The sequence below is a fragment of the Homo sapiens genome, chromosome 2 (genome assembly GCF_000001405.40).
Source record: "Homo sapiens chromosome 2, GRCh38.p14 Primary Assembly".
In the NCBI taxonomy this organism is placed as follows: domain Eukaryota; kingdom Metazoa; phylum Chordata; class Mammalia; order Primates; family Hominidae; genus Homo; species Homo sapiens.
Window position 1 is genome coordinate 108409494 of NC_000002.12, and position 575558 is coordinate 108985051.

A 575558-nucleotide genomic window follows, 5' to 3' on the forward strand; every position below is an offset into this window, starting at 1 on the left:
AAGAGGTAGTCCGTGTGGTTATTAAAATCACCAAAAATTGAAAGGAGTGGCAACGAAGACTGAGGACCTAAACATGTCAAGATGTGAGGTGAAACATAAGTGACCCAGAAGCTGACAAGTGACCACAACAAGGAGGAGCAATCAATGAGTTAGTTTACCACCATACCACCACGGGTTTCCAGGGTCTGAATACATTCCACCCCTTGTGAACTGCCTTCTCTCTCTGAGTATGGCATCTCAAACACAGGCCCCCTTCTCTGAAATGGATACATTTGCAATGATGAGGTCTCCAGTCAGGCAGCCCACTTCAATTGTCTTCATTGCTATTCCCTCTTTGACATCTGAAGCAGGCCTAGGTTCTGTTGAGGCACACAGCCTCTACTCAGTCTTTCTCTCAGGAAGCCAGCTTGCCTTGCCTTCCTTGGAGTCCCTAGCTCTTGAGGCATGCAATTAAGTTAGGTAATGCACATAAATTACTTAACACAGAGCAAGCGATTTAGTCATCTCTCAGTGTTTGTTATTTTTAGTCTCCCATCTAGAAATTATCCTTCTTGAAAGATTCTTAGCATAGTGGTCAAATGAGGTCTGCAATCAGATTGCTCAGGTTCCAGACCCCACTCCAGTTTTCTCACTGTGTGAAATGTCAGCAATTTATTTAACTGCACCTCAGTTTCCTCCTCTGTAACTGGAGCTACTAATAGTAACTACTTCTCTTTTGCTTTAAGAATTATGTGAGTTAATGCATGTGAAGCACTTAGAAATGTGCTTGGGGCTGAGCGCAGTGGCCAACGCCTGTAATCCAGCATTTGGGGAGGCCGAGGTGGACAGATGACGAGGTCAGGAGATTGAGACCATCCTGGCTAACACAGTGAAACCCCGTCTCTACTAAAAATACAAAAAAAATTAGCCGGGCGTGGTGGCAGGTGCCTGTAGTCCCAGCTACTCAGGAGGCTGAGGCAGGAGAATGGGTGAACCCAGGAGGTGGAGCTTCCAGTGAGCGGAGATCGTGCCACTGCACTCCAGCCTGGGTGACAGAGCGAGGTTCCATCTCAAAAAAAAAAAAAAAGGCAAATGTGCTTGGGACATCATCTGTAACCAATGAAACCTAGCAATGATAATGGACATGATTATTATAATTACTGTAAATCTTTTCATAAAGTCTGTGTGAGGATTGATACTGCCCAAACCATGTCCTGTTCCTCAAAGCTTTGTGTTCCGTCTGCTTTTGAGTTATCTGGGCCCTCAGTGACTTGTGTGGCTTTCATGGGAGTAGAAACTTTGCTCTCAGCCTCCTCTTCTGCAGCGCTGGGATCTGGCTCCACTTCCTCTAGTGTCCATACACATCTGTGTTCTCCCCACCCCTTTCATACAGCCCCAGCTGAGTTTTTAAATCTTCAACCTACTACTTTAAAAGTTTGATTTTCCATCCTATCATTGGTGAGGCCAACAGCGTCTGTTCTATCAGTGAATACTCCTTCCCTTTTCCTTCATTCCCAGTGCTCTGGTTTTGGCACCATGAAGAGAACCTAAGTTTTTAAACTGCACCTTCCAATGTCATTCTAAGTGGCTGTGAACCATGGCAGTAGAAAGTATGCCTATACCTGAGGGCTGCTAGCTCACCTCTTCATTCTGACTGTCTTCATGGCAGGTACAATGCCGACACATGGTTGTGTGCTAGACCTCACTCATCACTAAGATGCTCAAAATCAACAAATCGCTACCATGGTCCAGTTCTTCTGTTACATACAGGTTCCCACGCTGCTGCAAATCTCACTGAATTCCGCTTGTCTACCTAATAGTTTCTAAGACTTTATCTGATACAGTTGGCCCTCCATATCCATGTGTTCCACATGCATGAATTCATCCAACCACAGATTGAAAATATTTGGGAAAAAATGGATGGTTGCTTCTGTACTGAACATGCACAAACTTTGTTTCTTGACACTATTACCTAAACGAGACAGTATAATAAGTATTTACATAGCATTTATACTGTACTAGGTATTATTTATAATTATAGAGTTGATTTAAAGTTATACAGGAGGTGGGGCTAGAAGCAGCGGTTCACACCTATAACCCTAGCGCTTTGGGAGGCTTAGGAAGGTGAATTGCTTGAGGCCAGGAGTTTGAGACCAACCTGGGCAACACAGCAAAACCTATCTCCACAAAAAAAAATTTTTAAATAAGCCCGGTGTAGTGGTACATGCCTGTAGTCTTAGCTACTTGGAAGGCTAAGGCAGGAGGATTCCTTAAGTCCAGGAGTTCAAATCTGCAGTGAGCTGTGAATGCCACTGCACTCCAGCCTGGACAACAGAGGGAGACTCTGTCTCTTAAAAAATACATAAATATAATAAAAGTATTTTTTAAAAATAAAGTATATGGGAGGATTTCAATAAGTTATATATAAATACTGCACCATTTTGTATAATGAACTTGAGCATTCATGGATTTTGGTATTCACAGGGAGTTCCTGGAACCAAACCCCCATAGATAATGGGGGACAACTATATATCTGAACATTGTAATTAAATATTTGTGCCTTGCAAACATAATGGTGATTATAAAGTAATTACTTTTCAGAGACACATATTTGGGTCTAATGTATAACATCTGATACAGCTTTATATAGTTCCTCAAATAAGTAAATTTCTAATTGGAGTTTGGTGATACTTTTTCTTCGTAAAATATATCATACTACAGCCCTAAATACAAGATAAAGATGTGAACTGAGTAGGCTATAAAGTTCCTTTCAGTTGTAACCTTTCTGTGATTCTAAACATAGGTACATTTTATGAATAATTTTTTAAATTCACCTTTTTTGCTAAAAATTATAAACAAGTCTTATTTATTTTGCAAAATAATTGAGCATCATCTAATCTATATTGGATGTGCTTTAATAATTTGGTAAAAATACAGCCAGGCATGGTGGCTCACGCCTGTAATCTCAGCACTTTGGGAGGCCGAGGCGGGCAGATCACAAGGTCAGGAGTTCGAGGTCAGGAGTTTGAGACCAGCCTGGCCAGCATGGTGAAACCCCGTCTCTACTAAAAATACAAAAAAAAATTAGCTGAGCATGGTGGCACATGCCTGTAGTCCCAGCTACTCAAGAGGCTGAGACAGGAGAATCGCTTGAACCCGGGAGGTAGAGGTTGGAGTGAGCCGAGATCACGCCACTGCACTCCAGCCTGGGTGATAGAGTGAGACTCTGTCTCAAAACAAAAATTGGTAAAAATACAATCATATGGTGACAAAATGAGCTAATTATTAATGTACACTAGTAAGTTAAGATACCATAAACAAGAAAAATAAGAGTGCTTTACTAAATTCTACATACTCTGAATTTTATGTCTAAAAATATTTAATTATTTTATTATTAATAGTGAATGCAGCTTACAAATTATTATTAAAGTAAAATTGGTGTTTGATGAGTACAACGGTAATATATCAATAGTTACTATATCCGTAATGTTCTTTTCCACCTCTGGTGCAATGTGAGCTCTTTGGAACATGGCCTTATCAGCTGCTGATTCTGGGACTCACTTGGCCCTGTGAGCATCCCTTTGGACTCTGGCCAATCAGCCTGAGGGAACTTTTGTTCTCAGTGGGCATTAGATATACGGAAAAAGAAAAAAAAAGACAGCCATCTTACCACAACTATTCTGAAAATTCAGTTGACTCACTTTTTAAAGTACAAAGACTATGATGTTGTTTTGTAATTGGGCTGAAGGGTAGAGTAAAGATGTTCTCAAAGATACCTGCAGGATATTTACAAAATTTTTTCCACAGTAAATCTTGTATGGGATGATTCATTCCTTCATGTATGCAGAAGTGGTCACTCACAAGGAAGAACTTCCCAGAGAGTAGAGTCAGGGATCATGGAAAACAGTGGATTAAAAAAGTCCTTCTCAGGCAGCAGCATTGGGTCTAATTGTGGAACTGTGCCCAATGTCAGGGCAGACAGGACTCCTCAGGCATTCCCTGCAGGGTGTCACCAAGTGCTGGATCAATGACTGCTGTGTGATTCTCATTCTTTCCTTTTCTCAGTGGAAGTACCCTATACCTACTATATCACTGTGTAATGTGTGGCTAGAATACAAAAACCTTGTCCTTTTGATTCAGAAGTTGGCCACACCCTGCCCTGTTGGAAAAATGACTGCAGTTCATCCTGAGATGCTCAACTTGAAGTGGCAGCCAGTAACAAGATGGGACTTTTGGGCTCTCGCCCATGGGGAGGGTGTCTTCTCTAAGTGGGAAGAAGGGGGAAATGGATATTTGGTATCCAGAAGGGTGAATTTGACTCAGATGGCTAGTTAACCACCACACCCATCTTCTCTCCTTCCTGGGCCCTCAGCAAGACAATATTCCTCAGTCTCAGACACAGTTGGATTTTTGCAACCCAAAAGAATATGAGTGACTCCCTTACTTGGCCCATAAAAACTTTCTCACAAAATCCTCCACCCCCTCTTCTCACATCTGCTGACTGGATGTCAACATCCAGGGCAAACAAGGAAACCAGGGGGGAGAAGATAGCAATAAACAGCTAGAAAATAGTAGCACTGAAATTCAAACTCAAATTTCACATTTGATAGATGGTCTTTAAACTAATTGCCTAATTAGCATATCTACTTGGATGCCTAATAGACAACTCGAATTTGTCCAAATATGTCCAAAACATAGGTTGTAAATATCCTACCTGATCTTCACCCCTAGCCTTCTTCCACCTTGATTAACAGTCCCACTATTCAGAAGTTACTCTGGCCTAAAACCTAAGAGTCTTCTTTAATCCCTCTCTTTCCCTCATGCCCACATAAGTGCAACAGAAAATCCAAGTTGTTCCTCAAAACTGGCACTAATTTCAAATGTTATCCTAAATCCGATCACGGTTCATCACCTCCTTTACAACCCCCTCACCCACAGCACTATCACCTCTGAACCACTACAAGGCCTCCTAAGAGCTTCCACTCCCCCACATCTGCTCCAATAGCCTCTTTACACAAAAAAGTCAGAATGACCTTCTTGATGCATAATTCAGATCATGTTTCCCCTGCTTAAAACCAACCAATGTCTTCCCATTTTGCAAACAACACAGCCCAAACTCAGCACAACCTTCAAAGCCCCCAGGGACTGGCCAAGCCCTCTTCAACTGCACCTTCTACTACATGACCTCAGTATGTTTGAGGAAAAGCAAGAAGGCGGAGGTGATTAGAGAATGGGAAGTGACTACTACCCACTAGTCATGACTCTCTAATCAACTTGGCCTTCTTGCTGTTTCTCAAACATGCCAAGATCATTGCCATCTATGTCAGTCAGGAATGCAACAGGACAATTCAACAAGGGATTGTTTACAAAGATGTGAGCAGCAAAACCAATAAGGAATGGTTAGTCTCCCAGGGCTAGCAACAGTGGAAAGCCATTTTAATTGCTAGAACTAAAAACAATTAATATTGTTCATTTATGTGCTTATAGCCTGTGTCTACAACTAATTCAACAAGTGAGAATTTCTCTGTCTTAATTACAATTGCATCTTTCCCCCTTCCCTGACCAGTGCCTAGCATAATGCTTAGTGAGTGGTAGATGCTCTGTAAATGTAGACCAGGCTGAAAGAACCGCTACACAATAGCTTCTTCTATCTTAGGCTCTTCTAGCCCAATCCAAATCTATTCAACAGTCAATTGTAGGATGTCCTTCTCAGTCCCTAAGCCAATGGGAAATATCCACTCTACTGGTGCCTTCTCTGACTGTGTCCTGGTCTTTAATTGGTGCTAATGTGCGTGTGTGTGTATATATATATATAAAATATATAATTATATATAATATATATAATTTTTATGTAAATTATATATAATTTATTATATATAATTTTATATTTATAATATTTTTATATACATATTTTATATATCTTTATAATTATATATTACATATATAATATTATATAATATATATAATATATATAATATATATTATATATTATATAATATATATTATATATATTATATATAATATATATAATATATATAATATATATAATATATATAATATATAATATATATTATATAATATATATTATATATAATATATATTATATATAATATATATTATATATAATATATAATATATATAATATATATAACATATAATAATATATTATACATAATTTATATATAATTTTTATATAATTATATATATTTATATATTTTTATATAATTATATATATTTATATATTTTTATATAATTATATATATTTATATATTTTTATATAATTATATATATAATTTTTATATAAATATATATAATTTTATATAATTTTATATAATTATAAAATATATAATTATATATAATTTTATATAATTATAAAATATATAATTTTATATAAACATATATTATAATTTATATATTTTTTTAATGTAAAGTGACAGAATAGCTTCATGAGGCCACTGTTCTTCAGATAGAGATCAGTTATTCTAAACACATAAGTCACCTTGTTTTAGACACTTCCCAAATTCACTCCTATAATAAACAATCAGGAATGAGTACACCTAAAACTCAAGCTGGACTTAAGAAATTAGACTATACCTGTGATTTCTAATATGATCCATAACTTGATAAAGATCTCAGTTTCTGGTTTAATTTTATATGAATAGAAACAAGGATTCCTAAAGGACTTTGAATAACGTGCTCTGAGAATTAAAAGATAAATTATCTAAGGGATACGATTATATCTTCTTCTGGGGTTCTAACAAAATTTTTCCGTCTTTATAGAAGGGTGTTTGGTTTACCAAGAGTAAAATTTTGATAGCAAGCAAAAGTTGTTTATCTTGAAATAGTGCACACAATGACCACATCTTTGAGAGAAGAAGATTGCCTGCTAATACCTTACCGAGTCTACTAAAAGATGTACCATATTAAATCAATAGATAGTGACTCATCTACAATGGAGTATGAATTACAGCAAATGACTGACAGGCCCACTCTTCTAATCTCCCAGTTGTGTTTATGTGATAGTCTAAATCACATCAGCCAACTATGGCCCTTTGGTCAAATTTATTTATTTACAAATAAAAAACTTTATTTGTAAATAAAGTTTTATTGGGGCCAGGCGTACTGGCTCACACCTGTAATCCCAGCACTTTGGGAGGCGGAGGCAGGCAGATCACCTGAGGTCTGGAGTTCGAGACCAGCCTGGCCAACACGGTAAAACCCCATTTCTACAAAAAATACAAAAATTATCCAGGCGTGGTGGCTCGTGCCTGTAGTCCCAGCTACTGGAGAGGTGGAGGTTGCAGTGAGCCGAGATTATGCCACTGCACTCCAGCCTGAGTGACAGAGTGAGATCCTGACTCAAAAAAACAAACAAACAAAAAAAATAAGTTTTATTGGAACACAGTTATGAGATCATTCACTTAAATATGTGTTGTCTCTGGCTGCTTTTGCACTACAACAGCAAGCAGAGTTGAGAAGTTGTGGAAGAGAACATATGGCCCAGAAAACCTAAAATATTTGTTATCTAGCCCTTTATAGAAACAGTTTAGCTTTCTAAAACAGAAAACAATTAGTCACTATTCCTAATGCTTGGGATGGGGATAAGGAGGAGCAGGGTCTGACAGCAGACGTTTCCAGGATGATATGGTATGTGGAATACGTGGTATGCAAAAATACAGCCTATATTTTTAGGCCATCTCTTGACTGTATCAAAGAAGTTCTTAAACTAATATGCAAGATTAATTGATGCTCTGTCAGACATTTTTGAAGTCCCCTACTGGTTATTTTTGTGGTCACTTAGAGGCCTGGAAATACTGATTCAAATTCCATGTTAACCATTTTGCTATCCTTACCAGGCTCACAGGTAATTGTTAGTATGTCCTTCTCAGCCCCTGAGCCAATGGCAAGTATTAGGCTGACTTGGTGTCAGCAGCACATTATCAACTCTACTGGTAAGGAGAGCGTGGTCTATTCCACCAGGTGGCATTCCAACATTCCACCTAGTGGTAGACTATCCACCCCAAGGGAGTTATGCAGTGGCCACGACTAAAGGCAGGCTGCAAACATGACAGCCACAAAAACAAGGTTGGATTTGCTTGGTGGCACCCCATGTTATGTGGCCCATGCATCTACCTATCTCTTCCTCCTTGTCTACTTCTTTCATGGGCCCTCAATGTTAAAACCAGAAAAGGCAGGTTGTTCTTGTCAAATTCTGTCATCAATAGGATCAGCTTATCTTCTTCACTGTTATGATTTTATTCAATCATAGGAGATACCGGGTGTGTTTTCTTATGAAGCTCAAAAATTAATTAAATGATGTGTGTATTCTTTCAACAAATATGCATTAACCTTCCAACTATGTAGCAAACACTTTCCCAGGCACAAGGAATAGAGTGCTAAACAAGACTAAGTCCCTGCCTTCAGGAATCCTTCATTCTAATAAGTATATTCTAGTCTTGCTCATTGAGAAAGATGTATATTGTGTTTTTAAGCAAATAAACCAGTAAATATAACTTTTAAGAAGGGATATGTGTCATGGAGAAAATAAAGCAGGGTCTAGGCTTATATAATTGTAGGGATGAGTTAATTTTAGTAAGGTTAGTCAGAGAAGGTATCTCTGAAAAGATTGACTTGAGAAACCAAGGTGAATACGGATAGAAAGAATAAGAAATGCAGCTGAAGAGGTGGACAGGGTCATGGGAAGGAGTTTGAATTTTATTTTAAAGGTGTGGAGAAGCCAGCAGAGGATTGAGGCAGGAGAATAAAATCATCTGACTTGATGTCTAAAAGTAAAACTATGGTTGCTGCATGGAAAATAGAAAGTAAGCAGTAAGAGTGAATGCAGTTAGATCTGCTTAGGAAGCTGTTCTAATTGTGGCTGGGAATGCAGGGGTGGTGATGAAGATTACTAGCAGTTGGATTCCATATATATTCTGAAGATAGTTCCAGATAAATTAGATGTGGGATAAGGAAAAGAAAGGAATCAAGGATGACTCCTAGGTTTCTGATCTGAGAGCTGTGTAAGTGGTTAAGTGGCCACATTTTAGCCACGTCTTCTCAGAAGACCTTGTCCCATATCTTTGTCCCTATTCCCACGTACTGGCTCAGTGCACAGCACTCAGTGATGACAACCACCACCCACATTGGGCTTAGGGGACGGTGCACATTCACACAGTGTGGGTGGTAGTTTGTCTAAAAACCCAAGTATCTCTCCACTCAGGGAAATTTTTTTCTTCACGGAACCAGCTTCCTCTCCTTTCTTCATTCAACTCTTATTCACCTTTCAGGCCTGATTCAATTTTTATCTTTAATTTTTTTATTCTTCATTTTTTGTTTTTTTGTTTTGTTTTGTTTTGTTTTGTTTGAGATAGAGTCTCACTCTTTCGCCCAGGCTGGAATGAAGTGGGGCAATCTCAGCTCACTGCAACCTCTGCCGCACTGGTTCAAGTGATTCTCCTGCCTCAGCCTCCCAAGTAGATGGGATTACAGGTGCCTACCACCACACCAGGCTAATTTTTGTATTTTTAGTATAGATGGGGTTTCCCCATGTTGGCCAGGCTGGTCTCAAACTCCTGACCTCGGGTGACCTGCCCACCTCGGCCTCCCAAAGTGCTGGGATTATAGACGTGAGCCACCATGCCTGGCCTCTGATTCAATTTTTAATTCATCTCTTCCCTACCACCACTACCTCGAACTAGGCTAGCCCCCATGCACACCCCAGTAAACATCCTAAAAGGCAGTCAGGTGCACTGGCTAGGAGTATCAGTTGGCAAACGTTTTTTGTAAAGTGTCAGCCAGGTAGTAAATATTTTAGACTTTATAGGACATAAACAATTTCTATCACATATTGTTTTTTACAATGCTTTATAAATGTAAAAACTATTCTTGGCTCACCAGCTATGCAAAAACAGGCCCAGATTAGGCTGGAAGGCCATAGTTTACCAACCCTTGGTTAAGAGTATGGCTTACACAGACTGTGTGGGATTGAATTCTGGCTCTGCATCTACTTAGTTGTGAGGCCTCAGACAAGCCTCAACCTCTCTATGCCTTGGCTTCCTGATGGGAGACAATTCACCATGGATTTCTCTCATTTCTGCACATCTTTGTCACGAACTATTTTTTCAAAGATATTTATATAGACAACAGCCTTGGAAGAGAGAGTGCTTCCCTCTGCAGTAAAGAGCAGCCTTGTTTACGGTCAAGTATAACAATGATAATATCTCCCTCTAAGAAAAAGAGTGGGTGTGCTTCAGCCCATCATAAAAGATTTGGGTTCCCTGATCTCAGTACTCCTCAGCTGTGATACAGACCCACTGTATGCACATCTGGAAACCTGAAGTCCATGAGGTCTATGCCACCCATTATGTCTTCGGTAATAAAGTCCTTTGTCTCTGACACAGGAGTCTCATGATTTTTGCCAGCTTCCATCTAACTTATTAGGTTATAACTAGGGTAAAATCTCAGATCCTTCAAAGTTCCTGACATTACTTCATAAATAATACATTTATAGGCAAAATAGGGAGATCCTGACTCTGCCAAAAAATTTTTCAATTTTTTTAATTTAAAATAATAATGATATATTTATAGAGTTCAAAAAAATAAATATGTGATAGAGATTGTATATGTCCTATAAAGTCTAAAATATTTACTCCCTGGCTGACATAGGATTATGGTAAAGATTAAATAAGCAAATACAGGCTGGGTGTGGTGGCTGATGCTTGTAATTCGAGCAGTTTGGGAGGACAAGGCAGGTGGATTGCTTGAGTTCAGGAGTTTGAGACCAGCCTGGGCAACATGGCAAAACCCCATCTCTACGAAAATTACAAATTTGCTGGGTGTAGTGGTACATGCCTGTAGTCCCAACTACTTGGGGAGGCTGAAGTGGAAGGATTGCTTGAGCCCAGAAGTCGAGGCTGCAGTGAGCTGAGATCACGCCACTGCACTCTAGCCTGGGTGACAAAGCAAGACCCAGTCTGAAAAACAAAAAAAATTAGGCCAGGGACGGTGGCTCACGCCTGTAATCCCAGCATTTTGGGAGGCCGAGGCAGGCAGATCACGAGGTCAAGAGATCGAGACCATCCTGGTAAACATGGTGAAACCCTGTCTCTACTAAAAATACAAAAATTAGCTGAGCATGGTGGTGTGTGCCTGTAGCCCCAGCTACTCAGGAGGCTAAGGCAGGAGAATCACTTGAACCCGGGAGGCGGAGGTTGCAGTGAGCAGAGATCGTGCCACTGCACTCCAGCTTAGTGACAGAACGAGACTCCATCTCAAAAACAAAAAATTAAATAAGCAGATAAAGTTTGCACTTTGAACTGTTCTTGGCACAGTTTCTAAATTATGTAAATTTCAGCTATTATTAATATTATGACTCTTTGTTCTTGTTCTTCATAGCAAATTATCACAATTCCAATTTATATACTCATTGTTGTAATGTTTGGTTTTATTGCCTTACTCCTCACTAAATTATAGACTCTATGAGGCCACCAAGAGGGCACCTAGTAGGTATTCAAAGTACTTATCAAATGAAATAATAAATTGTCTTCTAACTTTTCTTCCATAATTTCAACTATCTGTCTTTCTGCACTAAGTTCTGGGAAATTCATTGGCACCATATTTCAGCTTATAAAGTTATTTTTCCTCCATGTCCAGTCTACTTACAAACTTAAAGTTTATTTTTTCATACTGTTTTGGTAACTTGTTCTTTTTTTTCTTTTTTCTTTTGAGACAGTCTCATTCTGTCACCCAGCTGGAGTGCAGTGGCGTGATCTCTGCTCATTGCAGCCTCCACCTCCTGGGTTCAAGCAATTCTCCTGCCTCAGCCTCCTGAATAGCTAGGACTACAGGTGTGCAACACCCAGCTAATGTTTGTGTTTTTAGTAGAGATGGGGTTTCATCATATTGGCCAGGCTGGTCTCGAACTCCTGACCTTAAGTGATCCTTAAGTCATCCGCCTGCCCTGGCCTCCCAAAATGCTGGGATTAAAGTATGAGCCACCAGCGCTTGGCCCAGAGTAGCCTAGAAATGTTTTGTGAGTGCAACATAATCTCAATCATTTCTAGAAATACTGAAAATTTAAGTTATCTAATTTTCTAAACTATCTGTTTTCTCAGTAACTATTTACTAATTATTCTTCATTCTTCTTCTTCATGCTAATGTCTGATGATTTTTAATTATCTATTCAAGTTTATAAATAAGAAGTGTTTTTAGCTAGTGTTCTAAAGTCACTGTGTCCTTTGCAGTGTGAATACCTAGCTGAGAGCAGAGCACTGGCCATGGTGAGGGACAGCAAAGTGCAGCCAGGAAAATCACCTTTCATGCTTCTTGGGGAACTTGCTTTCAGAATGTGAGAGACTGTGTCCATTTTGGTGGCTAGAACCTGAACTATCTCTCTTCGAGATTATACTATGACATTCCGTCTCCCAAGGGAGGCACTCCCCACTTTCTGGTCTTTAAGAACAAGGCTGTCTCTAGCTATAGCCTAGAAGAGGAATACCCATTTGGGCACTCTCTGGGCCTGACCTTATTCCAGCCATTTTGGAACTAATGACCCCACCCTCTGCCCCATAATCTACTCTTCTCCACTGCTTCTTCCCCCCACAGCTACTAACGACTCTAGTCTTGAGGATTTTTTCAAGGTTCTTTCAAAAAAACTCAATTTTCCAATAGTCTCTTCCTCTACTATATTGCTTTTTAGGATCTTTACCTTTGCCAAAGATAGAATCCCATGCTTTATGTCTCCCAGAAATCCCTCATTGTTTCTGGTTTGCGGATGGCAATGTGAATGTTTTCCAGTGCTGCTACAGATCTTGCTCTTTAACTGCATGGCATTTTGAAAGGAGCAGAGATAAAAGTGTGTACTGAGTAGACACCCATCTTGAAACAGAATGGCTGTTTAGCATTTAAACATGCTAAAGTCTCTCCTGGTTTGTTTTTTTTTTTAATTATTTTTGCCTTTCAAAATAGGTGATTACACACACCTTCTCCATTTTCTCATTTTCCATCTTACTCCAGCACAGTCAGGCTCTGTCTCCAGAAGTCCATCAAAAGTGTTATTGCCAAGGTCTTAAGAACCTTCTTGCCACTAAAGCCAATGGATACTTTTAAGTCCACGTATTTCTTGTAGCATTTGACAACGTAACCATCATTACTTTCATGAAATGCTCTCATCCCTCAGTTTCTCTGATAACGAACATTCCAGATTTTTCCTCCCACCTTTCCCACAGTACTTTCTCACCTACTCTCATCTTCTTTCTCAGGGGTTCCAAAATTCTTCTTGTTTTGTTTTACTGTTTGTTTGTTTTTGTTTCATTCTCTTCACTCCCTGAGTCATCCACTCAATGGCTTCAATTCTCTCTATATGCTGATGCCTCTTGGACTCTCAGACATACCTTCAGGCTAAAGCTTGTTCTTGAGAACATCAAACTACCATTTGGATATCCCATTGGCATCTCAGATTCAGCTCATCCAAAACTGAATTTATCACCTCCCTGGCATTACATCTATTTTGTCTGGTTTCTTATTTCATCAAATACCCCACCAGTTGCCAAGTCCGAATCTCTTCCCATATTCCCCACAACACTTCCCCACACATTTATCCCCTTAATATTTTTCAAGCCTTCCTGCCTCCTTCCATTCTTTCTGAATTGGACATTGTTGATTCCACACCCAGCATCTATCTCCTCTTCATTCTTCCTAATAGAACCCAGTTCTGGTGTCTGCCTCTTCCCCATGCAGCCCACATGCCTCCAAGGACATTGATCTCAACCTCAGCTTCAGGAATTAGCGTGATTGGCTAAGAATAAGCCATTCTCCTGGGCAGTGGTCAGTTTAGGAACTGGCTTGGAATGTACTTTGGCCAATAAGAGTCAGGGAGAGGCTGGAAGAGAATTCTGACTTGTAGAATATTTCTCATTCTTCTGGGAATGCTTCAAGAATGGACCTCTCAATTCCTCTAGACATTTCATGTGTAGAATATAGAGTTTGGACTTGATGTAATAATTTTGCAGCCAAATCCTAAGAAAAAAGCAATGAATAAAAGAAAAACTAGGGTCTGGGAGCAGCAATGTCTGTGATGTGCTCTAGGAGAGGCAGGGAGAGCAGGCCAGACCAAAGAGTGCGGTCTGGGCCACAGATGTCACATGGCCTGTACTTTGGACTGTGATGCATACCTATGCTCGCTATGTCACATTCCCTGTGGACTTCATGACTGGGGCTATGGGATACCACCTGGAATAGTTCATCAGGGAAAAGGATCCAAGGCCTGTGGAGGAGGAGAAGAGCATCTCAGAGCAACGGGAGGATCACAAGCTCGGTGAGCTGCTTAGCAAGGAGCACACCCAGGTGATGAGCCTTAAGGGCCAGCTGGAATTTTCCCTGAAGCTGTCCTTAGCAGAAACTGCCCAGAAAAGAATTAATGGAGGACACAAGACCCTTTGGTCTTACTGTGGGCCATGACTGGTCCTGCCACTGTGTCCACCCAGCCCCAGAATTCACCTCTGATCTGCTTTGTTGCTTACCCTGGCCCCTCCCACACCTCACAGCCACACACACACTGGCTGCTCCTTGATGGCAGGCAGACCCAGCAGCCGCTGAGGGCCAGTGAAAAGGAAGGCCCTAGAGGGTTCTGGCTGAAAACTGCATCTGTTGTATAGTGGCCACAAATGTTCAGGCTTCCAAGCCTATGGGTGCACTGCGGGGAAGAGTGTTATGAAATGCACACTGGCTGTCAGTCTCTGTGGGAAAGCAGTTTGGCCTCGAGCGAGAATGGATGGGATGTGGGTGTTGCCTTGAGAAGGGATCGTTACTTGTCTATTTTCAGTTTGCAATGGGAAGAATTCAAAAATCTATCTGGCCAGGCATGGTGGCTCATGCCTGTAACCCTAACACTTGGGACAGTTGAGGAGAGAGGATTGCTTGAGCCCAGGAGTTTGAGGCCAGCCTGGGCAACATAGCGAGACAGACCTCATCTCTAGAAAAAATTCAAGAATAGGCCAGGCACAGTGGCTCACGCCTGTAATCCCAGCACTTTGGGAGGTCGAGGTGGACAGATTACCTGAGATCAGGAGTTCGAGACCAGCTTGGCCAACATGGTGAAACCCCGTCTCCACTAAAAATACAAAAATTAGCCGGGTGTGGTGGCAGGCACCTGTAATCTCAGCTACTCGGGAGGCTGAGGCAGGAGAATCGCTTGAACCCAGGAGGCAGAGGTTGCAGTGAGCCAAGATCGCCCCATTGTACTCCAGCCTGGGTGACAAAAGCGAAACTCCGTTTCCAAAAAACAAAACAAAAAAAAAAAAACAGACAGGGTCCTTGCCTTCATGGCCCAAGTGCCACCTTCCTGGGGAAGTTCTTGATCTTATTAGGAACTATAATTAGGAAATGAAATCAAGATTTTAAAAATATATAGGAACTTCATGCATTTATTTTGTACTGAAATTATATGTGCAGAATCAAGACAATAAATTTTCTTGCCCTAATAAATAAAAAATGTGGTAAAACAGGCCAATAAGATTTTAAAGATTTGAAGTTGATGCTCCTAACATTAGAAGTTACAAAGTATTAGAGGTTGAAGTTCATGTTTTTTTCCTTTATTTCCAGCCAGTGTCCATCAATGTGCTTGATCATAGCTAAAATGCTCCACGTGTAACTCTTGCTTTTCTACGTCACCCCAGCCAGAGAAATCAAGAATGACAGATGGAGATACAGATGGTAACTGAACCAACTTTGTCTCTGAACCGCTTTATTATTCTGTGGCTTTGGGCAACTTACTTAATCATCTCTGTGCCTGTTTCCTCATCCACAAAATATGAACAACAAGAATGATTAAGAGTAAAGCCCCTGACCAGGTATAGTGGCTAACACCTGTAATCCCAACACTTTCGGAGGCCAAGGCGGGTGGATCACCTGAGGTCAGGAGTTCAAGACCAGCCTGACCAACATGGAGAAACCCCATCTCTACTAAAAAACACAAAATTAGCCGGGCGTGGTGGCACACATCTGTAGTCCCAGCTACTCGGGAGGATGAGGCAGGAGAATCACTTGAACCCAGGAGGCGGAGGTTGCAGTGAGCCGAGATCGCACCATTGCACTCTAGCCTGGGCAACAAGAGTGAAACTCCGTCTCACAAAAAAAAAAAGAGTAAAGCACCTAATCAAAACTACAATTAGACACCCTCTCATGCCAGTCAGAATGGCAATTATTAGAAAGTAAAGAAACAACAGGTGCTGGTGAAGTTGCAGAGAAAAAGGAATGCTTTTACACTGCTGGTGGGAGTATAAATTAGTTCAACCATTGGAAAAGATAGTACAGCAATTACTTAAGAGATCTAGAAGCAGAAATACCATTTGACCCAGCAATGCCATTACTGGGTATATACCCAAAGGAATACAGATCATTCCATTATTACATAAAGATACATGCATGAGTATGTTCATTGCTGCACTATTCACAATAGCAAAGATATGAAACCAACCCAAATGCCCATCAATGATAAGCTGGAGAAAGAAAATGTGGTACATATACACTATGGAATACTATGCAGCCATACAAAGGAATGAGATCAAGTCCTTTGCAGGGAGATGGATGGAGCAGGGAGCCATTATCCTCAGCAAATTAACACAGGAACAGAAAACCAAACACTGCATGTTTTCACTTATAAGTGGGAGCTGAACAATGAGAACACATGGGCACATTGGGGGAACAACACACACTGGGGCCTGTCAGTGGGGCAGGGGGAGGGAGAGCATCAGGAAGAATAGCTAGTGGATGCTCAGCTTAATTCCTGGGTGATGGGTTGATTTGTGCAGCAAACCACTATGGCACATGTATACCTATGTAACAAACCTGCACATCCTGCACATGTACCTTGGAACTTAAAAGTTGAAGAAAAAAAAGAAAAAGAAAAAGAAATGAGTAAAGTCCCTGACACATGCTGAAGTACTCAAGAGGGAAATAATCATCATTATCTAGAATTTGCTCTAAACTATTAAAGAAAAAAAGGCACTTGGAGGTAGAGGAGTAGCAACAGATGAAACAAGAATAGACATCAATTGGTAATTGTTAAAGCTGGGTGATTAGGAACATGGGCGTTCAAGTTTTGAATGTATTTGAAATTTTCCATAATAAAAAGTTAAAATAAATATATACACTTAAAATAGCACATAAAATTACTATAACAACAAGCCTGACAATCTGGACCACACCATCTTCACTCATTATAGAACTGCTTTCATTGAGAATCATAAGAAACCAAGTCTACTTGTTTGAGCAATGTTGTCAGGGATGCTGTGTATCCTATCACACTGGCTTCCATGGGGATCCACAGAAAAATACTTTTTAGGTCTTTATGCCAGGACAAGCTGGTGTAGTTACTCATTTCTGAGTTAGGCACTCCGTGAATCTTACGTTTCTCTTTACAATCCACTTTAGCAACTACTCCAGACCCTAGTTCTAGAGATCACCAATGCCCATTCAATCCACAATTTTACTGCAGTTTGATTGTGACCTTGCCCTATGTATCTCCATCTGGCTGTTTATTTGTATCCTCTAAAATATCCTTTGTGTCCAGGGGCAGTGGCTCATGCCTGTAAATCTGCACTTTGAGAGGCCAAGGCAGGTGGATCACTTGATGCGAGGAGTTCCAGACCAGCCTGGCCAACATAACAAAACCCTGTCTCTACTAAAAATACAAAAATTAGCCAGGCACAGTGGTGCGTGTCTGTCATCCCAGCTACCAGGGAGGCTGAGGCACAAGGATCGCCTGAACCCAGGAGGCAGAGGTTGCAGTGAGCCGAGATCGCACCACTGCACTCCAGCTGGGGTAACAGAGTGAGACTCTGTCAAAAAAAAAAAAAAAAAAAATCCTTCTTTATAATGAACTGGTAAATGAGTTTCCCTGAGTTCTGTGAACAGCTCCTGCAAATTAAGCATACCTAAAAACAGGGCCAGGGGAACTTCAACTTGGAGTGGATCAGCCAGAAGTTCCAGAGCCTGGACTTGCGACTGGTATCTGAAGGAGGGGGCAGTTTGGGCACAGAGCCCCCAACGTATGGAAGCTAAAGCAACCTCCAGGCAGATACTGTCAGATTTCAATTGAATTACAGGACACCTAGAGCTAGTGTCTGCTACTTGGCATGTGGGGAAAAAACCCCACTCATTTGGTCACGAACTTGATGGCTACTGTGGAGTGAAAGAATAGAAAAAAAAACTCAGTATTTTTTTTTCGTCTCACAAAGGGGAAGTTGGAATAATCCTTGTGGTGTTGAAATGGAATTTTAGGTATCAATAGAAACTCATAGTTTTTACTGGATAAATAGATACCAGTGGGTGTGGGTGTGAGTGTGTGTATTATATAAATATCTATATATTATATAGGTAGAGATACACACATATATACATACATATACATATATCTCCTACTTCAGAATTAGTTTCCTATTGGTACTGTAACAAATTACCACAAACTTAGTAGTTTAAAACAAAACAAATTTATTATTTTACAGTTCTGGAGGACAGAAGTCTAAAATCAAGGACCTCAGAAGAGAATCTGTTCTCCTCCTCTTTGATTCTTCCCTCTCTCTCATAAGAACCCTGTGATTATACCAGGCCCACCCAGATAAACCAGGGTAATTATCTCAGGACCCTTAACTTCATCCACAAAGTTCCTTTTGAATGTAAGGTAATATATTCACAGGTTCCAGGATTAAGACATGGGCAGCCACTTTTCTATGCACCACAAATATATATATATATTGCATATAATATATATATTTATATGTATATACACACACATACCTGTATATACACACATACATATATTCCCTAGTCCTCACTCTTCTAGGCTGAGAAGGCCTAGAAGCCATGGTACTCACTGGCAATGAGCACACTACTTCCCCAGCTCCTTATTTCTAAATACCATACTCCATCAACAGGAACCAGAGCTCCTCAGAGACATGGTTGATTTTAGAACGGGGGCACGGAAAACATAAGGTTAGCCAGAATATCTTTTTCTGACAGGAAATGAGAAAAGGCTAACCACCATGGAGACATGGAAAAAGAACACAGGAACCAGCTTGAAAGTTCTTCCCCTGGTCAAATCTTGTACAATTTAAACATCAAAATAAACAGCATTCATAACAGACTATAACCCATAGGATAAAATAAGAATCCATGAATTCATAGTATTATAAATAAATAAATAAATGGGAGAGAAAGGGAAAGCTCTTTCTTACAGTAAAATGACTAATAAATGTAGGAGGAATGATGGTATCAGAAACTCACCACAAAAGTAGTAAGTTACAAGCAAGAATTGTCAGGGGATGCTTAAACTAGTAGATGAAAGTTTAATGAGACAATGGATATTTATATAGTGTCAAGGCATCTCCCACAAGATACTTATTCATGACAATGGAAAAAAATCATAACTTTATGGTGAGGAACCTGGCAGACACCACCCTAATGAAATGGTCACTGTTAACATCACCAATAGCAGGATATATCAACATCATATGCCTCATGATATGACACAACATGGCTTCATTGGTAATGCTGGCAAAACCGCAGAACCTGCACACCCAAACTAAGGGAGACCCTATAAAATTACAGGCCTGTTGTCTTAAAAAATGTCAAGGTCATGAAAGATAAGTTTTTTGGATTTAAAGAGATTAAAGAGGTGGCTGGCAAGATGGCTGAATAGGAATAGCTCCAGTTTGCAGCTCCCAGCAAGATCAGTGCAGAAGGTGGGTGATTTCTGCATTTCCAACTGAGGTACCCAGCTCATCTCATTGGGACTGGTTAGACAGTGGATGCAGCCCAGAGAGGGCTAGCCAAATCAGGGTGGGGCATCACCTCACCTGAGAAGCACAAGGGGTCAGGGAACTCCCTCCCATAGCCAAGGGAAGCCTTGAGGGACTGTGCCATGAGGAATGGTGCATTCCAGCCCAGATACTACACTTTTCCTATGATCTTTGCAACCCGCAGACCAGGAGATTCCCTCAGGTGCCTACACCACCAGGGCCCTGGGTTTCAAGCACAAAACTCAGCAGCCATCTGGGGAGATACCCAGCTAGCTGCAGGAGTTTTTTTTCATACCCAGTGACACCTGGAACCCCAGCAAGACAGAACCGTTCACTCCCCTGGAAAAAGGGTTGAAGCCAGAGAGCCGAGTGGTCTAGCTCAGCAGATCCTACCCCCACAGAGCCCAGCAAGCTAAGATCCACTGGCTTGAAATTCTCACTGCCAGTACATCAGTCTGAAGTCAATCCGGGATGCTCAAGGTTGGTGGGGGGAGGGGCATCCGCCATTACTGAGGCTTCAGTAGGTGGTTTACCCCTCACACTGTGAACAAAGCTACAGGGAAGTTCAAACTGGGCGAAGCCCACTGCAGCTTGGCAAAGCTGCTGTAGCCAGAATGCCTCTCTAGATTCCTCCTCCCTGCACAGGGCATCTCTGAAAGAAAGGCAGCAGCCCCAGTCAGGGGCTCATAGATAAAAGTCCCATCTTCCTGGGACAGAGCACCTGGGGGAAGGGGTGGCTGTGGGTGCAGCTTCAGCAGACTGGAAAGTTCCTGCCTGCTGGCTCTGAAGAGAGCAGGGATCTCCCAGAACAGTGCTCAAGCTCTGCTAAGGGACAGACTACCTCCTCAAGTGGATCCCTGACCCCTGTGCCTCTTGACTGGAAGATACCTCCCAGCAGGGGTCAACAGACACCTGATACAGGAGAGCTCCAGCTGGCATCTGGTGGGTGCCCCTCTGGGACAAAGCTTCCACAGGAAGGAACAGGGAGCAATCTTTGCTGTTCTGCAGCCTCCGCTGAAGATACGCAGGCAAACAGGGTCTGGAGTGGACCTCCAGAAAACTCGAACAGACCTGCAGTAGATGGGCATGACTGTTAGAAGGAAAACTAACAAACAGAAAGGAATAGGATCAATATCAAGAAAAAGGATGTCCACACCAAAACCCCATCTGAAGGTCATCAACATCAAAGATGAAACATAGATAAATCCACGAAGATGAGGAAAAACCAGAGCAAAAAGGCTGAAAATTCCAAAAACCAGAATGCCTCTTCTCCTCCAAAGGATAACAACTCCTCACCAGCAAGGGAACAAAACTGGAGAATGAGTTTGATGAACTGAGAGAAGTAGCCTTCAGAAAGTGGGTAATAACAAACTCCTCTGAGCTAAAAGAGCATATTCTAACCCAATGCAAGGAAATTAAGAAACTTGAAGGGTACAGGAATTGCTAATTAGAATAACCAGTTTAAAGAAAAACATACATTACCTGATGGAGCTGAAAAACACAGCATGAGAACTTAGTGAAGCATACACAAGTATCAACAGCCAAGTCAATCAAGCAGAAGAAAGGATATCAGAGATTCAAGATCAACTTAATGAAATAAAGAGTGAAGACAAGATTAGAGAAAAAATGAAAAGGAACGAACAAAGCCTCCAAGAAATATGAGATTATATGAAAAGACCAAACCTACGTTTGATTGGTGTACTTTAAAGTGACGGGGAGAATGGAATCAAGCTGGAAAACAGTCTTCAGGGTATAATCCAGGAGAACTTCCCCAACCTAGCAAGACAGGCGAACATTCAAATTCAGGAAATACAGAGAACACCACTAAGAAACTCCTCGAGAAGAGAAACCCCAAGACACATAATCGTCAGATTTACCAAGGTTGAAATGAAGAAAAAAAATGAGAAACCCTAAAAGCCAGAAGAGAGTGGGGGCCAATATTCAACATTCTTAAAATAATTTTCAACCCAGAATTTCATATCCAGCCAAACCAAGATTCAGAAGTGAAGGAGAAATAAAATCCTTTGCAGACAAGGAAATGCTGAGAGATTTTGTCACCACCAGGCCTGCCTTACAAGAACTCCTGAAGGAAGCACTAAACATGGAAAGGAACAACCGGTACCAGTCACTGCAAAAACATGTAAAATTGTAAAGACCATCCACACTATGAAGAAACTGCATCAACTAACAGGCAAAATAACCAGCAAGCATCATAATGGCAGGATGAAATTCACACATAACAATATTAACCTTAAATGTAAATGGGCTAAATGCCCCAATTTAAAAGACACAGACTGGCAAATTGGATGAAAAGTCAAGACCCATCGGTATGCTGTATACAGGAGACCCATCTCACATGCAAAGACACACATAGGCTCAAAATAAAGAGATGGAGGAGTATTTACTAAGCAAATGGAAAGCAAAAAAAAAGCAGAGGTTGCAATCCTAGTTTCTGATAAAACAGACTTTAAACCAACAAAGATCAAAAGAGACAAAGAAGGGCATTACATAATGGTAAAGGGATTCATGCAACAAAAAGAGCTAACTATCCTAAATATATATGCACCCAATAGAAGAGCACCCAGATTCATAAAGCAAGTCCTTAGAGACCTACAAAGAGACTTACACTCCCACACAATAATAGTGGGAGACTTTAACACCCCACGGTCAATATTAGACAGATCAATGAGATAGAAAATTAACAAGCATATCCAGGACTTGAACTCAGCTCTGGACCAAGCAGACCTAATAGACATCTACAGCTCTCCACCACAAACCAAGAGAATATACATTCTTCTCAGCACCACATAGCACTTATTCTAAAATTGACCACACAATTGGAAGTAAAACACTCCTCAGCAAATGCAAAAGAACTAAAATCATAACAAACAGTCTTTCAGACCACAGCGCAACCAAAGTAGAACTCAGGATTAAGAAACTCACTCAAAACCACTCAACTACATGGAAACTGAACAACCTGCTACTGAATGACTACTGGGTAAATAATGAAATTAAGGCAGAAATAAATAAGTTATTTGAAACCAATGAGAACAAAAACACAACATACCAGAATCTCTGGAACACAGCTAAAACAGTGTTTAGAGGGAAATTTATAGCACTAAATGCCCACAGGAGAAAGTAGAAAAGATCTAAAATCAACACATTAACATCAAAATTAAAAGAACTGGAGAAGCAAGAGCAAACAAATTCAAAAGCTAGCAGAAGACAAGAAATAACTAAGATCAGAGCAGAACTGAAGGAGATAGAGACATAAAAAACCCTTCAAAAAATCAATAAATCAAGAAGCTAATTTTCTGAAAAGATTAACGAAATAGAATGCTAGCCAGACTAATAAAGAAGAAAAGAGAGAAGAATCAAATAGACACAATAAAAAATAATAATGGGGATATCACCACTGATCCCACAGAAATACAAAGAATACTATAAACACCTCTACGCAAATAAACTAGAAAATCTAGAAGAAATTGATAAATTCCTGGACATATACACTCTCCCAAGACTAAACCAGGAAGAAGTTGAATCCCTAAATGCATCAATAACAAGTTCTTAAATTGAGGCAGTTAATTAGTAGCCTGCCAAACAAAAAAGCCCAGGACAAGACAGATTCACAGCAGAATTCTACCTGAGGTAAAAAGAGTAGCTGGTACCATTCCTTCTGAAACTCTTTCAAACAATAGAAAAAGAGGGACACCACCCTAACTAATTTTATGAGGCCAGCACCATCCTGGTAACAAAACCTGGCAGAGACACAACAAAAAAAGAAAATTCCAGGTCAATATCCCTGATGAACATAGATGTAAAAATCCTCAATAAAATACTGGCAAACCAAATCCAGCAGCATATCAAAAACCTTATTCACCACGATCAAGTTGGCTTCATCCCTGGGATGCAATGTTGCTTCAACACGTGCAATTCAATAAATGTAATCTATCACATAAACAGAACCAATGACAAAAACCACGATTACCTCAACAGATGCAGAAAAGGCCTTTGGTAAAATTCAACACCACTTCATGCTAAAAACTCTCAATAAACTAGATATTGATGGAACATGTCTCAAAATAATAAGAGCTATTTATGACAAACCCACAGCCAAGATCATACTGACCACGCAAAAGCTGGAAGCATTCTCTTTGAAAACCGGCACAAGACAAGGATGCCCTCTCCCATGCCTCCTATTCAACATACTATTGGAAGTTCTGGCCAGGGCAATCAGGCAAGAGAAAGAAATGAAGTGTATTCAAATAGAAAAAGAGCAAGTCAAATTGTGTCTGTTTGCAGATGACATGATTGTGTATTTAAAAAACCCCATCATCTCAGCACAAAATCTCCTTAAGCTAATAAGAAAGTTCAGCAAAGTCTCAGGATATGAAATCAATGTGCAAAAATCACAAGCATTCCTATACACCAATAATAGACAGAGAGCCAAATCATAAGTGAACTCCCATTCACAATTGCTACAAACAGAATAAAATACCTAGGAATCCAACTTACAAGGAATGTGAAGGACCTCTTCAAGGAGAACTACAAACCACTGCTCAAGGAAATAAGAAAGGACACAAACAAATGAGAAAACATTCCATGCTCATGGATAGGAAGAATCAATATCATGAAAATCGCCATACTGCCCAAAGTAATTTATGGATTCAATGCTATCCCCGTCAAGCTACCATTGACTTTCTTCACAGAATTGGAAAAAACTACTTTAAATTTCATATGGAACCAAAAGAGAGCCCACATAGCTAAGACAATCCTAAGCAAAAAGAGCAAAGCTAGAGGCATCAAGCTACCTGACCTCAAACTATACTACAAGGCTACAGTAACCAAAACAGCATGGTACTTGTGCCAAATCAGATATATAGACCAATGCAACAGAACAAAGGCCTCAGAAATGACACCACACATCTACAACAATCTGAACTTTGACAAACCTGACACAAACAAACAATGGGAAAAGGATTCCCTATTTAATAAATGGTGTTGAGAAAACTGGCTAGCCACATGCAGAAAACTGAAACTGGACCCCTTCCTTACACCTTATAAAAAAATCAACTCAAGATGGATTAAAGACTTAAACATGGCTGGATGCAGTAGCTCACGCCTGTAATCCCAGCACTTTGAGAGGCCGAGGCAGGCGGATCATGAGGTCAGGAGATCGAGACCATCCTGGCGGACATGGTGAAACCCTGTCTCAACTAAAAATACAAAAAATTAGCCAGGCGTAGTGGCAGGCACCTGTAGTCCCAGCTACTTGGAAGGTTGAGGCAGGAGAATGGCATGAACCTGGGAGGTGGAGCTTGCAGAGAGATGAGATCGTGCCACTGCACTCCAGCCTGGGCGACAGAGCAAGACTCCATCTCAAAAAAAAAAAAGACTTTAACATAAGACCTAAAACCATAAAAACCCTAGAAGGAAACCTAGGCAATATCATTCAGGACATAGGCATGGGCAAAGACTTCATGACTAAAACACCAAAAGTGATGGCAACAAAAGCCAAAACTGAAAAATGGGATCTAAGTAAACTAAAGAGCATCTGCACACCAAAAGAAACTATCATCAGAGTGAACAGGCAACCTACAGAATGGGAGAAAAATTTTGCAGTCTATCCATCTGACAAATGGCTAATATCCAGAATCTACAAAGAACTTAAACAAATTTACAAGAAAAAAACAAACAACCCCATCAAAAAGTGGGCAAAGTAGTCTGTTTGAACAGACACTTCCCCCAAAAAAAGACATTTATGCAGCCAACAAGCATATGAAAAAATGCTCATCATCGCTGGTCATTAGAGAAATGCAAATCAAAACCACAATGAGATAGCATCTCACGCCAGTTACAATGGTGATCATTAAAAAGTCAGGAAATGGCCGGGTGCGGTGGCTCATGCCTGTAATCCCAGCACTTTGGGAGGCTGATGCAGGCAGATCACGAGGTCAGGAGATTGAGACCATCCTGCCTAACACGGTGAAACCCCGTCTCTACTAAAAATACAAAAAATTAGCCAGGCGTGGTGGCAGGTGCCTGTAGTCCCAGCTACTCGGGAGGCTGAGGCAGGAGAATGGCATGAACCTGGTAGCCAGAGCTTGCAGTGAGCGCAGATCATGCCACTGCACTCCAGCCTGGGTCACAGAGCGAGACTCTATCTCAAAAAAAATGAAATAAAATAAAATCAGGAAACAACAGATAATGGAGAGGATGTGGAGAAATAGGAACACTTTTACACTGTTGGTGAAAGTGTAAATTAGTTCAACCATTGTGGAAGACAGTGTGACAATTCCTCAAGGATCTACAACCAGAAATACCATTTGACCCAGCAATCCCATTACTGGGTATATGCCCAAAAAATTATAAATTATCCTACTATAAACACAGATACACAGTATGTTTATTACAGCACTATTCACAATAGCAAAGTCTTGGAACCAATCCAAATGCCCATCAATGATAGTCTGGATAAAGAAAATGTGGCACAGATACACCATGGAATACTATGCAGCCATAAAAAAGGATGAGTTCATGTCCTTTGCAGGGACATGGATGAAGCTGGAAACCATCATTCTCAGCAAACTAACACAGGAACAGAAAACCAAACACCGCATGTTCTCACTCATAAGTGGGAGCTGAACACTGAGAACACATGGACACAGGGAGGGGAACATCACACACTGGGGCCTGTCAGGGAGTGGGGGGCTAGGCGAGGGATAGCATGAGGAGAAATACTTAATGTAGATGACAGGTTGATGGGTGCAGCAAACCACCATGGCAAGTGTATACAACAAACCTGCATTTTCTGTACATGTATCCCAGAACTTAAAGTGTAATAAAAAAAAAAAAAAAAAAAAAGGGCCAGGCGCTGTGGCTCACCCCTGTAATCGCAGCACTTTGGGAGGCCGAGGTGGATGGATCACAAGGTCAGGAGATCGAGACCATCCTGGCTAACACAGTGAAACCCCCTCTCTACTAAAAATACAAAAAATTAGTGAGGCGTGGTGGCGGGTGCCTGTAGTCCCAGCTACTCGGAAGGCTGAGGCAGGAGAATGGCGTGAACCCAGGAGGCGGAGCTTGCAGTGAGCTGAGATTGCACCACTGCACTCCAGCCTGGGCAACAGACAGAGTGAGACTCCATCAAAAAAAAAAAAAAAAGGGATTAAAGAGATGATAACTAAATGCATTGAACCCTGGAGCAGAAAGATATTTTTCCCTTTATTATAATGGACATTGGTGGGACAATAAGTGGAATTTCAGATTTGTAGATTAGATAACAGTATCCATGTTGATTTTCTGATTTTGATTGCTGTATGATTACATTGAATAATGTTTTGAGGAAACACACTGAAGTGTTTAGGGATAAATAAGCATGATGTCTGCAATTTACTCTCAATGGCTTAGAAAAAATAATTATGTATATACATAGAGAAAGAATGATAAAGCAAATTCAGTAAATTATTAATCTGGAAAAAGGATATACATTTTTGTAACTTCTCTTTTAAATCTGAAGGACCAAGTAAAATGGTGGATTACAGAGTGGAAAGAAAGCCCTTCCATTTGTGAGTGCCTAACAGCAGGTTGTGCCTGGGCCCACCTCTGTCGGCCCCTTAATCTGCCCCAAACATTCAGACATTAGTGTTACCAAAACACCAGGGATTTGGTCTAAGTCCTGCTGCTCTCCACACAGAAAGCCAATCACTGAGACAATGAGTATTGCCAAGGAAGAAAACTTTAACTGGGTGCTGCAGCCAAGGAGATGGAAGCTCAATCACAAATCCATTTTTCTGATTGACTAAAATTAGGGATTTATATAGCAGGGAAGAAATGTAACAATGTGTAAGAAAACAGGAACTAGTGAGGGGCAAGGAAGCAATCATGATGATTGAGGGGTCCAAATGTCATTGTCAGGATGTGGTGATCTGGTAAGTTTCACTTTTGATACTTTTTTTGAGAGGCCTGAAGGTCATTTCCTGAGGAAGGGTCTCAGATAAAACAAAGTAAGTTTCAAGCTTTAAGACCAGAAGGTCAATTTCTATGTTTATCCAAAAAACTGTCTTTGGCACTATTAAGTTGATGTCAGTCCACGCCCCCTTTTTATTTATCAATTCCTCAGTCATGGGGAATCTGGTCGTTAATCTTTCTGACTGTTTCGTGCTGAGGAGGGGTGTCCTGGGCACCTCTATACCACAGGTGACCTCATGGCCACCCAGGAATCAAAGGTTAATCTAATACTATAGTTTTCTTCTGAAACACAATCTTTCTCTCTCCAGACCCCCTGACAATTCCACCAAAGGCAAATCACAGCAGGACCAATCTACCTGCAAAATAAGCTTCAGTCCCATAGACTTGGCCTGATTACCCACACAAAGTGCAGCAAGAATCATTGTCTACATAGGCGCTCCTAAACTGGCTTTGTTGGAACATCTCACAAGGCCATTTCAAACAAGGCCCACAGAAAGTAACCAGTTCCTCCAACTGTGTCCCATTATAAAAGAAAACACGTTGTTATTAACCATATTCCCAATTAATATTCACAAATAGTTTACAAATTCAGGAGAAATTAAACAATGCCTCAAATTCTGTTTATAAAAGTATACTCTACTCAATATACTTAAAGTATACTTACAGGCTATAAATAGCTCAAAAGAAAAAAATTTTCCAGACTCTGAAAAACAAAACAAAAAGAATAAGCAATATTTCAAAGGAAAATAGCCATACAAAATTATTTCTGTCATCCATTAATTCAGTCCACGCAATTAACTCCTGCTCTGCTTCATATTGGGTTAGCAATCTTTACGAACACAGCCTTTCAATTAATGCCCTGAAAGTTTTCTCTCAAATCCAATGGCACACCCAAAGTTATCAGAAACCTCCATTCAAGAGTCCTTTTTGTGAACTACTCCAAAGAAACAAGCCCTGGACTGTAGCTGATATATCAATTTTTTGAAAAGGATCAAAGCAAACATCAATTGTGGATGACAAAGTCTTAAGATAGCCATAATCAAAGACACAGTTGACAAGGAAATTTGGTTATTTCTGTGGCATACAATTTGACATAATAACCATAATTATTACTGACAAAATATGTTAAGACATATCAGAATTTCAGGAACGTGATACAATCCTGGAACACATATTAACAACATATCTGTATAAATATAACCCAAAGAAAGTTAAATACCACCTCACATTTGACAATGCTTCCTATATAATTCTAATATAACAAGTACGCCTACTGTCTCTCTTGGACTTCAGGGAACATGAATATCCGAACAGGTAGTGTAAGTTCAAAAAGTCTGAATTTAGAACTTGAAATTTTGCTATTGGAAAATCTGTCAAATATCAAAGGTTTAACACACGTGATATCTCAAAATAGGATCACAAGTTACTATAAAATAGTCATTCATTTAGCCAAAATTATAATACAAAAACATCTTCTATTTGATAAAAAGGAGATTCAGTTTCCCAAACAATAAGCCCTAATAAAGACAGCATGAGACCAACTAAACCTGTCTCTCCCGACTCCATTTTCTTCCTGCAGTTCACTCAAAAGGTAAATGAAATCTGTTATCTCTTATTAATATTACACAAACATTTTGTTCAAAAGAGAAAACCAAAATTTTACCCTTGTATGGTATATAATTAACACTAAAGCTAAGTTTAATAAAACTTTATAAACAAATGTATCTGATTTTAATCAGTTTGACTATAAGGTAAGATTTCCCTAAACCTTTTATAATGTTTTACAACTTTCTATTAAAGAGCAGATCAATGTTCCAGGAAAACCCTGTTATTCTGACACACGGTCCCAGACACTGGCTTTGCATCACTGGCTTTTGATATTAATGTTTAATTTATAGAAACACCTTAAACTAATCTTATCCCTCAAAATCTGCCCTTACGATCTAACGGGTCCAACTCTTCCACAATACTCCCCGGGCTTAGAGGGATTGAATCATTTTAATTTCTGGCCCCGTGTCTCACGAAAACTGGTTATTTGGTCAATCACCTTCTCCTGGTACTTAAGATGAGGCTTCAATTTGTGTTAATGCTCAAGATTTAGCAGAGGTCAATGATTTTTTCAGACCCAGGAGTCAAAGCTCTGTAACTTAACAGCACACAGATTAGTTAACAGGAAATTTACACAACAGAAAGTCATATCATTCTTTCTAACTTGTTACAAATTAAAACAATGTGATTTGTTGTTTAGGAGTTACTGCCTGCAGCACTTCAAACCACTGTATTAAAGCAGTTAGGTTACACATTGCATAGGCCTAATTGCTAGTATTCTAGTGACAAAACTGTGACCAAAAGCATCATAAAGTGATAGGTTCTATACCAAACTTACCAAAGTAAGACAGCTAACTTTTCTATTTTAAAAAAATGGTAAGCACAAATATCAGTTTTGAAAATTCAGTAAGAATAAATACTCTTCCTTCACTTAAATATTATACAACAAAACAGGGACAAAGTAAGAACGAGCACACAATAATTTCTTCTCAGCTATTTTAAAAGAGCATCATCACACGTTTCCCAAGATTGGTTTCTAGATACAGTACTGATAACTGATTAGGTAATTTTCATAACCAAAAATCTTCAGATCAGTGCAGCCCTTATATACATTGTGTTTCCAAGTACACACAGGAAGGCCCATCAGTGATAAATGGCTTGGGATCACAAATCAGTAGAAAGTCTCACATCTTTTATTACTACTTAATCCAAGTGAATGTTACTTAATTTTAATAATGTTCAACACAACTAAAGTAGTTTGAGAGAAATCCCAATCAACATAATTTCCTTAAAGATAAGGCCAATTTTTCCTGAACCTTAAAACTTTGTATCCATATCGGTTTTTCCTCATTAAAGGGTAAGATCGGAAACCAACTCAAGTTATTGATTGAAGAGAATTACCTTGGAAATAAACACCATTTAAATATTTCTGCTCTCATCTACTTTCCAATTAACGAAATGTATAATGTACTATTTCTGTTCAGAACATAAGTCTTTTGTTTTACTTTTTCCAGGAACCTTAAAGCTCTTGTAGCTCTCTAGATCATTAGTGGTAAGAAAAAACAAGAAAATTTTAAATGGCTGGTGTGCTCTACCGATTTTTCCAGGCTTGACAACTGCAGCTTAGGAATTCTAGATAAACAGAACAAATAATGAATTGTTACAAATGCATAGGAAACAAAATGGCTATTCATAAAGCCAAATAAAAGCATTCCATTAGAAACTAAAAAAATCAATGGTTTTATACATGTATATATAAGTAAAACCCAAAAAAAAAAAGAGCAAATAAATGAAAATCAGAAGCGAAGACAAACAAGAAACCAACCCCAAGTTTTTCTCCTACTCAGTTTACCTTGGAAGCTAAAGTGTTACCTAGAGCCAAATAAACCCCCCCACACACACATACACACACACAAGGTAGATATTTTGTTCCAGGTATGTAAATTAATGTCTTTAAGTCCACCAATACCACTGTACATTTTGTACATTAAGAAATTCACTTTAGGCACATGACCAGTAAGTATTTTAGTGCTAGTACTATCTATACAGTGTAAAACAAAGCAATGCAAACATATATGTGAAATTCGGCTCCATGTTAAACCTGGCTCCATGTTAAATCTTGCTTCATGCTTAACTATATTAAAAAAGAATTGCCAAACTGCAAATGTATTTCTTCATAATATTTATTTTATTTTCATCAAAACTAAGTGCTTTAAACAACAGCATTTAACTGAGCTTTAAACTAAGAGCATTTAAACAAATGTTTAAATGCTATGTTAATTAGCCAAATTTCTCCAATTTTCTATCAGGTTTTAAAGAATATTATCTAAACTTTTTCAACTTTCTATCTTCTCTGTATGTGCACAAATATAGACATACAGAGAAGTAGTAAGAAAACCGTGTATGACTTACACAGACAACCTATATGACATGTTTGGACTTTCTGTTTTGTCTTAAATTTTTTTTTTTTTCTTTTTTTTTGAGACGGAGTCTTGCTCTGTCGCCCAGGCTGGAGTGCAATGGTGCGATCTTAGCTCACTGCAAGCTCCACCTCCCGGGTTCATGCCTTCTCCCGCCTCAGCCTCCCAGCTAGCTGAGACTACAGGCACACGCCACAACACCTGGCTAATTTTGTTATTGTATTTTTAGTACAGACAGGGTTTCACTGTGTTAGCCTGGATGGTCTCGATCTCCTGATGTTGTAATCCACCCGCCTTGGCCTCCCAAAGTGCTGGGATTACAGGCATAAGCCACTGCACCCGGCCAATTATTTTTTTTAATAACCAGTCATTTTATTTTAGGACAAAAATTCACCATACAAGATCCTTTCTCATACAAAATTCTTCTCTTTTCTTTATAACTTTCCTTACCAAACGTACATCTTCATATCTGTAACTTTCTTCACATCTCTCTCCCCCATTTCTTTACTACCTTATTTTATAAATAACTTTTTGCAAGTCCATAATTTGAATTAACCTTTAGATAACTTTCGAATTAGACAAAATTATTCTTTTTCTAACAACACATCTTTATGGCATATCTTATATAAAGAATTATATATTAACTATAATTGTGATCATTAGTAACCTTAAATTTTATTGAAAATGTCCTTGAAATATCCGATATCAGCACTTTATAGAGGAGAACAATTACACAATTTTTAGAAATGTATTTTCCCATATCATAATCTTTTCTTAATTCCAAATGACCCAAGTATCCAATAAGCATCCAATAAGCATAAAAAATAAAGATTTTAAATTACACAAAAAGTTTACCTAAAACAAGTTTCCCACTTATATGTACTCAATTCTTTCATTTTTAAGTTTATTTAGATTACTTCTGAAAACTAAAATATTAGACACCGTCATGTAAAGTTATTTCCTTGTTAACCATTTTTTAATAGTCAGTGAACATCAGGTGCTCACCTAAGTAAGAGTCTCAAAGTTAAAAACATAGGTATTTTTGTCAATAACTCAGAAGATTCAGCTAACAACATTAGTCTCATTTGTCAAAGCAGGCACACCAACCAAGATCATTTTGCTTTGGCTGGGTTTATAGTTTTACAGCCTTCTATGCAAAACCCTGATATCTCAAAATATCTAGCAGAGACAAATATAAAACTCAGACAAAAACATATGCTGACAATTCTGAAGACATTTCTATTTTTATTGTACCAATAATTTGAAAGCCATCTAGCTAGTTTAGTAAAGATTTATTTAGGTCATGTGAATTTGAAAAATACTTTGGACTTATTTATTTATGACTACTCTTATTTATAAGACAATTTGATAAACACAACATATAACTTAATAAATGTACATTCAGGCCAGGCACAGTGGCTCATGCCTGTAATCCCAACACTTTGGGAGGCCAAGACAGGCAGATCACGTGAGGTCAGGAGTTTGAGGCCAGCCTGGCCAATATGGTGAAACCCTATCTCTACTAAAAATACAAAAATTAGTTTGCGTGGTGGCGGGCACCTGTAATTCCAGCTACTCAGGAGGCTGAGGAAGGGGAATCACTTGAACCCAGGAGGTGGAGGTTGCAGTGAACCGAGATTGTGCCACTGCACTCCAGTCTGGGTAACAGAGAGACTCCATCTCAAATAAATGAATAAACATTCACATAAACACATCTAGACATGGATACACACATAAAGATCCAGTGGCTTTTATTTGGAAACTCTAGCCATGAGATAGCAATACAAACTCAACGGTCTACAAACATGTTCACATGGCTGAACTCTGTTAGCCCCAGTAGGTAATCCAATGAGGCCTGTAAACCAAAATTTTGGGTAAAGCAGTCTCCATGGAAATTGGATTTTTAAAGGCCATACATCCCAGACTCCAAAGAACACTAGGGCCAAACAGTACTACAGAAGAACATCACCTGGAATCTACCAATTAGGCCCAACCCTGTTTAGAATAGCAAAATCAAAGCCGGAATACATGGTACACTTTCCCATTCAACTCTAGATTCCCAAGAATATTGGGGCCAAACAGTATTACAAAAGAATGTCAGTTTACTGAATTCTAGTTTCCCATGATGATACCAAACACACAAACAATAACCAAAACACAATTCAATGCAACAGGAACAAACAAGTCCCAAAAGTGTCCAAACTGAAACAGGCAGGGTGTTTCCTCTCTCCATGAGATGGGCGTGGTCAACCTGCAAACAAAAATTCCTTCATAATTTCCCAAATTGGCCAGGCGCAGTGGATCATGCCTGTAATCCCAGCACTTTGGGAGGCCAAGGCAGGCGGATCACGAGGTCAGGAGATCGAGACCATCCTGGCTAACATGGTGAAACCCTGTCTCTACCAAAAATACAAAAAATTAGCCGGGTGTTGTGGCTGGCGCCTGTAGCCCCAGCTACTCAGGAGGCTGAGGCAGGAGAATGGCATGAACTCGGGAGAGGCGGAGCTTGCAGTGAGCCGAGATCATGCCACTGAACTCCAGCCTAGGCAACACAGCAAGACTCTGTCTTAAAAAAAAAAAAAATTCTCAAATTAAGAGGAACTGATCCCATTGTCTGGTATCCACAAAAGACACTCACTTGCCCAGACACAAAACACACAATTACAAAGAAGCCCCAAAAATGTCCAAACTGAAACAGTCAGAATGCTTCTCCCTCTCAGTCAGTTGGCCTTGTTCAACCTACAAAATGGAAATTCAGCTTAAAATTTCCCAAATTAGGAGGAGCAGATCCTGCTTTCTGGGCCCACAAAGGACACTCACCTATCTAGATGTAGATGTGAAATTTCAAAGGCAGTTCGTCCCAGGAAGTCAGGAACGCAGTTGGGGCTGGCAGTATCAGGGCCAGAGAGAGATGGAAACTCACCTCTAGTCAAAATTGGATGGGCAGCCATTTAGGTGGTCTTCTGAGACTCCTGGCCCTAGCAGCCAAGCCAAGAGCAACACATTCCCAATCAGGGAACCACAATCTGTTACAGAAACACCAGGGGAAAGTCTATGTCCTGCCGCTCACCACACGGAAAGCCAATCACTGAGATGATGAGTATTGCCAAGGAAGAAGATTTTAATTGGGTGCTGCAGCTGAGGAGATGGGAGCTCATTCTCAAATCCATTTCTCTGACTGACTAAAATTAGGAGTGTATACAACAGGGAAGAAATGTAACAATGTGTAAGGAAATAGGAACTAGGGAGGGGCAAGGAAGCAATCATAATGAATGAGGGGTCCACCATCTCATTGTCAGGATGTGGTGATCTGTAACTTTCAGTTTTTTGATACTTTTTTGAGAGGCCTAAAGGTAGTTTCCTGAGGAAGGAACTCAGATAAAACAAATGTAAGTTTCAAGCTTTAAGACCAGAAGGTCCATTTCTATGTTTATCAACAATACTATCTATGGGACTATTGGGTCGGTTCCATTATCACCACTGCTCTTCGGCTTCATTATCTCTGTTTCCTCCCTTGTTTCCTTAGAGACATGATTTTCCTGAATCTCACAGGCTGAAAATCAGTTATATGTGCCTTTTTAAAATAACTGCTATGGGCTGAATTGTGCCCCATCCACCAAATTCATATTTTAAAGTCCTAAATCGCAGTCCCACAAAATGTGACCTTTTGGAAATAGGGTCTTTACAAAGGTAATCAACTTAAAATGAGGTCATTAACGTATACCCTGATCCAATGTAACTGCAGTCCTTACAAAATGTGAAATTTGGCCACAAAAACATGCATAGAAGGAAAATGATGATAAGAGAAACAAAGGGAAGACAGCCATCTGTGAGCCAAGGAGTGAGGCCAGAAACAGATCCTTTCCTCACAGCTCTGAGGAACCAGCACTGCCAACACCTCTGAACTTCCAGCCTCCAGGACTGTGAGACAATACATTTCTGTTGTGTAAGCCAACTAGTCTGTGATACTGTTACAGAAGCCCTGGCAAACAAATAAAATAATTATATAATCTAATAAACTAAAGGCACAGAAGTTTACCCTGACTTAAAGCAGAAACCAAATTCACCAGTGATAGAAGCAGGAGATAGCCAAATGCCTAAGCAGATAGGGAAGGGTCCCCAGAGAATCTCTGACCAGCCACACAAGGGTTTACACCAGATGTTTTGTGCAGATAAGGGAACCTGCACAGGGGTCTTGCCTGGGCATGCCCACAGTGGACTGGAGGCCCACATGCACTGGGGGAATAGGGTGGAGCCACCAGGAATTTGCGCCTTATGCAGGGGAGGAGCCTGGCCTCTTCAACTCATGTGTGGTGGCCCTGGTATTCAATTTGGGAGGTGACAACCTGCTCTCAGGACCCCTCTCTTTGCTGAGAGCTTTCTTTTCACTTAATAAATTCCACTCTCCTCATCCTTCAATGTGGCTGCATGCCTAATTCTTCCTGGTCATGAGAAAAGAACCCAGATTAGCTGAGCTAAGGAGCAAAAAAATCCTGCATCACCAGTATGAACATCTAAGACTCATGAACATTTGTTTTCAATATTGTTATAAAAATTTACTTTATAAATTAAAAAGTAATGCTGGCTAGCTACAGCATGTTGATGTGGCTTTACAGTATAATACCAAATAGATAATATTTTTGTGTCATGGAGGAGAAAGCATTGCACTGAGGGTCAAGAATCCTCTGTTCTGGCCGGGCGTGGTGGCTCACACCTGTAATCCCAGCATTTTGGGAGGCCGAGGGAGGCGGATCACCTAAGGTCGGGAGTTCGAGACCAGCCTGACCAACATGGTGAAACCCCGTCTCTACTAAAAATACAAAAATTAGCTGGGCATGGTGATGCATGCCTGTAATCCCAGCTACTCAGGAGGGTGAGGCAGGAGAATCACTAGAACTTGGGAGGCGGAGGTTGTGGTGACCCGAGATTGTGCCATTGCACTCCAGCCTGGGCAACAAGAGCGAAACTCCGTCTCAAAAAAAAAAAAACAATCCTCAGTTCTGGTACTGGCTCTACCCCTAATCATACTATGAACCTTAGAAAGTAACTTACATTCTGGCTCACTATCTTATCCTGTATAATAAGAGGCAATAGGTTAGGTCAGAACTACATTCACTTGTAAGTATATTAAAAGTAAATTAAAACATATGACTTATCTTTTAGCTACATCAATACAATATAAATGGGCCGGGTGTGGTGGCTCATGCCTATAATCCTAGCACTTTGGGAGGCTGAGGCAGGTGGATCACTTGAGGTCAGGAGTTCAAGACCAGCCTGGCCAAGATGGTGAAACCTTGTCTCTACTAAAAATACAAAAATTATCCAGATGTGGTGGCACTTGCCTGTAGTCCCCGCTACTCGGGAGGCTGAGGCGGGAGAATCACTTGAACCCAAGAGGCAGAGGTTGCAGTGAGCCAAGATCATGCCACTGCACTCCAGCCTGGATGACAAAGCAAGACCTGTCTGAAAAAAAAAAAAAAAAAAAAAGGAGAAGAAAGAAAAAAAAATACAATGTAAATGTAGTTTTTCCATGCTTACCTTAAGAGTTATAATCAAAGCACTGAAGAGCCAAGGATTGATTTTTCTGAAATAAAACTTGCTAGCGAACTAACAAAAAAAGATCAGGTGTCTCTCCGGACCATCCCTAAGCAACAGGTGCCTTTTAATGTGGCTCTTCAGGAGATAATGGCATGTTGGCACCATTCCAAACTGGTAAAGAAGCTATTTTTACTTAGGCAAGACCCTGCAACTTGCTCAAATTATATTATGTTTCAGTAGTGCTGGTTAACATACAGCAGTCTCCATCTACTATACAATGTGACCAGCACAGCACATATTATTGACATTGTTATTAACATTGTTCCTATTTTCTATTTCCATAAATGATTCAAGGTGATTTTTATTTTCTTTTCGGAATTTTCCTATATTTTCCAGGTGTTCTACAATGAACCTGTGTTACTTTTACAATTGGAAAGAAACATATTCGTTAAACAGGTCATAGTTCTGCTCATTAAGGTAATATACATCTTTAAAATGTGAACTTATCTGCAGTCCAGAGAATGTGAAATATAAAGCAGATCTTTCCTATAGGTTTATGAATATCAGAAGATCTCAGAGTACTCACAATCAATTCATAAATATTCATTCTTTAAAGTATGAAAGATGATAAATATATTTAGAAGATTTCAGCACTTACTATAACTAGTGAAGGAAGAAATAAATGATTTCTTCCTTAAGAGGAACAACAACAGAAGGTATCCGATGGTCAAGAACATTATACCTGCCTCCATCATCTCAGAAAATAAAATTCCTGTCCAATGACAACCAGGAAGGCAGATGGGGGTGAGCTCGAGCTGTGTGAGGAGGCCGCTGATGACCTGGAGCTTAGGGGTGTGCTGACCCTCATCTCCCTGGGGATTCCCAGGAGACGCTGCCCTACCTGTAGCTGCAACTCATGGACCCTGTTACCCAGCCAAGTGCAATGGAGGGCTGGCGAGGGAAGAAAGATCAAAGGAAGAAAAGAAAGGTTCTTTTTTATTTCAAGTATGAGAAAAAGAGAGTTCTACTGTGAGAACATCAACTCTTCTGTAGCTATTGATGTAGCCAAACTCCTGGAATGTAACTATATCTAACAGTGTTTCTCTGAGAAACTTTTACAGGATTGGAATGTGTGTAGTATCTAGTTAACCTGCTATTTTATTGCAAGTGATTTTTTCAAGTTATTAATTGAAATAGGAGTCTACCGTAAGTTGCTCTTAACTTGGGGAACTACTTTGAATGGCATTAATCTGGACCATTAATAACAATGTATACTTGGGGATTGTGTGTGTGTGTGTGTATACATGTGTGTGCATATATGTGTGTACACACACGTGCACACACACGTGCGCGCACACGTGCACACACACACGTGCACACACACACGTGTACACACACACGTGTACACACACACGTGTGTTACTGTACGTGGAGACTGTACATCTTAGGTCACACACCACCCCTGAACCAATCCTACAAACACCATAGGTGATACACACTGTCAAAGACAAAGAGTAGATGTCCACAATAGCTGTTCTTTCTCGTTTATAACACTTCTTTTACCTAGTAATAATCAGCTACCATTTACTCGATACATACTGTGTGCTGCCTCTTCAACCTTTTGACCATTTAAACTACAGGAAACTAGGTTATCTTCAGGTTACCTTAGTTATGGGAGTGTATGGAAAACATTAATGGGAAGGTGAAAGCGCAGCAAACCACTTCAGCAGTTAACAGAAAGGCTCTCAGAGCACTGGACCGCCAATCAGGACACAGCAGCAGCTCTGGGATTCGACCACAGATTCTCTGGCGTGCCCTTCGGGAAAGGGTGGCCTCGGGCCCCCTACTCTACAGAGTCTCCTCCCACGGCTGCCCAGTTCCCTGGCCGACTATCTTGCCTCCACCACATCACCATCAGTACCGGGCGGCTGCAGGGCAGAGCTGTCCAGGGACCTCCTCACAGCCTCCAGAGTCAAGAAATGCCTCCTCAGGGAAGCCCTCTACCGCATCCCTGACCTGTGAGTCACGGAGCTCCCGGGCACCATGCTGGCCACAAATGCCTAAGGAGCCCCCCGGAACCAGCTGTGGGTCCCGCAGGCACTCGCAGGCTAGCGGACACCTTTGGAGGACTGAGAGACCTGTCCTGCAATCCAATGTTCCTCACTCTCACAAGATTTTACAGACGTGGAAACCGAGGCCCGAGGCCCCAAGGGGTAATCGGCCCGCCTTCCCATGCCAATAACCGGCAGTGGCGGGACCCACACCTACTCCGTGACCTGCAGGCCCAGGGGTCGAGCCCCAGGTAGAACGTCTAGACGGACTCCGCCCTTAGCGCCGTACGGGGAACCTTCTCCCGGACGCAGACACGGAAGCGGAAGTGCTGCCGAGCTGTAGCTATGGAGACGTGGGGGGCGGGCCGCCCGGAGAGCGCGACCTTTGACCTGCAGTAGAGCCTACGTCAGAGGCTGGCGCAAACAGAAGTGCAGCGGTGGCGGCGGCTGGTTGCGGGCCGGCGGCGGGCTGGCGGAGATGGAGGTAACTCAGGTCGGGCCCACTGCCTCCCATCAAGCCTTCCGCGCCGCGATTTGGGATGTGGGAGTGGGCCCGATGGGAGGGCGCGGTAGTCTCCCTCTTGGTGTCCCGAAGCCCGCGCTGCTGTCGCCTCCCCATCTTTCGTAAACTCTATCCCTGGGGGTTACCTGCCCCGTAGAGCCCGTTTGTGTACGAATTGCCACAGCGACCGCCTCCGTCCGCCCTCATTCTCTGTCTCACGAGGCTTTCCACCACTTGATTCCATAGAAGGTTTTTCCCTGTAAGGGTTCTACGCGTTCCGTGTGGAATTAGGAAAAGAGTTCTTCTGACACCTGGGTTTGATTTTGTTTTGCAGGATCTTGTTCAAGATGGGGTGGCTTCACCAGCTACCCCTGGGACCGGGAAATCTAAGGTGAAGAGAATACTTGAATAGCGGGCTTCCTGAAGAGTGGAAGGGTGATGAATTGGAAAACTTTGGCATGGGGAAGGGGGGGGCGCTGATTTTTTTTTTTTTAATAGCCTTGCTCCAAGGGATCTCAATTTTAGTGTGCGCAATCGCCCATTTCCTGTTTCTCCCCCGCCCACCCCGATATAGAAAGACTTTTTGTTTGCTTCCTGCTCCTGGTTAGCACTGCTGGGAGATCCTGCTATTTTTCGAACATAAAGCAGTCTAAGAAGGTTTATATAGTGGTGTAGTGGAAGGAGCAGTGACATAGGGTAGGAATCAAGGGATTCTGATCTGTGGGCTCCAGTTTCTACATTGCCAAAGAGTTTAATTAGTCCAGTTTTATGGCCCTGTACAATGTTTAACATTCAATCATTCTAAATGATAGTGGTTTATTGCTAAGGTTTATTGTGTGCATGCTAAATTTCTGGCGCTTGCCTAACCACTCAGTTCCTTCGTTTAAGCTTCATGATAACCATGAGATAGGTACTGTTGTTACCCTCCTTTTACAGATGAGAAACCTGAGACCACAGGCTTAAGCAATTTTCTCAAGTGGTAAAGCTCAATTTTTTAATTAAAGCCTGAATGTTACCCGGTTCATCTTGCTGCTGTAATTATGCGTAAATTTTCTTGTGACCAAAGACTTGCAGCCTTGAATAGAATGAAATAATTTTACAGCTCCAAGGAATTTTAAGTAGCATTAGCTCCAACCTACTGATTTTACAATTAAATCAAAAGCTAGCAATGTCAACCTGTAACATTAGCTATAAGAGGATATGGCCTGGTTTTTACGTTTCATAGTAGTTGCATAACTAATTTTTAGTAGTTGCATAGCAATTACAGAATTGACGTTGCATTTGCTGATTTTAAAAAATGTGGCCGGGCGCGGTGGGTCACGCCTGTAATCCCAACACTTTGGGAGGCCGAGGCGGGCAGATCACCTGCGGTCAGGAGTTTGAGACCAGCCTGGCCAACATGGTGAAACCCCGTCTCTACTAAAAATACAAAAATTAGCCGGACGTGGTAGCGGGCGCCTATGATCCCAGCTATTTGGGAGGCTGAGACAGGAGAATTGCTTGAACTTGGGAGGCAGAGGTTACAAGTGAGCCAAGATCGTGTCATGCACTCCGGCCTGGGCAATAGAGCGAGACTCTGTCTCAAAAAAAAAATGTGGAACAAAGTATGCGGTTGGCATAAAGATTTATTCTGTAGAATGTTTTTGTTTTCTAGCAGACATTGTTTCTTTTTTGTGGTATACTAGAAACATGAGTTATAACAAGTTGGTAACATGACCACATCTTTCAGCTGGAAACATTGCCCAAAGAAGACCTCATCAAGTTTGCCAAGAAACAGATGATGCTAATACAGAAAGCTAAATCAAGGTGTACAGGTATTGGGTTGAAAATACTCATCTTGATCACAGTCTCTTTAATCGTGGTTTAAAATGGTAGTTTTTAAAATAATGCATTGGCTTGTTTTTGTTTGTTTTCCAGTGATTCCAAGTACACCTTAGTGTAGTAGAATCTGTTATTTAACATTCTAAAAATTTACCTCTGATTTCTAAATTATTCCCACATCTCTAAACCACAGTGACTTTTGAGTTGTTAAAGTCAGGGAGGAGGATTTTTAAAGTTTGTGTAAGTTAAGTGTGTTTTTCCTTCATGTAGACTTTAGATTCTTCTGAGTTCTGAGTAAAGTGTTTTTTCAAGAGAAGTCAGTTGAAATGTTAGAGACAGAAGATAAGCCCAAAGAGATGGAAAGCTTCCTCAATTAAAATAATAAAAGACTTCCATTTACAGATATTGAAGTATGTTTACCTGCTGAAGTTGATTGATTCCCTATTCAGTTTTCTTTTTATTCCAGAAGGAAAAAGATCTTAGCACCTTTTTTTTTTAGTATATGTACATGAGCTCTTGAATTTCCAGTGACTTATAAATATTAACTGCTTAGCCTAAAAGCTAAGACTTATTTTCTATTAGAAAAGATAAAAGTATGTCTTGGGAGTTTGGATCACCTTGCAATGAAGAGAATAATTTATTTGGAAAGAAGTTCTAGGCCTGAGATCTAGGCATTTGCTAATTAAACACTTAGATTAACGTTTCTTTTCTCTCTCTCTCTCTTTTTTTTTTTTTTTTTTCAAGACGGAGTCTCGCTCTTCTTGGCCAGGCTGGAGTGCAGTGGCGCAATCTCGGCTTACTGCAACCTCCCCTTCCCGGGTTCAAGCGATTCTCCTGCCTCAGCCTCCCGAGTAACTGGGACTGCAGGCACCCACCACCATGCCTGGCTAATTTTTGTATTTTTAGTAGAGACGAGGTTTCACCATGTTGGCCAGGCTGTTCTCGATAACGTTTATTCTTAATATGTGATTGTTGCTTTAAGGTTATACAGTAAGATGTACTTACAGGTGAAATAATATGATGTCTGGGGTATGCTTGAAAATTATCAGATGGATAAGAAAAGCAGTGAAGGAGGAAGTGAGTACAGGTTGGGAGGAAACAAAATTGGCCATGTAATGCTGAAGTATAGTGATGAGTGCAGAGATTAATCATACTATTCTGCTTAAATATATTCTAATTTGCAGATTTATGGGGGGTTTTGTGAGAATGTACTTATCAGTTTCCCAGTAATTATGTTCTTTATTTCTGAACCGGAGTCCTTTATTTTTTAATTGTTTAGAATTGGAGAAAGAAATTGAAGAACTCAGATCAAAACCTGTTACTGAAGGAACTGGTGATATTATTAAGGTAATTATTACGTTGGGAAATGTCTAAAGAGAAATAAAATTTCCCTGAGGATTGTCAGTCTGCTAGAGGCTATCTGGCTTTCTGTTTCTGTTCTACTTCCTCTCTGCCTTGGTTGTTTTTACCTATCTGATTCACTGTAAAAAGAGGGGGTTAATGACCTCTGGGTCTCTTTCTGTTCTGAAATTATTATTCTACTCTCTTCCCACGTATTTTCTTTTTTCTTTCTTTTTTTTTTTTTTTTTTTTTGAGATGGAGTCTCACTCTGTCACCAGGCTGAAGTGCAGTGGTGTGATCTTGGCTCACTGTAACCTCTGCCTCCCGAGTTCAAGCAGTTCTCCTGCCTCAGCCTTCCAAATAGCTGGGACTACAGGCGCCCGCCACCACACCCAGTTAATTTTTGTATTTTAAGTAGAGACGGGATTTCACCATGTTGGCCAAGATGGTCTTGCTCTCTTGACCTCACGATCCGCCCGCCTCAGCCTCCCAAAGTGCTGGGATTACAGGCGTGAGCCACCACGCCCAGCCCATATTTTCTAATTATGGTTGTTACTTCATTCTCTGCTCTTCCCCAGCCCCCTGAAAACCTGGCCATGCTCAGGACTTAAGTGATTTTAGGTGTACAGTATATAATCTATAGATAGATCCATATCCCTGGACATGTCTACTGACCCAGATCTCACAGTTGTGTTTCCCTCTCACACATTTCACTTATCTCATCAAACTCAACCAAATTGCTTCCCTTGGTTAGACCAGTGGCACCACAGTTTTTTATACCTTTTGACTTTAGAGACACTTTAACTTCTCTGTTTCCTTTATTCTCTATATGTGTCAGTCACCAGAGACCTATTATAGCTTTAAGATATTGTTCCAGTTTATCTTTTTTCTCTCTATTTCTATGGCTTTATGTTAAACACATCAAATACTTAACCTATTTCAATAAAAACCTCACTGGGTTCTCTTTCTCTTTTTAGTCTTATATAATACTGCCAGATAACAAAATATTGTTTTTATTCCCCGTTTAAAAACCTGAGTTGCAGGCCAAATGCAGTGGCTCACACCTGTAATCCCAGCACTTTGGGAGGCCAAGGTGGGAGGATCACTTGAGGTCAGGAGTTTGAGATCAGCCTGGCCAGCATGGTGAAACCCTGTCTGTACTAAAAATACAACATTTAGCTGGGCGTGATTGCCCACACCTGAAATCCCAACTACTCAGGAGGCTGAGGCACGAGGATTGCTTGAACCCAGGAGGCAGAAGTTGCAATGAGTTGAGATTGAGCCACTGTACTCCAGCCTGGGCAACACAGCAAGACTCCGTTTTTAAAAAAAAAAAAAAAAACACAAAAAATCTGAGTTGCTTATTCTTATTTCCACTCCCTTAATGCTAACAAATGCTTTTTCATTCCCTCACTTTCATTGCCCGCCTTAGGCCAAGCTTCTGTAAAGTTTCTTTTACATCTCAGAGCTCTGAAATACTGTTTTCACTGCTTTTGCATAATATCCGTTGGTTATATATTTATTTATTTTTATTTATTTATTTATTTTGAGACAGAGTCTCGCCTTGTCGCCCAGGCTGGAGTGCAGTGGCACAATCTCGGCTCACCGCAAGCTCCGCCTCCTGGGTTGACGCCATTCTCCTGCCTCAGCCTCCCAAGTAGCTGGGACTACAGGCACCCGCCACCATGCCTGGCTAATTTTTTGTATTTTTAGTAGAAACAGGGTTTCACCACGTTAGCCAGGATGGTCTCGATCTCCTGACCTCGTGATCCACCTGCCTCGTCCTCCCGAAGTGCTGGGTTTACGGGCGTGAGCCACTGCGCCCAGCCTGGTTATATATTATCTTATTTTCTCATCAGTGGCTCCCCACTTGTGAGCAGTGAACTACTGAGGGACTCCCAGAGAGTTATTACAAGGGGTCTTTAAATCCATATGCATGTCACACAGTATCATTTTGTTCTTTATTTAGTTACAGTGTATGAAGCTAGAATGATGTGCACAAATGTCATTTCATTTTATAATGTACTGTTTCATTTAAGTATTACTGAGTTCACAGTAGTCTTCTTTGTATATTTAGTCATTATATGTTTTCTTAATCCATGATAGCCACAGTACAACTATATGTTAATTAAGGAAGAAGGTCGATAACACCCAGACTGCCTGAGTCAGGCTTTCAAATCCTTGTTCATCTACTGATCAGCTGTGTGACCTTGACTAAGTTTCTTAAATTCTTTCTCTATGATTCAGTTTTGTCATCTGTAGAACAGCGATAATAATACTTTCTGTTTGTAGGATTGAGGTACAAACAGGATTGATGTAGAAATGTAGGATTGATAAGGTAATATATCTACTGCACATAGAACTGGGTTGGTCACATAAGTACCCAATAATTGTTAGTTATCATTGTTATTACTACCATTTATTATTTCTGGGGGATTTTTTTTTTTCTTGAGATAGGATTTCTCCCTATCGCCCAGGCTGGAGTGCAGTGGCGTGATCTCCGCTCACTGCAACCTCTATAGAGTGTTAGAAAACACTCTAGAAAGTTTTTTATCCATTAACTCTTATAATACTTTTTACAGAATTGCATTTCAGAATAAGAACATTTAAATATCTACCTGCTGTTTCCTCCTTATCACTCATCAATGTATTCTCCCACTGTCAAAACTACTCCTAAAGACAAGATTAGAAAATTTCAGCCAGGCTCGGTGGCTCACATCTGTAATCCCAGCACTTTGGGAGGCTGAGGCGGACAGATCACCTGAGGTCAGGAATTGGAGACCAGCCTGGCCAACTTGGTGAAACCCCATCTCTACTCAAAATACAAAAATTAACCAGGCATGGTGGCACGCGCCTATAGCCCAAGCTACTTGGTAGCTGAGGCAGAAGAATCGCTTGAACCGAGGAGGCAGAGGTTGCAGTGAGCTGAGATAGTGCCACTGCACTACAGCCTGAGCAACAGAGTGAGACTCCGTCTCAAGAAAAAAAAAAAATTCTCCAAGTTAGCCAACTTTACCTTTAAGGTTTTTTTTCTTTTCCTTCTTTTTTTTTCCTGATCCATTATATTTATACGTATTCATGGGGTACATGTGAAATTTTGTTAAATGCACAGAATATATAATCATTAAATCAGAGTATTTACTATCCACAGCCAGGTATTTATCATATATATGTGTTGTGTACATTTCAAGTCTTCTGGCTATTTTGAAAAATATTTATCTTTCCCTGTCTTAGATTTTACTTAACATAATGACCTCCAGCTCCATCCATATTCCTGGAAATGGCGTGATCTTATTCTTTTTTATGGGCATATAGTATTCCATTGTGTATATATACCACATTTATCCATTCATCCTTTGATGGGCACTTAAGTTGATTTCATGTATTTGCTATTGTGAGTAGTGCTGCAATAAACACAGGAGTGTATATATCCCTTTGTTATATTGATTTGTTTTCAATGACTACCAATATTGGGGTTTTTGGATTGTATGGTAGCTCTATTTTTAGTTTTTTGAGAAATCCCCAACTGTTTTCTTTTTTTTGAGACGGAGTCTTGCTCTGTCGCCCAGGCTGTAGTGCAGTGGCATGATCTTGGCTCACTGCAAGCTCTGCCTTCCAGGTTCACACCATTCTTCTGCCTCAGCGTCCTGAGTAGCTGGGACTACAGGCGCCGGCCACCAAGCCTGGCTAATTTTTTGTATTTTTTAGTAGAGATGGGGTTTCACCATATTAGCCAGGATGGTCTCGATCCCCTGACCACTTTGGGAGCCAGCCTCGGCCTCCCAAAGTGTTGGGATTACAGGCGTGAGCCACCGCTCCTGGCCTGAGAAATCCCCAACTGTTTTGTATAGTGACTATGCTTACCTACACTTCCACCAACAGTGTAGAAGAGTTCTTTCTCCACATTGTCATCAATATCTGTTACTTTTTTTCTTCTTAATAGCCATTCCTTATTGTGGTTTTGATTTGCATATCCCTGATGATTAGTGATATTGAGTATTTTATCATATACTTCTTGGCCATTTCTTTGTCTTTTAAGAAATGTCTATTCATGTCCCTTGCCTATTTTTTAATGGGGTTATTTTTTAATGTTGTGTTGTTTGAGTTCCTTGTATACTCTGGGTATTAGTCCCATATTGGATGAGTAGATTGCAAATATTTTGTCCCATTTAAGAGGTTGTCTTCTTCATGCTGTTGATTGTTTCTTTTGCTATGCAGAAGCTTTTTAGCCTATAATCTCAGCATTAAGGGAAGCCATGGCAGGAGGATCACTTGAGCCGAGCAGTTTGAGACCAGCCTGAGAAACATAGCAAGATCCGTTTCTACAAAAAAATATAAATTAGCCAGACATGGTGGAACATGCCTGTAGTCCCATCTTCTTGGGATGCTGAGATAGGAAGATCACTTGATCCCAGGAGGTTGAGGCTGCTGTGAGCCATAATCACACTTACTGCACTCCAGCCTGGGTGACAGAGGGAGCCCTTACATAAAAAAAAAAAAAAAAAAATTTAAGATGCCTTTCAGTTTAATGTAGTCCTATTTGTCTGTTTTTGTTGCCTGGGCTTTTGAGATCTTAGCCATAAAATCTTTGCCTAGACCAATGTCTTGATGCATTTGCCCTGTGTTTTCTTCTTTTAGTTTTACACTTTTGGGTCTTATATAATATAAGTCTTTAATCTATTTTTGTTGATATTTGTATCAACTAAATGGTGAGAGATAGGGACTCACTTTCATTCTTCTGCATATAGTTACCTGGATTTCCTGGCACCGTTTGTTAAGAGGGTGTCGTTTGCCCAGTGTGTGTTCTTAATGGCATTGTCGAAGATCGGTTGTGTATAAATATGAGGATTTATTTTTGGGTTCTCTATTTTGTTCCATTGGTCTGTATGCTTGTTTATATACCAATACTTTGTTGCTTTGGTTTCTATAGCCTCGTAATATGTTTTGAAGTCAAGTAGAATGATGCCGCCGCTTTATTTTTTAACTCAGAATTTCTTTAGCTTTTCTGGCTTTTTTTTTGGTTTCATGAAAACATTAGGATTCTTTTTTCTGTTTCTTTGAAAAATGGTGTTGGTATTTTAATAGGGATTTCATTGAACTGTACATTAGTTTGGATAGTATGATCATTTCAACAATATTTTGTGAGCATGAAATGTCTTCCTGCTTATTTGTGTTCTCTTCAGTTTCTTTCATCTGTGTTTTTGTAGTTTTCATTATAGAGATCTTACACTTCTTTGGCTTTTGTTTGAGCTACTGTAAAAGGTGTTGCCTTCTTGATTTCCTTTTTTAGCTATTTTATTGTTGGTATATAGAAATGCTACTGGTTTTTGTATGTTGAATTTGTATCCAGCAACCTTACTGAATTTATCAGCTCTAAGAATTTTTTGATAGTCTTTTGTCATCTGTAGAGAGGGACAGTTTAACTTCCATGTTTCCAGTTTGGATGTCGTTTATTTCTTTCTCTTGCCTAATTGTTCTGGCTAGGACTGTCAGTCCCATGTTGAATAGTAGTGGTGAAAGTGGGCATCTTTGTCTTCAGTTCTTAGAGGAAAGATTTTCAGCTTTTCCCCATTTTTGTGTGATGTTAATGTGAGTTTGTCATATGTGGCCTTTATTATTTTGAGGTATAATCCTTCTGTGCCTAGTTTGCTAAGAGTTTTTATCCTGAAGGGATGTTGAATTTTATGAATTCCTTTTTCTGCGTCTAGTGAGATGACATACGACTTTTGCCCTTTATTCTGTTGATGTGATATGTCACATTGATTTGCATATATTGAACCATCCTTGCATCCCTCGAATAAATTCATTTGATCATGGTGTATTATCTTTTCAATGTGCTGTTAGATTTGGTTTGCCAGTATTTTGCTGAGGATTTTTGCATTGGTGTTCATCAGGGATATTGGTTGTTGCTTTCTTTTTTTTTTTTTTTTTTTTGCTGTGTCCTTGTCTGGTTTTGGTATCAGGGTAGCACCAGCTTTCTAGAATGAGTTAGGGAAAATTGCCACCTCTTCAGTATTTTGGAGTAGTTTCAGGAGGATTGGTATTAGGTCTTTATACATTTGGTAGAATTCAGTGTGCATCCATCTGGTTCTGGGCTTTTCTTTGTGGGGAGACTTTTTATTACTGATTCGTTCTTGCTACTCATTATTAATTTGTTCAGGTTTTCTATTTTTTCCTGGATTTTTCTTTGATAGGTTGTATGTTTCCAGAAATTTATCCATTTCCTCTAGGTTTTCCAGTTTGTGGGTGCATAGCTGTTCATAATATTCTCTGATGGTCTATTTATTTCTATGAGAATGGTTGTAATGTCTCCTTTTTCATTTCTGATTTTATTTAGGTCTTCTTTTTTGTTGTTGTTAGCCTAACTAGTAGTTTATCAATTTTGTTTATCTTTTTGAAGAACAAGCTTTTCATTTTGTTGATCCTCTGCCTTTTTTAAAAGTCTCTATTTCATTTAGTTCTGCTTTGATCTTTATTAGTCGTTTCCTTCTGCTAATTTTGGGTTTGGCTTTGGCTTGTTCTTTCTGGTTCATTGAGGTAAATCATTAGATTGTTTGAAATCTTTTTACTTTTTGGATGTAGGCGTTTATTGCCATAAACTTAGTATTCATGTCCTGCTTTTGTTGTATCACACAGGTTTTGTGATACAAAAAATCACATAGGTTTTGTGATACAAAAGCACTGCTTTTGTTGTATCACATAGGTTTTGGTATGTTGTAGTTTCCATTTTCATTTGTTCCAAGAAATTTTTTGATTTTCATTTTAATTTCCTTATTGACCCATGGTCATTTGAGACCATGTTATTTAATTTTCATGTATTTCTGTCACTTCCAAAGTTCCCCTTGATACTGATTTCTAATATTCCATTGTAGTTCGAGAACATACTTGATATGATTTTGATTTTTAAAAATTTGTTGAAAATGATTTTGTGGCCTAACATATGGTCTTTTCTGAAGAATGAATGTTTCATGTGCTGTTGAGAAAAATATGTATTCTGCAGCTGTTGGATAAAATGTTCTACAAACATCTGTTAGGTCCATTTGGTCTAAAGTCTGGTTTAAATGCAATGTTTCTTTGTTAATTTTCTGTCTAGATGATCTGTCTAATGCTGAGAGTGGGGTGAGTTTGCCCAGTACGATTGCACTGGAGTCTCTCTCTCTCTAGATCTAGTAATAACTTGCTTTAGGAATCTGGGTGCTCCAGTGTCAGGTTCATATATGTTTAGAATTGTTACATCTTTTTGCTGGTTTGATTCCTTTGCCATTAGATAATGACCTTCTTTGTCTTTTTTTTTTTTTTTTTTTTTTTTTTTTTTTTTACTATTTTTGACTTAAAGTCTGTTTTATCTAAGTATAGCTACTCAGGAGCCTGAGGCAGAAGAATCGCTTGAACCTGGAATGCAGAGGTTGTAGTGAGCGGAGATCACGCCGCTGCCAGGCTGGAGTGCAGTGGCGCAATCTTGGCTCACTGCAGTCTCCGCCTCCTGGGTTCAAGTGATCCTGCCTCAGCCTCCCAAGTAGCTGGGATTATAGCCATCTGCTACCATGCCCAGCTAATTTTTTGCATTTTTGGTAGAGACAGGGTTTCACCATGTTGGCCAGGCTGGTCTTGAGCTCCTGACCTCAGGTGATCCACCCATCTCAGCTTTCCAAAGTGCTGGGATTACAAGCATGAGCCACCGTGCCTGGCCACTAAATAGATTTTCTAATCCTTTTGTTCTCTCTGCTCATTTGGTTTCTATTTGCATGGAATATCTTTTTCCATGCTTTAACTTTCAGTCTGTATGTCTCTTTACAGGGAAAGTGCATTTTTTGTGGGCAGCACGTAGTCGGATTATGTTTTTTATCCTTTTAGCCAGCCTGTATCTTTTAAGAGGAGAGCTTAACTCCATTTACATGCAGTTATTAATTATATGTGAGCCTTTTTTCTGTCATATTAACGGTTTTCTGGTTGCTTTATATATTCTTTGTTCCTTTCTCTTATTGTTTGTTATAGTGGTTTGCTGTCTTTTTATGGTAGTACCATTTGAGTCCTTTCTCTTCCTTATTTGTGTGTTGCTTTACCACTGAGTTTTCTATTTGTGTGTGTTTTTATGATCATAAATGTCATCCTTTCACTTTCAGGTTTAGGACTTCTTGAACATTTCTTGTAGGTCTGGTCTAGTAGTAATGAATTCCCTCAGCTTTTGCTCGTCTGGAGAAGACTTTATTTCTCCTTCATTTATGAAGGATAATTTTGCTGATTATAGTATCTTTGTGATATGGTTTGGATTTGTGTCCCTGCCCAAATTTCATGTCAAATTGTAATCTTCAGTGTTGGAGGTGAGGCCTAGTGGGAAGTGACTGGATCATGGGGATGAACATGAACTTCCTCCTTGCTTTTCTCATGATAGTGAGTGACTTCTCATGAGATGTGGTTGTTTAAAAGTGTGTAGCATTTTCGCCTTCACTCTCTTCCTCCTGCTCCGACCCTGTAAGATGTGCCTCCTTCTCCTTCCTCTTTGCCTTCTGCCATGATTGTAAGTTTCCTGAGGCCTCCCCAGCCATGCTTCCTATGCAGCTTGAAGAACCATGAGCCAATTTAATCTCTTTTCTTTATAAATTACCCAGGCTCAGATAGTTCTTTACAGCAGTGCAAGATCAGACTAATACACTTTGGCTGGGAGTTTTTCCTTCAGCATTTTGAATATATCATTCTCTTATCTCCAATGAATATATTATTCTCTTTTCTCTTCTCTTTTCTCTGGGTCTGTAAGCTTCCTACTGAGAAACCTGCTGTAAGTCTGATGGGGGTTCCTTTATAGGTGACTAGATGCTTTTCTCTTTGCTGAATTTTTTTTTTTCCTCTTTGCTGTTTTTAGAATTCTCTTTGTCTTTGATTTATGGCAGTGGACTATAAATATGCCATGGAGAATACCTTTTTGCATTGTATTTGTTTGGGGATACCTGGGCCTCCTATATCTGGATATCTACCTCTCTTGCTAGACTTGGTGAGTTTTCATGTATTATTTCACTATTTCACTAAATAGGTTTTCTGGTATTTTTTGGTTTTGTTTTGTTTTCGAGGCATAGTTTCACTCTTGTGGCCCAGGCTGGAGTGCAGTGGCGCAATCTTGGCTCACTGCACCCTCCACCTCCCGGGTTCAAGTGATCCTGCCTCAGCCTCCCAAGTAGCTGGGATTACAGCCATCTGCCACCATGCCCAGCTAATTTTTTGTATTTTTAGTAGAGACGGGGTTTCACCATGTTGGCCAGGCTGGTCTTGAGCTCAGGACCTCAGGTGATCCACCTGCCTCAGCTTCCCAAAGTTCTGGGATTGCAAGCATGAGCCACTGTGCCTGGCCACTAAATAGGTTTTCTTTTTTTTTTTCTTTTTCTTTTTTTTTTTTTTTGAGACAGAGTCTCGCTCTTTCGCCCAGGCCGGACTGCAGTGGCCTATCTCGGCTCACTGCAAGCTCCGCCTCCCGGGTTCACGCCATTCTCCTGCCTCAGCCTCCCGAGTAGCTGGGACTACAGGCGCCCACCACCGCCCCCAGCTAATTTTTTTTTTTTGTATTTTAGTAGAGACGGGGTTTCACCCTGTTAGCCAGGATGGTCTTGATCTCCTGACCTCGTGATCCGCCCGCCTCGGCCTCCCAAAGTGCTGGGATTACAGGCGTGAGCCACTGCACCCGGCCACTAAATAGGTTTTCTAATCCTTCTGTTCTCTCTTTGCTTTGAGATACCCCAGTAATTCAAATAAATATTTGGAGGCCGGGCGCAGTGGCTCACGCCTGTAATCCCAGCACTTTGGGAGGCCGAGGCGGGCAGATCATGAGGTCAGGAGATCGACACCACCCTGGCTAACACAGTGAAACCCCGTCTCTACTAAAAAATAAAAAAAAATTAGCTGGGTGTGGTGGTGGGCGCCTGTAGTCCCAGCTACTCAGGAGGCTGAGGCAGGAGAATGGCGTGAACCCGGGAGGCAGAGCTTGCAGTGAGCCGAGATCATGCCACTGCACTCCAGCCTGGGGGGCAGAGCGAGACTCAGTCTCAAAATAAATAAATAAATAAATATTTGGTCACTTTATGGAGTTGCATATGTCACAAAGACTTCGCTTCTTTTTTTTTTTTTTTTTTTTGAGACAGAGTCTTGCTCTGTCGCCCAGGCTGGAGTGCAATGACGTGATCTCGGCTCACTGCAACCTCTACCTCCTGGGTTCAAGCGATTCTCCTGCCTCAAGCTCGTGAGTAGCTGAGATTACAGATGCCCATCACCACGCCCAGCTAATTTCTGTAATTTTAGTAGAGACAGGGTTTCACCATGTTGGCCAGGCTGGTCTTGAACTCATGACCTCAGATGATCCACCTGCCTCGGCCTCCCAAAGTGCTGGGATTACAGGCATGAGCCACCGCATCTGGCCGACTTTGCTCATTTTTAAAAATTCTTTTACCCTTATTTTTTTTTTTGACTATATCAGAAAAAAAAGACCTGTCTTTAAGTTCTGACATTCTTTCTTTTGCTTGATCTAGTCCATTGTTGAAGCTTTTGAATGTATTTTGTTTTTTATTCTATGAATTCTTCAGTTCTAGAATTTCTATGTGGTTCTTTTTTTCTGATATCTATTCTCTGGTAAATTTGTCATTCATATCCTGAATTGTTTTTCTGATTTCTTTGTATTGTTTTTTGGAAACTTTTTGTATCTCACTGAGCTCCTTTAGTATCGAAATTTTGAATTCTTTTTCTAGGATCTTATGAATTTCTTTTAGATTGAGATCTGTTGCTAGAGAATTATTGTGTTCCTTTGGAGATGTCATATTTCCATGCTTTTTAATGTTTTCTATGTCCTTTACCTTGATATCTGTGCATCTGGTATAATAGTCACTTTTTCCAGTTTTTTTAATTTACTTTTGTAGGGAAGAACTTTTTCCTGAAGATGTATCTTTAGTATTGCTTGGGTAGAGCACAGTGGCTTTGATTCTAGGTGGGTGCAATAGCATAGGATCGGTATGACTTATTTGGCTGTAAACAGCATCAGTGGTGTCTGTGATTTCATCAGTGACTTAGGGTGCAGTTGTTAGTGGAGGCTGTGGTAAAGTTTTGCTGGGGCCTGGAATGCCAAGTAGGCCAGTCTTCAGGTCGCAGTGGTGGTAGTTGTGGATTGAGCATGCCTGTCCCTGGGCCCCAGAGTGTGTCTGCTGGCACCAGTGTTAGCAGGCCAATTCTTGAGCCTCCAGGTAGCTTGATCAGGTGCTGGGAATGGCAGCAGTGGGCCAGGCTGTTGGGTGGGTTCTTGAGCCCCTGGGCAGTGGATGTAGCATGGGAAATGGCAACAGCAGTGGTGGGACAACCCTCTGGGTCCTAACTGATCAGCATTGGTTTTGGCAGTGACTGTGATTTGTTGATTGGGCCAGTCTCCATATCCACAGGTGGTGCATGGCAATGAGTGCCAGCTGTGGTGGTAGCAGCAGGTTAAGTGGGCCCTATCTCAGGCCCCAGGTTGAGTGCGCAGGTGCCACTGGTAATGGACTGGGCTGGACAATACCTAGTCCCCTGGACATTGCTCTCAGGTACTGGTAGGGGCTGGAGCCAGGACAGGCTGTGTGCCCTTAGGTTCCTCGGTGGTGCGTAAAGATGCCGGCTGTGGTTTATAAGGGTGGGGTGAGTGTCCCAGGCCACCAGCAGAATGTTCAGGTGGAGACAGCAGCATGTTGTGTCGCTGCGACTAAGGAGAGTGAAGTTGCTTCCCCTGGGAGCAGCCATAGGTAGGCAGCATCACCTGTGCGTCGGCCCACAGCGGTCTTTAGCCACAGCAGCTGCAGGCAGTGGAATTTGTCCTCAGGGTTCATGAGAATGCTCAGCCACCCCTCTGCATGGTTAGAAGGGGCAAGATTGCCACCCGTGCTGCCACCTCAGCCCAGGTTGCCGGGCAAGACATAATCCAGTGGAGTGGAGGCCATGGCACTGTGCTGCCACTTTTCAAAACTCAGGGGCTTGTGGGGACAGCGTGAGCTCTCTGGAGCAATGCCTTCATGCAGCTTTCAGGAAACTCCCTTTGTGAGTCTTGGGACCCACAGGGGTCAAGGGACCCTTCTATGGCTAGGATTGTAGAAGTCTGCAACAGGAATGTGGACAGCTGAGAGTCTCTCACTTAGCCTTTCTGAGCATTGGGGAATTTCTCTCTTCTCCCAGCCAACTGTAGCGGAGCAGGCTGCCTTGCCTCCTTCCCTTTCCTTATGTTTTAGGCCATTTTTGCATTGCTATGAAGAAATACCAGAGGTCTATGGGAAAAATGGAAGGATGGAAGGAAGGAGGGAGGGAGGGAGACGGGAGGGATGGAGACCTGAGACTGGGTAATTAATAAGAAAAGAGGTTTAATTCGTTCATCGTTCTGCAAGCTGTTCAGGAAGCATAGTTTGACATCTGCTTGGCTTCTAGGGAGGCCTCCAGGAGGTTTTATTTATGGCAGAAGGCAAAGGGGAAGCAGGCACGTCACATGGCGAAAGCAGGAGCAAGTGAGAGAGCACTGTGGGAAGAGGTGCCACACACTTTAAACAACCAAATCTTGTGAACTCAGAGTGAGAGCTCACTTTTCACCAAGGGAATGGCCCAAGCCATTCGTGAGGAATCCACCCCCATGATCCAAACACCTCCCACTAGACCCCACTGCCAACATTGGGGGTTACATTTCAACATGAGATTTGGGTGGGGACAAATTTCCAAACTATATCACCTTAATGTGTTTTCCGTCACTTCTCTGTTGAATTTGTGTTCTCTCTTGGATGATCTGTATGTATGTAATTATCTACTCACTATTTTGGTTCATAGTGGAGGAGGTAAGTAAGAGATGCCTCTAATCAGCCACCTTTTGAAGCCCTCTCCTAACCTTGATCTCAGAGTATTGATTTTTTGAAAACTTTTTATTTCAATAGCTTTTGGGGTACAAGAGGTTTTTTGTTACATGGATGAATTATATAGTGGTGAAGTCTGAGACTTTAGTGCACCCATCACCAGAGTAGTGAACATTATACCTACTGTGTAGTTTTTTATCCCTAGCTCCCCTTCCACCCTCCCTCTTTTGCATCTCTAACATCCATTATATCACTCTGTATGGCTTTGCATACTCATCGCTTAGCTCCTACTTACAAGTGGGAATATATATGGTTTTTGGTTTTACTTCACTTAGAATAATGGCCTCTAGCTCCATCCAAGTTGCCTAAAAACACATTATTTCATTCCTTTTTATGGCTGAGTAGTATTCTATAAGTCATTTTGGATTGCTGGATTGAATGATAGATCTATGTTTAGCTCTTTAAGGTATCTCCATACTGTTTTCCATAGAAGTTTGTACTAATTTGCATTCCCACCAGCGGTGTATAAGTGTTCCCTTTTCCCCACATCCACGCAAACATCTGTTGTTTTTGACTTTTTTTGAAACGTAGTCTCTCTCTGTCGCCCAGGCCGGGGTGCAGTGGCACAATCTCGGCTCACCGCAACCTCTGCTTCCCAGGTTCAAGCTGTTCTCCCTCAGTCTCCTGTGTAGCTGGGATTAAGGTGGTATCTCACTGTGGCTTTAAGTTGCATTTCCCTGATGATTATGATGTTGAGCATTTTTTAATATGTTGGCCATTTTTATATATCCTTTTCAGAAATGTCTATTCATGTCCTTTGCCCACTTTTTAATGGGATTATTTGGGGTTTTTTATTGCTGATTTGTTGAGTCCTTGTAGATTCTGGATACTAGTCCTTTGTCAGATGCGTAGTTTGCAGATATTTTCTCCCATTGTGTGAGTGGTCTCTACTCTGTGGGCCAACACAGTCTTGATCTCCTGACCTCATGACCCGCCCACCTCAGCCTCCCAAAGTGCTGGGATTACAGGCATCAGCCACCACACCCGGCCAACATCCATTTTCTTAATGGGCCAGTGGGTTTCTTACTGGTTTGTAGAATTTTTTAAAATACATATTTGTTGTTATTTTTGTTGTTTGTGTGGTAAATATCTTCTCCCAGCTTATGGTTTCTTTTTTATTTATTTATTTATTTATTTTTTGAGACAGAGTCTCGCTCTGTCACCCAGGCTGGAGTGCAATGGGGCGATCCCAGCTTATTGCAAGCTCCATCTCCCGGGTTCATGCCATTCTTCTGCCTCAGCCTCCCGAGTAGCTGGGAGTACAGGCGCCCACCACCACACCTGACTAATTTTTTGTATTTTTAGTAGAGATGGGGTTTCACTATGTTAGCCAGGATGGTCCCGATCTCCTGACCTCATGATCCACCCACCTCAACCTCCCAAAATGCTGGGATTACAGGCATGAGCTACCTGCACCCGGCCAGCTTATGGTTTCTTGAGTTTAAAGCTGTGTTTTTGACATTTAAATCTTAATCCATCTGGAGTTTATTTGTTTATAATATGGTATGAAGTCTTTTTTAATATCAATAACTTTTTCAACCTTAATTATTGAATAGCCTTTCTCCATTAACCTAATATTATGGTTAAAAATATGTTTGCGTTTGTCTGAACTTGTTTTCTATTCCATTGGTTGTCTGTGCCTTTGCTGATACTATATTGTCTTTATTATTTTTCTATAGCCTTAGAGTAAATCATGATATCTAGGAGAGTAAGTCCTCTCTTTCTTCTCTTCAAAAGTATCCTGGCTATTCTTGGTTTTTTACTTTCCCATATACGTTTAGAATTTTGTCATATTCCATGAAAAACTTCATTGCGATTAATTGGAATTGCGTGGAATCTGTAGTTTTATAATTTCCCCTGTGGAACGCCTTCACACATCTTTTGGTAAAGTTTTTCCTAGACTCTTGATATTCTTTGATACCATTGTAAATGCTGTCTTCTTTGTAATTATATTTTCTAAATATTTGCTACTAGTATCCAAAAATGGAACTGACTTTGTATATTAATCCTATATCTACTTTGTGAAACTCTGTTGTTTCTAATTACCTATAGATTCTTCTAGATTTTTTATATAAACAGTCATACCATCTGAAAAACCATTTCTTTTTTAATCTTTATGCCTCATGTCTTATTTTTTTATTTATTTTTGAGACAGAGCCTCGCCTGTTACCTAGGCTCAAACATGATCCTCCCACTTGCATCTCCCAAAGTGTTGGGATTGCAGGCATGAGCCACCACTCCTGGCCACCTCCTGTCTTTTTAAAGCTTTATTTTACAGGCTAGGGTATTTAATACAATGTGGATTAGCAGTAGTGATAGTGTACTAATGTTTTATTTAGGATTTTTGCATTTAGATTTGTCATAAAATGGGTCTTTGATTTTTCCTTTCTGTAAGTAGTTGGATATTGGTTTAAAGTTATGCTGATTTTATAGAATAACTTGGGGATTATTCTTGCTTTTTATTTTGTCTAAACGAGTTTGTATGAAATTGGGATGATCTGTCCCTTGAAAATTTGATAGAACTCACCTTAAAAACCATCTATTCCTCCTGTTTTCTTTGGTGGACAATTTTTAACTATTTGATTTTTAAATATAGTATTATGCTTCTTAAATTTTTTGTGAGTCAGTAAAGCTTTATTTTTAAAGGAATTGTTATCCATTTCCATTGAGTTTTCATTATTATTGACAAATAGTTATTCATAATAATTTTCTTTTTCTTTTTTTTTTTTGACACATAGTCTTGCTCTGTCACCCAGGCTGGAGTACAGTGGAGTGATCTTGGCTCGCTGCAACCCCCACCTCCTGGGTTCAAGCAATTCTCCTGCCTTAGCCTCCAGGGTAGCTGGGACTACAGGCACCCACCACCACACCCAGCTAATTTTCTTTGTATTTTTTAGTAGAGACAGAGTTTCACCATGTTGCCCAGGCTGGTCTTGAACTCCTGACCTCAAGTGATCTGCCCACCTCTGCCTCCCAAAGTGCTAGGATTACAGGCATGAGCCACCATCCCCGACTTACATAGATATGCTTCCTTTTACACTGTATTATTTTTTGGAACTTCTGTCTTTTGATCAGTTTTATTAAAAGGTGTCTATTTTGATAGCTGTGTTAAAAGAGCTGACTCTTGGCTTATTGATTTTTTTTTCCATCTCATTAATTTCCTCTTTAATTTCTGCAGAGAATAACCTGTCTCTGAGGGAGGAAGGACATAGATTATTTCTTGCTTACTCTCTGACTGGTCCCTATTCAGATTGTTGACCAATCACCAATTTTTGAGCCCCACACATGACACCTCCCTCAACAATATCTGTTGCCTCCAATTCTGAGCATTTCAGTTCTGCAGAATATTTGCCAGGTTCTCATGTGTTTCCTTGTGCAGGTCCTTAGGTTATAGCTTTCTTCCTGCTTCTAATTCAGTTCATCCTCCTCCGTAATTCAGTTTTCCAAAGATGTGTTGAAATTTCTCTTATCCTTATATCTTTTCTCCTTTTCTCTTTGCGCAATGTGTTCTACCTTTTAAAATCTCTTATTCTCACTTCAGTGTGTTTTGAAAAGGTCAGGAGATAATTACGCATGTGGTCAATCCACCATTTTTTAACCCCAGGCAAATAAATCTTGTTCTAAAATAGGCATTAACTGAACGTCTGGATGCTCTTCTTCTGGAAAAAGCAGAGACTGAGCAACAGTGTCTTTCTCTGAAAAAGGAAAATATAAAAATGAAGCAAGAGGTTGAGGTAAGTCAATATTTTAGTGTTCTTTTCTTTTTTATTAACATATAGTGTAGTCATTAATTTTAGAGGTAAGACTTTAAAAAGCATCTAATCTGATTAATATTTTATAATATAAACAAAGAAACCGAGATTGAGATTTTAAAAGAAAAATAACTGAATCACCTAACTATACAGCAACAGAGGTGACATTTACTTTTGTTGCATTATCTTTTTTATAGCTATAATGCCATCTTTACTAAAAGCGAAAAAAAGTAAGTTGATTTTCACACATGACTAAATACCATTATCTCTTTAGTTCTACGGTATTCAGAGGCATTTCTTGCCTATTTCTTGCCTATTAGGTCTGGGCTAATTTGAGTAATAGATTTAATATTGTAGATATATATTGTCATACTTTAGATAGGCAGCACCTAAGGAGAGTTATTGGAATATCAGTATCATGTTTCTCCAAATACATTTCTGCTCATTTACTTTTCTCTCTACTTAGCTTGTGGCTAATATTTTTCCTAAGGTCAGAGGCTCCTTTTGTCTTACTTAAATAATTTATGTGTGCTTATTTTTTGTAATAGGATTCTGTAACAAAGATGGGAGATGCACATAAGGAGTTGGAACAATCACATATAAACTATGTGAAAGAAATTGAAAATTTGAAAAATGAGTTGATGGCAGTACGTTCCAAATACAGTGAAGACAAAGCTAACTTACAAAAGCAGCTGGAAGAAGCAATGAATACGCAATTAGAACTTTCAGAACAACTTAAATTTCAGAACAACTCTGAAGATAATGTTAAAAAACTACAAGAAGAGATTGAGAAAATTAGGCCAGGCTTTGAGGAGCAAATTTTATATCTGCAAAAGCAATTAGACGCTACCACTGATGAAAAGAAGGAAACAGTTACTCAACTCCAAAATATCATTGAGGCTAATTCTCAGCATTACCAAAAAAATATTAATAGTTTGCAGGAAGAGCTTTTACAGTTGAAAGCTATACACCAAGAAGAGGTGAAAGAGTTGATGTGCCAGATTGAAGCATCAGCTAAGGAACATGAAGCAGAGATAAATAAGTTGAACGAGCTAAAAGAGAACTTAGTAAAACAATGTGAGGCAAGTGAAAAGAACATCCAGAAGAAATATGAATGTGAGTTAGAAAATTTAAGGAAAGCCACCTCAAATGCAAACCAAGACAATCAGATATGTTCTATTCTCTTGCAAGAAAATACATTTGTAGAACAAGTAGTAAATGAAAAAGTCAAACACTTAGAAGATACCTTAAAAGAACTTGAATCTCAACACAGTATCTTAAAAGATGAGGTAACTTATATGAATAATCTTAAGTTAAAACTTGAAATGGATGCTCAACATATAAAGGATGAGTTTTTTCATGAACGGGAAGACTTAGAGTTTAAAATTAATGAATTATTACTAGCTAAAGAAGAACAGGGCTGTGTAATTGAAAAATTAAAATCTGAGCTAGCAGGTTTAAATAAACAGTTTTGCTATACTGTAGAACAGCATAACAGAGAAGTACAGAGTCTTAAGGAACAACATCAAAAAGAAATATCAGAACTAAATGAGACATTTTTGTCAGATTCAGAAAAAGAAAAATTAACATTAATGTTTGAAATACAGGGTCTTAAGGAACAGTGTGAAAACCTACAGCAAGAAAAGCAAGAAGCAATTTTAAATTATGAGAGTTTACGAGAGATTATGGAAATTTTACAAACAGAACTGGGGGAATCTGCTGGAAAAATAAGTCAAGAGTTCGAATCAATGAAGCAACAGCAAGCATCTGATGTTCATGAACTGCAGCAGAAGCTCAGAACTGCTTTTACTGAAAAAGATGCCCTTCTCGAAACTGTGAATCGCCTCCAGGGAGAAAATGAAAAGTTACTATCTCAACAAGAATTGGTACCAGAACTTGAAAATACCATAAAGAACCTTCAAGAAAAGAATGGAGTATACTTACTTAGTCTCAGTCAAAGAGATACCATGTTAAAAGAATTAGAAGGAAAGATAAATTCTCTTACTGAGGAAAAAGATGATTTTATAAATAAACTGAAAAATTCCCATGAAGAAATGGATAATTTCCATAAGAAATGTGAAAGGGAAGAAAGATTGATTCTTGAACTTGGGAAGAAAGTAGAGCAAACAATCCAGTACAACAGTGAACTAGAACAAAAGGTAAATGAATTAACAGGAGGACTAGAGGAGACTTTAAAAGAAAAGGATCAAAATGACCAAAAACTAGAAAAACTTATGGTTCAAATGAAAGTTCTCTCTGAAGACAAAGAAGTATTGTCAGCTGAAGTGAAGTCTCTTTATGAGGAAAACAATAAACTCAGTTCAGAAAAAAAACAGTTGAGTAGGGATTTGGAGGTTTTTTTGTCTCAAAAAGAAGATGTTATCCTTAAAGAACATATTACTCAATTAGAAAAGAAACTTCAGTTAATGGTTGAAGAGCAAGATAATTTAAATAAACTGCTTGAAAATGAGCAAGTTCAGAAGTTATTTGTTAAAACTCAGTTGTATGGTTTTCTTAAAGAAATGGGATCAGAAGTTTCAGAAGACAGTGAAGAGAAAGATGTTGTTAATGTCCTACAGGCAGTCGGTGAATCCTTGGCAAAAATAAATGAGGAAAAATGCAACCTGGCTTTTCAGCGTGATGAAAAAGTATTAGAGTTAGAAAAAGAGATTAAGTGCCTTCAAGAAGAGAGTGTAGTTCAGTGTGAAGAACTTAAGTCTTTATTGAGAGACTATGAGCAAGAGAAAGTTCTCTTAAGGAAAGAGTTAGAAGAAATACAGTCAGAAAAAGAGGCCCTGCAGTCTGATCTTCTAGAAATGAAGAATGCTAATGAAAAAACAAGGCTTGAAAATCAGAATCTTTTAATTCAAGTTGAAGAAGTATCTCAAACATGTAGCAAAAGTGAAATCCATAATGAAAAAGAAAAATGTTTTATAAAGGAACATGAAAACCTAAAGCCACTACTAGAACAAAAAGAATTACGAGATAGGAGAGCAGAGTTGATACTATTAAAGGTACCATTCATTTGAATTCTATTGTTTCAAATAAATTCTTAGTTCAACTCTACAATATATACGTTAAACATTTTTACACCTTGACGTCAAAAGTAAATTTTTACCATTTAAGCCCAAGTGGCAACTTTCTGAAAAGTGCATTAGACATTTCCATGTTGTATGTCCAGTTTATTACATTTATTTTTGGGGAGTTTTAGATACTTTTAAAATCTTGAGTTTATAGAAGATTAAATGATTAGGGGTTTAAATGTCTTGATCAGAAGTTTATTAGTCACTAGCAAAACAACTAAACATGGAAAAACTTGAGTTTCATTCTCGTGTGATATGCTTAGTTATTTTTTGTAAAGAGCACTTTTTAAGTAAGAGCTGTGGTGGTATTGCTAAAATTTTAGGGTTTTCTTTAAAAATTAAAGATTAAAAATCATTTAATCTTCTCCTTATTACACATGTATTTAATGTATCAGGTTGTTTATCTTGGCCTTGGTTACTACTTTTTTTTTTTTTAATAGTAAATGCCATATGCATAGTAAGGTCAGTATTAATTTTCTGGTCTAACAAGGGAAAATCTGTTGACCAAATTGGTTTCTGTAGGAATTCTCTTTGATAGTGATTTTCTTATGCTTAACATGATGGCCAGTTCATTATGGAAAATGAATTCTGATTCTGGTTTTTGTTTTGTTTTGTGTTTTTTTTTCCCCTGTAAAATCTAGGATTCCTTAGCAAAATCACCTTCTGTAAAAAATGATCCTCTGTCTTCAGTAAAAGAGTTGGAAGAAAAAATAGGTAACTATGGTTTTGCAGATGTTGTCACAATTAATTAGACAGATTCTTCTTAGTGTTAGAATAGATTGGGAAATATAGTAGCCAAATAATGAGTTGTTAAAAACACAGTTCGTAGCTGTCTTTTCCTCGAGCTCACATTCTTGCCCCTCTAACACCTGTTTGCCTTCTCTTTCAAAAGTGTTACTTTCTATTGTTTAACCCAAGCAAGATTGGTGTGATTTATAAATGGCTTCATGATTTATTTTGGATTTTTCATTCATTTAGCAAATTTTATTTAAATGCCCAACTATTCTAGACCCTGGTGATAGAAAAGTGGTTGAGGTACAGACCATGTGCTCAGAGATCTCACTGTTGTTTGAGGTGTGGACAAGATACAGTACTAACAGCATAGGAACTTAACACTGTTTTGAGTTAAAAAAAAAAAAAAAAGCAGCGTAGAATAGGGTTTTCAGCCAAGTCTTGAAGAATGAGAAATTTTACACAGGAAGAAAGGTATTCTAGGAAGAAGGAAGAGCAGGTGCTTGTAGGTTGACATATAGCATACATCAAGGCACGTACTAGGAAGTTCCTGGAGAGGTAGGAGCCTGATCATAAACACACTAGTATGATTGATATGCAGAGGAGTTAGGACTTTATCTTATCCATTTATTCCTCACAGTAACATTATAGGATAGCTCTTTTATTCCCATATAAGAATCAGGAAACGAAGACTTAGAAGTATGTAATGTGCCAATGATCCCTGAATTTAGTACCCTGTTAGATTAGGGTAAGGGAAGTTGAAGAGTTTAGAATGACTCCCAGTTGTCTATAATGGGTGATTGGGGCAGATTGGGATGTTCAGTTTTAGAATTAAGTTTAAATACCAGTCCAAGTAAAGATGTTAGAATGCTATGCAAATCTGGAGTTAAGGGGAGAGAGCTAAGCTAGAGATAAATACTTCTAGTTAAAGAGTGGTCATTAAAAGCCAGGAGAGGCCGAGTGCGGTGGCTCACGCCTATAATCCCAGCACTTTGGGAGGCCTAAGTGGGCGGATCACGAGGTCAGGAGATTGAGACCATCCTGGCTAACACGGTGAAACCCTGTCTCTACTAAAAATCAAAAAAAAAAAATTAGCCGGGCGTTGTGGCGGGCGCTTGTAGTCACAGCTACTCGGGAGGCTGAGGCAGGAATATGGCATGAACCCGGGAGGCAGAGCTTGCAGTGAGCCAAGATCATGCCACTGCACTCCAGCCTGGGCGACAGAGGGAGACTCCGTCTCAAAAAAATAAATAAATAAAGCCGGGAGATTCAAATTACCAAGGGAGTATAGCCAAAAGATGGAGACCAGAGACATTTTTCCATTCATGTAAACATAGAGAAGATAGAGACAACACAGGAAATTGAGAAGGAACAGCTAGTAAGGTAGGAAAACCTGGGACATAAAATGTCTTGAAAGCTAAGGCAAGTGACATGGAAGTGAAAGAAGTGCTTCAAGAGGGAAAAAGCCATTGCTAGTGCTGCTGATGTATCAAATAAGATGAGTACTGAGACCTGACCACTGCGTTAAGCAACATAGAGGTCAGTGTCCATGACATGCTGGAACCAGAGCTTGATTGCAGTTGGTTCTAGAAAAAAATGGGGGAGGCAATGTTTGAGAGCATATATAGACAACTCTTTTCAAGGGATTTGCTATAGGGAGAAAAAAAGCGATGGGACAAAACTAGAGGGACCGGGTGGTTTAATTTTTTTATTTTAGAGGGGCAGTGTGGTTTAATTTTTTATTTTATGGGAAGAATAACAGCATGTTTAAGATGTTCACCTGTCCCCTACCCTCTTTAACTGCTTTCACTATTTGTTCCTGGCCTTAATTTCTTGATGATAATTTTTCTTGTTGCATGTTTATAAAATAGGAAAAAATCGACTAGAAAGGGGAAAATTATTGCTGCAGAAGAAGGAGGGAGAATTGTTGCTCTGATGCTTGAGTAGGTAATGAGACGCAGGATGAAATGCAGATGTGGAACAATTGGCCTTTGCTCCGCACACAGACACTTCACTATGGCAGCCAGAGGGAAGGCACCGGTGCAAGTAAATTAATAGGCCAGGACAGAAATTCAGATCATAACTGAATTTTTAGAAACAAATACCAAGAAGTCCTGAACTCAGGAGTTCAAGCTAAAGAAGTTAACAGAGATCAATATTGGATAGGTAAAACATATTACAGGTTTCGTTGTGAAAATCAGACCCAGCAGCCAAGAGGAGGAGTGCACTTATGGAGCATAAATGTTGATCTGCATCTGATATCTCTGATACTTGATCCTAATTTGCACACTATCACCTAAAGTCCTAGCATACCTGCATTTCCAGGAAATCTAATGAGAAAGAAGTCCTGAAAGCCTCTAATTCCTGGAAACATATGAAACGGCTAGAAAAAAGTAGACTATTTTGGAGGATTAAAGACAATGGAAACTTTTTACATTGTTTGTCTCACATAATGAATAAAATTCCACTTTAAAAAATGATATTACTGTTTTTACTGCTTATTTTAATATCAAATTACCAATTTTGTGCTCCCAAATAATCTAGGGCTAAAATAAGCAAGTAATTTGAATTTTTTCCTTTTGAGTTCGTATGTAATCCATTTATTTTCTATTTTTAGAAAATCTGGAAAAAGAATGCAAAGAAAAGGAGGAGAAAATAAATAAGATAAAATTAGTTGCCGTAAAGGCAAAGAAAGAACTAGATTCCAGCAGAAAAGAGGTGAGCTGACTTTAAAAATGTAAGATTCCGGAATCTCACATTTTTAAAAATCAAGAGTTTTTCTATCCATTAAAAAAAAACAAAAACCTCTTTAATTTTACTTGTGTTTAAAACAGACCCAGACTGTGAAGGAAGAACTTGAATCTCTTCGATCAGAAAAGGACCAGTTATCTGCTTCCATGAGAGATCTCATTCAAGGAGCAGAAAGCTATAAGGTAAAAAATAGTCATTTTAATAACAAGTTATAAAAGTTGTAATAATAACTTCTAAGTTAAGAAATGTAGTGGAAATGTAAAACTATTGTCAACAAAACAATCACCTTGTATTTTTTAGTAAATCTTTATTCTGTTTTGGGGTGCAATGTAATAGAATCCTAATATCAAGATTCTAAAGTGGTTAAGCTTTAAATAGTGGCTTGCTTTTTTTTTTTTTTTTTTTTTTTTTTGATGAAGTCTCTCTCTCTCGCCCAGGCTGGAGTGCAGTGGCTCAATCTTGGCTCACTGCACCCTCTGCCCCCAGGTTCCAGCAATTCTCCTGCCACAGGCTCCCGAGTAGCTGGGACTACAGGTGCGCGCCACCATGCCCGGCCAGTTTTTGTATTTTTAGTAGAGACGGGGTTTCACCATGCTGGCCAGGCTGGTCTTGAACTCCTGACCTCGTGATCCACCTACCTCGGCCTCCCAAAGTGCTGGGATTACAGGCATGCGCCACCACACCTGGCCTAAATAGTGCCTTTAAATTGTTGTTTATAAAAGTAAAATTTTGTTTTGGGATTTCCTAATAAAATCAGTAACAAAAAGATAACCTATTCCTACTGTGATTATTTAATATTGTTCTGGCCAAGTGAATAAACCTGAAGCTTAAACAAGGTGAAGCATTGTTATTTGGAGGCAATATGCTTATTCACCTTAGTAACATGAAAATGTATTATTAAAAAGATAAGAATTAAAAATTAAAGTATGTTTACCTTAGTAACATGAAAATGTATTATTAAAAAGATAAGAATTAAAAATTAAAGTACAACAAAATCACTGAATGCAAGATAAACATCACTACATTTCTTCAGGTATTCATTCAGCAAATGTTATGTGGCAGACTGACTTCTGAGTTCTGGGGCAGGTTGGAGGTCAACCAAATAGACTGAGTTCCTATCCTCTTAGGACTTAAAAAAATCCCAATGGCAATAACAGGCAAACATACAAAAATAGAAGATACATACTGTGTAGAAAAGTAAGGTGGGTAGGGAGAAGAGAGTGAGTGGTAATCAGGCGGGATTTGATGAAAAAAAATATCCCACAGCAGCCATAAAATCCAATCTTAGGAAGCACTTAAATGAGAAGTTTTGGCACTTAATGAAGAAAACTGCAAAACTTATATAGGATGACTATTATTTGAACTATCAGTTCTCAGATTGGTTTATAAATTCTAAGAGAAATTCATTGAAAATTGTAGATTTTTTTTGGCTGGATCTTGACAGAATTCTAAGTTTTAAGTAAAAACTAGCAAGAGTAGCTAAATTTTTTTTTAAATGAAAAGAAAAAAGTGACATCCTACTCAAAGAGACACTGAAACTTATCACAGAGTTACAGTAATGTGGTAGAATTCTGATGCAAGAATGGTACAGATTAATGTAGGAGAAGAGATAGATACTTCTGCATAACAACAAACAGGTGCCAGGCTCTCTTCTAAGCACTTTACATATCTCAATATGTTAATTCTCAAAACAACCCCCAAGTATATTAGCATCAACACTTTACAAGTGAGGACTCTGAGGCATAAATAGATGAAGGAACTCAAAGTCACAGACTCCGATTTCTTAAGAGACCTCAGGGTCACAGAACAAGTAACAGAGCAGAGCTGAAATTTTAATTCAGGGAGTCTCGTTCCAGATCTATTGTTTCACCAACTAAGCTATACCATCTCAGTAAAGTTTGAAACAGAAACCAATGAAGAAAGAAATTCCTTCTAAGGAATTAGGTTTTTATTTCACTCCACATACCAAAATGTATTCTGGATGGATTAAAAAATTTTGTGAAAAATATTTTTTAAAAACCTAGAATGAAATACTTGATCCTTTAACTGACTTCTGCATACAAAAGACTTTTTCAAACTTTAGATACTAAATTTCGGCCAGGTGCAGTTGCTCACGCCTGTAATTCTAGCACTTTGGGAGGCCAAGGTGGGTGAGTCACTTGAGGCCAGGAGTTTGAGATCAGCCTGGCCAACACAGCGAAACCCTGTCTCTACAAAATACACAAAATTTAGCTGGGCATGGTGGCACACACCTGTAGTCCTAGCTACTCTGATGGCCGAGGCACGAGAATCACTTGAACCTGGAAGGTGGCAGTTGCAGTGAGCGGAGATTGTACCACTGCACCCCTACAAAGGAAAAGATTACAAAGGAAAAGATTGATAGATTTAACTATTTGAAATTGATATGCCTGGTCTACCTCTGGAAGAAATTAATAGATTATAGGGTCTCTTAAAATGTAAAGAAGCAAGTTCCTTGTGTAACTTGCTCTTATGAAGAAGCCCATATATAAATTTTAAATGGGTTTTTTAATGGATTTGTAAGATCTTTGTATATAAACATACTAATTCTTTGTCATGTATAAATTTAAATTTTCAAATTTCATTACCATATTTTCATATGTAATATAAACTTACGTATAAAAATGTGACAGGATTTAAGGTAGAACCAGAGGTGCTGAAATGTTTAAGAATGTTGATCACTTTTAAAAACACATGTACCTACGCTCTATTAGGTTCTTCAGGATGCATCATTATAAAGATACTGAGTAATTTTTGGAGTTTGTTAATTTGGCTAGTTTTTTCAGTGTTCATATCACTTGTAATAACTTGTATCGGTTTATTAAAAGATCTGAACACACAGGAGTCCTAGAGGGACAATAATTTGTAATTATTCAGATGTTTAGAAGCGTCTACCCTACATAAGGAAAGTAGACTCTTGTATGCATGGCATTCATTTTTGTTCCAAGACTCCCCTTAGGAATAATACTTGATTAAAATCAGAATTTCCCAAAGGGAGCCATTGTTTATTATGCCCTGGCATAGCAATTCAGTTTTTACAGCTATTGACAGCAGTTGGAACCAGAATGAGTAAAAATGAAGAAGGCCAGATAGAGACTAAGAGGATAAATATCTCTGATTTCTAGAGGAGCCTACCCAAATACTAAACAAGCACAGGATCTTCTTTCTATGGAAAAGAAAAGACCCTAATGATACCTCAACCCTGTATGCATGTGTGCCAAGAAGTAGCAGACTCAGATAAATAAACATAGAAAAACATACTTTGGGAGGCCGTGGCTTGAGGATTGCCTGAGGTCAGGAGTTCGAGACCAGTCTGGCCACATGGTGAAACCCCATCTCTACTAAAAAATACAAAAAAATTAGCTGGACGTGGTGGCTGAGGTAGGAGAATTGCTTGAACCAGGGAGGTGGAGGCTGCAGTGAGCTGAGATCACGCCACTGCACTCCAGACTAGCGACAGAGCGAGACAACGTCTCAAAAAAAATAAAAAATAAGCCAGATTCTAGATTCCCAAGTCTTGTCTTCTGCCACTGAAATCACTAAATGGACAGACTATAAAATCAAAATTCAGATTGTAACAGTCAGCCACCAGTTGAGTCAAATAATTGACCATGTGTAAATGAGAATTAGAAACAAAAGTGCGTTAGTCAAGGATCCGATCTGGGAAGCAAGAGCCGGGCATGGTGGCTCACACCTGTTATCCTAGCACTTTGGGAGACCTAGGCAGGCAGATTGCCTGAGCTTAGGAGTTTGAGACCAGCCTGGGCAACATGGTGAAACCCTGTCTCTACTAAAACTGCAAATATTAGTTGGCTGTAGTGGCACACACCTATAGTCCCAGCTACTTGGGAGGCTGAGGGAGGAGAATCGCTTGAACCCAGGAGACAGAGGTTACAGTGAGCTGAGGTTGCGCCACTGCACTCCAGCCTGGGCGACAGAGCAAGACCCTGTCTCAAAAAAAAGATTTCGCAAGCACGATCCAAAAGAGCATAAATGCCACACAAGACCCAGCAGAGGCCGGGCTCAGTGGCTCATGCCTGTAATTCCAACACTTTGGGAGGCTTGAGGCATGCGGATCACCTGAGGTCAATTCAAGACCAGCCTGGCCAACATGGTGAAACCCCATCTCTACTAAAAATACAAAAATTAGCCAGGTGTGGTAGCACATGCCTGTAATCCCAACTACCCCAGAGGCTGAGGCAGGAGAATCATTGGAACGCGAGAGGCGAAGGCTGCAGTAAGCCAAGGTCACGCCACTGCACTCCAGCCTGGCGACAGAGCGAGACTCCATCTCAAAAAAAAAAAAAAAAAAAAAAAAAAAAACGAAAAACCCCACCAGAGAAGCCTGCGGAGGTGAGCCAAGGACACAAGAGGTCCAGGTCCACAGGCAGGCACTGCCAGGCTTCACAGTCCTCTTGGTTAATGTCGTTTCTCTTTTATGCATAATATCTCAGTGGAACTTCCAAATATAAACTTTGCAAGAAAACATAAACAGTGTGCTAGCAATAAAACCATAATTAGATACCACCTCACATCAGTCAGGATGGCTACTATTAAAAAGTCAAAAAAATAACAGGTGCTGGTAAGGTTGCAGAGAAAAAGGAACACTTACACTTTTGGTGGGAGTGTAAATTAGTTCAGCCATTGTGGAAAACAGATTCCTCAAAGACCTAAAAACAGAAATACCATTTGACCCAGCAATCCCGTTACTGGGTATATACCCAAAGGAATGTGAGTCATTGTGTCATAAAGACACATGTACATGTATGTTCTCTGCAGCACTATTCATGATAGCAAAGACGTGGAATCAACCGAAAGGCCTGTCAGTGGTAGACTGGATAAAGAAAATTGGTATATATACACCATGGAATACTACACAGCCATAAAAAAAATATGAGATTATGTCCTTTGCAGGGACATGTATGAAGCTGGAAGCCACTATCCTTAGCAAATTAATGGAGGAACGGAAAACTAAATACCACATGTTCTCACTTATAAGTGGGAGCTAAATGATGAGAACACATGGACACATACAGAGGAACAACAGACACTGGGGCCTAACAGAAGGTGGAGGGGTAGGAGGAGGGAGAGGATCAGGAAAAATAACTAATGGGTACTAGGCTTAATACTTGGATGGTGAAATAATCTGTACAACAAACCCCTGTGACACAAGTTTGCCTACATAACAAACCTGCACATGTACCCCTGAACTTAAAAGTTAAAAAATTTTTTAAAAACACCATTTTGCTAGTAATTTTGCAGGCACATTTATGGGAAGAATAGAAGTTTTCCAGAAACAAAGGCAAAAACAGGATTTATAAGGAAGGAGAGAGAGAGAAAAACATAAAGAACTACATGCAGTCTCGAAACTGAATCTCATTTACATATTTTGGTGGATAACCTAATTAGCTTGTGTGTGGCAAGAAAGTCTGATCATTCTGTCCTTCAGTAGGCCAACTAGGAATATCAAAGAAAATTCAGTTGTCTTTGGATTCTTCAGGAAATATTGAAAGTGTCACTGCAGAGTGTGAGAGACTAAATCTGTGAATGTCTTCCAGTGTTCTTTCATTAGCACCTTTACTTTATATTAGGTCAGGCCTGGAATATTTCTCTCATTAGAATTCTTCAGGTGGAGTTAGGTATCCAGGTTAAACTTTTTATCCTCTGTCCTTAAATTGTGTTTATTAAACGTTGTATCTATCCTTAAATTGTGTTTACACTTCAGAAGTTCATTTTTGTTAATGAGTAGAATATTTAACCTTGGAGCTATTATATTGTTTATATTTAAAATTTTCTTCTTCTTTCATATATTTCCCCCACTCTCCAATACTAAAAGTTACCCAAAATGTGCTAGTTTTATTACCTAATGCCAGTTAGGTATTCTGTTCAACTTGGGTAAATATTTTAAGCATCCAGAATGGACTCATGAATCTTAAGGTGGCTTGATGATGAAGTCTGACCTGTTGAATGCAAAATTATATACCAAAGTTAAATCCTTCTTTTATTGAAGAATCTTTTATTAGAATATGAAAAGCAGTCAGAGCAACTGGATGTGGAAAAAGAACGTGCTAATAATTTTGAGCATCGTATTGAAGACCTTACAAGACAATTAAGAAATTCGACTTTGCAGGTAATTTTTTAATAAATCCAAAAATGAAAACTATAACAGGTATATTTTAATCTCAATACTTTTTGCATAAAAAATTTAAAAAATATAGTCGGAAACAGAATTTATTCCCCCCCCACTTTACCCTCCTTCCCACTTAGGAGAGAAGAATAAGACAAAACAGCTAGCAACTATCTTGCTTATTATTCTAATCTCAGTTCCCCTAGAGGGTTGTTTGTTTGTTTGGGGGTTTGTTTGTTTTTCGTTTCTGCTCTTTGCTCTGCCAGTGCACCTGGTCTCTTGTAAGGTTTACCATATTAGTATTTCAATGACAGATTTTAAAACTGATTCTTAATATTATCGTTCTGTAGCATGGACTTGGAAATCTTCATTTGTCACACTATGCCAATATTCTCATTAATGTACCTGTTCATTCTTCCTCTGCTGTATATGTTTTTTGCATGTTTATAGTAATGAATCATTTGTCATTTCAGTGTGAAACAATAAATTCTGATAATGAAGATCTCCTGGCTCGTATTGAGACATTACAGTCTAATGCCAAATTATTAGAAGTACAGATTTTAGAAGTCCAGAGAGCCAAAGCAATGGTAGACAAAGAATTAGAAGCTGAAAAACTTCAGAAAGAACAGAAGATAAAGGTAAAAACAATCCTATGAGATTGATTCACATATATATGATGCATTTACCAAAATATTATTTAAATGAAGGGAAGACTTACTAAGAGTAGCATTTATGAATACAGCAGAGTTCATTAATTCCTTAATACCAACCATAAATTTGAGAATCCATGCTGTGATTTGGGGTGTATATATTTTAAACATTGAAATATTACCAAACTTTTTGTATTTTAGCGTGTCAGATTTATTTTATTTTATTTTTTTGAGACGGAGTCTCGCTCTGTTGCCCAGGCTGGAGTGCAGTGGCGCAATCTCAGCTCACTGCAAGCTCCACCTCCTGGGTTCATGCCATTCTCCTGCCTCAGCCTCCCGAGTAGCTGGGATTACAGGCACTCACCACCATGCCCAGCTAATTTTCCGTGTGTATTTTTAGTGGAGACGGGGTTTCACTGTGTTAGCCAGGATGGTCTCAATCTCCTGACCTTGTGATCCACCCGCCTCGGCCTCCCAAAGTGCTGGGATTACAGGTGTGAGACACCACGCCCGGCCGTCAGATTTATTTTAAAGCCCCTTAAAAATACCTTTTTAATATTGGTTGGGTGGTGTGGGTTGTTTTTATTTTTAATTTCAGGAACATGCCACTACTGTAAATGAACTTGAAGAACTTCAGGTACAACTTCAAAAGCAAAAGAAACAGCTTCAGAAAACCATGCAAGAATTAGAGCTGGTTAAAAAGGTAAAATAAAACACTAGGATCAAAATTGATGTAATATTCACATTGTTCTGTTTTGTTGTTCTGTTTGTTCTGTTCTCTCTGCAATCTCACTCTGTGGCCCAGGCTGGAGTGCAGTGGCATGATCTCGGCTCACTGCAACCTCCGCCTCCCGAGTTCAAGCAGTTCTTGTGCCTCAGCCTTCCAAGTAGCCGAGATTCCACGCATGCGTCACCACACCCGGCTAATTTTTTGTATTTTGGGTAGAGATGGAGTTTCACCAATTTGGTTAGGCTCGTCTGGAACTCCTGACCTCAAATGATCCGCCCATCTCAGCCTCCCAAAGTGCTAGGATTACAGGTGTGAGCCACCGCACTCAGCCTGCATTGTTAAACTATTCTATACATGTTGAAAAGGAATATTTTAGAATGTTACTTGTGGTACTAAAATAATGCTTTATAAATTATTTGCTCAAAAAATTGGAAATTTAACTTACTTCTCTAAGTACCAGTCCTTTCAGAAGAATCTAGGCTCCTGAGTTACAAGATTTTGGTTTGACAGTTCATTTTGTATACATGATTGTTGTATGACACATTAAGATTTAATTAATGTCAAAGCTTGAAATTTGTATTATACTTAAAACTTTGGCTGACTTTACTCCTTCAAAGATGAGGCTAAAAAGAAATGTACTATAAGAGCCACTTGACATATTAGTATTTTATAAATAAGAGCTCCGCAAGCTACAGCTGCTAGTTGTAGTTAGTTATAATGAAATAAAATGAAACTAAGAAAGTTGGGTTAAACTATTAGAAAATATTTTGTGAAATTAAAAAGTAGAAAATATCCAACTCCTCATTTCTTTGTTACAGTGTAAACAATTTCAGTATTACAGAAAAGCACCCATTTATTGCTGTGGCATCATTTTAGCAATTTTACAAATGAAAAAAAAAATTTACAAATGAACTGATCTACTATTGTGTAAATCTTTTACTTATAAAATGTGCAGGATGCCCAACAAACCACATTGATGAATATGGAAATAGCTGATTATGAACGTTTGATGAAAGAACTAAATCAAAAGTTAACTAATAAAAACAACAAGATAGAAGATTTGGAGCAAGAAATAAAAATTCAAAAACAGAAACAAGAAACCCTACAAGAAGAAATAAGTGAGTTAAAGAAAATTCACTTTACTTTTTAATTATTTCATCATAACAACTTGATTTGGTGGGGGGCATTACTTGTTTATTTCACCAGTCTTTCACTGTCAGTCAGGTGTTTAACACAGTGATAAATGTTACTGGGGACCCAGAATGGGTGTAAAACTGTTTGCCATTAAGTTGTTTGTAGTCCATGCCTATGTCCTGAATGGTAATGCCTAGGTCTTCTTCTAGGGTTTTTATGGTTTTAGGTCTAACGTTTAAATCTTTAATCCATCTTGAATTGATTTTTGTATAAGGTGTAAGGAAGGGATCCAGTTTCAGCTTTCTACATATGGCTAGCCAGTTTTCCCAGCACCATTTATTAAATAGGGAATCCTTTCCCCATTGCTTGTTTTTCTCAGGTTTGTCAAAGATCAGATAGTTGTAGGTATGCGGCGTTATTTCTGAGGGCTCTGTTCTGTTCCATTGATCTATATCTCTGTTTTGGTACCAGTACCATGCTGTTTTGGTTACTGTAGCCTTGTAGTATAGTTTGAAGTCATGCTGCTATAAAGACACATGCACACGTATGTTTATTGCGGCATTATTCACAATAGCAAAGACTTGGAACCAACCCAAATGTCCAACAATGATAGACTGGATTAAGAAAATGTGGCACATATACACCATGGAATACTATGCAGCCATAAAAAATGATGAGTTCATGTCCTTTGTAGGGACATGGATGAAATTGGAAATCATCATTCTCAGTAAACTATCTCAAGAACAAAAAACCAAACACTGCATATTCTCACTCATAGGTGGGAACTGAACAGTGAGATCACATGGACACAGGAAGGGGAATATCACACTCTGGGGACTGTGGTGGGGTGGGGGGAGTGGGGAGGGATAGCATTGGGAGATATACCTAATGCTAGATGACGAGTTAGTGGGCGCAGCACACCAGCATGGCACATGTATACATATGTAACTAACCTGCACAATGTGCACACGTACCCTAAAACTTAAAGTATAATTAAAAAAAAAAAAGAAAAAAAAAAGATGTTTGTAGTCCACATTTATTCACTTTAACATTTCTTAAGTACCTTGCTGTTTCCTGGTCTGGGTTAACTAAGATTGTCTATGGGTTGTAATTGTTACAGCCGGGAGTTGGGTACAGTAGAGTTTATGGCACTGTTGTTACTACTGTCACATATGTTTGAAGTATTCCATAATAAAAAGCTAAAACAGGCTTAAAGACAAGCCAATACAAAGAAGACATATTTGTGTATTTAAATTCACTGATAAAAATTGTTACATCTTTTTCTGCTGAAATTATTTCTTGTGCTAGCTTCATTACAGTCTTCAGTACAACAATATGAAGAAAAAAACACCAAAATCAAGCAATTGCTTGTGAAAACCAAAAAGGAACTGGCAGATTCAAAGCAAGCAGTATGTTAATTTTTCAGTTTCATATTTAGTACTTATTCATAATTTATTTATGAGTAACATTAAAAAAAATTTAACCAAGATTCTCATTCTATAGGAAACTGATCACTTAATACTTCAAGCATCTTTAAAAGGTGAGCTGGAGGCAAGCCAGCAGCAAGTAGAAGTCTATAAAGTAAGGGTTTTACTTTTTAAGATTAAAAAAATGTTTTTTCATGTAGAAGTGAGGTACCATTTAGAGATTTTATTGATTATCCTATAACGATATCTAGAAAGATTCCTCAACATTTTGAGGAAGTTACAACAATAAATCAAGTCTGGCATATAACTGGAGTATATTATTTGGCTCAAGCTAGATTATTTTCATGTATTTGGAAATTCATAATATACTATAGAATAGTGCAAAATAAAATAAGCCTGCATCTGAACTAAATGCTATTGCAGTTACAAGGAACAGTTTATAAAATGATTTTATATGTTTGCTATATTTGTGTATATTTTTATATATATAATGTCTTGAAGTATTTAAACATTGTATGTTAAATATGTAGTCTGGGATTTTCTTTTTTTTGAATTGATGTTGGTTTAAGAAAAGATAACTTAGAAAATGTTCTACTTGTCTCTGCTTTTTCAATAATAATACATAAAAATATTTCACTACTTAATTATGCCTTATATGTACTTATGTCTCAAACCTAAAGTTTGTATTTTAAGGAAAACCTCTTTAACTAGTGAAGATAGGATTTGCTAAAGCTAAATTTAAAGATTTACCCCCAGATACAGCTGGCTGAAATAACATCAGAGAAGCACAAAATCCACGAGCACCTGAAAACCTCTGCGGAACAGCACCAGCGTACGCTAAGTGCATACCAGCAGAGAGTGACAGCACTACAGGAAGAGTGCCGTGCTGCCAAGGTGCGTTCTTCAGGGCAGCCACAGCAAGCCACTGGGATTTTATTATCAGCTAGTCATTGGTTTACTCCAGGGCTGTGCTCTGCCTTTTTAGTATTTTCCTGTTAAGAGCACTTACTAGATTAAGACCTGTTCAGTTAATCTGGCTTTAACCCCAATCCCATGCCAACCCTAATCGTAAGTTGGATCACTTTTTTTGCCAAAAGGAAAAACATGATGTTTTTTCCATTTCAACCTTGTTTTGCAATTTATGTGTCACTTATTTATAAAACTTTTTTTATTAGAAACGTGTTACAGTTCTTAGGGCTAAATGATTATAAAATAACATTTTAATAGCATGGCTGTGGGGGCCTACTTTCTTGTCATCATCCAAAACAGAGACAGTGCAGTGGTTGTGTTAGATGCAGGTCTTATTTAAGCAATCCTGGCAACACTGTTGTGGGAGTTTACAGATCACTTCAAGAAAGTGGAAGACCTAGAACTTAACACTTAACCACCCTGTTTTGAAAACTGAAGTTCAAATAACTTAATTTCTGAGTTAATTTTTCTCAAATTTATAAAAAGAGGGGATATCATAAGAGAAAATGTTTATTAAGTTCCAAAAGCACATAGTGTCACTATAAAATGTATGGTTAGTAAATTAATCTACCAGGGTAGAAGACATGGTAGAAACAGATCTCTTATCAGAAAATATGTATTATTGAGAGGCCTTTAAAAAGTGTAAGGCCTCCCAACATGAAGACCTGATAAATGTTGGAGGCAATGGATATCCTAATTACCCTGATTTGCTTATTAGACATTGTATGCATCCATCAAAATATCACATGCACCCCATAAATATGTACAATTATGTATCAATTAAAAAGAAAATTTTTTAAGTGTAAAGCCAACAGAAGTATGCTTTTTAGCAAGGTTAATCAAGAAACCAAAAAGAATGTCAGCCATTTTTCTCATTTTCAAAAACAGGTTTTTATCTCAATTTGTTAATCTCTGAAAGAAAATAGAAGGACCCTGTTACAGTAGAAAAACGTTTCTCTCTTTTAAATGTTATAGGCAGAACAAGCTACTGTAACCTCTGAATTCGAGAGCTACAAAGTCCGAGTTCATAATGTTCTAAAACAACAGAAAAATAAATCTATGTCTCAGGCTGAAACTGAGGGCGCTAAACAAGAAAGGTAAAGTCTGAATTAAATATGCAGAGTTTTCCTCCCACAATGCAGGTTCTTCACCAAGTAGATTGAAAATCCTATTATGATTTTTTTTTTTTTTTTTTTTTTTGAGACAGACTTTCGCTCTTGTTGCCCAGGCTGGAGTGCAGTGGTGCAATCTCAGCTCACTGCCACTTCGCTTCCCGGGTTCAAGGGATTCTCCTGCTTCAACCTCCTGAGTAGCTGGGATTACAGGCGTGTACCATCATACCCAGCTAATTTTTGTATTTTTTATTAGAGACGGGGTTTCACCATGTTGGCCAGGCTGGTCTCAAACTCCTGACCTCAGATGATCCACCCGCCTCAGCCTCTCAGAGTGCTGGGATTACAGACGTGAGCCACAGCACCCGGCCTAAAATTCTATTATGATTTTTAACTGTGAAATTATGTATATTGTTACCAAAGAGAACAGAATTTCTTGGCTTCACTGTGTCTGCAGACAGTAACAGGGAAACTTCATTACAAAGAACACTGTTGCAACCTCTAAAATTAGATGTTAAAGTGCACAGTGAAGCCAGGATATGAGATAATAGGCTAACAGTTCAATCTTAATAAGATCTTGTCGTGGTAGAAATACAGGCATTAAAATTACATTATGATTTGTTTTTCCAATTTTGAAAATTTAGAAGTAAAAATTAAAATGCTAAGCATACTTATTTGCCATTAATTTAGCTAAACAGAAGTTGCTTTAAAATGTTTCACTTATTTCAAAAATTTTAAATTTAGTACTGAATTTTGGTCTAGAATTAAACTTTTCTTATTTATGACCATTTCAGTTCTATTTGAATGGTATATTGTTTATGCTGCTTTAAAACTAGCATACAGATCCTGTTTGTACTGGGAGTAAGAGAGAGAGAGGGCATTCCATGGCATCTGTGTTGAGCAGTTCAGTATTCAAAGCAGTTTTACATCTGGCTCTTACTGTTCTAAACAAGACTAATTATTCTGAAATTTTTGTATGTTTATGTTTCTGTTACTTTCATTTAGGAATCTATTAAATATAGAGACTGTAGATTGAAACATGGTATTTTCTTTCCAGTAGCTCATTATATAAAGGGGAAATTAGATACTGATACATTTCAAAAATATAAATGTCACCATTTTCAAGAGCCATTTTTGACCATGCCTAAATTTTGAGTTCACATTACATGAATGTAAATGTTTTGTGTTCCTTCTACTTTCTTATAATATAAATACGTTTTTTAAAAAAAGAAACTAATAGTGTATTGTACTCATTGTGGCAGAATCAGGATTTTAACTATCTCCACCTAGTGTTTTTTCCAAGTCTAAAAAGACCTGCTCTTCTTCAGGGATTATCTTTCACTGTAACTTGGTCTGACATACCATTCTTATAACAACAATTTAAGAACTGTGTGAGTGCGCCAGGCATGGCGGTTCACACCTGTAATCCCAGCACTTTGGGAGTCCAAGGCTGGCGGATCACCTGAGGTCAGGAGATCAAGACCAACCTGACCAACATGGTGAAACACTGTCTCTACTAAAAATAAAAAATTAGCTGAGCGTGGTGGTGGGTGCCTGTAGTCCTAGCTACTTGGGAGGCTGAGGCAGGAGGATCACTTGAACCTGGGAGGCGGAAGCTGCAGTGAGCCAAGATTGCGCCACTGCACTCCAGCCTGGGCAACAGAGCCAGACTCCATCTCAAAAAAAAAAAAATAGTGTGAGGTTTTTTTCTTTAACTGACATAGTCCTGTAACATAAATAGGCTATTTTGATGCCCCTTTTTGAATATGAAATTCTAAATTTTAGAGAAATTTTTTGTAAATCTGTAGTGCCTAAGATTTTAAATCTGGCTATAATATCTTTTTATTATGTTTAATCCTAGTCTTGAATTCTTCTATTATATTTCCTTTAGAATCATCCAAGAGTATGGCATTGAAAGGTTAAATGGTTAAACTATATTTAAAACCACAAAATCAAATTCACCTTTTTCAAAAAATTTTAAAACTGTGTATTTCTGTTTTAGGGAACATCTGGAAATGCTGATTGACCAGCTAAAAATCAAATTACAAGATAGCCAAAATAACTTACAGATTAATGTATCTGAACTTCAAACATTGCAGTCTGAACATGATACACTGCTAGAAAGGCACAACAAGATGCTGCAGGAAACTGTGTCCAAAGAGGCGGAACTCCGGGAAAAGTAAGACTGTTAGCAGCACTAACGCTGTACCAGACAGCAATGTATTTCTTTGTTGAAACTTCTAATATGTTGATCCTTGAGATAAATGCAGATTAGAAAATAAAAAATAGACATTTCTAAAGGCTTGGAAACTTTGCTTTATCTACCTTAGAGCTTCGCCTTTTACATTGCTTTTGTATTTTGCATTTTTAAGAACAATTAATGTCTATCTGCTCATCCAGTATTCTGTGTCTCCTACAGCCTTCTTGGCTAGGATGTTTCTCTAAAAAAACAAACAAAAACATACTACTTTCCAACCCAAGTATCAAATCATAAGCATTTTTTTTTCTAGAAGAAAACACCCAAATAGTTGCTAACTGAAAAAGAATATGCAAGTTATCTTTGCAATTCTGTCTTCAATTTGTCATATTTTGTTCACTGTAATACTTTAAATAGACATTAGAAGTATTGGCAAAATAAATAGATTATTGTGAACAAGAAGTTTTCAACTCCTGTGATAAAGAAATTGGGTAGTAGGAGTATTAGGCTGAGGAAAAGAATTCTTCATTGAGCATCTTTTATCAAGGGTGTTGATAATTTTATCACAGATTTGCTTATATAATATATACCTAATCTTATGCTAATCTGAAAAATGAAAGCAGGTTTAGCTTTTTGTGGCTTCTGTCTGTTAACAGTGTAATTTGCATGTTAATCATGTAAACCAAAAGTTTCAGGGAAGATGTACCAGTTTTCTAACTGCCTATCACCAGGGTTTACCATGAGATTATCTTATATATAGTGATGTTTGCTTGATATTCTCCAACACTTATTCTTTTGGAAAGTTATTGCAAATTACATTGCTAACACAAATAAAGTACTGTTGATTCCTCTAAAGTAATTCAGTCTTTCAGTAAGTGTTTTTTGAGCACCTACTATGTGCCAGTCACTTTTCATAGCATTTTGAGGTATCTTTAGGAGTCTTTCCTCTTCTTCAGAAATATTAAAAACTAATGGTATTGTTACTGTCTGCCCAAGTATGAAGAAATAGCCTTCTCTTTATGTAGTCTCCACTTTTAAAAAATGTTTTAATATTCATACTTTATCTATAGCAGATTGTGAAAATGGTTCCAGAGGAATGTGATAATTAGGCTAATTAATATCTGTATTACGCAGAGACTACAGTTAATATAAACACCTCTGTAACAACTGAGACAGAACAGTGAACTTCCATCAGCACAATCATTCTGATTCCAGATGGGGGGTTTAAGCGTTTAGCTTTCAAATTGGTAAATTCATAAATGTCAGTGATACTGCCTGAGAATAGACACTTTACCCACCTCTAATTTTTATCCTGCTTAGACTATTTTTGTAACCTCCGATGGTTCTTCCTTTGCTTTCTGGGTAGATATTGTTTGAAAAAAATGCTTGCAGAGAAATTTGTATACACTAGTATTTTCTAGATTCATTAATCAGTATGAACTTAGTAATTAAGATTTCTTTTCTGAAACATGGTATTTTATTGCATTTCTCCTTTCAGCCACTAAACCCTGTTTGAAACCTTGTATGGTGCGCATGTGTGTAGCAGGTAGAAAAAATATCTTGGAAAAGTACAGACTAAACTGTTAACAACGTTTATCTACCTGTGGAATTGGGATTTTATCCTGCCAGGCATGAGAGTAATTAATAAGGGGCTTTTACTTTTTTCTCTGACGGCTTTTGTATTTTTTAAATTTTTATGAGAGAATTCTGTGGATCCCCTGTATAAAAGGAAATTTATTTATTTATTTATTTATTTTTTTTACCAAAGCCAAACATATAAAACATGAAAACTACAGGTAAACCATTAAAAGTGATGGTTCCCAAATTGTAGGCCCACTGGTTAGTTTCAGGCTGAGTACATAAAAATCACATTGAAAACTACTAAAAGTAGGAAATTCCTGGAACCACTACTGAGATCCTGATTCAGTGGGTGTAACATGAAAATTAGAGGTCTCTATTTTCAACAAGGTATTCCAGTGATTCTCATGTGCAGTGAGATTTGAAACAGCTATAGTAAACCAAGTCTGTGTTTGTTGTGGTTTATGTTAATCAACTCAAAAATGGATACTTTCCTCTAAAGTTTTCTGAGTAAATCAGAAGAGTGTGGGGTTTTTTTTTTTTTTAATGTTTTCAGGGTAGTAGATAAAAGGGAGATTAATCTTACATTCATGTGAGTTACCACATATGATGATGTGAAGAAGTGGACTAATTAAAAGTATAATTATTTTATGCTTTAAATATAATCCTATTTTCTGATGAACCATGAAAGAAGTTCCTAGTCTGGACAACACAACACAGTTTCTTAACTGGGGTTCTTCATCTGAAATGTGTAACACAGATTATTTGAACTAGATGACAGCCAGTGTCAGTTCTCATCAAGTTATTTCACAATGAGTACAGTGCAGGTATGTAGGAGAGAAGTTGATTCATACATTCAGTAGAGGTCTTAGAGCTAATTCTCTTGCAGAACCCAGTTGAGAAAGGCTAAGTCAGCATATAAAGTTGAAAGATCTTCTGTAACTAAGTTTCTCATCTTTCAGATTGTGTTCAATACAGTCAGAGAACATGATGATGAAATCTGAACATACACAGACTGTGAGTCAGCTAACATCCCAGAACGAGGTCCTTCGAAATAGCTTCCGAGATCAAGTGCGACATTTGCAGGAAGAACACAGAAAGACAGTGGAGACATTACAGCAGCAGCTCTCCAAGATGGAAGCACAGCTCTTCCAGCTTAAGAATGAACCGACCACAAGAAGTATGTATGTACACATGGAAATATTAGTTGTTCATGTTTTCATGCATTTGTCTCTTAAATACATTCTTCACAAATTCATAAGAAAGAAAATTTACTAGGTGTCACCAGTGTCAAATCTGTGATTAATGAATTTTGGATTTGCTTACTAGAAAGATAATTGAACCATCTGAATCCTTCCCTCTTCATTATACTTACAGAAGTCTGTATAACCTCTGAGAATGCTGACTTTGATGTATTCCTTACCCTCAATGGAAAGGAGTATTTCTTTTTCTCTGACTTAAACATCCTCTGTCAGTCTCGTGACATGTCTTTTTTTTGAGACGGAGTCTCGCTGTGTCGCCCAGGCTGGAGTGCAGTGGCGCGATCTCGGCTCACTGCAAGCTCCACCTCCCGAGTTCAGGCCATTTTCCTGCCTCAGCCTTCCGAGCAGCTGGGACTACAGGTGCCTGCCACCAGGCCGGCTAATTTTTTGTATTTTTAGTAGAGACGCAGTTTCACCGTGTTAGCCAGGATAGTCTCGATCTCCTGACCTCGTGATCCACCCGCCTCGGCCTCCCAAAATGCTGGGATTACAGGCATGAGCCACTGCGCCTGGCCGACACATGTCTTAATTCTAGTATTCACCAGATTTCTTTCATGTTCTCCGTTGTTAGACATCAAATTTGTCTACTTTTTAAATAGAAACATTAGATAGAGCAAGGAACTTAGAAACACTCAAGCGGCACTGAATGTGTTAGAACTGCATAACCAATATAGCTTCTTTGCTTTCACATTTACAATTAGTTGGAGTTTTAGTTCAGCCACACCCAGTATCTTCCATTCTGCTTCCAGGAAGACATGGAAAAATGTCAGCCATGATGATGCAGTATTTTAGTAGCAAGTTGATGGTGTTTTGGTTTCCCATGGGAAATATTGTCACTGGAGCATTAGCCGCTATCGGTCACTTATTAGGGTAAAAAAGCAACTTCAGAAGAATTTAACATATGCCAAAGAATCAACAAAGGAAGTAATCAGCCAGGGCAAAGGTCGCACAAGAGATTGTAATCTAGCAATCAGCAGTGGAATAAGCAGTCAGCTTACCAGAAACCCAGGAAAAAGCTTCAAAAAGGGCAGTCAGGACTAAGGCAACTTAATGAAATGCAAAATAAATGAAATCTGAAGTTTAAAAATCTAGATTACAATTCTGGTTTCTAACTCAGTTATGAGACCTTGGGCAAAGTCATTAAATTTCTCTGAACTTCAGATTTTTGGGAGTCAATAAACCAATACATGTCAAAGGGCCTGGTAAACTTTACAGTTTAGACCAGGCGTGGTGTCTCACCCCTGCAATCTCAGCACTTTGGGAGCCAAGGCAGGTGGATCACATGAGGCCAGGAGTTTGAGACCAGTCTGAACAACATGGTGAAATCCCATCTCTATTAAAAGTACAAAAATTATCTGGGTGGGATAGCATGCACCTGGAAGTCCCAGCTACTTGTGGGGCTGAGGTGGGAGGATGGCCTGAGCCTGGGAGGCAGAGGTTGCTGTGAGCCAAGATCGTGCCACTACACTCCAACCTGTGTGACAGAGTGAGACCCTGTCTCAGAAAAAAAAAAAACACTATACAGTTTATCAGCAAACAGGAAAGTCTTGCTAGACAATGTAATTGATTAGTTCCGTGCCCTGGATTCTGGGCTCTTACTGTATGAGCACTGTAGGTGTGAGCAGCAACAATTAAGAAGCTGCAGAGGTAAAGGTATAAGGGCAGTGATTGAGGATGTCTGCCAAGCAGATTTCAACAAGTGTGTTTCAAGAAGTATGCAGCAATCTGAAATACCTAATCCTGAAAAATTGCTAGAATCTAGTCTTTTAATTTTGGCCAGTATTTAGCAGTAGTTTGGCCCTCTACTCTAAATTAATAAAAAATAAGTAGTACTATATTATGAGCTGTGTTATCTAACAGTTTATCTTAGCTAGTAGCAATTAATTTATAGCTTCTATTAAAATGAGTAACGTATTTAAAAGTTTGATTACTAAGTTTTTGTTTGTTTGTTTTGTTTTTGAGCTGGAGTCTCACTCTGTCGCCAGGCTGGAGTGCAGTGGTGTGATCTTGGCTCACTGCAACCTCCGCCTCCTGGTTTCCAGCAATTCTCTGCCTCAGCCTCCCCAGCAGCTGGGATTACAGGCACCTGCCACCGTGCCTGGCTGATTTTTGTATTTTTAGTAGAGATAGGGTTTCACCATCTTGGCCAGGCTGGTCTTGAACTTGCTGACCTCGTGATCCACCCACCTTAGCCTCCCAAACTGCTAGGATTACAGATTTGAGCCACCACGCCCAGCTTTGATGACTAAATTTTAAGAAATGCTTTAGCAATTCTTCATACACCTTTCACTTATCTTATAGTTACTTAATTCCTCTACTCTTATCATTTGATATTTTCATTTTATTGTGTATCTCTGTAAGGCCAAATCAATAGATTTTGAACAATCTCACACTTAACCTTTTAAAAAAATCTAATAGGCCCAGTTTCCTCTCAACAATCTTTGAAGAACCTTCGAGAAAGGAGAAACACAGACCTCCCGCTTCTAGACATGCACACTGTAACCCGGGAAGAGGGAGAAGGCATGGAGACAACTGATACGGAGTCTGTGTCTTCCGCCAGCACATACACACAGTCTTTAGAGCAGCTGCTTAACTCTCCCGAAACTAAACTTGGTATGTTACTCTGTCTAAATATGTTTTTCTTATTTAATTTCACTGTCTTATTTAATTACTATTACTCTAAGTTACATATGCTTTTTTGGGCTGCTCCAATAAAATTTCTTTCAATATTCCACTACCTGTTTGTATTAGGGTTCTCTAGAGGGACAGAACTAATTGGATGGTTGGATGGATGGATGGGATGGATGGATGGATGCTTATTAAGTATTACCTTACACGATCACTAGGCCATCTGCAGGCTGAGGAGCAGTGAGAGCCAGTCCAAGTTCCAAAACTGAAGAACTAGGAGTGTGATGTTCAAGGGCAGGAAGCATCCAGCACAGGAGAAAGATGTAGGTTGGGAGGCTAGGCCAGTCTCGCCTTTTCAGGTTTTTCTGCCTGCTTTATATTCGCTGGTAGCTGATTAGATGGTACCTACCAGATAAAGGGTGGGTCTGCCTTCCCCAGCCCACTGACTCAAATGTTAATCCCTTTGGCAACACCCTCACAGACAACACTCAGGATTAATACTTTGCATCCTTTAATCCAATCAGCTTGACACCTAGTATTAACCATCACATTGTCCAAATGGAAAAATTATTAAACAAATCTTTTTTAAAATAAAATGCTAGCTCTTGCCCTAGGCTTGAACCATAAATAAGTGGTGGGAAGTTTATAGTCACAAATAGGTGGTGGGTATTAGAAAGCAGGATGAACTATCCTCTCACGCTTCCAAGAAACTGACAGTTTCAGTTTATTCCTCTTGATGAAGTAATGCTAAATTTTTGTAGTGATGTTTTGGTATATTTTATTACCTGTAATTAATATTACTGTTCAAAATTTAGGGGGAATCTGTCATCTCCCTGAAACTTCAGAATCACCTGGAGTAAGGGTCATTTGTATTCATGGTCACTGACCACGTGGGGTAGAAACTGCAAGTCATGGTTCCTTCAGGCAAAGTTAATAGTGGTGACATGGAGGCATCATGATAGAGCAGCAGACTCCAGAAGCCAATTTGACTTTGTGATTTCTGCAAAAATTACCTGTCAACTGTGAGCCTGTTTCATCGTCTGTAAAGTTTGAATAATGATACCTACCCCGCCTGATAGAAGATTCTTATGAGGGAACATGATACGTGACCAGTAAATGTTAATGCTTTCCTTATACGTGAAATGACATAAAATCTTGGAATATTAATAGATAGGAAGAAGATGTGTAATAAAACTGTCTATAAACACAATTCTGACAAATTTCAGAACTGGGACTCATAGGGCTTGTATTCAGTTAGATGACATGCTTTACAACAGAGATACTGTTTTATTTGTGTCACCTACAACATATAATCTGTTGATTGAGGTATGCCGAATAGATGAATGGCAAAGAAAGCAGACCTATAAAATATCACATAGTAAGATATTTATATTTAGATTTTTCTTATTTAGAATCTTCATCTTTAATGTATGATTTTGAAAATTAATTCTTGGAACAACATGTTGCAGAGCCTCCATTATGGCATGCTGAATTTACCAAAGAAGAATTGGTTCAGAAGCTCAGTTCCACCACAAAAAGTGCAGATCACTTAAACGGCCTGCTTCGGGAAACAGAAGCAACCAATGCAATTCTTATGGAGCAAATTAAGGTGAGATCAGAAAACCTGGCCGCCGTGAAAACCGCCAGTTTGGTTTTCTTGACCCTCCATACACATGCACGATCTCAGCTCACTGCAAGCTCCACCTCCCAGGTTCACGCCATTCTCCTGCCTCAGCCTCCCGAGTAGCTGGGACTACAGGTGCCCGCCAACATGCCTGGCTAATTTCTTTGTAATTTTAGTAGAGACAGGGTTTACCATGTTAGCCAGGATGGTCTCGATCTCCTGACCTCGTGATCCGCCTGCCTTGGCCTCCCAAAGTGCTGGTATTACAGGCATGAGCCACTGCATCCAGCCAAAATACTTCTTTTACACCTATTACATAAAGATTATTTCTTAATTCCTACTTTTTCTAAGAAACCGTAATAGATTTAGAAACTAGAGAGATGTTCACAAATCATTGTTCACATATGCTTAAATAAAACTTAAATGGGTGTGAGTCGTTGAATTCTAAAGATAACCAGTGAATTTAAATTATTCAACTGATATTTATAGTACTGAACTACTAAACAGTTTTCAGGTGGAGATGGCAAAGTGGCATGGGAAGTTTTTCCTGTTTAAAGTAGACACCAGAAACATCTAGGAATGTTGCAGAACAGTTGAGGATTACTCAAATGAGGTATTTCCACCCTGGCTCACTGATAAATCACCCCTCAGAATATAGTCATACTGCTTATTGAGGAGTTCTTATGACCCAGGCCCTGGGCTCTACATACGTTATTTAATCTCATCACTGGTTGAGAGAAAAATTGAAGCTGGTAAATGGTGGAACAAAATTTAAACCCATAGCTGTCTGAAAAGTACATGCTTTTCCCCTGTACTTTGCTGCTCCTAATAGATCTGTCCTGCCACTGTGCAAGGCCACTAGCTATCCTTGTCAGATTATTTTAAAGCTGAATTCAGTTATTTTCAGTAAATTGTATATATCATGACATTCCACCATTAAATACTTCAGTATGCATCTCTATAAAATAACATTTTCTGACTAATAAAAACATTATCGTAGCTAACAAATCACTAACTAGCCCAGTAAACCTAAATGACTTATTTAAATGTTATATTTTCTTTTTTTTTTTTTTTTTTTTTTTTTTTTTTGAGATAGAGTCTCGCTCTGTCTCCAGGTTTGGAGTGCAGTGGTGCAATCTCAGCTCACTGCAATCTCCGCCTCCCAGGTTCAAGCGATTCCCCTGCCTCAGCCTCCCGAGTAGCTGGGACTGCAGGCACGCACCACCATGCCCGGCTAATTTTTTTTATTTTACTAGAGGCATGGTTTCACCATGTTGGCCAGGATGGTCTCAATCTCCTGACCTCGTGATCTGCCTGCCTCAGCCTCCCAAAGTGTTGGGATTACAGGCATGAGCCACCACGCCTGGCCAAATGTTATATTTTCATAAATTTATACTCTCTTCATGATTTCTTAGTCTTCTTTATTGTCACTTTTTTAAATGGTCCTAGGTTTGAGGACAAAGTTCGCTAACTTTCTTGCCTAACCTAAAATGAAAATATACTAAAAGCTATGGCTTGGTTTCAACCTGGAAATCTTCCTCAAAGACTTGAACATCCTATTACCTTTTTTATATCATTCTTTGCCTCATTTTTCTGATAGTGTTTTACATTATCTTATATTCCTGAATTTTCACTGTGTCTGAACTTTTGTTTTGATTAAGTGCCGTTCACTGTGGACGTCTTAACTGCCTGGGACTTCAGGAACAGGGTAGGGGCAGGGGGTTAGTGGAGGCTGCCGATGTTCCCCTCAGCCCATTTTCAGAGCCCCATGCCATACTGGCTTAGTTTCTATCGAAAGTAGAAGGCAGAGGGAACATCTTGGTACCAACCCATGGCTCCAGTTAGTTGCTCCTCATGGAGACGTTCCATCAGTTCCCCAGCTTTCAACTCCATTTCCATGATACCCTGTGCTTCTGAGACAAGAACCCCAGTATTTACACAGGATGCATCCTCTCCTCGTCAGTGATACTTGGTAAGCTGCTGGACTGACTCATTTCCACCTCTTCATCTGTTTCTCGTGAGAATTTCTTGATGTGTCTCATCTACTTTTTCTCCTCTTGTATTAGCTTCTTGCCTTTCTACTTCACCCCTCTTCCTTCCAACCCCAAATAGCTTAGGACAGTGGAGTTATATAGCCCAACACTTGGTTCATACGCAGCAATCCACTTTCTAGGCAAATGCAGCTTTGAAACTATCTCATAGTTGGAGTTCCGGTTTTCATGTCAAATGGATTTTATACGGTGATGTCATAAACTCCTTTGAAATGCTTCACATGCAGCTGCTGTAGTTAACTGAATTCCTTCCTTTATTGCCATATGGAGGGAAGGGGGAAATTTGGGGGGAAGAGAAGAAAAATACATGAGTTCAGTCTGCCATATTTAATCAGAAGCTCCTAAAGCCCATTTTTAACTCATTTCTCTAACACCAGCTTCTCAAAAGTGAAATAAGAAGATTGGAAAGGAATCAAGAGCGAGAGAAGTCTGCAGCTAACCTGGAATACTTGAAGAACGTCTTGCTGCAGTTCATTTTCTTGAAACCAGGTAGTGAAAGAGAGAGACTTCTTCCTGTTATAAATACGATGTTGCAGCTCAGCCCTGAAGAAAAGGGAAAACTTGCTGCGGTTGCTCAAGGTGGGTAAAAGGAGAGTCTCAGAACTTCTGACTTCTAACTTAAACTAAACAGCCTGGTGGTTGAGAAGTTGTCTGTATGTGTAACTTTTCAATTTTGCTCATTTGAATTGGGTCTGTCATATGAGTAGGCCGTGACTAGATTTGAAAAGCTGACTTTTTAACATCTTGAGGCAACTGTAGTACATTTATATAATTTTAACGTTCAGCAAAATACAGTAAGTGCTTAGCTTGATCTTCTAGCTCTTTGAAAATTGGATTTTTATCCTGGTGTTGCGTTCTGGTGTTCAGCTGAACGTGGTTTTGTTTTAAATTCTACTTTTTAAAAAACATTTATTAGCTTGTTCCTTTTCTACTTCACGCCTCTTCCTTCCTCCAACCCCAAATAGCCTAAGACAATGCAGTCATATATAGCCCAACACTTGGTCTATATACAGCAGTCCACTTTCTAGGCAAATGCAGTTTTAAAACTGTGCCATAGGCCAGGTGCCGGTGGTTCACGCCTATAATCCCACCACTTTGGGAGGCCGAGGCAGGCGGATCACAAGATCAAGATACCGAGACCATCCTGGCCAACATGGTGAAATCTCGTCTCTACTAAAAATACAAAAATTAGCTGGACGTGGTGGCATGCGCCTATAGTCCCAGCTACTCAGGAGATTGAGGCAGGAGAATTGCTCAAATCCAGGAGGCAGAGGTTGCAGTGAGCTGTCACGCCACTGTACTCCAGCCTGACGGCAGAGCGAGACTCCATCTCAAACAAAAAACATCAACAACAAAAAAAAACTATGATGTAGTTAGAGTTGGTTTCCATGTCAGATGGATTTAATACTGTGATGTCATTAACTTCTTTGAAATGCTTCATATACAACTGCTATAGTTAACTGAATTCAAGCTGCATCTTAAGAATTATGGTTTCATGTTTGTTTTAGTTTTAAATTACTTTTATTTTTGACATTTACAAGCATACAAGGAAGACACTATAATCTCTCTTGCGTTGTCACCCATCTCTAAGTTTTCAACTCATGGACAATCTTTTGGCGTAAATAGGGGAGAGTTAGAGACTTAAATCCCACACATCATTTCTTTCCCCAGTGAATAATTCAATGTTTATTGGATTTCTCTGTCACCTATACCTAGTTTATGTTCATTTTGCCTGTGTTATTGTGAATGTCTTTTTATAGTATCCTAAATAGGGCTCATATATTGCATTTGGTTGATGTTCCTTAAGCTTTATTTTGTTGTCGTGTTTTTGTTTGTTTGAGACATAGTGTTGCTCTGTCACCCTGGCTGGAGTGCAGTGGTCCGATCATGGCTCACTGCAACCTCCGCCTCCCAGATTCAAGCGATTCTCCTGCCTCAGCCTCCCCAGCAGCTGGGACTACAGATGCACGCCAGCTAATTTTTCTATTTTTAGTAGAGACGAGGTTTCACCATGTTGGCCAGGATGGTCTCAATCTCCTGACCTTGTGATCTGCCCGCCTTGGCCTCCCAAAGTGCTGGGATTACAGGTGTGAGCCACCACGCCCAGCCATTTTGTTGTTTTTTTATCTATAACAATTATATATATAAATATATTTTTAATGTGCCACTTATTGAAGAAAGTGGTCATTTATGCTATAGCAGTCCTGTATTTGGGTTTTAATCATTACAGGGTAACACTGAACTTGTTCTAATTGCCTATAAATAGGAAGATCCAGGTGCAGTTGGGTGGGATGGTGGACAAAAACACATCATAGATGGTATTGTGTGCTTTCTAAGACATCAAGAGGCCCAGAATGTCCAGACATCTTACTTTTGCCTGATTGACCTTATCTAGTTGGTGTTCTTTAACATGTTCCCCATCCCCTGTAAACCCTAATAACTAAACTGATAAGAGTCATCCTCAAAATTGAGCAGGCATCTGAATCATCTGGTATACTTAGTAAAATTCCAATTGCTGGTCCCCAATTTCTGACCCAAGACTCTGCATTTTTAGCAATTTGTTGCTGATACTTCTGGTCTGGAGCCCATACCTTGAGAACCCCTGGTCTAGAGGCCTGATAAGATTCAGGCTTAATTTTTTTTACAGACATACTTCATAAGTAGTATTGATAGTTTCTTTGAATCTGGTTTTTTATAATCTTTCTAATGATGAAGGAGGAATGTTCTCAATACTGACAGTAATCTCAGTTCTTCAAACTATAGGATAGGTTTCTGTAGCCACAATAGTATTTTCGTCACAAGGGCCCAAATAAGAATACATCATGTGTATTTTTAGTAGTTATTCAAATTACAAATTCACTGTCTTTAATTTATTCTAACAAAAGTAAACCTAATTTTATGATTATAAAAAAGAAGAAATCTAGTTACCTAAGAGTAAAACTGCCCCTATAAAAAAACAAGACAGAAATCTCAAAATTATAACTAATTTTATAGTTATAAAATCAACCAGGACTTTAAGAACGTTTGCATTTTAAAATTAAAGTTTTCAATAGCTTTCAATACAACAATGATATTATCTCAAAATACTCAGCATGTCTAACAGGCCTCTTTTAAAAGCTCAGCATGTTTAATGTAGATGTTGCTAACGTCCAGGTGGCTCCTATAAGTTAAGGGTCCATTGATTTAGAAGTTCTAAAAGAGACTAACCTAAGGGATACCAAGAACAGATATTTTTAAAGAATTTCATAGAGGAGATACACATTAGAAACCCAGAACTCTAAGATGTGCATTTGCTAAGTCCTGTAAACAGACAGGAAAACACATTTAAATTAGTTTGCCCTTTAAAGATTATTTACTACTTGTCTCTTATCAATGTGAGTACATAAAAGAGACCTTATTACAATTAAAAACAATGATGGTTTAGCAGCAGATTTAGATACCTTACATTCTCTCTTAAAGAGAGAGAATGTAAGGCCTGGCACGGTGGCTCACACCTGTAATCCAGCACTTTGGGAGGCTGAGGAGGGTAGATCACCCAGGAGTTCTAGACCAGCCTGGCCAACATGGTGAAACCCCGTCTCTACTCAGAATACAAAAATTAGCCGGGCGTGGTGGCACATGCCTGTAATCCCAGCTACTTGGGAGGCTGAGGTAGGAGAATCGCTTGAACCCGGGAGGCAGAGGTTGCAGTGAGCTGAGATGGTGCCATTGCACTCCAGCCCGAGCAACAAGAGCAAAACCCTGTCTCAAAAAAAAAAAAAAAAGAATGTAAACTACAAGATAGTTCAAAAGAAATTACACAGAATTCAGCATGGGAGAAACAAAAAACAATAGTGGGAAAAGACATCAAACATGTTTTTACTAATTGAAGTTCTAAAAGGAGAGAAAAGAATACAGCACAGATAATATATGAAGAGAATGGCTGGAAATCTTTCAGAACTGTTGAAGGATATCCACAGATTCAAAAACCCAATAAAATCTCAAGCAGTATTAAAAAAAAAAGAAGAAATCTACTTCTAGTCACATAAGAGTAAAACTGCCCCTAAAAAAGACAGAGAGAAATCTCAAAAGCAGCCAGAGAAAGAAGACACATTGCCTCACAATAGACTTCTCAACAGCATTGGTGTAATACTATCTCATGTACTAAAAGAAATAACTGCCAACCTTTTATATTTTCCAAGATCTCTTCTGGAAAACAAAAACTTTAAGAATCTGCCTTCATTGAAAATTCTTAATGATGTACTTTAAGCAAAAAGAAAATTTCCTAGGTAAAAGGTCTAAGATGCAAGAAAGAAAGACATGCAAAGGAAACTTACCACCATATTACAGATATGGACTGTCAGTCTGACTGGTCACACTAGGGGCATTTTGTTACCAAGGCCTTGAAAATAATAACCAACACTGCATACATGAGGGATGCCAGAAGAAAGATCTGAGAGCCACTCTTCCTGGCACTGAAGGAAACAGGGCCCATCAGAGCAAACAAGTACCTTTTGCCTCTCTCATCTCCTTGGAGGCAAATGTTTATAATCTCTGGTTTTGTGTAAAGTTTATAACAGTATTTTTCATTCAGGTTGCTACCTATTAGTGGATGGTGAAATTAATTTGGTGGATCACATTCAGAATATTTTTTTAAAATCAAAAGAATACAAGCTGGGCTCAGTGACTCACACCTGTAAGCCCAACAGTTTGGGAAGACCAGGCAGGAGGATTGCTTGAGAACAGGAGTTCAGAATCAGCCTGGGCAACATGGCGAGACCCTATGTCTGCAAAAATTTTAAAATATCCCAGATCTGGTGGCATGTGTCCATAGTCCTAGCTACTCAGGAGGCTAAGGCAGCAGGATTGTTTGTTATAAGGAGTTCGAGGCTGCAGTCAAACTTCTGGTCGAAATCCTGGTCATGCCACTGCATTTCAGCCTGGACAACAGAGTAAAACCCCATCTTTAAAAAAAAATTAAGAAATAAAAATAATATGTCAAACATTAGAATATGTTGCATCTAGTAAGGGTAAGCAATTATTTCTTGAAACTCTACATATATACATGAGTGTTGGTAAATACCTGACTGTATCATCAGCTCTAGATATAAAATGTTTATGATGTTGGCTGTAAGTTAATGAGGAATAGTTTTCCTTTCTGTGGGTTTGGGTGTATTTGGGAAACATTAGCTTAGGGGGTAAAGTAGGTTACCCAACTCGGAAAAGCAACATCAAAGTCCTTATAATTAACACATATTAGGGGCCCAACTTAAATTTCAAGCAGATGTCATGAGCTGCTCAGAGTAGCGTGTTACAACTCTGCGTTATAAGGTAAAGTGACTTAGAGTGTAACAGTAGTCCCCAAACAATGTCAAATAGACACTGGTAAGTATAGATTGCTCCTCTCCTTGCATCACAAATGTTAATTCACCTTGCCCCCACACACATTAAAACTCAGCATATTTCACAAATTGAGTGTTTCATTTCTATTTCAGGTAGACTTATGGTAAGTCAGTTTTGCTCCCCAAATAAGTTAGCCATATAGTACTTCTATATGCAAAATTTGAATCTCAATTTTACTACTCAAGCAGGAAGTAAAAGTCATTTTTCTATATCTTCTTTGCTCCCAGACTGTGTTACAGTTTACAGATCTGAATATTGTCACTTGTACACCATACATACACAGAGGTCTAAAACTCTCTACAAGTAAATAAAGACGAAAAAAAAGCCCAGCAACCCAATAGGAAAATAGGCCAAGCCTGTTATAGGCTTTTTGATCATCTCCAGACTGGCAGGCAGAGAATGCATACTCACACTGTAAGTGCCTGATTTGATTTGCTGAGGATATAGAACCTTATCAGAAAACAACCTTCCAAGGCAAGAGCAAATGCATCCTATCTTAGCACAGCTTTTCTCCAATTCTTATTTACCTAAGGAGATGAATAGCTGCCAGGAACATTGTTTGCACAAGGGCAGGGGCCTGCCAGATCTGAGAACACAGCAAAATTTTTGTCAAAAATCTTATATTCAGCTTACACCATTCATTTCAGGGGAACATACAACAGTCTGCATTTCAGTTTAGGGAAATGTTTACAGTCGTCTGGTTCTCTTTATTCTTGGGAACAAGGTTACCTCACTTGAAATACATAACCAGTGCCAAGTTGTCCATCCCTAAGCAATATCGCTTCCTCCTACTTTCTAGAAGTTCTTCAGATTGTGGAAGACAGACTTCTCAGAATTCTTTGCCCTCATTCCCTCCTCCAGAAATTCATGCCTTTGTATAATCTCTTCCCCTTGAGAGCCAGTAGGCTAACCTAATGAGTTATTTTTAACCAGTAGAATACAGCAAAAATGATAGATTACAAGAGATTGTGGCTTCTATCTTGCTAGCGGACTCTCTGTCTTCTCTGCTTGCACACTTTGTTGAAGCAAGCTACCATCCCATAGGCAAGGAACACAGGCCATCAGTTTAGCGGCCTTGAGGAACTAAATTCTTCCAACTACCACATAAGTTTGGAAGTAGATTCTTCTCCAGTCCAGCCTTCAGATGAGACCCCAGCCATGCCAACATCTTGATTGCAGCCCTGTGAGAGTCCTTGAAATAGAACCATTTCTGATCTCCTGACCCACAGAAACTGTGAAATAAATATGTGTTAAGGTACTAACTTTGTAATTTGTTACGCAGCAGATTGTAAATAACACGCAGATAAAACCAGACAGAACAGAAAAATAAAATGGCTTTAACTCTAGAAAATTTCCCCATGTAAAATTTTGAAAATGCTACTCTGCCTAAGGTCAAACTGACATACATATATACGTATGAAAACACAGAAAGGTGTCTGGAAGGATAATACCAAATTAAATCTTTATCCAAGAGGAATGAAAACCAGTATTCACACAAAAACCTATGCACAAACCTTGTGAATATATTAAAAACCAGTGACTTATGCACTTTAAAAAGGTGAATTATGTGGTATATGAATTATATCTCCAAAACATTTAATTAAAAACCTGTACACAATTATTCATAGAAACTTTCTTTAAAATTGCTAAAAACGAGGAAGATCTCAGTTATCCTTCAACTGGCAAATGAATAAACTGGTACAGCCATGCAATTGAATACTGCTCAGCAATAAAAAAGAATGCACTGCCAGTACAGCAACATGGATAATTCTCAAATGCCTTATGCCAGTTGACAGAGGTCAGACTCAAAATACTATGTACAGTGTGATTCTACTTATATGACACTCTGAAAAAAGCAGAACTATAAGGACAGAAAACAGGTTAGCGGTTGCCAAGGAGTGGGAGAAGCAGCCAGGGAGAACTTTGAGGAGGTGAAAATGTGCCAGGCCTTGGTCGGTGGTGGTACGTAACTGTGCATTTGTCAAGACTCAGTGCTATATGCTGAAAAGGGCAGGTTTTACTATAAGTAAGTTGTACCTCAATAAACATGATTTTTAAATGATTAAAACTTTGGTTTTTGTTTGTTTTGGTTCAGTTTTAAGGTTTACCATAAATCTATTGGTTTTAGATTCTAAGTTGTATATAAGCTTCTGTTTTAAAAGAATTTTTTTTTAAATCCTCTTATCGTCAACAATACTTAGTTGTGCTGGAAATTTTATTTTGGTATTGTTTAATGGAGAAAGACAAATAATGTTCGAGAACAGACATTGATTCATAACATCAAAGTATATTGTGAGAAGATGGTATTTCAGAATAGAAGAAGAATTTCTTATGTGCTGGTAGGATTGTTTGTAAATAATCATTTCTGCATGATTTTCATAGCTGGATTTCTTTAATAAAGCCATTTAAAGGTTAAGTTCTAGATTGCTTCATGTTGCTTATCAATGTTTTAAAGCTAAAATAGAAAATTAGCTGTTAAGTTGGCTCAACCGGAAATTCAGTATATCCTTTAAAAAGAGAAATTTAGTAAGTAGTGTGTCTAAAGAATGACATATGGATGGGTACAGTGGCTCGTGACTGTAATCCCAACAATGTGAGGCTGAAGTGGGAGGATCACTTGAGCCCAGGAATTTGAGACCAGCCTGGAAAACAGTGAGACCCGCATCTCCACAAAAAAAACAAAAAATTACCCAGGCATGGTGGCACACACCTTGTGGTCCCAGTTGCTTGGGAGGCTGAGGTGGGAGAATCACTTGAGCCTGGGAGATCAAGGCTGCATTGAAGTCTCATCACGCCACTGCACTCCAGCCTGGGTGACAGAGCAAGACCCTGTCTCAAAAAAAAAGAACCCCCCCCCCCAAAAAAAAGGCATGTAATCAGTAAAAAACACATTATTTGCTTATATTGTAGAGTGATTCTAAAATATAGATTTTACATTGAGAAATTTTAATACTCTCTTTTTTCTTTTATTTTTCTTTTTTTTTTTGTTTTACTTTCCAAAGGTGAGGAAGAAAATGCTTCCCGTTCTTCTGGATGGGCATCCTATCTTCATAGTTGGTCTGGACTTCGATAGGTTGATGGAAGGAATATTTTTATTAACCAAATAGAATCTATTTACAAAAATGGTTCACGTATATTACCACAATTCTTTTGTCAAAAAGTGTGTATATATGTTTGCATCTACATATATTTGTACATCTATATGACAGATGTATTTTAAAAGTTTCATCTTGAAGTAAAAGTACAACAGCTTGAAGTGTTGATAGCAGGCCACAGCCCTCTAACTCATGTGATTTCCCATGCATGCTGCCAGAATAAAACCACCAGGAATGAATTCACTCCCCACTTCTCTGGAACCTCAGGACCCGCCCATTTCTCGGCAGTACTGTGAATTTTGAAGTTAAACTAAATTTTGGTACCATACCAACTGGAATTTAGGCTTTAAAAATAATGTTTCAAGGCCAGGTGTGGTGATTCATGCCTGAAATCCCACTACTTTGGGAGGCTGAGGCTGGAGAATTGCTTGAGGCTAGTGAGCTGTGACTCCCACTGCACTCCAGCTCGGGGAACAGAGCGAGACCTTGTCTCTAAAAATAATAGTAATAAAATAAAAATAACGTTTTATGACTATTTATTGCAAGGTCAGAGTTACAGATTGTTATAAATTGTTGAGAAATTTTTGTGATTAGAATATGAAGGAAAAAGCTTTGTTGGTAAAAGTGACATGTTAAGGGGCTATGAAGTAAATATGCTGCAGTTAATTATGCTAAGTTAAAATACAGTTTAGTTATTTGCTTTAAAATAAACTCTTCTTTTTTTCTTTAAAGTATACTATCTCAAAACTCATTATGTTGTCAGAGCCCTAGAGCTGGCTAGTGTAACACTGACTATGAGTAGGTGGGCCCACACTTGAGTTGAGGTGATTTCATGGTGTCTTTCCAGGCTCTTGATAGGGTGTCACTGCATGCAAGCCATGAATCTGTTTTGAGAATCCTCTCCATTTTCCCAAATAAAAACCTATCACAACAGTGACTATATCACTCAGCATTGGATCTAAATATAAAAGTGGTGCTTTCAGTGTTTTTGGCAGATAGTGTTCCATAAGCTTTCCATCAGAAGGGATTTTAGACACCTTAGAGGTCCGTGCTACATCGTCACAGTTCCTCCGAATAACCTTAGGTGGTAGTGTTACTTGCCTTTGACACCTCTGCATATGTTTTAATGACTAGATCCAAACTGTGTTGTTCTTAAATCAAAAATTGGATAATTTGTAATATTTATGTGTTAATCACACAGTATGCTCTCTGAAGTTCTCTTAAGCCTTCAGTTTATACTCTTAATTTAATTTTCTTTCTGAGCTGGAGAACTGGCTTTGCACTTTGGTTACACAGAACATTGGTTTCCAATTCAGTTTAACTGAAATTTGCTGCTGATATGTTGAGTTTGTTCTTTAAAAAATAGCTCATATATCTCATCTTTCCTCCTGTCTTAGAAGAACAGACCTAACTAGTGAATGTATTAATGAAAATGCATCTATTTCAGAGCTGACATGAAGAGTTTAGTTTTTTTACTTTATAAACTGTGAATATGAGTATGCCAGCTGCATACGATGTAACTAATCATATTTAAATATATTTCACTTTCTCTTTGACTTTAGACCTTTTGAAGTCTGTATAAACTTGTTTTGAAATATAGTCTCTGCTTACGAATGTCATAACAAAATAATTTTTTGCATGATAAAAAATTACTTTGATTACAAAAGGCATATTCTTTCATGGTTTCTGCAATGAGAGGAAGTGTAATGATTATTTTAATATTTCTATTAAATATGTTTAACTGTATATTTTTATGGCTGCTCTTTTATGTTACACACTGTCTCTTTGGGGTTGTTAATTGGTTTCTGAAAGGGAACTTCAAACTCCTTTACTACTGGCCTTACACGATTGGTCCCTATTAGGTTGTCGAGAGAACATCGACCAACTCTTTGATACCCACCAGGTAGACCGTAGTACCTGCCATGTCTGACACCCTGCATCCAGCTAAAACTAGAAACAGCACTGGGCCTCCCTGTAGACAAGACATTGATTTGACCAGAAGCAGATGTCTGGCTAAGGCTGCCAACCAAAGGGTGGCCTTAGATGAAGGGCTTTGTTCAGTTAGGGGCAGAGGTCATTAATTTTTTTTTTTTTTTTTTTTTGAGACAGAGTCTTGCTCTGTCGCCCAGGCTGGAGTGCAATGGCGCGATCTCGGCTCACTGCAAGCTCTGCCTCCCGGGTTCACGCCATTCTCCTGCCTCAGCCTCCTAAGTAGCTGGGACTACAGGCGCCCGCCACCATGCCCGGCTAATTTTTTGTATTTTTAGTAGAGACGGGGTTTCACCGTGTTAGCCAGGATGGTCTCGATCTCCTGGAGGTAATTAATTTCTTTGGATGTTTGGACTAGGATATGGGGAGAGACAGAGCAGAAAGAGAAACACAGATGCCACAAGAAGGAGGAACAGAGCTAACCCTGCATAGGACTGGACACAGCAGCCAGACCAAGAGAGGCATCTAGTGAGAAGCAGCTCTTCAGCCCTGGGCCTGGTGCACACATCACTCCTTGGTTTCTAAGAACCAAATTTGGCCCAGCACAGTGCCTCATGCCTGTAATCCCAGCACCTTGGGAGGCCAAAGCGGGTAGATCATGAGGTCAAGAGATCAAGACCATCCTGGCCAACATGGTGAAACCCCATCTCTACTAAAAACACACAAAAAATCAGCTGGGCATAGTGGTGTGCACCTGTAGTCCCAGCTACTTGGGAGGCTGAGGCAGGAGAATCACTTGAACCCGGGAGGCAGAGTCCAGTGAGCCAAGATCACACTACTGCACTCCAGCCCGGTGACAGAGTGAGACTCCGTCAAAAAAAAGCCAAATTCATACAGTCCCTGAGGAGTGGGAACTGATGCACATCTCTTGTATACAATAAGCTATGCTTGTGCTCTGAACGGTGTAAGATTGAGAATTGTATTCCTTTAAAGAAAGTTCGGCAGAACTGTAACTGAATTACTAACAAGGCACTGAGAAGGCATACCATACTTTGTATTCTTTTTAAAGTCCCTGTTAGGTGGTGGTGTAGCTGGAAGTGTATAGTATTGAGGATGTAAAGTTTCCCCTAAAAAATTTTTGGTATTTGGCGAATGGCATAACACATCAAAAAATTGGTTGTATCATATGATTAAATTGCAACGTGATGATTTCAACTTGGTGGAAGACTTCTGCTTCGTCTTGGTATCTGAAAATCCCCTTTGCTTCAAACTTAATACACACCAAGGAGAACAACCTGATACAAGTTTGCAAGTGTCTTTGAGCTAATGGTTTTTCGTGGGTATTAAAAAGCATTGGGTTATTTATGTATAATTACGTAGAAAGAAAATGTTCCATTCAAGATACGGTTACACGAAAAGGCATCTAGTTGGGACCTTCAAATTATTACTTATATACCTACAGAAAATTCCTATAAATAGGCCGGGCGCGATGGCTCACACCTGTCATCCCGGCACTTAGGGAGGCCAGGGTGGGCAGATCACCTGAGGTCAGGAGTCCAAGACCAGCCTGGCCAATATGGTGAAAACTTGTCTCTACGAAAAATACAAAAATTAGCCAGGCATGTTGGCCCATGCCTGTAGTCCCAGCTACTCAGCAGGCTGAGGTAGGAGAATCACTTGAACTCGGGAGGGGAGGCTGCAGTGAGCCAAGATCACACACCACTGCACTCCAGCCTGGGCAACAAAGTGAGACCCCCATCTCAAATAAGGAAAGAAAATTCCTATGAAGAAACACTATACCTCTGAGTTTCAATAATAGAGATGATTAACCCAGTTTCCCTGCAAGGATGTGCTCACTGTGAACAGATGTAGTGGTTACCACTCCAGATGTCTGCCTAGCATTTGAGACAACAGTCCCTGTCACCCCTGCCTCTCTCTGGGAACTTCTGCCCCACCACCATACAGAGGGGCAGTAGGCCCAGCCATAATCAACTGAAACAGATACAGAGTTATGACCTGAGCCTAGGCAATTAGGTTTTCTCAGGAATATGGATCTGGGACTAAAGAACTCAGCATCTTCCTGTGACTGGAATTGTAGCATGTAAGTACAGAAGCTTTGGAGTGCCCAGAAAGAGCAGAGAAAGCCAGCCAAGAGAGTGCCAGGTTTAAGTTGACAGAAGAGGTCAACAAAATCGTGAAGTGAGTGTTCTGGGGACCTGAGAGTCAAGGGACTGGATTCTGTACAATGTCTCTGCATCATCATAGTAAACTTTCTACACATGCTTTGAAAGTAAATATCAGATAATTTGGAGCACAGTATAATGGTAAAGTATAAAATGTGAACTTACACAAGTACACCACAATTTCCGCCTCACTGACGAATAACTTGGGGCATGTTCTTCTTGACTGCTCGGAGCCCCCATTTCTTTATCTGTAAAAAGGAAATAAATTACATAGCTGTGAGTTATTGGATGACATCATAAAACCCAGCACAGAGGGCTGGACGCGGTGGCTCACGCCTGTAATCCCAGCACTTTGGGAGGCCACGGTGGGCGTATCACGAGGTCACGAGATCGGGACCATCCTGGCTAACATGGTGAAACCCTGTCTCTACTAAAAATACAAAAAATCAGCCAGGTGTAGTGGCGGGTGCCTGTAGTCTCAGCTACTTGGGAGGCTGAGGCAGGAGAATGGCGTGAACCCAGAAGGCAGAGCTTGCAGTGAGCCAAGATTGCACCACTGCACTCCAGCCTGGGCAACAGAATAAGACGCCATCTCAAAAACAAACAAACAAAAAAAAGCCAGCACAGAGTAGGCATGCCAGCATTCTCTCCCTTCTCAGCCTGCAAAAAGATTTATCAATTTACCTCATTTTCTTCTGTTCCTTGTTCTGACCTCAGTGCATGACCCATAGCACCAAGTGTTACTGTCGTTTATGAGTGAACAATTGAGTTAATAAGGAAATAAATTGAATGTTTTCTAACATTTTGACCTTAACTTATTTTTTAAAACTTTGTACCTCCCAGAGCTGGGAAGAGATTCCAGATTTCCCGACTTAGTCCAGAATGATGACTAATGCTGGACTTCGTCTATAGCTCTTATTGAAATGTCAGAAAACATTTTTTTCCCCAAAAACTATTAACTGATAAATTTATAGCATCAAACTGCATTTTTTAAAGGAGGCTTTTTGTTTTTTCTTTTTTGAGAGAGAGAGAGTCTTGCTCTGTCAACCCAGGCTGGAGTGCCTTGGCATAGTGTCAGTTCTCTGCAATCTCTGCCTCCCGGTCTCAGGTGATTCTCCTGCCTCAGCCTCCCAAGTAGCTGGGACTACAGGTGTGCACCACCACATCCAGCTAATTTTTGTTTGTTTGTTTTTGGTAGAGACGAGGTTTTGCCATGTTACCTAGGCTGATCTTGAACTCCTGGACTCAAGTGATCCACCCACCTCGGCCTCCCAAAGTGCTGAGATTTCAGGTGTGAGCCACCACACCTGGCCAAAAGAGACTTTTTTTTTTTTTTTTTTTTGAGACGAGTGTCGCTCTGTCGCCAGGCTGGAGTACAGTGGCATGGTCTCAGCTCACTGCAACCTCCACCTCCTGGGTTCAAGTGATTCTCCTGCCTCAGCCTCCGGAGTAGCTGGGACTACAGGCACGGGCCACCACGCCCGGCTAATTTTTTGTATTTTTAGTAGAGATGGAATTTCACTGTGTTAGCCAGGATGGTCTTGATCTCCTGACCTCGTGTTCTGCCCACCTTGGCCTCCCAAAGTGCTGGGATTACAGGCGTGAGCCATCGCGCCCAGCCCATGCGCAGCTAATTTTTTTTTTTTTTTGGATTTTAGTAGAGACAAGGTTTCACCATGTTGCCCAGGCTGTTCTTGAACTCCTGAGTGCAGGCAATCCGCCCACCTCACCCTCCCAAAGTGCTAGGATTACAGGTGTTTGGTTTTTTGTTTGGTTTTCAAGCAACCTTTCTAAATTTTGCTATGCTCACTCTTTCTTCACATGTTGGTACTGGCTAGATACAGATTTTGCTTTCCTATTGGAGACTTTTGAGAGCTGGCTATCCCCTCTTGCTCCTTTTCTTTTTTCTCTTCCCTACTTCCAAGTTTCTTGCTCTTTTTCTTACCCCATAAGTTACCAGAAATTCATACGCCCTTGAGAGCGCTTTTTGTTTGAACTTCAGTCTTTGGTTTCATCAACTTTTCTAAGGAAATTGATCTGTTAATGAAAGTTGGCTTGCTTGACTTCAGAATATCTGTATTATTCAGTGATATGTGTTTTTCTGGTTGCTTTGTTTGAGCACAGTGTAAATATCACCCATTGCATAGCTTTGGCAGTGACATAAATCTAGCAGCGTAAGATTGAGAAAAGCTAGAAGTCCCACCACAGATTGTATTTCAGTGAAAGGGATTCTTTTTAACTGCTTATAAAACTAAAGAAAACTTATAAACATGGAAAACAATTATTAAACCCACCATATGCTCATACTGATATTAAATGGTGTGCCGGATTCTAGTAAGAGTTACCTTTTGGTAAGAGCACTGCTTGTTAACTATAGTTGATTGCTTTAGATGTCTAGTGTGTACACAAAAGCATGAATTTTATTCCTTATAACCAAAGTAGAAACCTACTCTGAGCAATTTGACAAAAGGTTTACATTATTTATTTTAGTGTTGTTTAAGATTACAGTAAGATGCAATTCCCAAAGAGTGAAATATAAGGCTGGGCGTGGTGATCACGCCTGTAATCCTAACACTTTGGGAGGCTGAGGCGGGTGGATCACCTGAGGTCAGGAGTTCAAGACCAGCCTGGCCAACATGACGAAACCCCGTCTCTACTAAAAATACAACAATTAGCCAGACGTGGTGGTGTGCACCTGTAATCCCAGCTACTAGGGAGGCTGAGGCAGGAGAATCACTTGAACCTGGGTGGGGCAGAGGCTGGAGTGAGCTGAGATCATGCCATTGCACTCCAGCCTGGGCGCACTCTGAAAAAAAAAAAAAAAGTGCAATACAACTTTTCACAAAATATGGAACTGTGGTAGTCTAGAACAACGTCTCAATATACCTCCTACACTAAGTATAATAGTAAATATCTGTATTTGGTGGCATAATATGCTCTTAGTGTAAACCAAAAACACATGCTGAGCATTGGACATTGTCCAATGTTTAATTCATATGATTCATTCTGAGTTTCTGACTGAGATCATTCTTTCAGACTATGTCTATTTGTCCTGGGACCCATAAAATATGCAGCCCTAACATGATTTCATTTTTGTTTCCTTTCCTGGAAAAGGAGAAATCATTCAGATCAGCTTTCATATTGCCTTATAGACAATGACTTCAAAATAGTTTGAAAGGGACTCCTTTGTTCTAGAACTGCTCTAACACAGTAGCCACTAGCCACATGTGGCTATTGAAAGATTGAAATGTGGTTATTCCAAATCAGGATGTACAGTAAATATAAAATACACACCAGATTTCAAAGGCTTACATGAAAAAAGTAATGTGAAATATCTCACTAGTAGTTTTTATAGTGATTACATGTTGAAATTTTAACATTGTGAACATATTAGTTTAAATAAAATATATTGTGAAAATTAATTTCATGTTTCTATTTACTTTTGATAAAAGTACTACTAGAGGCTGGGTGTGTTGGCTCACTTCTGTAATCCCAGCACTTTGGGAGGCTGAGGTGGGAGGATCACGAGGTCAGGAGACCGAGACCATCCTGGCTAACACGGTGAAACCCCGTCTCTACTAAAAACACAAAAAATTAGCCAGGCGTGTTGGCAGGCGCCTGTAGTCCCAGCTACTAGGGAGGCTGAGGCAGGAGAATGGCGCGAACCCGGGAGGCGGAGCTTGCAGTGAGCCGAGATCGTGCCACTGCACTCCAGCCTGGGCTTCAGAGCGAGACTCCGTCTCAGAAAAAAAAAAACACTACTAGCACATTTTTAAATTACTTGTAGTGATCTCATTTGTACCACATTACATTTCAATCGTATACTGCTTTTCTAAAGAGTCACTGCTAAGCCCTGAAATTAACTCCAAATACCTCCCTGGAATACAGTGCCAAGGCAGGGGCTTCCTTGAACTTCAACCTCTAAAACTAAGCAAGAATTGAGAAATATCTTCTGATTTGAAAAATATTCACTCCCCAATCCTAATACATCAATTACATATTATTTGGGGGCTAACTAAGCTCCTATTTTAAAATGTAAATTGAAGAAATTAGGCCAGAGTCACTCCCATCTTAGTGCCAGTCATATAATCAGATAATTAGATTGCTCTTTCCCTAAAGCCTGTTTAGTTTTCTTGTTTGCTGGTTTTGTTGTTGTTGGGTTTTTTAATTTGTTTTTGTTGTTGTTGTTGTTGTTTTTGAGATGGATACTCACTGTGTCACCCAGGCTAGAGTGCAGTGGCATGATCTCTGCTCACTGCAACCTCCAACTCCTGGGTTCAAGCGATTCTCCTGCCTCGGCCTCCTGAGTAGCTGGGACTATAGTTGCATGCCACCACGCCCGTCTAATTTTTTTGGGTTTTTTTGTTTTTTTTGTTTGTTTTGAGACAGAGTCTCACTGTTTCCCAGGCTGGAGTGCAGTGGCACGATCTCGGCTCACTGCAACCTCCACTTCCGAGGTTCAAGCAATTCTCCTGCCTCAGCCTCCCAAGTGGCTGGGACTACAGGTGCATGCCATTATGCCTGGCTAATTTTTTGTATTTTTAGCAGAGATGGGGTTTCGCCATGTTGGCCAAACTGGCCTCAAACTTCTGGCCTCAGGTGATCCACCCGTCTCAGATCAAAGTGCTGGGATTACAGGCATGAGCCACCACTCACAGCTCGCTAAGGCCTTTTGCCAAGACAAATTAGCTCTTAGAGAACCACAGGATTCCTTTTGTAATGTATTACAAACTAAAGTCTTACCTACTCTTGAAGAGTAGAAAACATGAAAAAGTTCTATGTTAGCCCTTAGAATAATTAAAAATTCATAAGCTCTGAAATAAATACAGGTAATAAAATCATTGCATATGACAAAACAAAGTTTAAATTGGCGTTTGTAAACTCTGCATGAAAGCCAGGTTTCTCACTACTAGAAAAAGAAAAAAAGTTATAAATAAGCCAAGGAGAATTCCAGAATGAATCCTGTGGTGCCAAATATATGTTAACTACAAGGAATAACAGTGACCTTACACTGGAAACACCGTAACCATGGGCCAAGGTTAAAGATATAACAGCTTTCTCACACCCCTTGCACAGCTACCCCCAATGTTAACATAACTGTTAACAAATTATCAAAACTAAGAAATTAGTCTTGGTATAGTATCACTAACTAAACTCCAGACCTCAGTCAGGTTTTCCCAGTCTTTACTTCAGTGTCCTTCCTCTGTTTCAGGATTCAATCCATGATCCTTGACACTTGGTACTTTGTCAGATGTCCCGCTGTATGGGTTTGTTTGATGTTTTCCCATGATTAGGGATAGACACTGCAAGACTCAGAGCTACTTTACAAAGAAGCCTCTAGGGAGCTCCCCAGAGAAGACAGGGGAGACAACACAGGGACACTAGAGGAAATTTTAGCCTCTGACATCCATGACTATATAGCAAAGAGTAAACAAAGCCTAACTCCTAGCCAGAGAAACACAAAATCTCATACTAAAGCCTTATTTAACTCAGTTCCTTTCACCCAGTACATCATATACAGCCTCAAACAAAAAATTACAAAGCATACTAAAAGACAAGAAACCCCACACTTTGAAGAGACAGAGGAAGCATCAGAACCAGACTCAGATATGAAAGAAATATTGGAAGTATCCAACCAGGAATTTAAAATAACTAAGATTAACATGCTAGGGGCTCTAATGTAAAAACGGCATAACATGCAAGAACAGATGGGTAATGTAAGCAAAGAGATAAAAACACTAAGAAGAAATAAAAATGAAATACTAGAAATAAAAAACACCATAACAGAAATGAAGAATGCCTTTGATGGGTTCATCAAAAGAATGGATATGGCCAATGAAAGAATCAGTGAGCTCGAAGAGATGTCAATAGATACTTCAAAAGCGGACACACAATGAGAAAAAAGAATGAAAAAGAAAAAACAGAACAAGAGTCAAGAACTGTGAGACAATTACAAAAGGTGGAACGTGGAGACTTTTTGGAAATACCAGAAAGAGAAGAAAAAGAGAAAGAAAGCTGGGCATGGTGGCTCAGGCCTATAATCCCAGCACTTTGGGAGGCCGAGGCGGGCAGATCACAAAGTCAGGAGATTGAGACCATCCTGGCTAACACGGTGAAACCCTGTCTCTACTAAAAATACAAAAAATTAGCGGGGCATGGTGGCAGGTGCCTGTAGTCCCAGCTACTTGGGAGACTGAGGCAGAAGAATGGTGTGAACCTGGGAGGCAGAGCTTGCAGTGAGCTGAGATCATGCCACTGCACTCCAGCCTGGGCAACAGTGCAAGACTCCGTCTCAAAAAAAAAAAAAAAAAAAAAGAAAAAAAGAGAAAGAGAAAGAAACAGAAGAAACATCTGAAGCAACAGTGACTGAAAATTTCCCCAAATTAATGATAGATAACGCTATGGTCTGAATGTTTGTGTCTCCTCAAAAGTTATATTGAAACTTAATCCTCAATATGATAGTACTGAGGTGGGGCTTTTGGGAGTCAATCAGGTTATGAGGGCTCTATCCTCAGGACAGAGATTAATGCACTTATGAAAGAAGCCCCAGGGAATTAGCTAGCCCCTGACACCATGTGAGGACAAAGCCAGAATGTGTCATCTATGAGGAAGCAGGGCCTCACCAGACACGGCTAAGTGCCTTGGTCTTGGACATCACAGCCCCTAGAACTGTGAGAAATAAATTTCTGTTGTTTATAAACTCTCCAGTTTATGATATTTTTGTCACAGCAGCCCAAATGAACTAAGGTAGACATAAAGGAACAGATCCAGGAAGCTCAAAAAACACCGTATAGGATAAATAACAAAAATGCTACGTCGAGGTATATCTTTTTTTTTTTTTTCTAAGGTGGAGTTTCGCTCTTGTTGCCCAGGCTAGAGTGCAATGGTGCAATCTCAGCTCACTGCAGCCTCTGCCTCCTGGGTTCAAGTGATTATCCTCCCTCAGCCTCCCGAGTAGCTGGGATTACAGGCCTCTGCCACTAAGCCCAGCTAACTTTTTGTATTTTTAGTGGAGATGGGGTTTCACCATGTTGGTCATGCTGGTCTCGAACTCCTGGCCTCAGGTGATCTGCCCACCTTGGCCTCCCAAAGTGCTGGGATTACAGGCATGAGCCACTGGGCCTGCCTAAGTATATCTTATCTAGACACAGATCTCACTCCTTTCACAAAAATTAACTCAAAATGGATCATAGACCTAAATGTAAAATGCAACACTACAGAATTCCTAGAAGATAACATAGGAGAAAACTCAGGTGACCTTGGATTTGGTGATGACTTTTTAGATATAACATCAAAAACACGACTCATAAAAGAAAAAACTGGTAAGTTGGACTTCACTAAAATTAAATTTTTCTGCTCACAAAGGACACTGTTAAGAGAATGAAAAGGTAAGCCATTAAATGGGAAAAAAATCTTTGCAAAAAATATAGTTCTTTATATATGATATATATATTCTGAAAAAGGCAAAACCATAGAGACAGTAAGAAGTTCAGTGGTTGCCAGGAGTTAGGAGTTGGGGGCGGGGAGGGTGGATAAATAGTGGAGAACAGCTGATTTTTAGGGTAGTGAAACTATTCTGTTTGATTCTATAATGATGAATACATGTCATTATACATTTGTCAAAACCCATAGACTATACAACACCAAGAATGAACTCTAATGTAATCCAAAAGGACTATTGTTAATAAAGTTTTAATAATGGCTCATCAGTTATAACAAATGTACTACTATACTAATGCAAGATGTTAATAATAAGGGAAACTGGGGGGTGGGAGGGTTTGGGGTAAGAGGGCTTATGGGAATTCTCTTCTGTGTGCTCACTTTTCTGATAAGCTGAAATTGTTCAAACAATAAAATGTATTATTAATAGTTTTCAAAAATTCACTCGATGGGCTAAATAGCAGAATGCAGATGATGATAGCAGTTTGTGAACTTGAAGACAGATTAGAAATGGTAGACCTAAATCCTACCAAATCAATAATTATATTAAATGTAAATGGTCTAAATATACCAACTGTAAGGCAGAGATTGTCAGACTACATTAAACAGACAAGACCCAAGTACATGCTATTTATAATAAAATCACTTTCAATATAAAGACTTAGTTGATTAAAATTAAAAGAATGGGCTGTTCTTGGTGGCTCACACCTGTAATCCCACCACTTTGGGGGGTTGAGGCAGGCAGATCACGAGGTCAGTAGACCAAGATCATCCTGGCTAACACGGTGAAACCCTGTCGCTACTAAAAATACAAAAAATTCGCCAGGCATAATGGCACGCACCTGTAGTCCCAGCTACTTGGGAGGCTGAGGCAGGAGAATGGCTTGAACCTTGGAGGTGGAGGTTGCACTGAGCTGAGATCGTGCCACTGCACTCCAGCCTGGGTGACAGAGTGAGACTTCATATCAAAAATATATATATAGAAAAATAAAATTAAAAGAATGGAAAAATGCAAATACTAATCAAAGGAAATTAGGCTGGGTGTGGTGGCTTACACCTGTAATTCTAGCACTTTGGGAGGCCAAGGCAGGAAGATTTCTTGAGGCTAGGAGTTCCAGACCAGCCTGGGCAACAGAATGAGATCCCTTCTCTACAAATGAAAAAAAAAAATTTAAATAGCCCAGCATGGTGGCATGCATGGTATAATGTACCCTAGCTACTTGGGAGGCTGAGGTGGGAGGATCGCTTGAGCTCAGTAGTTTGAGGTTACAGCAAGCTATGATCACACCACTGCACTCCAGCCTGGGAAACAGAATGAGACCCTGTATCTAAAAAAATAAGCAAAAGAAAAAGGAAATGAGAGTGTCTATATTAATATCAAAGTAGACTTCAAACAAAGATGATTACCATGAATAAAGAAGGATATTACATAATTATTAAAGGGTCAATTCAACAAGAAGACGTAACAATCATAAATGTGTAAATATAATTCCATAGTAAAAGGAATCAGGAGGCTTGAGAGATGCTTATTTCAGGTCTGGGGTAAGGAATGTACAAAGTGAACCAGGACTAATGAAGTTATATTAAAACTCCAAAAGACGAAAAGAGTCATTTAAAAGACTAATGGAGTCATATGAAAAGGTCCCAGGAGCCAACAGAAAGGACTCCCCTTGGCCAAATCTGGAACATTTTGACAGTTTGAGCATCAATAAGAGTAATGAACCATAATTGACTAGAAGACATTTAAAGCATAAAAATTATTGAGTCCATAATCATACTCAATAAAGATGAAAACAAACCATCTTATTCATCACTGATGGGGGTGGCTGTTATTCAAGTTCTTATTCTAAAACTTGGTAATTAAAGGTAAATAAAGAATAATGTATTCTTTCTCTGCAGTGGAACTAAGTTTTAGATACAAAATAACCCCAGTGGATGAGGGAAAGTTCTTTAGAGGTAAGAATGACAGTTAATAAATGTAGAAAAAAGAAGATAATTTAATCACCATTTTGCAACTTCTAATTAAGTAACTGATGTGAGAAAGAATCATTACTGCATGCTAAAACCATTAAGGGAAAGATTTCAAAGATCTCAGTGTTTCAACCCATAGAATACTTTCCAGTGGCAGGATGATAAATGGATAGTTAACCCTATAATCTTAGAATCTCTAATAGTGGGTACACTAGATACTATGTGAAGAAAATGGCATCAGGCTGGGCGTGGTGGCTCATGCCTGTAATCCCAGCACTTTGGGAGGCAGAGGTGGGTGGATCACCTAAGGTCAGGAGTTCGAGACCAGCCCGGCCAATATGGTGAAACCCCATCTCTACTAAAAATACAAAAACTTTCTGGGCATGGTGGCAAGCGCCTGTAATCCCAGCTACGTGGGAGGCTGAGGAAGGAGAATCACTTGAACCCAGGAGGCGGAGGTTGCAGTGAGTCGAGATCGTGCCACTGCACTCCAGCCTGGGTGACAAGAGTGAAACTCCATAAGAAAGAAAGAAAGAAAAGAAAGAAAGAAAGAAAGAAAGAAAGAAAGAAAGAAAGAAAGAAAGAAAGAAAGAAAGAAAGAAAGAAAATTGTATCAACGGTGAAGAATTGTTGTCCAACATGTTTAATGTAATTGTGTTCAAGCCTAAAATTCTGCTTTACTGGAAATAAAAGAGAATACAGTTAAAGGACACCATGAGGAAACAATCAGATAAATACAGAAAGTGAGAACATTGACCCAACTTCTGTAAGTCAACTGGCTAGGTCTCTCCAATAAGTTCAAAGTCAAGAAAAAAAAGGGGGGGGGCCAGGTACTACACTTGATTTTTAAAAAGCTTAGAGACAAACAATGAAATGCAACCTATGCTCCTTAATTAGAACCCTATTTAAACAAACCAGCTCTCAAAGACATTTTTTGGGGTCAAAAAGGGAAAGGTGAATATAGTCTGGTTATTAGACAACATTTAGAAAGCACAGTTACTTGTGTTAGGTGTGAAAATTGTGTGATTATATTGTGAAAGAATTCATTCTTTAAAAAAGATGCATTCTAAAGTATTTAGGGGTGAAAAGTTTAAAGTAATTTACTTCAAACTACAGTGAAAAAAATTTAAACACTGCAAAATATTAACTGCTAAATCTAGATAGTGGCTTTATAATATTCATAGATGAGCATATTTCCTTTAAATTTCTAGGTGCTTAAAATTTTTCATGTTAAGTAATATATGTATTACATTGGGATACATATAACTATGATTGACAGAAAATAACACTAAAAGTGCAAGATCACTGATTCTATCTAGGAAGTAGGATTATAGGGACTTCAATTTTCTTTTCAAGTTAGCTTTTTTTTTTTGAGACGGAGTCTTGCTCTATCGCCCAGGCTAGAGTGCACTGGCGCAATCTCAGCTCCCTCCAAGCTCCACCTCCCGGGTTCACACCATTCTCCTGCCTCAGCCTCCCGAGTAGCTGGGACTACAGGCACCCGCCACCATACCCAGCTAATTTTTTTTGTATTTTTAGTAGACACAGGGCTTCACCGTGTTAGCCAGGATGGTCTCAATCTCCTGACCTCGTGATCTGCCCGCCTCAGCCTCCCAAAGTGCTGGGATTACAGGGTGTGAGTCACTGCACCTGGCCCAGTATTTGTCCTTTTTATGATTTGCTTCTTTCACTTAGTGTAACGTTCTCAAGGTTGATCCATTTTGCAGCATAAGTCAGAATTTCCTTCCTTTTTTTTTTTTTTTTTTTTTTTTGAGATGGAGTCTTGCTCTTGTTGCCCAGACTGGACTGCAATGGCATGATCTTGGCTCACTGCAACCTCCACCTACTGGGTTCAAGTGATTCTCCTGCCTCAGCCTCCGGAGTAGCTTGGACTATAGGCGCCCGCCACCATGCCCAGCTAATTTTTGTATTTTCAGTAGAGATGGGGTTTTACCATGTTGGCCAGGCTGGTCTCGAACTCCTGACCTCAGGTGATCTGTCTGCCTTGGCCTCCCAAAGTGCTGGTGTTACAGGCATGAGCCACCTTGCCCAGCCAGAATTTCCTTTTTAAGGGTGAATAGATAAATATTCCATTGTATGAATGTACCACACTTTATTTATCCATTTATCCATTTCTGGACATTTGGGTGGTTTCCACCTTTCATCTATTGTGAATAATGCTACTATGAATGTGCACATGCAAATATCTCTTCAAGACCTTGCTTTCACTTCTTTGGGATATAGATCCAGAAGTGGAATTGCTAGATCACATGGCAACTGTATCTTGAATTTTTTAAAGAACTGCCTTACTGCTTTCCACAGGAGCTGCACCATTTTACATTCCCTCCAACAGTGCACAAGGGTTCCAATTTCTCCACATCCTTGCTAACATTATTTTCTGTTTTTTTGATAGTAGCCATCTGAAAGGGTAAGGGGTATATCTCACCATGGTTTTGATTTGCATTTCCCTAATGATTAGTGATGTTGAGCATTTTTTCATATACTTATTGGCTATTCTTATTTAACAGCTGCAGAGTATTCCTGGTAGAAACCGTAATTTACTTAAACAATATCCTGGATAAATAAACCTTCTCAGTTCCTAAAAACAAAACTGCAATGACTCCCCTTGTACATTCGTCTGTTTTCAATTTTTTTTTTTTTTTTTGAGACGGAGTCTCAGTCTGTCGCCCAGGCTGGAGTGCAGTGGCACGATCTCAGCTTAGGGGAGGAGACCACCCCTCATATTGTCTTATGCCCAATTTCTGCCTCCAAAGAAAAAAAGGTAAAAACTAAAAGGCAGAAATGAAATCCACAAGCAGACAGCCCGGCCCCACACCCTAGGCCTGGTAGTTAAAGATCGACCCCTGACCTAATCGGTTATGTTATCTATAGATTACAGACACTGTATAGTAAAGCACTGTGAAAATCCCTATCCTGTTTTGTTCCGATCTAATTACCAGTGCATGCAGCCCCCAGTTACATACCCCCTGCTTGCTCAATTGATCACGACCCTCTCACGCGCACCCCCTTAAGAGTTGTGAGCCCTTAAAAAAGACAAGAATTGCTCACTCGGGGAGCTTGGCCCTTAAGAAAGGAGTCTTGCCTATGCCCCCGGCTGAATAAGCCCCTTCCTTCTTTAACTCGGTGTCTGAGGAGTTTTGTCTGCGGCTGGTCCTGCTACATTTCTCGGTTCCCTGACCGGGAAGCGAGGTGATTGGCAGATGGTCGAGGCAGCTCCTTAGGCGGCTTAAGCCTGCCCTGTGGAACATCCCTGCGGGGGACTCCGACCAGCCCGAGCGGATCCTGAGAGCGCTCCCAGGTAGGCACTTGCCCGGTGGGATGCCTCACCAGAGCAGTGTGTGGCAGGCCCCCATGGAGGATCAACGCAGTGGCTGAACACTGGGAAGGAACAGGCACTTGGAGTCTGGACATCTAAAACTTGTTAAGACTAGTCTTTGAAACTTGCGCACTCCGTTTGAGTGGAAGCGTGGCCTGATCACCCATGGCATGCCTTTATCGGCACTTTGGTTTTGGTTTTGACTTGGTTTGAATTGCTTGACAGGATTGGTCTTAGGAACTTGCCTACTCCATTTGAGTGGAAGCATGGCCTGATCACCCACGGTGTGCTCGTACCGGCACTTTGGTTTTTGTTATTAACTTGATTTGGATTGCTTGATACTTTGGTTTTGATTTTGACCTGGCTTGGATTTCTGGATACTCTGATTTTAGTTTTGATTTTGGTTTGGTGCAAATTGCAAAGGTGTGTGTGTGCCCTTTTTACCCGTTCTTTGTTTTATGGTGTGTGTGTGGTGTAAGTGTGGTGTTTTGTCTCGAAGAAGCATAGGTCAGGCACCAATAAGCCCACCCTACTAGGAGATAAGTTGAAAATTTTCAAAAAAGAATTTAAAAGAGACTATGGAGTACTGTGACACCAGGAAAACTTAAAACTTTGTGTAAGACAGACTGGCCAGCATTAGAGGTAGGTTGGCCATTAGAAGGAAGCCTGGACAAGTAAGTCCCTTGTTTCAAAGGTATGGCACAAGATAACCTGTAAGCCTGGGAACCCAGACCAGTTCCCGTACATAGACACTTGGTTACAGCTAGTTTTAGATCCCATGCCCCCAACACACAGTGGTTGAAAGAACAGCAGCATAAGCAGCTGGCAGAGGCAAGGAAAGACCAGCAGAGAGAGATAAAGGAAAGAGACAGAGAGGAAAAGAGGCAAAGAGAAAGAGGAAGAGACAGAGAGGAAGAGACAGACAAAGAGGAAGTCAAGGAGAGAGAGAGAGAGAGAAAGAAAGAGAGAGGCAGAGAGAGAGAGAAAGAAAGAGAGAGGCAGAGAGAGAGAGAAAAAGAGAAAAAGAGACAGAGTCAAAAAGAAAGTCAAAGAGAGAGAGACAAAGTCAGAGAGAGAAAGAGAGATATACAAGCAGTTAAAAAAAAAAAAGGTGTACCCTATCCCTTTAAAAGCCAAGGTAAATTTAAAACCTATAATTGATAATTGAAGGTATTATCTGTAACCCTATAACACTCCAATACCACTTTGTTGTCAGTGTAAACAAGGGCGTATCCCAAAACACTGAGGCCTTCCTATCAAAAATCCTTAACCCAGTAACCCGTGGATGGCCCAAATGCATTCAATCTGTAGCGGCAACTGCTTTGCTAACAACAACAAAAAAAAAAAGTAAAAAAAATAACTTTTAGAGGAAAGGTCATTGTGAGCACACCTCACCAGTTCAAAAGTATCCTAAGGAAAAAAAAAGGCAGGGCAGAATTTATATAAAAAGAGTATTATATGGTAAATTCTTGTCCTGAAATAAATTAATTGGTTGTTTAAAGAAAGAAATATTTGTAATAAGTCAGAAAGTTAAGGCATGTCGAAGAATTGTCTGTGAAAGTCATGAAAGAGAAAAATGTTATAAAAAGAATTTATGTAAAAAATGTTGTATAATTTAAAAGTAACTAGTCCTCCTGAATGTAAAACTATTAAAAAAAAAAACAGTTTATGTGCAAGGTGTATAAGAAAAGTATACTATACCTTTGGTAAAAGGATTATAAGGGGGCATAAGAATGTACATTCTTACCTACATTAAAAAGTTTAAAAAAAAACTATTGTTTTGAAAGTTTAAGCAAGTTTTAAAACGTTAATTGTAAAGAAAATTCTGTGTGTAAACATATTAGCTAAAGTTAAAGAAGTATCATCGAGTTTTTCTGTGAACTGGACATTAAAGTAAAAGCATAATAGGTTTTTCTTAAAGCACCAACCTGCTCTTTAGCAAAAGTTATAAAAGGTTAAAAAGAGTCTATAAAATCTTACTTTATGGTCAAACATTAAAAATTAGATAAATATGTCTACAAGCTTTTATTAAAATTACATTTAATATTAATAACACACTAATATAAAGATAAAATTTAGCTTATCTGGTATAAAAATCATACAAGAAGCATTGTTAAATGTAAAATGGTATTTGGCTTCTTTGGTTTAAAAACTAATAAAAATAGGTGCTAAAGGAAATTTCTCAGTAAAAAGGCACTAAGGACTATAAAGTCCACTGCCAAAGTCCCCACATTTGAAACAAAATATCAATTTCTTAAAAATTATATACTTGGTTTATCTTCCACTTTCCTTTCTCTCAAAAACTAAAAGTCTTTTAGCACATGTACCACCCCTAGAATTTCTGGTAAACCAGCACCATCAGCCTGAAGATCATGTTCTCATCAAAAGGTGGAAAGAAGAAAAACTCAAGCCAGCCTGGGAAGGACCCTACCTTCTGCTGCTAACCACCAAGACTGCTATTCGTACAGCAAAAAAAAAAAAAAAAGGATGGACTCATCACACCCGAGTCAAGAAAGTGCCACCCCCTCCAGAGTTGTGGGCCATAGTCCCAGGGGAAAACCCTACCAAACTAAACCTAAGAAAAATTTAACTCTTTTTATCTAGTCTATTACTCTTTCTTCTTTCCTCGTTCTATTGCTGACCATCCAGTTATTAACAACCAAGTCAATTTCACCTCAAACTATTGCATTTAATGCTTGCCTTGTTATACCCTGTGGGGACTTGCCAAGTCAAAGACAGCTTTCTACTTCAGAAAAGTACTTCTGTCCCGCCTGACTCTCCTCAGACTGGGCATTAGTAAACTAGGACCATTTAATCCAGGGAGATGTCTATAAAGACCCCAGTGTCAACCAGGAGTCTTGCCCCCCCATGTAGACCTTTCATGCCATAGTTGGTCCAACGTTCTGTGGACCAGTAAAGAGCAAGGATGGACTGCCCCAACAGGTTTTTGCAATTTCCTAAAACCATACATTCATTTTACTAGAGGATCATAGAAGTTAAAGACTTAAACTTTAGCAATTAAGACAAGATACCAAGGTGCAAATGCCTGGTTAAAAGGGATCAAATATTCCATCTGCATGTTAAACAAAAATAATTGTTATGCTTGTGCACATGGCAGGCCAGAGGCCCAGACTGTCTCCTTTCCACTAAAGTGGTCGTCCAGTCAACCAGGTGTAGGCTGCATGGTAGCCCTTTTCCAGGATTCTACAGCCTGAAGTAATAAGTCGTGCCAAGCTCTCTCTGCTATATCCCAAAGTCCAGCACCCTGTGGGTCAGCCCTTGAAGGCCATCCAGCCTCCATCTCCCAACACTAAGTTCACTGTGTCTCTCTCACGACAAGTAGGAAACTTAGCGTTCCTTGGAGACCTGAAAGGATGCAGTGAGCTTAAGAATTTTCAAGAGCTTATCAATCACTCAGCCCTTGTTCACCCCCGAGCGGATGTGTGGTAGTATTGTGGTGGACCTTTAGTAGGCACTCTGCCGAATAACTGGAGCGGCACTTGTATTTTAGTCCATTTGACTATCCCTTTCACCCTGGCATTTCATCAACCAGAAGGAAAAAAAAATAAGACATCGTAAAGGGAGAGAAGTCCCTTATAGGTCTTTCGACTCTCAGGTCTATTTAGACGCAATTGGAGTCCTACGAGGAATACCAGATCAATTTAAAGCTTGAAACCAAATAGCTACAGGATTTGAGTCAATATTTTGGTAGGTGACAGTTAATAAAAATGTAGATTAGATAAACTACATCTATTACAACCAACAGCAACGAGCTTTTCATGAGTTAAAAGAAAAACTCATGTCGGCCCCAGCCCCGGGGCTACCTGACCTGACAAAACCCTTTACACCTTATGTGTCAGAAAGAGAAAAAATGGCAGTTAGAGTTTTAACTCAGACTGTGGGGCCCTGGCCAAGGCCAGTGGCCTATCTCTCAAAACAACTATACAGGGTTTCCAAAGGCTGGCCCCCAGGTCTAAGGGCCCTAGCAGAAATGGCCCTGTTAGCACAAGAAGCAGATAAACTAACCCTTAGGCAAAACCCGAATATAAAGGCCCCCATGCTGTGGTAACTTTAATGACTACCAAAGGACATCATTAGTTCACAAATGCTAGATTAACCTATGTGAAAATCCCCACATAACCACTGAAGTTCGCAACACCCTAAACCCCACCACCTTGCTCCCGGTATCAGAGAGCCCAGTGGAACATAACTGTGTAGACGTGTTAGACTCAGTTTATTCTAGCAGGCCCAACCTCCGAGACCATCCTTGAACATCAGTAGACTGTGAACGGTACGTGGACAGGAGCAGCTTCACCAACCGCTGCAAAGTGACTCTGAAGAAGACGACAAACCCTGCTCCAGTCACACCCGGAAGCTGACTGGTCCACGCATGGCCAAAGCATGAGAAAACTCATCGCGGGACTCATTTTCCTTAAAATTTAGACTTTTACAGTAAGGACTTCAACTGACCTTCCTCAGACCGAGGACTATTCCCAGGGTATACAACAAGTCACTGAGGTAGGACAAAAAGTTGCTGCGGTCCTATTATTTTGTGGTTATTATAAGTGTACTGGAACTCTAAAAAGAACTTGTTTGTATAATGTTATTCTATACAAGGTATGTAGCCCAGGAAATGACCAACCTGATGTGTGTTATGACCCATCTCAGCCTCCCATGACCACAATTTTTAAAATAAGATTAAGGACTGAGGACTGGTGGGGGCTCATAAACGATACGAGTAAAGTGTTAGCTAAAACAGAAGAAAAAGGGGTGCCCAAACAAGTCACCTTAAAAGTTAATGTCTGCGCTGTCATTAATAGTAATAAGTTAGGAATAAGGTGTGGTTGTCTTAATTAGAAAAGAGGCTATATGGCAGAAAATAAGTACATCTGTCATAAATTAGGACTGTGTGGAAATAAATATAAATACTGGTCTTGTGTCATTTAGGCCACTTAGAAAAAAAAATGAAAAAGATCCAGTCCACCTTCAGAAAGGAAAAAATGGCCCTTCCTGTACTAAGGGACAATGTAACCCCTTAGAGCTAGTAATAACCAATCCCCTTGATCCTCGCAGGAAAAAAGAGGAGAGTGTGACCTTAAGAATCGACGGGGCCGGACTGGATCCTCAAGTAAACATCTTAGTTCGAGGAGAAGTTTATAAATGCTCTCCTAAGCCAGTGTTTTAAACTTTCTATGATGAACTAAATGTGCCAGTACCAGAAATTCCAGGAAAAACAAGAAATTTGTTTTTGCAATTAGCCGAGCATGTAACCCAGTCTCTCAATGTCACTTCACGTTATGTACGTGGAGAAACTGTAATAGGAGATCAATGGCCACAGGAAGCCCAAGAATTAGTACCTACAGACCAAGTTCCTGATGAATTCCCAGCTCAAAAGAATCACCCTGATAATTTCTAGGTCCTAAAAGCCTCAATTATTGGACAATATTGCATAGCTAGAGAAGGAAGAGAATTCACTCACCCCGTAGGATGACTTAGTTGTCTGAGACAGAAAGTGTATAATGGCACCACAAAAACAGTCACTTGGTGGAGTTCAAGTCACACAGAGAGAAATCCATTTAGTAAATTCCCAAAGTTGCAAACTGTGTGGACCCACCCGGAGTCCCACCGGGACTGGACAGCCCCCACTAGATTGTACTGGATATGTAGGCATAGAGCTTATGCCAAATTACCCGACCAGCAGGCAGGTAGTTGTGTTACTGGCACTATTAAACCATCTTTCTTCCTACTGCCCATAAAAACAGGCGAAATCCTAGGCTTCCCTGTCTATGCTTCCCACGAAAAGAGAAGCATAGCTATAAGAAATTGAAAACATGATAAATGGCCCCCTAAGAGAATCATGCAATATTATAGGCCTGCTACTTAGGCACAAGACGGCTCGTGAGGATACCAGACCCCCATTTGCATGATCAACTGAATCATACGGTTACAAGCTGTCTTAAAAATAACCACTAATAAAACTGGCAGAGCCTTGACTCTTCTGGCCCGGCAATAAACTCAGATGAGAAATGCTATCTATCGAAATAGATTAGCTCTCGACTACTTGCTAGCAGCTGAAGGTGAGGTCTGTAGGAAATTTAACCATACTAATTACTGCCTATACATAGATAATCAAGGGCAAGTAGTTGAAGACATAGTTACAGATATAACAAAATTGACACATGTGCCCGTACAAGTGTGGCATGGATTTGATCCTGAGGCCATGTTTAGAAAATGGTTCCCAGCACTACGAAGATTTAAAACTCTTATAATAAAAGTTATAATAGTAATAGGAACCTGCTTACTGCTCCCTTGTTTGCTACCTGTACTTCTTCAAATGATAAAAAGTTTCATCGCTACCTTAGTTCACCAAAATGCTTCAGCAGAAGTGTACTATATGAATGAATCACTATCGATCTGTCTTGCAGGAAGACATAGATAAGAAAATGAAAGTGAAAACTCCTACTATTGAGTGAGAGTCTCAAAGGGGAGGAATAAGGCAGGAGACCACCCCTCATATTGTCTTATGCCCAATTTCTGCCTCTAAAGAAAGAAAAAGTAAAAACTAAAAGGCAGAAATGAAATCCACAAGCAGACAGCCCGGCCCCACACCCTAGGCCTGGTAGTTAAAGATCGACCTCTGACCTAATCAGTTATGTTATCTATAGATTACAGACACTGTATAGAAAAGCACTGTGAAAATCCCTATCCTGTTTTGTTCCGGTCTAATTACTGGTGCATGCAGCCTCCACTCACGTACCCCCTGCTTGCTCAATCGATCACGACCCTCTCACGTACACCCCCTTAGAGTTGTGAGCCCTTAAAAAGGACAGGAATTGCTCACTCGGGGTGCTTGGCCCTTGAGACAGGAGACTTGCTGATGCCCCCGGCCAGATAAACCCCTTCCTTCAACTCGGAGTCTGAGGAGTTTTGTCTGCGGCTCATCCTGCTACAGGCTCATTGCAAGTTCCGCCTCCTGGATTCACGCCATTCTCCTGCCTCAGCCTCCCAAGTAGCTGGGACTACAGGCGCACACCATCATGCCCAGCATTTTTTTTTTTTTTTTTTTAGTAGAGACGGGGTTTCACCGTGTTAGCCAGGACGGTCTCAATCTCCTGACCTCATGATCTGTCTGCCTTGGCCTCCCAGAGTGCTGGAATTACAGGCCTGAGCCACCGCGCGGCCATTTTCAATTTTAAAAAACTTTTTTATTACAGAAATGTTCACATATACACTAAAGTAGACAAGCTAATATAAAGAATGTAATGTATTTATGAGGTAGTTTCAAGTTATCAACCCACATTCCCCACCCCTACATTTTAAAGTAAATTTCAGTGATGTCATTTAGTGTACAGATAGTTGCCTAGGGACCTTTAAAATTTGTTCTTTCTTTTTTCTTTTTTTTTTTTTTTTGAATCGGGGTCTCACTCTGTCACCCAGGCTGCAGTGCAGTGGTGCAATTATAGCTGGCTGGAACTACAGGTGCACGCCACCATGCCCAGCTAATTTTTAATTTTTTTTTTTTGTAGAGACAAGGCAGGGGGGTCTCCCTTTTCTTCCCAGGCTGGTCTTGGACTCCTAACCTCAAGGGATCCTCCTGCTTCGACCTCCAAAAGTGCTGGGATTACAGGTGTGAGCCACCATGCCCAAATTTGTACATTCTTTTGGTGTACATATAAGAATACATTTGTAAGATAAATTCCAAAATATGAATATCTTGGGTCAAAGAAGAGCTGAATTTTACATTGATAGCTATTGCCCACTTGTTCTTTACAAAGCGTGTATGGATTTATACTCCTATCAACAATAAATTAGCCAGGCATGCTGACGTGCACTCGTAAACCCTGCTATTCAAAAGGATAGTTGAAGTCCAAGAGTTCAAGACCAGTGTGGGTAACATAGAGAGGCCTCCTCTAGGGGAGGAAAAAAGGGTTTCCCTATATCCTCATCAAAACAATATATAGTCAAACTTTTCATCTTTGCATTTGTGAAAAATTGTATTTTATTTTTGTTTTATGATACTTTAAGAAATCATTTGTATTTTTCTGTAGAAACCTGTTTTTCTCTGAGTTGAACATTTTTGTACTGATTTTTTTAATAATTAGAACTTTTTTAATAATTTAGAACTTTTTGTCATACATTTTACAAATATTTTTCTTGGTTGGGGTTTGTTATATTTATTTGCTATGCAGAAAATTTAGATTTCTATGTAGTTACATTTATCAATTTTTATTTATTTATTTAGAGACAGAGTCTTGCTCTGTCGCCCAGGCTGGACTGCAATGGCGCGATCTCGGCTCACTGCAACCTCTGTCTCCCAGGTTCAAGTAATTCTCCTGCCTCAGCCTCCCAAGTAGCTGGGATTACAGGAACCCCGCCACCACAACCGGTGAAATTTTTGTATTTTTATTAGAGACGGGGTTTCACCATGTTGGTCAGGCTGGTCTCAAACTCCTGACCTCAGGTGATCCACTCACCTCAGCCTCTCCAAGTGCTGGGATTACACGCGTGAGTCACCGTGCCCGGCCTACATTTATCAATTTTTAATTTTATGGTTTATATGCTCTTTGAAAAGTCTCTCACCACTCCAACCTTACTTTTGTTTTTTTCCCTTGTTTTCTTCTGGTATTTTCATAACCTCTCTCTTTTTTTTTTTTTTTTTTTTTGTTTTTTGAACATTTAACTATTTGCTTTGTTTGGAATTTACTTTCATGTGAGGACATCAAATAGATCCAGTGTTTTCCTCCGACATGCCTCGACTGGCAGGAGACCAAAGTTTTCATTCTATTACTAGAGAGTAGCTATAGTTACAGAATCAGGTATCCTGAGAGAGATCATTTATGCCCAGGATGAATAACTTGTCTTATCTATTAAATCTATTAAATCCTTTGGAGATTTCACTTTTTTTTTTTTTTTTTTTTGGGACGGAGCCTGTTACCTAGGCTGGAGTGCAGTGGCGCGATCTCCCAGCTCACCACAAGCTCCGCCTCCCAAGTTCAAGCGATTCTCCTGCCTCAGCCTCTCGAGTAGCTGGGATTACAGGCATGTGCCACCACCACGCCCGGCTAATTTTGTATTTTTAGTAGAGACGGGGTTTCTCCATGTTGGTCAGGCTGGTCTCGAACTCCTGACCTCAGGTGATCCGCCTGCCTCAGCCTCCCAAAGTGCTGGGATTACAGGCGTGAGCCACTGCGCCGGCCCCAAAATTTCAGGTTTTGATAGACGGAATGGGTGAAGAAAATGAGAGCTAGCAAGGAAGAACAGGATGCAGAGGCAAGACTGGAAACTCTCCAAGAAAGGTTAACTTTTCTTAACTCACAAGTTAAACAAAGGCTGCAGGCTCCATGCGGAGCTCAGGCACCCAGCGGTGACCGATCCAGACCAGGTCCTCCCGGAAGCCCGGCCTGCCCGACAGAGCCTTACCACAGAGCCCCCTCAGGCGTCCTCGCCAGGACGGGGCGGAACCCTGTGTAGCTCCCACCCCCGGGACGAAGGCCGCTGCCAGGGCCGCGCAGCCACGCGAGTGGAATCAGAGGAGCCTCGAGGCAAGGAGAGCCGGGCCCCGCTCCCTGCGCCCGTCACCGCCATCCTTGTTGTAGGGAACTCGGCCCCCGAGCCGCCGCCGCGCTCCGTGGGCTCCCAATGAGCCCCTACCCCAGCCACCCGCTGCGTTTGCGCCAGCCTCCCAGACTAGCCTGGGGTGCTGAAATGGGGGCGGGCCCGAGCCACGGGTTGGGGCGGGGTCTGATGCGCGCCCCGCCCCGCAACGCCCCGCCCCCCCGCGCCTACCTCTCCAGTCCGCGCCCTTCGGCGCCCGCCCCGCCAGTCCCCGCCCCTCCTTGCCCAGCCGCTCCCGCCCCTCCCCCGCCTTCCCGCGCGGCCCGCCTCGCCTTCCCCCCCCTCCCGCGCCCCCGCGCGGCCGGCCCCTGGCCTTCCTCCCCTTCCTGCTCCGGGCCCGCCAGTAGCCGGCCGCGGCGGCGAGGGACTAGGACGCGGCTGGAGCGGCGCCGGGAGACGAGGGGCTGAGAGACGGCGGCGGCCGAAAGCGGAGAGATGCTGGGCGTGGCGGCCGGGATGACCCACAGGTACGGGCCGCACCGCGCGGCCCCCGCCACGTCCGCCCCGCAGCTCCCGGCGGGCCTTCGGGCCGGGCCGGGCCGGGCCTGGCGCGGGCGGGCGGCCGGGCTTTCCCCGCGGCCTCCCCCGGTCGGCCGGAGCCCCGACCCCCAGCGCTCGGGTGGCGGCGTGGCTGCGTCCGGGCCCGCGGAGGAGACGGCTGCTGTTCACTCCCGGGTGTCCGCGGTGGCACAGGCGCTGACGCCGCCCCGCTGCTCCGAGAGTTCCATAAGACAAATCAGTATTTGCCGAGCTAATCATTTATCTTCTAGCAGTAGGGATCAGCGGGTCGCAGACGTCTTGGTCTCAGGACCCCTCTTGGGACTAGAGGACCTGGAATGGTGGCTATCTCCATAGACTGTACTAGAAAGGAAAACCGAGACACTGAAGTTACTATTAACTCATTGAATAAATCCGTGGTATGTTAACGTACATACCACATTTTTATGCAACATAGGGTTTTGCTAAAACAAAAGAGTTCGTGGGACGACTGGCGTCCTTTACAGTTTGCGAATCTCTTGAGTTGTCTGACTTAGTAGAGACAACTACGTTCTCCCATCTCCTTTGCAGTTCAGTCTGTTGCGGTATGTTTTTATATGAAGAAAATCTGATCTTACACAGATGTGTAGTTGGAAAAGTGAGTACTGTCTTAATAGCTGTTTCAGATAATTATGGGTATTCTTTATTACTACACCAAAACTACGTAAGTGGAAGTTTCTCAAAGGCTGGTTTGGACGTGGAATCTGAAGCTACTGTCAGCGGACTTTTCACACAGTTTCGTTAAAATTCCTTGGTCTGTCTTGCAGTTTGAATGCAGCTAAAGCTCCTGTCAGTGGCCTTTGCACACAGTTACGTTAAAATTCCTTGGTCTGTCTTGCAGTTTGAATGCAGCTGTTACCCATTGTAACACCATATATTTGTCGTTTGGAAGATATTGGCTCACTGAGTTTGGCAGATCTCAAGCTGACGCATTTCATTAATAGCGCCGAATAACATTCGTTACCATCGCTATTGATTTCATTAGGAAAGTCTTTATGTTAAAAGCCGTCAGATACAAGGTGGTGTTTACAAGTTTTCCAAAATTCTCATTTTCGGTTGAAAGCTTGCTTTTTATCATTGGGAGCAAAATATTGTCAATTGTTTTCCTCAAAGTGACAGACTCACTTTGTTCAGTTTCAAGGAAGTGTCCGGCAATACAGGTTTAAATAACCCTAGTTTGTCAGTTGTTCTTTCCCGTAAAAATGGTATTTCATGACACAAGCAAGTTAATTCAGCTCATCGCTCTATTACAGAAGTGCACGCCTGCCATTTGGTCACAAGTAACAAAAAAGAGTCAAAGCTCAAGATTTGATAACAATAATTTGTACTCCTTCATCATGGACTTTTTTCCTTAAAAAAAAGTATTGACTAGTAAGTTGATATAAAATTTAAAGTATTTGTGAGATATTAAGAATAACGGATATGTAGTGTAATAAAGGAGATAATAGTTTCCTTTTAAGACCTTCAAACCTCTCTGGTCCAGTGTCTCTCCGCATCCTATCCCCTTCCCATCCTGAATTTACCATTAGTAATTTACTTTTTGGAGGGAGAGTAATAAGTTCATTCAAATTATTGTGCATCCGTAACCATCATACATGTCCAGAAATCTTTATCTTACAAAACTGAAACTCTGTACCTATTAAACAATAATTCTCCATTCCCCTCCTCCCGCCAGTCCCTGGCAGCCATCATTTTAATTTCTGTCTATGACTTTGACTACTGCTGGTACCTCATATCTCATGTAAGTGGAATCATACGCTATTTGTTGTGCATGTCATAGTTTGTTCCTTTTTGTTGCTCAGTAGTGCTCCATGGTATGGATGTACAGCAGTTTAACTGTTCACATGTTTGAAGGACATTCAGGCTGTTAGTTTTGGGCTATTAAGAAAGCTACTACGAACAAATAGACAGGTGTTTGTTGTTGTTTTTGAGACAGTGTCTTGCTTAGTCACCCAGACTGGAGTGGAATGCAGTAGCATGATCATGACTTACTGCACCCTAGACCTCCCAGGCTGAAGCAATCCTTCCACCTCAGTCCCCCAAGTAGCTGGGACTACAGACACACGCCACCATGCCTGGATAATTTTTGTATTTTTTTGGTAGAAACAGGGTTTCGCCATGTTGTCCAGGCTAGTCTGGGGGTCCCAAACTCCTGGGTTCCAGCAGTCCACCCACCTCAGCCTCCCAAAGTGCTGGAATTTTAGAGCCACTGTGCTCAGCCTGTCTAAGTTTTATGTGAATGTAACTTTTCCTTTTCTGGGATAAATGTCCAAGAGTGTGCAATTGGCAGGTTGTACAGAAATCGTATGTTTAGTTTTTTGAGAAACTGACAGTTTTTTTCCAGCATGACTGTACCATTTCACTTAAAAAGTGAAATTGACATTATTTTCCTGTGAGTACATAAAGGTAAAGAATTCAGGGACAGTACCACGGCCCTCTTTAGTGCTAAGCGGCCAGCAGTTGTACCGACTGTTGTTTTTGCACTATCTGTGTGTCAACACAGTCCACAATGCTACAGTGACTTCTTAGGAATATCTTAGTATGATGAAAATAGTTTTGATCTCTCGGATCCCTTAGAAAGGTCTTGGAGACCCTCAGGAGTTCAAGGCCATACTTTAAGAACCACTGTTAAAGACATAATCCTAAATGATGAAGGATATGCAGGTATTGGGGATATTTAAAAAGGAACAAATACAAGGTTTCTCTTAAAATTGCTCTTGAATGCTTGTGGTAGTGTGTGCCTTGTAGTTTTGGCTAGTTTTAGTAGGATGTAATAACTAAGACTTGGACCACCATGGAAGAAGCAACTTTCTGCCTTTCAGGATTTTCCCTGATAAGAAAATGGCCAGTGCCATTATGAAGAGGGACAATGCCATGGGCCTAAGTGTATTCACACTTTTCAGTGCTCTGTGCCTGTTTGTATGGTGAGAAAATCGAACTGTTGATTTTTAAGAAAGCTAAGGAAAGTTTGGTGGTACAAAAGATCATTTCAGTTCTGGTGGTTCCGGTTTTTGCAGGCTTAGAGAAAACTGTCCATCAGGATTGTGCTGTCTTGATTTTATTTGATCATTCCCACCCTTTTCCCTTTGCTGTAGCCCCTTGACCTGTCTCCTGGGCAGTTCTTTCCTTTGCTAAATGTGAGTACAACAAGTAGGCTTTCCTTTCCTCCTAGAGAGGGGGACCTTGGAGCCCCTCCACTGGGTCAGAGAAACTTCCATAGCTGCAGCAGATCAGTAACAGGAGAGCCGAGCTTTACTCTGAAAGCCTCTATTTTCAATAATGTTGTGTTTGCTCTTTGGATAATCATTTAAATAAATAAACCTCAGTATAGGTCATGTTCTTACCTAGGTTTGCACTTAAATAGAAGGAAAAACATCTCAAACCATTTTGTTAGTTTTATAGTTCTCGTAACTACACTTTAAGCTGTGGTTTTCCACCCACAGGGATGTCATCTACATTATATGCTGGACTGTTGCCACATTGTCTTCCAAAAACTTTAATTTTAAGACACTTGAGAAGCAGGAGCTGCACTACCTGTTGCCATATACTGTGCATTCTTCAGCAACAGAGGTTTCCTTTTCACTCTTTCTGATATAATCTCATCTCTTTTATTTGATCATATCACACATTTCCACCCTGGAGCTTACTGCAGGAATGAGTAAGGGAGTCATTTTCCTGCATCTTTTTTCACGTTGGAGCACGTTTTGGAGCTTGATGAGTCTTCAGTGACATTTAACAGTGGGGCGGGACAGCTGCAGATAAAGCAAGTGCTGAAGAGTGCATTCTGTGAGAGGTAGGAAGAAAGGTGAAGGCAGTAGTTCAGCTGCTGGGAGTATGTGCTTGGCAGTGGGAGGCACGGGACTCAGCATCAGCACACCAGGAATCCAGGGCTTTCAGGATGTCTGAGTAGCAGGCAAGGTAAAGCAAGATAACAGACAACATGCATTTACAAGTAATGTTTACACATACTTTCCCTTTCTACAAAAATGGAATCATAGTCATACTATTCTGCAATTGCTTTTTTTAGTATTAAAAAAGTTACGGGAAAACATGCAAAACAAAATTTACTATTTTAACCATTTTTGAGTGTACAGTTCTGTGGCATTATGTACATTGACGTTGCTGTGCAACCATCACTACCCTTCCTTCCAAGAACTTTTTCATCTTCCCAAACTGAAACTCTGTGACCAGTAAATACCAACTCCCCATTTCTTGCAATTGCTTTTTTACTTCAACAAGCTGTCTTAGAGCGGTGTATCTGGGTTTACCTTATGTTTTTTAACCTTAGTTTTAATGGCTGCATAGTATTTCACAGTGTACATGTGATATGATTTGTACATCCAGTCCTTGACTAGTGGTTATTTGGGTTCTATTTTTTAATTATCACAAACACTTTGAACATCTCTGCCAGAGTGTTTTTTGTTTTGTTTTGTTTTTGAGACAAGGTCTCACTCTGTCACCCAGGCTGGAGTAAAGTGGTGCAATCATGGCTCACTGCAGCCTCAACCTCCTGGGGTCAGGTGATCCTTTCACCTTAGACTTCTGAGTAGCTGGGACAACAGGTACATGCCACTATGCCCGGCTAATATTTTGTATTTTTTGTAGTGACAGGGTTTCCCCATCTTGCCCAGCCTAGTGTTGAATTCCTGGCCTCAAGCGATCCGCCCTTCTCGGCCTCTCAAAGTTCTGGGATTACAGGCGCGAGCCACTGCACCCAGCTACCAGAGTTTTCATAGCTTTCTGAGTGTAGAGTTAGTATGTGCATGAGTGTTTGGGTCCATGTTCTAGTCCTAGTTCTGTCCCTTCATGGCTCTTTGACTTTGGCCCTGTCAGCGTCTTTAAGCCTCAGATTCTTAATTTATAAAATAATCCCACCTGTCTCAGAGGTTGTTGTGATAACTAAATATGAAGGCAAATGCAAATATTTCTGAAAGGATACCGATGAAATTTTTAGTGATTGTTGCTTCTGGAGAGGGAGTCTAGGCACCTGAGAATCCAGGATGAGAGGGACATTTTTTGTTGTATAGCTTTTTGTACTGTTTTGATTTTTAAAATCGTGTATGTTTTCATTTTTAAACCATTTAACACCATGCCAGGAACATAGTAGATGCTCAATGAAGTCATCATTTCCCATCATCCTGGTTCTTTTCCTCCGGACTTATACTGCTGCTAATGGCACCTAACATGGTTGCTTTTGTTTCTTCCTGTCCTTCCCTCCCTATAGCCACCTTCTTGCTGAGTTCTTACCTTCGAATTTTCTCTTGAATCCATCGTTTTCTTTTTTCACTCCTTTCTTACTGATTTCCTTTTCACCCTGGTTCTGAAAATCTTTCAAATGAACATAAGATGATAGTATTAAGACTGGGAAAGACTTGAGAGAATGCAGAGCCAGTGTCCTGTGGACTGTAAACTTATTCCAACTGGCTTGAAAAAAAAAATCTATGCACATACTAAGTGTTTGAAGTGGAACAAATGATGTTTTGTGAATGTTTCTAATTTTCATTTAACAGGTGATAAAGTACAGATTCCTTTTTTTTTTTTTTTTTTTTTTTGAGACGGAGTCTTGCTCTGTTGCCCAGGCTGGAGTGCAGTGGCATGATCTCGGCTCACTGCAGGCTCCGCCTCCCGGGTTCAAGTCATTCTCCTGCCTCAGCTTCCCAAGTAGCTAGGACTACAGGCGCCTGCCACAACACCTGGCTAATTTTTTGTATTTTTAGTAAAGACGGAGTTTCACCGTGTTAGCCAGGATGGTCTCTACCTCCTGACCTTGTGATCTGCCCGCCTCGGCCTCCCAAAGTGCTGGGATTACAGACTTGAGCCACCGCGCCTGGCTGATAAAGTACAGATTCTTTTAAAGGGTTTGTGGAATTCGTGGTAGTATTTATATAGTGCATGCTTTATCTGTTAACGTGCTAAAAAGACAATCATGGTGACATGAAGATCTAAGAAAATTTATTTAACATTTAAAAAGTGGGTTTATATGTGAAAAAGTTGGAACCTACTGAACTCATGCACTTTAGTGGGTCCCCTGCATTAGCCCTTTATTTAAATACACTGCTTCTTTATTTTACAGGACAGGATTTGCCTAGAAGGTAAAATAGTTTATTCAAGGCCGAAAGTCAGTTAACAGCAGGGTTAGGAATACAGCCCAAGATGTGGTTGTATTGTGGGGTCTCCTCTGCTATATTACGTTGGTTTGCTCTGTTACTTTATTCACATTGCATTGTTACAGTTTGTTGTGTGTATATATTTTATCTTTTTGTCTACAGTATAGAGTAAATACCTTGAGGACCAAGACCTATAGCTGAGCCCATTAACATAGTACATTTGGAAATGTCTGAATGAATTATGGATATTGGCCCAGAATTGTTCTATTACAGGTGTCCTGGATGTCAGTCTCTTTCAAGTGATTCCTTTTGAAGAACACTTCAGAAGTGTTGTTGAAGACCTGGTATTCCTAGCCACATGTGCTGGTGCTTGCAACTTTTTCCTCCCCAGAGAGATCCCTTCCTATTGACGGGCTTCCTTACCAATGCATCAGCTGAGTGACAAATGTTACCAACTACTTAAACAGATATGTTTATTTCTCATTGGTAAATGTAGCTGTTGTTTTGTTTTTGTTTGCTTACTTTTAAAGCTGGGCACATTGCTGTCCATTTTAAAATTTGCCTTGTTAATACAGTGAGGAAGGGAGGGAGAATGGACATTGGGTAGGCAGTTGCAGCTTTTGCCACAGCTAGCTGTTTCTCCTTCTCAGTGCAGTAGATTCAACAGGATTTGTTTTTCTGTGCAGGTACAGTGCAGGTGCACCTGACTGATCTGTCATCCATGTTGGTTTCAGATTTTTCTAAAGAACTACTTTGGTCACATGTTTTCAAAATATTGAGAAGCTGCTTATTGCCTGTCAAGTAGGTCCAAACTCCAGCGCCTGGAATTTAAGGCTGTTTGTGATCTGGCCCAACCCATCTTCATAGCCTTGTCACACACTGTTTCCTTAGCCTTTGTCTCTCTAACCCACTGCCTTTTTCTGAAAATGATGATTTCCTGCCTCAGTGCTGTTCATGCCCTTCTCTGGGCCTGGAAAATCATCATCTTTTGTGTTTTCTTGGCAGCTGGAACAAAATTGCCGCTTCTCTCATAAAATAACGAATTCCTGGAGCATTAATTTAGCCCCCGCTGTGTAGTAGGGAATTAGGGATTCAGAGCTTTTTCTGTTTTCCCAAAGCATTTTGAATTCTTTTTTGGTAATTACCAATTTCTGTTTTGTTTTATAGTTTTTTGTATATATGTCTAAGCTTTTCTGCCAAAGTGTAATCTCTGGAAGTAAAGGAATGTCTTAATCAAATTTGTTAAATATCCAAAGAAAAACAAGCTGCACAGTAGGCTTTATTTCTCCTTTTATTTGTTGTTAGTGAATCGAAAAGTTCAGGGCTAGCTCTGTTTAGTGTCTTTGACGTTGTTTGAATAAATTCACAAAACTTTGAGTAAAACAGGATCATTTTCTTTGGTTTAGCTTGACTCTACAGTGTATTACAGACTGCTGGCAGAGACCCAACATCATGAAACATTTAGGAGAAATTCAGATGATATTTAGGCATCCTTGTTTAGTTTCCTCCTAGGCCACTGTTTTGGAAACTCGGTTAGTCATAACCACCTTCTCTTAATTACCTACTTCCACACAAATACCTTAAGGATATTGTTTTATATAATCTTACCATCACAGCCACACCACGAAGTAGGATCTTTATATCTATTTTACAGATAAGGAAACCAAGCTCAAGAGGTTAAGAACTCACCAAGTCATACAATTAGTGACAGCTGGGATTCATACCGAAGTGCCCTGTAGAGCCCTGTGTCTCCTCACTTCATGGCACTGGTCAAGAAGAGGTCACAGCTCGCTAATTGTTTTTCCAAGTCTCAAGGCTTTTTCTTGGCATGTCCAGACAACCTATCCAGTTTTACTCCCTCCTACCCTTACGCTTATATCATCTTATTGCCAACCATACCACAGTCCTTCTTTCTGAACTTGATTTTTGTTACTCTGCTAGGAGTAGCCTTTCCTTTTTTAAGGGGGTAGGAGTTCCCAAGTCTTACAACTCAAGTCCCAGCTTAAACTCCTCTGTCTTGAAGATGACTTCCTTGGCTGCTTCAACACCTATTAGGCTTTCTTTTCTTGACCTCCCGGAGAATGCATTGGGTAAGATTCAGTTCTCTACCCAAATTTAATGTGTCTGTATTTGTGTGCAACACACAAACTTCATTATTTTTATTTGAACTCTTGGCTGTGCTTGCATATGTGAAAGTGATATTTACAAATTTTGGAACACATCTTTCAATACAATTTGTGTCCATTATATACACTGTACTATGCTATAGGGCATGGAGTATACAGCTGTAATAGAGTGAAGGACACATTGTCTAATATTGTAGCTTTGTGTGTACAAGTCCCATAAGAGACTGTTTAAAAAAGTCTTTTAGAAATTTCACTGGGCATGGTGGCTCACACCTGTAATCTCAGCACTTTGGGAGGCTGAGGTGAGAGGATCGCTTGAGCCCAGGAGTTCAAGATGAGCCTGGGCAACATAGTGGTACCTCATCTCTACAAAAAATTTTAAAATTAGCTGGGCATGGTGGCACGTGCCCGTAGTCCTGTGGCAGGCTAGGTCTCACTAATGCAGGCCTCCATAACAACTGTTTCAATACTGACTGACTGGTTAAGTGAAATAGTAAAAGCTAAACAAGTCAGTGCCCTTATCAAAGGCTGGAGTGTAACAGAAACCTACCAAGAGTTTTGCCTAGGCCTTTCCTGGGCCTTAAAGCATGAGAAAATAACAAAAGAATTCTTAACAGGACCCTTTTAGGATTAAACAAATTTTATTGTGGGTCTGAAAAAACTCCCCAAACCTCTGTGATTTAGTAGGAGACAAGGGTAATCACCTCAGCACCTGGACCCATTTAGATGAAGTAAATCTACTGAGGATCCAGAAGAAGGTCTCCAGCACTCAGACCTTAGTTATAGATTAAAAGAAGTTAATCACTTACGTCTTCAGGTGAATGCACACTTACCTGTAGACATATAGCTTAGAAGGTATATAAGCTCTGGAAAACTGCAATTTTGAGTTGGTCTGGTGATAATTTCCAGGCCTTCTCCCTGTAACTGGTTGCAGAAATAAAAACTCTCTTCCTCCCCTGTTCATCTGCATCTCGTTATTGGGCCACGAGAAATAGCAGCCCAACCCTCAGTTTGGTCCAGGAAGAGTCCCAGCTACTCAGGAGGCTGAGGTGGGAGGATCACTTGAGCCTGGGAGGTTGAGTCTTGCCACTGCACTCCAGCCTGGGCAACACAGCAAGACTCTTTCTTTCTCTGTCTTTCTCTCCCTCTCTCTTTTCTCTCTTCTCTCTTTCCCTGTCTCTCTCAAAAAAAGTAAAAAGAAATTTAAAGGAGGAAGTGGTAATTTGTTAGTAGTTATTATAGATTAGTTGTTACTTATTGAAGACATTAGGACCAGTCAAATATTATTGGATTCTTAGCAGGTAGAGGTGTATTGGTCATCGTAGGGTTCAACCAGAGGCCTGGCTTATTTGGAATGTTGTAGGGAAAATTCAAGAATCAGGGAGAACAGTGCTCTCAAAACATGGGCTGCAGACTTCTAATGGCATGGGGTTCATGCTAAAAATGCTGATTGCTCAGCCTCATCCCATACTTCTTGAGGGATGTATGTCATGAAATCTATGCTTTTTAATTTTTTATTATGGAGGATTTCAAACATATACAAAAATACAGAGAATAATATGTCTCTGTGTGTTTCTGCTCAGCTTCAACAATTATTATTTTATTTATTTATTTTTGAGGCGATGTTTTTGCTCTGTTGTCCAGGCTGGAGTACACTGGTGCTCTTGGCTCATTGCAACCTCTGCCTCTTGGGTTCAAGCGATTCTCCTGCCTCAGCCTCCCAAGTAGCTGCGATTACAGGTGCCTACCACCATGCCTGGCTAATTTTTGTATTTTTAGTAGAGACGGGTTTTCACCATGTGGGCCAGGCTGGTCTCAAACTCTTAACCTCAGGTCATCCACCCACTTTGGCCTCCCAAAGTGCTAGGATTACAGGTGTGAGCCACCACACTGGGCCAGCCTCAATAATTATTGACTGATGGCAAATCTTTGACTGAAGGCCAATCTTTTTTCACTCTTCTCTCCCCTGTGTCATATCATAGAGATTTTAATATGTATCCTTAAAAGATAAGGACTCTTCAAAAAACTGTTTAAACATAACCTCAGCATCACACCTGAAAAAGATGAGTAGTAATTCCTTGATATCATCAACTACACAGTGTTTAAATTTCTGTTTATCCCAAACATCGATTTTATTTTGTGGTTTTTCTAAATTGAGATCTGAATAAGGTTCACAAATTTGATAGGTTGATAAGTCTTTTAGTCTCTTTTAACATATAAGTATACCTTTCATCTTTTTCTTTTCTCTTGTGATTTTGTTGTTGCTGTTGTTGAAGAAATTGCATGGTTATCTTGAAGAATTTCCTGCCATCTGGATTTACCAGCTTATATCCTCAGGGTATATGGTTTAACATCCTCATATATATAATTTTGTTGCCCAGGCAGGAGTGCAGTGGCTTGATGTCGGCTCACTGCAACCTCCGCCTCCCGGGTTCAAGGGATTCTCCTGCTTCAGCCTCCCAAGTAGCTGGGATTACAGGCATCCACCACCTCGCCTGGCTAATTTTTTGTATTTTTAGTAGAGACGCGGTTTCACCATGTTGGCCTGGCTGGTCTTGAACTCCTGACCTCGGTGATCCACCTGCCTCGCCTCGGCTTCCCAAAGTGCAGGGATTACAGGCCTGAGTCACCGTGCCGGTGCATCCTCTATTATATTAATATATTCTGTAAATTGGTAGTTGGATCTAAAAAAGCAGTTCTCAGTTCTTGGTCTTGGGACCACTTTACTCTCTTAAAAATTATTGAAGACTGCTGTGTCTTTTGGAAATAGGTAACTTGTTTGATCTTAAGGGCTCATAGCTGGAGGAGAACTTGCCTCAGGATGAATGGTGCCTTGAGTCTTACCCATATCTGATTCAGATGCACCTCTTTCATAATAAATGGGAAAATGACAGAACTATTTTACCTCACAGGCTGTACAAAAACAGGGACAGGCTGGTTTGGCCTCTGGACCCCACTATGCAGACTTTCAATCTGGATTATTATTAATGCATTGAGGGTTTCAAAGATGGAAATATTCTAATTGTTATTGAAGACATTGCAGGTCCTAGCTGCTGTACTTCTAAAAAGAGAAGCCCTCCTTAACTATTTAGTAATCTGATGATACAATCTGACAGATTACACATCACTCTTATGTTGTTAGCATGTAATCCTGTCTAGTCTCCTACTTAATAATATGTGTATTGCCTTAGCATATATCACTTTAGTATAATACTGGTTATAGAATCTGTGCTCCAAAAGTACATTGTCTGTGGTATCTAGATAGTCCTTCACTTTTGGATGCTTTAGGTTTACAGAGTACTAAATTAGGGTTGAGGTGTCACTTTCTGACTTGGACTAGTGATTGTTTTCCCTTGCTCTCAGGCTACCGCCTTTTTTTTTTTTTTTTTTTTTTTAGGAGACAGAGTCTTACTCTGTCCTCGAGGCTGGAGTGTGTGCAGTGGATCGATCATAGCTCACTGTCAACCTTGAACTCCTGGGCTTCAGGGTTCCTCCTGCCTCAGCCTCCCAAAATGCTGGGATTACAGGTGTGAGCCACGGTGCCTGGGCCGCCCTCCTACTCTGTAAGTGCATGTTGCTCTTGTACTATGAGCCCCTCTGGTTAGGATGGCCTCTGCACTTCTTGGAAGTCCACTGGAATGGTGATAACTTCCCACTCATATTAAGTGATCCCTGTTCATTGGCTGATTGGCATTCCATCATTAATGTTTGGGTCATTTATAGCTAAACCAGCAGAGCCTAGTGGATCATTCTCTAGCGAGCCTGTCTAATTTGAGTGATCTTTTTTTTTTTTTTTAAAGACAATGGTATAAATAGTTTTATGTTAAATATCATACAGACTTTGAAATGTTCAATGAAAGATAGAAGGAAGATAATCTCTAAAGGGCAAAGTAAGTTGTTTATGGAGACTTCTATAAAGCACCTGTAAATCATTTGGGTGTCAATACTGTGCATGTTTTATAATGGAGAATAAAGTTTCCTTAATGATGCTTGTGTTTGAAGTATAACGTTTTGCTTTTCAGTAATGGTCTCCCTGACTATAATTGTGTCTATAACTTTAGTCTGTTACGGAAAAAATGAAATGGCTGATAGATAAGAGTTCTGATTTCATTATGAGGTAAGAAGAAGGGTTGATGGAGTTCATTGGGGGAGTTGTGGTTTGAAGTTGTTTAATGTAAATTTTGAATAAAGGTTTTACCTTGCGCTTTGGATTGCAAAGGTGCAGTTAGACTTTGACTTCAACACAAAACTGGTGTGCTTCCACACTTACTGATAGTGGTGTTAAACTTTTCAGTTGCTGGGAAATAGGCCAAGTCCTGTTGTGGATTGGGTGGTGGATAGTCAGGCAGGACATCCTTAGGGATTGCTCTGCTGTACCCTTCATCACCAAGGGATGGTATAGGGCAGAGGTGGAATTGATGAGGTTGAGGGTGTCTTTCTCTTCAAACCCTTAGAACATGATGCTTAGTGTCTCCAGCATAGGTCAGTTTGCTAACTGCTGGCTCCAAGAGGGTGGACACTCTCTTGGGTGGGATAGTTCTCTCATAGCTGGGCCCACAACACAGATGCAGAAAGAGACAGGTAAAAATGACAGGTGCCAAGCCCATAACTAGCCAAGAGGGACTGTTGGCAGTTTGACTTATGTCTTCTGTCCAGTTGAGATTTGTTCTTTGAGTGTCCTAGAAGCTAAAGCATAGGAATATAGGTTAAAATTTAGCCTGGTTCCTCAGGCTTGTGTTGAACGCCTCTTTCTGTTATTCTAATGGGAAGTTTCAGAACAAAACAATTATTCATTCTCCACTTTCAAATTTTTCCTTGATAGAGTGTGTGGAGGAAATGGTGCCCAAAATACCAGCATTTAAGGTCATTGCCTACATTAGAATATATCGGTTCCCTTGGGTTTTACTGGATTGCTGTCAGAATACTTCTTTCTTTAGAATACAATACGGACTTTGTCATATTGAAGCATGTTTTAGGGAATATATAGTAGTCTTAATTAGAATCTGGAGATGGAGTAATTCATCCGTCAAATGAGCAGCCTTTTGTTTTAGGAGTGTGGGTAGTGATATTTTTGCAATAGCCGTGAAACCTTTGTAAACATGGCTAGAGACTGGTTTTCTCTTTTTAAAAATGGGTTCAAGAAAGTAGGAGCTTTGTGACTAGCCCCATGAAATCTGGAAAGCTGTGTTCGCACTTAGCCCATTTCAGGTCATTGAATGTGTTTACATGACTGAGGATAATGATGAAAAAATGTGGTTAAAGATTTTAAAATGATGGATATCTAGGACACTAGGTTACCTGGTTAATAAGATGGATGAGAATTACAATGATATAACTTTGAGGTGGGTGTAAGGGTAATTGCTGAAACAATTTTAACAATGTTTGGGTTTTGTTTTTTTTTTTTCAATGCTGGCTAACCCACATCAGGAATTGAGAACTTTTTTGTCTTTTGGGCATTTGCCAGATCTATACAAAGCATGAAGCATCTACAGATGTCTGTTTAACACAATTCCTTTATACTTCGTAATGGAATGTTTTAACCCTGAGCATGTGGTATATACTGTATGAAATGTACTTTGTTTTAGACCTGAGTTTTCCAGTATTCGTCAGGTGCTTTCCCTTTGGGAGTGGTATTCATGATGACAGAGGACGTTGGTGAAGTGTAGAATGTGATGCTTAATTTTAATACAGAACTGTCTATTGAGTTTGATGAAAAACAAAACAAGTTCCAGCAATTCCTCAAAATTTCAGAGGTCTGTTCCATGCTCTCCCCACCAGCCCCCCTGGCAAAGGGTCATTTTGGGACCGTGAGAACAGACAAAAACCACATCTCTGATAATTTGCTCATTCATTTAGAATGCTTTCTATGACGGAAGTTACGGCGATAGGTTTTGGAATGTGGAGGGTGATGGGAACTCCAAGGATATAAGGCATGGGAACTCTACGAATATAAGGCTTGGGAACTTTTTAGAAATGAAGTTTTGTTTTGCACTGTCATGCTTTCCAGGATAAAGCATTACTGGAGATTAGCTGAACAAATGAGATGAAAGCCAAAATATGCAGTTGGATATTTTAGATAAATTTTGATAAGACGTTACTTTCTAAGAATATAGCACTTTTCTACAAAAAGCTACCTATGCTTTTTGAGATACTTAAAAATCTCATGCTCATGGGACAGTGCATTGCATATAGTAGCCATTCAGTGAATACTTGTCAAATGAATAAATAATGATGCGCAGTATATTTTATTTGGTATATATGGCTTTTTGTTTGGTTTAGTGAAGTATATTTGTGGGTAGTTGCTAATAAGTAACTTTTCAGTTGACTTGACATTAAATTAGACATGGATTATTTCAATAATAATGTACAAGTAAAGTGTTTCTTTTTTTTTTTTTTTTTTTTTTTTTTTTTTTTTGAGATGCAGTGTCGCTCTGTCGCCCAGGCTGGAGTGTAGTGGCATGATCTCGGCTCACTGCAACCTCTGCCTCCTGGGTTCAAGCAGTTCTCCTGCCTCGCCCTCCCTAGTAGCTGGGACTACAGGCGTGTACCACCATGCCCAGCTAATTTTTGTGTTTTTAGTAGAGACAGGGTTTCCCCATGTTGGCCAGGATGGTAAGTACAGTGTTTGCTTTCTCCATTAGGAGGCAATGCAGGAACAAGTTATTTGATATGGGAAGAGGTTATATTTTAGATAAATGAAGCTTCCAGATTACTGGATTAAATTTTTTAGCTGAAACATTAATTTTTTTCTTACGAATTTCCTCAACTTTCCATATTAATATATAGCTTCAATACTATTAATCAGAATTCCAAGTGGAATTCTTTTGGTAAAATGGACAGAATTATTATGAAGTTCGTTGAGAGGAATAAACAGGCAAGAATAGCAAAAAGCTAATTATTAAGAAGAAAGACAAATGGATAAAACCTGTTAGTAAAATAATTTGTCAGTATGTGTCAAGTTTAAAATGATTTGTAACTTGTAATTTGTAATTTCTACTTTTGTTAATCAAATCTAAGAACGTGTGGAGAAAACTGGGTGTGAGTAGATTTTGGTAGCATTATTTATACTACCAGAAAGTTTGAAACTATGTAGATAATAAAAGGATCACTTAAAATGCCTGATGATATCCTAGAGTTTAGTGAAATTATATAATATTTATCATATTTATTAAAGCTTTGTAATATTTTAATGTCATGACATATTATTCAGAAAAACAGGATGTGAAACTATAAATATGGTATGATTAGAACTTTATAATGTTTAAACATAAAATGACTAGGAAAAATACAAAGTGTTTTTTTAAAAATAAACAGCTGGCTGGGCGCGGTGGCTCACCCCTGTAATCCCAGCACTTTGGGAGGTTTAGGTAGGAGGATCGTGAGGTCAGGAGATCGAGACCATCCTGGCTAACACGGTGAAACCCCATCTCTACTATAAATACAAAAAAAAAATTAGCCGGGCGCGGTGGCAGGTGCCTGTAGTCCCAGCTACTGAGGAGGCTGAGGCAGGAGAATAGCGTGAACCTGGGAGGCGGAGCTTGCAGTGAGCCAAGATCACGCCACTGCACTCCAGCCTGGGTGACAGAGCGAGACTCCATCTCAAAAAAATAATAATAAAAAAAAATAAATAAATAAAGCCCAGGCACGGTGGCTCACGCCTGTAATCCCAGCACTTTGGGAGGCTGAGGCAGGCGGATCACAAGGTCAGGAGATCGAGACCATCCTAGCTAACACAGTGAAACCCCATCTCTACTAAAAATACAAAAAAATTAGTCGGGCGTCGTGGCGGGTGCCTGTAGTCCCAGTTACTCGGGAGGTTGAGGCAGGGGAATGGCGTGAACCTGGGAGGCAGAGCTTGAAGTGAGCTGAGATTGTGCCACTGCACTCCAGCCTGGGCGGCAGAGAGAGACTCCGTCTCAAAAAAAAAAAAACCCAGCTTTAGGCCAGGTGCAGTGGCTCATGCCTGTAATCCCAGCACTTTGGGAGACCGAGGTGGGAGGATTGCTTGAGGCCAGAAGTTTGAGACCAGCCTGGGCAACATAACAAGACCTCATCTCTACAAAAAAAAAATTGTTTTCTAATTCAGCTGGGCGTGGTGGCACACACTTGTAGTCCCAGCTGATTGGGAGGCTGAGGTGCGAGGATCACTTGAGCCCAGGAAGTTGGGTGCAGTGAGCTGTGATTGCACCACTGCACTCCAGCCTGGGCGACAGAGCAAGAGCCTACCTCAAGAAACAAAAACAAACTCACACACAGCTTCGTTGAAGTATAATTTAAATGCTATAAAATTCACTTGTTGCAAGTGTATAAGGCTTTTATGTATTTATACAGTTGCACAACCATTACAACAATGCTGTTTGAGAATATTTTCATCACTCCAAAGTTCACTCATACTATATATATATAAATATATATTTTTATATAATAGATTTTATTTATAATATAAATATATAATGTATTATGTATTATATATTTATATATAACTGTATATTTTATATTTATATATTTAGCTATAATATAATTATATAGTTAAGTATATATAGTATATATAATATATAGTTAGCACACTCTATATACATATATGCGCGCGCGCGCACACACACACACACACACACACACACACACACACACACACGAGACCTCTGTAATTCTCACAAATCCTGGACGTTCAGATTGAAAATGATCCAAGGCATGGTTCCTATATATATATGTATATATATGTATATATGTGTATATATATGTATATATGTGTATATATATGTATATACACATATATACATATATACACTGTATACATACACTAGTATATATGTATATAGTATATGTATAATGTATATGATATACAATATACATACATACCTATGTATATTGTATATCATATACAATATACAGATATATCTGTATATATGTATATGATATACAATATACATATATACACATATACTGTATATATACTATGTAGTATATATGTATACATATGTATATATGTGTATATACATGTATATATGTATATGTGTGTATATGTGTATATATGTGTGTGTGTGTGTGTGTGTGTGTATATATATATATATATATGTATATATATGGAGGAACCATGCCTCAGATCATTTTCAATCTGAACGTCCAGGATTTGTGAGAAGTACAGAGGTCTCTAATGTGTGTATATGTGTGTGTATGTGTGTATATATACATATGTATATTGAGAGAGTTAACTATATATTATATATACTATATATACTTAACTATATAATTATAGTTAAATATATAAATATAAAATATACAGTTTTATACAGTATATATAAAATATACAATATATAATACATAATACATTAGTTATATATACTATATATACTATATATACTACACGTATAGTATATATATGAAACTATATATATACTATACGTGTAGTATATATATGAAACTATATATATACTATACGTGTAGTATATATATGAAACTATATACTATACGTATAGTATATATATGAAACTATATATACTATATATACTTAACTATAATTGTATATAGTTAAAAATATAAATATAAAATATACAGTTAAATATATTAATATATAATAGTAATACATTACAGTTACATATAATATATAAATAAAATATATAAATATATCTTATATATTTATATATATACACTATGAGTGAACTTTGGGGTGTATATATATATATTTTGGGTGTGTGTGTGTGTGTGTGTGTGTGTGTTTTTGGAGACAGGGTGTTGCTCTGTCGGCCATACTGCATGATCACCACTCACTGCAGCCTTGACCTCCCAGGCTGAAGCAATCCTCCCAAGTAGCTGGGACTACAGGCATGTGCCACCATGACAAGCTAATTTTTACATTTTTTTGTAGAGATAAGGTTGCACCGTGTTGCCCAGGCTAGTCTGGAACTCCTGGCCTCAAGCAATCCTTTCAGCTTGGCCTCCCAAAGTGCTGGAATTACAGACATGAGCCACTGTGCCTAGTCCAATTTAACTATAAACACCAGAAGTTTCTTCAGTACTTAGTTTCTGAGGCATAGAGATAGATTGGGGAAAATGAAGGATATTAATCTGAGAATCCTTTGTCACGGCCATATCCAATGAAAAATAAACGAAGTTTAATCAGGATGGCTCTGAAGAAGGTACCAGTGCATGAGAAATCACTGTGGACAGTGATGGGATGTTAAAGAGAAAAGCATAAAAAGAGTCATAATTCATGTGGGCCTCCTCCTTACATAAGAGAATATGCTGCCACTTTCTAGCATGGTCTTCCATGCTCTCTCCTGGACACAATTTGTAGGGTTCAAGGTTTCCTTCTCTCACTGCCCAGATGCAGCCTGGGTGCAGATAAATATCTTTTGAGGGAGAGAGTTAGTACTTGTCTGGGGCTCACTGCCGTTTGTGTGCTTTTAACTGTTGGTCCTTTTTAAAATCATTGCTCCACGATTGAAGCAAATGACCTTTAACTGTTATATAAACTTGGAGAGCCAGTTGAGGACAGTGCTTTATGCTTGGCAGGAGTAAGTGCGGGTCATAATAGAAGCTTTTTAGCAGTGGATTCTGGGCTAAAGTTTCTCTAGGAAAGGCCCAGGATCACACAATCCCAAAATACTAGAGTTAGAAGAGACTTTAGAGAACTATCCAGCTCTCTTTCATTAGAAATAATGATAGTTTTTCATTGACATTCCTATTTTGTGGTCTTCTCTTTGCTTGGAAGGTAAATCCCTTGCTTTGCAAAACACTCTTATTAGTGCCATAAACTACTAAGGAACAGGAAATTCCAAATTGCAGGCTAGTACAGACCCAGACGAGCCTTCCCAGAATCTCTGGGGAACTGGCTTCAGGCCGTACACCCCCAGAACTGCTGTGATGACTCTGTTGGACATTAGAGTATATGGAGGAGCCATGCCTGAGATCATTTTCAATCTGAACATCCAGGATTTGTGAGAATTACAGAGTTCTCTGGTGTATGGGGAAAACTGGGATTACTCTTCTACCATACGGAGAACTTCGAATGATAGGGACAAACATTTGTGTAGTGTTTGATGATATAGATAGGCATGATTATCCTCATTCTCTTTTATTTTTTTAGATAAGCAAACCAAGACTCAGGAAATACTTGTTTACTCACATAGTTGGTTGGTAAAATGACAAAGCTGATGTTGAGACCTGGGCCCTGGAATTTCCGATCCTATGCATTTCCTGTAGCATTACATTTTCTCTGGGAAATCCATTCAATGTTGGGGAACACCTTGTTATTCTGAAGCCAAGGAAATTGCCAGGAGAGGATAGAAGAGGTGGTGGAGGAATGACACCTCTTGGTGGGGTCAGTGGTATTGAGATCCTGTGGAAAATCTAGGAGATGCTGCTACTTATTTCCTGTATATTCACTTGATACCTATTGCCCTTTACATCTTCTTCAGTATGAGCCAGACTAACCCATGGCTCCACTTCATCCCAGACTCTAGAGCCTACACTCTATTCCCGAGGAGTGGTCACCTTCTCCCCCTGTACTTGGCATGGTGTCCCATTGGGGTAGTGCTACTGAAGGACAGTCTCTGAAGAAGAGTATCTTCCTTATTCTTGGGGTAGAAACTCTTAACATAGATGGGGTGATAAAATGCAAGAGATTTATAACAGCTTGCCATTAGAGCTAGAGTATATTATTTATCACCATTGATTATTTTGCCAAATGTTTTTGTTTAAAAAGCTTCTTAGTTTCTGGATGCCTCAGGGTAATTTGTCACCTGCACTATTCAATATCCGTGCCATTACAGCTGAGAGGAGTGTGCTGGCCTCTAATGTTCAGAGCGCAGCTGGCAACCAGCCTGACAAAAGTACATGACATGACGCTCTCAGGAGGCGGCCAGACACCCTGGTCACTAGGGGAGGTGTGCTCTTTAGGTAAGGGACACACAAACCATTGTTGAATAGCTCCTGTGTGCAGAGAGGGACCAGGAGCATAATCATTATCTGGAAGCTTATTGAAGATGTAGAATCTTGGGCCCTATCTATCTCAGACCTACCAAATCCGGATCTGTGTTGTAGTGAGATCCTCTGGGAGTTCATGTGCATTAAAGTTTGAGAAACACAGGAATAGTGGACAGTGCTGGCTGCCTATCAGCATCCATTTCCTTTGTCTTTCCTAATAACGAGATGCACATTTTCTTCGGTTACTTCCCCTTCACCCTTAGCCATGAGAATCCATTCTTTAAGTAGGTGAGAGCATGGTTTTCCCGTGGTGACTGTTTATGGTCTAGAGGTATCCACATGATCTGGGTTGCCTCAGTCATAAGGAAAGACTTTATTTTTTGAGGGGGGAGGGGGAAGCATTTTCCTTCACATCCAGAATGAGAGAGCAAATAATGAAGCATAGCTGTGACCGTATTTCCACTGGCAGCCATTCTGTGACCTTGAGGGGATCAGTCTTGAGGTGAGTCTGACACTGAAGTTGTCAGAGCAGAAAGACAGAAGGAACCTGCATTTTTGGTTCTGGCACTCACCTGCTGGTCACAGGATCCAGGCCTGGATCTCCCTCTGCCTCTCATCTCATAGTTCTGTGTGATAATAAATTTTCCCATGGTTTATGCCAGTTTGACTTTGGGTTTTCTGATTTCCTGCAGCTGGAAGCATCCTAGTCTGCTTTGGTAATGAGCACTCTGAGCACAAAGTGCTGTGTGCGTGGTCCTCTTGTGAAAGGCCTACATTCTCAGGTGCTCCTAGGCTTTTCTCCTAGTCTTGTGAATTGTGCTTTTACCCTGTGGTGATTATTCCACTGTTCACATGAAAGTTGGTGGAGGGAGAGGAAAGCTATAAGGGCAGAGAGTAGAATTGGGAGGCTGTCCTGAGGGAAGGCAGGCTTGCACTCAGAAGTGCTGTGTGCTGGACTGTGGGGTGAGCCAGGCTGCAGTTGGCTGGCTGTGGAGCCCACTGGCTGGAGTGCTGGTCCATGCTTTGCTCCTCATTTGGTGTTTGAACCTCAGTTTCCTTATCTGTAAAATAGAATCCTAATGAAATAGTGGAGGTAGATTGGAAATGCTTTGAAAACTTGACTCTTTTTTGCCCGGTTTAATTATCCTGGTTTTTTTTTTCCTTTTTTGCTATAGCAAAATATAAATAACACAAAATTTACCATCATAATCATTTTTAAGTGTATAATTCAGTGACAGTAACTTCACATTCACAATGCGATTAAACAATAACTCCCATTCTGCCTTGCCCCCAGCCCCTAGTAACTTCTGTTCTACTTTTTGTCTCTATGAATTTGCCTACTCTAGGTACGTCATATAAGTAGAATCATATATTTTTATCCTTTTGTGTCTTGCTAATTTTACTTGGCATAATGTCCCCAAGGTTCATCCATGTTGTAGCTATATCAGAATTTTGTTCCTTTTTATGGCTGAATAATATTCCATTGTATGTATATACTGTACTTGTTTATCCATTTATCTGTTGATGGACACGGGTGATTTTCACCTTTTGGCTATTGTGAGTAATGTCACTTATGAACACTTGAGTACTGTGAGCACTGGTGTACAAATATCTGTTTGAGTCCCTGCTTTTAATTCTTTTGGGCATATACCTAGGAGTGGAGTTGCTGGATCATATGGTAATTCTGTGTTTACCTTTTAGGACCTGTCAAACTGTTGAAAAGTTAACTCTTATGTTATTTATATTTTCAGACATAGATTGGAAGATGGACTTATGCTTTTTCTCTTTCTCTCCTTTCCTTCCCTCCCTTCCTTTGTTGGAGGCTGAAAGAATGAGGGTCAGTGATCAACTCAGTATACCACTGGAGGCTATATGAGTAAACAGCAAACTGTTCTCATGAATGCAGAATGTTAGCAAGCTGACAACTGCGTCTGCTGCCCAGAAGGAATGCTGAGGGCAGTCATGCCCCAGGCACAGTGTTGCTTGTGATTAGGCAAATCTGAAGCCTGTTAGCAATAATGTGAACCTGTGATCAGTCAAGCAGCTGACCAATCGTTACCTACTCCTCCCTGCTCTTTCTACCCAATAAATACAAAGGCTGTAGAAGCTCAGGGCTGCCTTTGCTCACTAGAAGCAGGGATCCCCCTGACCCCTTCTTTAAAACAGTTTCTTTTTTGTTTTCATTTCTGCGTTCATCCGCCTTCGTTCAGTCCTGTAGTAACTGTCACTACCTACCTACCTTTGTTCCTTCCTTCCTTCTCCCCTACCCTTGACATATAGGGTCTCACTGTGTCTCCCAGGCTAGAGTGCAGTAGAGCCATCACAGCTCACTGCAGCCTCAACCTCCTGAGCTTAAGCGATCCTCCCACCTCAGCCTCCTGAGTAGCTGGGACCACAGGCGCACACTACCGTGCCTGGCTAATTTTTCATTTTTTGTAGAGACGGTGTCTCTCTATGTTGCCCAGACTGGTCTTGAACTCCTGGGCTCAAGTGTTGCTCCTGCCTCAGCCTCCCAAAATGTTGAGATTACAAGTGTGAGCCAACACGCCCAGCCTTTTTTTCTTAAGACTATAGATTTTCATTGGTTGAGAGGACTTGGTAATTTTAACATGGAACTTCTGAACTGACCATTTTATAAGATATCGAACATATGATCAGATTCATATTTTACCCTCATTAATCAAAAAATAGTAGGAACTTTTTTTTTTTTGAGAGACCTAGTCTTGCTCTGTTGCCCTGGCTAGAGTGCAGTGGCACAATCTGGGCTCACTGCAACCTCTACCTCCCATGTTCAAGCAGTTCTCCTGCCTCAGCCTCCCTAGTAGCTGGGACTACAGGTACGTGCCACCACGCCCAGCTAATTTTTGTATTTTGATAGAGATGGGGTTTCACCATGTTGCCCAGGCTGGTCTCAAACTCCTGACCTCAGGTGATCCACCTGCCTCAGCCTCCCAAAGCGCTAGAATTACAGGCATAGGCCACCATGCCCAGTTGGAATTTTCTGTAAAGTTTCAAAGATTTAAGTGAACATGATTCTTGAAGTTGTTGATTTGAAGGTACCCAACTTTGTGTGTGAGAACAAATTGGTTTATTTCTACTAATAAGTACAATGTTATCTCTATGATCTGTGAAAAACAAAAGGCTGAATGTATGAAGGGGAAATTATGGATATAAAATACAAGATCTCACAGTTCTATTAATACTTTCTAGCAAACAGACTATTTAATACCTAAAAATTTTAAGTATAGGACTATGAAGAAAGCCATTATGAGAATTCCTGTTACAGTATCTTTGAAACATACTAGAAGGTAATTATAGATTTAAAATGGATTGCCCCTTCTTTCCTTGAACTTGTAGTATCGGTTATATCAGCCCACCTGAAGATTTGTGCATTTTTTTCTTTTTTTTTTTTTGAGACGGAGTCTTGTTCTGTCGCCCAGGCTGGAGTGCAGTGGCACAATCTTGGCTCACTGCAAGCTCCACCTCGTGGGTTCACGCCATTCTCCTGCCTCAAACTCCCAAGTAGCTGGGACTACAGGTGCCTGCCACCATGCCTGGCTAATTTTTTAGTAGAGATGGGGTTTCACTGTGTTAGCCAGGATGGTCTCGATCTCCTGACCTCGTGATCCGCCTGCCTCAGCCTCCCAAAGTGCTGGGATTACAGGTGTGAGCCACCACACCGGGACGATTTGTGCGTTTTTATAGTACTCTAAATGCCTTTGTTGCACTGGCATTTCTCGTCTTTTGTTAGATGTGAATAAATTGACAGTCTATAGAGTGCATTGGAGACAAATATCCTTTTACATCAACTGTGAGAAAACTTTTAAGAATATATTTATTTATTTATTTTTAATTTTTTTTTTTTTGAGATGGAGTCTTACTCTGTCACCCAGGCTGGAATGCAGTGGTGCGATCTCGGCTCACTGCAACCTCCGCCTCCTGGGTTCAAGCAATTCTCTTGCCTCAGCCTCTCGAGTAGCTGGGCCTACAGTTGTATGCCACCACACCTGGCTAATTTTTTTGTTTTTGGTAGAGACGGGGTTTCACCATGTTGGCCAGGCTGGTCCCAAACTCCTGACCTCAGGTGATCCACCCGCCTTGGTCTCCCAAAGTGCTGGGATTACAGGTGTGAGCCACTGTGCCCGGCCAAGAACATATTTAAATGTACAAAAATAACTCTTCAGAAACTGCCAAGGCGCCGGGGGCAGCTTCTGATTCCCACCGTTAGGGCAGGCTGAGCAAGGAGCTAAGCCTTGCTTAGCTAAGCCTCACACTAATATCACTTCCACGAAATTATTCTGTATGGGATAATTTATATACCCTTAGACACTGGCTTTAATTCAGAGTTTGCACATAAAGTTCTCTGTAGAAGGCTATGAAGATACATAATCACAATATCCCTTGACATCCATGGATGTGAGAAATGCTAGCCTGGAAAATGTGAGAATTGGTTCCTGAGAATTGTTAAATGTCCTCAGCGACATTAAAACACTTCAAAATAACTTGTAAAAATGTGTTGTTCTAGAGTGATTTGCATTACATGTAATTTTAAAAGTTTATTAGTCTGTAAATATGAGTTGATTTTAATTGCCTGTGATACATAATTACTTATGTTCCATAAGGAGTAAGAAAATAAGACTTTCTCATTGCGGTCTTATAATCAACTCTCTTAATTTTTAAAAACTATTACTTTTAGTTTGCAGCACAGTGCTAGGTTTATATTAGAAACTATAATTATGAAGAAGCATGATAAAAATCTAATCTCTTTATAGGATCACATTCTTCACATTTAAAAGACATTTTTCTATTACCCTCTCCCTCAAATGAAACCTCTGTGAAATTGGAAATATTCTGTCTTCGATGTGCTTGTTATAGAATCTATATCAGTCTTCAACATACATTTGTGGGAAGTGTGTGGCGTGTGTAGGTATGTGGGTGTGTGTCCTTTCATAATATTTTTAGTGAGTTGATCAACATTTAAACTGGCAAACAATTATAAACTGGTTTGACACTAAAGCAGCCTTAAAAACTGTTATCTGAAAGTCACTCTGAGCACAAATATTTATACCACGGACTGTCGTAGGTGCTGGGGAGTCAGCAGTGAACAAGTGGAGCCCACCCGCCAGCCCCACCACCTCCCATGGAGTCCTGGGTTCTCCCCACGTTGGAGCATCCTTTGCTCCCTCATTTCCTGCCTGAGGAAGAGGTGGTGGAGAATGCCTTCCTGGTGCCTTTCCTGCGGGGAGTTGTTCAGCTGTGTATTCTCAGGGCCAGCAGATGATGGGCCACAGGGTGGGTGTCCACAGGTATTTTTTGAGTGGATGATGAGGTTGCTGTCACCTCTCAACTGGACTGTTTTATTAGCTTCCTAACGAGTTTCCCTCACTGCCCCTCGCCAGCTCCAGTCTATTCTTAACACAGCAGCCAAAGTGATCTTGTTAAAATTTACTAAGTCAGATCCTGTCAGTCTGGTTCAAAGCCCTCCAGTGGATCTCCATTTTACCCTAAGGAAAAGCCGTAGTCTTTAGAGAGACCCATGAGGCCCCACAGTGTTTGGCCCCCTGCTGCCCTCTGATCTCATCTCCTACTATTCTTCCCCTCATTCATTCCCCTTTATCCACGTCTGTCCCCTAGGTGTTTCTCAAACTCACCAGCGGGGCTTCCATCCCAGAGGCTTTCACCAGCTGTTCCTACCCAAAGACTGTGGCAGAGCTCACTCCTTCACCTCCTCTGGGAGGTCCTCCGTAACTGTCCTATCAAAAATTGCCCTGACACTCCTGATTGCCCCCTCCCTGCTTGCTTTTCTCCTGACACTTAGAATATAAATGTCTCTTTGTTCACTGCTAAACACAAACACACACACACAGCTTCGATGGATGGATGGATGGATTTTAATTTTGTTGTCATGTCTGTCCTTACTATAAGCCTCACCATGGCAAGAGTTTTTCTGTTTTGTTCATCGTATCCACAACAGCTGGAAGAGTGCCTGTTAGTGTACCCAGTTAATATTTGTCAAATTAATTTTAAAAACTCTTAACCAGCATTTCTGCCTGAAGTATACTTTTAGTAGGGTCAGAATGATGCCTTCTGTGTGTCTGTGTGTGCTTTGATAAATAACCATTGGTTTTGCCACACTAGCTCAATGCTAATTGGTCTGATTCTGTTACCAATGGGTCAGAAGAAAGGTTGAGCCCCTGTCTTTCCTGATAAACCCAGTAGCTCAGTGAAAAAAATCAGCTGCATTTGTCATTTGGCTGCAAAGTGCAAACACCAGTACAGACCTTACTCTCAGTTGTGTTGGTATTTGTCACTTAACCTGCTGTTGGAATCTCTCACTCTGTGGGTATTTTGTTTGAGAAATCTCCAAACTGCTTTCCACAGTGGCTGAACTAATTTCCATTCCCACCAGCAGTGTATAGTGTTCCTTTTCTCTGCAGCCTCACCAGCATCTGTTATTTTCTGACTGTGCTTAATCTGTTTGAATCTCTGTTTAACACAGTGTATCTTCATAAGTGGCCTATGAAGTAGGTACTATTATTAGCCCATCTGACAGATAAGAAACCCGAGGTTTAGAAAGGCTAAGCAGTGTGATCAAGGTCATGTGGTAAATTAATAATAATTTGTATTGAGGCAGAACCAATGCAGTGTATGTGTGTGTGTGTTAGGGGTGGGGGTGTATGCATCTATGTGTGTGTAGATGGAGAAAGATATACCTCATTTTATTGCACTTCACAGATACTGCATATTTTACAAATTGAAGGATTGTAAAACCCTACGTCAAGCAAGTCTGTTGGTGCCATTTTTCCAACAGCATGTGCTCACTTCATGTCTGTGTGTCACACTTTGGTAATTCTCACAATATTTCAAACTTCTTTGTTATGATTATATGTTGTGGTTCTCTGTGATCAGCAGTGTTTTTTTTTGTTTTTTTTTTTTTTGAGGCGGAGTCTCACTCTGTTGCCAGGCTGGAGTGCAGTGGCGTGATCTTGGCTCAACTGCAACCTCTGCCTCCCGGGTTCAAGCAACTCTCATGCCTCAGCCTCCTGAGTAGCTGGGACTACAGGCTCATGCCACCATGCCCAGCTAATTTTTGTACTTTGTAGTAGAGACAGGGTTTCACCATGTTGGCCAGAATGGTCTCAATCTCTTGACCTCGTGATCCACCCACCTTGGCTTCCCGAAGTGCTGGGATTACAGGCATGAGCCACCATGCCCGGCCAGTGATCAGCAGTCTTTTATGTTACCATTGTAATTGTTTTGAGATACCACAAAAATGCACCCAAATAAGATATCACACTCAATTGATAAATGTTGTATGTGTTCTAACTGCTATACTTACTGGCCATTTGCCGATCTCTCACCCTCTCCTTGGGCCTCCCTATTCCCTGAGACACAACAATATTGAAATTAGACCAATTAATAACCCTATAATAATCTTTTAAGTGTTACAGTGAAAGGAAGAATCACACATCTCTCACTTTAAATCAAAAGCGAGAAACAAGTAAGCTTAGTGAGGAAGGCATGTTGAAAGCCAAGACAGGCTGAAAGCTAAGCCTCTTGCACCAGTTAGCCAAGTTGGGAATACAAAGGAAAAGTTCTTGAAAAAGTGCTACTCCAGTGAAAACACAAATGATAAGACAGCAAAACAGCTTTATTGCTGATACAGGGAAAGTTTTAGTGGTTTGAATGGGACATAAAACCAGCCACAACATTCCCTTAAGTCAAAACCTAATCCAAAGCAAGGCCCTAACTCTTCAATTCTATGAAGGTGGAGAGAGGTGAGGAAGCTGCAGAAGAAAAGTTGGAAAGTTAGTAGAAGTTCATTCATGAAGCTTGAGGAAAGATCTCCGAAACATAAAAGTGCAAGGTGAAGCAGCAGGTGCTGATGTAGAAGGTGCACCAAGTTATCCAGAAGATCTAGCTAAGATAATTAATGAAGGTGGCTACACCAAACAACAGATTGTCAGTGTAGACAAAATAGCCTTCTGTTGGGAGAAGATGCCATCTAGGACTCAAGGCTGGAGAGGGGAAGTGAATGCCTGGCTTCACTGTTTCAAAGCCTCAAAGGGCAGGTTGACTCTCTTGTTAGGAGATAATGTACCTAGTGACTTTAAATTGAAGCCAGTGCTCATTTACTATTCCAAAAAAGCCAGAGCCCTTAAGAATTATGCTAAATCTACTCTGCCTCTGCTCTATAAATGGAACACTGAAGTCTGGATGACCACATATGTGTGTGCAGCATGGTTTCCTGAATATTTTAAGCCCACTGTTGAGACCTGCTCAGAAAAAAGGATTCCTTTTAAAACATTGTTCATTGACAATGCATCTGATCACCTAAGAACTCTGATGGAGAGATGTGTAAGGAGATTAATGTTATTTCCATGCCTATTAACACAGCATCCATTCTGCAGCGCAGGGATCAAGGAGTAACTTCATTCTTATTATTTAAGAAATAAATTGCATAGGCTATATAGCTGCTGCAGATGGTGATTCCTCTAATGGATCTGGGCAAGTAAAATGAAAACCTTCTGAAAAAGATTCACCATTCTTCTTGCCATTAAGAACATTCATGATTTATGGCAGGTGGTCAAAATACCAACATTAGTAGGAGTTTGGAAGAAGTTGATTCCAGCCTTCATGGATGACTTTCGGGGGCTCAAGACTTCAGTGGAAGAAGTAACTGCAGATGTGGTGGAAATCACAAGATAACTAGAATTAGAAGTGGAGTCTTAAGTTGTGACTTGAATTATTGCAATTTCATGATAAAACTTGAACAGATGAGGGGTTGCTTCTTATGGATGAACAAAGAAAGTGATTTCTTGAAATGTAGTCTACTCCTGATGAACTTCCTGTGAACATTATTGAAATGATAACAAAGGATTTAGAATAATACATAAACTTAGTAAAGCAATGGCAGGGTTTGAGAGAATTGACTTCAATTTCGAATGTTCTAGTGGCCAGGCGCATAGCTCATGCCTGTAAATCCAGCACTTTGGGAGGCCAAGGTGGGAGGATTGCTTGAGCACAGGAATTTGAGATGTGCCTGGGCAATACAGCGAGATCCTGTCTCTACAAAAATAAAAATAATTAGCCAGGTGTGGTGGTGCACTATAATCCCAGCTACTTGGGAGGCTGAGGTGGAAGGATTGCTTAAGTCCAGGAGTTCAAGGCTACAGTGAGCTATGATCACACCTGGGTGACAGGCCAAGACCCTGTCTCAAAAAAAAAAAAAAAAAAAAAGGAAAAGGAAAGAAACATTGTTTGCCACAAGGAGGTTTTCTTCAATTGCCACAGCCACCCCAGGCTTCAGCAGCCACCATCCTGATCAGTCAGCAGTTGTCAACATCAAGGAAGACCCTGCAAAAGATAATGACTCGCTGAAGGCTCAGATGATTGCTAGCATTTTTGAGCAATAAAGTATTTTAAAATTAAGATCTGTACTTCTTTTTAGACATAATACTCTTGCACACTTTAGACATAATGCTCTTGCACACTTAATAGACTACAGTGTAGTGTGAACATAATTTTATATGCACTGAGAAACCAAAAAACTTGTGACTCGCTTTATTGTGATACGCACTCCATTGTGGTGGTCTGAAACTGAACCCTTAGTAGCTCCGAGGTATGCCTGTATAGAGATAGATAAAGAGATAGACTTATTTTGAGGAATAGGCTTGCAGGATTTTGGAGGCTGGCAAGTTTAAAATCCACAGAGACCCAATCCACTTGAGACCCAGGGAGGAGCCGGTGTTGCACTTCAAGTCTGAAGGCTGTCTAATGGCACAATTCAAACTCAGTTGTACTCCCCAGTTGCTTTTACCATTATGCTGTGCCTCTTATATAAACCCGTTAGCTCAGTGCTTGGCACGTCATACGATTTAGTATACAATTAAGTTCCACAAGAATGTTTGAAATGGAAGGTACGTAAGATTGCTGCAGCTATGTTGTCATGTTAGGGCTGAAGCTGGAATGGGGGTTGTCAAAGAGGGAAAGACAACACTGTAAAAAAAAAAAAGGTGTGGGTAACACTGTGTAGCCTAAGGGAACTTGTCTATTATAAACGTCCAAAATAAGCACTTTGTACTGTAGTCACTGTACCCCAAGGTTACAGGGAAGGAAAGGGCCAGCGCTCTGCCCTAGCTCTTTAAGAGAAACCCCTAGCTCTTTAAGAGAAACCCATAGTTCAGGAAGTGTTTGTGCTGGACAAAATCTCTGAGCTTTCTCCAAGTCGGTTTCTGTCAAAACTGAGAACTGCTCCATAACTGAGTTGACCTCTGGAATACTTGATTCTCTCAACTCAACTTTGTTACTTATGGCTGTTGTTAAAAGCCAGGAGGTAACTTTTTCCTTAGTTGGATACCGTCTTCGTTCCACAGAGTTTTTTAAATGGAATGTATGGAAAGGTTGCTAACAGCTATGTTGTCATGTTAGGACATAGCCAAGATGATACAATTTCTGGGAAGTTTATTACAGTGGCTACTGTAAAATTTGGTAGCACAAAGGTCTCTAATAAAATTTGGGAGGCACATAATTTAGTCGTCTACTAATCATAGATGGTGTTAAGTAACTCTTTTCTATCTTAGTTGGAGTAAGAAATAAAGTAACTTAAACTGCATTATGAATTAGAGTTATAATTCTATCTTGAAAGACAACTGAATATTAAAGTGAATGCTTAAGGAGGGAATGAACTTGTTTAAAAGGTAAGCAGGGAAATCATGACCTTTTAAACCATTCTTTGGAAATGTAAATTTTAAATATAAAATTGTTTTCCTTAATCTTATCTGATCATTAATTGACTTTTGAGACACAGTCCTTATGGTCTGTTTTATATATTGTGATCCTGTCTTAGTGCATTCCTGCTGCTATAACAAAATACCACAGACTGGGTAATTTTTAAATAACAGAAACTTACATTTCACAGTTTTCGAGGCTGGGAAGTCCTAAATGAAGGCACCAGCAGGTTCAGTGTCTGGTGAGGGCTGCCATCTTCTCCAGGATGGCACCTTGAAGGCTGTGGCTTCACATGACAGGAGGTGACAAAAGGACGTGGAAGTTCCCACCAGCCCTTCACAAAGCACTATTCTCATCTGTGACACAGAGCCCTCCATGCCTATCACCTCCTAAAGGCCTCACTTAATACTGTTGCATTGGGGATTAAGTTTCAACATGAATTTTGGAGGGAACACAAACATTCACACCATAGCAGCTCCTTTTTGAGTTTTGTGTTTTGCTGTCAGTTTCATTTTCTGTGTTGCTAGCTCTGTTTCATGTCTCTGTGAAGTAAAATGAAGCAGGCTCCGTCACTTACTGTGTTGTCTGGGCAGGTTAGGCCACTTCTCTGCTTTGCTTTCCTCATCAGCAAAGTGGGGATTACAGTCTTCCCTACTTTCCTTTCTGCAAGTATTAAATGTGGTTCCTGGCATATCACGCAGAGCAGTGCAAGACTCAGTAAGGCTTTAATTCATGTAAGCTGCTTTGATGAGGGTGATGCATTGATGCAATCCCCAGAAGAAGAATTAAGGAATCCAGCTGTGAGTGTCTTCTATGTCAGCAGTTCTCATCTACTCTTCAGATCACTTTTAAGATATATATTATTTATACCCTCATTTATATAGATGAGGAAACTGATTCTCAGAGGGTAAATTGCCCAGGGCCACACAGTAGGTGGCAGAGCTGTTAGAGTTTCAAATTTGAGTCTGTAAAACCCAAACCCTACTCTTTCCAGTGTATCATGCTGCTGTTGTCGTAAAATGCCAACATAAAATTTACCATCTTAAACATTTTTTTTTTTGAGATGGAGTTTCGCTCTTGTCACCCAGGCTGGAGTGCAGTGGCATGATCTCAGCTTACTGCAACCTCTGCCTCCTGGGTTCAAGCGATTCTCCTGCCTCGGCCTCCCGAGTAGCTGGGATTACAGATGCCCAGCACCATGCCCAGCTAATTTTTGTATTTTTAGTAGAGATGGGGTTTCGCCATGTTGGCCAGGCTGGTCTCAAACTCCTGACCTCAGGTGATGCTCCCGCCTCAGCCTTCCAACGTGCTGGGATTACAGGTGTGAGCTACTGCACCTGGCCCATCGTAACACTTTTTAAGTGTGTAGTTCAGTGGTGTTAAGTATGTTTATATTGTTGTGAAATAGCTCTCCAGAACTTTTTCATCTTGCAGAACTGAAACTCTATATCCATTGAATAGCAACTCCTGCTTTATCCCCAGCTCCTGGCAACCACTGTTCTACTTTCAATGTCTATAAATTTGAATACAGCAGATTCTCAAATAATGTTGTTTTATTCAACATGATTTTGTTATAATGTTGATGAGAACAAAAAATTGATTCCCAGTTGGGACCAGTGTCTGTGTGGGGTTTACGTGTTTCTCCCATGTCTGCTTGGGTTTTCTCCTGGTACTACAGTTTCCTCCCGCATCCCAAAGATGTACATGTTAGGTTAATTGATGTTAAAATCGTCGCAGTGTGAGTGGGTGTGGCTGTATGCCCTGTGACGGGATGGAGTCTCGTCCAGGGTTGGTTCCCATCTTGCTCCCTGAGCTGCTGGGATAGGCTCCAGCCACCTGCAACCCTGAACTAGAATAAGCAGGGTGGAAAATGAATGAATAAATGGACACACATTATTGTAAAATAAAAATTTGTAAAGTATATGATCATCATACAATAAATGATGATCAATAAAACACGACAGTAAACGATGTGGTACAAAAGCACTCAATGAAGATGCCCTGTTTTCCTTTTCTTTGCTTGTTTTTTGTTTTTTGAGATGGAGTCTCGCTCTGTCATCCAGGCTGGAGTGCAATGTCGTGATCTTGGCTTACTACAACCTCTGCTTCCTGGGTTCAAGCGATTCTCCTGCTTCAGCCTCCCAAGTAGCTGGAATTACAGGCATGCGTCACCATGCCTGGCTAATTTTTGTATTTTTAGTAGAGGCGGGGTTTCTCCATGCCGTTCAGGCTGGTTTTGAACTCCTGACCTCAAATGATCCTCCCACCTTGGCCTCCCAAAATGCTAGGATTACAGGCGTGAGCCACCTCACCCAGCCTGCCCTATGTTCTTGTTTGTTTCCAAATAACGTGGTGGCAGGAGGTGCTACTTGCAATTTTCACTTTGCAAACATTGATTCATTGATTTAACCACCATTTTGACCTCTGTCACTCACTGATTCACCAAAAATTGGGTAAATGGTTATTTTTATTCATCTGTCTTAAATGTCTGTATAACTCGTATTTATTTCAGTGCTTAATATTAGAAGTGTTTTGGGTATTTCGAAGTTTGGTGATATTTTTGTGACCAGAAATATGCCATAGGAACTTAACTCTTGTTTGTATCAATTAGCCTGCAGAAAAATTGGTTTCATTATATGTCCCTTCACTTAAAGTCATAGTTTCTGAGAACCAATTGTTAATATTGAAGATTTCCTATACTTTAGATACCTCCTATAGGTGGAATCATGCAATATTTGTTCTTTTGTGACTGGCTTTCTATTTCACTTCACATAATGTCCTCAAGCTTCATCCATGTTGTAGCTTATAACAAGATTTCCTTCGGGTTCATAGTATTCTACTGTTATGTATACCACATTTTATTTATCTATTAATCTGTTAGTGGGCACTTGAGTTCTTCCACATTTTGGCTATTGTGAATAGTGCTACTATGAACATGGGTTACAAATACCTCTTCAATACCCTGCTTTAGATTGTTCTGGATATTTACTCAGAAGTAGGATTGCTGGATCAAATGGTAGTTCTATTTTTAGTTTTTGAAGAACCACCTTACTGTTTTCCATAATACCCACACCATTTTACACCAACAACACACAAAGGTTCCAATTTCTCCACATCCCCACCTACATTTGTTATTCTTTGTTGTTTTGTTTTGTTTTAATAGTAGCCATTGTAATGGGTGTGAGGTGATGTTTCATTGTGATTTTGATTTGCATTTCTGATGATCAGTGATGTTGAACACCTTTTTATATGCTTGTTAGCTATTTGTATGTCATCTTTGGAAAAAAGTCTGTTAAATTCTTTGCCCATGTTGTAACCAGGCTATTTGATTTTTTTTGGCGTTGTTCTTTTTTTTTGAGATGGAGTCTCACTCTGTTGCCCAGGTTAGAGTGCAGTGGCACAATCTCAGCTCACTGCAACCTCCGCCTCCCAGGTTCCAGCGATTCTCCTGCCTCAGCCTCCCGGGAAGCTGAGACTACAGGCACGCACCACCATGCCCAGCCAATTTTTTGCATTTTTAGTAGAGATGGGGTTTCACTGTGTTGGCCAGGCTGGTCTCGAACTCTTGACCTCATGATCTGCCTACCTCATCCTCCCAAAGTGCTGGGATTACAGGCGTGAGCCACCGCACCTGGCCGTGTTGTTGTTCTTCAGGTACAGCAGTTCTTCATATATTCTGGATATTAAAGCCTCATCCATTCATGATTTGCAAATATTTTCTCCTGTTTCATATTTTGCCTTTTCACTCTGATTGGGTCCTTTGATGCACAAAAGTTTTAAAGTTTGATATAGTTCCATTTGTCTGTTTTTGCTTTTGTTGCCTGTGCTTTTAGTTTTGGATTGGGAAACCGTTGCCTAGTCCAATGTCATGCCTTTCTCCTTGTATTTTCTTCTAGGAGTTTTATACTTTGGGGACTTATGTTTAGGTTTTTAGTCCATTTTGAGTTAATTTTTGTATATAATTCATTCTTTTGAATGTGGATGTCCGGTTTTCCTAGCATCATTTGTTGAAGAAACTGTTCTTTCCCATCTTGCTGAGGTTTTTGTTGTTTGTTGTTTTTGAGACAGGGTCTCTCTGTGTCATCCATGCTGAAGTGCAGTGGTATAATCCTACTTCACTATGGCATGAACACCTAGGCTCAAGGAATCCTCCTACCTTAGCCTGCCAAGTAGCTATTATAGCATTACAAACACTCACCGCCATATCTGGCTTTTTTTTTTTTTTTTTTTAGTGATGAGGTCTTGCTATGTTGCCCAGGCTGATCTTGAACTCCTGGCCTCAGGTGATCCTCCCACCTTGGCCTCCCAAAGTGCTGGGATTACAGACATGAGCCACTGTGCTCAGCCATCATGCTGTTTTTTAAGGGTAGAGGAGGGAGAGTGAAGAGAAGGGATATTTATTTTGGGAGAAAAATAATGCAAAAGTATTTTTTAGCTTGTTTGCCACTACATAAATGGAGAAAAGTATACAAAAATCTTTGATAGGATAATATATTTACAGGAATTATGGAGAACTTATTTGACAGATATAGAGGAGTTTATTATTAATATTTGTTTGTATGGGGAAAGGAAATCAAGACATTATAGTAATACTAGGCCGGGAATGGTGGCTCACGCCTGTAATCCCAGCACTTTGGGAGGCCAAGGCGGACAGATCACTTGAGGTTAGGAGTTCAAGACCAGTCTGGTCAACATGGTGAAACCCCATCTCTATTAAAAATACAAACATTAGCCAGCATGGTGGCGCGTGCCTGTAATCCCAGCTACTCGGGTGGCTGAAGTAGGAGAATCTCTTGAACCCAGGAGGTGGAGGTTGCAGTGAGCCGAGATCTCACCACTGCATTCCAGCCTGGGCAGCAGAGCAAGACTCCATCTCAAAAAAATAAAGTAATACTATATTCTCTTTGGCTATGAAGAGACCAGCTTTCCAGAAACCCAGGGTTTTCTGGAATCCAGAAGTTGCTGGCAGGTTGGTCGTGGGGGAGGAAACCTTTTTAATGCCAAACTAATGAGTCTGAACTCCCACAAGCAAACAAACAGAAGATAAAAAAAGCTGAACTCTAAGGGGTTGTCTCCTGTATACTGTGATGGCCTGATTCACAGAGGGAGTGGCCGCATCTCAGAGGGAACGTGGCCATCCTGGGAGGCGGTGGAGAAGAGCGGGAGGAGTTAGCAAGGGAGAGCCCTGGAGGTCCGCAGTGCTGAGAGTGGTTGTGAGCAGCGACCTTGAGGAAGACCAGACTGAAGGTACTGGCTCTGCAGTCCTGCCCTGGAGGGGAAAGGGAGGCCAAGACCGCTCCTCCATCCCCTAAGTGTTAGCCGTCAGCTAGCTAATCCCAGCCTCTGGGAGCTCTTAATAGCTAACTGAAGAAAAATAACATAGCTTTTGGTCTAATGTGGTAACATTTCTCAAAGTTGCTAAAAACATTTCAAATGTCTGAATCTTCTTTTAAAATCTCTGGGCATTAATCAGTTACAGAAATCTTATTTGTATCTTTATTTCCTTTCCTTTCTGCATCAGATATTATTACGTATACTGTTTATTGGGAGGGATGTAAATATTATGCACCCTTCCCTCAAGAAGCTTAGAGTGCAGTAGAGAAGACAGAGTGTTTATAAATAATGGTAAATATTTATGATACCAGTGGTAATAGTAGTAATCATAAGATATAAGGTTGTCTTTCTAGATAACCATTTGAGGTTATCTGGAGGGAGAAGGAAGATCTTTTTAAGGGTGGAGAAATTGAGAGCTAAAGATTATGTAAACTTTACAGGTGTGAGTCTTCCACACATTGCATCTGACATGTAAATAGCAAGAGGCTCCATGAAAATGACTCTGTTAGTCATGTTAGTGTGAACAGTGATCGTGGATGTTTTGAGCCACAGTCCACTACTGTTCCCAGTGTGCTGGACATTCTCCTTGAGCTATTTATAAACAGGAAATATACCTCTTTGAAAATAAACATTGGCGTACATAATTGCACGGAATCCTGTTACTCATCTAAGGTGGGACAATAAATAGCCTTAAAAAATGTTGTAATACCTTACATTGGAATAGCATTTTATTGTGAACAAGGCAGTCTGTTTTATGAATAGTACAAAAGCTTACTAATGCTGTGATAGAAGTAGGAATGAGTGTTTTAGACAGTGAATCTTAAACGTTTAATCTTTTCTTTCGTTGAAGACTATCACTTTTCAGTTTCTGACAATTTAGCACATAATTCTGTATGATAAGAAAATACAGATGGGGACATGGGCTTAATGCTATTGAGGAAAACTGTTCAATGTAGGGACAGGCACCTGAGAAACTGTCTTCAAATGTGTCTCATTGAGCCCCAGCTGCTCTTCCAGAGCTCAACTGGACCTGACAACAGCTGTCTCTAAGCCAGGAACCATGGGCCCTTATATTTTAAAAAGGATGGGTAAGGGGATGTTCTGTTGGAAAATATGCATTTAGTGTAGCAATGCCAAAACTGTAATAATATACATGAATGCATGTTGAGCTTATGTCTAAATACTGGTTGTGTCATGAGTGGCCTATTATAAAGCCACTAGAAAAGTTATTTTGAAAGAGGATTTGAGGGACTGGGCTTTTTTTTTTATCATGGAATTTATATCCTAATCCTGACTTTGTGTACATTTCTGTTGTGTCTTACTGTTCTCTCCCTTACTTAAACTTCCCTTCACTGAAATACAACTTACATACAATAAGCTACTTGTATTCAATTTTACAATATAAGTTCTGACCCATGAGGTTGTTACCACAGTCAAGAAAATGAGCATAACCCTTTGTAATCCTTCTCTCCCTTGGTCTCTGGGACTCTTGCTTTTTTTTTTTTTTTTTTTTGAGGCAGAGTCTTGCTCTATTGCCCAGGCTGGAGTGCAGTGGCGCAGTCTCAGCTCACTGCAACCTCTGCCTCCCAGATTCATGTGATTCTCCTGCCTCAGCCTCCTGAGTATCTGGGATTACAGGCAGGAGGATTACCCCACCCAGCTAATTTTTTGTATTTTTAGTACAGACAGGGTTTCACTATGTTGGCCAGGTGGGTCTCGAACTCCTGACCTTGTGTTCCACCCGCCTCGGCCTCCCAAAGTGCTGGGATTACATGCATGAGCCACTACGCCCGGCCTGACTCTTTTGCTCTTGATGTGTATAGGAGGAATAAGCTACAGAAAGGTGTAGGGGACGGTAGGCAACGATTACACTTTGAAGTCGGGTGGTCTTGGAAGTGTAGGAAAACATTTTGAGAAACACTGTCTTAGAGAATTCTCTAACATTCTGGAACTGGCCGCTGAACCTGCCTCCCCACCCTTCTGTCATCCAGGTCTCTCTTGTCCTAGAACCCACATAAATTGCAGTAGTAAACTTGTATTGTGTGTTAGCTTTGTTGCTGTTCCGCAGCTTCCTGGGCCACATCAGACTGAGTGTATGCTTGTCGGTGCTTCCCAAACTGGTGAAGAATAAGGATTTTAAAAAATACTTTCTAGTCTATTGTTAAGTGACACTTCTGTAAAAGACAATTAAAATGGGATGCTAGAAAAATAAAAAAGGTCATATGAATGCAAGTCCCAGTTGTTTCTCTTTATATTCAGCAGATGTAAAATTTCTATGTCACATTGGTAAGTTTCTAAATACTTACTCTCAATTTCTGCACTTATTTTATTGCAGAGTGATTACAACATTTTGTGATTCATGGGCCACACTGAGCAATACTGATCAGCAGTCCTGCTTCTCCCGTTTTCTTTTCTTTTCTTTTTTTTTTTTTTCTACTGGGTACAGTGATCTTTTGGCCATGCTTTTAGAGTTTCCCACTTGGAATGTTCTGCAGCTTTTAGCCAGTTATTTTGGCGTAAGAAATGAAAGGAAACTAACAGTTGCTCTTGAATACTTAACGATACACCAGCTGATGGGAAAAGCATTTTTATTTTTTATTTCTAGGTGATCCTCAAAACAACCCTGCAAAGTAAGTGGTATTAGCCCCACTGCAGGGATGAATTACCTCACTTGTAATCATGTGTTATTTAACAAATATTGCTGCGTGCCTGGTAGAGACCAGGTGTATGCTTGGCTCTAGGGATACAGCAGAAAGCAGAGCAGACAGAACTCTCTGTCTTCATGGTGCTCATGTCCTTGTTGGGGATGGTAGAGACACATCATAAACAAATAAAGCGTATAGTGTATCAGATGGTGATGAACAGTATGGAGGAATGAGCTAGAGAAGGGTGTAGGGGACAGTAGGCAACGATTACACATTGAAGTCAGTTGATCTTGGAAGTCTTCTCTGAGGTGACCTTGGGCCAAGATCAGGCTGAGGAAGAGAAGACTTGGAGCAGCAGAGGTGAGGTCCTGCAGTTTTGAGGAACTCACTGAGGTTAGGGACTCTTCTCATGCCATTCAGCTAGGGAATGGCTGATAATAAATGTATGCTTTATAGTCTTTACTCACTCTCCATGTTCTTGGTTTAAAAGATGCCTGAATCCCCCCTCCCCCCCACCAAAAAAAAGTGGAAATCAGTCTGGGAATGGGAAGGTGGAATTTATGTGTGGATTTTGCTTTTGATGATTAGGTCTGGATATTTTTCAAGGCTTTAAGTATCTTTTTCCTAAGGGTATGAAGTACATGAGTTTTGTAATGGAGTTTCCATTTTTAAGTGGATGAAATTTCTCTAGGGGACATGAAAAGCTAGACAAGATCAGGGAAGGGGCTTTCAAAAAAGAAGAGATTAAAGCTTTGGGAAAAAGGCATTGCTTTTGTTTAAGCACTTTGAAGTTAAGGATGTGTAGGTTATTCCCTGCTTATGAATGACCTGGTGCTTAGAGACAGCTCTCCTTGTATTTGACAGCAGCATTTGCTGGGGCTTTTTTCTCATCTGGCTGCTCTCCACTGCCCAAGACTTACCTTCTGCAAACTCCGAGAGCTCTGACCCAAACCTTTCACTCGAGGTCATGGCTCCCAAACCTCCCACTGCTTCTGTGCTCTCTCACCTCCTCCACCAGCCTTCAATTGGGTTAGAGAGGAGGAGGAGTAGGGATGATGACTGTTTATAACTAGTAAGTATTCTAGTCTCATTTGAGCTTGTGCACTACATAAAATTGGTAGGCAGGTATTACTATACCTGTTTTACAGATGAGAAATGTGAAGCTCACAGATGTTAAATAATTTGTCCAAGGTCATCATTCCCGGTAAACCAGAGTAAAGACCTGAAGCAAACTCTTTGGTTTTCCTGTCCCTGATTGCTGCTACCCCATCTCCTTTTTCAGCTACGTTTTTTTGGTGAAGGAAGCTTTTGGAGATTGGTCATGGTTTTATTTTTATGGAATTTACTATATGGTTTTATGGAAAATGTGTTCCAGGGTTGGAAACTTAATATAGATCCTACTTCAGATTTTTGGTCATTGGGTTGGGGACTAACTAAATATCATTTTGATTTTTACCGTGCCTTGCTATTTTTTAGGTTGAAATTTAATAATTCATATAAGTGTCCTTTGAAATTTGGCAGGATACTCTTCTTTTGAAGTATTACCTGCTGTTTCTCATTGTAGGTTATATTTCTTAGTAACACGCCTCAACACTCTTGGGGTTCTCAATCTTACAAATAACTTCTCTCACCCTTTTTTTTTCCTAGCTAGTTTGTTTAATCATTTGTAACTTCCCCTCCAAGGTTGGGGAGGATGGAGGTGGGGTTTTTCAGCTTGGGGTTATATGGTTTTTGATCCTCTTACAAACATAGTTATATGCTCGTTAGAATGTGAGCTAATCATTCTTCAAAAAAATGCAAAAGAGTTAGCCAACGTGGTGTTGATGGCTGTGAAACCTGAGTCCTCTCAGTTAGCTGAAATAGTAGAGATTTGCTGCCCTTACGGCTCACAGAGCTGCAGCCTAGCAGGTGCTGTTACTTCTTTGTTTAAAGCGTGTTAGCCATCCAGATGTTTCTAGCTCTTTCTCTTTCATCAGAGAACATTCTTCTTGAAATTTAATGTGGAGGCCCTTTTGCTCTGGTGCATTTTCTTACTCCAAATTCCTGCATTTGTCACCACTTAGTCACAGTCAGGCTATTGGGCTAAGTGGTCTGGGTGAACACTGATGTTAGAGTTGCAGGGTTTGCTGCAGCCCACCTCTTGTTCTCCAGCTTCCTTTTAGGCATCGTTTATTTTTATTCTTTAAAGTATTTTATGTTTTGATTTGTTATAACTATTGCAGAAATCAATCCTGAGTCATCAGGGTTGTTTAGTCTTTCTCCTTTTGTGCGTTTGTGTGTGTGTGGTATTATTCATTTTGGCTGTTTGGATGGCATGTGATACAGCATTTTTTATTTTGTAGCCAAAACCAAACCAAGAGGTTGCCAACAGGACAGAAAAAAGCAGCAAGATAATATTAATAGGCACGTGTGCTTGCACCTGATCAGGAAGCAGGCACCTGGGGCCAGGATTTGAAGTCTTTCTATACCTGGGAGTGGGGAAAGGCCTGGTCTTCATGTCAGTGTTAGTCTGGAAGTAGTGACAGAGACTTAGCAGTTACTGGGTTTTCCTACTCATTTTAGTACTGTTCTTGATAAGGTTTTAGTATTTATGTATGTGAAAATAACTTTTGAAGTCTTTAAGATCATCACCTTGACTGAACGAGAGCTAATAGGTTTTATTCATTCCTGCAAAAGGAATAGAATAGAACTTGTCATACTGGGTCAGTACCAGTTATGGGTCAACTAAGCAAGTTTTGTTTTGTTTTGTTTTGTTTTGTTGAGACAGGGTCTGTATTGCCCAGGCTGGTCTTGATCCTGGGCTCAAGCAATCCTCCTGCCTCAGCCTTCTGAGTAGCTGGAATTACAGGCATGCACCTCATTGGCTAACAAGTTGTTTTTCTTTTTGAGATGGAGTCTCGCCCTCTCACCCAGGCTGGAGTGCAGTGGCATGATCTTGGCTCACTGCGACCTCTGCCTCCCGGGTTCAAGCGATTCTTCTGCCTCAGCCTCCCGAGTAGCTGGGATTACAAGCACGTGCCACCACACCTGGCTAATTTTTGTATTTTTAGTAGAGACAGAGTTTCACCATATTGGCCAGGCTGGTCTCAAACTCCTGACCTCATGATCTGCCTGCCTTGGCCTCCCAGACTGCTGGGATTACAGGTGTGAGCCACCGTGCCTGGCCACAAGTTAAAGTGCCCTTTAGAGTGAGCCTTATGCCTCACATTACAGTGGCTAAGAAGCTAAGGGACAAAGTTCCCAGTCTCAGAGGTTATAATCTAGTAGGGAAGAGTAAATAAGTCTCAGATTTATCTTGATACATGGCAACATTTGGTAAATATCCTAAAAAGAGGTACAGAGCAATCAGGATTCAAGGACAGGGAGAACTCCCTGAGGTAGGAGGGAACGTGCCAACAGGAGTTTCTGGCCATCCCAAACAGGGATGCTCATGGCTGCCACAGCTTCACATTTCCTTATACCATTGTTTGATTTTCACTAGTATGTCCAAATTCCTTGAAAATGGGTTTTAAACTTCCAGAAAACAGTACGATCTCTCAGAACTGTGAGTGCACTCAACATGTTTTATGATTGACCTTTTCTTGTGTCTCCCTTGAACTATAAGCTCATTTGAAACTAGTTAACTGAGTCTTATTGCTGTTGCCTGAGAAGCTAGCACAGTGCCTGACACACTGTTAAGTCAGTGCTCTTTCAAGTTACTCCCTGAGAATTCCCTTTCCCTCTCCCACTTCGTGAACCACAGCTAATACAGACTCACTTCCGTGATGAACCCGGTAAGGCCTAGGCCTTTCTTGCTGCTGCTGCATTTCGCAGCGCTTTGCAGATGCTGCCTCTGCTGTGTCACGACAGAATATTGCAATATGTTTTGTGTGTACATCGCAGTCTAGGAAGTTACTCCGGGCTCTGCCTTAGTTATCCTTATGTGCCCCGTACCTATAGCAGTTAGTGATATGGTAGTCATTGGGTAAATATTCACTGAAATGAAAATGGAAGTTTTCAATGTGTATGTATTTGTTTTCTACTTACCCCTATTTTAATGGTACAGAGTGGGTAAGGGTAGGTTAACACTTGCATTTGCTCAAAAGTTAATTTTTACAATAACTAAATGTTTTTACATTCTTAAAATGTATTTTACATTCTTAACAAACATGAATCTATATTGTAGTACTTTATTTTTTAAGAGAGAGAGAAAAAAGGTGCTTCAGATGTTCTTACAAAGCTGTTTAGCATTTCTGGGAACTTAATAAAGTATTTTGGCTCAGCAGTTAAAAAATGAAAATCTATTTTTTCTGAGAAATAAAGTCTTGCCCATCTGTTCTCTCCTCTTACCGTGTGACTGTTAAATGCTATTCTGAGATTGTATGTTTTGTTTTGTTTTGTTTTGTTTTTTGAGACGGAGTCTTGTCTTGTTCTGTCGCCCGATCTAGAGTGCAGTGGCACAGTCTCGGCTCACTGCAACCTTCACCTCCCAGGTTCAAGTGATTCTCCTGCCTCAGCCTCCCGAGTAGCTGGGATTATAGATGTCCGCCACTGCGCCTGGCTAATTTTTGTATTTTTTAGTAGAGATGGGGTTTCACCATCTTGGCCAGGCTGGTCTCGAACTCCTGACCTCGTGATCCACCCGCCTTGGCCTCCCAAAGTGCTGGGATTACAGGCATGAGCCACCGCGCCCAGCCTGTATGTTTTGATACTATAGAGAGGTATACAATAAAATTGCCTGTTAGTCACCATTTCTAATTATGGTTCATTTTATCATTCAATTATTTTTAAGAGCTTATTAGCATGTGTATATGTAAAGATGTGTTTCATATATTTTTAATCTCTACATCCTTTCATATTTTGTTATACTCTCTTTAAATGCAAGCACTTATTTTGAAGTAGTTTTAAATGTTATAATATCTCCACCATATGAAATAAGGAATATCTGCACTTTCCTCCACCCCCTTCTCTGAGATTACTGCAGCCAGAAGGTTAATGCCTTAGCTGAACTCTTAAAAGCATTTCCGTTATCATAAGCTTAAGAAATGTTTGTCTTAGTTCATGGAATGTAAATAATTTTTTTTTTTTTTTTTTTTTTTGGAGACGGAGTCTCTCACTGTGGCCCAGGCTAGAATGCAGTGGCACGATCTCAGCTCACTGCAAGCTCCACCTCCCAGGTTCACGCCATTCTCCTGCCTCAGCCTCCCAAGTAGCTGGGACTACAGGTGCCCACCACCACGCCTGGCTAATTTTTTTGTATTTTTAGTAGAGATGGGGTTTCACTGTGTTAGCCAGGATGGTCTCAATCTCCTGACCTCGTGATCTGTCTGCCTCAGCCTCCCAAAGTGCTGGGATTACAGGCGTGAGCCATTGCTCCTGGTCATGAAATGTAAATAATTTTTAAATCTAGTTTACAAAGAAAAATGATGATGTAGGGATATCATTTTTTTGTTCCTCAAGAATAAATTTAGTCTTAAATTTCAGGTTAGCATCCTGGATTCATTATCCTATATCACTTTTTGGTATGCATTCATGGGATTTTGTAGGCAGTTTCATGCCAAAGTGTTGTGTTTTCCAAAGTCCAATTTTTTTTGACTGGTTTAACTAACATTCATTTTGAGATGATTCCAAATTTTGTAACAAAAACAACTTATATTTGAATTTTCACCTTTATAATTTTAAAAAATCTATTCTGTAGCCCTGAGATTTGGACAAAATGGTAATTATGTTATTTTATGGATATTAAAGCTGAATATAAAGAATTTTTATCGAACCAAGATGTCACAGCTCTTATAGTAAGTGGCATGATTAAGACTATAATTTTACTTGTACTCAGTGTACCTTCTACCACTATATAATGTTTCCAAGCATATGAACTTATTACTAGTCTGTATCTATGGTTTTCAGTGATGTTAAATGTGTTTTTAAAAATTTTATTAATATGTAATACACAAGAGTGCAAAAATCTTAAGTGCACAACTTAGGAATTTTCACAAAGCAAAAGCATGGTCAAATGATTTGGACTATGAATTAATATTAAAATACAATGAATTTAATATTGGATGCCTAGAGTCTCTTGATTCCAGAGAAATACATTTATTTTTAAACTTGTGTTACACTTCCCTGAATACTCATTTGAAGTGTTTCTGATTTCCTCATTTGCTCATTTGTTTGACAGTATTCACAGCGAGCCTGCCCTCTGCCAGGCATGACTGGCATGGGGCACAGCTGTGAACAGGAATCATCACTTGTAACTTGAGGTCAGACTAAAGGACACAGGCAAATTCCTGTGGAGCAAGAGGGCCTTCCGGAGAACTTCCCAGAGGAAGCGACCTCTTGACTGAGTCCGAGTGTGAATGGGAATCATCCCAAGAAGAGTTTAGGGAGGAAGGCAAGAGGCACCAGGCCAGGAGGGCTGTTGAGATGTGACAGGCAGATCCGCAGGGCTGCAGCCTGTGCAGTGAGGGCTGGAGCTGGGGGATGCCGGGTGGGAGCAAGGACAGCCAGGTCCGTTTTTACTGGCACTGTAGTTTCCTTGATTATCAACAACAGGAATAGACTCAGGCAAACAGAAGCTTCAAAGAAATTTACTGGAAAAATACTGGGGTTGCTCCCAGAATTGAAGAATGGGCTGAACTTACAGGTCTCTGAGAAGGGCAAACAACTAGGGCTTTCCCGGTGTCTCTGCAGAACTTGTGGGATGTCTCTATAGAGCAGTGCTCTGAGTTGACTTCCTCTAACTGCAGGGTGTTAGTCTCTACTCAGATTTCTAGTCTTTGAGAAATAGTATCTGATTAACTTAGTTCAAGTCCATAGTCCAAATGGACCAGGACCAGTCATTGTGGCCAGAGGATAGGAAGAAGCACCATGCCTAGTCAATCAAGGTAGGTGACTGTTAGGTGGTCAGGACAACTAGATCTGTTACCTGAAACAGAGAGTGGACGACATGGGTACCCATGTGGATGACATGACCACCCAGAAGGCAGTGTTACGGTAGCTCAGAGAAGAGGTGGTTTGGGAACAGTGATTAGGAAAGAGGGATGTTCAGAGGCCAGTTACAAGGCTGTTGCATTAATCCACATAGGAGGTGATGGTGCCAGAAGTAGATGCAGCCTGTACAGATATAAAGTAGTAAATCGATTCAGAAACAGTTAAGAGGCAGAGAAGAAAGGACTTTGCAGCTGGACATTGGGAGGTGTGTGAGGATGATTAAGTTGTTGAAGATGACTCTCAGGTTTCTCGCTTGGACTAGAACCATTGTGTTCATAGTGGTCCCTTGCATGGAGGAGAGAGAGTTTCAGGAGGGGGATGGGGCTTTCATTCAGTTATGAAGTAATAAGTTGGAGTATCTAAGCAGACCACATTTAATTTAAGAACACTTGGGTATGAACAACACTTCCCCATTAAATTACTTGTGGGGTTCCAGCTCTGCCATCAGGGCCCTCTCACTCCAGCATCGTGGCCTCTGCCAAGGTTGTTACTCTCTTTTTGTGTCCCTGGGCTGCTGAAATCTTCTCACCGTATTGCCATGGAATTTGTAACGTGCTTCCTTCTGCTTCCCTACCTTAGGCAGGTTTGGGTCTGAGTGGGTTTTGGAATGAGTATTGTTAAAGGAAGTTAAAATGAAGACCAGGCCTGTGAAATCTCTGAGCGCACAAAACCAGTTAGGCCTTATATGTTACCTCAGCCTTGCTTAAATTGCAGACATAAGCAGAACAAGTAGAGTCATTTTGATAAATGTTTATGTTAGAAGTAAAACTTAACCCCCGCCAGTCGTAAGCTGCCAACTAACATATGACTAAGTGACTAGGGGCTTTCCAACAAGGTACCTAAAAAAAGGCAATTCTGTAATTTCAAATCAATCAAATAATTTCTTTATTTTGCTTCTACGTTTCCCAGTAAATACTTGTCTCTGACTTTTTGTCATTGGGACACTAAAACTTTTTTCGTCTGGTGTTCCCCAATTCATGAATTGCTTCTTACTCAAATAAACTCTTTAAAATTGTATTGTTCCTCAGATTTTTCTTTTATAGTAACTTTCCCAAACTCAGAAAGGCCCCCAGAGCTTAGGGGCTTTTAGGACTAAGTGCTGCTATTTAGGGCTCTTTCTTAGATGTTATTATGTTTAGAAGAGGCTTGCTATAGGCTGGGCACGGTGGCTCATGCCTGTAATCCTAGCACTTTGGGAGGCCGAGGCAGGCAGATCACCTGAGGTCAGGAGTTCAAGACCAGCCTGACCAACGTGGTGAAACCCCATCGCTACTAAAAATACAAAATTACTCGGGAGTGGTGGCGCATGCCTGTAATCCCAGCTACTAGGGAGGCTGAGGCAAGAGAATTGCTTGAACCCAGGAGGCAGAGGTTGCAGTGAGCCAAGATTGTGCCATTGGACTCCAGCCTGGGCAACAAGAGTGAAACTCCATCTCAAAAAAAAAAAAAACAAACAAAAAATACTTGCTATATGATGACACTGTTTTCTTGATATAGTCAGAGTTTGAAAATATTTCAAGTTGGGGACTTCTTTGATTAAAATGTAAAGTTGATAAATGAATTTAGTTACAGTGCTTTAGTTTTACTAGTATTCAATGTTGTGTGATATTGATGAGTTAAGTCAAACCCTGACAAGCGGTTCCCTTAGGTACTTCAGTGAGTACTTCTAGCATTAATGCTTAATGGCCTCAGAAATCCTCTGGGTCTGTCGTCCTCAGCAGATCTGAAACTGTTCCCTAAGGAGCAAGTGGGAACTTGTGGAGCATTTTTAGTTTATCTCGATGGTTTCAGGAAAGGGGTACCATAGGCACTAAATGGCCTGAGGCCAGAGATGCTGAATGTCATGAAGTATGCATCCACAGGACTTTGATGCTGGTTAAAAACGTAAGAAAGAAAAACACCTTTGTATAATGATGAACATAGAACCTAACTGTGTTTAGGTTGACATCATCAGGTTTAGGTTGATATCTGTTTCAGATATCATCGGCTGGGCGCAGTGGCTCACACATGTAATCCCAGCACTTTGGGAGGCCAAGGTCGGTGGATCACTTGAGTCCAGGAGTTCGAGACCAGCCTGGCCACATGTTGAAACCCCATTTCTACTAAAAATATGAAAATTTGCTAGGTGTGGTGGCATGTGCCTGCAGTCCCAGCTACTTGGGAGGCTAAGGTGGAAGGATTGTTTGAATCCAGGAGGCAGAGGTTGCAGTGAGCCAAGATCATACCACTGCCTGGGCACTCAAGCCTGGGCAACAGAACAAGATGTTGTCTCAAAATAAAAATAAAAAAGATACCATCATGAAGTACTTTTCAACAGTTTCAATAAGCACTAAGTTTTCTGGGAATGCCATGAAATTATAAATTGAGTGAAGGATGAAATTTGCTTGGACTTTATGCTTTATTTTCATAGGTGGTACTAACATTACCACCTATGAACATTTTGCCCTTAATTGTTCCTTTATATTCTATTTAGAAACTCAAATCCTTTAAGACAATGGTTAGAATATATTAAAAAGGGGTGTTTTTTGTTGTTTTTTTGTTTTGTTTTGTTTTTTAGATGGAGTTTCATTCTTATTGCCCAGGCTGGAGTGCAGTGGCGTGATCTCAGCTCACTCCAACCTCTGCCTCCCGAGTTCAAGCAATGCCTCAGCCTCATGAGTAGCTGGGATTACAGGCGCGCACCACCACGCCTGGCTAATGTTTGTATTTTTTTTTTTTTTTTAGTAGAGAGGGGTCTCACCATGTTAGGCAGGCTGGTCTCGAACTCCTGACCTCAGATGATCTGCCCGCCTAGGCCTCCCAAAGTGCTGGGACCACAGGCGTAAATCACCACGCCTGGCCCAAAGGGTTTTGTTTTTAAATGAGAGATGGTTAGTAAACTAATGTTTTCCTGAGTGACATAGGGCATATACATAGAGATGAGCATATACATAGAGATGAGTATGATGAACATTTGGGGTTATAAATGACTTTCATAACAAGGACCTATGAAGAGTATATAAAGGTGGAGACACTGATTAGCACTTGATAGATTGGGTAAATCAAGTTAGGTGAAATTATCCCAGATTTTTTTAAAGTCCCGGGAGGAAAAGATACGCAAGTGTATTGGGCATTGAACAAATTTTTTAAATAAAGATCTATGTCCATTCAGAATAGTCTGTGGAAAGCATTTATCCTGTTATTTTGTTGTTGCTGTTTCTTTTTTTTTTTTTTGAGATGGAGTCTTACTCTCGCTCAGGCTGGAGTGCAGTGGTGTGATCTCAGCTTACTGCAACCTCTGCCTCCTGGGTTCAAGCGATTGTCCTGCCTCAGCCTCCCGGGTAACTGGGACCACAGGCGCCCACCACCACGCCTGGCTAACTTGTATTTTTTAGTAGAGATGAGGTTTCACCATGTTGGCCAGGCTGATTTTGAACTCCTGACCTCAAGTGATCTGACCGCCTCGGCCTCCCAAAGTGCTGAGATTACAGGCGTGAACCACTGCACCTGGCTGTTGTTGCTGTTTCTATGTGAGACTGATAAAGGACAAAAAGAAGATGGCAAGGGATGGATGGAAAAGGCTGGTTCTTCTCTCAGGGTTCCCAGACCATAGCTGGAGATAACCCAGGGTTGTAGCTCCATCTGCTGGAGAGAAGCAAACCCACTCTTACATAGTCTATAAATGAAAGTGATCTCTCCACAATCACAGTGAGCCAGCCTGTGTTTGCTAAGCACTTGCTGTGCACTGTGTAACACTTTGTCAGGCTTAGGGTAACAGAGGAAAAACATAGACATGTTCCCTGTTCCCACCATGCTTAGCTCTGAGAGGCCTTCTGCTGTCAAGAAGACTTATTTTAGCTGGTGTGCTTTTGCATTCTAGGTTTCCCCCTAGACTTTTCCTTGGGTGACTTTTAAAGCCACGTAACCTCATTCTGAGCTTCCTGTTCCTTATTAGAGGTAAGGAATAACAGTGCCCCTCCTATAGGCCTCAGTTTAGCTAAACTTTATTAAGTATCTAGTGTGTCTGCTAGGCAGAGGCCCAAGGAGCATAAAGATGAGTAGGAATCTAGTCCCTGCCCTCCACAAGGTTAGAAACAGGAGCTCATAAAATGATCCTCGCGGAGTAAATGAGAATGTATAACGGGATCCCTGAGGAGGAGTGCGGGATCCAGGCAGGAGAGTCGACTAGGAAGGTATGGACAGGTTTTCTGAGTTGTTTGAGGATGTGAGCATTAGCGAAGGGAAGCCCTTCCCAGCCGAGGTCAGCGTGAGCAGCAGCATGGAGATGAGGGCCTGTGTGGTATGTGTATGTCCCTCTTAGGCTGTGTAAAGTGAGCGGCAGGAAGTGTCCAGGGATGAGGGTTTGGGGACATAGATGGAGCCAGGTAGGGCCTGGAGCAGTAGCTCACGCTTGTAATCCCAGCACTTCGGGAGGCCAAGATGGGCAGATCATTTGAGGTCAGGAGTTCGACACCAGCCTGGCAACATGGTGAAACCCTGTCTCTACCAAAAATACAAAAATTAGCCGAGCGTGGTGGCACGTGCCTGTTGACCCAGCTACTTGGGAGGCTGAGGCAGGAAAATGACTTGAACGTAGGAAGTGGAGGCTGCAACGAGCTGAGATCACTCCATTGCCCACCAGCCTGGGCAACAGAGCATGACTCCGTCTCAAAAAAAAAAAAAAAAAAAAAGGCGGGGCCAGGCGATATAGGGTTTTGTGTGTTACCTTAAGGGATGCTGACTGTCCTCAGTGCAGTAGAGAATTTAAGCAGGGTAGTGATAGCAGGTTCCTTAGACCGCTTGCTGGCTGTGTCTGTTGGATTTGATTGAAGGGGACCAGGCTGGAGACAGGGACTCCATCTAGGAGGCTGCGGCATGCCTGCTTGGATAACGTCGCCATGCCTGAGAGAGGGCACATTAAGATGAAGAATTGGATTTAGGCATGGTGGGGAGGGGAGTTTATTTTAGGCATCATGAGTTTGAGTTGCCTGTGACGATATCTGTATGGAGACATCAGCAGACAATTTGATGTATGATTGCGAAGTTTAAGAAGGTCCAGCCAGTGCCACTAACAGGGAGGAAGTAGTTGAGCCATGAGATTTGTTGAAGTCATCAGGGAGAATGTGCGCAATGAGAGGAGCAGAAAGCCAAGGTCAGGCTGGGGAGTAGCCATACCTACAGCCAGGCAGAGGCTCTTGCAAAAGAGATGGTGATGGGATGACAAGAGGGATAAAAGTACGGTGGTCTGGAAGCCAAGGGAATAGAAAATTCCCAGGAAAGCATCATTTAAAAATGTCAAATGTAAGATAAGGACTGAAAAATGCCTTCTGGATTTGGCTTTTAAGAGCTGTGACTGTAAGAGGTGTTTCCAGATTGCAGTAGGTTGATGAGTAAATAGGAGTTGAGATAACTTTTAGAAAATGGTGTCTGAGGCCGGGCGTGGTGGCTCATGCCTGTAATCCCAGCACTTTGGGAGGCCGAGGCAGGCGAATCATGAGGTCAGGAGATCGAGACCATCCTGGCTAACACGGTGAAACCCCATCTTACTAAAAATACAAAAAATTAGCCGGGTGTTGTGGAGGGTGCCTGTAGTCCCAGCTACTCCGGGGGCTGAGGCAGGAGAATGGCGTGAACCCAGGAGGCGGAGCTTGCAGTGAGCTGAGATTGCGCCACTGCACTCCAGCCTGGACGACAGAGCGAGACTCCGTCTCAAAACACAAAAAAAAACAAAAAAACAAACAAAAAAAGAAAATGGTGTCTGAAAAGAGAGAGCTGTGATGGTAGCTGGAGAGTGACTCAAGATAGACTCATTTTAACGTAGCAGAAACTGGAGCCTATTTACAAACTCTTCGGGGGAAAGAGCCCAAAAAGAAGGAAAGTGGCTGTCTGGATGTGAGTTTATGGACTGACATCAAACAGACCTTGTTGGGACTGAAGGCCTGAAGAGTAAGCATATAGGTGGGAGGTAGTTGAAAGAGAACTTTCCAGATAAACTGTTTTCTTCATGAATAAGTAATAAAGTAATATCTGCTGAGAGAAGAAAGGGATGAGGTCGATTACGAGAAGACCTTCAAGCATGGTACGTCCTTATGCGAGTGGCGCATGGCTTCAAGAGGAGGGTTGATGGGACCCATCCATGAGTAGAGAAGTTAACAACAATGCCAGTCTGCCCAGGATGTTCTGCTGGGACTCAGAAAAACATCCAGTTTCCTTCCTTTAGATTTTAACTGCAGCATCACGAGCTGCCTTCCTAGAGGGAATTTTGTATTTTGGGGCTGTAGCTCAGAAGACTTCCATTCTCTTTTCCCTCTCCCAAGAGAGATCGCAGCTGCTTCCCGGGGTTTATGTCCATGACATAGGACTGTCCCTGCTGGGAATGGGGGAGGGAACTGCTTCCCACTCGAAAGCAGCCTTTTCACTTCCAGCTTCCATCTGCCTTCCACTCCCACCTCCCAAAATAAAGTAAATAAATCAAAGCCAGAAAAACATTCTGGCTGGAATTTTATTACATTCAGTATTGTGTGAGAGCTCCCAAACTAGCTGGGACCGTTGGATTTCAGAGTACGTGAAGGTGAAGCCTGTGAGGTTCCCCCAGGAGTGCTGGGCAGAACCCTGAGTTTTAGAACTCCCTCTGCCTTTAGCTTGTCTTGGATGTGCTTTTCCACTCTTTCAAGCACTAAACCCTTCCCTGTAAATAGTCACCTGCCAGGGTGCCCTCAGGTTATAGCTTGTCACCAGCTCTAAGAGTGGCTAGTACCCAGTCTCAGTGTTGGATAACAAGCAAAAGTGATGAGTTGTTTTCTTGGGGTTTGTGTGTGTGTGTGTGTGTGTGTGTGTGTGTGTGTGTGTGTGTGTGTGTGTTTGGTTTGTTGTGGTGGTATGTTTTTGTTTTTGTTTTTTCAGAGACATGGTCTCCCTATGTTGCCTAGTCTGGGCCTGAACTCCTGGGCTCAAGTGATCTCCTATGTCGGCCTCCCAGAGCACTGAGATTACAGGCAAGTGTAAGCCACTGCACCTGGCCGTTTTCTTGTTTTTAAAGATTAACCTCAGGCCCTAGTTATGTTACCATCCTAGAAATGCAGTTATCCTAAAAATGATTCCTCTATAATAAAGGAATTGGGTAAAGGAGCTTTCTTGCTGTATTTTCAGTGAATTCAGGCAAGGACACCCTCATTCATGGAAGGGGAAGGCTGAATTAATTGCTCTCAAGTTCTTTCTTACCTTCAACTAAATTAGATCCCTTTATTCTCCAGTGGAAACTTGGCACTGAGGAGTCCCAGGAGGTGACTCAGTCGGATATGTGAGGCCTTAGCACCACTGGCCTTGCTGCTTCTGCACTGTGTCTGTCAGGGATATCTGGGACAGAAAGAATAATTTCCGCTGCTGGGGCAGCCAGAGCCTGGCGTGCCCGTCCCTAAGCTGGCCTGCACCTTGCCACCGGAAGATGTAGTGTAGAGTAGCTGCTTGACCCCAGAGTAGCATTCAGAGGGCACATAAAGAAGCTCCGTTAATTCAAACATGTAGTTATTATAGAGATCCAGAGGGCCAGAGGCTATCATTTTTTTAAAGTTACCTCTTTCTATGATGATCAGTTATTCATTTTTCTAAATATTTGTCTGCATGTTATATGTGCTTTCAGTAAGTTTTTGGGTGAATTTCTTAACTTCATAAAGTATATAAAACAACTTAGCAGGATATGAGTTATGACATTTAGGGGTGTTGTCCTATTGCTTCAGAACAGTGGGGTTATCGTGTAACACACCATGTCACATGATTTGACTAAATACAGGAAAAAAAAAAACCCTGAACTTGGTTTCATTGGCTCAAATATAGTTCAAGACAACAGAGACAAAGCTAAGATGAGGAAGTTCTGTACAGTTTAGGAAATAGAGGCTTTCAAAGATAATTCGCAGTGATGTGAAACTGGCCTCCCAAGCCCTGATAAGTAAGTTAAATAAGAGTAGGAGCCAGGAGGGAGGTTCTTTACTCTTGAATTAAGAGAAGGGGAGCTGGAGGTGGCTCAGGTAGAGTGCGTAGGTTTGCAGAACTGGGCCTGTGTGTGTAAAGTGACTAAGGCAAAGGAGTGGAAGTTTGAGAGAAGTTTAAGAGAAGAAATGGACATGATTGCCTAAATCAGCCAAACACAGGGTATTGTTGTATTTCTGGATTTGTTTTCCTTATGACCTACCTTTCTCAGTTATTTAAGAAGCAAATCTAAAGGATATTTGTTGAAACTCTCTATGCAGAAAGGGTCTTGGGTGAGTTGTAGTAACCTTCAGCCATGCTGATTAAAATTTTCTCCCTGCTGCAGAGGTTATGATTGTGGTTCTTATATCTTGTAGATGTGTATTTAATTATTGAAATATGTGAAAACTTTGTTTTATTGGTTTCAAAGTAGGGTGGGTGTGGAAGGGAAACTATGCCTTTTGTTTGCAAAGAAAAATTTAAAAACAATTGATAAACAGTATTTAGTGTCATATGGTTTATATCCTGCAGAGCCTTCTATAAAAGACCTTAGTAATGCTTTTGGCATTTTATTACATTAATTTTTTAAAACATTATTTCTGCTGCCTAGGGTCTTTGGTGGGGAAATGTACTATTTAGCAATATGTTTAGTGAACTTTTGTCCTGTCATGGTAAGAAGAAAGCAGCTATAACTAAGTAAGGAGTTACTCTTATTCATTAACATGTAAAACGCTGTTTAAAAAAAAAAAACTGGTCATTTTTTTAAGTTTTATTTTTAATTGGCACATTTATTTATGGAGTACAATGTGATATTTTGGTTCATATGTACATTGTACAATGACCAAATCAGGGTAATTAGCCTATCAATCATCTCAAATATCACTTTTTCGTGGTAACAACACTTAAAATCCTCTTGAGGTATTTTGAGATATACAATACAGTATTATTAATTATAATCACTTTGCTGTACAATAGATCACCAGAACTTACTCTTCCTAATTTTGTACCTGTTGACAAACTCTTAGTTTCATTGATTCTGTTGTTTTTCTAGTCTCTTTTTCATTTACTTCTGTTCTGATCTTTGTTATTTCCTTCCTCCTGCTAACATTGGGCCTAGTTTGTTATTTTTCTAGTTCCATGAGGTGTAATATTAGGCTGTTATTTGAGATCTTTCTTTTTTGAAGTAGGTGTCTATTGCTGTAAACTTCCCTGTTAGCACTAACTTTTGCTGCATCCCATAAGTTTTAGTATGTTGTATTTCCATCTTCATTTGTCACAAGATTTTTTTATATATCTCCTTTATTTTCTTCTTTAATTTCCCCTTTAATTTTTTCTTTATCTCGATAGTTGTTTAGGAGCATATTGTTTAATTTCCACATATTTGTTAATTTTCCATGTCCTCCTGTTACTTTAGAAACTATTCTAGTTTCATACCATTGTGATCAGAAAAGATACGTGATGTAATTTCAGCCTTCTTGACCTGTCCTGGAGAATGTTCCATGTGCACTTGAGAAGAATATGTATTCTGTTGCTGTTGGGTGGAATTTCCCCCAGCAGGCCACTCTTAAAGGAACTGTAATGCCTCAGACCTACATTTGGAAAACATTTATTAAGGGGTGATTATTTACCCACAGAAGAATCTTTTGCTTTACTACATGACTTGCCTTATACAGTGGACTTCCTAGAGATTTAAATGTATTTGCAAAAGCATTGATTTTACAGTTAACCTTCAAGAACATTAAGAGTGATACCGATTGCATGTGTAAGGCAGTCTCTTATATAGATGTATGTTGTGTGTATGTACACGTGTGTATATATGTACATTCACATACATAATCAGGAAATAAGGAATAGTTATAATGAACAGGAGAACACAAGTATTTTTCATGGATAAGAAAGAAAACATTAAAAAGAGGATGATCATTTTAATTTGGTCTTTTAGTTGATAAAAAGGGTACATGCTTTTTAGTTTGCAAACAACAAGGCACTTTGCATAGCTGATAGAATGAAAATAGAATAAAATATTCTGAATGAACATAAACACTTGGTGGTAGTTTAAAAAATATACAAAAATAACTAAACATCAGGCCATCACAGGTAGTGTCAAGTTTTTGAGGCTAACCAAAAAGAGCGGGGAACCCCCTTCAATTCTAAGAGACGGCACCATGGAGGTAGTGACTTTTGAGTTGGGCTTTGAAGAATTTGACAAATGATGGAAAAGAGTGTTGTTCTAGGCACAGTTGGCAACAGCTCGAGCAAAGGTTTGCAGGTCAGTGTTACTTCTCTCTTCAGAGTCCTCCATTGCCTTTCCATCTCACCTAGAATAACATCCAGTTTTTATGCTGGGCTGCAAGTGCTTTCTGGATCTACCCCCTGCCCTATTCCTTTCTGTGCTGTGTTTTCCGCTTTAGCCTGGAAGATTTGTTAAACAGGGGCTTTGTTTCCTCTTGTTCACCTCTGTATTCCCAGTGCCCAGAGCAGTAAGTGCTCAGTAAATAAATGTTGAATGAATGAAAGAAATTCAAAAATTATCTACTGTGCTGGAATGTTTGAAGGATAAGAATGGCAGGGAGGGAGGGTGTATGTGGAGTATTGGTCTTGAGGGCAGTGTAAAGTTTGGGGACATTAGGGAAGCATCTGTGATGTTGCAGTGAAGTGTTTGCTAATATTACAGTGTAGAGAATGGATTAGAAGGACTAAAGAGCAAGATAGCAATACCATACGAAAGGATGTGTCAGTGGGTCTTTCATTCAGTTGACATTTGAGTGGTTGCCCCATGCTAAGCACTGTGTTAGGTTCTGGGGACACAAAGGTGACTGAGAAATGGTTTCCATGGGTAATGCCAGATGTGTGAACATCCTGTAGCAAAGGACTGAGCAAATGATGCGGTGGGGCCTGAACCTGGGCGTTGTCAGAGGCGTGGGAAGGAGTCTGAAGTCTCATTGATAGTTTCTTGATGTCAGTAGTTCCGCAAGTTCCCAGAAAAAAGAGGAAGCCTTCAGTGAAACTTTTTTTAAAAAAAAATTGATTGATTGACAAGGTCTTGCTCTGTCACCCAGGCTACAGTACAGTGGCACGATCATGGCTCACTGCAGCCTTGACCTCCTGGGCTCAAGAAATTCTCCTGCTCCCGCCTCCCAAATAGCTGTGACTACAGGCACACACCACCATGCCTGGCTAATTTTTAAAATTTTTATAAAAACAGAGTCTCACTGTGTTGCCCAGGCTTGTCTTGAACTCCTGGCCTCAAGAGATCTTCCTGCCTTGGCCTCTCAACATGCTGAGATTACAGACTTGAGCCACCATGCTTGGCCTTTTAAGGGAACTTTTAAAAATGTTTTTAGTTTTTTTTTTTGTTTTTTTTTTTGAGACAGAGTCTCGCCCTGTCATCCAGGCTGGAGTGCAGTGGCATGATCACAGCTCACTGCAACCTCCGCCTCCCAGGTTCAAGTGATTCTTCTGTCTCAGCCTCCCAAGTAGCTGGAATTACAGGCACGCACCACCATGCCCGGCTAATTTTTGTATCTTTGGTAGAGACGAAGTTTCACCATATTGGCCAGGCTGGTCTCGAACTCCTGACCTCAGGTGATCCACGTGCCTCGGCCTCCCAAAGTGCTTGGATTACAGGTGTGAGCCACCACGCCCAGCCTAGTTTTGTTTTTTTCATGCGGGGACTTACAGTGATTTTAAATTGGGTCTTGCCCAAAAGTTAGCCATATGTTGATTGACCCATTAGTTCCAGGAGAAGGAGGTATACAGGAGCAGTGTTTTAGCTCTGAGTCGGTGTGTCACTTCTGAGGCGCAGTTTGTCAGAACAGTTACAGGATGAAATGTTGATGTCCTGTAGAGTGCTTGATTAAAATAAGTGAAGTGGCAGGTGGGGAGGTATTTTATACCCCAAATGTTGCCACAAATGTATGATAATATTGTTGGGAGAAAAGGATACTTTATCAGCCCAGATGGGACATATAATACAGAATCTAAAAAAATTGAAAAATAACTTATACCAATTTTTGTGTGTGGGAGGGGGGTGTGTGGAGAACAGGCAGAGATTCCCTTATAGGGCTTTAAAATGTGCTATGCTGAAAGAAAGTTTGTTTGCAGCCTGGGAAGACATTTAGACTACCAAGTTCTTCGGGTTCAGCTGTTTATGGTCTTTCTTGTCACTTATTTAACAGTTTCAGACCATAAGGAGCGTATACTTTTCTCACTTGTTCTTTATTCATTGAGCCTATTTATCCTTGAAATACTGTGGTGTAAGTTGAAAGACCTTGGGTTTAAATTTTACTTCTGCCATTTGTGTGATTTTGAACAAATTATTTAATATCTGAGTTGCAGATTCCTCATCTGTAAATGGCAATAGTATTTAATCTGTGAGTAGTGTATGTAAAAGGATCCTAGCTTGATATTTGGTGGGATCTAGGTGAACAACAAATGTTCCCCTTTTTATTGTATTAATAGTAAAATGTATATAACATTCAGTTGTGGAGGACACTTGGGTTGTTTCCATACCTTGGATATTGTGAATAATGCTGCTGTAAACATGGGTGTACACATACCTGTTTGCATCCTTGTTTTCAATTCTTTTGGATATATACCCAGAACTGGAATTGCTGGGTCATGTGGTAATTCTATGTTTAGCTTTTTGAGGGACTTCCAATCATTCTCTGCTTTTGTTTTTTAGTTTACTCTGCATCATTTATGCATATCTCCTTTAAGATCCAGAATTACTAGAGTTCAGGGTTTGAAAGCAACTAAATTCACTTTAGTGCCTGATAGTCTCATGGTTTTTCTCTACTTCCAAACATATCTAAACCTTATCCAAGCCTCCCACTGTGTGACTTCTACTGTGAAAAAAGCCATTCTTCTCTTTCTTTTGCTTTTTTCTTTCTTAAATCTTCTCCCCTTCGATTGCCTTTTCTTTCCCTCACTAATTCTTTCCTTCTCACCGCCTGCCTTCTATAAAGGAATGCTGGGGAAAAGGTCTTGCCGGAGTTACTTCTCCATCCCCACTCTCAAGCCTACCCAGACCTGGAGTTGCTGTCTTTGTGAAAAGGGACATAGACACAGAATGATATCCAGATGCTAGATTACGTCAATTTACAATAAACTTTAATTTAAGCCAGACTTTCAGAACAATTAGCACCTGTATAATACTAAAAAATGCCAAGTATCTGGGAAAGGTTGGGTGGGGAAGGAGAAAATAGTATCATCCATGGGGATGATTCAACTCTTAGGGCTGCCAGCCTAGCACACTGCTAGCAACAGCTGGGAAGAAATCATAAAGTGAATTTTCCACAGATAAACCAGCCAGAAATAACACCAGACTGCCAAGTCAGATGTGATTTCTTAGTCATAAAAGGTACTTTTCATTCCTGTAATCCTGATTGGCCTGGTCAGTAATTAAAAGTCAACATTCAGTTTTATTTTACTTATTTCTAGGACCATTGTAGAATCCTTCAGTCATTACATATCTGGTGAGACCCTAGTGGTAAGTAAAGGATATCCATGCACTTGAGGGGAAGGAAGTGTTCACACATGAAATAGCTAGAATAGTAACAAAGCTCCCTTTAAATTCAGACAATAGCAGTGAGCTACTGGTAACAGCCCAAAGGAGAAAATGAGCAGCAGCCAGAATTTTGAGATTAATTTTAATAATTTATTAATGAATGCACCAGCAGAGAAGAGGTGGGAAGGATATGGTCGACAAGTGGTAGGAGTAAAAAATTCAGCTGTGGGGAAGGGGTAGCTTTTGCTTAGAAAGTTCACCACAGACCCCTGCCCTCTAAGTTATGGTGAATTCTGTGGAAGTGATTAGAGTGGAGAAAAAGGAACAAAGAGGGTTGGAATCCAGACGTTCCATGACTAACCCCAAGATGACTAAACCAGCTACTGAATGCACCCACAGAAAGGGAAGTGACATTTACTGAGAACACATTTAGTGTTGCTGAACGCTTAAAATGCTTTCTTTGTGTTCTCAGTCCTTACCAGTCTGTGAGGGGGGTTTATTTTGTCTACATTACAGATGAAGAATCTCACCTGCAAATGAAGAAAGTTGGCTGGCCGACAGGAGATCGTTTGAAATGAAAGGATTCCAGGGTTTCTTTCTACTGAGCGTATTCAATAAGCAGGGCTTATTATACTATCTAGAATGGTGCTATCCTGTAGAAATACAATGTAAGCAGCATGTGTAGTTTTAAGATTTTCTAGTAGCCATTTAAAACAGGAAAAAAGAGATAGGGAAGATTAATTTTAATAATATGTTTAATTTAACCCAGTATATCAAACTGTCATCATGTCCAAGCTATATACATATCATGTCATCAGCATTTTAAAGTTACCAGGAGAATTCAGTGGGTACTTTAAAGTCCATCTGAATTCAGACTAGCCACATTTCAAGTTGCTACATGTGACTACTGGCTACCAAAGTAGACAGCATAGCTCTAAAAAAAAGGTAGACAGACTCATCCTAAAAAAAAATCGAATGTAGAGGCCCTGCTTTGAAGTCATTGAGAGGAATTATGGTGGGGCAAGAAAGCAGCTTCACCTGAGATGGAAAGCTCTGTGGAAGGAAGGTACCATACATAAAAGCAGGGCTGCTCTTGAAAGAATGTGACCATATCATGCAAGGACATTACTGACTGAAGGGCTATTTATGGAGAGCAGTAAGGTCATACCGACCTTTATCACCACTGCCAGTCGTGACCACAGGAAGGCCCTGTGGTGTTGACTGCTAGATGCTGAACCGTATTTGGGTGGGGGTTGCGAGGATGCTGTGTCTTGGCAAATCTACTAACCATTAGGAGTGGAAACCACAGCCTTTAATGTATGTGTGGATGTCATTCCCAAAGAATCTTTTCTTCCAGTGCCTTTTTCAGATGAGGAGGTGTAATGTGTGCTTGAGGAAGTAAGCATGAACAAACTACCTTATATGGGAATTCCCAGACCTCAGCTCCACCCAGACCAAGATAAATGATGGTTTCAGACTGCTATTCCAGCAAAACAGGGACCATCCTATATTTATAATATTCAGTCATTTCTTCCATGCTTTCTTACTTTAAAAAATGTTCTTGAAATTTTCCCTTGGTCTTCTTTCTTCTTGTGATTCTGCCTACTTTGTTGCCTTTGTCCCACTTAACTATTTTCTTCAGTTTTTCCCATTGTACTTGGTTTATTTTGTTGTTGTTGTTGTTGTTCTGTAGTCAACTGTGTACTAGGAATCAGTGTACCCCCCAGGTCCTGTTCTTGGCTCTCAACTGTGGGACTTTCATTCTGTTCCTTCATCTGAAAAATGAAAAACATTAGAATTAGAGTCCTTTATAATCTTTTAGGGCCCTCATTTTGCAGCTCGTTTGGAGCCTCTTTTTTTTATTGTGGTAAAAAACACATAAAATCTACCACCTTAATCATTTTTAAACTCAACAGTTCAACAGTGTTAAGTACACAAGAAGTTGCACCTATGATAAAATGTGAAATAAGATCTAGAGGCTTGAGGAGAACCTGAGGTTATCTGTGGAGGGTGGAAGGCTTATGCTGAAGTGGCCCCCTGAGAGCAAAGATCAGGAGTAAGGGACGATCTCCTAGTATTCACTTGCAGAAGTGACTTAAAGCTGCTAAAAGGATGTGTGTCAGGGCTTTGGCATTCTGCCGCAGACATAGAAAGACCTGATACTGTTTTGACTTCATGTGTCCCTGTAGCCATTCAGCGGCCAACATTTGTATAGTACTTTATCTTTCTCAGCTTATTTCTAATTAGCGATAATTAATACTCTTAGTATTAATACGAGTTAATTTGTAATTCTTACAAAAGAGTGTGAGATAAATGAGCATGTGCTGTCTTTAATTTCCAAAGGAGGAAATGAAAGGGTCCGTGGAAGATGAGCTGTAGCTGTGGAAGGGGCAGAAAAGCCAGAGGGTGGCTCAGGAGTCTGGTGTTATATATGATAACATTTTAAAAATAAGAGGTGAGGAAAATGGGAGCACACTTTTTGGAAGATTAACATAAATGTAAAATGATTTACAGAACAGATCAATGGAATTCAGTTAGGTCTCAGATTTTACTTTCCCCATTAGGGATGTATGTAAAGAAAGGGCATGTTGGCCGGGCATGGCACACGCCTGTAATCCTAGCACTTTGGGAGGCCAAGATGGGCAGATCACCTGAGGTCAGGAGTTTGAGACCAGCCTGATCAACATGGAGAAACCTCATCTCAACTAAAAATACAAAATTAGCCAGGCGTGGTGGTGCATGCCTGTAATCCCAGCTACTCAGGAGGCTGAAGCAGGAGAATCGCTTGAACCTGGGAGGCAGAGGTTGCTGTGAACCGAGATCACGCCATTGCACAGCCTGGACAACAAGAGCAAAACTCCGTCTCAAAAAAAAATAAAAATAAAAAGGAGGGGGGCATGTTGAGGAAATAGGAACTTGAAGTACTTGGGATGGTTCATTAATTTCCCTACGAAACATCTGTTTTTTTTTTTTTTTTTTTTTTTGAGTCTTGCTCTGTTGCTGAGGTGCAGTGGCATGATCTTGGCTCACTGCAACTTCTGCCTCCTGGGTTCAAACGATTCTCCTGCCTCAGCCTCCCGAGAAGCTGGGATTACAGGCACGTACCACCACACCCAGCTGATTTTTGTATTTTTAGTAGAAGTGGAGTTTCCCCTTGTTGGCCAGGCTGATCTCGAACTCCTGACCTCAGGTGATCTGCCTGCCTCAGCCTCCAAAAGTGCTGAGATTACAGATGTGAGCCACCGTGCTTGGTCAAAACATCTTAATTTGACCTTTTTTTTTATTCACAGACCACTTTGAGACTCAACACTTAACGACATTCATAGAAGAAAATGCACAAAGGCACATGCATAGAAAGTTTTTGTATAACTTCCAGGAATTCATGCCCCCAGTGCAGCCACAGCAACACGTGATTGTAATGATGATTGCATTTCTGAAGACTTTTTAAAAGCATTTTTTTGGATAGAAGAGTTAAAATGTTGTGAATTCTTGATAAATTGAATAAGCAACAAATACACTAGCAGTCACTAGAGGGTGATGTTTTCTAGCATACAACATCAAGTTCTTTCCGGCAGGTTGCCATTGTAGGTTCCTGTGTATGTGCTTGCTTGTACGTATGTCTGTGTGAAAGAGACAGAGGCACACACACAGACTGTCTCTACCTGCATAACTAAAAGAATTTCTTTGTGCATGTTTCTTTTTTCTCCTTTTCACTTATCTATAATACAAGCAAAAATGCTTTTTTTTTTTTTTTTTTGCGACAGAGTCTTGCATGTTGCCCAGGCTGGAGTGCAGTGATGCAGTCTCAGCTCACTGCAACCTCTGCCTCCTAGGTTCAAGTGATTCTCCTGCCTCAGCCTCCCGAATAGCTGGGATTACAGGCGCCCGCTGCCACACCCGGCTATTTTTTGTATTTTTTAGTAGAGACGGGGTTTCACTATGTTGGCAAGGCTGGTCTTGAACTCCTGACCTGGTGATCCGCCCGCCTCAGCCTCCCAAAGTGGTGGGATTACAGGTGTGAGCCACCACACCTGGCCAGAAATGCTATTTTTTTAAAGCCTTCTCCCACCTGTTCTACAGATGAATTCTGAATGTTTTCTAATATATCCTTGTTTCTCATCATCCTAGGAATAGCTACCAATTATGAGCACCCACTGTGGTTGGCTGTGCACTGGGTGGCTTATGAACTTTACCCCTCATCCCTACAACTGCAGCGTGGGCTATTTCATAGATTAGGACATGATGTGTAAGTAGCTGGCTCAAAGCCCTCCATCTAGTAAGTTTGCCAGTATATCATCAGTTCATAGTAAACTAAAAAAATGTCTACTTTATCCAAACTTTTTCATTTATAAACGAATTTGTGTCACCTGGTATGTCTTAGATGTGATTTGAGACTTTTTGTTGTTGTTGACATAGCTTTAATAAAATTAACATAAACTGTGACTTTGTATAGGCTAGGAGGAAGGAGAGACTGAGGAGTACTATGTTTGGAAGGAAAGCTGAAGGTAGGGCAGCCGGATGGTTAGCTTTGCAGATATGAGGCCAGTGAGAAGAAAACAGCTAGTTCGATATTTTGCTTAGGATTAAGCCCTGATGGTTGGATACTAGCCATCTGGGGGGTGGTGGGTGGGGAATCCTTTTGGGAGAACGGACGGAGTGTGGGAATGAGGCCCTGGCCAGGCAGATGTGTGCCAGTCTGACACTGTTCATTTCTTCTGTTGTTTATGCCAGTTCAGGCAACACGGAAGCTGTGTCTGTTTCTCCTGTCATTGTAAACGTAGCCCTGGTCTTTCAAAAAGCTGTGGTTGTGTGGGTCTTTAAGGTATTCCTTCAGTAATTGTGGTGGCCACTATTTCATTTAAGGAGTTAGCATCTTATAAAGAAAAATCTGTTTTCTCAAGGCTCTATAGTAATGATATTTTGTTTAAGTTTGTCCAATATGGTATTTAGTTCTTCCTATTAAGGAGGAGTCTCTAAACTTCAGTCTGTGGGCCAAATCTACCTCCTGTTTCTGTTTAATTATTTTATTGGGGGGGTGATATTTATCCCCTCAAGCATTTATTCTTTATGTTACAAACAATCCAATTATATTATTTTAGTTATTTTTAAATGTCCAATCTAATTATTATTGACTGTAGTCACCCTGTTGTGCTATCAAATACTAGGTCTTATTCATTCTTTCTAACTAATGTTTTTGTACCCATTAACCATTCCCTTCCCATTCCCCATCTCACCACTACCCTTCACAGCCTCTGGTAATCATCTTTCTACTCTCTGTGTCCATGAGTTAAATTGTTTTGATTTTTAGATCCCAAAAATAAGTGAGAACAAATGATGTTTGTCTTTCTGTGCCTGGCTTATTTCACTTGACATAATGATCTCCAGTCCCATCCATGTTGTTGCAAATGGCTGGATCTCATTCTTTTTTATGGCTGAATAATACTCCATTGTATATAAGTACCACATTTTTTCTTTATCCACTCATCTGTTGATGGACATTTAGGTTCCTTCCAAATCTTGGCTATTGTGATCAGTGCTGCAGATATCTCTTTGATATACTGATTTCCTTTCTTTAGTTTATATCCCCAGCAGTGGGAGTGCTGGATCCTATGGTAGCTCTATTTTTAGTTTTTTGAAGAGCCTCCATACTGTTCTTCACAGTGATTGTACTCATTTACATTTCCACCAACAGGGTACAAGGGTTCCCTTTTCTCTACATCCTCACCAGTATTTGTTATTGCCTGTCTTTTGGTTATAAGCCATTTTAACTGGGGCGAGATGAGATCTCATTGTACTTTTGATTTGCATTTCTCTGATGATCAGTGGTATTGAGTACCTTTTCATAGGCCTGTTTGCCATTTGTACGTTTTCTTTTGAGAAATATCTTTTCATATATTTTGCCCATTTTCTGATCAGATTATTATATTTGATTTTTTTACTATAGAGTTGTTTAAGCCCCTTATATATTCTGGTTATTAACCCCTTGTCAGATGGTTAGTTTGCAGATATCTTCTCCCATTCTGTGGTTGTCTTTTCTCTTTGTTGACTGTTTTCCTTTGCTGTACAGAAGCTGTATTTGTTGTTTTTGTTGTTGTTGTTGTTGTCGTTTGAGATGGAGTCTCACTCACTCTGTCGCCAAGGCTGGAGTGCTGTGACGCAATCTCTGCTCACTGCAACCTCCGCCTTTTGGGCTCAAGCGATTCTCCTGCCCCAGCCTACCGAGTAGCTGGGGCTACAGGCACCCGCCACCACGCCCGGCTGATTTTTTGTATTTTTAGTAGAGATGGGGTTTCACCATTTTGGCCAGGCTGGTCTTGAACTCCTTACCTCAGGTGATCTGCCCACCTCGGCCTCCCAAAGTGTTGGGATTACAGGCATGAGCCACCACGCCTGGCCTTGCAGAAGCTTTTTAACTTAATGTGATCCCATTTGTGCATTTTTGCTTTGGTTGCCTGTGCTTGTGGGGTATTATTCAATAAATTTTTGCCCAGACCAATATCTTTGAGAGTTTGCCAGACATTTCCTTATACTAGTTTCATAGTTTAAGATCTTAGATTTAAGTCTTTAATTCATTTTGATTTGATTTTTGTTTATGGTGAGAGGTAGGGGTCTAGTTTCATTCTTCTGCATTATGGATATTCAGTTTTCCCAGCACCATTTGTTGAAGAGACTGTCTTTTCCTCAGTGTACGTTCTTGGCACCTTTATGGAAAATGACTTCACTGTAGGTGTGTGGATTTTGTTTCTGGGTTCTCTATTCCGTTCCATTGGTCTATATGTGTGTTTTTATGCCAATACCATGCTGTTTTGGTTACTATAGCTCTCCAGTATAATTGGAAATCCAGTAATGTGATTCCCCCAGTTTTGTTCTTTTTGCTTAAGATAGCTTTGGCTATTCAGCTGTTTTGTGAATCCACATAAATTTTAGAATTGTTCGTTCTTCTCTTCTCTTCTCTTCTCTTCTCTTCTCTTCTCTTCTCTTTTTTCTTCACTTTTCTTTCACAGAGTCTTACTCTGTCACCCAGGCTGGAGTGCACTGATGCAGTCTCTGCTCACTGCAACTTCTGCCTCCTGGGTTCAAGCGATTCTCCTGCCTCAAGCCTCCTGAGTAGCTGGGATTACAGGCACCCGCCACCATGCTGTTCTGTGCGGGAGATGCCTGAGGGGGGAAGAAAAACACACACACAATACCTTTAAGGGTAAACAAGCTTTATCCCACGTAAATGGCAATGCAGATATAATAAACAAATGATATAATAAACAAATTGCAATGAAAAGGGGAGAAGGGAAAAGATATATATATATATTTTCTTACACTCACCAAACTATGGAGGATTCATCACCAGACCGGGAAGCAACAGCCTGGGCTCCAGAGTCAGACACTTGTCCGTGCACAGCGAGGGAAGGTCTCATGAAGTTTCGGTGCAGTCTGGGACTCTAGCTGTTTTCGTAACAAGTTGTTTGGCATGAGACCCAGTCACGAGTGCCCTTCGTGACTGGGCTTAAGGAACACAAAAAGGTCACAACTTGTTTTTGCGATTGTCTATTGTTTTTTAATAACTAACGTGTAAGAATAGATTGAAATAGAGATTTCTCTGAAACAGCGATGGATGAATGCCTCAAGGGGCTCACTCAACCTGTTTCAGGACTTAGTGACCATTGTTTGTGTCCATGTTCAATTGAGTTCAAATTTAATATTTAACTTTTCCTCCACACACATGCCTGGCTAATTTTTGTATTTTTGGTAGAGACAGGGTTTCGCCATGTTGGCCAGGCTGGTCTCGAACTCCTGAACTCAGGTGATCCACCCACCTTGGCCTCCCAGAGTGCTGGGATTATAGGTGTGAGCCACTGCACCCAGCCTAGAATTGTTTATTCTATTTCTGTGAAGAATGTCATTGGTATTTTGATAAGGATTTTATTGAATCTATAAATTGCTTTGAGTAGTATGGACATATTAACAATATTGATTCTTTCAACCCATGGAATGTCTTTCCATTTTTTGGTGTTCTATTCAATTTTCTTTATCAGTGTTTTATAGTTTTCATTGTAGAGATGTTTCACTTCTTCGGTTAAATTAATTCCTGGGTATTTTATTTTATTTGTGTCTATTGTAAATGGGAGTACTTTTTAAATTTCTTTTTCAGGTCATTCACTATTGGCATATAGAAATGGTACTGACTTTTGTATGTTGATTTTGTGTACTCCAACTTTACTGAATTTATCAACTCTAATAGTTTTTTGGTGAAGTCCTTAGGTTTTTCCAAATATAAAATCATATCATCTGCAAACAAGGATAATTTGAAGACTTCTTTCCAATTTGGATGCCCTTTATTTCTCTTCTCTGATTGCCCTAGCTAGCACTTCCAGTACTGTGTTGATAACAGTGGTGAAAGTGGGCATCCTTGTCGTGTTCCAGATTTTAGAGCAAAGGCTTTCAGTTTTTCCCCGCAGTATGATACTAGCTGTAGGTCTGTCATACATGGCTTTTATTATGTTGAGGTATGCTTTTATACCCAGTTTTTTGAGGGTTTTTTAAAATCATGAAGTGATGTCAAATTTTATCAAATGCTTTTTTAGCATCAGTTGAAATGATCATAAGGTTTTTATCCTTCATTCTGTTGATATGATGTATCACATTGATTGATTTATCACACTGATTGATTTGCATGTGTTGAACCATCCTTGCATCCTAGGGATAAATCCCACTTGATTATAATGAATGATTGTGTTGTTGAATTCTGTTTTGTAGTATTTTGTTGAAGAATTTTGCATCAAAATTCATCAGAGATATTGACCTGTAGTTTTCTTTTATTATTATTTTTGTTATTGAGACAGGGTCTTGCTGTGTCACCCAGGCTGGAGTGAGTAGTGCAATCATGGTTCACTGAAACCTCAACCTACTGAGTTCAAGCAATCCTCCCATCTCATCCTCCTGAGCAGCTGGGAGTATAGGCATGTGCCACCATGCCTGGCTAATTTTTTGTATTTTTTTGCAGGGACTTATTTGTATTTTTAGGGTTTCGTCATGGTACCCAGCCAGGCTGGTCTGGAACACCTGGGTTCAAATGATCTGCCTGCCTTGGCCTCCCAAAATGCTGAGATTTACAGGCACGAGCCACTCGCCTGACCAGGTTTTCTTTTTTTCGATGTGTCTTTTTCTGGTTTTGTTATCAGGGTAACACTGGCCTTGTAGAATGAGTTTGGAAGTATTCCCCTCTCCTCTATTTTTCAGAATAGTTTCAGTAGGATTAGTAGTAGTTCTTCTTTAAATGTCTGGTATAATTCAGCAGTGAAGCCGTCAGGTCCTGGCCTTTTCTTTACTGGGAGACTTTTTATTATGGCTTTGATCTCGTTACTTGTTATTGGTCTGTTCAGGTTTTGGATTTCTTCATGATTCAATCTTGGTAGGTTGTATGTATCTAGGAATTTTTCCATTCCTTCTAGATTTTCCGATTTATTGGCATATAGTTGCTCATAGTAGCCACTAATGATCCTTTGAATTTCTGCAGTATCAGTTGTAATGTCTCCTTTTCATCGCCTTTTTTTTTTTTTTTTTTTTTCCACTTGAGACAGAGTCTTGCTCTGTCACCTAGGCTGGAGTTATCTTGGCTCACTACAACCTCCACCTCCTGGGTTCAAGTGATTCTCCTGCCTCAGCCTCCTGGCTAGCTGGGATTACATTTGACAGAGTTTTAGCTCTTGGTCAGGCTGGTCTTGAGCTCCTGACCTCAAATGATCTGCCTGCTTTGGCCTCCCAAAGTACTGTGAGCCACCATGCCTGGCCTCCTTTTAATCTCTGATTTTATTTATTTAGGTCCTCTATTTTTCTCAGTCTGACTAAAGGTTTATCAATTTTGTTTAACTTTTTAAAAAAACTTTTTATTGAACTTTATTATTTCTTTTCTTCTATTATTAATTTTGGATTTGGTTTGCTCTTGCCTTTCTAGTTCCTTAAGATGCATTGTTAGGTTATTTATTTGAAGGGTTTTTTGTTGTTGATGTAGACATTTAGAGCTATAAACCTCCCTATTAGTACTGCTTTCCCTATATCTCATAGGTTTTAGTATGTTATGTTTCCATTATCATGTGTTTCAAGAAATTTTTCATTTTCCTTAATTTCTTCACTGGCCCACTAGTCATTCAGGAGCATATTGTTTCCTTTCCATGTATTTATATAGTTTCCAAAATTCCTCTTGTTATTTATTTCTAGTTTTATTCTGGCCTCCTATTTTTTTTACAGCGTGTGAGCTAAGAATATTTTGACCTTTTTTAATGGTTGAGAAAAAAATAAAAGGATGATATGAAAATTATATGAAATTCAAATTTCAGTGTTCATAACTAAAGTTTTCTTGGGACACAGCCACATTTACTTCTTTACTATTGTTTGTGGCTGCTTTTGAACCACGAGGGCAGGGTTGACTAGTCACCACAAAGACTTTATAGCCTGCAAGGCCTAAAATATTTACTATCTGGCCTTTTACAGAAGTTTGATGATTCGTGCCATAGAGGAGTTGTAGCAATTTTTGAAAACTTAACATTTTCAAATTTTAGACGGTTACTGCATTCAGATCTTTTATCCTTAGCCTCTCAAATTAAATTTTGTTCTAATAGAAATGACTGGATATTAACATATTTTAATTACCTTAAAACAAGTCTTGCTCCTCATCCCCCTTCCTCAAGATGGGTTTCTTGTAACTAGCATTAGTTAGCTTCCGTTCTTTCTGTCCTGGAAGAGCACTAGAGAGTTGTCTAAGACCACCCCCACTGCCCCTGCTCCTCTGAGTTGGATGAAGGATGAAACAGGGGACCAGCAGGAGTAGAGTCTGTTGGACAGACAGTAAGGCAGCATCTCAACTGTACAGAGCACTTGGTAGTCTGAAATTTGATCTCCGCCAGGTAAGAGCAATTTACCTGCAGGAAGGATTGATGGGTCAGGGATTAATGCCACATAGTTCCTTTTTCACTGGAATCCAGTTGTCTGATGATTCCCCACCTTGTGAGTCTGAACAGGATACTGAAGCTTGCTCCCTCTTGAGAATCTGGAAGGGCCAGATGACTGCCTTCCTAGCCTCACCTGCAGCTGCAGCTGAGGCACAGGAATGTGTCTTGGGCTCTGGCCATTAGGTACACCTGTATTGGACTGTGACCTGAGAGCTAGAGATGCAAAGAAATAGGGATTGCCTGGAATCATTTCTGGAGAGCACGGTTGTAACAGCACTCATGACACCCATTGTTTAGGGGCAGCAATAGAACCTGGTGTGAGCAGCACAGCCCAGTACCCAGCATTGGTCCATGTGGTACACTGTGTCCAAAGGTGTAGGGCTGGGGACAGACTTCCCCTGCTGGGCAAGGTGTTGTTATAAGCTCGGTTCTTTGTTAATCCTGCAGAGTCTGTGAGCATTCAAATATCATTTATTAAATATCTCTTCTACTTAAAATTAACCCAAGGTGGTTTCTGTTGCTTGCATCTTAGAAACCTACATGTGTCAAGCTAAAGAGCTCACTCAAAATACCTAATTTTTTATAAAATTTTTTAAAATTTTCCATATTTTGAAACTTACTGAAATTTATTCCTTTCAGCATCTTATGCTGTCCCCATTTTCCTCTTTATTCATTCCAAAAATGTCTGCCCAGTACCTACTACATGCCCAGCACATGGCTTCACATAAGCAGAAACACAAGCAGAAGAATGTGTCAGTGTTTGGACTTAGTGATGCCCCACTTAGAGAATGCCATCCAGTGTAGTCTTCATCCTTATAACCAAGTTCATTTTATCTGTGTATTGTGGGCCATATTAGACTACAGTGAGGGACCCAAGAGCAACTTGGAAAGAAAAGAAGTCAGATTATCCTCTGAGAGTGAAACTTCAAACTTGACACAGGAGTAGAGCTCTGTAGTCTCCTAAAGGGGATGGAGTGGCTCTGGATGTGTATGTAAAGAAAGGACATGACCATCTGAAAGGCCCGGTGAGCATGGAAGCAGCAGTTGTATGGGCAGTCACAGAGGTGAAGCTGGCAACCAGGCCTGGGGGCCAGGCAGCGTGGCCCTCGGGCCCAAGTACCAGGTTCCTGCTGCCAGCTCTGCCCCCAGTTTGGGGGAGGTGAATCTGGCTGTTGTAGTCACTGAGTATTCAGACTGTATAACTATTTTTATGAATTCAGGCACACCAGACAACCTTCTAATTATAACTTAGGTTTTCATTTGACCTGTGTCTAGGAGAGAACACATTACTTATGAAAGCTAGATATTTTAGTTTGCAAGTTGGAGTTGTGGTTTTACACGTCAGTTCTAAAAGTTGGTGAATGAGGATGCTTGAGTGGCAGGTCTACCTTAGGGTGCTGACAACATTCATTGCTCAGCTTCAGAAGCTGAAGGTCAGACTTTACATTTTTAAAAATTCACCAAGGTGGGATTCTTCACCAAGGTGAAGCCAGCTGGATTCACCAGCAAACTCTGTCACTGAACCGAGGACTTTTTTTGGAAGGGGGGCGGATTTCAGTATATGTGCATGTGTGTATACGTTAGTAAGAAAAAATCACAATTTGTAAGGTACTTTTACAATTTTATTAGCACTATCATGTTTGTATGAAGCTTCTGAACTGAATTCAACCATTCAAGAAGCATTTCTTAGGTACCTACTGTTGCCAGGCTTGAAGAGCTCACATTTCAGTGAGGAAGAGCAACCAACGTATAAACAACACACAATACAGCAAGTGCAACAAAATAGATTTGTCTAAAGTTCAGTAGGATCCCAGAGGAGAAAACAGCTTCCACTGCCTCCCTGGGGGAGCTCTGGAAGGCTCCACCAAATGGGAATATTGTGGGAGTCCTATGTGAGGAGAGAGGCTGGAGGTTCATCCACATAGAGAAATGGTAGATCCTGGAAACACAAGAGTGTGCTGAGTCTAGGGAAGTGGTTGGGAAATTAAAATATAGCACAATTAGTTGTTAGAAGGGGAAAAGTGATTGGAATGAGGCCACACAGGTGAGTATGCAGTAAAGGGTATGTCTCATGTACCATGCTGCTGTGGTCTGAATGTGTCTCCCCAAAATTCATATGTTGAACTTCTAACCCCAAAGTAAGAGTATTAGGAGGTGGAGCCTTTGGAGAGATGATTAGGTCACGAGAACAGAGCTTTCATGAATGAGATTACTGCCCTTATAAAATAGGCCCAAGGGAGCCTGCTTGCCCCTTCCTGCATGTGAGGACACAGTGAGAGGGTGCCATCTATGAGCATGGAGAGCTTAGCTTGGACAGCCAGCTGATGAGGGACACATCGAATCAAGATACATGACATGGTGAGTGCTGCTGCACAATATTGAGCTGTTCCCCCTCCAAATGAAACACAAATAGAACATAATTGAGCACACCAGTTGTCTGGTATCTTCATCACATAAATAGTACATGTGTGCACATATAGAAGTGATTTTTACACAAGGGTGTATTTTTGTGCATCTAGTAGGATTCACTATGGTTTCATTTTTAGGTATTTCTCTCTAACCTGGATATAACCAGAAAAGAGGTATTGATCTCTCTAATAAATTTGCCTATTAAAAGTACTAAGTTTTACAAGTGAAATTATTAATACCATGGGCGGAGTTCCATTTTACTGTATTCTTTTTGCTTATTTACTTCTGGGTCTTAAAGTCAATTCACAGGTCCTCATTTACCTGTTAATTGTGCCTGAAACCCAGTCTTTCCCATCTGTTTTTACTAGTCTTATAGTTTATATCCCTTAACTTTTCTCGTCTTCCTTTGAGTGGGCTCCTAGCATAATGTTTTATGTCTTCTGTTTTATTAAGCATTATTTGGAAATGGATATGATTTTAATATTGGTTATGTATCAAGTAGGGGCTCCTTGGGCTTTCACTGTGGGTAACATTCATGTGATATTGGTCTCAGAGTTAATGCCCCTTTTGTCCTCTGAAAATTGTGTGCCTGTAACATCTTCAGGAGCCACATGGTGGCAGGCGCAGTGCTTTGAAACTTTGTGGACTTACATACTCAGAGTGTTTGCTTTGCATCTTCATCTTTCCTTCTTTTAAAAATAATGAAGATATTGAAATTAATAAAAGGAACCTCCAAATATCTACCACCCACCTCAAGAAATAACACCTTACAGAGTTGAGGTCTCTTGGTTCAGTTTCCTCTTCCAATCACATTCCCTCCTCCTGTTTTCCTCCACGAAGAAGCCCTTTCCTTAATGGAGTTTGGCTCACTTTTGTGCATATCTTTATACTTTCATTACACATTTATGTATTCTTAACAGTGCATGGGATTCCGTCTTTCCTTTAGGTTTTCCTTGGTGTATACTGTTTGTGTCACTGTGCAAGTTGCCTTTTTCACTCACTTTTTTTTTTTTTTTTGAGACGGTGTCTCGCTCTGTCACTCAGGCTGGAGTGCAATGGCGTGATCTCGGCTCACTGAAACCTCCGCCTCCCGGGTTCAAGCTATTCTCCTGCCTCAGCCTCCCGAGTAGCTGGGACTATAGGCGCCCGCCACCACACCCAGCTAATTTTTATATTTTTAATAGAGACGAGGTTTCACCATGTTGGCCATGATGGTCTCTATCTCTTGACCTCATGATCTGCCCTCCTCGGCCTCCCAAAGTGCTGGAATTACAGGCGTGAGCCACCGCGCCCGGCCCACTCACATTTTTAAAACATTTATTTGTGTAGATGTGTGCTTCAGTGAATTTTCTTTTACAGCTATACAGCATTTCATTGAAGACATCACTATTTTAGAAATCTGTTTTCTTGATCTTGAGAGAAGCAGGGTAGTAGAGTGATCATAGATGGGGCCCCTGATGCCCATTCCAGTCCCCATTCTGTCACTCACCAGTTGGGAGCCCAGTTTCTACTTCCGAGAAATAGGGATACCGCTCATTTCACAGGGTGTTAGGGGGATCAAATGAAATAGTATGTGAAGCATTAACACCATGATTATTACCGTCATTACTGCCACTAGAACGAGATGACAGTAATGCAGACTCAGGGCAGGACTAATTTTGTGCTATATTTTAACTTGCAGTTGGACGGAGGGCACTCTGAAAGAAGTAGGGACAATAGCTTGGAGACAGCTGAGGTGGCGTCTTTCTGAAGACTTCTGTTTTCTCTAACATAGGTGGGGTTATCTCCCAAGAGTAATAGAAAAAGAGGGTGGGATCGGTGATTCGAGAGTACTGAGGGTTTGAAGTGTTCTCATTTGGGGCATGATCTGGCTAAATACATGCAAAATAATTTCCTGTGTTGGTGTGTGTGCTAATCTTGTTTGATTTTTTTCTTAGCAACCTGTTTACCTGGCAAAGCATAAAGGCTTCTCCTCTGGAGTCTTCTCTTCCCTCCCCCATGGCAGGTGTTGCTGCCTGGAGCTGCTTCCACAACTGGTTGTCTCCAGGATTGCACCCCTCCCCACCCGGAATTCTAACCTTGTGTGGCTTATCACCTGTCACATAAACCCATCAGCCTGGCTCTCACTCTTCAAAAGCTGACTCTAAACTGCCCGGCTCCCCGCAGTCATTGCTCCTACTGTTTCCAGAGTGAGGCGCCCACTGTTCCCTGGCTCACTTCTCCACCTTCCCATGCCTTTGCATTCTCCTCTCCATCTAGAATATTCTCTCCTCCCTTTTCCTGGTGCCATTCTTTCACAATGTAACATATCCCTTAATGTATTTCATATGATCTTGGGCAATCTATTTAACATCCTCAGATATGATACTTCAGATCTCTCATTAGAGGAAGCACCCAGAAAACCCAGGAGTCCTGACCTGATGCCTTCTGCTGTGCTGTCGGTGCATCACACTGCACACATATACAGCAGTGTATGACCTTCTGGCTTTAAGGAAGTTATGCTTGTTTTCATCCCCACGGTTGAAGTTTTTTTTTAACTTAAAAATATTTTATTGGCCGGGCGCGGTGGCTCATGCCTGTAATCCCAGCACTTTGGGAGGCCGAGGTGGGCGGATCACGAGGTCAGGAGGTCAAGACTATCCTGGCTAACATGGTGAAACCCTGTCTCTACTAAAAATACAAAAAAATTTGCCAGGTGTGGTGGCAGGCGCCTGTAGTCCCAGCTACTTGGGAGGCTGAGGCAGGAGAATGGCGTGAACCTGGGAGGTGGAGCTTGCAGTGAGCCCAGATCGTGCCACTGCACTCCAGACTGGGCGACAAAGTGAGACTCTGTTACAAAAAATGTGTGTGTGTGTGTGTGTGTGTGTGTGTGTGTGTGTGTGTGTGTGTATTATTATAAAACTATTCTTTTTTATTTTCTAAAAATAGAGATGGGGTCTCACTATGTTGGTCAGGGTGGTCTCAACTCCTGGCCTCAAGCAGTTCTTCTGCCTTGGCCTCCCAAAGTGCTGGAATTACAGGTGTGAGCCACTGCACCTAGCCTGAAAATTTTCATTCTAATATAAAAATAGAAGAAACAATCCTTATACTCATCACCCACACTTCTTGCCATATTTGCTTCACATATTCTTTTTTCTTTTCTTTTCTTTCTTAATTATTTAAAAGCAAATCCCAGACATCAGGTCATTTCATCCCAAAATACCTCAGGGCTGGTCCCTGAGGAGATGGACATTTTCTTTTATAAGCTGGTCTCTGAGAAGATGGACATGCTATTACCATATCTAACAAACGAGTGATAATTCTTTATCACCATCCAGTACCCCACCCATAATCAAATGTCCTCACTTGTCCCAAGAGTAGCATTCTACATTTGTTTTCTTTAAACCAAGATCTAAACAAAGGCCATAGTTTAATAATACATTTGATTGATATGTCTGTTAAGTCTCTCTTAATCTGCAGGAAAACCCCTTCTCTGTTTTTCCTCCAGTCATTGACAGAGATACCAGCTCTGTTGTCATGTAGAATTAAAGTTTTGAATTTTTAAAATAAACCTTATTTTGGAATAATTTTAGATTTATAGAAAAGTTGCAGAGGTCAGGAGCTCAGATAATCCTCACATAGTCCTCACCTAGCTTCCCCTCTTGTCAGCACCTTCCATTATCTTCATCATGTCTTTTTTCTATGCCATCAATCAGTCGAGGATACCACATTGTGTTTAGCCGTGGTTGAATTTTTAAATGATTTCTGATTATAAGTTCTCATCTACTGCTGAGAAAAATAACCATTTTCTGACTAGCAGGCAGTACACCGTTATGGTTTAAAACCAGGCTGAGGCCAGGTTTCAGTTTTTCACTCAATTACGTAATAACTGTATAGTAAGTTACACTTTCTATGTCTTGTCTCATCACCTTTGAAATGGGAATAATAATAGTACTGTTTCATTAGATTATTGTAAAAACTAAATTTGGTAAGTGTATGCAAAGTGCTTATCACAGTTCTGGGCGCATAAGAAGCACTCAATACATCTAGCTCTTGACCAAGGTGCTATTTCCTAAATTATATTGAGCCCCGGGGAAGGAATAATCAGAGCCTTTATTTCTTCCCCAAGGCTCTGATTTAAAAAATAACCTATCAATGTTTTTTTTCACTTTCCTTAGAAATAGTGCACTTGCTTTGGTTCTATATAGTGGTCTCATTACATTTTGAGGTATTTCACTTCTATTTTGGGAATTTTTGTTCAGTAGAACATAGTTCCCTAGAGTGTTTTGATCAATCAAAAATATTGGCTCTAGGCTGGGTGCAGTAGCTCACGCCTGTAATCCCAGCTCTGTGGGAGGCCGGGGCGTGGGGATCGCTTGAGCTCAGGAGTTCGAGACCAGCCTGGGCAATGTGGCAAAACCCTGTCTCTACAAAAATACAGAAATTAGCTGGGCGTGGTGGCATGAGCCTGTAGTCTCAGCTACTAGGAGGCTGAGGTGGGAGGATTGCTTGAGCCAGGGAGGCAGAAGTTGCTGTGAACCATGATCTAAAATATATATATATATATATACACACATATATATACACATATATATAAAATATATACACACATATATAAAATATACACACATATAAAATATATATATACATATATAAAATATATATACATATATTATATATACACATATATAAAATATATATACATATATTATATATACACACATATATATATACACACACATATACACACACACACACACACACACACATATATATATATATATACATATATATATGCCCTAAGAGTGAGTTTTTTCTCTTGGCAGGGGTTCTTGAGATCAGGATTGGAGGATTAAAACTTCAGGCCTTTCTTTTATTAGTCTCACAGAGTGACTGGTTTGATTTGTGTTTTAGAATTAGAATCACCTTCTTCACCAGACTTCCTTTGCATGAAGCAGTAGGAGCAAGTGGCTGCTTGACCAGCTTGAGCTCTAAAGTGTGTTTGTGGTATGAAGTGTTCTCAGAGGAACCGAAATCGGTGTGGTCACACATCATCAGTGCCTCTTCATACACCCACGCTCTCCTGAAGTTTGCTGTTTGTATTGCTTCCAGTGCGTGTTGCTGTTCAACAGTACCCTTGGTTTCAGCGTAGTTGCTATGATGAAGAAAACCTGTTAGAATCTGCCTTTTTTTTTTTTCCAGAACTGTTGGAAACATTGAATAATTCCATGTACTCTAAAAGGAAATAAAGTCTTTTGGGTAATTTGGACCCAAAGACTCCTAAGGAATCTAGGAATTCAGTTACATAGAAGGTCACTTCTTTCACTAGCTTTTGCCTCCAAACCTGCAGGAGAAAACCAGCTGAAGAGGAATACTCATATGAGTGGGGACTGCACCTGAGCACCTCACGAGGCTCCTTTCAGAACCCTCAAACCGACCATTCACAATATTCACGTGGACTAGGTCTGGGTCATTTGGAGAGAGAGAAGGTGTGGGCTGGCTGAGGTGTCTGGGTGGTTTCTAGTCAGTGTTTACACTCCGGGGCTTGCGCTGCGGCTCCTGCGCCTGTCATGCACCCAGTTTCCCAGAAGCTTCCGGGGTTAGGTTGTCAGTGTTGAGAGGCAGTGCTAGTTCAGACTTGACCTTGTGATGGTCTGTGGGGGAGAATGTTTTAGGCCCTGGGACAGTGCAGTTTAATGACTGAAACAGGAATCTTTGAGTCAAATCAACTTGGGTTGGATCCACACACTCTTATTGGTTGTATTGTTTGGTCAAGTCGTTTAACTGCTTTAAGACTCAGTTTCCCCATCTGTAAATGGGTATAATCACAATACATGCCTCATAGGGTTGAGATGGAGGTTAATAACACATAATGTGCTGGGTAGGTACTCCAACGTCAGTTGTTAGTAATAATTATATTACATAAATAGTTGAGAGACTGAGCTTTACAATACAAGCAAACATTTTTATGTCCTAGCTTTTTTCTTTTGTAAACTCGTAAAAGTCTTTATTATTAGAGTCAAAGTAGGTTTAAAACGCTTACGTTTCTGTGGACAAGATTAAGGCAACATGAAGTACATCTGGCTCATGCTGTAGTTCACCAGGTCTGTTTGTTGCTATGTCCACAAAAGAATGTGGGGAGAAACGTTAGCAGTGTGGGTGCTTCCTGCCTCCCTCCCTGGCCCTCTGTGTCCAGTCTGCCCTTCTGCCCTCCCTCCCTACACATCTCTGTGTCCACTCTCCTTGCTGTTCTCTCTGTCACCACCCTGGCTAGCTCAAGCTGCTGTCTGTTCCATGGACTGCCATGTGGCTCTGCACAGCTGTGCTGGTCCTTACCCTGGGGCCTTTGCTGCCTCAGAGAGAGGGGTCCTCAGCAAACAGGTGGGATCTTGTCAGTACCCTGCTTAAGACACGGGCGGCCCTTGGCTCTCAGGGTGAAGAACACCAGGTCCTTCGAAACATGCCACCACCCATGTCTCTTGTCTCATTTCACCTCCTAGCCCTCCCCTCAGCCACAGGGTCAGGCCCTCTTGCTTTTGAGCCTGGTTTCTTGGATCAGATCCAGTGTTTCTGTCTCAGGAAGCTTGCCCCTGCTGTCCTGCTCCCCTCCCTGCTGTCAGCATCCACTCTGCACCCTACTTTCTACTACTTGACATGTTTTAAATTGTGATTATATGGTTGATACCAGTGTCCCCTACTCGACTGCAGGCTCCACGAGGCCACTGAGTCTCTGCTGCTAAGAGCAGACCCCAGCCTAGGTTAGACGCTCACTAAAGGTGTGTGAGGTGCACAGCTGGGTTGGGGGCACACCAGGCACCCTTCTGTGTTGTTTCTTATACTTGGCTGATGACAGACTCTCCGCATGTGACTTTTGCTTTTTTCTCATCCGCTTTAAACCTGTGTTCCCGGTTTGGAAGGCCCATGCCTCTGGCAGTCTCATCCCCTTGACAGGTCCTCACCATGCTCGGGCGCCTCCTCCACGCGAACTGCCCTGAACTTGCTCTCTCACCACCCAGACCCTGCCTAGGCTTCCAGTCTCTGCCAACCAGAGATGTCCTGGTAGACACTCTTCCAGATGCTGGGGAGGGTGTGGACACATACAATGTATGTACATATGTGGTCTTTGCATGTGAAATAGAATCTCTTAGCTTGTATCCTATGGTCTTTTTTTCATTCAGTGGTAGATCATGAACACACATTTTTATGCCAAATACATGTTTACATTATCATTTTCAGTTGCCATCAGTCACTCTGGCATAGTAACACTACATAGGAAATAAAAGTTTTTGGAAAACTTTTGTCTTTAGGGCTAGATACCCTTAAATTTCTAAATTAGATTTGTGTCATTGAATTGAACTTTTATATCGGAGTTAGGAAAAAATAATAAATAAAGGGATAATACAGATATCAGAAACGTGGCCACACAGCTTGTTATGTGTGTTGTTGCCTTTAAGATTAGACTGCACACAAAACCTGGGGAGTATTTTGATAACCTGGTAAAAACAATTTTGAAGTGAAAGTTGATGTGTTGACAATATTGGCTATAGTCATGAACCTATACTGGGGTGGGGCAGGAATTGTGGTTTATTTTTTAAGACACACCCCTTGAATTCCAGGGCAGGGAGAAGAACCGTTTTTGTTCTTTCTGGTCTTCAGAATATCGGAACTGTTAGCTTGCAAGTAACTGTTACATTTCTCCTCTCACACAGAAGTATTTAACCTATTGGATTTTTTTGTAATGACGATTTAGTTTAGAAATATGCTGAGCAGATATAGATACGCTAGAATCTATAGCGTATAGTTGTATGTATAGTTGGTGGTCAGGCAGAACGGATAGAAACAATATCTAAAAAGTGATTTCAATACATATATATGTATCTAGTTTTAAGTCAAATTATGGGAAAATCTGGATTTGTGGAAAGCTCTCATTTGTGAAGAGTACCACTAGAATTCCTTTTAAAAATAAGTTCATTTAGGGAAAGAAAAATTATTCTATGTGCTAAAGTTTTAGCTTTATATGTAGTTTTCCAGAAGCAAGTTTACTACATTGAGTGAGATACCCTCTATTTTGCCCTCAGGGAGGAAAAGTGCAGTCCTGCTGCAAGCTTCTGTCTGTGTTCCTTCCCTGAAAGGTCAGCGCTCTGTTGAGGAGGACCCTCTGTTCTCTTTGGGTCGGGTGGGGGGTATGGTGGGGCTAGGGTGATCAGCATGCCTTTTTGTGGTCCTTATCTACTCTAGAGCTCTTATCCTCAAGCAGCTTTGTGACCAAAGAAAAGGTGTTCATGGAGAAGGATCTGGGGAGCCCAGAGGCTGTTCAGGGTTCTCCTCCACACCCCAAAGGCCTGGCACACTGATGCCTTTGGGAAATTGCTGAATGTGCAGAGCCTGCCCATGTGTACCTGCTTTATTCAGGAATGAGATTTCTGACTATATGAAGAAGGAGAAAAGTGTGCTTAGTCAGGGAGTCATGTTGCACAGGTCCTGTCTGAAAACCAAGTAATGTTAGCCTGCAGAGAAGACCATGGAGGTCACCTAATTCAGCCACTTCTGATTCAAGTGGAACAATGGAGGACTGTGATAGTTAAATGACTTCCTGTGTACTTATAAGGTAGTCACAGCAAGGGAGTTTCCAAACGTGGAACTGTCAGCTAAATGTCTACTGGTCACCTCTTGTATCCTTCCACTAACCTACCTTGTACTCTCCCTTGGCCCCTTGAAAACGTGGGATTGGATAGGTTACTTAGAATTTCATTCTAAATTATTTGGAAATATACCTGGAAAATTTGCATATTGTATCAGTGGCTTTTGAGAACATTTGATAATGGTCTAAATTGAAGACTGTTGATGGCCCCATGTTGCTGGTTGTGGAAGAGGCTGCTGTATGAGAATGACACAGGCAAGTTTGCATGGGCTTTTTTTTTTTTTTTTTTTTTTTTGGATATAGGGGTCTTACTCTGTCACCCAGGCTGGAGTGCAGTGGTGTGACCATAGCTCACTGCAGCCTCGACCTTCCAGGCTCAAGTGATCATGATCCCCCCATCTCAGTCTCCCTCGTAGTTGGGACTACAGGCACTCGCCACCACGCCCAGCTAATTTTGTATTACTTGCAAAGATAAGGTCTCACTGTGTTGCCCAGGCTGGTCTCAAACTCCTGGGCTCAAGCTGTCTGTTCACCTCGGCCTCCCACATTGCTGGGATCCCAGGCGTGAGCCACCACACTGGCCTCACATGAGCTTTAATGACAGCTCAGCCTGTCCAGTCAGATGTGTCAGAGGTCCAGGAAGCCTGATTAAGGAGAAAGTTCAGAGGGGCTTGTAGACAGTTGCAATATTATCTGCTTGTGAGTGGGACCATATTTTCATGATTTTTTTTTTCCACACAGTGAACAGTTTTTGTGGACAGATGCTTCTGCCTTCTCATACTCTCTGCTCCAGTTAGCTTGACCTTGAGCCTACTCGCAATGGTACATCGTTGAACCCTTTTCTGCAGCAGATATATAGCCCTGTTCTTCCTTCAAATTTATAGCCTAGAGCAGTCTTGAGAGGCCTCACTTAGGAAGACAGCTTGGCTGGCAAATAAATGTTTGCCAGATGAATGTGTGTTGGACATAGTATGGAGGGATATTCTTGCTTTATTAGATAAAATTTGATTTTCCCTGTAAATGATTATTTATGAGATAAAACATAAACTAAAAATGATTCATTTCCATCAAGTGCAAAGTTAGCTGCAAAACATAACATTCTTCCTTTATGTCACACAGGGAAATTAATGGCCTGGAAATGTACAGCTGCTCAACCAGTTTACGAGCCATTAGTACCTAGTGTACTGGCAGTGAGCCCCAGTTAGCCATGGAAACCAGCTTGCAGCTTTCTTAACTCTGTATAGGAGAAATAATTGATGATTCAGTAACATTAATGATCATATTTACAGCTTGATGTTTAATTAGGTTTCTTTACCCTCTTATATCTGAAGGGGTTAATTGCAACAGGATGCTAAAAGCTGGACTATGACAAGTTTAGGCAAAAATCCAGGCTAATTTTTTATTCTTATCACAAATGGAAAATGTTTATACTTGTGGAAGGTACTGTTCAACTCCACAAATATGAAAGCTTCAGAGTTTTAGTCTCACCAAGAAAGTAAATTTTTCCAATACTGTAGAAGAAGTGTGTCTTTTAAAATCTCATTTAGGTAACATTGAGTGTTACATGCAGAAATGAAAAAGCTTCAAAACTCTGGAGATTTCTTCTCAAACATGACATTGTAAAATGATTAGGCTCTCAAAATTAATTGGTTGAACAACTAAAACATAAAGCTTGTTTAACAAACGTGACTGTCTTCCATGTCCCTGGCCCTATAGATGCAGCGGTAAGTGGGATATGGGGTTTAGAAAGGTTTCTCGGAAGAGATGATCCTTGTAGTGAGTCTTAGTGGGATGATCAGGAGCTAGTCCTGCCAGTGATCCTTCTTCCAGTCTTACCAAGCCATATGTGCAAAGGCTAGAAAGTGAGAGGAAGCACAGTCTGTCTGGGAAACTCCTGGAGTCCAGTCCTCTCAGCTGGGATGGGGGTGTGAGATCTGCTGGAGTCAAAGTACAGATTCAAGGAGAACCCAGCAGTTTGGAAAAAAGGACAGAAAGTTGTAATTAGGGCCAGACCAATTGTTAAGGCAAATGTCTTATTCCCAGTTTTTGTGAACTGTTGTTCCTCAAGAACCACTGGGCATGTGGGGGAAAGCCCCAGGAGTTTTATGAGGTAGTAATTTCCCCATCACTGCAAGTGTCCATGAAGAGACAAACTCCCAGGTCATAGATATTGTATAGGGATGAGGCCATGGGGAAAATGACGGTGGGGAATTCTGCATTGAATGAGAGTCTGGACTGACCTTCAAAGATTTTTTTAGAGTGCTAAAATGAAAAATATCTCTATTTGGAAACCCGCAGAAAATGCATTTATACAGGCCTCCCTCTGTACTGTCAAAATCATGCTAAGACAGTTATTTGAAATTTGAAACCCTTTTAAATAGGGCCTGATCTGAGAATTCAGGCATAATTAATAATTCCATCTCCATGGGAAAGTACATTTGAAAGGAAAAATAGATGGGGACTCCTCCCTGTCTTTGTCATGGCCCTGCTGTGTGTCCTGGGTGTTTGCCCATCTGACCCCCTTCCCTGTGCTGATGTGCTGCTGTCTGAAGGGTGCTGGGGAGGGAAAGCAGTCCTCTCTCTCTCTCTCTCTATCTTCAGTGAAAAGATCCTGGTTAGGCGGGGCACGGTGGCTCACGCCTGTAATCCCAGCCCGTTGGGAGGCTGAGGCGGGCAGATCACAAGGTCAGGAGATCAAGACCATCTTGGCCAACATGGTGAAACCCCATCTCTACTAAAATACAAAAAATTAGCCAGGCGTGGTTGCGCGTGCCTATAATCCCAGCTACTTGGGAGGCTGAGGCAGGGGAATCGCTTGAACTCGGGAGGTGGAGGTTGCAGTGAGCTGAGATCGTGCCACTGCACTCCAGCCTGGCGACAGAGCAAGACTCCGTCTCAAAAAAAAAAAAAAAAAAAAAGATCCTGGTTAAAAAGGCCTTCCCCAAAGGCCCAGAATTTAATTTTACTCAGCTGTGGCAGTTTCATCAGAACATAAGCATTGATTTGCTGAAGTTCCTGTTTGTCAGTACAGCCTTTTTAAAAGTCAGAGGGCAAGAATTGTTTCAGCTCGTTTGTTTTATGGCTTGGTAACTGTCCCTGTTACTGCTCTCCCCCGCCCCGTCTAACCCCCTGCACATCCTTTTAACACTAGTCTCATCAAATGCAGGATTCATCCTACACAGTTAGGTGTTTCCTGTCTGGTTAACCTTTAGTAGTCACCAAGTTGTTTTCCCTTGTCAGCAAGCTGCATTAATTTTTAAAAACTCTTTTAAAAATAAGCAATTATTTACATTTCCTATGGAGACAGGTCATATTTAATGTTGGGATTTCTGTATTTACAATGAATATACAATTGATTTGTGTTTTATTCATTAGGCGTCTATTCTGTGTTGATGGTGGGGGAAAACAAGGAAGATTAGTGGTTGTTTCTGTTCTTTTTTTTTTTTTTTAACTTGTCTTGATTTTAAAAAACGAAGGCTGGGCACGGTGGCACACGCCTGTAATCCCAGCAATTTGGGAGGCCGAGGCAGTTCGATCACTTGAGGCTTGGAGTTCGAGACCAGCCTGGCCAACATGGCAAAACCCCATCTCTACTAAAAATTCAAAAATTAGCTGGGCGTGGTGGCGCAAACCTGTAATCCCAGCTACTGGGGAGGCTGAGGCACGAGAATCACTTGAACCCGGGAGGCGGAGGTTACAGTGAGCCGAGATTATGCCACTGCACTCTAGCCTGGGTGACAGAGGGAGACTCTGTCTCAAAAAACAAAACAAAACAAAACAAAAAGAATTGGATACTTCAGGAGTTCTAAATTGAAATGTTTCTATTACTGTAAACTAAATTGTTTGGTATTTAAATCTTCTACATTCTATTTGTTTTTGAGTGGCAATATATTCAAAGTTCAGAAGGTGTAGAGTGGTGTGTGTAGTGGAAATGCTTCCTTCTGCTTCTGTCTCCCCAGGTCCCTCAGAAGCAGCCAGTATTACCGGTTTTTTGTATACCCTCCCGGAGACAGATGTAACTGTCAACTGATTTTTTAAAACGTGTTTCATCACTCATTAAATCTAGTGTAGTGACAAAAATGGTAAATTTTTTCCCTGCATCTTTAAAAACATATGCTGTGTTTGAATGGCAATTATGAAAAGTCATTTGTTTTTCCTGGGGCCGTGGACCTAGCGTAACAAATGGTAGCCCTCAGGGGAACTAGCATCTGTGTCCTAAGTGAAGGAATAAGATGTAGACTTCCCTTTCCTATGGGTTGCCTTAATTTTTGTATATATAGAGCAGATTCTCTCAGAGATGGGAATAACTCTCTAGCTCTTAGTGTAAAAATATTATCAGACCCATTTCTCTGTGTTCTTGTCGAGAAGGTTCTAAAAGGAAAAGAGGCTGGTATAAATTGCCCAGAGAAAAATTCCTAGAACCATTTAGTCAAACTACTGGCTAAGATCTTGCTGGGAGGTAGCCTGTATTTGTGGTGTGGTCCTGTGTTCCCAGTGGGACTGAAGTGGATTGGAGGGCCGTGCTGTGCCTGCTGTTGGGTAGCATCACTTTGAGCTGGATGACGAAGGACTTTCCCCAAACCTGTCCTCTGTTGTACACATCCCCACACCCAAAACCTTCCTAACATTGTCACTTTCCGAGGTCAAATGTACAGATAAATACAGGGTATATAGGACCCATTCCACCTTAAAGCCAACAGCATTGTGTCAGCCGGGGTGGCCTTTCCTACGAGAGGGCATTATTCACAGCCAGTAATTACAATGAATGAAGGAAGAAACCATCTTCCTTTCAGTTATGAATTCTTCAGTAATATTTAATGAGGGGTGGGTGGACCAAAGACACTTCCTTCCCTTCTGAAGAGGATTTAGAGTGGAGTGGTAAGGGGGAGGAATTGGACTGCTTCCCTTTAGAATTCTGCCCCTCCTCTCCTTTTTAAGGAAAATGTCCCTAAGGAGCTCACTATAACCAGGCGGTTCTTTAAACTGACAACTGCCTGTGAAGTGTTGATGGATTTCCTGGCAAATAAAACAGCAGGACCCTTCTTTAGCGACTACCTTACTGGAGCTTTTTAGCCCAATTTTAGTTCAGAGTGGTCCTGGCAAGGTTTTTAAAGGAATTGGTGTGATTATTCATAACAATTAAATTTTGCTTATTAATAAACAAGTAAGTAACCTGCCTTCTTGGTCACCGCTTCCCCCCTCCCCAAGGTGCGAGGCCCAGAGATAAGGCAAGTTGTGCCTTGCTGAGGAGGGTGTGTACCAGTGAGAAACAGGAAGCTGTGCTTCAGCAGCTTGGTCTGCCTGGAGGTTTCTAAGGCTGAGTCAGGTGTGCTGAGGTCCCTCGGCAAGGGACGCTGCTTTCCCCTGGCAGCCACACTGCTGAGCATAAATGCTTTAAAGTGTCAGCAATTGATGTGTGGAGAGAAGTATGACTGCATTACAGCTTAAAGAGCTTTCACATTCAGGTCTCTACAGGAGAAGACGAGATCGCCCCGATAGTTTGAGAGTAAATGGGTTACCAGAGGAAGAGCTAAGGTGAGTGCAAAGTCATGGTTGGCTAAAGGTCAAGACATCTAATCTAGTAAGTGCAGTGGGGATTCATGCCTAAGTGGATGCAGCGTTGGGAAGTACTCATTGAAAAGTAGCCTCTTAGTCTGTAATTAAAAACTGAACACAATATCAAGATTGTACTGATTGGAACTGTGCAAAACCAGAATACTTTTGCCCATTTCTTCACAAATCCTTTAAGTTGTTTTACCCCTTCTCCAAACCTACAGTGTTGTTATGTCTTTAAAAATTATATAATCACCAGAAATATTTTAAATTGAAAACAACTGATTTTTCCACTTAGTTTAAAGAGAGTTTTCTTTGGCTGATTGGAACATGTTTTTGTCTGTGTTTTGATGAAGGTGGGTAGTTTGTGGTGGTTTGGGGTTGGGGGAGGGGTGCCATGGAGATTGTTACTGAAATGGTGTAACAAAGGAATGCAGTGGAACTATTCAATGTAGCCTAGGAAGGAAGGACATCAAAAACCTGGAAACCTTTTTAACTAAAAAGGTTAGAGTTCTTGGCTTTCAAAGTGAATTTCCCTAAAACAACACAATTTTATTTTTTTGTTGCAACTACTGAAAATTTCTTAGATTTGAGGTTCTGAAAGCCTCTACAACATTAAGCCTATGTGTTAAAATACTGCATTAACTGAAGGGTTTAGATTTTCCCTGTTCCTGGGATGTTCCTGTTTTACTGATGACAGAAGGCTGCAGTAAAGAGAGACTTCCTTTTTTTAAATTACATTTACTGTTTAGTACTTTAATTTGGAGGTCTTGATTTAAGTGTTTGAATATTCTGATTAGATGGCGGGAAGGCTATCTATACTTTGTGTACTATTGTTCTTTTTCCTACAAACTAACTTCCAGAGTTTATTTTAAATTCTCTATTTAAATGTAACAAGGACAAATTGACAAGCTTCAACTTCTCTATTAAATTTGTATTTGTCACAGACAGCTATACTACAGTAACTGTAATTTGCTAAAGAAACATTTATTTTAAAATTGTTGACTCACCAATTTTTGAAGAGGGTAGCATTAAAGGACTATTATTGACACTAACATTATTAGAACTTATCGCTTACTATGTCAGGTGTCTCTTAGCTACATTTAATGTATTAACTTTGAATTGACTGGATTAAACAATTTAAAAGTCTCAGAGTTTAAATTGTTAAGAAGTTTGTATGTGAGGTTAGTGAAAATATTGAGCTCTATATTGCTAACCAGATAGACAATTGGAAGTGACCTCTGAAACCAACATTTATTGGTAGACTCCAGTCTACAATGGATCCAAGAGTGAAGTTACCAAAAACAGTTTTAATTTCAGATTTCGGGGTTTGGAGGAATTTCCTTTTTTAAAAAAATTAAGTTATATAAAAAAAATTCTAAACCAACCTTTTCTTTATTTTCAGACAATAGCCAAAGTACTCATGAGTAAAATAACGTATATGCCAAGGAAGTAGTTATTTACATAGTTACAATGCTCTTTCAAACAACTAGATTTTTTTTTTTTTTTTTTTGCTTAGAATTTAATTAAAAGAGGAAGAATAATTCTTAAGTATTGCCTGTTCTAGTTGTTTAAAGAGAAATATTTTGTCACCCATTCTGGTGATGTAGTTATCTGGTCATAGAAGGGACTTGTATTTCTGCCACTTTTGTCTCCTAATGTAGAGAAAATGATCATTTTCCTTATTCAGAAGTATAGGTTAGCCAAGAAAGGTAAACCATTGTCTGTTTATGCCTGGATTTTTTTTTTAATCAGCTTAGGTGTATTTTTTTTTACCCTAGTTATACTAAGCCTATTTTCAGGATTAAATGAGGTTTCTGAGCTAATAGGAATCAAAGAGAGTAAGGACTTTGAAGTTAGGTACACCAGAGTTTCAGTACCACTCAGTTGGACAAGTTATATAATTTTTTTAAGTCTTGGTTTATTCTTTTTTTAAAAAAATAAGGATAAAAATAACTACTATTATTGAACATTATTTACTCTCTCACAGAACTCAAACCACCAATTCAGTGAGGCAGGTGGCATTGTTATCTTGCGAATAGTGCCATACAGTTAATTCATTGTTTAATTGTTATTGAGTGCCTACTATTTGCAAAGTAAAGATACAGTGAGGAATAAGACACAGGCCTCGCCACAGGAACACCCACCTAGGTTTGGGCATATTTAATATGACCACAGATTTTCTCTCCATGAACAATTATTTGATTTTGAATACCTGTGCTATCAAACATCTTTCATACTGTCTCAAGTATTGCATAAGACCCATTCCAGCTCTCATTCCTTCTTACTCAAGTGTTCATTTCTTACGTTTGTGGACTCTTAACAGAAAAACTTTCAGAGACTAAAATTGGCCATGGCCACTGCCAGAAAACATTTTTTGCTCTTAAAGTTTAAATAAAAGGCTGTGCTCTGAAACACGAGATGCACGTGCTTAAAGAGCACTGTAATACACATGAAAATAGTTCCGGCGTCAAACTTGAAATTGTTCAAAACCGAAGCAGGTAAAAGGTGGCATGACAAACACTGGGCTTCCTAGACTTTTGTTTTAAAGTATTAAATATGACTTGAAACTGACTTTATTCACATACTTTGTACAGTGGAGCATTACCCACTGTGTTTGTGGTTACAGTTAGAGTGAAGTGACACAAGTGACATGCTTGTTCCAGTGGGTCGGAAGCCCCAGACCTTCACAAGGCATTGACCCTTTTTTCCCTGAAGTTTTTGGTGTCCCAAAATAACATCTAAGATATACCCATGTACCTACACTTACTCCTTTAGCTATTCTATCTTTTAAATTATGTTGCATTCAAACATAGTTGTTTTTTGACAATACCTGAATGACAAACACACCTGAGAAATTCCTGCCCTTTAAAAATTCTCAAAGTTACTTTTTCTCTGCCTCAGATAGAAGGGATCTATAAATAACTGATTAGAAACAGTACAAAATTGAAGTTTCTCCTGGTTGGGTTCAAAACAGCTTAATATAGGGGCTGGTGGCTGGATGCAGTGGCTGACGCCTATAATCCCAGTACTTTGGGAGGCCGAGGCAGGCGGATCACTTGAGGTCAGAAGTTCAAGACCAGTCTGGCCAACGTGGTGAAACCCCATCTCTACTAAAAATACAAAGATTAGCTGGACGTGGTGGCAAGCGCCTGTAGTCCCAGCTACTGTGGAGGCTGAGGCAGGAGAATCGTTTGAACCCAGGAGACAGAGGTTGCAGTGAGCCGAGATCGCGCCACTGCACTCTAGCCTGGGTGACCAAGCAAGACTATGTCTCTAAATAAATAAATAAATAAATAACAATATAGGGGCTGGTAGGCCGGGTGCGGTGGCTCACGCCTATAATCCCAGCACTTTGGGAGGCCGAGGCAGGCAGATCACCTGAGCTCAGGAGTTCAAGACCACTCTGGGCAACATGGGGAAACCCAGCCTCTACTAAAATATAAAAAATTAGCCAGGTGTGGTGGCGCACACCTATGGTCCCAGCTAGTGAGGATGCTGAGGCACGAGAATTGTTTGAGCCTGGAAGGCGGAGGTTGCAGTGAGCCGAGATCACGCCGTTGCACTGCAGCTTGGGCTACAGAGTGAGACTCTCTCAAACAAACAAACAAAAAATATATATAGGGGCAGGTGAACTTATGACCCTCAGGCCAAATCTGGCCTGCTGCCTTTTTGTGTATGGCCCATGAGCTTGGGATGGGTTTTACATTTTTGAATGGTTGAAAAAATAATAAAAATATTTTTCACATGTGAAATATATGAAATTCAAATTTCAGTGTCCACAAATGAAGTTTTACTGGAACACAGCCATGCTTATTTGTATGTGTTGCCTGTGGTGGTTTTCTGCTACGCTGGCAAAGTTGAGTTGTGACACAGACCAATGTGGCCCACAAAGACAAAAATTATTTACCTTCAGGCCCTTCACAGAAAACCTGGGCTGACCCCTGGTCTAGTGCTGAGATAAGAACTCCTAGAGCTTTCCCTTTTCCCTGTTCCTTCGGCCATGCTTCTGCCCTCCTCACTCTCTCACCTCCCAGTTAGGTTTATCTTGCCTGGATAAAATCAGGGCTACGTCAGCCATTTGAAAAGAATATGAATCCCCCCCCCCAAAAAAATGCAGTTTGAAATTTGTATCCCTAATAGTTTAGGAGTAAAGTGAAAATGGGAAGTTGCCACACAGCAGCAGTGAGCTCTTCGCTTCTTAGACCTCCTTTCCTCCTTTCCTGCAGCGTTGACCTTGAAGTAGTACCCTTCTCCTGATTCCTGGATGGATCAGGTTAACCAAGAATGGAAGTGCAAAGAAATGTAACCTTTACTTTCTGGTTATAGAATAAACCTTCCAAGCTCATATTTTTATAGATATAGCATATAAAATCATTTTTAAGTGGTGGGAATGTCCTTGCTTTGGTTTGAGAGTGAAAACTCAGATCATGTGTTCCTGACTAGTACATAACCATTAATTGAACCCCTGTTATAGGCCAGGCACTGCATTAAGTAAGGGCTTTTGTGTGTGTGGGCCCACCATGTCTCATGATCCCGTAAGAGAGAAAGAACTGAAGGCTATAAAGGTGGTCATTGTTATGAAACCAGTTTCTGTCCTTGATTCAAATAAGTTAGTGCTTAGAATTCAGTCAACGTTGGAGTAGCTCAGCCTAGGCTGTGTGTTTCTTGCATACCTCTTTTGCAGTTTGCTGATCACTTTTTGGCCCAACTTTTAACTGAAAAATTATGTTTGTATTTTAGTTTTAGAAATGTAGTCTGTTAGACAATAGGGATAAAATTGCAGTTTTGCCATTATCTTATTATCTGATATTATCTGTTCTTATTATTTGGTGGTTCAGTGAGGGTACATTTAGTCTTCCCAACAATGAGCAAACACATGGGACAATTAATAAGAAATATTTTTCTCTTTGCTATAGGAAAGAGAAAAACCACTTGCTAGTGTTGCTTTTTAAAAGTTCATAGTGCTTACTCCTATATGTTTGATTGTAACCTACAAGTACTTATATTGTAATAACTGGTTTTACAGACCCCCTCTTCACCCACTCTCACCTCCCACCCCCATATAATAGAGAGGGGATTCTTCAAGGCAAGAGACTTTACCATATTTCCTGTGCATCTAGCACGTACTGCAGTTCAGAATCTGTTTCTCATTGAATGAGTAAAGGAATGAGAAACTAAACTGGCCTAAAGGTACCTCTTTTATTCTAGATTAAACTCTTTACACTCTACTTTTTAAGTCTTAATTATTAACTTTTTATTTATGTACAGTATCACACTGAGAGAAGCCTAAGAGACGGATGTATCTATCAGAGTATAGATCATGATTATTTTGCTTTTCTCTTTCAGTAGTTTTGGAAAGCTTAGTTTCCAAAGGGAAATGTATTTTTCAGTCATCTAAAATATTTCTGCATATAGTCATGTGCTGCATAAAACGTTTCAGTCAACGAGAGACTACAAACATGACAGTGGTCTCTTAAGATTACAAGGAAGTTGCCCTATGCAGATGTACCATTTTAATCTTTTAAACCGTATTTTTACTATACTATAATATTTTTAGCTATTTTATATATACACTTAACTGTTGTGTTACAGTTGCCTACAGTATTCAATACAGTCCTGTGCTGTACAGGTTTGTGGCCTTGGAGCAACAGGCTATACCACGTAGCCTAGGCATGTAATAGGCTGTACTGTCTAGGTTTGTGTATGTTTATGTGAACATTTGTATATTTATGATGTTCACACATGACTAAATCACCTGATGATGCATTTCTCAGATCATATCCTTGTCATTAAGCAATGTATGACTAGTAGAGGGAGTTTATGCTGAAATTAAAAATAGCAGTGTTGATGCTTAAAAATCAGGTCTGTTAAAGGAATGATAAGAAGTAAAAAGTTATTGAATAATGATCCCTTTCTGGTTTTTTTTTTTTTTTTTTTTGCACTGCTATAGGAGACATTTAGGAACGAACCGTCAACTTTAACAGAATCAATCTGTAATTTTGTTGTCAGTACGCATCATATTATCTAAATTATTTATTGTGACAATTAAATCCCAAAATTTCAATAATTTGGTTGCTTTCCTGTTGGTTTTTAAAAAAGCAAACAAAATCTTGAAGTCTCAGGTATAAATTACTTATAAAAGTCAGAAAAGATAGTTGTCCAAAACTTGTGCTTTACCTACCTGACTTTGGATAGATGTTATTAAAAGGAAACAGTACTATTTATTCTACATGTATGTATCTTAGAGACACAGCAACTGATTATATGTCTGTGCTACTCATTGGCTATTCTGTGACTAAAACAAACTTTGGACGTGAATATTTTCTTATTTAAAAAAATCTTCTTTTAGAAGTAATTATTAAATATGTTTCACATAAATATGAACCTCCTTAAGTTTTTTTAAATGGTTATATCTGTTTCCTAGGGCTGCCATCACCAAGTACCATAAACTGTGTAGCTTCAAACTACAGAAATTTGTTGTCGTAGATTTCTGGACACCAGAAGTCAGAAACCAGCGTGTCAGCAGGGCCATGCCCCCTCTGACCCCTGAAGGGAGATGCTTCCTTTCCTCTCCAAGCACCAGGCTTTGCCTGCAGTGCTGAGTGTTCTTGACTTGCAGGTGCCTTGCTCCTGTTTCTGCCCTTGTGGTCATAAGGCCATCTTCTCAGTGTGTCTGTCTTCACCACAGCTCTGGTCACTTTCCCTTGACTTCTTGAAGTTTGACAGCAGTAATACTTTCTTCTTAAAATTGTCTCCTCCATTGTCTCCTCAGCCCTGCCTTTTCCTAGTTTTCCTACTGGTTACTTCTTTTCAGTTTTTCCTTTGTCTTTCAGTGTCTCCCATGGCTCTTGAGTATGTATGGCTCAGATACCATCCATGTGCAGTCACTGTCAAATCAGGCCAAGAGTCATTTCTAGCTCTCACTTAATGACTAGCACCAGTTTAAACTAGGGATTTCCAGTTAATATTTGTGAATCGATAAATGAATGAAATGAGCTATGAAAGCAGTTTATTGGATCATTTATTGAAGAGGCAGTGAAATCAATGTTGCCTAGGCTGCAGTGAGCCTTCGCCTCCCAGGCTCAAGCAATTCTCCCACCTCAGCCTCCCGAGTAGCTGGAATTACAGGCGCACCACCACGCCCAGCTAATTTTTGTATTTTTAGTAGAGACGGGGTTTCACCATGTTGGCCAGGCTGGTCTCGAACTCCTGACCTCAGGTGATCCACCCTCCTTGGCTCCCAAATCGCTGGGATTACAGGCGTGAGCCACCGCACCCAGCCTCAGTGCATTAATTTTTGAAGAGAAATATGACAGTAATGAGTTTTATGAAGGTTCTTGTTTTTTCTGAGACAGGGTCTTGCTCTATCACCCAGGCTGGAGTGCAGTGGCACAATCTTTGCTCCCTGGCTAAAGTGATCCTCAGCCTTCCGAGTAGCTGAGACTGCATTGAAATATTTTTTTAAAAAGCAGAATACTTATTTGACCATCTATGCTTAAAGCAATATCAGTAGGTTTGGTGTCCATCATAAGCAGCTGTGCAATTCAACAGAAACGTATTGCCATCACCTTTGTCTATCTATGTTGCCATCTGCTATTATAGCTGTTTAAAGGAAGACTGTTGTGTGGTATTGGGAGGAAATGGTACATTTTATTGTCAGAATTCTAATTGATCGGGGTAATGAGAATGAAAAAATGGCAGTGTTATAGGGAAGAAGTATTCGTATGCGTGGAACTAGAAACGGATCACAACTTACATGTTGGCTTCTAATTTGTAATGTTTCAACCATGTTCGGATGGAAAGAAGATGTATAGGATTGTTTCCAAAAAAGTTTCTTCTCTATGAATGAACTTAGGATGGTCTTCAGAGATATATATAAAGAAAGAGAGGAGACAGAGACTGAAATTGACTGCTTCAACTGTAGTGAGTTAACTTTCACTCATAATAGAAATAGCTAGAGGTTGGATTATTTCAAAAAGCCAGTCAGTGTTTTTAGAGCTTCTGATTCTCACAAGAACAGATGAAAAAATGCAAGTATCAGTTATAGAGAAGACTTTCCATTTGAGACTCTCAGAAAAGGTGTGGGTGGTTACTGTGTTTGTTTGACATTGCATCCTTTAATGAGCTTGTTTAGTACGTGAGGAAGTGGAACTTTACCTTGGGCCTCTCTGAAGCCCAGTTTCCTCCAAATATAAAAAGAAAGGCTTGGTCCATTCAGAAGCTTTAAAGAGTCATTTTTTTCCCAGACAGGATTTCCCTGTGGATTGTGGTATGTGAAACAAAGTCAGTGATTCTCCATGGAGGTGATGTGAGGAGAGAAGGCTATGTGGCCTAGACTGCAGATTCCTTTCCTGAGGTCCTTCCTTTGTCCCATGGCAGCTGCAGAGGCGTCTTGGTTTAGGAGATCAAGATTTGAAAACCAGGTGAAGGCCAGGCACTGTCGCTCATGCCTGTAATCCCAGCACTTTGGGAGGCCAAGCCGGGTGGATCACTTGAGTCCAGGAGTTCAAGACCAGACTGGGCAACATGGTGAAACCATATTTCCACAAAGAAATACAAAAATTAGCCAAGCGTGGTGGCGTGCACCTGTAGTCCTGGCAACTTGGGAGGCTGAGGCTGGAGGATTGCTTGAGCCTGGGAGGTTAGGCTATAGTGAGGTGAGATCATACCATTGTACTCCAGCCTGGGCAACAGAGTGAGACCCTGTCTCAAAAAAAAAAAAAAAAAAAAAAAGAAAGAAAAGAAAACCAGAAGACAGCCTGCCTCACTTAAAATTGTGATTTTAAAAACAGTGAAATTCAGGCATCCCTGTAGTGAGCCTCCTTCGAAATTCACTGCACTGCTATAGGAAATCAGAGCTTAATTATGTCACACTTACATGCTGAAGAACTCAGGGATCCAATGATACAATGTAGGGAATTTGTTTCAAAATATTTTATGGTTGATGAGTAGATAAATTGATCACGACTTGATGACTGTTGGAGTTGGATAATGGTTCAGAGGGATTCGTTATACTCACTCGTTTAATATATGTTTGAAATCTTCAGTAATCAAAGGTTTTAAATTTTTTGAAATACGTATCATGACGAATGGCACAGTTTTAACGTTTCCCTTATGTGTAACTAACACATTATACTTTTTCATTTATTTAGGGCTTATCTGATGAGTGGTTGTGTCCCATCCAAACATCTATCCCAGTAGTCAGGAATATAACAAAGCCCCTGAGATTCCCTCTGCTGTCAGCTACCTGTGTGTCTGTTGGGATATAAGCCACACCAGGATTTCACCACCCATGGCTCTAGCATGAGTAATTTGGAGGTTGAGTGGGACGAGGAGGAAAAATGTAGGATTCTTTACCTTAATCTAGGCTGTCGTTCTATGGTAATCATTAAGCTTTCATATTTTGTGTTGGAAAAAAACAGTATTTCTTAATGTTAGAAAGTGAAAATGGTAATGTAGGGGTAAAAGATTAGATTCAGAAAAATGAACATCTCAAGTTACTGCTTTTACATCTGTGGAGCAGGGATGGAATTGTTTGATTTTTCAGACAATTAAAATTTATTATGACAGGATGAAGTTGGCTTACAGAGTGTGGGACACTTAATGAGTCAGCTTCTAGCCTCTGGCTTAAGAATGGGGTAGACTAGCCTCTGGCTTAAAGAATGGGGTAGACTGACTTGGACTCTCATTTAACTGAAGATTTTATTTTCTATACCTTTACTTGATAATATATACCTCCGCCCTTCCCTTCCTAGTTTTGAGTGTAAATACACTTGTTTTAAGTTGCTGAGTGAGAGTGGGTGAGGAGTCTGGGTATAGCCCACTGGCCTGGGTCCAGTGTCTTGAATAACTACTTAGTAATTGACTTCTGCAAGTCAGTTATTTTTAGGAGCTTTGAGTTTCTCCCTTTGCTAGTTGAATATGATCTGTAAAAGAAGTGAATGTTCTTATATTAACAGATTTAGACCTACTCAAGGAGGATTTATTGTGTTTCATTTTAAATATCAAATGATTGTATGCTGTGGAACAAAAGGGACTCTGTCTTGGATGCTAATCTACCGTGTTGCCTTTTTTTTTTTTTTCTAAGACATCTGTTATAGCATGCCATGTTGACTTCTGATTAGCCTCCTTTGAGACCTTTGAATGGCTCCTGATTACTACTTTACTTACTGTCCCTAGTGGAAGAACATGTCAACCTGGATGTTGTCACACAGACTCCAGGCTGTGATGCGTACGGCATCCATGTTCTGGAGGGTTGTCTGCACACGTGCCCTTTCTTCATGGTCTGTAAGCCCTGGGTCTGGGAGCAGTGGTGCAGAGATCTGCCTGTTTTGTGGCTGACCAAGACCACACTTCTGTCTGTAAGTTCCCTCAGTAAATCACCCAATACCAACAAAATAGATTTGTCTTTCTCCTTCTTTAGTTTCTCAGCTCCTTCACATTTGGAACCGCTTTGCATATATGCCTCCTTCACAGAATAGGTACTTTCGTGTTTGTTTGTTTGTTGAGATGCAGTTTCCCTCTTGTCACCCAGGCTGGAGTGCAGTGGTGCAATCTTGGCTCACTGTAACCTCCACCTCCTGGGTCCAAGCAGTTCTCCTGCCTTAGCCTCCTGAGTAGCTGGGAGTACAGGCGCCTGCCACCATGCTTGGCTAATGTTTGCATTTTTAGTAGTGACGAGGTTTCCCATTTTGGCCAGGCTGGTCTCGAACTCCTGACCTCAGGTGATCCACCTGCCTTGGCCTCCCAAAGTGCTGGAATTACAGGCTTGAGTCACCGTGCCCAGCTGATACTTTCCCTTTTTACTCTTTGGGAAGCCACACATGTTTGAAAAGCAGAAAGTTAATTGCTTTTTACTTCCTAAGTACCTTGTGTCAGTGATTTCATCTGCTAAATTCAGCCATCTTCTCTGCCTTGAAAGACACCATGTTAAAAGTTAAGTGCTGATGCTGCATAGGATGTAGGGTCCAGGTGTCTCAAGGTCAGGCAACGCGCATTCTCAGAGTGTGATGAACAGTGAAGGAAAACTCAAGGGAGGATATGCCCAGAGTCCTGATGTTCTGGACACCTTGTTCTTTATCAGGCAGTGCTAGATCTTATTGCACAAAATGGTATTTGGGGCCAAATGAATGGTAAGCGAGCCAAAGAGAAGCCTCTCTGCCTCCTCAGCTTTGAAAATGTAAGAGGGAATGCAGATACTGCTATAGAATCAACATGTGAGTAGTGGCACTTCAGCAACTTCTACAGAGCTGTACATGAGTGCCTGGGATTGTGGCCTCAGAGAACTGGAATACTGGCTCAGGCTACTTAAATGTAGATGAAAATATTAAACCAAAAGGAAGGTAAATTGACCTTGAAAAGTCTGTTTATATAAGCAGTTTACTTACAGGCAATCTGTACCTGCATAGCAAGTGTACACATTGATTTCTGAATGAGAAAGCACTGACATTGCCTTATGAGCCATTATGATATTGTTCTTCTGATTATGTTTGTGCTCAGGTTAATAAAGTGTACCAGGTGACTCCCTTGTCCCCTTCCCCCTCCACTCCAGGAAGCATCCGTGTATCCCCTGCTCTGCTCTGAAATAGAACATTTAATGTTCATCATGACGGCAGTGGAAGATTTGGTTTTGCCTTTTGAATTATTCCTGCTCTTCTGTCCCTTTGTTTTTGCCAGCATCTTAATTCTTACTAATTGATTTGGTGAGGTTATTTTTATGTATTCTTTTAACACAGAATTATTTTTTGTGTTTCAGAGCAGTTTTATTTCAAAGGATAAAACTGTCTCTTGAAATAGTCATGTGGTGCTTTGTCTGTAATAGGTTAGAATATTGCCATCCATAGAAGAGTAAAAATGACTGCTGCTTTTAAATAGGCTTAAATTATTGACTTTTTATACAACCAGCATAGGCGCTGTCATTAGAGCGTCAGACCTCTTATATTCAGTCTGAACATAGTCCAAATAGTCACCATATTTATTAGTTTATTTGAACCACTCTCAATTTCACCATTTGATTTGCTTTCCTAATAGGTTCTAAACTCTTTGAAGCTCAGTTATTTTGTTCTGTTTTCTCAGCCTATGAATTTGGCCTCTTGCCAAGTTAGTTTTGATTACATTTTTGCTTTTTCATTTATGAGCTGCCATAAAAGAGATTGTTCTGTCTTATGCTTTACTAATAGTTGGTTAAAGGTTTGACTTAAAAGACTTGGTTGGCCCAGAGTCATACAAGTGCATGTTTGCCATTCTGAACTGAAATCCCTGGCGACAGTGCTGTTTATAAAAGGATTAGAGCAGGGAGTTTTGTTGCCCTAAAATCAGGAAAATTAAGTTTTATTTTATATTATTTAAGTAATTAAATGATAAGAAATTTACACACAGGTGTGTGTGTGTGTCCATCCTTGTGCCTCAATTGCAAAATTTCCTGAAATAATCTCCCTGAGCTCCATCGTGGTGTTTCTCCCACCAAGCTTTTCTTGTGATTCTGTCTTGCACACCACCGTTCTTTAGAAGTAGTATTTCTTGGAGGTTTGTGTTTGAGATGGGGACTGGATGCTGGCTGTAGCCTCTTTGTGGCTCCAAAGGAAAGAGGAGGGAGGATTGTCCTCAAAGACTCTTACAAGGGTAGAGAGGGAGGAAGCAGGCTGGGCAAAGCTCAAGGAAGTCCATGCAATAACTGACCTGTGTCAGGTTGGGGTCTCCTTCTAGCAGGATGTCTGTAGGGGGAGGGAAGAAGGACTGCAGGGCTCTCTGGTGTGCCAGCTGCCAGCTCTCATGCAGCACTCAGTTTTCAGTGACTCTCATGTTAATTCAGCATGCCAGCTGTTCAATTTAATGTCTATACCAATGGGGAATGGGAGAGAGGTAGATAATGAGGAAAGAGAAGAAATAATGAGGTAATATGTCATCTCCTAAAAGCTCATTTTGTAACAGAAATTGTCCAGACTGTTACTGCATTACATTTTAGGTTTTTCTCAATCCCCTCAGAAAACAAAGAAGCTCATACAGAACATTGCCCCTACCACTAGCAAGAGGCAAATCTTTCAGCCCTCCCAAGGCTGGCTTTCAGGCTCCTGAAGCTGTGCCTTCTGAATGTGACACCTTGTCCTGGCGACATCTCTGGAGAGACGCCACACACATCAGTGTTAAGTGGTACACATGGTCCTTTTCACCACAAATGTCCTGAAATCGAGGGACTATTTAGAAAACAGGCGGCTGCTTCATTCTATTGTGGGAGTGATGTGACAGGAAGGGAGGCTCAGGAATGACCATGACAGGAAAGCATGTGGAGCACTCACAGTAAAGCTTCACAGAAGCCCTCACGGCCAGGCGCAGCAGAGCACAGCGACTGCCCAAGGAGCTGCTGTCCTAGCCACCCTCCCAGTCATCTTCAAGAAGAACAAAAGTTCACTGATCGCCTCAGTTCCTTTATTCTCCTCTTGTTCTTGAGGACTGACCAATGGGTGTGTGTCCCTGTTTGCCTCTTTGCTGGGGTCACAGAGGAACCCAGGAGCTCACATTGAGTGGCCCCCAGACATGTCACTGGGGCCAGAAAGTGCCATGAGGATGGGGGTCTACACTGGGGTGTGGGGTGGCCATATCTTCTGGCCCTGACTTGAACAATGAGTCCATGTGTGGCCTCTAGTTTACATAAATAAAGAATGGCTGTGGCTGGGCGCGGTGACTCACGCCTGTAACCCCAGCACTTTGGGAGGCCCAGGCGGGTGGATCACCTGAGGTCAGGAGTTCGAGACCAGCCTAGCCAACATGGTGAAACCCCATCTCTAAAAATACAAAAATTAGCTGGGTGTGGTGGCAGGTGCCTGTAATCCCAGCTACTCAGGGGGCCAAAGCAGGAGAATCGCTTGAACTCGGAAGGCAGAAGTGGCAGTGAGCTGAGATTGCACCATCACACTCCAGCCTGGGGGGAAAGAGCAAGACTTCATCTCTAAAAAAAAAAAAAAAAAAAAAGAATGGTTGTAATCCCAGCACTTCAGGAGGCCAAGGCGGGTGGAATTCAAGACCAGCCTGGTCAAGATGGTGAAACCCCGTCTCTACTAAAAATACAAAAATTAGTCAGGCGTGGTGGTGGGTGCCTGTAATCCCAGCTACTTGGGAGGCTGAGGCAGAGAATTGCTTGAACCCAGGAGGGGGAGGTTTCGGTGAACTGAGACCGCACCACTACACTCCAGCCTGGGTGACAGAGCAAGACTCCATCTCAAAAAAAAGAATGAGGTAGACAGACTTGGACTCCCGTTTAACTGACAGGTTTATTATTCTGTACCTTTACGTGATAACACACTCCTCCCCCCCGTCTGTTCCTAGTTTTGAATGTAAATACAGTTGTTTAAATCGTCTGTTCCTAGTTTTGAATGTAAATACAATTGTTTAAATTCCTAAGTGACATCTTGGAGAAAGAGCCCAAAAGGTCTAAGTACCATCAGCTGCAGAGTCCTCACATAGGCTGCCTCTGTCGGCCTGGGTCCAACCAGGAGAGAAAACCCACACGCTAATTTGAACAGGAAAGGTTTAATATAAAGATAGAATTACTAACTCTAACAAGGTTTTGGAGTAATAAGGAATTGGCTAGTAAGAGGAGAGAAAGCAAAAGAGTATAGGAATAGCCGCTGTAAGGAGCAGCCACGGACCCTAGAGCTGAGTTAGAGTGCCAAGGGAGGAGCCCTACTCCGTGCCCGGGGTCACACTACCAGGGCATGCTGCATGCAGAAAAGTCGCTGGCACAGATTGCTGGAAATCCTCCTTTCCAATACCAGAGAAGGCTGTTCCCAGTGAGTTCCCTCACCCAAGGTACCCCCTACATAGCTGACTGCCAAGGGATGGGTGCTGCTGGCTGCATGCACCATCAGGGTCCAAGGCACTCTGCTGTAAAACTTTTGAGGGGCCAGTGCCACTGAAGCTGGTGCTAGCCACCATGCCCTGCAGGAGCTAGACACCGAAGAAGCCAGAGTGCTGCAGGAGCTTTGCCCAGGGAGCAGGCAGGACTGGGAAGCAAACCTCTTCCTCCTGCAGTGTCTCTCCAGCACCCTCTACTGACAAGGTCTCAGTGCTGCTCATAGAGGACAAAGATTCACAGAGGTAGCAGTAACTGCATCACCAGCACCTAGCAATATCCCAGTGATGCCTCCTACAGGACACAAGGGGGTCTGTCTAAGTGGGTAATTGCCATATTTTTATATATTATTGCTAGATGTATAGAATACCACTTTTTGAGAAGAGGTAAGGAATGGAATAAAGAGCTTCCTACTTAGCCCTGTGAACTGCTTTCAAAAACCATAGCTTCATTCCGTGACAGAGAATGGAGAGCTCTGTGTGGGGAGAGAGGAAGGTTGAGCACAGGAGCCTGCAGAACAAGAGGAGTGACTGAGGCCCCTGGGAGATGCTGCTAGCCTGGTTGTAGCTGGGCAGTGTTACATGAGCACCAGCTTACAGTGGTTGACCTCCTGACCTTATACTATTTCCACATCTTTTTTCATTGTACTTATGGCAAAATCTAAGTTATGGTAGCTGAAATAATCCCTTGCCTTTCTGTGTACATTTCACAAAATTTAAAGTTAATGAAAGAAAAGAAACCTTTTTAAATTCAGCAAAATATACATATATGTGTGTGTGTGTGTGTGTGTGTGTGTGTGTGTGTGTGTGTGTGTGTATTTTAGTTCCTCTGCTTCATCCTGGTCAGTATTTTCAAATGCTGTTTAATGCAGTAAAATCTACACAAAACATGTTCTGTGTCAAAAAGAAAATAACGGGCAGTGAAAGATATGTACATTTGAATTTGAAAAGGTTCATTGTTTTCACTTGACTCAAGTGAAATGTTTTTTATTCTGTTCTATTCTGAAATTCTCATGGTTTTCTTTTACCTTATCATTGAGGGAAGTAAACCCCGTGTTAAGCTTAGTCACAAAATAAAAACTCCCACGGACTTCCCTCCCAGTGTAGCTGAAGGTTAATGTCCAGGGAGATAGCCTTGACTGAGTCAGAACTAAAATAAGGGTGTTATTTAGAGCCAGATACTCTGGTGCTACAGCCACTACAGCCGTGTCAAGAGCTCCTGACACACTGGAGGCTGTCACTGGTGATCTGGGCGTTCTCCTAAGTCAGCATTCCTAGCTAAAAATACTGCCATTCTGTATTGGAAACACAGCTTCCTCTAATTTGTCTGTTTTGACCAGAACACAATGTTATCTTTTTAAAAAGCTGTTTAGGTGTGAGAATGTATGTTAATGGATCACAATACGAATAAAAATAAAAGAATGAAAAGATAAGTGATTTGAAATATAAAGGAACTAGTACAGAGACATTTTCTAGTTAAAGTTTCTAAATGGTCAGAGAAAAATCACCTAACCTATGAGAGAAAATTTTAAGATTTTTTTTTTTTTTTTGAGACAGTATCTCGCTGTGTCTCCCAGGCCGGAATGCAGTGGCATGATCACAGCTCAGTCATAGCTCACAGGCTCAAGCGATCCTCCTACCTCAGCCTCCTTAGTAGCGCCTACAGGTGCATGCCACCGTGCCCGGCTAATTTTTCTATAGAGATGGTGTGTCACCACGTTGCCCAGGCTGGTCTCCAGCTCCTGAGCTCAAGTGATCCTCCTGCCTCAGCCTCCCAAAGTGCTGGGATTACAGGCATGAGGCACCATGCCCAGCCCAAGAATGTTTTTAAATTGACTAAACACTGCTTATTTGAGGGACCATGGGAGAAAAAAAAATTGTGAGGTGGCTTATAGATTTCAAACTATAGTGATTCTGATTGATCGAGCTGTCTTTCTTGAGGAAAGTTACGCCAAAGGCAACGAGCTAGACTGAGCTGTCTGGGTGTCTGGGTAGGGACGCAGCTCACCAGGGCTTGCCCTCTTTAGATGCCCTCTGCAGGCAGTCTAGGGACTTCTCTCAAGATGTCCAGTTTGATTAATTGCATGATGACAGTGTGCTTGGTGCCATGAGGGGTATAAAGATTCAACAGAGGCTGGGCGTGGTGGTTCACGCCTGTAACCCCAGCACTTTGGGAGGCCAGGGCGAGCGGATCACCTGAGGTCAGGAGTTCGAGACCAGCCTGTCCAACATGGTGAAACCCCGTCTCTACCACTAAAAATACAAAAATTAGCCTGGTGTGGTAGCACATGCCTGTAATTCCAGCTACTCAGGAGGCTGAGGCACGAGAATCACTTGAACCCAGGAGATCGAGGTTGCGGTGAGTCAAAATTGCACCACTGCACTCCAGCCTGGCAACAGAGTGAGACTCTGTCTCAAGAAAACTAAGCACAGGCTGGGCACGGTGGCTCACGCCTGTAATCCCAGCACTTGGAGAGGCCGAGGCGGGTGGATCATGAAGTCAGGAGATCAACACCATCCTGGCTAAGATGGTGAAACCCCGTCTCTACTAAAAACACAAAAAATTAGCCGGGCGTGTTGATAGGCACCTGTAGTCCCAGCTACTCGGGAGGCTGAGGCAGGAGAATGGTGTGAACCCGGGAGGCGGAGCCTGCAGTGAGCATGGATCGCGCTACTGCACTCCAGCGTGGGTGACAGAGTGAGACTCCGTCTCAAAAAAAAAAAAATGTCTACTTAAGGGCCTCCTGGTGTTCTTAAGGAGATGAGGAGCACCTTTGCGATACAGAACACAACATTATATCCAATGAAAATCTTACCCACTCACTGCATGGGACACACAGTGGGTGCTATGGCTGCTGAACAGAAGATCGATAAGGCCTGGAATGTCAAGAAAGCTTCCTGGAGAAGATCTTGAGCAGGTACTTGAGGACTGGGCAGGTTTCTGATAAGCAGAAAGTTCAGGAGAAAAAAAAGGGACAGTGGTATTCATCCAGAAAATCGTATGTCCTTTGTATGTTTCACCCAGTGCTGGAAATGTTGATCATCACTTTTAAAGATAATTCTAAAGTCACCTTGCAACAACCCTGCATTTATTTAAGATCATATATCATATATGTGTACATGTTTTTGTTTTGTTTTTTTGAGACTAAGTCTCGCTCTATCGCCCAGGCTGGAGCGCAGTTGCGCCATCTCAGCTCATTGCAACCTCCACCTCCCGGGTTCAAGTGATTCTCCTGCTTCAGCCTCCTGAGTAGCTGGGATTACAGGCACCTGCCACCACACCCGGCTAATTTTTGTATTTTTAGTAGAGACAGGGTTTCACCATGTTGGTCAGGCTGATCTTGAACTCCTAACCTCATGATTCACCCACTTTGGCCTCCCAAAGTGCTGGGATTACAGACGTGAGTCACCGTGCCCAGCCGTGTACATGTATTTTAAAAAGAATAGAGCTCAAAATGTTAAAGTACTTGTTTCCAGTTGGCAGGAATATGCGTGATTCTTCTCTGCCTTTCATACATTTTCTGCAATAAGCTATATTGCTGTTGGGCTGATAAAAGTTGACAAATTCAACTTACCAAACCAAAACAGTACAGTTCAGTGATCCCATCCCAAAGCACTTACACATCCATGCGCACGGGCTCACAGAAACTGAGGCTTGCCATTGTTCAGTCATTTGTTAGTGTTCTGCTTTTAATGATTGCACCTTTTTGCTGCCCATTCTGTTTTCCCATCCAGTCTCGTGTCTTTCCATGATGGGTTTCCTGTGTGATGGGAGTGTCTCCATTATCATAGGGACAGGATGGCTTGTTGCAGGGAGTAAGAGCGTCACAAGAGTGTCTGAGGCACTCAGGGAGTGTCATGGAGAAAGGAGAGAGTGCTGGGAGGAGCTTGATTTCAGTCTTTCTCCTTTCCCTTCCCCAGGCTCCATGTCCTTTACAAAGTCCTTTGTGGGTAGATATTTGTTGGTTGGTTCATGTTAGCAACTTTTCTAGAGATCATCCAGGGAGAGGTGCTTCTTAAGAAACAAGCCACCACATAGGTCGTCAAGACTTAAAACTGGTTAGGATTGAGTAACTGACCTATTTATTTGCAGTACTTTCTGCCTGTTGTGGGCAGTGTCTCTGAGGCCACACAGTGCTTTCAGACCTGCCTTGTGTTGCAGAACCCCATGGACACTGAGGTTGAGCGTGGGGCCATTCCTGCCTTCTCTGGGCTGTCCCTCAGTACACCTCTGCCTGGGGCTCCTGAGTGGCCACTCTCTTTTGCCTGTGGGCTTTGGGAATAAAACTAGGATAGTTTTCCCTCAGATACTAGAGGAGGAATTTTTTATTGATACATAATAATTGTACATATTTATGGGGTGCATGTGTTATTTTGCTGCATGCATGTAATGCATAAGGATCAAATCGGGGTAACTAGCATATCCATCACTTCAAACATTTATCATTTCCTTGAGTTTAGAACTTTCACAATCCTCTTCTAGCTTTTTGAACATGCGCAATAAATTATTGTTAACATTAGTCACCCTACAGTGCTGAGGAACCCAAGAACTATTCCTGTTACTCAGCTGTAATGTTGAGTCCCTTAACCTCTCCCTCTCTCCCCTCCCAGCCACCCTTCCCACCCTCTAATAACCAACTCTGCGTTCTAATTCTGTGAGTTCAATTGTATTTTTGCTTTCACATATGAGTGAGAACATCTGGCATGTGTCTTTCTGTGCCTGACTTATTTCACTTAACATAATGTACCCCGGGCTCATCATGATGCCACCACTGACAGGATCTAATTCTTTTTTTGTGGCTGGATGATATTCCATCTGAAACGATGTATTTTAGATGATTTTAAGACTTAAATGGGTGCCTGCTAGTTTTCTTCCAGAAATATTTCAACCTGATATCATAATGGCATTTCACTCATTTTCCTTTTAAGGGAAATAAATACAGTTAAGATATCATAAAGTTTGGGATGCTAGAAACCTATCTGCAACACCGAAGAGAGTCTCTAACTCTTTAGATTAAGTTTCATTTCAGAGGGAGTTTCTTGAAGACAATTAGATGCAAATAGCCTTCTCACAATTACAACCTCATTGTAATTTCTGGACTTTGATTCCAGTGTTTGGGATGGTTTGGGCCCCTGGGATGGGGTTGATGGTGCATAGGGAGAGAATTTGTTTTGTTCATTTCATTATTGTTAGGTGATAATCTTTTAGTGACTCTTCAGTTATTTTTAGCATATGTAACAAAGCCACGGTAGCTCTGCCTTACTTTGATAATAATCCCAATAAGCAATGCTAATACAAACATGTAAAAAATGTGCTATTTTCTTTATTTTAAACTAGCTTGAGAAAATGTACATTATTTCTTTATCACTGTCTTGCTTCTGTGGTAATGAATAATTTCTTTTTGCCTGTGCATTCAAAAATTAGGAAAAAAAATTGACAAGGCAAAATGGCATATTAATTACAAATCCGTATCTTTTTCTGGCCAAACTTTGTCTGTTTTCTCACTGTCTGTTGAAAGAAAATCCAGTGCATTTGTTCTAGAAGCTACAAAATGGGAAGGAACTTCCCAGTTTCATTATCTTTACTTGCATGTCATGATTGTTTTGTTTTTAGTAGTCTGGGGGAAATTAGATTGTATTTTCCATTTGAGCAGGATAGAGGATGATAGTAGAAACAGTTCATTTTGGCATATGATAATTTCACCAGGCCACCCCAACAGTTCAAATACCCCATTATGACCTGGAAGCCTTTGAATGCAGTTGGAGAAGCTTCATCTAGTAGTTGTTATTGCCAAGTGCTCCGTTTAGCCATCAGTTATGCAAATCTATTTGTGGAATAGAATGAAGCATTTACTAAGCACTCCGCTTTTTCTATATTGGAGTCCTGTATTTTAGAGGCAATTGGTTAAAATGTCTAGTTTGGCTTTTAAATCCTACAGATATTTGGTAATGATGTACATAAGTCCATCATTACTACTTAAGAGGAGTAATTTTAAGCTACTAGTGTTTTTTGTTTTTTTTTTTTTTTGTTTTTTGTTTTTTTTTTTTGAGACGGAGTCTCGCTCTGTCGCCCAGGCTGGAGTGCAGTGGCGCGATCTCGGCTCACTGCAAGCTCCGCCTCCCGGGTTCACGCCATTCTCCTGCCTCAGCCTCCCGAGTAGCTGGGACTACAGGCGCCCGCTACCACGCCCGGCTAATTTTTTGTATTTTTCGTAGAGACGGGGTTTCACCGTGTTAGCCAGGATGGTCTCGATCTCCTGACCTCGTGATCCGCCCGCCTCGGCCTCCCAAAGTGCAGGGATTACAGGCGTGAGCCACCGCGCCCGGCCGCTACTAGTGTTTTTTAAAAGCTGCTTTTTAAAAAAATGTTGGCTGCTATTTTCATGACTTTATTCAGGCCTTAATTATTTGAGCTGCTGAAAATAGCTATAATTTTTTGCATGATATCTCCAAGTAGCTTATTTGTATTTGGCCATGGCTTATGTCAGAGGTGGAGTTAGTTTTGACTAAAATCATGAAGTTAGCAGACAGTTGGAATCTGAAGCTTTACAGCCTTCTTTACAGGACACTACTGTGTGCCAACTTTGCATCACTGTGCAGTGAGTGGGGGCCCTTAACCAAGCTATTGGACTCATGCAGCCAGGGTCCTAGATTTGCCGCAGTAGGTCAATCATTCCATAAGTGAAACACGCAGTAGATGATCAGAAAATGACAAATTCATCAACTGTTTTCATAAAGTAGAAATCACTCTGCTCTGGGTGGATTTAAGGAACATGTGGGGTTCAGACCTGTCCTGTAGGATCTCCCAAAGACCCAACTTAGCCATGAGGGCTGATTAGAGTATAGAACCTCTTAAGAAACGCCCTGGATTTGTTGGCAAGATGGCAAATAGGAACAGCTCCGGTCTGCAGCTCCCAGCAAGATTGGTGCGGAAGGCAGGTGATTTCTGCATTTCCACCTGAGGTACTCAGTTCATCTCATTGGGACTGGTTGGACAGTGGGTGCAGCCCAAGGAGGATGAGCCGAAGCAGGGTGGGGCGTTGCCTCACCCGGGAAGCGCAAGGGGTTGGGGAACTCCCTCTCCTAGCCAAGGGAAGCCATTAGGGACTGTACCATGCACCCCGGCCCAGATGTTGCACTTTTCCCACGGTCTTCGCAACCCACAGACCAGGAGATTCCCTCTGAAGCCTACACCACCAGGGCCCTGGGTTTCCAGCACAAAACTGGGCGGCCTTTAGGGCAGACACCGAGCTAGCCAGTTTTTTTTTTCATACCCCAGTGGTAGCGTTTGAGTTTTTTTCGTGCCCCAGTGGCGCCAGGAATGCCAACAAGACAGAAACATTCACTCCCCTGGAAAGGAGGGCTGAAGCCAGGGAGCCAAGAGGTCTGGCTTGATGGGTCCCACCCCCACGGAGCCAAACAAGCTAAGATCCACTGGCTTGAAATTCTTGTGCTAGTATAGCAGACTGAGCTCGACCTGGGATGCTCCAGCTTGGTTGGGGAAGGGGCGTCTGCCATTGCTAAGGCTTGAGTAGATGGTTTTACCCTCACAGTGTAAACAAAGCCACTGGGAAATTCGAACTGGGTGGAGCCCACTGCATTTCAGCAAGGTTGCTACCCTCAGACTGCCTCTCTAGATTCCCTCCTCTCTGGGTAGGGCATCTCTGAAAAAAAGGCAGCAACCCCAGTCAGGGACTTACAGATAAAACCGTCACCTCCCGGGACAGAGCACTTAGGGGAAGGGGTGGTTGTGGGCACAGCTTCAGCTGTCCCTAACTGGCAGCTCTGAAGAGAGCAGCAGATCTCCCAGCACAGCGTTCAAGCTCTGATAAGGGACAGCCTGCCTCCTCAAGTGGGTCCCTGACCCCCATGTATCCTAACTGGGAGACACCTCCTAGTAGGGGCCAACAGATACCTCATACAGGAGAGCTCTGGCTGGCATCTGGTGGGTGCCCCTCTGGAATGAGGCATCCAGAGGAAGGAACAACAGCCTGCAGCCCCCGCCAGTGATACCCAGGCAAACAGGGTCTGGAGCGGACCTCCAGCAAACTCCAGCAGACCTGCAGCAGAGGGGCCTGACTGTTAGAAGGAAAACTAACAAACAGAAAGGCATAGCATCAACATCAACAAAAATGACGTCCACTCAGAGACCCCATCCGAAGGTCACCAACTTCAAAGACCAAAGGTACATAAATCCACGAAGATGGGGAGAAACCAGCACAAAAAGGCTGAAAATTCCAAAAACCAGAACACCTCTTCTCCTCCAAAGGATCACAACTCCTTGCCAGCAAGGGAGCAAAACTGGAAGGAGAATGAGTTTGACGAATGTGACAGGAGTAGGCTTCAGAAGGTAGGTAATAACAAACTCCTCCGAGCTAAAGGAACATGTGCTAACCCAATGCAAGGAAGTTAAGAACGCTGAAAAAAGGTTAGATGAATTGCTAACTAGAATAACCAGTTTAGAGAAGAACATAAATGGTCTGATGGAGCTGAAAAACACAGTACAAGAACTTCATGAAGCACACACAAGTATCAACAGCCAAGTCGATCAAGCAGAAGAAAGGATATCAGAGATTGAAGATCAACTCAATGAAATAAAGCGTGAAGACAAGATTAGAGGGAAAAAAGTGAAAAGAAATGAACAAAGCCTCCAAGAAATATGGGACTATGTGAAAAGACCAGATCTTTGTTTGATTGGTATACCTGAAAGTGACGGGGAGAATGGAACCAAGTTGGAAAACATTCCTCAGGATATTATCTAGGAGAACTTCCCCAACCTAGCAAGGCAGGCCAACATTCAAATTAAGGAAATGGGACACCAGAAAGATACTCCTTGAGAAAAGCAACGCCAGGACACATAATTTTCAGATCACCAAGGTTGAAATGAAGGAAAAAATGTTAAGGGCAACCAGAGAGAAAGGTTGGGTTACCCATAAAGGGAAGCCCATCAGACTAACAGCGGATCTCGGCAGAAACCCTACAAGCCAGAAGAGAGTGGGGGCCAATATTCAAAATTCTTAAAGGAAAGAATTTTCAATCCAGAATTTCATATCCAGCCAAACAAAGCTTCATAAGCGAAGGAGAAATAAAATCCGTCACAGACAAGGAAATGCTGAGACAGTTTGTCACCACCAGGCCTGCCTTACAAGAACTCCTGAAGGAAGCACTAAACATGGAAAGGAACAACCGGTACGAGCCACTGCAAAAACTTACCAAATTGTAAAGACTATCAATGCTGTGAAGAAACTGCATCAACTAACGGGCCAAAATAACAGCTAGCATCATATTGGCAGGATGAAATTCACACATAACAATATTAACCTTAAATGTAAACGGGCTAAATGCCCCAATTAAAAGACACAGACTGGCAAATTGGATGAAGAGTCAAGACCCATCAGTGTGCTGTATTCAGGAGACCCATCCCACGTGGAGAGACACACATAGGCTCAAAATAAAAGGATGGAGGAAAATTTACCAAGCAAATGGAAAGCAAAAAAAAAAAAAACCCAGGAGTTGCAATCCTAGTCTCTGATAAAACAGCCTTTAAACTACAAAGATCAAGAGACAAAGAAGGGCATTACATAATGGTAGAGGGATCAGTGCAACAAGAAGAGCTAACTATCCTAAATATATATGCACCCAATACAGGAGCACCCAGATTCATAACGCATGTTCTTAGAGACCTACAAAGAGACTTAGACTCCCACACAATAATAGTGGGAGACTTTAACACCCCACTGTCAATATTAGATCAATGAGACAGAAAGTTAACAAGGATATCCAGGACTTGAACTTAGCTCTGGACCAAGCGGGCCTAATAGAACTCTTCACCACAAATCAGCAGAATATACACTCTTCTCAGCACCACATAGCACTTATTCTAAAATTGATCACATAATTGGAAGTAAAACACTCCTCAGCAAATGCAAAAAAATGGAAATCATAATGGTCTCTCAGACCACAGTGCAATCAAAGTAGAACTCAGGACTAAGAAACTCACTCAAAACCACACAACTATGTTGAAACTGAACAACCTGCTCCTGAATGACTACTGGGTAAATAACGAAATGAGGGCAAAAATAAAGATGTTATTTGAAACCAATGAGAACAAAGACACAACGTACCAGAATCTCTGGGACACATTTAAAGCAGTGTGTAGAGGGAAATTTATAGCACTAAATGCCCACAAGAGAAAGCAGGAAAGATCTAAAATCGACACCCTAACATCACAATTAAAAGAACTGGAGAAGCAAGAGCAAACAAATTCAAAAGCTAGCAGAAGACAAGAAGTAACTAAGATCAGAGCAGAAAAGGAGATAGATACACGAAAAACCCTTTAAAAAATAAATGAATCCAGGAGCTGGGGTTTTGTTTTGTTTTATTTTGTTTTGTTTTGAGACGGAGTCTGGCTCTGTCGCCAGGCTGGAGTGCAGTGGTGCGATCTCGGCTCACTGCAAGCTCCGCCTCCCGAGTTCATGCCATTCTCCTGCCTCAGCCTCCCGAATAGCTGGGACTATGAGTAGCTGGGACTACAGGCGCCTGCCAACACACCCGGCTAATTTTTTGTATTTTTAGTAGAGACAGGGTTTCACCGCGTTAGCCAGGATGGTCTCGATCTCCTGATCTCGTGATCCGCCCGCCTCGGCCTCCCAAAGTGCTGGGATTACAGGCATGAGTCACCGCGCCCGGCCCAGGAGCTGGTTTTTTGAAAAGATCAACAAAATAGATAGACCACTAGTGAGAATAATAAAGAAGAAAAGAGAGAAGAATCAAATAGATGCAATAAAAAATGATAAAGGGGATATCACCACTGATCCCACAAAAATACAAACTACCATCAGCGAATACTGTAAACACCTCTGCACAAATAAACCAGAAAATCTAGAAGAAATGGATAAATCGCTGGACATGTACACCCTCCCAAGACTAAACCAAGAAGAAGTCAAATCCCTGAATAGACCAATAACAAGTTCTGAAATTGAGGCAGCAAGTAATAGCCTACCAACCAAAAAAAGTCCAGGACTGGATGGATTCACAGCTGAATTCTACCAGAGGTACAAAGAGGAGCTGGTACCATTCCTTCTGAAACTATTCCAAACAATAGAAAAAAGGGACTCCTCCCTAACTCATTTTATGAGGCCAGCATCATCCTGATACCAAAACCTGGCAGAGACACAACAAAAAAAGAAAATTTCAGGCCAATATCCCTGATGAACATCAATGCGAAAATCCTCAATAAAATACTAGCAAACGGAATCCAGCAGCATATCAAAAAGCTTATCCACTTCAGTCAAGTCAGCTTCATCCCTGGGATACAAGGTTCATTCAACATACGCAAATCAATAAACGTAATCCATCACATAAACAGAACCAATGACAAAAACCACATGATTATCTCAATAGATGCACAAAAGGCCTCGACAAAATTCAACAGTGCTTCATACTAAAAACTCTCAATAAACTAGGCATTGATGGAATGTATCTCAAAATAATAAGAGCTATTTATGGCAAACCCACAGCCAATAGCATACTGAATGGGCAAAAACTGGAAGCAATCCCTTTAAAAAACCAGCACAAGACAAGGATGCCCTCTCTTACCACTCCTATTCAACATAGTATTAGAAGTTCTGGCCAGGGCAATCAGGCAAGAGAAATAAATAAAGGGTATTCAGTTAGGAAAAGAGCAAGTCAAATTGTCTCTATTTGCAGATGACATGATTGTATGTTTAGAAAACCCCATCGTGTCAGCCCAGAATCTCCTTAAGCTGATAAGCAAATTCAGCAAATTCTCCAGATACAAAATCAATGTGCAAAAATCACAGGCATTCCTATACACCAATAACAGACAAACGGAGAGCCAAATCATGAGTAAACTCCCATTCACAGTTGTTACTAAGAGAATAAAATACCTAGGAATACAACTTACAAGGGATGTGAAGGACCTCTTCAAGGAGAACTACAAACCACTGCTCAAGGAAATAAGAGAGGACACAAACAAATGGAAAAATATTCCATGCTCATGGATAGGAAGAATCAATTTTGGGCTATACTGCCCAAAGTAATTTATAGATTCAATGCTGTCCCCATCAAGCTACTATTGACTTTCTTCACAGAATTGGAAAAAACTACTTTGAATTTCACATGGAACCAAAAAAGAGCCTGCATAGCCAAGACATTCCTAACCAAAAAGAACAAAGCTGGAGGCATCACGCTACCTGACTTCAAAGTATACTACAAGTCTACTTTGTTACTACAAGGCTGTTTTGTTACTACAAAAACAGCATGGTACTTATACCAAAACAGATATATAAACCAATGGAACAGAACAGAAGCCTCAGAAATAACGCCACACATCTACAACCATCTGATCTTTGACAAACCTGACAAAAACAAGCAATGGGGAAAGGTTTCCCTATTTAATAAATGGTGTTGGGAAAACTGGCTAGCCATATGCAGAAAGCTGAAACTAGATCCCTTCCTTACACCTTATACAAAAATTAACTGAAGATGGATTAAAGATTTAAATGTAAGACATAAAACCATGAAAACCCTAGAAGAAAACCTAGGCAATACCATTCAGGACATAGGCATGGGCAAGGACTTCATGTCTAAAACACCAACAGCAATGGCAGCAAAAGCCAAAACTGACAAACAGGATCTGACTAAACTAAAGAGCTTCTGCATAGCAGAAGAAACAATCATCAGAGTGAACAGACAACCTACAGAATGGGAGAAAATTTTTGCAATCTACTCATCTGACAAAGGGCTAATATCCAGAATCTATAAAGAACTAAAACAAATTTACAAGAAAAAAACCCCATCAAAAAGTGGGCAAAGGATATGAACAGACACTTCTCAAAAGAAGATATTTATGCAGCCAACAGACATGAAAAACAGCTCATCATCACTGATCATTAGAGAAATGCAAATCAAAACCACAATGAGATACCATCTCACACCAGTTAGAATAGTGATCATTAAAAAGTCAGGAAACAACAGATGCTGGAGTGGATGTGGAGAAATAGGAACACTTTTACACTGTTGGTGGGAGTGTATATTAGTTCAACCATTGTGGAAGACAGTGTGCCGATTCCTCAAGGATCTAGAACTAGAAATACCATTTGACCCAGCAATCCCATTACTGGGTATATACCCAAAGGATTATAAATCATTCTATAAAGACACATGCACATGTATGTTTGTTGCAACACTGTTCACAATAGCAAAGACTTGGAACCACACCAGATGCCTATCAATCATAGACTGGATAAAGAAAATGTAGCATATATACACCATAGGATATTATGCAGCCATAAAAAAGGATGAGTTCATGTCCTTTGCAGGGACATGGATGATGCTGGAAACCATCATTCTCAGCAAACTAACACGAGAACAAAAAACCAAACACTGCATGTTCTCATAAGTGGGAGTTGAACAGTGAGAACACATGGACACAGGGAAGGGAACATCACACACCGGGGCCTGTCGGTGGGTGGGGGATAGGGGAGGGATAGCATTAGAAGAAATACCTAATGTAGATGACAGGTTGATGGGTGCAGCAAACCACCATGGCACATGTATACCTATGTAACAAACCTGCACGTTCTGCACATGTACCTACCTCGAACTTGAAGTATAATAAAATAAATACTTTCAACAGTAAAAAAAAGAAAAACGCCCTTAGGGAATTGAGGACCTCGCACAATCCTAATTCTTCACCAAAAGCCACCTAGCAGACCTGCTATTCAGACGAATCTGACTTTTTTGGTATTTTCAAACAACAGCCTCCCACCCTACTTCAATGGCTATTCTGATGCCACTGCCGTGGCAGTAGTAGTTTCAGTCAAATTTGTTTGCATTTCTTAGAGTGACATTATTAATTCCTGAAAATGATTTAACAGTATCAAAATGCCTGAATATAAAAGTTGAGCTATGGTGTTTATTCGGAATTAAACCACTCCCTTGTCCTCTTGAAAAAATAACATATTTCTTTTAGCTTTACTCTGTTGTAGCTAAATAAGATAAGTGACTGCAGGTAGTCTTTTTGGGAGAATTGTGTGCCGCCTAAACTTTCTTTTCTTTTCTTTTTTTTTTTTTTTTCTTTCGAGACGGAGTTTTGCTCTTGTTGCCCAGGCTTGAGTGCAGTTGCACAATCTCGGCTCACTGCAGCCTCTGCCTCCTAGGTTCAGGCGATTCTCCTGCCTCAGCCTCCTGAGCAGCTGGGATTACACGTGCCCACCACCACGCCAGCTAATGTTTTGTGTTTTTAGTAGAGACAGGGTTTCATCATGTTGGCCAGGCTCCTGGCCAAATCTCAAACTCCTGACCTCAGGTGATCCACCCGCCTCGGCCTCCCAAAGTGCAGGGATTACAGGCGTGAGCCACTGCACCTGACCACCACCTAAACATTCCATGGCCACACTGTTACAGATCCTTATTCACGACATACAAACAACCTTGTTCACTCAGCACTGGGCACCAAACTATGTACTGTATAGTCATAGAAGCAGAGGCTATGACTTTTATTTATTTATTCATTCATTCATTCATTCAGCAGATTGTAGTATCTTCTACTGATGGTGGGCTGGATACTTCTTAGGCACCACATTGGGCCTATTGCATCATGGGCTCATAGTAAAAGTTCCATATGTCCAGGAATGATGTAAAGCCAACAATGGAATAATGCGAGCAACTATTTTTCTAGAAGAAGTAGACTTTACCAGAATGCCAAAATGGGCTGCTAAAGGAAGGGCAGCCCATCAGTGCTGTCACCAGCTCCTGAAACCCCGGGGCCTGTTTACTCCCACCATTGCAGTGGAGGACATGTCTGAGCCTCCTGCTTGTCTTTAACCCCCACATTAGTTCCTTTGTCGTTTCAGTGTAAGTAGCTTGGGTAATGTGCAGAGAATTTCTTTGCCTTGTATTATTTATGCTGAGAATCAACTGGTTGGGTCATCAGTTCCTAGGGAGAGGCTAATGGGAAGGTGATCTATAGAGTGTGATAGAAGACAATCTAGCTTTCTTGCTGCATCTTTTCTTCGTTCAGAACGTCAGCTTCTCTTTTCCCTCCCAACTCCCAGTAGGATATTCCTGATTGAAAGAAAGGCCAAGAGGAGAGAATGAGATCTAGCAAAATTGTAAACAAAGGAACAGAGCCACAAACCTGTTTTACATTCATATAAAATGTTACATTGATTGATTAAACAGTTTAAAAATATCTTCATAGTATATGGTACCTTTGATCATAAAACCAGGTCATGTTAAGGTGACCTCTATTGAAGAGTTCTATTTAGGGTTACTGTGTGCCAACCACCCTCATTAAAATAGTCACAGATGTAAGTAGAGGAAACCAGATAAAAGGAAAGATCTCTATCTGCTTCCCCGTAGTAATCTTTACATAGCATAACTTGAGTTAAGAACAGCCAGATGGAAGAGATAATGGGGCAAGGTGTGGGGAAACAGAGCAGAGCTTCTCTCCTCTGGGAGCGCCACCCTCCCAGCACCTCCATATGTTCAGCAACCCAGAAGTTCCCCTAAACTGTCCTATTGAGTTTTTATGGAGGCTTCTTTTCATAGGCATGATTGATTTGATCATTGACCACAACTCCTCTCCCTTCCAAGGGGTTGGGGCTGGAGCTGAAAGTTGCAGCCTTCTTATTGCATGGTTGATTCTCCAGCAGCCACCCCCACACCTGTCACATTAGCCTACAAAAGACACTTACCACTTCAGAGAGTCCAAGAGTTTTAGGAGTCCTGTGCCAGGAAATGGGGGCGGAGACCAAGAATAGATTTATTATTAAAAGTCACAATATGACAGGCAGTTTCTTTAAAACCTAAGCATTCACTTACCATACAACTCAGCAATTTTACTGTTGGGCATTTATCCCAGAGAAATAAAAATATATTCAATACAGAAATTTCTATAGTTTCATTCACAGTGCCACAAATTGGAAGGAAAGTACTTAAATGCCCTTCAGCGGGTGAACAGTGAAACAAACTATGCATCCATGTCATGGAATACTACGTGGCAGTAAACAAGAGCAAACTGGACATGTGGAGCAACTTGGATTGATCTCAGGGCATTGTGCTGAATGAAAAGCCTTAAGATGTCACATGAACGATTCCATTTGGTAACATTCTTTAAATAACAGAATCATATAAATGAAAAACACATGAGTGGTTGCCAGAGGTTAGGAGTGTTGGAGTGTGCAGAGGTATGTGATGGTCAGAGATAACATGAAAGAGAAGTCTGTGGTGATGGAATAGTCCTGTAACTTGATAGAGGCTGATGTTACAGGAAGCTGCCCATGTGATGAAATGACAGACACCCGCACACATGCATTGTTGCAATGTCAGGTTCCTGGTTTTGCTCCTGTACTGTAGTCACGTAAGATGTGAGCACTGGGGAGACTGTGAGGGAGAATTCTGAGCAGAAGGCTCACGTGGCTTCCTGCCTCCTACCATGCCACCCCCACCGGATGCATTAAATTTCTGGTCTGAGTCAGCCTGCCTCTGTCCCCATCCATCTGTCTGTCTGTCTCTTTCTTCCCCTCCCTCCCTGCCTCCTCACTGTTTCACATGGTCATTGTAAAAAAAAAACCTAAAAAATTAGGAAATATAGATAAATTGAAAGGAAAAATTTTAAACCATGAGGTTGTTCCTTTCTTATTTAAATATGGTGGTTCCCTTGTTTCATGAGCCATAGGCTTTGGGCCTGGGCAGGATCTGTAGCCCACAGCCTTTGAGTTCTTGACCTATCCTCTGAGATTTTTAGGGTTCAAAGTAGAAAGACTTGGTCCCCTGCTTCCAGTCCTATCTGGTACCCACTCCCTCATCTTTTCTGGCTAACCATTGTGCTTCCCAGTAATTATGTTTAACATTTTCTCACATAGGGATTAACAACATAGGCTCTGGACTCAGAGTGCCTAGGTTTAAATCTTGACTCCACCACCTCCTTAGTAGTTATTCAGTCTCTTTGTGCCTCAGTTTCTTCATTTGTAACTAACACCTATCTCAGAAGCCGTGGGAAGGATTAAGGGATGTGATAGGAAGCACTCACTGACTCTTGGATATCATTATTTATGGTTGTTACTTGGTGTCTCTGGCTGCATTTTGTTTGTCGCTGCTGGTTCCGTGACTGTCCATCAGTGTGCCTTGCGCCTGTTCTGTAGATTTTATTTCACAGTCTCTTGGTTTTGGTGGGTGGCACACTGCCCTGAGAGGATGGGGACGTGAGAAAGATTCTGAGCCCTTTAGTTGTCTCTAGTGCTACATCATGATTGTCATCATTGCTGTAAGCCAAAAAGTATATGAGACAAGTCTTACTCAATTTAGAACATGTATTTTGCCAAAGTTAATGACGCACCCATGACACAGCCTCAGGAGGTCCTGACAACATGCGCCCCGGGGTGGTCGGGGTACAGCTTGCTTTTATACATTTCAGGGAGACATGAGACATCAATCAATATATGTAAGATGTACATTGGTTCAGTCCAGTAAGGTGGAACAATTCGAAGTAGGGGGTTTCCAGGCCAGAAGTAGATAAGAGACAAAAAGTTGCAGTCTTTTGAGTCCTTGATCAGCCTTCCGATGAATACACAATTGTGTCTGGCTCAGTGAACCTACATTTTTACGTGAACAATAGGGCAGAGGAAGCAATCAGTTATGCATTTGTCTCAAGTGAGCCTCAAAGGGATGACTTTGAGTTTGTGTCTGTCCTTTTTCCATAAGGAGTTTTCTCGCGGGCAAATGGTGAGGGAGGGATGTAGGTTGTTATCTTTGTAGCTATCTTATTTAGCAATAAAACAGGAGGCAAGTTTGCCTGACGTAGTTTCCAGCTTGACTTTTTCCTTGGCTTAGTGATTTAGTTTCCTTTCGCATTGCTAACTCAATCACAGGAGACAGGAGTGTGAACTGAATATAGCAAGAATGCCAAAGTATGTAACAGTTTCCTTAGTCATGATAGAGACTGAGAAACATCGGCTCACCTAAGCTTTGAGGTTAGCTGGAGTCCAGTAGAAGAGTTATAACTAAACACTGGCCCTTGTCTGTTTCCACTTGTGCCCATTCATTGAAGCTGAGATTGGACTGAGTACATTTGTGACTATGTACCAGTAGCAAAGGTGATAGAAGTCAAACATAGCTCTTAGTTTTAGGGGCTCATGGCCTCCTGGGGAAGGGACCCATCAGGCATAGCTGGCAGTCATGGCCAGGGTTGTGGAAGCCCAGGTCCAGGCAGGGTTCAAATGCTCCTCAGAGTGTGCCAGCAGCCTCAGCCTCAGGGAGAGCTTGTCAGGGGATGTTTTACAAGGTCTCCAAAAGCCTCTTATGCCCTCCAGAGTGAAAAGCACGGCATTGTTGATGAAGTCTTGTGGCAAATATGCAAGGCACGTGTGGATATTTCTTTCTCTTGGAGGCTTACAAGGTAGCCCCGGTCTCCTGGTGCAGTGTTTATAGCATAGTCCACTGGGACTGCCGCTCTGACAAAGACTGTGTCACTACTTTGTGGAATGTTATTTTAGAACTTCCAGAATGCCTCAGTAAATCCTGACTGCCATGTAACTGTGTACTGTGCTGCTGAGCTCTTAACATGAAGCAGCAGTAGTGACCCTGGCGGGCCAGGCTGACGTGCGTGGGAACAGTGGGAGTGACCCTGGCTGGGAAGCAGGGAGGCCTGGATATTGTTTCTCCTGGCTCTGTGTCCTGCCATTCTCGTCCCTGTGCTCAGAGCTCTCAAGCACCCACGATGGCCTTCTCAGGCCGAGCGCGCCCCTGCATTATCCCAGAGAACGAAGAAATCCCCCGAGCAGCCCTTAACACTGTCCACGAGGCCAATGGGACCGAGGACGAGAGGGCTGTTTCCAAACTGCAGCGCAGGCACAGTGACGTGAAAGTCTACAAGGAGTTCTGTGACTTTTATGCGAAATTGTGAGTGTCTCCTCTCCTGGAGTGCCCTCTTCCAGGTCCAGCGTTCTTGGCTGTCTGTTCAGGAGCCATCCTGAGCTGGCCCATACAATTTTATTGACTGGACTTTGGGTGGGAGTTTTCCAGGGTGGTAGGGCTCCGAGGGGCTCGCAGCGCAGCATGTTTAGGGAGACAGGAGACTGCCTTGTCGGTAAGACATGCAGCGACACGCAGATGGGAGGGAGGTGCTGCCCTCACTGTGAGAGCATGGCGGCCCCGTCTTTAGTAGGTTCCTGATCACTTGGTAACTAACTGCATTTTCATCATGTCGTCCGCAAGGGAGGCTTAGTGTTGTCATTGTCAGTAATTACGTTAGAAAAATTCTGCAGTCTAAAACGGCCCAAAGATAAGGGGCAGATGGGTTGGGACAGTGAAAAAAACAAATTACAGACTGTTGGTAAAGATAAATATTTTTGTTTTGTGTAATAATCAACAATTTGAAGTAAGCTAACTGGGTTTCTTAATTGAATGAATAAATATATATATCGTATAAGTAGCAGCTCAATACACATATAGAACATACTGTTAACTCTAAAAAGCTAGGCTAATTTATATTATTAAATAGGTTTTAGCAAACACATTTTTTTAAGAAAATGCAGAGTAGCCATCAGACCAGCTCAAGATTATTGACCTCATTCAAAGTTGTGAGCTTAGAATTACTGCGTATCCCAAATTTGTCAAGTAAGAGTTAATGAGAATTTAACTGACCCGGTTCTCTACTTCCATAATCCGTGCTCTGTGGTACAGATGTCACTTATCTTCACAACTCACAGAGAGCTCTGTTTGACAGTAACTGGGGAATTGTAATAATACAGTAACCAATATTTTGACTGCTTGGTGAACTCTCAAGAAGATTTTTGGATTTATACATTGCTGCATTTTAGGACCAAACAATTTGTTTTGCATACTTGAATAATGGAAAGCAAGATATCAGTTGTGCTGTGTGAGGTTGATTTGTGGAAGTAGATCAGCTTCATCAGTCATGCCTGTCCTGACTTTTACATATAAATATCTATCTATCTATCTATAGATAGATAGATAGATAGATAGATAGATAGATACTCCCCCACTTACATATTTCTTGTCATCAACACTTTTTACTGAAAATCTTTTTCTGAAAAATTAGCTAATTAATTATAACTAATCTGATGGTAGCTATAACTGTCACTAATGACTTTTTTAAAGTAATTTCTGTCATCTGTAGTATTAAATATAAAATCAACATTTAAAAAAAAAAACAACAGGCATTGTGCCAGAGGGTCAAAGGCAAAAGAGGAAAGGGAAGCCTGACTGGTTCAGGGGGCAGCAAGGTGATTGTTCTGTTTCCTTTTTCCCCCTGCTTGTGATGAAAAGGAATACTTCTTGCAAAATATATATTATATTACCTCTAAAACTAGCGGATTTTTCCTGTGTGTGGGAAGTAACTGTGTGCTTGTTTTTATGATGTATCTACCTATTTCCTAATTCTACTTGAGTATTTGAACTTAAGTAGAAACAATCTATATTATAATGAGTTTAAACTGGTCAGTGATAATCAAACGTTTTAATCTAAGGGCCTCTTAACACTCTTAAAAACTATTAAGGTTCCCAAAGGACTTTCATTTATCAGTATTTACCATATGAGAAATTGAAACTGGGAACAATTTAAAATACTTATTAATTCATTTAAAAACAACACTAAGCTTATTACGTGTTAATAATAGTAAATGTTAATATTAATGTTGTCATGAAAAATAACTGTTTTCCAAAATGGAAGAGGCTTAGAGGAAAGGATGGCATTGCGTTACATTTTTGCAAATCTTGTTAATAAAAGTTTCTCAGATTTGTTTCTGCATTCAACCTATTACAGTCTATTGTTTTAGATGAAATATATGAAGAAAACATGGCCTCCCACAGAGATGTAGTTGGAAAAGAGGACTTTTCTGCCTCCTGAAAGGGTCATGGTGACGCTGACATTTTGAAAACGACTGATTTAGGTGATAATGATCCAGGACATTCTAGAATATTCTTTTTGGGCTTTTTTAGAGTCCCATTAAGATTGTTGAGGTTTGGTGAATCTTTTGAGAGGGTTTAGAATTAACAACAGAGCCATATATATGAGCAGCATCTTACGGTTTCCAAATAGTTTAAAATACTTTTTCCTCAGAACAATAATGAGAACAGCACTGAGAATGACCAGGCAGATGTGGAGCTTACCGTGCTCCTTCATCCAGGAATACCTGTGGACTTTGGTCAGAAAGAGGGAAGAAGCACAAACCCCTCCAGAGTTTTGTAAAACTGCCACAATCATCTGGCTTACGGCAAAGCTGGGCGATGATGAGAATTTTACAGATTTTTTCCCCAACCTACAGTAACTTTGAAATGACAGAATGGAAATTCATTTTAACATGAGGCTTGGGCCAGGTTTACTGAGCAGTGAAGCTGCTTCCCTTTCTCCCTTCCTTCCTTTTTTTTGTGACATTTTAATTCTGCATTCAAACCTGTTAAATAAAGTTGAGCTTTGACGGGTCTGAAGTGATGAACATGGTGTGTCTGCACGCAGTTATTTATGGCAAGGCTACAAAACAGGATGACTGTTTTGTGAAACATTTTGGGGAGAAAGGCAAAGGGAAAGTTGTCTTCCAGAGGTGTGGAGGGGAGTGAAGCAAGTAAGTGGAACCACTTTTGCTAAGGAAACAGCAAAACTTGGAAACCAATAGGGGCAAGGCAGTTAGTTACTCTGTTTATAGAATGGAGACTGTCTACCTGTCTGTCTCACTAGTTGGTTGTGAAAATTCAGGAGAACATTGGTAATAACTTCATGAAGTACATTGATTAAATATCTGGAAGGTCAGAAGCTGTACCAGGGAACTAGACACACAGGTGTAGAGCTCATGCTGTGGGTAGGCCTGTGAAAATAAACTTGCCAAAAATTGAAGGACCGCTTGGCATGGGGGACCTTCTCCATTTCTAGGACTTTTAAGAAATAAATAGGTCTTCACGTGAAATCCTCATCTAATTGTATGCCTGTCAAAGCCATGTTGCTTTTCTTTTCCTTTTTCTTTTTTGAAATGGAGTTTTGTTCTTGTTGTCCAGGCTGGAGTGCAGTGGCAAGATCTTGGCTCACTGCAACCTCCGCCTCCCAGGTTCAAGTGATTCTCCTGCCTCAGCCTCCCAAGTAGCTGGGACTACAGGCATGTGCCACCACACCCGGCTAATTTTGAATTTTTACTAGAGACGAGGTTTTACCATGTTGGTCAGGCTGGTCTCGAACTCCTGACCTCAAGTAATCCACTGTCCTCAGCCTCCCAAAGTCCTGGGATTACAGGCGTGAGCCACTGCAGCCATCTGCCATGTTGCTTTCCTTCTTCCAAACTGCACAGTGGTTAGAGCCTGAGATTATTTATTGAATGCCTTCTGTGTTTTAAGGTGTAGTGAGGCTACCGATGGGGGAATTTCCCACGTCACCAGCCGCAGCAGTGGTTACTTGACAACCTGGTGTCACTTTCCTAACCTATGAAACGTGGTGGTATCCCTGTCATGTCCTTTCAAGTGTTTGAAATTCGTGGTGTAATCTGTTTTGATTGACAGTGTGATTTTATGAGCAGGGGACCTGGATTTCTAGTCCTGCGCCTTCCTTTAACTAATTAGCCTTGTGATGTTGGTCTGATCCTTCCATCTCTGTGAACCTGTTTTGCCATCTGTAAAATGATCTTTATTATGTAAAATTCTGTGATTTTAAGATACATTTTATAATATTGGTAATCAGGTTCGTCTTACCGATTAGGTAACAGGACTGGGGCATCTTGGCTGGTTTTAAGGCTACTTAAGCAGTTGTTTTCCACAGGATTTAATCAAAGGGATAACCCGTGTCTAGGTTATATGACATGGCATTTAGTTGACATGCATTTTAGATTCTGTTCTCAGAAGGGAAAGAAACTGGCCTTGAGATGTTGACTTTTGGATATTTTAATTAAGCTACTTATTAAGCTATAAACCCAATTCCTTGAGAGCAGCTTGTAACTTTCATCTCTGTCTCAGGTGCCTAACACATAGTAGGCACTCACTCATAGTATATTCAGCAAGAAGAATGCCAAAAATGTTAGAAACAGAATCAAAGTGGGACACCCTTACAGAGCCTCAGATGCTACGGTAAAGAGGCTGAAGAGTCCGAGTTCAGAGCATGTAAGGAACAAGCAAGAAATTGAGCTTTTTAGATAAAATAGGGTTTTTGTGATCAGATAGAATTTGCTGCTCGGTTCTTAGTGTTGTTTGATCTTCGATCTAAGAAGTGGCTGACGGTCTGCAACCTGCTGTTCTTTGCGTGTTACAGCAACATGGCCAACGCCCTGGCCAGCGCCACTTGCGAGCGCTGCAAGGGCGGCTTTGCGCCCGCTGAGAAGATCGTGAACAGTAATGGGGAGCTGTACCATGAGCAGTGTTTCGTGTGCGCTCAGTGCTTCCAGCAGTTCCCAGAAGGACTCTTCTATGAGGTGAGTTGCACTGGACAAAAGCAGGGAGGTGCCATTCCCCGCCCTCCCGCTTCCTGCCCTTCTTTCCTGAGGCCTCCTCCTTCATGTTCAGTTTCATGATGAAAGACTGAAGTGCCACATGCATGCCAGGTATTTGATAGCTGTGAGGTCAGAGGTGGCATCTCTATGGCCCATATGGGCAGTGGCATGATTGGGACACCCTCACAGACCCTGCATTTGTATTGCTCAGTTCATCGTCCTATTTCAGAACCCAGAGTCCCTTATGACAGAGCCTTTCAGACCTAAGCAGCTCAGCTCCACATAGAAAATTCTTTCTGAGTCTTCAGCCACACTCAGGCCCCCCACACACCTCACCCACTCCTGTCTCTGTGTCTTTCCCCCTTCTCAGAGGACCACTGGACCTGCTCTAAAGGAGAGCGTGTGGTGTACGTCACCCCCTCCACAACTTCCCAGCCTCGAGCCAGGAGCGTCCATGCATTTATTTTCTAAGGGAAAAAAAAATAAGTATTTTAGGGAACTATACTGTCTACATTTAGCTCTCCTGGGTGTCTATGTTCTTTTCTAAATATTTGTTTTTCTTGATCCTCGGGTGTTAGCATATGGTCTGCACTTCCTTTGTAGTGTATTTGGTATTTTCAACATTACCGAAACCCCTTTCTTGTTGTTTTTTATTGTTTTGTTTTGTTTGAGACAAAGTCTCATTGTATAGCCCAGGCTAGAGTGTAGTGGCATGATTATAGCTCATTGCAGCCTTGAACTGCTAAGCTCAAGTGATCCTCCAGCCTCAGCCTCCTGAGTAGCTGGGGCTACAGGCACGTGCCACCATGCCCGACTAATTTTATTTTTCATAGAAACGGAGTCTCCCTATGTTGCCCAGGCTGGTCTCAAACTCCTGGGCTCAGGTGATCCTCGGCCTCCCAAAGTGCTAGGATTACAGGTATGAACCACCATGTCTGGCCTACTGAAACTCCTTTCTCACAGTAAACATGTATTTTGGGGGATAATCTAGAAATGCTGACCCCAGGCTATAAATGAAGGTGAGAGTGAGGTGTATGTGTGTGTTAGATCAAATAGGTAATTTACTTTTACCACCTTACTTCTTACATATTTGTACGTAAATGCACATCTATATATGATAATATATGTATATAGAATTATTTTATAGCTGGAGATGGCTGCTCTTTGATTTCTTCTTTTGCCTAGCAGATTTTTATGTTTCCCTGTTATATAAACCATGCTTGAGCAAGGAAAGGTAGTTGACAAAGATCATTGGTAAGTCCATTGTATGCCACTCCGGCAGCATTTTCCCATAGAAACAAACATGAGAGTGGGGTTCCCAGGCCAGCCCACAGAAAAGCTGTTTACCCCATCATGGGTACATGAAATACAGGGCTAGCAAGTATGTAATAATGTCAACTTGGAAACAGCTTTAAGGGTTTGGGTTAAGGAATGCTATTTTATTCACTAGCACACATTTTTTTAAGCTCCTATTGTGTCCCCAAAACACACATTCCCAACAACAAAAACCTTAGCAGTGGAAAGAGGTTTTCGTTTTCTCTTTTCTTCTAGTTCTTTTTTTTTTTTTAACTTTATTTCTTTAGGCCTCCAAACATGCTCTATGTATCTTCTTACAGTTCTTCCTGTTCTTCCTGACTCCTTCCCTGGGCAGTGGGAATCTTTTGGGCAAGGATGATGGATTTAGGGATGGGCAAATGACAGTTGTGAAGATGGACAGGAGCAGGAGAGGCCAATGTACCACAGCAGAAGAGGGCAGGAGAGGAGCTCCAGAGGTGTGAATGGAGGCATCAGGCATAGAGACCCCCTACTGAGGCTATAGGTAGATTGTGATTAGCTGGTGAGGAGAAGGAATAGGAAATCCCTAGGTGCTGCGGCAGCAAGAAGAGAGGGCGTTTGCTGGTGGTAGTGGTGGTGAGCCATGACTCAATTCAGTTAAAGGGACCTGAGGACCTACTTCTACCTCGGCACCATGGAGGCCTGCGGGGACTATGGCAAGGAAGGAGGTGAGACTCCCAAGGCACATTGAAGGGAATTCTGGAAAGCTGGCTTGGAGAGAGCATGGTCTTCTCACTATATGAATCCCTTCTGTATCCCTCCCTTCTTTTTTTTCTCTCCTGTAGTCCAGAGAGGTTGAAATGTCTGATAACATAGCAGGTTTGCGACATGAAAGAGATGAGAGCCTAGCTGGTCTCCTAGTATCTAATACAATATTCTTTCCCTTACATATTCTTTTTAAATATAAGATATTTTTATTGAAATGGGCAATTATGACAAAGGCCTTAGGAGAGCTCGGTCCAGGGGAGCAATAGAGAAGAACTCAGAGAAAAAGACAGGCTTTGTTTTTCCAGACATTTTCCTTATATCCCTGGCTTGCTCTTTCCCCTGTGAGCACCCTGTAGCTCCAGCCCTCCGTCACCTTCTTTCTCCCATTTTGCCTGTGACTTAGGAACGAACATGATGGTTAAGCTACCTTCATTAAGCAGCATGACCGCTTCCTGAGCTCCTGCTGCCGCATTTAGGCCCTGTCAGCTGTGAGGCCACTGGTGCTGAGTCAGAGGGAAAAGCTCAGAACAGCCTTGAGCAGTGAAGAATAAAGTGTGACTCATCTCGTCCTGCCCACCCCTCACACTGGACTATAAATACCCTCCCTGGGTCTGTGTGCTGTTATTCCAAAAGATGCGATGAATACCCAGAACTAGGCTATTCATGGGCTGTTGCCCAGTTCAAGATCTGTTGGGTCCTGAGGAAGATTACTATTTTGGCTAAATTGTTTATCATTAAAACCAGCCCAGGGATGTGTAAACCTGCATCTGGAGAATAAGACATTTCTTTTTGGTTAAATGATATTAGAGAAAAAAACTATCCAAGACTGCTAACAAATAATCTTCACTTTCAGTTATATCCAGCAATAAGTTGTTTTCCAGAAAAGAAAGCTTGGAAACTTACCCAGTTTGCCTTCCATTTGGGACATGACTGATGTGCTTCAGTCTTTGTATAATAAATGCATCTTCGCCACTCTATATCTTTGTTATTGCTTTTGTCTCGTTATCAGAACAACTTCCTTCCCTGATTTCCACAGCCTCTATTTTTTCTTTTCTCTAGAAGACTAGTTAGGGAGACTTAGAAATGGGGTCTGTGCACTCACTTCCCCTTGAAAATGTGATTTACTTTTATGGTAGAACTTTCTGGTACTTTGAATTAAATAGGACATTCTTCCCTTTGGCCACAGAGGCAAGTATAGAATGAGATCCTTGTTTCCTAACCACTTACCAGAACATATATCTGAAGAAATGAGCACCAGTATTTCTGTCTCAACTACAGTTTCTCTTTTTTTTTCTTTCTTTTCTTTTTCTTAAGACAGGGTCTTACCGTGTTACCCAGGCTGGAGTGCAGTGGCACAATCATGGCTCACTGCAGCCTTGACTTCCTGGGCTCAAGCAATCCTCCCACCTCAGCCTCCCTAGTAGCTAGGACTACAGGCACACACTACCACAGCCAGATAATTAAAAAAATTTTTTTTGCAGAAACAGGGTCTTGCCCTGTTGCCCAGGCTGGTCTCGAACTCCTGAGCTCAAGTGATTAGATGCCATTTACCCAGGGAAATACCCTTTCAACCCAGAGGCCCTAACGCTAACTATAGTGGTTCCTAAATCTTTGTGACATCCAGCATTATCTCCAGTAAAAGAAGTATTTTAATTTTTCCCATAAGAAAATACTTTTGGGAGTGAAGCGGAGCCAACAGTTACAAGAGTGATTTAAGTCCAGGAAGTATTGCAGAGTGGGATGGACTGAACCAAGGACTAGGGACCTGGTGTGCAGCTGATTAACCCTGACTTAGTACATGCTCAGGGCTGGGTTCTTTGTTGGTGCTTCACATTTCTCTCTCCTTAGTTTGGATTTCACAAATGTGTCCCTTTTTTCCCATCACAAAATGCATTAACAGTAAAGACCCATTTTTTTAATTTTTTATTTTTATTTTTATTTTTTTTGAGACAGAGTTTCACTCTTGTTGCCCAGGATGGAGTGCAAATGTGCGATCTTGGCTCACCGCAACCTCCACCTTGCGGCCTCGAGTGCTTCTCCTGCCTGAGGCTCCCAAGTAGCTGGGATTACAGGCAGGCGCCACCATGCCCAGCTAATTTTGCATTTTTATTAGAGACGGGGTTTCTCCATGTTGGTCAGGCTGGTCTCAAACTCCCGACCTCAGGTGATCCGCTCGCCTCGTTCTCCCAAAGTGCTGGGATTACAGGAGTGAGCCACTATGCCTGGCCAGGAAAGACCCGTTTATGATGAGTAGTCTTGTAGCAAGATGTTTTACAAAGAGGTTTCTTCACTCATTTACTCTGATTATTCAGGAAGGCAGAAACTGAAATGGAAGACCCTTCCAACCAGCACATCTGTTTATCTGTGGATCCACTCACTTCAAGGCAGTTTATGACAAACCAGTATAAAGTACCAAAGGAAGATTTGCAACTTTGCACTTGACTGGAAATGAGACTTTCAGCTGGTTTCCGGTTCTGAGCTTACTTGAAAGCAGCTCAGAATAATTGTTTCTTCCCCTAAAGGGAATATTTACAGAACTCCAAAACTTAAAACAGTTAGAGCCATTCTTGGAGCTCATCTTCCCCCACACAGAGCGACCCATTTCCACAAGCGGTGGGACCCCAGGGTTCTTAAGGCATTTTGTTTATAAACAATTTGGACCATACTAATTTGGACCATTAATATTTCTAACAGGCTTATTGTATTCGTTGTTTAAATCAGTTTGGGGATGTAATGTGTAGTTACCTAGAAAGGCTATATTTATAGAAATTTAAATCTTCCCAATTTATGATTCTTGATTTTTAAAAAATTTTATATCATAGAGTTTTACTTTGGATCAACTTCTGGCCTTTCTCTCAGGCTCAAAAGTTGAGCTATACTATGTTTGATCATTTCTACACACTGTAGAAAAGAGGCAGCTCATTATAGCAGAAGTTCTCCACCTGGAATTAACAATAGTTGTGACACTGGAGAAGCATAGCCCAGAGTGCAAGAGATTTGCAGGATGAATGGTGGCAAGGAAATCTATTTCTAAGTCCTCCTATTCTGGTTTTGAAGGACTCAATTTCTGGATCCTTTTCTCTTTGCCTGAAAACATATTTATATTCACAATAGTACTTCTCTCACATTGCAAAAGAAAGAGATCCCAAATCTTACTATCATTAATTGCTCCAGGATACCCATCAAAAAGGATTAGTTAGGGAGTGCTGAAACCCATAAGGCTCAGTCTTTCCCTGCCTTATGTATTTTCTCATTAAGTAGAAGCTTGGCTTTAGGAACTGTGTTGGATATTCTGTATTCAGGTACAGATATGCACGCCCCTTAACCACAGGGAAATGTCTGAGAAAGGTGTCATTAGGCAAGTTCATTGTTGTGCAAACATCAGAGAATGTATTTAACAAACCTAAATGTCATAGCCTACAACACATCTAGTCTATATGGTATGGCCTATCCCTCCTAGGCTACAAACCTGTACAGCATGTTACTATACAGAATACTGCAGGCAGTTGTAACACAATGGTGAGTATTGTGTATCTAAAAGTATCCAAGCAGAAAAAGTACAGTAAATATACCATATACCATGGTAGTATATATGGTCCATTGTTGACAGAAATGTTATCTGGCGGATGACTGCATATGCTGAATTTAGAGACGTAGGCAGTAGTTACAACAGCTTTCCTTTTTAATTTATTTTTATTTTTTATTTATTTATTTTTTTTGAGACAGAGTTTCGCTCTGTCGCCCAGGCTGGAGTGCAGTGGTGTGATCTTGGCTCACTGCAACCTCCACCTCCTGGATTCAAGCGATTCTCCTGCCTCAGCCTCCTCAGTAGCTAGGAATCCAGGCGCATGCCACCACGTCTGGCTAATTTTTGTATTTTTAGTAGAGACAGGTTTCACCATGTTGGTCAGGCTGGTATCGAACTCCTGATCTCATTATCTGCCCACCTCGGCCTTCCAAAGTGCTGAGATTACAGGCATGAGCCACTGCGCCCAGCCAACAGCTTTCCTTTTAGGACTTAGCCTTTTTCATCCCCTGACTAATTTCAGAAGAATTTATCCATTTTAAGGGAAAGCTCTGGGAGAGCAAAGCAAAGAACATTGGTAAGAAATTGTGAATGAGGTGGATAGAAAACACAAACCATTTTCCCTCTGCTTGCACACCACAACAATCAACACAAGTTCTTCTGTGACCAAACGTGTGGGAACTTCACCACACGCCAAGCAAGCAATCGGTTCTGCAGTGGACACCAGCTGGGCGTTCTCCAATTCAATTCCCACACTATCTACCTGGAGACCACAGACTGAGGGGCAGCCCCAGGACTGTCCTCCTTCTGATGCCAACTGAAAGCCCCAGATTGCTTCACCTGTCCTTCTGGCTGACATGCTCTGTAAATTGGGAATCCCACAGCTTCCTCTTCTGGTTCTATTAATTTGCTAGAGCAACTCACAGAGCTCAGGGAAACACTTTTACTGGTTTATTATTAGTATTATGTTTATTTGTTTGTTTTGAGACAAAGTCAAGCTCTGTCACCTAAACTGGAGTGCAGTGGAACAATCACAGTTCACTGCAGTCTCCATCTCGTGGACTCAGGCAGTCTTCCTGCCTCAGCCTCCCCAGTAGCTGGGACTATAGGCACATGCTACCATGCCTGGCTCTACCAGTTTATTCTAAACAATATTACCAGCCAGGCACGGTAGAGCACACCTGTAATCCTAGCACTTTGAGAGACTCAGGTGGGAGGATTGCTTGAAGCCAGGAGTTCAAGAGCAGCCTGGACAACATAGTGAGATCCTGTCTCTACAAAAAATAACAAAATTAGCCAGGCATGATGGCACACACAGTCCCAGCTACTTGGGAGGCTGAGGTGGGAAGATCATTTGAGCCTAGGAGTTGGAGGCTACAGTGAGCTATAATCATGCCACTGCACTCCAGCCTGAAAAAACAGGGCAAGACCGTTTCTGAAAAAAAAAATAATAATAATAAAATAAATTTTTAAAAAGGATATTACAAAGGATACAGCTGAAGAGATACGTAGGGTGAGGTATATAGGGGAAGGTGGTCAGAGCTTCCACACCTTCTCTGGCTGCACCACCCTCTGGGAAACTACACTGTGTTCAGCTATCCAGAAGCTGTCTGCACCCTGTCCTTTTAAATTTTTACGGAGGCTTCATTATGTAGGCATGATGAATTAAACACTTGGCCACTGGTGATCAACTTAACCTTCAGCTCCTCTCTGCCTTTCCTGAAGGCTGGAGGGTGGGGCTGAAAACCCCAACCATCCGATTCTGCCTTGGTCTTTCTGGTAACCAGTCCCATCCTAAATCTACCTAGGGGCTGCCAGTCAGGAGGCACCTCATTAACATATACAAAGACATCACTTTTAAGATTCCAAGGATTTTAGGAGCTGTATGCCAAGAAACTGGGAGGAAGACCAAATATGTATTTCACAATGTCACAGTGAGGGTATGCCATGAGCTAGAACAAACAGACCAAAGCAGTATCGCTTTTTGACTCTTGGGAGGCCCTAAGAGGTTAAGCAACTTGCCCAAGGCCACACAATGAGTCTTTCAGCCAGATTTTGAACGCAGGCAGTCTGGATCCATGGTCAGTGTTCTTGACTCCTACCTGTCTTGTTAAAAGATGTTTCCAAATTATAGTTAATCCTAATTTTATTTTATCATATACAGTGATTATATTTTCAACCTTTTTTAAAAAAAAAAAAAATATATATATATATATATACTGCTGGGCTACTTTTTAGTGTTTTTATGCAATATACATCTTTCTCTTTCATTTAATACAGAATAAAAGTTGATCATTTCTAACTAATGGAGTTATTTATGAGTTTTTACACAGTCGTCTTATGGTATCCACAGAGGATTGGTTCCAGGACACCCCCTCCACCCCACTCCCACCTCACCCTCAGAGCTTACCAAAATCTTTGAATGCTCAAGTCCCTGATATAAAATGGTATACTTACTTGCATATAACCTATGCACATCCTCCTGTATACTTTTCATTATCTCTAGATTACTTAAACAATAGCTAATAAAATGTAAATGCTATGTACATAGTTGTTACACTGTGTTTTTAAATTTGTATTATTTTTATTTTTCTATTGGTATTTTTTATTGTTTGGGGTTTTTTCTTCCACATATTTTTTTATCCTTGGTTGATCGAATCCAAGGATGCAGACCCAGCAGATACAGAAGGCTGTTTTGTGGTCATTTTGTTTTTTTGTTTCTAATTGACATAATAATTACACACATGGGGCACAGTGTGATGTTTCAATACATGTATACATTGTGTAAAAATCAAATCAGGGTATTTAACGTATCCATCACCTTGTACATTTATAATTTCTTTGTCGTAAGAACATTCAAAATATCCCTTTTCTAGCTATTTTGAAATAGCTATTTTGAAATATTTTGAAATGCAATATATTATTAACCAAAGTCACTCTACTGTGCAATAGAACACTAGAACTTATTCGTCCTAACTGTAACTTTGTACCCATTGACCATCTTCTCCCCATCCCCTCCACTCCATTCTCCCCAGCCTCCAGCAACCTCTATTTTACTCTCTATTTCTATGAAATCAACCTCTTTAGATTCCACATATGAGTGAGATCATGTAGTATTTGTCCTTCTGTGCTTATTTCACTTAATGTAATGTCCTACAGGTTCATCCATGTCGCCACAGATGACAGGATCTCATTCTTTTTTATGGCCAAAGAGTACTCCGCTGGGTATATGTACCATATTTTTTTAATCCATTCATCCGCTGATGGAAAGTTAGGTTGCTTCCAAATCTTGGCTGTTGTGAATAGTGCTGCAGTAAACATGAGAGTGCAGATATCTCTTCCACATACTGATTCCATTTCCTTTGGATATATTCCCAGTAGTGAGATTGCTGGATCATATGGTAGTTCCATTAATTACTGCTAAAAGCTAAACATCAGATTTTTATACATATAGATGGCATACATTCATCAGAAATATATCGTGCTTCATAAATACTTGTACTTTTGGCTGCACATTATAATGTAGTATGGCATAGTATCGAGTAATAGCATATCAATTTATTCTCTTCTGTTAATAAACTTTAAAAACCAAATACATTAATCTGGGCAAGGTAGTGTGTGCCTGTAATCCCAGCTACTCAAGAGGCTGATGTAGAAGGATCACTTGAGCCCAAGCGTTCAAGACAAGCCTGAACAACATAGCAAGAACTAGTCTAAAAACAAAAAGATACATTAAATATATTACAGCTTATTCATTTGAATTAAAAAGTGAAAGCTGGACATAGTAGCTCACACCTGTAATCCCAGCACTTTGGGAGGCCAAAGGCGGGAGGATCACTTGAGGTCAGGAGTTCGAGACCAGCCTGGCCAACATGGTGAAACCCCATCTCTACTAAGAATACAAAAATTAGCTGGACATGGTGGTGGGCGCCTGTAATCCCAGCTACTCAGGAGGCTGAGGCAGGAGAATCGCCTGAACCCAAGAGGCAGAGGTTACAGTGAGCCAAGATTGTACCACTGCACTCCAGACTGGGCAACAGAGCGAGACTCTGGGAAAAAAAAAAAAGTTATTTTTTCTAGGAGAAAATCTGCTTTGGTTGGTTCAACAGTAGGAACTGACTTTGCCAGTTAAGCTGTGGTAGATATGTTCACTAAATTGGATGCACTAAATCTATAGCCATAATTTGAGGAAATTGAGTTGCCAACTGATACATTAAAAATGGATATCATTAAAAATGGATTTTAATAATCAAACAGTGTATGACTTTTGGCATATAACTTGTAAGGAGCTCGAAGACTCAAGGGGAGACATTACTATAACATTTCTCACAAGTTAGTAATGTGAAAAAGGCTTCTTAGCATTTCTCTATTAAAAAAAAAAAAGGAACACCCAAAATAGAAAATAGACCTAGAATTAATATTGAACCTGAGTCTTCTAGTGGAAAGCCATATTGATGCATGAGATACATGAAATAATTGTGGGAGGAAAGGGCAGCCCTACTCATTTCACTATCACTAAGATATGCTTTTCAAGTAAACATAGTATAAAAAAATTAATATTTGTGTCTTGCTTGTCCTATACTAATCATTCTAATGATAATACAGAAGAAAATAAATGTTAACCTTTACAGCCTTATGGATTCAGAAAGCACATTTTAAAATTTCATGTTATATATATTTTTTAATTGCAGAAAAGTATGATAGGGTGATCAGTTAAAGACAAGTACAAAAATATACTAGGATAAAATTGGAGCACATAAAATGAAAACAGTTCAAGAAATGAAAGATGTAAAAATCTTGGCTGTTAAGAGAATGTTTTTTAATGGATTTTGGTCATTTTAAAATGTGCTAGGGCTGAGCTACTGGCTAACGCCTGTGGTCCCAGTGCTTTGAGAGACTGAGGTAGGAGGATTGCTTTGGGCCAGGAGTCCAAGAACTAGCCTAGGCAACATAGCAAGACTCCCATTTAAAAAAATAATAAAATACAATGTGCTAAAATATTTGCCCTTTGTAAATATTTGAGGTTACAGTGAGAATTACAGATATCGACCTGAAAAATGTGGGAGGAGAGTTGTATGTATGTGCATATTTTCTGGAGGGAGAGGTGATCCATAGCTTTCATCAGATTCATTAAAGGCAGGGTATTTGAGCCAGAAAACAATTCAGCACAGTCAGAGGCCAGGTCACCAGTCCCTGTAGGTGTACTGTTCACTCTAGCCTCTACTTATTCCATATGTCTTTCCTGTACCAACATGTAGATGTATGGATGGTGCAAAAGAGTATCTGCTTTTTAAAATCCCAGTAGAGTTATAAATTCTTAGAGTAGAACTCTTAGTTTAGAAACATCTTTCCTGTATATCTTCATCAAATAATTATATTTCTCCTGTGATTGTTTCGTGTTTGTAAGTTGGTGGTACCCTCTCTTTCAGTTTGAAGGAAGAAAGTACTGTGAACATGACTTTCAGATGCTCTTTGCCCCTTGCTGTCATCAGTGTGGTAAGTTTTACTGCTAAATGTCAAGTAAAAAGTAAGTTTCCGGCCAGGCGCGGTGGCTCACACCTGTAATCCTAGCACTTTGGGAGGCGGAGGGAGGAGGATCACCTGAGGTCAGGAATTCGAGACCAGCCTGGCCAACGTAGGGAAACCCCGTCTCTACTAAAAATACAAAAATTAACTGGGCATGGTGGCAGGTGCCAGTAATCCCAGTTATTCAAGAGGCTGAGGCAGGAGAATCGCTCGAACCCAGGGGGCAGAGGTTGCAGTGAGCTGAGATTGCACCACTTCACTCCAGCCTGGGCAACAGCAAAACTCCATCTTGCGGGGAAAAAAAGTAAGTTTCCACATTACTTCAGTCATTTCACACTGGTGAAGTATCGATGGTAAAAATGGTTTTTAGTGCTCATTATGAATAACTGTTGGATACTTCATCACTCCTCTTCCCTATTGTTAACATAGAACAAGCTGGAGGAGTATCAAAACCTAGAGATCATTGATTTTTAAGGACATTTAAGGTAGAGGTATTTTGGGATGAACTAGGACTCCTATCGGGTGGCGTTTGGGAGTGTTCTTTTCCTGTGTTAACACAACCTTTACCAACTTGCTTTTGGTTTTGCCCAGAAAGAGGCAGGGAAGAAATCAGTGAGGTGCTTCAGAAGCTTAGGGATGCTTAAACATTGCTTGCACGGCGCATAAGTGATGGACTTGCTTGCACGTTGGCCACTTCACTGGTTGCTAATACCTCTGCCGGGTTTCCAGAGATTGAAGAAACTGGGTAGAATGTTCTAAAGGTTTAATGAAAGAATAAATTAAGTATGGGTTATAAGAAACTGTGCTGTAGATTTCAGTTGTCTATGTTGACAATGACCAGAAATAACCAAAAGGCATTCAAGAGAGCCTAGTAGCTCGTTTGGACAGGAAAGCTAGATTCAGAGATGACACAAAACAGCCCAAAAATGTGGCTGTTGAATCAAAAACAAAAATTCAGATGAAATAAAACTTTTTTGCTAATGTGCTTACTCTGGTAGACACATAAAAAGTTCTTCTACTGGCCACGTGTGGTGGCTCACGCCTATAATCCTAGCACTTTGGGAGGCCAAGACGGGCGGATCACCTGAGGTCGGGAATTCGACCAACATGGAGAAACCCCGTCTCTACTGAAAATACAAAATAGCCGGGCGTGGTGGCAGGAGCCTGTAATCCCAGCTACTTGGGAGGCTGAGGCAGGAGAATCGCTTGAACCCGGGAGGCAGAGGTTGCAGTGAGTCGAGATGGTGCCATTGCACTCCAGCCTGGACAACAAGAGCGAAACTGTCTCAAAAAAAAAAAAAAAAAAAAAAAGTTCCTCTATTGAGAAAGGCTTCAACGGTTTTTTTCCTCATTGTTTTTCCTTAATTACTCTCTCAGTAAATAAAGTGCCATGCCTGTTACTTAGGATGTTACTTAGTAACATCCTTTGTGTGTTGCTTTCCCACAGGTGAATTCATCATTGGCCGAGTTATCAAAGCCATGAATAACAGCTGGCATCCGGAGTGCTTCCGCTGTGACCTCTGCCAGGAAGTTCTGGCAGATATCGGGTTTGTCAAGAATGCTGGGAGGTAGGTGGATTTTCATCCTTGTCAGATGTGGGTGGACAATGTGACTGTGACAAGATCATGTGTATTCTCCATGTGGGATGTAAGGCAGTTCTGTAGGACACTGAATTGAGGGCATGGGAACTCAGACACTGCAGTGTGTTGACTGAGTGCTGCTGCTGGGAGTGGACCCTTGTGTTGCTGTTCACAGGGCATAACTGCTCCATGCATGGCTGAACTACCAATGGGGGATGTACCTAGATGGAGTTTCTTAAAAATCAGTCATATTAGGGTTGGAACACATTTTTCATGTGGCTTGATTCTGCCCCGTGAAGCACAGGAGTGATTTTTTTAAGAAATGGTTTGTTTAATTTCTTTTCAGAGATAAGGGAAGCATATTTCTTTTTAACCATTAGAAAGAACCTAAAATTTTAAATTTAAGTTTTGACTCTGTTTAGACACCTGTGTCGCCCCTGTCATAATCGTGAGAAAGCCAGAGGCCTTGGGAAATACATCTGCCAGAAATGCCATGCTATCATCGATGAGCAGCCTCTGATATTCAAGAACGACCCCTACCATCCAGACCATTTCAACTGCGCCAACTGCGGGTACTGGAATTGTTTCTTTTTTATTACACAAGCAGTGGGAATGAAAGATTACATTTATCTATATTTCTGTTACTCTAGCAAACCAAATTGTTTTTCTCCAATTTTTAGTCTAGAAAATTTTAAACCTATAGACGAGTCAAGAGAATGATATAATGAAACCTGTATACACTTAATTTCGTTTCACCAGTTGACATTTTGCCATGCTTGTGTGTATACAGTCCACATTCTCGTTTCACCCTCCTATGTATGTGTGCACGTGTGCCTGTATACGCATACCTCTAAAATTTCTCATGAGTCCCAGTATGCGTCTCCTGAGAATAAGAGCATTTTCCTATGGAACCACGATACTTTTTGTAAATTTTTTTTTGCCTTGAGACAGGGTCTCTCTCGCTCTATTGCCCAGGCTGAAGTGCAGTGGGCAATCAGAGCTCACTGCAGCCTCACCCTCCTGGGCTCAAGCAGTCCTCCCACTTCAGCCTCCAGAGTAGCTGAGACCACAGGCACACACCACCCTTCCTGACTAATTTTTTTAAATTTTTTGTAGAGATGGAGCCTTGCTGCGTTGCCCAGGCTGGTCTCAAACTCCTGGGCTCAAGCAATCTACTCATCTCAGCCTTCCAAAGTGCTGGGACTATAGGCATGAGCCACTGCACCTGGCCAGAACCACAATACTCTTATTATGCCTAAGAAAATTAGCAATAATCTTATAATATCAACTATCAGTCCATATTAAAAATATTCCCAGTAGCCCCAGAAATATTTGTCATCACTATGTTTTTCCAATCGAAGATCTAAAAACAAAAAAAGGTCTTATCTCTGTACATGCATAACTTTTACAGTTGTAATAATTAGGTATTATCTTAAAAGATGTTGTTACATTTATTTAATTTGGCTTGGTTTATATCTAAAAGAAATATATTTAATTTTTTGTCTTCAATAAGTTATGATAAATTGTTGGGCTATGAATTTTTCTCAGTTTGCTGCCTAGTATAAAAATTTAGTGGATAAAGATTCTTGGCCGGGCGTGGTGGCTCACACCTGTAATCCCAGCACTTTGGGAGGCCGAGGCGGGCAGATCACGAGGTCAGGAGATCAAGACCATCCTGGCTAACACGGTGAAACCCCGTCTCTACTAAAAAATACAAAAAAAATTAGCCGGGCACGGTGGCGGGTGCCTATAGTCCCAGCTACTTGGAAGGCTGAGGCAGGAGAATGGCAGGAACCCGGAAGGCGGAGGTTGCAGTGAGCTGAGATCGCACCACTGCACTCGAACCTGGGAGACAGAGCGTGACTCCATCTCAAAAAATAAAAATAAAAAAATATTCTTTACTGTAGTTAATGTGAACTTACTTGCTAAATTATAGTAGGGATGGAGAAGAAACAGTAAGCCAAATACTAAGAAAACAGTTTGGGCCAGGTGCAGTGGCACACGCCTGTAATCCCAGCACTTTGGGAGGCCGAGGCGGGTGGATCACGAGGTCAGGAGATCGAGACCATCCTGGCTAACATGGTGAAACCCCATCTCTACTAAGAATAAAAAAATTAGCCAGGCGTGGTGGTGGGTGCCTGTAGTCCCAGCTACTCGGGAGGCTGAGGCAGGAGAATGGCATGAACCTGGGAGGTGGAGCTTGCAGTGAGTGTGGATCGCGCCACTGCACTCCAGCCTGGGCAGCAAAGCAAGACTCGTCTCAAAAAAAAAAAAAAAAAAAGAGAAAGAAAGAAAACAGTTTGGTTGTATAAGTTCAGCCATCTCATCTTTTGTGATTGAATTATCAGTTTGTGCCTTATCTCGTTTTCTTGCCTGTCCTTCCTCTTGGGGATTCACCTCTGTCCACTTTTCATTAGCATCTCTCCTAGAGAATTACATAAAAGGGATGAAATTCAAACAAGTCCGTTTGACTAATTGGGACCATCTCTGACCAAATGTTTATTGATGCAGGAGACTGAAAATAATATTTAATTTGAGTATTTGGAGAAGGAAAATTCTGGGCATTTTGTTGTTTATGAAAATAAACCTATTAACCTATAACTATTTTCAACAGCTTGTGACAATTTAAATAATTGTTAGTAAATGGAACTAGTCTCCCAACTTCTCAGTTTGCTTGGAAAGGTCGTGTGTTAGTCTATTTTATGCGCCTGTAACAGAATACCACAAACTGGGTAATTTGTAACCAACAGAAGTTTATTTGGCTCATGGTTCTGGAGGCTGGGAAGTCCAAGATCAAGGGGCTGGCATCTGGTGAGGACCTTCTTCTGCATCATTACATAGCAGAGGGCATCACATGGTGGGGGAAGAGGAGGGGGGAAGGAAGAGAAGGAAGGAGGCTGAACTCGTCCTTTTATAAGGAACCCACCCCCTCAGTAACAGCGTTAATCCATCTGTGAGGGCAGAGCCTTCATGATGTAATCACCCCTTAGAGGTCCTACCTCTCAACACCTCAGAATTGGGGATCATGAACTTTGGGGACACAGTCACACCATAGCAGATAGTATTACTGAGTCTACCCTCAGCACTGTGATTATTCCCTGTAGCTTTTAGAGGAAGACAAATGGACTAAAATGTAATGTGATAATATAAGAAGGAAATTATGAATATGACTGGTGTGGTGGTATGTATCTGACCTAGTCTTGCATCTTATCCTTTTAAGATACAGATGTTTTGGTAGGAGTCTGAAACCTGTTCAGGCCTATTAATTCAGGTTATTCTGATCACCTCTAAAGGGGAAAAAAGAAATTTGCAGGGATTGTCATAGTAATGTCTTTAAAAACCTTCTAAAAAGTGTGCTAGCCCCATTGGTTGGCCACTTTTCTCTCTTAGTATTAAGCTGTGTGTCTTTCTCACGGACAGGAAGGAGCTGACTGCCGATGCACGGGAGCTGAAAGGGGAGCTATACTGCCTCCCATGCCATGATAAAATGGGGGTCCCCATCTGTGGTGCTTGCCGACGGCCCATCGAAGGGCGCGTGGTGAACGCTATGGGCAAGCAGTGGCATGTGGAGGTGAGTTCTAAATGGCAAAGGGTAACCAATCCTTTCAAATCTCCATGATTAAGGGGTAACCAATACTTTCAGATCTCCCATGATTCAGGGGTAACCAGTACTTTCAAATCTTCATGATTCAGGTGTCCTGGCAAGATTAGGAGACTCTAAAGATTAAACGTGGACATTTTAAAGACAATTGACTTTGCTGACAGCTAAGAATATATAATGTACACTGCTTTTGTGAATGTCTCAGTAATGATACAGGATGTGTACTTTTGCTCCTAAAGCCTTCTTGAAGCAGGAAGTGCCATGGTCTGTATCCAGCAGCAGCTCCTCCTTTATAGGTGCTACTGAGATGCTCACCTCTATTCTCTTTTTGGGCTATTATAATAGGCTATGTCTTAAAGTAACCTTCAAAGACAGACACCTGAATTACAACTGCAGAAGTATTATATTATGGGGCCACCTATGGCCAAATGAAATGACTGTCTCAAACTTTCCTTCATCTTCTCTGAAAATAGGTTAACTCTGGTATTTACTTTATTAGATATAAAATATGGCAATTCAAAAATGACCTATAGCAATTTTTTTTCAGCATTTTGTTTGTGCCAAGTGTGAGAAACCCTTTCTTGGACATCGCCATTATGAGAGGAAAGGCCTGGCATATTGTGAAACTCACTATAACCAGGTATTGACCTTAGTCACTGGATGCTAGATAGACTTTTATGAACCTAAGCTTATCAGTAGTTTAGCTACAAGGAAATCTCTTGGAAGATGTACATTGTTCAGTAGAGATTTGTTTTTAACTTTTTATTTGGGAAATAATTTCAGACTCAGAAGCTAACTATAAAATATACAAAGAATACCTGTATGTCTTTCATTCAAGTCCACAGTTTGCTTTATCATTTCCCAAGCTCAGTCTTCCTGTGTAAAACACATAGTTACGTAAATATTATATACAAGTACGATGGCTGTTTTGCCAATAAGTTCATCATACTCCTTTATCCCTAAATACTTCAGTGTATATTTCCCAAGAATATGGGACTCTCTAACATAATTGTAGTTATCAATATTGATACCGTACTCTAACCATTTATTCCAGTTTTGTCACTTGAGTCAATATCCTCACAGCATTTTTTCCACTCCCAGACTGGACCCAGCCTCTGGCTGTGATGTTTCTTTAGCCTTCTTAAATCTGGAACGTTTCCAGAGTCTTTTAAAATTTTTGATGACATTGACATTTTGGAGGGATGCAGAGGGCCCCTAACCCCTTTTTAATAGACTACTTTCCACTTGGGTTCACCTGGTGCTTCTCTGTGCTTAGATGAGGTTATACACAGCAGGTTGTGGCCTCATACAGTGGCAGGGCATCTTCTCAGAACCTTGCCCCTGGAGCATTTTATACCTCTCCTGCCCTGGTGATCTCCCAGGCATGGTGCTGGCTGATAACATCACTGTGAATTACAATTTCCTTCCCTCCTCTGTAAGAAAGAAGCAATCTGTGGGCAATCATTTTATGACCATGGAAATGTCCTGTTCCTCATCAACCTGCCCTAGATTCAGCACCCCTTGATGATTCTTGTCTCTGCGCCAGCTGCAAACGACACTTCTCCAGCCCCATGCCCTCCACCCATAGTCTGGTCCTCAGCGCTCTGCCTGAGCAAGAACCCACCTCCTCTCCCGTCTATAGGTTTATTCATTTATCTATTTCTTATCCATATGGACTCACAGATTTCTATATTTTGCATCACTTATTTGGGTGTTCAAACTGTCATCTGGAAAGTTTTTCTTTTAATTGATGAGAGTGAATTACTTTCATTGTAAGAAGTAAAAACTTGTCAAAGAACTTTTACTAAATTTCTCTAGTAGTGATAAATCCTCAATTTAGATAGCCAGCTATTTTTAAATGTTCAGTGTTCTAAAAATTCTAACACATCTTGAACTTTGACCACCTTTTTTTATTTTCAGCTATTTGGTGATGTTTGCTTCCACTGCAATCGTGTTATAGAAGGTGATGGTAAGTATCTGTGTGAGTTTTAGATTGGTGCCACTTTGACACAAAAACACTTGGGTAATGTGGAAATTCAGGTTGGTGATTGTATGGTTTGAAATGTGATCGTTATCAGTTACTTTTTCTCTATCTTTGGCGTATTTTCCAAGTAATCTGTAGCAGTAAGATGATAATATCAAAGAGTTGGATTTGTTACTGATTTATGACACTACTTTCGGCCACTGCTGCAGTGTTGTATGCCAGCAATCATGGGAACTGTCCCTGGTGGACCCTAAGACCTGTTTGTGTCCAGTTTCAGGAAGCTCTAGAACAACGTTTATTAGGAACAGTTTAATCTGCTATCGTAGTTAGGAAGAGGCACTTTAACCTGCACATGCTAAAAGCTGGCAGTTATCAGCAAGCATATCTAGGACTTACCACCCTTGTACTGTGGTAATTAGGCTGGGCTGATTGATTGGAACAGAAAGGAAGCAGCTGTGTTTGCTAAGACTCGCTAACACACTTCTGCCAGAGACTTCCTGGCAAAGTTTTGAACAATCCTGTTTTCAGCATGATTCATGGCTCCCTGCAGACATCACCTAATTCAGGAAATACTTTTGAAACACTGTTCATGTGCAGTTTGTGAAAACAATCCAGGAAAACAATCTTTAGTGCCATTGAAAATAAAACTTACCTCCCTCCTCTGTGAAATAGATGCCAGGTGAAAGAAGCTGCAAAGGAAACTGTCTTCTTATCATCAGCTCTGGAAAAAAGACTCCTACAGGGGCAAATAAGTTAATGTCTGGATTTTTGAAAATTATTTACCTAGTTCATATTTCCATGTTGGGCCAACAGCAGTAGGGACAGAAACAGCAAGCTCACCTAAACAACATGGTGCATGGACAGTTGCCACATGTGCCCAGGCCAAGGGGGCACAGTTGCTGGTGTAAGACATGGCACACATCATTTATAACTTCACAGGATACTTAAGGATGGGGGAAGATTAAAGTCAGCCCTCCGTATCCAGGGGCTGGATCCAAACATCCGTGGATTCAACCAACTATGGATCAAAAATATTTAGAGAAAAATAACAATATAACAGTACAAATAGTACAGTATAATGACTATTTACATATCATTTACATTGTACTAGGCATTATAATTAACCTAGAGATGATCTAAAGTATACGAGATAGGACCAGGCTCAGTGGCTCACGCCTGTGATCCCAACACTTTGGGAGGCCAAGGCGGGCAGATCAACTGAGGTCAAGAGTTCAAGAGCAGTCTGGCCAACATGGTGAAACCCCATCTCTACTAAAAATACAAAAACTTAGCTGGGTGTGGTGGTGCATGCCTATGATCCCAGCTACTCGGGAGGCTGAGACAGGAGAATCACCTGAACCCGGGAGGCAGAGGTTGCTGTGAGCCAAGATCACACCATTGCACTCCAGCCTGGGCAACAAGAGCAAAAACTTCGTCTCAAAAAAAATAAATAAATGTATACAAGACAATGTACATAGGTTATATGCATTTTATATCAGGGACTTGAGCGTCTGAGATTTTGGTATCCTCACAGCATCCTAGAAACAGTATCCTGCACATACTGAGCAACAACTGTATACATAAAGGTTGAGGGCCGGGTGTGGTGGCTTATACCTGTAATCCCAGCACTTAAGGAGGCCGAGACAGGAGAATTTCTTGAGGCCAGGAGTTCGATACCAGCCTGGGCAACAGAGCAAGACCTCCATCTCTACAAAATAAAAAATTAGCCAGGTGTGGTAGCACACACCTATGGTCCCAGCTACACAGGAGAACGAGAGGAGAAGATTGCTTGAGCCCAGGAGTTCGAGCTGTGATCGCACCACTGCAATACAGCCTGGACAACAGAGCGAGACCCTGTCTGAAAAACAAAAGAAAAGAAGCTCTCAGGAAAGAGGTTCTTGGCTGGGCATGGTGGCTCATGCCTATAATCTCAGCATTTTGGGAGACCGAGGCAGGTAGATTGCTTGAGCCCAGGAGTTCAAGACCGTCCTGGGAAACATGGCAAGACCGTGTCTCTATAAAAAATACAAAAATTAGACAGGTATAGGCCGGGCGCAGTGGCTCACGCTTGTAATCCCAGCACTCTGGGAGGCCAAGACGGGCGGATCACAAGGTCAAGAGATTGAGACCATCTTGGCCAACATGGTGAAATCCCGTCTCTATTAAATACAAAAATTAGCTGGGCATGGTGGCACGCACCTGTAGTCCCAGCTACTTGGGAAAATGAGGCAGGAGAATCGCTTGAACCCAGGAGGCGGAGGTTGCAGTGAGCCGTGATTGCGCCACTGCACTCCAGCCTGGCAACAGAGCGAGATTCCGTCTCAAAAAAAAAAAAAAAAAAAAAATTAGCCAGGTGTAGTGGCATGCACCTGTAGTCCCAGCTACTCAGGAGGCTGAGGTGGGAGGATCACTTGAGCCTGGGAGGTTGGGGTTACAGTGAGCCAAGATTGTGCCACTGTACTCCAGCCTGGGCTATAGAGCAAGACCCTGTCTCATTTAAAAAAAAAAAAAAAAAAAAAAAAGGTTCTTGAGAACCTCCACCAAGTGCCACAGACACAGTCGTAGTTCTGTTTTGGAGTTGAAATTCTAAGCTGCCCTGCTCCCCATACTGATGTATTTCCATGTGACCAGATCTCTTTCCTCTTTCTCCAGTGGTCTCTGCTCTTAATAAGGCCTGGTGCGTGAACTGCTTTGCCTGTTCTACCTGCAACACTAAATTAACACTCAAGTAAGTGTACGGTTTTGTCCAGTGTGAATCCTAAGACTGAAAACTTTGGGGAGACACTTAAAAAAAATCCTAGAATTTAGAAAAAGAGAATTATTTGATTTCTTATTTCCTCTTTCTGTTCAGGCCTTCTGAAAGTAAAGGTTCTTCCTTTAACTGTTCCCTGTTCTTTCTTCTATTCCTTCTTTGTCCTACTCAAAGGGATAAGTTTGTTGAAATTGACCTAAAGCCAGTCTGCAAACACTGTTATGAGAAAATGCCAGAAGAATTTAAGAGGCGACTTGCCAAACGGGAGAGAGAAGCAAAGGATAAGGACAAGCAGAAAAAGAAAAAGCCAGTCTGTTTGTAAACTTTTCTATCCCTGTGTCATCATTTTCACTGCTTTCTCCTTTGGTTAGTCCTTTGGAATATGTTTTTGTTCTGTTTCTGTCTTTTGCTTTCTTCCCCCCCTGCAACTTTTGGGCATGTATTTGTAGTCATCAGAGATTGAAATACAAGTATTTGTCCTATGTAGAACTGGTCCTTTTGCATAACTGCTAAAATTACAAAAATTAAATGAATACACTCCATACTTAATACAGTTTTGTGGTCATGTATTTCACTTACTCTGTAGACTCACTCACCTCATTTTTTAAACACCATATAGTATACATTTCTTTCTTTTTTTTTTAATGGATTTAAAGGGAAGAATTCTAATCTCTTAATAGACCCTGGAAAACATTTTAAAGGATTTTTGTCTGATTAACTGTAGCTTTTAAAATCCTGGTTTTTGGTTTCCTTGCCACGATCATTTAATTGATAAATTATAAGTGTTGTTTGATATTTTTAAAAATGCATATATTCTAAGTTATGTATTAAATTATTTCAGCATGGCGAGGCATGGTGGCTCACGCCTGTAATCCCAGCACTTTAGGAAGGCAGAGTGGAAGGATTGCCTGAGCCCAGGATTTTGAGACCAGCCTGGACTACATGCCTAGACCCCATCCGTCAAAAAAAAAAAACAAATTAGCCAGGCGTGGTGGCCCATACCTATAGTCCCAGCTACTCAGGAGGCTGAGGCTGCTGCAGTGAGCCATGACTGCCACTGCACTCCAGCTTGGGCGACAGAGTGAGACTCTGTCTCAAAAAAAAAAAAAAATCTTTCAGCATGTTTCGTATCTAAGCAAAGTCCATCTGATTTACGTAAGACATCTTCTTCTGTGATGTTCGAATGTGCATTCATACAATACCCATATGCTACTGTTTATGAATTCATTTCCTCAATGTCTTCAAACTCTTTTTTTATTCCTGATTTTTATGAGAAGTATTTCAATCTTTGAAATTCTTTTGAATTACCAGCATGATTGTTCCAGTTTTCCCTCATAGTTACCATTGTGTTTGGAGCTCTAAAAATATTTTGTTCCAGTTTACATGTTTCCTTCTATAAAGAGGAATTAAATGTAAATGTAAGATTAAAACAATGAGGCCGGGCATGGTGGCTCACGCCTGTGATCCCAGCACTTTGAGATGCCAAGGCAGCAGATCACTTGAGATCAGCCTGGGCAACATGGTGAAGCCCCGTCTCTACTAAAAATACAAAAAAATTAGCCAGGCATGGTGGCGGGTGCCTGTAATCCCAGATACTCGCGAGGCTGAGACAGGAGAATCGCTTGAACCTGAGAGGCGGAGGTTGCAGTGAGCCGAGATCGTGCCACTGCATTCCACCCTGGGCGACAGAGTGAGACTCTGTCTCAAAAAATAAAAAATAAAAAAGATTAAAACTGGAAAGCTTGCTAAGGTAGTCTGTCTGAAAACAGGAATAATTTTTTTCTTTTATCAAAAAAATGGCAGTTTTAATAGCTTTTGCTCTAAGATGACCTTGGGAGAAAAGCCGTAAAGTAATTCCCAGTGTAGTGTTTTAAAATAGAAGATTTTTCATTTTAGATATGTGTTTAGGAATTTCCTTTGTTACTAACATTGTCCTTTAAAATGATCTTGAAGCAAAGTCTAGTTTAATATAATGTTTAAATGCAGTAAAAATATCAGCAGATTTTATAATTTTTGTCATAGATAGCAATATACCACTAGATTTATTTCACAAATGCTACCTGAATATAATTTCACAGACAGTGAACAAGTTACCAAGTTGTATATTTACTCAATTCAAAATTAAACACTCTGGATTTCAACAGTAATAAGCTCCTGTAATTACCTGTTGGAAATGCATTACAGATGATCAGGAGGCTATCTGAAAAGTTGTCTTCTCCAGGACCATTTTAAAAATAAATTGATAATGTGTGTTGCTCTAGCTTTTCAAAAGAATAGTTGAGTTCTTCAAATAGCTACCGCTTACAATGCAACCACAGGTGATCTGGTTACATTTATGTTAAGAGTGATTAAAAACTTTCTTCCAACCTTTCTGTCAGATAACCAAAATAACCCCTTATAATTTAAAATTAATTAAACCTCATGGCTACCTAATTTAAAGTACTAAGTAAGATCATGTTGCCTCCAATAAAGAAATCATTCACATTATAAAAATATGATTCTTTCCTTTAGATAAATTTATCTTTAAGGTATTCTAAAATGTGATTACCATCCTAGGCAATACGACAGGACCCTGTCTCTACAAAAAAAAATTTTTAAGTTAGCCAGGCATAGTAGTATGCACTTGTGTCCCAGCTATTCAGGAGGCTGAGGTGGGAGGATGGCTTGAGTCCAGGAGTTAGAGGCTGCAGGGAGCTGTGATCACCACTGCACTCCAGCCTGAGTGACAGTCGAGGCTCTGTTTCCAAAAAAAAAAAAAAAAAAAAGTGATTGACTGTACTTAAGTTAATTATATTTACATTAGATTTCCTGTTTACTTAGTACTGAATAAAATGTAATCTACAGTCTGTGTTACACAGATGGATGTATAGAACCAATTTATAAGGACTTTTTTTTAAAATTATACTGAATTTTTATATATATATCACAATAAGAATTGAGGTTAGGATTATGGTTTTTTTACTAACATGAATATAATATCATCACCTAGTTGCCTTCGTTTAGTTCAGTACAATTACTGCACATCATTTATATATCTTTGTTGAATATGTTTCCACTAACTTCTTTTTTTTTATAATTTTTTGTCTTTAGGAATAAGTTTGTGGAGTTTGACATGAAGCCAGTCTGTAAGAAGTGCTATGAGAAATTTCCATTGGAGCTGAAGAAAAGACTTAAGAAACTAGCTGAGACCTTAGGAAGGAAATAAGTTCCTTTATTTTTTCTTTTCTATGCAAGATAAGAGATTACCAACATTACTTGTCTTGATCTACCCATATTTAAAGCTATATCTCAAAGCAGTTGAGAGAAGAGGACCTATATGAATGGTTTTATGTCATTTTTTTAATTAAAAAAGAAAAATTCATATAATCGTGTTTAAAACACAAATGAAGTCAGTATTTGCCTTTGTTAACCCTTATCCATTTGTTGACATGTAGACTGTTTACAAAAAAAAAACACATGGTTAAATGTTAAATTTTAATTAAGGCCCCCAAAAATTAAATATAACTTTTTAAAATGAAAGGAGTCACCTTTTACATGACTCAGGTGAAAAAACAGTATAAACATTAATTTACTTTGTGTTCAAAAGAAAATTCCAACTGCTGTTGGGGAAGGACACAGAAAAGAAAAATAACCACCCAAGAAAAACAAAAACAAGAAAAACAAATCTTATACAATCTTAGTATATTTATCAAACTAGTAGCTAGAAAGTGAATATGCACATTACTAAGACAAAAAACAAGTGTAATTCAGAACTACTTGATTTTTTTTAGTTAAATGCAATAATTATTATGCTTAGTTTTATAACCTGCTCTCCTTGTGAATTCTTCCTTCAAATGATTACTTAACGCAGTAGTAATAGCTAGCTGTAGGATGTCCTTTAAATTTTTGTGCAAAAAAAAATTTATACCAGGTATTTGGAAATATACTTTACAATATTGGAAAATGAAGTATTTTTAATGTATTACAGCAATTATGTTTCTAAGCTTAATGTTAAGCATGTAGTCTTAGAATAGGACATGAAATTAAATTGTATGTAGCTTGGAATATATTGCTTCAGAAAACTGAATGTGTATGTCGGTCATATTGCCTTTATAACCATGCTAATATCTATGCTTTATACATACTCAAACTTGCCTTGCCTTAAAAACATACATACTACATACTTAAATCAGGAATTCTAGCCATCTCACAGAATACCAACTAAAACTAAGTGCATTGAGATCTGAGATTGGTAAACCCAGATTCATTTACCACAGCTGTAATTAAGTTTTTAGAAACTATTCTCTTTTTGGGGAAATCCATTGAAGTTAATTTCTGTTATCTTATTAGAAGAAAATGATGTTGATATGTGTTTCAGATTTTCCATTTGAAATCTTATAATTAATTTGATTTATTTACTGTAAGTAGGAGGTATAAATGACACTCTTAAATTGGAAGGAGGGGTGTTTTAGTGTCTGTTTTAGGTCAAAATTAGTGATTCTATTTTTATCAAAAGTTTTATCCTGAAGTTTCAGGACCACTCTTCCTTAATAAACTTGTTAATGGAAAGCGAGCTTTATGAACATTTAAAAATGTTGCTGCTGCTTTGTTGCTTAAAAAGAAAGTTGCCAAGAGAGACTTCTTAGGGAAAATATTTGGGTTTTTTTTCCAAAAATTGCTGAAATATTGTTTTGCCATTTTTAAAAAGTCTCAGGTTATTACCACTCTGCCATTAAATATTTGTATGCCTGCATTTTTAAAAATTCTGTGCATGTACTTTATGGAGTACATTCTATTTTTGTTTTCAGATACCCTACAACCAATTTTTTTTAGTAATCTTTTAGAATTGAAATTATCATAAATGATCGAGAATAATCATCACATAGTTTAAGATTGTATATGTTGAGTAGTTTAAAACAATCTTTGCATTTTACAGTAAGAATCAAAGTCCCTTCAGTGTGCCTTTGTCAGCTAATATGTGACCAGCAATGACAACCTTGGGAGTATTTATTAAATATTATGCTATGAATATAGGCAACACAGAACAGGGTTTGCAGTATAGCGTCTTGATGCTAAATTCTCATATACCTCTACACGAGAAATATGGAGGAGAAAAACAAGCATTTACATATATTCTTCGTCACTTTGAAGATGCATGGCCTGAACTCGACTGCTTGTGTTTGTTTACATATCAGGCATACCCAGGCATCTCCTGCAGCCAGAGGTTCCATTGCTGTCTTTGCTCAGTCCTCTTTTAAAATATGAATTAGTGGACAGGCACGGTGCCTCACACCTGTAATCCCAGCACTTTGGGAGGTCGAGGCAGGTGGATCACGAGGTCAGGAGATCAAGACCATCCTGGCTACCACTGAAACCCCATCTCTACTACAAAAAAATTAGCCGGGCGTGGTGGCGGGCACCTGCAGTCCCAGCTACTCGGGAGGCTGAGGCAGGAGAATGGTGGGAACCCGGGAGGCAGAGCTTGCAGTGAGCCAAGATCACGCCACTGCACTCCAGCCTGGGCAACAGAGCAAGACTCTGTCTCAAAAAAAATAAATAAATAAATTATGAATGAGTATTTTCTAGAAATTCAACTTGCTAAGCCTGTAATACTTAAGGGTAGTTTATCTAGATACAGTACTTTCTTCCCTGATAAGTAGTATCATTGGAGCCCTTAGGTATAGGAGAAGAGGAAGAAGTTTAAAAAGTGTAAGTGGGCCGGGCGTGGTGGCTCATGCCTGTAATCCCAGCACTTTGGGAGGCCGAGGGGGGCGGATCACGAGGTCAGGAGATCCAGACTATCCTGGCTAACAAGGTGAAACCCCGTCTCTACTAAAAATACAAAAAAAAACATTAGCCAGGCGTGGTGGCGGGCGCTTGTAGTCCCAGCTACTCGGGAGGCTGAGGTAGGAGAATGGCTTGAACCCAGGAGGCGGAGCTTGCAGTGAGCCGAGATTGCACCACTGCACTCCAGCCTGGGCGACAGAGCAAGACTCCGTCTCAAAAAAAAAAAAAAAGTGTAAGTGGATTAAAAGAGAAACTTGGTCTAGTTCATAATATTTTTAATAGGGCTTTCCCTGGCTGCTGGAAAACTTAGGCCAGTAAGCATCTCTTTGTTTAAAGTCCTACAAGACAATTTGAAATAATTCATTGTTCATGCCAAAATTCTAAGTACTGTTTTTCTTAGCAAGTGTAACATAATCAGGAACAATGGGTACAAGTAAAACATTCTTTGGATGATATTCAAAGCCTTATTAGCACTGCACCTGAATAATAGGTCATTTTGCCTCACTCATTTGCCAAAGTAGCCATTTCTAAGTTAAGGAAGTTTTTAGATAGGCTCATAGCCTTGTATTTCGTTTTAGATTGTAAGCTCAATGGCAGGGATACTATATTGGTAATTATGTTTTCATATAGCAACCACCACAGTATATTCTTGGTGCTTAATAAATGTTTATAATTGTTAACAATAACCTGTTGTATATTGTTTATTTTGAATGGTATATATGTGAAATACATATGAAAATTGAAGTATTCATGAATATATAATAGAAACAAGTAAATGAATAAAATGACCTGGTTACTATAGATAAGCCAAATTTTGAACCATCTAGAACAATGGTGTAGTCTTCCCTCTACTCAATGTAAATGCTGGGTTTTTTAATTATTATTATTATTAAGAAGGAGATACAGTCCAGGCACAGTGGCTCACACCTGTAATCCCAGCACTTTGGGAGGCCGAGGCCAGTGGATCACTTGAGGTCAGGAGTTTGAGACCAGCCTGGCCAACACAGTGAAACCTCATCTCTATTAAAAATACAAAAATTAATAGGGCGTGGTGGTGTGCACCTGTAGTCCCAGCTACTTGGGAGGCTGAGGCAGTAGAATCACTTGAATCCAGGGGGCAGAGGTTGCAGTGCAATGGTGTGCTGGGATTACAGGCAATGAGCCACTGTGCCCTGCCCTCAGCTGGAGTGCAATGGTGCAATTAAGTTCTTTCTTTTTCAACTCAAAATTTGTCTGCATCTTTACCCAAATATCCAGATCTGATACTCTAGGCTTGGGCTAATATAGTGGGGTGGAGGAGGCTTGGGTTAAGGTTTAAAGTTCCAAGGGCTGAACCGGAATAAATGGTGTATTTATCAAGGGAAGAGCAAGGCAAAACCAGCAAGTCCAAACCATGGAGGCCTCAACCGAGGTGAGGGGAAAAGTTAGGGAGCCTTAGGAAAGCTCTGAGGAGGGACCCCAATTAGGGGGACCGTAGTTAGGGTATGAGGTTTGTGAGATCAGGACTGGAATTGCTGCAAGAGACCCTATGATTGGGTGGCAGCAGCACGTTGTGGAGATGAGCCTGCTTCCTCAGCCTCTTCCTCTTGTCAGAACCCTTTGCCTCTCCCTACACACGCACACACACATGCATGCACCATGCTACAGAAACCTTTCTCAGTCTTGCCATTCTCTCAAATTATGCTTTGGTCTTCCCTTCATCTTCAGATTCTTTAAAGAGAATCAAAGTTCCCACTTCTAGCATGATGAAGTGAGGAGGTCAACAAATCTTTCCAAAATGTAACTGTATAGCTGGACAAACCATTTAGCATTCTGTAATTTTACCAAAGGCACCGCACAAATGGGGATGTGTTTAAGAATGAAAGCTGGCCAGGCGCGGTGGCTCACGCCTGTAATCCCAGCACTTTGGGAGGCTGAAGCAGAAGGACCACTTGAGCTCAGGAGTTCAAAAACAGCCTGGGCAACTTGGTGAGACCCCCGTCTGTACAAAAAAAAAATCAAAAAAGGCATGGTGGTGCACACTTGTGGTCCCAGCTACATGGGAGGCTAAGGCGGGAGAATCATTTGAGCCCAGGAGATTGAGGCTGCAGTGAGCTGTGATCACACCACTGCACTCCAACCTGGGCAACAGAGTGAGACAGACCCTGTCCCTAAAGAAAAAAAAGAAGAATTAAAGTGAGCCTTGGATAAGACCAGCCTGTGTCTGTGGCATCTTTGCCCAGGCTGCTACCCCCATTTACCCCAGCTGTTGATAACACACACAGCGGCCCCCAGCAGGGCAGCCTGTGGAGATAAGCTCCCCTGCCACCTCGTTGCAGGGGCTGGAGGCAAGAGTGAGGAAGGTTTTGATTTGCAGCATGGCTAGTTAAGGTGGTGATATCAGTGACCAGGAGGAAGAAAGGCCACTGACTCCTAGCCTGAGGCTCTGGGCCTTTGGAGACGAGCAAATGACCTGCAGATTAGTCATGGATGTAAGAGGGAGCTCCGGGAGGTCGGAGAGCCAGAGGGAGCTTAGTAAACTCTTCACACTACCCAAATGGACTGAAGGCTCATAGCTGGCAGAGATTAGAGCAAGCCCAAGCCATGTCCATATGCCCAGGGCACACAGCCTGTGTGTGTGCCGGTGCCAGTGTTAGGAAGTAAAAGCCGGAACACCCTTGCAAATGGCCCGGGGCGTGCCTCCTCCCCATTGCACATAGATCCAGCAGCAGATGGTGGAAACCATATTGGCTTTAACTGATGTTTGACAAACTATGCAAACAAGAAGCGACCTCTAAGAAGCCATTCTGAAAAATTAAAGCAAACAAATGCCAACAATAAAACTGAACAATGACCTGAGTGAGTGCACACTGTGGAGGAGACAGGCTTCCTGCATGGAGTCCAGCCAGGAGACAGTACAGAATGCATGGAGCAGCTATTGGAAGACAGTGAAAACTAAATAGTTGCAGGCAGCTTTCCCAAGAAGACCAGAACTTGAAGTACCACCAAACCAGTGGTGAGATAACCATGTTTCCCCTACGGCATCCCGTGACTAACCTGGCAGTGGGCACCAGGGTGCAGATAGAAAGAGCTCCAGAAGATGCCCTCTATTTCTGGCTCAAGTAACGGGAAAAGGGTCTCCTAACATTCCGAGGGAATCCAGAAGTTCGTTCCTCCCCATTTTTCTTTTCCCTGTTCTCTCATACCTCAGCCCACAAGCAGTCCCACAGTGGCACTGGCACCAGCCCCAAGAGGAGCCCAGGAGCCAAGATGTAGGAGGGAACCTTCTCCAACTGACAGAGCTGTGGTCCCAAGAGGGCAGAAACAATCCATGTTGCTTCTCTTCCAATTCAGTCCTCCCACTTCTTGGCTTCAGATGTAGAAATGCATGGTAGAGCCAGATACCGAAAGCCTGTTTTCTGCTTGGAAGACTAAAAAGAGAAGCCTCAGCAAATGAAAGCAACAGGGTAATTGCTGAGAGAGAGTTAATCAGTGAAGCAACCCCATTAACCTGTCTATAAACCCCAGGGCTCATTCTTGAGCTGCTCCTGCATAGATCTCGTCCTGTTCAACACACCAAAGATTGACAGCTGAACTGAGAGACCATCACCCACAGACACAACTGGCCACTGGGTGGTGCACAAGTCAGACAGAACTGAATAGTCCTGTGAAGACTTTGGACACTGAACTGACTTTGGAACCAGACTGCAGAATGGAGGGGTGGGAACTTGTGGCTTGAACCTAATCAGGTAGATTGCCTGGCCAAAATGAAAATACCTATCATCTCCATAGGATTTAATTTCATTCAATGATTTTTTTTTTAGTAAATTTGCAATGTTTTACAGCCATCCCCAAAATCTAATTCCAAAATATCTCTATCACCCCAACAAGAGACTCCATTCAGGTTGGCAGTCACATGCACTCCCAGATTTCCCCTCTGCCCAGCCCTTGGCAATCACTAGTCTACTTTCTGTGTCTTTGAGTTTGCCTACTCTGGATATTTCATATAAATGAAATGATATATGAGGTTTTGTGATTGGCACCTTTCATTTAGAATAATGTTTTCAAGGCTGATTCATGTTGTAGTATGCATTGGTACTTCATTATTTTTTATGCAAAAGTAATATTCTATTGTATGGCTATACCACATTTTTCTTTGAGACAGAGATCTCACTATGTCGCCCAGGCTGGAGTTTAGTGGCTCTTCACAGGCCTGATCACAGCTCCTGCATGGATCAAGGAGCATCACTGCAGCTTCAAACTGCAGCTTCAAACTCTCGGGCTCAAGCGACCCTCCTGCCTCAACCTCCCCAGTAGCTGGGACTACAGGCACGTGTGTCTGTGCCAAGTAATACCACATTTTAAAAATCCATCTTCAGTAGATGGAAATTTGGATGTTTCCACCTTTTACTAATAAAAATAGTACTGCTATAAACATTATGTATAGGTTTTCTTTTGTTTTTGTTTTTTCTTTTTTTGTAGAGATGGGGGTCTCGCTGTGTTGCACAGGCTGGTCTCAAATACCTGGACTCAAGTGATCCTCCCATCGAAAACTCCCAAAGTGCTGGGATTACAGGCGTGAGCCACCATGCCTGGCCTGTATACAAGTTTTTGTGTAGACATGTTTACATCCAATTAATGAACACAGGATGTCTTTCCATTGATTTAGCTCCTCTTTAATTTCTTTCAACAGTGTTGTGTAGTTTCCAGTCTACAAGTCTTACACTTTTGGATTAAATTTATTCATAATTATTTTATTATTTTTGATAATATTATAAATGGAATTGTTTACTTAATTTTACTTGAATTGTTCATTGCTAGTGTATAAGTAGGCAACTCATTTTTTTTAATTGACCTTGTATGGTACAATCTCTTTGAACTCATTTATTATCACTGATGGTTTAGGTCTTTTTTTTTTTGAGGTTTCATTAGGGTTTTCTGTATATAAGATCATGTCATCTAGAATAGAGATAGTTTTATTTATTCTATTCCTATTTCAATACTTTTTGTTTGCATTTCTTGCCTAATTGCCCTGGCTAGAACATCCAGTACAGTGTTGAATAAAAGTGAAGAAAGAAGGCATCCTTGTAAGTCACTATTTTTTTTTTTTTTTTTTTTTTGACACGTAGTCTCGCACTTTGGCCCAGGCTGGAGTGCAATGGCACGATCTTGGCTCACGGCAACTTCCGCCTCCCAGGTTCAAGTAATTCTCCTGCCTCAGCCTCCTGAGTAGCTGGGATTACAGGCGCCCGCCACCATGCCTGGCTTACTTTTTGTATTTTTATTAGAGATGGGGTTTCACTATTTTGGTCAGGCTGGTCTCGAACTCCTGACCTCGTGATCCCCGCCCACCTTGGCCTCCCAAAGTTCTGGGATTACAAAGCACTTTGTAAGCCACTGTGCCCAGCCGTAAGTCAGTTTTTATACCCCTTCTTTCATCCCTGATTTTAGTAATTAGAGTCTTTCTTTTTTCTTGGTCAATCTCAAAAAACAAAAGCTTTATGAATTTAAAAACGTTTTTCAAGCCGGGCACGGTGGCTCACTCCTGTAATCCCAGCACTTTGAGAGGCTGAGGCAGGCTGATCACGAGGTCAGGAGATCGAGACTATCCTGGCTAACACGATGAAACACCATCTGTACTAAAAAAATACAAAAAAAAAAAAATTAGCCGGGTGTGGTGGCGGGTGCCTGTAGTCCCAGCTACTCAGGAGGCTGAGGCAGGAGAATGGCATGAAACCGGGAGGCGGAGCTTGCACTGAGCCAAGATCGCGCCACTGCACTCCAGCCTGGGCAACAGAGCGAGACTCTGTCTCAAAAAAAAAATTTTTTTTTCAAAACAGCAACTTTTGCCTTTGTTGATTTTCTCTACTCTTTAAAAATGAGTTTTAAAAAATTTAATAGTGATTAAAAAAAAGATTTACCAACTTAACTTTTTTTTTTTTTTTGAGCCAGAGTTTCGCTCTTGTTGCTCAGGCTAGAGTGTACTGGTACGATCTCGACTCACTGCAACCTTCACCTCCAGAGTTCAAATGATTCTCCTGCCACAGCCTCCTGAGTAGCTGGGATTACAGGCATGCACCACCACGCCCCGCTAATTTTGTATTTTTAGTAGAGACGGAGTTTCTCCATGTTGGTCAGGCTGGTCTCCAACTCCCCACCACAGGTGAATGCCCGCCTCGGCCTCCCAAAGTGCTAGGATTACAGGCGTGAGCCACCGCACCCAGCCCAACTTAACCTTTTTTTTTTTTTTTTTTTTTGAGATGGAGTCTGTCACCCAGGCTGGAGTGCGGTGGCGTGATCTCGGCTCACTGCAAGCTTGCCTTCCGGGTTCACGCCATTCTCATGCCTCAGCCTCCCGAGTAGCTGGGACTACAGGTGCCCGCCACCACGCCCAGCTAATTTTTTTTTTGTATTTTTTTAGTAGAGACGGGGTTTCACGTTGTTAGCCAGGATGGTCTTGATCTCCTGACCTCATGATCGGCCCACCTCGACCTCCCAAAGTGCTGGGATTACAGGCGTGAGCCACCGCACCCGGCCCAACTTAACCACTTTCAAGTGTGCAATGCAGTAGCCTTATGTTGCTGTGCAATGTATCTCCAGAAAGTTTTCATCTTTTATTTCTATTTATTTATTTATTATTTTGAGACATGATCTTGCTGTCACCTGGGATGGAATGCAGTGGTGCGATTATGGGTCTCTGCAACTTCGAACTCTTGCGCTCAATCAATCCTCCTGCCTCAGCCTCCCAAGTAGCTGGGGACTACAGGTGCGTACCACTGAGCTGGGTTAATTTTTTTTTTCTTTTGTAAAGAGAGAGTCTTGCTTTGTTACCTAAGCTGCTCTTAAACTCCTGATTTCAAGCAATCCTCCCACCTCGGCCTCCCAAAGTGTTGGGATTACAGGCACAAGCCACCACTTGGCCCAACTTTATCTTTTAAAACTTGAACATCTATACCCATGAAACAACAATTCTCCATTTCCTCCTCCCCCTAGTTTCTGATGGCCACCATTTGATTTGCTGTTTCTGTGAATTTGACTACTTTAGATACCTCATATAAGTGGAAGCATACAGTATTTGTATTTTTGCGACTGGCTTATTCCACTTAGCATGATGTCCTCAAGGTTCTTCCATGTTATAGCATGTAACAGAATTTCTTTCCTTTTTAAGGCTGAGTAATACTCCATTATTTGTATACACCACATTTTGTTTTTCCACTCATCTGTTGATGGACATTTAGGCTGCTTCTGCGTGTTGGCTATTGTGAATAATACTGCTATAAATACAGATGTGCAAATACCTCTTACAGGCCCTGTTCTCCGCCGGGCGCGGTGGCTCACGCCTGTAATCCCAGCACTTTGGGAGGCCGAGGCAGGCGGATCACGGGGTCAGGAGATTGAGACCATCCTGGCTAACACGGTGAAACCCCGTCTCTACTAAAAATACAAAAAAATTAGCCGGGCAGGGTGGCGGGCGCCTGTAGTCCCAGCTACTCCGGAGGCTGAGGCAGGAGAATGGCGTGAACCCGGGAGGCAGAGGTTGCAGTGAGCCGAGATCGCGCCACTGCAGTCCGGCCTGGGCGAAAGAGTGAGACTCCGTCTCAAAAAAAAAAAAAAAAAAAAAAAAAAAAAAGACCCTGTTCTCAATTCTTTTGGATATATGTCCAGAAGTGCATATGGCAATTCTATTTTTACTTTTCTGAGACCCCATCAAATTGTTTTTGGTAGTAGCTACACCATTTTGCATTGCACAAAGGCTCCAATTTCTGTGCATCCTCTTTAACACTTGTGATTTTCTGCTTTTTTGATAGTAGACATCCTAATGGGTGTAAGATAATATTTCCTTGTGATTTTGATTTGCATTTCTCTAATGATGATTAGGAATGTTGAGCATTTTTTGTTTTGTTTTTGTTTTTGTTTTGAGACACAGTCTCACTCTGTCACTCAGGCTGGAGTACAGTGTTGGGATCTTGGCTCGCTGAAACCTCTGCCTCCTAAGTTCAAGCTATTCTGTGCCTCTGCCTCCCAAGTAGCTGGGATTACAGGTGCCTGCCACTATGCCCGGCTAATTTTTGTATTTTTTTTTGAGGGTTTCAAAATGTACTTTATTTCTTCAATAATGCCATATCTTAATGGGTACACAGTGTTTTAACTTGGCATCAATTATGAGCTGTTTCTTAAACAATTCATTATTACACCAGCTGGGATGATTACTGATCTCTCCATTCCTTTGGGGTGACTCTGCCACCAGGGCACAGGTTCCATTCTATTCTGATTTGTGTTGCTACATATGTCCATATAGCAATACAGAAAGTGGCTCCACTAGCTAATACAGCATTATCGTATTGTCATGAAAATCAGGTGTACTTTTCTGGTGGCTCTGCCTTGCCATTGTTTGCTGAATGCTTTGATCTTGGAGATGACTTACTGCATTTTTTGAGCAAGCGAAACATCGTGAAGGTGAAGATCGAACTGTGGGAATGCAGCTGCTGCTTTGGTGCAAATTCCAATTTTTGTATTTTTAATAAAGATGGGGTTTTGCCACGTTGGCCAGGCTGGTCTCGAGCTACTGACCTCAAGTGATCCACCGTGCCTTGGCCTCCCAAAATGCTGGAATTACAGGCATGAGCCACCGCACCCAGCCTAAGCATCTTTTCTCACGCTTTTTTTTTTTTTTTTTTTTTTTTTTGAGATGGGGTCTCGCTCTGTGGCCCAGGCTGGAGTGCAGTGGCGCAATCTCGGCTCACTGCAAGCTCCGCCTCCCTGGTTCACGCCATTCTCCTGCCTCAGCCTCCCGAGTAGCTGGGACTACAGGCGCCCGCCACCACGCCTGGCTAATTTTTTTGTATTTTTAGTAGAGACGGGGTTTCACCGTGTTAGCCAGGATGGTCTCCATCTCCTGATCTCGTGATCCGCCCGCCTCGGCCTCCCAAAGTGCTGGGATTACAGGCGTGAGCCACCGCGCCCGGCCTTCTCACGCTTTTTATACATTTCTGTATCAACTTTAGAAAAATGTCTAGTCCAGCCTTTTGCTCACTTATGTTTGTTGTTGTTAAGGTCTCTATTGTTTTTCTAGTTTCTATTTCACTAATTTCAGCTTTGACCTTTTTGTCCTTCCTTCTGCTTGCCTTAAGCATGGTTTGCTCTTTTTTTTTCCCAGGCTATTGATTTGAGGTCTTTTTTTTAAGTCCACTGATATTCAAGGTAATTATTGATAGGTAAGGATTACCACTGTCATTTAAAAAATTGTTTTCCTGGCTGGGCGCAGTGGCTCACGCCTGTAATCCCAGCACTTTGGGAGGCCGAGGTGAGCGAATCACCTGAGGTCGGGAGTTCCAGACCAGCCTGACCAACATGAAGAAACCCTGTCTCTACTAAAAATACAAAATTAGCCAGGCGTGGTGGCACATGCCTATAACCCCAGCTATTCAGGAGGCTGAGGTAGGAGAATCGCTTGAACCCGGTGCGGGGAGGTTGTCGTGAGCCAAGATCATGCCATTGCACTCCAGCCTGGGCAACAAGAGTGAAACTCCATCTCAAAAAAAAAAAAAAAAAGTTTTCCAGATGGGCACAGTGGCTCATGCCTGTAATTCCAGCATTTTGGGAGGCCGAGGTGGGCAGATCACTTCAGGCCAGGAGTTCGAGACCAGCCTGGCCAACATGGTGAAATCCTGTCTCTACTAAAAATACAAAATTAGTCCCATGAGGTGGTGCACACCTGTGGTCCCAGCTACCCGGGAGGCTGAGGCACAAGGATTGCTTGAACCTGGGAGGCAGAGGTTGCAGTGAGCCAAGAGTGTGCCACTGCACTCTCCCAGCCTGGGTGACAGAGTGAGACGGTGTCTCAAAAAAAATTGTTTTCTAGTTGTTTTATAGATCCTTTGTTCCTTTCTTCCCCTCTTACTGTCTTCCTTTATGATTCAATGACTTTCTGTAGTGGTATGCTTTGATTACTTGCTTTTTAGAGGTCATTCTTTTTTAAATATAGTCTTTACAGGTATACATTTCCTTCTTAATGTTGCTTTAGCTGTATCCCATAAGTTTTCGTATGTTGTATCTTCATTTATCCATCTCAAATTTCTCTAATTTTCTAATTTCACGTCGTGATTTCTTCTCATTTCCTGTGTACTTTCTAATTTCCCCTGTGATTTCTTTTTTCTTTTCTTTTTTTTTTTCTTTGAGTCGGAGTCTCGCTCTGTCAGCCAGGCTGGAGCACAGTGGCACGATCTCGGCTCACTGCAAGCTCCGCCTCCTGGGTTCACGCCATTCTCCTGCCTCAGCCTCCTGAGTAGCTGGGACTACAGGTGTCTGCCACCACGCCTGGCTAATTTTTTTTTTTTTTTTTTTTTTTTGTATTTTTAGTAGAGACGGGGTTTCACCGTTTTAGCCAGGATGGTCTCGATCTCCTGACCTTGTGATCCGCCCGCCTCAGCCTCTCTAAGTGTTGGGATTACAGGCATGAGCCACCGCACCCAGTTTCCCTTGTGATTTCTTTTTTGACTCATTGGTTATTTAGAAGTGCGTTGTTTAATGTCCAAATGTTTGTAAATTTCTCAAATTTCTGTTGTTGATTTCTAATTTCATTCCATTCTGGTCAGAACACATATGCTTTATGATTTCAATTCTTTTAAATTTATTGAGGGTTTAGGAGTACAAAAGGCTTATTGAAAAAAGAATCATTGAAGTTTTTCTTATGCTCTAGCATATGGGTTATGCTAAAGAGTGTTCCAAGTGCACTTAAGAAGAATGTGTATTTTGATATTGTTAGGTGGAATTTTCTATAGATGTCTATTTGGTCTAGCTTGTTTAAACCATTGTTGAAGTCTTGTATTTTCTTGATGATCCCTGTCTAGTGGATCTATCCATTATTGTTTTTAAAAATACATTTGATGGTTGAAAGCAAAAATTAGGCCAGGCGTGGTGGCTCACACCTATAATCCCAGCACTTTCGGAGGCCAAGGCGGGCAGATCACTTGAGGTCGGGAGTTTGAGACCAGCCTGACCAACATGGAGAAACCCCGTCTCTACTAAAAATACAAAAATTAACCAGGAGTAGTGGCGCATGCCTGTAATCCCAGCTACTTGGGAGGCTGAGGCAGGAGAAGCACTTCAACCTGGGACAGGAGGTTGCAGTGACCCGAGATTGCGCCATTGCACTCCAGCCTAGGCAACAATAGCAAAACTCTGTCTCAAAAAAAAAAAGAAAGAAAGAAAGAAAAGAAAGCAAAAGCAAAAATTTTAACATTAGTGGAGTTTACAATGCATGTAAATGTAATAGAAAACATCTATAATATAAAGAGGGAAAGGTAAAAATACCTATCCAGCTGTAAGATTTCTACCTTCCACTTAAGTGGTAATATGTTCATTCTGTGAAAAATTAAGTGCATTGTAATCCCTAGAGTCACCATTTAAAAAACTATTCAAAGAGATATATTCAAAACCAATATATGAATTAAAACAGAACGCTAAAAATCATTTAAATAACCAAAAAGGAGGCGAAAAGTGGTAAGCAGAAGGATAAAAAATGGAGCAAAAAAAAAAGTAATAAGATGCGGCTGGGCCCAGTGGCTCACACCTGTAATCCCAAAACTTTGGGAAGCTGAGGTGGGTGAATCACTTGAGGCCAGGAATTTGAGATCAGCCTGGCCAACATGGTGAAACCCTGTCTTTACTAAAAATAGAAAAGTCAGCTGGGCGTGGTGGTACACGCCTGTAATCCCGACTACTTGGGAGGCTGAGGTACAAGAATCACTTGAGGCTGGGAGGCGGAGGTTGCTGTGAGCTGAGATGGCGCCACTGCACTCCAGCCTGGGTGACAGGGCAAGACTCTGTCTCAAAAAATAAAATAAAATAAGATGGTAGACATATATCCAAACACATAAATAATTACAGTAAACATAAATGGACTAAACCTAAATCTTAAAAGACATTGTCAGAATGGATAAAAGCAGTGCCCAGCCATATGCTATTTACAAGAAACTTGCTTTATTTTTTTAAATTTTTTTCATTTTTAAAAAAATGTTTTGCATTTATTTATTTATGTATTAGAGACAAGGTTTTGCTCTGTTGCCCAGACTGGAGTGCAATGGAATGATCATAGCTCACTGCAGCTTCCAACTCCTGGACTCAAGCAATCCTCCTGCCTCAGCTTCCCCTGTAGCTAAGACTACAGGCATGTACCATCATATCTGACTAGTTTTTTGTTTTGTTTTGTTTTTTTATAGAGACAGGGGCTCACCAAGTTGCCCAGGCTAGTCTCAAACTCCTGGCCTCAAGCATTCCTCCCACCTCAGCCTTCCAAAGCACTGGAATTACAAGCAATAGCCACCATACCCAGCCAAAACTTTCTTTAAATATTATATATGTAGGTTAAAAATAAAGAATAGAGGCCGGGCAGAGTGGCTCATGCCTGTAATCCCAGCACTTTGGGAGGCCGAGGCGGGTGGATCGCTTGAGGTCAGGAGTTCTACACCAGCCTGGCTAACATGGCGAAACCCCATCTCTACCAAAAACACAAAAATTACTCAGGTGTAGTGGTGTTGCCTGTAGTCCCAATTACTCAGAAGGCAGAGGCAGGAGAATCACTTGAATCTGAGAGGTGGAGGTTGCAGTGAGCTGAGATCACGCCACTGTACTCCAGCCCAGGTGACAGAACAAGACTCCATCTCCAAAAAAAAAAAAGAAAGGAAAAGATATACCATGGAAATATTAATCAAAAGAGTTGGTGTGGCTATGTTGATATCATACACAGCAAATTCCAGAGCAATGAAAACCATTAGGGACAAAAAAGGATCATACATCATGATAAAATAGTTAATTCACCAAGGAGACATAACAATCCTAAATATGTTTGCGTCTTAACACCACAGCTTCAAAATTCTCAAAGCAAATAGACAAACCCAAAATTATATCTGGAGACTTCAATACTCCTGTCTCAATCATTGATAGAACTATTAGAAAATCAGCAAAGAAGGCCGGGCACAGTGGCTCACGCCTGTAATCCCAACGTTTTGGTAGGCCAAGGTGGGCAGATCACACGGTCAGGAGATCGAGCCCATCCTGGCTAACACAGTGAAACTCCATCTCTACTAAAAATACAAAAAATTAGCCGGGCACGGTGGCGGGCGCCTGTAGTCCCAGCTACTTGGGAGGCTGATGCAGGACAATGGCGTGAACCTGGGAGCTTGCAGTGAGTTGAGATCGTGCCACTGCACTCCAGCCTGGGCGACAGAGCAAGACTCAGCCTCAAAACAAACAAACAAACAAACAAACAAAAAAACAAAAAACAGAAAAAGAAAATCAGCAAAGAAGAGGAGAATTAAACAGCACCACTAGCCAACTAGATCTAATTGAACTTTGAGAAGACTCTACCCATAAACAGCAGACTATGCATTATTTCCAAGTGCACATAGAACCATTCACCAAGATAGACTATATCCTGGGTCATAAAACAAACCTTAACAAACTTAAATGAAGTGAAATCATGCCAGGTATGTTCTCTGACCATAACAAAAGTAGACCAGGAATCAATAAGACAAACAATAGGAGAATCCCTGAACACTTATAAATTAAACAATAGACTTCTAAATTAATCTATGTATCAAAGAGAATGTCTGAAGGGAAATTAGAAAATATCAATATTCCTCATGAAATTAGATGCGAAAACCCTAAAAAAAATTGCAAATTGAATCAAGTAGTTTATAAAATGTTAATACATATTCAGTCATTAAAAGCCACAAGGTCGGGCACAGTAGCTTATGCCTATAATCCCAGCATTTTGGGAGGCTGAGGCAGGCAGATCACTTGAGGCCAGGAGTTAGAGACCAGCCTGGCCAATATGGCGAAACCCCATTTCTACTGAAAATACAAAAATTATCTGGGTGTGGTAGCACACACCTGTAGTCCCAGATACTAAGGAGGCTGAGGCTTGAGAATCACTTGAAACCAGCAGGCGAAGGTTGCCGTGAGCCAAGATCATGCCACTGCACTCCAGCCTGGGCGCCAGAGCAGGACCCTGTTTCAAAAAACAAAACAAAGCAACAAAAAAAATGCTAGTAGGCAAATTCATAAAGACAAAAAGTAGAGTTAGGGTTACCAGGGGCTTGTGGAGTGGGGAGTGGCGAGTAATTGTTTATTAGGCACAGAGTTTCTATTTGAGATGATCAAAAAGTTTTGGAAATGGATATTGATGATGGTTACACAACATGGTGAACAAACTTAATGTTACCGAATTGTACACTTAAAAACAGTTAAAATGGTAAGTTTTATGCTATGTGTATTTTACCACAATAAACAAACAAATGCATCACAACCAAATAGGGTTTATCCTGGGACTTTCAAGGATGGTATAACATATATATATATATATTTTTTTTTTTTTTTTGAGACAAAGTCTCATTCTTGCCCCCAGGCTGGAACGCAGTGGCGCGATCTCGGCTCACTGCAACCTCCGCCTCCCAGGTTCAAGCGATTCTCCTGCCTCAGCTTCCTGAGTAGCTGGGATTACAGGTGCCTGCCACCATGCCCAGCTAATTTTTGTATTTTTAGTAGAGACAGGGTTTCACCATGTTGGCCAGGCTGGTCTTGAACTCCTGACCTCAGGTGATCCACCCGCCTCAGCGTCCCAAAGTGCTGGGATTACAGCCATGAGCCACCGCTCCCGGCTGGATGGTATAACATTTTAAAATAAATCAATGTAGTCATATTAACAGTGTAAAGAAGAAAAATTACATGATCATATCAATTGATGTAGAAAAAGCATCTGACATAATTCAATGTCCATTCATGATAAAATCTGTCAGCAAACTAGGAATAGGAAATTTCCTCCATCTGATAAAGGCATCTATAAATATCTGTGGCTGGCCGGGCACAGCTGATAAAGGCATCTATAAATATCTGTGGCGAGCCAGGCTCTAGCCTGTAATCCCAGCTGTTTGGGAAGTCAAGACAGGAGGATCGCTTGAGCCAGGGAGTTTGAGACCAACCTGGACAACATAATGATACCTCATCTCTACTAAAAATTAAAAAATAAAAAACAAAATAGCCAGGCATGGTGGTTAATGACCTACTTAACAGTGAAACTCTTTCCCCTTAAGATCAAAAAGACTTTTATCATTAAGTAGGAGAGAATATCCTCTCACACCAGTCTTATTCAGTATTGTACTAGAAGTTTGAGATGTTGAAATAAGGCAAAAAATAAATAAATAAATAAACGTCATACAGATTGGAAAGAAAGATCTAAAACTGTCCCTCTTCGCAGATAACATTACTGTCTGTGTGTAAAATCTCAAAGAATTTACAATTAATCCCCTAGAACAGGTAAGTTTAGCAATGTCACAGGATACAAGGTTGTATTTCTCTATACCAGCAATGTACAATTTAAAGCTGAAATCTAAAAAAAAAATAGCATCTACATTAGCTTTATAAAAACAGAAGTTATAACTTAACAAAACATGTACAGGATGTATACGCTCAAAACCACAAAATACTGATGCAACTGAAGAAGATCTAAATAAATGGAGAGACATACCATTCCCGTGAACTGGAAGACACAGTAAAGATGACAATTCTCCCCATATTGATCTATAGATCAAACACATTTCCAACCAAGTTCTTAGCAGATTTTTTCATAGATATAGATAATTAAATTAGAGAATGTAGGTGGAAAATCAAAGGAACTAGAATGTGATAACAATTTTGACAAAGAAGTATAAACTTGAAGGAATCACACTACCATCTTTAAACCTTATTATAAAGCTATAGTAGGCCAGGCGCAGTGGCTCACACCTGTAATCCCAGAACTTTGGGAGGCCAAGGTGGGTGGATCATTTGAGGTCAGAAGTTTGAGACCAGCCTGGCCAACATGGTGAAACCCTGTCTCTACCAAAAAATACAAAAATTAGATGGGCATGGTGGTGCCCACCTGTAGTCCCAGCTACTCAGTGGGAGAATTGCTTGAACCTGGGAGGCAGAGGCTGCAGTGAGCCTAGATTGCACCACTGCACTTTAGCCTGGGCAACAGAATAAGACCCTGTCTCCAAAAAAAAAGCTATTGTAATCAAGAAAGCGAGGTATGTGAAAAGAGATAGATACATAAATCAATGAAAAAAAATAGATAGTCCAGATATAAATCCACACTAATATGGGCATTTGATATTTACAAAGGTGCTACAGCAATCTTTGTAAATTGATTTTACAAATCAATTTACAAACATATGAGAAAATATGTAAACATATGAGTGTAAAACATATGAGAAAATCTTACTGACCTGGGGTCAGGCAAAGAGTTCTTAGACATGACACCAAAAGGATGAGTTATAATAGAAAATAATGGCTAAGTTGAGCTTTATTAAAATTAAAGGCTGGGTGCGGTGGCTCATGCCTATAGTACTAGCACTTTGGGAGGCCAAGGAGGGCGGATCATGAGGTCAGGAGATCGAGATCATCCTAGCTAATACGGTGAAACCCCGTCTCTACTAAAAATACAAAAAAATTAGTCAGGCATGGTGGCACGCGCCTGTAGTCCCAGCTACTCGGGAGGCTGAAGCAAGAGAATCGCTTGAACCCGGGAGGTGGAGGTTGCAGTGAGTCGCGATTGCGCCACTGCACTCCAGGCTGGTGACAGAGCAAGACCCTGTCTCAAAAAAAAAAAAAAAAAAAAAAAAACACAAAAAAACAAACAGGCAGCCAGCCCACAGGCTATAGTTTGTTGACCCTTGTCCTAGAAAAATTAAAACTATGTCCATTGAAAAACCTCTATACAAATGTTTACAGAAGCTCTATTCATAATCACCAAAAACTGGTAACAACCCAAATGTCCTACAAATGGTAAATGTATGAGTGGTATATCCATACTGTGGAATATTATTCAGCAACGAAAACAAAAACTATTTCTACAAGCAGCAACTTTGGATGAATTTCCAGGGCATTATGCTGAGTGAAAGAAGCCTGTATCAAAAGGTTACATAACATATAATTCCATTTATATGGTATATAGTGTGTAATCAGTGGTAAGGGGGTGAGTGGAAGATATAACTATAAAGTAATAACATGAATGAGTTTTTAGAATGTTGGAATTGCTATGTATCCTTACCGTGGTAGTGGTTACATGAATCTGGACATAGGTGTCTTAAAATTTGTAGAACTGGCTGGGCAGGTGGTTCACACATGTAATCCCAGAATTTTGGGAGGCCGAAGTGGGTGGATCACCTGAGGTCAGGAGTTTGAGACCAGCCTGGCCAACATGGCGAAACTCTGTCTCTATTAAAAATACAAAAGTTAGCTGGGCATGGTGGTGCATGCCTGCTGACCCAGTTACTCAGGAGGCTGAGGCAGGAGAATCGCTTGAACCCAGGAGGTGGAGGTTGCAGTGAGCTGAGATTGAACCACTGCACTCCAGCCTGGGCGACACAGCGAGACTCCATCTCAAAAAAAAAAAAAAAAAAATTGTAGAACTATACACTCCCTGGCTGGGTGTGGTGGCTCACACCTGTAATCCCAGGACTTTGGGAAGCCAAGGCAGGTGGATCACAAGGTCAAGAGATCGAGACCATCCTGGCCAACATGGTGAAACCCGGTCTTTACTAAAAATACAAAAATTAGCTGGGCGTGGTGGTGCGTGCCTGTAATCTCAGCTACTCAGGAGGCTGAGGCAGGAGAATCGCTTGAACCCGGGAGGTGGAGGTTGCAGTGAGCTGGGATTATGCCACTGCACTCCAGCCTGGCAACAGAGTGAGACTCCGTCTCAAAAAAAAAGAAGAAAAAAAAATAAAAAGAACTATACACCCCCCAAATGGGCAACTTTTCTATATGATTATATACTGAAAATAACTGTATCAATTATATATTTTTTAAAAAGTAATCACCACTTTGTGCACCTGTTTCCTTACCACCTAGTTCCTCCTTTTCCATGGGCAGGTGGGCTTTGGTCTGTACCACTTTTTTCAAAAGTGAGCTTTTAGAGGAGAAGGCAGAGCAGATGTCTAAATAGAACCCTCCAGCAAGCATCATCCCAACCCTCTGCCCTGCAGGAACACCAAATGGAACAACTATCTACATAAAAAGGCACCTTTATAAGACACAAAGATCAGATGAGTGATCACAGTACCTGGTTTTTAACATTATATCAAGGAAAGAGGCACTGAAGAGGGAAGGAAAGACAGTCTTGAATTGTTGATGCCACCTGTCCCCCATATCCCCAGTAGTAGCAGCAGCCTCATGACAAGAGAGAATCTGTGTGATTTGGGGAGGGAGAGTGCAGTGATTGTGAGACTTTGCCTTGGAACTCAGTGCCTCTCTGTAACATCGGAAAGCAACACAGGGCAGAATTCATCAGGTACCTTTGGAGGAAGCATTTGGACCAGCCATAGCCAGAAGGGAATTATCCATCCTAGTTGTCAGAACCTGAACTCCAGCAAGCCTTGCCACCATGGGCCAAAGTGCCCTGGTGTCCTAGGGCACTAAACTTAAAAGGCAGTCCAGGCCACAAGGACTACAATTTCTTATCAATTTTGGTGCTATGCTTTTTTGGGCTCAGAGCCAGTGAATTCTGGGTGCACATAACCTAATGAGACAACAGATGGGGTGGCTGAGAGCCCAGCACCCCAGGTAGTACAGCTGGGGTAGCATGGCTGTGGGAGAGACTCTTTTCTTTTCTTTCTTTTTTTTTTTGAGACAGGGTCTTGGTCTGTCACCCAAACTGGAATGCAGTGATACAGTCATGGCTCCGTGCAGCCTCGACCTCCCAGGCTCAAGTGATCCTCTCACCTCAGCCTCCCAAGTATCTGGGACTACAGACATGTCCCACAATGCCTGGCTAATTTATTTTTCTCTGTAGAGACAGGGGTCTCACTATGCTGCCCAGGCTGCTCTCAAACTCCCGGGCTAAAGCAATCCTCCAGCCTTGGTGGCCCAAAGTGCTGGGATTACAAGTATGGGCCACCATGGCTGGCCAAGACTTTTTTCTTCTGTGGGGAGAGTAAAGAGGACTCTATCTTGCAACTTGGATACCAGCTCAGCCACAGTAAAATAGGACACCAGGCAGAGTTCTGAGGCCCCCATTTAGGCCCTAGCTCCCAGATGACATTTCTGGACACACCCTGGGCTGGAAGGGAACCCACTGCCTTGAAGGGAAGAACCCAGTCCTGGCAGAATTCATCAACTGCTGACTAAAGAGCACTTGGGCCTTGAGTAAACATCAGTGGTTGCCAGGCTGTACCCACTGTGGGCCTTGGGTGAGACGCAGTGCCATGCTGGCCTCAGGTGTGACCCAGTGCATTCCCAGCTGTGGTGGCCATGGGGAGAGTCTCCTTCTGCTTGATGAAAGGAGAGGGAAGAGTAAAGGGGACTTTGTCTTGCAGCTTGGGTACCAGCTTGGCCACACTGAGACAGAGCACCAGGTGGGCTCCTGGGGTCCCTGATTCTAGGCCTTGGCTCCTGTCTGGCATTTTTGGACTTGCTCTAGGCGAGAGGGAGCCCTTTGTCCTCAAAGAAGAGACCCAGCCTGGCAGCAATCACCAGAAGCTGGCTGAAGAGCTCTTGGGGCTTGAGTGAACACTGGCAGTAGCCAAGTAGTACTCACTGTGGGCCTGGGGTTGTGGTGGACACAGGGAAAGGTTCCTTCTGCTTGAGGAAAGGAAAGAGAGGAGTGGAAGGACTTTGTCTTGTGGCATGGGTGCCAGGTCAGCAGCAGTAGACTAGAGCACCAGATAGATTCCTAAGTTTTCCAACCCCAGGCCCTGACTCCCAGATGGGATGATATCTCTGGACATACTTGGAAATAGGGGGAATGAACTTCCCTGAGAGGAAGACTGTAAGCCTGGCTGGATTCATGACCTGCTGACAGTAGAGCCTGTGCGCTGTGAGGGAACAACAACGGTAACCAGGCAGCGGTTGCCATAGGCCTTGGGTGAGACCCAGTGTTGTGCTAGCTTTGGGTCTGACCCAGTGCAGTCCCAGTGGTGGTGGCCACAGGGGTTCATATGTCACCCCTCCCCAAGGTCTAGTCAGCTCAGCATGGACAGAGAGAGAGACTCTATTTGGGGGAAGGCAAGGAAAGAGAACAAGAGTCTCTGCCAGGTAATCTAGGGAATTCTCCCAGATCTTACCCAAGACTACTGGGGTAGTACCTCTTCAAGTCTGCAGGAGTCACAGCATTATTGGGCTTGGGGTGCACCCTAATGCAGATACAGCTGCAGTCATCAAAATCTTAGATCACAACACTCAATTCCCTTTGAATACTTGGAAAGCCTTCCCAAGAAGGACAGGAACAAATAAGCCAGACTGCAAAAACTATAATAAATTATCTAACCAGGCCGGGCATGGTGGCTCATGCCTGTAATCCCAGGATTTTGTGAGGCCAAGGTGGGTGGATTGCTTGAGCTCAGGAGTTCAAGACCAGCCTGGGAAACAAGTGAAACCCCATCTCTACCAAAAATGCAAAAATTAGCTGGGTGTGGTGGCACATGCCTGTGGTCCTAGCTACTTGGGAGGTTCAGGTGGGAGGATTGCTAGAGCCCAGCAAGTCAAGGGTGCATTGAGCTGCAATCTCATCACTGCACACCAGCCTGGGTGACAGAGTGAGACCCTGTCTCAAAAAAAAATAATTAAAAAATAATTAAAAAATGAATATCTAAACTTTCAATGCTCAAACACTGACGATCATCCACAAACATTAAGATCATCCAGGAAAATGTGACCTTACCAAACTAACTAAATAAGGCACCAGTGGCCAATCCCAGACTGACAGAGATATGTGATCTTTCAGACACAGAATTCAAAATGGCTGTTCTTGGGAGGCTCAGTGAAATTCTAGATAACACAGAAAAGGAATTCAGAATCCTATCAGATGAATTTAACAAAGAGACTGAAATTATTAAAGAGAATCAAACAGAAATTCTGGAGCTGAAAAATTTAATTGACATCCTGAAGAATGCATCAGAGTTTCTCAACAGAATTGATCAAGTAGAAGAAAGAATTAGTGAGTTTGAAGACAAGCTATTTGAAAATATACAATCAGAAGAGACAAAAGAAAAAAGAAAAAAAAGGGTGAAGCATGCCTACAAGATTTAGAAAATAGTCTCAAAAGGGCAAACCTAAAAGTTACAGGCCTTAAAGAGGAGATAAAAAGAGAGATCATGGTAGAAAGTGTACTCAAAGGGGTAATAACAGAGAATTTTCTTTTTTTTTTTTTTTTTTGAGATGGAGTTTCACTCTTGTTGCCTAGGCTGGAGTGCAATAGCACAATCTCTGCTCACCGCAACCTCTGCCTCCTGGGTTCAAGTGATTCTCCTGCCTCAGCCTCCCAAGTAGCTGGGATTACAGGCATGCACCACCATGCTGGGCTAATTTTATATTTTAGGTAGAGATGGGGTTTCTCCATGTTGGTCAGGCTGGTCTCAAACTCTCGACCTCAGGTGATCTATCTGCCTCAGCCTCCTAAAGTGCTGGGATTACAGGTGTGAGCTACCATGCCCAGCCAATAACAGAGAACTTTCTTCACTTAGAGAAATATATCAATATTCAAGTACAAGAAGGTTATAGAACACCAAGTAGATTTAACCCAAATAAGACTGCCTCAATACATTTAATAATTAAACTCCTAAAGGTCAAGGATAAAGAAGAAATACTAAAAGTGGCAAGAAAAAAGAAACAAATAACATACAAAGGAGCTCCAATACGTCTGGCAGCAGACTTCTCAGTGGAAACCGTGCAGGCCAGGAGAGAGTGACATGACATATTTAAAGAGCTGAAAAGCAACAACAGCAACGACTACCACAACAAACCCGCTTTTATCCTAGAATAGTATATCCAGTGAAAAAATCCTTCAAACATGAAGGAGAAATAAAGACTGTCTCAAACAAACAGAAGCTGAGGAACTTCATCAACAATAGACCTGTCCTACAAGAAATGCTAAAGGGAGTTCTTCAATCTGAAATAAAAGGACATTAATGAGCAATAAGAAATCATCTGAAGGTTAAAAAAAACACCTCATTGGTAATAGTAAGTACACACATAAACATAGAATATGATTACGCTGTAATTGTGGTGTGTAAACTATTCATACCTCGAGTAGAAAGACTAAAAGATGAGGGCAGGGCACTGGCTCACACCCGTAATCCCAGCACTGTGGGAGGCCGAGGCGGGTGGATCACGAGGTCAGGAGTTCGAGACCAGCCTGGCCAACATGGTGAAACCCTGTCTCTACTAAAAATACAAAAATTAGCTGGGCGTGGAGGCACGCACCTGTAATCCCAGTTACTCAGGAGGCTGAGGCAGGATAATCACTTGAACCCAGGAGGCGGAGGTTGCAGTGAGCCAAGATCACGCCATTGCACTCCAGCCTGGGCGGCAGGGCAAGACTCCATCTCAAAAAAAAAAAAAAAAGACTAAAAGATGAACCTATCAAAAAATAACAACGGTTTTTCAAGATATAGACAATATAATAAGATATAAAAAGAAAAAACAAAATGTTAAAAAGTGGGGAGATGAAGGTAAAGTGTAGAATTTTTATTAGTTTTCTCTTTGCTGATTTGTTTTTACAGTGTTATGTTTTCATCAGTTTAAAATAATAAATTATAAGATGATATTTGCAAGCCTTGTGGTAACTTCAAATAAAAAAACCTAAAACAGATACAGAAAAAATAAAAAGCAAGAAATTAAAACATACCACCAGAGAAAATCACCTTCACAAGAAGGAAGGAAGGAAGGAAGGAAGGAACGAACAAACGAAGGAAGGAAGGAGGAAGGGAGGGAGGGAGGGATGGAGGGAGGGAGGCAGGGAGGGGAGGGGAGGGGAGGGAGGAAGGAAAGAAGGTAGGTAGGTAGGAAGGACTACAAAACCACCAGGAAACAAGTATCAAAATTGAAGTAGTTAAGTGTTCACTTTTCAATAATAATATTGAATATAAATGGACTAAACTCTCCAATCAAAAGACATAGTGGCAGAATAGATTAAAAAAAAAAAAGACCCAACAACCCGTTGCCTACAAGAAACACATTTCACCTATAAAGATACACATAGATTGAAAATAAAGGGATTGGGAAAGGATATTTTATGCAAATGGAAGCCAAAAGAGAGCCAAAGTAACTATACTACATCATACCAAATAGATTTCAAGACAAAAACTATAAAAAATACAAAGAAGATCATTATATAATGAAAAAGGGTCCATTCATCAAGAGACTATAACAATTACAAATATGTATGCATCCAATACTAGAGCACCCAGATATATAAAGCAAGGAGGGAGGGGAGGAGAGGAGAGGGGAGGGGAGGGGAGGGGAGGAAAGGGAAGGGAATGGAAGGGAAGCTACAGGCCAATCTCTTGATAAATGTTGATGCAAAAATCCTCAACAACATACTAGCAAGCAAATTCACCAATATGTTAAAAAAGATCATTTATCATGACCAAGTGGGATTTATCCCAGGGATACAAGAATGGCTCAGTGTATGCAAAGCAATCAATGTAATACATCATATCAACAAAATAAAGGACAGAAATGATATGACTACTTCAATAGATGCTGAAAAAACATTTGATAATATTCAACATCTTGGCCAGGCACAGTGAGTATCTTATGCCTGTAATCCCAGCACGCTGGGGGGCCAAGGTGAGAGAATCAGTTGAGGCCAACAGTTTGAAACCAGTCTGGCCAATATAGCAAGACTCCACCTCCACTAAAAATAAAAAATTAATCAAGTGTGGTGGCATGCCCCTGTAGTCCCAGCTACTCAGGAGGCTGAGATGGGAAAATCAATGTATTTTGTGATTAAAAAAAAAACTCTCAAAAAACTGCGTATAGACAGAACATACTTCAACATAATAAAAACCATATATAACAGACCCACAGCTAGTATCATACTCAATGGAGAAAAACTGAAAGCCTTTCCTCTAAGACCTGGAACAAGAGAAGGATACCCACTTTCACCGCTGTTATTCAACAAGTACTGGAAGTCCTAGCTAGAGAAATTAGAGAAGAGAAAGAAATCAGAGAAGAGAAAGAAACAAAGGGCATTCAAATCGGAAAGAAGTCAAATTATTCTTGTTCGCAGATGATATGATCTTATATTTTAAAAATCTAATGACCTGCTCCCCCAAAAAAACTATTAGAACTGAAAAACAAATTCAGTAAAATTGGAGGATAAAAAACAAACATATAAAAATCAGTAGCATTTCTATATGCCAACAGCAAAAAATCTGAAAAATCAAGAAAATAATCCTATTTACAATAGCTGCAAATAAAATAAAATACCTAGGAATTAACTTAACCAAAAAGGTGAAAGACCTCTATAATGAAAACAATAAAATACTGATGAAAGAAATTGAAGAGGACACCAATAAATAGAGGAATATTCCATGTTCATGGATTGGAAGAATCAATATTTTTTAAATGTCCATGCTACCCAAAGCAATCTACAGATTCAATGCAATCCCTATTAAATACCAATGACATTCTTCAAAGAAATAGAAAAAATAATCCTAAAATTTATATGAAGCCACAAAAGACCCAGAATAGCCAAAGCTATCATGAGCAAAAAGAACAAAACTGGAGGAATCACATTACCTGACTTCAAATTATACTACAGAGCTATAGTAATTGAACAGCATGGTACTGGCATAAAAACAGATGCATAGACCACTAGAACAGAACAGAAAACCCAGAAACAAATCCACACAGTAGAGTGGACCCGTTATAACAATGGTGTCAAGAATATACATTGGGGAAAGGACGGTCTCTTCAATAAATGGTGCTGGGAAAGCTGAATATCCATACGCAAAAGAAAGAAACTAGACTTCTCTCTAACCATATACAAAAATCAAATCAAAATGGATTAAACACTTAAAATTAAGACCTCAAACTATGAAATTACTACAAGAAAATATTGGGAGAACTCTTCAGGACATTCGTCTGGGCAAAGATTTCCTGAGTAATACCTCAAAAGCACAGGCAAGCAAAGCAAAAATGGACAAATGGGATCACATTAAGTTAAAAAGCTCCTGCACCCCAAGGGAAAAAAATCAACAAAGTGAAGGGACAGCCCACAGAAGGGGAGAAATTATCTGCAAACTATCTATCTGACAAGGGATTAATAACCAAAACATAGGGCAGGTGCAGTAGCTCATGCCTGTAATCCCAGCACTTTGGGAGGCTGAGGTGGGTGGATCACCTGAGGTCAGGAGTTTGAGACCAGCCTGGCCACCATGGTGAAACTCCGTCTCTACTAAAAATACAAAAATTAGCTGGGCATGGTGGTGCGTGCCTGCTGTCACCCAAGCTGCAGTGCAGTGGCGTGATCTAAGCTCACTGCAACCTCTTCCTCCCGGGTTCATGCGATTTTCCTGCCTCACCCTCCTGAGTAGCTGAGATTACAGGTGAACGCCACCATGCCCGACTAATTTTTGTATTTTCAGTAGAGACAGGGTTTCACCATGTTGGTCAGACTGGTCTTGAACTCCTGACCTCAGGTGATCCGCCTGCCTCAGCCTCCCAAAATGCTGGGATTACAGGCATGAGCCACCGGGCCTGGCCTATTCATGAATGTTTTAAATGCCGCCTAGAATGGTGAATCTTTTCCAGATTTACTTTGATCAGATCCATCAGAGGAATCCCTATCTATGGCAGCTGTAACATTACTAAATGCATTTAAAAAAAAAATTTTAAGGTGGACAGGAAGGAGGATTTATTGGTGAGTATTAAGAGGGGGCACCACAGTGGAAGCCCTCATGAGTGCAGGGCCTGCCACTTGCCCAGAGGACCACGACTAGGGATGTACTTGACCCCACAGCCATCTGGGATGAGCTGCTTCTCAGCCACCATGTCTTCAAATTCATCCGCATTGAACTTGATGATGCCCCCACTTCTTTGAGATGTGGATCTTCTGTCCGCCAGGGAACTGGAACTTGGCCCTATGCAGGGCTTCAATCGCCTGCTCCTTGTTCTGCAGCTTGGTGCGGATGGACATGATAACTTGGCGAATGTGAACCCTGGAAACAGTGCCCGGGGGCTTTCCAAAGGCACTTCGCATACGCGGAGCCTGTCAGCCCCAGCACAGGACAACATCTTGTTGATGAAGATGACATGGAAGGGGTGGAGCTGCACTCGGATATGAAAGCCGTCTTTGCCACAACTTTTTACCATGTACTTATTGGCACAAATTCAAGCAGCCTCCAGGGCTTCAGAGGAGAGCCGCCCATATTCACCTGTCACCATGTGGCCACAGAGTGGAAACTCATCCACTTTTGCCTTCTTCTGCCCCAGGTCAAAGATGAGAATGATGGTATCAGGGACACCTCGGCAGAACTGAGGCTTTGGGTACGGCTTGTTCTTACAATACCGGTAACAACGGACGGGGCGGCGGCCCATGGCGATACCAGGATCTTCAGCGGCGCGCTTAAGAGAAAGAGCAATGCATTTCTTAAAACTTAAACCGGAGGTCAGGAGTTTGAGACCAGCCTGCCCAACACGGTGAAACCCCATCTCCACTAAAAAAAATACAAAACTTAGCTGGGCGTGGTGGCGAGCGCCTGTAATCCCAGCTACTCGGGAGGCTGAGGCAGGAGAATCGCTTGAACCTGGGAGGTGGAGGTTGCAGTGAGCCAAAATTGCGCCACTGCACTCCAGCTGGTCGACAAGAGCGAAACTCCATCTCAAAAAAAAAAAAAAAAAAAAAACTTAAAAGTCAAGATTGCGGCCGGGCGCGGTGGCTCACGCCTGTAATCCCAGCACTTTGGGAGGCCGAGGCGGGTGGATCATGAGGTCAGGAGATCGAGACCATCCTGGCTAACAAGGTGAAACCCCGTCTCTACTAAAAATACAAAAAATTAGCCGGGCGCGGTGGCGGGCGCCTGTAGTCCCAGCTACTGGGGAGGCTGAGGCAGGAGAATGGCGTGAACCCGGGAAGCGGAGCTTGCAGTGAGCAGAGATTGCGCCACTGCAGTCCGCAGTCCGGCCTGGGCGACAGAGCGAGACTCCGTCTCAAAAAAAAAAAAAAAAGAAAAAAAAAAAAAAGTCAAGATTGCTCCATGATCCATGGGCTGCAGAATGGACATTGTGTTAGCTGGCAGGAAAACATTAATCTACTTGTACATCTCCATCAGAGCTCTTGAGTGACTAGGTGCATTGTCAATGAGCAGCAGAATTTGAAAGGAATCATTTTTCTGGACAAATGGCCTAGCTTTTGGCTTATCTTGGTTTTTGATATGCCTTCCTCACTAAGCTTAATCATTTCTAGCTTTGATTTAAAGTGAGAGACATGCAACTCTTCCTTTCATGTGAACACTTAGAAGCCCTTGTAGGATTATTAAGGTGCCTAATTTCAGTATTGTTGTCTCTAGGTGAACAGGGAACTCCGAGAAGAGGGAGAGAGACTGGGAATGGTGGGTCAGTGAAGCAGTCAGATAGAACAGACACATTCATCAATTAAGTTTGCTGTCTTGTATGAGCATGGCTTGCGGTACCCCAAAACAATTACAATAAGTAACATCAAAGATCACTGATCACAGATCAATATAACAGATATTATAATAATGAAAAAATTTGAAATATTGTGAGAATTACCAAAATGTGATACAGAGACATGAAGTGAGTACATGCTGTTGGAAAACTGGTGCTGAGGCTGGCGTGGTGGCTCATGCCTGTTATCCCAGCACTTTGGGAGGCTGAGGCGGGCAGATCATTTAAGGTCAGGAGTTCGAGACCAGCCTGGCCAACATGGTGAAACCCCATTTCTACTAAAAATAAAAAAAAATTTAGCTGGGCGTGGTGGCACACACCTGTAATCCCAGCTACTAGGGAGGCTAAGGCAGGAGAATCATTTGAACCTGGGAGACGGAGTGTTCCCCAACCAAACTGAGGGTCGGGCTGCTATTTCTCATGGCCCAATAACAAGATGCAGATGAACTCGGGAGGAAGAGAGTTTTTATTTCTGCAACCAGTTACAGCAAGAAGGCCTGGAAATTATCGCCAGACCAACTCAAAATTACAAAGTTTTCCAGAGCTTATCTACCTTCTAAGTTATATGTCTACGTGTAAGTGTGCATTCATCTAAAGACGTAAGTGATTAACTTCTTTTAATATATAACTAAGGTCTGAGTCCTGAAGACCTCCCTCTGGAGCCTCAGTAAATTTACTTAATCTAATTGGTCTAGATGTTGGGGTGATTTTTTTTTTTTTGAGACGGAGTCTCACTCTGTCCCCCAGGCTGGGGTTCAATGGCGCAATCTCAGCTCACTGCAAGCTCCCCCTCGGTGCCGGGGTGATTACCCTTATCTTGCCTCCCGCTAAGTCACAGAGGTTTGGGGAGTTCTTTCAGACCCCCAATAAACTTGTCTGTGGAGACCTGGGGAGTTTCTTCAGACCCGCAATAAAACTGGTTTAATCCTAAATGGGTCCTGTTGAGAACTCCTTCGTTATGGGCTGGGTGCGGTGGCTCATGCCTGTAATCCAAACACTTTGGGAAGCTAAGGTGGGTGGATCACGAGGTCAAGAGATCGAGACCAGCCTGGCCAACATGGTGAAAGCCCATCTCTACTAAAAATACAAAAATTAGCCGGGCGTGGTCATGCATGCCTGTAATCCCAGCTACTCAGGAGGCTGAGGCAGGAGAATCACTTGAACCTGGGAGGCAGAGGTTGCAGCGAGCCAAGATCCTGCTGCTACACTCTAGCCTGGGTGACAGAGGAAGACTCCATCTCAAAAAAAAAAAAAAATTCCTTCATTATTGTGTCATGCTTTAAGGCCCAGGACAGGCCTAGGCAAAAGTTTTGATGGCCTTTTGTTACATCCCAGCCTTTGTATAAGGGCACTGGCTTTTAGTATTTAACTTCATTCAGTAATTACTGAAACAGTTGTTATGAAAGTCTGCATTAGTGAGACCTGGCCTGCCACAGGAGGTTGCAGTGAGCTGAGATCTTGCCACTGTACTCCAGCCTGGGTGGCAGTGTGAGACTCTGTCTCAAAAAAGAAAAATGATGCAGAAAGATTTGTTTGACACAGGGTGGGCATAAACTTTCAATTTGTAAAAAACATAGTATCTGTGAAGTACAATAAAATGTAGTGCGATAAAATGAGGTATGCTTGGACAGCAAAACATCATGTTGTACCTAGTAAATGTATACAATTTTTATTTGTGAATTATACCTCAATAAAGCTGGACAAATGAACTGTATTTGCAACATGGTAGGGAATATATGACATTGGACACTAATGCAAATGGAATTTTCAGTGCCTTGGTGAAAATGTTATACCACTGAACAAAAAAAAAATGTAGTGTAAAATGAAGTAAAATGTGAAAATCCCTAATAAATGCAGAAATATGAACTGCTTATCCAAAAGAGAAAAGTCTTTTGAGTTCCTCAAGAAGATTCTCTCTTTGGATGCTGGGCGCGGTGGATGCCGGGCACCTGTATCCGAGCACTTTGGGAGGCCGAGGCAGATGGATCACTGGAGGCCAGGAGTTCAAGACCAGCCTGTCCAACACGGTGAAACCCCGTCTCTACTAAAAATACAACAATAACCCGGGTGTGATGGCATGTACCTGTAATCCCAGCTACTCAGGAGGCTGAGGCACAAGAATTGCTTGAACCTGGGAGGCAGAGGTTGCAGTGAGCCGAGATTGTGCCACTGCAGTCCAACCTGGACCACAGAGTGAAACTCCGTCTCAAAAAAAAAAAAAAAAGAAAGAAGGAAAAAGAAGGTTCTCTCTTTGGGCACTCCTTTTCGATATATTCAACATAAATGGATTAATGATACCATTTTTACTAGGTGAGTATGTTTGGGCAAGTTGCTTCAGTGCTCATTCTCTTGGTTTCCTTTTTTTTTTTTTTTTTTTGGAGACAGGGTCTTTCTCTGTCACCTAAGCTGGAGTGCAGTGGAGTGAACATAGCTCACTGCAGCCTCCAACACCTAGCCTCAAGAGATCCTCCTGCTTCAGTCTCCCAAATAGCTGGGACTACTGGCAGGCACCACCATGCCTGGCTAGTTTTTAATTTCTTTTTTTTTGTAAGCACAGGGTGTTGCTATGTTGCCCAGGCAGGTCTTGAACTACTGGGCTCAAGTGATCCTCCCACCTCAGCCTCCCAAAGTTTTGGATTACAGGCATGAGCCATGGTGCCTGGCTGTCTTTTGCTTTCCTTATCTGTAAAAACTGAGGATAATAACAGTACCCTTACAAAGTTGGTGGAAGAATGATATTAATACAAATGAAGTGCTAACAGAAAGAGCTTTGGAACACAGCAAGTACTTGTTAGCTATGGCTATTGTTATCAACACACTTTTCAAGGCAAACTTGTGGTTTCACCTATCACCTGAGATATATGACTTTTAAGTCCATCAGATCTTCTCTTTTGGTTTTTATTTTTAAATTAATTAAATATTATTATTATTATTATTTTGAGACAGAGTCTGCTCTGTTGCCCAGGCTAGAGTGCACTGGCACGATCTCAGCTCACTGCAACCTCCACCTCCCAGGTTCAAGCAATTCAGGTGCCTCAGCCATCCAAAGAAGCTGGGATTACAGGCATGCACCACCATACCCAGTTAATTTTTGCATTTTTAGTAGAGATAGGGTTTCAACACGTTGGCCAGGCTGGCCTTGAACTCCTGGCCTCAAGCAATCAGCCCATCTGGGCCTCCCAGTGTGCTGGGATTACAGGCGTGAGCCATCGTGCCTGGCCCTCTTTTCGTTTTAGAGATAGGAATCTCATTCTCTTCCACAGGCTGGAGTGCAAAGGCATGAACATAACTCATTGCAGTCTCCAATCCTGGGCTAAAGGGATGTTTCCCCCTCTGCCTTTGGAGTAGCTGGGCCTCAGAACTGTGCCGCAACTACTGACTTCCATCAAGATCTCTGTCCTACCATTTCATCTTCCTACTAGGCTATCCCCACATGGATATATAAATGGTACCTCAAGTGAAAGAAATCAACTACCTAAAATAGGATTTTCCACTCCAAACTAGATTTTCTTTACATGTCATTTCTGTTAATGTGGGTCACACACACTGGTAAGCTCAGAATCATCTTTTTCTTTTCTTTTATTCACATCCAATATTGTTGAAATAAAACAAAATGCTGTTTTTCCTTTTTTAGAAAGGCAATACTTGTTCATTATATCAAAATTTAGAAAATATGGAAAAACAAAAAGGATAAAAAATTATCCACAACCAAAATAGCCCAAATTTCCAGTTAAAAATGTCAACGCATTTGATATTTGTCCACATAATTCAGACTGTAATGTTTACACAAATGTGAGCTTTTAAAATCTAAAAGGTTCTCACTATTAAAAATGTTTTGTTAAATTTTGTTTTAAAAGTAAGATTTTAATATCCAAATTCCCAAAATAGACATTTTTGAAGATTTGGAAAATACAGACGGCTCAAAATCTTTACATTATTACTGTTAAATTTTGGTATGTTCTGTTATTCTGCTAGTGAAATATATATAGATTTGGGGGGGCTATTCCTTTTCCTTTTTTTTTTTTTTTTTGAGACAAGGGTCTCACTCTGGTGCCCAGGATGGAATGCAGTGGCGCTATCACAGTTCATTGTAACCTGGAACTCCTGGACTCGAGGGATCCTCCCGCCTCGACCTCCCAAAGTGCTGGGGCTACCAGCTTAAGCCACTGTGCCAGGCGAATGGCTATTCCTATATACACAGTTGACCCTTGAATAACATGGGTTTGAACTGCCTGGGCCCGCTTATAAGCCGACAGAAAATACAGTATTGGAGGGGCCTGCATATAGAGAGGTCTGACTTTTCCTCTAAGTGTTCCACCCGCAGGACTGACTGCGGGATTTGAGAATGCGCGGACTTCTTCTTCTTCTTTTTTTTTTTAGGAAGTCTTACTCTCGCCCAGGCTTGAGTGCAGTGGCGCGATCTCAGCTCACTGTAACCCTCGCCTCTCAGTTTCAAGCGATTCTCGTGCCTCAGCCTCCCGAGTAGCTGGGATTATAGGGGCCCACCTCCACGCCCAGGTAATTTTTTGTATTTTTAGTAGAGATGGGCTTTCGCCATGTTGGCCAGGCTGGTTTCGAACTCCTGACCTCAGGTGATCCGCCCGCCTCGGCCTCCCAAAGTGCTGGGATTACAGGCGTGAACCACAGCGCCCGGCGGAATGCGTGGATTTTGGCATAAGACGGTGGTTCTGGAACCAATCCCCCGCCGAGATGACTGTTTAAAAAATTGTAATTGTCCAAAACTTAATATTTGTGGTCTTTTTCATTATGCAGTTCTAAATCTCCCTTTTTTTTTTTTTTTAAATTCAGACGGAGTCTCCCTCTGTCGCCCAGACGGCGCAATCTCGGCTCACTGCAACCTCCGCCTCCCGGGTTCAAGCGATTCTCCTGCCTTAGCCTCCGGAGTAGCTGGGACTACAGGCGTCCGACACCACGGCCGGCTAATTTTTTGTATTTTTGGTAGAGATGGGGTTTCCCTGTGCTAGCCAGGATGGTCTCGATTTCCTGACCTCATGATCCGCCCGCCGTGGCCTCTCAAAGTGCTGGGATTACAGGCGTGAGCCACCACGCCTGGCCCTCATTTAATAAGATATGAATTTAAAAATGTATGCTTTAGTATTCACACATGTCCGATGCAACGTATTTAACCAGTCATCTCCAGAAACTTTGTTCCAATTTACACGTTCACCAAATTGGCCTGAGTGCTTTTTTTCTTCCAATGCATTGCGCACTTATAATTTAGAACAAGTGACCAAAACGCTTAAGAGCCCATCACGCAAATTGTTATCTGCTGGAAATCTACGCCCTAGGCTGTGGACACTGGCGGCCGAAATCTGATCCCGGCTTGCCAAGACACCCTCAGAGCACGCGGCGCTGCCAAGAGCCTGGCCGAGTGCAGCTCGAGCGCCGACGTCGCCAACGTGGCGCACACTGCTGACGCAGTACGCAAGTTCGTCACAGTGGTCCTCCGCCGGCTGCGCCGCAAGTTCGTCACAGTGGTCCTCCGCCGGCTACGGCGCTGCGTCACTGGTTTGCAGGCGCTTTCCTCTTGGAAGTGGCGACTGCTGCGGGCCTGAGCGCTGGTCTCACGCGCCTCGGGAGCCAGGTTGGCGGCGCGATGAGGCGCAGCAAGGCTGACGTGGAGCGGTACATCGCCTCGGTGCAGGGCTCCACCCCGTCGCCTCGACAGGTGAGTGGGTCTCGAAGAGACCGACGGCCTCGACCTGGCCGGGCGGCGGCCTCGCGCTGCTCAGGCGTCATGGCTCCCGACGGGCGCTGCTCCCTGGCGCGCTCTGTTGAGGCGCCGGCCGGCTGGCGCAGTCCTGTGGGCGGCGTGGCGCTTGCAAGCGCATGAAGAGTCCTGGGGGGACAGCGGTGGGCGGGAGACCTTTGGCGCCGGCGCTTCCTCTTTCTCCCGGCTTGTTCCCGACGCTTGTTCCCGACGGTGCTCGCTCCTGGGGCCGCCCTGGCCCGGGCTTTCTGGCCGATCGCGCACCCCGTAGTACCCGCGCGGCCTAGTTCTCGGGGGCTTGGGCACCCGGGTGCTGTATCGGCGGGTTTCTTCCCATCTCCTGGACATATACTTTATATGCTGCGGCGGAGGTCGTACCTCCTTGGCCTGGAGGAACCCAGTGGGGACTGACGCAGCTCCGGGTGAGCTTTGGCGGCTGCGTCGAGTGACAAGGTAGGCATCTCAGCGCGGACATTTGCAATGGCCCGACGGCGCAAATGACACTGAAAGTCCCCTTGTTTTGAGTATGAGGTGTTTGTCGCTGTCCCTTTGTAAGGGTCCAGCTCCACTCCGCTCCTCATACTCACCTCCCTCGCCCCCCTCCCCGCCCGGAACACTTTGGTAGCTGCCTTTGCTTAAAAAAAAAAAATTCTAAAGTTCTTACAAATCGTTAGTATGGCTTGCAATTTTTAACCTTTTCCACAAATGTTTTAAGGGTATTTTTCCTCTTTACATGTAAATAATGTGATCTATTTTGGATTCAATAAGACTTTAGTAATTGGATCTAAAGAGTGACGGAAGAAGCTATTAAAGGTGGATGTGCGCAGAATCTTGAGTCAGTTTGCTTTGGCTTGAATAATCACAGCACTGTCGTTTATAAGCTGGGTATTTGGGGCCAGTTACACTTTTCATCCATAGATGGAGTTGTAACATTAATAGAATTTGATAGGATGATCCATTTTAAACATTTAGGGTATTGCTTGACACATAGCACTAAATGTTAGCTACAAGTCACTTTTTATTGTTGATGTTAAAAGGATATTGGCGGGGCGCAGTGGCTCACGCCTGTAATCCCACCACTTTGGGAGGCCGAGGAGGGCGGATTGCCTGAGGTCAGGAGTTCGTGACCAGCCTGGCTAACATGTTGATACCTCGTCTCTACTAAAAATACAAAAAAAGTTAGCCGGGCGTGGTGGCGCATGCCTGTAGTCCCAGCTACCCGGGAGGCTGAGGCAGGAGAGTCGCTTGAACCCGGGAGGCGGAGGTTCCAGTGAGCCGAGATCGCGCTACTGCACTCCAGCCTGGGCGACAGAGGGAGACTCCAAAAAAACAAAAACAAAAACAAAAAAAACCCGGAAACTCACGGATGACCATGATTATAATAGTAGCATAATTGTGTCTCTTATCGTAACTAAGCATAGGTTATCTTATTTTGCGCTTCCAGCAGCCCTGTGGATATTGAGACCTGTAGAGATTTAAGATACTTGTTCAGGGTCAAATAGATAGTGCAGCAGAATTTTGGCAGTGGGTCTGATTTAGTTTCTCTTGGGAACAGTGGAGTAAGTTACAGTCTATTCCTCCAGAGGAGGAGGATAGATATCTACTTGTACATTGTAATTTCAAACTGCTAGCATAGTATAAATATGAATGTGATGATAGAGTCTAAAACAGACCTTAATTGAGGGTTCCTGTAACTCCTGAAATTAAAGACTTTAATTTTTGTGTTATTTTATTTTTTTTGAGGTGGGGTCTCACTCTGTCACCCAGCTGGATGCAGTGGCGCTATCTCGACTCACTGCACCTTCCGCCTCCCCAGCTCAAGCGATGCTCCCACCTCAGTCTCCCGAGTAGTTGGGACCACAGGTGTACCCACCACACCCGCTGTTTTGTTTTGTTTTGTATTTTTGGTAGAGACTGGGTTTCACCATGTTGCCCAGGCTGTTCTTGAACTCCTGGGCTCAAGTGATTTCCCCGCCTCCACTTCCCAAAGTGTTGGGATTATAGGCGTGAGCCACTGCACCGGCCATTATTTTATTTTTGAGACAAGGTCTCTTTCTGTCTCCCAGGCTGGAGTGCTGTGGCGGGATCGTGGCTCACTGCAGCGTTGACGTCCTGGGCTCAATCCATCCTCCCACCTTAGCCTCCTGGGTAGCTGAGACTACAGGCATGTGCCACCATGCCCGGCTTTTTTCTTTAATGTAGAGACGGGGTCTTATCATGTTACCCAGGCTGGTCTCCAACTCCTGGGCTCAAGTGATCCTCCCGCCTTGGCCCCAAGTGCTGAGATTACAGGTGTGAGCCACTCTGCTCAGCCTGATTTTTTTTTTTTTAAACAAGCTTAAAAAAAAAAAAAAGCAAGCTTAGAGCCTTTCTGAGATTCTTAGTGGGGACCTTGGCTTCCAAAAGATTAAAAACCACTGGTCTAGACAGAAGTTAGAATGTTCTTTCAACTACATAACTTCTCCATTAAATAAAGTGGAGTGGTGGCAGAATTTTGAGGATTGGTTATTATGACACCTCTCTTACACTTAGAGTCTTTTTTTTCCCCCAAATTTAAAGTCATTTACATTAGAACCTGGGGATTTCAGCGGAATATGGATTAACTAGTGAGTAACTTTGGAACATGTGAAGCTATTCTGTAAAGTTAGGTTTGAGTGAAATGACAAAACAGGGTGCTTTGGATAGAAGGTAAAGAATGGAGGGAGAAGAGGCAGTGGCTGTGAAGAATATGAAGAGGTTAGTATTCTCCCCCAGTTTGGCAGAGGCTGGCCATCTGTGAACTGCCCATGCTTTCTAGAATGTCGGAGTTTTGGAGTGTGATGATGCGTCTGTATATCATATCTTTCTAGTCTTTCATTGTGCTTTCATTTGTTAGTCTTCTCTTGTTTTGCCATTTTTCTACTCCCTCACATGTGCTTTTGCCCTTAAAAATATTCTTCGTCTGTAATCTGAGCACTTTGGGAGGCCGAGAGACCAGCCTGACCAATATGGTGAAAATCCGTCTCTATTAAAAATACAAAAATGAGCCGGGCGTGGTGGCAGCGCCTGTAGTCCCACCTACTCGGTAGGCTGAGACAGGAGAATTGCTTGAACCCTGGAGGCAGAGGTTGTGGTGAGCAGAGATTGCACCACTGCACTCCAGCCTGTGTGACAGAGCGAGACTCTGTCTCCAAAAAAGAAAAAAAGAAAAAAAAATATAATTCTTTCTCTAGTTTTTCTTTTTCCAGATGGCTTCTGTTTAGTTTTTCTATGTTCTGTCAAGTTGATTTCTTATTCTGCAGCTGATTCCTACTTCTCAAAGTCTACTTGACAGCTCTTATTTTTATTTATTTGTTTTTTAGAATAGGGTCTTGCTGTGTTGCCCAGGCTGCCATCAAATTTTTGGGCGTAAATGATCCACCTACCTCTGTTTCCTGAGTACTTAGGACTACAGGCAGGCACCTTTGACAGCTGTTAGTTGTTTTTTCTGCCCTTTACAGCTATACTTCATACTTCTGAGTAACACACATATATACTTTTGTTATTTTTAATTTCCTTTCTCCCATTTTAGACATTTTCTTTTCTTTTTTTTTTTTTTGAGACGGAGACTCGCTCTATCGTCCAGGCTGGAGTGCAGTGGCGCGATCTCGGCTCACTGCAAACTCTGCCTCCCGGGTTCACACCATTCTCCTGCCCCAGCCTGTAGCTGGGACTACAGGCACCCGCCACCACACCCGGCTAATTTTTTAGTATTTTTAGTAGAGACGGGGTTTCACCGTGTTAGCCAGGATAGTCTCGATCTCCTGACCTCATGATCCGCCCGCCTCAGCCTCCCAAAGTGCCGGGGTTACAGGCGTGAGCCACCGCGCCGGGCCCCATTTTAGACATTCTGTACTGGTTATTATGCTCCTCCAAAACTGTCCTCAGACACTTTGGTTTGCCCCTCATTCTTTCAGTACTGTTATTGCAGTTTTTGTTTAAATGAATATTTAACATTTATATAAATATAAGGTAAATATTTTTGCATTTGAATTGCCCTTGTTGTGCGGTTTTGTTTTTCCTGGACTGAATAATTGCTTTATTTTTTGGTTTGCTTGTATGTTGTGTTACTACTTGCTTACTTAAACTCAGCAATTTACACCCTCAAATGTGGTCAAACTGGTCACATAATCCCATCAATTGCAGCTTAAAACATTGATTGATTGATTGATTGATTGATTGTCTGTCTACCTGGAATACCCTTACTAACTGACTTCTCCAACCAGGATTGGTTTTTCTTCCTCTTTGCTACACAGCTGTGCTCTTGGGACTTCCCTTTATCATCAGTTTGAGAATTCCTTTCATCTTTTTTCTGAGTTAGACCCTTTGTTTCTTGTATCTCATGTCCTCTTCATTTACTTTCTTTGTTTTGGTGTAGCATAGTCTCACTTGCTTTGAGGAAAAGTAGATGAGAGGTTTTTTTGTTTGTTTGTTTTTGTTTTGGGACAGAGTCTTGCTCTGTTGCCCAGGCTGGAGTGCAGTGGCATGGTCTCAGCTCACTGCAACTTCCGCCTCCCGGGTTCAAGCGATTCTCCTGCCTCAGCCTCCTGAGTAGTGGGATTACAGGTGTGTGCCACCATGCCCGGCTAATTTTTTCTATTTTTAGTAGAGATGGGATTTCACCATGTTGGTCAGGCTGGTCTTGAAACTAATGGTATGTCTTTAAAATGTCTTTACTTAATTTAGTTGATCATTTGGTTATCGAATTCTGAGTTTGAAATAATTTTTTTTTCGCAATTTTGAAAGCATTGCTCCATTTTCTAGAAGTTCTGTTGTTAGGAGTCCGATGAGATTCTTGTTCTTGGTAACTTAAAGGTTTTCTGGAAGTGTCCTTTCAATTGGGAAACTCATTTCTTTCAGTTCTGTAGCATTTCTTGTATTATTTCTTTGACCATTTCTTACCCTTTTTTTAATGACGTTTACCTGAAAGCTGGAGTTTCTCTAATTTTTCTCTTATTCTCCTCTTTTGTTTGTTCTGCCTTTTGAGAGATTTCCTTACCCTTATGTTCCAGGGGAAGAAGATTGGGGAACTCATGGTTCAGTATCTAGACTTTTCCTCATTGTCCTGTATAATCGCGGCCTTCACCCTTGTTGGGACTCCACAGATTTGGAGCTGATCAGATGGGTTTGTTGAGAACAGCTGATCAGATGGGTTTTTGGAGGATTTTAGGGGGAGGGAGATTCATTTGACTGTGCAAGATGGGCGACAGAGTGAGACTCCATCTGAATTAAAAAAAAAATTTAGAACTGCATAGTGAAAAAGTAGGCCACAAATATTAAGTTTTGGACAATTACAATTACATCTCTATCTTACTGTGCAAGATAGAGATGATGTGGCATCTCTTAGGGTCTTACTGTTCCTGTTTTCAGCCCTGCATCAGTTCTTGATATTTGGCAGCTTAAGTGAATTCAGGTATTTGCTTATAGTGACATCTGCTGTCATGTAAAGAAGTACTGCTTGCATCAGATATTGTCCTGTTTACATAACATGGGCTGTGCTCCTTCCTAGCTGTGTATCTTTAAACAAGGCATTTACCTGCTTGAGCTTCAGTTCCCTTGTAAAGTGAGCAGGTTAGAGGCAAAAGATCATATAGAAGAATAATTTGTAAAGTTGTTTAATTATCTTAAGATTGTCTACTTTAATAACATAGTTGGAAGCAAAGAAGGTAATGGAATTATTTTTCTATTATGTTTTGGCATTGTACCTTGAATCTATTTCTTCATTTTGAAAAGGGGGAACTGGCTGGGCTCAATGGCTGACGCCTGTAATCCCAGCACTTTGGGAGGTGGAGGAAGTCAGATCACAAGGTCAAGAGATCGAGACCATCTTGGCCAACATGGTGAAACCCCATCTCTACTAAAAATACAAAAATTAGCTGGGCATGGTGGCGTGCGCCTGTAGTCCCAGCTTGTACCCGGGAGGCAGAGGTTGCAGTGAGCTGAGATCGAGCCACTGCACTGCAGCCTGGCGACAGAGCAAGACTCCATCTCAAAAAAAAAAAGGAAGGGGGGAACAAGCCTTGTTCCTTTACGTGCTGTCCTGACTGCTGTGTATTATTTTTGTTAAGATTGCTGTAGTTCTTTTTTTTTTTGAGACGGAGGCTTGCTCTGTCGCCAGTGCTGGGATTGCAGGTGTTAGCCTGGCATTGAGCAACGTTTTGTAATTTAAGCATACAAGTCTCTCACCTCCTTGTTTACATTTATTCCCAGGCATTTTTTTCTTTTAGATGCGATTGTAAATGGAATTGCTTTCTTAATTTCCTTTTCTGATTGTTCGTTGCTGGTACAGTAGTCCCTTCTTATCCACAGTATTGCCTTACGTGGTTTTACTTAGCTGTGTCACCCGTGGTCCAAAAATATTGAATGGAAGATTATATAAATAAACATTTCATGAGTTTTAAATTGCAAACGGTTCTGAATAACATGGTAAAAATCTCACGGCCTCCTGCTCCGTCCTACCTAGGACACAAGTCATCCCTTTGTCCGACATATTCATGCTGTATGTGCTCGCCACCCGCTAGTTACATACTAGTCATCTCAGTTATCAGATCAGTTGTTGGAGTATTGCAGTGCTTGTGTTCAAGTAACCTTTATTTTATTTAAAATGGCACCAAAGAGCAAGAGTAGCGATGCTGGCAGTTCACATATGCAGAGAGAAGCCATATAGTGCTTCCTTTAAGTGAAGAGGTGAGTTTTTTTGTTTTTTTTTTTTTTTGGCTTAAACAACAGAAATTTATTTTCTCATGGTTCTGGAGGCTAGAAGCGGCAGATCAGGGTGCTGCTGCTTTGGTTCCTGATGAGGGCTTTCTTCCTGGCTTATAGGTTGGCTGGCATCTTGTCCTCACATGGCAGAGGGAGAGTACTGTAGTCTCACCTTGCTTTTTATTATTATTATTTTTTTAATTTATTTTTTTATTGATAATTCTTGGGTGTTTCTCACAGAGGGGGATTTGGCAGGGTCATGGGACAATAGTGGAGGGAAGGTCAGCAGATAAACAAGTGAACAAAGGTCTCTGGTTTTCCTAGGCAGAGGACCCTGCAGCCTTCCGCAGTGTTTGTGTCCCTGATTACTTGAGATTAGGGAGTGGTGATGACTCTTAACGAGCATGCTGCCTTCAAGCATCTGTTTAACAAAGCACATCTTGCACCGCCCTTAATCCATTTAACCCTGGGTGGACACAGCACATGTTTCAGAGAGCACAGGGTTGGGGGTAAGGTCACAGATCAACAAGATCCCAAGGCAGAAGAATTTTTCTTAGTGCAGAACAAAATGAAAAGTCTCCCATGTCTACTTCTTTCTACACAGACACGGCAACCATCCGATTTCTCAATCTTTTCCCCACCTTTCCCGCCTTTCTATTCCACAAAACCGCCATTGTCATCATGGCCCGTTCTCAATGAGCTGTTGAGTACACCTCCCAGACGGGGTGGTGGCCGGGCAGAGGGGCTCCTCACTTCCCAGTAGGGGCGGCCGGGCAGAGGCGCCCCTCAGAAGAGGTGAGTTTTTGACTTAGGAAAGAAAAAAGATCATATACTGGAGTTGCTAAGATCTATGGTAAGAACAAATCTTTTGTCCATGAAATTGTGAAGAAGGAAAAAGAAATTTGTGCTAGTTTTGTTGTGACACCCCAAACTGCAAAAGTTACAGCCATAGTGTGTGATAAGTGCTTAGTTGAGATGGACAAGACATTAAATTTGTGGGTGGAGGACACAAACAGGAAACATGTTTCGATTGACGGCAACCTGGTTTGATACTATTCATCGTTTTGGACATTCACTGGGGTCTTGGAATTTCAAAAATAAGATGTTTGAGTAGCTGTATACTCTTTATCACATGGATGGAACATACTCTGGTTGTATCAGCATTTTTTTTTTTTTTTTTTTTGAGATGGAATCATTCTGTTGCCCACGCTGGAGTGCAGTGGTGCGATCTTGGCCCACTGCAGCCTCTGCCTCCCGGATTCAAGCGATTCTTTGCCTCAGCCTCCCAAGCAGTGGGGATTACAGGGGTGTGCCACCATGCCCAGCTAATTTTTGTATTTTTAGTAGAAAGGAGGTTTCTGCATGTTGGCCAGGCTGGTCTCGAACTCTTGGCTTCAGGTGATCCGCCCGCCTCGGTCTCCGAAAGTGCTGGGATTACAGGTGTGAGCCACCGCACCCAGCCTGGTGTGCATCAGCATTTTGGACTTTGGAGTTTATGTAACCAAGGAGCCAGGCTGTGGACCTCGTTTATTACTTGAAGAATTCAATATTTATTTCTGCCTTTTTGACTCCTTGACTGTAAAATACTGATCTGATCTGTAGAGAGAACAGTACATGGACCAGGGAATCCTCAGTGCCTTAATAGATCCTAAGTACTTACTTATTCTTTCCCATAGAGGCTTACACATGGTAGGAAAAGAGATTTCTGGAATACCTTTCCTCCCCAAAGAAAGCTGGTTTCTTTTGTTTGTTAAGTGAGAGAGTGGTACCACAGGGTTTCCAAGATTTCCAAGGCTGATGAAAATTCTTCTGTTGTCTGCTTGTCTTACTTTCTTGAATTTATTTTTTGTATGTTATGTATTTATTATTTAGAGAGAGGATCTCCCTGTGTCACCCACGCTGGAGTGCAGTGTCACAGTCATAACTCACGGCAGTGTCAACCTCCTGGGCTCAAGTGATTCTCCTTCCTTGGCCTCCTGAGTAGCTAGGAACACAGGCATGCTCCACTATGCCTGGCTATTTTTTTCTCCCTGGAGACAGGATCTTGTTGTGTTGCACAGGCTGGTTTCAAACTCTTGGCCTCAAAGCTAGCCTCCCACCTTGGTCTCTGAAAGTGCTAGAATTAAAGGTGTGACCAACTGCACCCAGCTTATTTATGATGATGATGATGATGATGATGATGATGATGATGATGATGATGTTTGGGAGATGGAGTCTCGCTCTGTCGCCCAGGCTGGAGTGCAATGGCACGATCTCAGCTCACTGCAACCTCTGGCTCACTGCAACCTCCACCTCCTGGGTTCAACTGATTCTCGTGCCTTAGCCTCCCGAGTAGCTGGGGTTACAGGCACCCACCATCATGCCTGGCTAATTTTTGTATTTTTGTCAAGACGGGGTTTCACCATGTTAGCCAGGCTGGTCTCAAACTCCTGACCTCAGGTGATCCGCCCACTTCGGCCTCCCAAAGTGCTGGGATTACAGGCATGAGCCGCTGCACCCAGCTCTATTTTTTGTTTTGTGATAGGAAATTATAAAACATGGAATTATGCATTTGTCAGCCTTTAAAAAAACTTTTAAGTGAATGAAAGTGGCGTATTTGAACATCAACTTAGGACAGATTTTTACTACTTTTGAAAAAATGTTGGAAAATATTTCTGTATGAAAAGTAAAACAACTTTTAATTTTTTTTAGAAGTCAATGAAAGGATTCTATTTTGCAAAGCTGTATTATGAAGCTAAAGAATATGATCTTGCTAAAAAGTAAGTACAAACTGTAACATGTATTTTTTTTTTAAAATCAATGCCTTTTCTCATTTTCTTCTTTGAAATAGGTAAAAATATGTTCTTAGTAGTTCTTCCTAAGTGTATTCTGGAATAAGGGATTTATCACTCAGACTGATGCTAAGGACCAGCCTAGATTCCATTGAGATTGAAACCGTAATTAGTGTTTTCTGCATGCTGCTGCTTTATACCAAGGGCAAGAAATTGTTTGGCTTCAAATACTTTTTCTAAAAATTGTCTTCTGTTGGAGTAAAAGAGGACCATGCCTATATCTTAATTTGTTTTTGGTTAGATATCTGATACCTTAATCAGATGGAAAATAGCAATGAATAAAAAATTAAACCGTAATTGTAAGGCAGGAGAATAGCTTGTATAAAAGATGTTTAATTGACACAATATGTGATGCTCTAAGGCTCTATCCTAGGGATAAGAAGCTTGGTGATTCTGATTTCCTGACTTGGAGTGGATTAAAGCAGGAAATTAAGAGGGAGTCAGGCTTTTTTTTTTTTTTTTTAGGCAGTATCTGTCTCTCTTGCTCAGGCTGGAGTGCAGCAGCTGGCTCCATCTTTGCTCACTGTAACCTCTGCCTTCTGGGCTCAAGAGATCTTCCCACCTCAGCGCCCCAAGTAGCTGGGGATACAGATGCGCACCACCACACCTGGCTAAGGTTTGCATTTTTTGGTAGAGACAGGTGTCACTATGTTGCCCAGGCTAGTCTTGAACTTCTGAGCACAGCAGTCTGCCTGCCTCGGCCTCCCGTAGTGTTGGGACTACAGGTGTGTGTTACTGCTCCCAGCTGGGAGGCAGGCTTTTAAAGGCATCCAAAGGAAGATGGAAATGCTGGTAAGAAAGGAAAATGGTGGTACATAAATTATGTAACTAGCAGCACTGTGACTGTTAACTCTTGTACCTTTTTACTGTGAGACTTTAATCCCTTAGTTTAGGTCTGGCCTAATTTCTCTGATCGTAATACTGTCAAGGAACCTAGAGGATATTTACTTATTTTAGTTGTTACTTGATTTGAGAAATGGAAATTTCCTGTATTTGGTACTGTAATGAGTAATTTTTCTTCTGTTCGATTTTAGCTGGATATAGTACTGTTAGAAATTACTTTCTTGCTTAAAGGGTAAATGTATTTCCCTTTGTTGTTTGGGAAATTGTTGCTGTTTAGTATTTTGCATTATGATAACTTTAAAAATGTTTACTATAATCACTTCTAATTTATTCGCAAAACTGTTAGTGCTTTATTAAAATGTGATCAGGAAGAAAAAGCAATTTATATGTTCATTTCTTATGTGTGGATAACACTGGAGAAAAATTTGGTAAATGTGACATTTAATGGTAAAATGAGTATGTGGTCAACTCTATGTACGTGTTTTTAAGTATTATCTATTTCTATGAGTACTTCTGAGTTATCTGTATGAATAGCGGTAGTTTTGAGTAACAATATAAACGAGTTTAGTGGTTGCTTTGGTTTAAGATGTATTCTTCGGTTAGCATTTAAAAGTACAGTTCTAAGTTTAATTTACTTTTGTATTACTTTTAAAAAACAGATACATATGTACTTACATTAATGTGCAAGAGAGGGATCCCAAAGCTCACAGATTTCTGGGTCTTCTTTATGAATTGGAAGAAAACACAGACAAAGCCGTTGAATGTTACAGGGTAAGTTACAGGATTCAAATATAGCCTTTGCATAGCCAAACACATGATGCCCAGAGAAATTTATATAAGTAAGTCAAATATATTTTATGAATATCATAAAACAGGCATTGGTATCATAGTACAGTTACGTGACACAGCTTGGAACAGATTTAGAATTGTTTAACACCTATAAATTGTAAGTCTAACACGGTCAGAAATGGTGTTCTTTTGTGTTTTTTGTATTCAAATGACACAAATATAATTTTTATTTGATTCATTTCCAGAGAATTCCAAGACACTTTTATTTTAACACCTTTGAAGTAACATGTTTTCTCTAGAAGTAGAATTTTTTAAGGGTTGGAGTGATAATTTTTTAACCTTTATATATAAGTATATATACTCCTACATACATACATACAATTTATTTACTAATCTTTAATTTCTTTTCTGATATTAGCGTTCAGTGGAATTAAACCCAACACAAAAAGATCTTGTGTTGAAGATTGCAGAATTGCTTTGTAAAAATGATGTTACTGATGGAAGAGCAAAATACTGGCTTGAAAGAGCAGCCAAACTTTTCCCAGGAAGTCCTGCAATTTATAAACTAAAGGTAAACAAACAAAACATAAAGGGAGAAAACTTAAGACATAACCATTTCTAATATTTGGAATTTAAATTACTTTTCAATAGCAAACCTTAAGCCCAGGTGTTAGTGTTTCCTTTAAAAATTTTCTTTTAAAAAGTGTGTTAAAACCTTTCTGAGCATCTACTGTCTTATTAGGCATTGTTATACTTTATAAGTGACATCTCATTTACCTTTCTGGAATAATTAATATTTTAGGGATTTTACAGTTTAGTAGCTGTAAACTAAGTAGAGCTAAGATTTACATTAAGTTCCGTCTGGTATACAATTTTTGCTTCATTAAGTGAAAATTACCTACAGGATGACAATTTAGGGATATTTTAAAGAAGTGTTTTCTAATAACTATTGTCTGAAAGTAGAAGGGATTGCATTTTGAGATAGTAAGGTTTTCAAGCAAAAGACAAAAGGTGGTTTCTCTAGTATATAAGACGTAATTACTAAAAATGGTAGGAAGTTCTTGCTAGTGTGTTGACTGGTCCTGATATTCTTTATAGAGTAAAATATAGTTTACTAAGTAACTGTTCTGGAGAAAATCTACACAAATATGTTTGGCAAACATTTAAAATGTATATTGTAATGTTTTATATATTAATGTATACTTTATCGTGTGTGTACAATATTAAATTATAAATGTATATTTGCCTTTAGCCTCCTTCTATCCCCATTATATATGTTTCTGATAGGAATTTAAAAAATTTTAATTTTGAAATAATTATAGATTTTTTTGCACAGGAAGTTGCAAAGATTGTACAGAAAGATTCTGTATGCTACTTCATTTTTCCCCAATGCTTATACAGGTTGAGCATTTAAAATCCGAAATCCTAAATGCTCCAGAATCTGAAATTTTTTGAGCACTGACATGATGCTCAAAGGAAATGCTCATTGGAGAATTTTGGATTTCAGATTTTCAGATTTGGGATGCTCTACCTGCTAAGTATCCTGCAAATATTCCAAAGTCTGAAAAAATTCAAAATCTGAAATACTTCTGGTCTCAAGCATTTTGCATAAGGGATACTCAACCTGTTTAACCCGACCAAAGCACACTATCAAAATCAGGAATTTTGACATTGGTACAATGTGTATGTATAGTTTTCTTTCATTTTATCACGTGTAGATTCATACCACCACTGCAGTCAAGATACAGAACTACTCTATTACCACAGAGATCTTCCTCATGCTGCCCCTTTTGTAGTGATGCTATTTACTTCTCTTCACTATGCCTGACCTCTGGCAACCATTAATCTGTTCTCCATCTTTATACTTTGGTGATTTCAAAATGTTATGTAAATGTCATCATGAAGTATGTGACGTTTTTTTCTTTTTTCATTTTTTTTGAGACGGAGTCTCGCTCTATTGCCCAGGTTAGAGTTCACTGGCGCAATCTTGGCTCACTGCCACCTCCGCCTCCCAGGTTCAAGCGATTCTCCTGCCTCAGCCTTCCGGGTAGCTGGGACTACAGGCACGTGTTACCATGTCCCGCTTATTTTTGTATTTTTAGTAGAAACGGGGTTTCACCATGTTGGCCTGGCTGGTCTCGAACTCCTGACCTCATGTGATCTGCCTGCCCCAGCCTCCCAAAGTGCTAGGATTACAGGCGTGAGCCACTGCACCCAGCCAAGCACATGACGTTTTGAGGTTGGCTTCTTCAGTCACCATAATACCATTTGTGATCCATATTAAGTTTTGTATATCCATAGTTGGTTCCTTTACTTCTGAGTAGTATTTCATGGTCCACAATTTAACCATTCCCTTTTTTTTTTTTTTTTTTTTTTTTTTGAGACAGAGTCTTGCTTAGTCACCCATGCTGGAGTGCAGTGGTGCTACCTCGGCTCACTGCAACTTCTGCCTCCCGGGTTCTCAGGTGATCCACCCACTTCGGCCTCCCAAAGTGCTGGGATTACAGGTGTGAGCCACTGTGCCCAGCCTTAACCATTCACTTTTGAGGGACATTTTGGTTATTTCTAGGTTTTGGCTATTGTTCAGCTGCTATGAACAATCAAGTACAGATTTTTGAAGCTGAAAAAGCATTGAAGATGCTTCCAAAGATAAATATTACTGATAAGTTTTTCTCCCCAGTAATAAGCAGCTGGATTTTAAATATTAATCTAAAACGTGAGGTCTAATTGTGCAGATTTCTTTACTCTCTTAGGTGTTATGCCTCAAACATAACTCCCATATTGGGCGTGGCAATCCAGTTAATCTGGTGTCAGTAGTGTTAAAGAACATATGTAATGATAGGAGATTCTTTTCTTGCAGTGTAACAAGTTAGATACTTTGAAGCATTCTTTAAAGATTTTCTTTAATAACTTGAAGGCACTGTTACACCTTTCCTGTATCAGATTTTTTTTTTTTGGAATTGAAATCCATGAGATTTATAACTGTCATGCAAAGTAATTCCATTTCTCCTAAAATTTAAGGCTTGCTAAGGTAAACAGTTTCTGACATTTGTTTAATGAATGAGAGTATTACTGTTGAGAAGGCTTTTTCTCTCAAGTATGAGATAGAACTTTTTAAAAAGCACTCATAGTGGTTTTTAAAAATATTTTTAACATAGAGTCAAAGACTAGGGCTTTTGCAATAGGGAGAGGCCAGGGTTTCATCCATCTCATCCAGAAGAGGAGAAATTGATAAAGGAGAGAGGGGAATGAAATACAGAGTAGTAATGGGCGGCTTGGTCTTGAGAGTTGGGGAAAGACGAGTTTAAGTAGGTAAGGTAAAATGGAATTTATATGTGATAGCATCAGGTTTCTCAGTGAAGGATGAATCTAGGTTATAAGTTGAAAGTGAGGGTCAAAGGAAGGTATGGGGAAGTTGAGGAAATAGGAGGTGTGAAGTGTCAGAGTGGAGAAAGTGAGTATTAGTACTAAAATGGTATTTTGTTTTAGGCAGCACCAGTTTGATGGTTGAGATAATGCAAATGAAATCAGTTAGCTTGGGGTTATGATTTCCCAAATCTAAGCACACAGAAACCAGTTTGGGGGTTCTTCTGAGGAAAAGAGGGAATTAGTTGAAGGGATCTGTAAGCAAACAGTAATTATGGATATAAGGGATTATAGCATTTTTTGCCTGACAGAAGAAAGTGTGTATATTTATATGTGTTTACAGGTGTTTAAAACTTGATGATGTTATTGTCTTGAAGGGAACTTGTCATGTGGTGGAGAAGTATATTTCTGAAAGTAAGGGTATGTAGGCCCTCAGTGAGGTAGAAGAATAACAAGGGTGGTATGGTGGTTTCGGTGGTATGACCAAAATACAGATTTTGAAGACCTGTGTCAGTGGCAAGTGGATGGTTGAGGTTCGAGTGGAGGATAACATCACTGGAGATGAGGTGATTAAGGAACTGAGTAGTCAGCCTGGGCAACACAGCAAGACCCCATCTCTACAGAACGTTAAAAAAAAATTAGCCGGGCACGGTGGTGCATGCCTGTGGTCCTAGCTTCTTGAGAGGCTGATGGAAGAGCATCGCAAATGAGAAGTGAGTGGCCACAAACCCTACTTCCTCTCCTTGTATGTAAGTTCAGAGAGAAAAAGCCATCATGGTAGTGGGGGTTATCCTGAGATGATACTGTCTTCATTTAAGGTCAGGAGGTGATGACAGTGCTTTGAGATGGTGATGAAGGTAACAGAACAGTGGGAGGAGAGGGGATGCGGGATTGAGTCAGATTTAAGGAGATACAGAGCAGTTTGAACATAAGGACCTTGTTGCTGAGGATTGACTGGGGAGGTCTAGGCTTCTGGTGGTGACTCAGATGGACAGGAATGTGTGGCATTAGTCCTGGTAGTCTCTGAAGAGAGTATGAGCTACTGCAGTAATCACAGATGCTTTTCTTCACATACAGTTCTTGAGGCTTAGTTTCTGGGTTGTAAGCAACTCTCAGAAGGGATGAATAAGGTATATAGGATGGTGTTTTTGGTGGCATCATCATAAAACTAGACATAGTGGAATGGTGCTCTTTGGGAGCATGACTTGTTTAAAATTGCACAAGTGTTACTCTAATAATTTTTCTTTTTCCCCTCTAAATAGGAACAGCTTCTAGATTGTGAAGGTGAAGATGGATGGAATAAACTTTTTGACTTGATTCAGTCAGAACTTTATGTAAGACCTGATGACGTCCATGTGAACATCCGGCTAGTGGAGGTGTATCGCTCAACTAAAAGATTGAAGGATGCTGTGGCCCACTGCCATGAGGCAGAGAGGAACATAGCTTTGCGTTCAAGTTTAGAATGGAATTCGTGTGTTGTACAGACCCTTAAGGTAGATAAAAGCTATTGGGTCTTTACATTTCTATGTAGGCAATTAGCATACATCTTTTTGTACTAAAGCAGCAGTGCCCCGCAGGACTTAAAATTTCTTTTATTTATGTAGAACAGTTATAAAATGAAATTTTTACCAGGATCAGTTAAATTTATAATGGGAAGATTGGGGAGATAACTATGATAAATGTATATATTTTTGGTGTTTTATAAGGTCGATATAAAAATCAATATAGTTTCACAAATGTGGTTGGAGTGAGAAAAGGAATTTGTAGGCTTAAAATGATTAATTTCTTAACATTTGATTAAGTTTTGTAACTTACTGTTCATTCCACAAAATAGGAATATCTGGAGTCTTTACAGTGTTTGGAGTCTGATAAAAGTGACTGGCGAGCAACCAATACAGACTTACTGCTGGCCTATGCTAATCTTATGCTTCTTACGCTTTCCACTAGAGATGTGCAGGAAAGTAGAGAATTACTGCAAAGGTACGTTGACTTTGAGAAGAATGCTTTAGTATAAATTGCAGTTTTTCTTTTTGCAGTAAGTTCATTGCTCTAAACTTCTTCACTGAATCATTATTTGTATAATGTACCTAGGAGTTATAGTTAATACAGTGAACAACTAGGAGGCAATCTTATTTTTCTTCTTTTACGGGGAAGTTCTAATTGGTTTTATATGACTTTCCTTTTTAGAGAACTCTTATAGTTCAAGCTTGATTAAAATTAGCCTTATGGTTAAATACTCAGTTTTGTCATAGTCAAGCCTAAAATGAATGTTCTAACTGCTATTTCATATTTTATTTTTTAAAATAGTATAATCTTGAGTGAAAATTAAAGTTCATCTGTCATCAGATGGCTAGGTTCACATGTATTAGTATAAGCACTTAGCATCACTGGTATTTCAGAAAATACTGTTTTAGCTGAGAAACAAAATAACTCAACTATGTGATTTACCTTTTTTCCTAAATTTTGATTTTGAAAACCAGTGTCTCCATTTTGAAAATAAATTCCATTGAACAAAAACATCACTTGGATTTGTATAAAGATGTTAGTTTAGAGCAGGGGTTGATTAGAACTTGTGGGCCAAATATGGCCCCTGCCTAATTTTGTTAATATTTATTGGAATGCAGCATGCCTCTGTTTATGTATTGTCTGTGGCTGCTTACATACTACAAGGTTGGAGTTGAGTGGTTGCAGCAGAGATTGTATGCCTGTAAAGCCAGATTAGTATTCTCCTCCTTTTTGTAGAAAAAGTTTACTGATTGCTAGTTTAGGCTGTCCATGTGGAAGTTAATTTATTTCCCCATCTGGTATAAGGAAAGAAGTTCATTTCACTGAGTGCAGGGAGTAGGTAATTTTCTTGAAAAAGTACATAAAAGTACCTAAATTGGTAGGGTAAGAGCAGTATCTAAAAGAACTAACATAACTTTAAGATTATTTTAGAAAACATGTAGGATGTTTTATTTTGTATTCTTTGTATACTCAAATTTTTGGTCACAAGTTCCTTTTACATTTTTGTTAAGGACATCGAAGATCTTTGTATGTGGGTTCCTTTTTTTCTTTCTTTCTTTCTTTTTTTTTTTTTTGTTTTTTTGAGATGGAGTCTTGCTGTGTCACCAGGCTGGAGTGCAATGGAACGACCTTGGCTCACTGTAACCTCCGCCTCCCTGGTTCAGGCGATTCTCCTGCCTCAGCCTCCCGAGTAGCTGGGACTACAGGCGCACACCACCATACCCAGCTAATTTTTGTATTTTTAGTAGAGACGGGGTTCAGGATGGTCTCAAGCTCTTTTTTTTTTTTTTTTTTGAGACTGAGTCTTGCTCTCGCCAGGCTGGCATGCAGTGGTGCAGTCTCGGCTCACTGCAACCTCTGCCTCCTGGGTTCAAGTGATTCTCCTGTCTCTGCCTCCGGAATAGGTGGGACTACAGGTGCCCGCCACCACACCTGGCTAATTTTTTTTTTTTTTTTGAGACAGAGTCTCGCTCTGTCACCCAGGCTGGAGTACTGTGGGGCAATCTCGGCTCACTGCAAGCTCTGCCTGCCAGGTTCATGCCATTCTTCTGCCTCAGCCTCCTGAGTAGCTGGGACTACAGGCGCCCACCACCACGCTCCGCTAATTTTTTTGTATTTTTAGTAGAGACGGGGTTTCACCGTGTTAGCCAGGATGGTCTCGATCTCCTGACCTCGTGATCTGCCCTCCTCGGCCTCCCAAAGTGTTGGGATTACAGGCGTGAGCCACCGCGCCCAGCCCACACCTGGCTAATTTTTGTATTTTTAGTAGAAACAGGGTTTCATCATGTTGGCCAGGTTGGTCTCAATCTTTTTTTTTTGAGACGGAGTCTCGCTCTGTCGCCCAGGCTGGAGTGCGGTGGCGCCATCTCGGCTCACTGCAAGCTCTGTTTCCAGGGTTCACGCCATTCTCCTGCCTCAGCCTCCCAAGTAGCTGGGCCTACAGGTGCCCGCCACCACACCCAGCTAATTTTTTGTATTTTTAGTAGAGATGGGGTTTCACCGCGTTAGCCAGGATGGTCTTGATCTCCTGACCTTGTGATCCGCCCGCCTCGGCCTCCCAAAGTGCTGGGATTACAGGTGTGAGCCACCGCGCCCAGCTGGTCCTGATCTCTTGACCTCTTGATCCGTCTACCTTGGCCTCCCAAAGTACTGGAAGGTCTCAATCTCTTGACCTTCCAGTACCTTGTGATCCGCTTGCCTTGGCCTTCCAAAGTGCTGGGATTGCAGGTCTGAGCCACTGCACCCGGCTGTATGTGGGTTATTTCTATCAGTGTTTATTACATTAGAAATTAAAACAAAAAATGTAATCCATTAAAAATGTAAGAAGCTCTATTGTGTGTTAATAATAATAGCTTTTTTTTTTTTTTTTTGAGACGGAGTTTTGCTCTTGTTGCCCAGGCTAGAGTGCAACAGTGTGATCTTGGATCACTGCAACCTCTGCTTCCCAGGTTCAAGCAATTCTCCTGCCTCAGCCTCCCAAGTACCTGGAATTACAGGTGCCTACCACCACGCCTGGCTAATTTTTTGTATTTTTAGTAGAGAAGGGGTTTCACCATGTTGGCAAGGCTGGTCTTGAACTCCTGACCTCAGGTGATCCACCCGCCTTGGCCTCCCAAAGAGCTGGAATTACTTGTGTGAGCCACCGCACAGGGCCAATAATAGCATTTTTTATGAAAAATAATTATTTTTCAACAGCAAAAAAGTAGTCAGAAAGTGTCATTGCTTTTGCATTTTTGTGAATCTTTTTAATGTCTCGCTTAATAGAACATAGCTAGATTCTCATTTACTTCCTCTTTCAGTCTGTAAAACTATTACATGTCATGAAGCCTCTAGAAAACTCAGCTCAGCGGGGCGCGGTGGCTCAGCCCTGTAATCCCAGCACTTTGGGAGGCCGAGGCGGGTGGATCACGAAGTCAGGAGATCGAGACCATCCCAGCTAACAATGGTGAAACCTTGTCTCTACTAAAAATACAAAAAATTAGCCGGGTATGTTGGCACGCACTTACAGTCCCAGCTGCTCGGGAGGCTGAGGCAGAAGAATCGCTTGAACCTGGGAGTCAGAGGTTGCAGTAAGCCAAGATTGTGCCACTGCACTCCAGCCTTGTGACAGAGTGAGATTCTGTCTCCAAAAACAAAAACAAAAAAACTCAGCTCTACATACATGAGAAAATGAGTATGTAAAATATAAATTTTTTTTTGGTATTATCGTAAAAGTAATTTTAACTTCATGGATCCCCTGAAGGGGTTTTTGAGCACCCTCAGAGATCTTTAGACCTCACTTGCTCTGGTTGCTTTATTGTAAGCCACTTTAAAATCATGCTTCACGTTTAAGTGTTTGCTTTTTGCTTTTACTTTTCTTCCAAAGTGAGGATTTGGAGAAACAATAGGATTTAGAAGAACTAATTTAGAATATAGATTACAAATAATAGGCCAGGCGTAGTGGCTCATGCCTGTAATCCCAGCACATTGGTAAACTGAGGTGGGTGGATTGTGAGGTCAGGAGTTGAAGACCAGCCTGGCCAACGTAGTGAAACCCTGTCTCTACTAGAAATATAAAAAAAGTTTAGCGGGGCATGGTGGCAGGTGCCTGTAATCCCAGCTACTCAGAAGGCTGAGTCAGGAGAATCACTTGAACCTGGGAGGTGGAGGTTGCAGTGAGCTTAGATCGTGCCATTGCACTCCAGCCCAGGCGATAGTGAGAGACTCCGTCTCAAAAAAAAAAAAGGCAGACTATTTTAAACGCTGTAATGATCTATATAGTAAAAAGAGCAATTACTGTATTGATACGCAAATACCTGTCAGTTATTTACTTATAATTTGGAAATGGTATGTCTAATTTGAGAAATTACAACTGTTAATTAAATAATGAAATTATATGATCAGGAAGAAACTACAAAATAGTCTCCCAACTTTATCCTGGTTTATTTTGAAATGTGCACCTATAATCACTGATCTTATATTTATCCTGTGATTGGAGGGCTGGAAATAACTGGGAATATCATTTGAGAGGTTAAGCATGAAGTATAGGAAGTATGCAGGATAAAAAAAAGCATTAGATGATTCATAATTTATAACATGGGGAATAAGAATTATTAGTTGAATGTGGAAGATGAAGCTTGAAATAAAATTTTTATTTTGTTTTGAATTAAATAAACCATGATTATTCACAGTGCAGTAAGTGTGTATTATCTGTTTGATATTTTCATATTACAGTTTTGATAGTGCTCTTCAGTCTGTGAAATCTTTGGGTGGAAATGATGAACTGTCAGCTACTTTCTTAGAAATGAAAGGACATTTCTACATGCATGCTGGTTCTCTGCTTTTGAAGATGGGTCAGCATAGTAGTAATGTTCAATGGCGAGCTCTTTCTGAGCTGGCTGCATTGTGCTATCTCATAGCATTTCAGGTAAGTCTTCCACTTGTAGGAGCAATTGACATTTCACTGAGTCTTGATGTGTTTGAAATGAAGGTGTGCTCTGGTATGTAATGACAATATGTGAACAAACCTGTGGAATTAAAGTTGAAATAGTCAATTTGATACAGTGGAAAATAACTAAGCATACACAATACTGGTGAGGCTGGTGAAACAGGGATGTTGAATGCACTCTTGTTGAAAGCCTGCATTGCCATGATTTGTTTGTAGACAAATTTGAAGAGTTTGATCTTTTTACTCTGCCATTTTTGGGAACATGATAAAGATGTAATCTCGTATTATGGGTAAAGCTTGATTCAGAAAGATGTGTTACTTGGACAAAATCTTAATAAGTAGATGTAGGGCAATGGCTTTATAGCCTATGATAGAAGAATATGATTGCAATTTAACATGTTAATTGAAACACATGTATATAACATTTATGACTGTATTGTGTATATGTAACAGTATATCTATTAATCTTTGAAAACATAAAACCTTTTCTTAATTTTTATTTTTTTATTTTTTTTGAGACCAAGTCTCTCTGTCACCAGGCTGGAGTGCAGTGGCGTGATCTCGGCTCACTGCAGCCTCCACCTCCTGGGTTCAAGTGATTCTCCTGCCTCAGTCTCCCGAGTAGCTGGGACTACAGGCCCGTGCTACCACACCCAGCTAATTTTTTGTATTTTTAATAGAGATGGCGTTTCACCATGTTGGCCAGGATGGTCGCCATCTCTTGACCTCGTGATCTGCCTGCCTTGGTCTCCCAAAGTGCTGGGATTACAGGCGCAAGCCACTGCGCCTGGCCTTTTTTTTTTTTTTTTTTTTTTTTTTTTGAGATGGAATCTTGCTCTGTCGCCCAGTCTGGAGTGCAGTGGCACGATCTCGGCTCCCTGCAAGCTCCACCTCCCGAGTTCACGCCATTTTCCTGCCTCAGCCTCCCGAGTAGCTGGGACTACAGGCACCTGCCAGCATGCCCAGCTAATTTTTTTTTTGTACTTTTAGTATAAGAGACGGGGTTTCACTGTGTTAGCCAGGATGGTCTCAATCTCCTGACCTAGTCATCCACCTGCCTCGGCCTCCCAAAGTGCTGGGATTACAGGCGTGAGCCACCACACCCAGCCTTTTTTTTTTTTTTTTTTTTTAATGAGCTTGCATAACTTTTGAAAGGAAAAGAAATAAGTAGTCTTCCAAAAAAGCATTAAACCACGCTTAGAAAAATGATTGTTAATTTTAGAGAAGGATTTTTTGCTTGGGGAGGGAAAAAAAGGATTCATTACTTTTAGAGAAGGCGCCTCCTTCTAATATAAATCTTTTTTTCTTTTTGAGACGGGGTTTTGCTCTTGTTGCCCAGGCTGGAGTGCAGTGGCGCGATCTGGCTCACTGCAACCTCTGCCTTCCCGGGTTCAAGCGATTGTCCTGCTTCAGCCTCCCGAGTAGCTGGGATTACAGGCATGCGCCACCACGCCCGTCTAATTTTGTATTTTTAGTAGAGACGGGGTTTCTCCATGTTGGTCAGGCTGATCTCGAACTCCTGACCTCAGGTGATCTTCGCGCCTCAGCCTCTCCAAGTGCTGGGATTACAGGCAGTGAGCCACCATGCCCTGCCTAATATAAATCTTTTTATTTTTATTTGAGACGGAGTCTCGCTCTGTCACCAGGCTGGAGTGCAGTGGCGCAATCTCAGCTCACTGCAACCTGTGCCTCCTGGGTTCAAGTGATTCTCCTGCTTCAGCCTGTCACGTATCTGGGATTACAGGCACACACCACCATGCCTGGCTAATTTTTTGTATTTTTTAATAGAGACGGGGTTTCACCATGTTAGCCAGGATGGTCTCGATCTTCTGACCTCGCGATCCACCCGACTTGGCCTCTCAAAGTGCTGGGATTACAGGCATAAGCCACCGAGCCCGGCCTGTAAATCTTTTAAAAACACCGTTGATAGACAGTTCACATGTTAAGTGCTAATATTTGCTCAGTAGAAACTTCTGTGTTCATAAGGAATTGGATTAGTGAAAATTAATGGATTTAGTGAGGTTCACTAGGTAATACCAACATTAAAAGGTTCTTATAGAAATTCTCAAGTAACTGATAGTTCTTATTTTTATTTATTTTTTTTGAGACGGAGTCTCACTCTGTTGCCCAGGCTGGAGCACAGTGGCACGACCTCGGCTCACTGCAAGCTCCACCTCCTGGGTTCACGCCATTCTCCTGCCTCAGCCTCCCGAGTAGCTGGGACTACAGGCACCCACCACCACGCCCAGCTAATTTTTTTGTATTTTCAGTAGAGATGGGGTTTCACCATGTTAGCCAGGATGGTCTCGATCTCCTGACCTCATGATCCGCCCACCTTGGCCTCCCAAAGTGCTGGCATTATAGGCGTGAGCCACCGCGCCCTGCCAATAGTTCTTATTTTTAATGGAAACTTTAAAATTTATCTGTCTGTGTGTCTATTAGAGTCTTGCTGTGTCACCCGGGCTGGAGTGCAGTTGCATAATCATAGCTCACTGTAACGTTGAACTGGGCTCAAGCTTCCCAGAGTGCTGGGATTGTAGGTGTGAGCTACTATGCACAGCCTAAAATTTTTTGATATGTAGTTTTGGGAGGCAGAGTCTCTTGTTGCTCTGGCTGGAGTGCAGTGGCATGATCATAGCTCACTGCATCCTCGAACTCCTGGGCTCAAGTGATCCTCTCCTGCTTCAGCCTCAGCTCAGTAGCTGGGACTACAGGTGCCTGCCACCATGCCTGGCTACATTGTTAAATTTTTTGTAAAGACAAGGTCTTGCTATGTTTCCCAGGCTGGTTAGTCTTGAACTCCTGGCTTCAAGTGATCCTTCTGCCTTGCCCTCCCAAAGTGCTGGGATTACAGGTATGAGCCACCACACCTGACTGTGAACTTTTAATAATAAAAAGTTAGTTTCCCTCTTAATCCATTCACTCAGGTCTCCTTTCCTAGATGACAACTACTGTTAGGAGTTTCTTGGGTGTTCAGAAATATTTTTTGCATATGCAAATGTGCAATACATTCTTTCTCTGCTTTTAAAAAATATTGTGCCTCAATGTGGGTGTGCTTTACCTATTGCCAGATGCCTTGCTTTTCTAAATGTTTCTTCATTGTTCCACTTCAGCACAGAGATACCTACTTCAGTCTTTATTAACTACCACATATTTCTGTAGAATGAATATATAATAGAAACATCTTAGATGCTTGTATTTTATTTTATCAGTTTATTTTAAAGCTTAATGATCAAATGATTATAAGCATAAAATGTAGGTTATGTGCTGGCATTTGGGTATTTAAGAATTGGCTAACTTTTATGGCAAGATTTTCAGACTCTTAATCAGAGGAATACTGTGGTTCTAGTAAGTGCATCTGCATTGCAGCTAGGTAGTTAACAAAGTATCTTGAAACCTTTTAGTTAAGATGAGGAAATAGCCAGGCACGGTGGCTCACGCCTATGATCTTAGCACTTTGGGAGGCTGAGGCGGGCGGATCACTTGAGGTCAGGAGTTTGAGACCATCCTGACCAACATGGTCAAACCCCATCTCTACTAAAAATACAAAAATTAGCCACGCATGGTGGCGGGTGCCTGTAATCCCAGCTACTTGAGAGGCCGAGACAGGAGAATTGCTTGAAACCAGGAGGCGGAGGTTGCAGTGAGCTGAAATCGTGCCACTGCAGCACTGCAGCCTGGCGACAGAGCGAGACTCCATCTCAAAAAAAAAAAAAGGAAATAGTGAATTGAGATGATTTGATTGAGTGGATTCACAACTAATTAACTGGTCACAGATTCAACTGTTGAATAATTTTGTAAAAGAGGCCGGGTTTATGAATTGAGGTCAGTTTCAAAACAAAAAGAATGATGTCAACATTTTGTTTCTTATTTTGTGTGCTCTTTTCAACATATAGATGACAAAGGGCTTTGACATGATGTTTAGAAAACTTGTGAGTAAAAGGATAGGCAATATGAATATTTCTAAAATTCAAAATCAGAAGCTTTTAGGTTCATAAATCATATATTTTGAAAAATGAACATGTTTGGAAAGAATTATATATACATGGTTTAAAATTCTGGCGGCTCTTAAGAATATGCTATGAAGACTCCTTTCTGTTCCCTAGTTATTTACTTTCTCCACCTCCAAAGAAACTAATGTTATTGCTTTCTTGTGTGTTCTTCAGGAAATGTTTTATGCATCTCCAAGTAAACACATATATATCTCCTGTCTTTAAAAGAAGGAGGAAAACATTTGAACATTGCATTTACTTTATTTCCATTAACTGTATCTTGGAGATGTTTCCATGTCAGTATATATAAAGGGCATTCTCATTAGTTTGGATGCTTGCATATTATTCCATTGTATGGATGTACTGTAGTTTTGGAGTTTTTAAAACCAGGGTCCTAAAACCAGGACATTAGCTGGCTTTTACTTTTTTTTTTTTTTAATGCTACTTCAAGTAATTTAGCAATGATTAACTTGTGCCATGAATTCCTGAAAGAATTGCAGTATCAAAGTATATCTGTGCATTTATAATTTTTAGAGCTGTTGCCAAATATCTAACCCTAAAGAGGTTGTATCAAATTACATTTCCACCACCAATTAAGAAAGTGGTGATAGAATTAAAAGCCGATGCTCTAGTCACCCATATAGTTACTTTTGGCATGTTTCTAGTAAGTGGGCATTGCCTATGACTGGACGTTTTCAGTGATGGACATTCATTACTTTTCAAGATAGCCCAGTGCATCTTTAGGTGGTTTGGCTCTTGGTACTTCCTTATATAGAATAAAAATATTCTTCAAGCCTTCTACCTGTTGGTCTTGTTTCTTCTTTTGATGATTTCTTTTATAAAATAATTTTAATATTTGAAGGCAGCTGTCACGTCTTCCCTTTGCCATTCTATTCATCATGCTTTTTTTTTTTCATAGGTTATTGCATGAGGATCTCTTTAATTTCCTGGTTGTCCCATTTATTCCAGTGCTATCCCATATTATCCATACTCTGAAAATGTGTTATCTACAATGTGGCATTTCCAAGTGTCATTTCACCTGTACTTTTTAAAGTAGGGTGTCATATCTACTCAAATAGGACAACATCTGCTGTTGTCCTATTTATGCAGGGTCGAAAAGTAATGTAATTAAATTTTCCATTTCTCTGAATGTAACATGAATGTGCTTTTAGTAGAAACTAATTTCTCAGAGTTGCTCTGTGTATGCTTTTTTTTTTTTTTCTTTTTTTGGAGATAGGGTCTCACTCTGTCGCCCAAGCTGGAGCACAGTGGCATGATCATGGCTCACTGCAGCCTTGACCTCCTGGATTTAAGTGATCCTCCTGCCTCAGCCTCCTGAGTAGCTGGGACCACAGGTGTGGGCCACCATGCCTGGCTAATTAAAAAAAACATTTTTTAGAGATAGGGTCTCACCGTGTTGTTCAGGCTGTTCTTGAACTCTGGGCTCAAGCGATCCCCCCACCTTGGCCTTCCAAAGTGCTGGGATTACAGGTGTGAGCCACCATGTCTGGCCCTTTTTTTTTTTTTTTTTTTTTTGCGATGGAGCCTCGCTCTTTCACCCAGGCTGGAGTGCAATGGCGCAGTCTCAGCCCACTACAACCTCTGCCTCCCAGGTTCAAACTATCCTTGTGCCTCAGCCTTCCATGTAGCTGGAATTAATAGGTGTGTGCCACCACGCCTGGCTCTTTGTTTTTTTTTTATTATTTTTAGTAGAGACTGGGTTTCACCATGTTGGCCAGGCTGGTCTCGAACTCCTGACCTCAAGTGATCAGCCCACCTTGGCCTCCCAGAGTGTTGGGATTACAGGTGTGAGCCACCACGCCTGTACCTGGCCTATCTTTCATAGGTTATATAAATTCCTTGGTTCCCAGTTTTTGCAGTCTTTTCCAATTCAGTTTAATTAATGGTTAACTGTTTATTCATTATCAAAAAAAGTACAGTGTAATAGATAAGACCATGTTACTATTAGAAGTATGGGTATCATCAAATTAAGATTTTTGATTCTAAAATTATTAGGTTCCAAGACCAAAGATTAAATTAATAAAAGGTGAAGCTGGACAAAATCTGCTGGAAATGATGGCCTGTGACCGACTGAGCCAATCAGGTAATAGTAATATTAAACTAATTTAATTTAAAAAGAAAAAGGAATTTCTGTTAAGGCATATCTTATGATAAAATCTTCATCTGTCCAGGAGATAATTTGTCAAAATTATTTCTTTTTGCCGTATCAGTTAAGAGCAATAGGTATGGAAGAGATGTGAAAAATAGCACATTCTTTAAAAAAATGAATATTTGATATTGTTTGTTCCTAGGTGGAGAGGATTTCTTAACTCTTTCTTTATCTGGCTGCTAGAGCCTCTATCCTGAATATTTAGTCACTTCCTGAACTAAGTATAATTATTGGTTTGCCAACCATTTAACACCAGCTGATTCTAAAAACACTGCTGTGGGGATATAAAGATGAAGAAGATACGGATCTGTCTTAAAGAGCTGAGAGCGTAGGGAGGAAGATAGAAGATATATACTTACCTTATATTAGGCTCTTGGAATTTGTGGATTTTTTCCCCCATTTTTGGCTTGGGATAAATCCTAAAGGTCTGTTGCGTATTACCTGTGATTTTGCTAAGATACAAACTTTAAGGTAGTTAGGTGGCCATTGAATCAAGCAGTGAACTGAAGAAACATAATGCTTTCTATAAGGAGCAGTTTTGATATAAAATTGGATGAATTTTGTAAAGAGCAAGATGTAATATTAAATCAAAGTTATTATAAGCTTTGGTGTATAGTTAGGCTGTTGGCCAGAGCTCACATTGCTCTTTTATTCCATAGCTCACTTTTTTTTGTGGGAGTTAGGCTTTCAGTCCTTAAAGTGACTTTCTACTTTTTTCCTTTTCTCTTTTCCTTCTACCCTTGCAGGGCTCTCATAAGTGCCTTTGCGTGGTGTCACAGTTAGATAAAAATTGCCTGTATTTTTTTTAATGTCTTTGATCTGGGCATCCCGAGGGTGCCTCTGTAAGTGTGCTGAGACACAACTGTGTAGTGGTAACCAAACCTAATTGCCCAGCAGAATTAACTCGAAGGAGGGTTTTTAAAAAAAGTTCAATTGAAATATAATTCATATACCATACGCTTCACCCATTTAAAGTGTACGGTTCAGTGGCTTTTAGTATGTTCATAGAGTATTACCACTGTCACCACAGTCAGTTTTAGAAGATTTTCATCACTCCATGAGGAATTCCTTACCTATTAGCAGTTACTTCCCATTTTACCCAAACCTCTCAGCCTTGGCAACTGCTAATCTGTCTCTGTAGGTTTGCCTCTTCTGAACATTTCACATAAATGGAATCATATAGTATGTGGTCTTTTGTGACTGGCTTCTTTCATTTAGCAAGGTTTTCAAGGTTCATCTGTGTTATAGCATGTATCAGTACTTTATCCGAGACTATGATTTTTTGATTGCTTACTGTAAACCTATGGAATAAAAAACTCTGGGAACGAGGCCTGGAAATAATTCTTTTTTTTTTTTTTCCTGAGACAGAGTCTTACTCTGTCGCCCGGGCTGGAGTGCAGTGGCGTGATCTCGGCTCACTGCAAGCTCCACCTCCTGGGTTCATGCCATTCTCCTCCCTCAGCCTCCCCAGTAGCTGGGACTACAGGCGCCAGCCACCAGGGCCGGCTAATTTTTTTTTTTTTTTTTTTTGTATTTTTAGTAGAGATGGAGTTTCACTGTGTTAGCCAGGATGGTCTTGATCTCCTGACCTCATTATCCACCCAGCTTGGCCTCCCAAAGTGCTGGGATTACAGGCATGAGCCACCGTGCCCAGCCGGAAATAATTCTTAAAAGCTGTTTAAAGGAGGATTCTGATCAGCCAGGTTCAGAAATCAGTGTATCAGATCAGAGAATAAGAGTTTGTCCCTGTTCTCCTATGGCCACTTAAATCCAGACCTTTTCATCTGAAATGCAAATATGTTTGGCATTTTTCATACACATTCCTGTCTTTTTTCCCCCTTCTGCTGTCTTATGTAGATACTGAGAATATTAAACCTGTACTCTTCTCATTTGCTACATAAGCACCGGTTTTGTTGTCCAGCTGTATTTTTTGGGTTGGAGGGTTAGGTATGCAGTAATCATGTTATTTCCCCTTTGGGTATACAAATGAGACAACGTGAGCAAATACAATCTGTAATTTTAAAGTGATGGAAATAACTTAAATTTTTTTTTCAGGGCACATGTTGCTAAACTTAAGTCGTGGCAAGCAAGATTTTTTAAAAGAGATTGTTGAAACTTTTGCCAACAAAAGCGGGCAGTCTGCATTATATGATGCTCTGTTTTCTAGTCAGTCACCTAAGGATACATCTTTTCTTGGTAGCGATGATATTGGAAACATTGATGTACGAGAACCAGAGCTTGAAGATTTGACTAGATACGATGTTGGTAAGTTATATGTTTCAGAGGAAATGGTCTCCGTCTTAATTCTTATAAATTGCCCATAATCTTATTACCCAGAAATAACGACTTAATATTTTCCTGTATTCCTTTTGTGTGTGGGTTGGGCTGGGGGGAGTTTGAATGTGGTGCTGTGGGGGTGGCATGTATTTTTTGTTGTTGTTGTTGTTTTTAAGACCAAGTTTTGCTCTTGTCGCCCATGCTGGAGTGCAGTGGTGCGATCTCGGCTCACTGTAACCTCTGCCTCCCAGGTTCAAGTGATTCTGCTGCCTCAGTCTCCCAAGTAGCGGGATTACAAATGCCCGCCATCACGCCCGGCTAATTTTTTGTATTTTTAGTAGAGACGGGGTTTCATCATGTTGGTCAGGCTGGTCTCAAACTCCTGACCTCAGGTGATCCACCTGCCTTGGCCTCCCAAAGTGCTGGGATTACAGGTGTGAGCCACTGCGACCAGCCTTGTTGTATTTTGAGACAGGGTCTCGCTGTGTCACCTGGGCTGGAGTGTAGTGGCATGATCGTAGGTCACTGATACCTTGAACTTCTGGGCTCAAGGGATTCTCTTGCCTCAGCCTCCTGAGTAGCTGGTACCATAGGCACATGCCACTCGGCCCAGATAATTTTTTTTTTTAATTGGTAGAGACAGGGTCTCCCTTTGTTGCCCAGGCTAGTCTTGAACTCCTAGGCTCAAGTGATCCTCCTACCTAAGCCCCCAAAGTGTTGGGATTAGGCCTGGCACAGTGGCTCATATCTGTAATCCCAGCACTTTGGGAGGCCGAGGCAGGCAGATCACCTGAGATCAGGAGTTCGAGACCATCCTGGCCAACATGGTGAAACCCCGTCTCTACTAAAAATACAAAAATTATCCGGGGGTGGTGGCATGTGCCTGTAGTCCTACTCAGGAGGCTGAGGCAGGGGAATCGCTTCAACCCGGGAGGCGGAGGTTGCAGTGAGCCAAGATCACACTGCTGCACGACAGCCTGGGCGACAGAGCGAGACTTCGTCTCAAAAACAAAAAGTGTTGGAATTATAGGCATGAGCCACTGCATCTGGCCATATTTTTCATCTAAATGGTTGTTTATGTATGATTTATCTTGCTTCCTTCATGAATTCTCTCCCACAGTCTCTGTATTAAAACTATAAATATCACTTTTATTGGCAATATAATCTTTTTTATGAAGTAGTCATAATTTGCTTGCTACTTTCTGTTATTGGGCATCCAAGTTTTCTCAACTTTTCCACTGTTAATAATCATACTCTGATAAAAACTTCAACAAAAAGTGTCTTCATTGCAAGTTATTTCCATAGAGATACCTAAAAACAGAATTAGAGACAAAGGCCATGAACATCTTTAAGTCTTGCAAATTGCCAAAATGACAGAAAGATTATACCTCTTTATGCTTCCAGAAGCACATAACCTTTTCTTTTCTTTTCTTTTCTTTTCTTTTCTTTTCTTTTCTTTTCTTTGAGACAGAGTCTCGCTCTGTCACCCAGGCTGGAGTGCAGTGGCGCAATCTCGGCTCACTGCAACTTCCGCCTGCCAGGTTCAAGCAATTGTCTTGCCTCAGCCTCCCAAGTAGCTGGGACTATAGGCACGTGACACCATGCTCGGCTAATTTTTTGTGTTTTTAGTAGAGACGGAGTTTCACCATGCTGGCCAGGCTGGTCTCGAACTCCTGACTGCGCAGAACCTTTTCAATATTGACTTTCTTGTAGAAAAACAGATTTCTTTACTGTACCGATGGATTAATATAGTGGTGTTCCATTGCTTTAATGACTTAAAGGAAAACCCATCGTTTTGGGGTTTCTTATTAGGTTAGGTGTTCTTTATTTGGCTTTTGTCAGTTGATTTTGGTTTATTGAGTTCTAGTCAGTGTCATTTTTTAAGATGGACTTAAACATTCTTCATCACTACTATTTTTATTAAAATTTCTAGAAATAATCAAGTGAGAATGCATTTAATAAGAACATGAGATTTTGCCTAACATAGAATTCCCTTCAGCTTTGATATAGAAAAGCAGTTATATAATTAAGATATATATAATGTGAATTGTTTATGTTGGCAAAACTAATGGCACAAGGAAAAATTTCAAACCCTTAAGCCAATTTTTTAATTTTATTTCAGGTGCTATTCGAGCACATAATGGTAGTCTTCAGCACCTTACTTGGCTTGGCTTACAGTGGAATTCATTGCCTGCTTTACCTGGAATCCGAAAATGGCTAAAACAGCTTTTCCATCATTTGCCCCATGAAACCTCAAGGCTTGAAACAAATGCACCTGAATCAATATGTATTTTAGATCTTGAAGTAAGCAAAGATTTTAACAAATTAAATATTCTGAATTTTGTTTAATTTTTTTTCTAACTTAACTTTTCCTTAAATAAAACAGGTATTTCTCCTTGGAGTAGTATATACCAGCCACTTACAATTAAAGGAGAAATGTAATTCTCACCACAGCTCCTATCAGCCGTTATGCCTGCCCCTTCCTGTGTGTAAACAGCTTTGTACAGAAAGACAAAAATCTTGGTGGGATGCGGTTTGTACTCTGATTCACAGAAAAGCAGTGTAAGTAGTAAAACAAAAATATTGCTTTCACTTAGTGCGTAGGTTTTACCGGGGATTTAATCCTCATGTGAAGATTTAATTTGTCATGTGACCCATTAACATATATGTATGTAAGCCCTGAACTGTGTATTTAGAAAGCAATTTTAGTAAATTGAACTATTTTTTAGACCTGGAAACGTAGCAAAATTGAGACTTCTAGTTCAGCATGAAATAAACACTCTAAGAGCCCAGGAAAAACATGGCCTTCAACCTGCTCTGCTTGTACATTGGGCAGAATGCCTTCAGAAAACGGTGAGTTTTAAAGTATAAGCATTTTTAAAGAACATTACCTTAATTTTTTAAAATCATGAACTTTTTATTGAAAGTTTTTTTGTTCTGAAAACAGCAGCTTGGTCACATTATGACAGATGTGTTTTTTATTGCTGCAAAATAGTTAATGTAGTTAAATATAAGCACTTAGAGGAGCAATGCCTGGCACACAGTGAATGTTACATATTAGCTGAGCTGTTACTGTTATTCCTTAATAATTAAGTTCTGATAATTATTCAGCCTGAAAATTAAAAAAAAAAATTAGCACAAGGCTTTGTAGGTAAGACCATTATAGATCTTTCTATATACTTAAGGTGTGTTTTGTGTCACCATGAGGTGTAGATGGTCAGCCTTTTGAACAAACTGACACTACAGAAGAGGCAGGTTTCAGCTATCTAAAAATGGCAACTGTTAAAAAGTAGTTTGGATTGCTACGTTAGGATGGTATCATTAGAAGCGTTTAAAAGTTGAGTGTAGAGGCCGGGTGCGGTGGCTCACACCTGTAATCCCAGCACGTTAGGAGGCCGAGGCGGGCAGATCACAAGGTCAGGAGATCGAGATCATTCCTGGCTAACACGGTGAAACCCCGTCTCTACTAAAAATACAAAAAAAAAAAAAAAAAAAGAAAAAATTAGCCGGGCGTGGTGGCAGGCATCTGTAGTCCCAGCTACTTGGGAGGCTGAGGCAAGAGAATGGTGTGAACCCAGGAGGCGGAGCTTGCAGTGAGCCGAGATCACGCCACTGCACTCCAGCCTGGGCTACAGAGCAAGACTCTGTCTCAAAAAAAAAAAAAAGTTGAGTGTAGAATGATCACTGGTGTTAAGGTGGTTTAGTTATTACAGTATTTGGAAGTTGAACAAATGACTATTGAGATACCATTTGGTTTTGACTTGAAATTTTAGCCAGTTCTTTCAACTTGTAAATGAACTTTAGATCTAATCATGCGTGTTCCTTAAAGTTGTGTGCTTTTAACTTTCTTTTTTAGGGCAGCGGTCTTAATTCTTTTTATGATCAACGAGAATACATAGGGAGAAGTGTTCATTATTGGAAGAAAGTTTTGCCATTGTTGAAGATAATAAAAAAGAAGAACAGTATTCCTGAACCTATTGATCCTCTGTTTAAACATTTTCATAGTGTAGACATTCAGGTAACAGAGTTCCTTTATGAATTTATTGGAGATGGGAATTTCCAGTTTATAAACAAAGACATAGAGCTATACACTGCTTAAATTAATTGCCTTGTTATTTAATGGTAATCTTGTTTTCTAAATTCACTAGCTCTCACACATAAGATATGACAGAGAAGAATAATGAGATGTTTGTCTCTTAAGATCATATAAAATCTTTGGAAAATCATTTGGGTTTTATATTCTGAGTATAAACAATTTGACTAAAAACTATTCTGTGTGTTTAGGCATCAGAAATTGTTGAATATGAAGAAGACGCACACATAACTTTTGCTATATTGGATGCAGTAAATGGAAATATAGAAGATGCTGTGACTGCTTTTGAATCTATAAAAAGTGTTGTTTCTTATTGGAATCTTGCACTGGTAAGTAGATGCAGTACTTGAGCTAAAAGTTTTATTTATTTATTTATTATTTTTTTAAAAGACGGGGTTTCTCTGTTGGTCGGGCTAGAGTGCAGTGGCACAATCTTGGCTCACTGCAACCTCTGCTTCCCAGGCTCAAGCGATTCTTGTGCCTCAGCTCCCGAGTAGCTGGGATTACAGGCATGAGCCACCATGCGTGGCCAAGCTAAAAGTTTTTTGTTTTAAAAACCTAATGATTTCATAAAAGCACTATTTGTATAGATTTTTCACAGGAAGGCAGAAGACATTGAAAATGATGCCCTTTCTCCTGAAGAACAAGAAGAATGCAAAAATTATCTGAGAAAGACCAGGGACTACCTAATAAAGATTATAGATGACAGTGATTCAAATCTTTCAGTGGTCAAGAAAGTAAGTAGCAGGTTGTTGTATGTACGTTCTTACTGATAACCCACTGGTCAATGTTTTTGCGTTGGTCTTATATTTTGGTAATTTCAAAAATACTCAGTAATATGTTGTTATTAATGCACAGAAGGGATATGTGTGTCTAAATGCTTATATTTGCTTGCTTTGTCTTAGGTTTGGTGTGTCTTTTTAAACTTGGGAATCTAGGTATATGCTCTTAAAAAGTACTTCTTGGGGAATTAGAAAAGATTTCTAAGATAAGACATTGATTTTGTTATCTTAGCAGTGTAATCAAAACAAATATTATAACCTCAGGACTAATTCTTAATGAACTTTGCTGAAATTGAAAGTTGTTGCTGACAACTTAAGAGCATTTCTTCTCATCCTCATCAGCCATTGTGAACGCCCTTGTTTTCTTGCTGTCAGCTGTTTGAGATTGTCATGATGATGTTAAATTATGTTCAGTCTTCTGAGTGTTTTGTTGATTAATTTGTGTTACTACTCTTTTATTAGGATTTATGTTGTCTGGTGTATTGTAGCATCTGTATTTCTGTCACCATTGAAAATCAGTTAGAAAACATCAGTAACTTATTTTGTTCACTTGGAAAAGCTTTCCAAGTTAACATTCCTCTACAATTATCATGGTTAACAGAAGTAATAGAAAGAGCATGGACTTTAGAATCAGAAGATGTTAGATTGTACAACACTTTTCTGTGTTCATGAAGAAAAAAATATAATAAAGGCAAAAAATAATAATAATACAAAACAACAGAAAAAGAAAAAAGATAATTAAAAAACACTTTCACGTGTATTATTTAAAGTGTAAAGTGCCTATTAAAGTGGCAAAAATGTAAATAAGATAAAATATATCATTTTAGAGTTTTTACTTTTGGAATTTTTTGCAAATGAAAGCCCTTAATTAATGTCTTTTATTTTTAGTTGCCTGTGCCCCTGGAGTCTGTAAAAGAGATGCTTAATTCAGTCATGCAGGAACTCGAAGACTATAGTGAAGGAGGTCCTCTCTATAAAAATGGTTCTTTGCGAAATGCAGATTCAGAAATAAAACATTCTACACCGTCTCCTACCAGATATTCACTATCACCAAGTAAAAGTTACAAGGTAAACAGGAAAGAATGGAATCATTTCATTGTGAAATTGTTTCTGTTCTAAGTGTTTTAAATGCTGTTTTGTTATTTTTATTTTTTTTTAGTATTCTCCCAAAACACCACCTCGATGGGCAGAAGATCAGAATTCTTTACTGAAAATGATTTGCCAACAAGTAGAGGCCATTAAGGTAAGTCACTTAATTTCTCTAGCTGTACTTTTTATTCCAAGATTCCTTCCCTGGCCACTCTCTCACTTTTTTTCTGAAGCTGGTCAGAATGTCCCCTTGCCATCCAAATAGTATGGCAAGGGGACATTTTGGTCTTTTTTTTTTTTTTTAAGACAGGGTCTTGTTCTGTTGTGCAGGCTGGAGTACAGTGGTATGATCACAGCTTACTGTGGCTTCGACCTCCTAGCTCAAGAGAGGCTCTTGGCTCAGCCTGCCACGAAGCCAGGACTACAGACAGTCACACGCCACCAGGCCCAGCTAATTGTTGTATTTTTTATAGAGATGGGATTTTGCCATGTTGCCCAGGGTGGCCTTGAACTCCTGGCTCAAAGAATCCTCCTGCTTCAGCCTCCCAAAGTGCTGGGATTGCAGGTGTGAGCCACTGTGCCCAGCCTACATACCTCGGTCTTGACCCTTTACCATATTTTGTTTTGTTTTGTTTTGAGATGGAGTCTCACTCTGTTGCCCAGTCTGGAGTGCAGTGGTGCGATCTTGGCTCACTGCAACCTCCACCTCCCAGGTTCAAGCGACTCTCCTGCCTCAGCCTCCTGAGTAGCTGGGATTACAGGCACCCGCCACCAGGCCCAGCTAATTTTTGTATGTTTAGTAGACACAGAGTTTCACCATGTTGGCCAAGCTGTTTTTGAACTTCTGACCTCAGGTGATCTGCCCGCCTTGGCCTCCCAAAGTGCTGGGATTACAGGTGTAAACCCCCGAGCCCAGCCCTTTACCGTATTTTTGAAAGTACTTTATGTGTCTCTCTCTTCATCTTCCACAAAATTTGAGACCTTCAAAGGTAGAAACTGTTTTATTTAAAATATAAGAGTTCGTGGCACAGAGAAGGTTCCTGAGTGATTGAACTGCTACCATGTACTAATCATACTCTGGTCTATGAGTTCATTCCCAGATTAGCTGTGGATTACATGTGTTTCAAATGTATAGCTAGGAATTGAAAAGTGGTCTGAGCTTCAAAAAGTCTTACTATATTTTAATACTTCCATATGAATTTGACTTCATTATGTAAGGAAATAGTTATGTATATATATCTTATTTTAACAATAGGGTTCAAAGGAGCTTGACTTTTTTGGAATTGGAAATAAAAGTAGGTTCTTTCATGTTTATCAGGCAAGAACTAAATTACTCATACTGCTAAGGTTACATCAAGGATATGCTGATGTGTGGCGATTATTACAGTGTGATCAGCAGTATTTGCAACTTAAGAGAATACTGTGTGGTGGGGAAGACATTTTTGAATTTGCACAAAAATTTTGAATGTTAATTCTGTGTAGTCATGGCCTATGACAATTACATACAATTTTGACTTAACATACAGGTTTCAGGCTCCCAACATTGTATTCTGTGGAAGTATCGTGGAGCACTAATCCATGAGCTTGAAAAGCTTGGTACTAGTACTGACTCTGCCATTAATTAATGATCTTGGGCCAGTCACTTCCATTGTGACTGTTTGGCTTCTTATCTTTAAAATGAGAGAATTACTGAAGCCAGTTCTCATCACACTGAATGTTAAAAATTACAGTTACAGCAGTGATTGCAAATTCAAAGCTCTGGTGCGGATACCAACAGTGACCATAAAGTTTTCTAGGTGATTCCACTAGTTTCTTATTGGATGTGTATGTGTAGCATCTGGACTAGGCACTGTAGATGGATGAGTGGGGGAAATTTTATTTAGCTTGAAAATTGAGATAGTTTTGGACCTCATGGTTAGGTCTTTCTGGGAAATTTTTAATTGAAACACTTGTAGAAAAAGAAAGCAGACATGCTAGATCTGTCCCTGACCTCACTTGTTAGAACTGGTCGGATTCCTGGGCTGATACAGAGAAGTTTGAAACTTTTCAAAATTTACCTGTTTTCTGATACCACTACAATTTCTTTGGAAAAAGAATTTCCTGTTAAGTGTCTGTTTTGTAAGGGGACATTTTGTAGGTTCTAGGGTTGGGTATGGTGCTGTCATTTAGTTTTCTTCAGCAGAGATGAGGTAGCCACATAGCTACACTAGACGGCATTGTATCTATCTGCCATCTTGTCAAGGCAGCAGAGTTGTGTTAAGAAAACATTTTTGGAGTCAGATCTGGTTCAAATTCCAGCTGTTATTCCCTGCATCCGTTTCTCTCATTTTAAGATAGGAGCTAATATTGTTTACCTAACAGTGTAGATAGTATAAAAATTAAGAGTTTAAGTGCATTGGACGTATTATTATATACATAATAAATTCTCTGCAGCTACTACTTTTTTCCCTTTCCTGGTGGAGCATTTGAACATCACCTTGAGAATTAGTTGTATTTTGTTTCAGCATGGGGTTAAGTGAAAAGCTAATTTGGGGAGGTAACGCGGAATGTCAGGTAGTCCAGATTGCAGTGCAGAAAGAACACACTGAAAGGATGGTCAGTGTAATGTTAGAGGACTGTGAAAGTTGAGGAAAGAAGTTTAGTTTGTAGATACTTGTTTTTTTGAGCAGGGAATTGTCTTGGCTGGAGGTGAACGTCAGAAAGGTTAATGTAGGCAAGTGTAGAATGGAAATGAAGGTGTGATCATTTAGGAGGTTATTTGTTTAGGTGAGAGTTAATAAATTAGGTTTTGTATTAATAAATGAAAATGGGAGCAGATAAATTTTTAACAAATTAAGAATCATATTTTAAAATCAGCACCAGGTACCTAGAACTCACTGGCAAATAGAAACTTTCAAAAGATATAATCAGGTCCGGGCGTGGTGGGTCACACCTATAATCCCAGCACTTTGGGAGGCTGAGGTGGTGGGTCACTTGAGGTCAGGAGTTCAAGACTAGCCTGGCAAACATGGTGAAACCCCATCTCTACTATTACACAAAAAATTAGCCAGGCGTGCTGGCTGACGCCTGTAATCCGAGCTACTCAGGGCGCTGAAGTGGGAGAATTGCTTGAGCCCAGGAGGTGGAGGTTGCGGTGAGCCAAGATTGTGCCATTGCACTCCAGCCTGGACGACAGATCGAGACACCATCTCAAAAAAAAAAAAAAAAATCAGTTATTTAAATTTAAAAGAGTAAGTTTCCCCAGCACTGTTTCTGTCATGATATAATTAAATGTTTAAAATTATTTGATTTTTTTTTCTTCCAATAGAAAGAAATGCAGGAGTTGAAACTAAATAGCAGTAACTCAGCATCCCCTCATCGTTGGCCCACAGAGAATTATGGACCAGACTCAGTGCCTGATGGATATCAGGGGTCACAGACATTTCATGGGGCTCCACTAACAGGTGAGCTGGCAAGTGGATAATCGCATATTTTAGTAAAACTACTTTACTTCCCTCTTTTAAGTAGATAACGTGTGAAATCACCTTGTTTATATATGTTTGTTAATATACATGTCAACGTCTGTTTATATGTGACTTCAAAAGCTGTATTTGGTGTTACGGAGATTTTTATAATCCCAAGCAGAAAAAACGAGCCGTATGTGATCACGTGTATATAAAGGCTTAAAGAACACTTAATCCACACCTCAGATGAGCTGAGATGAGATTATTCCTTAAATTGAAAAATGTTAATGAATAGAGTTATGCACTAAGAAATGCTTAATTAAGAACCTACACCTCTGGGGAATTATTTTGATGATAATGATGAGAGGCAGGACGTTATATAGGAAATCTTACTTAATTTGAAATATTATGGTTATATAAAGAAAGAAAAGGAGTTTGGACCTGAATCATACTGGGTTTTTAAGTTCTGCTCTATCACTTACTATAATAGCTGTGTAAGATAACCTGTCTGAAACGTGGAGATAATACTTGCCTTACATAATTACTATGAGCATTTGTGTATGTGCAGGTGGGCGTGGGTGTGTATCAGACATTTATTAGAGTATACAGTAAACAGTTAATGAACTAAGGTTACTAATAGTGTTTACTGTGGGTTGGCTATGTGCAAAAGTGCTTTGTGAATGTAATTTTATTTAATTACAGTAACTTAGAATGGCCGGTACCATTATTAATCCCTTTTTTATAAATAAGGAAATTAAAGAAAGGTTAGGTAACTTACTCATTATTATACAGCTAGTTATTGATAGAGCTGAGATTCACACTCCGGTGGTGTAACTCCAAAGCACTTGCCAGTATAATACATTGCTCCCAGGCAGCGAGAAATAACAAAATTGTTCCTTTTACGTACGACAGACTTCTGAAATGGTAGTAGTAGTAGTGCCCTTTTTTTTTCTCTTTTTAGCCCAGGAAAGATTTAGAATAAAATCTAGTTTAGATGAGCACATTTGTGTGATGGTTCATATAGTTAAGGCAACCCCACTAGCCTTTTGTGATAGTATCTTCTCAACACAAGCAAAATAACAGAAAATCTTTGTGAAATCAAGCTTATTAAATGTCATAAGTCATAGATAAGTATATGAAATGTCTAACGTTCAAACCTTGTTTTCTTAAAACCTTACACATCATATAGGTCCTTGTAAGAGGATAAACAAACCGGCTAGCCTTTCCTGGGGCTTTTTTAGTGATGTGTGCAGTCAGTTATTTGGTGCCTTGTGGGTCATGATTTCCATTTCTTCTGTGTACAGGCATAAAAGATCTTCTGTTCTTATACAAGCATGTAAATCCAACATTCTCATTGTCTCATTTTATTCTTGCAATGACCCTGTGAAATGTGTAGAAGCAGCACATCCTCATTTTACAATTGAGAAACATGGAGACTCCAAATGGATTATTTACAGGTTCACAAAACAGCTTTGTGGCACTGAAAGGGCGAGAGCCAAGATCTCCTGATTTCTGTTCCTGTGTTCATAGATTCTTTTTCCTTAATAAAAGTAAACATATATCAAGATGGTCCTTGTTTTTTAAAAATAAGATGATTAAAATTAAAGATTAATGAGCTCATAGGAGATACTCAGAAGTACTGAACAGGGTGAAGAAAACTAAAAGCTAACCACCTTATTAACATTTCCTATATTTGAGAGCATTTCCTTCTAGTTCTTTCTCTATACATATAGTATTTTTTATGAGATTGTTACCATGTTACTATGTTGTGTGTAGATGAGCTAGCCTGTTTTTTAAATGTTACTTTAGTTCTGAGCATTTTTAAACTTAAATGTTTTTTGAACATTAATGAGTTCATGGTATCCCATCACATGGAAGTACTGTAAATTCTGTTCCTTTATTTATGTTGTTTCTGGTTTATGCCATTACAAATTCTAGGACACTGTCCTAGTTTTATAGGGTATTCAGAATATTCAGTTTATGCTCTTACCACTAGTATCTGATAGTGCCATTTTCGCACTTTGCTAATGCTGACTTACTGGTTTATAAAATCCTTTGCCAATTTGTAGGAACAAAAGTGATATCAATTTTTAAGTTTTTTTAATACTAGTCATGGTCAACAATTCATGCAAATGGCAGTTGGTAGTTTTGCCATCTTCAACGTGGGTACCTCCCAGTTGTTTGGTTTCTTGGTAAAACTCACACAAAACAGATGGAGAAGAGTTTGTATATCAACATGAATGTTAATGTGATTTTTTTAAAGCCCGCGAACACATTTGTGTTCCTTGTGATCTCCTTTGCATGAATTTGTCAGGTAATTTTTTTGACCTGAACATTCTCATAATAGCTTCAGTTTGCCCAATGCAACCTCATCATTTTGCGGATTTTTCAAGGCTCACTTCAAAAACATGTTCCTTGAGGCCTATTAACATTTCTTTCCTAAATTGTCTATTCATATGGTGCTTTTAAAAGTTAGATTACTTTTAGTAGATTTATTAGAGCCGCACAGTTTAGAGTCAGTAGTCAATTAAAGTCCCTACTTAAACTTCAGACTAAGATTTTTTTTTTATTTAATATTTTATTTTTTCTTTTTGCTTTCATGCAGACAGACATCTTGCAAGACTTTAAGATTCTTGGGCCATTTCTGTCAGGTTGTTCTGTGTTCTGTGCCTGCTTCCTCCCCATAGTAATTTCAAAATAGCTATCCTCACCTCTGTAAGGTTTCCAAAATCAAACTTGGGCTTCTGGCTAGCCTTTTCTAGGTCTTGATTTTTCAGTGCTTTCCAGAGGCAATTGTTTGGAACCTCTTGGCACAGTTTCTGTTTCTTTTTCCATGTACAGGCATAAAAGGTCTTTTGGTTGTTTTCTGGTAAAACTATCATAAAACAGTTCAAGCAAATGACTATTGGTAGTTTTGCCATTAACATGGGTGCCTTCTAGTCATTTTGTTTCCTGGTAAAACACACAAAACAGAGGGAGCAGACAGTTTGTACATCAGCATGAGTGTTGATGTGCTTTTTATTTTAAGCCAGGGAACACATTTTATGTTATTTATGACATCCTGTCCATGAATTTGTCAGGTGATTTTTGAGCTGAACATTCTCAGTAATAGCTTTAGTTTACAAAATACAACCTAGTCTTTCTGCAGATTTTCTAGGCCCACTTCAAATGCATTGACCATCAGATGGCATCTTGGTTCCTTACGTCCTTTCTGTGACTGAATGTCCATAATTCCACATCATACTGATCTTTCTTAGAAAAGGCAACAGTTACTTTCTTCTTTATTCCTTTTTTAATGCTTGTGAGGTAGTTGTTCTTGTTGATCACAGCAATGCTATTCTCTTATTCTTCATGTCATATTTAGCAGTTTTTTTCTAGTTTGTCATTTGATAATCTTGATTGGTGTATTTTGATGTACAGAAATTTAAAATTTATGTAGTTAAATCTTTCTTTAATTTCTATTGCCTTTGTATTTATAGCTCTTGCCTAGATAGTCTTAACTGTAGTATAGACTTTAACAGTGTTTTCTTTATTTTCTTTTTGTTTTTTTAGTTGCAACTACTGGCCCTTCAGTATATTATAGTCAGTCACCAGCATATAATTCCCAGTATCTTCTCAGACCAGCAGCTAATGTTACTCCCACAAAGGTAACAAAGGAATAATTTATACATTTATAATTATTTCCTTTTTAAATTGTTTAGGGTTCCTTCAAATAAATTCAAGAGAGCAGTTCACTATTAAAACTTTTATGTCCCTTAAAATGTAGATATTTTAAATTTATCTCCAAATACAGAAATTATCCTTCTTAGTCACCTTATTTTTGTGTTAATAAGTGTGAATATTTAGAATATTTTAAAAATGGGAGTGGTGGTGGTGGATCCTTCATCGTTCTGTTTTAACAGAAATAGAACTGTAATGCCCTTGCTGACCCACTATGTGGTAAGTACTTTCAGGCCTGATACAGCTATATATATAACAATTGATTGAAGACTCAATATTACAGTGGTAGTTGAATGTGACAGCTTTGAGGACAGAGTGTTGGGGTGCATTTAGACCCTTGCTCTTCTGCTTATTTTGACCACAGGCAAGTTTCTTAACCTCTCAATGCATCAGTTGCCTCATATGTAAAATGAGGATAATAATAATACCTTAATTCATAGGGTTTTTGAGGATATTAAAATGAGATAATAATGTAAAGTGCTTAGAACAGTGCCCAGCTGGCACATTAATAAATGCTCAATAAATGTTACCATCATCATCATCATCATCATCATCATCATTAACATCATTTGATAAATTAGGAATGAAGAAGGTATTTATTTTATGACTTTAGCTGTAGATTTTAAGATGCTATACATAATTTTCATTATATGCCAAGTATATATGCAAGTATCTTTGTAGTAATGTGGTTTTCTCTTAACCTACTTATGCCTAGTGCTCCATTATTGGAACACTAAGCTTATGGGAGTTATTTATATCCTACTGCTCAAGGTCATTGCCAAGGTCTGATTTTTCACACAGAAAATTTGCAGCCTCTGGCATAAACGGGTTAATGATGTGTACTACATCCCCTAATGAGATCTTCTTCACTTCATATTCATGTTTGAAGTTTGTGAGAATTGGTTTGCATTTAGTTATCTGTAGTTTTGTAGACAATCTACAAAATGTTTTAACTTTCTGTCTTTTAGGGCCCAGTCTATGGCATGAATAGGCTTCCACCCCAACAGCATATTTATGCCTATCCGCAACAGATGCACACACCGCCAGTGCAAAGCTCATCTGCTTGTATGTTCTCTCAGGAGATGTATGGTCCTCCTGCATTGCGTTTTGAGTCTCCTGCAACGGGAATTCTATCGCCCAGGGGTGATGATTACTTTAATTACAATGTTCAACAGACAAGCACAAATCCACCTTTGCCAGAACCAGGATATTTCACAAAACCTCCGATTGCAGCTCATGCTTCAAGATCTGCAGAATCTAAGACTATAGAATTTGGGAAAACTAATTTTGTTCAGCCCATGCCGGGTGAAGGATTAAGGCCATCTTTGCCAACACAAGCACACACAACACAGCCAACTCCTTTTAAATTTAACTCAAATTTCAAATCAAATGATGGTGACTTCACGTTTTCCTCACCACAGGTTGTGACACAGCCCCCTCCTGCAGCTTACAGTAACAGTGAAAGCCTTTTAGGTCTCCTGACTTCAGATAAACCCTTGCAAGGAGATGGCTATAGTGGAGCCAAACCAATTCCTGGTGGTCAAACCATTGGGCCTCGAAATACATTCAATTTTGGAAGCAAAAATGTGTCTGGAATTTCATTTACAGAAAACATGGGGTCGAGTCAGCAAAAGAATTCTGGTTTTCGGCGAAGTGATGATATGTTTACTTTCCATGGTCCAGGGAAATCAGTATTTGGAACACCCACTTTAGAGACAGCAAACAAGAATCATGAGACAGATGGAGGAAGTGCCCATGGGGATGATGATGATGACGGTCCTCACTTTGAGCCTGTAGTACCTCTTCCTGATAAGATTGAAGTAAAAACTGGTGAGGAAGATGAAGAAGAATTCTTTTGCAACCGCGCGAAATTGTTTCGTTTCGATGTAGAATCCAAAGAATGGAAAGAACGTGGGATTGGCAATGTAAAAATACTGAGGCATAAAACATCTGGTAAAATTCGCCTTCTAATGAGACGAGAGCAAGTATTGAAAATCTGTGCAAATCATTACATCAGTCCAGATATGAAATTGACACCAAATGCTGGATCAGACAGATCTTTTGTATGGCATGCCCTTGATTATGCAGATGAGTTGCCAAAACCAGAACAACTTGCTATTAGGTTCAAAACTCCTGAGGAAGCAGCACTTTTTAAATGCAAGTTTGAAGAAGCCCAGAGCATTTTAAAAGCCCCAGGAACAAATGTAGCCATGGCGTCAAATCAGGCTGTCAGAATTGTAAAAGAACCCACAAGTCATGATAACAAGGATATTTGCAAATCTGATGCTGGAAACCTGAATTTTGAATTTCAGGTTGCAAAGAAAGAAGGGTCTTGGTGGCATTGTAACAGCTGCTCATTAAAGAATGCTTCAACTGCTAAGAAATGTGTATCATGCCAAAATCTAAACCCAAGCAATAAAGAGCTCGTTGGCCCACCATTAGCTGAAACTGTTTTTACTCCTAAAACCAGCCCAGAGAATGTTCAAGATCGATTTGCATTGGTGACTCCAAAGAAAGAAGGTCACTGGGATTGTAGTATTTGTTTAGTAAGAAATGAACCTACTGTATCTAGGTGCATTGCGTGTCAGAATACAAAATCTGCTAACAAAAGTGGATCTTCATTTGTTCATCAAGCTTCATTTAAATTTGGCCAGGGAGATCTTCCTAAACCTATTAACAGTGATTTCAGATCTGTTTTTTCTACAAAGGAAGGACAGTGGGATTGCAGTGCATGTTTGGTACAAAATGAGGGGAGCTCTACAAAATGTGCTGCTTGTCAGAATCCGAGAAAACAGAGTCTACCTGCTACTTCTATTCCAACACCTGCCTCTTTTAAGTTTGGTACTTCAGAGACAAGTAAAACTCTAAAAAGTGGATTTGAAGACATGTTTGCTAAGAAGGAAGGACAGTGGGATTGCAGTTCATGCTTAGTGCGAAATGAAGCAAATGCTACAAGATGTGTTGCTTGTCAGAATCCGGATAAACCAAGTCCATCTACTTCTGTTCCAGCTCCTGCCTCTTTTAAGTTTGGTACTTCAGAGACAAGCAAGGCTCCAAAGAGCGGATTTGAGGGAATGTTCACTAAGAAGGAGGGACAGTGGGATTGCAGTGTGTGCTTAGTAAGAAATGAAGCCAGTGCTACCAAATGTATTGCTTGTCAGAATCCAGGTAAACAAAATCAAACTACTTCTGCAGTTTCAACACCTGCCTCTTCAGAGACAAGCAAGGCTCCAAAGAGCGGATTTGAGGGAATGTTCACTAAGAAGGAGGGACAGTGGGATTGCAGTGTGTGCTTAGTAAGAAATGAAGCCAGTGCTACCAAATGTATTGCTTGTCAGAATCCAGGTAAACAAAATCAAACTACTTCTGCAGTTTCAACACCTGCCTCTTCAGAGACAAGCAAGGCTCCAAAGAGCGGATTTGAGGGAATGTTCACTAAGAAGGAAGGACAGTGGGATTGCAGTGTGTGCTTAGTAAGAAATGAAGCCAGTGCTACCAAATGTATTGCTTGTCAGTGTCCAAGTAAACAAAATCAAACAACTGCAATTTCAACACCTGCCTCTTCGGAGATAAGCAAGGCTCCAAAGAGTGGATTTGAAGGAATGTTCATCAGGAAAGGACAGTGGGATTGTAGTGTTTGCTGTGTACAAAATGAGAGTTCTTCCTTAAAATGTGTGGCTTGTGATGCCTCTAAACCAACTCATAAACCTATTGCAGAAGCTCCTTCAGCTTTCACACTGGGCTCAGAAATGAAGTTGCATGACTCTTCTGGAAGTCAGGTGGGAACAGGATTTAAAAGTAATTTCTCAGAAAAAGCTTCTAAGTTTGGCAATACAGAGCAAGGATTCAAATTTGGGCATGTGGATCAAGAAAATTCACCTTCATTTATGTTTCAGGGTTCTTCTAATACAGAATTTAAGTCAACCAAAGAAGGATTTTCCATCCCTGTGTCTGCTGATGGATTTAAATTTGGCATTTCGGAACCAGGAAATCAAGAAAAGAAAAGTGAAAAGCCTCTTGAAAATGGTACTGGCTTCCAGGCTCAGGATATTAGTGGCCAGAAGAATGGCCGTGGTGTGATTTTTGGCCAAACAAGTAGCACTTTTACATTTGCAGATCTTGCAAAATCAACTTCAGGAGAAGGATTTCAGTTTGGCAAAAAAGACCCCAATTTCAAGGGATTTTCAGGTGCTGGAGAAAAATTATTCTCATCACAATACGGTAAAATGGCCAATAAAGCAAACACTTCCGGTGACTTTGAGAAAGATGATGATGCCTATAAGACTGAGGACAGCGATGACATCCATTTTGAACCAGTAGTTCAAATGCCCGAAAAAGTAGAACTTGTAACAGGAGAAGAAGATGAAAAAGTTCTGTATTCACAGCGGGTAAAACTATTTAGATTTGATGCTGAGGTAAGTCAGTGGAAAGAAAGGGGCTTGGGGAACTTAAAAATTCTCAAAAACGAGGTCAATGGCAAACTAAGAATGCTGATGCGAAGAGAACAAGTACTAAAAGTGTGTGCTAATCATTGGATAACGACTACGATGAACCTGAAGCCTCTCTCTGGATCAGATAGAGCATGGATGTGGTTAGCCAGTGATTTCTCTGATGGTGATGCCAAACTAGAGCAGTTGGCAGCAAAATTTAAAACACCAGAGCTGGCTGAAGAATTCAAGCAGAAATTTGAGGAATGCCAGCGGCTTCTGTTAGACATACCACTTCAAACTCCCCATAAACTTGTAGATACTGGCAGAGCTGCCAAGTTAATACAGAGAGCTGAAGAAATGAAGAGTGGACTGAAAGATTTCAAAACATTTTTGACAAATGATCAAACAAAAGTCACTGAGGAAGAAAATAAGGGTTCAGGTACAGGTGCGGCCGGTGCCTCAGACACAACAATAAAACCCAATCCTGAAAACACTGGGCCCACATTAGAATGGGATAACTATGATTTAAGGGAAGATGCTTTGGATGATAGTGTCAGTAGTAGCTCAGTACATGCTTCTCCATTGGCAAGTAGCCCTGTGAGAAAAAATCTTTTCCGTTTTGGTGAGTCAACAACAGGATTTAACTTCAGTTTTAAATCTGCTTTGAGTCCATCTAAGTCTCCTGCCAAGTTGAATCAGAGTGGGACTTCAGTTGGCACTGATGAAGAATCTGATGTTACTCAAGAAGAAGAGAGAGATGGACAGTACTTTGAACCTGTTGTTCCTTTACCTGATCTAGTTGAAGTATCCAGTGGTGAGGAAAATGAACAAGTTGTTTTTAGTCACAGGGCAAAACTCTACAGATATGATAAAGATGTTGGTCAATGGAAAGAAAGGGGCATTGGTGATATAAAGATTTTACAGAATTATGATAATAAGCAAGTTCGTATAGTGATGAGAAGGGACCAAGTATTAAAACTTTGTGCCAATCACAGAATAACTCCAGACATGACTTTGCAAAATATGAAAGGGACAGAAAGAGTATGGTTGTGGACTGCATGTGATTTTGCAGATGGAGAAAGAAAAGTAGAGCATTTAGCTGTTCGTTTTAAACTACAGGATGTTGCAGACTCGTTTAAGAAAATTTTTGATGAAGCAAAAACAGCCCAGGAAAAAGATTCTTTGATAACACCTCATGTTTCTCGGTCAAGCACTCCCAGAGAGTCACCATGTGGCAAAATTGCTGTAGCTGTATTAGAAGAAACCACAAGAGAGAGGACAGATGTTATTCAGGGTGATGATGTAGCAGATGCAACTTCAGAAGTTGAAGTGTCTAGCACATCTGAAACAACACCAAAAGCAGTGGTTTCTCCTCCAAAGTTTGTATTTGGTTCAGAGTCTGTTAAAAGCATTTTTAGTAGTGAAAAATCAAAACCATTTGCATTCGGCAACAGTTCAGCCACTGGGTCTTTGTTTGGATTTAGTTTTAATGCACCTTTGAAAAGTAACAATAGTGAAACTAGTTCAGTAGCCCAGAGTGGATCTGAAAGCAAAGTGGAACCTAAAAAATGTGAACTGTCAAAGAACTCTGATATCGAACAGTCTTCAGATAGCAAAGTCAAAAATCTCTTTGCTTCCTTTCCAACGGAAGAATCTTCAATCAACTACACATTTAAAACACCAGAAAAGGGTAAGTACTTTGTTGTTAAAGTTAAGCACAATTTTTCTTTCTTTTAATGTTTAGCTTGATGCAGACTCTTTGTAGGATACTAATGTTGGGATATAAATGATGCTTTGTGAACACCCCCAAAATATTTGAGCAATTTTTTTTCTCCCTTAATAAGTTCACGGTGAGGTTTCAAAGAGCAAGAGAACTTAGTTTAAGACATTTCAGTAACTGGAAGATACTTTTATCATGCTAGGGCAGAGCAAAAGAACTCGGTACGGTATACGGACTCATGCTTGAATCATGCACATTAACGTGAGTCTTTTTTTAAAGTGTTCATTTTCATTTGTTCAGTTTCTTTTGTCACTCAGAAAACATGATATTGAGGCTGGGCACGGTGGCTCACTCCTAGAATGCCAGCACTTTGGGAGGTTGAGGTGGGCAGATCACTTGAGCTCAAGAGTTCGAGACCAGCCTGGCCAGCATGGTGAAACCCTGTTTCTACTGAAAATACAAAAATGAGCCGGGCGTCGTGGTGCGTGCCTATAATTAGCAGCTACTTAGGAGGCTGAGGCAGGAGGATCACTTGAGCACAGGAGATGGAGGTAGCAGTGAGCTGAAATCATGCCACTGCACTCCAGCCTGACTGAGTGACTGAGACTTTGTCTCCAAAAAAAAAAAAACAACGTGATATTGAGATGTTCTCATTTTATATGTTGTATGTCAGTCTTGCTCATGTATTAAATGAGCAAAGAATGAAACTACAGGGATAAATGAATATGTAAGACAATCAGATTGGTGGTATAAATTGAGGGATTCTGGCTTTTTATGTTTTAAAAGCATATTCATTTTGTTTCCTAAAATGTTAAAAAACGAAATATTCTTTATTTTCTAGGATTTAATTTTAGCCTTTTTAAATCTAATCCCATGGCCTTTTGGACTAGCACCCCTTCCTCACAGCCTGAGAGCAAAGGTATAGAACTAGCATTCTCAGTATGAGATAACAGCAGTTTTTAGCAGCTGGGTAGCCCTTAGCAAAGTATTAATAACTGTGGCTGTATGAAATGAAGTACTTACCACTACAACATGCATGTTAAAGAATGCCAGTTTAAGCAAAGTACCTTTTGACTGGTGGCATGACACCCTTGTTGGTTTGTTTTTTAAAATGTACTGGGATGCTGATTTGTAATGTACTTCATTGCTCTGCTATTTCAGGTCTGCTCAATGAAGACCTATGTTTTATCTAATGTTTATGTTTAGCCACTAACGTCTGCCAGTATTCAAATGTAGTGGCAACGGCATGTATACAATATGGAAGAGTGTCCCTGTAGGGCTGTTCTTTTGTGCATGGTTTAGAAAAATGTTGTATTTGAAAATGGACCCCGTTTTTAACAGCCAGCATTCTACAGCTTGCATATTATATATGTTGCACCGATCAATTTTAGAAGTGTGGCTACTAGAGTGGAACAAGAAGTGGGATCTGTTGAAGGCCTTCAAGAACAGGTTAGGGAAGTGAAATCTCACCCTTAGTGACCAGTAACACATCTTAGCCATGCCAAACAAGTACAATGATAAAGTAGCAATCTCTGATTTTTTTTTTTAAGTATACCAGTTTTATTACTAGCTAAGGTAGCTCTTAATCTTTTATTTTTAAAGATACGGTCTTTGAGAAATGTGAAAAGTGTTAACTTAAAAGTGGATGTATACTTGCGTACAGTTTCTGTGAGCTCTAGGTTAGGAATCCCTGACCTAAGAATGAATGTGCCTATATACTACTGTAGAACATAGAGCCTTATTTTGTTTTGAATCTGATAATGTCATTGTCCCAAGGGACCTTAGAAATGAAGACTTTAGACATGAGTAAACTGAGGCCAAGAGAGGCTATCTGATTTACCCAAGGTGTCTTTACTGAGTAATAGCAGAAGTGGAACAAGAATCTGTATCTTACGGTGTACTGTTATTTCTCCTAGCTAGAAAATGATACTAAGTTTTTGTTTATAATGAAGGAGAGGGACAAATTTAACATTGTAAAAGGAAGGGCACTGGTTCTGCAGAGCAGTGTCATCCAGTAGAAATAAAATATAACCTGTGTATGTAATTTAAAATTGTCATTTGGTGCAATGGCTTGTGCCTATAATCCCAGTTACTTGGGAGGCTGAGGCAGAGGGATCACTTGAGCCCACAAGTTCCAGGCTTTAGTGAACTGTGATCACATCACTGCACTCCAGCTCTGGGTGACAAAGCAAGACTGCATCTCAAATAAATAAATAAATAAATAAATTTTCTAGTAGCCATATTAAAAAGAATAAAAAGAAACAGTTAAAAAGGGAAACAGATGAAAGTAACTTTATTGATAGATTTGATTTAACTTATGTCCAAAATATCATTTTAACTTCTAATTAATATAAAAATTAATGATATTTTACATTATTGTTTTTCACCAAGTCTTCAAAATCCAGTGTGTGTGTTTACACTTACTGTTAGCACGTCTTGATTTGGACTAGCCACCTTGTGAGGTTTTAATAGAATGTGGCTAGGCTACCATATTGGACACCATAGCTCTCAGAATGTTTCCCTATCACTAGTTGGTATACATGGCATGCTTCATGACTGGCTTGCTTTATTAAACTCCTTTAGCCAGAAGTTCAGAACAGGTTGCATATAGAAGTTTTTTCTCTTTCTAATTTTTTGCCCTTTGCATTGATGGTGGCTGGGGATGGGTTGTTTTTAGCCATATGAATGGTCTTAGATTTTATAGTGTTAGCTACCTATAGAGTCACAGTTGTTATTTAATTTTACTTAGTATCATGCTTGAACATAGGCAAACTAGATGCAACTCTAGTCACCTTCCATTCTTGGCAATTGTTAACTTTCCTTACAGAAACTAATCACAGTTGGCTTTGGATTAGTTTCATATGTATAGTAATACTTGCCTATGTTTTAAGATTTTTTTCAATTGCTGCAAATGCATGGATATTTTGGTAAACTATTGTATGCTAAGTATAGTTAGGCAACACTTTAAAATTTTTAACCTTTATAAATTCTAGAAATTTATAGTAATTCTTTTCAATGACTATTAAGTAAACACAAATTTTTTTTTGTTTTCTTTGGTTTTAAATAGATTCTGTGTTCACTTAGGGTTTTTGGTAGAACACTAAATCAGGATGCTAATTCTAGTTCATGATTATCATACATCTCTGCATCAAAGTATATGTGTTTTTTATCAGTATGCTGTTTTAACCTATAGATAGGTTCCATGGTTTTTATTTTCAGTTAGAGTATTAACGTCAATACTTAATACCTTATCTTTGTCAATTTTTTTGACTGGTGTTACAGCAAAAGAGAAGAAAAAACCTGAAGATTCTCCCTCAGATGATGATGTTCTCATTGTATATGAACTAACTCCAACCGCTGAGCAGAAAGCCCTTGCAACCAAACTTAAACTTCCTCCAACTTTCTTCTGCTACAAGAATAGACCAGATTATGTTAGTGAAGAAGAGGAGGATGGTAAAACTTTTGTTATTTCAAAAATCCTCTGTTCCCGCTAATCTTAGTAAAATTGGGAGTATGGTTTAATTATTTTAAGCCTGCCTCTTAGAACTTATCACTAATATCCTTGCAGGTAGATATTTACCCTAAATGTATGTGTAAATGGTCAATGGATATAGTGATCAAAAGGACTGCAATCATTAAGCAAGCATTTTTTGGATGGCTAATGTGCCAGGCACGTGTTTTGAGGGGATTTAAAATAATTATAATTTTGCTGGAGTCTTAAAGATGTGGAAGAGAGAGAGAAGGCGGACAAGGTTCCAGTGGAAAACTTTGTATGCAGTAACAGTTTTTAAGCTGGACAGTTAAATAAAAGTCTCAATAGAATCAGTTGGACAGTGGTATATAGTATTGGGTTATGGGACAAGGAGATCGGAAGATGAACTAAAATGAGAGCAGCTCAAACAAGATGAGAGGCTGAGCTAAAGCTCTAGCAGAAAGAGAGGTATTAAAGATATAAAATTGGCTGCAATTCAGATGTGGAGAGTGAGAAATGGTGAAGTTGGAGGTAGTCCCTAAGCAAGGAAAACCCCCCAAAATTAACTAGAAATTCTTTTAATCAATTGTATTTTAAGATGAAGATTTCGAAACAGCTGTCAAGAAACTTAATGGAAAACTATATTTGGATGGCTCAGAAAAATGTAGACCCTTGGAAGAAAATACAGCAGGTATGTTAAGTGTAAAGGACATTTATAATGCTTTTAACAAGTCTTCTATTTAGAAGGAATAACCTAGTCTGATAATTTCTATAATTATCGATTTTACGATGCCCATGGTGATTTAAAAAACTTAAAACTAACAGGTGAAAATATTCTTTTCTGGGTGGTCCTTGTTTTTCATTAGTATGTACAGGTCTTGTTACCTGGGTCTGTGGATTATGTTGATGACTACCATTGTTGTAGAGAAGTTGGGCTTCATCTAATTTCGTTTGCTTGTGTTGTACTGATTTTTCAGATAATGAGAAAGAATGTATTATTGTTTGGGAAAAGAAACCAACAGTTGAAGAGAAGGCAAAAGCAGATACGTTAAAACTTCCACCTACATTTTTTTGTGGAGTCTGTAGTGATACTGATGAAGACAATGGAAATGGGGAGGACTTTCAATCAGAGCTTCAAAAAGTTCAGGAAGCTCAAGTAAGAACATCTCTAATAAATTTTCCTTCTAGTTCCATTGCCTTTGTTGATGCAGTAAACTTTAGAATGTTCTTATTTATTTATTTTTGAGACAGAATTTTACTCTTGTTGCCCAGGCTGGAGTGCAATGGCATGCTCGTGGCTCAATGCAGCCTTCATCTCCCAGGTTCAAGTGAATCTCCTTCCTCAGCCTCCCGAGTAGTTGGGATTACAGGTGCCTGCCACCACGCCTGGCTAATTTTTGTATTTTTAGTAGAGACGGGATTTCGCCATGTTGGGCCAGGCTGGTCTCGAACTCCGGACCTCAGGTGATGCGCCTGACCTAGAATGTTCTTACCAAATAATAATAATGGGTTGTGGCTACTAAATGGGTTTAAGGGTCTAGACTAATCAGCTATGGCCAGGAAAGAAGGAATTTTAATTTTGTTCTACACAGGGGCTATATGCCAAAAGCTACAAAACACTGATGAAATAAAAAATCTAAATTAATGGAAAGGTATATACTGTTTATGGATTGGAAAACTCAAAATAACTAGAATATCAATTTTCCGAAATTGATCTATAGATTTAACACAACACCAGTCAAAACCCCTCCAGGAATTTTTTTTTTTTTTGGGGGGGGATGGAGTTTCGCTCTGTCGCCAGGCTGGAGTGCAGTGGGGCGATCTCTGCTCGCTGCAACCTCTGCCTCCCAGGTTCAAGTGATTCTCCTGCCTCAGCCTCCCAAGCAGCTGGGACTACAGGCATGCGCCACCACGCCCAGCTAATTTTTGTATTTTTTTAGTAGAGACAGGGTTTCACCATGTTGACCAGGATGGTCTCAATCTCTTGACCTCGTGATCCACCCACCTTGGCCTCCCAAAGTGCTGGGATTACAGGCGTGAGCCACCGCGCCTGGCCAGGAATTCTTTATGGATGTACACAAGTGAATTCTAAAATTTCTATGGTAAGAAAAGATTGTATATTTGTTACAGTTGATGAATCTACATTGACACATCATCACCTAATGTTTTTACCTTTTTGTCAAAAATTTTTAACTATTGATACAATCGTGATTTTTATTAAATCTGTGAATGACATTGCATTTTCAAATGTTCAGAAAACTAACTTTGCATTCCAGCGTAAACCTCACTTGGTCATGGTACAATTTTGTTATGTGGTTGCATTCAATTTGCATAAATCTTGTTATAAATTTTTGGGTTTATATTTATCAGGATACTAGTAGTTTTCTGATACTGTCTTTGGTTTCCATGTAAGAGTAATGCTGGTTGGGCTCAGTGATATGTGTGTGTAGTCCCAGCTATTTGGGAGGCTGAGTAGGAGGATTGCTCGGGAGTCCAGGAGTTCCAGGCTGCAGTGCGCTATGATTGTGCCTGTGTATAGCCACTGCTCTCCAGCCTGGACAACAACATAGTGAGACCGCCTCTTAAAAAAATGGTAATACTGGTATCATAAAATGAATTGAGAAGTATTTTCTGTATTGCTGTTTTCTGGAAGAGACTTGGTTGTTGACTTGGTGCCATTTTCCCTTTAAATGTTGAGCAGTTTTTACCAATGAAACCACGTCTGGAGTTTTCTTAAGTTTTAAAAAACACTATTGATTTCTCTTCTTTATTATTTCCTTCTTGCCTTGGATTTTGCACTTTTTTTCTAGTTTCTTTTTTTTTTTTTTGGCTTTTGAGACAGTCTCGCTCTGTCTCCCAGGCTGGAGTGCAGTGGCATGATCTCAGCTCACTGCAACCTCTGCCTCCTGGGTTCAAGCAATTCTCATGTCTCAGCCACCCGAGTATCTGCGATTATAGGCGTGGCTAATTTTTGTATTTTTAGTAGAGACGGGGTTTCACCATGTTGGTAAGGCTGGTCTTGAACTCCTGACTTCAAGTGTTCCTCCTGACTTGGCCTCCCAAAGTGCTGGGATTGCAGGCATGAGCCACTGGGCCCGGCCTAGTTTCTTAATTTAAAAAAAGCTTAAATTATGAATTTAAGATCATTCTTTATTTCTAGTATAAGTATTTAATTCTATAAGTTTCCTTCTAAGCACTTCCTAGCTGCAACTGGCAAGTTTTAATATGTGATATTTTCTCTTTCATGCAGTTTGAAATATTTTATTTTCCTTGAGACGTTCTTTTTGATCTGTACGTTAGATGCTACTGTGCCATTTCCAAATATTTGGTGATTTTCCTTCTGTATATCATTCTCTTATTGATTTCTAGTTTAATTCCTTTATGGTTTATGAAAATATTTTGAATAATTTCAGTTCTCTTAAATGTTGTGAGGTCTGTCTTGGTGAATGTCTTCTGTGCACTTGAGAAGAAAGTAGAGTCTCTTTTTTTGCTGACATTGTGCCATTGGCAGTTCCAGTTTTTTTGGGCTGCTGTAGCACCCAGGCTGGGTTACAGGAGTGGCAGAAAAACTCCGTGTGGATCTTAACCTCCAGATTATCTCTCTGGTCCCAAGATCCTTATTCTTCCTGTTTTTATCCACCTTTCTAAGGCTTCTTAGAGGTGCTCTGTATGTTTCAGTGTAGGCATTTAGTTATAGGTTTTGAGGAGAGATAGGGTGAAGTGTGTTTATTCTATCTTCTCCAGAAGCCCAAGTTCTCAATTCCCTTTGAAATAGATTATATAATCTGTTTTGTAAATTAGCATTTAAGTGGCATAGTATTTTGTGACTTCCTCTTTGCAGAAATCTCAGACAGAAGAAATAACTAGCACAACTGACAGTGTATATACAGGTGGGACTGAAGTGATGGTACCTTCTTTCTGTAAATCTGAAGAACCTGATTCTATTACCAAATCCATTAGTTCACCATCTGTTTCCTCTGAAACTATGGACAAACCTGTAGATTTGTCAACTAGAAAGGAAATTGATACAGATTCTACAAGCCAAGGTAAATCTTGATATATGTTTATCATGTGTTACATAAGGGACACCTTATATTTGAGAAGATAGACTTTTAAAGGCTGATCCTGAAAACTCCCTTTAAAACACATTTTGATATGTATAAAGGGGCATCTTAGTAGTAGTAGTAATAATAACCAGAAAAATTATACTGTGTTGCCAACAAATAAACATGTTTTTATTGATAGAGTTGTGGTTATTAGGGAATACAAAGCATTATGATTCTGACCTATTTTCCTGAGTTTAAAAGACAATAGTGTTGTTACATGTAATTTCCTTTGTGATAGTGTTTTCATTTAAATATTGTTTGAATTATATTATCACTCAAGCATATTCAAAGTGTTTTAATTATGAAGGAATTGTAGAAATATTACGGATTTAAGAAAGTTTTATGGTACTACTTAAATGTTTCTTATTTTCTCTAATACTTTTAAAGCTTGTTAAATTAATTATTCAGTTACAGTAACATATTTGGTATTGCTTTCTCTCTTTTTCATTTCGATTTTGGGGATGGAAGTGGGAAGTTTAAGTTGTATTGCTTTGTGTACCTTACCTACTTTTTAAAAATAGCCTTCAGTGTCACAAATATTACATTTATAGGCATTTGAGAGTCTTAATGTGCTAAAAGAGGAAGACGACTTCATACCTAAAACCTCATACATTTTCATATGAGGAAAATAAGGCATGGGGCTTTCAGAGATCATGCAGCTTCACATTAGCAGAATTAAGAGAAGACCGCAAAAGTCCTTATGACGAAGTGTAAATGAGACATTTGGTTTTTATGAGCTTATTTATAGTACAGAACACAAAAAGTTTTTATACAGATGTTTCCTAAAACCCTGCCTTTGACTGAATGCTTGCTTTAGAGTATAGTAGGCTCCATAGAGCAGAAACTGTAGTTTAATATCTGGCTTAATATAGATAGCTCTCCTTCTCATTTATAAAAAATAATTTTTGGCATGCATTTGGTGTAGTATTGTAGTATTCTTTGTGAATAGCACCTGTAAAATTAGTAATACTGAAGTAGCTCAGAATTGGATGTATTTTGTAACTTGACAGAATTTAAATAACTCCCCTCATCCCAGAGTATACAAGTCTCTACTGTTCTCTCTAGGTCCTGGGGTAAAGCTTTGATATTCAGCACAAATTAAATAGTAAATTGTTCTTTTTTTCTTTTGCCAGGGGAAAGCAAGATAGTTTCATTTGGATTTGGAAGTAGCACAGGGCTCTCATTTGCAGACTTGGCTTCCAGTAATTCTGGAGATTTTGCTTTTGGTTCTAAAGGTAAGATCAAGAGGAGAGACTTTTAATGACATTGTTACAGAATCAAGCACAACTGAAAAACTAGTTTTTTGTTGCAGTATATAACTAAGTTAGAAGTTTCTTCCCTTACCCCCCAGTTTGTTTTAGTGTTTTAATAATGAAGGGCTTCTACACTTTATTTTTTGACGTCAATATAATCTTAAGAATTTTCTCTTAATTTTATATAAGCCATGCTGATAGTCCTCCCCATTCTGAAATGCAGAACCATTTTTGAGCTTTGGAATGACTCTGACTTTGATCCTTACTCTTTTAACTATACTTTCATATGTGATTTGTTAATATTTCAGGTTTTGTGAGTTTATACTTTTTAAGGATATGATTTTGTAGTTTTCTTTTTTGTACTATCTTTGGATTTCAGTATTAGGGTTGTGCTAATTTATTGTGCTAAGTTTATAATTGGTGTGCTTGCCCATCTTCTTTAGTGGAGTTTCTATTTTTAATCCATTTTGGTAACATTTCTAGAAAAGAATCCATTTCCCTGATTGTATCCGGTTTACTAGTGTAAGGCCATCCATTATATTTTTTCATTCTTGTAATATCTTTCACATTGCTCTTTATAGCACCCCTTAAATAGTTCTAGTACAAGGTGTTTGATTTATGGAATACATTTTATTGAGGATATGTGCTTAAATGATTAATGCAGTTCAGAATTCTGTTCTTTCCTCCTCTATATTTGCACTTTTTTCACAGCTCCTGCCACCTAGAAACACATAAAACTTTTAGAAATTACCTTCAGATGTGATGTTATGTTGGAATTCATGGCTTCACTGATGTCGTTTATTTTTAATTTATGAAATAGCCTGAAATCAAAGGGTAATGTGTCAGTAAATAAGCAATATAGTAGGTACACTTACACAAAAAAAATCCCAAAAAAATAGATAGGCTCCTTGTTACTCAGTGTAGCCTCTTTGAAGTATTATGTCAATATTGGACACTAAAGTGAAAAGTAGGCAGTACTCACATATCGGGAGGAAACCATGCCTAAATAAGCCTTATGCATTAACATTCACTTCTCACTACCACTTGTCATTTTTATTCACCAAGCTCTTGTGTATTGAATGCTTACTTTAGTTAATTTAGATTGTGCTTGTTAAAAATAGTATTTGAAACTGTAAATGCCTTGCAGTCAGTTTTGTTTGTATCCACAGGTTTTCATAGGGAATCTTTATACTTTTGTAAATTTCCAGATAATTTAGAGTTTCAATCTTATTTTCTCTAATGTCTCAAAGCTTGCCAAATTAATTATTCACTTACAGTAACATTACTGTAGGCCCAGTTATGACCTGTGAGACCCAGATATTGATATATTACAAATACTTTTACAAGTGGGTGATTCTAATGTGTTCCCAGGGTAGAGAACCACTATTTTGAAATAATTTTGAATTCTTCTGCCACATGTCCCTTGGGGTTATTTTTTAAATTTTTGCTTTTGGCAAAAAAGTTGCTGAACAATTTTGTTTTTGTTTTTGTTTTTGAGACAGGATGTCACTCTGTTGCCCAGGCTGGAGTGCAGTGGCATGAACACAGCTCACTGCTGCCTTGACCTCCTGGGCTCTAAAGCAATCCTTCCACCTCAGCTTCCCAAGTAGCTGGGACCACAGGTGTGTACCACCATGCCTAGCTAATTTTTACATTTTTTGTAGAGACAGGGGTCTCACTATGTTACCCAGGCTGGTCTCAAACTCCTGGGCTCAAGCAGTCCTGCCACCTTGGCCTTGCACAGTGCTGGGATTGTAGGCATGAGCCACTGCACCTGGCCCTGAACAGTTATTTTTGAGCCCCCAAGTTGGTATCTCATCCAGATCAGTGGTTACTGTTCTCAGGAAGTTCCCATGCAACCTGTGGCTTTTGTTCTCAGATCATTCCTTTGCAATATGTCCTTAAGAATTTTTGTCTTTCTGTCTCTTTTTTTTGAGACGATCATTCTGTTGCCCAGGCTGGAGTGCAGTGGCGCAGATCTCAGTTTACTGCAACCTCTGCTTGCTAGGTTCAAGTGATCTCCTGCCTCAGCCTCCTGAGTAGCTGGGATTACAGGCATGCACTGCAACACCCCGCTAATTCTTTTAGTATTTTTAGTAGAGATGGGGTTTCGCCATGTTGGCCAGGCTTGTCTCGAACTCCTGACCTCAAGTGACCAGCCCGCCTCGGCCTCCTAAAGTGCTGGGATTACAGGCATGAGCCACCACACCCGGCCCTCTCTCCTCTTTAAAAACATTTTTTTTTCCCCTCCATTAAATCTGTCTGAAAGAGAGTTGATTTTTTATTGTGTTCTTTAAGGTACTGAGTTATGTATCCTGTGACATTTTTTCTTTTTCATGAGAGTTTTTAGCAGAAGGTGTAGGGTTCTTTAAGACAGTGATTCAGCAAGTGATAAAAAGTTGAGAGGTGTTTCTTTCCTCTAAGATAGTGGGGACTTGGTCATCTAAATTGAGGTATGGGATGGAGAAGTTTCTAGTTTTCACCTTCTTGCAGGTATGCGAGAGTGAGACCATCATTGTTCCCCCATACAGAAGTAGGATGCTTAACAATCTAATACCCTTTGGGCAGTTGAAGTCAGTGAGATTCTCCCAAGGCTGCTTTCCACCAGCCCAACCAAGAAATCTACATTCCAGCATTAGCTTCTTCAGGAAGAAGTAGAGATGCAGAAATTATAAACATGTTTAGGCCATTGTGGCTAATTTGGAAGTAGCAGGTTTGGCCTGCTGAGCTAAGTTTACAAAATTTCAAGGTGGGTACTTGAAATTTTAGAAGTAGGTAAAAAGAACCTACTTCTTTACTTGGAAGTCCTTGTGTAGTTTAGTATTAGGAAGTTTATCCAAGGCAGTGACAGTCTTATCTTTGTATCGCTAAGCATAACAATAATAAATGTACTCTGTACTCAACAGTATGAGTTGAATTTACTAGCTTTTTTTTTTTTCCTTTTTTTCCTTTTTTTTTTTGGTGACAGAGTCTTGCTCTGTCACCCAGGCTGGAGTACAATGGCACGATCTCTGCTCATTGCAACCTCCGCCTCCCAAGTTCAAGCGATTCTCCTGCCTTAGCTTCCTGAGTAGCTGGGATTACAGGCACCCGCCACCACGCCCGGCTAATTTTTTTTTTTTTTTTTTTTTTAAAGACAGAGTCTTGCTCTGTCGTCCAGGCTGGAGTGCAGTGGGGCGGTATCTGATCACTGCAACCTCTGCCTCTCAAGTTAAAGTGATTCTCCTGCCCCAGCCTCCTGAGTAGCTGGGATCAGTCACCCATGACCACACACTGCTAACTTTTTTTTTTTTTTTTAAAGACAGAATCTTGCTCTGTTGCCCAGGCTGGAGTGCAGTGGGGCAATCTCAGCTCACTGCAACTTCTGCCCCCCAGGTTGAAGCGATTCTTCTGCCTCAGCCTCTCAAGTAGCTGGGACCACAGGCGCATACCACCACTCCCGGCTTTTCTTTTCTTTCTTTCTTTCTTTTTTTTTTTGAGACGGAGTTTCACTCTTGTTGCCCAGGCTGGAGTGCAATGGTGCCATCTTGGCTCACCGCAACCTCCGCCTCCTGGGTTCAAGCGATTCTCCTGCCCCAGCCTCCCGAGTAGCTGGGATTACAGGCATATGCCACCATGCCTGGTTAATTTTGTATTTTTAGTAGAGACGGGGTTTCTCCATGTTGGTCAGGCTGGTCTTGAACTCCTGACCTCAGGAGATGCGCTCACCTCGGCCTCACAAAGTGCTGGGATTACAGGCGTGAGCCACTGCGCCCAGCCTAATTTTTGTATTATTAGTAGAGATGGGGTTTCACCATGTTGGCCAGGCTGGTCTCGAACCCCTGACCTCAGGTGACCTCGGCCTCCCAAAGTGCTGGGATTACAGGCGTGAGGAATTTACTAGAATAATATAATTTTAAACATTTAAAATTGATGTACATATTACATCATCAGGAATTAGAGGGATTGATAAAATAAGAGGGGGATGAAAAATGTAAAAAATAGATACTAGTGTTTAAATATCCTGATTTATTCATCAGATAAAAATTTCCAATGGGCAAATACTGGAGCAGCTGTGTTTGGAACACAGTCAGTCGGAACCCAGTCAGCCGGTAAAGTTGGTGAAGATGAAGATGGTAGTGATGAAGAAGTAGTTCATAATGAAGATATCCATTTTGAACCAATAGTGTCACTACCAGAGGTAAATGTTAAGGAATTAACCTTTTACTAATAACTTATTTTTCATTTTTAAGTTTTACCCTGGCTTGATCTGTCAGGGTATAATTGTTTGCATTTAAGAATGTTTACTGTTTGAAATGGAAGCTCTATTTATTAGATGTCTAGCCTTTAAGTATAAATTATCTTTTTACAGTTTTTACATAAATATTGGTTTGTAAATTCTATATGTAATTATTGGTAAGAAATAATTTTTTCTTATGTTTCTAGAATATCATGTTTGTTTTTATAACATGATTCTGGGGAAAAATTAACCTCATACTCACTAAAGTCCTTTCAATAAATGTTAACCTTGTATGTTTTTTGGACAAGAACATTGTTCTAGGAAAATTACTTTGTCATTTTTTAACCTCAGTCAGTAGCTAATATTTCTCTTCAGTAGCAAACACTTTTGAAACCTCTCTGTCCTATAAAGAAAAGCATTTAATTTCCAAAGGGAAAATGAATATTATATAAAAGAAAATGTTTAATGATAAATCAGGTCTTTACTCCCTCAGCCAAATCAGATATATTCCTAGCCCTAAGATATATAACCAGTTATCACATTAACAAATTCTCTTTGTCATCACAAAGAAAATGCCTTAAAAGAATTTGGATCTTTGAAATTTGTCATGGAATTTATTATAAGCAGCAGCTTATAGAGAATTTCATCTCCTATTATAGGTAGAAGTAAAATCTGGAGAAGAAGATGAAGAAATTTTGTTTAAAGAGAGAGCCAAACTTTATAGATGGGATCGGGATGTCAGTCAGTGGAAGGAGCGCGGTGTTGGAGATATAAAGATTCTTTGGCATACAATGAAGAATTATTACCGGATCCTAATGAGAAGAGACCAGGTTTTTAAAGTGTGTGCAAACCACGTTATTACTAAAACAATGGAATTAAAGCCCTTAAATGTTTCAAATAATGCTTTAGTTTGGACTGCCTCAGATTATGCTGGTGAGTTTTTACATTCAAATGCTACTTTTCATTTTTTGGACTTTTCTAAAATCTATAACAAACAAAACAACTTATAACAGTTATTTTAATACTAAGGTCACTGCTTCCCCTTTCCCTCCCTGCCAGATGGAGAAGCAAAAGTAGAACAGCTTGCAGTGAGATTTAAAACTAAAGAAGTAGCTGATTGTTTCAAGAAAACATTTGAAGAATGTCAGCAGAATTTAATGAAACTCCAGAAAGGACATGTATCACTGGCAGCAGAATTATCAAAGGAGACCAATCCTGTGGTGTTTTTTGATGTTTGTGCGGACGGTGAACCTCTAGGGCGGATAACTATGGAATTATTTTCAAACATTGTTCCTCGGACTGCTGAGAACTTCAGAGCACTATGCACTGGAGAGAAAGGCTTTGGTTTCAAGAATTCCATTTTTCACAGAGTAATTCCAGATTTTGTTTGCCAAGTAGGTATTATTAAGTACATACCACAATTGAGGTCTTGAAGAGTGCACCACACTAATGGGAAATTTGAGTGTTTTTCCTTGACCTCATCCTGTAGTTTTGTTAAAGATTTCTTTAGGTTTTCCACACATGGAATCACATGGCATCACTACCCATTCCCTGCTCCTGCCTAAAACTTTCAACCTAAAATAATTGAGGCTGGGCACAATGACTCATACCTGTAATTCCAGCACTTTAGGAGGCCAAGGCAGGCAGATTGCTTGAGCCCCGGAATTTGAGACCAGCCTGGGTAACATGGCAAAAATCTCGTCTGGACAAAAAAATACAAAAATTAGCCAGGTGTGGTGGTGTGCGTCTGTGATCCCAGCTACAAGGAAGCTGAGGTGGGAGCATCCAGGAGGCCAAGGCTGCAGTGAGCTAGGTTTGCACCACTGCACTCCATCCTGGGCGACAGAGTGAGACAGCCTGTCATTAAAAAAAAAAAAAAAAAAAAAAAAAAAAATCAAATTTTCAGTACTTGAGATCTAGTAGAAACTAAGGGATGGGAAAAACCTTTTCATTTTTCATCTTCTTTCCAACAATATGAATTTCTTAGTTTTCAAACTATACTCAGGAAAGCTGGGCTTTAGGATTTAACATGTAGTGATGAGTTCTGTGTGTATTTTAATATTTTACTCAGGATTCCTATTAATTGAAAAAAATTTTTAACTTTTTTATTATAAATCTTTTTTTCAGGGAGGAGATATCACCAAACATGATGGAACAGGCGGACAGTCCATTTATGGAGACAAATTTGAAGATGAAAATTTTGATGTGAAACATACTGGTCCTGGTTTACTATCCATGGCCAATCAAGGCCAGAATACCAATAATTCTCAATTTGTTATAACACTGAAGAAAGCAGAACATTTGGACTTTAAGCATGTAGTATTTGGGTTTGTTAAGGATGGCATGGATACTGTGAAAAAGATTGAATCATTTGGTTCTCCCAAAGGGTCTGTTTGTCGAAGAATAACTATCACAGAATGTGGACAGATATAAAATCATTGTTGTTCATAGAAAATTTCATCTGTATAAGCAGTTGGATTGAAGCTTAGCTATTACAATTTGATAGTTATGTTCAGCTTTTGAAAATGGACGTTTCCGATTTACAAATGTAAAATTGCAGCTTATAGCTGTTGTCACTTTTTAATGTGTTATAATTGACCTTGCATGGTGTGAAATAAAAGTTTAAACACTGGTGTATTTCAGGTGTACTTGTGTTTATGTACTCCTGACGTATTAAAATGGAATAATACTAATCTTGTTAAAAGCAATAGACCTCAAACTATTGAAGGAATATGATATATGCAATTTAATTTTAATTCCTTTTAAGATATTTGGACTTCCTGCATGGATATACTTACCATTTGAATAAAGGGACCACAACTTGGATAATTTAATTTTAGGTTTGAAATATATTTGGTAATCTTAACTATTGGTGTACTCATTTATGCATAGAGACTCGTTTATGAATGGGTAGAGCCACAGAACGTATAGAGTTAACCAAAGTGCTCTTCTCTAGAATCTTTACACCTCCTGTGTGGTTACAAGTTAACTTTGTAAGTAGCGTACCTTCCTTCCTTAAAATATCTAGCTTCCTGTGCCCTTTCATAGATATTCGATTAATTTTTACATTTTAAACAAGTTGACTATTTCCTTTAGGGGTTTTGTTTCAAACTTTTCTGTCATCTGTCTCTACTACCTCAGAAACTGCAGCTTGGTTCTGATGATAGAAATTGAATTTTTCCTTGTAGTTATTGTGATAAAGTATGAATATTTTTAGAAAGTCTATACCATGTTCTTTCGTTAAAGATTTGCTTTATACAAGATTGTTGCAGTACCTTTTTCTGGTAAATTTTGTAGCAGAAATAAAATGACAATTCCTAAGAGCCACTGACATCCAAAAAATTCATTACTTACGCTTCGGGTTCATTCTAAAGTAAGGAAGACAATTTAAAGGCAGTAAATTCAAACTGCTGCATAATTTCCAGAGCTCCTAGTTTCTCAAGTTTGATACACACCAAAAACGTATTTGGAAATGGCTTGTATCAAATGTTAGGCAAATTGCTAAAGAAAAGAGGATGTTCTTATTGGCCTACTCAATATGGAACTACAAAGAATCCAGGTAGAACACAAAATTTTGTATATTGCAATTATGAATATTGACTGTCTTCCACCCATCTGTGTTCTTTCGGGTGAAATTACCTCATTTTATTTAGTGAGGAAAGACAGGTTTATTCCCTGTTACATGGGGATTTGGAAATTGGGTATCCTAAAGCAAGTAACTGTTCAACCACCAGTCAAAAGAGGGGAGGGATGTTGTGCGAGTAATGAGTGATGGTATACCATCACCATTCCACTCGGCCACAAAGCCAGATACTTGAAATAAACCTACTCCAAATGTATCAGTTCAGTCTTGAACCATGGATTACATATGTTTACACTAAATATTTCAAATTGGCTTATTTGGAAATCTATGTAATATAAACTGATGTAAAGTGTGTTGTAACTTTTCAGCTGAGACAGTTGATGCCTTCGTCATGATTTTAGAATAAATTCTTAAGTTAATGCAAGTGCTTTTTAAGAGACTTTTTACAGATTTGTATGCTTTCCTAAAGCACTAAAGTTACAAATTAAAAAGCTTTAAAAACTTTGACCAAAAATTTGACAAAATGACATGTAAACTGACTTTTCCCGTATTAGTATTCCAAAGATGCTTAAAAGTGGCTTGTGGCATTTATGAGAAAGTCTTTGTGTCACATTTCAGGAAAGGACTTTGATTTCTCTTTGTTATTTAATCACTGATGTGGTCTAAACCCACGATAATATGTATCTTTCCTTTTAAACTGGATTTTATGTTGTCTCATTAAAATCTGCTTAAAGATAGAATAAAATTCATTATTTGTACATCTTAAGTGGTACTTTATGGCAAAAAGTATGGCCTAAGTAATTTTCAGATAATAACTGCTGAAGTACAGATTTTATAAAACTTGGGCATTTGGGAACTTTAATCCAGAGAATTTAGGAGTTGTTAGTCCAGAGATGCAGCTGACAGTCACAATTTAGAAAGTAAAAGATTACACCACTGTAATTTTATGAATGAGAAAAATGAAGTGGTTGTACAGTTCCCCTCAGTCAGTTTTGTTTAACATAGGTTTTCAGGTTGATGTATACTATGTACTATGGTTAGCACTGTTGTAGGTATTGGCAAAAGCTTTTTTCTTTTCAAAAAAAAAAAGTTTTTTTTCCAGGGTGCTTACATTCTAACTATTCTTTTTAATACCCTGTTATACCCCATATGGAACACAGGGAAAGTGAGGTAATCTGCAATGTCTATGCTCAGCTTTCCCTTTTTTTTTTTTTTTTTAACTTTAAGAGATGGGAGTCTTGCTATGTTACCCAAGATAGATGTAACTCTCAGGCTCAAAGCAATGCTCCCGCCTCAGCCTCCTTAGCAGCCGGGACTACACGCGCGCCACCACTCCCGGCTCAGATATACTCTTGGTTTTTCTTTTATATGGCAGTTAGCAAAGGTCACTTCTGATGGAACGACCGGTCTATGTGGTGAGCGCAACGCACACCAAACTTAACAGGTTAAATGGAGCTGGAGCGGAGCGCTGCAGGCAGGTGCGGGGCCTCGGTGCCCCTCAACCCGTGGCACCCAGGCAGCCGGGGCAGGACTATCGCGGGGAGATGCAATACTACTCAGTTACGAGGTGTGTAGTGCTAGCACGAGAAACTTGGAGGACGCGCTGACAAGCCGGGCTGCAGTCTCCGGGTCGCCCCGCCCCGCCCTTTCCCTGCCGCCGTGCGTGCCTCGGGGGGGCGGGGTCTGGCACGTCGTGACGCACTGCGGCCGCGTAGCGCCGCGGGTTTGATGAACGCGGTTCCCGGGGAGACTGGTACGGTTGCTGTGTGCTATGGAGCCGAGGGTCGTCAAGCCACCGGGGCAGGATTTAGTAGTGGAGAGTCTCAAAAGCCGCTACGGACTCGGGGGCAGCTGCCCCGACGAGGTGAAGCCGCCGCCTGAGGTCCGCGGGTGGGCTCCTGCTGCTGGGGGGCGGCCCGCTCCGTGCCCCGCGCAGCCGGCCTGGGGGCGCGCAGCGGCTCTGGTCCCGGCCCCGGCACTCCCGCCGTGGCTGCGGCTTGGGCCTCGTGGAAGCAGGCGGGAGGGGCGGGCGTTGCGCTGCGGGGGTGCGGGGGTGCCGCTTCACCTATGCCTCTGTGTTCCTGGTATACTGGGCATGGTGTGGTGTTGGAGAAAGTGCTATTCAGCTTTTTTTTGCAGTGATGTGAGTGGAGTTGTGAAAACAATTGAATTGCTTTTTAAAAGCGGCTTATTTCGAAATAATTTCGGACTTACTCAAAAGTTGCTGCAGTATTACCAAGAATTCCCTTGTACCCTCACTTGCATTCACAAATTAATATTTTGCCACATTGGCTTTACCATTCGTTCTCTCCCCTTCCCTCCCTACAAACGCATTTTTTCCCTTTGAACTATTTGAGGGTGATTTGCAGGCATCATGCCCCTTTACCTCTGAATAGAAATAACTTGTGCATTTTTCCTAAGCATAAGGACGTTGTCTTTTAATAACCACAGTAATATTTTCAGGAAATTTAGAATTGGTATAATATTTGGTAATCTAGAGTTCATAAGAAATTTCAGCAATTATCTCGATAAAACCTTTTATAGGAAAATTTTTTCCTAGTGCAGATCCGACCCAAGAACGAGCATTGATTGTATTTGATTGTCCTTTTTGTTGCCTTTAATCTGGAACAGGTTCACAGCCTTTGTTTTCTGTAAGGTTGTTTTTTTTTTGAGAAGTGTAAGAATTATTTATTGGATTGTTTCTCCGTTTGGGTTTATCTTATAGATGCTTCTTCGTTAGATTGATTATGCATTTTTGGCAGGAGCATGAGATGAGTGATGTGTGGCCTGCTGTGGGGAGGAACATGACGTTGGTTTGTCACATTATTGATGATATTAGTTTTGATCACTTGGTTAAGATGGTGTCTACAAGATTTCTCCACTCTAACCTTTGTAATTAATACATAATTTGTGGGGAAATATTTTGAGACAGTAAATTGATTTTTAGTATACAAATTAAATCTTTTCTTTTTTTTTTTAGTATGATTTTTCAAATTTTTATCAGTCTAAGTATAAGAGAAGAACTCTAACCTCCCCAGGTAAGCCGGTATTTTGTATATTTGGGGGTTTCAAAAATTTAATTTGAGGCTGGGCGCGGTGGCTCACGCCTGTAATCCCAGCACTTTGGGAGGCCGAGGCAGGCGAATCACCTGAGGTCAGGAGTTCGAGACCACTCAGGCCAACATAGTGAAATCCCGTCTCTACTAAAGATACAAAAAATTAGCCGAGCATGGTGGCGGGCGCCTGTAATCCCAACTGCTGGGAAGGCTGAGGCAGGAGAATCGGTTGAACCCGGGAGGCAGAGGTTGCAGTGAGCCGAGATGGCGCCACTACACTCCAGCCTGGGCAACAAGAGCGAAACTCAGTCTCAAAAAAGAAAAAAATAGGCTGCGCGCGGTGGCTCACGCCTGTAATCCCAGCACTTTGGGAGGCGAGGCGGGCGGATCACGAGGTCAGGAGATGGAGACCATCCTAGCTAACACGGTGAAACCCCGTCTCTACTAAAAAAAATACAAAAAATTAGCCGGGTGTGGTGGCGGGCTCCTGTAGTCCCGGCTACTCAGGAGGCTGAGGCAGGAGAATGGGGTGAACCCGGGAGACGGAGCTTGCAGTGAGCCGAGATTGCGCCACTGCACTCCAGCCTGGGTGACAGAGCGAGACTCCGTCTCAAAGAAAAAAAAAGAAAAAAAAATTTGAGAGAGAAGATTTTAAAAATAGTATTATTTAGACTTATGGCCAGTGCCAGATATTTTGTGATATATTGTTGTGGTAATCTTTCATGGTTTCTTTGTCGTTGACAGGTGATTTGGATATCTACTCTGGAGATAAAGTTGGTTCATCGTTAAAATATTCTGATGAAAGCAAGCATTGTAGAACACCATTGGGCAGCTTATTCAAGCACGTAAATGTGAATTGGTAAAGTACCCTGAAACTTTACTGTTGCTACCCCCTCAGTATCTCAAAAAACTGAGAAAGAGAAAAGGGCAGGTTATATTTTTGCTCTTTCCTGAGGACAAGTATGAGGACAAGTATAAGGCAGTCTGGAGCCTGCTAAATAGTTGAAGCGAGTCACTTATTAATTTTTACTGAGAATCTCTGTAATAAAAGCATAGACCTAGCATTATATTTAGTGGCATAATGGAAAGTTATTTATATAATGTAAAAGATGAAAAAATATATTTTTATGGTTATTCATTCAGGACCCAAATGAAGACTCTGCTCCCTTTCTTTAAAAATTTTTTTTTAGAAAAGGAACTATGGGCCAGGTGCGGTGGCTCACGCCTGTAATCCCAGCACTTTGGGAGGCCGAGGCGGGTGGATCACCTGAGGTCAGGAGTTTGAGACCATCCTGGCCAACATGGTGAAATCCCGTTTCTACTAAAAAATAGAAAAATTAGCCAGGCTTGGTGGTGTGCGTCTGGAATCTCAGCGACTTGAGAGGCAGAGGCAGGAGAATCACTTGAACCCGGGAGGTGGAGGTTGCAGTGAGCTAAGATTGTGCCATTGCACTCCAGCCTGGGTGATGAGCAAAACTGTCCTGAAGAAAGAAAAAACGAACTACAAAAAAAACTGCCATACAGGTTTTGTTAGGCAGCAGCATTTTACTATCTCTGGTGTGTCTGGTATTGTATGCATTGTATTTAGGTGATTGAGAGAGATTGAAGAAGGTGGTCTGGGGAGATGGTAACTACAGGGTATGTAGGATACAGTGCTGGGTTAAAAGAAGTTGCCGTTCTGTAAGGAAGATACTATTTACTATGGGGAAAAAATATAAAAACAGTGGAAGCTAAGGTAAAATAAAGATCTAAGTTGGATATTATTTAATGCTAAAAATATGTGGCAGAAAGAAATGCTATGGGTATCAAGAAGGAGTAAGCATTTTGAAATAAAGATGTATCCATATATAACATGAAATGTTGAAATAATTGTGGAGAGAAAAAATAATTATGCCTAAAGTATCTGTATGTTACATAATTAGTATTTGGGAGCTTGACTTTTTTTAATACAGTTTTCTCTTTCTCTACTTAAATAAGTTAATCTGTGTAACACACTTTGAACAGTTCTGGGTAAATAATAAGTACTCAAATGTTACCTATTATCATTATTATTACTATTTCATGTTGCACTCACAAAATCTAGTTGATCTAGATTTAGGATTTAGACATGAGCTACGTTGAATGTAGGGTAAGGAAAGTGAAAATTGCTTTTAAGGTAATAATTATAAATTTATGGAAATTATTTTCTTTTTAACTGAGTTTTATCATTTTTTATATAATGACCTGGGTATAACTCTAAACTATAATCTAAAGGTTTTGGACTATGAAGGTTTTCATAACATTGGACCCCTAGTTGTGATCTGGTCTGAAACTATGCTGTCCAGCACAGTAGCAACAGGCCACATGTACCTATTGAGTACTTGAAATGGGGCTGGTCTGAATTGAGATATGCTGTAAGTGTCATATACACACTGGCTTTCTAAGACTTAGCATAGATAACAAAAATTAGCCGGGCATGGTGGCGGGTGCCTGTAGTCCCAGCTACTCGGGAGGCTGAGACAGGAGAATTGCTTGGACCCGGAGGCAGAGGTTGCAGTGAGCCGAGATCGCGCCACTGCACTGCAACCTGGGTGACAGAGTGAGACTCCGTCTCAAAAAATAAATAAATAGGCATGGATAAAATAATGTAAAATATCTTAATTTTGTGTGGGTGTATGTGGGTTTGCAGGGGGCGAGCCTGTTGCCCAGGCTGTGAGTGCAGTAGCATAATTGTAACTCACTGTAGCCTCCAACTCCTGGGCTCAAACGATCCTCTCACCTCAGGCTCCTGAGTAGCTGGGACTACAGACGTGCACCACTACTCCCAGCTAATTTATTTTATTTATTTTTCTTTTTGTAGAGACAGAGTCTCACTGTGTTGTCCAGGCTGATCTTGAACTCCTGGGCTCAAGAGATACTCCCACTTCGGCCTCCCAAAGTGCTGAGATCACAGGCGTGAGCCACCATGCCTGTTCTATCCTAATAATTTTTAACATTGATTACATGTTGAAATGATAAACTTTTAGATATATTATATTAACTAATATTTTTAAAATTTATTTTTTTAACGTGCTACTAGAAAATTTTAAATTACCTATATGACTTGTGTTATATTGCTTTTGAACAATACTATTCCAAAAATTTCAACTCAGATTGTCTTTTTGGAGACAACACCTGGAATTCTAGTTCTGCTCCACTTTCTACTCGTTATGTCACCCATCAGTTATTTGACTTACTTAGGTTTAGTTTACTTATGTATATTATTTTAGCTAAAACTACCTTATAGATAACAGATTATTGGGAGTCAAAATAAAGTGTTCCTTAGCTGTAGAATATACCACAGGTAGGTATATGTCATTTTAAATTAAGTCTATTTAATGTGTAGAAAAAGATGCTTGTAGTGGGTTATCAATGATCAGTGACTGTTAGTTTTTACGTTTTTTCTTTTTACATGTTTACATTTTGCAGTTTAAAAAATGTTTTTACATTTTTTCTCAGTTATGCTGTTAATATTTGAAAAGCAGTTTTATCTTTTTAAAGTGCTATAGTAAACTTCTAGATTGCTGTGATACAATTATTTTTTTAAAGCCTAGATGATGAACTGGATTCTTTCCATGATTTGAAGAAACAGGAAACAGAAGAAGAGTTAATTGAAAATGATTATAGAGTTAGTACCTCGAAAATAACCAAGCAGTCTTTTAAAGAAATAGAAAAAGGTAAAATAAATATTTTAGAACAATCAATTCAGTAGTAACTTTGTCAAGTAGAGTAAATGAAGCTTCCCTCCTAGTAATAACACTGGCCCCCAAGAGTTTGCATATTTCTGTGTTCTGAACTTCTGTAAGCTAGGAGATAGTTACTGTGCTTATTATTAAACTAAAGGAGCAGAGAAAATTAAACTTCATTATTTTTCAGTAATATTCCTGTACCCTCAAAATTTATCAAAATAAGTTAATAACTGAGTAGATGATTGTGGTAGTATTTGACTACAATATTTTGAGAAAATACTCCAGATTATTTGAAGTATGGATTTCTGGGCACTGAACTGCCAGCAGTTTTCTGTGTATCTGGCTGCATTTCATAGTTGTGGCGGGATTTCAAGGAATGAGACAACCAGAAATGGCACCCTTCACCCTCTGGGCTACAAGACTTTGAGTTGCCCTGTTGATAATACTGGTGCTGGTATTATGGTCTACACACAACAACATTCATTTTCCTCTTTTCCCTCTCCTTTGTTTTCCTTTGTCCCATTATTCTCATCATTTGAGGAAGATGAAAAATAATTCTGTCGGGACTTGAGTTTCCTGCTATATGGTCGATTTTCCCAGTGGAAAACATGGGATAAGGTATAAAGAAAATGTTGCTTGTATTCCATTAAAAGTAATGGCAAAAGCCACAATGACTTTTGCACCAACCTCATATTTGAAAGTAGACAAAATTAAGAAATGCTCGGGCCAGGGATTGGTGAGTCGGGAACCTAGACAGGCAAGTAGAGCTCTGTGAATGTGCCTTTCACTTTTAGGGCATTTGCTGAACTGAGTGAAGTGAAGCTTTTCATTTTAAAAAATTCATACTATGTTTTATTTTTACTTCTCCGTTGTCTGTTCAAAATGGAGTATAATGGAAGACACACCCCCCTCCTTTTTTAAAGCTGGGGCTTCCATGAGTCTAGTGCAAGTTAAAACCACTGAGCGTCGGCCAGGCGCGGTGGCTCACGCCTGTAATCCCAGCACTTTGGGAGGCCGAGGCGGGTGGATCACGAGGTCAGGAGATCGAGACCATCCTGGCTAACACGGTGAAACCCTGTCTCTACTAAAAATACAAAAAATTAGCCAGGCATGGTAGCACGTGCCTGTAGTCCCAGTTACTCGGGAGGCTGAGGCAGGAGAATCACTTGAACCCGGGAAGCGGAGGTTGCAGTGAGCTGAGACTGTGCCACTGCACTCCAGTCTGGGCGACAGAGAGACTCTGTCTCAAAAAAAAAAGCAAGGCCGGGCACGGTGGCTCGTGCCTGTAATCCCAGCACTTTGGGAGGCAGAGGTGGGCGGATCACGAGGTCAGGAGATCCAGACCATCCTGGCTAACACGGTGAAACCCTGTCTCTACTAAAAAAAAAAATAACAAAAAAATTAGCCGGGCTTGGTGGCTGGCCCCTGTAGTCCCAGCTGCTCGGGAGGCGGAGCTTACAGTGAGCCGAGGTCGCGCCACTGCACTCCAGCCTGGGCGACAGAGTGAGACTCCGTCTCAAAAAACAAAACAAAACAACAACAAAAAAACACTGACCGAGAGCATTTTATACTCTAATTGTTAAAAGAAAATAAATTCTGACAGTATAGTGCTGGCAAGGATATCAAGCAAGAGGAACTCACCTACTGCTGTTGGGAGAGTAAATTGATACAGCCACTTTGGAAAACAATTTGGCATCACTAGTAAAGTTGAATCTGCACATATACCCTATGATCTAGCAATTTTGCTACTACTTATATACCCTCAGGAAACTTTTTTTTGTTTTGTTTTGTTTTTTTTTTGAGATGGAGTCTCGCTCTGTCGCCCAGGCTGGAGTGCAGTAGCGCGATCTGGGCTCACTGTAAGCTCCGCCTCCCGGATTCACGCCACTCTCCTGCCTCAGCCTCCCGAGTAGCTGGGACTACAGGCACCCGCCATCACGCCCGGCTAATTTTTTTTTTTTGTATTTTTAGTAGAGACGGGATTTCACCGTGTTAGCCAGGATGGTCTCAATCTCCTGACCTCATGATCCGCCCGCCTCGGCCTCCCAAAGTGCTGGGATTATAGGCGTGAGCCACCGCGCCCTGCCACCCTCAGGAAACTCTTAAACTTGTACACCAGAAGCCACGTACGAGACTGTAGCATCTGTATAGCCAAATCAGCTCAAATTTCCACCTATAGGAGGATGCTGTATACAGTGTTTGCAAAATAGGATATACAGTGAAGATTTGTGAACCTGTTTAAAAGAAGAGGTTATAGAAATTATGTTAATATAATTACATATAAAATATAAAAGGCAAAACAAGCAAGGACTTTTAAGATTAAGTAGTGGAGATTAAACAGCAAAGCAAAGCAGCATGTAACACTTACTTGCATTAGTGGTAAATTTGGTTTAGGGGAGAGAGGGGAACATGATTAGGGGCTTTTAAGGTTGCTTTCCATTTCTTGGCAATTAGTGTCTTTTTATATCCTTTAAAATATTTTATTTTGAAATCATTTCAGACTTACAGAAAAGTTGCAAAGATAGTGCAATCAATTGCTGTATACCCTTCACCCAAATTTTCGATGTTACCACTTTACCATATTTGCTATATTTTTCTTTGTCTCTCTTGAAACTTTTTAATGTTATATTTTGTACTTAAAGCATCTCTTCCTAAAGGTTACTCTGAGAATATTTGAAACAATAAGTTAATAAAGTTTATAATGCAAATGTTATTTTCTTTGCAGTTGCCTTGCCAACTAATACGACCTCATCGAGACCTCGGACTGAGTGTTGTAGTGATGCAGGTGACTCTCCTTTGAAACCTGTCAGCTGTCCAAAATCTAAAGCATCAGACAAGCGGAGTTTACTTCCACATCAGATCAGTCAGATATATGACGAATTATTTCAGATACATCTGAAATTGCAGGTAAGAACTAAATACTGAATCGAGAATTCAGAAATATTTATGTTCTAAGAACCAAGCATTTACGAAATTTGAATATAATATATTTCATTTTAATTACTTTAGATAAGTTTGTCAAGAGAAGGACGGAAGGGGACAAACTCAAATTATAGGGACTAATGAAGGGAAAAATACAGTGGCTGAGAGAAAATAGAGACAGTGGCGTTTTTATTTGTAGGTGTGTGTTTCAGACTGTCTTGTATTTTATTTGATTTCCATCCCATCCTTACTTAAGTAATAAAATCTGATAAAGTATGGTTTTTGATGTAGATGCTCTAGCTTTATTGTTTTAAGTACTTATATATAAAAAGTCTTCTTGTCAACTCTCATCAAAATTGAACTCTTAACATTTGCTTATTATCTGCCTTTCGGGTTTTTTGTTTCTAAAGTGTATTTTTTTTTTTTTTTTTTTTTTGCGATGGAATCTTGCTGTATCACCCAGGCTGGAGTGCTGTGGTGTGATCTTGGCTCACTGCGGCCTCCGCCTCCTGGGTTCCAGTGATTCTCCTGCCTCAGCCTCCTGAGTAGCTGGGATTACAGGTGCACCCCATCCCGCCCAGCCAATTTTTTGTATTTTTAGTAGAGATGGGGTTTCACCATGTTGGCTAGGCTGGTCTTGAACTTCTGACCTCAGGTGATCTGCCCCCACTTGGCCTCCCAAAGTGCTGGGATTACAGGCGTGAGCCACAGTGCCCAGCCTAAAGAGTATAATTTATATATTAAGCATCCACGAGAAGTAGAGAAGGAAGCAGAAGTGTATGTAATGCGCAGTATCTGTTTGAAATTCTTCCCGTTGGAAACACATGAAATAGTTAAGCATTTCTTTAAAACCAGTATTTCGTTTTGTCAAAGTAATTCAGATTGTAATTACCATAGCATTTTAGAAAAAGATTATTTTAGCCTAAAATCACCAGGAAAAGTTTAGGGAGAGACTTAATCTGGTCTTTGACTGAGAAAGATAATAGTGGAAAGGGCATTCCAGGTGTAAGGAATTGGAAATGAGAGGTGTTCTGAAAAGCAGTGATTGTCCAATTGTGCATTTATTAGCCTGTCTGGAAGAAAGAAAATAATGAAAACTCAGGCTGGGTATTTTACAAGTTTTTAAGCAAAGGAATGTCAGAGTAAAAAGTCAGGTTTTAGGAAGATTCCTTTGATAACACTTTATAGGATAAAAAAGAATAGGCAAGATTGCAAGGATGTATCTATCATTTGTAGCAAACAAAGATGTTTAATAAGAAAAAAATGAAGTGCAATGGATTAACTGGTTTAATCAGTCTATAGTTTATTTTTATTTATTTATTTATTTTTTTGAGACGGAGTCTCACTCTGTGCCCAGGCTGGAGTGCAGTGGCGCAATCTCGGCTCACTGCAAGCTCCGCCTCCTGGGTTCATGCCATTCTCCTGCCTCAGCCTCCCGAGTAGCTGGGACTACAGGCACCTGCCACCGCGCCCGGCTAATTTTTTTTTTTTGTATTTTTAGTAGAGATGGGGTTTCACTGTGTTAGCCAGGATGGTCTCGATCTCCTGACCTCGTGATCCGCCCGCCTCTGCCTCCCAAAGTGCTGGGATTACAGGCGTGAGCCACCGCGCCTGGCCAAATCAGTCTATAGTTTAATCTGACTTTAAAATTTACTTTGTAAGTACAGCCACTGTGGAAAACACTTTGGAGGTTCCTTAAACTATAAGTAGAACTACCGTATGATCCAGCAATCCCACTCCTGGGTATATCCCCGAAAAAAGAAAACGGCGTATCGAAGAGATACCTGCACTCCCTTGTTCATTGCAGCTCTGTTCATAATAACCGAAATATGGAGTCAGTCTCAGTGTCCATTGGCAGATAAAGAAAATGTGGTATCTATACACAATGGAATATTATTCAGCCATAAAAAGAATGAAATCTTATCATTGACAGCAGCATAGATAGAATTGGAGGTCATTATATTAAGAGAAATAAGCCAGGCACAGAAGGACAGACATTGCATGTTCTCACTCGTGTGGGGTGGGAACTAAAGAAGTGGGTCTCATAGAAATAGAGATGGAATGGTGGTTACCAGAGGCTGGGAGGGGAAGGGTAGCAGGGGTGAAGAGAGGTTAGTTAATGGGTACAAAAATACAGTTAGATAGGAGTAAGTTTCAGTATTTACTAGTACAATAGGGAAATTATAGTTAATGATAATTTATTGTATATTTTAAAGTGGCTAGAGAAGAATTGTAATGTTCTCAACACAAAGAAAGAATAAATGTTTGAGGTAATAGATATCCCCATCACCTTGGTGAGGATGTTAAGTAGGCTGTTTGGACTTGACTTTGGAGCCTGTGAGAAAGATCTGAGCAGTTGTAGGTTGGGAACAATTAGCATATACTTGGTAATTTTAGCCATTGAGTGGATATAATTAAGCAGAAAGGGTATAAGGAATGAGAAGGAAAATTGCTCCAGCCCAAATCATAAGGAATATTAGTAATTAAGTGACAGTAGAGGAAGCAGAGCCTATAAAGGAGCCTGAGAAGCCATGGCCAGAGAGAGTTGGTGGAAAACTAGGAGAATGGTGTCATGGAAACCAATGAAGGAGAGCATTTTAAGTTGGAGGAAAGAGACGGCAGTATAAAATGCTATTGAGAGAATCAATAAAATAAGGACTGAAAAGTGACCTTTAGATTTAGTAATAGGTAAGTCATTTCAATAGAGGAATATGGGCTGAAGCCAGTCTTAAGTGAGTTGAGGAGTGATTCTGAAATGAGAGACCTCAGCAAATGTAGATGGTTGTAAAGGGGAGGAGGTGAGTGGGTGGGGCCAAGAGAGATTTTAGTTCAGATGGGGTGGGAGAGATTCAAAATAATAGAGGGATAATCAGCAGAGCAGTCTTCACAGGATGGCTTAAGGCAATATGATCCTGAGCCTGCCTTTTTAATGAGGGAAGGAGAAGCATGTATATATGTATTTTATGAGAAAGAGATTGATGTTTTCTTATGCTGTCTTCTGTTTTTTCCCTGTGAAGTTAGAGACCAGGCTATTCACAAAGAGTGGAATATAGGACATGATGTATTCCAAATTAGTAGAATGGAGAAGGCTCAAAATAGACACTTTGGAGAATGAGGGAGAGAGAGTTGGCTGTGAACATATAAAAAGATTTTTGGACTGCATTGAGAATCTAGTACAGGATTGAGACCATGAATTCGCAATGGGGCCACTTTTCACGGTGTGTGATTTTTTTTTTTTTTTTCTCCAGTGGTACTTAGCTGAGTAGCATGGGACCAGGGAAGGTGATCAGTGTGCTAATCTAGACCTCGTTCTTTCAGCCCAAGGTGATAGACAACAAGATGAGGGAGTGGAGGGTATAGGTAAAATAGTGGACTATGATGTGGAAGCAGAGCATGGAATTTAAGCTGGATCGGGAACTAAATCTGCATAGTGCTGATCCATTTTGGACCCTAAATTCTCTTGCATCATCACAGTGGACTCTTACTATAGTGTCATATCATTTAAAATCAAGATATAATTTCTGTGCAAGTTTACTTGCTATACTAGTCTAGCTACTGTAATCCAGATTGTCCTTAGGTACCCCTGTATTCCTGAAAACCACTTGGTTAAACCACAGTGTCAGCCAATAGGAATATAATTTGCAGAATTTGTGACTTTTCAAGAGCATTAAAGTCTGGCATTTTGATACAGTGTGAAACTGCAGCACAACAGAAATTTGCTGAAGAACTTCAAAAGCGAGAACGTTTTTTACTTGAAAGAGAACAACTGCTTTTCAGACATGAAAATGCCTTGAGTAAAATTAAAGGTGTTGAAGAAGAGGTTCTTACAAGATTTCAAATTATAAAAGAGGTAACTATATAGCCTTTGATTTTAGAGTGGTATATTTCTTCTTTTCTTCTTAGATTCACTAGTTACTAACATTTTGTCACATTTGCTTATTTCTCCTTCCCTTCCTCCTCCTCTCCACGCCTACACACACACACACACACACACACACACACACTTTTTCTGATCCATTTGAAAGCACATTTTGGCACATTTGCTTATTTCTCCTTCCCTTCCTCCTCCTCTCCACACCTACACACACACACACACACACACACACACACACACACATTTTTTCTGATCCATTTGAAAGCAGTTTGTAAAAATCATGATTCTGTCCCTAAATACCTCAGTATGTATCTCCTAAGAATAAAGACATTCTCCAGACCATTAGCGCATATCAGGAAATTAATGCTAACTAAATAACTTATTTATAGTCCATGTTTACTTTCTCAGTTGGTCTTCAGTATGTCTTTTATTGTTTGTGGGGCGGGGGGGTTGTTTGTTTGATCAAGCAACTAGACAAGATTCATGCGTTATATTTGGTTGTTATATCTTTTTGGTTTCTTTGAATCTAGAGCACTCAACCTCACCATCTTTGAAGAATTCAGGCCAGCATTCTTATATGTCACATTGTGGATTTGCCTGATTGCTTCGTAACGATAATATGTAGACAAAATATTTTTGGCAAGGATATTGTATAGGTGGTATAATATACCTTGCTTCATATTAAGATATATTTTACTGTACATATAACTTACTTGGAGTAAAATTCATTGTTGTACATTTCTATGAGTTTTGAAAAATGCATTCAGTTTTGTAATCACAACCATCAACAAGATCAAGAGTAGTTCAGCTCGCCAGCAGTTCCCTTACGCTCTCTTGTAGCTATCCCTTTCCTCCAGCCTCAGCCCTTGGCAACCACTGACCTATTTTCTGTCCCAGTACATCTGCCTTTTCCAGAATGTCATGTTAATAGCATCATTTTATGATTTTTCTTTATCTTTGGTTTTCAGTAGCAGTTTATTTACAGTGTTTCTTGACATGCTTTTCTTTCAGTTTGTTCTGTTTGTGGTTAACTGAGCTTCTTCAATTTGGAAATTTCTGTCTTTGGCCAAATTTGGGGAATCTTCAGCCAATATTTCATCAAATATTTTTTCCACTTTCTTTCTTGTCTTCTCTTGGATCTCCAGTGACTCCTTGTGCTATTTCCCCAAAGATTTCTGAGGCTCCATTCCTTTTTTTCCCATTATTTTCTTCAGTGTTCTTCAGATAGTTTCTTGATCCATCTTAAAGTTCATTATTTCTTTTTTAATCTCCATGTTGCTATTGAGCCCATCTAGTGAAATTTTTATTTTTGATATTTAAAAATTCTAAAATTTCAAGTTGTTTAAAAAATTTATTTTTGTTTTTCTCATAAGCATTTCTGTCTTTATATTTACATCTATATATATTTACTTTTACCTCATGGAGCATAGTTTAAAAACTATGTATCACCTGTATCATCTCAAGATAGGGATCTGTTGATTATCTTTTTTCTTGAGGCTTAGTCACATTGTTTGGTTCTTTGTATGTTCAGTGATTTTTAGGGTATATTCAAGACCTTCTGGTTAATGCATAGATTTTGGGTTCTATTGTTACCTTCTGGAGAATATTATTGATTTTAAAGCATTCAGCAATTAGATTTAGGCCTCACTTTTTTTGTTGTTGTTGTTTTGTTTTGAGATAGTCTCGCTCTGTCATCCAGGCTGGAGTACAGTGGCACGATCTCGGCTCACTACAACCTCCACTTCCTGGGTTCAAGCGATTCTCCTGCCTTAATCTCCTGAGTAGCTGGGAATACAGGCGCCCACCACCATGCCCGGCTAATTTTTGTATTTTTAGTAGGGACGGGGTTTCACCATGTTGGTCAGGCTGGTCTTGAATTCCTGACCTCAAGCAATCCACCTGCCTCGCCCTCCCAAAGTGCTGGGATCACAGGCGTGCCTGGCCAGGCCTCAGTTTTTTCTCACCTCCTCTGGGCAGTGGTTCTCATCTCAGTTTAGCTTTTTTTTTTTTTTTTTTTTTTTTTTTTTTAATTATACTTTAAGTTTTAGGGTACATGTGCACATTGTGCAGGTTAGTTACACATGTATACATGTGCCATGCTGGTGCGCTGCACCCACTAACTCATCATCTAGCATTAGGTATATCTCCCAATGCTATCCCTCCCCACTCCCCCCACCCCACCACAGTCCCCAGAGTGTGATATTCCCCTTCCTGTGTCCATGTGATCTCATTGTTCAATTCCCACCTATGAGTGAGAATATGCGGTGTTTGGTTTTTTGTTCTTGCGATAGTTTACTGAGAATGATGGTTTCCAGTTTCATCCATGTCCCTACAAAGGACATAAACTCATCATTTTTTATGGCTGCATAGTATTCCATGGTATATATGTGCCACATTTTCTTAATCCAGTCTATCATTGTTGGACATTTGGGTTGGTTCCAAGTCTTTGCTATTGTGAATAATGCCACAATAAACATACGTGTGCATGTGTCTTTATAGCAGCATGATTTATAGTCCTTTGGGTATATACCCAGTAATGGGATGGCTGGGTCAAATGGTATTTCTAGTTCTAGATCCCTGAGGAATCGCCACACTGACTTCCACCATGGTTGAACTAGTTTACAGTCCCACCAACAGTGTAAAAGTGTTCCTATTTCTCCACATCCTCTCCAGCACCTGTTGTTTCCTGACTTTTTAATGATTGCCATTCTAACTGGTGTGAGATGGTATCTCATAGTGGTTTTGATTTGCATTTCTCTGATGGCCAGTGATGATGAGCATTTTTTCATGTGTTTTTTGGCTGCATAAATGTCTTCTTTTGAGAAGTGTCTGTTCATGTCCTTCGCCCACTTTTTGATGGGGTTGTTTGTTTTTTTCTTGTAAATTTGTTTGAGTTCATTGTAGATTCTGGATATTAGCCCTTTGTCAGATGAGTAGGTTGTGAAAATTTTCTCCCATGTTGTAGGTTGCCTGTTCACTCTGATGGTAGTTTCTTTTGCTGTGCAGAAGCTCTTTAGTTTAATTAGATCCCATTTGTCAATTTTGTCTTTTGTTGCCATTGCTTTTGGTGTTTTGGACATGAAGTCCTTGCCCACGCCTATGTCCTGAATGGTAATGCCTAGGTTTTCTTCTAGGGTTTTTATGGTTTTAGGTCTAACGTTTAAATCTTTAATCCATCTTGAATTGATTTTTGTATAAGGTGTAAGGAAGGGATCCAGTTTCAGCTTTCTACATATGGCTAGCCAGTTTTTCCAGCACCATTTATTAAATAGGGAATCCTTTCCCCATTGCTTGTTTTTCTCAGGTTTGTCAAAGATCAGATAGTTGTAGGTATGCGGCGTTATTTCTGAGGGCTCTGTTCTGTTCCATTGATCTATATCTCTGTTTTGGTACCAGTACCATGCTGTTTTGGTTACTGTAGCCTTGTAGTATAGTTTGAAGTCAGGTAGTGTGATGGCTCCAGCTTTGTTCTTTTGGCTTAGGATTGACTTGGCGATGCGGGCTCTTTTTTGGTTCCATATGAACTTTAAAGTAGGTTTTTCCAATTCTGTGAAGAAAGTCATTGGTAGCTTGATGGGGATGGCATTGAATCTGTAAATTACCTTGGGCAGTATGGCCATTTTCACGATATTGATTCTTCCTACCCATGAGCATGGAATGTTCTTCCATTTGTTTGTATCCTCTTTTATTTCCTTGAGCAGTGGTTTGTAGTTCTCCTTGAAGAGGTCCTTCACATCCCTTGTAAGTTGGATTCCTAGGTATTTTATTCTCTTTGAAGCAATTGTGAATGGGAGTTCACTCATGATGTGGCTCTCTGTTTGTCTGTTGTTGGTGTATAAGAATGCTTGTGATTTTTGTACATTGATTTTGTATCCTGAGACTTTGCTGAAGTTGCTTATCAGCTTAAGGAGATTTTGGGCTGAGACGATAGGGTTTTCTAGATAAACAATCATGTCGTCTGCAAACAGGGACAATTTGACTTCCTCTTTTCCTAACTGAATACCTTTTATTTCCTTCTCCTGCCTGATTGCCCTGGCCAGAACTTCCAACACTATGTTGAATAGGAGTGGTGAGAGAAGGCATCCCTGTCTTGTGCCAGTTTTCAAAGGGAATGCTTCCAGTTTTTGCCCATTCAGTATGATATCGGCTGTGGGTTTGTCATAGATAGCTCTTATTATTTTGAAATACGTCCCATCAATACCTAATTTATTGAGAGTTTTCAGCATGAAGGGTTGTTGAATTTTGTCAAAGGCTTTTTCTGCATCTGTTGAGATAATCACGTGGTTTTTGTCTTTGGCTCTGTTTATATGCTGGATTACATTTATTGATTTGCGTATATTGAACCAGCCTTGCATCCCAGGGATGAAGCCCACTTTGCTTTCAAAGCCTTTGCAATGTTGCTGTGGAGTTGTCTTGTGCCTGTGCCTCTTAAAGGTTGGTCTGAGACTTGGGTAACAGTTTAAAATCCTAATGCATTTCTCAAAGCTTTTGCTATGCTGCTCTGGGTGTTTTTTGTGCAGGTAAAGAGGCATTAAAGTGTTAGCCAAGACTTAGGTAATAGTTTTAAACTGAGCTCCATTCTCCAAGCGTTTGCTCTACTGCTTTTGGTCTGTCCTGTGCCCGCCTGAGCGGCTCAAAGTTGAGCCCAATTTGTACAGGTTCGTAAACACCAGAGTGAGAGGATCCTCTGTTTGAGTCTCTCTTCTGCGGGATTCTCCCCACACTCTGGCTCATAGAGGCCCCTCTTCCTGATTATCTTGCCAGGAAGACTGGTTTTCTCTCATTTCTTTAGTGGACATTTTTTAGAGCTTTAGTGGAAATTAAAAAAAAATTTTTTTTTAATTGTTTTAGAGACAGAGTCTTGCTGTGTTGCCCAGGCTGGAGCGCAGTGGCTATGCACAGACGTCATCATAGCTCACTGCACCCTCAAGTCATCTTCCTCCCTCAGCCTCCTGAGTGCCTGGGACTACAGATGTGCACCACTGTGCCCAGCTAGTGGAAGTTTTTGTTCTACTTCTCCATGTCTGGGACCCACCCTGAGGCAAAATGTTGAGAGAAGAGCAAAAACAAAAATGCAGGAAACTTTACCCTTGAGGGTTGCTTCTACAAGTTTTCTCTCCCATCACAATGTCCTCCCCTTTTTTCTTTTCACAGTTGTCAGTTAGTTGTTTTATGGTTTATTTAGGGCTTTTAGCTATAATCAGTGGGAGAAGAGTGTATTGAGCTTATCCTGCTGTGCTAGAAATGGAATGCATATGTTTTTAGTATCTTTTAGATATGGAAAAAGTTGGACAATGAAAATATTAGTTTTAAAAATAACTGTATTTGTGACTATATCCTAAGTTATTTAAGGAATCAATATAGTAATAAAGTCATACAAAGATTAACTTCTTAGAATATTGGATTTTTTTCACAGGGCTAAAGAATGCTTAGATTCTCTGATCTCTCCATTTTTGTCTTATTCTTGATTCTCTTTAGATTTGTGTATCTATTTTTATTAAGTATAAGGATAACTGCCTTATTTTCATCGTATTTATATCACTACTTGGAAGAAGGGAATTAATTCAATTTTTTGATTTCCTGTAGAAACTTGTTTTAAAGCTTTATAAGTAAGTTGAAAGTGAAAGGTGAAACTATTAAGTATTCACATTTAAAATCTAAAACATGCTATCCCATTTAAATGTAATTAGAGGGGAAGTTGATTTGAATTATTTATAGAACTGATTAAGAAGAGTCAAATAGTTTGGGGCTAAGAAATTTTATTATGTATCTAACATATTTTGAGATGAAAAGCAGGCATCAAAAATTTTAGCTGCTTTATGAGGACAAGAAATTAGTTGGTTTTATGAAAGATTTCTTTCATTTCTCAAAGGTAATGTAAATTATACACTTTATAAAGCCATAAATAGCTTATCTCTTGAAGAGTATCAGAAATTCTTTACTGTTTTATTATTCCATGATGTCAAAGAAAATATTTCCATGAGTTTGTGTGAGTGGATTTTTCTGAGCAGAAGCAGAAAATAGACTCATTGCTACTTTGTAAATGCTAATATGTTTTAATAAGTATGTTGTAAATGCCTTTGATGTTTTGTTGTTATCTTGGTAGATTGCATGGTTTTTATAAATTACTTGCCACACTAGTCACTTGTGCTTGCATACACTGATTAAAGTTTTTGTGATTGAAGGAGTTCTTACTTGTAATTAATTCACGTTCCATAGTATTAGTGATATACAGTCCTTACAAGTTTTAGATGAGAGTTTTTTTTTTCTCCTCCTAGCAGCATGATGCAGAAGTTGAACACTTAACCGAAGTTCTTAAGGAAAAGAATAAAGAAACCAAGAGACTGAGGTCCTCTTTTGATGCATTGAAAGAATTGAATGATACCTTAAAAAAACAGGTAAGACCTGTTTTAATATATACTGAACATAAGACATTCTAAGAAGTATATTTTATATATAACAAATTAAAGTCAGCCTTAGAACACGTTTCAGCTAGAGAAAATTTGGATTACATTTGTTAGCTTTATTTTAAAATACTTCCAAATGTAAATAAAGTATTCTTTAGCTCTTTGGTCTCTTCTCTTTATTTGTTCTGGCAACCAACTGACAAACAAAAGAAAAAAACCTGATAACCTGAGAACTGATTACATTTTTAGGTACTGATCTCTGGCTTTAATACTTATTATTTATCACTACTTATTTAACATTCATTTATTTTTGAGTATCTATTATATCCTAGGCATCATGCTAGACTCAGACCTTCACATTGCTCATGTTCTCATGGTTATAAACTGGTATCACATTGCAGTATACTTATTTATATAAGTATTGCAGGCCAGGCGCGGTGGCTCACGCCTGTAATCCCAGCACTTTGGGAGGCTGAGGTGGGCGGATCACGAGGTCAGGAGTTCGAGACCATCCTGGCTAACACAGTGAAACCCCGTCTCTACCAAAAATACAAAAAAAAATAGCTGGGCGTGATGGCGGGCGCCTGTAGTCCCAGCTACTCGGGAGGCTGAGGCAGGAGAATGTCGTGAACCCAGGAGGCGGAGCTTGCAGTGAGCCGAGATTGTGCCACTGCACTCCAGCCTGGGCGACAGAGCGAGACTGTCTCAAAAAAAAAAAAATTGTAATTTAGATTAATATATAATACCAGAGTTGCATAACATAAATAGTTTTGTGAGTTATGTCTATTTTTTTCCTTCCATCTGCCAGTTTTTGGCAGAAAGATGTGAAAGTAAAGGAGTATGTTAAAGAGAGACAAGAGAATGATTATGTATATATTAGATTGTGTGGGGAGTAGATGTTGGAGCAGAAATTGGAGTAAACCCCGTCACTTTGAAAATGAAAGCATTGGGCTGGGAATCTGTATGGATTATGTAACTTAAGCCTCAGACTCTCCTAGAGTTCCTTTGCCAGCTGTCCTTTTCTGTTTCTGCTTTTGTTTCCCTTTAATCTCTACTTGTTGTGATCCTCCTCCTTGGCAGTGATACATAGGTACCCTTTTTCTCACCTGATCTAATTCTTTAGCTTCCTCATTTCATTTATGGCTGTTACTATTAGACTTATGAATTTGACAGCCTGTTGTCTGTTTGGAATCCCACTTTATCCATGGAGAGATTGCTCTTTCTCATTACAGTCTCATTCTACCACTCTCTTGTGAGGATTTTAAAAATTCCTAGCATAGATAAACTGTTGCCCATACCTATCTCTTAGGTTTCTGTAATCCTTAATAATTTTGCATGTAGTTGCATGAGTGTGTGGTAATTGGGGTGGATATGTGGATTATTAAATATTTGGACCTATTGATAATTGGATTTATGAGCTAATGTGTACAAACTGAAAAAATTTGGCAGAATGCTTTTTTATGGTTTCTGTGTTAAGATTAGATCAGAGGTCAGCACGCTTTTTCTGTTAAGGACTAGATAGTAAGTACTTTGGGCTTTGTAGGCCATGTGGTCTCTCTTTCAGTGACCCAGCTCTGCCATCGTAATGCGAAAACAGCCATAGGCAATAAGTAACGAGCGTGGCTGTGTTCCAAAACGACTGTATTCATAAAAACAAGCAATGGGCATATTTAGCCAGCTCCTGGCTAGATGAATAACATGTACTTTGAAATTGCTGAAGAAAAAGATATGTTATTTCTGTGACTGACTTACATAGTAATTTATGCTAACACTGGATATACATTTTCTAATAATTTAAAAGCATTTCTCATTAAGTCTAGCCAAGCTGAGGAGGCAAGGATTAATGTTCAAGCTTCATCATAGGGAGATAGTCCCAGTGAACACCCCAGGATCTCAGTTGAAAGGAGCAGCATTGTGCCTTGGGACTGGGTGAATTAGAGGGAGACAGAACTTTCCTAAACTGAAACCTGGCCTTGATTAAGTGCAGTTCCTGATCAGATTAAGGTGCTTACTCCTCAGTTTAAATGCCTAGCAGAGGAAAATATGTCTTTCATTCTATACAAAATTAATAAGCATGTCAAAAGACAGAATTGCATAACTGAGAATGAAGAAAAAAACCCCAGAGAATATAAGCATACTTGCGAGTGATCCAGATATTGGAATTTAACAGGCAATGACTTTAAAATAATGATTAATATGTTCAAGAAAGTAGAAAAATAGATTGACAACTTCATTAGAGAATTCCTAGCATAGGTCCATTTTTGCCTATATAATAAGTCTATGGAAAGGAATTAAATTGAAATTTGAAAACTAAAAAATACATCAATTGAATTTAAGAACTCCATTGAATGGGGTTTTAAAATTATTTTTAATTGACATAATTATGCATAATTATGGGGTACAGTGATATTTGATACAGTAATGTGTAATGATCACAGTAATTAGCTAATCCATCAGCTCAAACATTTATCATCTCTTTGTATTGGAAATATTCAAAATCCTCTCTTTATCTATGTGAAAATATACCATAAATTGTTGATTGTAGTTACCCTGTAGTGCTATAAAGCTAGAACTTATTCCTCTTATCTGGTTCTTCTTTTTGTTTTGTTTTGTTTTTTTGAGATGAGTCTCATTCTGATGCCCAGGCAGGAGTGCAGTGGCATGATCTCGGCTCACTGCAACCTCTGCCTTCTGGACTCAAGCGATTCTCCTGCCTCAGCCTCCCGAGTATCTGGGATTACAGGCGCCCACCACCACACCTGGCTAATTTTTGTATTTTTAGTAGAGATGGGGTTTCACCATGTTGGCCAGGGTGGTCTCAAACCAAGTGATCCACCTGCCTCGGCCTCCCGAAGTGCTCGGATTACAGGCCTGAGCCACTGTACCCAGCCCCTCCTATCCAGTTCTAATTTTGTGTTTGTTAGCCAACTTCTCCACATTCCTTCCTTTCCACAGCCATCCCAACCTCTAGTAACCAATATTATATTCTGTACTTCTGTGAGATCAACTTGTTTTTTAGCTTCCACATGAGTAAGAACATGTGGTATTTATCATTCTGTACTTGGCTTATTTCACTTAACATAAGTGTGTGGTAAGGTCTTTCAGGTTCATCCATGTTGCTGCAAATGACAAGATTTTGTTCTTTTTCATAGCTGAACAGTATTTCATTGTGTATGTATAAAGAAAATGTGGTTATAAAGAAAATGTATAACCACATTTTCTTCATAAATTTATCTATCGATGGACACATAGGTTGGCTACTTTCCATACTTTGGCTATTGCAAATACTGCTGCAGTAAACATGGGAGTGCAGATATCTCTTCAATATACTGATTTTCTCTCCTGTGAATATATACCCAGAAGTGGTATTGCAGGATCATATGGTAGTTGTGTTTTCGTTTTTTTGGGAACCTGAATACTTGTGTTTTTCGTAATGGCTGTGCTAATTTATATCCCCACCAACAATGTAAAAGAGTTTCCCTTCTCCACATCCTCACCAACGTTTATTACTTTTTGTCTTTTTCATAGCCTTTCTAACTGGGATGAGATTGATACCTGATCATGGTTTCGATTTGCATTAACCTGATGATTAGTGATATTGAGCATTTTTTCATATACCTGTTGGCTGTTTGTATGCCTTTGTTTGAGAAATGTCTAGTCAGATTATTTACCCATTTTTTATTTGGATTATTATTTTTTTGCTGTTGAGTTCCTTGTATTGTCTGGATTTTCACCCTAGTTGGATGAATAGTTTGCATATATTTTCTCCTATTCTGCAGGTTGTATCATTATTCTTTTTATTGTTTCCAATCTCATTTGTCTGTTTTTGCTTTTGTTGCTTGTGCTTTTGAGGTCTTATCCATAGTATCTTTGCCCAGGCGATTGTCGTGAACTATTTCCCATTTTTTCCTCTAGTAGTTGCATAGTTTTGGGTCTTATATTTCAAAGTCTTTAATCCATTTTGGGTTGATTTTTGTCTGTGATGGGAGATGGGGGTCTAGTTTTATTCTTAGGCATATGGATATCCATTTCCTGCATGATTTGTTGAGGAGACTGTCATCTCCCTTATTAATGTTGTTGGCACCTTTGTAGAAAATCAGTTGGCTGTAAATGTGTGGATTTATTTCTGAGTTCTCTATGCTGTTCCATTAGTCTATGTGTCTGTTTTTATGCCAATACTATGCTGTTCTGGTTACTACAGTTTTGTAGTATATTTTGAGTTTAGGTAGTGTAATGCCTCCAGTTTTGTTGTTTTCGCACAGGATCGCTTTCGCTTATTTGGGGTCTTTCATGATTTCATACACAGTTTAGAATTTTTTTCTATTTCTGTGAAGGATGTTGTTGGTATTTTAATAAACATTATGTTGAATCTGTAGATGACTTTGGTTATTTTGACAGTATTAATTGTTCCAGTCCATGAACATGAAATGTTGTGTGTGTGTGTGTGTGTGTGTGTGTGTGTGTGTGTGTGATCTTCAGTTTCATTCATCAGTGTTTTATAGTTTTCATCGTGGAAATCTTTCACTTCCTTGGTTAAATTTATTCCCAGCTATTTTATTTTATTTTTGTAGCCATTGTAAACAGGATAGATTTCTTTCTTTCTTTTTCAGTTAGTTTGTTGTTAGTGTTTGGAAATGCTACTGATTTTTGTATGTTGATTTTGTGTCCTTCAACTTTACCAAATTTATCAGTTCTGAGAAATTTTTGGTGGAGTCTTTCGGTTTCTTTGCATTGAAGATCATGTCATCCAAAGAAGGACAATTTGACTCATTTCCAATTTTTGTTTGTTTGTTTGTTTGTTTGTTTGTGATGGAGTCTCACTCTGTCGCCCAGGCTGGAGTGCAGCAGCACGATATCTGCTCACTGCAACCTCCACCTCCTGGGTTCACACAATTCTCCTGCCTCAGCCTCCTGAGTAGCTGGGATTACAGGCATGTGCCACCACATCTGGCCAATTTTTGTACTTTTAGTAGAGACGGGGTTTTGCTGTATTGGCCAGGGTGGTCTTGAACTCCTGGCCTCAGGTGATCCGCCTGCCTCGGCCTCCCATATTGCTGAGATTACAGGCATGAGTCACCACACCCAGCCTGTTATTTCCAATTTGGATGTCTTTTATTTCTTTTTCTTGCTTAATTACTCTGGCTAGTACTTCTAGTACCATGTTCAACAAGAGTGGTGAGAATGAGCATCCTTGTCTTGTTCTAGTTCTTAGAGGAAAAATTTTCAGCTTTTCCCTGTTCAGTATGATGTTAATTGTGTGTTTGTTATATATAGCTTTTAATGTGTTGAAGTACATTCCTTCTGTACCTAATTTTTTGAGAGTTTTTACTGTGAAGAGATGTTGTTGAATTTTATCAAATACTTTTTCTGTGTCTATTGAAATGATCGTAAGGTAATTATATTTCATTCTGTTATACTCTTCATTCTGTTAAAACGTGATTATCACATTTTTTTATTTGCATATTTGAGCCTTCCTGTGTCCCTGGGATAAATCTCACTTGGTTATGGTATATTATCTTTTTGGTGTGTTGTTGAATTTGGTTTGCTAATATTTTGTTGAGGATTTTTGCATCTATGTTCATCAGGAATATTGGCCTGGAGTTTTCTTGTTGTGTCTTGGTTTGGTTTTGGTATCATGGTAGTGCTGGCTTTGTACAATGAGTTTGGAAGAATTCTCTACCCTTCAGTTTTTTGGGATAGTTTGAGAATTGGTATTTGTTCTTTAAAAGTTTTAATTCAGCAGTGAAGTCATTGAGTGAATTTAAAAGTACAGTTCAGCAGTGAAGCCATTTAGTTCGGGCTTTTCTTTGTTGGGAAACTTTTTACTACAATTCAATCTTGTTACTTATGATTGGTCTGTTCTAGTTTTCTGTTTCTTCTTGGTTCAGTCTTACGTTATATGTGCCTAGGAGTTTATCCATTTCCTCTAGGTTTTCCGGTTTGTTGGCATATAGTTGTTTCATAATGATCTCTGTAGTCTCTAGTGATCCTTGTATTTCTGTGGTACTGCTTGTAATGTCTCCCTTTTTGTTTCCGATTTTTCCGATTTTATCTGTTTGGGTCTTTTCTCCTTTTTTCTTTTCTTTTTTTTTTTCTTTTTTCTTTCCTTCTTCCCTTCTTCCCCTCCCTCTGCCTTCCCTACCCCCCTAACCCTGCCTTCCTTTTCTGTTTCCTTCCCTTCCTTCCCTTGCTACTATTTCTTCTCTCCCTTTTCTTTCTTTCTCTCTCTCTTTTTTTTTTTTTTTGACTGTCTCCCTCTGTCTCCCAGGTTGAAGTGCAGTGGCATGACCACGGCTTACTACATGTAGCCTTAACCTCCAGGGCTTAAACCACGCTTCTGCTTCAGCCTCCTTAGTAGCTGGGACTGCAGGCATGCACCACCACCTCTAGTTAATTTTTTAATTTTGTTGTAGAGATGAGGTCTTATTGTGTTGCTGAGGCTGGTCTTGAACTGGGCTCAAGTGATCCTCCTGCCTCACCCTCCCAAAGTGCTGGGATTACAGGTGTGAGCTACTGCACTCAGCCTCTTCTTTTTTCTTAGTCTAGCTCATGGTTTGTTGGTTTTTTTATTTTTTCAAAAAGCCACTTTTCATTTTTTAAGAAAATTATTTTAGATTCAGAGGGTACATGTGCAGCTTTGTTACATGGATATATTGTGTAACAGTGAGGTCTGGGCTTCTAAAATGTACTCTTCACTCAAATAGTGAACATTGTACCCAGTAGGTTAATTTTCAACCCCTACCCCTCTCCCCTCTTCCCTTTTGTAGTCCCTAGTATCTGTTATTTCCATCTTTATGTCCATATGTGTGTACCCATTGTTTATCTTTGACTTATAAATGAGAACATACAGTATTTAATTTTCTGTTTCTAAGTTATTTCACTTAGGATTAATGACCTCCAGCTCCATCCATGTTGCTGCAGAAGACATGATTTCATTCTTTACTATGGCCACATAGTATTCTATTCATGGTGTATATATATCACAAATTTTATTGTAAGATACCATAAGTAATATAATAAAAAAATAATTGGATACCCAGGAATAAATCTAAAGAGAGATGTGCAAGACATCTCTACTTGAAAACTACAAAACATTATTAAAAGAAAATAAAACCTAAATAAATTGAAGATATGTTCATGGATAGGAAGACTCAATATTCTTCCTTTCCATATATAGGAAGTCAGTTCTTCCATATATATATACATATCAGTATATACACAGACACATATACACATAGTCCCAGTAATGCAATCCCAGTTATAGCTCATTGTACTGCATACTTAGGATTTTATACTTTTCTTTATATGTGTTATAGTTCAGATAACAGTGTACTTATTAATAAAAACATTTTCACTAAAATATATGTATATGCTTTTAAGACATCTGGAGTCTTGTACATTTTTCATAAAATGAAGTAAATGATCTTACAAACCATTAATATTTTAGGGAAAAACGACAACTTCAGTTGTGATCTAAGTTAATCATGAATGCTGTCTCTGTTTTGTTACATTGGTTAGTAATATCAACCAGATTAGATAGTAGATTGGGAAACCCTTAGTATGAAACCAGTTGAAGGTGTATATTGAAATATCTAACTTTTTCTACCCTTTAGTTAAATGAAGCAAGTGAAGAAAACAGGAAGATAGACATTCAGGCTAAAAGAGTTCAAGCTCGTTTAGATAATTTACAGGTAAGTTGCCTGTTCTTCTCTACAGACAGAAGTATGTTTTTAGATGATTACCTTTGAGTTTACTCATTTAGATACAATTGTTCTTTAATTCACGCATATATACTGTTGCAGAGGAAGTACGAGTTTATGACAATACAGAGATTGAAAGGAAGTTCCCATGCTGTTCATGAAATGAAAAGTTTAAAACAAGAAAAAGCACCAGTTTCAAAAACTTACAAGGTAAGTTTGAATTATGATTTGATATGATTGAAAATTTCTCGGCTGGGTACGGTGGCTCACACCTGTAATCCCAGCACTTTGGGAGGCTGAGATGGGCGGATCACGATGTCAGGAGATCGAGACCATCCTGGCCAACATGGTGAAACCCCGTTTCTACTAAAAATACAGAAAATTAGCCAGGCATGGTGGCACACGCCTGTAGTCCCAGCTACTCGAGAGGCTGAGGCAGGAGAATTGCTGGAACCTGGGAGGCGGAGGTTGCAGTGAGCCGAGATTGCACCACTGCACTCCAGCCTGGGCGACAGAGTGAGACTCCGTCTCAAAAAAAAAAAAAAAAAAAAAAAAGAAAATTTCTCCAATGGAAAGCCAGGAAGATTTCTCTTGTGCTTTAATCTTTTCTCTTTGATTTAGCAAACATTCTTTTTGGAATGTTTGCTATGGAAGGGATTCACCATAATAATTTTTTAATAGGGAAATATCTCAAGAATATTTAAAATATACTTTCATTTGTGAAAACAAAACTATTATATTTCAGCAGTGTTTCAGGTACGTATCATTGACACATCATTAATGGCTTTATTGCTTAGTATGTTTTGACACTCCACAAGCATTTGCTATTATATTTCAGTCAAGACTACAACCCATCCCTGAATGGATTTCCATATGTCTTTTTTTCCCTAAGAATTTTTAAAATTTGAGATATAAATTACATATGGTAACATAATGCAGAAATCCTTTAGTGTAAAGTTTGATTAATTTTGATAAATATTTCATGTTGTCTATAACCAAATACAGAATACTTCCACTATCCTAGAATATAGAACTTTCCACTATCCTAGAAAGTTCTCTAATACCCTTTCCTGGTCATTCTTTTCTGCCAGAAGTTTTGCAGAAATTAGTTTTGCCTGTTTGAGACATTTGGTCAGTGGAATTGTATTGTGTGTACTTGTTTGTGTAAGGCTTTTCTCAGCATAATTATGAGTGTATCAGTAGTTTGTTCCTTACTATTGCTCAATAGTATTTCATTGTATGACTGTATCAGAGTTTGTTCCTTCATTCTTCTGTTGATAGACACCTGGGCTTTTTCTAGTTTTTGTCTGCAATAAATAAAGCTGCTACGAATATTGGTGTACAGAGTTTTTATGGATGTATGTTTTCATTTCTTTTGGATATATACCAGGACTACAATTTCTGGGTCATAAGGTCGATAAAGGTAGATGTATGTTTTTAAGAAACTGACAGTTTTCCAAATTGGTTGTACTGTTTTGTGTACAAATGGGAGTGTAATGATACACTCCCATTAACAGTGTATCAAAGTTTTGGTTGCTCCACAACCTTGTCAACATTTGGTGTTTTCAGTTTTCTTCATTTTGACCCTTCCAGTGGGTGTGTAGTAGTATCTTATTATGGGCTTTGATCATTTTGATATTTTGATAAATTTTCTAGTTCTTTATAAATTGAGAAAATTGGAGTAAATTGAAAAGGTACAGACTTTATATTCAGGGACTGAAGATAATCGAAGTTTTCATCTAAAGGGAGTTAGTTTCTATTTGAAAAAAATTGAGAAAGTGAAAAATTGCTCTTCAGAATAATGTGGTAATGCTACTATTTATCATTTTGTCTTTAGTCATTCTGATTGTGTGGATTGCCATCGGCTTAATGTTGCCTATTTATTAATTTGCTTTTATATTTCTCTGTCTTTGAATTTTTTTGTTTTTTTATTTTTTAATTTATTAATATTTTTAATTTTTTTTTTTTTGAGATGGGGTCTCACTCTGTCACCCAGGCTGGAGTGCAGTGGTGCAACCTTTGCCTTCTGGGTTCAAGCCTCCCGAAGAGATGGGATTACAGGCGCCCACCACCACGCCTGGCTAATTTTTATATTTTTAGTAGAGACAGCGTTTCACCATGTTGGCTAGGCTGGTTTCAATCTCCTGACCTCTGGTGATCCACCTGCCTCTGCCTCCCAAAGTGCTGGGATTATAGGCATGAGCCACCACATCTGGCCTGCAGATTTTTAAAAAAATAAATTTAACATAGTTCCCTCCTTAAGGTGGATATGTGTAGTGGTATCTTATTAAAAAAAATTGAATTAAATTAGAAATGTGTTTTGTAATAATACTTAGTCTAATTAAATTTATAAATTACTTTGTTATTTTACTTTTCATTTTGGTAGGCTGTCAGAGGACAAGATTTCTAGGAAAAAAATGTTCATATGTGTATTGAATGATATACTGGAAAGACAAAGTAACAATTTTTGTGAGAAGAGAAAGATAAGTTTCATAGTGGAAATTCTTTAGCTCTGGAAACCATTAATTTTTTTTAGAGTCTTTTAATTGTGGTGATTCATGCTCTTAAGTTAAGGCTAATTTTACTTTTTTTCCATCTTATCAAACTTGGATAAAGAATTTTTATGAAAAGTTTTCTTTTAGTAATAAGGTACAGTTATTCCAACTTCCTGATTATGACTTTTCTTGCCTTCTCTCAGTTGTCATTTAACATGTTTTTAATATTAGTTGGGGAGGTTTTTGGTGTTTTTTTTTTTTTTTTTTTTTTTGAGATGGAGTCTTGCTCTTTTGCCCAGATTGGTGTGCAGTGGTGCGATCTCGGCTCACTGCAGCCTCCACCTCCTGGTTCAGGTGATTCTCCTCCCTCAGCCTTCCGAGTAGCTGGGATTACAGGCATGCACCACCATGCCCAGCTAATTTTATTTTTAGTAAAGACAGGTTTTGCCATGTTGGACAGGCTGGTCTCGAACTCCTAGGGAACTTCAGGTGATCCACCCACCTCAGCCTCCCAAAGTGGTGGGATTACAGGCTTGAGCCACTGCGCCAGGCAGGTTGGGGAGGTTTGATTTGGAATTCTTTTGTTTGTTTGGAGAAGCTCTGTCCTTAACACATTTTAGTGAATTACTTTAGTCAAATTATTCTTATTACTTAACAAATTTAAGGTTTGTCTTTGAAGTTTTATGAAGTTGTGAACTGAAATAAATGATTTAATTTTTGACATATAGGTACCACTTAATGGGCAAGTTTATGAACTTTTAACTGTCTTCATGGACTGGATTTCGGATCATCATCTTAGCAAAGTGAAACATGAAGAATCTGGAATGGATGGTAAAAAACCACAACTCAAATTTGCTTCCCAGAGAAATGATATTCAGGAGAAGTGTGTAAAGGTTTGTTTTTTAATTTGAAATATGTGATTCAGAATATATGAAGATTAAAAAAGGAAAAGCCAGGGCCAGGCACAGTGGCTCACGTCTATAATCCCATCACTTTGGGAGTTCGAGCTGGGCAGATCACCTGAGGTCAGGAGTTTAAGACCAGCCTGGGCAACGTGGTGCAACCCCGTCTCTACTAAAAATACAAAAAATAGGTGGGCATTTTGGCACGTGCCTGTAATCTCAGCTACTTGGGAGGCTGAGGCAGGAGAAACGCTTGAATCTGGGAGGTGGAGGTTGCAGTGAGCCAAGATTGCAGCACTGCACTCCAGCCTGGGCAACAGAGCAAGACTCTGTTTCAAAAGAAAAAAACAAAAAACAAATTTGAGGGGCTGCCTCTGATGAGGCCCTTCTTCCTGGTCTCCTGCAGAGTCCAGAGGTGATGCAGGGTATCACATGGCTGGGGGCTGAGTGTGCTAGCTGAGGTCTGTCTCCCTTTTATAAAGCCACCAGTCCAGTTCCCATGATAATCCATTAATCCATGAACCCTTGGATGAATTAATGCTTTCATGAGGGCATCCCTCATAACCCAGTCACCTCTTTTTTAAAAAGCTTTTGTGTTAGAGATGGGGTCTCCTTGTGTCACCTAGGCTGGAGTGCAGTGGCCCAGTCATTGCTTACTGCAGCCTCCAAACTCCTAGCCTCAAGTAGTCTTCCTGCCTCATCCCTTTGAGTAGGGTCTACAGGTATACACCACCTTGCCAGCTAATTTTTAAAAAAAATTTTTGTAGAGATCAGACCTGGCTTCATTGCACAGAATGATCTTGAACTCTTAGCTTCAAGCATTCCTCCTGCCTTGGCCTCCCAAAGTGTTGTCATTACAGATGTGGGCCACTGTGCCCAGACCCAGTCACTTCTTAAAGGCCCCACTTATCAATACTGTCATATTGGGAATTAAGTTTCAACATGACTTTTGGAGGAAACAAACGTTCAAACCATAGCACATGGCAAAAGGGAATTAAAGTTGTTAATCAGCTGACCTTAAAATAGGGAGGTTATCCAGGATTATGTGGGTGGTCCTGGTAATCACACAAACTTTTTAAACCAGAAGGATTCAGAAGAGTAGGTCAGAGACTCAACCCCCTCTTGCTGGCTTTTGAAGATGGAGAAAGAGGGCCATGAGACATGGAATTCAGATAATCTTTTTTCTTTTTTTTTTTTGAGGCGGAGTTTTGCTCTGTTGCCAGGCTGGAGTGCAGTGGTGCCATCTTGGCTCACTGCAGCCTCCACCTCCCGGGTTCAAGTGATTCTCCTGCCTCAGTCTCCCAAGTAGCTGAGACTACAGGTGTGTGCCACCACGCCCAGCTAATTTTTGTATTTTTAGTAGAGACGGGGTTGCACTGTGTTGGCCAGGATAGTCTTGATCTCTCGACCTCGTGATCCACCTGCCTCGGCCTCCCAAAGTGCTGGGATTACAGGCATGAGCCACCGTGCCCAGCCATCAGATATCTTCTGGAAGCTGGGAATTGCCCTCAGCTGACAGTCACAAAGGACATACAAATCTCAGTGCTCTAACTGCAGCAAACTGGATTCCACATGCAACTTGAATAAGCAAGGAAATGGATCCTCCCTTAGCCTCCAGAAAGGAACACAGCTCTGTATATACATTGATTTTGGCTGGCTGAGACCCATTTTAGACTTCTGAACCTACAGAAGTGTAAAATAATGAATTTGTGTTGTTTAAATGTTAAGTTTGTGGTATTTGTTACGGCAGCAATAGGACACAAATACACCTTTGTTTAGAATTTTGTCTCTTAGTACCTACATCAATTATTTCCCTAAATCTAGCCTTATTTTAGAAGTAACTGCCAATTAGGAAGGCCTGCCGTATTAAAGTTCTGCAGAGAAATTTTATTTGTTAGAACTAGATGAGGGCTGGGCACGGTGGCTCATACCTGTAATCCTTGCACTTCGGGAGGTTGAAGTGGGAGGATTGCTTGAGCCTAGGGGTTTGAGATCAGCTTTGGCAACATGGTGACACCCCATCTCTACAAAAAATACAAAAGTTAGCCAGGCCTGGTGGCACGCGCCTATAACCCCAGTTCCCTGGGAGGCTGAGGTGGTAGGATCACCTGAACCTGGGGGGGTCGAGGCTGCAGTGAGCCGTGATTGTACCACTGTACTCCAGCCTGGGCAACAGAGTGAGACCCTGTCTGAAGAAAAATAATGGAATCGGGATCATGTAATACTGTGTTTTTATATTAGTCTAATAACACAAGAGAATAATATTTAGCACGTGTATTTCTCAGGATTCATTTTAACATCTGTAAATAAAAAGTTGTCTGTTGACATGTTCAGGATTTACAGTTTCTATTAAGCCTAGATCCTTTCAGTTAAAATATTGTTTTCAACTTAATTACTATATAATAATAAAGGTAGAACAATTTTAAGGTGTATAAATAAGCTTTTAAATATAATAATAGAAGAGTAAGTAGTACCAGATTAACTAATTAAATACTTGTGGCCATCGCAAGCAGGTATTCACATCTCTTTAGGAAGATGTAAAATTTGTAATTTTAAATAATGTAACCTTATCTTAAAATCTTTTTTTTGTTATCGGACTCTGTTAACCACTTGGGCAAGCATTTTATTTATTCTAAGAATACTAGTATAACTCAAAATATTTTAGCAAAGTAATCTCTTCAGAAATTACCTTTGGAAACTTCTGACTTTTTTTTTTTTGTATATTTGATCACAGTTATAATTTACTTAAGGATGGATTTAATATTTAAAAACACCTAAAGCCATTGAGGAGTAAATTTGATATACTGGGTATACCTTATAAGACTGATTTTCTTGTGTGATTCAGTAACATAAGGGTGGAATATTATCAAAGAAATTGAGATACAAAAATTCAGTACAACCTGAGGTGGAAGGTACTATGTGTTACAAGTAAAGATTGTAAAATTTGGCTATAAGACTAACGTCATCAACATGTTGGAGTAGGAAGTTTCAGGCCCTTATTCCTCCATGGAAACACCAAGTTAATTGCAATATAATGACAAGGACATGTTAGTGAGAATTATAGAGACCAGTTGAGAAGCTGCAGCACTCAGGCTAAAACATTAAAAAGAAGGGACTCCTTCAAAAGGAGTGGAAAAGTTTGTGGCATTTTGCATGTGTGTTCCCCTGCCGGTATAGCGCAGTGCAACCAGGAGGAAATTTCCTATTCCCTACCGTCTCCCTTGGGACAGAAACAAAATAATGGACTGCATGTTCAATATTTTGGCTTATCCAAAGTCTGCCCACAGGACTGGTCTGCATCTCACCTCACTCAGAGTGCTGAAGGGAATGGTAGCATAGTTTGGAAGCTGCAGGAAACAGAAGTGATTGCTGCAGCACGTAAGAGCTGCGGAGATCTGCACTTCTGCTGGAAGAGGTCTGAGGGACACAGCGATTATGGGTTTCTGAGAGGAAACAGCGATAAGTTGCTAGGGAAATTAAGACTGTCAGAAACACACATAGAAGCCCAGAGAAGACACATGTCTCAGAAGAATTTGGATGGTCCCAAAACCTCTAACTGGGCTGATTCATGAATGTGTTTCCCTGTATGAAGCCAGTTGTAAAGACTCAGAAAGGTATTTGTTTTCTGTTTTTTCAAATGCCCAAATACCCATTAAAAAAGGATCAGAAGGCATACAAAGGAACAGGGACATTGATCAAATCAAAGAAGAAAACAAAGCTTCAGAAACTCACCCTAAAGAAATGCAGATCTCTGAACTTTGTGATATATGATTTAAAAACTGTAACCGATAATTTAAAAATGGAAAGAGAACACAAAAAACTAAGCAAAGTCAGGAAAATGATGCAAGAACAAAGTGACAGTATAAACTAGAAGATACAAATTATAAGAAAGAACCAAATAAATTCTGGAGCTGAAAAATACAATATCTGAACTATAAAAGTCAACAGCAGACTTCATTACGCAGAAGACATCAACACACTTGAAGACAGATAATCTAAAATTGAGTCAGAGGCTGGGCACAGTGGCTTACACCTGTAATCTCAGTGCTTTGGGAGGCCAAGGCAGGAGGGTCACTTGAAGCCAGGTGTTCAAGACCAGCCTGGTCAACATGGTGCGACCCCGTGCCTACAAAAAGTTCTAACAAAATAATAAAATTATGTCAGAGGAGCAAAGAGAAAAAAACGAAGAAAAGTGACGACAGTCTGAGGGACTTATGGGAGATCATCAAGTGAACCACTATATGTGTAATGTAAGTCTTGGAATGAGAAGAGAGAAGGAGAAGGAGGAGAGAGCTTATTTGTAGAAATAATGGCTGAAAACATCCCAAACTTTCCTTTTTTTGAGGAAAGAAATAGGCATACAAGTTCAAGAAACTCAAGGAACTCCAGAGAGGACAATTCTAAAGACACCCCCTCTAACATACATTATAATCAAATTGTCAAAAGTAAAATACAAAGAGAATCTTTTAAATTGACAAGAGAAAAGCAGCTGGTCACGTTCAAGGGAGTTCTATAAGAATTTCAGCAGATTTCTCAGCAGAAACCTTGCAGGCCAACAGGCAGTGGGATGATACATTCAAAGTGCAAAAAAAAAAAAAAAACAAACAACAAAACTGTTAACCAAGAGTACTATATCCAGCTAAACCGTCCTTAAGACTTTCTCAGATAAACAGTAGTTGAGGGAGTTCAGTAACCATTACACCTGCCCTATAAAAATTACTAAAGAGAGTCCTTCAGGTTGAAATGAAAGCACACTACACAGCAACATGAAGCCATATAAAAGTATAACATTCTGTGTTAAAGGCAAATAAATGGACAAATATAGTAAGTAGCCTATATTATTGTAATCCTGGTATGTAAGTTGATTTTTAATTCTTGCATAGAATGTAACAGACAAAAGTATTAAAAAAAACTGTAAGTCTATGTTAGGGGTTAATACAACATATAAAGATATAATTTGTGGCCGGGTGCGGTGGCTCACGCCTGTAATCCTAGCACTTTAGGAGGCTAAGGTAGGTGGATCACCTGAGGTCAGGAGTTTGAGACCAGCCTGGCCAACATGGTGAAACCCCATCTCTACTAAAAGTATAAAAATTAGCCAGGCATGGTCATACGTGCCTGTAATCCCAGCTACTTTTGAGGCCGAGGCAGGAGAATTTCTTGAACCTGGGAGGCAGAGGTTGCAGTGAGCTGATATCATGCCATTGCACTCCAGCCTGGGCAACAGGGTGAGACTCCGTCTCAAAAAAAATAGAATTTGTGATATCAGTAACATAAAGTGGGAATGTGGAGCCATAATGATGCAGAGTTATTGTATTCAGTTGGCATTATTGATGTAAAATAGTTATAACTTTAAGATGTTTTATGTAATTGATTGCAAAGAAAATACTTACAGAATATACACAAAAGCAAATGAAAAGGGAATCTAAGTGTGTAACACACACAAAAATCAGTGAAACCCAAAGGCAGTAAGAAAGGAAAGGAGGGACAAAAAAGCTACAAAACATACAGAAAAAAATTAACAAAATGGTAATAGTATGTCCTTCCTGGCCGAGTGTGGTGCCTCATGCCTCCAATCCCAGTACTTTGGGAGGCTGAGACAGGTGGATTATCTGAGGTCAGAAGTTCAAGACCAGCCTGGTCAACATGGTGAAACCCCATCTCTACTAAAAATACAAAAATTAGCCGGGCGTAGTGGTGGGTGCCTATAATCCCAGCTACTCCAGAGGCTGAGGCGGGAGAATTGCTTGAACCCAGGAGGTGAGATTGTGCCACTGCGCTCCAGCATGGGCAACAAGAGCGAAACTTTGTCTCAAAAAAAAAAAAAAAAAGTATGTCCTTCCTTTATCAGTAATTACTTTAAATGCAAATAGATGAAATCAAAAAACTAACTAGAGTGGCTGATTGGATTTAAACAGCCAGCACCCAACTGTATGCTGTCTACAAGGGACTCATTTTAGATCTAAAGGCACGTATCAGCTGAAAATGAAAGGATGGAAAAAGACAATCCTTGTCAATGGTCTCCAGAAAAGACTAGTAGTAGTAATACTAATATAAGACAAAATATACTTTACGTCAAAAACTGTTACAAGAGACAAAGGACACTATATAAATGATAAAAAGGTAAATTCACCAAGAAGATATAAATGAGAAATATTTATGCCCTGAAACATCAGACTTCTAAAATATTATAAAGCAAACATTGACAGAATTGAAGAAATAGTAACATAATACTACTAGGAAACTTCAATACCCCACTTTCAGAAACAGATAGAATAACTAGACAGAATATAAGTAAGGAAATAGAGGGCTTGAACAACATAATAAATTAACTCGATCTGTCAGACATATACAGAACACTCTACCCAACAACAGCAGATGATACATTCTTCTCTTCTCAAGTGTACATGGAACATCCTCCAGATAAACTACGTGTTTGGCCACAAAACAAGTCTTAATAAATTTTCAAAGATTGACATCATTACAAAATTTCTGATCACAATGAAGTGAAACCTCAAACCAAGGAAGGATAACTATAAAATCCACAAATATGTGAAAATTTAAAAACTCACTCTACAGCAACCATTGGGTCAAAGAAGAAATCCCAAGGAAAATTGGCAAATACCTTGAAACAAAAAAATACATCATACCAAAATTTATAGGATGCAGTGTTAAGAGGGAAGTTTGTAGCTGTAGATGCTTACATTAAAAAGGAAGAGAGATCAAAATCAAAATCGACAGCCTGGCTGTGATTTGGTTCTTTGAAAGTATCAACAAAATTGACAAACCGCTAGCTAGATGAAGGGAGAAAGAAGACTGGAATAACTCAAATTAGAAAGGAAAGAAGGGATCTTGCAAGCAATGCCACAGAAATAAAAAGGTTTATAAGACAATGTTATCAACAATTGCATGCCAACAGATAGCATCACATAGAAGAAATGAATAAGTTCCTATAAAAACACAGCTTTCCAAGACTGAATCCTGATGAAATAGAAAATCTGAAAAGTCCAATGATTAGTATCACTAATTACAAAAAAACCCAAACCTCCCAACAATGAAAAGCCAGAGAGCTTCACTTTAGAATTCTACCAAACATTTGAAGAAGAATTAACACCCATCCTCCTCATATTCTTCGAAAAAATTGAAAGGGAGGTAACACTTCCACACTTACTCTGTGGGGCCTACATTACCCTGATACCAAAGCTAGACAAAGACGCAATAAAAAACTATTGACTAATACCTTGATAAATATTGATGCAAAAATCCTCAACAAAATAGTACCAAACTGAATTCAACAGTACAGTCATGTGTTGCTTAACAATAGGACCACATTCTGAGAAATGTATTGTTAGGTGACTTTTTGTGCAAACATTGTAGAGTGTATTTACATAACCCTAGGTGATATAGCCTACTACCAGCCTAGGCTATATTAGGTAGCCTGTTGTTCCTAGGCTGTGATCCTGTACAGCATTTGCTATGCAGAATATCTTAGGCAGTTGTAACACAATGTGAAGTATTTGGGTATCTAAACATAGAAAATGTTCAATAAAGATACAATATAACAGATAAAAAAGGGTGCACCTGGGCCAGGCTCAGTGGCTCATGCCTGTAATCCCAGCACTTTGGGAGGCCAAGGCAGGCGATTACCTGAGGTCAGGAGTTCGAGACCAGCCTGGCCAATGTGAAACTCCGTTTTTACTAAAAATACAGAAATTAGTTGGGCGTGGTGGCGGGCATCTGTAATCCCAGCTACTCGGGATGCTGAGGCAAGAGAATTGCTTTAACACGGGAGGCAGAGGTTGCAGTGAGCCAAGATCGCGCCACTGCACTCCAGCCTGGGCCACAGAGTGAGACTGTCTCAAAAGAAAAAAAAGGGAGGGGTGGGGGGTACACCTGAATAGAGCACTTAACCATGAATGGAGCTTGTACGACTAGAAGTTGCTCTGGGAGAGTCAGTGAGTGAGTAGTGAGTGAGTGTGAAAGTCTAAGACATGCAGGCTACAGTAAATTTTATAAACAGTATGCACTTAGACTACACTAAATTTAGAAAAAAAAATTTTTTCTTCATTAACAAATTAAGCTTAGCTTACTGTAATCTTTTTACTTTATAAACTTTTTAGTTTTTTTAACTTTTTGACTCTGTAATATTAACACTTCATTTAAAACATAAATACATTGTACAGGTATACAAAAATATGTATATTTTCTTTATATCCTGTAAGTTTTTTTCTATTTAAAAAATTTTTATTTTAGTTTTTACTTTCTCGACTATTCTGTTAAAAACTAAGACACAAACGCACATGTTAGCTTAGGCTTACACAGGGTCAGGATAATCAATATCAGTGTCTTCCACCTCTACATTTTGTTCCACTGGAAGGTCTTCGGGGCAATAACACACATATAGCTATCAGCTCCTATGATAACAATGCCTTTTCCTGGAAGACCTGCTGAAGGACCTGCCTGAGGCTGTTTTACATTTAACTTTTTTTTAAAAAAATAACTGTAAGGAGTACATCTAAAATAATGATAAAAAGTATAGTGTAGCAAATATGTAACCAGTAACATAGTCATTTATTATCTTTATCAAGTAGTATGTACTGTACATAACAAATGTATGTGTTATACTTTTATTCTACTGGCAGCACAGTAGTTTTTTTTTTACACCAGCATTGTCACAAACACATGAATAATTTACTGCCCTATGACATTATAACAGCTACAACATCACTAAGTGATAGGAATTTTTAGCTGCATTATAATCTCATGGGACCAGCATTGTTATATGTGGTCAGTTGACCGAAATGTTATGCAGTGCGTGACTGTGTAAGATTAAAAATTGGTAAAGAATGAAATTGAGTTGTTTCAGAGGGAACTCTTTCATATGGAACTAGACATATGTATGGAAGATACAGTACACAGAATTACCTGTAAAGTATTCCTGCCAGAAAACAAGTTACATAGCAACACAAGGAATCATGCAAAATAAATTAGGAATGTGAGATAGTTAACTGACCTAGACTCTTCAACAAGTTAATAGCGTAAATAATAGGGAGGTGGGAGGATGTAAAGTGTCCAAAACTTAGAGAGACTTAGGAGACACAAAAACCAAGAGCACCAAGCAGGCCTGATTATATCTTGTTTTTGTTCTGGTGGTGGGTTTTTTGTTTGTTTGTTTGTTTGGTAACAGCTTTATTGAGATATAATTCACATATACAAGTAGCATTTTAACTGTGCAATTCAGTGTTTTTTTTTCTTTATTCACAGAGTTGTGCAACCATCGCCTTAATCAGTTTTAGAACATTTTATCTCCTCTCTCCAAAAAAAAACCCAACCCATTAGCAGTTGCCCAAACCTTTATTCAGCACTTCCAGTCCTAGGCAACCACTAATCTGCTTTCTGTCTTTATAGATTTTCCTATCTGGACTTTTCATATAAACAGATTCGTACAATACGTAGTGTTCCGTGGCTGACTCATTTATTATGTTTTTGAAATTCACTCATGTTGTCACATGTGTCAATACTTCATTCCTTTTTATTACCAAATAATCTATAATATAGATATAACATTTTATTTACCCATATCACTTGATAGACTTTTGGGTTGTTTGCATTTGTTGGCTGTTATGAATGGTGTTGCTATGAACATTTATCCACAAATTTTTGTATGCACATATTTTTTCATTTTTCTTGACTACATACCTAAGAGTGGAACTGCTAAAGTGCCAGACTGTTTGTCAAAGTGGTTCAACAGTTGTTGAGTCCTGCCAGCAGTCTGCAGAAGTTTCGATTTCTTTATATCATGGTCAAAACATACGGATTTAAAATTTTTGTCATCTCAGTGAGTATGAAGTGGTCAATCATTATGGTTTTCATTCATGTTTCCCTGATGACTAATGTTGAACATCATTTCATGTGCTTGTTGGCCGTTTGGATATCTTTTATTGGTAAGTGTCTACTTAAATCCATTGAGCATTTTTAATTGAGTTATCTTTTTTATTACTGAGTTTTTTGTAGGAGGTTTTGTTTTTAAATATTCAAGATGGATGTACCTTATCCAATATGTGATTTGAAAATATTTTCTCCATTCAGTAGTTGTCTGTTGACTTTCTGGATAGTATCCTTTGAAGCATAAAGGTTTTAAATTTTTATAAAGTCCAATTTATGCTTTTTTCTTTGCTTGTATGTTTTGCATCATGTTTAAGAAAACTTTGCCAAATCCAGATCCACAAAGATTTATCTGTATGTTTTCTTTCAAGAGTTTAATACCTTTACCTCTTAACATGTTTAGGCCTTTGATGCATTTTGAGTTAGTTTTCATATATAGTGTTGGAGGAGTGTAACCTCATTTTTTACCTGTAGATACCCATTTGTTTCAGCATCATTAGTTGAAAAATCTATTCCTTCCCTATTGAATTGTTTCGGTACCATGTTGAAAATAAATACAGTGTAAATAAGAGGGTCCATATCTGGATTCTCAGTTCCATTCCATTGTTCTATTTGTCTATCCTTATGCCGGTGTCACACTCGATTCATTACTGTAGCTTTGTAGTAAATTTTGAAAACAAAGTGTGAATCTTCCAACTTTGTCCTTCTTTTCCATATATGTTCTGGGTCAATGGCATTTTCATATGAATTTCAGGGGCAGCCTTTCAATTTCTGCAAAGAAACCAGCTGGGATTTTGATTAAGGACTGCATTGAATCTGTGGATTAATTTGAGAAGTCTTGGCATCTTAACAACATTGTCTGCTAATCCATGAACAAGATGTCTTTCCATTTTATTTAGATCTTTTTAATTTCTTTCAGCTATATTTTCTCGTTTTCAGGGTATAAGTTTTGTACTTATTTTGAAAAGTTAGTTTCACAGTATTTTTATTCTTTTTGATGATGTCAAAAATAGAATCATGTTCTTAAATTCATTTTTGGATTGTACATTACTAATATATGGTTACACAATTAAAGGCAAGTCAAGACAGGGATACCACCTACTGTCACCTCTATTATTTAACATTATTCTAAAGCAAAATGATGAGAATTTGGAATGAAATGTTTAGCATTGAAAGGCAGACCTATTTTCATCACTTTAAAATAATAATGTAAAGGAAAGGAAACCAACCAAAAAATTATTAGAACTCATGATTTCAGTAAAGTATCCAGTTGCTAAAAAGCAAAAAATCTTCCAAATACATCAATATCTAATTTAAAGAAAAGAATGTATTTACAATACCAAATTTACAAAGCTAGTAAAATAAATAAAAGAGAAAATGTGCAAAACAAAATGTAGAAAACTACAAATTTTATTTAATGATATGAAAACTTAATTGGATAATCAAGGGATTTTGCATGTGCTGGATAGGAAGATTTATTATGACATCAGTTCTTACTAAATCAAAAAGTTAAATGTAACAATAAAAATGATTTTGGCTGGGCGCAGTGGCTCCCGCCTGTAATCCCAGCACTTTGGGAGGCCAAGGTGGGCGGATCACGAGGTCAGGAGACGGAGACTATCCTGGCTAACACAGTGAAACCCCGTCTCTACTAAAAATACAAAAAATTAGCCAGGCGTGGTGGCAGGAGCTTGTAGTCCCAGCTACTCGGGAGGCTGAGGCAGGAGAATGGCATGAACCCAGGAGGCGGAGCTTGCAGTGAGCTGAGATTGTCCCACTGCACTCCAGCCTGGGCGACAGAGAGAGAATATGTCTAAAAAAAAAAAAAAAAAATTAAAAAAATTTAAAGATTACATTACATACTTTTGGATCACTGTTCCTGAAAAAAATTCATCAGAGATTCCATTCCCATTCCCATATGTAAACATATATTAAAACCACAGTGATTAGAACATTGTGGTAGTAGTATAGGAGCACACAAATTGATGGAACAGAACGTGACCACAAAAACAGATCCAAACTTGTAAATAGATTTCACATATGATAAAGGTAGCATGTTAAATCAATGGAGGAAAATAGGAATTATTTCATAAATGTATCAAAACTACTGGTTTACCATTAAAAAAAAGAAGGTGGTTCTATACCATACTTCTTAACACCAAAATATATTGTAGATAAATATTTGGAGGTTATCGTGAAACCATAGAAAACCCAAAAATATAACATTAAATATTTATCAAATACGAGAACAAGGAAGGTTTTTAATGTTTACACAAATGGTAAAAATAACAAAATGAAGACTATAGATTTAATGACGTAAAAACATAAAACTTTTATATGTCAAAGAATACTACTTATCCTAAAATTGATATGGAATCTGAAGGCACAATGAAAAGCCAAAACAACCATAAAAAGAACAAAGTTAGAGAGAGCTCTCATACTTTCTGATTTCAAAACTTAGTACAAAGCTATAGTAATCTAAACTGTGATACTGACATAAGACATGTAGACCAATGGGATAGAATGGAGAGCCCAATATAAGCCCTCACATATAGTCCAATGATTTTTGACAAGCGTACGGAGACCACTCAGTGGAGGAAGGACAGTCTTTTCAACAAATGGTGTTGAAAAACTGGATACCCTCATGCAACAAAATGAGTATGAGCCTTACCTTATACGATATGTAAAATTTAACTCGGCTGGGCGTGGTGGTTCACATTTGTAATTCCAGCACTTTGGGAGGCTGAGGTGGACAGATCACCAGGTCAGGAGTTCGAGACCAGCCTGGCCAACATAGTGAAACCCTATCTGTACTAAAAATACCAAAAATTAGCCAGTCATGGTGGCAGGCACCTGTAATCCCAGGTACTCGAGATGCTGAGGCAGGAGAATTGCTTGAACCCAGGAGGTGGAGGTTGCAGTGAGCCGAGATCACGCCATTGCACTCCAGCCCAGGTGACAGTGTGAGACTCCCTCTCAAAAAGAAAAAAATTTAACTCAAAATGGGTCAAAGGCTTAAATGTAAGAATTAAAACTATAAAACTCTTAGAAGAAGACACAGGAAAATCTTCATGATATTAGATTTGGCAGTGATTATATGGCTAAGACATCAAAAGCACAAGCAATAAAAGCAAAAATAAACTGAACTTCATCAAAATTAAAAATGTTTGTGCATCAACAGATTGAAATGGTAATCTCCAGAATGGGAGGAAATATTAGCAAATTGTGTATCTGACAAGCGATTGCTACCCACAATATATAAGGAACTCCTTCAACTCAGCAAAAAACAAAACCAAAAAGACCCTATTTTTAAAAAAGCAAGCAAAGAACCTAAATAGCTATTTCTCCAAAGATAAAGAAATGGCCCCTAAGCTCATAAAAAGATGCTTAACATCACTACTCTCTAAGGAAATACAAAACCACAGTAAGATACCACTTAACACCTATTAGAATGTTTATTTAAAAAATAAACATGGTGGCCCATGCCTGTAATGCCAGCACTTTGGGAGGCCAAGGCAGGCGGGTCACTTGAGGTCAGGAGCTTGAGACCAGCCTGGCCAACATGGGGGAACCCCATCTTTACTAAAAATATAAAAATTAGCCCAGTGTGGTGATGCACACCTGTAGTCCCAGCTACTTGGGAGGCTGAGGCATGGGAATCGCTTGAACCTGGGAGGCAGAGGTTGCAGTGAGCCAAGATCGTGCCACCACACTACAGCCTGGGAGACAAATTGAGACTGTGTCAATACATACATATGTACATATATACATACGTACATACAAGTGTTGGCAAGGATGTCAGAAAGTGGAATCCTTGTTTACTGGTGATAGGAATGTAAAATGCAGCTGCTGTGGAAGACAGTATGGTGATTCTTCAAAAACTTAAAACATAGAATTACCTTATGCAGTTTTACTTCTGGATATATATTCAAAATAATTGAAAGCAGAGGCTTGAACAGATATTTAAACACCAAGTTTATAGCAAGATTATATATAATAAAAAGAAGGTGGACACAAGGTAAATGCTCATCCATGGATGAGTGGATAAACAAGATGTGGTATATACATACACAAGACTATTATTCAGGCATGAAATTGACACATGCTACAGCATGAATGAACCCTGAAGCTATTGTAAATGAAATAAGCTAGACACCAGATGACAAATATGAGATGATTCTGCTTCCGTGCATGCAGTACCTAGAATAGTCAAATTTATAGAGACAAAGTAGAATGGTGGTTACCAAGGGCTGGGGGAAGAGAATGGAGAGTTATTATTTAATGGATACAGAGTTTCATTTTGGCATTTTGCAAAAGTTTTGGGGATGGATAGTGATGATGGTTACACAACAGTGTGATTACACTTAATGCCATTGGTAAATTTTAAGTTATGTATATTTTACCATAATAAAGATTTTCCAACAAAGTGTCAATTAGGATACATTTTCACCAGGATTCTGCATTCTAAGACAGGCCACCCTAAATTTTAGTGTACTCACTTTGCAGAAGTTAGGCAATTTGACAGAAACCAAAGGCATGGCTCACGCCTGTAATCCCAGCACTTTGGGAGGCCGAGGCGGGCAGATCACCTGATGTCAGGAGTTCAAGTCCAACCTGGCCAATGTGGTGAAACTCTGTCTCTACTAAAAAATAGAAAAACTAGCTGGGTGTTGTGGTGGGCACATGTAATCCCAGCTACTTGGGAGGCTGAGGCAAGAGAGTCGCTTGAACCCAGGAGGCAGAGGTTGCAGTGATCTGAGATCACGCCATTGCACTCCAGCCTGGGCAACAAGAGCAAAACTCCGTCTCAAATAAAAAACAAAAAAAAAAACCAAAGCTTGGGAAGGAAGCCAGAAAGTGTTCTTCATTGTGACATTTTGGCCAGGACAACTTGGCCAGGTGCGGTGGCTCACGCCTGTAGTCCCAGCACTTTGGGATGCCGAGGCAGGCAGATCACTTGAGGCCAGGAGTTCAAGACCAGCCTGACCAACATGGAGAAACTCTGTCTCTACTGAAAATACAAAAATTAGCCAGGCATGGTGGTGCATAACTGTAATCCCAGCTACTCATGGGGCTGAGGCACCAGAATCGCTTAAACCCCGGAGGCAGAAGTTTCAGTGAGCCAAGATCATGCTGCTTACTGCACTCCAGCCTGAGTTATAGAGCGGGACTCTGTCTCAAAAAAAAAGAAAAAAAATCTGACAATGTCAGATCATCACTGTAAGAAAGCAAAAGGCAATGTATCTGATGTAAATACACCTGATGATCTTAAACGTTGAAAGGACAAATTGTAAAAAGTGATTTTGCAAAGAGTTCACAGTTCCCTACTACTGCCACCCTATGAATGAGGACCATTGTTACTTTTTTAGTAGGACAAAATATGCCAAATCTTTTGAAACATTCAAAAGATAAGAAAAAGTACTTTTTTATTATGTTTGGATTAAGAATATAAATACTGTCGGAAGAGGCTTGGTATTTAGAGGGGATAAAGATATAAATGAAGTGAAATTTTTTCATGAAAATATGAAATGGCTAGGAAAAGACAGTGTTTGCTGTGAAGAAACTGAAAGTCAGATATCTAAGAGAAACTTGACTTTCCAATTTTAGCACACATCAGAATCTCTTGCAGGACTTGTTAAAACTCAGGTTCCTAGGTTCTATCCCTGGAATCTGATTTAGTAGATCTGATGTGGCACAGAATCTTCCTTCCTTCCTTCCTTCCTTCCTTCCTTCCTTCCGTCCTTCCTGTTGAAACGAAGTTTCACTCTTGTTGCCCAGGCTGGAGCGCAATGGCATGATCTCGGCCCACTGCAACTACTGCCTCCTGGGTTCAAGCGATTCTCCTGCCTCAGCCTCCCGAGTAGCTGGGATTGCAGGCACTGGCCACCATGCCTGGCTAATTTTTGTATATTTAGTAGAGATGGGGTTTCACCATGTTGACCAGGCTGGTCTTGAACTTCTGACCTCAGGTGATCCACCCTCCTCGGCCTCCCGAAGTGCTGGGATTACAAGCGTGAGCCACCACGCACAGCTTTTTTTCTCTTTTTTGAAATGGAGTCTCACTCTGTCGCCCAGGCTGGAGTGCAGTGCTGCCATCTCAGCTCCCTTCAACCTCCGCCTCCTGGGTTCAAGCAGTTCTTCTGCCTCAGCCTCCCTAGTAGCTGGGATTACAGGTGTACGCCATCACACCTGGCTAATTTTTATATTAGTAGAGACGGGGTTTTACCATGTTGGCCTGGCTGGTCTCAAACTCCTGACCTCAAGTGATCTGCCTGCCTCAGCCTCCCAAAGTGCTGAGATTACAGGCGTGACCCACCACACCTGGCCAGAATTTGTATTTCTTTCTTTTTTTTTTTTTTTTTTTTGAGACAGAGTTTCACTCTTGTTGCCCAGGCTGGAGTGCAATGGTGTGATCTCGGCTCACCGCAACCTCTGCCTCCCAAGTTCAAGCGATTCTCCTGCCTCGGCCTCCCAAGTAGCTGGGATTACAGGCATGCGCCACCACACCCAGCTAATTTTGTATTTTTAGTAGAGACGGGGTTTCTCCTTGTTGGTCAGGCTGGTCTGGAACTCCTGACCCAGAATTTGTATTTCCAACATGTTCCCAAGTGATGCTCTTTCTGTAGTTTTAGGGACCACAATTTGAGAACCACTGGTATAGGTAAATTATATCCTAAGATAAGAAAATATATGGAAAAGCCTTGTAGAAGTGACTGCTAAAAGTTAAGCTTTGAAGGATGAGTAGGTTTTTGTGAGACAGACACCTAGTAGTTGAAGGAGGAGACACGAGCTGCCTTAGTCGTGACGTGTATCTATTACAGGGTATGGGTGAGGTATGATGTGAGGAAAGTTGCAGTGAGCTGGAAGTGGAGTCACCTGCTGTTCTAGAACTATACTGGCAAGTTTGAATGTCATCCCACAGATAAGAGGGAGACAGGAAATGGTTTTAAGCAAGGGATCTATATTTTACCATGGAGACACCTTAAATGCACATTGCTCAGTGAAAGAAGCCAGCCTGAAAAGGCTACATACTATATGATTCCAACTATAATGACATTTTGGAAAAAGCAAAAACTGGAGTAAAGAGATCAGTAGCTGCCAGGGGTTCTGAGAAAGAGGAGCAGAGCACAGGCAATGTTTAGGACAGTGAAATTATTTCCTGTGATACATGGTGGATACATGTCATTATATGTTGTCAAAATCTGTAGACTATACAACAGAGTGAATCCTAATGTAAACTATAGACTTTAGTTAATCATAGTATGTCAGTGTTAACAACTGTAACAAATGTACCACACTGGTAAAGATGTTAATAATGGAAGGTACTGGCAGGTGGGAGTAGGACATGGGGCATGTAAACATTCTCAACTTCCTGCTCAGTACACTCAGAAACCTAAAACTGCTCTTTAAAAACAAGATCTGTTAGTTTAAAAGTAAACAGGAAGTAGAGATAGAGTAGGCAGGTTTTCCAAGAGCTTGGCAGGAACCTCAAAGAAGACAATGCCAGATGAATTTAGTGAAGTCTGGTGTTTCTTAAGCTATGGGAATGTTTATAGTCCATGACAAAGGTCAGCAAACCCTTTTTTGTAAAAGGACAAATGGTAAATATTTTAGGTTTTGCAGGCCAAAAAGCAAAGTGAAAGATACCAGTACTTACATAATAAGAAACGAAACAAATTTTCACAAATTTTTTTGTTGACAAAATCAAAATTTAATGTGGAGTAAACTTTTTTTTTTTTTTTTTTTGAGACGGAGTCTTGCTTTGTCGCCCAGGCTGGAGTGCAGTGGCGTGATCTCGGCTCACTGCAAGCTCTGCCTCCAAGGTTCACGCCATTCTCCTGCCTCAGCCTCCCGAGTAGCTGGGACTACAGGCGCCCGCTACCACGCCCGGCTAATTTTTTTTTTTTTTTTTTTTTTTTGGTATTTTTAGTAGAGACAGGGTTTCACTGTGTTAGCCAGGATGGTCTCTATCTCCTGATCTCATGATCCGCCTGCCTCGGCCTCCCAAAGTGCTGGGATTACAGGCGTGAGCCACCGTGCCCAGCCAATGTGGAGTAAACTTTTTGCAGTAGATCGAATAATAAGGAAACTAGAATTTGAGGGTATCATTTTACTTAATTGGGGTTCCAAGTGTTTCCTGTCATCAGAATCAATTGCATATTTTTATCTGTTAATGCTGATCTGTAATGAGAGTTTACATATTTCATCTTTGAAATTTTTTTTTTTTTTTTGAGACAGAGTCTCGCTCTGTCACACGAGCTGGAGTGCAGTGGCGCAATCTCGGCTCACTGCAACCTCTGCTTCCCAAGTTCAAGCAATTCTCTTGCCTCAGCCTCCCAAGTAGCTGGGATTGCAGGTGCCCACCACTCCCAGCTAATTTTTGCATTTTTAATAGAGACAGATGGGGGTTTCACCATGTTGGCCAGGCTGGTATTGAACAGCTGACCTTAGGTGATCCACACGCCTTGGCCTCCCAAAGTGCTGGGATTACAGGCATGAGCCACCATGCCTGGCCTGAAAATGTCTTTTTATACACTAAGTATTGTCAAATAGTTGACATCAATCCATGAGCATATGATTTTGTTTCATTGTGGTAAAATATGCATAGCTTAATATTTATCATTTTAGCCATTTATAAATGTACAATTTAGTGGCATTAAGTATATTCCCAATGCTGTACAACCATCATCGCTATCAATTTCAAGAATTTTTCATTATCTGAAACAATTCTGTACCCGTTTAACAATATCTTCCCATTCCTCCCTCCCCTGTAGACCTTGGTAGTCTCTCGTCTACTTTCTATCTCTATGAATTTGCATATTCTAAGTATCTCATGTAAGTGGCACCACAGACAGGCATATGACTTTGTCACTTGAAAAGCATTTACAGAATTCTATTTGATTCTTCTCTTGATATTTCTTTTTGTATATCACTATTGGAGATTAATCACTTCTAATTGAAGGTCAGTTGGCAGCTCTTCAATTGAAGTCAAATGGATCTTGAAATAAGCAGATTGTTTTGCACTTGCATTGAGATTCAAATAATGCTGCTAGAACTGTAGTTTGGAGTCAGAAAACATATCTGCTGCAAATCTGTGTTGGAATGGAGATCTCATCTCTTTTTAAAATATCTGACAACAAAGGAAGTTTATGCAGCTTAACATTATGATTCAAACATTAGTTGTTGAAATGACTACTGTAGTGTAAGTTTCATATATAGGCACTGTTTTGACTTGTAATTTCAGGTTGACTCTAGTAAGAAAAATGAACAATGTGCAGCAAAAGGTAATTTCCAAAACTGTTCAATGATTGAGTGCTGTTCTTATTCAGAAAATATTCATCTCAGCCGTGAGCTCAAAAATTAAAAAAAATTCATTGCCATGTGTTAGGGCCAGTAAGGATATTAATCCTCTATTTCTAATAAAAAAATTCATGGAACTGTTGATGGTTAAGTCCCCCAGAGCAAATGAAATTCACCACTGATAACAGCGATATGATAACACATGATATATTCAAATATTTTTCACAAAGTATTGGCTTACAGATGGTATAATGAATAACCATAGTTTAAATACCTTACATATCACAAGATTTGTAAATCTATTCAAGTAAGTCTTTTTCTGGTCCACCCATATAATTTCTCAAACTGTGACGAAAACATAAAAAATTTATTATCTTAATAATTTTTAAGTATACAGTTCATTAGTATATTCACATTGTCCTTCAACAGCTCTCCAGAAATATTTTATCTTGCAAAACTAAAACTCAGTACCAATTGTCTCTGTTTTGTGCTGTTACAACAGAATATCTGAGACTGCACAATCTGTAAACAACAGAAATTTATTTCTCACAGTCCTGGCAGCTGGATGTCCAAGCATCTGATAGGGGCTTTCTTGCTGCATCCTCACATGGCACAGGGCAGAAGAGCAAAAACAGGATGAACGTTGTGTGCCCACAGGGTGGAAGAGCAGGAGAAAGGGAGCCCAGTCCCACACGCCTTTATTATAATGCCGTTAATCCATTCATTAGGGCAGAGCTCTCCTGACGTAAACACTTCCCAGTAGATCCTCACCTCTCAACACTGATGTTTTGGGCATTAAGTTTCCAACACATAAATTTTGAGGAATATATTCAAACCATAGCGCTTATTAAATAACAACTCCCCATTTCACCTACCCCCGCCCCTGATGACCACCATTCAATTTTCTGCTTCAATGAATTTGACATTAGATTTCTCATATGGATGGAATCATAATAGTATTTGCCTTTTTGTGACTGGCTTATTTCACTTAGCATAATATCCATAAGGTTCGTCCATGTTGTAGCATGTGACAGGATTTCCTTCCTTTCTAAGGTGGAACAATATTTGTTTATGCATGAATACCACATATTGCTTATCCATTCATTGATAGATATTTGGGCAGCTACCATCTCATGGCTATTGTGAATAGTGCTGATATGAATATGGACTTGCAAATATCCTTTCAAGACCCTGTTTTCAATCCCTTTGGACATATACCCAGAAGTGGGATTGCTAGATCATTTGATAGTTCTATTTTCAATTTTTGAAGAATTGCTTTACTGTTCACCATAGTAAATTAATGCTTTAGGGATTTTGGTAGAGATGACATTGAATCTGTAGATCGCTTTGGGTAGCATGGACACCTTGATAATACCATGTTTTCTAACCCATGAACATGAAATTTCATTCTATTTATTTGTGTCTTTTAATTTTTTTCATCACTGTTTTGTGGTTTTTAGTGTATAAGTTTTTTACCTCCTTGCTTAGATTTATTCCTAAGTATTTTCATTCATTTTGATGCTATTTGTAAGTGGAACTGTTTTCCTAATTTCCTGTTTGGATTGTTCATTGTTAGTGTATGGAAACACAAGTGATTTTTAGTATTGATTTTGTATTCAGCAACTTTGCTGAATTTATGTATTCTTTTTTTTTTTAATTGTGGAATCTTTAGGACTTTCGACATATAAGGTCATGCCATCTGAGAAGAGAGATGATTTTACTTCTCCAATTTGGATACTTTTTATTTCTTTTTCTTGCCCAGTTTCACTGGCTGGTACTATAGTGAACAGAAGTGGTGAGGGTGTGCTTGTCTTGTTCCTGATTTTGGAGGAAAGGCTTTCATTCTTTTACCTTCAGAGTGTAATCTGTGGGCTTTTTATATATAGCCTTTATTATATCGAGGTGGTTTCCCTCTATTAAGTTTGTTGAGTATTTTTATCATGAAAGGGCGTTGAATCTTGTTCAGTGCTTTTTCTTTGTCAATTGAAATAATCGTGTGGGTTTTGTCCTTCATTTTGTTAAAATGGTATATTACACCAGTTTTTAAAAATGTTGAACCGTCCTTGCATTGCAAGAATTAATCTCACTTAGTCATGGCGTATAATCCCTTTTAATATACCGCCATGCACTGTATAATGATGTTTAAGACAATGGTAGACCGTATATATGATGGTGGTCCCATAATATTATAATGGAGCAAAGAAAAAAAGAATATAAAAAGAAAACAGATTATAATGGAGCTGAAAATTTCCTGTCACTTTGTGACATCATAGCTGTCATAATATTGTAGCAGAACACATTACTCACATGTTTGTGGTGATGCTGACGTAAACAAACCTGTGCTGCCAGTTACATAAAAGAATAGCACACACAGCTATGTAGAGTACATAATACTTGATCATAAACAACCATGTTACTGGTTTATGTATTTACTATTTATTGTTATTTTAGAGTGTATCTCTGTCATTAACTGATGCATGTCTTTATTAAAAAGTTGGGGGGAGAAGTTTATATAAAATTTTACTGAGATTATGACTGTAAGAGAGTATATGGCTAGTAAATTTTATTCCATAAAAATACTATTTAGAGATTTCTCAACTTATGAGGTGTCTATAATTTTTTCGATTTTTTTTTTTTTTAAAGACACCAGAGTGGTCAGATGGTAGGAAGACAGGAGTCAAGGGGAAAGCACTGGGCAGACCCTTTATTGTGGTTTCCACATGAAAGGCAATGCAGGGCAGGGTGAATAAATAGGATTGGTTAGTTTGAATAATTTTGGCAGTACTAAGCTCTAGGGGTGGTCCCTAGTGACTCTGGTAAGATTACGGCAGAGAATATTGCCTCCTGGGATACAAGGGCCAGATAGAAGGGGTCTGGCTCTGAATTGGTTAATTTGTCTATCAGAGGCATACTCTAGGCCGAGCACTTTGCTGTATCTAAGAATTGGCTGGTCCAGGGAGGGGCAATCTCTCCCCAACTGGAAAGGTTTTTTAAGACGTCCAAAACATCATAATATACAGAAAATTTTACAAAATACATATATGTATATACACACAATACACTCATAATCATTAGTCCGGAGAATCTTTATACAGTTGACATAACCATTTTCCTGATTGCTATACAATTATTTCCAGGTTTTACTCTTATAAACAGTGTAGCAATAAATATCTTTGTACATGGCTTTTGGAGGGATCTTCTTAAATCGATTTTCTTAGGCTGGTATCTCAGAAGTGGGAGTATTCTGTTAGAGCCTTAGAATATGTCTTTATGGTCCTGAAATCATTTAGCAAAATGATATACTTTTGAAGCAAAATTCATAGACATCCTTAAACAGTTAAATGTTTTTATAAATTAGCATATTAAGATATGCATGCAATGTAGACATATAAACAAGTAAATAGTACTCCAGTTTCTGAAATCCAGCATTTTAAAAAATCCTTTCATATATCTTTTTCAGTATAAATTTATATAGATATAGTTTATATAAATGAGATTTTTATTCCATTTGCTTCCTTGTAAACACCTTTTTTCACCCCAGAATATGCCATGGCAATAAATATAAATCTAGGTTATCATTTTTAATGGTTACATATATACTATAAACTTATTTAATCATTTAAGGTTCATAGAGTATCTTTGTGTAGGTTAATCTCCTTAAACTAGATGTGCTGTTATTGCTGGATGAAAGAAAATGCATATATAAGAACTAAAATACATATTGCCAAATTGTATTGCATATAGTTTTAAAGTGAAGGTTTTTTGTTGGAGAACTCTTTTGTTTTGTTTTGTTTTTAAAGATAATTTTGGAAAATTGTGGTAATTGATTTAAGACATTTAAAAATACTGTGCCTTTGTATTTATTTTCCATCATTTTATCTTTAGCTTTTGCCTCTAATGACAGAGCAGCTACAGTGGATGCCATTTGTGAATATCAAACTTCACGAGCCTTTTGTAAAATTTATATATTGGTCCCTAAGGCAGCTAGATGCTGGAGCACAGGTAATTGGTTAATAGGAATTTATCTATAAGTAATACTCCACCTAATATTACTTCTTGATCTTGTTTCACAATATCTGTTTTGAATATATTCTCTGTATTTCAGAATAATCTTCCCTATCTATGTCTTGCTGGGATTTTGATAGGAATTGTGTTAAACCTGTATATTAATTTGAGAATAATTGACATCTTTCCTTTGTTGAGTCTTACAATTTATGAACATAAAATGTCTGTCCACTTATTTAGAACTTTGATTTATCAGTGTTGCATAGTTTTCAGCATAAAATTGCTGCATTCTTGTTTACCTTTTTGGCTGAGTATTTAAATTTTTTGAGCAATTTTAGTTGGTATTGTCTTTTTACTGTTGATGTTTACATGTTCATTGATAATATATAGAAGTAAAATTGTTTTTTGTTTATTTTGTATCCTGTGACCCTGAGCTTACTAGTTTTAGGAGTTTTCTTGAAGATTCCTCAGGATTTTTACATAGAAAATCATGTTATCTGCAAATGAAAACAGTGTTGTGTTTTTTTTTTCTTTTTGATATGTATGCCTTTAATTTCCTTTTCCTACCTTATTGCATTAGCTAGAGTTTCCAGCAGTATGTCGAATATGATGGTGAGAGTAGTCATCCTTGCCTTGTTTCTCCTCTTAGGAGGAAAATTCATTCTGCCATTACTAAGTATAATATTAGCTGTAGTATTTTCATAGATACTTTCAATCAAGTTCCCCTGTATTCCTATTTTTCTGAGTTTTTTAAAAATCATGAATCGTGTTGAATTTTTTTAGATACTTTTTCTGCATTGATTGATACATGTTCTTTTTCATCTTTAACTTGTTAATATGAATTACATTGACTTTGAAATATTAAAGTCTCTGAAATAAAACCCACTTGGTTGTGGTGTTTAATTCTTTTTATATGTTTTTATATTAACAAATTCTATTTGCTAATATTTTGTTAAGGACTTTTGTTTCTATATTCATGAGAAATATTTGTCTATAGTTTTGAACTCTCTTTGGTTTTGTATCAGGGCAATATTAGGTTCATAAAATGAATTGGGAAGGGTCTTATCCTTTATATTTTCTGGGAGAAATTATGTAGACTAAGTGTTCATTCTTTAAACATTTGGTAGAATTCTCCAGTGAAACTATGTGGATGAGATTTCTTTTGGGGGAGGTTTTAAATTATGAATTTAAGTTCTTTAATAGTTACAGGGCTGTTCTAGTTATGTAATTCATATCGATGATTTGTAGTAGTTTGTGCTTTTTGAGGGACTGAACCATTCAAATGTATGCACATTTATGTGTGTAGAGTTTTTCATAGTATTCTCTTATCCTTTTGATGTTTTCAGTATCTGTAGTGGTAGCATTATTTCCTTCTTGATATGGATAATTTGTGTTTTCTTTCTTTAGTTCATCTCTTTTGCTAGAAGTTTCTCTGTTTCTCCATTTTATTGATCTTTCAAAGGATCATCTCTTTGTTTCATTTCTTTTTTTCTTTTTTTCTTTTTTTCTTTTTATTTTTTTGAGACAGAGCCTCACTCACTCTCTTACCTAGGCTGGAATTCACTGGCACAGTCTCGGCTCATTGCAACCTCCACCTCCCAGGCTCAAGTGATTCTCCTGCATCAGCCTCCCAAGTAGCTGGGATTACAGATGCCCACCACCACACCTGGCTAATTTTTGTGTTTTTTGTGTGTGTGTTTTTTGTTTGTTTGTTTGTTTGTTTGTTTGTTTTTTAGTAGGGATGGGGTTTCACCATGTTGACCTCAAGTGATCTGCCCACTTCGGCCTCCCAAAGTACTGGGATTACAGGTGTGAGCCACCGTGTCTGGCTCAACCCTTGAGTTCTTTAGAAGTTTGTTGTGTTTCTGTTACTCTGTTTTTCTAGTTTAGTTGTATTGTTGAGGTTGTTTTATGGCTGAGAATATGTATTCTGTTGTTTGGTAGAGTGTTGCATAAATGTCAATTTGATCCTGTTGGTTGATGGTGTTTGTGAGTTGTTCTATATCCTTGCTGATACTTTGTCCTGTTCTATCAAGTGTGGAGAGATAGATGGATGTTGAAGTCTCTGGCTATAATTGTAGATTTATATGTTATAACCTTCATCTGTTTTGCCTCACATATTTTGTAACTGTGTTCTTGTAAATTTATGATTATGTCTTGGTGGATTTGCCCTTTTTATCATTTTATAATGTCCTTCTCTATCTCTGAACATTTGCATTGCCTCTGAAATCTCTATCTGATACTAATATAGAGACTTCTGGCTTCATTTGATTCATGTTCTAAAAATATATCTTTTCCCAGTCTTTTTCTTTTGACCTGCTTATATCTAGAATGAGTTTTTTTAATTAAATAGCATACAGCTGCATTTAGAAAAAATAAACTTTGTCAAGCTCTGTTTTAATTGGTGTTTTAGGCCATTTACATGTAATGTACTTATTGATATGTTAGGGCTTAAGCTGTAACTTTATTTTTTTAACTACTGGGTGGTTCTTTTTGTTTCTCTTTTTCATTTCTTTGGTTCATTTTTCTGCTTTCTTATGGGTTACTTGAACATTTTTTAGAATTTTATTTTCCTTTATAGTGTATTGAGTGTATCTCTTTGTATAACTTTTCTAATAGTTCTTCTTGGTATTACATTTGTTTTAATTTAGGATCTTTAAGATGGAGAGTACCCCTCCAATGATTAGAAGTCATAGAAGTTGGAAGTAAAGGGTTTTTCTTGTTTGTTTGTTTGTTTGTTTTTGAGACAGAGTCTCACTCTGTTGCTCAGGCAGGAGTGCAGTGATGATCATAGATCACTGCAGCCTCCAGCTCCTGGGCTCAAGCAATCCTTCTGCCTCAGCCTCCTGTGTAGCTAGGATTACAGACGTTCGCCACCACACCTGGCTAATTAAAAAGTTTTTTTTTTTTTTTTGATAGAGGCATTGTCTTGCTTTGTTGCCCAGGCTGGTCTCTAACTCTTGGCCTCAAGTGATCCTCCTGCCTTGGCTTCCCAAATTGTTGGAATTACAGACGTGAGCCAACCCATCTGGCTGAAATAAAGAATTTATTACTTTTAGGTCCTGGGAGTTACATGGCAAACCTGGAGTCCACATACTTGGAAGTCAGGAAGCACAGGCAGGGAGAGAGAGCGAGAGAGAGAGAAAGGGACCTGTGGGCAAGTGCCCTTATTGGAGTCCAGGATGTTACCCATACAGGTTTTTCACAGGCTGTTTTGTTTGTTGAGTTTAAAGCAAGCAGACATGAGTTCTAGGAGGTAGTCACTGTGGCATGTTCACACAGTCCGTAGTGAGGTGTGAGGGTCTGTGAGACAAGTTGTGCGGGCTTCATCTAGCTATTCCATAGGGAAGTGGTCATTAGGGAGGAGTTGTCTAAGGCAGATATCTGAATCAAACATATTTAGGAACTGGGGGAGGGGATGGGGATTTAAAACTGGAAACAGTGTTAAAAGTGACTGATCCCTGCTTCTAGGGTGAAAAAGTCCAACTTACATTTAAAATGAATGCCAGGGCAACATCAAATTATAAGCATTCACTACAACATTATGTAGAACTTATTCAGTCTATTGGTATGGTCATTTTACCGGTTTGAATAAAGCACAGAAGCTTTACTTCCCTTTTTATCCCTTAACCTTTTCTGTATACGCTTAGAACCACATTAGAGAATGTTACCATTTTTGCTTCAACCGTCAAACAGAATTTATAGAACTCAAGAAGAGAAGGAAAGTTTATTGTATTTACCCATATTTTTGTTTACTATGTTCTTCTCTCCTTCCAGATGTGCCACAGTTCCCTCTTTCATTATATCCTATCTATCTGTTTAGAGGACTTCTTTATCTGTTCTTTAGAGTAGTTATTTTTCTTTTTCTTTTGAGGCAGGGTCTCACTCTGCTGCCCAGGCTAGAGTGCAGTGGCATGATCTTGGCTCACTGCAACCTCCGTCTGCTGGGTTCAAACCATGCTCCTGCCTCACCCTCCCAAGTAGCTGGGATTACAGGCGCCCACCACCATGCCTGTCTACTTTTTGTATTTTTAGTAGAGATGGGGTTTCGCCATGTTGGCCAGGCTGGTCTCGAACTCCTGACCTCAAGTGATCCACCTGCCGTGGCCTCCCAAAGTGCTGGGATTACAGGCATAAGCCACCGCACCTGGCCTAGAGTAGGTTTGCTGATGACACAAACTCTTAGTTTTTCTTAACATATTTTGATTTCCTTTCAATTACTGAAGGATATTTTCACTGGGTATCAGATTCTAGTGTGACAGTTCTTTACTTTCAGTACTTGAAAAATGTGCCAATTCTTTCTGCCCTCCATGGTTTCTGATAAGAAATCTGTCATTTGAGTTATTTTCCCCATATATGTAAGGTGTCATTTCTCTCACACACATTTGTCTTTAGTTTTTATAAGTTTGACTATGATGGGTCTTGGTGTTGATCTCTTTATTTTAGCCTGTTTGGTGTTTGTTTAGTTTCTTCAGTCTCTGGGCACGTTTTTTGCCAAGTCCAGGAAGTTTTCAGTCATTATTTCTTCAAGTTCATGTTTTGTGTGTGTGTGTGTGTGTGTGTGTGTGTGTGTGTTTCTTTCTTTTTTTTTTTTTTTTTTTTTTGAGACAGGGTCTTGCTCTGTTGCCCAGGCTGGAGTTCAGTGGCACAATCACGGCTCACTGCAGCCTCACCCTCCTGGGCTCAAGCTGGGACCACGGTCATGTACTACCTTACCTGGTTAATTTTTTTTTGTTTTGTAGAGATAGGGTCTCCCTATGTTGCCCAGGCTGGTCTTGAACTCCCAGGCTCAAGCGATCTTCCATCTTGGCCTCCCAAAGTGCCGGGAGTGCAACCGTGAGCCACCGCCCCCAGTTTCTTCAAGTGCTTTTTCAGCCCTACCTGATTTTTCCTTTCCTGGACTCTAATGACGTGATTTTAGATGTTTTGCTATTCCTTGAAGTTCTGGTGGTTGTTGTTATTTTTCCAGGTTGTTTGCAGTTGTTCAGGTTGGGTGTTTTCTGTTGTTTTATTTTCCAGTTATTCTTTCCTCCATCCTCTCCATTCTGTTATTGAGACTGTTATTGTATTTCCAGTTCTGAAATATTCACTTGGTTCTTTTTCTATGTCTTCTTTGGTAAGACTTTCTGTGTCTTCGATGAGATTTTCTAAAAGCGTATGCAGGTGTTCCTTTTGTCATGGCTACTTTAGAATCTTTGTCAGACAATTCTAACATTCTGTCCTGTCGGTGTTGGCAGCTGTTGATTGTCTTTTCTTCATTCAGTTTGAAATCTTTCTGGTCCTTGGAATGGTGGGTGATTTTAAATTGAAAACTAGACATTTTGGGTCTAGATTTGTTTCAGCAAAAGTTTTAACATCCTTAGGTGAAGCTTCAGCAACAACCCAGAGTGCTATTTTTGGAGTTTTTTCTCTTTTCCTTCAATTAAAGGCAAATACTATCCACATTTTTTTTTTTTTTTTTGAGACAGAGTCTTGCTCTGTCATCCAGGCTGGAGAGCAGTGGCACGATCTCGGCTCACTGCAACCTCCGACTCCCAGGTTCAAGCGATTCTCCTGCCTCACCCTCCTGAATAGCTGAGATTACAGGTGCACGCCACCAAGCCCAGTTAATTTTTGTATTTTTAGTAGAGACGGGGTTTCACCATGTTGGCCAGAATGGTCTTGATATCCTGACCTTGTGATCCGCCTGCCTTGGCTTCCCAAAGTGCTGGGATTACAGGCGTGAGCCACTGTGCCTGGCCCACATTTTTTTTTCAAGTTTATTTTTTCATTATAAAAGTGTAGTAGTAAAGCATTAGAGATAATTTTAAAAACAAAAAAAGTTTACCTTAATCCTGTCATTTAACACACTTATTGTAAGTAGAGTTTTGAACATTTTTTTCTATTTTTTACACAAAGGTTTAAAAACATGTATTTTTTTTCTAATAATATAAAAATTGTACTGACAATATATTTAAATTAGATTGCACTGCTTGTGTGTCTGACCACTCAACCATTTGGCCTTTGTCACCTGTAAAACCTCAATAGATTTGTTTTTAATTTTAGATGCAGAAATTTAAAAGCTAAAACTTATCCACATTGCAGGATCAATACTGAGTTAGGAACCAGTTGGTCACAAATTTTCATGCAGATAGGGGAAACTGCTATAAAAACTCAGTCACATGAGATTGGAGAATTGGGTCATAATAAAGGAAATTTTAAGTTTTTACCAAATCTGGTTTAAGCATTCTGATCTGCAACAGTTTGAAATGCTTTCCTTTCATTTGATTTTTTTTTTTTTTTTTTGAGATGGAGTCTCGCTCTGTCACCCAGGCTGGAGTGCAGTGGTGCGACCTCGGCTCACTGCAAGCTCCGCCTCCCGTGTTCACACCATTCTCCTGTCTCAGCCTCCCAAGTAGCTGGGACTATGGGCACCCGCCACCACGCCTGGCTATTTTTTTGTATTTTTAGTAGAGATGGGGTTTCACCATGTTAGCCAGGATGGTCTCGATCTCCTGACCTCATGATCTGCCTGCCTCGGCGTCCCAAAGTGTTGGGATTACAGGCGTGAGCCACCGCGCCCAGCCTCATTTTATTCTTAATAGATATATCAAATACCATTAGATCATATATTATTTTAGAGGTAGTTTCATGCTACTATTTCTATTTTGCCCATTTTTTTTTGTTTTATTCTCCATGAGAATTATCTATGATTCTAACCCAGTATTTTACTGTTTTGAAATTGCTAAAAGTTTTTGGAGTCACTATGACTTTTTAAATCAGAGTTAGCTGAAGGGACTGAGGCTCTAGATAATCATTTCTTAAGTGAACACAGAAGGATGTGCCTGATAAGCTGGTTTTCATTGATGGTGGAGCAATCAGCAACTGAGAGAGTAGGTAGTCCACCTCTGTTCCCTTGCTATTTCTCTGTGTCAGAAATATAGCATGATCTTATGTTCTTACATGTTTTAGAAAAATGTACAGTCACAAATAATTTTTTAAGTTGATAAAATTGTCACTTTCCAATTTTACATATTTTCAACTTTAAATTAGCCACAGATTTCACTTACTTTTAATACATATATTTGATTTAATATTTAAAATAGTTATTGGCCAGGCACAGTGGCTCATGATCCTGTAATCCCAGCATTTTGGGAGGTCAAGGTAGGAGGATCACTTGAGCCCAAGAGTTCGAGACCAGCCTCAGCAACTTAGTGAGACCCATCTCTACCGAAAAAAAAAAAAAACCTGAGTGTGGTAGTGAGTGCCTGTAGTCCCAGCTTCTTGGGAGGCTGAGGTAGGAGGATTGCTTGAGCCCAGGAGTTTGAGGCTGCAGTGAGCCATGATTGCGCTACTGCATTCCAACCTGGGCAACAGAGCAAGACTGTGTCTCAAAAAAAAAGATATATTCTGAACATGAATAAATATACTAAGATTGTACATATTTTTAACAGCACTCGACTATGACATCAACATTGAGGAGATTGGGTGAAGACATTTTTAAAGGAGTGGTAACTAAAGGAATTCAGGATAATTCTCCACAGCATTCTGTGGAGAATAAACCAAAGACAGCTGCTTTCTTTAAGAGCTCCAATTTGCCATTGAGATTTTTATCAACCTTAATTGTTCTCAAAACAGTCACTCAAGGTAAGCTTTCAATTGTACTTATGGTTAATTTTGAGAAACAATAGAGAATATCATATATTAAAGCAATTCTTTTATCAAATATGTTGTACATTTTCAGAATGAGGTTTTGAATTGTTTTATAATGGTTACACATTATAAAAAGCTACTTTTATTTGCTGAATTTGAGAAATTGAAGTCTTTAGTTGGATTCTTGCCTCCTCCCAAGAGGCCTTTGATTGTCTTAGGTCATATTCCCATAACAACCTTTGCCTACATCTATTTGTATTTGTCACATCAAATTGAAATTGCTAGTTAATTATTTTCCACTAGCGAATGTGTTGGTAAACTAGTCCATGGGCAAAATCTGGCCTACCACCTGTTTTGTAAATGAAGTTTTCTCCCACAACCATGCTCATTTGTTGTATATTGTCTATGACTCTTTGCCCTACAGTGACAGAGTTGAGTAGTTGGCAGCAGAGACTGTATGGCCCCCCAAAGCCTATAATACTGTCATCTGGCCCTTTACAGAAAATGTTTTTCAGTGCTTGCACTAGCTTGTAAGTTTCCCAAAGAAAAAACTTGTTTATAATGACCCTGCACCTAGTGTAGTGCTTCATATATAATAGTGAATAAGGAAATGGATGAATTAGAAATCCTTCAAAGTTGGCCCTAATTAATATGTGTTTAATATTTAGCTATAACAGGTTATATTATTAAATGTGATAATTTTTGTTAAAGTGAGTTATGCCAGTGTAGTCAGGCAATAAATATACCATCTTTCTGTCTTCCCTGTTTGTTAAATTTTTTGTTAAGCTCAGATTGTTGTTTTTATTAATGGGCAATGACAGTCATTTAATTTGACTTCTTTCTTTGAAGTATGTTTCATTTAGTTACTCCCGATGGTATGGAATTGATGAAAAAGTAAAAAACCATATAACTGCCTTCTTAATTATTTTGCCTCCTTATGGTTATGGTTCTCAAGATTACAATAGACTAGGTGGTTAGTGTGTGAAAGGTCACTTACGAGAAGCAGGGATTAGCTCAAAATAAAGTTCGCCACAGACCTATCTCCAAATCTTAAAAAAAAATACACACACGCTTACATACCCACAGGTAAATGGATTCTAAATAAGAATTTTAGCTGACACATCATAGCCACACATTAAAGCATAGATTCACTAAAGATCAAATAATATTAGTATCAAGAATTTGAAGCCAATTTAATATAAGAAAAATTATTAATCATTTATCATTTAACTAAGATGTTTGAAATAATATGTCAACATACATTATATCATTTAATAACATGTAATGTTCATTTCTGATAATATGCTAAGAAAAGCAAAAATGCAATAAGGGATATTTATGTGAAATAGAAGGGAATTAGGTGCTCTCTGTCACCACTTGTGTGCAGCAGTTTTGGACATCTGTAATGAGCCATGAAAAAATGAAGTATGAATATTGGGAAGGAGTAGAGAAGACCGTTAATTTGTGGAGACTCTGTATTAATCGAGGGCTTTCAAAGAAATATAACAGGGCATAAGAATATGGATAAATAATGGATGGATGAATAGGTTGATGAAGATTATTGCTGAAGTTAAATGTCAGAAATAAAGAACTTTTATTCTTCCTGCCTATGAAGACGAAGTGTTTTAAAAATAAGATGTCCCATATGGCTTAATGTATAATACCAGTTAAAATTCTAATATAGTTTGCGTAAGTTGAGGAAGTGTTAGGGAAATTTATGTGGAAAAATTTGCAACAAATGCGATGATTTATAACAAGTAAAACAGCAACACTGGGGCAGAGGCTTAGCCAACTTTAAAACAATCCTAATATGTAATGATACAAAATGAGTAATAATTTATTTAATAAATCAAAATAGGACAAAGGGAATAGGAAGTCCAGAAATGAATCAAAATTGGCACTTCATATTATGTATTGAATTAATGACTTTGCTTCCCTGTGCAAGTCATTTTTTTAAGAACATAGAATCTTAAATCATATGATACAGATGATAGAATTAGTAGACAAGTCTTTACTGCAGTTATTATAACTATATCCCTGTGTTCAAGAAGGTAAAGGAAAACATGAGCCTGGTAAGGGGATACATGGAAGATACGGGATAAAAAGACTTCAATCAGATTTCTGCAAATGAAAAACCCAGTGCCTGAAATTTAAAAATACACTGGAGAGAATTAGACACTGCAGACAAACGACTAGTGAACTGGGATACATAGCAATAGAAACTGTCCAAAATGAATTACACAGAGAAAAAAAATCTACAAAAAAGAAAACAGAACATCAGTGAGTTTTGAGACAAAATCATATATTCTAATATTATGTACTTAGAGTCTATGAAGAGGGGAGACAAAAACTATTTCAAGACATAATGGCTCCAAATTTTTGAAATATGGTGAAAACTATAAACACACAAATCCAAGGAGCATGTCCAGCTGAGCTCATGGTCACTCCTATTCCCTTTTCCTTAGCCTCCTCTAGATACATGTGTGCCATCCCTTTCCTCCACACCCTGGCCACTGGATTTCAGGAATACTGCCTCCCATGGTGACTCTCCATGACCTTTTCAGTGGCTTCATCACCTCTCCCTAGACCACAGACAGGCCCTGACACGTCTCCCTGCCTTCACTCTCTAGTCTCCCTTCACACTTGTTGTGAACGATTCTTTCTCACAAGGTTCCTGCCTAACAGATACCCTTTAAAGCTGCAGGCTCCTCAGCCTGGTGGCCTCAAAAAAGAAAAAGAAAAAAAAATCTGACACTAATCACTGTGGAACAAGGAAGAGATACAAGAGTTCTCCCTTTCCTTATAGTCTGGCCTCTCCCAGCCTAGGCACAAGGGTTTCTTATGAGCCCAAACCTGTGGGGTTCCAGTGTTCATCTACTACCTGGGGCCAAGGTACATGCTGCTGCCATCAAGAAAGAAGCCTGAATGCTGATGAGTCTCAGGGAGAAGAGCACTTTCTGACTGCAGGTGTTCTCTCCAGTAGCTGCAGGCAGGTGGGGTGTGCCTGCACACAAGACCTGGGGCTAGGAGGGTTCAACAGGATGCATGGGCCAGTGAATACAAGTGTAAAAGGGGCCTTTGTCCTGGCCAAATCCCAGCACATGCCAGCACCTAGGAAGAAATGTCAGAGCCAGATGGTCCTCGGAACTACTGTCAGACACTGTCATGATACAGCTATTTATCCTTTATCGTTAAATATACTGAAAAAAATTCTGGGAGAACTAAACATTTAAACATAAGAAAAACTCTTAAATCCTAAGAGTAGACTTAACTCTAGTAAGAAGATGTTTCCTATTTATAAAATAGGAACATCAGTTTCAAATTTGATAAATTTAGTAGAAAATGAGAAAGTAGGCAAATGTGTTGGGTAATAGGCAGATGCATTGGATACTACACATAATATTAACTGCTTAATCCAGATATATATAGATCTATGAAGATAATACCTAGTTATATTGAATAGACTGTTCATATAAGAATCAGCATATATAATACTTGGCGAGTTTTTTTTGTTTTGTTTTGTTTTGTTTTTGGAGACAGAGTTTCACCCTGTCGCCCAGGCTGGAGTGCAGTGGCACGATCTTGGCTCACTGCAGCCTCTGCTTCCCAGGTTCAAGCGATTCTCCTGCCTCAGCCTCCTGAGTAGCTGGGATTACAGGCACGCACCACCACACCCTGCTAATTTTTTCTATCTTTAGTAGACACGGGGTTTCACCATGTTCGCCAGGCTGGTCTCGAACTCCTGACCTCATGATCTGCCCGCCTCAACCTCCCAAAGTGCTGGGATTACAGGCGTGAGCCACTGCGCCTGGCCAGTTGGTGAGTTTTGACACCACAGTGCTGTCTAGGGAAAACTCTTTAACTGTGTTTTTTCTCTACTCCCACATGACAATAATCATCCACACAGAAGAAGACTTCTGTGACAAAATGTGTGGAGGTTTTTCCCCACATACCAAGCAGCAGACACAAGCTGCTCCAATTCACTTCTGACACGATCCACCTGGAGATAGTGTCAGATCCCACAAGTTGGGCACTCAAGTCTCCAAGGCTGCCTCGTGCCACACCAGTTGCAAGTCCGGCCCTCTGGAACTTCTGACCAACTGGCTTCAAATTGGGGTTCCTACAACCCCCTCTTTGGGTTTAATTTGCTGGAGTAGCTCATAGAACTCAGCGAAACACTTAACCAGTTTATTATAAAGGATATTGCAAATGATGTAGATGAAGAGAGAGACAGAGCAAGGTATAGGGGAAGGGGCATGGAACTTCTGTCCCCTCCCTGGAGCACCACGCTCCAGAAATCTCCATATGTCCAGCCGTCTGGAAGCTCTCTGAACCCATTTCTCTGGGGTGTTTTGTTTTTTGTTGTTTGTTTGTTTGTTTTTGAGATGGAGTTTTGCTCTTGTTGCCCAGGCTGGAGTGCAATGGCGTGATCTTGGCTTGCTGCAACCTCTGCCTCCCAGGTTCAAGCAATTCTCCTGCCTCAGCCTCCCGAGTAGCTGGGCTTACAGGTGCCTGCCACCATGCCCAGCTAATTTTTGTACTTTTAGTAGAGATGGGGTTTCACCACATTGGCCAGGCTGGTGTTGAACTCCTGAATTCAGGTGATCCGCCCACCTCAGCCTCCCAAAAGTGCTGATATTACAGGCGTGAGCCACCGCGCCCGGCCTTTCTCTTGGGTTTTTATGGAGGCTTCCTGACATCACAATTCTGTCCACCAGGATATAGGGCTGGACTCTCTCTGGGGAGGATGTTAAGACCCACAATCAGAAAGTCCAGGAAAGATTAGAGTCCTGGCTTGGGCCAAGTGAAAGGAGGGCAGGAGAAGGTCAGAGACCTTCCCCTGAGGCCTAACACACCCAACATCATAACAAAGACTAATGAGACGAAAACCTATATATATATATCATAACACCACAGATACTAAGCTCTTTATACCTTATCTCTGAATACTATTATCCTCATATTAGTGATGAGGTTTACAAAGGTAGATAATTGTGCCAAAACGATACAATCTGCATTTGACAGAGCCTAATTTAGCCTCTATCAATTGCTGAAGCCTACCTTCTTAAGCCTATTTTATGACTACCTAAGAGCATGTACTTCCTGAGATAACCAAAGAAATAAACACCTACATAGCACTTACTATGTTATAGGCCGAGCACTTTATATATATTAACTCATTTAATCCTCACAACAGTTCATGAGATGTCAATATTATTATTGTAATTTTACAAATGAGGAAATTGAGGCATAAAAAAGTTTAGCTGCACACAATCAGTATGTGATGCTCAATCTCTGAAATAAAATTTAACTGTAAGATACAACTCTTCTTTATGGAAAGAAAGGAACACTTGTACACTGTTTGTGGGAGTGTAAATTAGTTCAGCCATTGTGGAAGACAGTGTGGCATTTCCTCAAAGACCTAAAGACAAATGCCATTCAACCCAACAATCCCATTACTGGGTATATACCCAAACTAATAGAAATTGTTCTATTATAAGGACACATGCATGTGTTGTGTTCATTGCAGCACTGTTCACAATAGCAAAGTCACGGAATCAACCCAAATGCCCATCGAAGATAACCTGGATAAAGAAAATGTGGTACATATACACTATGGAATACTATGCAGCCATTAAAAAGAATGAGATTATGTCCTTTGCAGGGACATGGATGGACTTGGAGGCCGTTATCCTTAACAGACTAATGCAGGAACAGAAAATCAAATAACACATGTTCTCATTTATAAGTGGGAGCTAAATGATGAGAACACATGGATACATAAGGGGAACAACACACACTGGGGCCTATCAGAGGGTGGGAGGAGGGACAGGATCAGGAAAAATAACTAATGGGTACTAGTCTTAATACCTGGGTGATGAAATAATCTGTACAACAAACTCCTATGACACAAGTGTACCTGTGTAACAAACCTGCACAGGTACCCCTGAACTAAAATAAAATAAAAAAACCCAACCATTACAGAAGTAAAATGAGCAAATATAATGTGTCACTGAGAGGATATAGGCACAATTTTGTTTGTATCAAAGTTAATATTTTTGAAATGCATTCTGCTCACAAACATCACCAAAATACATCATAACCTTTCGTGAGATCTACCTTAAGAAATAATTGCAAAAGTAAAAATGTTCCAAGGTGTTAATATGCTGTTTGTAATAATGAGAAAAGATAAATAGCTGATAGACCCACAATCGGAATAGTGAAGAAAATGAACATCAACCGAGTTCTTGGACTTTGCTGGCATTGTTTTAGTCATTGTACTTGATTGTTTCAGATTTATTCCCTGCAATAACTATGAGGTAGGTCATGGTGTCATTTTTACAGAAGAGCAAACTGAGGGTCAGTCTAATATAATTGACCCAGATTTTTCTAGAAATATTGGGCCCTTAACCATATCATGAGCATAGTACAATATTATATGTCATTAACAATAAGTATGGAGATACAGAAATCTATGTGTATTTTAATTAATAAAACCTTCAATATATGTGTACCAATTTAATCTAGAAATTGTTAAAAGAAGTTGTAGGAACTTTATCTGATAGAATTATTTGGTTTACTGATAGCTTTCTTTTTTTTTTTTTTGAGAGATGGGATCTCACGCTATCACTCAGGCTGGAATGCAGTGGTGCAAGCATAACTTACCACAACCTTGAACTCCTGGGCTCAAGCAGTCCTCTTGCCTCAGGCTTCCAAGTAGCTGGGACTACAGGCATGCACTACGATGACCATCTAATTTTTTATTTTTTGTAGAGATGAGCTCTTGCCATGTTGCCCAAGCTGGTCTCAAACTCCTGGGCTGAAGCTGTCTTCCCCTCTTGGCCCCTCAAAGCAGTGGAGTTACAGGCACCAGCCATCCCCAGCCAACTGTCTTCTATATGCAATATATATATACTATATATATAATATATATACTATATAATATATTATATAGTATATATATTATATATTATATAGTATATATATTATATATAATTTATATATAATATACAATAAATATATATAATAAAATATATATAATATATAATATATAATAAATTTATATTATATATAATATATAATAAATTTATATTATATATAATATATAATAAATTTATATTATATATATTTTATATATAATATAATAAATTTATATTATATATATAATAAATATATATAATATATACATATGTAGAAAATGTGTACATTAGGACTAGGACATTTGTCCTGTCCTACTTGGCACTTGGCTCTCAAAGCAGATTTATGTATTTTTAAATTGTGAGCTTATACTTTAGGTCTAGAGAAATGTAGGGAATTGTTGCTGTTCTCAGTTAATAGGAAGGTTTGATTTGGTAGGAAGCCAGTATAATGTAGTAGTTACTTCAACTCTATAGTCAGACAACTAAGGTTTGAATCTTAGCTTCACTACTAGCTGTGTGGTATTTGGAAGGTCTTTTTTGTTTGTTTGTTTTACTATTTCCACTACAATTATTTTTTAATGAGAGAATTGATGTAAAGTTTTAGCAAGTCTGGCATAAAGTCTTTAGCTACTATTGTTATCAGTAGACATTATTACTTATTATAAAACTTTAAGAGTTGGTTTTACCTGAGATCAGAATTGAGGTCTGTTAGACTACATTAGTTGTTTATTCCTGCTTAATAAACTTCCAGAGACTTAGTGGCTTAGCTCAACCACCATTTTATTTACCAGCTCACAATTCTTTGGGTTGGTAATTTGGGCTCAGCTCATCTGGATATTTGGCTGGGCTCGGCTGGGCTTGGTTCTGCTGTTCTTTCTTGGCCTCTCTCCAGGGGCCTGTTTATAGGTGAAGAGTATATAGCTGAGCCTCAGGCTTCTAATTCACACAGCATCATTTCTGCTACATTTTATTGGTTAAGTTACAAGTTTAGCCCAGATTCAAAGGGTGGGCAGTAGAGTTCACCTTTTGATGGCAGTTTCTGCAAAAGACTTTCTAATCATTTTTAAATTTATCATATAAACAAAATAATGGAAAACCATATTTCATACTGATTAAGATCAGTAGTTTGAAGTTTGACTTTTGTTAGGGAATAAAAAGGTTACATTTGATTGCCAGGACATTGTTAAAAGACTGAATAATATAGCATTTATAAAAAGAAACCAACTTTGATATAATTGATAACTAAAATTTTAAAAATACTCTTTTAGAAGTTAAATTGCTCTTGTATTTAGAAAATCTGAAATATTCAATAAATTAAAATGAAGACAAAATGAGGACATAATTTTGATTTATCCCTAAAAGATAAGGTCACTTGTGAAAAAGAAACCAAATACAGTTTTTCTAATCCTCAAGGACAATTTTTTAAAGTTTGCAAACTTAAAAGAATACCATATAGTAGTCAGCCTATTTTTAAAAACTGTATAGTATTCAACCTGTTTAATCTTGTCAAATTATATACTAAGAATAATGTGTGTCAAATACAGTAGGTGGCACTGTGATAAAACTTTTGTTCCTATAAAGAGTTGCGTTCAGGCTTCATCTGTGTATACTCTTCTACCTGTGGTGTTGCTAAAAAAAAAAAAAGGATGTTTCTAAATAAGGCAAGTCTGAACAGAATCACAGAATCTAGCAACTTTGTTTAACTTAATACACATTTATTTACAATGTTTTTTTAAACCACAAAATTAAGTACAGTAATGTTGGTGTTCCTTGAACTAAATTCTACCAATGGTAAAAATGGAGTGTACTATAATTGATCCAGAGGCACAGATCTTACTTTCTCAAAATAGTTTCATATGTATTTTCACTTCACACAAGTTATTCTAAACTTCTCATTCTTAATAACCAGGGTTTTAAATTACTTATTATGTAAGCTGAAACAGCAAAGAAGAAATGCAACATGAAGCTACAAAAGAGTAAATTTTAATACGGTGATTCTGTTGTACTTTCAGTATTTCATGGTGCTCTTGAGTCTTCTCCTTTAAACAGAAATCTCAGTATAAAAATTATTACTTGGATAGCATGAACGGTTTTTTTTCCCTCTGAATAGCATTTTGAAAGGAGAGTTTTAGAAAACTTGATTATTGTACATTAAAAGCACAAGGTAAGACTGCTGTAAGAGTAGGGACTTGGGTTGTGTAGTGTACTGAAGTGTAATGATGCAAGTATCTTACTACTTCATTTGCAATGATTCTGCTTAAATTAGTGCTTCCCAATCCTGGCCTTGCAGGTTTCTCAGTCATCTGTGGGACTTCTTTAAGAAAGTTTCAGGGTTTCTGATTCAGGAGTTGTCACAGCACTGGCCTGGGTAAAATCTTGCTGCCATTCTTAATGGCAGATGTATCATGAAAACTGACACACCAGAGCATATTCAATCTTCTGAAATTATCTTGTTTCAGCTTTACTAGGAAACAAATCCTTATTTAAAATCCATTTAGCACGTTTGTATAAATTACATTTTGAAGTAGGTAAACATTTAGGAAGCAGCAACAAAACATAATCTTAGAAAGCTATTATAGAGATAGAAATACTAAGTTTTTGGAAGCATGTAGTAGTTATCAAATATGGAAAAATAAACATTCGTGATACTAATAGGCATTGTTTTTCTTCCTTAGTATTAAAAAATGTGGCTTGTTATTTTGGTGTTAAAACATGAAAATTCTAAATGAAATTTACCACATCATAATGTCTCCTCTCTCCTTACCCATTTGAGTTCTGACAAATCAGTTAGAATCTAAATTTAGACTGTGATCTCTTATTTAATTTTTGTTTGTCTTTTGAGTTTGTTAAAGTAACGACATTGCTTTTTTACCTTCTGTTTCTGATTGACACCTAGACTAGCAAAACTGCAGTTGATTGTACATAACTATTTTCCAGCTGATTACCTGGCTCAGGCATTTGATTCTCTTTGTTTGGACTTGAAGACAGAAGAAGGAAAAACCTTGTTTTTGGAGTATCAGGCTGTTCCAGTAATATTAAGTCATCTAAGAATATCCAGTAAAGGACTCCTGTCTAATGTTATTGATAGTTTGCTCCAGATGACGGTGGAATCTAGTAAGTTTTTAAGTTCTATATGTGTAAAGAAAGCAGGATGATTTTTCTGTCTTTATCTTGTCTGCATGTATAACTCCACATATCAGATACTATTGCTTTTTTTTTTTTTTTTTTTTTTTTTTTTTTTGAGATGGAGTCTCGCTTTGTCGTCAAGCTGGAGTGCAGTGGCACGATCTCAGCTCACTGCAACCTCTGACTCCCTGGTTCAAGCAATTCTCCTGCCTCAGCCTCCCGAGTAGCTGGGATTACAGGCACACGCCACCACGCCCAGCTAATTTTTATATTTTTGGTAGAGACGGGGTTTCACCATGTTGGCCAGGATGGTCTGTATCTCCTGACCTGGCAGCCTCGGCCTCCCAAAGCACTGGGATTACAGGCGTGAGCCACTGCGCCCGGACTATTGCATTTTTAAATGCTTAAAAATATTTTTGATGCTATTTAATTGAGTCATTAATAACATCACTAAAAAATTAGGTAACTTCTCCAGGGATTCCCCAGCTAAACACAAGTAGAACTGAGACTTAAAGCCACATCTCTGACTCTAGACCTAAGGCTTGTTCTACCAAAGCACTGTAACTAGGTTTTCCAGGTTTATTTTCTTCTCCTGTCCCAAAATGTCCTATATTGTCTGATGTATTTTATCAACGTTTTTAGCTATTTGTAACTGTTAAAATATTGGACTTACAGTTGATGACTAGCTACCTAGATTAGTAATCTTGGAGTTGTGTATTTCAGTTTACTAATGTAAGGAGTAGAATGAAAAGTGAAAAGTTAGTGAACTGAGGGATCCAGTATTACTTAAGTGCCTAGATTCCCAACTTGTTTCACAGGGATTTTTCTTTTAATGAGAAAAACAAAAATCATACCAGATGCAAATGTGTATTCATTAGAAAGAAATCTTTCTGAATATGACAGAGATGGCATCTTTCTCGTTGTCAAAGGAAAACAAAATATAATTTTATGAAATAGTTGACCTGCTTGGGTGAAATAAATTGTGGTACTGCAAATGCAAATTTGAATAAAGTCTATTAGAGGAGATAGTCAACAGTCAGTCACATTTGTTTACCATTGTCCAGGTTACTCTCAAATTCAGCCAGGTGCAGTGGCTCATGCCTGTAATCCCAGCACTTTGGGAGGCCGAGGCGGGCAGATCACTGGAGATCAGGAGTTCAAGGCCAGCCTGGCCAACACGGTGAAACCCCGTCTGTACTAAAAATATAAAAATTAGCCGGGCATGGTGGTGTGCGCCTGTAATGCCAGCTACTCAGGACGCTGAGGCAGGAGAATCACTTGAACCCAGGAGGTGGAGGTTGCAGTGAGCCAAGATTGTGCCACTGTACTCCAGCCTGGGTGCCAGAGTAAGTCTCCGTCTCAAAAACAAACAAACAAACAAAAAAAACACCAACGCTGTGCCCTTGTTGTTCAAATCAAGTAAATAAGCAGTATCTAATGGTGATCACTACTAAAGCCGTATTGTGTTTAGTGATGCGAAAATTTTGGAAGTTTGGAAATGGGTGAATCTTTGATGATGTCTGACTGAAGAGCATTTACTTGCTTGAATTTTAATGTAAATTCAGTACTTGTTGGTCAGCCAGTACGATTTATTAGAGCGAGGAAAGATTGATCAAAGTGTAGCAAATACTTCTTTAGCTGTTGGTTTTTCATTTTTCTAGGTTTGAGATTGGAAACCCATTTTACCATATATTTAATTTTCTCATGCTATTTTTTTCTTTTTTTTTTTAATTTTAGATTTAGGGGGTACATGTGCAGGTGTGTTACATGGATTTATTGTGTGATGCTGAGGTTTGGGCTTCAACTGAACTCGTCATTTAGGATAATGGCATCCAGCTGCATCCATGTTGCTGCAAAGAACATTATTTCATTATTTTTTATGGTTGTATAGTATTCCATGGTGTATATGTATCACATTTTCTTTATCTGATCCACCACTGATGGGCACCTAGGTTGATTCCACATCTTTGCTATTTTGAATACAGCTGCTGCAATAAGCATGAGAGTGCAGGTATCTTTTTGGTAGAACAATTTCATTTCCTTTGGGTATATACCCAGTAATAGGATTGCTGAATCGAATGGCAGTTCTATTTGACTTTAGTAATAGCCGTTCTGACTAGTGTGAGATGGCATCTCATTGTGGTTTTGGTTTGCATTTCAAAGATGATTAGTGATGTTGAGCATTTTTAAATATATTTGTTGGCTACTTGTATGTCTTCTTTTGAGAAGTATCTGTTCATGTCCTTTGCCTACTTTTTAACGGGGTTGCTTTTTCTCATTGATTTGTTTGAGCTCCTTGTAGATTCTGGATATTAGTCCTTTGTTGGATGCAGAATTTGCAGATATTTTCTCCCATTCTATAGGTTGTCTGTTTACTCTGTTGATAGTTTCTTTTGCTATGCTGAAGCTCTTTAGTTTAAGTAGGTCCCAGTTGTCAATTTTTATTTTTATTGCATTTGCTTTTGATGAGTTTGTCATAAATTTTTTGCCTAGGCCAATGTCCAGAAGAGTATTTCCTAGATTTTCTTCTAGGATTTTTATAATTTGACATCTTTCATTTAAGTCTTTGTTCCATCTTGAGTTAATTTTTGTATATTGTGATTTTCTTTGTTGAAAATCAGTTGGTTGTAGGTATGTGGTTTTATTTCAGTTTCTCTATTCTGTTCCATTGGTCTGTGTGTCTTTTTATATACCAGTACCATGGTGTTTGGTTACTATAGCCTTGTAGTATAGTTTGAAGTCAGATAACATGATGCTTCCAGCTTTGTTCTTTTTACTTAAGTTTGTTTTGGCTGTTTGGGCTCATTCTTGGTTCCATATGAATTTTCAATTTTTTTTTTTTCTAATTCTGTGAAGAATAATGTTGGTAATTTGATAGGAATTGTGTTGAATCCATAGATTGCTTTAGGCAATATAACCATTTAAATGATCTTAATTCTTCCAATCCTTGAGCATGGAATGTTTTTCCATCTGTTTATGTCATCTGTGATTTCCTTTAGTAGTGTTTTATAGTTCTCCTTGTAGAGATATTTCACCTTCCTGGTTAGATGTATTCCTAAGTATCTTGTGTGTGTGTGGCTGTTGTAAATAGGATTGTGCCCTTGATTTGGTTTTCAGCTTGAATGTTATTGGTGTATAGAAATGCTTCTGATTTTTTTTTTTCTTAAATATGTTGTTTTGATGTAAGCTACTGATTTTTGTACGTTGAATTTGTATCTTCAGACTTCACTGAAGTCATGTTTCAGGTCTGGGAGTCTTTTGGCAAGATCTTTAGGGTTTTCTAGGTATAGAATCCTATTGTCAGTGAACAGAGATATTTGTCTTCCTCTTTGGATGCCTTTTATTTCTTTCTCTTGGCCAATTGCTCTTGCTAGGACTTTAGTACTTTGTTGAAGGAGTGGTGAAAGTGGACATACCTGTTGTGTTCCAGATTTTGGGGGAAACCCTTTCAACTTTTCCCCATTAAATATGATATTGACTGTAGTTTTGTCATAAATGACTCTTATTATTTCAATGCCTAGGTTGTTGAGGTTTTTTTTTTTTTATCCTAAAGAGATGTTGGATTTTATCTCATGTTTTTTCTGCATCTAGGGGTTTTTGTTTTTAATTCTCTTTTTACATTTACTGATTTGCGTATATTGAATCATCCTTGCATCTGAGGAATAAAGTCCACTTGATCGTGGTGGATTACCTTTTTGATGTGCTACTAGGTTCCGTTTGCCAGTATTTTGTTGAGGATTTTTGCTTCTGTGTTGATCAGGGATATTGGCCTATAGTTTTCTACTTTTGTTGTGTCTTTGCCAGATTTTGGCATCAGTATGATACTGGGTTTTGGAATGAGTTAGGGAGGAGTCCCTCCTCCTCGATATTTTGGAATAGTTTCAATAGAATTGGTATCAGCTCTTCTTTGTTCATCTGGTAGAATTTGGCTGTGAATCCATCTGGTCCAGGACTTTTTTTTTTTTTTTTTTTTTTTGGTTGGTAAGGTAAGGATTCAATTTTGATTCAGTTTTGGAGCTCAATACTGGTCTGTTCAGGGTTTCAATTTCTTCCTGATTCAATCTTGGGAGATTGTATATTTCTGGGTAATTATCCATTTCCTCTAGATTTTCTAGTTTGTGTGCATAGAGATGTTCATAGTAGTCTCTGAGGATTTTTTTTTAAATTTATTTCTGTGGGATTAGCTGTAATGTCACCTTTATCATTTCTGATTGTGTTTATTGGGATCATCTCTCTTTTTTTCTTTGTTGATCTAGCTAGTGGTTTATTGATCTTGTTTATCCTTTCAAAAAAACACTTTTTCATTTCGTCGATCCTTATATAGTTCTTTTAGTCTCAACTTCATTTAGTTCTGCTGTTTTTATTATTTCTTCAGCTAACTTTGGATTAATTTGTTCTTGTTTTTCTAGTTCCTGTAGGTGTGACATTAGGTTGTTAATTTGATATTTTTCTTTTTTTATGTAGACATTTAGCACTATAAACTTTCTTCCTTTTTTTTTTTTTTTTTTTTTTTTTTGAGATGGAGTCTCGCTCTGTCACCCAGGCTGGAGTGCAGTGGCATGATCTTGGCTCACTGCAACCTCCGCCTCCTGGGTTCAAGCGATTCTTCTGCCTCAGCCTCCTGAGTAGCTGGGACTACAGGTGCACACCGCCACACCTAGCTAATTTTTGCATTTTTAGTAGAGACAGGGTTTCACCATATTGGCCAGACTGGTCTCGAACTCCTGACCTCCAGTGATCCGCCCACCTCTTCCTCCCAAAGTGCTGGGATTACAGGCGTGAGCCACCGCGCCCGGCCTAAACCTCGGCCTCCCAAAGTGCTGGGATTACAGGCGTGAGCCACCGCGCCCAGCCTAAACTTTCTTCTTAGCACTGTTTTTACTGTATCCTACAGGTTTTGGTATGTTATATCTTGATTTTCACTGTTTCAAAGAATTTTTTTTTATTTCTGCCTTAATTTTGTTGTTTACCCAAAAGTCATTCGGGAGTAAATTCTTTAGTTTTCATGTGTTTATATGTTTTTGAGAGTTCTTCTTTGTATTGGTTTCTATTTTTATTCCACTATGGCCCAAGAGGATTCTTGGTATGATTTCAGTTTTTTTTTTTTTTATTTGTTGAGACTTTCCTGAGCATGTGGTCAGTCATAGAGTATGTTTCACATGCAGATGAGAAGAATATATATTCTGTGGTTGTGGGAATGACCCATGCCACTTAAAAAAAAAACAAAACAGGAAAAAGTTGCTGCAGAAGAAATCTCAATGGAATTTATTTACAAATGGGTTATCTTACCTTACTATATGGGCATTGGTGACCAGCTTTGTGAGGTTCCATGTTTCAAAGCATTGTGTTTACAGTGCTCTAGGGAATGCAGAGCTTCCTCAGGGATCTTCACAGGCTGGGAGGTAGTGTCAGTGGACCTAACTCCAAGTGCCTGTGACTGGTTCCCATTGCATATGATGGAGGATTTTGGATTTTCAGATTAGGGATGCTCAACCTGTATAATGTGGTGATTACAGTTAATAACAAGTATATTACATACTTGAAAATTGCTAACAGAGTACATTTTAAATGTTATCACCACAACAAAGCAAATATGTGAGGTAATGGATATGTTATTTGGTTTGATTTAGCCATTCCACAATGTTTACATACTACATGATATTGAAATATATTGTACATGGTAAAGATATATAATTTTCATTTAATTAAAAAACCAACAAATATCCCAGAAAAATATATCTTTGCTATCAAAAGATACATAACTATTTTGTATCTTTTTTCCACAAACGGTTTTCTTGATGTTGGCCACCTTTTGTTTTTTTTTACGTGGTTAGATACTAGTGCATATACAGTTGCATATTTGCAGGTAGGCTATGTTTATCTGTTTAAAATGCAAGAAAATCCTAGGAAATATTACAAGGACATACTTGAGTTGTTCTGTTTAAATTCTGTGTTTCAATTTGGGTAAAAAAATAATAAAGATAACAAAGAATCATCAAAAACTTTGGACTATACTCCAGGCATTAAACTTGTTCTACACATCTAGAACTTACTTCTGAATATATCCATATTGTTTAGTTGCAATATTAGGTTGTTAATTTGATATCTTTCTATCTGATGCAGGTACTATTTTTCATTGACAAGTTTTTCTTGATTTGAACAACATAATTTCTTCCCTTTTTGCTGTTTTAAATTTATTCAATCGTTCTATTATGTTTTTTATTATTTAGGAGATTAAAGGAAGGATAATTTCAATGAAATTATAGATGCAATATTTCTAACAAAGCACCAACCTAATCCTACATACATATCATCTGTTTTCTCAGTTACAAGCTTTCACATGGAAAAATTCCCTTTAGGAAATACAATGGGAAGGTTTATTTTTAATAACTGAAGAATATACAACTATAGCAAAGGGTGTGCTGTACTTTAGATGTGTGGTGTTTTCAAAAAACATCAGAGAAGCCAGTGTAGCTGAAGCAGAGTTAGTGAGGGCAGAGAAGTAGAAGAACCAGGAAACAAGCTGGGGTGCTCATTGGGAAGAGCTTTGTTGGGCATCATCAAGACTTGGGGTTTTTTATGTAGTAAAACTCCTAGATCTTTTTCTTTCTATTCTGGTTTGTTGACTTTAATGTTAGGAGCTTTTAAATATATTTCTACATAACCTTTGTTTTTAATTATTGCTTAATATTTTGTTATGTTTATCATCATTATTTATTAAGGCAATTGAGTTTTATGAAATTGGATAAGAAAAGTGATTCATTGGCATTCTTTCCCAGCACAAAAGAGCTTTGAAGTTGTTCTTGGTCAGCCACTTCAGGGATATGTGGCACAGGGACCTAATGAACTAACAGTTCCTTCTGTAACTTCTGAAGTCTACTTAATAGTCAATTAATGAGCGCTTTTAGCCATATATTTGCTACTGGTCTCTGAATGCTGCCAGATTTACAGCTCTATTAAAAGTTACATAATCACTTTAATGATTGGTTTGCATCCCCTTGTTTGACACTGTTAACAGAATCTCTGTTTCTAAGATGAAAGGCTGGTCTTTCTCATGTGTAACACTAGACAATAATAGATGATGTGTTACACTAGTGTGTAACACTAGTGAGCCCTTCTTGGTCAACTTTTAAGTTTGTGTTATATAGCATATTTTGAGGAAACCCATTCTCATATTTTGTGAAAAAAAAACAAAACATTGCATATGATGGGGGATAAAATCTAACCCACCAATTAGTGTGGTAGAAGAAGCTAAGAAAGCAAATAATTAAATATCCAGATGATGAACACGCTATTTTTATTTATTTATTAAAAAAAGATTAAAGTTCTCTAGCTATTTAACTTAAGGAATTATTTTTAACAAAATTGTATTTATTGTTTAAAAGGTAACACATTCAAGGCCAGTTGTGGTGGCCTATGCCTGTAATTTCAGCACTTTGGGAGGCTTAGGAGGGAGGACTGCTTGATCCCAGGAGTTTGAGACCAGCCTGGGCAACATAGTAAGGCCCATCTCTACAAAAAAATTAAAAAATTAGCCGGGCACGGTGGCTCACACCTGTAATCCCAGCACTTTGGGAGGCCAAGGCGGGCAGATCACGAGGTTAGGAGATCGAGAGCAGCCTGGCTAACATGGTGAAACCCTGTCTCTACTAAAAAAACAAAAAAGCCAGGCGTGGTGGCCCACGCCTGTAGTCCCAGCTACTCGGGAGGCTGAGGCAGGAGAATCACTTGCACCCAGGAGGCGGAGGTTGCAGTGAGTTGAGAGTGTGCCTCTGCACTCCAGCCTGGGCGACAGAGCGAGACTCCATCTCAAAAAAAAAAAAAAAAAATTAGCTTGGCATAATGGTGTGCACTTGTAGTCCCAGCTACTTGGGAGGCTTTGGTGGGAGAATCACTTGAGCCCTGGAGTTCAACGTTGTACTGAGCTATTAACATGCCACTGCACACCAGCCTGGGCAAGAGTGAGGCCCTGTTTTAAGAAAATAAATAAATAGTAACACATTCACATATCTCATAATTTCAAAAGTACAAAAGTGAAAAGTCTGCCTTCAGTTACTGTTTCCCTCCCTGGAGGGAACAACTGCAGACACACACACAAATACATACACATTTTTACTTTTTCCTTTTTATCACAGGAATGCTACTAAGTTTTATATATATTTTATATAGATATATATTATGATCAGCATTATATCTTGAAGATCTTATATAAATGCATAATTTCTTCAATTAAAATTCATTCATTTAAGCAGACCACGATTGATGGATATTTTGGCTGTTTCTAGTCTTTGGCTAATATAAACAGTGCTTCTGTGAATAACCGTATACAAAACTTAAGTGTGTACATGTGGGAGCTTATTTGGTAGTAGTGATTTCAAATTCTGTCAGTTAATTGATATATCTCCATTTCATTAGGATCAGTTTCTAGAGATTCATCTCTTTGTCTTTTGGGGAAAATATTTCCTTGTTTCTTCTTTTTCCTTGACATTCTCTGTTGATGTTTTTGTGCCATAGACAAAATAATTACCTCTCTAAGTCTTCATGGTCTGGACTCATTCTGGAGAAGACCCTCACCAATCAGCCCTGACAGAAATTCTGGGATCTTTCAAACCTTCATGCCAGTCCTATCCACTTTCTTTGTTCTTAATAGTCCCTAGGCATCTAGAATATTTCAGGTCCCTTCAGCTTCTGAGACCATGGAGACTGAAGCCATTTCCTCAGGCAGTCCCCATTTAAGGTGAGTGGTTGGACACACGGTACTCCCCTATCCATTCCCAGGTAGAAGCTAAAGAGCTGGGGTTTTTGCCTGCTTACTCCGTGATGAGCCAGAGGTAGAGGGCGGGGTGGCTATAGTGATCAACACCCCAAATTGCCATGAGTGGCCAGAGTTTGTTGGGTTCTGTCAGTGCTCCAAGACAGGGTAGACATAAACCAGTTTTCTGGGTAGTTCCTAGAAAACTTTGGACATTAGACACATAGGGTACCTCTTTCTCTTCCTGGGGAGAAGCTAGGAGCTGGGGGATTTTGTTCCTGTCTTATGGAGCTGTGCAAGAGGACTATGGTAGTAGGGTATCTGAATTGACTTACTGGCTTTGATGTGACTGGTTTCACACCTACTGGGATGCAGGAGCCTCTTAAAGTTTCTGGATTTCACAGAAAGGGAATTTGGCCATGGGGATTGTTGTGGAATCAGTTTGCTTGTTGGAAGAAGGAAGGTCCAGGAGTCCTCTTCTGCCATCTTGATGATGTCATCCCTTCTGCCTCCCTTTTATAAGGATACTTGTGATTGTAGTTAGACCCTGTGAAGTGATCCAGGATCATCACCTCCATCTCAGTATCTCTAATTTAATCACATCTGCAAAGCATTTGTCTTATAAGCTAACATTCACAGGTTCCCATGAAGGGGATGTGGACATCTTTTGGGGGAACCATCATTCAGCCTACCACACTAGTCTTTCATTTTTCTCTCCTCATCAATTTGAGAATTATCTTGGTACCAGTTTACATGTGTATCTGCTGCATTTAGGATATTCCATGTACAGGTACAAGCATTTGACCACTTCCTTATGTTTTACAGTGCAGTTATCCTCAAGTATTGACACATTGAAATGATTAAAATAGGCCAGGCATGGTGGCTCATGCCTGTAATCCCAGCACTTTGGGAGGCTGAGGCAGGTGGATCACGAGGTCAGGAGTTTGAGACCAGCCTAGCCAAGATAGTGAAACCCCGTCTCTACTAAAAATACAAACATTAGCTGGACGCGGTGACGGGTGCCTATAATCCCAGTTACTCGGGAGACTGAGGCAGGAGAATTGCTTGAACCCGGGAGGTGGAGTTTGCAGTGAGCCGAGATCACGCCACGGCACTCCAGCCTGGGCGACAGAGTAAGACTGTCTGAAAAAAAAAAAGGAAAGAAATGAGTAAAATATTACCTTATTATAAATTCCCTTTTCCTCCCCTGTATTATAAATAGTGCATTATATTGATTAAAAAGATACATGTAAACAGATTATATTGTTATATTGTTTATGGTTATTTTTAGGTTAATTAAAGGGGAATTATAAAATATTTATTATGAAAAGATTCTACTGAGTCACTGGGTTGAGAACTGTTCCACTAGCTTAGCTATGTTTTTATATATATGTATAATTTATATAAATAGGAAACCTGGGGCTCTGAGAAATTAAGTGACTTATTTAATGTCACAGGGCTAGGGCCAGGGCAGTGATAAGAGGAATAACTAAGTCTTTTAGAAGAAGAAGAGGTGGACACAAGAGAGAAGCTCCCCGCTGGAAGCTAGAACTCCAGAACTGAGAGATTCCAGAGTGGGAATTACTGGCAGCACTAATGTGTCTTTAGGAATTGAAAAAGCAAGCTAGAAGGAAAAAAATAAAAGTCTTGAAATTCTCTCAGGAATGAGAAGTAGAAGGAACAACATGGTTCAAAACTGGAAAAATGGCAGACTAGGAAGTTTACCTGGGGAGTTGTTAGTTACGAATATGGATTACCCTGCTCCAAGAGTGTCTTTGTCCTTGGACTAGCACTCCCCTCCCCAAGCCTTTGGCAAGTTCCTACTCATCTTTCAAGAAATAGCTCATCTTGAGTGCATTTCACACCATTCCTCCTTCCAAAAAGGAATGAGGGTGGACTTGAAAAAAAATACTGAAGAGGAAAATTCATTTGGGTGTTTTTCAAAGACTACCTAAGTCTATTCATACTATTGCTTTTTTTTGTTTGTTTTTAAATATTTCTTTAGCCTTATCCAGTTTGAGGGATGGGCAACTGAAGGTTTTTGGTTGGTATTGAATGTTGCTGTGTTATGTTCCAGCCTTTGAGTCATCAGAACTGGAATAAAAGCCTTACTAACTAGACATCATACATTTTTGTCCCGTGTAATAAATAGCATGTTACTATCTGGGAGCTGAGGTGAGTTTTCTTTAAAAAATAATTTTATTCTGATTACCCTTGCCTTAGAATTCTGAAAAGATTAAAATAGCTCTTATCTGAGGAACTTGGATTCTGAGCATTTAAACTGGAAAAATGTTCTAGTCAGTTATCGACAGGCTGATGACTAACATGTGGACATAATCATTACCAAAGAGTGTGCTAACTTGTTGACAGCATGTACTTTTAAAAATGTATAACCGCTATAGGAAATGTTGGCAGATAAATAATTACCTTGAGAGATTTCAGTATTGACTTTTAAATTAATAAAAGTTACGTTTATTTTCTTAAGTTACTCGCGATAGATTTTTGTCAGATATCATATTAGTATAGTATTGGTGCAGGGAGTCCATGGTGCCCCTTTTTCCTTATTACTGAAAGTAACTTGTAGCTGAGATTGGTTATGTCTTCAGGTAATCTTTCTCAAATTGAAGATTTAAATACTTTCCACCAAGCTTATTAACTATAAATTTATGTAAAATATTGTGACTCAACAAAAGCACTGAAAAATTTGTTTCAAGAAATAACTTAGACCCTTGCAGCAGAGACTGTGGGTTGGCTCCCCCATCATCATTCTCACCTCTTTCTACCTCACCTGTCTCTCTTCTGGAGACTGTAACACCTAAAAACTTTCTCCTCCAGCCTTTCATTGCTGGCAGGGTAGCTACATGCTTGACACACATGAGGCCAGTAAGATGGAAACTAGAAATCTGCTGAGAGTTTCTGGGAAACCTTTTGCTTTTCTTCTGAAGAAGAACAGATATAATTGGCACTCATTCCCATACTGTCCTCCTTTTTTGCTTTGTTATGTAGAGCCTTTGACCATGACACATAAAAATAAATACTAAGAACATTTTCATGAGAAAACTTGAAGAAAAAAAAGCTAAGGGTTTTTGGGCAGAAACAAAGAATCTGGGTTTCTGATGACGTTGTCTTGCACCTGAATTGGTTCCATGAAGTGCCTACCTTTTGTGAAAGAAAAAAATGAAATTTTTTTCTATTTGATTAAGCTATAAGTTGGATTTTCTCTACGTTCCCAGCTGAATTAACACAGACTATACTTCATACTTGGAGTGGGTTTTATTTTACTTTATAAAAATTTTGTTTTGTTTCCTTGAAGAAAATTTTTTTTTCATAATATTGTACATGCTCAAGCAGAGCAAAATTCAAACATCAGCAAAATGGCTGACTAGGATGTTGCAGGTGCTTGTTTCCCCACAGAAACACCAAATAAATAGCTACAGACAGACTAAAATAACTTTGTAGGAACTATGGAAACCAGTCAAAGATCTGTAGCAACCCAGCAAATGCCCAATCAAGAAAAAGCCACATGCAAAATGATAGGACATTCTGTGATAATTTTACTCACCCTTACCCTACTCTATCTCTGGCACAGTGCAGCACAAAGAGAAGTAAATGGCCCAGTTCTCCATTCCCTTCCTCAGGAGAGAAGGATTCAAGCAGGACTAGTTTGAGGCATTCTTGCCTATCAATGGGTTGCCCAAGAGACTGGTTTCAGACTTGCCTCGTTCAGGGCACATACAGGGAATGCGGCATGGTTTGAATCTCAGGAAGAAGGCCAAGGAAGGCAGTGGTGGGCACCATAGCACATGAAAACTGCAGGGAGACTACAGACCTGTGGATGTGTAGGAGGAAGAGGTTATGCACAGAGGAATACCATACAAGATCTAAGGCCTTCAGAAGAAGCTTGGGTGAGATTCTGGGAAATTAAGACATTTACAGGCAGCCAGAGGAAACAAGAAAAAAAGAAAAAAACAGCATACACAGGCCCAGACAGGATGCATGCCCAGACAAGACCTGAGATGACCTTAAGCACACTCCCTACACCGTTCCCAAGGCTCAGGTGCTTGATAAGTAGTGAAGGCCTTTCATGTCAGTCTTCAAAGACTGGGAGGGGTGGTTTTTTCAAATGTCAGATTTTCAGCAAAAAAAATCGTAGAACACGCAAAGAAAGGATGAAACCTGGCTCATCCAAAGGAACAAAATAAATCTTCAGAAACTATCCTGTAAAGACACACAAATTAATTGGATTTGCTCAGAAAAGACTTTAAAACAACTATCTTAAATATGCTCAATGAGCTAATGAGAAATAATGAAATCAGGGAAGTGATACATGAGCAAAATTTCTCAGCTATCTTAAATATGCTCAATGAGTTAATGAGAAATAATGAAATCAGGGAAATGATACATGAACAAAATTTCTGTCAACAAAGAAACAAATTATTTAAAAGAACCAAATTCTGGAACTGGAAAATACAGTAGCTGAATTGAAAAATTTACTAGAAGAGTTCAACAGCAGACTTGAACAGGCAAAAGAAAGAATCAGTGAACTTGAAGGCAAGTTATTTGAAATGATCAAGTCCGAGGAACAAAATCAAAGAAAAAAGAAAAGTGAACAGAGTCTGAAGGACTTACGCAGTACCATCAGGCAGACCAGTTGATGCATTACTGGAGTCCAGAAGGAGAAAAAAGAGAAAGGGTGGAAAGATAATTTAGAGAAATAATAGCTGAAAACTTATCAAATTTGAGGAAAGACACGGCTCTACAAATCAAAGAAACTCAAGGAATCCACATTTGATAAACCCAGAGTCCGACATCAAGACACATTATCATGAAACTGTCAAAAGTAAAAGACAAAGAGTATCTGCAAAGCAACAAAAGTAAATGTGGTATGTACATACGGTAGACTATTATTCAGTCTAAGAAATGAAGTTCTGATACATGCTACAGAATGGATGAACCTGGAAGACATTATGCTAAATGAAATAAGCCAGGCACAAAAGGATATATCTTCTATGATTCCTCTTATATGAGGTGCCTGGAGTAGAGAAATAAGTAGATTGGTGATTGTCAGGTGTTGGGGAAGAGGGAAATGGGAAAATTAAAGTTATTGTTTAATGTGTGCAGTTTCAGAAGAAGATGGAAAAAACTCTGGAGATGGATGGTTGCACAGTAATGTGAATTTACTTAATACCACAGAACTGAAAACTTAAAAATGGTTAAAATGATAAGTGTTATGCATATTTAACACCAATTTAAAGAATGAATATAAATAAACTTCTAGAACTCAAAAAATTGAAATGAACCTCATTATTTAGAAATAGCCGTCATTAATGTTAGGTGAACATTATTTTAGACACGTTCCTATGGTTGTGTTCACATGAAAAGATGGATGAATGGATAGATAGAAGGAAATACTTTTACAGAAATGGCATGCATTATACATGTTATTTAATGAAATAGTATTCAACAGGAAAAATAAAATGGATTAGAGTCATAAATTTTTAAAATTATAAGTTCCTAGCCAGGTGTGGTGTCTCATGCCTGTAATCCCAGCACTTTGGGAGGCTGAGGTGGGCAGATCTCTTGAGGTCAGGAGTTCAAGCCCAGCCTGGCCAACATGATGAAACCCCAACTCTATTAAAAAAAAAAAAAAAAAAAAAAAAATAGAAAAATTAACTGGGCATGATGGTGTGTGCCTGTAATCCCAGTTACTCGGGAGGCAAGGCAGGAGAATCCCTTGAACCCAGAGGGAGGAGGCTTCAGTGAGCCGAGATCATGCCACTGCACTCCAGCCTGGGCAACAAAGCAAGACTTTAGCTCCAAAAAAAATAAAAGTTCCTTCTGTTAAAAAAGCAAGATAAAAAACATTGTCCCATTTTTTGTACATTGTTTATGTTGGTAAAATATTCATAACATAAAATTTACCATTTTAACCATTTTTTAATTGTATACCCTATTTAAATACTGTGTTCTACACAGAATTGATTGACTTCCAGCCTGAAAGATGAAATACATACTGCTAATGTATTGCACTTTTCATCTTCCCCGCCTCCATTTTCTGATTTTTAAAAGTGATATTGCTATTTTTTAGTCATAGTTTATCTTTTTACCTTTTGTTTTGTGACTACCATTTCCACATTTGCTACATAACTAGCTTTATTTTCTCTAGTTTTACAGTTAATTATATTCAGTGATCAAGACTAGTCCTTTTACTGTGGCTTCTCCAGGTCTTTTTTCTTAATTTTGAATGATCTTTTAATTCCCCTCTCTCACACGTACTTTGCCCTACTTCCTTCCACCAATTTAAAGAGGTACTTCATGTTTGAGAATGCCTGAGGCTTTTATACTTAACCAGATCTTGACTGAGTGGTTTTTAATCTCTTTTGCTTTTGTTCAGAACTTAGTAAATAAACATTGCTTTGTTGTCTTCAGACATTCATTGTTGCCTCGGAGAATTCAGAGAAGAGTCTGATCATTTTCTCTTCTTCCCTCCTTCTCCTCCTCCCCCCACCATAGCATCCTGCCATTGGTGCCCAAAATTTATGTCCTTCTCATACGCAGAATACATTCATTCCATCCCAGTACCCCAAAATTCTTAACTCGTTCCACCACCACATACACATACCTCGGTAAATTATGTTTAGACCATGCTTTTGTTGGACTATTACTGTGAAAGTAATGAGTTTGGTTACCCTACTTTTACTACATAGTTATATGCAAAAGGCACATAACCATTGTCTCCAGTGCTCCATTCCTAGCATATACCACTTAGTCTGTTTTATCCTACTATAGCAGAATACCTGAGACTGGGTAAGTTAAAATGAACAGAACTTTAATGGCGTATATTCTAGAGGCTGGGAAATCCAGTATCAAGATGCTGGCATCTTGCGAGGGCTTCTTGTTGCATCATCACCTGGCAGAGGACAAGAGGGCAAGAGAGAGCAAGAGGGGGCTGCACTCACACATGGCGGTGGAGCCTCATGGCCTTATCTTCTTAAAGGTCCCCACTCTTAATACTATTACAATGGCAGTTAAATTTCAACATGAGTTCTACAGAGGACAAGCATTCAAACTACAGCATTCTGCCTGCAGGCCCCCCACATCTCATGTCCTCATAAACAAAATAATTTATTTCATCTAAATAGCCCCACAAGTCTTAACTTGTAATAGCTTCAACATAAAAGTCCAGAGTCTCATCTAAATTAAATGTGAGAGTAGTCTTTTTTTAAATGAATCTTTTCCCTTTTTGCTTTTATGCTCCAAAGGTTCTTCCTTATCTAGTGACTGTGTAAACTGTCATTAATAGTCAAGTGAAATTCACAAATTTGGAGGCTCTTTGATTTGTTTTTTGTTTTTTTAATTTACTACTTAAGCAGAATTTCTTGTTGCTAATTATAGTATTTAAACTGAACTTATTGTTACGAACTTACTGAAGAAATAGCTTTCCTCCTTTCTTTCAAACATGGGATTTCTTCTAGATTTTGCCTAATAGGAATTTAATATTAGGGTAAATAATCTTTTGTTTGCCTTGTTGAATAAGAGCCAGTGGATGTTTTAATTTTTCAAATGATGATATTTTCACTCAAAAATTTAAGTATGAAAAGAATGAAAATCTAAATGAATATTTATAAATGCCTCACATAGTTCTGATTTTAATTTGTTTTTAATTTCCTTTTTCGCTACTCCCTAATAGTAAAGCACTGTTGATTTGTTTTGCAGAATCCTTGCAGCCTTTCCTGGAAGCCTGTAGCAACTCTTTATTTTTTCGTACTTGCTCTGTGCTGCTTCGAGCCCCTAAGCTTGATCTTCAAATACTAGAAAAACTCAGTATTATTTTACAGAAACTTTCCAAAATCAAGTAAGAATTTCTTATTTCTAACATTTTTTATTGAAAAATACCTTACTGTGATCATTTAAACCAGGGGTTTTAATCTTTTGGCTTCCCTGGGCCACACTGGATGAAGAAGAATTGCCTTGTGCCACACATAAAATACGCTAACACTAACGATAGCTGATGTGCTAAAAACAAAACAAAACCTCATAGTGTTTTCAGAAAGCTTACAAATTTGTGTTGGGCCACATTCAAAGCCATCCTGGGCCGCATGCAGCCCATGGGCTGCAGGTTGGACAAGCTTGATTTAGACCTTTCTGAATCCCATGCTACTTAAGCTTTGATTATTAAAAAAAAATTTCCATTATACAGATGTAGAAAATTAAGATTCATAAATACTAACGCTGATCTAAGACCACATATTTAGTGACAGACTAGAATTAGAGTTCTGATCTCAGAACATCTAGTTGTTTCTATAGCTCATTTCAGATAAATGAACTTTAAATGCTTCATATAAAAGTAAGAGCAGTTTTTAGCAACCAAGTAATAATATCAGAATAAATTCTTGCATACTGGTATTCTGTAATACCACAGGTGAAAATAAAAAGATAAAAGTATTTTGCAAATCCTTATTGATGTACTAAAGTGAATTTAGGGAATGAGAATGAAGCAAGCAGAAGAGATTTGAAATTACTTTGGTAACGGGATTTATTTTAGTAAACTCTTATGGACTGCCTACTGCCACTAATTTGGATTTTTTTATGAGAATCATGGGCTTTGTTTCCTCATCTTTCTCCTGACTCAGAAACTTGTATAACCAGTTACTAAACTATAAATAAGGACATCGATTTTAAGTTGTATTTTCCGTGATTCTTGGTATGCTGTAGTGTTTCCTTTGAGGCAAATCTGGACACCTTCTATCTCAACTCATTTGTATAACAGTAACATTTTTATTTTGATTTAGGTTCAGCTCTTCTCCTCCTGGCCTCATCCCCTCATCCATGATTCCCGTGGTAGAGAATTTAGATTTTACCAGGCTTCCATATGCTTGAGTAGTAAATGCAATGCATCTTGAAATTATTTGTAGATAGGGATTAAGAGATCCATATGTTCTATTTGGTAACATGCCTAGTAGAGGATTGTAATAAATTATTGTCAAATTATAACCTTATAATTTGACTGACCAAGTTACTAGCGCTGAATTTATCAATTTACTGTCTTCCTTTTCTTGCAGACTATACCGTGATTCTCTTGATTTCAGTAAATTCCTAGTAAGGCCTATTGCAGTTACCTTATGGTGCCATGAAGCTGCAATAACATTACTTAGATTTAATTCTTTTTTACTTCTTAATTCATGGGATTTTTTTTTTTTAAAGGTAGTCCCAAAGTGCAAGTATAACCTTGGGCCAAAATGTTTTACTATTCATGATGTGTTTGTAGCTTAGGTTCATTTTAGACTTAGATAAAAAAACAAAGCTTGAACAAGAAGACTGGGAATAGTTGATGCTCAAGCAGATCTTAAAATAAATCTTTAAGACCACAAAAGATGTAAATCCTTTTGTATTAGGATAGTACATAAGAGTTTGTATTAGGACAAACTCTCTCAAGAGAGTTTGTCAAATAACTAGACAAGGAAATAAGAAACAAAGCTAGACAAGGAAATAAGAAACAAAGCTAGACAAGGAAATAAGAAACACGTATACATATGTAACTAACCTGCACAATGTGCACATGTACCCTAAAACTTAAAGTATAATAAAAAAAAAAAAAAAAAGAAACAAATTCTTAATGATTGAAATGAAATTACTGACAGGTTATTAGAAAGAGGATGGTTGAACAAGTATTCTATAGCCAAGTCAAAAGATAAACCAATATTCTGCCACTTTAAAAAGGCCTGCTTACTCAAAATAGGATGATCAAATGTTTGTCTGTTTTGCTAGCTGTGAAAAAAAAAATTCTCACGCTCTCTAATAGTGAATAGGGTGCAATTTTCAGGGTTGTAAAATGGTTCCAGGCTGGGCACAGTGGTTCACATCTGTAGTCTCAGCACTTTGGGAGGCCAAGGAAGGAGGATCGCCTGAGCCCAGAAGTTCAAGACCAGCCTTAGCAACATAGTGACACCCTGTCTCTACAAAAAATAAACAAAATTAGCCAGGTTTGGTGATGTGCGCCTGTAGTCCTAGCTACTTGGGAGGCTGAGATGGGAGGATTGCTTGAGCTGGGGAGGTTGAGGCTGCAGTAAGCTGTGTTCATGCCACTGCACTCCACCTGGGTGCCAGAATAAGACCTTATCTCAAAAGAAAAAAAAGTTTTCTTTTTTCCCCAGTGGTTTTCTGCTTCAGGTTTATCTCATAAAACCTATTTTGTTTGTTTCAGCATTCTAATCTTTTAGTTGCCTATTTTCTCCACTGTTTTTAAAAACAGATGCCATTTCCTCATGTTTACACATAAATTATCTGTCAGTGTCATTGCAGATAAACTCTCTAAGTATGTGTAATTAAATAATGTATTCATTTTTTTTACAGGAGTAATAAGAAGCTCTTTGAACTTTTTACGATTCATCTGATGCTTCAAGAAATACAAAGGACAACAAACCCAGAGCATGCATTTCTCTGTATTAATCTAAATTCAACTCTGTTCAATCTGGGTTTAACAAAATGTAACTCCCTGGTCTCCAGTGCAAGCCCTTAGACTGGCTAATTTTTTAATATAGTATATGTGGTGCTTATTTATAAACATGTAGAAATTACCAAAGTAACTACAATTCTACCAAGTAAAGTTATCAGTAGCATCATTTATCATGAAAAATAAATAATTTTTTTGAACTGTAAAAATGAAATCTGTAGAAGGTATTGGAACTTTTGGAATGTTTCAGTTCAGGTAAGGTAATACTAATATACAAGATGGCGTTTCTAGAATGTATGACACTGAAGTGACTTTTTGTAAAAATATATTAGGAAAATTATTTCTTAAAATTATGTGATTATTTGGAATAAAATTGGTGCTTATGTGAGAACAGGGTTAAATAATACTGTCTTTCTATTTTCCTAATATATTAGAATCCTTGCTTTTGAAAGCAAAAATGTATATCTTTAAACTATCATCTTGATACCATAACTTTTCTATATACTGTATCCTAGATTAACAGATGTTGATTTTTTTTTTATTGTGCTCTTTGTGGGATAGAAAAAGTTTTTTATTATGCTGTTCACAGGTTTAAAAACTTTTGTTTTCAAAATAATTATTACTGGAGCATGTATATACAAGGCAAGACATTTTTTAAACATTGAAAGGTAAACAAAAATAATCGTCCTGTTACCAGAGATATCTCTTGGTATAGCCAAAGATGAGTAAAGTGGCCACAGGTCTGGGTGAAGTAAAGGTGGTAAAACTTGGGACTTAGGACAGGATACTGAGAAACATTGTTTTAAAGAGTCATAAAATCATATATGATCAGTGTATAATCTCAGTTTCAGGAGTTAGAAGAAATTTTCAAGAAACTATTGGGCCTCTTCAAAAAAATACCAGAAAATGTGCCATTTTTGAAGTAGAAACAGAAAGCCATAATGAAAGAACAGGCCAAGGTGAGAATGGTGGAACCATAGAAACTTAAAAATGCAGAAGGCCAGGCGCGGTGGCTTACGCCTGTAATCCCAGCACTCTAGGAGGCTGAGGTGGGCGGATCACCTAAGGTCAGGAGTTCAAGACCAGCCTTGCCAACATGGTGAAACCCCGTCTCTACAAAAAAAAACAGAATTAGCCAGGCGGTGATGGGCACCTGTGATCCTAGCTACTCGGGAGGCTGAGGCAGGAGAACCACTTCAACCTGGGAGGCAGAGGTTCCAGTGAGCCAAGATCACGCCATTGCACTCCAGCCTGGGCAACAAAGTGAGATTCTGTCTCAAAAAAATAAAAATAAATAAATAAAATAAAAACGCAGAAGCCAAAGTGCACATTAGAAACAAAAAATAACTTCATAAAATAGGATTAGCATGACAAGAACAAACCAAAAGGTGTCTCGGAACTCAGAGTATATAGAGATAGTACTCATGAGAGTGGATGGCAGATACTAGGACAGAGCCTGGCACTTCTGCATGGCAGCATTTGGTGTCTCTGAAGAAAAGAACAGAACAAGTGGAGCGGAAGCAATATTCAGAAATATAGTTGAATAAAGATTCTGGTGGCCAAAGAAAGAACTGCATGTACAGATTGAAAGGGCTCATCATGTTCCAGAAAAACCTATGAGAAAAGGGTTCTATAATTAGATGCATCCTGGCCAAATGGTAAGTTACAAGGATAAAAGCACAAACAAAAGCCAGTTACTTAGAAGAAAGGAAAAACCAGACTAGCCTTATAGAATGCTGGAAGGTAATAGGGAGCTCTACAGGAGAAGATTTTTAATCCAAGAATTTCTCCCTAGTGAAGATGCCTTTCATAAGTGAAGACAATGGAATGACAGCTTCAGACATTCAGGCGTTGAGAAATTATACCACTTACGTACTATTCTGGAGAAAGAAATGACTTAAAGATTAATCAACTAAGAGATGAAAGAAAACAGTTTATTAAATCAACCTCATATCAAAAGCACTGAACACTGAAACAACTTAAACATTAAATAATTATAACTGTTTATAAGATGGATTGAGATGTTAAATTCCTGAAAAGGATAAATAATGGAAAAAGCAGCCCCCTCGCTCTTCCTTCCTCCATCATCATGATGTGTACAGTTGACTCCATTTCTCACCCTGTCTTCTCACAAGTCTTTCAGGGTCAAGTGATTTCAGGCCAAGAAACAAAAGCAAAATTGTCTCATTCCCCAGTGCATTCAGATGAAAACTGATAATAAAATCAGGTACAGTTCCAAGAGGAGACACTGGAGAGGAACCACGCTGGGTCTGTAAGGAATTGCAAATGAGATGGCACACATATTTATGCTGTATCAAGGTCACTGTCATCTTACCATATCAGACTGAAAATGTCACCACCATCTGGACAGTCAGATATGTTTTATCGGGAAAATGGTTTTTCTCTTTGTGTATATGCTCTGCAGTAGTAGGGTGGTTTAGTAACAAATATGTGAGACCTTTTATTTGAAAAAAATTGTTTTTAAATAATGGGAAAAGCAATATGTTAGTAGTAAGTATCTGGGTAAGTCTATCTTAGCCTTTGTTAACAAAAACTAAGAATTGATGGGGCCTTGAGATTGAGGTAGAGATGAAAGAGGAGCTGTTAACTACAATCTTCTACATTATCAGAAAGAGTTGAAGTGTTAATTTCACTATTAGAAAAATGTAAGATAAAGAATCCTTTTGGAAAATATCAAGGAAACTATTAAAAATAGCATAAATATTCTCAAAACACTGAAAAAGAAATGAAATATATAGATATAGCAAAAAATAGAATGACAGGAATGTGAACAAAAATATTTAGGATAAAGAAGTTTAAAAATTATAAGTTCTTTATGGTCATGTTCTAAATAAATTTGAAAATCTGAATGAAATGGACTGTTCTCTAGGAAAAGATCAAAATTGGCTTAAGAAATCTGCACTAGCAAACCGTTGCAGTCTTTTATTTATTTATTTAATTTTCTGTAGAGACAGGGTTTTGCCATGTTGCCTGGACTGGTCTTGAACTCCTGAGCTCGAGCAGTCTTCCTGCCTCAGCCTTCCAGAATGCTGGGATTACAAGCATGAACCAATGTGCCTAGCCTACAGTCTTTTATAAAATTATCAAAGAATTCTTTTTTAAAATGGCTGCAAGTCCAGGTGTTTTACAAGTGGATTGTTTTAAAATTTCAACATGAAATATTTAAAGTTATTTAAACTGTCCCAGAAGGTAGAAAAATCATCCAAATTCATTTTATGCAGTTAGCATGAATCTGGTATCAAACAGTTGGCAAAATGAGAAAGAATAAGATTTAAAAGTCTCAAAGAATTATGGAGAAATTAATACCAACTGCATATGACAGAAACATTAATCCATGATTAAGTAGGGTAACATACATTCCAGAAATACAAGATTAACTTTCTAATAGAAAAATATATTTTGGCCAGGCTAAGTTTTTAGTATATTATTATTATTTAATCCTCATAATAACTTTGTGAGATGGGTCTTTTAATTGTTACCATTTTATAGATCAAAAAAGAAATGGGGTTAGGGAGATCTGAGTGACTAAGCCGCTATCATTGTTGTGACTAGAGCTCTGTTAGTTGAAGGGGAGTGAGAGGGAATTTGCAATACTAGATTTTTACCCATATTAGAGTTGTGACTAGAGTCCTTGAGTTTACCTCCTCTCTTCCAACCTTCAAATTTATTGGAATAACAGAAGAAATTTTCTAGAGTAAACAATGTAAAATAGAAGATTTTTATTTTCAGCAGGGTGGTGGACTATATCTATTCTCCAGGTGCAGTGCAACTAAAAATGTTAAGAGAACATAAGCATGTGGTTGAGCTGGTGGCAAAGTAAAACAGTTCCTTGGAGGCCAGACATGATAAGAAACAAATCCAAAGCAAAAGAAAACATTTTAAAAAACAGAAATCAATGAAATTGAAAACAGGAAGTCAACACAACCAAAAGCTATTTCTTTGAAAAGATAATAAAATTAATAAGCTTCCAGACAGGGTAACTTAAAAAAAAAAAACAACAACAAACAAAAACAAACAAAAAAAAAAACGAGAGAAGGCACAGATTGCTAATACCAAAAATGATAGAGGGGACAGTACTGTAGATTCCATGTTCATAGATAGGAAGACTCAATATTGTTAAGATGTCTGTTCTTCCCAACTTGATCTATAGATACAATGGAAATCCTATTCAAAATCCTAACAAGTTATTTTGTGAGTACCAACTAACTTTCTCCCATGAATTATGAACTTTCTTAATGGCATCCAGAAGGCTAAACTTCCTAGGTTTTCATAGCTAGAGAGGAGCCAGGGAGGAGACATCAAGGCCTGGCTTCAAAGCTTCAAAGGACAGGCTGACTCTCTTGTTAGAGTTTAATGGAGCTGGTGACTTTGAAGGCAATGCTCATTTGCCATTCTGTAAATCCTAGGGCCCTTAAGAATTATGCTAAATCTCCCCTGCCTGTACTCTATAAATGGAAGAACAAAGCCTGGATGACAGCACATCTGTTTACAGCATCATTTCCTGAATACTTTAAGCCTGCTGTTGAGACCTACTGCTCAGATAAAAAAAAGACTCCTCTGAAAACATTACCACTTACTAACAGTGCACCCAGTGACCAAAGAGCTCTACCATGGACATGTACAAGATTAATGTTTCCATGCCTGATAACATAACATCCATTCTGCAGCCTGTGAACCAAAACGTAATTTCAACTTTCAAGTCGATTTGCTTCTCCATATATACTTTATAATTCATGAGAGAAGTTCAAAATATCAACATTAACAGGAATTTGGAAAGAGTTGATTCCAATACTCACGAATGACTTTGAGGGGTTTAAGACTTCAGTGGAGGAAGTAACTGCCGATGTGGTGGGAATTGCAAATGAACTAGAATCAGATGTGGAGCCTAAGATGGCATGGTCTTCCAATAGAAGGCTGTTTCATCTACATTGAAAATCTGTTGTGTAGTGTAGCCACTTCATCAGTGGTCTTACCTCAGTCTTGTGGAGAACTTGCTGCAGCTTCTACACCAGCACTTGTTGCTTCAACTTGCACTTTTATGTTATGGAGATGATTTCTTTCCTAAAACCTCATGAACCAACCTCTGCTAGCTTCAACCTTTCCTTCTGCAGCTTCCTCAGCCTTCATAGAATTGAAGAGAGTTAGGGCCTTGCTATGGATTAGGCTTTGGCTTAAAGGAATATTGTGGCCGATTTGTATCAAGACCACTAAAACTTTCTCCTTATCAGCAATAAGGCTGCTGTGTTTTCTTATCATTTGTGTGTTGTCTGGAGTAGCACTTTTAATTTCCTTTAAGAACTTTTCCTTTGCTTTCACAACTTCGTAGTTTGGCACAAGAGGCCTAGCTTTCAGCTTTTCTTGGCTTTGGACATGCTAAACCCAACCATTTCTAGCTTTTCATTTAAAGTGAGAGATGTGAGACTCTTCCTTTCACTTGGACACTTAGAGGGCATTTTAAGGTTATTAATTGGCCTAATTTCAGTATTGTTATGTCTCAGGAAATGAAGAGAGATCCAAGGAGAGGGAGAGATGGGGGATCAGCCAGTCAGTGGAGCAGTCATAACACACAAATTCATCAATTAAGTTTGCTGTCTTACATGGGTGTGGTTCTTGGCATCCTGAAACAATTACAATAGTAACATCAGAGATTATTGGCCAGGCACGATGGCTCACTCTTGTAACCCCAGCACTTTGGGAAGCTGAGGCTAGAGGATTGCTTGAGGCCAGGAGTTTGAGACCAGCCTGGGCAACATAGCAAGACCCTGTTTCTACAAAAAGAGCAAAAACAGAAATAAACCAGCCAGTCATAGTGGCAGGCGCTTGTAGTCCTAGCAACTCGAGAAGCTGAGGCAGGAGGGTCACATGAGCCCAGGAGTTGGAGGCTGCAGTGAGCTATGATCACACCAATGCACTCCGGTCTGGGCAACAGAGTGAGACCCTGTCTCAAAAAAAAAAAAAAGAAAAAATAGATTACTGATTACAGATCACCATGACAGATATAATAACATAATAGTAACAGAAAAGTTTGAAAAATGCAAATTACCAAAATGTGAGCTCATGGTTTTGGAGAAAATGGTTCCAATAGACTCACCAGATGCAGGGTTGCCACAAATCTTCAATTTGTAAAAAACGCAATATCTCTGAACCACAGTAAAGTTGAAGTGCAACAAAATTAGGTATGCCTGTATGGAAACGCAGAGCTCACACCCTTCTGATGAACAGACAGAAGTGTCAGATCCTTTTCTATGCTAGCAAAGGATTTTAAGGGTTTGGAATTCTCTAAAAGTGTAAAGCTCTTAGGAGGGCGTTACTTGGCAAAGCAGTGCTTTATCTCATTCTCTTGTTTGCCTGTTCAAACTTCCCACCCATTGTAGACCCACTTGCTGTGTTATTGCAGGTTAAGCCCCCAAGACCCTTTTCTCTCACCTTTTTTGTTCACTTCCCATCCCCTTTCCTTTTCAGGTCATCCTCCATGCCCTTCTGATGTCCACATGTCTCTTCATTTTCTTCTCAGGCCTCCTCTTTCTCTCACCATCTAAGTTATTGAAATTCTTGAAATCCTAAGCAGGCCTGGCACTGAGAGGTAAGCACCTGAGAGTGTCAGTCTTCCCTAGATAAATGGAACTGTGTGCAGATCTGGGACTGCTGGAAGGGTGTGAGGTAGGGATTTAAGGATGGCGCAAGTAGGGTGGGGCTAAAAAAGACCTTGTCTTCTTTATATAGGAGCATCGAGATTAAAGGGTGTGAGGTAGGGGTTTAAGGATGGCGCAAGTCAGGTGGGGCTAAAAAAGACCTTGTCTTCTTTATATAGGAGCATCGAGATTAAACACTGAATTCAGCAGTGTTCAATTCATTTCTTATTTTCCACTGTATTTCATTTCAACCCATCCTCTATATTTTGTGAGCCCAAAGCCTTTAGATATGTGTAGAGGAAGGTGTGATACAGCTTTCAACTTCTTGAAATTTGCCCAAGAAATACTTTGTATCATGAGGTCTGCAGTTATTTATACAAATCCCTGAAAATATTTCATGGCAAATCTGTAGCACCCAGTTGAGATGAGACCAAACTGGAAAAATCTCTGTGGCTGTGGTTATTGTCAGTTCTGTAAGATGAAGATGGGACCAGTGACAAGAATGTGCACTATTTACTGAGCACTCACCTGCACGGGGCCATGTGCTTTTCAGACATTGCCTCTTTCAGTCTTGAGCACAATGCCAGTTGTGCCATCCCCTGACATATAGATGAGATGAAGATCCAGACATAACCAGCAAGGGCAGGGCTGGGATGCGATCCATGTGTGCCTGGTTCCCAGGGTTGGCATGTTTGCAGTGTTCTCTCCATAATGGTTTGCCTTAATGAAGAGAGGATTCAGGATGTCCAGTTTCAGCCTCACTGGCTGGGCTGGAATCTTCCATTGACCCTTCCACTCTACATTCCTCCCTGGCCTGGGATGCTCACTCGAGTGGGCTTCTTGCTGGGCTTGGCCAGTGGGGGTTGCCATCAGGAGACAACAGGGCATCTGCTTCTCCAGGGCATCCCCCAGGGCACAGTGCTTTGTGACTCAAGGGTCTGCCCCTCTTGGTTTCCCTAAACCTCACTCCTCTCTTTGTAAACAGCCCCTTTATAAATTACGCACCTTGAGGGTGTCATCTGCTTTCTTTCAGGAGCAGGACTGACTCACTAGCATCACTCCTAAATAATGTGAACTTGTTTTGATTTTTTGTTTGAGGCAGAGTCTCTCACAGGTTCCTAGGCTGGAGTGCAGTGGCATGGTCTTGGCTCATTCTGGGCTCAAGCAATCCTTTCACCTTAGCCATCTCAGTAGCTGGGACTATAGGCATGCGCCACCATGCTCGGCTAATTTTTAAAATATTTGTAGAGATGGGGTCTTGCTATGTTGCCAGGCTGGTCTTGAACTCCAGGGCTCAAGTGATCCTTCTGCCTCGGCTTCCTAAAGTGTTGGGATTACAGGTATGAGCCACTGCACCTGCCCAATGATGTGAACTTTTAGTAAGTCACTTCAGTTATCTGGGCCCAACTTGCTTTACCTGTCAAGCAGGGACCATGGTGCCTGGTCTCCCAGATTGTGAATGTCAAAGAAAACAGGTAGAGAGGCACTTTGGAAGATAAACACTCCTCAGAATGGGAGCTAGCAGTGTAATTCCACAAGGCACAGAATGGGCATTCACTGCATAGCCTGACTGGAAGTGGAGCATCCTTTGTGAGAAAAGGAAACCTCTGAGACAGTGAATATGTTCCCATTCTGAAAAGCTTGATGCAATCAAAATAGAAGAAAGAGCACCGCTGAAGAGAATAAGAGAAGAGATCTTTGTTTTGTTTTTGCTTGTTTCTTTGTGGTAGTGACAGCGTATTTCATGTAGGAACCTGTGACAAAGCTCCACATAATAAACATCAGAAAGTCAAGGATGATGGTTTTGGCCAAGGAGCAAATGACACATGCCACAGCTCTCCTGGCAGGTCCCCTTTTCGAGATTGTGTCCTCCCGGATAGGACTCTCAAGCAGCTGCAACAGGCATCTTCCAGCTGGGAAAGGCCACTTGACCTCTTTTTCTCTTTCGAAAGCCGGGCAGCTGTGAGTCCAGGCTTGTCACTCCTGGGTGCAGGCTCAGGAATTGAAGGCGGGTCTGCCAAGCCACACACCCTCGTTGAAACACCTCTGCTCTGTGGCCAGGCTTTTCAGCCCCTCCCCACTCCCCATCAGCAGTGGCTTCTGGAATTTCCCTGTCTGTAGAATGAGAATAGTTACATCAAAATTTCTTCCCAAGGAGCTAATTGGAATATTGTAATACAAATATTTGCAGAGAATTAATACTGAGAGATGCTAAAGGAGAATTTAGCTCATGTAATTACTAATCAGTGTCTTTTTTCCAGGTACTCTGTAAGGGAGCTGAAACTTCCAGCCTTTCTTCCTATTCACAAACCCACCTTTACCCGCCCCCAATGCTGGACTTTGGTTTTTCATATTGCTTTTGCAGAACTTTAAAACATTTGAATCTTTCCTTGATGAGTTTTTGTCCTGAGGGGCCAGTGCAGTTTTCTTGCCACTTTGTTTTCCTCTCATATAACTTTTCCCTGTCAATAAGGCATTTAGGCTGAGAGAAAAAGTTATTGAGCATGTGCATCCAAATTTGAGATGATTGTTATTTCATTACCTAATGACTTTAACTTCTTTGATACTGTGTTTGTCTTATGAATATAATGGCTTTCTCACTTTAATGAAAAGTTATACAATAAAATTGAAAAGTAAGTACTGTATCTGTAAAAATTAATTCCTTTCTAAATGTAAAGAATTAATGAGACCAGACTTTTTATTTTTTATTTGTACAAATCTATGGGATACATGAGAAATTTTGTTACATGTGTATAATGTGTGGTGATCAAGTCACCACACGGGTATTTGGGGTGTCCACCCGAGTACAATACATCTTTGTTAAGTATAGTCACCCCAGTCAGCTGTTGAACATTGAATTTTTTCCTTCTAACTTACTGTATGTTTGTACACTTTAACCCAGTTCTCCTTATCCTCTTCCTCCCACCACTCATGATTCCCAGTCTCTGGTATCTGTCTTTCCCTCTCTACCACTATGTGATCAAATTTTTTAGCTTCCACATATAAGTGGAAACATGTGACATTTGTCTGTTTTGCTTGGCTGTTTTCACTTAAAATAATGACCTCTGGTTTTATCCATGTTGCTGCAAATGACATGACTTCATTCTTTTTGTGGCTGAATAGTGTTTCATTGTGTATATGTACCACATTTCCTTTATCCATTCGTCCGCTGATGGGCACTTAGTTTGATTCCATATCTTTGCTATTGTGAATAGTGCTGCAATAAACATGGGGGTGATATATATCAGTATATCATATTGATTTCTTTTCCTTTGGGTAGATACCCAGTAGAGGGATTGCAGGATCCAGTGGTAATTCTAATTTTAGTTTTTTGAGAAATCTTACTTTTCCATAGTGGCTGTTTAAATTCTCACCAACAGTGGGTAAGAATTCTTTTTATCTACATCCTTGCCAACATCTGTTATTTTTGTCTTTAATAATAGCTCTTCTGACTGGGGTAAGATGATATCTAATTGTGATTTTGATTTTCATTCTGATGTTGGGCATTTTTTCATGTATCTGTTGGTTACCTGTATGTCTTCTTTTGAACAATGTCTATTCATGTCCTTTGCCCACTTTATTTATTTTTTTTGAGACGGAGTCTCTCTCTGTCACCCAGGCTGGAGTGCAGTGGTGCAATCTCAGCTCCCTGCACGCTCCGCCTCTTGGGTTCACGCCGTTCTCCTGCCTCAGCCTCCCGAGTAGCTGGGACTACAGGCGCCCGCCACCATGCCCGGCTAATTTTTGTATTTTTAATAGAGACGGCTTTCACTGCATTAGCCAGGATGGTCTCCATCTCCTGACCTCATGGTCCATCTGCCTCGGCCTCCCAAAGTGCTGGGATTACAGGTGTGAGCCACCATGCCCGGCCCCCTTTGCCCACTTTTTAATGGGATTTAAAAAAAAAATTTAACTGTGGAGCTGTTTGAGTTCCTTGTGTATTCAGAAAATTAGTCCCCTGTTGGATGAATAGTTTGCAGATATTTTCTACTATTCATTAGGTTGTCTCTTCACTCTGTTGATCATTTCCTTTTCTGTGTCAAGTATTTTTAGTTTATTATAATCCTATTTGTCTATTTTTGTTTTGTTGCCTGTGCTTTTGAGGTCTCAGTCATAAATTCTTTCCCTGAGAGTTTTCCCTAGGCTTTCTTATGCTGTTTTTTATAGTTTCATGTCCTATGTGTAAATCTCTAATCTATTTTTAGTTTATTTTTGTATATGATGAGAGATAGGGGTCCATTTTCATTCCTCTGCATCTGGTTAACCAATTTTCTCAGTACCATTTATTGAAGAGGGTGAACTTTCCACAGTGTTTAGTTCTTTTTGGCTTTGTCAAAGATCACTTGGCCATAAATATGTGTCTTATTTCTGGTTTCTTTATTTTGTTCCATTGGTCTACGTGTCCGTTTTTATAACAGTACCATGCTGTTTTGGTTACTATATCCTTGTAATATGTTTTGAAGTGAGTCATTGTGATGCCTACAGCTTTTGTCTTTTCGTTCAGGATGACTTTGAGCTCTTTTTCTGTTTCCATATGAATTTTAGGATTGCTTTTTTGATTCTGTGAAAAGTGATGTTGGTATTTTGATGGGGATTGCATTGAATCTGTAGATTGCTTTGGGCAACGTGGTTATTTTAATGATACTAATTTCTCTTATCCATGAGCATGGGACCTTTTTCCATTTTATTTGTGTCCTCTTCAATTTCTTTCATCAGTGTTTTATAGTTTTCCTTATAGAGATTTTCCACTTCCTTGGTTAAATTTATTCCTAGGTATTTTATTTTATTTTTGTAGCTATTGTAAATGGAATTGCCTTCTTGATTTCTTTCTCAGCTAGATCACTATGGGTATAGAAATGCTACTGATTTTTATATGTTGGTTTTGTATCCTGCAACTTTACTCAATTTATTTATTAGATAAAAGAGATTTTGGTGGAGTATTAAGGTAGATACAAGGCCATAGCATCAGCAAGGAGGGCCAATTTAATTTCCTCTTTTCCATTCTGGATGCTTTTTATTTCTTTCTCTTGCCTGAGTGCTCTAGCTAGGATTTCCAGTACTACATTGAATAGCAGTGGTAAACTGGGGCATCCTTGTCTTATTTCAGTTCTTAGAGGAAAGGCTTTTAGCTTTTCTTCATTCAGTATGATGTTAGCTGTGGGCTTGTCATAGCCTTTCTTATTTTGAGGTAAGTTTCTTCTATGCCTAGTTTGTTGAGAGTTTTTATCCTGGAGTGATGTTGAATTTTTTAAAATGCTTTTTCTGCATCTGTTGAGATGATCATATGGTTTTTTTCCTTCATTTTGTTGATGTGATATGTCACATTTATTGATTTGTATATGTTGAACTATCCTTGCATCCCTGGCATAAATCCCATTTGATAATGGTGTATTATGTTTTTAATGTGCTGTTGGATTTGGTTTGCTTGTATTTTGTGGAGGACTTTTGCATATATGTTCATTCACCAGGGATATTGGCCTGTAGTTTTCTTTTCTTGTTATGTCTTTGTCTGGTTTTGGTATTAGGGTAATGCTGGCTTCATAGAATAAGTTAAGGAGAATTCTCTTCTCTTCAATTTTTTGGAATAGTTTCAGGAGGGTTGGTGTTATTTCTTTGTATGTTTGGTAGGATTCAGTTTGAATCCATTTAGTCCTGGGCTTTTTTTGTTGGGTAATTTTTTTATTACTGATTCAATCTTGGTAGGTTTTATGTTTCTGGGAATTTATCCATTTTCTCTGTGTTTTCTAATTTGTGAGCAAATAGTTGTCCATAGTAGTCTCTGATGATATTTTTGTAATTCTGTGGTATCGCTTGTAATATCTTCTTTTTCATTTCTGATTTTATTTGGGTCTTCTTTCCTTGATTAATTTAGCTAACCGTGTATCAATTTTTTTTATCTTTTGGGAGAATCAATTTTTCATGTTGTTGAGTCTTTGTATTTTTTTAAGTCCCTACTTTATTTAGTCCTGCTCTGATCTTTATTATTTCTTTTTGTCTATTTTTGGGCTTGGTTTGTTCTTGCTTTTCTATTTCTTTGAGGTATATTGTTTGATTGTTACTTTGTACTCTTTCTGCTTTTTTTGATGTAGGCGTTTATTGCTGTAAACTTCCCCCTTTGCACTGCTTTTGTTGTACCCCATCAGTTTTGCTTTATTGTTTCTTCATTTTTATTTCTTTCAGTTTTTTTAAATTTTCATATTAATTTCTTTTTTATCCAGTGGTTATTCAGAAGCATGCTGTTTAATTTCCATGTTTTTGTATAGTTTCCAAAGTTCCTCATGGTATTGATTTCTAGTTTTATCCATTGTGGTCTGAGAAAATACTTGATATGATTGTGGTTTGTTAAGTTTTGTTGAGACTTGTTTTGTGGCCTAACATATGGTCTATCCTGGAGAATGTTCCATGTGCTGATGAAAGAATGTATATTCTGTAGTCAGATAGAATGTTCTGTAAAGATCTGTTAGGACCAATTGCTCTAAAGTTTAGTTTAAATCCAATGCTTTTTGATTTTCTGTCGAGGTGATCTATCTAATGCTGAGTGGGAGAGATGAAGTCTCTGACTGTTATTGTATTGCATCTATCTCTCCTTAGATCTAATAATATTTGCTTTATTAATATGAGTGCTCCAATATTCTAGACATATATATTTAGAATAATTATATCCTCTTGCTGGATTGATCCCTTTATCATTATATAATAACCTTTTTTTCTTTTCTTTTTTTTTTTTCACTGTTTTTGACTTAAAGTCTATTTTATCTCATCAGTACAGCTACACCTGCTTAATTTTGGTTTTCATTTGTATGAAATATGTACATCACTTTACTTTCAGATGTGTCTTTACTGGTAAGGTGAGTTTCTTGTAAGAGGCGTATAGTTAGATCATGTTTCTTAATCCATTCAGCTATTCTATATCTTTTAAGTGGAGAATTAAATCTGTTTGTGTTCACAGTTATTGATATGTGAGGTTTTGTTGTCTTTTCTGGTTGTTTCATATATTCTTTGTTCCTTTCTTTTTCTCTTATTGATTGTTGTTGTGGTTGGTGGGTTTCTATAGTGGTACCATTTCTCTTCCTATTTTATGTGATTGCTTTACCAGTGAGTTTTATACTTTCATTTGTTTCCATGATGGTAAATGTTATTTTGCTTCCAGGCTTAAAATTCCCTTGAGCATTTATTGTGGGAGTCGTCTAGTGGTAATGAATTCCCTCAGCATTTGCTTGTCTAGGAAAGACTAGTTCTCTTTCATTTATGAAGGATAATTTTGCTGGATATAGTATTCTTGGCTGACATTTTTTTTTTTTTTCTTCTCAGCACTTTGAGTATATCATACCATTCTCTTCTGGCCTATAAAGTTTCTGCTGAGAAACTCACTCTTAGGCTGATGGGGTTTTCTTTTTTTTTTTTTTTTTTTTTTTTTGTAATGGGGTCTCACTCTGTCACCTAGTCCAGAGTGCAGTGCAGTGGCATGATATGGGCTTACTGCAGCCTCTGCCTCCCAGGCTTAAGCAATCCTCCAACCTCAGCCTCCTTAGTAGCTGGGACCACAGGCACAAGCCCCATGCCTGGCTAATGTTTTGTGTTTTTGGTAGAGAAGCGGTTTTGCCATGTTGCCCAGGCTGGTCTTGTACTCCTGAGTACGAGTGATCTACCCATCTCAGCCTCCCAAAGTGCTGGGATTACAGGCATGAGCCACTGCACCTGGTCAGGGGTTTTCTTGATAGGTAACTGTATGCTTTTCTCTTGCTCTTTTTAGGATTCACCCTTTATCTTTGACTTCAGACAGCTGGACTATAATGTGTCATGGCGAAAACGCTTGCAGAATGTATCTTCCTGGAGATCACTGAGTCTCCTGTATTTGAATGTCTAAATCTCTAGACTTAGGAAGTTTTCATCTATTATTTTATTAATTAAATTTTCTAACCTTTTCTCTGTCTCTTTACTCTCAGGGATACTAATAACTCGAATATTTGATCACTTTGTGTTTTCCCAAGTGTCATGAAGGCTTTACTCATTCTGTTTTATTCTTTTTCTTTTTGTCTGACTGGATTATTTCAAAAATGCTATCTTCAAGTTCTGAGATTCTTTATTCTCCCTTATGCAATCTATTTTTGAAGCTTTCAAATGTATTATATATTTCCTTCAATGAATTCTTCAGTTCTGGAATTTCTGTTTGGTTCTTTAAAAAAAATCTATCTCTTTGATAAATTTTTCATTCATATCCCATATTGTTTTTCTGATTTCTTTGTATTGTTTTTCAGAGTTCTCTTGTATATCACTGAGCTCCTTTAAAATCAATATTTCAAATTTTTTATCTGGGATTTCAGAAATTTATTTTTGATTAAGATCTATTGCTTGAGAATTCTGATGTTCCTTTAGAGGCGTCACATTTCCTTAATTTTTCATGTTTCATTTGTCCTTAAGTGGATCTCTGCACATCTGGTGTAACTGTTGCTTCTTCTTGTTTTTGAAATTTCTTTCATAGAAGAAGACTTTTTCCTAAAGATATATCTATGGTTTTGGTTGAGTAGGGTACTTTGGCTTTGATTCTGGATGCACGTAGTAATGTAGTCTCTGTATGATTTTTTAGGCTGTAAGTAGTGTTGGTGGCATCCATGATTTCCCCACTGGGTTAGGGTGAAGTTATTAGTGGAGGCTGTGGTGAAGTTGTACTAGGGATTGGGATGCCAAATGGGCCAGTCTTCAGGCCCTAGTGATGACAGCAATGGGCTAAGTGTGCCTGTTTGTGCCCAGGGCTGTATAGCTGGCATCTCTGTTGGCAGTTATTTGGCAGGCTGATTTCTGGGCCTCCAGGTGGCTTGTTCAGTTGCTGGTAGTGGCAGCAATGGATTGGGTGTGTAGGTGGGTTTTTGGGCCTTTGGGCAGCTGGCATAGCATGAGCAATGGCAGTAGCAGTAGCAGGACGATTCTCTGGGTCCCAAGTGGTGTGCATTGATGTTGGTGGTTGCTGTGATGGACTGGGTAAGACAACCTCTTGGCCTTCAGGTGACACTTGCAAGGAGGTACCAGGTGATGTGATGGTGGCTGGGAGTTTAGGCCCAACCATAGGCCCCAGAAAGATGCTCAGGTACCCAAGGTGGTGGATTGAATTGCACAGTTCCCAGGACCCCAGAATATGTGCCCTGTCTGAAAGAGGGGGCAAAGCTGGGCTGTGCAGGTTTGTGCTCAGGCCCCTTGGTGAGAGCAGGCACCACCATTGGTGGCCAGGATAAGGTGATCCTCAGGCCCCAGGCAGAGTGCTCAGGTAAGGGATGATGGCAGCTGTGCTAAAGTGCTACCACTGGACAGAGTGTGGCTGTGCTCTGTGGCCACAGCCTGGGCTGGTAGGTGAGAATGTATGTCCTTCCCACAGTCCCAGTGGGGCTTGCTTTCCAGCCTTGACAATGTTAGCCCATGCCTGTCTCACCCTCCCACCCTGGCTGCAGGAGGCCCCATTTCAGCTGGTGAGCAAGTCCCAGTGGCAACTTACACCCTTTCAGCATCCTAATTTCTGTCCCAGCAGCACTCACTTCCTGGCATCAGCAACTGCAACCCTTTCCTTGTTTGTTTCTTAGCCCTGGCTGTGGAAGTGCTTGCAGCTCACTCCCCATTCCCAGCAGCAACAATCTGGGTTTCTGTAACACCTCAGTCCCAGTGCCTCTGGGCCCCAGGACAGCATGCAATCTACCCAAGGCTAGGTTTGAAAATGGTGTCTTGCTGTAGTTGCTTAGGTCTCAGAAAGGTGTGGGATCCAGTGCAAACTCCATCTCTGGAGCAGTTCCATCCCATGGTCTCCCAGCAGCTCCCTATGTTAGCTTCAGTGGTTGGGAGGGTTGAGGGGTCTCTCATGGCCAGGATTACATGAGTTCATGCTGGGGATCTGGGCCACTGGAAGTCTCTTATTCACCCTTTCCCTGAATTGGGAAGTCACTCCCAGCTCCTAGTTGATCCTGGCTAGGCAGGCTGCTTGTCTCCCTTCTCCTTCCCTGCTTTTGGTGTTTCCTGCCACTTCTCTGTTGAATTCCAGTGTTCTCTCTTGGATAATGTATTCAAAGTGTGACTGTCTACACACTGTTTTTGTTCTAAGTGGAAGAGGCTGGCATGAAATGCTTCTAGTAGCCATCTTTGTCTGTGCTATTTCTAATACTACATTGCTGTACCTAGGTAAATTCCTCTGGGAAAGTTGAGACCCATGTTCACAAAATAAAGAAAGAGGCCACAAGGATAAAAGAAGGGTCACCTAATTCCTCATGGTTATTTCATTTATTCATTTGGTTGCCTTTAAACCTACATTCATGGCTCAAAATCATCATGCAAACTGGGATTCTCATATTACTATTGATTTTAATTTTCCTTTATATTTTCCTTTTTTAAACTTCCTGTTACTTGTCAAATCTCAGTAGAAGTACACCTTCTAACAGAATAATACTGGCCCTGCATTTTGAGATGATGATAGCAAATGTTTACAGAACAGACAAAATCAAATTTAACAGTAGACTTCAAGTAGACCTAGCCTGAGAGCCACTCTCTCCAAACTTCCCATTTGTTCAAACATGGCTAAAGGGTTTTGACACTGACTCCTAGTCACCATCAAATCCCTCCAATGTGAGACCAGACCAGCCACCTAGGACAGGTCTATCCTGGCACGAAGGAATAATATGGGATGACTCACTGGGGATGCTTTCTGATAAAGATCTTGATCAAATGGGGGAAATGTGGAAGTTGTCAGAATTATAAAGGAGTCACTTGTGCTTAAAAAACAAAACAAAACTGACAAATAGAGTCATGGAAGGCCAGGAAAGAAGGGTTCTCCCTGCATAAATCACTGATAACAAGAGCCATCACAAGACTGAAAAAACGAAAACCTTGCACAAAGGCCATGACAATCTTAAACACACACAAAGACTCCTGCAAGGACCTCTGCCCAGCAACTCCCTGTCCAACCCTGGACTGGCACCACCCTTATTATCCTTGTAGCCAAGGATAATTGTCTCAAAATAATTATGTAATCCTCCTTATTTTCCTCTAAGAACCATTGTCTTCCTTTACCTCTTCAAAAACACGCATAGTTTACTATGGCACATGTATTCCCATTGCAATGCCCTATTCCCCAATACATATCATTTTCTTTCTTTTAGAGAGCCTCTCTCTGTTATCTATCTAGGTTGACAGAGATGATGGAGTAGAGCTGCCCCAGTTAAGGTATTCCAACAGACAGAGGCCCCAGTTGACCCACATTCAACTGAGCCCAACCTAAGTCAGCTGACTGACCCCCTACTAACCCCCGAGCTATGATAATAAATGACTGTTGCTTTAAGCCATTGAATTTTAAGACAAGACAGTTTGTTACACAGAAATAGATAAGTGATACAATGCCTTATGAGCTAATGATGGCAACTTGGAAAGCAATGCTCCAGGTGGTTTTTACATGATCTCTTTGTAATGTTTGCTTCTGCCTAGTGAATGTCCCAGGCCATAACATTTTAGGCACTTTGTTTATAGCTGGTTGCAATCCTACAGTCTCATCATACATAGGGCAATAACCAGGAACAGAGCAATCAGAACCTTCCCCACTCACCCCCCGACCCACCACCCCAAATACAAAGAGAGCTCACATTACGGTAGTCTATAAATCTTATTAATGTGTTTATTGAGATTATAAAATATAATAAGTTATATATATACAGAATTAGACAAAAATAATATTGACAATTAAGACTTCACTGTCTAAGGGCCACAGACCTACCCTGGGGTGTTTTCTAAATGTTTTAAAGTATTGCAGAATTATGAATATCTCCACACAAAAATGGCAGGATGGAGTCCCAGCTTTGGTCAGTGAGAATTATTATGATCTCATTGTTCTGAATCCCATAACATAGGCTAAAGCTTGTCAGAGTAAATCCCATGTTTCCAAATAAGTAAATGACAAGGGAATTTGTAACTATATAAGGAATAGCTCCCTAAAAATGGCAGGTGGAGAGCCAATGGAACATGAGCTGACACTGGCTGGCCTTACAGCCCCAGAATTCTAATAGTGTGAAATGAGGCCAAAGCACCAGGAGCAGAGAACAGCCACCCCACTCTTTCGCTGAAAACATTCTGAGGAGGGTGCAAGCTGTTATCCTGGAATGGCACACTCATCACAAGTGACATTTGCAGTCTAATTAAGGGGAGACTCACTCATCATCATCACAAGGCAGGGGGAAGGGGGCACCACAGGATTTCAAAGAGGAATTAAAAGGATAATTAAGCTCTGCCGTGGAGTATTTAGCTTGCAGGGTAAACCAAATAGGTTCGAAAAACAGCAGCAAACAGACACAGTAAATGATGATATTAAATATTCAGGACCTCATTATGATCCTCTCACAGTATGTACTACATTCGTTGGTGGGAAATTGCTTGTTGGTGTTAAAGATATGACTGATTTTCCCCCTAAAGCATTTTTTCAGTCATGCAACTTGTAATTTTTACAACCTCGCTTTATAAGTCAGAGACTTTGTTTTAATGTAGTAATAAACACAGACCTGCCATCAGGGAGTTCAGCAGTGAACTCTAACCCCTGGTGTGATCACTAGCCTGGCTCCTGAGCTCTTGGCAGTTACAGGGATAGTACAATAATATGCCAAGAACAATGCCAGTTTATTAACTTTCTGCCTATAAATGTTATGTCAAACCATTGCAGTTATTGTGAAAATGCCAAGTCTGAGTTTTTCTGTTTTTATTCCCATTTAAATGGACAAACCACACTGTGTTGACTTCCATAGAGCACCTCAAAGGCCTGGCATTTCCTATAGCTCCACTTTCTTTTTGCTCACCTGAACCCTACCTGCCCCAATTATAGAATCACTAACTAACATCTCATTGGCAGACGAGAAACTGAGGCAGAGAGAGGAAAAGACAAGGCCCAAGGTGGCACAACTAGAAGCCAGCTCCCTCGACATCAAGCCCAGGCTCTCATTTGCGCTGCAGAACTCCACTTTCCCTGACTGGCTCAGAAGGCTGAGTCTGAAACTCTCATGCCATGAGGCTAATCCACAAGTCTTAGATGCTCTTGAAATCTAGAATTATGCGTGGCTGAACTCTTAGGAAGTCATCATTTCTCTAATTACAGCTGACTACTCATACATGTTTGAAGTGAAAACACAGCCTGACACATTATAATTTAAATTGCTGTGTCCTTCAGCATTGCTGCCCCTAAAAGGTCAAATCTGCCTAAGACTGAAGTGGAAGGCCATTCACATGTAGTGCAGACCACAGGGTTCCCAGGCCAAAGAGTAATGCAGTAAATGAAATTGGCTACTGCACACATCCAATTGCTTGGACAAACACATGCCTTGCATATTGGTTTTGTATAGAGTGAGCTCTTCCATTATTGACTGGAAGGCCTGTAAGAATATGGATGACCTCAAGGATAGGTAAAAAGTTATCCTAATGAAACCACATAGGGTATTAACAGACTTGTACTAAACCTGAAATAATACCTGGAGCAGGGTGTCTGCATTTTGTTGCCATTTTATCAAAATGTTTGAGCTGCTTCTTCACTAGGATGCCATCCTTCATCATCCCAGTAGGGAGTCATCTCCCGCTTAGAACTTCTATTAACGTTTTCTAAGCGCCCCTTCATTCAGCTTGTTTGACGTCTTCCAGTGAAGTGGTTTGTAAACATACGTTCCTTCTGTCTTCTACTGGAGTGCAAACTCCTTAAAGACAGGGACCAGATTCTTCACTTCTGTCATTCCCACGGGGTTTGATTCATTTGAGTCCTCAACATTGTCTCATTGTTCAGTGAGTTAATGGTGGGCTGGTGGGCTGGCTGTATGAGTGAGTAGATATTTACTCTGCCTGGTGAGGTACAGGCGAGCATCTGAAAGTATCCCGGCTCTAGTCCTTTATCTTTGGTTAAATTGGAAGACAGGCCTTATTTCGTCTGGCTCCTTGAACATCCTAAGGCATACGGTGACATATCACAAAAGCCTTGATTCTTGGCAGTCTTTTGGCACCACTCACAGCTCCAGAGCCCTCGTTGGCTCCTTGGCTTGTCCTGGGAGGACAGCCCACAGGCATGCTTTTCAGGATGCAGCATGTGGCTGGGAGGCAGGTGGCACAACCCCCGCCCACTCCAGTATGTCTGCACACAAGGACTCCACAGCATCCAGCCGCTCAATCTGCACCAGTTTTGTGAGTAGCTCAGGGATGCTGTAGCCTGCCGTGCTGATGCGGTCAAAGAGTTGCATGCCGTCTGTCATGCCCCCAATCTCATCCCTCTTCAGGCCGAAGCTCTCGGCGAGGTGGCGCCACGTTTTCACAACAGCCTTCTCAGAGTTGTACGTGGAGCTGAGCATTCGGCTAGTCTTCTCGAGGCAATCAAATGGCAGCTCCGTGGGGCTAAGACCTACAGACACCAATGGCCACAGTTAGATGTTGCAAGTCACAGTCAATAGAAGGTCAACACTGAAAAATTATTTAAATGAAATAAAAATTATTTGAAAAAAATTTTTTTAAAATTATAAAACATGCAGAAAGCCACCTAAAACAAATGCATAACTTAAGGCAAACGACACCTAGAACGCTGCCAGCCACAAGAGAGGGCTGTGCATGTACCCTGACCCCGGTAATAGCCCCTTCCCCACTAGGAAAATGACTGCTATATTGACAATGATAATAATTCCCTCATGACCATTTTTAGCAGTTCTCAAAGACTTCAAGACAAGTTATCCTTAGTTGGGTAACCCTGTCTCCCATGGGGCTGGGCTGAGGAGGGGTTCAAAGGGACAGTGTCATGTCTCTTTAGGGAACAGTAGTCAACTTTGTGATGGCTGCTCTCAATGATAGCCCCAGATTGGGGTTATCTGAACCAAGTCACTGCCAACTCAGTGGTCTGATGGTTCTTGGGCTTCACTGTACATTAGACTCACCTAGGAGCATTTAAAAACTTGATATTGCTGTTTCTGGAAGATAAGAGTAGATATAATTTTCCCTAATCCTCCCACTAAGTACAGCTAAAAGCCCTGGACATTCTGTGTAAAACAAATACAAGAAGTCTGAAAAGTGGAGAAAAGAAGACAGACCAACTAGGGACCTCGATACCTTAGGATGGTGATGGTGGTAAGTTCCCTGGGTTTTCTTTTGCCTCATAAATTCCAGACATGGGGCAGAAAAGTCCAAAAATCTGGAAATAATAGCAACCACAGACAAAAACAGCCCCAACAAAAGTCTTCTGTCTCTAGTCAGAGCACTAGGAAAAGAGCAGCCTAGCAAGCATAAAACATTTAGACAATAATTGCTCTATTCCAGCCAAACATCACAGAAAAACTGTGTCCCCACTCTATCCAGGGTAGCAAAGGCTGAGTGGGGAGCCTAGAATTCCACCCTCACCAGGCTGTAACACTGTGCCAGGTGGTGTCAGGAAAGGCCATGTAGGGAGCTGGGGCTTTCTCATCAACCAGCTGGTAAAAACTCCTCTGCCCCCGTGGTGACCATGTCAGTAGCCATACTCCCAAACCCCAAGTAGCAGTAAAAAGGAATCCCCCTTGAGTGTTAGTGAAGGTTGAGTGGGGAATTTGGATGTCTACCTTCACCCAACAGTAGCAAGACAGCACCCTCATTCTCCTGCCACAGAGCTATCAAAAGGAGCCAGCTAAAATAGAAGGCTTAAATAAGACCCAGAGTTTCATATCAGGACATAAAACTACACAGGTCTCAAAGTGAATTCACTCATCATACCAAGAACCAAGAAGATGTCAAATGAGTAAAAAAAGAAAATCAATAGATGCTAACACTGAGATGACAGATGTTAGATAATCTGAAAAAGGTTTTAAAGAATTCATAATAAAAGTGCTTCAACAAGCAATTATGAACATGCTTAAATGCAAAAATAGAAATCCTCAGGAAAAATAATAGAAAATGTAAAAAAGAAATGAAAATATTAGAACTACAAAAGTACAATAACCACAATAAAAAGCTCAGTAGATGTGCTCAATGACAGAGTAAGACAGAGGAAAGAATCAGTGAGATGGATAATGGAAACTAGAAGTGGAAATTACTCAATCAGAGAAAATAAACTGAAAAACACAGAGCCTTAGGGAACTGTGGAGTTATAACAGAAGAGCTAACATTTGTGTCAAGAAGTTTCAGAAGGAGAGGAGAAGAGAGTGGGACTAAATAAATACTCAAATAAATGATGGTTTAGAACTCTCCAAATTTGTAAAGAGACGTAAGTCTACAGATTCAAGAAGATAAGCAAATCCCAAACAGGATAAACCCAAATATATTCATGTCAAGATACATCATAAATGAACTTCTGAAAACTAAAGACAAAGTCTTAGAAACAGCCAAAGAAAAACAACGCCTGACCTAGAGAGGGAAAAGAATTAGAATGACAGTAGACTTATAATCAGAAACCTGGAGACCAGAGAGAAGTAGCACAGTATTTCCAAGTACTGAAAGAAAAGAACTTTCAACCCAGAGTTGCATACCAGGTTGCAGTGAGCTGAGTGAAAATATCCTTCAGGAAAGCATGAGAATATCAAGACATTCCAAGCCAAAGAAAAGTTAAGAATTTTTCACCAGCAGACCTATCCTAAAAGAAGCAAAAGGAAATTCTATAAACAGAAAGGAAATAGTAAAAGAATGAAACTTGAGACATCAGAAAAGAACATAGTGAGCAAAAATATGGGCACATACAATAGACTTTCCTTCTCTTTTTAAGTTTTCTGAATTACATTAGGCAGTTGAAGCAATTTATGTGGTTCTAAATATATGTAGAGGAAATATTTACAACTACTGTAAACAGAGAAGGTAAAGGGACATAGAGAAAGGTAAGGTTTTTATACTTCATTCAAACTGGCAAAATAATAACACCAGTAAGGCTGGGCACGGTGGCTCACACCTATAATCCAAGCACTTCGGGAGGCCAAGGTGGGCAGATCACCTGAGGTCAGGAGTTCAAGACTAGCCTGGCCAACATGGTGAAACCCCGTCTCTACTAAAAACACAAAAAACACATTGGCGTGGTAGTGCACACCTGTAATCCCAGCTACTCGGGAGGCTGAGGCAGGAGAATCGCTTGAACCTGGGAGGCGGAGGTTGCAGTGAGCCGAGATCGTGTCACTGCTCTCCAACCTGGGTGGCAGAGTAAAACTCCATGTCAAAAATAATAATAATAATAACACCAGTAGACTGATAAGTTATATGTGTCAATGCAATGTCTAGAGAAACTACTAAAATAACTATGGAAAGAGATAAAATCAAAATGTATCACTCAAAAAACACCAAAATCGAATTCTGAAATATGTTCAAGTGACCCACAGTAAAGCAGGAATAAAAAAACACAGAAATGAAAAACAGAGACAACAAACAGTAAACAAAATATAAAATAGCAGACTTAAGCCCTAACAATGACTACATTTAATGTAAATGGTTTAAATACCAACTAAAGGCTGGGCCTGGTGGCTCATGCCTGTAATCCCAGCACTTTGGGAGGCCAAGGCAGATGGATTAGCTGAGGTCAGGAGTTCTAGACCAGCCTGGTCAACACGGTGAAACCCTGTTTCTACTAAATATACAAAATTAGCTGGTGTGGTGGCACATGCCTGTGATCCCAACTACTTGGGAGGCTGAGGCAGGAGAACCACTTGAACCTGGGAGGCAGAGGTTGCAGTGAGCCAAGATCATGCCATTGCACTCCAGCCTGGGCAACAGGAGTGGAAACTCCAAAAAAAAAGAAAAAAAAAAAAACAAAAAACCCAAACCAAACCAAAACAAAAAAACTAAAAGGTAGAGCTTGGTAGAGTAGACTTAAAAATTTTCCCAGTTATATGCTGCCTAGAAGAAACTCACTTCAATATAATGAGAGAGGCGTTGGAAGTAAAGGATGGAAAAATACATATCATGCAAACTTCAATAACAAGAAGGCAGAGTGGCTATAACATCAGTTAAAGTAGACTTCAGAGGAAAAAATTACCAGAAAGTGACATTTAATAATGATTAAAGGGTCAATCCAAGAAGACATAGCAATCCTAAATGAATATGCACCAAACAACAGAGCTCCAAAATATGTGAAACAAAAACTGATAGACCTGAAAGAAGAGATAAGTCCACAATTATAGTTGAAGACTTTAACATTCCTCCCTCAGTAAATGATAGAACAATTAGAAAAAAAATCAAGAATATAGAACTTACCAACATCATCAACCAACACGATCTAATCAACATTTATAGAACACTCCATTCAACAACAGCAGAATACACATTGTTCATAATTATTGGCCTTAAACCTCAACAAATTAAAAGAATTGAAATTATACAAAGGATATTCCCCTACCACAATAGAATCAGAATATAAATATATAACAGAAAAATCTTCACACACTTGAAAACCAGACAACAGTCTTCTAAATAATCCACAGGTCAAAGAGGAAGTCTCAAAGACAATTTAAAAATGAATGAAAATAAAAATACAAGATGTCAATATTTGTGAGACACAGCTAAAGTAGTACTGAGAGTGAAATTTATAGGACAGATACATACAAAGGAGGAAAACTCAAGTTAACAATCTAAGCTCCCATTTCAAGCACTTAGAAAAAGATTAACAAAATAAACCAAATGTACATAGAAGGAAATAAGTAATTTAGAAATAAGAGCAGTAATCAATGAAATTGAAAACTATAAAGTAAAAGAGATCAATATGAAAAGAGACAGTTATTTGAAAAGATCAATATAACTGACAAGGAAAAAATAGAGAAGACACAAATTACCAATATCAAGAATGAAGCAGGAGATATCACTATACACACCATAGATATCAAACAGATAATAAGATAAAACTTGCAACTTTAACTCTACACATATAAATTTGATAACTTAGATGAAAATAAACAATTCCTCAAAAAACATAAACTATCACAACTTACCCAATATAAAATAGATCATTTGAACAGACTTATAACTATTAAGGAAGCTGAATTTGTAACTGTAAAAATATCTAGCCAAACGCGGTGGCTCACGCCTGTAATCCCAGCACTTTGGGAGGCCGAGGTGGGTATATTGCTTGAGGTCAGGAGTTCAAGACCAGTCTGGCCAAGATGGTGAAACCTCATTTCTACTAAAATACAAAAATTAGGGCTGGGCATGGTGGCTCAAGCCTGTAATCCCAGCACTTTGGGAGGCCAAAGCAGGTGGACCACAAGGTCAGGAGTTCAAGACCAGCCTGGCCAACATGGTGAAACCCCATATCTACTAAAAATACAAAAATTAGCTGGGCATGGTGGCATGCACATGTAATCCCAGCTACCCAGGAGGCTGAGAAAGGAGAATCGCTTAAACCTGGGAGGTGGAGGTTGCCAGCCTGGGACAGAGTGAGACTCCGTCTCAAAAAAAAAAAAAAAAAATTAGCTGGGCCATGGTGGCATGTGCCTATAATCCCAGCTACTTGGGAGGCTGAGGCAAGAGAATCACTTGAACTGGAGAGGCAGAGGTTGCAGTGAGCGAGGATTGTGCCACTGCACTCCAGCCTGGGTGACATAGCGAGACTCCATCTCAAAAACAAAACAAAACAAAACAAAAAAACCTCCCCAAAAGAAATCTCTAGGTCCTCACGATTTCACTGAAGAATTCTACAAAATGTTTAAGAAAGAATAGCAATTCTACACGATCTTTTCTAGACATAGAAAAGGAAGAAACACTTCCTAACTTATTCTATGAGGGTAGTATAAACTGGATACCAAAACCAGACAAAGACAAAAAACAAACCACAAACCAAAGACCAAGATCTCTCATGAATATAAATGCAAAATCCTTAACAAAATATTAGCAAATAGAATGCAACCATAAAAAAGAATTGTACCACATCAGGTATGGCTTATTCCAGGGAGGCAAGGCTGGTTCAATATTTAAAAATTATTGTAATCCACTCAAAAAATTAATGTCAACAATTTATAAAAAGCCTAGAGCTAATATTATACTTAATGGTGAAAAATGGAATGCTTTTAAGATCAGAAATAAGGCAAGGATTTCTGCTTCTGCTTCATCATTTATATTCACTGTAGTGCTGGAAGGTATAGCCAGTGCAATAAAATGAGAAAAGGAAAGAAACGGTACACAGATTGGAAAGGAAGAAATAAAACGGTCCCATTTGCAGATGTGATTATCTATGTAGAAAATCCCAAGGCATCTACAAGAAAACTCCCAGATCTTATAAGTGAATTCAGCAAGGTCACAGGATACAGGATAAACATACAAAAATCAATTGTATTTCTATATAACTAACAATGAATGTATGGCTACTGAATTTAAATTGTCGTTTACAGTGGCTCAAAAAATAAATGATATGGTGTAAATCTAACAAAATATGCACAGAACTTGTATTTCGGAAGCTACACAATGCAGATGAAAAAAAATTAAAGTTGTGCTAAATAAATGAAGAGATATACCATGCCCATGGCTCAGAAGACTCGACATAATAAAGATGTCAAATCTTCCCAGATTGATATACAGTTTTGTTGCAACTCATTAAAATCCCAGCAAGGCATTTTGTACATATAGGGAAGATTATTATAAAACTTATATGGAAAGGCAAAGGAACTAGAATAGCTAAAAGATTTTTGAAAAAAAAATAAAGGAAAATGGGAGCAGTCCATTTGATTTCAGGACTTATATGTTATTACATAATTTATACAAGAATCAAGACCTTGTGGTATTATCAGAGGGACAGACATGTAGATAAATGCAACAGAACAGCAACCCCAGAAAATAGACCTATACAAATATGCCAAACTGATTTTTGACAAAGTTTGAAAAGCAATTCAATGGAGGAAAGATAATTTTTCAAAAAAATGGTGCTGGAGCAATTGGACATCCATAGACAAAAAAATGAACTTTGACCCAAGTTTCATATCTTCTATAAAAATCAACTCAAACTTAAATGCAAAATATAAAACTATGTGAACTTAAATGTAAAACATAAAAACTATGTGGACTTAGAATGTAAAACATTAAGCTATAAAACTTCTAGAAAAAATTGTGGGAGCAAATCTCTGGGATCTAGGACTAGGCAAGAGAGATCTTAGATTTGACACAAAAGCATCATCCATAAAAAGAAAACTTTATAATTAGTTTCATAAATTTGACTCATAAAAATTTAAAACATCATTCTATGAAAGACCCTGTTAAGAGACTGAAAAGATAAGCTAAACTATAGAATGGAGAAAACATTTATAAAACCACATATCCATCATAGGACTAGTGTCTAGAATATATTTTTAAAAACCCTCAAAACTCAACAGCAAAAAAATCATACGATACCATTGAAAAATGGGCAAAAGACATGAAGAAACATTCATTTTACTGAAGAGGACACACAGATGAAAAAAACACAAGAAAACATATTTAAACAATAGGAACATGCAAATTGAGACCACAATAAGATATCATAACACACTTCTCAGAATAGCTAAAACAAAACATAGTAACACCACCAAATGCTGGCAAGCATATGGAGAAACTAGACCGTTCCCACACTGCTAGTAGGAATGTAAAATGGTACAATAACTTTAGAAAACGGTTTGGCAGTTTTTTAAAATAATCAACCATGCAACTATCATACAACCCAACAAATGTACTCCTGGGTCTTTATCCCAGATAAATCACGACTGATGTCCACACAAAAACCTATACACAAATATTTATAGCACCTTTATTCATAATAGCCGTTAAGTGGAAATAACCCTGATGTCCTTCAACAAGTGAATGGTTAAACCAACTCTGGTCCATTTATGCCACAGACTACTACTCAGCAAGAGAGAGGAATGGACTATTGATACATGCAACAACCTGGATGGACCTCCAGTGAATTATGCTGAGTGAAAAAAGCCATTCACCACGGTTACATACCTTGTGATTCCACTTTTATAACACTCTTGAAATGACAAAATTATAGGAATGGAGAACAGATTACTGGTTTCCAGGGGCCTAGGTGAGGGTGGGGTGGGTGGAAATTGGCTGTGGCTATAAAAGGCAACAGGAGGAGTTTTTGTATGGGAGCTGAGTCGATATCACTGTGTCAATATCAGTGTCCTGGTTGTGACTTCTGTGTATAGTTTTGCAAGATGTTATCGTTAGGAGAAACTGGGTAAAGGGCATGTAGGATCTCTCTGTATTATCTCTTACCACTGCATGGTAAGAAGTATCTCAAAATAAAAAGTTTAATTAAAGACAAAACAAAACAAAAAACAAAGAGACACAGATGCCTGGGATTCACCCCTGACTAATTACATCAGGGTGTTTGGGCAGATTGGGTGGGCTGGATGGGCAGAGAGGGTGTTAAGACCTGCAGGTGACTCTAATGTTCATCAGAGCTGGGCATGGAGCACAGGTTCTCAGCCCTGGCTGAGGTTTGAAAACCTCTGTCCCAGGGGTGTGAACTCAACATTTTTTGGAACAGAGAAGAGCTTCCTGGTGGATGGAAGGTGAGTCCTAGACCATCCTCCCCTGGGCAGCTGACAGCCCCAGGCCATGCCAGGTGAGATCAGGCAGGCTGACCTGGGGCATGCGTTTATGGAGAGATGCCACATTTCAGCGGCAGCCAAGAATTCTTGGCCCTGGAACTCACCCACAGTATAGTTATTTCTGGCCAACAAAGCACTGGATCAGAAAGCCTGCCAGGGCACAGGGGGCTGCATTTGGCCTACGGTGGGGTGTGGGGGTGGGAGGAGGGGTAATGGGGGCATTGGTGAGCTGCCCAGCATGCACCAGGCTCCACTCCCGCTGCCCGGCCAGATCAAGGAGTCCACGGAGGGAGGCCAGCGAGTCCAGCAGCAGGAAAACCCCTGACCTCAGCCATGAGGGATTTATCTTTGGGGTTAATAAGAAGGTAATTTAGAAAGTGGATTTTGCAGGAACTGGAAGCTGAGGATTATGATTTCAGATTGCAGCACTGACGGTCCTATCCTGTTGCCTCTTAACCTGCCCACACTCAAGCCCAGGTTATGGGGAGACAGCCTGACTTAGCTCAGAAGGCCGCTGGGAGGGGAGGCTGGAGGCTCCCAGGGCTATCAGACATCGGGGATGCTCGAGGGCAGGGAGAGGGCAGCTAAGTCTAGGATAAATGACTGATCACGTTTCCCAGATGATGATGCCAGTGTGGACACGGTCTCTGGGGACACGGGAGGTCTGAGGCTCCGTGGCTGCTGCTCACCGACCCTGCGTTTCCCTACAGTGGGTGCCTGCACCAGGCTGTCTCCCGCCCCATGAGGGGAAGGCCCATGGAAGCACTGGGAGATGCCTTCCGATATCTGGGAACAAGATTCTGTTTCCCCACACCTGAAATAGTTTCCAGCGGCCATTCTGACCAAAGTGCGGCAACTGGATGGGCGGCTTCCCTCAGTTCCCCTCACAGGAGCCTCAGGGCTCCGGGCCCAGCCCTTCATGTCGGTGGGGTGGGCACCACCTCTCCCAGGCTTTTTTTTCAGCTTACCTTCCACGACTCCACACACGTTGGCATACACATCGAGGATCTTTTTCCTCCGGCTTTGAATCTGTGAAAAAGAGTCGAGAATTTTCATCTCCAGAAAGGGGCAACAGTAGAAAGGAGGCAAATCCTCCATGTCAGCAGGGGCAGGCAGCAGCTACGCCCAACACCAGAGACGCTGCACACAGCCCCCGTGTCAGCAGCCCAGCCCTGACACACAGGGAGGAGGGCCTTCTTCAGGTTTTCCTATTCAAACATTTTTGGGGTCTACCACGGGTGCGTCTTAGGCTCAGCTGGGTGGTCAGACTCGTAAGATACTTGGGGACACCCCTGGCATCAGTCTGTTTGAAAAGATGACCATGGGGACCCCCACTTGCCCTCAGGACATCTGTGCTGCAGCAGAGCCGTGCGGGGCTCCCATCCCGGATCACGTGGCTGGTGCCAGGAGACCAGGCCCACGGTGCACAGCTGCTCAGTGGCCCTGGCTGAAGAGTCCCGGGGCCATGGCCACCTATCTCCCTTGTAACAACCCCACAGGCTTCCAGGGTCTCTGCAAGTGGCAGCCCCATTACAGAGGTCACTGAACTCGGGGCAGGCAGAGCTTGGCATCCTATCAGGACCAGGCTGGAGCCAGGATCCCAACTGGGCATTTTTGCCATCAGTGATGTTGCCTAGCAACACAGCTGTCCTGCGGCTGGGGCCTGCAGCCAGGGGCACAGGCTAGAGGGACGACCACAGGCCAGGTCTACAGGGAGCCCAAGAGGGCTCTGGCCACCTTTGCCCTCACCCCTGCCCTGCTCCTGGCCACAGCACATTACAGGGCGGTAGGTGATAAAACCCTGGGGACAGTTTCTACATGTGAACCTGTTTTTATATTTTTAAAAATGCATAGAAGAAAAACGTTGTGTGTGTGTGTGTCTAGAAAATTGTCTGGTTAGATAAAACCCCGTATATTTACAAGGGTCTTTTTCTGCCCTCTGGCATTCCAAGTGATTTTACCTTTTTTCTCCTTGCTTATTATTTTTCGTTTTTGTGTATGAAGCTATATAATAAAAACAAAGTGGCTGGGCGTGGTAGCTCACACCTGTAATCCTAGTGCTTTGGAAGGCCGAGGCGGGTGGATTGCCTGAACTCAGGAGTTTGAGAGCAGCCTGGGCAACACAGTGAAACCTCGTCTCTACTAAAATATAAAAAAAATTAGCTGGGTGTGGCAGCGTGCACCTGTAGTCCTAGCTACTTGGGAGGCTGAGACAGGAGAATTGCTTGAACCCAGGAGGCGGAGGTTGTAGTGAGCCGAGATCGCACCACTGCACTCCAGGCTGGGTGACAGAGCAAGACTCTCATCTCCAAAAAAAAAAAACAAAACTCAAAAACGAAAGGGTTTTTTTCCCTTTTGACTATCTTGCTGTGAACTTGTCACTGTCCAGGTCTCCTATCTTGGACTTCTGGGAGAAACACCCCGTCTTGCAGGAGAGCTGATTCAATAAGAAAGTTTTAGTCTTGCGGCTGTGAGGGAGCCACATCTCACAGCTCATCATGGCACCTGCAGGAGCCTCACCCCGGCTGACTTGTTGCTGGTGGCAGACTTCTCCCTGGCCAGGTGAACCAGCGACAGCAGGCACAGCTCCGGGGAGCCCTGCTTGTCAGGGGCGGGCTCCTCATCACTGTCGACGCTCCGGCTCAGCAGCTGCTCATTCTCGGATGAGGCATCGTTCTCGCTGCAAAAACAAGAGCGATGGTCATTAGCAGTGCCTGGGGGGGCTGCAGCCCTGACAAGTTCTCCTGTGGTGAACTTGTCCATTGCCCAGCTGTGGACAGTGGGGGGCAATGACTTGTTTTTCAGGTGTTTACTGGGCACCTTGTGGGCACGGGACCAGGGGACATGAGACGAGACATACACCGGTGGCTTCCTGCTTCTTTCCAAACAAACAAGTCCGTGGTGGGTGACCTGCAGGCGTCTAAGGGGCTGGGGCTGCCACTGCGTGTGGGAGGCATCCACGGGCCTCTCCTTCCCTGCTACCTGACACACAATGGATGCTCCGTGAAGGTTCATTGAATATGTCCTAGATCTCTGTATTTAATCCCAGTAAGCACCAAGTTCAACTGGTGTCTTCATGTTAAGCAAACAGATTGATGCAGCTGGCGCTGAATCCATGCTGGCTCTCTGGAGTCATTGAAAAGGGAGCTGAATGGAGCCTTGTGCCTGGAAAGCCCCCTCTTGACTAGGGGGGTGACCTGGCTGACCTGTGTGCATTGCAGGGGGTGGCACAGCAAGCCCCAGCGGGTGAGCTGGGTGGGCGGTCGGACCCACCAAGCCCAGGTTCATGCCGCCCTGTGGCTCACAGCCCACAAAGAACCCAGGGTCTGCCCTAGGCACATGTGGGTTGGAGCTTAAACTCTCTTAAAACCATTCCAAGTATATGAAAAACAATATTCTTTTTTAGAGGCATCCTGCTTGCTTCCTGTGGTTTGGCTGAAGACCTTTTTTTCTTAAAAAAAGGATTATATTTGTTAGTAACTAGGTTACAGCAGTGAAGCCCATATGCAAACACAACCCTAGAGACAGGGTAATACAAAGACAATGAGAACCATCATGAAGCCCCAGTGGGACCCACTTCCTCATCAGGCTTCAGGGCCTCACAAGGAGGTGGTAGGACCCATCCCTGTCCCCACTCGAGAGAAGGTGAGGTGGAGCAGGTGAGGTGGCACCCCAGGTCCTGTCTCTGAGACCTAAGGACAAACAGCAGGGACAAAAGCTCAGTGCCTTGCTGTCTTTTAACGTACAAGTGTCAGGGTTCAATTTGTATTTAATATTCGTGTATGAAAGCAGTATATATTTTTTCCTAATAGGGCCTCCAAATTTTCCCTGTCTTCAACTGCAACTCAAGTCATGGGGCACGTCTCTGCCTTTTTGATTTCTGGGAATAAGAAAAGCCTGAATATCAGAAGGGAGAGGCTGAGACAGAATGAGATAAGGCTGGGCTGGAGGCTGAGGAGCAAATTCAGTCTCTAGGGAGGCCCTATTTAAGAGTTCCATGCAGGGTGACCAGGTCCTGCCCTTGGTCCTGGGAGCAGCAGCTTGGATCTGGCACACAGGATCTCCACACAGATGCTGGATCGATTGGAATGGCTTTGCAAGGTGAATCATAGGAAGATCATGGGGTGGGGGCAGGAGAGGAGGGCTTAACCTCTGCTCTTCCTGTAACCAGTTTGGTGACCTTCTGGTGGCCTCTGTGCCCCATCTGCCAAGGGAGGCACTGTTGCGGGGGTGTCCTTCCAGGCGCAGCCTGCAGTGGCTGTCGGGCAGAGGCCTGGCAGGGGGGTCCGAGCACATTGCCTGGCTGGGAGCTGATGCTGTGGGGTTGATTTTTGGAAGCTACGCAGGACCAAGTCCAAATGACCATCCCACTGGATGAATAAAATATTGACTTCCCTCTACCCTCGATTTTAGAGCAGGGGCTGGTTCCACACCTTCATGTGTGGTAAACGCGGGAAAGGCTTCACCTGCCAAATCTCCTCCTCCAGAGGCCTCTTTACACCATGTGGCTCCTTGGGAGCCTGGACTCGGACCCCAGCCCTGCTGTTCACTAGTGTGTGACCTTGGGCGAGTGACAACTTCCATACCTCAGTGTGGTATCCTATAAACAGGGATGATACAAGCACCTTGCTCCTGGGCTGTGGAGGGAGGATGTGTTCACAGCCCTAGCCCAGCACTTGGTGGGCAGTAGGCACCAAATGCTGTTAGCCGTCATCACCACGGTTGTTACCAGCATTACGGTGGCAGCAGTACTGGCACCGGCACGGGTGGTACTGGTGTGTTGGCCGCAACAGGCATGCATCCTTGGCTTTATGTTCTGCCCTCCCAGTCTGGAGAAGGGGCATGAGGAATTCGGATGTTAAGGAGGAAGGCCCAGGGAATTTGGCAGGATGCAGGGACAGGGGCCTGACCCGAGAGCAGCAGGCAGCTGTTTCCACAGGCTCCTCACACCACCTGACCCCTGCCAGTCAGCAAAGAGGTGGTGGGGACTGTCTGTCGCCGAACGTCCCCATAGTGTCCCAGGCTAGCCTGTCAGTTCACTCGGCTGCACCCTGGTTCCCCTCCCTGCTCAGGATCCACAGGACCCCAGCTTCAGCTTGGTGCTGGGGGCTTCCACATACCTCTTGGTGGGCTTTGCTGGAGTTGCTGTCAGCTTCTCAAATTCATCCTTCTCGGAGAACATCACCACGTTGTCTGCAGGGAAATGGGGAGGTTGGGGAGATAGGAGTTAGAATTGGCTCATGGCTCTGCGCTCAGCCCAACCCTGCTCTTCCTGTTGGGCAGAGCTGCCCGGTGTCTGTGTGGCACCACCCCACGGTAAGCACAGTATGGTTCAGCATGTGAGAGCAGAAGCAGCGAGGAGGCTGCTTCTGGGAACGCCCTCCACCCAGAGATGGGCACCGTGCACATGGTGTGTGGAAGCCCTGGTTCACAGACCTGGGGCCTCTTTCTTCTCCTCGTCCTTGCTCACTTGGGCCTCCACGCTCTTCCCCGGGTGGCTGGTGCAACAGGCTGGGGAGAGAGGAGGGAGTGAGCAGCCAGGCTCTCCGACAGGGGGAGTTGACGGAGAGTCCAGGAAGCAGGGCACCGGCGCATGGGGGCCGTCACCTGGGGCAGAGGGCTTTGTCTTCAGGATGTAGAACATGATGATGAGGACGATGGCGATGGCCATGATGAAGATGGTGGACATTGCAATGATCAGGGCAGTGGCCAGGTGTCCTTGGCCTGAGAGTTCTGTGGGTGGAGAGAAGGCATGAATGACCCAGAGCTCAGGATCCCTGCTGGTCTTCCCTCCAGGACTCCGGCCCCTGGAAGCAATGGCCCTGCCCCTGGGATGCTTTCAGGGAACCCTGAAATCTGAGGTGCTTGCTTAGACTGAGAACCAAATCCTCCGCGCTGGTTTTGGCTGCCAGACCAGGACTGCCCACAGCCCTGCTCGCTGCCCTCAGACTGGCCTCTCCAGACTTCTCTGGGGTCACCTGATTGTTCCTAGGGAGTTTGCTCTTGCTTCTACTGCTTTGGCAACCTGAGGGCAGGGTTTGGTGTGGAGAGGAAGAAAGGCCAGTGAACAAGAGTGGCTGGAAGGCAGCACAATTCAAGTTTGGGCATTTCCAAACAAAAGTCAGGATGCGAAAGTCAGCTCTGGATTCCAGGTTTGGCTCCATCTTGCACCTCATGCAATTTCAACCTAAGTGTCATTGTAAGAGCCCCAGGGCACAGGGGGTGCCTCGGCTGGGCCACCTATTCCACCTGCACTGCCGCCTCCACCAGGCAGTCCCTCAGTCACCCCGGGGGATTTTGCTCAGTTCCCAGGTTAATGTCGACCCTGGATGCATAAAATGCCCTGAAGCTCATTCTCATTCTCTAAAATAACCAAACAGGACTCTGATTGTCTTGAACTAAGATCCAGATTTGCCACCACCCAAATAGACAGGAGACCAGCATCTGAAGCTCCCAAATCATCTCGGGGGAGGTAGTGCCAGAGCTGAGAACCCCGCATGTGGGCGCTGAGCCTCCCCTGTGGGTGCATCTGCAGGAAAACCAGCCTCCCAGCATCATCTGGGGAATACCTGTAATAGCGTTAGCATGCCAGGTCTGGATGACATAAGTGTTTTAATATTCTCCGTGTTTTGAGCTACTCCCCCCGGGGCCTGTGCAAATGAGATTCATATATCCTCGCCCAGCAGTCCTGCCTTTTGCTCTGCGTTAGCGCGTGGGAGGCCCAGAGATGAAGCTGACGAGCTGGGTGCTCTGAGGGCTCTGGAGGGTACCTCACGGCTCGCTGAGACCTGGGCCCGAAACATGCTTCAATAATGGGCTGGCACTAAACCAGTGAGAGAGAAAGGCCAAGCCAGCTGGAGGGCTGACTCTGAGAGACATATTAAACTTTGGGGTCCTCCTCAATCCCTTCTTCCCTGGTTAGGGAGAATGAAATGTACATTCTGCAAGTTAATATTAAAGTGCTATGGTCAGCATGTTTATATGAAAACCAGTGATAGAATTGCTGTTAACTCCCGGCCAAACCAAAGCCCAGGACGCCTGGTCTCTCCTCCTGGCCGGGCTTGCAGCTGCCTGTGCTGTCCACCTGCCGCTATGCCCCCGCCTTCACCACCAGCACCTCCCAGCGGTCCCAGGACACCCATAGAGGGATCAACTCTGATTGCAGATATAATGACTTCCTGCACGGGGGGCAACATGTCATTCAATTACATTAGGGAGGTGAGGCCAGGTGGGGAAGCGCACCATAATCATCACTCATGATCATTTCCTCTCCTCTTCTGAGCTTTCATCCGAGTACCACCTAACTCCAGGTGATCGATACCTGAGCACCCTCCTCACCTTTGTGGGCGTGCTGGAAGGGAGACAGGGTGCTGCTGCCCGAGGTGCCAGGGAAGTTGGCAGAAGCTCCTGAAGTGGCTCCCACACCTGCAAGGAAAATAGAGTCCCTCAAATGATCCAGAGAAGCTCCACCTTCAAAGACGCTGCCACAGAGCTCATGGATCTGGATTCATGATCATGAATGGGCCTGAGGCAGTGATGGCTGAGGGGAGCTAAATATTTGTATTTCTTAGACTGTTTAATGAACCCTAAAGAGTCATCGTTATTGTTCTTTTTTTTTTTTTTTGGTGAGACGGAGTCTTGCTCTGTTGCCCAGGCTACAGTGCAGTGGCGTGATCTCGGCTCACTGCAAGCTCTGCCTCCCTGGTTGACGCCATTCTCCTGTCTCAGCCTCCCAAGTAACTGGGACTACAGGCACCCACCACCACACCTGGCTAATTTTTTTGTATTTTTAGTAGAGACGGGGTTTCACCATGTTAGCCAGGATGGGCTCGATCTCCTGACCTTGTGATCTGCCCGCCTCGGCCTCCCAAAGTGCTGGGATTACAGGCATGAGCCACCGCGCCCGGCTGGTTATTGTTCTTTAAATGAAAACACTCATGTGATAAGTCTGCTAAAACTAAACAGTGTGGGTTGGGGAGTTTTGCAAGCCTCACCAACTCAATTTTCCTATGCGTGGAGACAAAGTATATGAAATCCATAAAAATAAGCAACATAGAGTGTGTACATGAAAGTACTATTAGGGTGATACAATACTTGACTAATTCCTTCAATTACATAGAGTAGGAATGTGTTAATACTTTTTCCAGTCATAAAAGTAATATATGCTCACTATTAAAAATCTGGAAAAGGGGGCCAGGCATGGTGGCTCACGCCTGTAATCCCAGCACTTTGGGATTGTTGTTCAGCATCAGTTTGAAATAATAGCTTCTTGATTTATACATATAAATATTGTTGTGGGAAGGAGGCTGGTGATAAAAGTGTATGCGATAGCTATCTTTACGTAGTATGGGTATGAGTTCTTCTTGTTAGAAGGACAAGAGGTGGCGGATCACGAGGTCAGGAGATCAAGATCATCCTGGCTAACACAGGGAAACCCCGTCTCTACTAAAAATACAAAAAATTAGCCGGGCGTGGTGGCAGGCGCCTGTAGTCCCAGCTACTCGGGAGGCTGAGGCAGGAGAATGGCGTGAACCCAGGAGGCGGAGCTTGCAGTGAGCTGAGATTGCGCCACTGCACTCCAGCCTGGGTGACACAGTGCGATTCCGTCTCAAAAAAAAAAAAAAAAAATCTAGAAAAGGGGCCGGGCGCGGTAGCTCATGCCTATAATCCCAGCACTTTGGGAGGCCAAGGTGGGTGGATCACTTGAGGTCAGGAGTTCAAGACTAGCCTGGCCAACCTGGTGAAACCGCATCTCTACTGAATACAAAAAATTAGCCAGGCATGATGGCGCATGCCTGTAATCCCAGCTACTTAGGAGGCTGAGGTAGGAGAATCGCTTGAACCCGGGAGGTGGAGGTTGCAGTGAGCCGAGATCACACCACTGCACTCTAGCCTGGGCAACAAACGTGAAACTTTGTCTCAAAAAAAAATAAAATAAAAATAAAATAAAAATAAAAATCTGGAAAAATAAGAACACAAGAAAGGAGGAAAAGAACTACCCATGGCCTCCTTGGCTAAGTGGACTTTTGCTGTATTTCTGCCTAGGATTTTTCCTCAGACATGTTTTTACATGGTTGTGACCAAAGAGTTTCAGAGCAAGGTGTGCTTTGCCTTCCCTTAAAGCTATGCTTCCCACAACTCCCCTTCTATGGAAAAAGTGTGACTTAGCGGGGATAAAATGGAAGCTGATTTTGCTCTCAGTCAAATCACTAAGACGCAACCATTCAGCCAAAACAAAAACATTCCACCACAGAAGAGACCACGTCCTGTTCCAGACCTCCTAAAAGAAGATCAACCTTCTTTTGGGCCAGACTTCAGTTTTGCAAATAATAAAGCCAACATGCTTCAAATGCATCTCCCACTCTCTCACTTTTGTCTCTACCAGTTCTGGAGAAATCCGTGAAGTGCACTTGGTCTACAGAAAAGCAGCCCCTGAGTCAAGGACAAGGCCAGCTGCCATCCCCAAATCAAGGTACCTCCCCAGCCTGGCCCAGCCCAGTGGAATGGCCCAGCACTGTGCCTGGTCAGCCCATGCAGCAAGGCTTCCGGGAGAAGCAAGCTTCCTAGTTGGACTGTTTTTCTGTTTTGTTTGAGACAAGGTCTCACTCTGTCACCCAGGCTGGAGTGCAGTGGCACGATCTTGGCTCACTGCAACCTCTGCCTCCTGGGCTCAAGTGATCCTCCCACCTCAGCCTCCTGAGATGCTGGGAGTACAGGTGTGTGCCACCACACCTACTTTTTGTATTTTTTATAGAGAAAAATGCACGTTGGCCAGGCTGGTCTTGAACTCCTGACCTCAAGTGATCCACCTGCCTTGGCCTCCCAAAGTGCTGGGATTACAGGTGTGAGCCTGTAATCCATGCCTGGGCTGGCTGTTTTCTTTAGTAGGAAGTTCTCAGGAGAAACGCACACTCTTGTTCTGTGAGTGGGGGCAGCCCAGGAGCTAGTGACCAGCTGAGCTATCCACTCGTGTCTGCTCTAAATGGAGCAGGGCCACAGGAGAATGGGCTGGATGCTTCTCTGTCCTCACACCTTGTAAAGCAAATTGGAAGCTTGGCCAATGAAACATTGGGCTTGGGAGGGACCAGGGCAGCTATGTCATAGGGTATGTAAGAAACATCACCTGTCCACTGAGGGGCAAATGATGTTTCCTTGTGTTTCTGGATGATGAATGGAGGCTTTTTTCCTCGTGGGCCTCAAACTTATGATAAATCTTTGCTTTCTTAATTTAGCCTCTTACTTGGCCTCAGAACCAGTGTTCTTATTAGGGAAAGAGCTGCCCAGGCACGGTGGCTCATGCCTATAATCCCAGCACTTTGGGAGGCCGAGGCGGGAGGATCACCTAAGAGGAGTTTGAGACCACCCTGGCCAACATGGTGAAACCCCAACTCTACTAAAAGTACAAAAATTAGCTGGGCCTGGTGGCAGGTGCCTGTAATCCCAGCTACTGGGGAGGCTGAGGCAAGAGAATCGCTGGAACCCGGGAGGCGGAGGTTGCAGTGAGTCGAGACCACGCCATTGCACTCCATGCTGGGCAACAAGAGCGAAACTCCATCTCAAAAAAAAAATAAAAAATAAATAAAAATAAAAAAAGAGCTGGTGGAGAAGTGCGTGCCCCTAGCTGAAAGCCACAAGCCCATGTCAAACAACAGAGCGTTCCCCCTCACAGACCTTACTGAAGTTGCTCTGGAAGTCTCCAGTGTGATAAGGAGGCTTCAGATTGTGTGCCCATTTCTGTTTGCTGGGGGGTAGCCTCCCACACTTCATCAGGTGAGTGAGCATAGGGGCATCATGGCATAGTTTCCAGCATGACCTAATTTCCTTTATAAGAGCAAACAAGAGATTGAAAAGAAGCTGATCTATCTGTTCAGTAAGGCGCTCAAGGGAGCTTAAGATACACTGTCAGAGCAAAAGAACAGCCGTGGGCTGTCTGTGAATGTTTGTCATCTTCGCCTCTTCTTGTCCCTTCCTGTCGGGGCTCGCAGGCTGCTTCAGGTGACAGGGTTGGGGATGGGGACACAAATATGCCCAGGCCTGTGGTCTAGAGTGGGGCAATAAACGCAGCCTAGAGAGCACACAGACTTGTGGGATGCCTCTGCAGCCCTGCAGGGCTGGTTACACAATGACGTCCCCAAACAATGCCTGCAGATGTGACATCTTCCTGCACCCACAGGCGCCCACCTGCCCTCGGCCAGCTGTGCCTCTATCCTGATCACCGGATGGTTCCCTCCAAACACCTCCAGCTGGCACCAACTAAACGGTCCCCAACTGTGCCAGGCTGCAGGTGTAGGCTGGGTGCTCCCTGGTGTGCAGGGATCCCTGAGTTGGTGAGAGAAATGCTTGCTCTGAGCACGTGTGCGCAGCCGAGGAGGTGGGGGCAAGATGGGTGGGATGGTGGACCCTGACATTTCTCCAGAGCTCAGCCTCTCGTGTCAGGACTGAAGCTGAAAGCCAGCACCCAATCAGCCAGACCCCACAAGCCCCCTCACGTTCCAAAGTTCCCAGGGCCACTAGAGCATCTGCAGGGAGACACTTCTCACAAGACTGGTCAGGAGAATCACAGTCACTAGATCATTGCCCAAGGAGCAGGAGGACATGGGGATTCAGACTTGCCCACAGGCCACCCAGGCCACCAAAGGGCAGCAGCTCACTTCCTGACAATGGGCCTCTTCCCTGCGCTCGGAGCTCGGCAATAAGGAATGGAGCTGCCTTTTCAGCAGAAGGGAGAGGAGCAAAGACCCTCAAACCACAGATAAAGGCAAGGGTGTGCCAGAATTTTCAGAGTCACAGCTCCGTGGCCGACAGGCGAGGGAAGGTGCTTGTGGCAAAAAAGGAAATGGATCTGCCCCAAGCACAGCTGTTTCATAAAAGCAACGCGCGGCTCGTGTGGAAGCCAAAGGAGTGGATCTCATAGAAGTGGAGCAGAACAGAGGTGGGGAAGGAGGGGCTGGTTAACAAATACAAAAGTCCAGCCGGGCAGGAGGAGTTGTTCTGAGCTCTGGCACGCTGCAGGGTGACTACAGCGGACAATAATGCATTGTATATTTCTCACAGCTACAAGAGAGGATTTGCAGTGTTCCCAACACAAAGAAGTGATAAACGTTTGAGGTCATGGATATCATAATTACCCTGATCAGATCATGACACTTTGTATACATGTATGGAAATTTCACTCTGTACCCCATAAACATGTGCAATTATTATGTATCAATTGAAAGAAGAACAAGCATCTAGCTTACTTGGTCTTTTTTGTCCACAATTCAGTGCCTCTGCCCCCGGGCAAGACAGAAGGTATGCTAAGACTAGAGGGGGGTCAAACGGGAGGCGGTGGGCCTTGCCATCCCTGGCTGCAGGGCTGACCTCATGAGGGTGAGGTCAGCCCCCCACACAAGTGTCTCACCTCTGCTTGCTGCCACTGTCACTACACATATAACCCACAAGAACAGGTGAGCAGATCCGGTCCCAAAGTGCCAACCTTGGGCAGCAATGGGTGTGGTTTGAGGGCAGCTAATGAAGGCACCTGCAGAGCCTGAAGCAGAGGTTGGATAATCAGCCCTGGGTGGGTCTGCTGTTTTCCAGGCGAGTCAGAAAAATTGCCATGGAAAACAAGCACCTACTCTGCATTACCCCTAAATGCTTGAAAAAAATCCATCCCAGAATCATACAAGTATGCATTTTTATATTATTAGCGCACCAGCATCATGTTGAATGCACGTGATGTCTAAAAGAGGTTTGGGCAAAACCCAGAATATTAAAAGGAAAAGAGAGCGGTCTGGGCTGATCCTCTTCCCACCATGTCCACTCCTTCCACTGTCACCAGCTGGGGGTCCACAGACAAACCAGGGTGGGGCGCGAGCCCTGGTGGAGATGCAGCCCTGTGCAGCCCCCAGGATAGGCACCGGCACCCCCTGCACCTGCACCCAAGTTCTCCTGGGCCAGGGTCTATGCCTGTCTACTGAGGATTAACTCTGCACTAACCAAATATACAGTGTCTGGAGGTTTCACCCCGGTCCACTGTGTGCTGTGTGTTTCGGTTCATCTGCCTCTTGGGATGCTTGTTAAGTGCAAGGTGCTCCAGGTGGGTTTCTGTTGGGTGGCCAACTGCGGGTCCATCTCCCCTTGTACACTTCCGTGTGCACCTGAGTTTCGAATAAGCAAGGCTGGGGTGTTTGATAAAAGCTGGTATGAACTGCAGTTCCACAAAACAGGCAAAAATGTCCTCACAAGGCCTATTTTAAAGTGAAAATGAGCGGGGACTGGTTCTGCCTACCTCGCGTGGAGTTCGAGGCAGTGGTGACTCCGGGGAGGGTCCTGCCGGGCACTGTGTTCCCCTTCCCCAGGAATGCTCAGTGAGCCAGAAGCACATGGCTGGAGGGAGCTACGCCTCCATTTACAGCCACAATAGCTCATATGGGGGTCTTTGAGGTCTGTTAATCCACACAATTTAGAATCTCACCAGTATGCATTAGAGGCTGGCTGGGATTCTCTGCAGAGGGTAAAAGATTGCATTTTTAGGAATGATCTGTTTGTTGATTCTTAGAGCTGTCAACAAGGGGTCCCAGACTGTGGCACTGGCTGTGTACCCCCAGTGGCAGATTCTGAACTGTGGGCAGACTCGCAGAGACTCTCTAGCTGCTCAAAGTGGGGTCCCCTGGGAACCTGCTAGAAATGCTGAGTCTCGGGCCCACTGGGACCCGCTGTGTCAGAATCCATTGCTCAGCGGGTCCCTGGAGATGTGTGTGCAGTCAGGTCTGAGAGGCTCTGAGCCAGGAGCAACTGAGCGCCGGTGTCTGGGAGGCTGGGAGGCCCGCTTCACACCTGAGGGGCAGTGCTTGCTGTTTAGTGTCACGGAAGAGCATCCGGGCACAAGAGACGGAAACCACGGGAGTACGCAGAGTAGCAGAGATTTCTCCAAAAGGCCAGCCTGCTCTGGATTTGCCTGAGGGGACTTCGTCACTGATGATAAGAAAACAGCTGCCAGGCTATTGCGTTCTTTCATTAACCCTCTGACCGCTTTTTATTTATTTATTTATTTAGAGGCGGAGTTTCGCTCTTGTTGCCCAGGCTGGAGTGCAATGGCGCAATCTCAGTTCACCGCAACCTCCATCTCCCAGGTTCCAGTGATTCTCCTGCCTCAGCCTCCCGAGTAGCTGGGATTACAGGCAGGCACCACCACGCCCAGCTAATTTTGTATTTTTAGTAGAGACGGGTTTTCTCCATGTTGGCCAGGCTGATCTTGAACTCCCAACCTTAGATGATCTGCCTGCTTAGGCCTCCCAGAGTGCTGAGATTTCAGGTGTGAGCCACTGCGCCTGGCCCTGACTGCTTTTCTAGGGAAGGATTTCTGCTGCCCAGTGTCCCAGGCTCTGGGGTGCCTTCTCGGGTTTGAACTGTAGCCGGGCCAGAGCCGGCAGTGTAGGTCAGCGAGGCTCCGTGGGGCACCTGCCCTCTCCCCGCACTACGAAGCTGCCTCATGGGGAGCCCTTCTGCCCAGTGGCTCCCGGCACCCTGAGTGCGTAGCTGACTTCCCAGCCCTGGATCTCTCCGCCTGGAGCTTCAGGCCATCTCTGGGTTAGCTATCTTGGTCTGGATGTCCCACAGTCCCCTCAAATTCCACACACACAGCCTTCATCCTCCCTCTACCTCCCCACCAAGCACCCTCTTGCCTCTGCCTTCTGCAGCTGAGCAAGTGGCACCATGTCCACATGGCCAGTCACAGAGACACCTGAGTCCTCATCTGAATCTCTTTCCCCTTCTGTGTGCTGTCCACACCGCCAGTCAGTGAGGGAAGTGCAGGCCAGCTCACGTGCCGTGGAGCCATGCCGCCTGCTGGGCTGGGATGCTTCATCTCTGGTCAGTGCCTGGCGCCTGGCACTGGAGTAAGCACTCCACATGCATCGCCCACGTCATCACATCTTTCCTCCCAACAATCATGTCCCCATTTTGCAGATGAGGACACTTTCCCAGGGGTGATAACTTGTAATGAAATCCAAGCCTGATGCTGGACCCTATCTTCCTCTCTGTTACGGCAGGGCAACGGGTTGACCTCCCTGCCCCCACTGTCATTAAATCACAGATCCCTTTATGCAGGATGGTGCAGGGAAAACAGAAAACCAGAAAGCTCTGGTCACCCCAAGTACATCTTGCTCTTTAAGTTAACTGAAAAATAACCGAAGGCCTTTTCATCTCTTTTCACCGGGCTACAGGGCTCCACAGTATTGCAGTCACTGAGTACAGGCTCAGAGCTGGGGGCGAGTATGTTCCAATCCAAGGTGACAACCAACCCACAGCCAGGACTGATCTGCAATCTGACGCCTGTCCTCTTTGGTTTCCCTCTCATTACTTGGCAACCCCAGAAACTGGAATGATTTTATTCCATTTTAAAGGAAAATATATGTTGCTTTTTCATTTCTCCTCAGGGTTATTTGAGGGGCTGCACCACATTAATTAACGCCCTGGGGCACTCATGATGTGCTTCTGGGAGGATTTGGTGGGCAAAATTGCGCCTGAGCCACACAGGAGCCTGGGCAGTGGGCACCACTGGGAGCTGCCCGGGGCAGGAGAGGACATGAGGCTCTGGGAGGTGAGATAACTCGTCTAACTCAGGCAGTGAAGTTCCAGAGCAGGCTCATAACCTACCGTAGTGGTTCCCAAACTTGTTAAAAATGTACATTCTCTGGCTCACCCAGACCTGATGAATCGGGGGTGGGCCAAGCAATTCGAGTCATAAGAAACCCCCAGGGTGCTCCCCTGCGAATCACCCCCCTGAAACCCTCTGCTTCACAGAGGTGCAGAGAAGCTGCCGTCTCTTTAAGGATAGGAGGTAATTGCATTGCACAGGTGCCTAGGCATAGGGTTAGAGCCTGGGAGGTGTGGGGCAGAGCTGTGGGCACTCCTAGGCTGGGGAGACCCTGACACTGACCTGGGCTCACTCCTGGCTGGTGTCTCCCCTGCAGCTGCGACCCATTGTCTGCTGTAGCTCTCCTAGGTGGGTGTCATCCTCAGCCAGGGGCCCTTGGCAAGTCTGACGGTGGTTTGCGTAATCCACCATTTGTTGCTGCAGAGTACCAAGGATGTGCACTTTGTTTGGCGAGGGCCCAGGTAAATCAAGAAAACAGAGGGGAGGAAGAGGTGCTCTTGACCACAACTGTGGGTTTGACAAAGACAGGGCCTGCTGGACCTGGGCAGCCAGTTGGCAACTTCGGGCTCCTGATGAAATGTTTGCTGCCCAGAGTGGGGCTGCTGATGGCAGTCCTGTGTGTGTGGGTCTTAGTGACTCCATGGGGCTTTCTAGCTCCGACGTTTTTGCTGACTGCTGGGCAGGTGCTCTGAGTAAAGAGATCTCTGGATTGAGACCAGGGCAGGCCCAGGGGTGGAGGGCATCACTCTGTTTGGCATTCACACCGAGGCCCTAACCCAGAGGGCTCCATCCACCCCAAGGCCTATCTGGCCGCATCTCCCCATTTCCCAGATGGGCAAGCCGAGGTCTGGGGCCTTGCCCAAGGGGCCTCTAATGGGAACACAGCAGGACTGTCTATTTCTCTGCTGACCTCCTTCAGGGCCGGATTCTAAGGCCCTACCCCGAGGCTTTCCTCGGAGCCGGCTTTCAGTAAAGCAGGCAAGGGCTGGGGGTGGGAGTGGGGTGCGCTCATCTTTAAAATCTTGAGGACTCAGGGGACTTTGCTTGCTTTCCACATGTGATAGACCTCATTGCTGGACTTAGAGAGGCGCCCCTGCCGTGACTCAAGTCTGCTCTGGCTGCCAGACATTGAACATTGAAGGCTGTGCCATGTGAGAACTCTTGAACAGAAAAGCCCCTGAGGAGGACTGCTCCTCTCCCAGGTTCCACAGGCAAAGATGCTTTTGTGAATAGGTGGGGAGTGTCTGACATCTTTCCAGACTGGTTCTTCAACCCAGAATGATCTGGCCTTGAATCAGCCTAGATCCCCACAGAGGACATGCGGGCCATGGCAGCTGGCTTCACCATGAGTCAGGCTGGCAGCCGAGCTGCGGCCTCCTCTAATTTGTGAATTAATTAGCATATGGCTGGCCAGGAAAATGGCTTTGAAGACGAGCAAACACATTGGTGCAGGGCTCATGCATTGCTCCTCCTGCAGCACAGCCCACAGCACAGAACCCTCCTCCTGGCTTGACCAAAAGGAGAGAGGAGATGCTGCGCCCCATTCCTGCTCCTCCCCTTCTTTCCAGCGTGATAAGACGCAGGCTCTCCTTCTTCTCCTGGACAACATTATTATGAGACATGGGGGTAGTGGCGCCTTATGGAGAGCAAAGAGAGGCAGGGTCCCAGGGTCAGCTCCTCCTCCACCCTTGAAGGAGCCAGAGGGTGGCAAGTGCTCCTGCAGCCCGGCACCAGACACCCAGCTTCCTCCCAGCTGCTTGTCCTACCTGCCTCCGTCTCTCCCCAGACCACACATCTAAGAGTCTACACAGCACATTCCTCTGAGGCAGAGGTACCTGGCCCTTCGTCATAAACAGATGCCCATGAAAGCCAGAAAGGATAACAGGAAAGAAACACCCCAAGGCAGGATTATAAACTCCTGAGACTGTTTACATGTGCTTTGTGGAATCTGTTTCATTAATTGTGATCACATTTATATTTTCCTTGGCCTCACTGTCACCTAGCACTTTGTAGTACTTTGCAAAATAGTAGTACTTTGCCTCTGTGATCTCCTTTGTTTTCACAATGACCGTGAGAGATGGGAAGGTCAGATGTTAGTACCCCCATATTACCGATGAGAAAACCGAGGCTCATGGAGGTTAAGTGACTTGTCAGGTAGCTGGTGGCCAACCTGCACTAGAACCTCAGCCTCTGACTCAAGGCTCAGATGTGGCAAACATCCCTCCCTTCATAGACCTGCCTGGACAGGCCACAGGAGCACTTTCACTAGTGCTGTTACTGTGATTCACCTTGTCCAGGTGCCAGGACCGGCTCTTTCCTACACCCTCTGTAGTGAAAGGGATCCGTGCTGAACAAATACCGTGCTGGTGGAAGGACAAAGACACTCACATTCCTTGGTGTTGGGGGGTGCCAGGAGGCAGGAGTAGCAGACCATGCCATAGATGTTCCTCGGTCTGTTCTCCAGCATGTAGTAGCTACGGGGGAGAGACAAGACAAAACAGAGACAGGTGAGCTGGACAGCACACAGGCAGGGACTGGTGCAGAGAGCACGGTGGCCAGTCTGCAGGCCCACAATCAAGTCGGGCATGAGGCCACGCCCACTCAGTCACCTGCTCTGTCCACTCAGTTTCCTTGGGGTTTCAGCCTGTCTTGAAATGGAGCATTCTTTTAACAATATTGAGCTGCCAACGTGGGCCTTTCTTTTGATCTCAGCCCCTTTCTGGTTCCTCTCTCTGGTGGCTGTGTTTAGTGTGTGTGCCATCACATCATCCACCAGAAATATCCCTGTGCCCCCACATGTAGGGCCTGCTTAGCCCCCCAGGGGTCACACCAACCAAGGCCAGACCTTCCTGGAGGAGGAACATGCCCTCTGTGAGCACCCTCCCCAGAGCCTGCAGCCTAGTGGGATTATAGGCATCAGTGTGCCTCTGGGACCCTTGGAACTCCCAAGCCATCTTTACTGCTGCTGAATGCCACCAGAGTGCAGCTGCAGGAGACAGACGGTTGTGCTGTCCAGAGAGGTCAATGCAGGTGGCCCTCATGATAGCTGGCAACACAACCAGGTTGTAAGTGCCTCCTTCTCAGAAAGCACTTGACAGAAGACACCCTTGGAAGTGCAAGCCTTTACGCTGGGGCTGCACACACAGTGCAAGGGACAAATCATTCACAGTAGCTCTGTTTGAAGTCCTTCAGCTCCCAGTGATGTTCCATTATGTCTTTCAGCTCCCCGATGTCACAGTGCCAGCCCCGTGGCTATATGACTGCTCAGGTCCTGCTCTCAGGGGTCTGCCCTGTGGCTGTGCTCCCTGCAGCCGTCCCGCTCCCAGGCACAGCCCCTGCTGGCACCACCCTCTCCTTGGGGCTCCCAGCTCGGGCGCCTTCCCTCTGCAGGCTCTAGCTCCTATCCTAGCCTGGGCCCATTTTCCATAAACAAATGCTCAGCGGAGAGCATGGAGCCATTTGTCACACTGTGAGTAGTCGATTAAATAACGTGAGCGGTGCCAACACTTTCCCTATTGCGATTCAAGAACTGGGATGAGAAGGAATATTTCCATGGCTGCTTTCTAATCTCTTTTTTATTAGCCAGGCCCCATGGAGGCCCCTGCTGACGGTAGTGCTAAGCAGCAGCCTGGCACGGGGGTCTGTGGGCTCCTGCCTTCCTGAGCCTGGACTGTTACCAGTAATGTTAGGACCATAATTGCCTGCCCTCCCTCAAAGCCCTTTATCCTCAGATCCCTGTGTATCTTGTAAACATTAATTAACCAATCTCAAAACACCTCCCAGAGAAGCCACGACAGCCAGTTTTACAGCTAAGCCTCTCGCAAATCTACCTTCTGCCCTCCAGAAGCCACTTCTTTCTATGAGGCAGGCCAAGGCAGGTGTCTGCCACGTGGCCTTGTGAGTTCACGGGCATGTGGGCCAGACCAGGTCAACCTGCAGCTTTCTAACGTCCCTGGCCCACGCTGACACTTCTGAGAAACATCTCAGGCTCCTAGGTGGCCACCTGCTCCCCATCTCACCTCCTCTGTGCCTCACTTCCTCGCCCTTGCCTCCTCCACCTTTTCTCACTCTACCTCCACGCATTCTCTCTCCCACCTAGGGGGATTGGTCCCGCTCCTGGGCTGGGAGGCCCTCCAGGGCAAGCCTTGTTCACGTCTATTGGTCCCGCTCCTGGGCTGGGAGGCCCTCCAGGGCAAGCCTTGTTCACGTCTCTATTCCTTGGACCTTGTGCTAGGTACTAAGGAAGGATGATTGTCTGTAAACATTGGCTGAATGAATGAATGACACCAAGTTCTTCTCCGTGGAACTTTGATGCTGAGGTGGACAGAGGCCCCAAAAGGCCTCTCTGCCCATCCTAGTTCACACCCCAGGTGCCGGGCTTGGTCTCTGTCATGGGTAAAGCTCCAAGGCTACACGGCGGATGCACAACACCCGGCTTTATGATGGGTGCCCAATGGGGCCACTACATTTTGAGCATGGGGAGGGTGGTGGCTCTGTCCCACGACTGTGTCTTTGACTTGTCCTGGGCACGAGGCACCTTCTGTCACAGGCTGGCCACCCTCATCTGTGGGGGTCATGTGTATGGGTCAAGCTATGCAACCTATCAAGTCACTCAGTTAAGGAATATTGAAAGGTGATACACTTTTTTTTTTCCCCCTGAAACAGTCTCCTTCTGTTGCCCATGCTGGAGTACAGAGAAGCAATCTTGGCTCACCGCAACTTCCGCCTCCCAGGTGCAAACAATTCTCCTGCCTCAGCCTCCCAAGTAGCTGGGATTACAGGCATGCACCACGACGCCTGGCTAATTTTTATATTTTAATAGAGATGGGGTTTCACCTGTTGGCCAGGCTGGTCTCAAACTTCTGACCTCAAGTGATCCACCTGCCTTGGCATCCCAAAGTATTGGGATTACAGGCGTGAACCACCGAGCCTGACCGGTGATAAACTTTTAAAAAAACATTGGCTCCAAGAGGCTGTTATGAAACTGTCCTTCCTCACCCAGTGAGTGTTCAGTGCCTCCTGACAAGGAGAAGCCACCGTTTTCTAGCACGTATTGCTGCATGCAACATTTCTAAATGTTAGGTTCTCTCTGTAGGACTAGGCTAAACTCCTCACCGCCTGGCTTACACCTGGGTCTCTCATCCTGGGCTGCACAGCAACAAAGAACATGTGGCTGTCTTTTTCTGCCTGGGCTTGTCACCAACCCGAAATCAGGTGTTCATTTAGGGATCTCTGGCCCAGCTACAGAGTGTCCGGTCCCTTCGTCTTTCTGGAAAGGTCTAATTTGCTACTTTTTGATCCATATTTGACTTTCTCCCTAGCCCCCCAACCCCTGTTCTACATAGGTTGATTCAGGTGTATAGCCCAGGACAAGAGTCAGTTTAAATGGGTCCCCTGGGATCTGTTGTTTAAGGACTGACTTTCTCTCAGTCAATAGGTGTACATTTTCCCAGAGAGTTCCTTTCTTCAGGACTCTCATGCCTGTAAGGGACGCCGCAGATTCCCAGATGTTCATTTTCCTCCAACCGTGTTGGTGTGCAGAACCAGTGCAGAGTCGCTGTGTCCTGCCCCCTGCCCCCGCCATCCAGAATCGCGGGGTGGTGGAGCTCCTCCGGGGTGAGGCCTGGAGAGGTGAGGAAGCGTAACCTCTCTCTCCCCCTTTCCTCCTGTTTTGGTTCCCAGGTCCTCCCACACAACCTCTCCCAACAGGAAAGCCTCGGGTGCTGCTCATTGTTCAGCAAGTGTCCTGGCCACACTGTGGGGAGGGCGGAGCATCAGGAGAAGCACCTGCCAAACCGCAGGCAGGGGCCTGGGCCCAGGAGAGACTGGGACAAGGCAATCCGCATCCACAGCCTGACAGCCACTTGGATTCAGGAATGAACGCAGCCTTTCATGGAGCTAGTCACACCGGCCTGCCAAGACTCCTGTGATCCTCCTCTGTGACACAGCGTGACAGCCTCGTAAGAGGAAGTGGGGCCTCCAGGGTCCTACCCTGGGGAAGCCTTGTCTGCAGTAGAGGGGGCAGCATGAGCCCCTGAGAGGGGCTGGGATTCGGAGGTGAGGCGGGGGCCTTCAATTTTGGTGGGCGTTGGGACTGGCAGTGAGGCTTTGAGCAGACACAGCACATCATGGAGCCAACCTGGAAACTGTCCCCATCGTCTGCACCCCTGCGGAGCAGTGCGAAGGCACTCTGAGGCACGTGCTGAGGGTGTCTCTGCACAGGGTCCCTTGCCTGCCCAGCAGGTGTGCTGGGCCTTGCTATGTCCTGGGTGCTGAGAGTGGTGTGGACTGAGCAGGTCACTGTCCCATGGAGTAGGGCGGGAGGCATCAAGATTCCAGCACTGGAAAGAATGTTTAAAAGCCCAGAGAGCAGCCTGCCCACTAATTCTGCAGATGGCTGTCCACATTCGCCTGAATTCTTCTAGAGGCAGGGAGCTCACCACCCTTCCAGTGTCCAACTTCTTTAGTAATTACACACTTTCTGGTAAATGTATCAGAACCAAGCACGTGGTCTTCAGGCCATAGAGTCAGCCCTGGCCTTCGGGTACTGATGGACACCTTCTCAGGTCTGAACCGTAGCCAGGCCAGAGCCAGCAGCATAGGTCGGCGAGGTTCCGTGGTGCACCCACCCTCTCCCTGCAGTAGGAATTTGCCCCATGGGGAACCCTTCTACTACAGCGGCCCCCAGCACCCTGAGTGCATAGTGACTTCCCAGCTCTGGATCTCTGCCTGGAGGTTCAGGCCATCTCTGGGTTAGCTATCTAGGTCTGGATGTCCCATAGTCCCCTCAAATTCCACACACACAACCTCTATCCTCCCTCCACCTCCCCACCAAGCACCCTCTTGCTCCTGTCTTCTGCAGCTGACAAATGGCACTATTTCCACATGGCCAGTCATGGAGACACCTGAGTATCCTCTTCTGAATCTCTTTCCCCTTCTGAGTGCCATCTGCACCCCTGGTCAGTGCTGTCTTTCAGGGGGCTCTCAGATTCTTCCTCTCCTCCACCCCCGGTGCCTCTGCTCCAGCCCTCTCCCTGCCCACAGCATCCCTGGCTCAGCAGTCTGCGTGTTGACCTGCATCAGCTTCGAGCGGAAGGCTCAAGTCTTCAGCGGTGGTTTCCAGAGCCTGGTTCCATCTGCTCCCTGCCCTCCTGCCCAGCTTGTCCACACCCCCAGGTGTACAACTCTTGCTCTGGCCACAGGGACCCAATCAGAGCCCCAGGCACTGCCCAGCTGCTCAGCCCTCTGAACTCTGGCGTCGGCATCTCCACTTGCAGGCCTCTGTCCTAGTCCTACTTCTTAGCCTAACTCATCCAGGCATCACCTCCACAAATCTCCCAAGACCTCTGCTGACACTACCTCCCCAGCCATGAGGTGAGAGGTCCTTCTGCAACTCCTAGGACACTCTGAGTGTGCCTTATGCACTAAGCTGTGGTCACCTCCCCCGTCCCCACTGGCCTCATCACTGCCATCACCTCCCTTGTCCCCACCAGCCTCATCACTGCCATCACCTCTCCCACCTGTACCAGCTGTACCAGGGACACCACCACTGCTTTTATCTTTAGTCTCTATTTGTAGCCCTTGCAAAGCATGATGTGTTGTGGCCACTAGGGGGAGGAAGCAGCAATGATCATGGCTCAGGATTTTCTGGGGATTGAGAGTCTGTATTTTCCTGGTCCCTGGCAGAATTTGCTGAGGTGTCATGCCTGGAAAAAGGAAGATTTTATCTTTCTCTCTTTCAGGCTAATTGCATTTTCAGCTTTTTGAAGACTTCTGATGCATAATCATTTTGGAGGGATTATAGGTATCATATGACTCAAATATTTTTATTAGTAGCTTCCCCAGAGTGTTCCCAGGATACTAAAAATGCTGCTTTTGCATGAAATTTTAGTTTTCTTTTTCCCAAAGTGTTTCACATGCGCTACTGCACTGTAAGTATTCAAGCAATTTGTTTCCTTTTGGTGGTCAGAAGATATTATGATGGTTAATGGCCACTTAGGAGACACAGAGGCAGAGCCTGATGGGCTGCCTGTCCACCGGAGGGGCCAGGACTCTCCGTCCTGGATGCTGCTCCTTGTGGGATGGGACCAAGGCCAGGTGTGCGGCTGCACCGAGGCCTGCAGTATCCATGACCCCTGTTCCCAAGGTCCTTGCCCGTAGCCCCTCGGGGTTTTCTGCAGAAAGCATGCCAGGGTTTGCCAGGAGGGCCTGTGCTTACCCAGGGAGGCAAGGGCCACACTCAGCGTCATTCTCCATGTCCCCTGGTGTCAGCACGGTGGCCCGGAAGAAGCCCTCACAGTCTTTGTGACGCCTGCATATCTGGTAGCCTCCTTTGGAAAACTTCTCCGCCGGGCAGGGGACGCAGCCGTAGTCCTCGTCTTTGGTGCCGTAGCCACAGGACTGTCCAGGGAAAGAGGACAGGGGACACAGGTGAGTGCAGCAGCCAAACCATACGGACTCGGCCCACAGTCCTTGGGCAGTGACGTGCCAGCTGTCTCCAGAAGCTACTCTTGCCGGGCCTTGGTTTCCTGAGTTGTCCTAACTGCAAAACCCCCCAGGAACCAGCTCATGCTCTGGGCTTGCCCCTCTCCTCGCCACTCTCAGGCTCCAGATGCTGCCCCTTTTCTGAGCCTCCCCGAGATGAATTCAGCGAGCTGCTGGAATGCCCAGGCAGTGCAGGTAGCACTTGGCATCTGACTTTCCTCAGCTTGCTACAAGAACCGGACACTGAAACCCCGGAGGTTTCCCTTAGTGCTGAACAGAACACTCAGGCTTAGCTTGCCCAGAGGCGGAGGGAGATGCAGCACTCAGGAAAAAATGTACTAGTACTGGAGAATATTTCAATCCTGCTTCCAATCAGATGATCTGACGCTCATTTAATCAGGGTAGAGTGGGAAAGTGATCCTTTAAAAACATTTCAGAACTCCTGAAAAATCTGTTTATGAATGCTTAGCTGGTGAGTGCCATTCCTGGGCTCACGGCAGCTCTTGCCATCAATCTCAACGTCCAGGGAGCGTGACCGGCTGGTTTGATATACCCTGGCATCCCCTCACACAGCAAGGCAGGCTCAGGGCAACAATGCCACAAGCAGGAGGCCTCCCCTGAGAGCGCACCAGGCTCCAGGAGGGCTGGGTCCTTACCAGGTAGGGCTCCTCTCCCGGCCCACACGGGGGGCACTCCTGGCACAGCCCCGTAGTCTGGTTGTAGTACTCGTTCTCACCGCAGTTTGAGTATTCCGCTCGGGCTGAGCACATCAGAGACACCTGCCAACAAAGGGGGGTGTTGTGGCCTCCGTACCTCCTTAGAAACACATGTGACTCCTGCAAGACCCCAAGGTTGACATAGGAAGGGGGTGCCCTGCGGTGGGGGCTCTGCTGGGGGCTCGGTCTGGGAAGGTGCCCGCTTGTGAGTGCTCACTGCTGCTAAGTCTCCAGTGGCTCCTGGTTGATCACCTGGGCACGGCCAGCCCCCACTAGAACCACCCTGCCTCACCCCTGCTGGCCAAGCCCCATCCCACCATCAAGGCCTGCTCTGAGTTCTCCTCATCAACGCACTTGCCAAGGTCATGGAGGAGGCGCCCCTGTCCCCCACTGAGCCTCTAATACAGTGGCTTCTCAGAACACCGGCGTGTCCAGGAGGATGGGGGTAGGGGTCTGAGTCTTCCAAGTCTTTCTTAGCTGCGCGGCCCCCAAGCATGAGCTCATCACATAGACACAGGGCTGTGTGTATCACACCACAAACAAGCAATCAAGAACGTTTATATCCATGAGACCCTATGAAGGGAGCTACCAACGAAATCAATGTAACTTCAGCCTGGGGCAGAGTTCTGTGCTTTGCAGGCCTGGTTTCATTTCACCCTCAGAAGAACCCTGTGGAGGAGGGACTATGATCAGCATTCCCATTTTACAGCTGAAGAGGCCAAGAAACAGTCCAACCATCATGAGGATGAGGGTGCTGTGGGGGTAAGGGGCTCAGACCACTTACCACCAGGACGGGGAGCCAGGGCGTCTGCGTGCAGTCCCCCACATGGGCCATCCTCTCCCAAGGGCTCACCTGAAAGACATGCGTCATTAGCTGGGCACTGGCGGTAGCACCCCAGCCGGGGGTCTGGCTACCTTTATTTAACCCCACTGGATATAAGGTGCCTTCCAGCAAACAGAGGGGAAACTATACATCCTAAAAGAAAAGCAGACATGAAGCTGAAGCTGTACCCATGCCACTTGGGCTGACTCTGGGGCCTTCCCAGCCTCGCAGCCATGCCTGGGAGGGAGCCTGAGAGGAGGCTAGGAGCACACGGAGGGCCCAAGGTTAAACCCGAGGTTAGTGATTGTGTTTCTCGTGCTCAGAGGGTTTGGAGAAACCTAGCCTTACATGAGCTTTAAGTCTGGAGTCCTCCAGGCCAGTCCTGGCCTCTGGGCTCCAGGACTTAGGAGGACCCCTGGAGAGACTGCCAGGAATTAGATTCTGGTCTTTGCCCCTCTGGATGCTCTCCCAGCCCCAGCTTAGTGTTCTTCCCTCTCTCTGTTAAGAACAGGTTGTCCATCAAAGTGGACAAGTCCAATAACCTAACTTTACAGTTGAGATAGTGGGAGCCCAGAGAGGTTAAGTGATTTGCCCCAGGTCACACAGCTACTTAAGGGATTGAAGGGATTGAGCATGGCTGCAGCTGTTCAGGTGTTCAGATACTTTTCACCAACTATTAATATTACACGAATGCATTCCCTTGAAGGAGGAGGTGGGTTTTTTTTTCTTTTTTTTTGCTTGTTTTTTCACTTTCTGAATGGAGACCTGTGTTTCTGACTCAAAGCAATTTTACTTGGTAGTCTGGGTATTAATTAGCCTGGCTCTACAAAGAGAGATAATGTGCTCTAGTGATCGCCTAAATTCCCCAGTGGCTGCACTCTGGTTCACTGTCCTCTTGCCACAACAAAACAGCAAGTACTCTTCTAGATGCTGGGTTGTGTGAGGAACCTTCCAGAATCAACCACTGACACAGCCCAGAAGACCAGCTGGGCCATGGAACCCAAACTCCCTAAGACCTTTCACCCTCAGAATTCTCTCGTCCTTAGCAAGCTACCATTGGTCATGAAAACCAACTAATTCCCAATACCACACACAAAAACACCGTGACGAACATATGCCATGATGCACAGGAACCTTCCCTCCCTTCCTCCTTTTCTTTCTTTCTTTTGGAAAAGTCCTGCAACAGCCTAAAGGCATTAGGTAGAAATTAGCGAAAGATTATTGGAAATAAATTAAGTTGGAGAGGCTGAGCGCGGTGGCTCACACCTGTAATCCCAGCACTTTGGGAGGCTGAGACGGGCGGATCACGAGGTCAGGAGATCCAGACCATCCTGGCTAACAAGGTGAAACCTCGTCTCTACTAAAAATACAAAAAAATTACCCGGGCATGGTGGTGGGCACCTGTAGTCCCAGCTACTCGGGAGGCTGAGGCAGGAGAATGGCATGAACCCGGGAGGCGGAGCTTGCAGTGAGCCGAGATTGTGCCACTGCACTCCAGCCTGGGCGACAGAGTGAGACTCTGTCTCAAAAAAAAAAAAAAAAAAAAAAAAGAAAGAAATTAAGAATTAAGTTGGAGAAGGAGGTGAGAGCTGTGTAAGTCAGCAGCCAGGGAACGGTGGAGAAGAGCAAAAGACCAAGGGCCCTGTCAGTGGGGACTGACATGGACAATCTTCTTTTCCAAATCCCCCAGGACTTAAGGGCTTCTTCACTGAGATTTCTGGAAAGAGAATGGTCCTTTAGGAGATGCACCCAATGCCAAGTACATATGTGTTTTTAACACATAAACCGTGGGGAAAACATTCAAACCATAGCAGCATGGAAATGTCTCTTCCCATCCGAGGCAGACAAGGCTGCTGCTTAACTTGTGGAACTAATCAGTTAACTGGCTGCTAGGGAGCTTCCAGTCTGCAGGCCTTCCAGAGATCCCTGGGGAGCACGCCTGTCCTGCCTCCCGAGTACAACAGCACATGCCCTCGCTCCCGTAGGAAGAGGGTGGGCAGAATCCTGGCAGGGCCTTAAGATGGTACGCTTGTTTATCATTGCAACAAATAAACACCCACAAAAAATCCAAAGGAACTTCAGTTTCCTGGAACACCAAGCAGGGCTGTAACACCTGTTGTTGGGTGAGAAAGAAATGATAGAGAAGAATGCCTCCGGGTGTATTTGTAAAGTTTCTAAATGCATGAAAGCAGGTCTGGAGCGATGCCTGCTGAACTTCCAGCAAAGATTTTTTTGGCAGTAACTGAAATCGGGTGGGGGTGACCAAGGACTGAGGGAGCATTCTGGGGAACATTCACTTTTTATTTTATGCAGGTCTGTATTGTCTGAGTGGTCTAGAAGAGAGAGTATGAATTCTGTGATAAAGGAAAAAGCGTGTGTCCCTGGCTGCTCTAAGAATAGGTGGGAGAAGGGGGTCCCAGGGGAGATCCCAGAGGACAGACCTGACTGGGGTCACTGGCAAAGCACAGCAGTGGTCCTGGGTCTTTCCTTGGGTCTCGGCTGTTGGCCCAGTCACCTTGGAGGTGTCTCACTTGGTGGAGACCTCCAGGTGGCTTTGGGGAAGGAAGAGTTCTGTTTCCAGACCCTCTTGATGAGGTTCAAAAACTGCCTTTTCCCACACACTGCCTGCACTTTAGTGTTGCATTTACCGTTTGGAAAACACTAAATGGACTGAGGCAAGATTGAGGAGCCAGCCACCCCAGTGGTGAACTCGCTGGGTGTTTTCCTTCTAGCAACAGAGCAAGCTGGGGCAGGCAGCGACGGGAGATCGGGGTGGCGGGGAGGCAAGGGCGACCTGCAGCCCGTCAGGTGGGGGAGGGTTGGGTGCAAGCAAAGGCCTGAAGGGGAACTGATAGGAGCCTGTTCCCCCTCCCAGCAGCCCTGGACTTGGCTTCAGGATGGTGGGGTTAGCAGAGATAGGTTTCCACTGAGTCTGTGGATAGGGCCAGAGGCTCTCAGCAGGGCTGGAGGCCTTCCAAGAACCATATGAATGGTTTCTAATTTAATTGACTTCTAATTATAGCTGAGCCTCGGAGGGCTTCCCTGAATAACTGAGAAGGGCTGGGCCTGCCGCACCTTAGTGTCAACCAGGAGCACTTATCGAAAGGCGCAATTAAAACGTTCCCAGGTAAACCCAAGCAGAGAGAAAAGAAAAATAGATACACAAAGCAGAACTAAAAGTCTGTGGCCTTAGATGTGTTTCATTATTGTTACCAATTCTCTGAGAGGGTGAGTGGGGTCTGGGGGAGGGGAGCACAGGGCAGCCTGTGGTTTGGATCCCACTTCTCAGACTGCAGATACAGGCAGGAGGTGGGCCACTGGGCGCTGGGGGGCTGACGGCTCCCAGTCGTGATCTCCTGTTTGTTTTACTTTGGGGATCCCCAATCTCCATCAGTGCCTGGCGATGCTGCTGGGGTATGAGACCAAGGACCTGACTGACGTGGGGCTCCAGCCTCGTGCACACTGAGCTCCCATATTTGTGACAGTGATGGGGAGAGGGAGCACCTGTCTTAGTCTGCTTTGTGCTGCTAGAACAGAATACCACGGACTGGCTAATGAACTGAAGTTTATTTGGGGTTCTGGTTCTGGGAAGTCCAAGAGCGACTGGCTGCATCCGGTGAGAGCCTTCTTTCCATGTCATAATATGGCAGAGGGCATCACATGGTGATAAGAGAGTGCAAGCAGGGCCAATTCACTGTTATAACCAGCCCACTCTCGAGATAACGAACCCACTCCCGCGATGATGACATTAAGTCATTCATGAGGGCAGAGCCTCACGACCTCATCACCTCCCCACCTTTCAAACCTGTTCACTGGGGATTAAGGGATTAAGTTTTTAACACATAAACTGTGGGGAAAACATTCAAACCAAAGCAGCGTGGAAATGTCTCTTCCCACCTGAGGCAGACAAGGCTGCTGCTTAACTTGTGGAACTAACCAGTTAATTGGCTAGTGATCCAGTTCAGGGGTTGTGAAGCCAGTCGCCACCCAGCAGGTTCTGTGAACACACTCTTTTGGAGTCAAGCGTCACCTGTTGGTTACCTAGTGCCTGTAGGCATTTCATGATATAAGAGACCGCATGACCAGGTAAGTCTAGAATATCTCAAATCTGGCGCTTTACGGAAAAGGTCTGCCACTCCTGCCTGAATTAACAGCTTCTCTTCCCCGACCTGCTCTCTCTTCCTCTGCCTTTGGCCCTTCCTTCCTCAATTCCCATCTAGAATGATGACACAGCTGTAATCACATCAGCTTATGACTACTGAGCTCAGACCCCAGCCAGGCACTACCATGGCTTAATCCTCACCATTGCCACTTTGTTGCTCAAAGTGGGGCCCCTGGACCAGCAGCATTAGCATCAGCTGGGAGCTCATTAGAAATGCAGAATCTCAGCCCCGCCCAGACCTGCTGTCTGGGATCTGCTTTTCAACCAGATCTGCAGGTGGTCTGTGTGCACATTAAAGTTTGAGAAGCACTGGTCTAGACGATCTCCTAGCAACATCTTGCTGAGGTGGGGAGAGAATGTTTAATGTTTAATTAATGTTTAATTCCTTCTGGGAGCCCAGGAAGAAAGCCTTGGCTGGGTCTCTCCCTCTTTAAGTTCTGGCCTTCTTCCAAAGAACAAATGCCGTCATTAGCACCCCTTTTCACACACACACACACGCAGACTCTGCACTAGACACCGATTCCCTTAATCTTGTTAGAGTTCATTCATTTATTCAACAAAGAGCTGTGGAGCTGCTACTATGTGGCAATCTTATAGGCCCTAAGGACGGTGCCAGACAGATAGGGTCCCTGCTCTATTGGGCCTTTATCTGTCCAGGGAGCCAGACATGGAAGACATCATTATATACAAGTTTGGCCCCCTTTCCTAGCCGTCCTCCCCTAGACTCAGTCTCCTCTCTGAGCTGCTCGCCTCTTGGAATGGCCTTCACCCTTGGTGGTGTGGCTTTGACTGTCTATACTTGTCATCACGGCTGCCTCCAGAGCACAGACAGTGCCCACTGCAGGAAGAAGGTGGCCGTCCTCCCTACTGGTCACCACCTTTAGGAGAAGCAGAGTCACTGCCTCGGCTGGCAGATGGTCCAGCCTCCGGGACTTCCCATTCTTCCACCCAGTTGGGCCCCCCTTGACTGTGACGGTGCTACCTCTTCCAAAAGCTTCTCCCTGAAAGGGCCACACCTCATATCTGTGGGAAGCAGCTGAGGCCAGGTGGCTGTGGGAAGCCTTGGCAGGCCTGATGGTTCGGAGTTACCTTTTAAAGTCTGTAGGACGGATGTCCCTTTTGTCTGTGGCCCCTCCAGCGTGCTTACCTGGCCTGGCCCAGCAGGGCTTGCCACGCCTGGGTTGACCGCATCACGGACAGGGAGGGGAGAGGCTGTGGCTGGCCCACTCAGCTCCATGGGCACAAGCTCTTCCATGGCGGGAGGCAAGGTGCTGGCAACTGCCTGTGTCTGGGAGGCAGCCACAGAGCTGGCTGCGGGCTCCCTGCCCACCCAGCGCTACTCTCCTTCCCCGGCCTCCCACGCTCTCCTTCCTCCAGGAAGACCCAAGGGGAGGCTGCTGGTGGCCTCCTCCCCACACCCAGCAGGATTCAGTACTCCCCCGCCTCCCTGAAGCCCCCACTTCCCATCAACCCAGACAGACCTCCCTTCCCTGTAGGGAGCCCGCAAGGTCACCATCAGAGCAGCTGAAAACACTTCCATTTGATGTGATTTACAGCTCTGAATCTTCCCTGTCTCAGCTGAGTAGTGCTAATTAATATTAGATTGGGAGGAGAGGGATGCATTCTCTTTCCACTTCTGCTTTAGTCGGATCTGTTTCACCGGAGCAGGAGGAAAGCAGAGAAGGTAGCCTGGGAGTCCCTCCTGCCCCATGCAGCACTTAGTGTCCTGCTGGCCTTGCCAGCCTGAAGTCCTCAGTGATTTCTGACCCATTTCCATTTTGCACTGGGTCCCACAAATTAAATAGCCGGTCCTGTTCCCAGCCTCTCTGGCCAGGCAGGGGAGGCCCCCCACAGTGCTGTGCCGGGGAACAGACACGCAGAGCACAGGCCAAACGTCTTGGCAAGACCACAGGCACCGTCCTTCCCAAGGCTGGAGTGGAGGGTGACGCTGAAACAGAAGTGACTGGCAACAGAGCACACTGGCGGGCCCCAGAGTTTCAAACAGCATCACATGGGGGTTTATAAGCAGCCACTCTTCTTTATCACTGCACTGAAAATCTTTCATTTGCAAACTCCCTGGTGAAGATTTCAGGGCTATGAGGGGCAAACTGACCTTTGGCAGCCCCTCAAAGGGGTGGGCTGTGTCCCTGCATTCTCTCAGGCCCTAAGTGTCTCAAGGGTGTTGCCCACCCCAAACATATGGGTGTGAGTGTGTGCATACACGTGAGTGTATGTGTATCTGTGAGCACCTATGTGTGAGTGTATGTATTGTATATGTGAGGATGTGTGTATGCATGTGTATATGTGAGTGTGTGCATAAGAGTATGTGTATGTGTATGAATGTATGCATGTGTAAGTGTAGGTGAGTGTATGTGTGTGAGTGTGTGAATGTTATGTGTGTGTGTATGCTTATGTGTAAGTGTATTTGTATATGAGTGTGTGTATATGTGTGTGAGTGTCTGTATGTTTATGTTTGTGTGTGTATATGTGTATGTTTATATGTGTGAGTATAAGTGTATGTGATGTGTATGTGTGTGAGTGTATGTGTGTGTATGTGTGTGTGTATCTGTGTATGAGTGTATGCATATGAATGTATGTGTGTGAATGTATGTGTGTGTATGTGGCAAACCCAGACAGGCCCCATGCACAGTGGACCTGCGGGGAGAGGCACAGATGAGGGCAAACCAAATGGCCCTGAGCCCTCGGGTGGGGCCTTCCCAAAAGACGTGGACAGAGGTAGGTTTGAGTTGAAAGTTTAAAATCCAAGTTCCCAAGTTTCCTTTGTTAATTTGAATTGAGATAATACTCAGAAAACAGATATTCTTGCACACGTAGAATAATAAATATAATGCATGAAACACTTATTTACTTCTAGATTTTCTTTTGAAGGATCACTACTAATACAAATAAGCATGTCCAATTCTTCAGAACTCTCTGTGCATCACTGAATCTTCAGCAGAACCCACAGAGGCAGGAAGAGCATGGAAAATCAGTATTTTGGACACATCTGTTCACATCTCATCTTTCTATTTGACTCAACTTTTTCCGCTAGTCTTTATTTTCCTACATATAAACCAGTGACGATGATAATTTCTGAAGTGCAGTAAACAGTCGTGGCCTAAAAACATTTCTGAACACCAACATGGTTATTGCTGCTTGTCAGACTAGGTTTGGGCTTCTCAGAATGCTAATTATGTTATGAAGCAGGTGTGTGTGCACTTGTACACAGAACTGGGGCTGGCGTCCCAAAGAGGAAGGAAGCTCTCTCTGCATTTCCCGCAGTTTGTGGTGCTCGGGTGCTCTGCACTCTTGGAGGATTGCTCACGAAAATAACGTGGCTTGCAAATATCCATGCAGAAGTTCAGAGGGAGAGCACTTATCCTCATCCCAATGTCCTGCTGTAAAGATATGTGTTCACAATTTCATTTCTGTTTCATTGAATGCCTCAGAGCTGAAAGGATCTTGTCGAACTGACAAGCTTGGAGAAGTTTTGAAAAAAAAAATCCCTACTTTTTTGCCTTATCAAAATTGAGGGAAAGCATTTTCAGGGTGAAATCAGAAAAGTTATCATAACTAACACATTGCTTTAAATTACAAAATGCAAGTTTTTCTAGGACTTCTTCCCCCCCCGCCCCACCCCCCAGAGTCTTGCTCTGTAGCCCAGGCTGGCAGTGGCATGATCTTGGCTCACTGCAACCTCCACCTCCTGGGTTCAAGCAATTCTCCTGCCTCAGCCTCTCGAGTAGCTGCGACTACAGGCACCCGCCACCACATCCAACTAATTTTTGTATTTTTATTAGAGACGGGGTTTCACCATGTTGGTCAGGCTGGTCTCGAACTCCTGACCTCATGATCTGCCCACCTCAGCCTCCCAAAGTGCTGGGATTACAGGCATGAGCCACCGTGCCTGGCCACTCTAGGACTCTTATATAAGCATAGTAACATGAAGTTTTGTTGAAACATGATAGGAGCCACTCTTCAGCACTTTAATACACATGCCACTCATCCTTCCATTTGTTGTTGTTGTTTTTGAGATGGAGTCTTGCTCTGTCACCCAGGCTACAGTGTAGTGGCACGATCTCAGCTCACTGCAACCTCCGCAACCTCCGCCTCCCAGGTTCCAGTGATTCTCCTGCCTCAGCCTCCGTAGTAGCTGGGACTACAGGCGTGCGCCACCACACTTGGCTAATTTTTGTATTTGTAGTAGAGATGGGGTTTCACCATGTTGGCAAGGCTGGTCTTGAACTCCTGACTTCAAGTGTCTAGTGCAGAGTATGCGTATGTGAAAATGGGTGCTAATGACAGATTACCAGGTGGGGAGGTCAGGAGGACTGTCCCAAGTCCCAAGAAGAGATGATGGCTAAGAGTTAGCCAGGAATCACAATGGAAAAGTAGAGAGAGAGGGAACAGTGTGGGTGAGGGCTGGGAGGAGGAGAACATGTCCCGTTAGGAAGTGCAGTCACAGTGTATCCCCTGTAAGGCCATTGCTATACCCTCTTCTCTCAGCAATAGATGAATGAGTTATTTGCTTAACTGCATTCTGATAAAACCAAGAACTCTTTCTTGTTTTCTGCCAATGGGCTACTGTGCTGGGTCCTCCCTCAGCTCTTGTCCTCATTTCTTTGCTCTCATCAGCTCAGAGATATTTGGAAAGCAATACTTTCAGCCTGCCCTGCCTCCCCCAGACCCAGCCATTCCTGTTGGATCTGGACTCCACTAGAGAACAGAAAGTTGGCACCTTAAAGTATTTGTGGTGTGATGGAGACGAGGCCTCCTGCATGAACGTGTCTCAGTGACGCTGATTCTGCTTCACAACAAAAGCAAAACAAGAACGTAATCCTTAATCATTGAAAGACACGCTACTAGAATCCCAAGCTATGTCAGCCAGACAGAAGACATCAATTTGACTGAGACGATAGCCTCTAAGTTAAGGAAGTTGAAGAATATGAACCATTTATTGGCACCAGGATCAATAGAGTCTAAAATAGCACAGAGCTGCCGCAGGCAATGACGTGAAGAGGCGGTAAAGATGACTGCCATTATTACGTGTCCCGAGGGCCTGCAGAGGGCTTGCTGCTCCTCTCAGGCTGGCTATTGTAGGTAATGCAGAAGGTGCCCACATGGGTGGTGGAGGCTGAGCCTCCCAGGATGGCTCGGATGGTCTGAAGGGGAAGGTGCAGGGAGGGAGGACGTATGGGGGCTGGCAAAGCACGTGTGGCTCCTCCATGGCCGAGCCGGCCCACGTGCCTCCTACTCTGCAGCCCTTGCCTCCCACTCCCCACCTCAGCTGCCCCTTTGAAGCCACTATGAGCCCAGGGAGTAGTGGGAATCTCAGTGCGTGGCCCATGTACTCTGGGCTCCCCTGGGCCATGCCTGAGCCCCAGATCGGGCGGAGGTGAGAGCAGCCAGGCTCTCTGCTCCTCCTCTGTATCAAGCATCCAGTGCCGTCGTCACACAATGTGAATGTGGAGTCACGTGTAGAATAACAAAGAAGCAGCTTCTGAGCAAAGACCAAGCGCAATTACAACACGTCACACCACGCGATGACGTGGGTCTGAACGGGGCAGGCTTCCAGGGGCAACAGTGCAAAATGATGAGAGTGGTGTTCTCAGACTCTGCATGTTCCCCAAGAACCTACAAGTTGATGTCCTGATTAGTGGCACAGATTTTTGTATTCTTATTGCTCAGATGATAGTTTTAAAACTAATCACGTTTATTGAGTTGTAATTAACTTGCAATAAGCTTCACATTTTCCAGTTACAGGTGGGAGACTTTGATAACGTATATACACCCCCTGTGGCTTGATACAGAGCCCATCTCTTCCAGAGCATCTCTTGCGCCCTTGATCATCAATCTGCCCCACGCTGGGCTGTCACCGGTCATCACTATAAATTTAAACCGATTTTGCCTGTTCTAGATCTTCATATACATGGAATCGGGCAGCTGGTTTCTTTCACTGAATATAATACCTGTGATGCGTCTGCGTTGTGGGAATTAGGACTTTAGTCCTTTTTATTGCCGAATCGTATTCCACTGCATTCGTAAACCACAATGTTTCTCCATTTGCCCATTCCATTTGTTTTTGCTAAGACTACATTTGCAAAATGGTTTTTGGTTGTTTTCTGGGCCTGGGCAGTCCTGACCTTGCTTTTGATGTCGGTGACTCAAACGTGAGGCAGGTTCCCAAAGGGGCTGCCCCTGGCTTTTGTCTGAATCTGCTCTGGCCAGAGGAGAGTCCTGGTAGCTCACAGCCTTCCTCCCAGTCACCAGGGCAAGGCGGAGGCACTGAGCTTCCAAACAGCTTCCCCTGAGCTGTTCCCTTTGAGGGGCTTCCTGGCGACCCTTCCTGACCAGCTGGCAGCTGCCATGGGTAACTTACACTCAGCTCTGAGGGTCCTCTGCACCAGCTGGGGGCATGGCCAACAGGGAAGAGTAGAAGGAGAAGAAAAACGATCTCCTTGGCCCAGAGGCACCCAGGGACTAGTTCTCAACAAGTCACTTCCAAAAGATGGTGTCTTACAACAACCTGACTGCCATTATAAATAATCACCCTCAACCCAAGCCTTCTCTCCTAGGATGTGTATTATGCTCGCACACAGAATTGGCTCAGAGGAGAAGCAAACAGCCCATGTGTGAGGCCCTCACTACGCAAGGGCACTTCTGCCCTGGTCCCAGCAGCCTCTTCCCAGCCTCAGTGAACGTGTATGCCCAAGGAGGCCAGTGCCCGACAGCAGGTGGGAGCTTATCAGGTCACAGCTGACAAAGCTCTGCTGCACAGAGAGGCCTGTCCATGCCACGGTTCCCTGCTGGCTGGGGAAGGTGGCTGCCTTTCAGGTGCCCCTTGTGTGATGGAAACTCCACAGGTGCCTCAGAGAAAGTTCGCTGGGCTTCTTCCGGAACCTGTGTTTGGAAGTGGACCTGCAGGTGTGTGTGCTGGGGGCAGAGGCCCCATCTCTCAGCCTGCTGAGCATATTCGTGAAGGGCCTATCCAGCGCCAGACGTGTCACTAAACCTCCCCAGCATTGCAAGGGAGGCACTCACTACTCCCCACATAACACATGGAGTCAATGGCGGCTCAGAGAGGGTGAGCGACTTGCTAAGGTCACACAGACAGAGGTGGGAGAGCCGAGGCACAATGCCGGATCTACTCAACTTTCGACACTTCTACACAGCTTTGGGAACAGAGGTCTGGGAGCCAAGAGAAAGGCTGGCGATGGCTGGGGCTGAGGGGAGGAAGGGCTCCAAGCGAGTCAAGGGGCCTGGGCGTGGATGCATGGACTTGGTTTCATCCCACCCCTGTGGACCTGTGGCAGTTGGCAAGTTCCCGGGGAGGCCAGGTGAACCACGATGAACCACGGCGACGGCAGGGGCCAGCGTCCCCGTCTCCCTCCCGTTCTAGAAGACATAAATGGTGCCTTCATTTTGTGAGTCTGCGCTGAGTGAGGCCGTGAGGCGGGCGGTTCCGCCACCTGCTTTCCACGCCAGAGGCCTTTCAAGACGGCGGGAGCCCTGCGGTTCCAGCGCGTTCCTGTTCCCGCCTCTCCTTTTACCACGAAGCCAGCTTCGCTCCCAGGCACCACCCTGGCCATCTGGACTCTCACGAAGGTTCGTGCCCTGAGAACTTCAGGAGGAGGCGCGCTAAGAAAACTCAACAGCAGCAACAAAAACATTTTCAGGCTCCCAGTCTTTTAAGTTTGAGCGGGTAGGATTTTTGTTTGTTTGTTTGTTTTGAACGATTCAATAGATGGATTTTCTCCCTGCTCCTAATCCTGGGATTAGACCATGCCTTCCCGGCCCCTTCGCTGACGTGCAGGTAACCCGGCACAGATGGCGTTTCACCGGGCAGGTGACCCGCATGGTGCAGGGCTATAAATAACCATTACATGTCCCTTTCAGAGTGGGCTTTTTTTCCCTCCCTTACATTCGAGTCCCAGCATGAAGCAAAGAACTCATAAATTTGGATCCTTCCTGTCAAACTCAGGGTCTTGTTCTACCGGTTTGAAAGAGAATTCGTTTCTTCGTCATTCTCTTTTCAAGTACAGTAACGGGAAGGCCTTGAGAAGGGCAAGCTCAGCAGAGGTACCTAGCTAGAGCACCTGAGACGGGTCTGCTCCGACTCCAAAGGGCTCTGCTGCACCCTGGGAGAAACAGAGGGGAGGCTTTCTATCCCTCAGAGCTTGGGGATCAGAGTAAAACCTTTCATTTCTGGCTCACCTCATTCTTTATATAGTTAAATTATGTATGAATGGGATACAGATTAAACTGCAATCACACCGTATTCATCTCTCTACCCTGTGCCTTTTTTCCAAGGTGAAAGAGCTGATGTTACTACCGAAGCCCTGGACAAACTTTTTGAAAAAGAGATTGCTGGGGCAGGTGGTGACTAGTCCGAATTATCCAGAACCAGTGTGACATGGGGCAGTCACCACGGGCTTGGGAGGACTCACTTCCGAGCACAACAGAATGTCCAGAGCGAAGACTCCGCGTATTTTCCGTGGCCTGGTGTGTTGAGTAACAGCAGCCATCCTTTCTTGGCTCTTTCTTGGTGGCTGGTGTCTGCTCTCCAGTTTGGGGGAGATGAATCCATGGGGCTGAGCACCCCTCCTTTCTCCAGGATGCTCTGTGTTGCTCCGCAGCACACCTCAGGCTGGGGCAGAGGGCTGGATGCCAGCCCGGGGCTGAGCAGAGACTAGAATTCCTCTGAGCCTATAACCTTGCATACCATTTCCACCCACTGCACCTCAGTTACGTTGCTTCCAAAACAGGGAGACAGGTTTTCCTGCTCACTCATTTCTCAGAGGGTAAACTGAGGTGAATGCATGTGGAAGTGTTTTGAATGTAAAAGGCTTGATGTAGATTGTGGTTTCTCAGGAATGTACACAGGCAATTGCTATCCAGCCACGTAGGAGCAAACACTCTGTTCCTGTTTCTGTCTCTGTTCGGCAGGAATGGTATATTCTTTTTTTTGAGACAGAGTCTCGCTCTGTCAGCCAGGCTGGAGTGCAGTGGCACGATCTCGGCTCACTGCAACCTCTGCCTCCTGGGCTCAGGCAATTCTCCTGCCTCAGTCTCCCAAGTAGCTGGGATTACAGGGCTGTACCAACATGCCTGGCAAATTTTTGTATTTTTAGTAGAGACGGGGTTTCACCATGTTGGCGGGGCTGGTCCTGAACTCCTGACCTCAGGTAATCCACCCGCCTTGGCCTCCCAAAGTGCTGGGATTACAGGCGTGAACCACCGTGCCCGGCCCAGGAATGGTATATTCTTTCAGATAATTTAAAATAGTTTGACTATGGCTGCGGCAACAATGGCCATGGAGCCAATGCTGTTGCCTCTAACCTCATGGGGCTGTTAATCTGGCTGTGGGTGAAGCAGGCTCTCCTGGATTGATAATGGGCTCCTTCACAAGCAGACCTGGCCCACATTCCTGCCCTCAGCAGACCTTACGAAGCCCTGCTGGGCTAAGTGCCAGGGTGGGGGATAGGGTGGGCAAAGGCAGCAAAACAAGGAGAGGCCCTGGGTCCTGGTGTCTGGGCCTGGGAGGGAGGGGCTGCAGCACCCCCACCGTGCAGAGGAGGGAGCTGTGGCACAGAGCCGGTCCCAGACCTTCCTGAGGTCACAGAGTCAAGGGAGAAGGCTGAGCCAGAGAGCTGACCGCAGAGGCCAAGCTTCTAATCCCAGGCCAGGAGCTATGGTCGCCGCCACCTGCAGGTCCCAGAGGAACTGACGCCGGGGAGGTGCTTTGAGCCCTTTGACATGAGCAGAAGGCCTAGGGTGTCCCTGCTTGGATGTTTCCCGTGGTGCAAAGGGCAAGGTTTCAGTGATCACCGTATTATACCAGCCTGGTGATTTGAAAAAGTTGCCCCCTGCTGTCTGGCTTGCATTGTACAGTCTGGTGCTTTCTGCCCTTGAATGCGCAAAGGAGTTGTGACTATGTATGTGGGCGCTGCCTGTCCGTGAGGCAGCTCAGGAAGCTCGATCCTGTGTGGGGAGCAACAGCTATAGGGCACTCAGCCAAGCCCAGCTTGGGTGGGGGCGAGCTCCCCGTCCTGGGGCACTGTATATTCCAGGGGCCAATGGGATGCTATGCCACTGAGTCCAAGCATGTAATCTTTAAAGACATCTTTTATTAGGTGTTTCATTACACATTTCACTACTCCAGCAGTTCCAAGGCCATTTATTTATTTATCCCCATGCCAAGAGCCCCCAAGCAACGCCAAGGCATTTGGAACTAGAGTATGCTGGTACTAAAATAAAATTAAAACCTGTTTTAAAGCCTTGAGACTTACTAATTTATTAAATTACTAAAAGGGGCAATGTCTCTGGGTCTTAAGAGGAGCCAGCAGAGGGCTGAACAGGATGGATAAGCTGGGCTTGTTGGCACTGTCTGCATTTTAAATGCCAGCCACAAAGAACACCAGGAAAAAGGACTGGAAATGAAAGGAAAATAAAAATGCAGCTAACTTTCTAAAAATTTGAGATCTATTTATTTCTAAATGCCATGGATCCCAAATGGATAAACAAAGTATGGCATATGCACACAATGGAATATTACTCAGCCTTAAAAAGGAAAGACTTTCTGACACATGCTACAGTATGCATGAACCTTGAGGACATTTTGCTAAGTAAGATAAGCCAGTCATGAAAGGACAAATATCATGTGATCCCACTTGTATGAGGTCCCCAGAGTAGTCAGATTCACAGAGACGGAAAGTAGAATGTGGGTTGCCAGGGGCACATGTTACTTTGTCATGAAGATGCCTATTCTATCCTATGCTTCCATTTGACCCTTCCTCAAAATAAAAGACAGTTCAAGCAAACTAATGACTTGATTGCATTTTCTGACTCCATTCTCTGCACTAGTACTGGCAGCACTAGTCCTCAGACATGAAGGAATCTGACATTAGGGAGGGCTGCCAAGTTTCTGGTGACTCCAAGGACACACCAGCCCCTCCTCCTGGCAGTCGTCCACACCCTGTGAGATGTGCTCGGAGTGTGTCCCAGCAGCTGTGAGGAGCTGTCAGGTACAAAATGCACCAGGGCATGACTGGGTATACTCAGCCTCCCCCGACTTTATCACAGGCTCTTCAGATACACCCCAAACTCATGTCAGTACCTACGGGTGACAGTGACGGGAGTAGCACCTGGGACAACACATATCTGAGTGTGTTCAGCATTGCCCTGTGCCTGCACACCATGGGGCTTGGTAAAGACTTGCAGAGCTGAATTATGCACAAAGACAACCCCTTGGGGACTGGTGTCAGGAATATTGGCAGCACCAAACAATTCTTAAAAAGTTGGCTCTCTGGCCAAACACATATTTTACATACTAAAAAGTGGAATTATATTAGTCCATTCTCCCATTCTCACACTGCTATAAAGACTGGGTAACTTATAAAGAAAGAAGGTTTAATTGACTCACAGTTCCACATGGCTGGCAGGCCTCAGGAAACTTACAGTCATAGCAGAAGGCAAAGGGGAGGCAAAACACATCTTACACAGTGGCAAGAGAAAGACAGTGAAGAGGGAAGTGCCAGATACATATCAAACAACCAGATCTCATGAGAACTCACTCACTATCATGAGAACATCATGGGGGAAAGCGCCCCATGATCCAATCACCTCCCACCATGTTTCTCCCTTGACACATGGGAATTACAATTTGAGATGAGATTTGGGTGGGGACACAGAGCCAAACCTTATTCCGCCCCTGGTCCCTCCCAAATCTCATCTTTTTTTTCACATTTCAAAACCAATCATGCCTTCCCAACAGTCTCCCAAAGTCTTACTGACTCCAGCATTAACCCAAAAGTCCAAAGTCTCATCTGAGACAAGGCAAATCCCTTCTGCCTATAAGCCTGTAAAATCAAAAGCAAGTTAGTTACTTCCAAGATACAATGGAGATACAGCCATTGAGTTTCCATTCCAAATGGGAAAAATTGGCCAAAACAAAGGGGCCATAGGCCCCATGCAAAAGTCTGAAACCTGGCCGGGCAGTCATTAAATCTTAAAGCTCCAAAATCTTCCTTGACTCCATGTCTCACATCCAGGGCATGCTGATGCAAGGGGTGGGCTCCCATGGCTTTGGACAGCTCTGCCTCTGTGGCTCTGCAGGGTACAGCTCCTGTAACTGCTTTCATGGGCTGGTGTTGAGTGCCTGTGGATTTTCCAAGTGCATGGTGCAAGCTGTCGGTGGATCTACCATTCTCGGGTCTGGAAAATGGTGGTGCTCGTCTCACAGCTCCACTAGGCAGTGCCCCAGTGGGGACTCTGTGTGGGGGCTCCAACTGCATTGCCTTGGTAGAGGTTCTCCATGAGGGCTTCACCCCTGCAGTAGACTTCTGCCTGGACATCCAGGCATTTTCATACATACTCTGAAATCTAGGTGGAGACTCCCAAAGCTCAATTCTTGTCTTCTGCACCCCCGCAGTCCCAACACCAAGTGGAAGTTGCCAAGGCTTGGGACTTGCACCCTCTGAAGCAATGGCCTGAGCTGTACCTTGGCCCCTTTTAGCTGCAGCTGGAGCTGGAGTGGCTGGGATGCAGGATGCCAAGTCCTGGGGCTGCACAGGGCCCATGAAACCATTTTTCCCTCCCAGGCCTCCGGGTCTGTGGTGGGAGAGGCTGGTGTGAAGATCACTGACATGCCCTGGAGACATTTCCTCCACTGTCTTGACTATTAACATTCAACTCCTTGTTACTTATGCAAATTTCTGCAGCCAGTTTGAATTCCTCCCCAGAAAATGGGTTTTTCTTTTCTACCATATAGTTAGGTTGCAAATTTTCCAAACCTTTATGCTCTGCTTCCTTTTTAAACATAAGTTCCAATTTCAAACCATCTTTCTGTGAATGCACATGACTGAATGCTTTCAGAAAAAGCCAGGTCACATCTTGAATGCTTTGCTATAGAAATTTCTTCTGCCAGATGCCCTAAATCATCTCTCTCAATTTCAAAGTTCCACGGATCTCTAGAGCAGGGGCAAAATGCCACCAGTCTCTTTGCTAAAGCATAGCAAGAGTGACCTTTGCTTCAGTTCCCAATAAGTCCCTCATCTCCATCTGAGACCACCTAAGCCTGGACTTCATTGTCCATATCACTATTGGCATTTTGGTCAAAATCATTCAACAAGTCTGTAGGAAGTTCCAAACGTTCCCATGTCTTCCTGTCTTCTTCTGAGCTTTCCAAACTATTTCAACCTCTGTCTGTTACTCAGTTCCAAAGTTGCTTCCAAATTTTCAGGTTGTCTTTATAGCAGTACCCCAATCTACCAGTACCAATTCTCTGTATTAGTCCGTTCTCACACTGCTATAAAGATACTACCTGAGACTGGGTAATTTATAAAGAAAGGAGATTTAATTGATTCACAGTTCTGAATGGCTGGGAGGCCTCAGGAAACTCACAGTCATCGCAGAAGGCAAAGGGGAAGCAAGGCACGTCTCACATGGTGGCAGGAGAGAGAGAGAGAGTGAAGTGGGGAGTGCCAGACACTTATCAAACAACCAAATATCCTGAGAACTAACTCAATATCATGAGAACAACATGGGGAAAACTGCTCCCATGATCCAACCACCTCCCACCAGGTCTCTCCCTGGACATGTGGGGATTACAGTTTGAGATGAGATTTGGCTGGGGACACAGAGACAAATCATCATATACTAAAAAGTAGAGTTGGCCAGGCATGGTGGCTCATGCGTATAATCCCAGCACTTTGGGATGCCGAGGCAGGATGATCACTTGAGGCCAGGAGTTCAAGACTGGTCTGGACAAGACAGTGAGACCCCCATCACTAAAAAACTTAAAAAAATTAGTTAAAAACACATACATGTTTTTAGGCAGAGTCTCACTCTGTCACCCAGGCTGGAGTGCAGTGGTACAATCATGGCTTCACTGCAGTCTCGACCTCCAGAGCTCAAGTGATTCTCTCACCTCAGCCTCCTGAGTAGCTGGATCTACAGGCTTGAAACACCATGCCTGGGTAATTTTTTTTGTAGTTTTTTGTAGAGATGGGATTTCCCCATGTTGCCGACACTGGTGGTGTACTCCTGAGCTCAAGTGTTCCACCTGCCTTGCCCTCCCAAAGTGCTAGGATTACAGGTGTGAGCCACCAAGCCTGGCTAACATAGGCTATTTTTAATAAAAGCAATAATACAAGTATTAATTATTCCAAAGAGAAAAGCAATGCATTAATATTCACATGCACAATATCTGATAATTTTGCTTTTCAGTCAGTGGGAAGATACGGCTTGGGCATCTTATGCTGACAAACAGCTGTGTTTGACCTGAGCCTCCAGTTGGCTCTGAATAATATTGCCTACTGCGTCCCACAACTCTATGGGGACATCCACTTCCTGCTGCCATCAGGTCTTAGCTAACAGCCTCCAAACCAGTGCATGACTTGCAATTAATTGCATCATAAAATCTTTTTTTTTCCTAAAAATGTGATGAGATTTCTCCCTCTTGCTCATAAAACATAATCATCTGAGGTTGGAGGATTGGTTTGGGGCTGCAGGAACTAATCATCCAACCAGAGAGGCCACTGAACCCCAGTCCTGTGTGCCATATGGAACATGCATGTCCTTATTTCTTCTCAAACTCCAAAGAGAAAGAGTGACTCAGTTAAGATGATGAGGTATGTAGCCAATGATTTATCATGGGTTAGGTCTTCATGGTGCCTTAGAAGCAGATGTGACTGGAAAATAACCTCCGAGTAATATGTCCCTTCCAAATCAAAGATTCTATGAGCTCATGGAGGCCAATGCCCTCATTTCCTGAGGTTTTTGAAATAACAAATGTATATGGGAGTAGGGGGAACTGTGGAGATTGGGTGCAGCAAACTGGACAAATCAATTGTCAGATGGTTTATTCACTGAGTGCGGCCTGGGCATGGTGCCATGGGGAGGGGCACTTATGACCCCAGGAGGGGCCTGCTGGCTGAAGAGTGAATGCAGCACACATAGGGACATGTTCAGCCCTACAAGGCAGAACAGATGACAGCCATCTAAGATGTCATGTCTTTTTTCTCTTTCCTTCCCTCCCTACCTCCCTCCCTCCCTCCCTTCCTTCCTCCCTCCCTCCTCCCTCCCTCCCTCCATTCCTTTTCTTTTTCTTTCTTTCTTTTTTTTCTTTTTTTGACAGGCGGGTCTCAGTCAAGCATAGCTCACTGCAGCATCAAATTTTTGGGCTCGAATGATCCTCCCGCCTCAGCCTCAAGAGTAGCTGGGAGTACAGGTGCATGCCACTGCCTCTGGCTAATTTAGATGTGATGTCTTTATGTAGAGCATGTTGTATTTCTGTTTATAAGGGCCGATGGTGTTTAACAGCACATGAGCCAGACAAGGCCAGATCAACCAGGGAAGCACAAGAGATTGTTTATTCGTTCATATTCTGACATGATGTAGCTGAAAGCTGGACAGTGTGTGACTTCATCCTGAACACCACAAAGCTCCAAGTCTGCATTCTGGACGTGACACACAGCCATATGCTGTCCCCTCTGCTCTGTTGGAGCTGCCCTCAGCCTTCTCCACATCCCTGCCCTTGCTCCCTTCATGAGTCCAGTTCTCCGGGAATCAGACCTTGGGCTGGAGATGTAAGTGCAAGATATTTATCAGAAGGCTTTGGAATCAACACTGTTGGCAGAAGGGGCAATACATTCTCAGCACAGGGATGGCCCTACAGAGCTGTCCTGAACTGGAGCAAGGGACCCAGGCCTTCACACATCCACATTAACCAGGCCCCCAGGAAGGGGTGTGACCTTGCATGAGGCAGGCTTCTTCACCCAAGGGCAGCTGCCAGTTGGGGGACTCAGCTGCAGCCTTTGTCTGCCATCCATTGTCCAGCATCTGGGAGCACTGATGCTTCTATATTGAAGGGGCCACTTGTGAGGCATGCCTCTCATAATCCAGTTATTTCTTGCACTTGCTCACCAGGCTGATAACTACCTGCCCTGGGAGTTTCTCAGCATCCTGAGAGGATTCTATGTAGCTTGAAGCCTTTTTTCAGAAACCCATCTTTCCCCTTCTCCTGGTTATATGAGCTCAGTTTCCCCTATAGCAGCTGTGTCTTGAAGGGTCTCAATATCGGTCTTCTGCATTTGACCAGGCCAATGCCATGTAATTCCAATGACCACACTACTGTACAGGTATTGAAGAAACTCTGAACTTAGCAAATGGTCACAAAGAACTGAACCATCAGTTATTTCTGTTAGCTGGGCAGCATTGTGTCCAAGGTCATACAGGAATTCGACCAGAAAGGCCAGGATGTCTTATGTGATTATTGTACTAGCACGTAGTGAACTCCAGAAAAACTGAAATGAATTTAATATAAAGCACAGCTTGATGGGAGGGGCTTATTCTTGTCAAAATTTAGATGTGTGTTTAAATTTATTGTTCCAAATCCTATACACAATCCTGTATAGATATTGGCACAGGGATAAAGGTGATATGGTTTACAGGGAAGGGCACTGGATCAGGATGGGGCCTTGGGTAAGACACTTCACTAAAGCCTGCAATTTCTTTAACTGTAAAATGAGGGTCTTATACTAGATCATTCTAAAGGTTCTTCCATTTCTGCGAGTCCACGAGGTTCTCTTAGATCTATGATATGCAGTGAAAGCTCTTGGCAACACTATATCAGAACCAATGCCTGTGTTATGGACTATCTTCTCAAATCACAGTTATATTCCAATTAATTCGGCAGACATTATGATCTTCCCAAGGTCTCTTGAGGTATTGAATGGTGTACAATGATGAGTAAGACATAGACTTTCCCTTGACACTCTTACAGTCTAATAAGAGGGCTTAGATCCAAGACAAAAGACCATGCAGGCAGGACCAAGAATATTTTCACAAAGAAGCAAAAGCATGTTTTATTTTTCTCTTGTTACTGCTTTGTTTTTTCATTTGTTTGTTTGACGGAAGGTCAAAAGGGAGAAATCACATTGCTAGTTAGGCACATTGAAGAAGGTTAAAATGGTGGCATTTGATATCATCTCAAGGACCTGAAAGAGGGGAGAGAATTTCAGGTATGAGCACCATGTGTGGAAGGGCCAAGGTGGGGAGGTACAGGTGCTGGGGCAGCTTGTTGATTGATTTGGTTTAAATAATGGGTTCATGTGAAGGGGACTGGGAGATTGGGTAGAAGGTAGTTTGGTGACTAATTGCAAAATACTTTAAATATCAGGATTTTGTTTCCTTTAAGTACACAAGATAGGAGAGGAGGGTTTCTGAATAATGAGGACATGATGAAATTTTTAAAATACTCTATTATGCAGATTAGGAAGGTTCAATTGATCTGACTTTAATTCACTGCTTCTCTCTTCTACAGCCTCCAATACATTGTAAAGCCCTTCTGGTGAATTTTTCATTTCAGATATACTTTTCACTTCTAGGATTTCCTTTTTAAAAAATACTTTCACTTGCTCTGCTGAGATTCTCCATCTGTTCACTCATTAAATCCAACTTTTTCTTTAAATCCTTGAACATATTAATATGAGTTATTCTAAAGTCTTAGTTAATTCCAACATCCGGATTATCCTGGGGTCTGTTTCTATTGAATTCATTATTTTTGGATTATGGGTCACATTTTCCTATTTCTTCGTATGTGTGGTAATGTTTTATCATATGCCAGACATCGTAATGATATGTGAAATCTACTTTAAATAGCACTGAGTTTTACTCTGGGCAAGTGTCAAATTACTGGAAGATCCTCCCAAACCTGTCAGTCTTGACTTTTTTCTTTATTAGGGTTGGTCTATTTATGTTTCTGCTTTTAGTTCCAAGGCATTATCCTGATTCCTGAAGTATAGACTTTCTGAGGTCTTTTTAAAAAACGTTTAATTTTTGTGTGTATGTAGTAGGTGTACATATTTATGTGGTACATGAGATATTTTGATATAGGCATGCAATGCGTAATAACCACATCATGAAAAGTGGGGTATCCATCCCCTCAAGCATTTATCCTTTGTGTTACAAATAATCCATCTGTGCTCTTGGAGTCTCTATTGAAAGCTCAAAGTGGTGGCTGAGCTTTCTGCATTCTGGCTAAGCCGATGCTTCAGAATTGCTTATCCCTGTGAGGCATCTGAGCTCTGCTGTCCACAACAGGTGTTCTCTGTTGTCTGCTAGCTTGTGCCGAGTCTTGGCCAAGACCCACCGGTAAACTTCATGCTGATTTCTGGGACTTTCTTCTGTGCAGTACTCTCTTCTCTGGTATCCTGTTCCACAAATTGTAGATACTTTATCTCTAAACTCTGCCTCTTCATCTCATTAAGACATCCTCTCTGCTTGGCCTCACTACAGTCTACAAATTCCCTCTGGCTAGGAAGCCAGGGTGAATGGGTATATTTTACTTTTCTTAAGGCTCACGGTCCTGTGCTGTTTGTTGTCCAATACCTGATGACAGTTGCAGTTACCTCCCATACTTGTCCAGTTCTATAGTTGTTTTTGGTAGACCAGGACACAACCAGATGATTTTCTAGGAAGACTAATTTGGTGCTGTCATTGTCGGATGGATGTGACTGATGAGACACTGGAGGTAGCTATGTGAACAAGGACCTAAGGTAGGCTGGTGGCGATGGAAACAATAAAGAAGCACCAGAAAACTGGCAGGTGGAGAGGCCAGTTAGGCAGAAGAAAATGGTTCTGAGGCTTTGAGCCTTTCCTCTGCTCTTTAACACCATTTGTGTGCCCAAGGGTCAAGTGAAGTTGAACCAGACAGGTCAGAGGGATCAAGAATATGGATATCCTTTGAAATAATGTTTTTCTACATATTATAAGTGAGACACTAAAGATTACCAAGATCCTAAAACTTCTTTGGTTGCTCCTGAAAGGCATGATAAGTCTTCTAGGGTCAGACAAAGAGAATTAAAGGAGCCCCTCTCTCTGTATAAGCCTATCCCCTCTATGATTTCTTGCTATGGTCTCTCAGATAACCCAGTGAGGAAAAGTAACGCACCTTATCCACCAATTCCCTCACCACCTTCTTATAAAATCCTGCAGTTATGGCAACCTAGATAGCATAGATGGCATTTCCATGTTATGTCCTAGATCATTTTCTCTTTAGAACTGGAGATCCTGTTCCGGAGACCAGCAGCAGATTGTGGTGTGTGGGCAGATAGCTATACATCAAGACCTATACCCCAAGATATATGGGCTGCCATTTTCCCATCTTAATGTATATGCTTATTATTTGAATAGCTCATTACTTAAAGGAATTTCACAGACATTCTGCAGCCTACCTGCCCTCTCTCGCCCTGCAAACTTTGGATAGGTGTGGTGGTCTCTATCCCATTATGTGGCCACCAGTCCTGAAACTATCCTTGGAAAAGGCTCCCCACCCACTCTCCTTGGCAAAATTGTGAGCCACATGCTTTGCTCTTTTCATCTTAGTCAACGCTCATCCCACCCAGCCCTGTGCCTGGTATGTATGGTCCCTGAATTCTGTGTCTCTGTCTGCTTTCCTCTGTCACATTCCCTCAGTGACCTTTATTCAAGCAGCTGTCACTGGGAAGATAATCTTTTTTTTTTTTTCTGAGACAGAGTCTCGCTCTATTGACCAGGCTGGAGTGCAATGGCGTGATCTCGGCTCACTGCAACCTCCACCTCCCAGGTTCAAGCGATTCTCCTGTCTCAGCCTCCTGAGTAGCTAGTATTACAGGCGCCCGCCACCATGGCCGGCTAATTTTTGTATACATGTATTTTTAATTGAGACGGGATTTCACCACGTTGGCCAGGCTGGCCTTGAACTCCTGACCTCAGGTGATCCGTCTGCCTCAGCCTCCCAAAGTGCTGGGATTACATGCGTGAGCCACCAGACCTGGCCGGGAAGATAATCTTACACAGGAACTCCCACCAGGCTATGAGTGACTGGCACATCTCCCTGAGGGAAGCGCTCACAACTAATTTTAATAATAGCATTAAAGGGTAGTGATTATAAGAACAGGACTCTAATGTCTGATTTCCTGGGTTCAAATTTGGGCTTAATTTACTAGCTATGCAACTTTGGGCAAGTAATCTAAATGTCTGTGCCTTGGTTGTCTCATCAGTAAAATTATGATATTAATAGAACCTAGGTCAGAATGTGAGGATTAATGAGATAAATTAAATGAGATGATGTGTATAAAGTATTTACAACAGTAAGTGCTAATGAATGCAAGGTAATATAATTATTTTCCAATTATGGAAGAATTGTAAAATAAAAGAAAAATATAAAGAAATAAAATCATAACCCATTAATTTTGGGTTTTGGCATTTTCTTTCAGTCCCTTATTTGTAGAGACATATATATCTTCTAAAATGAAATTAGGCCAGGTGCAGTGGCTCACACCTGTAATCCTAGCACTCTGGGAGGCCGTGGTGGGCAGATCACCTGAGGTCAGGGGTTTGAGACCTGCCTGGCCAACATGGTGTGGTGGCACTTGCCTGTAATCCCAGCTACCTGGGAGACTGAAGCAGGACAATCTTGAGCCCAGGAGGCGGAGGTTGCAGTGAGCCGAGATCACACCACTGCACTATAGCCTGGGCGACAGAGTGAGACTCTGTCTCAAAAAATAAATAAATACAATAACATAAAATAAAATTAGAGGTAGGGCGCGGTGGCTCATGCCTGTAATCCCAGCACTTTGGGAGGCCGAGGCGGGCAGACCACAAGGTCAGGAGATTGAGACCATCCTGGCTAACACGGCGAAATACTGTCTGTACTAAAAAAAATACAAAAAATTAGCCGGGCATGGTGGCAGGCGCCTGTAGTCCCAGCTACTCGGGAGGCTGAGGCAGAAGAATGGCGGGAACCCAGGAGGTGGAGCTTGCAGTGAGCCGAGATGGTGCCACTGTACTCCAGCCTGGGCAACAGGGCAAGACTCTGTCTCAAAAAAATAAAATAAATAAAATAAAATTAGATTAAAACACTGTTCGGGCTACTTGTGGTTTGACTGTTTCATTCCCTATTGTCTTAATTATTCTTAACAACAGCCTTTTTAATGGATTGAAAGTATCCCATCAAATGAACAAGCCATAATTAAATCAACCAATCCCCTAATATTTGTCCTTCAGGCTGGTTCCCAATTTTCACTGTCATAAATACAGTTGCAATGAACATCTTTGTGCCTGGCTGGAGATACCCTTTTTATACATTCTGAAGAGTAGAAGTTAAAGGGCATGAGAGTGTTATGATGCCTGTAGAGGTGTCCTCTAAAACTTGGAGATGACTTTGGTTTGGTTTCAGGTAGGAACTCCATTTGGTTTAGAATACTGGCATTCCTGATGCCACTCAAATCCCTCCATGTCCTCCACTAGCACTGCACCAAGAGTCTCTCACGTCAGCAGGTTCTGATGTTTATCAGTCCATTCTGGGTAGCCAAGAAACTACACATGGCATTGAAATCTGGCAAGGCACAAGGCTCCCTTGGGTGCTTTTCTGGTTAGATGGTTGACTGACAGTGAAATTTCCCTCATAGATGCTTGATTATGGGCAGTTCCTTCCATCTGCTCAGCCACCTTCTTATGCCACCAGAATTTGCTGAAAATATTTGGGTTATGATTCATTTTGCATATCCCTCCTTGTCCTGGACTTTTACGATTAGGATCCCAAGTTTTGAAGCTCAGCAGGAAAGGCGAAAGCTCTCTTTTTTTTTTTGTTTTTTTTGAGACAGAGTTTTTGTTCTTGTTGCCCAGGCTACAGTGCAATGGCACGATCTCAGCACACCGCAACCTCCACCTCCCAGGTTCAAGCGGTTCTCCTGCCTCAGCCTCCCGAGTAGCTGGGATTACAGGCACCTACCACCACGCCCCGCTAATTTTTTGTATTTTTAGTAGAGACGGGGTTTCTCCACGTTGGTCAGACTGGTGTCAAACTCCCGACCTCAGGTGATCTGCCTGCCTCGGCCTCCCAAAGTGCTGGAATTACAGGCGTGAGCCGCCACGCCCAGCCAAGGCAAAGGCTGTGTAACTGTGGGACTTGCAGTTCTACACTTTCCCCAGGCCTCAATTCCTTGAAATCTAAGTGAGGTAACTGGCCTGGGTGCCACTGACAACCAGTTCCAGCCCTCACACTGCATCTCCACCAAATTTCTGGTGGGCTCCCAGGTGGCTGTTCACCTTCGCTTCGTGAGACAGATGAAAGCCTGGAAACAGCAACGCCTCTTGTTTATGGGCAGAGATGACCCTGTTTGAACTCTCATGTGGAAGCCAAAGGTCTTAGTCACTGGTTTAGGAAGTCGGGGGCAGGTAATGACATCTGTTTGGGCATATCTAATCACTGTTTTGGTTTCTAATGACAGTCCTTCAAATAGAGGGCTATAAATCAAGTGGCCCCGGGCTCATGGAGGCCCCCCAGGGGGCTGGATGGTTCTATCAGGTTCTGCCTGCCATCTGATTTCTTCACCCTCCTCCACTGCAGAGATCCTCAGGCTCCATGCTTCTGATCCACAGCCACACACCTGGATAAACGTGGGTTAAGAGTAGGTGCCTCCAACTGCATTTACAACATAATTGATGCGGCCTTACAAACTATTTGATGTCCAAACCCCATCCTTCACCGGGCCTACCAGGCGAGGCTAGTGGAGGTGAGAAGCCTCACAATCCATGTTTTTTAATGCATCCGAGTTATTCCAAAGCAAAGGGTATTTCTTTCCCCTTTTGCTCCTCTAATTGATGCAGCTGTTGCCTAGCCTCATCTGCATTAAGCTAAATATTATGTTTTTGTAACGTTTTTGATCTTTATTAATTATAGCGCAGGAAAGCTGACAAAAGCAACCTGTCTCTTTAATATAAACAAGATTAATTGCACAGTTCCTGCAGAAAATGAACTACCAGCAGTTTAACAAAAAATGTTTGTCTTTAAGCAGCCCTTTGGATTAAAAAAAAATCAAAACTGTTACAGGAAGTGCCAAAGCTGCCAAATTACCATGCCCGTGAGCCTCACCCTCATTATCAGACTAAACGAACGCACACACCCCTGCACTTTCATCCTCCTCCAGGCCCAGGAGAAAGAAAGGCGGGAGAGAAAAAAAGGGCCTTTATACAAAGAAGTGTCTCTGAAGTCTGGAATGCACCCTGGCTGTTTGAAGACAAGATTTATACCTGACACCTTTCCTTAAGCTCACTGTTGAGACTCGCCTGTTTTCAAATCAACCGCAGACTGGCTGCTTGAGGTACTTCAGCTCGTAACGACCACATAATCTAAGATAAATACACAGGGAATTGCTATCACTTTCATTAATAACCATGAAATAGTTATTCCTTCAGCAGGAAAAAAAAAACAAAAAACAAAAAACAAAAAAAACCCCAGGGCAGTGCCTTCCAGGAGCTGAGGCAGAAGGCTCACAAGGGTGCGTTTGTTCAGGCAGGGGGCAGAACAGGGGGGCATGGCAAGACCCTGGACCCAGGACGCACAGTAGAGAGGGCAGAAGGACGGTGGGAGGGCACCCCATGGCCGCCCTATTGCTCGGGACAGCTAGCTCCCTTAGCAATGGCAGAGCCAGGAGTCAGTCTCTGTAGTTAAGAAGCCCAAGTCCAGCTCTCAGGCCTTTGCAGGTGACTTCTGTTGGAACACCCCTAGATATCTGGCCCAGGAGACCTAAAGCTCAAGCGCAAGGCTTCTGATTTTGTTGAATGTTGTGACTGGATGTGAATGAATTCTGTTGAATGTTACAGCCACTTGGAAGTGTCAGCCAGAGATAGTGGGCTCTCCAGGCTCATGGCTGGCTGGGAAAAGGCACCAAGTTTGGGGCAGGTGACAACACAGTTCATGAGAGAACCTGGGAGCCACATCCACATCATGGAATGCCACTTCCCTGCAAGTCCTCAAGAAGTGGCCTCCATGGCTAGTGGCTGAGGCCATTGGAATTGGCACCCATGAAGAACGGGACACTGTGCTCCCAAAATCATGCTTAGAAAGTGGGTTAGAGCCAGAAAAACGTGTATCAACACCAGTTCTCTGTGGCTTCCCGTGAATTCCTGACTCTGGAACAGCTAGAATCGTGACTAATGGAGTGTATATGGGGCATGCTGGTGGCAGGTGGCCCGAGGAAAGCCAAGGCTTCAGTAAAGCTGATGGGGCCATTGCAAGGCCAAGTTTGTGCAGAGGGGCTGATGATGGCCTATGAAGCCCTGTGGTCTGCGATCTGGGAACTCTTACAGCCTGGTGGATGGAGAGATGACCTGGTGTTGGAGATTTGTTTTCCCAAAGAGCAAGACATGCAGCAGAGAAATCAGAGCTCCCCAGTGTCTGTAATGCAGGGGACGCTGGGCTGTGACTTGGGGTTCTCCCTGATCCAACCCAGTTCAGGTCCTCCTGGGTCTTTCATGAGCAGAATATTGCATCTTTCAATGCTTTGTTTCTCTGTGATGCTTAAAACCTGTGCCAAGATGACTCAGGTTGTCAGGTTTCCAAGGGACCTGGTTCTCACAGCAGTCATGGGGCTGAGGGGAGCTGGGGCCTCACACACCCTTGGGGCTCCAGCCAGGCCAGTGCCGGCTGTGGCATGCGCCCTGGGACTCAGCTCTGGATGCCCGGTGAATGGCTGCTGGGGCCGTGGGCAGTGGAGATTTCGCCTTTCCCCAGCGTATGAGAGCCAAATGTCTACAGGGGATTCAGGAGCTTGATGAGGAGTGCTGGCTGAAAATGAGAAAGATATGTCTTCTGAGACACCAGCTTTTCCACAGGTCTCTCAAGAAACTCAAGCCTTCTCTAAAAATACTCGCACATACATACAAGCACACACATATCCAAGTGAAACCAACACTTGCCCTACACAACATTCTCCATCCTAGACCATGTTACACAGTGCTATACCACATGGTCCCTTTCCATTTAAAACATGCTAGTCTGCAGCCACTCAGTCAATGTCATGATGCACTAACGTGGCCACGGTGGCTCTGAGAAAGCAGTGCCCTCCAAAGAGGGAAGCTGGGTGCTGGCCTGTCCACCCTGCACACCCTGTGGCTGGGTCCACTGATAGTACAGGGTGCTAAGAGGAGCGGGGTGGGGATCCCAGCCCTGGCTCAGTCTGGCCTGGGTGTCCTGGCAACCACCAGTTCTCCCCGGGGCTGCAGTTTCTCTATTTGTCCACAAGAGCCTCAAACTGAGGATCCCCCAAGGTTTTAACTCTGTTTTTAGGAGCTGGTTTGACACTTTCCTAGGAGATTGTCTGAACAAAAAAAGTGCTCACTGCCTCAGAATGTTTAGTGGAGGGTGGTCTATGTTCTCAAGACGCTCTTGCTGATGAATGCCTCTATGGGTTCACCTGTGGTGCTCCCCCCAAAAACAGGATACCAGAATTTCTCAGATCAGGCAAAGAATAAGTATAATCTGGAATGTTTGGAAGGTGGGGGCATGAGGAGCCAGGGCAGGGTGCACACCTGTCTCTGCTGCCCCGTCAGCCAGCAGAAAAGTGGACAACAACTTCCACCACGCTGGCTCTGTCACTGATAGGTTTTTACATTTTTTTTCATATTTTCCTGATTGTAAAAACACTACTAATTGTAAAGAAGTTTTCAAACATGTAAAAGTATAAAGAAGAAAACTAAAAATCACTGCTGGTCCTACCATATGGAAACATTATTGAGATTTTGATATATTTCCTTTTACTATGTATAGATATATAGATATATCATAAGGAGTCATATCGTATATTGAGTTTTGTATCCTGTTTGCTTAATGATTTAATGAGCCTCTTCATTTGAAATATTCTTCAGGAACATGGCTATATAGTATTCCACCATGTGGATGTACCAAGAGTATCCCCTAAGGCTGGACATTCGACTTTATTTCAAAGTTTTTCACTATTATAATGAACGCCACAACGTACATAAAAGACACAGTGGATAGACTTCTAATTATTTCCTTACAATAGAGTCCCAGTGGTAGAACTGTTGGGTCAGAGGCCAGGCGTATAAATGAGTGGTGGGTGAGCACGCATGGATGCAGAAATGCTCGGCCACCTCCCGACCAGCACTGGAGCAGACCCTGCAGAGTGGCCCCCGCTGCAGAGCCTCTGGGCCTGGCCCTGACTGGGTTTTGGAGGCCCAGACAGAAAAAGAAGACTGACCATAATTTTTAATGAAAGGGTAAAGAACCAGATTCAGGAAAGGGAACAGTTGCCAGTCCTTTCCCTCCTAAATAATTAAGAGGGGGAGACACACTGCAGCCTGGAGGCCTCTGCCCCCAGGACCCACCAGTCTAGGCTGACCTCCCCTCACTCACTCAAGGGCATCTGGCACACCCACCACCAGTGGAGGCAGGCAGGGAGGAGCCAGCATTGGAGCACAGCTTCTCTGGGACCAGCCACCCTCCTTGGCTGCCCTGCCCTGCTCACAGCCAGGCCCTCTTCAGAGGGAGGTAGAGCTCCTGGTTCCCGCTGCCTACATCAGATTTACATGCTGAAGGTTGAACTGCTCTTTTGGTTATGGACGTTCTGCAAAAACAGACATTTACATTAAAAAAGCACTCACTGGCAGATGGTGTTATTGTTACGTTTTCTTTTCTGAAACTCTATGGTCAGAACACATTCATTCTGATGCAAGGGGCCTTGGGCTCAGCTCAGCCTTGGGTGGGTGCGGAAAAGCCTGGGGAGGCTTCCTGGAAGAGGTGAGAAGTGATCAGCCCATGTGTTGGGTCTTTTAACCTGCTGCTGCTCTCTCGTGACCTGAGCCTGGGGAGGGAGACCCTTGCTTCACACTAATGGCCCCTGTGCTGGAAATGAATGGAAGCAGTGAGTCCATAGCAAGCATAGCTGGGCCAACTCTCATTTTTCCAAGTTAATATTTGTAAGAAAAACTCTAGCTGTGTTCAGGGAAATCAAAGAGGGGAAGCGCAGCTGTAAGATAAGTCATGAGCTGTTTCTCCCAACACCTCTCCCAGAATCTAACAGTTTGGATAAAATCCTGGAGAGACTTTTTTCCCTGTGTAAATCACAGAAGGAAATCCACAAAGATGTCCAAGTGAGACTGTGAACTCTGGTAGGGTAGCATGTGGCGCCCTGTCTAGGCAGCCTCTCAGCCTTTCCTTAGGGTTCCCTGATGGCAGATGGCGCATTGCAGATTGCGCTGAGATGCTCGGACGCTCTCACAGCCTTTCACACATGTGAACCAACGTTCATTCGCAGGAAAATCTTATGAAATAGGTAGGTTGTGTTGTCCCTGTCTTACAGGTAATGAAATGGAGGATTAAAGAGTTTGGGATAATTGTCAAAGCTCAAATAGCCAATAAGTGATGAAAAAGGAACACAATCGGCCAGACGCGGTGGCTCACGCCTGTAATCCCAGCACTTTGGGAGGCCGAGGCTGGTGGATCATGAGGTCAGGAGATCGAGACCATCCTGGCGAACACAGTGAAACCCTGTCTCTACTAAAAATACAAAAAAAATTAGCCGGGCGTGGTGGCGGGCGCCTGTAGTCCCAGCTACTCGGGAGGCTGAGGCAGGAGAATGGCGTGAACCCAGGAGGCGGAGCTTGCAGAGAGCCGAGATCGCTCCACTGCCCTCCAGCCTGGGCGACAGAGCGAGACTCTGTCTCAAAAAAAAAAAAAAAAAAAAAAAAAAAGAGAGAAAGGAATGCAATTCAAGGGCCTCCCATGCCAAGGCCAACTCTTCCTGGCATGACACCATCGCACACACACCCTTTTCAAAACCAACCGCAGTACCATTCTGTCCAAGAGACTGAGCAGAGTGATGCTGAATTAAAAGCACAAATCCAAAGATCCTCACTCTTCAATGGTTTTGTCAAAGATCTACAAACAAGAGATCTGCAGACAATCCCAGTGTTGTTCTAGGATAAGGAGAGAGCTACAGAGATGCCAAGGACAGGAGGGCTCACTGTGCACTTGTCTTACCCTTGCCAGGGACATCTGCACCAGCGATCAATTGAACTGAACAAAATCTGGTGGCTCTGCGTCACTGAAGGTCACTCACTGTCACTTGTAAGTCCCCAGTCCAGCCCTGCAGAGGCCGCAAACTGCTGTACACCCCTAGCTTCAACCACTTGACTGTGTGCACGAGTCCAACAACAGAGACACATTCCAGTTTTGGGAAAATACATCTGAAGTTTTACATGATGTATTCTTATCTGAAACTCTGTGGCCAACGTAAAAGGGCTACGTAAGCAAAAATGATCACGCACTACACACTGTTAAACTGTTCATAGCAACTATGAGAAAAGAATTCAATTTGCTTTCAAGAGCCCTTCAAAATCTGTTTCTAGGATGCCTAGAGCCGACGTTCTAAAATTCAAGAAGATTCGAATTGTAAAAACTGCACAAGGACATTTAAAAAAATTGAGCTTTCTATTTGAAAGTGGATTCACGTGCACTTGTAAGAGATAATACAGAGAGATCCCATGTCCCCGTTACCCAATGTACCCCAATGGTTTCGTCTGGTAAAATTACAGGATGATGGCACCTGCACAGTAGTCAGGTGTGGACAGCAATATAGTCAAGACAGAAGACAATTACAAGAGGGGTTTTAGAGACTCCGTTTTATAAAACTCCATGATCTGCAAGAGCCAGGAGCCCTTTCAACAGAAGAATGAACCTGAGAGCACTGCAGAATGTTGCGGCCAATTCTGGGCAATTCCCAGGCTATGGGTATCACAGGACTGCCTGGCCTGGGGCCTGCAACCTGCAAAGAGGGACCCTTCCATCTGTAGACTCTGCCTTCTTGTGGGAAGATAAGGCAGAAAGAGGAAAGTGTGAGCTGGCTGGAGAGACACCCACACACTCAGAAGCAGATGACCATAGACTGAGGAGCCAGTAGGGTCGGCTCTGGCTGGAGCATGGGCCAATCCTGGACTCACTTCTTGGACCATTTTCCTCAACCATCAGCTGAGGCAGCTGAGCCTGGCACTGTCCAGGACTATGGCCTCTGTGGCTGCTGAGCCTGAACTGTGGCCACTGCCCCTGAAGCACTGAGTTTCTCATGTTAATGAATTCTACTTAATTTAAATTTAAACAGACACGTATGGCTGTGGCTACCCCACTGGGCAGCACAGAAGATAGTCTTTCAGATCCCTCCCACCTCCTGAAATGCTCTAATTAAAAACATCCAGGCTTGTATAGATGGGGCACGTTTTTTATTTACTCCTGGGGAAACTGAGACTCTGAGAGATCCAGGACTTTTCTGAGGTCCACCGGTGACCTGTGCTACAGCCAGAAGCCCCTGCCAGGTCATCTGGACTCCAGTTCAAGTCTCAGTCTCTGCCACATGATGCCACGGCTCCAAAGCAGTCCCACTAACAGGGAACTGTGACGAAAAGGGATCAGGTCATGGAGCTGTTCATCTTTCCCTAAACTGAAGAGGAAACCCAAAATATGAGAAATAAAAGTCCCTACTCTAAGAGGAAATCAGGTACTTTGGGGGAAAAAAACCCCAACAAACTCCAAAAGCCCAACCAAACCACAGTCACCAGTGACTGAAATGAGGATAATCTTTTAACAACAAAGGGCAGCTGTTTAAAGAACTAGGTTTCTCTGAGCAAATGGAGCAGCAAATAGCACTCCAATTCCAGAAAGAAGAAGTGCTGAAGGCGTGTCCACAGGAGAGCATCCCAGTGCTGGAATCCACACTCTCCGTTACGCCACACTCAGTGCTCACTAAGTGACAGCAGGCAGCAGCCCTTGGCTTGCTTCTACCCAGAGAGCTGAGGTTCCTAATCAGAAGACCTTCCAGAGAGCCACAGACCCCAAATGTTTGGAAATAATTCCACAAACTGTGTAGCATGACAAAAACATACTTAATAACAGCACGTCTGGAATAAGGAACAGTTCATTCATTCTAATTAAATCCTATAAAGTTCAGCTTAACATTTAAATTTTTTTTAATGATCTAAGACTCTCTTCAATAGCACAACCTGCCTCTTTTACATGAACATTCTAAAAACTTACTTTAATATTCCTCCAAACATTTTTTAACTATGCCACCCACTTAGAAAAGTGTGTGTGCACGCAAGCATGTGTGTGTCTGTGTGTGTGTGTGAAGGGTACTGGTATTTATTTTTTGAGTGTCCAAAGTGTCATGATTATATCTTTTAATGACAACAAATGGGCCAGGCGCGGTGGCTCACGACTGTAATCCCAGCACTTTGGGAGGCCGAGGCAGGCGGATCATGAGGTCAGGAGATCGAGACCATCCTGGCTAACATGGTGAAACCCCATCTCTACTAAAAATACAAAAACAAAATTAGCTGGGCGTGGTGGTGGGTGCCTGTAGTCCCAGCTACTCGGGAGGCTGAGGCAGGAGAATGGCATGAACCCGGGAGGCCGAGGTCACGCCACTGCACTCCAACCTGGGAGACAGAGCGAGATTTCGTCTCAAAAAAAAAAAAAAAGATAATAAATGACCCAGTTGTTCCCAGATACAGGTCTTTTGGGGAGAGAAAAACATTACAGACAGGAAGATCCTTAGAAGGTTTTTACCCCATCAGGATTTTCTCCTCCTGGGCTCTACTGGCTTTGGGTCTTTTCCTCTTACCTTTGGGTGTCTGTATGCCTCCTTCCTTCTCATTTGGGTGACTGCTGCAGTGGGAGAGCTGGGCACCTTCCCTGGGTGTGTAGTAATTGGGGTTTGATGTAGGAGAGGTGTGACTGCTCTGTGCATTGATGTGGTGGTGGGGGGCTGGGGTTTTAGCACATCACAGGAAATTCAAGATGGGCCTTTTGATGTGCAGCACCCTCTCCTCCCCTCCTGCATCATGTACTCTCCCTCCACCTTTCCCTTCTGTGCTCCCCCCTCTCCCCCCAGGCAAAGAAATATTTCCTGAAAACTGGAAAAACCAGGTACTATCAACGTCAAATCAGTGCCAATTAAATTCGGTTATAAAATTCAGGCCTTGTCCCTCATCTTTGAGTGACACCTTCCCTTTTACAACTGGGGCTGTTAATACCACAATTAAAACATTCAATATCACCATATCCTTGGATCTAAAGCAGTTTATAGCCTTGGAGTTCTGTTAAGAAAGTCATTAACACCTCAAGGTGTTTTGATAAGACCAACTTTGAAGCAAGCCTCTCCTCCTGGTCTTTTATTGCCCCTGTCATCTTAAGTATCAAATTTCAAGAATGCAAAGACCTGTCTGCCTTGCATGTTGTTGCCTACTCAAGTTCCGTCTTTGTCATTTCTATTATCAATATTTTAAAGTCAGATGATCTTTGCAATTAACACATGAACTTTGGGTGAAGGGTTTAGATTTACTATGCTGAGACTGGCATTAAGTCCCTTCAAAGCCTTAAGAAATGCAGTGGCATTGGAGGCCAGCCGCAGGCAGAGCTCCTCTGGAGTGACTCCTCACAGGGCACAGGAAGGCCTATGCCTCATCTCGCGGGCCCCGGTGCAGTTATGTGGGGTCAGAGCCTGTGGTCTCAGCCATACCCTGTGCTCTTTCAACCTGAAGACTATGAGGAAGAGGTCATCTTCTGTCTGGACAATAGTCATCAGAGAGTTCTACGGTGCCCAAGTGCATTCAAATAGTAAGGAAACCCTACTGTCTTCAGGAACACTACTGTGTTTGGCTATAGGGGTTCTGAGAAAATGAGCTTCAGCTGTGTTGGCTCTGCCTGTAGAGAAGGGCTTCCCAAGCTACTGAGCCCACATGGCCTGCTGGCAGAGGCCAAGTGCCAGCCCTGGAAGGGAGCACAGTGGAGGGAGGATTGATTGCCTGGGGACCACTATTCTTGGCTAAACTGCTGAGTAGGACAAACAACTCCACTAACATGATGAAGTGAAAGGGAGACAGAGAGGGACCCTCTTTACTGGGGTTTGTCCCAAAGACCAGCCAATTGTGCATGGGTTTGTTTGTTTGTTTGAGATGGAGTCTCACTCTGTTGCCCAGGCTGGAGTGCTGTGGCACAGTCTTGGCCCACTGAAACCTCTGCTTCCCAGGTTCAAGCAATTCTTCTGCCTCAGCCTCCCAAGTAGCTGGGATTACAGGCACCCGCTACCATGCCAGGCTAATTTTTGTATTTTTAGTAGAGACGGAGTTTTGTCATGTTGGTTAGGCTGGTTTTGAACTCCTGCCCTCAACTGATCCACCTGCCTTGGCCTCCCAAAGTGCTCAGATTACAGGCATGAGCCACTGCACCCGGCCAAATTATGTTTTTGAGATCAAGTCCCTGGGATAATCAGTTGCAGGTTCATATTTCACAGGGAAAAACAGGAAAAAAACATGAAGAATATCAAAGGCTAGAATTTTTTTTACTTCAATAGTTCATGTTCTCCCTGAGGCTGCAGCAAATGTGCTGTAGAAAATGGTTTGAGGGCTTGTGGGCTAAGAGCAGGAGCAGAAGAAGGGGAAGCCTGCTGTTCTCCAGGCCTTTAAAGTTCGTGTTTACGGGTCTCCTACTTGTCTTTTTATCCTTTTTTTATTATCAAAGAGGTTTACAACAGTCTTGTGCACAACAAGTGACTTCCTAATTTTTCTGCCAAGACGGGGTGGCTATAAAACTTGAAAGAGCAGGGGGCTGTCCATGCCTGACAGAGTGTGTCTTTGTAGGAAAATGTAAGGTGATTTTGATCCTTTAATTGCTTCAATTTTACTTCATAAACCAATTTCTTTTCCCCTTATCCCTCAAAGCTTCCAATAACACAGTCTATTGGGAAAAACTAGACGGTGGATTTCTGCTTGTTTGAGAGCTTCATATGTGGATATTTTTTAAAAGGAAAGTAAGAACCCACCAAGATAAATTTCTCTTCAGGTAACAATGTTATTGAGAGCAGTGACTTCACAGAAACAAAAGATGGAAAACCCTCAAGATTAGTGAGTCTAAGACCTGTCAAATCCGGCTTTGCGGAGCTGGAGGGCCCCAGCCACAGGGGTAGAAAACAGCTCATGCACACAGAACAGGACGCGTGGAGAGATCATAGAGAGATGTGTTATTGAGCATAGGACATGCGCCCACTGTCCCAAGAATGCCTCAGTCCCAGGCCCTGGGATGGAGCTGAGTGCTGCACAGGGATAATATCACCTGATTTTCACAGCCACCACCTGGGGAAGGCGCCGTCATTGTTCTCACTTTAGTGGAAACTGTCTCTTCTCAAAGTGGGGTCCACATACCAGCTGCATCAGCATCGCCAGAGAGCCTGTTGGAAATGAAGAACCTGGAGCCCCCTAGATCTACTAAATCAGAGCTGACCCAGACATACTTCAACATTTAAGATGGAATGGTTTAGCTCATAGGTCTTCAAGCCTTTTTTTGTTTTTTGGATTATGCATCCCTATAGAAAAATAATTGTACATGCATCCTTTTGACTGTTGAAGTTTTGCAAACCAGGGATGTAGCATTTTCTGTTCATTATGGGGAGGTTTGTCCCCAGCAGTTCTAACCAGGATGAGGTAACACAGATCCCACAGAAATATTCTGGCTTGTTGAGAATTGGAGCAGAAGGGTGGTAGGCATACTCAGAGGGCAAGCCAAGGCTGCATGGGTGACCAGTCTGTCTGTGGCGCCTCCTGATCACAGGCATGGTGTTCTCTTTTCTTCCTAGCTACCAGGGAAGAAGTGAGCTGGCACCTTCTTCTGCACTGCTGTGCACAGAATTTGCCCCCTTTACTCTGGGTAGCCCTGGGTTAAAGCTTGATGCTGATACAAAAAGCCATCGAACACTAGGAAATAAGGTCATGTGGAAGGAAACTAGCTTTCCAGGGACTCAGGCCTGCCTGAGATGATGTCATCTCCAGGGGCGTGTACCTGAGCTTCACTCTGCTATGCACTATTTGGCCAAAGCCCAGTCACGGTAGGGTTACATGTTAGCTTGCAGATTTTAGCCTGATAAAAAAGACAACCACAAAGATTGTAAGACTTCACTGCTCTGTGGGACCTTAAGCAGTTTTGTTATCCTAACTTATTCCATTCCTCAGAAGCTCCCGGAATCAGCAAGGCCACCTCAAGGGATCCCTCATTAAGGAGCTGAATGAGTCCCTGATGCACAGTCAGTTTACGTTGTGTGACAGTCATGGTTTTAGCTCCTTGAGAATTGGATTCAACAAGGGTGATGAAGAAAGAAGGCACCTCTGCTCTATGGCTGGTCTTGATCTCTAGCAGCTGAACCCTGGCTTTGACAACCTTCTTTTTTTTTTTCCTGCTCTTCTCTCTGCCCTCAGCTCCAACCTCCACCCCACCTATTTTTAGATATGCACTTTGATTCTGTCTTTCCAAGACCTTATTTGAAATTACCCACTTTCTTGGTCTTGTTCTTGCTGCTATTGATCTGTATGTGCTGGCTAAGTTCGGATGGTTGTATCTCCGGTGAGAGGAGAACGATTAATGAACTCACGAATCAAGCATTTTTCAAATGTTTATGGGGCCAGACACCATGCCAGGCCTCCAAAGGCATACAGGTCCTGGCCCCGAGGACTCAGTGAGGATGTTGGCATGAAGCAGACCTTTATATGCTATTCAGGGAGGGCTGTAAAATGGGGGTCATTCTGTTTCAATTTCATTTTTATTCCCTTTATTTCTCAAACTAATTTTTCATTAAGTACAGGAATTTTGCTTTGGGTCATTTAAAGAAAAGATATTTATTAAGTGCTTACTAAAGGCACAGCACCATCTCAGTGCTGAAAGAAATATAAAAGAAGTGAAAGGAGTGTGAGCTGCAGTCCCAGGGGCTTCAGCAGCTAGCTGGAAAGACAGAAACATGTAAAAGAAGAAAACCCAAAATATTAATAACAACGCAAGGCAGTGTGCAATGAAGAGCTAACTTGTGCAGGGATCCAAAAAGGGGTGAAAGAATCACTGAGTTAGAGAAGGCTTCAGGAGAATCCAGAGTTCAATCTGGGTCATAAGAACATACAACTCAGATTTCTTTAAACACAGTTAAAAGTGGGGAAATTGCTAATGGAGGGTCTAGCCAGCCCAGCACAGGCTTTGGTGACGTCTGAGCCTTGGCTATCTGGATGACGTGATGAGTCTGGCTAAGAAGACACTTTCCCCTGTGGAAAATGACGGATGGGTAGTGTGGCCTCATCCTGCAGAATCTTGCTGCTTGAGCTTTGCACTGAGAGGGGAGCATCGCCTGGGAGCTCCTCAGAGCTGGAAAATCTCAGGCCCCTACCCGAGGCCCAGTGGGTCAGAATCTACATTTTTAGCAGAACCCCAGGTGGTACGCATTTGAGTTAAAGAAGCTTCTTTACGACACCAGGAGACATGAGATGTTTGGAGTCAGTGACAGGATGCAGGAAATATTTCAGGACTATTAATCTGCAAATGGTGTGTAAAGGTTAGCAAGAAGAGAACCTGGGAGCCCAGAGTTCACCTAGGAGTCTGTTTCAGAGGCTGAGATATGAAGTGAGGAGGATCCTGACATTGCCTTGGTTATACTGAGACACAAGGAGGGCAGGACACTGAGTGGAGATGGTCTGGGAGCTGGGGCCTCTGGACGGTGCCCAGGGAGCCTGACTGGGCAGGGAGGTGGACAGGATTGCAGGCAGGCCACACAGAGAATAACCAGGGTGGGGCAGGGGACCAAGGTCTAAGGTTGTGGGAATACTTCACTTCCTTCCTGCTCAGGGGATGGGAAGAGGGCCCTTTGGAGAAGACAGAAAAACCATAAGGTAGAAAGAATAAAAGCTAAGATGATGGTTTTTTAAAAGCTATTTTACTAGAATTTCCATAAGCCTGGAATTTTACACCCTGAAGATAAGTTCGGAAAATACACTTTAATTTGTTTGTGGTGCCAATAAAAGCAGGCTCACTAAACAAATGTTTAACCTGGGGAATAGTCTACAGGACTGAACAAATACAAGTGATAGATTTGCTAATTCTTTTCTTTCCCTGTGGAAATAACTACCGTTCAGCAAAACAACCTAATTTGTGGAAGACTTCCAAAGATCACAGAAGGATCTGGATTGATGCTGTGTCCTGCTGTGGACCTGAGGGGACAGGGGATGATGCTGGTGGTGGGGAAATCACAGGGTCCGGCGAGACCGTGCTCACTGGGGGATTCTTCACCCCCTCCGACTCAGTCCTGGTGCCTGGACCACATCCTGGGCAGGCGGTCAGACCCTGATGGTGCTGGCTACATGTTTTCCGTCTCCAACTGGATTCCTTGTTCCATGAGGGTGGGAATCATCTTTATATTTTTATATCTTTATATTTCTGCGCCTTTCTTCCAGCATCTAGAAACTGGCTCTGAGGAGTTCAAAGAGTGGTCCCTGGGATGCACTGCATTACCCAGGAGCTCGTTAGAAATGCCAAATTTCAGGCCGCACCCGAGACCTCCAGTATCAAAATCTTCATTGTAACAAGACCCCCAGGTGATTTGCGTGCAAATCACATTTTCAGATTATGACTCCAGAAGGAGGACTCTCAACCCTGCCCGCACAGTAGCATCACTAGGGGAGACTTAAAACCAGGCATCAGTCTTTTTGAAACTCCCCAGGCATTCTAGCAGAGAGCTGAGTAAATGTTTAGTAAATAAATACCCAGAATGAATGAAGGTGTGAGGGTGTGAGGGCTGAGAGGAAGGGTATTAGAGATAGGATCAGCTCTCTCATTTTATGGAAGAAGAAACTGAGGCTGAGAGATTTAGAGCAATTTGCCCAAGGTTACACAGAAGTTAAAGAGGAGTTGGCATTAGAAGTCAGGTGTTGTGGTTTATAACACATACACAAACTCTTTGATACCACCTTCAAAAGGTGGAGCCTAATTCCTCTCCCTGTGTGAACGGGCTGGATTTTAGTGACTCGTTTCTAGCCAACAGAAAAAAGGGCAGAAGAGACGGTGCAATTACAGAGACCAGGTCACCAAAGGCACTGAGCTTCCTGCTGTGCCGTGGCTGCTGCTCAGTCACATAGGGGCAACAGAGGAGCAGCCGTGGGGAGCTCCCGTGGCCCGGAGCTGAGGCCTCCTGCCGCAGCCACTTGCGAGGCCTCTGGATGTGGGTCCTCCAGCCTGGCCTGGCCCGCAGATGTTGCAGCCCAGCCGACTGCAGCCTCAGGAAGGACACTGAGCCAGAACCACCCAGCGGAGCCGCTCCCTGATTCCTGACCCTCAAAATCTGTGGGATGGTCACATTTGTTGTTTTAAGCAGTTACATTTGGGAGTCATTTATTACACAGCACAGATGACTAATACGCCTTCCAGTCCTTTGCTGTTTCAGCCACACCCCTGTAAGAGACCAACTTCTGTTCCACAGAACTTCAATAGCCATGCCGGCCCAGTTCTCGACAAGCTTAGGATTGAACACAGACAATGATGACCAAATCAAAACAGGGGCAGGGCACTGCATGGTGTGGTCTCCACTCCTTCCTCACGGGCCCTGGAGCCCTTGCCCAACCCTCCTGGCTGGCTTTCATGCCAACGTGCCAGACACTGCCCTTTCCAATCCTGCCCGCTGTGGGAGTGCCGGGGCAGGGCAAGGTCAGGCTGCAACGGGCCGAGGCAGCCTAGGAAAAAAGAGATTGTAGGTGACCTGGGTTCAGAAGCTGGTGCCTTGCCCTGCACGCCAAGTGTTGGTAAAACAAGTGTCTGCACAAGGGTGACGGGTGTCTTCCCCACTCTGCTTGCCTTGTAGCTATGGCTGTGATCAGAGAACTTGACGTGATCATTTGAAAAATAAGCAGCCCTCATCTGATTTGTCAGTCACAAAACAATGGCTCACAGCCCATGCAGATGCTGAGACTCAGAAGGGGGTGAGGACCGGGGGGCCTCCGGCAGGGGCGTTCACTCTTCCTCCAACCTCCCCAACCTTGGCTAGCTGGATTCTCCTCTTTGCCTTCTTGAACTTTCTTCTAGAGCTCTCTGAGCTGGGCACGCCCAGAACAAGGCAACCTGTGCTCCAAGTCCAAAGAATTTCTTAGGAAGAGGTCTCAGCAGGTGTTTATTTTTTTATTTATTTTAATTGAATTTTTTTTTTTGAGATGGAGTTTCACTCTTGTCATCCAGGCTAGACTGCAGTGGCGCAATTTCAGCTCACCGTAACCTCTGCCTCCCAGGTTCAAGCACCTCTCATGCGTCAGCCTCCCCATTAGCTGGGATTAATGGCACCCGCCACCATGTCCCACTAATTTTTTGTATTTTTAGTAGAGATGGGGTTTCACCATGTTGGCCAGGCTGGTGTTGAACTCCTGACATCAGGTGTTCTGCCTGCTTCGGCCTCCCAAAGTTCTGGGATTACAGGCATGAGCCACCGCACCTGGCCTCAGCATGTGTGTATAGTGCCGCCTCCCTGCAAGTTGTGAGACAGACCATTAGAAGCTGACTCAGGGGGCTGGCTAGGGCAGGAGGGCGGTGCAGAGAGAGTGTCCGCCATCAGCCCCTGAGACCTGGGAGGTCTGGGCTCAGTGCAGTGCTGGCTGCCTCCTGCCTTCATTTCTCCTGCTTTCCAGTGCTTTCCAGTACCTGAGGATGCCAAGGGCCTGAACCCTGGCAGAATCTTTCTTTCTTGACTGCCATGGACATTTCCAGCCTGTGAGTGTGGCTCCTGGAATCCTCAATGACTTCTTCCCTCATCTGCAGGGTGCTGGCTGCCTCCGGAAGAACAGAAGGAGAAATGCACTTTCCAGGGGTCGTGTGTCCTAGAACCCATGCCACACATGGTGACCGCTGCCTGTTCTGACCTCCACACCGACTACAAAACCTGGAAATTTTTTGGCTGGAGCCACAAGCTTGGCTTCCATCTCACAATAACGAAAACATCATCAGAGTTCTCAAAGGCCCTTCAACTTTTGAATGCCCCACAGACTTTTGGTTTTATGTAAATAACAACATTTCTTGGGATTCAAGATGAGGATCACAGGGTTTTCAGCACAAGGCTCTTACCCATTTTAAACCAATTACGGAGCTGTAAGCATCACCTTTGTTCACAAAAGGCTCAACAATCCACTTCCAGGAGAGTAAGACCATCCTGTCCATTCATTCTCCAAATAGAAATAATAAGAAAAATAGAAATGCCACATATTGGTCAGGCGCGGTGGCTCACGCCTGTAATCCCAGCACTTTGGGAGGCCGAGGTGGGTGGATCACGAGGTCAGGAGATCGAGACCATCCTGGCTAACATGGTGAAACCCCGTCTCTACTAAAAAATACAAAAAATTAGCTGGGCGTGGTGGCAGGCGCCTGTAGTCCCAGCTAGTTGGGAGGTTGAGGCAGGAGAATGGCATGAACCCGGGAGGCGGAGCTTGCAGTGAGCTGAGATCACACCACTGCACTATAGCCTGGGAGACAGAGCGAGGATCCGTCTCAAAAAAAAAAAAAAAAAAAAAAAAAGAAATGCCACATATTGACTGTGTATTTTGTCTTAGACACGATGGTACCCTGTTTATGAACATTATCTTAATGATTACACCATGAAAAGTAGACATGACTGGGCATGGTGGCTCACGTCTGTAATCCCAGCACTTTGGGAGGCCAAGGGGGGTGGATCACCAGGTCAGGAGTTGGAGACCAGCCTGACCAACATGATGAAACCCCATCTCTACTAAAAACACAAAAATTAGCTGGGCATGGTGGTGTGTGCCTGTAATCCCAGCTACTTGGGAGGCTGAGGCAGGAGAATCGCTTGAACCCGGCAGGCGAAGGTTTCAGTGAGCCGAGATAGCGCCACTGCACTCCACCCTGGGTGACAGAGCAAGACTCCATCTCAAAAAAAAAAAGATACTATTCCCATTTTTCAGATAAAGAAACTGAAACTGAAACTGAGAGGGTAGAGGGAACTTGAAATAGCCAGCAAATGGCAGAGCTGGGGTCTAGCTCTTCCCACCACCCCGAGCTGCCTCACCAGGCCTGCCCACAACACTTGCAGTCTGCATGCTGGAGCTCTAGCCTTTCTGAGGTGTGCAGGGCTCTGGTGGAGATTCAGGAGTCAGAAGGAAGAGCCCATCAACCCCTGAGCCTCTCAGGCAGCCATTCTGCAAGTCCCCTCAGCAAGCACTGCCTTTCTACCTGGCCTGGGAAACCACGGCCCCATTGTGGAATCTGCTTTTCCACGGAGCCTAGCCCCAAGTGCCACCTGGGGCGAGTGCAGCAGGGACCCTGTCTGAGGGTGCTGGGCAGGGTCCAAAGGGGAGCAAATGATGGTGCAGCACTCCAGGAGCTGCAGTCCAGCCTGTGTGGGAAGGGGCAAAGGAGAGAGAGGATCTGAACACAGGGATAGCAGCTGCGGCCTCAGGCAGAAAGGTGCAGAGTAAATCCCCTGCCGGCCACCATGCTCCTGCCTGGGTTCCCACCCGTGTCTTCTATGGGTCAAATCCAGCTGGAGGCTGGGGGCAAGGGAGCTTGTGGGTGCAGCTCAGCCCTGGGCACAGCATCAGGGAGAGGGCTGGAGCATGGGCCGGCGAGACATGGATAGCGCCAGCACATGAGAGCAAGACCTGCGTCTACTTTAACCTGGGACCCTAGCCTGGGTCAACCCGCGGTAGCTTGGTGACCAGATGGATGCCGGAGTGAGAAGAGGTGGGTGGGTGGACTGTAGGCTCAGCTCATTCCTACCCCAGCACTGGAAGCAGGGCAGCAGCTTTGGGGAGGCAGCCAGCACCAATAAGCCTAAAATAGAGCCGGGGGAACAGGGGTGCGGTCTGGGAGCTAAGGAGCTTGCGAAGCCCCTGGCCAGAGCCCTGTGGTGGTCGGAGGAAATGACATGAGGACACAAATTCATTGGTCCAGCAAGAGAAGGGTGGCACTGTCGGCCAGGCTCCGTGCGGCATCAGGATGTCTTGTGGTCACTCCTGAACGAGCTCGAGAAGTCAAGGCCACCCCTCAACTGCTGGACGGCGTTCTGTGGATGGTGGAAAGGGCAGGGCAAAGAGGAGGGTGACTGAATCATCTAGACAAGGGATTTCTTCTGCTTTAGGACAGTTTTAGATTTATAGACAAGTTGTAAATTCAATACAGAGTGTTCCCGGGGACCCCACACCAGTTTTCCTTTTAGGATCTTACATGATGCAATACAGTGGTCATCCCTGATGAACAAATACTGGTGCAATACTGGTGAACTGAAGTTCATACATCTTCAGATGTCCTTAGTTTTCTCCTAACGTTCTTTTTCTGTTCCAGGATCCCATCCAGGATCCCACTTTACATTTAATCATCACACATCCTTAGGCTCTTCTTGGCTAACAAGACAATTTCTGACTTGCCTTGTTTTTGATGACTCAGAAGTTTTGAGGAGCACTGGACAGGTGTTTTGTAGAATCCTCCTCAACTGAGAGTTGTCAGATGTTTTTCTCGTGACAGACTGGGGCTATGGGTTTGAGAGGAAGACCACAGAGGCAATGTGCCATTCTCATCACATGAAGGGTCCATGCTACCAGCATGGCTCAGGATTGCTGATGCTGGCCTTGATCACTGGGATGAAGCAGTGACTGGCAGGATTCCCCACTCTGAAGTGACTCCTTCCGGTGCTCCTTGGAAGGAAGTCTCCAGGCGGAGCGCACACTTAAGGGAGGGAGTTATCCGTTTAACCTCCTCAAGGGCACAGCATCTACATGAATTACCTGGAGTTCCTCTGCACGGGAGACCTGCCTCTTCTCTGTTATGTATTTGTCCATCCGTCCATTATTTATTTGTCAGTGTGAACACATGGGTATTTATTTTAAACTCTGGGTTATAACCCAATATTACATTATTTATTTTGTTGCTCAAATTGTCTCAGCTATGGTGACTGGGAGCTCTTTTAGTTGGTTTGTGTGTCCCTTAGACATACTACCATTTTTTTTTCTTTTTCTTCTTTTTCTTTTCTTAGGACCTCTTTACTTTCTGGCACTACAAGGTGCTCCAGGCTCCTCTTGTATTTTCCCTGCCCCAGCTCTGGAGTCAGCCACTTCTCCAAGGAGTCCTGGTTCCTTTCACTGGAGATTGGCATTAGAATCCCAGATCTGGGTGCACAGTGAGGACTGACAAATGCTAAGATGAAAAGGTGTCTGAGGGTGCCCCAAATACCTCTGACTTCCCAGTTTGGAAAGAACAAGCTCTCATTTAGAAAGACACCTGTGCTGTGATCAGGACGCCAATAAGGAGGCACTGATGATTCCAGTGGCCCCCACTGGCCCGGGCCTGGGTTTTCCTAGATGGCTAAGGCTAAAGGGTGCCAACAGGCCCTGCACCCCTGACCACCCCATGGACCATCAGCACTGCCTTTGCCGCCGGGAGATCTGGTGGCCTCTCAGCTTGGCTCCTGAGAAGCTCGCCTTTTCTTTTTTTTGAGATGGAGTCTCGCTCTGTCGCCCAGGCTGGAATGCAGTGGCGCGATCTCGGCTCACTGCAAGCTGCGCCTCCCGGGTTCACGCCATTCTCCTGCCTCAGCCTCCCAAGTAGCTGGGACTACAGGCACCCGCCACCATGCCTGGCTAATTTTTTTTGTATTTTTAGTAGAGACGCGGTTTCACTGTGTTCGCCAGGATGGTCTCGATCTCCTGACCTCGTGATCCGCCAGCCTCGGCCTCCCAAAGTGCTGGGATTACAGGCGTGAGCCACCGAGCCTGGCCAGGAGCTCGCCTTTTTTGAGTGTTCCTGAAGTGGAAGACTGTTCCTTGGAGTGAGGAGGGACTGGGGACATCTGGACGTCCTCCCTCCTGGGACCCGGCTCTCACTAGGAGTCACTGTTGTTTCAAATGCTGACAAAGCCCTGGAGATTCCTCAGTGAACAGAAGGCCTCAGAGCTGAGGGTGGAAACAGGCCTCAGTGTCTGAAGGACCCACAGCCACCTCAGGACAGTTCCTGCTGAGAGCCGCACCCTCTTTTCTTGTTCTACTTCTGGTTCACACACTTTTTAAGCCTTCATCAACCACAAGACATCATATTAAATGACACAGTAAAGAAACAACAGCCATTTGCTTATTCTCTTATCTATAGGCAGGATCTATGGACTCTGTGGATGCAGATGAAACTCCTCAGGGAGCTTCTATTCTCGTAGAGGAACTCCAGCCAACTTCATCCACAGAACAGGGCTGCGGTTCAAAGTCGTTCTTCCTTCTCCCGACAAATGGCACTGACATAGGGAAGAGCCCAGGGTAGGAAGACCAGCAAAGGGCCCCAGAGGGCAAGGCTACACAGGTCCCGCCCCTGTAATGCCAAGTACAGGGCCTGCTGAGCTACGGCCTTCACTGGGGATAGACGTGCATATCTTTTAGGAACTCATCATTGGTCTATGAAGCAGAAAAGGATCCAGGCAGGGCGTGGAAGTGTTTCAAGGGGTTAAATACACCATCCATGTCTAGAACATCTGATTACATCTCTGTGGTTTCCAATAATCACCATCTTATTAGGTGGCCAGGTCTCCTATTAAGTACAAAAAGCTCAGTAAAAAAACAAAAATATCAAACTTGGTCGACTCTGCGTGTCTTTGCTAATCTGTGGGCTTGTCATATTTGTTAGACGCCTCAAGAGTTTTGCAACGTATTTCTAGAGGGTAGAGCTCCGAGGGAGCCACGGGCTTAGGGAACATGCAGATCCTCCCAAGGAGGCTGAGGTTCAGAGCACCGAGGAAAAGTTTTTTTTTCTTGTTTAACAGTGATTTTTAATAAATAATTCATTTTAACTATTCATATTAAAATATTAGAGAGACCTAGTTAGAACCTGAGGTGCAGTGAAGTTTGGTCAGAGGAAACAGGTTCTGTAGTGAGGCAGAACACCAGCAGACAATGCCCAACCCCGTGCAGGTTTTGGTATGGAGACAGTCTATCGGTAAGCTGGAGAAAAGACGGGAAAATCCATTCTGAAAGCAGGAGGGCACCAATGAAGTTGTTAGCACAGCTGCAAATCTGGTTAAATTAAACCCAACAGGCAAATAATCCACATACAGAGCAGAGGGAAGCAGATAATGTAAACTCCAACGAAGACCATTTGAAAGCTTTCCAAAAGGAAACCATTAACCCGGGAAAGTTCTCAGCAGGGGCAGGAGGGGGTGTAGTGTGTGAAGTACAGACATTCCATTTCCAATTAGGCATCTACTCAGTAAGCAGAGAGGTGCCAGCTTCAAAAACATTCAGTGTTGTGGAAAACCAGATTCACTGAAAATTCGGAAACGTGGAAACATCTGAGGATGCCAAGGCTGCCCCTCCTCTCACTGTGTTTCTCCATCCACTGCCCGAGTACTTGACCCTTACTTAAGGAACAGCTCTTTCTTGCTGTTGGGTAAAAGGAGAATCTGCGTCTTAGAGCCCAGACATGCAGAATTAAAGGTGTCATCTGGTTGGAGAAGTTTAGTCAGATTTGCCTCTTCCATTTGGCGAACCTCACTCCTCCAACACTCTTGTTTGCTGGGGCTGACCCTGGGCTGCCCCCTGCCCCACCACTTCCCCCAGCCTGGTCCAAGCCCCATCCCAAGCTTTGGTTGCTGTCTCTCTCTCTCTTTCTCTCTCTCTGTCTCTGTCTCTCTCTCTCTCACACACACACACACACACACACACACACACACGCATGGCACACCCCAGGAGCTGAAGTGGGGGCTGGAGAAAGCAAGCTAGTAAGCTAGGGGCATGTCAGGTGGCGGCTGGGGACTTGGAGACCCTGAGCCATGCTGCTGAGGTGCAGGGCTGTGGAGAAGAGAAGCCCCTCCTGCCTCCCTACCCAGGGTCAGATTAATCATGAAGGATGCAGATGGCAGGAACTGCAGAGGAGAGGAGGGCTTGAGCAGGTCCAGGCAGCAGTAGCCAACAGAGGAGGAGCCACTGAGGCGCATGTCACCAGCCAAATGGGTCCCTTGAATAGAGTTTCTTCACTTTGGCCATCTGACATGACATGCTTCCTGCTAGGCCCTGACAGCCAGCCTGGCTCTGACGGGCAGCACACGGGTAGGGGGGACACCTGGCATCACTGCTGGGCGGTGGGAAGCAGGGTGCTGTGGCTCTATTATCCTGGCTGAGATGAGGTGTGCAAGTGAGTCTCCTGGCCTCTGCTTCTTCACTTGAAAATCAGTGTGATGCATTCACCTCTCAAGCTTGCTGTATCAGTGACCATGGACACACTCACACTTAACAGATCGCCCATCGTCAAGTTCAAATGAATGGTGTGGGGTGGGGTGGGGTGGGGTCGGGTGGGGGGCTGGGCAAGTCACTCACCACTTTCTCTGTTCTCAACCTGATACTTTACTATTTCAAGGTCTCCTGGTTGTTCTTTAACCCCAGCTCATTTCATTCTCTTCCCTATTTGCTTCACTGATTCCGGACAGTTCTGCAGTGAGAGAATCCCAGGGAGGCCCAGGTGAGTCACATCCCGAAACCTCTGTGAAGGTGAGGAGAGCAAAAGCCCCCTTGGGAGGCTCTGGAGAGCAAGGAGGAAACTGCCACTAATGCTCTGGTGGGCACGCCCTGCCGCTCACCTCAGCAGCAAGTCGTGATTTTAAACTAATACTTATTACTCACCAAGTTCTAGGTTCAAATATATATATATTCACATATATATAATACTTATGTGATATTATGTGTGTATGTATATATTTACATATATATATTTATGTGATATTACATGCATATGTATAAGTCGTTGAGTGGACACTGTTATGGATAAAGGTAAAACAGGAGTCCAGGGGTGGGAGCTGCTGTTTTATACAGTGTGGGGCCAGGGAGGGTTTCTCTGATAAGACGACGTGTTAGCATAGACCTGAAGGGAATGAGCAAGACACACAGACATCTTGGGCCAGCGCGTTTTGGGCAGAGGGAACAAATGCGGCAGCCCTGAGCTTGAATCAGTGTGGCCAGAGTGGGGTCACGGTGTCACTGGTGGGGAGGTGGCCAACCTGGCACCATACTCCATGGGGGCTGGCAGAGCCTGCTGTGTCCCCACACCAACCCCCGTGTAGCTGCCCCTTAACTGCAGGGTCCTCATGGTGTTTTGAAACCTGGCCAAATTGATAGACTGCTCCAAGGAAAGACAGGGACCTCTGACGGACTAGACCGTGGGAATGACTGCCAGGCAGAGGTTGAGCTGACCCGTTAAACTCAGCCCGTGAGTGCATACAGAGCATGAGCAGGACTTCCAATGTGCTCACGGCCCGCTCTAAGCACTCTGCCTGCCTTGGCTCTCGGAAATCCACATAATATTCCCATGAGGCAAGTATGTGACCTTCCCTCGGGGAACTGAAGTGACAGAAGTTACCCAGCAATGATGATCTGACGTTCCACCACCAGCACGGGAAGGGGCTGGCTCTGGGCCTGTGTCCACCTGAGGCTGGGCTCCTCCCCACCCTGCCGCCAGCATTCTTTCCAGAGCCGCACCCGCCCCAGGTGGCTAGCCCATGCCAGTCCAACCCCACCAGGACCAGTCCACCCCAACTTCAGGGAAGAAGAAAGGCTCCTGAGGTTGAAGTTGTCTGGCGCGTCTTAGGTCTGGTATGACTGCTATTGTGAGAAGAATGGCTGGCCAGGTCTGCTCTTGGCCTTGGGGATACAAAGAGAAGCTTCCATTTTCCGCTCTAGCTCCCAGCATCCTGCAGCCCAAACAACACCTGTCCAGGATCCGGGGCTAGCCAGCAGGGCTGTCTGCTGAGGTGTCTCTGGGGAGTTCAGCCATGTTTAGCATTTCACACATCTGTCTATACCTAGACCTCTGCTCGATATATACTATCCCCACACCCGAGATAGTTATGATACAAGGTTAGACTTCAAGCTAATTTGAAACAGCCCACATCATCCCAGCTCTCATTTCTGAACGAGCCCATGGAAACGACAGCAAGGCGAAGTCCATGAACTTACCAGGAGGGAGGTCTCAGGCAAGCCACCTCACCTCTCCAAGCCTTACTCTGCACATGTGTGAAGCAGTGATGATTGTCTCTATTTCACAGGACTGCTGTGCAGATTAAGACGGAAACGCTAAGGAAGCAACAAATGCCCAATAAATGTGGGTTTCTTCAACATTTATTGAATACCTACTGTGTGCAGCCACTGTGCTAGGTGCCAGAGAATGAACAGACGGATGCTTCCCGTCCTCAAAGAGGGCACAGTCAGTGCAACGGCAGGGACAGATGTTTAACGGCTCAGTAACAGCACCATGCAATTTGGCTATCTCTCCTATTTCCTCCTTTCAATGCTTTAGGCCATGAGAATAGGGGCCAGGTCTTTTATTTCTATTAGATCTCCCAAAGCCTTGAGAAAGATCTAGAGCCCGTTGTCTTACAGCAAATGCAGTGGCCTCTCTAACAAAGAAATGTTCCAGGGTAAACAGGAAAGCAGCCACCTCAAACCCCATCCAGCCCACACTGGGAGAGCTGTTTACAGAGATGAACCCAGGGAGGTGGGTGGAAGCCTCAGACCCTCCCTGGTGGGAGGCTGTCCTGCCACCAAAGGCCTCCATCTCCAGAGGCTCCTGCTTTAACTGATGCCGTGGGAGGCATGCAGCCAGTCCTTTAAGAACTAGGGACATTGGCGTTTGCCAGTGTCTCAGTTCTGTTTATTCTGTAAACATAAGGAGGAGCTCAACATTCTGTTGTACTTCATTTTGCAATCTTCACAAAATAAATATTTGCCTTCAAAAGCAACAACTGTGATAATCATCAGGATAATATTCTCCAGCGCCATTTCCCTCGCACATGCCAGGCACAGAAGGCAAGTCAGAGTGCTGTGTGTGGTCTGTTTGGATAATAATTTTCATCTGGAAACCTCAATTTGGAAACCAACTGGCAGTAATTCTAGAGAAAGTTTGGTCTCCTGGTTTTTAGAATTGACTCAAAACCGAGTGTCCCGAGTCACCTAAGTCTCCTTGCTTTGGTTACGTCTGCCCGTAAAATGAGAAGCAAAATTGCTTAGTGAGTGCTGGCGGGAAACTAGGACATTGGCGGGGTTCACAGTGGCCACAGAACAAGGACTGGCCACCCAGACAGGCCAGGTGCCTGCTGCATGTGCAGGGATGGTCTCTCTCTCTCCAAATCTCTCTAAGAATGAGCTAAAATTCAAAAAGAGTTCTGCTGAATGTAAATGGTACTTATTGGAGATTTTATTGCCCATAAAGAAATCCATCAACAGAAAACCACACTCTGCAAATCTACCGATGCACAATTAGTTTGTGCTGCTTACAAATCCCACTCTAAACTCAGCTGTCAGTGCCCTCCCTTGGCCACGCTTCTTGGAGATACAGGCTTTCTGCAGAGGATGCCGCATGTCAACAAACACATCCCCAAAGTGTACACTCTGATTTATCTTCTTCATTATGGACAGGAGGCTTTAGGAACAGCCATTTTGAGTCTTTATTAAGGACTAAATCTTAAAGAAAATGAACCTTGAGACTCCTCTAAAGTACCTTTTAGGGATGCTCAGTGCATTTCCATATTTTTAAGGATTAGGATTTTTTGGGGCCAGAGGTAATGTTTATTACCCAAGGACACAGAGCCTCAATCCAAACAGTAAACCATAAAACCACATCTAACTGGGTAAATAAAATCAGCCAACTTAATAGACATCTGCATCCCACTGGAGCATTCCCCGTGGCCTTCCACTTTCCTGTATTCATCAGACCCCAACCAGACATCAAGTCAACAATCCCGCCCTTCCAGCTCCTCCCTCGTGATCCATCTGTCTGCCTTGACTGCCCTGGAGTTCCCAGAGACAGGTATCCTCCTCCAGACTGACTTCCCTCCTAATCGACCTGCATCTTCCAGATACGAGGAAGGAAATCAAACTTTCCAGGTGCTGGTGGCTCCGTGCGGGACGGGGCAGGGAAGCCACCTTCTCTCCAACTCCAAAGGCCATATGGAGTCAACAGGAACAGGTCTGGCATGCTGGCCAAGGGCATCAGTGATCTCTGAACCCGTTCTCCAACAATTTTGCCAACTGAGCCATCAGAGAGCCACTGCGTCCCCACTCCATCTCACACCCGATGCTGGAAGGTGTCCCTCTCTCCAAGTGAGGAGGAAGCGAGTGCAGCTGGCCAGTGGCTCTGCGACTGTGGGAGTGTCCCAGCAGGGCTGCAAGGGGGGCGACGGCGATGTCTGTTGCTAAGTGTTCTTTCTCTGCACAACTTATTGAGTCTTGATAATCTACTTTCAGATTTTTGGAAGTGTAATCATGTGTTTCAGGTTAGGGTCTTCATAATTTTTCTCAGAATGGATCCCTTTGGCATGTGTTAACGGCCAAGGGAGCAGGTGTTGGTGAAAATGGATCATTCCTCTCCTGCCACCCTTCCTGCTGCCTGCCCTTCCTGCCCTGCACCTCAGCCAAGCCAACTCTCCCAGGAAGAGGCTACTTGGAGACCCAGCTCCTTAGAAGCAAATTACAGCAACCGGCGTGGCATGGGATGGGGTGGTGTGGGCACTGACTGTCCCAGAACAACACAGGGCGTGAGCCACCATGGCTGAACTTCCGCCCTGACTTGACTTCTGTTTGCCTTTCCATCACCCTCAATGAGAGCCCAGCCCCCTTGCCACGGCCCGCTCAGGCTCCTGGTTCTCCTCTCCTCTCCTTCTGTTCAACCCTCCTTTCCCTCTGCTCCGGCAGCATGGCCTTCCTGCTGGTGCTGGGACATCTCCAGCTCACCCCACCCCAGGGCCTCCTTTCTTGCGGGTGTCCTGGTTCACTCCCTCACTTCATCCAGGTCTTTACTCAACTATTTCATTTCCCAAGAGGCCCCCACTACTACCCTGGGCACCTTCTTTCTACCTGCCCTGCTAGTTTGTTTGTTTTTTTTTCATGGCGCTGGATTTATGCATTATAGCTTCTCTCCCTGCAGCAGAATCTAAGCTCTGTGAGTGCAGGGATGTTCTCTCTCCTCACCCATGGGACCACTGTGTTACTCACTACATCCCAGCATGGTGCCTGGCATGTAGCAGATGCCCAGAAAACATTTGCTGAATGAATGAATGTGCACTAAAACCAACTTGAAATCCTGCCTGCTTCCTCCTGTGCATGCAGGATTCTGTGCAAACATGGGATTGGAAATATGGCAAATGGAAGTTTTAAGAGAAGAGATTTGGTAACCATCTGAGAGTCGTCAAAACAGTGCATGCCCTCTCATTTTTTGCTTGCAGTCTGGTTTTGCAT

General features: G+C 41.4%; 5 protein-coding genes, 2 long non-coding RNA genes and 4 pseudogenes across 89 annotated transcripts in view, besides 41 other annotated features; 6 read left to right on the forward strand and 5 right to left on the reverse strand.

Annotated features, from left to right (window-relative positions):
- On the forward strand, nt 14094-14834 carry SMIM12P1 (small integral membrane protein 12 pseudogene 1; annotated as a pseudogene).
- Nucleotides 38653-39635: an enhancer, noted in NCBI's record as "H3K27ac-H3K4me1 hESC enhancer chr2:109064602-109065584 (GRCh37/hg19 assembly coordinates)". NCBI's record gives its function as "activates a minimal SCP1, AML or CMV promoter by ChIP-STARR-seq in naive and primed H9 embryonic stem cells {active_cell/tissue: H9 hESC(naive and primed)}" and the evidence as "EXISTENCE:reporter gene assay evidence [ECO:0000049][PMID:30033119]".
- Nucleotides 38653-40617: a biological region, named in NCBI's record as "H3K27ac-H3K4me1 hESC enhancers GRCh37_chr2:109064602-109065584 and GRCh37_chr2:109065585-109066566".
- Nucleotides 39540-39799: an enhancer, noted in NCBI's record as "active region_16342". NCBI's record gives its function as "activates an Ori minimal core promoter by ATAC-STARR-seq in GM12878 lymphoblastoid cells {active_cell/tissue: GM12878}" and the evidence as "EXISTENCE:reporter gene assay evidence [ECO:0000049][PMID:35858748]".
- Nucleotides 39636-40617: an enhancer, noted in NCBI's record as "H3K27ac-H3K4me1 hESC enhancer chr2:109065585-109066566 (GRCh37/hg19 assembly coordinates)". NCBI's record gives its function as "activates a minimal SCP1, AML or CMV promoter by ChIP-STARR-seq in primed H9 embryonic stem cells {active_cell/tissue: H9 hESC(primed)}" and the evidence as "EXISTENCE:reporter gene assay evidence [ECO:0000049][PMID:30033119]".
- Nucleotides 39713-99922, forward strand: GCC2 (GRIP and coiled-coil domain containing 2). 9 transcript variants are annotated; one of them, XM_006712870.4, is made up of 23 exons: nt 39713-39796; nt 40140-40196; nt 41535-41619; nt 42906-42973; nt 59487-59591; nt 60158-62623; nt 63334-63406; nt 66042-66142; nt 66259-66357; nt 72204-72323; nt 72794-72958; nt 73569-73673; nt 74656-74818; nt 76143-76243; nt 76338-76415; nt 77018-77155; nt 78206-78327; nt 80345-80521; nt 83080-83297; nt 85798-85992; nt 87477-87616; nt 90060-90261; nt 98067-99922. In XM_006712870.4, exons 1-23 carry the CDS (start codon nt 39782-39784, stop codon nt 98135-98137), a joined length of 5064 nt encoding a protein of 1687 aa, XP_006712933.1. In that variant the 5' UTR covers nt 39713-39781; the 3' UTR covers nt 98138-99922. The 9 variants fall into 9 exon arrangements, 8 of the variants coding, with proteins under 8 accessions (XP_006712933.1, NP_852118.2, XP_006712934.1 ...); NM_181453.4 differs by having other exon boundaries at nt 39713-39787; XM_006712871.2 differs by lacking the exon at nt 41535-41619.
- Nucleotides 40703-41203: an enhancer, noted in NCBI's record as "H3K4me1 hESC enhancer chr2:109066652-109067152 (GRCh37/hg19 assembly coordinates)". NCBI's record gives its function as "activates a minimal SCP1, AML or CMV promoter by ChIP-STARR-seq in primed H9 embryonic stem cells {active_cell/tissue: H9 hESC(primed)}" and the evidence as "EXISTENCE:reporter gene assay evidence [ECO:0000049][PMID:30033119]".
- Nucleotides 41204-41704: an enhancer, noted in NCBI's record as "H3K4me1 hESC enhancer chr2:109067153-109067653 (GRCh37/hg19 assembly coordinates)". NCBI's record gives its function as "activates a minimal SCP1, AML or CMV promoter by ChIP-STARR-seq in primed H9 embryonic stem cells {active_cell/tissue: H9 hESC(primed)}" and the evidence as "EXISTENCE:reporter gene assay evidence [ECO:0000049][PMID:30033119]".
- Nucleotides 51481-51550: an enhancer, noted in NCBI's record as "active region_16343". NCBI's record gives its function as "activates an Ori minimal core promoter by ATAC-STARR-seq in GM12878 lymphoblastoid cells {active_cell/tissue: GM12878}" and the evidence as "EXISTENCE:reporter gene assay evidence [ECO:0000049][PMID:35858748]".
- On the reverse strand, nt 98034-124726 carry GCC2-AS1 (GCC2 antisense RNA 1). Its single transcript, NR_135290.1, has 3 exons — nt 124336-124726; nt 102437-102519; nt 98034-98128 (listed from the first exon to the last, which is right to left on the reverse strand). It is a non-coding gene; the product is annotated as a GCC2 antisense RNA 1 (long non-coding RNA).
- Nucleotides 111923-112202: a mobile genetic element, noted in NCBI's record as "direction; forward".
- Nucleotides 112152-112186: a non allelic homologous recombination region, noted in NCBI's record as "2q12.3 distal recombination sub-region, recombines with the 2q13 recombination sub-region". NCBI's record gives the evidence for it as "EXISTENCE:nucleotide sequencing assay evidence [ECO:0000219][PMID:23657883]".
- Nucleotides 123840-124134: a silencer, noted in NCBI's record as "tiled region #7983; K562 Repressive DNase unmatched - State 1:Tss". NCBI's record gives its function as "represses a minimal TATA promoter and a strong SV40 promoter by Sharpr-MPRA in K562 cells {active_cell/tissue: K562}" and the evidence as "EXISTENCE:reporter gene assay evidence [ECO:0000049][PMID:27701403]".
- Nucleotides 124178-277753, forward strand: LIMS1 (LIM zinc finger domain containing 1). Of its 16 annotated transcripts, none has more exons than NM_001371495.1 (11): nt 124977-125101; nt 250112-250271; nt 261288-261354; nt 262832-262952; nt 263387-263536; nt 266385-266535; nt 267113-267205; nt 268486-268534; nt 271202-271277; nt 271476-271667; nt 274392-277753. In NM_001371495.1, the coding sequence occupies exons 1-10, from the start codon at nt 125070-125072 to the stop codon at nt 271621-271623; spliced, it is 1047 nt and encodes a 348-aa protein (NP_001358424.1). In that variant the 5' UTR covers nt 124977-125069; the 3' UTR covers nt 271624-271667; nt 274392-277753. The 16 variants fall into 16 exon arrangements, with proteins under 16 accessions (NP_001358425.1, NP_001381827.1, NP_001358424.1 ...); NM_001394896.1 differs by having other exon boundaries at nt 271476-271611; NM_001394897.1 differs by lacking the exon at nt 124977-125101 and adding an exon at nt 178813-178932.
- Nucleotides 124623-125222: a silencer, noted in NCBI's record as "silent region_11849". NCBI's record gives its function as "represses an Ori minimal core promoter by ATAC-STARR-seq in GM12878 lymphoblastoid cells {active_cell/tissue: GM12878}" and the evidence as "EXISTENCE:reporter gene assay evidence [ECO:0000049][PMID:35858748]".
- Nucleotides 156484-156573: an enhancer, noted in NCBI's record as "active region_16344". NCBI's record gives its function as "activates an Ori minimal core promoter by ATAC-STARR-seq in GM12878 lymphoblastoid cells {active_cell/tissue: GM12878}" and the evidence as "EXISTENCE:reporter gene assay evidence [ECO:0000049][PMID:35858748]".
- Nucleotides 165607-166563: an enhancer, noted in NCBI's record as "OCT4-NANOG-H3K27ac hESC enhancer chr2:109191556-109192512 (GRCh37/hg19 assembly coordinates)". NCBI's record gives its function as "activates a minimal SCP1, AML or CMV promoter by ChIP-STARR-seq in primed H9 embryonic stem cells {active_cell/tissue: H9 hESC(primed)}" and the evidence as "EXISTENCE:reporter gene assay evidence [ECO:0000049][PMID:30033119]".
- Nucleotides 165800-166094: a silencer, noted in NCBI's record as "tiled region #1013; HepG2 Repressive non-DNase unmatched - State 10:DNaseD, and K562 Repressive non-DNase unmatched - State 23:Low". NCBI's record gives its function as "represses a minimal TATA promoter and a strong SV40 promoter by Sharpr-MPRA in HepG2 and K562 cells {active_cell/tissue: HepG2 | K562}" and the evidence as "EXISTENCE:reporter gene assay evidence [ECO:0000049][PMID:27701403]".
- Nucleotides 178729-178808: an enhancer, noted in NCBI's record as "active region_16345". NCBI's record gives its function as "activates an Ori minimal core promoter by ATAC-STARR-seq in GM12878 lymphoblastoid cells {active_cell/tissue: GM12878}" and the evidence as "EXISTENCE:reporter gene assay evidence [ECO:0000049][PMID:35858748]".
- Nucleotides 184403-185602: an enhancer, noted in NCBI's record as "CDK7 strongly-dependent group 2 enhancer chr2:109210352-109211551 (GRCh37/hg19 assembly coordinates)". NCBI's record gives its function as "activates an origin of replication core promoter dependent on BRD2, BRD4, P300/CBP, MED14 and CDK7 cofactors, with strong dependence on CDK7, by STARR-seq in HCT116 cells {active_cell/tissue: HCT116}" and the evidence as "EXISTENCE:reporter gene assay evidence [ECO:0000049][PMID:35650434]".
- Nucleotides 184794-184883: a silencer, noted in NCBI's record as "silent region_11850". NCBI's record gives its function as "represses an Ori minimal core promoter by ATAC-STARR-seq in GM12878 lymphoblastoid cells {active_cell/tissue: GM12878}" and the evidence as "EXISTENCE:reporter gene assay evidence [ECO:0000049][PMID:35858748]".
- Nucleotides 184904-184953: a silencer, noted in NCBI's record as "silent region_11851". NCBI's record gives its function as "represses an Ori minimal core promoter by ATAC-STARR-seq in GM12878 lymphoblastoid cells {active_cell/tissue: GM12878}" and the evidence as "EXISTENCE:reporter gene assay evidence [ECO:0000049][PMID:35858748]".
- Nucleotides 196342-196401: an enhancer, noted in NCBI's record as "active region_16346". NCBI's record gives its function as "activates an Ori minimal core promoter by ATAC-STARR-seq in GM12878 lymphoblastoid cells {active_cell/tissue: GM12878}" and the evidence as "EXISTENCE:reporter gene assay evidence [ECO:0000049][PMID:35858748]".
- Nucleotides 196572-196621: an enhancer, noted in NCBI's record as "active region_16347". NCBI's record gives its function as "activates an Ori minimal core promoter by ATAC-STARR-seq in GM12878 lymphoblastoid cells {active_cell/tissue: GM12878}" and the evidence as "EXISTENCE:reporter gene assay evidence [ECO:0000049][PMID:35858748]".
- Nucleotides 199477-199526: an enhancer, noted in NCBI's record as "active region_16348". NCBI's record gives its function as "activates an Ori minimal core promoter by ATAC-STARR-seq in GM12878 lymphoblastoid cells {active_cell/tissue: GM12878}" and the evidence as "EXISTENCE:reporter gene assay evidence [ECO:0000049][PMID:35858748]".
- Nucleotides 199740-200241: an enhancer, noted in NCBI's record as "NANOG hESC enhancer chr2:109225689-109226190 (GRCh37/hg19 assembly coordinates)". NCBI's record gives its function as "activates a minimal SCP1, AML or CMV promoter by ChIP-STARR-seq in primed H9 embryonic stem cells {active_cell/tissue: H9 hESC(primed)}" and the evidence as "EXISTENCE:reporter gene assay evidence [ECO:0000049][PMID:30033119]".
- Nucleotides 202889-202948: an enhancer, noted in NCBI's record as "active region_16349". NCBI's record gives its function as "activates an Ori minimal core promoter by ATAC-STARR-seq in GM12878 lymphoblastoid cells {active_cell/tissue: GM12878}" and the evidence as "EXISTENCE:reporter gene assay evidence [ECO:0000049][PMID:35858748]".
- Nucleotides 226788-227362: an enhancer, noted in NCBI's record as "H3K4me1 hESC enhancer chr2:109252737-109253311 (GRCh37/hg19 assembly coordinates)". NCBI's record gives its function as "activates a minimal SCP1, AML or CMV promoter by ChIP-STARR-seq in naive H9 embryonic stem cells {active_cell/tissue: H9 hESC(naive)}" and the evidence as "EXISTENCE:reporter gene assay evidence [ECO:0000049][PMID:30033119]".
- Nucleotides 242983-243032: an enhancer, noted in NCBI's record as "active region_16350". NCBI's record gives its function as "activates an Ori minimal core promoter by ATAC-STARR-seq in GM12878 lymphoblastoid cells {active_cell/tissue: GM12878}" and the evidence as "EXISTENCE:reporter gene assay evidence [ECO:0000049][PMID:35858748]".
- Nucleotides 245460-246074: an enhancer, noted in NCBI's record as "H3K27ac-H3K4me1 hESC enhancer chr2:109271409-109272023 (GRCh37/hg19 assembly coordinates)". NCBI's record gives its function as "activates a minimal SCP1, AML or CMV promoter by ChIP-STARR-seq in naive H9 embryonic stem cells {active_cell/tissue: H9 hESC(naive)}" and the evidence as "EXISTENCE:reporter gene assay evidence [ECO:0000049][PMID:30033119]".
- Nucleotides 252680-252974: an enhancer, noted in NCBI's record as "tiled region #6630; HepG2 Activating non-DNase unmatched - State 17:Gen3', and K562 Activating DNase unmatched - State 5:Enh". NCBI's record gives its function as "activates a minimal TATA promoter and a strong SV40 promoter by Sharpr-MPRA in HepG2 and K562 cells {active_cell/tissue: HepG2 | K562}" and the evidence as "EXISTENCE:reporter gene assay evidence [ECO:0000049][PMID:27701403]".
- Nucleotides 267302-269108, reverse strand: LIMS1-AS1 (LIMS1 antisense RNA 1). The gene is made up of 3 exons (NR_149074.1): nt 268946-269108; nt 267821-267998; nt 267302-267437 (listed from the first exon to the last, which is right to left on the reverse strand). It is a non-coding gene; the product is annotated as an LIMS1 antisense RNA 1 (long non-coding RNA).
- Nucleotides 277754-285140: 7387 nt separating the features above from the next.
- LOC107985802 (cytochrome c oxidase subunit 7B, mitochondrial-like) lies at nt 285141-294953 on the reverse strand (annotated as a pseudogene). The gene is made up of 2 exons (XR_007088647.1): nt 294932-294953; nt 285141-285515 (listed from the first exon to the last, which is right to left on the reverse strand). The product of XR_007088647.1 is annotated as a cytochrome c oxidase subunit 7B, mitochondrial-like (transcript).
- RPL10P5 (ribosomal protein L10 pseudogene 5) lies at nt 302681-303448 on the reverse strand (annotated as a pseudogene).
- Nucleotides 308932-309862: an enhancer, noted in NCBI's record as "H3K27ac hESC enhancer chr2:109334881-109335811 (GRCh37/hg19 assembly coordinates)". NCBI's record gives its function as "activates a minimal SCP1, AML or CMV promoter by ChIP-STARR-seq in naive H9 embryonic stem cells {active_cell/tissue: H9 hESC(naive)}" and the evidence as "EXISTENCE:reporter gene assay evidence [ECO:0000049][PMID:30033119]".
- Nucleotides 309863-310792: an enhancer, noted in NCBI's record as "H3K27ac hESC enhancer chr2:109335812-109336741 (GRCh37/hg19 assembly coordinates)". NCBI's record gives its function as "activates a minimal SCP1, AML or CMV promoter by ChIP-STARR-seq in naive H9 embryonic stem cells {active_cell/tissue: H9 hESC(naive)}" and the evidence as "EXISTENCE:reporter gene assay evidence [ECO:0000049][PMID:30033119]".
- Nucleotides 309886-310075: an enhancer, noted in NCBI's record as "active region_16351". NCBI's record gives its function as "activates an Ori minimal core promoter by ATAC-STARR-seq in GM12878 lymphoblastoid cells {active_cell/tissue: GM12878}" and the evidence as "EXISTENCE:reporter gene assay evidence [ECO:0000049][PMID:35858748]".
- The window catches only part of RANBP2 (RAN binding protein 2), a 1122820-nt gene continuing 857250 nt past the window's right edge, over nt 309989-575558 (forward strand). The window contains exons 1-31 of one of the 12 annotated variants that reach the window (XM_011511576.4): nt 309989-310185; nt 319639-319706; nt 321281-321392; nt 321829-321981; nt 326039-326269; nt 326611-326756; nt 330996-331188; nt 337218-337305; nt 339427-339636; nt 341771-341952; nt 342035-342210; nt 342378-342501; nt 343505-343666; nt 343933-344070; nt 344332-344478; nt 345412-345591; nt 345683-345766; nt 348920-349055; nt 352608-352702; nt 353744-355825; nt 356003-358895; nt 359767-359844; nt 362208-362378; nt 362996-363088; nt 363375-363553; nt 366215-366443; nt 367637-367738; nt 371776-371936; nt 372635-372908; nt 373035-373369; nt 374103-376316. In XM_011511576.4, the coding sequence (XP_011509878.1) occupies nt 310114-310185; nt 319639-319706; nt 321281-321392; nt 321829-321981; nt 326039-326269; nt 326611-326756; nt 330996-331188; nt 337218-337305; nt 339427-339636; nt 341771-341952; nt 342035-342210; nt 342378-342501; nt 343505-343666; nt 343933-344070; nt 344332-344478; nt 345412-345591; nt 345683-345766; nt 348920-349055; nt 352608-352702; nt 353744-355825; nt 356003-358895; nt 359767-359844; nt 362208-362378; nt 362996-363088; nt 363375-363553; nt 366215-366443; nt 367637-367738; nt 371776-371936; nt 372635-372908; nt 373035-373369; nt 374103-374408 (9600 nt within the window). In that variant the 5' untranslated portion in view covers nt 309989-310113 and the 3' untranslated portion in view covers nt 374409-376316. Of the gene's footprint in view, nt 310186-319638; nt 319707-321280; nt 321393-321828; nt 321982-326038; nt 326270-326610; nt 326757-330995; nt 331189-337217; nt 337306-339426; nt 339637-341770; nt 341953-342034; nt 342211-342377; nt 342502-343504; nt 343667-343932; nt 344071-344331; nt 344479-345411; nt 345592-345682; nt 345767-348919; nt 349056-350451; nt 350621-352607; nt 352703-353743; nt 358896-359766; nt 359845-362207; nt 362379-362995; nt 363089-363374; nt 363554-366214; nt 366444-367636; nt 367739-371775; nt 371937-372634; nt 372909-373034; nt 373370-374102; nt 376317-575558 lie in introns of those variants that run through there. The other 11 variants (XM_005264002.4, NM_001415871.1, XM_005264007.4 and 8 more) reach the window with 11 other exon arrangements.
- Nucleotides 310156-310215: an enhancer, noted in NCBI's record as "active region_16352". NCBI's record gives its function as "activates an Ori minimal core promoter by ATAC-STARR-seq in GM12878 lymphoblastoid cells {active_cell/tissue: GM12878}" and the evidence as "EXISTENCE:reporter gene assay evidence [ECO:0000049][PMID:35858748]".
- Nucleotides 317095-317635: an enhancer, noted in NCBI's record as "NANOG hESC enhancer chr2:109343044-109343584 (GRCh37/hg19 assembly coordinates)". NCBI's record gives its function as "activates a minimal SCP1, AML or CMV promoter by ChIP-STARR-seq in primed H9 embryonic stem cells {active_cell/tissue: H9 hESC(primed)}" and the evidence as "EXISTENCE:reporter gene assay evidence [ECO:0000049][PMID:30033119]".
- Nucleotides 377087-377676: a silencer, noted in NCBI's record as "silent region_11852". NCBI's record gives its function as "represses an Ori minimal core promoter by ATAC-STARR-seq in GM12878 lymphoblastoid cells {active_cell/tissue: GM12878}" and the evidence as "EXISTENCE:reporter gene assay evidence [ECO:0000049][PMID:35858748]".
- Nucleotides 377257-475992, forward strand: CCDC138 (coiled-coil domain containing 138). Of its 47 annotated transcripts, NR_147238.2 has the most exons (16): nt 377278-377422; nt 378539-378596; nt 379359-379473; nt 382182-382309; nt 385047-385228; nt 388935-389093; nt 395396-395515; nt 403138-403215; nt 403327-403434; nt 406448-406612; nt 429692-429808; nt 437245-437437; nt 447301-447477; nt 456004-456226; nt 463958-464096; nt 466595-467085. NR_147238.2 is itself a non-coding variant. In XM_017003492.2 (15 exons), exons 1-15 carry the CDS (start codon nt 377330-377332, stop codon nt 466758-466760), a joined length of 1995 nt encoding a protein of 664 aa, XP_016858981.1. In that variant the 5' UTR covers nt 377257-377329; the 3' UTR covers nt 466761-467098.
- Nucleotides 381193-381367: a silencer, noted in NCBI's record as "fragment chr2:109407142-109407316 (GRCh37/hg19 assembly coordinates)". NCBI's record gives its function as "represses an EF-1alpha promoter that drives an FKBP-Casp9 reporter gene in an ReSE screen in K562 erythroleukemia cells {active_cell/tissue: K562}" and the evidence as "EXISTENCE:reporter gene assay evidence [ECO:0000049][PMID:32094911]".
- Nucleotides 436536-436736: a silencer, noted in NCBI's record as "peak3811 fragment used in MPRA reporter construct". NCBI's record gives its function as "represses an SCP1 promoter by STARR-seq MPRAs in K562 erythroleukemia cells {active_cell/tissue: K562}" and the evidence as "EXISTENCE:reporter gene assay evidence [ECO:0000049][PMID:32103011]".
- Nucleotides 460606-460806: a silencer, noted in NCBI's record as "peak3812 fragment used in MPRA reporter construct". NCBI's record gives its function as "represses an SCP1 promoter by STARR-seq MPRAs in K562 erythroleukemia cells {active_cell/tissue: K562}" and the evidence as "EXISTENCE:reporter gene assay evidence [ECO:0000049][PMID:32103011]".
- RPL39P16 (ribosomal protein L39 pseudogene 16) lies at nt 468815-468970 on the forward strand (annotated as a pseudogene).
- Nucleotides 484978-575558, reverse strand: part of EDAR (ectodysplasin A receptor) — a 94750-nt gene continuing 4169 nt past the window's right edge. Inside the window, exons 2-12 of one of the 2 annotated variants that reach the window (NM_022336.4) lie at nt 521471-521539; nt 520627-520749; nt 519705-519886; nt 513875-513960; nt 503185-503271; nt 501454-501579; nt 501283-501357; nt 500967-501039; nt 498367-498526; nt 496815-496875; nt 484978-487736 (exon numbers count right to left, since the gene is read on the reverse strand). In NM_022336.4, coding sequence (NP_071731.1) covers nt 487414-487736; nt 496815-496875; nt 498367-498526; nt 500967-501039; nt 501283-501357; nt 501454-501579; nt 503185-503271; nt 513875-513960; nt 519705-519886; nt 520627-520749; nt 521471-521521 — 1347 coding nt within the window. In that variant the 5' untranslated portion in view covers nt 521522-521539 and the 3' untranslated portion in view covers nt 484978-487413. Of the gene's footprint in view, nt 487737-496814; nt 496876-498366; nt 498527-500966; nt 501040-501282; nt 501580-503184; nt 503272-513874; nt 513961-519704; nt 519887-520626; nt 520750-521470; nt 521540-575558 lie in introns of both variants that reach the window. The other variant, XM_006712204.2, reaches the window with a different exon arrangement.
- Nucleotides 500350-500851: an enhancer, noted in NCBI's record as "H3K4me1 hESC enhancer chr2:109526299-109526800 (GRCh37/hg19 assembly coordinates)". NCBI's record gives its function as "activates a minimal SCP1, AML or CMV promoter by ChIP-STARR-seq in naive H9 embryonic stem cells {active_cell/tissue: H9 hESC(naive)}" and the evidence as "EXISTENCE:reporter gene assay evidence [ECO:0000049][PMID:30033119]".
- Nucleotides 519744-520243: an enhancer, noted in NCBI's record as "H3K4me1 hESC enhancer chr2:109545693-109546192 (GRCh37/hg19 assembly coordinates)". NCBI's record gives its function as "activates a minimal SCP1, AML or CMV promoter by ChIP-STARR-seq in naive H9 embryonic stem cells {active_cell/tissue: H9 hESC(naive)}" and the evidence as "EXISTENCE:reporter gene assay evidence [ECO:0000049][PMID:30033119]".
- Nucleotides 547469-548668: an enhancer, noted in NCBI's record as "BRD4-independent group 4 enhancer chr2:109573418-109574617 (GRCh37/hg19 assembly coordinates)". NCBI's record gives its function as "activates an origin of replication core promoter dependent on BRD2, P300/CBP, MED14 and CDK7 cofactors, and independent of BRD4, by STARR-seq in HCT116 cells {active_cell/tissue: HCT116}" and the evidence as "EXISTENCE:reporter gene assay evidence [ECO:0000049][PMID:35650434]".
- Nucleotides 562288-563487: an enhancer, noted in NCBI's record as "CDK7 strongly-dependent group 2 enhancer chr2:109588237-109589436 (GRCh37/hg19 assembly coordinates)". NCBI's record gives its function as "activates an origin of replication core promoter dependent on BRD2, BRD4, P300/CBP, MED14 and CDK7 cofactors, with strong dependence on CDK7, by STARR-seq in HCT116 cells {active_cell/tissue: HCT116}" and the evidence as "EXISTENCE:reporter gene assay evidence [ECO:0000049][PMID:35650434]".
- Nucleotides 563884-564383: an enhancer, noted in NCBI's record as "H3K4me1 hESC enhancer chr2:109589833-109590332 (GRCh37/hg19 assembly coordinates)". NCBI's record gives its function as "activates a minimal SCP1, AML or CMV promoter by ChIP-STARR-seq in primed H9 embryonic stem cells {active_cell/tissue: H9 hESC(primed)}" and the evidence as "EXISTENCE:reporter gene assay evidence [ECO:0000049][PMID:30033119]".

Bases quoted from the DNA above. Each gene is read 5' to 3' on its own strand.
- GCC2 (XM_006712870.4), top strand. The intron at 76,416-77,017 runs GTAAGGGTTTTA...ATTTACCCCCAG, and splicing joins AGCAAGTAGAAGTCTATAAA to ATACAGCTGGCTGAAATAAC. The intron at 90,262-98,066 runs GTGGGTAAAAGG...TACTTTCCAAAG, and splicing joins ACTTGCTGCGGTTGCTCAAG to GTGAGGAAGAAAATGCTTCC.
- LIMS1 (NM_001371494.1), top strand. From the start codon at position 245,582: ATGGCCTTCTCAGGCCGAGCGCGCCCCTGCATTATCCCAGAGAACGAA. The intron at 262,953-263,386 runs GTAGGTGGATTT...GACTCTGTTTAG, and splicing joins TTTGTCAAGAATGCTGGGAG to ACACCTGTGTCGCCCCTGTC. The intron at 268,535-271,201 runs GTAAGTATCTGT...CTCTTTCTCCAG, and splicing joins TCGTGTTATAGAAGGTGATG to TGGTCTCTGCTCTTAATAAG.
- CCDC138 (NM_001351544.2), top strand. From the start codon at position 377,330: ATGGAGCCGAGGGTCGTCAAGCCACCGGGGCAGGATTTAGTAGTGGAG. The intron at 447,478-463,957 runs GTAAGTTTTTAA...TTTGTTTTGCAG, and splicing joins CCAGATGACGGTGGAATCTA to AATCCTTGCAGCCTTTCCTG. The intron at 464,097-466,594 runs GTAAGAATTTCT...TTTTTTTTACAG, and splicing joins CAGAAACTTTCCAAAATCAA to GAGTAATAAGAAGCTCTTTG.